At 38.8% G+C, this 576,716-nt stretch overlaps 1 protein-coding gene across 1 annotated transcript; it reads left to right on the top strand.

Annotated features, from left to right (window-relative positions):
* The first annotated feature begins 136,280 nt into the window (after positions 1-136,280).
* Positions 136,281-560,203, top strand: OTUD7A (OTU deubiquitinase 7A). Its single transcript, XM_053719344.1, has 13 exons — positions 136,281-136,375; positions 137,057-137,120; positions 137,172-137,301; positions 258,451-258,633; positions 296,228-296,446; positions 357,144-357,245; positions 379,496-379,623; positions 391,079-391,191; positions 459,067-459,194; positions 463,202-463,351; positions 549,896-550,010; positions 555,405-555,489; positions 557,990-560,203. Exons 1-13 carry the CDS (start codon positions 136,281-136,283, stop codon positions 559,415-559,417), a joined length of 2,940 nt encoding a protein of 979 aa, XP_053575319.1. The 3' UTR covers positions 559,418-560,203.
* The last annotated feature ends 16,513 nt before the right edge of the window (positions 560,204-576,716 follow it).

Genomic DNA, 576,716 nt, shown 5'->3' with positions numbered 1-576,716 from the left:
TTCGCCATTAACCCACATCGCAAATTACCTATTAAAACTATTAACCCCTTATTCGCCATTAACCCACATCGCAACAAACCTTATAAAACTATTAACCCCTAAACCGACAAATCCACACAACGCAATAATCCTAATAAAACTATTAACCCCTAATCCGCTGTTCAAATCAGCCATTAGGATTTTAGTAGCTCTCATCCTATTGGCTGATTTGAATTTGAAGTATCAAATCAGCCAATAGGAATGCAAGTGACACCATATTTAAACGCGTACCTTGAATACACTATTCAGTATACGGTAGCGATCATACAAAGAGGATCCTCCATGCTCTATGGCTCCGAGCCGGCTTAATCCTGGATGAAGAAGGAAGTGGTCCCCGCTTGGAAGAAGATGTCGACCGCATGGAAGAAGACTTCACCGCCGCCTGGAACAGGACCTTCTCCACAGGAACGGTGAGTACCTATTTGAAGGTTAGATTTAGGATTTTTTTTTTTTTTTTTTAGATTAGGGATTTATTGGGCACTCTTAAAAGTGCCCATACAAATGGGTAGTTTAGGATTTCTTAGTGTTAGTTTTTTATTTTATTTTGGGGGCTGAGGGGTTTACTGTTAGATGGGGGACTTAGTGTTTTTTAAGGTAAAAGGGCTGTTTAACTTAGGGCAATGCCCTACAAAAAGCCCTTTTAAAGGCTATTGATAGTTTAGCATTAGATTAGGGGGTGATTTTATTTTGGGGGGGCTTTTTTATTTTCATAGGGATTAGGTTTTATTTTTTTATTTTTGATAATTTGGTTTATTATTTTATGTAATGTTAGACTTTTTTATTTTTTGTAATCTTAGATTAGTTTAATTTTTTATTTTTAAGTAATGTTAGCTTTTTATTTTAATTGTAATTTAGTATTTTATAATTTAGGTAATTGGGGTTAATTTAGGGGGTGTAAAGTTAGGGGGCTTAGTAATTTAATTAGTTATTTGCGCTGTGGGGGTTTGGCAGATTAGTGGTTAATAGATTTATTAGGATTATTGCGTTTTGTGGATTTGTCGGTTTAGGGGTTAATAGTTTTATAAGGTTTGTTGCGATGTGGGTTAATGGCGAATAAGGGGTAAATAGTTTTAATAGGTAATTTGCGATGTGGGTTAATGGCGAATAAGGGGTTAATAGTTTTAATAGGTACTTTGATGAATGGCAGATTAGAGCTTAATACATTTATTAGATAGTTTACGATGTTGGGGTTGGCGGATTTAGGGGATAATACTTTTATTAGGTAGATTACGATGTTTGTTAATGGCAGATTAAGGGTTAATAGTTTAATTAGGCATATTGTGTTGAGGGGGTTGTCGGTTTAGGGGTTAATACTTTTATTATTAGTTCCGATGTGGTTTTGATGGCGGATATAGGGATATAGGGGTTTTACGTGTCGGGTTTATTTTTGGGAGAGGGGTTTGGCCGATTAGGGTTTAATAATTTTATTAGGTTTATTGCGATGCGGGTTAATGACGGATTAGGGGTTTATACATTTATTAGGTTTATTGCGATGTGGGGGTTGGCGGATTAGGGGTTAATATACTTTATTAGTTATTGCGGTGGGGGATTGCGGTTGACAGGTAGATAGATATTGTTCATGCGTTAGGTGTTTGTTACTATTTTCAGGAAGTTACAGTGCTCACATACTTAGCACAAGGCTTGCTGCGCCTGTCTATGTGTGGCGAGGTGAAAATGGAGTAAAATTTCTCAATTTTCATCGCATAAATCATTGTGCTAAAAATGTGATACCGATTTGCGACGCGGTTCTATGTTATCTTATGGGAGTAAAAATAGTGGCCGACGGGTGAAATATATGCGCCACATTTATATGCGGCGCCGTATATGTGATACCAAAACGTCATAAAAAGGGCAAGATTACATATGTGGCGTTGCCCGCAAAAGAAGGCAACGCCACATATGTAATCTTGCCCTTTGTGTGTAATCTGCAGTTACCAGCTGATCTACGGTAAGAGCCTTTATAGTAATTACAAGCTTTCCTAAATAAGTTTTTGTCTTTCCAATAAGCTGCTGTAAATACTTCAAATTACAAACTGCTTTAGACACTGGTGCATTGCTGCAAAATGACCAGGAGACGGAATGTCTTTTCTTTATGTCTACAAACGGATAGAGTGTTGTGTACCTGCTGGTATTACATCTGGGTCTTACTGTGATTGATATACAGTGTTTTCCTAGCATATATGCAATAGGATTATGCTAGCGATAAAATCACTGAAAATCCTATTGAATACACAGCATAGACTGAAAAAGTGAGATTTCACAAATTGTTATTAACCTCTGTTGCTTTTGCCAAGAAATAACAGAGATGTGCAGCCAAATGAAAATATTAGCAAGATTCTAAATACAGAATCATTTCAAACTGCTAGAGGCTACTGAAGTTGGTTGCTGCAATTATCAGGCTTGCTAAATGCACCACACACAGATGGCTTGTCTATTAAATTAATTGTATACCAGTGGTTATATTTAGATTGAGATACAAGTGATAAAATATTAGATCTATTTATAAGAGCAAACTGCCAGTTTTAAGATCTACTCTATTAGTTCCTTAAAAGATCATTGCCCACTATAGTTATAGTGCAGTTTTATATATATATATATATATATATATATATATATATATATATATATATATATATATATACAGGTATACCCCGCTCATACAGCGGGTTAGGGACCGGAGCCCCGCTGTAAAGTGAAAACCGCCTTAAAGTGAAACAAGGGAGTTTTAGCTTTCTTTTCAGTGTTTAAAATCCTGAAAACATGTTTGAACTAACATATATTAGGGGTGCAATAGTGCTATGTTTAGTTTAACACTAGCACAGCACAGTATTCAATAAATACTGTACCTGTAAAATTGTGACAATTACTGTAGTGAATTTGCCAGACTATAACACTGAGACACAGATTGCACTGTAATGCTATAAACAGAGTAAACTAAGCATAACAAAATGGTGCCATTCACTTTTCTAGCAATTTCACAATGATTACAGCACTGTTTCAAAATACTTGGAGGTTAAACTTCAGCTCCACAAAGCGCTGTATTAGCGAATCGCTGTAAAGTGAAGCGCTGTAAAGTGAGGTATACCTGTATATATATATATATATATATATATATATATATATATATATATATATATATATATATAAAATTCACCATAATTATTTCAAGTTTCTGGCAGAAACATACCCATACTGAAATGCTTAGTTCAAAGTATTTTTAAGCTAAGTACCTGATAGGCTAATAAACTGAGCTTGCACCTTTTCTGTCTGTTAAAGCAACACTAACATATTTTAGTAAGGAAAAAACATAGTTGAAGGGACATGAAACCCAAAATGTTTCTTTCATGATTCACAAAGAGCAGTGGTACTGCCCCCTGGGTCGCTGGGATTACTGTGGGAGCACTAATAGGCATAAGAGGTGGAAAGGGGCATGAAAATTACCAGAGGGGGTGCAGGAAAGGAGTGGAAGAGGATGCTTTGTGCTTTGTATTTAAAGTTTTAGTGTACTTGAAGGCTTTTTCTTCTATGATAATTGTTTTGCTAGTACATTAGTAGGTATTATTACAATTAACTGCACAGTTTAGAATCATTGTGTAGTAGCAGGTAACATAGGAAATGCCTGTTGTGCTTGTCTGAGTAGCTTTGCATACAGTCAACCATCTAAGGTTTTAAAGTCTTCTGTCATCAAAAAATAATCTGGTGGTGCACTATATAACATGACCAAGTAGAGAAATCAACCCCAGATCTTCTAGTAAACTGATAAGTAAGTAAGTGATATGAAACCAGAGATTGGGAAACTGGTATCACTTCATCAAGCCCATGCATCGGATTATCAGTTTTTGAACAGTGAAGTAATTACTAAATGTGGTTTAGAAGACTCTGGTAGCTTAGAAGACTCACAGAGACTATGGCCCATATTTATCAAGCTCCGTACGGAGCTTGAAGGGCCGTGTTTCTGGCGAGTCTTCAGACTCGCTAGAAACACAAGTTATGAAGCAGCGGTCTAAAGACCGCTGCTCCATAACCCTGTCCGCCTGCTCTGAGCAGACGGACAGGAATAGCCGGAAATCAATCTGATCGAATACGATTTGGTTGATTGACACCTCCCTGATTGGCCGCGAGTCAGAAGTGGGCGGCGCTGCACCAGCAGCTCTTGTGAGCTGCTGGTGCAATGCTGAATATGGCGAGCGTATTGCGCGCTGTATTCAGCGAGGTCTGGCGGACCTGATCCGCACTGTCCGATCAGGTCCGCCAGACTTTGATAAATTGGGGCCAATGGACGTTAAAAAGCTGGTGTCTGAAGATAAAGATAATACAATTGTAATAAAACTGAAAATATTTTTTTAAGTTTGAATATGTTTAATTGTTACTTCTTTAGATTGTATTTTGTCAGTATACTTAACCTCCCTGCCACCTCAGGGCTTGTGAGTTTAAATCATCCCCTTCAGATCCGATCAGAATGATTGACAAGCCCTGCTCTTGTGTGATAGATACGTGAGAGCAGAGGTGTGGCTGCACAACCCTGTCCATCCAGGCTTTAAAAAAATGGGACCCATAGTCTGAATATTACTTTAATGGGTTATGTTAGGAGGGTGCTGATGGTGAGTTTATAAAAGCAGGAGGACAGTGACCTGAAAAAGTTTGGGAACCATTGAGATCGAGCATGCAATTTTAATCAACATTCTAATTTACTTCTATTATCAAATATTCTTCATTATCTTGGTATCTTTTGTTGAAAAGCAGGGATGTAAGCTCAGGAGCATGCATGTGTCTGGAGCAATATATAGGAGCAGTTTTGCAAGAATGTTATCCATTTGCAAGAGCACTAGATGGCAGCACTATTTGCTACCATGTAGTGCTTCCGACAATTACCTCGATATTCTAAAAAAATACCATGGATATAAAGCAAACTTGATAAACAAATAAATTGGAAACATTTTTAAAATTGTATGCTCTGTCTGAATCACAAAATACATTTTTTGGGGTTTCATATCCATTTAAAGGGGCATAATCGAAACACATATATGTCCCTTTAAATGAAACATAACTGCTATTTTTGTTCCTTTTCCAATATGAAGCATTATAACAGATACAGCAATGTAAACCTTATATATTATCCTTATATATTATAAAACCTTATATATTCTATTATATTATATTACCTTATACCTATATTTAGGAGGTATGTTTTTAAGATTTAGAGGTATTGGCTAGCACATGAAAGAGTTGTACTATATGAAAGGCGGTTTCAAAATTCTAAATTTTTTATGTAAATCTTGGAATTAATGTTAATAGAATATGTTAATAAGTGACCTTTTCCCTGTAGTGTAAATGTAACATCTCTCCTTAATAAAAAGCATAAGCCATATACAGCAAATGCCCATATGGTCAGGTCTACAGCTGATTGTGAACTCACAATCACAGCTTGTAAAATAACTAGTTATCATCTAAACCCGTAAATGAAAATAATATATCTTAATGGCCGATTTGACTGTTCTATGAGAAGAGGAAGTAATCTCTGACCTTTAAATTGAAACCCCAAATAAGATAGAGACTTATCATTAAAGTAGCTTCTTACTAAAGTCAAATTAAAAAAAAATTAGCTTTAGTGCACAACCACATACAACAAACCTATTTTCCAGTGACCGTACGCTTGTTGAATGCTTAAATATTTTAGAATATGAAGTTTAATTACGTGCAGTAAATAAGGTAGTATTTGCATTTTATTTTATTAGAATCAGTGGGGGCTTTTTGGTTACTTGTGCATGCTTTGAGGGTTCTATAACGTCCCAGCAACTAAAGGCATTGCTTAAAGAAACACTTTTCCGGATTTGGGCCGCATTGGATCATGGTACTTGGAGTTTCAGGGAGATTGCATTCCATTTGCTGGCATCAGGGAGCCGCTATTACAATCAGGGAGCCGCTATTACAATCAGGGAGAGTTGGGATGTCTGCATTAAACAGAAACTTTAATGGCCAAAGCACAAAAAGTTTTTGCTTTTGATATCTTTTGATCGTAAGGGGCATGAGACCTACATTTTTTTTCTTTAATGATTGAGGTAGAGCATTCAATTTACTTATTTTATCTAATTTGTTTTATTCTTTTGGTATCCTTTGCTGAAGGAGCAGTGATGCACTCCTGAACTTATGCTGTGAGCCAGTAAGAACAGGCATATGTGTTCAGCTTCCAGTAGTGCATTGCAGCTCCTGAGTCTACTTAGGTATGCTTTTCAACAATGGATACTAAGCAAATTAGATAATAGAAGTAAATTGGAAAGTTGCTTAAAAGTGCATGCTCTATCTGCATAGTGAAAGAATAATTTTGTGTTTTATGTCCCTTTAACATACATGGAACATTTACATTACCAAAGAGAGGCACAATGTTGCAGGTGTACCTTGTGAAAGGCCATTTTATGTTAAAGAGATATCTGTTCCAAACAAAAGATCTTTGCCTAAGAGGAAGCTAGTATGGAGAACTGTAAAATAATTTTCCTATACATAATCTCTCATTAGATCTTAATATCTGTGGATTGCTATCCTTATATTACAATATAGTGGGCAATAAACTCCTTCTCCTCACCTTCCGTATTAACAGTAGTACATGTTACGGTACCAACTGTGTACCAAGGGTTAACCCCAGATGAACAATGTCCTGCATAGACAATCAGCAATTCACAACCCAGCCAGTTTCAGGTTTAAAACAGAATGACAACTTTATTTGAAGGCAGCACACAGATTTATACAGGTTTTTGACCCCCCCTCAGATGGGGGTTGAAAGAATGTTGTACATTAGATAAAAGGGAGAAGCGCCCTTGACATGATACAATAGAATTATATTACTTAAATACTTTACTTAGGCAGATAACAACTTAAACACATTTGGCTTGTCTTATCACCTAGCGTCTGTTCTCTGAGGGTGATTAAACAATGGCCTGTTTATTACTTAAATGTAATTATAGCACACAATAGCTGAGGCCAGAAAACCTGTCTTTAGAAATTAGATTCTTAAAGCTAAACACAGTTAACTCTTTCAGTCCTGACAGAAGGGTCTGTCACATAGCTCCCCCCTTGTGGAACACTCCGGCAGACCCGGCTTGACCCTTTTGCGGGTCAACCTGGGGATGACCGGACTAGGAGGTGGTAGGCATGTCAGTTTGCTGGGACAATCCATCTGTATTCCCGTTATGAGAGAGAATCCCTGTCTGTATAAATAAGGGTTCAACCTCTTCAGTGCCCCGACTAGGGCTAAACAGTCCTTCAAAATATCATCGGCTTCTTTACGTGGTTTTTGTACCTGCTCTTTATAGGTATCCACAATCCCTTCATACTGACATAGGGTGCCCTTGAGTTGCTGCACCTCCCTATGAGCCAGCGTCAGCTTCTCCTCCAGTGTCACTAAGTTTGTCCTTAATGTTTCATGTTCCACTCTCAAGCTGGTGTTTTCTGCAGTCTGTCGGTGCAGCTTGTCTAGCAGAGATTCACGTTCTAAACGTGCTTTTTCCTCTGCGCTCCTCTTCTCTCCCGCTAGCACTGTTACATGATTATTTAACGTGACCATTTTATCCTCTACGTGACTCTTCTCCTTCATCAGCGCATTGTAACGTGACTCCCACATATCAATAGCGGATAGAGATTTACTGAGCTCAGCGTCCGGGGGCTTAGCAGCAGGGGGGTCAGTCTCTGCTGCACGGATCTGAGCACGGGTAGTCACAGGGTTAACATCAGCGGGACCCATGGGAGCATAGGCAGAAACAAGGGGGACCAAGGTATTTCCAAGGAGAACATCAGCTGGTAAATCCTTCATGACCCCCACATTCACAGGTCTAGCGCCCCCCTCCCCAATCCAAATGCACCCTGGCAACAGGTAGGCGGAACACAGTGCCCCCTGCTACCCTCACAGCCACAGTGTCTCCTGTGTGCTGTTTCTCAGACACCAAGTTCTTTCGAAGCAAGGTCATGGTAGCACCAGTATCCCGTAGACCACTGACCTCCTTCCCATTCACTTTAACCAGTTGCCGGTTATTCCGGTGGGCAGCTTGCACAAGGTCTGCCTCATGTAGTATGCCCCAGCATTCTTGCGCCTCTACGTAGCGGGCCGCAGGCTGAGGGTTACGTGGGATTCTGCCGGCGGGTCTTCTCCAGGACTGTGCTTGGTTCGCTGCATTTAGGGGACACTCTGGTCTTTTGTGCCCTAGTTGCTTACATCCAAAGCACCGAATAGGTTGTGAGTAGCCCCGCGAATTGAACCGGGCTCTCTGAGGGTAGTTCGTGGCCCGAGACCGTGTGGTATAGCGGTGCGTTGGGGGTTGGTAACTGGCAGGTGCTGGGGTGACTGGGGGTCTGTACTCCACTCTGGCAGGGGGCTTAGTGGTAGCAGTGTCCAGTTTGCGGGCATCCGTATACTCATCTGCCAGGCGAGCAGCTTCATGCAGGGTGGAGGGTTTACGGTCCCGAACCCACTCTCGAACTCCTGCGGGTAACTTGTCGAAGCAATGTTCCAACAGGAATAGCTGCAGCACCTCTTCCCCAGATACGGCTTGGCACCCCGCTATCCAGTGAGCTGCTGTGCGGTGCACCTTACATGCCCACTCAAGGTAGGAATCACCAGCCAATTTAACAGTGTCTCTGAACCGCCTCCGGTATGCCTCCGGTGTAACCGCATACCTGGAGAGCAGAGCCTCTTTTACAGTATTATAATCCCCGACTTCCTCATCTGGAATGGCCCGAAAAGCCTCACTGGCCCGGCCGGATAATTTTCCGGATAATATCGTGACCCAGTCCTCTGCGGGTACCTTGTGTAGTGCACATTGCCTCTCAAAATCTGCAAGGTACCCATCAATCTCTCCTTCTGTTTCCAGGAAGTTTTTAAAAGCTGCAAAATTTACTTTTCCCTTTTCCACTGGGGTTGCTGTGACTTGGGCTGCTACAGCGCCGCTTTGGCGAAGTAGGTTGGCCTCCACAGCTGCTATGACCCGGTCGATAATTTCGGCAGATGGGTTGGGTCCATAATATGCCAGTCTTATTTTAACCGCCCGATCAAAGCTTGCTTCTTCAGGGGTTCTGTCTGATATGCTGGGCCCATTGGTTCCTTCTGTCCCTGGTACTCTTTCCATCTTAGTCAGTATTGTAATAATCCCCCTCTTCCTGAGGTTACTGGCTTGTGTAGTTGCTCTTCTGGGCGATAAGGATTCTCCCGTCGCTTGCCACCAATGTTACGGTACCAACTGTGTACCAAGGGTTAACCCCAGATGAACAATGTCCTGCATAGACAATCAGCAATTCACAACCCAGCCAGTTTCAGGTTTAAAACAGAATGACAACTTTATTTGAAGGCAGCACACAGATTTATACAGGTTTTTGACCCCCCCTCAGATGGGGGTTGAAAGAATGTTGTACATTAGATAAAAGGGAGAAGCGCCCTTGACATGATACAATAGAATTATATTACTTAAATACTTTACTTAGGCAGATAACAACTTAAACACATTTGGCTTGTCTTATCACCTAGCGTCTGTTCTCTGAGGGTGATTAAACAATGGCCTGTTTATTACTTAAATGTAATTATAGCACACAATAGCTGAGGCCAGAAAACCTGTCTTTAGAAATTAGATTCTTAAAGCTAAACACAGTTAACTCTTTCAGTCCTGACAGAAGGGTCTGTCACAGTACATAAATGCTTAGATGCAATTCTAGTTGCACAATACCTGTGGTATGGTTATGGATATTTATGTATGTATAGGTAGTGTATGGGCAGCATGTATTAGTGGTGAAAGTTCTAATTAGTGTATTATGTATCAAAGAGTAGTTAATAATTTCCATGTTGTGACTAAGACCAAGTTACCATTTATAAGTCTCACCATGATACTTTTTTTCTAGATTACAAGTGAAGTGCAGAAATATTAACAATATTGTGCGTTAACATTGCTCAAGTGCAATAAATACTGTTTCTACTTTGGACATATTGCAAGCCTAACGTTAATTTGTATTGCTTTTGTGATAGTCTATTACGCACTAACATCTGCATTAGGTATAGCGCAGGTGTGCTCAATACAGACTTCTTCATGCTGGTACTGAGTGGAAACTATTGGTCACCCAGTGAGCAGCGTTAGGCCGCAGACCATATCCACTCGGGAACATCAGTGCACTTTGCAGGGTTTAAACACATTGCTCAATCACAAGTGTTAATGGGAAAAATACATGCTGTATTTCATTAGTGTTTTTCCATTATAATGGCCCTTTAATGACCTAATATTTGCCATGATGGAGTGAAATATCACATGACTCATATGGTCAGACCCTGCTTCATTCTCTAAATAGGGGTGTAGATCTGAATGATCCAGCAAAAGGTGTAGCTCTGGGATTAAGCAAAACTAACAGGGAACACCCTGCACTGAGCAAACACAAATTAAATTCTAGTGTAGTCCATGTTCTTTAGTTTGCATTTGATTTTGGTTCCTTGTATATGTCTTTTCCATCTTAATATGAGGAGAGTCCACAGCTTCATTCCTTACTTGTGGGAATGCAGAACCTGGCCACCAGGAGGAGGCAAAGACACCCCAGCCAGGCTTAAATACCTACCCCACTCCCCTAATCCCCCAGTAATTCTTTGCCTTTTGTCACAGGAGTATGGCAGAGAAGTGTCGGAAGATTCGTAGTAGTCTCTTATGGAGGCTAGTACTCTTCGGTATGGGACTGGAGTTTTAAGTAGTCTTGTCAGCCTCTCAGTAAGAGCATTGACGAATGTTAGGGTCTGGAGATGCAGGGAGAGTCTTTCTGTGAAACCATCCAGACTCGTATTAACAGCAACTAAACAATCAGTGTTGACGAGTTTCACTGCCTGCTTCTATCACTCAAGTCCATGTCAGGTGCGATGCTACAAGACTGTCAAACTTGAGAGGCTATGTGTCTGTTCCACGGCAGAGATTCCGGTAAGATCGTTTCATTTTATCTCATATGATAACGTAAAGTAGACAGGGTCACAGTGTGACTCCTTTATCTGTATGGAATCAAGGGTTAATATCTCCGGAAGGAGGTTATTGAACAGAGGGGATTTATAGATAACTTGCTTTATTATGTTTTATGCTGCGATATGTGTGAGATGAGGCTCAGGCAGATGTGGAACATTTAGGTTTTACTTTAGTTTTTGAGATAACTGCACGGCCTGTTATTTTTGGTGCGTTTCTCTCCTGGAGCAGGGGCGGTCCTGCATGGCACTCCATGTGACCAGGTGTGGTCTCATTGACTTCCTCTTTCCTGACCGTGCGGTTTACAGGAGAAGAAGCTGTTTCTCTGTGGGGCCTGGGTCATAGGAGGTGGTGAGTGCCCCGGCCATTGGGGGGTATAAAGGTGCCATTTATCTTGTTCTATTGTCCATCTTAAAAGCGCAAGCTATGGAGGACTCTGATGGGTTAGAGAGTACTCCCTCTTTTCCTAAATCTAATACCTGTTTTTATTGTGAGGAGGCTACAGTATGTGTGCCTCGATAAGGTAGTTATATCTAAAAAGACAAAGATGTTTAGTACCACTGAGCTCTCCACCTCTGAGGGGTCTCCGTCCAGTGAGGTACATTCCCTGCAATCATCTCCTACTACACATGCAGCCTCCCATTGCACTGCTAATCCTCCTTCGTTAGGGGCCCTGTTACCGCCAGACTTTTCTGAACAGTTACAAACAGCAGTGTCTGTGGCCTTCAGTGCTTTACCTCGCCCTGATAAGTGCAAGCGAAAGGTCAAATATTGCTATCCTTCCCAGGAGTCATCTACCAATTTGTTGGTTTTATCTGATACTAGATTATCCGCTGACGAAGATGCCTCTGATCGTTCAGAGGAGGCTCTTTCTGTGTCGGAAGCTGCTGCCTCTAAACTTCTGGCTGCGGAGGAACCAGACTTTAGATTTAGGATCGAGCACTTACGCTTTCTGTTAAAGGAAGTGTTGGCTACGTTAGAGGTTCTGGAACCTAAATTACCTGAGGAACATTCTATTTCTAAGCTTGACAAGGTTTATGAGGACAGGGTGGTGCCACAGACTTTCCCGGTTCCCGTAAAGATGGCAAATATTATTGGATCTTCTTTTTCCCCTTCTTTTTTAAGAAATTGTTCCTCATTCCAGACTCTCAATTAGAGTTGTGGGGGGCCTGTCCCTAAGGTGGATGGAGCTATCTTCACACTTGCTAAGCGCACCACTATCCCGCTTGAGGATAGTTTGTCGTTTAAGGAGCCCATGGATACGAAGCTAGAAACTCTATTAAAGGGACAGTCTACAACAGTATTTTTATTGTTTAAAAAGATAGATAATCCATTTATTACCCATAACCACACAGTTATATAAATACACTTTTAACCTCTGTGATTACCTAAGCCTCTGCAGACTGCCCCCTTATTTCAGTTCTTTTGACAGACATCCATTTTAGCCAATCAGAGCTGGCTCACCTGAACTCCACATGCGTGAGCACAATGTTATCTATATGACACACATTAACTAACACCCTCTAGTGGTGACAAACTGTCAAAATGCCCTGAGAGAAGAGGCAGCCTTCAAGGGCTTAAAAATTTGCATATGAACCTCCTAGCCCACTTTCAAATAAGAATACCAATAGAACAAAGCAAAATTGGTGATACAAGTAAATTGAAAAATTGTTTACAATTACATTCTCTATCTGAATCATAAAAGTTTATTTTATACTAGAATGTCCCTTTAAGAAAAATGTTTCAGCCTGCAGCGGCGGTTGCTGTCGTAGCTGGAGCCGCTACCGATTGATGCGACTCTCTATCGGAGATGATCAAGGTGGAAACTCCCCTCAACGAGATCCAGGAAATAATTAAGGCCTTGAGGGTAGCTAATTCTTTCATCTGTGATGCAAACATGCAGATTATTCGCCTGAATGCCAAAACATCAGGTTTTTCTGTTCTAGCCCATAGGGCTCACTGGCTGAAGTCTTGGTCTGCGGACATGACTTCAAAATCTAGATTGCTTTCCCTTCCATTTAAGGGGAAGATTCTTTTTGGTCCAGGCCTGGACTCTATCATATCCACGGTCACTGGGGGCAAGGGTGCCTTTCTACCACAGGATAATAAGAATAAACATAAAGGACAAGGTCCTAATTTTCATCCCTTTCATTCGGATAAATACCAACACCAGCAGCCCTCCGCAAAGCCTGATCAATCCAAGGGAACTTGGAAACCATCTCAATCTTGGAATAAATCCAAGCAGAACAAGAAGCCCCTTGGGTTCTAGAGGTCATCGCTTAGGGTTACAGCATAGGATTCAAATCACATCAACCTAGCGGCAGATTCCTCTTAGAAAACCTGTCTTTAAGACCATAAAAACTAGAAGCTTTTCTAGGGTGTGTGAGGGTTCTCTCCTCCCTGGGAGTAATTGTCCCAGTACCTCTATCAGAGAGAGGTCTAGGGTACTACTCAAACCTTTTTGTGGTCCCAAAGAAGGAAGGCACGTTTTGCCCGATTCTAGACCTAAAGTGCCTAAACAAGTTTCTGTTGGTCCCATCGTTCAAGATGGAGATGATAAGCTCTATACTGCCCTTAGTTCATGGGACAGTTCATGACCACGATAGACTTGAAGGATGCTTACCTACATGTGCCAATACACAAAGATCACTTCAAGTTCTTAAGATTCGCTTTTCTGGACCAGCACTTCCAGTTTGTGCAGTAGCGCCATACTTGGACTACATCCTGGTCCAGGCTCCGTCCTGCCCGCTAGCAGAAGACCATTCAAGAGCTCTTCTTCTTCTTCAATCTCATAGATGGAAGATAAACTTAGGAAAGAGCTCTCTGGTTTGCAGTACCAGGGTGGAATTCCTGGGCACGATAATAGATTCCATATCCATGAGGATGGACCGGTGTATGGAGGTAATTGGTCTCGTGGTGTCCAGCATAGATATCATTCCATTCGCCAGGTTCCATCTCAGACCTCTTCAGCTGTGCATGCTGAGGCAATGAAACGGTGACCAATCGGATCTGTCTCAACAGATTTCTCTGGACAACTGGACGAAATAATCGCTCTCTTAGTGGCTCTTTCCAGATCGCCTGTCTCAAGGGACGTCCTTCTTGAGACCATCCTGGGAGATTGTGACTACGGACGCAAGCCTCTCAGGATGGGGAGCCATTTGGGGTGCCAGGAAGGCACAGGGCTAGTGGACTCGAGAGGAATCTGTTCTCCCGATCAACATTTTGGAACTTCGAGCGATCTTCAACGCTCTGAAGGCTTGGCCTCTTCTGGGTTCGTCCAAGTTTATCAGATTCCAATCAGACAACATTATCTCAGTGGCTTACATCAACCATCAGGGGGGAACGAGGAGCTCCCTAGCAATGAGGGAAGTATCTCGGATTATGTGAAATGTTATGCTTCATTTTTTCATTGTGCTTTATAAGATGATTAAAAGTAGGAGTTGCATTTGAAACAATCTGATATAATACAACAGAATTGATGATGAGCACTTAGTATAGCCATCTGTCCTCCACAAGAATACTGGAAATCTGTTGGTGACTGGGCACGATGGTCAGTGGGGTCATACAATATCCCACCAAAAGCTCTACGTTAGCCCACCATGAATAGTTTTTCACAGTCATGTTAAACCTTAGCTGCCATTAAATTTAAAATAAATAATCTACATCTTTGGTTGCCAGTAACACATAAACAGTAGGGATTTGACCACCTTGACTGAACCTTCTTTCTGCTCCGTATTTTTAATGCATTAAGGCTTTTACATTCAGCTAATACTCAGTGACTTTAAAAACTGTCCAGTATTTTTGTGAAGGTTTTACTGAAGAGCCTGCTGAAATATTGGACCTTTTGGTTGAATACTGGACACCTGGAAGCCCTATGTGCACTACATGCTTATTTACCTTTGAGTTTCTAAATGATGCCCTAGAGAGTGGGAACCTATTCAAACTCTTCTATTAAACTGAGGACATGTGTTTGGAAATGAGCTTACTTTGTTAGGGTCATGTTATCACTCCGGTATTAAATAGAGCACCAAGGGGCTGATTTATTAAAGGCTAAATGGCCCTGAATACAGCTGTTTTGCCGGAAACAGGAGTTAAGAAGCAGCAGTCTTAAGACAGCTGCTCCTTAACTTGTCCGTTGCTGCTGAGGCTGTGGACATCAATCTGCCCGATCGAATATGATCGGGTTGATTGACACCCCGTTCTAGCGGTCGAGTGGCCGCAAATCTGCAGGAGCAGCATTGCACAAGCAGGTCACCAAAACTGTTTGGGAAATGTTAAATGCCGGCAGCGTATTGGTAATAAATATGGAATACAGAATTCTACAAAATACTAATACATATTTCATATTTTTAATACATATATTATTAGCTGCTTCACTTTTGTGAGTAGAAATAATTTTTTAGTGTAATGTCCTTATTGTATTAATTGTACCGCACAAAGAGGTGTTCTTGTTGTTTTTTAGGCTTGCAGTCTATTTGTTGTGGGATGGGCTGACCATAATGTCCAAATCAATGAGCAGATAGTTAATGTGGACTCTTTGGATCAAGACATAATCATATAAGACTGAGCGCACCCTTTCTGGGAGTATTTCTTTATTGAGATATCTTCAAACTTTTTTTATATCATTTTAATTAAGTCCTTTGTAGCGAGTTGGAATTGTGAGGTAGGGCCACAGTGACTTAAAACAACAGCATAGCACAGGTCACCCACAACCAAGGCATAATCTATTGGAGAGCCAGCGATCAAATCATTAACACCTCACCATGCTATACCATATATTAGCTGACTTTGATAGTAGGAATTAAATGTTCTTTATGGGTCCATTAACCTTAAAATTAAATAAATTTATTATAAATTTAAAAAAGCCTAGTAGAAAAGGCTCACAATATTGAGTGTGCATCATTGTCCCAGAATCTTGTTATCAGGGTTTAAGAACTGATGTAGTAAGCTAAATTGTAGGGACATGAAACCCAATTTTCTATTTCATGTTTGAAATGGAACATACTATTATTAACAACTTTCTAATTTACTGCTGTTATCAAATTTACTTAATTCTATTGGTATACTTTGTTGAAGGAACAGCAATGCACTACTGGGAGGTAGCAGAACATATCAGGCGAGCCAATGAGAAGAGACACATATGTATGCAGTCACCAATCAACAGTTAGCTCCCAGTAGTACACTATTCCTTATCATACCTATGTATGATTTTCAACAAATGATACCAAGAGAAGAAGCAAATTAGATAATATAAATAAACTGGAAAGCTGTTTAAAATGTCATGCTCTATCTGAATCATGAAAGTTACATTTTGACCTTACTGTCCCTTTAAGGTTATTGATGCTATTTCAATCCTTTAGAGTCTGCTGTGTGATTATTGGTTCAATACATTTTTGTTTATTTTTTAAATTTTTCCAAAAGTTTTTTTTTTTTTTGGGGGGGGGGGGGGGGTTTAGATGATGATGATAATCTTACTTTAGTATTTTCTGATGCATAAGAATTCTGCTGTTGTTGATTTGTCTCCATGCAGAGTATTGGTCTAATTTATACAAAACTCAAGGGCCCGATCCGATATGCAGCGTCGCCCGCAAAAGCCGGCGATGCCAAATTTTGCGCTGGTTTGGTATCCTATATACGGCGTAACATAGAAGTTACGCTTGTATATTTCTGCCTTCGGCCGTAGTTTTTTGGCCCATAGACAGATATACCAAACCCGTGCAGTTTGGTATCCAATATAGGACTTACGTGGCGAAAATACTTCATTTTCACCTCGCCACAAAAAGCAGGCGTAGTAAGCCTTACGCTGAGTATTGGAACCCCGTAACTCCCTAAACTGCCTGCAAAATAAAACCTAACACCTAACGCATGCGCAATGTCTATCTACCTGTCAACCACAATCCCCCACCGCAATCCCTAATAAAGTGTTTAACCCCTAAAACGACGCTCCCGGACCCCGCCGCAACCTATATTATATGTATAACCCTCTAATCTGACCCCCCTACACTGCCGCCACCTATATTATATGTATAACCCTCTAATCTGACCCCCCTACACCGCCGCCACCTATATTATATGTATAACCCTCTAATCTGACCCCCCTACACCACCGCCACCTATATTAAATTTATTAACCCCTAATATGATCCCCCTAAACCGCCGCCACCTATATTACATTTATTAACCCCTAATATGATCCCCCTTTACCGCCGCCACCTATATTAAATGTATTAACCCCTAATCTAATCCCACTACAACGCTGCCACCTATATTAAATAACCCCCTAACTTAATTATTATTTAAATAAATCTAAATAATATTAATATTATTAACTAAATTATTCCTATTTAAAACTAAATACTTACCTATAAAATAAACCCTAAGATATCTACAATATAATTAATAATTACATTGTAGCTATTTTAGTTTAGTGTATTTAATTGTATTTTAGTTGAGATAATTGTAGTTTATTTAATTAATTTATTGATAGTGTAGTGTTAGGTGTATTTGAAATTTAGGTTAGGATTTATTTTACAGGTAATTTTGTATTTATTTTTGTATTTATTTTAACTAGGTACAATAGCTATTAAATAGTTAATAACTATTTAATAGCTACCTAGTTAAAATAATTACAAAATTACCTGTAAAATAAATCCTAACCTAAGTTACAAATACACCTAACACTACACTATCAATAAATTAATTAAATAACTACAATTATCTCAACTAAAATACAATTAAATACACTAAACTATATTACAAAAAAACCAAACACTTAATTACAAAAAATAAAAAAAGATTACAAGAATTTTAAGCTAATTACACCTAATCTAAGCCCCCTAATAAAATAAAAAAATAAAAATTTCCCTACCCTAAACTAAATTACAAAAGTAATCAGCTCTATAACCAGCCCTTAAAAGGGCCTTTTGCGGGGCATTGCCCCAAAGTAATCAGCTCTTTTACCTGTAAAAAAAAAGAACAACCCCCCGTTACAACCCACACACCCCTACTCTAAAACCCACCTGATCCCCCCTTAAAAAAACCTAAGTCTAACACCCAAGTGCTCCTTACCTGTCCTGAAGACCGGCGGAGAAGGTCCTGTTCCAGGCGGTGAAGTCTTCTTCCATGCGGCGACCTCTTCTTCTTCCAGGAACCAGCCGGCGCGGAGCGGAGGAGTTGAAGACCGATGACCGCGGAGCTGAAGACCGTCCACTCTGGAACTGAAGACCGGCCACGCTGGAACTGAAGATCGGCGACGCTGGAACTGAAGACCGTGGAGCCATGGAGCGTGGAGGATCCTCTTCATACGATCTCCGCCGTACACTGAATAGGAATTCAAGGTACACGATTAAAAATGGCGTCCCTTGAATTTCTATTGGCTGATTTGAGCCTTCAAATTCAAATCAGCCAATCGAATGAGAGCTACTGTAATTCTATTGGCTGATTTGAATAGCCAATATAATAAGAGCTACTGTAATTCTATTGGCTGATTTGAATAGCTAATAGAATTACAGTAGCTCTTATTATTAACTAGCTATCTTAGGGTTTATTTCTCTTGTTAAGTGTATTCAGTCCACGGGTCATCCATTACTTATGGGATATATTCCCTTCCCAACAGGAAGTTGCAAGAGGATCACCCAAGCAGAGCTGCTATATAGCTCCTCCCCTCACATGTCATATCCAGTCATTCTCTTGCAACTGACATAGTAGGAAGGTGTGAGAGGAGTGGAATTTTTATACTTAATTATTTCTTCAATCAAAAGTTTGTTATTTTAAATGGCACCGGAGTGTGCTGTTTTTTTCTCTCAGGCAGTATTTGGAAGAAGAATCTGCCTGCGTTTTCTATGATCTTAGCAGAAGTAAATAAGATCCACTGGCTGTTCTCGCACATTCTGAGGAGTGGGGTAACTTCAGAAAGGGAATAGCATGCAGGGTCCCCTGCAGATGAGGTATGTGCAGTAGAATATTTTTCTAAGGAATGGAATTGACTAAGAAAATACTGCTGATACCGATGTAATGTAAGTACAGCCTTAAATGCAGTAGCGACTGGTATCAGGCTGATGAATGTATGTACAATAAGTAATTTTCTAAGGAATGGAATTTGACTAAGAAAATACTGTTAATACTGAAGTAATGTATGAGCCTTAACTGCAGTAGAAGCGACTGGTAGCAGGCTTATTAATAACACTACCTAACTTTTAAAGTGTATGTTTAAAACGTTTACTGGCATGTTATTCGTTTTTTTGTGAGGTACTTTGGTGATAAATCTTTTGGGGCATGATTTTCCACATGGCTGTCGTTTATTTCTACATAGAAATGGTTAACTGAGGTTTCCCACTGTTGTAATAGGAGTGGGAGGGGCCTATTTTACCGCTTTTTTACGCAGTAAAAATTCAGTCACAGTCTTCCTGCTTCTTCCTCCTTGATCCAGGACGTCTCTAGAGAGCTCAGGGGTCTTCAAAATTCATTTTGAGGGAGGTAATCAGTCACAGCAGACCTGTGACAGTGTGTTTTGACTGTGATAAAAACGTTAATTGTTAAATTGATTATCCGTTTTTGGGTATTAAGGGGTTAATCATCCATTTGCTAGTGGGTGCAATGCTTTGCTAACTTAATACATTTACTGTGAAAATTTGGTTGCTATAACTGATTTGGTTCATTGTTATTTCAACTGTGACGATTTTTTGTGCTTCTTAAAGGCGCAGTAGCGTTTTTTATATTGCTTGTAAACTTATTTGAAAAGATTTTCCAAGCTTGCTAGTCTCATTGCTAGTCTGTTTAAACATGTCTGACACAGATGAATCTGTTTGTTCACTATGTTTGAAGGCCAATGTGGAGCCCCACAGAAATATGTGTACTAAATGTATTGATGTCACTTTGAATAAAAGTCAATTTATATCTGTAAAGAAATTATCACCAGACAACGAGGGGGAAGTTATGCTGACTAACTCTCCTCACGTGTCAGTACCTTCGCCTCCCGCTCAGGAGGCGCGTGATATTGTGGCGCCAAGTACATCAGAGAGGCCCATACAAATCACTTTGCAAGACATGGCTGCTGTTATGACAGAGGTATTATCTAAATTGTCTGAATTAAGAGGCAAGCGCGATAGCTCTGGGTTAAGGACAGAGCGCGCTGATGATGTGAGAGCCATGTCTGATACTGCGTCACAATTTGCAGAACATGAGGACGGAGAGCTTCATTCTGTGGGTGACGGATCTGATCCAGGGAGACCGGATTCAGAGATTTCTAATTTTAAATTTAAGCTTGAGAACCTCTGTGTATTGCTAGGGGAGGTATTAGCGGTTCTGAATGATTGTAACACGGTTGCAATTTCAGAGAAGATATGTAGGTTGGATAGATACTTTGCGGTACCGGTGTGTACTGACGTTTTTCCTATACCTAAAAGGCTTACAGAAATTATTAGCAAGGAGTGGGATAGACCCGGTGTGCCCTTTTCCCCTCCTCCGATATTTAGAAAAATGTTTCCAATAGACGCCACCACACGAGACTTATGGCAGACGGTCCCTAAGGTGGAGGGAGCAGTTTCTACTTTAGCTAAACGTACCACTATCCCGGTGGAGGAAAGTTGTGCTTTTTCGGATCCAATGGATAAAAAATTAGAAGGTTACCTTAAGAAAATATTTGTTCAACAAGGTTTTATCTTACAGCCCCTTGCATGCATTGCGCCTATCACTGCTGCTGCGGCATTGTGGTTTGAGTCTCTGGAAGAGGCCATTCACATAGCTCCATTGGATGAGATTATGGCCAAGCTTAAAGCACTTAAGCTAGCTAATGCATTTGTTTCTGATGCCGTTGTACATTTAACCAAACTAACGGCTAAGAACTCCAGATTCGCCATCCAGGCGCGCAGAGCGCTATGGCTTAAATCCTGGTCAGCTGACGTGACTTCTAAATCTAAATTGCTTAATATTCCTTTCAAAGGGCAGACCTTTTTCGGGCCCGGCTTGAAAGAAATTATTGCTGACATTACTGGAGGTAAGGGTCATACTCTTCCTCAGGACAGGGCCAAATCAAAGGCCAAACAGTCTAATTTTCGTGCCTTTCGTAACTTCAAGGCAGGAGCAGCATCAACTTCCTCCGCTCCAAAACAGGAAGGACCTGTTGCTCGTTACATGGAAAGGAAAAGTAACCAGCGCCCAGAACTGATATCTGCTCACTATAAAGAAGACCCCCTAATAGGTCTAGAAACGGAACAATGGATTAGGATATATAGGAGCGCCAATGGCTTAGATATACCACAGGAAATAAAAAATAGAAAGTCAAAATAGTCTCCAATAATTTCTATGTTCCAAAGTCAACCAAATATTTAATATATAAATCCAATATAATTCTGATCTCCAGAATCATAAAAACACAAAATACAATAAAAACACAAAATACATATAGCGAAGTTTAAAATACAATGCAGTAAATGATTTAAAATACAACAAATAACTGATTGATTCTAATCCGGTTAGTTAAACTGGATAACCAATATCTAATGTCCCAGTTTACGTGAGTCCTCTTAAAAACCTTCTAGTAAGTACTTAGTTTTGATTATCAAATACACGTGCAAATAAACCTGGTGTTCAATAAATGATATAATGATAACTCAATGGTTCTTATCGGAATGATAAGGTCACTAATAAAGTGATACGAGACCCACTAATAGGTCAACAGTGCATATAAATTTTGCAACATTTAAATCGTGTGAAAAATCAAAGGAAAAAAGGATACAATGTGTTGGGTTCCTTAAACTGTCAAATAAACCATATTATGGATTTGTGGAATATGACACACAACAAAAATAAGTAGTGGATGTTGTCTTACAAAAAATATAATAATATTAATATCAAAAATAATATATATATTAACAAAATTAAATGTGAAATCCTACCAATGGGGTTGTTAAAACTAAACTGGTACCAGCTATTACCTCAAATCTCCTGATTGAATCTGGGTGATGGACTCAATGGTCCGTTATTGCATTATTGTCTTAAAAACAGTAAACAATTACCATAAGCTATATTAACTACCACAAACTATGTAATTAGGACAAACTGTTAAAATATAAAACGACAAATAAACAGAGAGTGTGTATAGTTTGGCCAAAACTAGTCCACAAACTCCTAAAGGTGTGTTTCCACAGCTTTAAATAGCTTAAAATGATGATATAACAATAGTGTCCTTAAGAGTCTTTGGGAAATCCTTAAAAGTCTAGTAAAAATCCGGTGAGAGAAATCCTCAATGTAAGGTGAAGTCCAAAGTCCTATTCCTATGTTAAGAAAAATACCTGAAAGAAATAGAAAAAGTGCACTAAACAAACAGCGCTAACGGGTATGGACTATTGAAAATAGTCTTACCATTCAAATCCTGGTCCTGGATATAATGAGCCTCCCCAACTCTGGTGTAAAGTATCGTCTACGCGTTTCGGCCCTCGTATCGGGCCTTTTTCAAGACATATGGAGGCTACATTAATACTGACCTTATATACTCTTATGTGTGGGCGTTTGTTTGAAAAAATTGCGCCAAATTTAGCGGATGTTGGCGGATTGAATCCCGCCGAAAAACACGCACTTCCCATAGTGGACCGGATGTTGAAGCTTGTGATACTTCCGGTTTGATGTGCTTCCGGTATCCCGGAGCCATTTTGGAAATGGGCAAATTCGTAAAGGGCTTAATACATTTTGGAAAACTAATTTTCCGTGATAATTAGGCAAACTTGGCCATAAAATGACCCACTATAACACCTAAGTGTGGATTTTAACTATTTTAATTGGTGTTACGTTTAGACGTGGATTCTAAATTTTCATCATCTAGTTGGGGCTAATATATCCAGGACCTAACATAAGGATTGATTATACAATTTCACTATTACAATATTTGACATATACATAAAGCAATATTTTGAAGCAATATTTTTAAAACGTGTTCTCACACATGATCTGATAACCACTAATAAAATCGTTGTATTAGATATTTCTATAAAAATATATATAAAATTATATATAAAATTATAAAACTATAAAATTATAAAATCACATAGACTTGTCAGGGGATGATGTATCTTAAAATGCTTGGGTCAGCTCGACCAATCAACTAAATATATATATCAAATCTTAAAACTTCAAAATCACATTGACTTGTAAAGAGGTGTGATCTCTCAAAGGGCTTTAGGCGATCAAATGTTTGGTCAGATCGACTAGACCAGATAATTAAAATGTGTTTCTAAGGGATTGTGCACACTGATTTCAATGTGCATATGACTTGATAGATAGGCTATAATGATGTTAATATTAGACACTTTAGGGATAAAAATAAAATACAATACTGGAGCTTTTATTTAAAACAGATGGACAATCTCAAAATTAGCATTTAGACCTTTTGGATGAATACAGTCTAAATTAAAAATCCATTTGGATTCTGTTTTTAGTAATTTCGATTCCATGTCTCCTCCTCTCCAATCTTTATTTATTTTGCATATACCCATATATTTGAAGCTTTTGTCGCTTCCACCATGTACTTCTTTGAAGTGTTTGTAAATTGGTAAATCAACCTTCTTCCATTTGATCTGTAACAAATGTTCTCGAATTCGGTCTTTTAGTTTTCTAGAGGTCTGGCCTACATATTGCAGGCCACACCCACATTCGACTAAGTAAACTATGTTCTGATCAGTACATCTTATTGTTTGTTTGATGTGGAATATTTCATTGGAAACTTTTGATTTTATTACATTCGTTTTCTTTCCATGTTTACATGCTTTACAGAAGTAGCATGGATAAAAACCATGTAGTTTCTTACCCAAGATATCTGAAGGGTTCTTATCTTTCTTCTGTTTGGGTATACTTGGAGCCAGAATCGATTTTAAATTATTGGCCTTCCTATAGATGAAATTGGGTCGTTCTGTTAAATGCTCGCCCAAAATGTCATCATTTTTGAGTAGGTGCCAATGTCTCTTGATTATATCCTCAATTGTTTTTTTCCTTTCTCCATATTGGGTGATGAAAGGGATTTTGAGACCTTCAGGTTTATCTCTATCTGTTTTTATTTTATACGTTAGAAGGGAGTCTCTTTTTGTGTTACTTACTTCTGTGATGGTCCTGTCTATGAGGGATTCACTGTATCCCCTTTCCAAAAATCTAGTTTTCAGTATTTTCGATTGTTTACCCCACATTTCTTCACTCGAACAGTTCTTCCTAATTCTTAGTAGTTGCCCTTTTGGGATGTTCGATATCCATTTCTTATGGTGGCAACTTGTATGATGAACATAATTGTTGGAGTCTACTTCCTTAAAATGTGTGGATGTTTCAATCTTCCCATTGGTGACTCTAATGTCTAGATCTAGATAGACAATGTGATCTTTACTGATGGAGCTGGTAAATCTAAGATTGGACTGATTCAAGTTCATTACGTCCAATGTGTGTCTCAAATCCTCCTCACTCCCCTTCCAAATAATTAGAAGGTCATCTATATATCTTTTGTATAAGACCAGGTCCGCGCCCGCTGGGCATGACTCCCAGAAGATGGATTCCCATCTGCCCATATACAGATTGGCATAGCTGGGCGCGAACCTGGTCCCCATGGCCGTACCACAAACTTGACGATAGAATTTATTGTCACAATGGAAATAATTGTGTTGAAGGATATAGTCTATCCCATCCAGTATGAACCTCCTCTGTAATTCTGGCATATTTTCATCTTTATTTAAGAAGTGGCTAATAGTTTCAAGTCCTTTCTCATGTGGAATCGAAGTGTATAATGATGTGACATCACTAGTAATCATAATATAGCTGTCATCCCAATCTAAGTCTCTTAATAGATTTAGTACCTCAGTGGAATCTCTCAGATATGATGTTAAATTTCTGACATATGGTTGTAGCTTCTTGTCTATGTATTCTGATAGATTACTCGACATCGATCCTATGCCCGATACTATGGGCCTTCCCGGGGGGTTGACCAAACTTTTGTGAATTTTGGGCAAGTGGTAAAAGACTGGGATTTTTGGATGTTTCACACTTAGATATCGATGTTCTTTGTCGTTGAGAATACCCAATCTATTAGCCTCAGAAAGTAAGTCATCAAGCGTTCTTTTATAATCGCTTGTGGGGTCAGCTTCCAGAGTTTCATAGGTATCTTTATCTTCTAATATTCTTCTGGATTCCTTCTGGTAGTCTGTTCTGTTCATAATCACAATACCCCCGCCTTTGTCGGCTGATTTAATGACGATGTCGTTATTTTTCTCCAAGTTTGATATGGTGTTAAGTTGCTTGGCATTAAGATTTCTATTAAATGCTTTATTGGATTTCAATTTCTTTATGTCATTACACACCATTGTTTCAAATGTCTCTATAGCTGGTCCTTTACAATGAGTGGGGTAAAATTGAGACTTTGGTTTGAGATCGGAGTGTTGGAATTGGTTTTCCATATGGGAGCTTGATGGAAGAGATACACTTCTCTCCACTGGTGACTTTAGGAAGTATCTCTTTAATGTGAGCTTTCTTACAAACTCCTTCGTGTTTAAATATGTTTGGAACTTATCCAACCCTCTAGATGGTGCATATGATAGCCCTAATTTCAATATTTCCTTCTCTTCGGCTTCCAAGTTGATGTTACTTAAATTGAAAACTCCTTTCACCTCTTTCTGGCTTATCTCTTCCTCTATGACCTCTCGATTGAATGTTTTTTCTAATGTTGTTTGGACCAAATGGGGTCTGTTCTTATATCTGGCTCCCGACCTTCGTCCCCGGTGTGTCTTCTTTTCACTGGTGTGTCCACATCCTCCAATGTGACCTGTTTCCTTTTTCCCCTTTGTTCCAACATCGGGGGATTGTGTGGATTCACCCCTAAAAAAGAAGTTGAAGCGGGAGCTGGAGTTGCATCATCTCTGGGTGTGTCCATTGTTCTCCTTACAGTGGGGGTCGCTAGGGGCGAAAACCTATTTGTCGTCTCAACAAGGTTGTTTCTCCTGTCATGATATTGTCCCCTCAGATTTCTTTGTTCATTACTTGTTACCTGGTCTCTATATTGCCAATCGTAATGTTGATCTCTTCTTATATATTGTTGATTAAACCCTGAATCGTCGTTTCTTTCTTGAAATTCTCCATAGTTATTTCTCTCTATAAAGGGCTGATGAGGTCTGTTATAATGGCCATTATTGCCGCCATAATGTCCTCGTCTTGGTTCATATTGGAATGTCTTGTTGGAATCAAAATTTCCATTGGATCTATGGGAATTATAAGCATCATTATGCCAGTTATCTCCATACATGTTATTCCTTCTTTGACTACCATTATTGCTGTAGTGTCTTTGGTATCCCATGTTGTTGTGTTGATTCCATCTTCGATGGTGGCCTTGATGATCCTCATCATAAAATCTTCTTTGATAGCCCATATTGTGGTAAGAATTTTTTCTTTGACCATAATTTTGATGGTTATCTTCATATTGTCCTCTTGGTTGTGGTCTATTAGATGGATAATTAATTGTATTCCTGTGGGCTCTAGGTCCTCGTGTGGTATCAATGAGTCTGCCGGTGGGACATTCTCTAGGGTAGGTCTCCAACCTCTCTTCTCTATTTTGTACCTGTGTATTCACTGGCTTTGTTCCTGATTCAGTTATCATTTGGTCATTTCCGATATTAACAAAATTGTCAGAACTGTCCTGGATAGCATTAAGATCCCTATTGATTTTCTTGGTCTTTTTTGCAATAGTATCATCTTTAAGTTTGTTAATTCTCGAATATAGATGCTCTTGTTTCTCCTTAAAGGTCTGGGAGTCTTTAAATAATTCCATATTCTTTTCTTCAACTGTTATTTCGGAGTCTAATTGTGTTAATAATAGCTCCCTGTATTTAATAATAAGCCTCATTAGATCTTGAGAGGCCTCAGTGATAACTTTATTCCAGTTATCAGTGAACTCCTTTGAGTTCGTATTAAATGAACAATCTTTAATTATCATCAGACCCTTAGGTACAATGTTTAATTCCAAACATTTCTTTAGGAAAGAGATCTCAATTTTATATTTAGTCTCAGATACTAACAATTTTTCCAGGTTTTTAAAAATGGTATTGATATCTGTAACTGTATTGTTACCAGTAACATTGTCCCTATTCAGGGCTATGTTAATATCAGAGCTTACATCGGCTCTTAAATTTCTAATTGATAAAGACGTTTCCATCTTACTATTTATTATCCCTGTGTCCGGCTGCTGTTACTGGTTAGGTAAAGATAAGACTTGGAAAGGAAAAGTAACCAGCGCCCAGAACTGATATCTGCTCACTATAAAGAAGACCCCCTAATAGGTCTAGAAACGGAACAATGGATTAGGATATATAGGAGCGCCAATGGCTTAGATATACCACAGGAAATAAAAAATAGAAAGTCAAAATAGTCTCCAATAATTTCTATGTTCCAAAGTCAACCAAATATTTAATATATAAATCCAATATAATTCTGATCTCCAGAATCATAAAAACACAAAATACAATAAAAACACAAAATACATATAATCCGGTTAGTTAAACTGGATAACCAATATCTAATGTCCCAGTTTACGTGAATCCTCTTAAAAACCTTCTAGTAAGTACTTAGTTTTGATTATCAAATACACGTGCAAATAAACCTGGTGTTCAATAAATGATATAATGATAACTCAATGGTTCTTATCGGAATGATAAGGTCACTAATAAAGTGATACGAGACCCACTAATAGGTCAACAGTGCATATAAATTTTGCAACATTTAAATCGTGTGAAAAATCAAAGGAAAAAAGGATACAATGTGTTGGGTTCCTTAAACTGTCAAATAAACCATATTATGGATTTGTGGAATATGACACACAACAAAAATAAGTAGTGGATGTTGTCTTACAAAAAATATAATAATATTAATATCAAAAATAATATATATATTAACAAAATTAAATGTGAAATCCTACCAATGGGGTTGTTAAAACTAAACTGGTACCAGCTATTACCTCAAATCTCCTGATTGAATCTGGGTGATGGACTCAATGGTCCGTTATTGCATTATTGTCTTAAAAACAGTAAACAATTACCATAAGCTATATTAACTACCACAAACTATGTAATTAGGACAAACTGTTAAAATATAAAACGACAAATAAACAGAGAGTGTGTATAGTTTGGCCAAAACTAGTCCACAAACTCCTAAAGGTGTGTTTCCACAGCTTTAAATAGCTTAAAATGATGATATAACAATAGTGTCCTTAAGAGTCTTTGGGAAATCCTTAAAAGTCTAGTAAAAATCCGGTGAGAGAAATCCTCAATGTAAGGTGAAGTCCAAAGTCCTATTCCTATGTTAAGAAAAATACCTGAAAGAAATAGAAAAAGTGCACTAAACAAACAGCGCTAACGGGTATGGACTATTGAAAATAGTCTTACCATTCAAATCCTGGTCCTGGATATAATGAGCCTCCCCAACTCTGGTGTAAAGTATCGTCTACACGTTTCGGCCCTCGTATCGGGCCTTTTTCAAGACATATGGAGGCTACATTAATACTGACCTTATATACTCTTATGTGTGGGCGTTTGTTTGAAAAAATTGCGCCAAATTTAGCGGATGTTGGCGGATTGAATCCCGCCGAAAAACACGCACTTCCCATAGTGGACCGGATGTTGAAGCTTGTGATACTTCCGGTTTGATGTGCTTCCGGTATCCCGGAGCCATTTTGGAAATGGGCAAATTCGTAAAGGGCTTAATACATTTTGGAAAACTAATTTTCCGTGATAATTAGGCAAACTTGGCCATAAAATGACCCACTATAACACCTAAGTGTGGATTTTAACTATTTTAATTGGTGTTACGTTTAGACGTGGATTCTAAATTTTCATCATCTAGTTGGGGCTAATATATCCAGGACCTAACATAAGGATTGATTATACAATTTCACTATTACAATATTTGACATATACATAAAGCAATATTTTGAAGCAATATTTTTAAAACGTGTTCTCACACATGATCTGATAACCACTAATAAAATCGTTGTATTAGATATTTCTATAAAAATATATATAAAATTATATATAAAATTATAAAACTATAAAATTATAAAATCACATAGACTTGTCAGGGGATGATGTATCTTAAAATGCTTGGGTCAGCTCGACCAATCAACTAAATATATATATCAAATCTTAAAACTTCAAAATCACATTGACTTGTAAAGAGGTGTGATCTCTCAAAGGGCTTTAGGCGATCAAATGTTTGGTCAGATCGACTAGACCAGATAATTAAAATGTGTTTCTAAGGGATTGTGCACACTGATTTCAATGTGCATATGACTTGATAGATAGGCTATAATGATGTTAATATTAGACACTTTAGGGATAAAAATAAAATACAATACTGGAGCTTTTATTTAAAACAGATGGACAATCTCAAAATTAGCATTTAGACCTTTTGGATGAATACAGTCTAAATTAAAAATCCATTTGGATTCTGTTTTTAGTAATTTCGATTCCATGTCTCCTCCTCTCCAATCTTTATTTATTTTGCATATACCCATATATTTGAAGCTTTTGTCGCTTCCACCATGTACTTCTTTGAAGTGTTTGTAAATTGGTAAATCAACCTTCTTCCATTTGATCTGTAACAAATGTTCTCGAATTCGGTCTTTTAGTTTTCTAGAGGTCTGGCCTACATATTGCAGGCCACACCCACATTCGACCAAGTAAACTATGTTCTGATCAGTACATCTTATCCCAATTTCATCTATAGGAAGGCCAATAATTTAAAATCGATTCTGGCTCCAAGTATACCCAAACAGAAGAAAGATAAGAACCCTTCAGATATCTTGGGTAAGAAACTACATGGTTTTTATCCATGCTACTTCTGTAAAGCATGTAAACATGGAAAGAAAACGAATGTAATAAAATCAAAAGTTTCCAATGAAATATTCCACATCAAAGAAACAATAAGATGTACTGATCAGAACATAGTTTACTTGGTCGAATGTGGGTGTGGCCTGCAATATGTAGGCCAGACCTCTAGAAAACTAAAAGACCGAATTCGAGAACATTTGTTACAGATCAAATGGAAGAAGGTTGATTTACCAATTTACAAACACTTCAAAGAAGTACATGGTGGAAGCGACAAAAGCTTCAAATATATGGGTATATGCAAAATAAATAAAGATTGGAGAGGAGGAGACATGGAATCGAAATTACTAAAAACAGAATCCAAATGGATTTTTAATTTAGACTGTATTCATCCAAAAGGTCTAAATGCTAATTTTGAGATTGTCCATCTGTTTTAAATAAAAGCTCCAGTATTGTATTTTATTTTTATCCCTAAAGTGTCTAATATTAACATCATTATAGCCTATCTATCAAGTCATATGCACATTGAAATCAGTGTGCACAATCCCTTAGAAACACATTTTAATTATCTGGTCTAGTCGATCTGACCAAACATTTGATCGCCTAAAGCCCTTTGAGAGATCACACCTCTTTACAAGTCAATGTGATTTTGAAGTTTTAAGATTTGATATATATATTTAGTTGATTGGTCGAGCTGACCCAAGCATTTTAAGATACATCATCCCCTGACAAGTCTATGTGATTTTATAATTTTATAGTTTTATAATTTTATATATAATTTTATATATATTTTTATAGAAATATCTAATACAACGATTTTATTAGTGGTTATCAGATCATGTGTGAGAACACGTTTTAAAAATATTGCTTCAAAATATTGCTTTATGTATATGTCAAATATTGTAATAGTGAAATTGTATAATCAATCCTTATGTTAGGTCCTGGATATATTAGCCCCAACTAGATGATGAAAATTTAGAATCCACGTCTAAACGTAACACCAATTAAAATAGTTAAAATCCACACTTAGGTGTTATAGTGGGTCATTTTATGGCCAAGTTTGCCTAATTATCACAGAAAATTAGTTTTCCAAAATGTATTAAACCCTTTACGAATTTGCCCATTTCCAAAATGGCTCCGGGATACCGGAAGCACATCAAACCGGAAGTATCACAAGCTTCAACATCCGGTCCACTATGGGAAGTGCGTGTTTTTCGGCGGGATTCAATCCGCCAACATCCGCTAAATTTGGCGCAATTTTTTCAAACAAACGCCCACACATAAGAGTATATAAGGTCAGTATTAATGTAGCCTCCATATGTCTTGAAAAAGGCCCGATACGAGGGCCGAAACGCGTAGACGATACTTTACACCAGAGTTGGGGAGGCTCATTATATCCAGGACCAGGATTTGAATGGTAAGACTATTTTCAATAGTCCATACCCGTTAGCGCTGTTTGTTTAGTGCACTTTTTCTATTTCTTTCAGGTATTTTTCTTAACATAGGAATAGGACTTTGGACTTCACCTTACATTGAGGATTTCTCTCACCGGATTTTTACTAGACTTTTAAGGATTTCCCAAAGACTCTTAAGGACACTATTGTTATATCATCATTTTAAGCTATTTAAAGCTGTGGAAACACACCTTTAGGAGTTTGTGGACTAGTTTTGGCCAAACTATACACACTCTCTGTTTATTTGTCGTTTTATATTTTAACAGTTTGTCCTAATTACATAGTTTGTGGTAGTTAATATAGCTTATGGTAATTGTTTACTGTTTTTAAGACAATAATGCAATAACGGACCATTGAGTCCATCACCCAGATTCAATCAGGAGATTTGAGGTAATAGCTGGTACCAGTTTAGTTTTAACAACCCCATTGGTAGGATTTCACATTTAATTTTGTTAATATATATATTATTTTTGATATTAATATTATTATATTTTTTGTAAGACAACATCCACTACTTATTTTTGTTGTGTGTCATATTCCACAAATCCATAATATGGTTTATTTGACAGTTTAAGGAACCCAACACATTGTATCCTTTTTTCCTTTGATTTTTCACACGATTTAAATGTTGCAAAATTTATATGCACTGTTGACCTATTAGTGGGTCTCGTATCACTTTATTAGTGACCTTATCATTCCGATAAGAACCATTGAGTTATCATTATATCATTTATTGAACACCAGGTTTATTTGCACGTGTATTTGATAATCAAAACTAAGTACTTACTAGAAGGTTTTTAAGAGGACTCACGTAAACTGGGACATTAGATATTGGTTATCCAGTTTAACTAACCGGATTATATGTATTTTGTGTTTTTATTGTATTTTGTGTTTTTATGATTCTGGAGATCAGAATTATATTGGATTTATATATTAAATATTTGGTTGACTTTGGAACATAGAAATTATTGGAGACTATTTTGACTTTCTATTTTTTATTTCCTGTGGTATATCTAAGCCATTGGCGCTCCTATATATCCTAATCCATTGTTCCGTTTCTAGACCTATTAGGGGGTCTTCTTTATAGTGAGCAGATATCAGTTCTGGGCGCTGGTTACTTTTCCTTTCCAAGTCTTATCTTTACCTAACCAGTAACAGCAGCCGGACACAGGGATAATAAATAGTAAGATGGAAACGTCTTTATCAATTAGAAATTTAAGAGCCGATGTAAGCTCTGATATTAACATAGCCCTGAATAGGGACAATGTTACTGGTAACAATACAGTTACAGATATCAATACCATTTTTAAAAACTTGGAAAAATTGTTAGTATCTGAGACTAAATATAAAATTGAGATCTCTTTCCTAAAGAAATGTTTGGAATTAAACATTGTACCTAAGGGTCTGATGATAATTAAAGATTGTTCGTTTAATACGAACTCAAAGGAGTTCACTGATAACTGGAATAAAGTTATCACTGAGGCCTCTCAAGATCTAATGAGGCTTATTATTAAATACAGGGAGCTATTATTAACACAATTAGACTCCGAAATAACAGTTGAAGAAAAGAATATGGAATTATTTAAAGACTCCCAGACCTTTAAGGAGAAACAAGAGCATCTATATTCGAGAATTAACAAACTTAAAGATGATACTATTGCAAAAAAGACCAAGAAAATCAATAGGGATCTTAATGCTATCCAGGACAGTTCTGACAATTTTGTTAATATCGGAAATGACCAAATGATAACTGAATCAGGAACAAAGCCAGTGAATACACAGGTACAAAATAGAGAAGAGAGGTTGGAGACCTACCCTAGAGAATGTCCCACCGGCAGACTCATTGATACCACACGAGGACCTAGAGCCCACAGGAATACAATTAATTATCCATCTAATAGACCACAACCAAGAGGACAATATGAAGATAACCATCAAAATTATGGTCAAAGAAAAAATTCTTACCACAATATGGGCTATCAAAGAAGATTTTATGATGAGGATCATCAAGGCCACCATCGAAGATGGAATCAACACAACAACATGGGATACCAAAGACACTACAGCAATAATGGTAGTCAAAGAAGGAATAACATGTATGGAGATAACTGGCATAATGATGCTTATAATTCCCATAGATCCAATGGAAATTTTGATTCCAACAAGACATTCCAATATGAACCAAGACGAGGACATTATGGCGGCAATAATGGCCATTATAACAGACCTCATCAGCCCTTTATAGAGAGAAATAACTATGGAGAATTTCAAGAAAGAAACGACGATTCAGGGTTTAATCAACAATATATAAGAAGAGATCAACATTACGATTGGCAATATAGAGACCAGGTAACAAGTAATGAACAAAGAAATCTGAGGGGACAATATCATGACAGGAGAAACAACCTTGTTGAGACGACAAATAGGTTTTCACCCCTAGCGACCCCCACTGTAAGGAGAACAATGGACACACCCAGAGATGATGCAACTCCAGCTCCCGCTTCAACTTCTTTTTTAGGGGTGAATCCACACAATCCCCCGATGTTGGAACAAAGGGGAAAAAGGAAACAGGTCACATTGGAGGATGTGGACACACCAGTGAAAAGAAGACACACCGGGGACGAAGGTCGGGAGCCAGATATAAGAACAGACCCCATTTGGTCCAAACAACATTAGAAAAAACATTCAATCGAGAGGTCATAGAGGAAGAGATAAGCCAGAAAGAGGTGAAAGGAGTTTTCAATTTAAGTAACATCAACTTGGAAGCCGAAGAGAAGGAAATATTGAAATTAGGGCTATCATATGCACCATCTAGAGGGTTGGATAAGTTCCAAACATATTTAAACACGAAGGAGTTTGTAAGAAAGCTCACATTAAAGAGATACTTCCTAAAGTCACCAGTGGAGAGAAGTGTATCTCTTCCATCAAGCTCCCATATGGAAAACCAATTCCAACACTCCGATCTCAAACCAAAGTCTCAATTTTACCCCACTCATTGTAAAGGACCAGCTATAGAGACATTTGAAACAATGGTGTGTAATGACATAAAGAAATTGAAATCCAATAAAGCATTTAATAGAAATCTTAATGCCAAGCAACTTAACACCATATCAAACTTGGAGAAAAATAACGACATCGTCATTAAATCAGCCGACAAAGGCGGGGGTATTGTGATTATGAACAGAACAGACTACCAGAAGGAATCCAGAAGAATATTAGAAGATAAACATACCTATGAAACTCTGGAAGCTGACCCCACAAGCGATTATAAAAGAACGCTTGATGACTTACTTTCTGAGGCTAATAGATTGGGTATTCTCAACGACAAAGAACATCGATATCTAAGTGTGAAACATCCAAAAATCCCAGTCCTTTACCACTTGCCCAAAATTCACAAAAGTTTGGTCAACCCCCCGGGAAGGCCCATAGTATCGGGCATAGGATCGATGTCGAGTAATCTATCAGAATACATAGACAAGAAGCTACAACCATATGTCAGAAATTTAACATCATATCTGAGAGATTCCACTGAGGTACTAAATCTATTAAGAGACTTAGAATGGGATGACAGCTATATTATGATTACTAGTGATGTCACATCATTATACACTTCGATTCCACATGAGAAAGGACTTGAAACTATTAGCCACTTCTTAAATAAAGATGAAAATATGCCAGAATTACAGAGGAGGTTCATACTGGATGGGATAGACTATATCCTTCAACACAATAATTTCCATTGTGACAATAAATTCTATCGTCAAGTTTGTGGTACGGCCATGGGGACCAGGTTCGCGCCCAGCTATGCCAATCTGTATATGGGCAGATGGGAATCCATCTTCTGGGAGTCATGCCCAGCGGGCGCGGACCTGGTCTTATACAAAAGATATATAGATGACCTTCTAATTATTTGGAAGGGGAGTGAGGAGGATTTGAGACACACATTGGACGTAATGAACTTGAATCAGTCCAATCTTAGATTTACCAGCTCCATCAGTAAAGATCACATTGTCTATCTAGATCTAGACATTAGAGTCACCAATGGGAAGATTGAAACATCCACACATTTTAAGGAAGTAGACTCCAACAATTATGTTCATCATACAAGTTGCCACCATAAGAAATGGATATCGAACATCCCAAAAGGGCAACTACTAAGAATTAGGAAGAACTGTTCGAGTGAAGAAATGTGGGGTAAACAATCGAAAATACTGAAAACTAGATTTTTGGAAAGGGGATACAGTGAATCCCTCATAGACAGGACCATCACAGAAGTAAGTAACACAAAAAGAGACTCCCTTCTAACGTATAAAATAAAAACAGATAGAGATAAACCTGAAGGTCTCAAAATCCCTTTCATCACCCAATATGGAGAAAGGAAAAAAACAATCGAGGATATAATCAAGAGACATTGGCACCTACTCAAAAATGATGACATTTTGGGCGAGCATTTAACAGAACGACCCAATTTCATCTATAGGAAGGCCAATAATTTAAAATCGATTCTGGCTCCAAGTATACCCAAACAGAAGAAAGATAAGAACCCTTCAGATATCTTGGGTAAGAAACTACATGGTTTTTATCCATGCTACTTCTGTAAAGCATGTAAACATGGAAAGAAAACGAATGTAATAAAATCAAAAGTTTCCAATGAAATATTCCACATCAAACAAACAATAAGATGTACTGATCAGAACATAGTTTACTTGGTCGAATGTGGGTGTGGCCTGCAATATGTAGGCCAGACCTCTAGAAAACTAAAAGACCGAATTCGAGAACATTTGTTACAGATCAAATGGAAGAAGGTTGATTTACCAATTTACAAACACTTCAAAGAAGTACATGGTGGAAGCGACAAAAGCTTCAAATATATGGGTATATGCAAAATAAATAAAGATTGGAGAGGAGGAGACATGGAATCGAAATTACTAAAAACAGAATCCAAATGGATTTTTAATTTAGACTGTATTCATCCAAAAGGTCTAAATGCTAATTTTGAGATTGTCCATCTGTTTTAAATAAAAGCTCCAGTATTGTATTTTATTTTTATCCCTAAAGTGTCTAATATTAACATCATTATAGCCTATCTATCAAGTCATATGCACATTGAAATCAGTGTGCACAATCCCTTAGAAACACATTTTAATTATCTGGTCTAGTCGATCTGACCAAACATTTGATCGCCTAAAGCCCTTTGAGAGATCACACCTCTTTACAAGTCAATGTGATTTTGAAGTTTTAAGATTTGATATATATATTTAGTTGATTGGTCGAGCTGACCCAAGCATTTTAAGATACATCATCCCCTGACAAGTCTATGTGATTTTATAATTTTATAGTTTTATAATTTTATATATAATTTTATATATATTTTTATAGAAATATCTAATACAACGATTTTATTAGTGGTTATCAGATCATGTGTGAGAACACGTTTTAAAAATATTGCTTCAAAATATTGCTTTATGTATATGTCAAATATTGTAATAGTGAAATTGTATAATCAATCCTTATGTTAGGTCCTGGATATATTAGCCCCAACTAGATGATGAAAATTTAGAATCCACGTCTAAACGTAACACCAATTAAAATAGTTAAAATCCACACTTAGGTGTTATAGTGGGTCATTTTATGGCCAAGTTTGCCTAATTATCACGGAAAATTAGTTTTCCAAAATGTATTAAGCCCTTTACGAATTTGCCCATTTCCAAAATGGCTCCGGGATACCGGAAGCACATCAAACCGGAAGTATCACAAGCTTCAACATCCGGTCCACTATGGGAAGTGCGTGTTTTTCGGCGGGATTCAATCCGCCAACATCCGCTAAATTTGGCGCAATTTTTTCAAACAAACGCCCACACATAAGAGTATATAAGGTCAGTATTAATGTAGCCTCCATATGTCTTGAAAAAGGCCCGATACGAGGGCCGAAACGCGTAGACGATACTTTACACCAGAGTTGGGGAGGCTCATTATATCCAGGACCAGGATTTGAATGGTAAGACTATTTTCAATAGTCCATACCCGTTAGCGCTGTTTGTTTAGTGCACTTTTTCTATTTCTTTCAGGTATTTTTCTTAACATAGGAATAGGACTTTGGACTTCACCTTACATTGAGGATTTCTCTCACCGGATTTTTACTAGACTTTTAAGGATTTCCCAAAGACTCTTAAGGACACTATTGTTATATCATCATTTTAAGCTATTTAAAGCTGTGGAAACACACCTTTAGGAGTTTGTGGACTAGTTTTGGCCAAACTATACACACTCTCTGTTTATTTGTCGTTTTATATTTTAACAGTTTGTCCTAATTACATAGTTTGTGGTAGTTAATATAGCTTATGGTAATTGTTTACTGTTTTTAAGACAATAATGCAATAACGGACCATTGAGTCCATCACCCAGATTCAATCAGGAGATTTGAGGTAATAGCTGGTACCAGTTTAGTTTTAACAACCCCATTGGTAGGATTTCACATTTAATTTTGTTAATATATATATTATTTTTGATATTAATATTATTATATTTTTTGTAAGACAACATCCACTACTTATTTTTGTTGTGTGTCATATTCCACAAATCCATAATATGGTTTATTTGACAGTTTAAGGAACCCAACACATTGTATCCTTTTTTCCTTTGATTTTTCACACGATTTAAATGTTGCAAAATTTATATGCACTGTTGACCTATTAGTGGGTCTCGTATAACTTTATTAGTGACCTTATCATTCCGATAAGAACCATTGAGTTATCATTATATCATTTATTGAACACCAGGTTTATTTGCACGTGTATTTGATAATCAAAACTAAGTACTTACTAGAAGGTTTTTAAGAGGACTCACGTAAACTGGGACATTAGATATTGGTTATCCAGTTTAACTAACCGGATTAGAATCAATCAGTTATTTGCTGTATTTTAAATCATTTACTGCATTGTATTTTAAACTTCGCTATATGTATTTTGTGTTTTTATTGTATTTTGTGTTTTTATGATTCTGGAGATCAGAATTATATTGGATTTATATATTAAATATTTGGTTGACTTTGGAACATAGAAATTATTGGAGACTATTTTGACTTTCTATTTTTTATTTCCTGTGGTATATCTAAGCCATTGGCGCTCCTATATATCCTAATCCACTGTTGCTCGTTACAGACAGGGCTGGAAAGCTAACCAGCCCTGGAACAAGGGCAAGCAGGCCAGAAAGCCTACTTCTGCCCCTAAGACAGCATGAAGAGAGGGCCCCCTATCTGGAAACGGATCTAGTGGGGGGCAGACTATCTCTCTTCGCACAGGCTTGGGCGAGAGATGTCCAGGATCCCTGGGCGTTGGAGATCATATCTCAGGGATATCTTCTGGACTTCAAAGCTTCTCCTCCACAAGGGAGATTTCATCTTTCAAGGTTATCAGCAAACCAAATAAAGAAAGAGGCATTTCTACGCTGTGTACAAGACCTCTTAGTAATGGGGGTGATCCACCCAGTTCCGCGGACGGAACAAGGGCAAGGGTTTTACTCAAATCTGTTTGTGGTTCCCAAGAAGGAGGGAACCTTCAGACCAATCTTGGACCTAAAAATCTTAAACAAATTCCTAAGAGTTCCATCATTCAAAATAGAAACTATTCGAACCATCCTACCCATGATCCAAGAGGGTCAATACATGACCACAGTAGACTTAAAGGATGTCTACCTTTATATACCGATTCACAAAGATCATTATCGGTACCTAAGATTTGCCTTTCTAAACAGGCATTACCAGTTTGTAGCTCTTCCCTTCGGGTTAGCTACGGCGCCGAGAATTTTTACAAAGGTTCTGGGCTCACTCCTAGCGGTGCTAAGACCGCGAGGCATAGCGGTGGCTCCGTATCTAGACGACATTCTGATACAAGCGTCAAGTTTTCAAATTGCCAAGTCTCATACAGAGATAGTTCTGGCATTTCTGAGGTCGCTTGGGTGGAAGGTGAATGTGGAAAAGAGTTCTCTATCACCACTCACAAGAGTCTCCTTCCTAGGGACTCTGATAGATTCTGTAGAAATGAAAATTTACCTGACGGAGGCCAGGTTATCAAAACTTTTAAATGCTTGCCGTGTCCTTCATTCCATTCCACGCCCATCAGTAGCTCAGTGCATGGAAGTAATCGGCTTAATGGTAGCGGCAATGGACATAGTACCATTTGCGCGCCTGCATCTCAGACCTCTGCAATTATGCATGCTAAGTCAGTGGAATGGGGATTACTCAGATTTGTCCCCTCTACTAAATCTGGATCAAGAGACCAGAGATTCTCTCCTCTGGTGGATTTCTCGGGTACATCTGTCCAAGGGGATGACCTTTCGCAGGCCAGATTGGACAATTGTAACAACAGATGCCAGCCTTCTAGGTTGGGGCGCAGTCTGGAACTCCCTGAAGGCTCAGGGATTATGGACTCAGGAGGAGAAACTCCTCCCAATAAATATTCTGGAGTTAAGAGCAATATTCAATGCTCTTTTAGCTTGGCCTCAGTTAGCAACACTGAGGTTCATCAGATTTCAGTCGGACAACATCACGACTGTGGCTTACATCAACCATCAAGGGGGAACCAGGAGTTCCCTAGCGATGTTGGAAGTCTCAAAGATAATTCGCTGGGCAGAGTCTCACTCTTGCCACCTGTCAGCGATCTACATCCCAGGCGTGGAGAACTGGGAGGCGGATTTTCTAAGTCGCCAGACTTTTCATCCGGGGGAGTGGGAACTTCATCCGGAGGTCTAAACTCAACTGATTCATCGTTGGGGCAAACCAGATCTGGATCTCTTGGCGTCTCGCCAGAACGCCAAGCTTCCTTGTTACGGATCCAGGTCCAGGGACCCGGGAGCGGCGCTGATAGATGCTCTGACAGCCCCTTGGGTCTTCAACATGGCTTATGTGTTTCCACCATTTCCGATACTACCTCGACTGATTGCCAAGATCAAACAGGAGAGAGCATCGGTGATTCTGATAGCACCTGCGTGGCCACGCAGGACCTGGTATGCAGATCTAGTGGACATGTCGTCCTGTCCACCATGGTCTCTACCTCTGAGGCAGGACCTTCTAATACAAGGTTCTTTCAAACATCCAAATCTAATTTCTCTGAGGCTGACTGCATGGAGATTGAACGCTTGATCCTATCAAAGCGTGGCTTCTCGGAGTCAGTTATTGATACTTTAATACAGGCACGGAAGCCTGTTACCAGAAAAATTTACCATAAGATATGGCGTAAATATTTATATTGGTGCGAATCCAAGGGTTACTCATGGAGTAGGGTTAGGATTCCTAGGATATTGTCCTTTCTACAAGAGGGTTTAGAAAAGGGCTTATCTGCTAGTTCGTTAAAGGGACAGATTTCTGCTCTGTCTATTCTCTTACACAAACATCTGGCAGAAGTTCCAGACGTCCAGGCTTTTTGTCAGGCTTTGGCTAGGATTAAGCCTGTGTTTAAGACTGTTGCTCCTCCGTGGAGCTTAAACTTGGTTCTTAAAGTTCTTCAAGGGATTCCGTTTGAACCCCTTCATTCCATTGATATTAAGCTTTTATCTTGGAAAGTTCTGTTTTTGATGGCTATTTCCTCGGCTCGAAGAGTCTCTGAGTTATCAGCCTTACATTGTGATTCTCCTTATCTGATTTTCCATTCAGACAAGGTAGTTCTGCGTACTAAATCTGGGTTTTTACCTAAGGTAGTTTCTAACAGGAATATCAATCAGGAGATTGTTGTTCCATCATTATGTCCTAATCCTTCTTCAAAGAAGGAACGACTTTTGCATAATCTGGACGTAGTCCGTGCCCTGAAGTTCTATCTACAGGCAACTAAAGATTTTCGTCAAACTTCTTCCCTGTTTGTCGTGTACTCTGGTCAGAGGAGAGGTCAAAAAGCTTCGGCAACCTCTCTCTCCTTTTGGCTTCGTAGCATAATACGTTTAGCCTATGAGACTGCTGGACAGCAGCCCCCTGAAAGAATTACAGCTCATTCCACTAGAGCTGTGGCTTCCACCTGGGCCTTCAAGAATGAGGCCTCTGTTGAACAGATTTGCAAGGCTGCAACTTGGTCTTCGCTTCACACTTTTTCAAAATTTTACAAATTTGACACTTTTGCTTCTTCGGAGACTGTTTTTGGGAGAAAGGTTCTACAGGCAGTGGTTCCTTCCGTTTAAGTTCCTGCCTTGCCCCTCCCATCATCCGTGTACTTTGGCTTTGGTATTGGTATCCCATAAGTAATGTAAGTAATGGATGACCCGTGGACTGAATACACTTAACAAGAGAAAACATAATTTATGCTTACCTGATAAATTTATTTCTCTTGTAGTGTATTCAGTCCACGGCCCGCCCTGTCTTTTTAAGGCAGATCTAAATTTTAATTAAACTCCAGTCACCGCTGCACCCTATGGTTTCTCCTTTCTTGTCTTGTTTCGGTCGAATGACTGGATATGACATGTGAGGGGAGGAGCTATATAGCAGCTCTGCTTGGGTGATCCTCTTGCAACTTCCTGTTGGGAAGGGAATATATCCCATAAGTAATGGATGACCCGTGGACTGAATACACTACAAGAGAAATAAATTTATCAGGTAAGCATAAATTATGTTTTTATAGGTAAGTATTTAGTTTTAAATAGGAATAATTTAGTTAATAATATTAATATTATTTAGATTTATTTAAATAATAATTAAGTTAGGGGGTGTTAGGGTTAGACTTATTTTTAGGGGGTAATATAGTTAATATAGGTGGCGGCGGTGTAGGGGGCTCAAATTAGGGGTTAATAAATTTAATATAGGTGGCGGCGGTGTAGGGGGCTCAGATTAGGGGTTAATATAGTCAATATAGGTGGCGGCAGTGTAGGGGGATCAGATTAGGGGTTACTGAATTTAATATAAGTGGCGGCGGTGTAGGGGGGGTCAGATTAGGGGTTAATATAGTCAATATAGGTGGCGGCGGTGTAGGGGGATCATATTAGGGGTTAATAAATTTAATATAGGTGGCAGCGGTGTAGGGGGTCAGATTAGGGGGTAATATATTTAATGTAGCTGGCGGCGGTGTAGGGGGATCAGATTAGGGGTAATACATTTAATGTAGCTGGCGGCGGGGTCCGGGAGCGGCGGTTTAGGGGTTAATAAATTTATTATTAGGAGTGAGAGGGGTGGGGGATTGCGGATATAGGGGTATACGTGTCGGGATGATGTTTGGGAGGCATGTTAGACAGTTACGGGAGATTTCATATTTAGTAAGTTTTTTTAGGCGGCGGCAGTTTCTAAAGTGCCGTAAGTCACTGGCGACTCCAGAAATTTGTACTTACGTTTATTTCTGGACATAGCTAGTTTGTCCGACTTACGGCACTTTAGCAACTGCCGGCGCTGTATATGTGATGGCCGATGTGCGAGATCAAACTACGGGCGGCGCAGGTTTCCACGCTTGCGCCAAAACCTGCGCCGTATATCGGATCGCGCCCCAAGTGTGTGTAATGCACTTCACATAAAGATTCTAATGAAATAGACTCAAGTGAGTCAAACTGAATATTTTTCAACTCAAGTCAAATGATGTTCTTTAAAGTCCAATGTAAAGTTCCCATGAAAAAAAACAAAAACAACAAACAAACCACTATACTTTGTGTAACATGTTATAATATATACTAATAACTATTTCCTAGTGAATGGATGTTTTAGAATGTGTTAAGTAAAAATTAAAGTCAAATTTAAAATTTCATGTTTCAGAGAGAACAGGCAATATTAAGAAACTTTTCATTTTACTTCTGTTATCAAATTTACTTCATTCTCTTTGTGTCATTTGTAGAAAAGCATTCATAGGTAGGCTCATATAATGATTGGTGGCTACCCACATATGCTATTGTCATTGTCTCACTAGATTTGTTCAGCTAGGTCCCAATAGTCCATTGCTGCTCTGGCATTGACTTTAAGTGGTAGATTTACTAAGCAGCGGATGCTGCAAGCTACCCCCGCGGCTCCTTAACTCATCTGCCACCTTTTAGATGGCACACTGCAATCATCCCAATCCGATCTGATTGGGATGATTGACACCCCCTGCTAGCGGTCAAACACATTGTTATATCCAAGCAATAGTGCAATAATAAAATACAATAAAACATTTAGAGGATTTTTATTTTTCTACTGTTTTAAATTTAAAATGCTCATTATGGTGCACTTGTGATATTACAGTTTTCCAACGTGACTGGTATGCCTGTAATACAAATATATGCAAATATAAAAATGTATACAACTGTCTTCATTATACACTCTTATTTATTTTCTCCAGAAATCTCATCAAGGAAGAAGTAAAATCAGTTTCTACCCTGTGATCAGGATCCACTATGGAAAGTAAAATTCTGCAATACAACTTGTTACCTGCATGAATCATTTTTAAAAGCAACCTCATTCAAAGGTTAATGAAAGTGAGTACAAGCTGCTTTGTGGAATGGCTTTAATCAGCTCTGAAGTAATGTATAGCCATTGTGACTAGCAGTGTCAAGGGACTAACTTTTTTTGGTCTGAATGTGAGCAATTGCTATCTTTATTTTAATGTAAGTGCCTGCATCACATGTGGTTGACTTTTATTTTATTCTTTTTAATATACACATGTATATCAGAAAGTAATATATATATATATATATATATATAAATATATATACCAATAGCATAACTGTTATGCACAGATTGCTTGCCAAATTATACCGTAAGCATAATGTCTCTTATTTTTATACAATAAAAGATCAATAGCAAAACAACAACATAAATAATAAATATATTATTCAATATTGGTATCTGAATCATAAAAGAAAAATGTTCTGTTTCATGTACCTTTAAACAAAGTGAAACTTGTGAAAACTATCCAACACAAATATGTCTAGTGATTAACAGCAAAACTTATCAGGCACTCAGGAAATCAATGTCTTGAATGTTTTTCACTTTGTGTTGATGACTTTGCTATGCTATGGTTGTTAGCTAGATGAGAAGGCTAGTAACAGATGTATTAATATTTCTAGTTTAAGGTATCACTCACAATAAGGCTACAATAAGATAAATAACAGATCATTTAGTTGTCATGGTGATTACATCAGTTTGAATTCTTTATGTAATAGAAGTATCTCCTCTCTAAAAAGACTGCAGTTTGATTTGTCATCATTGGCGCAGTGTTGCTTCTAATGGTACTCACTTTTGTATCTTTATTTACATTAAAGTGCTGGATTAGAGTAAACCTTTGTACTCCGTTTCACTTTCAGGATAAGTACGCAGGGAGACATTATGATTGTGAAAAACTCCAGAAGGGTACATTTCTATTCAAAAATCATGAGAATTATTTTCCTTAATAGCTTTGAATCTACAAATCCTAGTAGTGTGGCATATAACAGCTTTTTAAATATGCTGCTATATCCTAACTTGTTTCTCTGGAGATAGCATGTCAAGTTCCCACATTTTTATTTATTTATTTTTTTACTGCTAGGTTCTTTCATTTACATTTGTTAAAAATGTAAATGAAATCTTGAAATTAGACAGTGTCTAATTTAACAACGACATAGCCAGATATGTGATATTTAAATAGCTGAGGGATGTAGAAAACTTAAAATGGCTTCTCATAGAGGGAGCTAGAATCTCATTGTTTGGTATGAGCTTAATTTCGATTAGTAATTGCATAGTTTTGCATGTCAATTTGCAGCTAATGTTATATAGAAAAACAGTGATCTGAATATTTTATAGTATTGAGACATGTAAAATCGTATAGCTTGATGGTGTATGAAAATGTGTTCTTGATTAAAAATAAAATGTGTTCCTTAAAGCCTTCCCTATTTAACAAAATCCTGTTTTACTGTGTGTTTAAAGGGACAGTAACAACTTGAGATTTTTATTAAAAAAAATGTTTAGTTATGCAGAATGAAACAACTTTGCAATATATTTTTTTTTATTTTGTCCCTTTTTACGTAATTTAGCTCTGAAAATTGAGCAATTTCTAGAGCTTGGATTGCACCTCTTTTACATAATCTGTCCCTGATTGGATTCATCCGTTAACAACTGTAAAACAATTCACTTTTTAGTAACTTTATGACCATTAGCAGTTTTGCTGTATGTGGACTAAAGACTTATTGGCTCCTCCAAATAAGGCAAATGGTGGGTTTGGTTTGGTTATTTAAAAATAATTGCAGTAAAAAGGATGTTGATTTTTTTTCAAAAACGTTAAGATTTGGCTGATATGTTATTCTGCAGCAACACAACATTGATGTCTTGTAATTACAAGGTGTTTACATTCCCTTAAGCCCTGCAAAGTATTTAAATACAGTCAAATTCAGACTTATACTAAAAACCATTTCTAGTCTAGATAAAGAATATCTACATGTACTTGCTCTTGATTGGCTGGGCAACTGTGGGCCAGATTATGTGTGGAGCAATATTGGGTTTTCACAATCGTTTGCGAGCAGGTTAAATTACGCTGGTATTACAAGTTGACATACAAATACACGTCTAAAGATTTATATATATGTTTATAAATATCAAAACTAGATTATATACGAACAGCGCTACTACTAAATATTTGAGGCACACGTCAATAGCTGCCCAGGATGTTGAGGGAGTTCAAATGTTAAAATACTGCCTATAATTAAAAATAGAAATATATATACAGATAGAGCAAAGATACAATAAAATAAAATAATGCTTAAATGTCACAAGTACGTCTTAAGCTAAACAGAACAGAGCCTCTCAATGTCAGTAGTTATTTCCTGCAGCTCCGTGTGTATGGCAGTCTTACTCCTCAGTTTAAAGGCAATATTCAAAAAGGCAACAGTGGATACAGTATATTAAATAGTTACAAACCACACTTGGTTCAGTTCCAATTTTGTTCGCCTGTTTTGCCGGTGTCCAAAAAAGAGAGGTCCAGAGGCTTGGCGGGTGTCTCCTTACAACGAACTCCAAACTGCATGATCTTAACTTGAATCAGGTCCGGCGCAGCTGCTGTATCCTGGGGCTCCCACTGTGTGTGTCACGCAAAGGCAAAACTAGATATAGAAGAAAAACAAGAAGACAGCGCATCCGCGATTCACAGTAGAGTTTATTCAGGTGACACACCTACACATATCCCTTGAGAAAGTCTGCCTGTGAGCAGAGGAAACGCGTTGGGTGTTCTGTATTCCTATGATATGAGGAATATGGTATTTTATTATATGTAAGTGACAAAGTTGCTGCACTGAAGCCGGAGCAAGGAGGGTGAATTGGAAGCTGCAGGTCGGCGAAAGAGGAATCCTCTCAGTTAATTGCTTACGGGCATAACCATCAAGCTATTTGAGCTACAAGTACTTTTATCACTACAATCTTGTAAGTGTGATTTTATGTGTAGGTGTGTCACCTGAATAAACTCTACTGTGAATCGCGGATGCGCTGTCTTCTTGTTTTTCTTCTATATGTTTATAAATATATATATTTATATATACTGTATATATACTATATATATATATATATATATTTATATTTACAAGTGTTCCCAGTTTGTTGGATTTAGAACTTGCATTGTGTGGCTGTTTTAGGGACCCAGGTTTTGGAAGGGACCTTGCCGTAGTACCTGGGCTTATCCCATTTGGTCAGATGCGGTAACTAACCCTTCCATTTTTGCTTTTAATCTTAACTGAGTGCTTGTAAGTGAGTGCTGGACTTCCTCTGTGTGTTGTATTTTGGACCTTTGGGCCTTGCACCCAGGCCTGTCTGGGGTTAACTGCCTGTGACTCTGGAGAGAGCACAGCATCCTGTGAGTGCCAGTGATTTCCCAGGGCTGAGCATGTTGCAAGGTCATAGGATGTGTACCCAGTCCAGTCTGAGAGTGCAGTCCCCTTCCTTCCGTGTTTTTTATATATATATATATATATATATATATATATATATATATATGTGTGTGTGTGTGTGCTTTGGAGCCCTTTGTCGTTAAGTAGATGAAAACATGTAAAATCATATTTATGCAAATAATAAATATACATCCTATACCTGTATATAATCATATATATAATTTTATATATATATATATATATATATATATATGGAGTGTAGTGGATTTAGAGAAAAGCGCCTCTATAGAAATCTATTCCCACATTCCCTGTATAGGTTAGTATACAAACAGGTCTATTTTTTGTTGAAATTCATAAAAAATTGAGTATACAATGTATAGAATTCCAACTAATAATAGGATGTTATATTATGCTAGTCAACAATTGTAGTAGGTACACTCAATTGTGTGTGCTCACATATGTTCCATACATGTATTACTGAAAATAATAAGAAAAACAATAATAGAAATAGTCCAGCCACAAATTAGATGTGGAAGAGTAAATGCTGCAAATGCAAAGATGCTTATCACACTCTATCCAGTAGGTATTGCACTTACTAGAACAAACCTCAATCGTATGAGGTAAGTTGCCGCCTCTTGTAAGTGAGAAACTTCCGGATTTCAGTGGTGTGGGTAGATGCCGGTCCGTCTGTATCTTGCCTTCTCCTCTCAGAGTATGGATTCTGTATTCTGTGTCCTGCCTTCTCCTCTCAGAGTATGGGTTCTGTATTCTGGTGATGGAAATTCTCAAAATTCCCCGCAGTGTTATGTAGAAATAAAGGCAGAAGAGAGATACATAGCGTAAAATCATTTTATTAGAATAAAAACAATAATGTAAAAAGACAAATGGCCACACACATGTTCAATCCTCAAACATATGAGGTATGTAAAAGTCACTCAGTATTAACCTGTGTTGCTCCACTTCGTGGATCTGGGCTGCAAGTGTTTTTCCCTTCAATTTCAAAGAAATGTCTTACAGAAATGTCTTACAAAACAACAGATCCGGTGGTGTCCGTTTTTTGTAGACCCAGGTAACACAAAAAAACAATGGTTCGTGCAAAGTGCAAAGAGTTGACGCCTTGACAAACAAAATATTGTATTAAAATTCCCTTACGCGTTTCAAAGCCTCTTAATATGCTTCACCCTCTGAGGAAGAAGCATATTAAGAGGCTTTGAAACGCGTAAGGGAATTTTCTCCAACATTGGTGTGTCCGGTCCACGGCGTCATCCTTACTTGTGGGAATATCTCTTCCCCAACAGGAAATGGCAAAGAGTCCCAGCAAAGCTGGCCATATAGTCCCTCCTAGGCTCCGCCCACCCCAGTCATTCTCTTTGCCGTTGCACAGGCAACATCTCCACGGAGATGGTTAAGAGTATGTGGTGTTTAGTTGTAGTTTTTTATTCTACTATCAAGAGTTTGTTATTTTAAAATAGTGCTGGTATGTACTATTTACTCTGAAACAGAAAGAGATGAAGAATTCTGTTTGTGAGAGGAAGATGATTTTAGCAGACAGTAACTAAAATCCTTTGCTGTTTCCACATAGGACTGTTGAGATGAAGTAACTTCAGTTGGGGGAAACAGTTAGCAGACTTTTCTGCTTAAGGTATGACTAGCCATATTTCTAACAAGACTGTGTAATGCTGGAAGGCTGTCATTTCCCCTCATGGGGACCGGTAAGCCATTTTCTTAGTCTCAAGCAGAATAAAGGGCTTAATATGGGCTATAAAACTGGTAGACACTTTTATGGGCAAAACCGATTGCTTTATTTGGGCATTTTATACATGTTTATGCTGGTATTTCACATTTATAAACTTGGGGAACGTTTTTTAATGTCAGGCACTATGTTAGACACCTTTTCCAGTCAGGAAGGGCCTTCCCAGTTGTAGGCTGAGCCTCATTTTCACGCCATTACTGCGCAGTTGTTTTTGAGAGCAAGACAGGCAGATGCATGTGTGAGGACCTGGAAATAGTTGGAAAAGTTCCTAGAAGGCGTCATTTGGTATCGTATTCCCCTCTGGGCTTGGTAGAGTCGCAGCAAAGGCTGTAGCTGGGACTGTAGAGGGGTTAAAACTGTAACCGGCTCCGGTTTCGTTATTTTAAGGGTTAAAGCTCTGAAAATTGGTGTGCAATACTTTTAATGCTTTAAGACACTGTGGTGAAATTTTGGTAAATTTTGAACAATTCCTTCATATTTTTTCACATATTCAGTAATAAAGTGTGCTCTGTTTAAAATTTAAAGAGACAGTAACGGTTTTGTTTTAAAACGGTTTTTGTGTTTTACTGACAAGTTTAAGCCTGTTTAACATGTCTGTGCCTTCAGATAAGCTATGTTCTATATGTATGAAAGTCAATGTGTCTCCCCCTTCTAAATTATGTGATAATTGTGCTAAAGCGTCCAAACAAAGTAAGGACAGTACTGTCACAGATAATGAAGTTGCCCAAGATGATTCATCAGATGAAGGGAGTAGACATGGTTCTACATCATCTCCTTCTGTGTCTATACCAGTTTTGCCCACGCAGGAGGCCCCTAGTACTTCTAGCGCGCCAATGCTTATTACCATGCAACAATTGACGGCTGTAATGGATAACTCCATAGCAAATATTTTATCCAAAATGCCTGCATATCAGAGAAAGCGCGATTGCTCTGTTTTAAACACTGAAGAACAGGAGGTGATGATAATGCTAATAGTTCTGTCATACCCTCACACCAATCTGAAGGGGCCATGAGGGAGGTTTTGTCAGATGGGGAAATTTCAGATTCAGGAAAAATTTCTCAACAGGCTGAACCTGATGTTGTGACATTTAAATTTAAATTAGAACATCTCCGCGCACTGCTTAAGGAGGTGTTATCTACTCTGGATGATTGTGACAACCTGGTCATTCCAGAAAAATTATGCAAGATGGACAAGTTCCTAGAGGTTCCGGTGCACCCCGACGCTTTTCCTATACCCAAGCGGGTGGCGGACATAGTGAATAAGGAGTGGGAGAAGCCCGGCATACCTTTTGTTCCCCCTCCTATATTTAAGAAATTATTTCCTATGGTCGACCCCAGAAAGGACTTATGGTAGACAGTCCCTAAGGTCGAGGGGGCAGTTTCTACTCTAAACAAGCGCACTACTATTCCTATCGAGGATAATTGTGCTTTCAAAGATCCTATGGATAAAAAATTGGAGGGTTTGCTTAAAAAGATTTTTGTACAGCAAGGTTACCTTCTTCAACCCATTTCGTGCATTGTTCCTGTCACTACAGCAGCGTGGTTCTGGTTCGAGGAACTAGAAAAGTCGCTCAGTAGAGAGACTCCATATGAGGAGGTTATGGACAGAGTTCACGCACTTAAGTTGGCTAACTCTTTTATTTTAGATGCCGCTTTGCAATTAGCTAGATTAGCGGCGAAAAATTCAGGGTTTGCAATTGTGGCGCGCAGAGCGCTTTGGCTAAAGTCTTGGTCAGTGGATGTATCATCCAAGACAAAATTGCTTAATATCCCCTTCAAGGGTAAAACTCTCTTTGGGCCAGAATTGAAAGAGATTATCTCAGACATCACTGGGGGAAAGGGCCACGCCCTCCCACAAGATAGGCCTTTCAAAGCCAAGAATAAGTCTAATTTTCGTTCCTTTCGTAATTTCAGGAACGGACCGGCCTCTAATTCTGCATCCTCTAAGCAAGAGGGTAATGCCTCACAGACCAAACCAGCCTGGAAACCGATGCAAGGCTGGAACAAGGGTAAGCAGGCCAAGAAGCCTGCCGCTGCTAACAAAACAGCATGAAGGAGTAGCCCCCGATCCGGGACCGGATCTAGTGGGGGGCAGACTCTCTCTCTTTGCTCAGGCTTGGGCAAGAGATGTTCAGGATCCCTGGACGCTAGAAATAGTTTCTCAGGGTTATCTTCTGGAATTCAAGGAACTACCCCCAAGGGGAAGGTTCCACATGTCTCACTTATCCTCAAACCAAATAAAGAGACAGGCGTTCTGGCATTGTGTAGAAGACCTGTTACAGATGGGAGTGATACACCCAGTTCCAATGACGGAACAAGGAATGGGATTTTACTCAAATCTGTTCGTAGTTCCCAAAAAAGAGGGAACCTTCAGACCAATTCTGGATTTAAAGATCCTAAACAAATTTCTCAGGGTGCCATCGTTCAAAATGGAACCATTCAAACGATTCTACCTACTATCCAGGAAGGTCAATTTATGACTACCGTGGATCTAAAGGATGCGTACCTACATATTCCTATCCACAAAGAACATCATCAGTTCCTAAGGTTCGCCTTTCTGGACAAACATTACCAGTTTGTGGCCCTCCCATTCGGGTTAGCCACTGCTCCAAGGATTTTCACAAAGGTACTCGGGTCCCTTCTAGCGGTTCTAAGACCAAGGGGCATTGCAGTAGTACCATACTTGGACGACATTCTAATACAAGCGTCGTCCCTTTCAAGAGCAAAGGCTCATACAGACATCGTTCTGGCCTTTCTCAGATCTCACGGATGGAAGGTGAACATAGAAAAAAGTTCTCTGTCTCCGTCGACAAGAGTTCCCTTCTTGGGAACAATAATAGATTCCTTAGAAATGAGGATTTTTCTGACAGATGTCAGAAAATCAAAACTTCTAAGCACTTGTCAAGTTCTTCATTCTGTTCCACGTCCTTCCATAGCTCAGTGCATGGAAGTAGTAGGGTTGATGGTTGCAGCAATGGACATAGTTCCTTTTGCGCAAATTCATCTAAGATCATTACAACTGTGCATGCTGAAACAGTGGAATGGGGACTATACAGACTTGTCTCCAGTGATTCAAGTAGATCAGAAGACCAGAGATTCACTCCGTTGGTGGCTAACCCTGGACCACCTATCCCAGGGAATGAGCTTCCGCAGACCAGAGTGGGTCATCGTCACGACCGACGCCAGTCTAGTGGGCTGGGGCGCGGTCTGGGAATCCCTGAAAGCTCAGGGACTATGGTCTCGGGAAGAGTCTCTTCTCCCGATAAACATTCTGGAATTAAGAGCGATATTCAATGCTCTCAGGACTTGGCCTCAGCTAGCAAAGGCCAGATTCATAAGATTCCAATCAGACAACATGACGACTGTTGCGTATATCAATCATCAGGGGGGAACAAGGAGTTCCCTGGCGATGAAATAAGTGACCAAAATAATACAATGGGCGGAGGATCACTCCTGCCACCTATCTGCGATCCACATTCCAGGTGTGGAAAACTGGTAAGCGGATTATTTGAGTTGTCAGACATTCCATCCGGGGGAGTGGGAACTCCACCCGGAGATCTTTGCCCAGTTGACGCAACTATGGGGCATTCCAGATATGGATCTGATGGCGTCTCGTCAGAACTTCAAGGTTCCTTGCTTCGGGTCCAGATCCAGGGATCCCAAGGCGACTCTAGTGGATGCACTAGTAGCGCCTTGGACCTTCAACCTAGCTTATGTGTTTTCACTGTTTCCTCTCATTCCCAGGCTGGTAGCCAGGATCAAACAGGAGAGGGCCTCAGTGATCTTGATAGCTCCTGCGTGGCCACGCAGGACTTGGTATGCAGACCTGGTGAATATGTCATCGGTTCCACCATGGAAGCTACCTTTGAGACAGGACCTTCTTGTTCAGGGTCCATTCGAACATCCAAATCTGGTCTCCCTCCAGCTGACGGATTGGAGATTGAACGCTTGATTTTATCAAAGCGTGGGTTTTCAGATTCTGTGATAAATACTCTGGTTCAAGCCAGAAAACCGGTAACTAGAAAGATTTACCATAAAATATGGAAAATATATATCTGCTGGTGTGAATCCAAGGGATTCCCATGGAATAGGATAAAAATTCCTAAGATTCTTTCCTTTCTACAAGAAGGTTTGGATAAAGGATTATCTGCGAGTTCTCTAAAGGGACAGATTTCTGCTTTATCTGTCTTACTACACAAACGACTGGCAGTTGTGCCAGATGTTCAAGCATTTGTTCAGGCTTTGGTTAGGATCAAGCCTGTTTACAGACCTTTGACTCCTCCCTGGAGTTTAAATCTAGTTCTTTCAGTTCTTCAAGGGGTTCCGTTTGAACCTTTACATTCCATAGATATTAAGTTGTTATCTTGGAAAGTTTTGTTTTTGGTTGCTATTTCTTCTGCTAGAAGAGTTTCTGAGTTATCTGCTCTACAATGTACTCCGCCCTATCTGGTGTTCCATTCAGATAAGGTTGTTTTGCGTACTAAGCCTGGTTTTCTACCAAAGGTTGTTTCCAACAAAAATATTAATCAGGAGATAGTTGTACCTTCTTTGTGTCCGAATCCAGTTTCAAAGAAGGAACGTTTGCTACACAATTTAGATGTAGTCCGTGCTCTAAAATTCTACTTAGAAGCTACAAAAGAGTTCAGACAAACTTCTTCTCTGTTTGTCGTCTATTCTGGTAAAAGGAGAGGTCAAAAAGCAACTTCTACCTCTCTTTCCTTTTGGCTTAAAAGCATCATCCGATTGGCTTATGAGACTGCCGGACGGCAGCCTCCTGAAAGAATCACAGCTCACTCCACTAGGGCTGTAGCTTCCACATGGGCCTTCAAGAACGAGGCTTCTGTTGATCAGATATGTAAGGCAGCGACTTGGTCTTCACTGCACACTTTTGCCAAATTTTACAAATTTAATACTTTTGCTTCTTCGGAGGCTATTTTTGGGAGAAAGGTTTTGCAAGCCGTGGTGCCTTCCGTTTAGGTAACCTGATTTGCTCCCTCCCTTCATCCGTGTCCTAAAGCTTTGGTATTGGTTCCCACAAGTAAGGATGACGCCGTGGACCGGACACACCAATGTTGGAGAAAACAGAATTTATGCTTACCTGATAAATTACTTTCTCCAACGGTGTGCCCGGTCCACGGCCCGCCCTGGTTTTTTAATCAGGTCCGATGAATTATTTTCTCTAACTACAGTCACCACGACACCCTATGGTTTCTCCTATTTTTTCCTCCTGTCCGTCGGTCGAATGACTGGGGTGGGCGGAGCCTAGGAGGGACTATATGGCCAGCTTTGCTGGGACTCTTTGCCATTTCCTGTTGGGGAAGAGATATTCCCACAAGTAAGGATGACGCCGTGGACCGGACACACAGTTGGAGAAAGTAATTTATCAGGTAAGCATAAATTCTGTTTTAATACAATATTTTGTTTGTCAAGGAGTCAACTCTGACTTCATTGTTACTATTTGCACTTTGCACTTTGCACGAACCATTGTTTTTATGATAACTCTGTGTTACCTGGGTCTACAAAAAACGGACACCACCGGATCTGTTGTTTTGTAAGACATTTCTGTAAGACATTTCTTTGAAATTGAAGGGAAAAACACTTGCAGCCCAGATCCACGAAGTGGAGCAACACAGGTTAATACTGAGTGCCTTTTACATACATATGTTTGAGGATTGAACATGTGAGTGGCCATTTGTCTTTTTACATTATTGTTTTTATTCTAATAAAACGATTTTACGCTATGTATCTCTCTTCTGCCTTTATTTCTACATAACACTGCGGGGAATTTGGAGAATTTCCATCACCAGCATACAGAACCCATACTCTGAGAGGAGAAGGCAGGACACAGAATACAGAATCCATACTCTGAGAGGAGAAGGCAAGATACAGACGGCCTGGCATCTACCCACACCACTGAAATCCGGAAGTTTCTCACTTACAAGAGGCGGCAACTTACCTCATATGATTGAGGTTTGTTCTAGTAAGTGCAATACCTACTGGATAGAGTGTGATAAGCATCTTTGCATTTGCAGCATTTACTCTTCCACATCTAATTTGTGGCTGGACTATTTCTATTATTGTTTCAGTAATACATGTATGGAACATATGTGAGCACACACAATTGAGTGTACCTTCTACAATTGTTGACTAGCATAATATAACATCCTATTATTATTTGGAATTCTATACATTGTATACTCATTTTTTTATGATTTTCAACAAAAAATAGACCTGTTTGTATACTAACCTATACAGGGAATGTGGGAATAGATTTCTATAGAGGCGCTTTTCTCTAAATCCACTACACTCCATTTTTTCCACTGGAGGGATATCCCAGGACATCCTCCCTTTCTTTGAGATTAACGGCTGCCACTACTGAATCCCCTACCTACCCTGTTACTTATTCCACTTCCTGCGCTAACTAGATCTTGTAGGGCCCAACCCCTACAGAACACCCCCCCTCTGTCCATATATATATATATATATATATATATAAAAACTTTTTTATTTATATATATATATATATATATATATATATGTATAGATATATATATATATATATTCCCTTCTTAATAAAAGGAGAGTCCACGGCATACTGAATACTGGCTACCAGGAGGAGGCAAAGACACCCCAGCCAAAGGCTTAAATACCTCTCCCACTCCCCCCATCCCCCAGTCATTTTTTGCCTTTCGTCACAGGAGGATGGCAGAGAAGTGTCAGAAGATTTCGGAGTAGTTCCTTAGGAGGGGTATCTGCCCTTCAATATGGGACTGAAGTTTTAAGTAGTCTTGTCAGCCTGTCAGTGAGAGCATTGACGAAAGTTAGAGTCTGGAGATGCAGGGAGTGTCTTTCTGCGAACCCATCCAGACTGCCTGCTAACAGCTCCTAAGTAATTAGTGTTGACGAGTTTCACAGCCTGCTTGTCTTACTCACTCAAGTCCATGTCAGGAGCAATGCTACAAGACTGTCACACTTGAGAGGCTGTGTTTCTGTTCCACAGCATGATTCTGGTAAGATCGTTACAATTTCTACATATGTTGAAAATGTTTGAAGACAGGGTCACAGTGTGGCTCCTTTCTCTTAAGTGTATCCAGTCCACGGATCATCCATTACTTGTGGGATATTCTCCTTCCCAACAGGAAGTTGCAAGAGGATCACCCACAGCAGAGCTGCTATATAGCTCCTCCCCTCACTGCCATATCCAGTCATTCTCTTGCAACTCTCAACAAAGATGGACGTAGTAAGATGAGAGTGGTGTATTATAGTTAGTTTTTTAACTTCAATGAAAAGTTTGTTATTTTTAAATGGTACCGGAGTTTACTGTTTCATCTCAGGCAGCATTAGAAGAAGAATCTGCCTGTGATTTCTATGATCTTAGCAGAAGTAACTAAGATCCACTGCCGTTCTCACATATTCTGAGGAGTGAGGTAACTTCAGAGGGGGAATGGCGTGCAGGTTTTCCTGCAATAAGGTATGTGCAGTTAATATATTTCTAGGGATGGAATTTGCTAGAAAAATGCTGCTGATATCGGATTAATGTAAGGTAAGCCTTAAATGCAGTGATAGCGACTGGTATCAGGCTTATTAACAGAGATACATACTCTTATAAAAGTGTAATATAAAACGTTTGCTGGCATGTTAATCGTTTTTATATATGCTTGGTGATAAAACTTATTGGGGCCTAGTTTTTTTCCACATGGCTGGCTTGATTTTTGCCTAGAAACAGTTTCCTGATGCCTTCCACTGTTGTAATATGAATGGGAAGGGCCTATTTTAGTGCTTTTCTGTGCAGATAAAAATACTGACAGAGACATTCAGCTTCCCTCTGCATGATACAGGACATCTCTGAAGGGCTCAAAAGGCTTCAAAGTCGTGTTTGAGGAGGGTAACAATCACAGTAGACTGTGGCAGTTGTTGTGACTGTGTTTAAAAAATCTTTTTGTCATTAATTATTCTGTTTTTGTTATTAAGGGGTTAATCATCCATTTGCAAGTGGGTGCAATGCTCTGCTGACTTGTTACATACACTGTAAAAATGTTGTTAGTGTAACTGCCTCTTTTCACTGTTATTTCAAATTTTGTCAAAATTTGTTTCTCTTAAAGGCACAGTAATGTTTTTTATATTGCTTGTTAACTTGCTTTAAAGTGTTTTCCAAGCTTGCTAGTCTCATTGCTAGTCTGTACAAACATGTCTGAAACAGAGAATACTTGTTCATTATGTTTAAAAGCCATGGTGGAGCCCCATAGGAGAATGTGTACTAAATGTATTGATTTCACCTTAAACAGTAAAGATCAGTCTTTATCTATAAAAGAATTGTCACCAGAGGGGTCTGTCGAGGGGGAAGTTATGCCGACTAACTCTCCCCACGTGTCGGACCCTTCGCCTCCCGCTCAAGGGACGCACGCTAATATGGCCGAAAGTACATCAGGGACGCCCATAGCGATTACTTTGCAGGACATGGCTGCAATCATGAATAATACCCTGTCAGAGGTATTATCCAGATTGCCTGAATTGAGAGGCAAGCGCGATAGCTCTGGGGTTAGACGAGAAACAGAGCGCGTAGATGCTGTAAGAGCCATGTCTGATACTGCATCACAATATGCAGAACCTGAGGACGGAGAGCTTCAGTCTGTGGGTGACGTCTCTGAATCGTGGAGACCTGATTCAGAGATTTCTAATTTTAAATTTAAGCTTGAGAACCTCCGTGTATTGCTTGGGGAGGTATTAGCTGCTCTGAATGACACAATTGCACTGCCAGAGAAATTGTGTAGGCTGGATAAATACTATGCAGTGCCGGTGAGTACTGATGTTTTTCCAATACCTAAAAGGCTTACAGAAATTATTAGTAAGGAGTGGGATAGGCCCGGTGTGCCCTTTTCCCCACCTCCTATATTTAGAAAAATGTTTCCAATAGATGCCACTACACGGGACTTATGGCAGACTGTCCCTAAGGTGGAGGGAGCAGTTTCTACTTTAGCAAAGCGTACCACTATCCCGGTTGTGGACAGTTGTGCTTTTTCAGATCCAATGGATAAAAAATTAGAGGGTTACCTTAAGAAAATGTTAATTCAACAAGGTTTTATTTTACAGCCCCTTGCATGCATTGCGCCTGTCACTGCTGCGGCGGCATTGTGGTTTGAGGCCCTGGAAGAGGCCATCCATACAGCTCCATTGACTGAAATTGTTGACAAGCTTAGAACTCTTAAGCTAGCTAACTCATTTGTTTCTGATGCCATTGTTCATTTGACTAAACTAACGGCTAAGAATTCCGGATTCGCCATCCAGGCGCGTAGGGCGCTATGGCTCAAATCCTGGTCAGCTGATGTGACTTCAAAGTTTAACCTCTTAAGGACACAGCTTTCAGTTTGCTCAATTGTTTTATGACGGAAAAATTCCGTCATATGTCCTTAAGAGGCTAAATTACTCAACATTCCTTTCAAGGGGCAGACCTTATTCGGGCCTGGTTTGAAAGAAATTATTGCTGACATTACTGGAGGTAAGGGTCATACCCTTCCTCAGGACAGGGCCAAATCAAAGGCCAAACAGTCTAATTTTCGTGCCTTTTCGAAATTTCAAGGCAGGTGCAGCATCAGCTTCATCTGCTTCAAAACAAGAGGGAACTTTTGCTCAATCCAAGCAGGCCTGGAAACCTAACCAGTCCTGGAACAAGGGCAAGCAGGCCAGAAATCCTGCTGCTGCCTCTAAGACAGCATGAAGGAGCGGCCCCCTATCCGACAACGGATCTAGTAGGGGGCAGACTCTCTCTCTTCGCCCAGGCGTGGGCGAGAGATGTTCAGGATCCCTGGGCGTGGGAGATCATATCTCAGGGATATCTTCTGGACTTCAAAGCTTCTCCTCCACAAGGGAGATTTCACCTTTCAAGATTATCTGCAAACCAGATAAAGAAAGAGGCATTCCTAAGCTGCGTACAAGATCTCCTTGTAATGGGAGTGATCCATCCAGTTCCGCGGACGGAACAAGGACAGGGGTTTTATTCAAATCTGTTTGTGGTTCCCAAAAAAGAGGGAACCTTCAGACCAATTTTGGATTTAAAGATCCTAAACAAATTCCTCAGAGTTCCGTCATTCAAGATGGAAACTATTCGAACCATTTTACCCATGATCCAAGAGGGTCAGTACATGACCACAGTGGACTTAAAGGATGCCTACCTTCACATTCCGATTCACAAGAATCATCATCAGTTCCTGAGGTTTGCCTTTCTAGACAGGCATTACCAATTTGTAGCTCTTCCATTCGGGTTGGCTACAGCCCCAAGAATTTTTACAAAGGTTCTGGGCTCACTTCTGGCGGTCCTAAGACCGCAAGGCATAGCGGTGGCTCCATACCTGGACGATATCCTGATACAGGCGTCAAGCTTTCAAATTGCCAAATCTCATACAGAGATAGTTCTGGCATTCCTGAGGTCGCATGGGTGGAAAGTGAACGAAGAAAAGAGTTCTCTATCTCCTCTCATGAGGGTTTCCTTCCTAGGGACTCTAATAGATTCTGTAGAAATGAAAATTTACCTGACGGAGTCCAGGTTATCAAAACTTCTAAATGCTTGCCGTGTTCTTCACTCCATTCCGCGCCCCACGGTGGCTCAGTGCATGGAAGTAATCGGCTTAATGGTAGCGGCAATGGACATAGTGCCATTTGCGCGCCTGCATCTCAGACCACTGCAATTATGCATGCTCAGTCAGTAGAATGGGGATTACACAGATTTGTCCCCTCTACTAAATCTGGATCAGGAAACCAGAGATTCTCTTCTCTGGTGGTTGTCTCGGGCCCATCTGTCCAAGGGTATGACCTTTCGCAGACCAGATTGGACAATTGTAACAACAGATGCCAGCCTTCTAGGTTGGGGTGCAGTCTGGAACTCCCTGAAGGCTCAGGTTTCATGGACTCAGGAGGAGAAACTCCTCTCAATAAATATTCTGGAGTTAAGAGCAATATTCAATGCTCTTCTGGCTTGGCCTCAGCTAGCAACACTGAGGTTCATCAGATTTCAGTCGGACAACATCACGACTGTGGCTTACATCAACCATCAAGGGGGAACCAGGAGTTCCCTAGCGATGTCAGAAGTCTCCAAGATAATTCGCTGGGCAGAGACTCACTCTTGCCACCTGTCAGCGATCCATATCCCAGGTGTAGAGAACTGGGAGGTGGATTTTCTAAGTCGTCAGACTTTTCATCCGGGGGAATGGGAACTCCATCCGGAGGTGTTTGCTCAATTGGTTCTCCGTTGGGGCAAACCAGAATTGGATCTCATGGCGTCTCGCCAGAACGCCAAGCTTCCTTGTTACGATCCAGGTCCAGGGACCCAGAAGCGGCACTGATAGATGCTCTAGCAGCGCCTTGGTTCTTCAACCTGGCTTATGTGCTTCCACCGTTTGCTCTGCTCCCTCGTCTGATTGCCAAAATCAAACAGGAAAGAGCATCGGTGATATTGATAGCGCCTGCGTGGCCACGCAGGACCTGGTATGCAGACCTAGTGGACATGTCATCCTTTCCACCATTCCTGCCTCTGAGACAAGACCTTCTAATACAAGGTCCTTTCAATCATCCGAATCTACTTTCTCTGAGACTGACTGCATGGAGATTAAACGCTTGATCCTATCAAAGCGTGGCTTTTCCGAGTCAGTAATTGATACCTTAATACAGGCACGAAAGCCTGTCACCAGGAAAATTTACCACAAGATATGGCGTAAATATCTTCATTGGTGTGAATCCAAGAATTACTCATGGAGTAGGGTTAGGATTCCTAGGATATTGTCCTTCCTCCAAGAGGGTTTGGACAAAGGATTATCAGCTAGTTCTTTAAAGGGACAGATTTCTGCTCTGTCTATTCTTTTACACAAGCGTCTGGCAGAAGTTTCAGACGTTCAGGCATTTTGTCAGGCTTTAGTTAGAATTAAGCCTGTGTTTAAACCTGTTGTTCCTCCATGGAGCTTAAACTTTGTTCTTAAAGTTCTTCAAGGGGTTCCGTTTGAACCCCTTCATTCTATTGATATCAAACTTCTTTCATGGAAAGTTTTTTTTCTGATGGCTATTTCCTCGGCTCGAAGAGTCTCGGAGTTATCTGCCTTACATTGTGATTCTCCTTATCTGATCTTTCATTCAGATAAAGTTGTTCTGCGTACAAAACCTGGGTTTTTACCTAAGGTGGTTTCTAACAAGAATATCAATCAAGAGATTGTTGTTCCATCATTATGTCCTAATCCTTCTTCAAAGAAGGAACGTCTTTTGCATAATCTAGACGTAGTCCGTGCCTTGAAGTTTTACTTACAGGCTACTAAAGATTTTCGCCAAACATCTAACCTGTTTGTTGTTTACTCAGCCCCCTGAAAGAATTACAGCTCATTCTACTAGAGCTGTGGCTTCCTCCTGGGCCTTTAAAAATGAGGCCTCTGTTAAACAGATTTGCAAGGCTGCAACTTGGTCTTCCTTTCATACTTTTTCCAAATTTTACAAATTTGATACTTTTGCTTCTTCGGGGGCTGTTTTTGGGAGAAAGGTTCTACAGGCAGTGGTTCCTTCTGTTTAAGTTCCTGCCTTGTCCCTCCCATCATCCGTGTACTTTAGCTTTGGTATTGGTATCCCACAAGTAATGGATGATCCGTGGACTGGATACACTTAACAAGAGAAAACATAATTTATGCTTACCTGATAAATTTATTTCTCTTGTAGTGTATCCAGTCTACGGTCCGCCCTGTCCTTTTCAGGCAGGTCTAAATTTTAATTTAACTACAGTCACCACTGCACCCTATGGTTTCTCCTTTTCTCGGCTTGTTTCGGTCAAATGACTGGATATGGCAGTGAGGGGAGGAGCTATATAGCAGCTCTGCTGTGGGTGATCCACTTGCAACTTCCTGTTGGGAAGGAGAATATCCCACAAGTAATGGATGATCCGTGGACTGGATACACTACAAGAGAAATAAATTTATCAGGTAAGCATAAATTATGTTTTTATCCTAATAGAATCCTGGGTTAATGAGGGGGATTATTGAACAGTGGGGTTTAATCAAATGTGATGCTTTGATTTTATGCTGCTTTATGTGTGAGATTTTATTTGGCTCATAGGCTGTTATAGGGCTGGAACACACAGGTTTTTACTTTCACTTTGAGTGCTGCGCAGTTTGTAGCTTGGGGCGCTTTTTCTCATTACAGGGGCGGTCCTACCTTGCACACCATGTGACCGGGAGTGGTCTCACTTTCATTTCCTCTTTCATGACTGAGCTGGCTGTCGGAGAAGACACTATTTCTCTGTATTGTCTGGGTCTAGGAGTTCGTGAGTGCCCCAGCCATTGGGAGTATAAAGGTGCCGTTTTTGAGAAATAAAGATTGTTTCATTTCTTTGTCCTACTATCATTAGCTTAAGCTATGGAGGATTCTGAGATACTAGAGCAGTGTTTTTCAACCAGTGTGCCGTGGCACACTAGTGTGCCGTGAGAGATCCTCAGGTGTGCCGCGGCAGACTGACAACAGTGTGACATATTTTTTAAACTTTGCTTGTTTTTTACTCCCAGTGCAGGGGTAGTTTGTAGGAGGCATGGCATAACAGCACAATACATACAGTATGTGTTTGTGTCTGTATGTGTGTATATATATATATATCTTAGGCTACAATGTGTGATTTTTTTTAAATTTTGGGATGTGGTGTGCCACAGGATTTTTTAATGTAAAAAAGTGTGCCACGGCAAAAAAAGGTTAAAAATCACTGTACTAGAGGGTACTCCCTCTATTCCAAATAGTAATACCTGTTTATATTGTGAGGAGGCCCTTGGTATGCCCGCCCTCTCAACTATGTTCCACATGCCTTGACAACGTTATTAGAAAGAAGGTTAACCCCTTTAGTACCACTGAGCCACCCACCTCTGAGGACTCGCCGTCCCGTGAGGTGCATACCCAACAGTCATCTCCTTCTGCACATGCAGCTTCCGTAGCAGGCTTGATCCTCCATCTGCAGGGGGCCTTTTACCTTCACATTTTACCGCACAGTTAAAAACGGCGGTGTCTGAGGCCCTCAGTGCTTTACCTTGCCCTACTAAATGCAAGCGGAAAGATTAAACATAGCTCTCTGTCCCAGGGGTTATCATGTAATTTATTGGATTTCTCCACTTTGTAGCAGTTATCCAAGTATGAGTCGCACTCTGAGGCTTCAGAGGGTGAACTTTCTGGGACGGAGTTTGCTGCCTCTAAGCCTCCTGCTGCGGAAGAACCAGCCTTTAGATTTATGATTGAACACTTACATTTTCTTCTAAAGGAAGTCCTGTCTAAATTAGAGGTTCCAGAGGCCAAGCTGCCTGATGAACCTTTGATTCCTCAATTAGACAGTGTTTACGAAGACAGGGTAGTGCCTTTAACTTTTCCTGTGCCTGTAAAGATGGCGAACATTATTAAGAATCAATGGGACAGAATTGAATCTTCTTTTTCCCCTTCGTCTTCCTTTAAAAAAATATTCCCTGTCCCGGACTCTCAATTGGAGGTGTGGTGTTCCAACCCTAAGGTGGATGGAGCTATCTCCATGCTTGCCAAACGTACTACTATCCCGCTTGAGGATAGCTTGTCGTTCAGAGAGCCAATGGACAAGAAGATGGAAACTCTTTTAAGAAAGATGATTCAACATACGGGATACTTGTTTCAACCGGCAGCGGCAATTACCGTGGTTGCTGGAGCAGCTACCTAGTGGTGCGATTCCTTATCGGAATTGGTCAAGGTGCGGGGTCCCCTCGATGTTATCCAGGAAAGAATTAAAGCCTTGAGAATTGCTAATTAGTTTATCTGTGATGCAAACATGCAGATTATTCGCCTAAATGCTAAGGTTTCTGGCTTTTCGGTTCAGGCCCGTTGGGCGCTCTGTCTGAAGTCCTGGTCTGTGGATATGACTTCTAAGTCCAGACTTCTTTCCCTTCCCTTTAAAGGAAAGATTTTATTTGATCCAGGCCTGGACTCCATTATCTCCATGGTTACTGGGGGCAAGGGTGCCTTCCTACTGCAAGATAAAAAGAACAAGTCTAAGGGACAAAGTTCTAATTTTCGTTCCTTTTGTTCTGATAAATCCCAATGACAGCAGCCTGAGCAAACTAAGAGTACTTGGAAGCCGGGTCAGTCCTGGAATAATTCCAAGCAGAACAAGAAGCCCGCCAAGACTAAATCGGCAGGAAGAGGCGGCCCCCAATCTGGTGCTGTATCGTGTAGGGGCAGACTGTCACTCTTTTCAGAAGCTTGGTTCAGGGACGTGCAGGATCCATGGGTCCTGGAGGTCATAGCTCAGGGATACAAGATAGTTTTCAAGTCTCATCCCCCCATGGGCAGATTTCTCCTCTCAAGCCTGTCATCCAGGCAAAAAAAGAGGGAAGTCTTTCTGGGGTGTGTGTAGGATCTGTCATCCTTAGGGGTCATTGTCTCAGTGCCTATTGCAGAAAGAGGTTTGGGATACTATTCAAACTTTTTCATTGTCCAAAAGAAGGAGGGAACTTTTCGCCCTAAAGTGCTTAAACAAATTTCTAAACGTCCCATTGTTCAAGATGGAGACAATAAGGTCCATCCTTTCCTTAGTTCAGGAATGACAGTTCATGACCAATATAGATCTGAAGGATGCTTACCTTTACGTTCCAATCCACAAGTATCACTTCCAGTTCCTAAGGTTTGCGTTCCTGGATCAGTACTTCCAGTTCATTGCACTTTTGTTTGGTCTAGCTACTGCTCCAATAATTGTTACAAAGGTTCTAGGGGCTCTTTCTAGCCGTTGCCAGAACGTCAGGGAGGGTTATTTTTATTCAGTATACAATAGCTCCCTACCTGGAAGATATTCTGGTTCAAGCACCATCTTTTTGTCTGGCAGAGGACCATTCGGAATCTCTTCTCTCTCTTCTTCGATCTCATGTATGGAAGATAAATCTAGAAAAGAGTTCTCTTATTCCAAGCACCAGGGTAGAATTATTGGGTACTATAATAGACTCCATATTCATGAGGATATTTCTAACAGACCAGAGACTTTGCAAGCTTGCTTCGGCATGTCTTGCCCTCCGGACCTCCTTAAGGCCCTCTGTGGCTCAGTGTATGGAGGTAATTAGTCTCATGGTGTTCAGCATGGCCATCATTCTCTTTGCCAGGTTTCATCTCAGACCGCTGCAACTGTGCATGCTGAGGCAGTGGAACAGCGATCATTCAGATCTGTCTCAATGGCTCTCTTTGGACAACTGGTCGAGAGAATCACTCTCTTGGTGGCTCTGTCCAGATCATCTGTCCCGAGGTACATCCTTCTTAAGACCATCCTGGGAGATTGAGACGCAAGTCTATCAGGATGGGGAGCTGTTTGGGGTGCCAAGAAGGCACAGGGCCTGTGATCTCAGGAGGAACGCTCCTTCCCGATCAACATTCTGGAACTTCGAGCAATCTTCAATGCTCTGAAGGCTTCGCCCTTTCTGGGTTCGTCCCGGTTTATCAGATTCCAATCAGACAATATAATCTCTGTGGCTTACATCAACCATCAGGGGGAATGAGAAGCTCCCTAGCAATGAGGGAAGTATCTCGAATTCTGGAGTGGGCGGAGGCCAACAGCTGTTTACTGTCAGCGATCCACATTCCTGGAGTGGACAACTGGGAAGCGGATTTTCTCAGCAGACAATCCTTTCATCCATGGGAATGGTCTCTCCATCCCGACGTGTTTGCAGAGATCTGCAACAAGTGGGGGACGCCAGAGATAAATCTCATGGCGTCTCTTCTCAATACCAAGCTACCCAGATATAAGTCGAGGGTCCAGGGATCCTCAGGCGGAGCTAATAGATGCATTAGCATTGCCTTGGAGGTTCAGTCTAATTTACATTTTCCCACTGTTACCACTTGTTCCTCGTGTAGTGGCCCGCATCAAGCAGGAGCAGGCATCAGTGATACTGATTGCTCCATCATGGCCGCTAAGGATGTGGTTCGTGGATCTGGTGAGGATGTCATCATCTCCTCCGTTGAAGTTACCTTTTTGCAGGGATCTGCTGGAACAAGGTCCCTTTTTGTTCATTAAAATCTAGATTCTCTGAGGCTGACTGCGTGGAGATTGAATGCTTAGTCCTAGCCAAGAGAGGTTTTTCTGAGTGAGTGATTGATGCTCTCTTTCAAGCTCGTAAGCCGGTTACTCGTCGCATCTATCATAAGGTGTGGAGAACCTACTTATTCTGGTGTGAAGAGGGTGGATTTCTTTTTAAAGACACGAGTCCACGGATTTCATCCTTACTTGTGGGACTGTGCCTCCTGGTCAGCAGGAGGAGGCAAAGAGCACCACAGCAGAGCTGTATATATAGCTCCTCCCTTCCCTCCCACCCCAGTCATTCTCTTTGCCTGTGTTAGTGATAGGAAATGGCAAAGTGAGGTGTTAGTTTTTGATTCTTCAATCAAGAGTTTTTTATTTTAAAAAAAGTGCCAGAGTGTGCTGTTTTATTTAGGGTGTAGCCGTAGTCCATATCAGTCTCTACAGAAGAGCATTTGGTGGCTTTAGAGCAATGGGAACTGGTGGGACATAATTCTCACTGCGCCTCCCATACACGGTTTGCTGCCCTACCTGCAAAAGTCTGAGGGAAGAGAGAGACTCAGTACTTTTTTATTTCCACAGGCCAATGTGAGGAGAAATTGAGGGCCTCGCAAGCCGGGTGGACTGCCTTACTGCGGGGCAGAGTTCTCAGGTAAGTGCTGAATTTTGTTTTTTGGAGTAGGTACACAGAAAAATTTGGCACTATATCTATTTATTTATATAGATTCAAGGACACTAGATAACTGTATCCCTAAGAGTGAGGGTAAGTTATTGGGCAGTTGCTGCTAAAACGTGAAGGAGTGGCTCTATGTTATTTTTGATAATTTTGCCATGCTCCCTGCTCCCAACGGCTTGTATTACAAAAAATGGCAGCTGACAGGGCGGTTTATTCGTTTTCAGCATGAACGTGTTATGCATGTATGATGCATATCCCTGCTCCCAACGGCTTACATTATTAAATTAGCAGCCGACAGGGAGGGTTATTTTTATTCAGTATACGATTGTGATACATGGATACATATCACTGCTCCCAACTTCTTACAATACTAAGATTAGCAGCCGACAGGGAGGGTTATTTTTATTCAGTATACAAATGTGATACATGTCCCTGCTCCCAATGGCTTACAATTCTGAAATTAGCAGCCGACGGGTAGGTTTATGCTAGTTCAGCTCGAGAATGTGCTGCATGAATGGTGCATGTTCCTGTTCCCAACGGCTTACAATACTAAACTAACAGCCGACAGGGAGGTTTATCTCTCTTCAGTATGAAGGTGCTATGCATGACTGGTACATGTTCCCGCTCCCAACGGCTTACAATACCAAGATTAACAGCCGACAGTGAGGTTTATTTCTCTTCAGTATGAAGGTGTTATGAATGGATGGTACATATTCCTGCTCCCAATGGCCTACAGTACTAACTTTAGTAGCCGACAGGGAGGTTTATTCTCTTCAGTTTGAAGGTGTTAGGAATATTTGGGCATGTTTTGCTCCCTACGGCTTACAATACCGAGATTAGCAGCTGGGAGATTTATACTGCTTCAGCATGAAAATGTTATGATTGGTGCAGGTTTCGCTCCCTATGGCTTACAATACTAAGATTAACAGCCGACAGGGAGGTTTATATTAGTTCAGCTTGAAACTGTGATACATGAAAGGTATATACCACAAAATTTCACAGTTCAGTTATTAGGAGTAGAAGAGAGAGAGAGATGATTGCATACGTTAAAATATCATTTTATTGAATTTGTTAAAACAGACCTGGCACAGCACATAGAAATCTCCACTGCTGACGCGTTTCCTGCCTCACGGGCAGTTCATCAGAGCATTAGGAGATTACTTAGAACAGCTGTTTAAACACTCAGGTAAACCCACAAGGTCCAATCACATTGGAGCGAGGTGAAAGTAAGGAACACCCGCACATTAACTCTTTCATATCCATTAATGTATTATACCTTGTGCATAAATGCGACTGAACCAGTGGGATCCCTGAAATGTAACAGCGTAACAAAATAGAAATACAAAATATATAAAATAACTTACAATTTGAAAAAACAAAATATAAAATTGAGGCAAAACATAATTGGGAACAATTTAAGTTGTAATAAATAACAGGCTAAAACTAAGCCTATATTCCGATGTTACTTTATAACTGCTTAAAGTTAATACTAGAGAAGTGGTGAATCAGCCAATAGCCGTCAAAGTATATAAGATAAATGCAGATAGTATCTAAGGGCCATCACCAAGACTATATCAGTCAAGAAAAAAAAATAACTAAATAACTTTAAACATATAACCAACAATTCTAATTTCTTACTACATTATCGTGAAAAGACACATTGAAAATATACATTGTTATTCTGGATATAAATGACACTGAACCAAAAGATGCATGTGTTAGGCAGTGATTACACAGGGACAGATAGGCCAAATTAGCATTTGAGCTCCGATGATTCTGAAATATATAACAGTTTAATGCAAAATTTTCATCTTTTGCATAATTGAATACAAATGTGAATATTAATTCCTATCAATAAAGAGTTTGACATCACTGATTTTGTTAATCCCTAGTGGATAGCCCGTTTTTTAAATTATATATCCAAAAAATTTCTCTTTTTGATAAAGCCTGATATCTATCTCCTCCTCTAGCTCCCAGTGTGACTTGTTCAATCCCTTGAAAAAGAAAGTGACTTAATCTATTAGTGTGTTCAAAAAAATGTTTAGCAACTGGAGTCTTTGGGACCTCTGCTTCCAATGACAGCAGATGCTCTCTTATTCGATCTTTGAGATTCCTTGAGGTAAGGCCAATATATTGAAAATTGCAAAAAGAGCAAGTTATAAGATAAACAATATAGATAGAATTACAATTGATAGATTCTCTTATTTTGTAGGATATTCCTGTCTGCGTAGATTTAAAGCTATTGCCTACAAGGGCATAGTCACAGCATTTGCAAGGTTTAGTACCACATTTGTGAAAACCAATATTAGTGGGGAGCCAGCTATTTGTTCTATTCTCCCTTGTTTTAATCTTAGATGCAAAATTCTTTCTGATTTTGTCGCCAATAGTATCAGACCTACTTGCAACAAAATTACAATTATCAGAAATCAGTCTCAAATCAGTATCTCTTTCCAATAGTGGCCATCTCATTTTAATTATATTACAAATGTCACCAAATTGCCTACTAAATTTAGTAATAAAATTAATACCTTTCTTTTGTTTCAATCTATTATCAGAGTTAGTATTAATACGATCTTTTAATAGATTATTTCTATCAAAACTTGATACTATCTGAGATTGTTTCTTCAGCTCCTCTAAATTGTAACCTCTGGCTACCAAGCGCTCTGTCAGATTATTGGCATGTTTCCAATAGTCACTTAGATTGGTACAATTACGTCTAAGTCTGATATATTGACCTTTTGGTATCCCTTTTTTTAAGTGTTTGGGATGGGAAGAATCTGCCCTGAGGATGGTATTACCACTTATTTCTTTCCTATACACTTCTGTGAGTACTGTTTGGCCATCATTCCTTAAATGTATATCAAGATAGGAAATGCCAGTGTGGGAGGCACTGAAGGTGAATTTCAGATTACCATCATTAAAATTAAGATAATCTATAAAGTTGTTTAATTCTCCTTCAGTGCCCTCCCACACAAGCAAGATATCATCTATATACCTTGTATACATCTTGATATTCTTATGAAAGATATTATTCTCACTGAAGATCTTCAAGATTTTGAAATTTGCCAAATAGAGATTAGCATACGAGGGGGCAAATTTTGCCCCCATCGCAGTACCTCTGAGTTGAACAAAAAATTCTCCATTGAAAATGAAGAAATTTCTGTTCAACAAGAAAGTTATGGCAAGTAAAATAAACTCGATTAATTCAGCATCATATCCAGAATATCTTTCCAGCATTTTTTTCATAGCATTAGTTCCCAGATTATGCGGAATGCAGGAGTATAATGAGGTTACATCTATGGTGACAAATAGATAGCCCTTTTTCCATTGAAAGTTTTGAATTAACCTAATCAGATGCTTGGTGTCTCTGAGAAACCTGGGTAGTGATTGCACAATTGGTTGCAATTGGGCATCTACCCATTGGCCTAGTTTCTCTCCCAGGGAGCCAATCGCAGAAATGATTGGTCTCCCTGGGGGATCAACCATTGATTTGTGTATTTTTGGTAGAAATTTAAAAACCGGTACTCTTGGGTTCTCAACAAAAATAAAATCACATGTTTTAACTGTGAGTATTGAGTTTTCTAACCCCAAATCTAAGAGATGTCTTAACTCTTTCTGAAATTTGTTTGTTGGATTAAATGTCAATTTTTTATATGTGTCAGTATCACCCAATTGCCTGTAGGCTTCTTTTAAATAATCAGTGTTATTTAAGACTACAATGAGCCCCCTTTATCAGAGCCAACAATCACTATATCTTGGTTGTTTTTTAATCTCATTAATGCTTGTGTCTCTTTATTACTTAAGTTTTTATAAGTGTATTTACCAGACTTTTCATTATCAGTTACTTTCTCTGACAGAGAGATAAGATCTTGTTCCAGAATGGAATGGAAGAGCTCAATGATATCATTTCTAGCATTCACTGGATAAAAAGCACTAGGTTTAGAATCTTTAATCAAACATTGTTTTGTATAACTACCAGTGTCCATATCAACATCTTGTAGCTCACACAGAGACACTATATCACATAGATCTTTAAAATTGCATGTGTCATTCACTATTACTATGTCTTTCTGTGTGCCACAAAGTTGATCAGCAGTATCCAAATTTTTAAAATGTTTAGTTAGAGTTATTTTACGGACAAATTTATTAATGTCCAACATTGTTTCAAATAGATTAAAGTCCCTAGTTGGTGAAAAACCCAGTCCTTTGCTAAGAACCAAAACTTCATTGGCATCTAGTGTGGTTGATGACAAGTTGATTATTTGTCGTTTTTGTTGTTTTTCTTCTTCCACTGGGTTCGTCGACTTGGATACCTGGGTGTCACTGATCCTGATACTCTATTCTCCTCTGATGTTTCTTTGGGTTTTTCTTTTATGTTGATCACAGGATTCTCCACGTTTTTTGGCTTTGCTCCTAGTCTTGAGTCAGAGTCTGCAAGTATTCTAATGGGTGTTGAAGTGGTTGGTATAGCTGGCTCTGATGTTGCTGTTGCTGAAGCTGAGCTTGTGTTAGTTTCACTCAAGCCTGCTGTACTTTCAAAACTTGAAAAAGTGACTTTCCTTAGATTTTTATCCTTATTCTTGTTTTTATTGGAATTCTTCTGCTTGCTGTTCTTATTTCTTTGCATCTTCCTTTCAGTATTCCAGCTATATACTATACCCAGTTCGTAATCTCTGCAGTCTCTCTCATATTTTTTATATTTGTGGTCAGACAACTCCATACTCAATTTTTCCAAGGTCTCATCCAATTGGTTTTGATAGGGTATTAATTTTTCATCATCCTTGAAAGACTCCAATTGTTTATCCATTGATTCAATTTCAACTAGTATATTTTCTCTCTGTTCCTTTTTGAACTTAACTAGTTTCAATCAATCAGTCAAAGATTGATTCCATGTTAGCATAAATTCTGGGAATTCCCTATGAAATGCAGGAAACTTTTTCATTCTCAATCATCTGGGAATTCTTTTTTCTTCCAAATATTGTTCTAGGAATTCTATATCCCACCAGAGTTTAAGTTCTTTAATATGTGTCTTTTCTTTGTTGGCATAAAAAGTTCCCAAATCAGGTTTACTCTCATTATGTACTGTGCCTTTAGGTAACTGTTCAAATCTCTCTCTCCTATGTTTGTCGTTAATTGCAGCCATAATTTGTATCTGTAGTCTTCTGTGTTTAACACTGTAAAGTCCCCACTGGAGATAAACTTTTTTGCAGCAATGATTCAAAATGTTGTGCTGACTAATACAGTGTGATAATGTCCATATAACTCTTGTGAACTACTCCTCATACGAGGTCCCAACAAATGCGGATATCACAGAGTTTACAGGTATGTAACCGTTTGTATTGTATACACTTAAGACTCTCATATGATATAATATATAAACAGTGTGCTTACTGCTCCGGTGTCAGTCAGTAGCTGTATGGGTTGAACACTATCAGCGTAATAGCGAATGCAAGTCACTCAGGTATGCTTGCTATCGAGCCGTCCACCCTCCGGTATAGACGCGATAAACAATCCACTAATGATCCGTCAGGTGAGTACCTGTGACGTAGGCTGTCCTGTTCTGAAACTGTTAGAGCTCTCCTTGACTCTTATCCAACACCAACGAATATACCACAAAATTTCACAGTTCAGTTATTAGGAGTAGAAGAGAGAGAGATGATTGTATACGTTAAAATATCATTTTATTGAATTTGTTAAAACAGACCTGGCACAGCACATAGAAATCTCCACTGCTGACGCGTTTCCTGCCTCACGGGCAGTTCATCAGAGCATTAGGAGATTACTTAGAACAGCTGTTTAAACACTCAGGTAAACCCACAAGGTCCAATCACATTGGAGCGAGGTGAAAGTAAGGAACACCCGCACATTAACTCTTTCATATCCATTAATGTATTATACCTTGTGCATAAATGCGACTGAACCAGTGGGATCCCTGAAATGTAACAGCGTAACAAAATAGAAATACAAAATATATAAAATAACTTACAATTTGAAAAACAAAATATAAAATTGAGGCAAAACATAATTGGGAACAATTTAAGTTGTAATAAATAACAGGCTAAAACTAAGCCTATATTCCGATGTTACTTTATAACTGTTTAAAGTTAATACTATAGAAGTGAAAGGTACATATCCCTGTTCCTAACGGCTTACATTACTAAACTAGCAGCCGACGGGGAGGGTTATTCTCTTCAATATGAAGGGTTAAGCATGATTGGTGCAGGTTTCGCTCCCTATGTCTTATATTCCAATATAACAGCTGACAGGGAGATCTATTATAATTCTACCCGACAGTGGTATCCAACATTTCAAGGTTCCCAATGGCTTGTATCAATTTGGAGCCGACTGGGAGGTGTGTTTATTTTTTCTAAACTGTTCATGTTGGATGTTAGTTCTTCCGACAGCTTCATTCTGTTATACTTTAAGCCACCCGGGAGATTTGTTGAAATATGCCCACGATGGGCGGATCTAAGATCCGCGCCTTTGTTTGCACGCCTTTTTGTGCTCGGAACGATAGTTTCCAGAAAAATGTGTTTTAGGTGCTTGAGATGTCTTCTCTTCTTCATTCAGCAGAGAGACTTCGCAAGCAGCTCTATGAAGTTTTTTAGTGGTCAAGATGCCTTCTTTGCTGCGTTAGATAACGTATACAGTGGAGAGGCTTCACAAGCACAAAGAACTTAAGAATGTTTTATGTCATCATAACGACGGTGGTTTATGTCATTAATCAGGGAGGAACAAGGGGTTCCTTAGCGATGTCCGAAGTAGCTGAGATATTCCAGTGGGCGGAGGCCCATTCTTGCCATCTGTCGGCAATCCACATCCCAGGGGTGGACAACTGGGAGGCAGATTTTCTGTGCAGGCAGACTTTTCTTCCAGGAGGGTGGGAACTCTATCCGGAAATATTCTACAACCTGATCCTCAGATGGGGTCGGCCGGAGTTGAATCCCATGACATTTCGTCAGAATACCAAGCTTCTGAGTTACAGGTCCAGGTCCAGGGACCCCAAGGCCGAGCCGATAGATGCCTTGGCAGTTCCTTGGTCCTTCAGCCTAACATATCTATTCCACGTTTGCACTCCTCCGGATTATTGCTCAAATCTAACAGGAGAGGGCATCAGTGCTTCTCTTTGCTTCTGCGTGGCCTCGCAGGATTTGGTATGCCAATCTGGTGGTCATGTCATCTCTGCCACCTTGGAAGTTTCCGTTGAGAAAGGACCGTCTCATTCAGGGTCCTTTCCTTCACCCGAATCAGGTTTCTCTACAGCTGACTGCTTGGAGATTGAACGCTTATTCTTTTCCGAGCGAGGTTTCTCTGATTCGGTCATAGATACCTTAATTCAGACGCGTAAGCCGGTAACTGGGAAGATTTCCCATAAGATAGGGCATAAATATCTTTGTTGGTGTGAATCCAAGGGATACTCATGGAGAAGGGTTAGGATTCCCAGGATTTTATCTTTTCTCCAAGAAGGATTGGAGAAGGGGTTATCAGCTAGTTCTTTAAAGGGACCGATATCTGCTTTATCTATTTTTTTACCTAAGCATTTGGCAGATGATCCAGATGTGCAATCTTTTTGTCAGGCTCTGACTAGAATCAGACCTGTGTTTAGACTGATTGCTCCTCCTTGGAGTTTGAATTTAGTTATTAAAGGGACAGTTTACTCAAAAAATTTCTCCCCTTTAATTTGTTCCAATTGATCCACTTTACCTGCTGGAGTGTATTAAATTGTTTACAAGTAGCTCCTTTACCCTTATATCAGCATTTGAAATAGTTGATTTAGCCTGTGGTATCCCTACCTATTCTGAAAGTTTGTGGCCGCAGGTCCAAGCTATAGATAAGCTTTGTAAACACAGCCAGCAGAAGAAATTACACTCTTAGTAGTATATAGCAGAGATAAGGTAATAAAATGTTGATTTTCCATTGTTCTCTCTAAGTACTGGTGATTGTTTTAAGGACAGATATAAGATAAAGAAACAGCTATATGTACACAATGTGCCAATGTGCACAATGGCCTTTTTCAAGCTATTCTACTGCTGATGTTGTTGGCGGGCTTTTTATACCTTTAACGGTCAGGTATTGAAATCAATTAAGTCATTAGACTAATTAGGTGAATCAATTTTATACATATCATGTGTTAGATGTGTTTGTATCCACCTGTTTTGTATGACTTGACAAGAATTTTAGAAATATGTTATTAGATACAACAATAGATCGTTACAAAAATAAATAAATACATACACATTAGCTTTTTTTATATTGCGGTTCTATTATGTAACAATAATAATGTTTCTGCTTGTATAAAGGGAATTGCATATATTACACTACCTCTCACAAGGCATGTCTATCTAAATAGCTTTTTGGTATTGCTATATTGTGTTTACAGGGATATTAGGAACACAACAGTGTGGGATTATTTTCGGATAATTATAACGCAATATTAGGGCGAAAGATATTCCGCAATAATGTAGCATAACTCATTGACGGGTGTGTTCATAGTTTTTCCGGGTTAAGGGCAGAGTTCTGCAGATAATTTTATCAATAGTAGGGGTAATTGCAGTGTTAACCCACTCATATGATCTTTGATCACACTATCTCTGGCAAAGCATGTCTATCTAAATAGTTTTTTTATGTTTCTATATTGTGTTAGCAGGGATATTACGAACACAGCAGTGTGGGATTATTCTCAGATAGTTATTAAGCACTATTAGGGCGAAAGATATTCCGTAATATTGTAGCATAACTCATTGGTGGATGTGTTCATAATTTTTATGGGTTTAGGGCAGAATTCTACAGATAATGTTATCAATAGTAGGGTTAACCCACTCGTATGATCTTTGAATATTATTCGTGTAAACTTTTTTATTATTTTTATTCTTATTTGTCCTTGTTGTCTTTACCCACTAATAATTGATTCAGAACATTTTATTAAAAATTGATATAGAACATTATTTAAAAAAAAATAGAAAAACAATATTTAAAAAACCAGTCCAACTTTGGGGTAAAATATTGGTCGTTTGTTGAAAGATTTAAAAAAAAATTAAAAAAGAATTTTTATTTTATCAAAAATTATCAAGACTCGAATTATTAGCTTTTTTAAAAAAAACAAAAAAAAAAACGAGTATTTAATTTTTATGAATAATTGATTGTTAAAAAGTTGACCAATTAGAATTTTCAATGACTGAATAGTGAAAAAATTACATGTATATATACATATTTCATACTTTAGTAGATGTAGATAAGTTCAGAGGATACGTAACAGAGGATAAGTAGCAGAGTATTTTTTATACATATAGTATAAATACAGAATGTTTAAGCAGAAAGATGCCATCATGTATATGTTATTCTAAAGGACGAAGGATATGAGTTTGTTAGTCTTTATTCTTTTAGAAAACTATTTAAATTAAAATCTATATTCAAACCCTTTGGTTGTAGTGTTTGGAGTTGAAAAATCCATTTGGCTTCTGCTTGTAATAGAGTGTTTGAGTGGTTCCCCCCCCCTACAACTTTTTCTTATTTTTTCTATGGCTGTAAAGTTAAACATTTTTAGATTGCTATTATTGCATAATCTGAAGTGTTTTGGAACTGGAAGTTCTAAGTTCCTTTTTTCCCCTGAGTTTTCAATGGATAAAATATGTTCTCTTATTCTTTCCCGAATAGTTCTTTCCGTTTCCCCTGTGTATTGAATATTGCACTTTTTACATTCTATGAGGTAGATTACATTTTTGTCCATACATCTTATGGTACTTTTGATTTTGTATTCTTGTTTTGTACTATGAGACGTGAAAGTATGGGTCTTTTTTGAATGTCTGCATGCCTTGCATATATGACATGGGTAAAAACCTTTTAAATCAGATCCTAGGACCCCTTTTTCTATGTCTTTTTTTCTGATGTTTTTCATGGATGGGGACAGTCTATTTTTAAGTGTGTTGGCTCTTCTATACACAAATCTTGGTTTTGTTGGTAAGGAAGGGCCTATGTCTGGGTCATAGCTGAGAATGTACCAGTGTTTTTTAATAATTTTTTCAATGGCATATTTGTCCTCTCCATATTGAGTAATGAAAGGAATATTAATTTTATCACTCTTTTTATTCTCACATCTATTTTTATTGATTGTATGGTTAAGGATATCAGTTATTTCAGTTTTTCTTACCTCTTCTATATCTTTTTCTATTTTTGATATATCATATCCCCTTTCTATAAATTTCTGTTTAAATACTAAACTTTGTTGTTCAAAAGTTTCAGGGTCGTTACAATTTCTTTTGAGTCTAAAAAAATTGTCCCTTAGAGATATTTTGTTTCCATTTCTTTAGGTGACAGCTTTCCCAATGTATGTAGTTGTTTGCATCAACTTCCTTGAAGTATGTTTTTGTGTTTAGTTTGTCCCCATTAGTTGAGATTTCTAGATCTAAATCGTTTATTTTCTCTTTATTGTAAGTATATGTAAATGTGAGATTTTTATTATTATCATTCATGTTTTGTATGCACTGTATTAATTCGTTTTCATTCCCTGTCCAAATAAAGAAAAGGTTGTCTATATATCTTTTATAAATTAAAAACTTTTCTTTAAATATACTTTGGGTAAGGAAAATGTTTTCCCATAGACCCATGAACAGGTTTGCGTAACTGGGGGCAAATTTTGTGCCCATCGCAGTTCTGCAAACCTGTTCATAGAAAGTACCATCATATAGGAAATAGTTGTGAGTTAGGATAAAATTTATGCCGTCCAGAATGAACTCAATTTGGTTAAGTGGCATTTTTCCATCACTTATCAAAAAGTGTTTAACTGCATTGATTCCATCTATGTGTTGTATGCAGGTATACAGTGATGATACATCCTTTCATTACTCAATATGGAGAGGACAAATATGCCATTGAAAAAATTATTTAAAAACACTGGTACATTCTCAGCTATGACCTAGACATAGGCCCTTCCTTACCAACAAAACCAAGATTTGTGTATAGAAGAGCCAACACACTTAAAAATAGACTGGCCCCATCCATGAAAAACATCAGAAAAAAAGACGTAGAAAAGGGGGTCCTAGGATCTGATTTAAAAGGTTTTTACCCATGTCATATATGCAAGGCATGCAGACATTCAAAAAAGACCCATACTTTCACGTCTCATAGTACAAAACAAGAATACAAAATCAAAAGTACCATAAGATGTATGGACAAAAATGTAATCTACCTCATAGAATGTAAAAAGTGCAATATTCAATACACAGGGGAAACGGAAAAAACAATTCGGGAAAGAATAAGAGAACATATTTTATCCATTGAAAACTCAGGGGAAAAAAGGAACTTAGAACTTCCAGTTCCAAAACACTTCAGATTATGTAATAATAGCAATCTAAATTTTTTTAACTTTACAGCCATAGAAAAAATAAGAAAAAGTTGTAGGGGGGGGGGGGAAACCACTCAAACACTCTATTACAAGCAGAAGCCAAATGGATTTTTCAACTCCAAACACTACAACCAAAGGGTTTGAATATAGATTTTAATTTAAATAGTTTTCTAAAAGAATAAAGACTAACAAACTCATATCCTTCGTCCTTTAGAATAACATATACATGATGGCATCTTTCTGCTTAAACATTCTGTATTTATACTATATGTATAAAAAATACTCTGCTACTTATCCTCTGTTACGTATCCTCTGAACTTATCTACATCTACTAAAGTATGAAATATGTATATATACATGTAATTTTTTCACTATTCAGTCATTGAAAATTCTAATTGGTCAACTTTTTAACAATCAATTATTCATAAAAATGAAATGCTCGTTTTTAAAAAAAAAAAAATTAAAAAGCTAATAATTCGAGTCTTGATAATTTTTGATAAAATAAAAAATTCTTTTTTAAAAAAATTTTTTTTAAATCTTTCAACAAACAACCAATATTGTACCCCAAAGTTGGACTTGTTTTTTAAATATTGTTTTTCTATTTGTTTTAAATAATGTTCTAAATCAATTTTTAAGTAAATGTTCTGAATCAATTATTAGTGGGTAAAGACAACAAGGACAAATAAGAATAAAAATAATAAAAAAGTTTACACAAATAAATATTCAAAGATCATACGAGTGGGTTAACCCTACTATTGATACCATTATCTGTAGAATTCTGCCCTAAACCCATAAAAAATTATGAACACATCCACCAATGAGTTATGCTACAATATTACGGAACATCTTTCTCCCTAATAGTGCTTAATAATTATCTGAGAATAATCCCACACTGCTGTGTTCATAATATCCCTGCTAATACAATATAGAAACATAAAAAAAAACTATTTAGGTAGACATGCTTTGCGAGAGATAGTGTGATCAAAGATCATATGAGTGGGTTAACACTGCAATTACCCCTACTATTGGTAACATTATCTGCAGAACTCTGCCCTTAACCCGGAAAAACTATGAACACATCCGTCAATGAGTTATGCTACATTATTGCGGAATATCTTTCGCCCTAAAATTGAGTAATAATTATCCGAAAATAATCCCACACTGTTGTGTTCGTAATATCCCTGTAAACACAATATAGCAATACCAAAAAGCTATTTAGATAGACATGCCTTGCGAGAGGTAGTGTAATATATGCAATTCCCTTTATACACGCAGAAACATTATTATTGTTACATAATAGAACCGCAATATAAAAAAGCTAATGTGTATGTATTTATTTATTTTTGTAACGATCTATTGTTGTATCTAATAACATATTTCTAAAATTCTTGCCAAGTCATACAAAACAGGTGGATACAAACACATCTAACACATGATATGTATAAAATTGATTCACCTAATTAGTCTAATGACTTAATTGATTTCAATACCTGACCGTTAAAGGTATAAAAAGCCCGCCAACAACATCAGCAGTAGAATAGCTTGAAAAAGGCCAGTGTCTAAGGCCGAAACGCGTAGCGAACTACTGCTGCTATGCTTTCTAAATTCCTGAATTGTGGAATCATAGCAGCACCCTTAAAAACTGACGGCTAAAGTTTTTAACTCTGTCACTATCCGGGAGTGGACAAAAACACTTAAGAAGCAAGTGAGAAAAAAATTGGCATCCAGAGAATCTATTAAACAAGGGAGGGCCAGATGAAACTATCTTGAGGGCTGCATTTGGCCCTGGGGCCTGTACTTTGAGACCACTGTTCTAGAGGGACTAGAGGCCATGGGGCATATTTATGATTATGCGAGCGGACATGATCTAATATAGCAGATCACATCAATAAATTCTTGTGAACTGCTGGTGCAATGCCGCCCCCTGCAGATTTGCGGCCAATCGGACGCTAGCAGGGGGTGTCAATTAACCCGATCGTATTTGATCGGGTTGATTTCTGTCCGCCGCCTCAGAACAAGCGGACAGGTTATGGTGCAGCGGTCTTTAGAAACACGGGGCATCAAGCTCCGTATGGAGCTTGATAAATATTTCCCCAAGAGTGCTTACTGCAGACTCTATTCATATAGGACAATGCTATATAGTAAGTCTCAGTTTTCACCTTAGATCAACCTCTTATTGGCTACAGTAAATGACCAGGAACATTTATTCCACAATGACTTTCAAAAAAGTACTGTTTAATATCAAAACCCTGGACATTTTGCTAACAAAATGGCAGCTTTAAATGATTTTAAAACAATAATTTTACACTGTAGTGTTTAATTGCAGATACATACCATATATACATAAACAAACTGACTCTTGTGTCCCTTTAAGCATATATTATTGTTTTTGTATTGAGAGACCAGTTCTCTTATCAACCAGTTGTTGTTTTCTCTGGATACTTAACATTAATCATTACATTAATGATTAGTCTCCTTTTGTAACTCTCAGCGCTAGTCTGCTGCTGTGTAATGCTGAGTAGTCACATTACTGGTTTACAGTGCAATATTTTGATTTGCATTCTGTGTCAGACACATGGGTCCCCTGAGAATGGCTGCCATAATAAGCCTCTCCTGCATACTAGAATGTTGATTTTTTTTACCATATACATTACAATGGTTTTATATTGCAAAAGCAGAAGTGGTCAGAGGCTTTCATTAATGATTTGTTTGTATGGAAAATATTTTATATTGATTTAGTTTGTATTGTTTCATAATATTCTACCAGCCATTACGATAAATAAAACACTTGTTTTAAAGCAAAAAATGAACATACTTTCTTTTATTCTATAAACATTACATTAGTCTGATAATACATAAAATGTAATTTGGCTTTTGTTCTGTTAGAAGCTTCTGACTGCTAATATATGTAAATGTTTAGCTACTTCTGTTTGGAACTAAGCAATGGCCTAGATTAAATAAATGCGTTAGTGTTGAAACTCTGGAGGTTAATCACTGAGTAGTGACACACCTGGTTTTCTACAGACTTCACTGAGAGACTTTGTGTCAGTCTACAGTGTTGACTTGGTGGCCGGTAATACACTAAACAAATATGTTTGCTATGTTTCAAATATTTTTAATAGGAGTTTATGTGCAAGAAATATCACATTTTTTTTTTAAATAAAACTATTTAATCAGAGCTACAGTGGCTCTGTAATATGTGAGTTTAGCTCTAATTGTCATTAGAATCGCATTGAATGCTACAGTATTACGCCATGTGTGACTTTCTCTTTTTTTTATTACTTTGGTTGGGACTCAAATAATCAACCCTCTAAAGCGGCTTCTGAAATATTTAGAGATATTAGTGATTGTATCTATATTTATTTATAAGAGAGTTACTTAATTACATTTTTATCAGTTTATTTACTGTTTTATGTAGTGGACTTTATAAAAGCTAATCAAGTGGTTTGTCTGCAAAAATTCCAAAAGATTTTTAAAATTTGCTAAACGTTTCTTAAAGGGACACTGTACTCAAAACATTTCTTTTGTAATTCAGAAAGAACATGCAATTTTAAGTAACTTTCTAATTTACTCCTATTATCAATTTTTCTTTATTCTCTTGCTATCTTTATTTGAAAAAGAAGACATCTAAGCTTGTTTTGGGTTTAGTACTCTGGACAGCACTTTTTTATTGGTGAATGAATTTATCCACCAATCAGCAAGGACAACCCAGGTTGTTCACCAAAAATGGGCCGGCATCTAAACTTACATTTTTGCATTTCAAATAAAGATACCAAGAGAATGAAGAAAATTTGATAAAAGGAGTAAATTAGAAAGTTGCTTAAAATGTCATGCTCAATCTGAATCACGAAAGCAAAAATTTGGGTACAGTGTCCCTTTAAGGATTATAATACCTTGCATATCTGACAATTTTCATGTCATATCTTTGTGTAGTTTTTGCTGTGGGCATTAAAGGGATTCTGAACCCAAATTTTTTCATTCGTGATTCAGATAGAGCATGCAATTTTAAGCAACTTTCAAATTTTCTTCATTCTCTTGGTATCTTTATTTGAAATGCAAGAATGTAAGTTTAGATGCCGGCCCATTTTTGTGAACAACCTGGGTTGTTCTTGTTGATTGGTGGATAAATTCATCCACCAATAAAAAAGTGCTGTCCAGAGGTCTGAACCAAAAAAAGCTTTGGGGCTCAATCCGATAAAAATCGTCGCCCGCAAAAGCAGGCGACGCCAATATTTGCGCTGGTTTGGTATCACATATACGGCGTAACCTAGAAGTTACGCGCGTATATTTCTGCCGTCGCCCGTAGTTTTTTGGGCCATAGGCAGGTATAGCAAACCAGCGCAGTTTGGTATCCAATATACAGCGTAAGGACTTACGTGGCGAAAATGGAGAAATCTTACTCCATTTTCACCTCGCAACAAAAAGTAGCTGTAAGAAGCCTTACGCTGACAATTGGAGCCCCGTAACTCCCTAAACTAGCTGCTAAATAAACCTAACACCTAACGCATGCGCAATGTCTATCTACCTGTCAAACGCGATCTGCTAAATAAAACCTAACACCTAACGCATGCGCAATGTCTATCTCCCTGTCAACCGCGATCCCCCGCCGCAATGCCTAATAAAGTATTTAACCTCTAAACCGCCTCCATCTACATAAACTAACCCCCTACTGTGAGTCTCTAAAACCGCCACCATCTAACTGATCTATCCCCTAATGTGAACCCCTAAAACCGCCACCATCTAACTGATCTATCCCTTAATGTGAACCCCTTACACCGCCGCCATCTACCTTATCTATCCCCTAATCTGACCCCTTACACCGCCGCCACTTATATAAAAATTATTAACCCCATAATCTAATCCCCCTATACCGCCGCCAGCTATATTAATATTATTAACCCCTAATCTAATCCCCCTAAAATAATTATCTCTATTACCAGCCCTTAAAAGGGCCTTTTGCGGGGCTTTGCCCCAAAGTAAACAGCTCTTTTGCCCTATAACCTGCCCTCCCTACACCGCCGCCACCTATATTAATAGTATTAACCCCTAATGTAAGCCCCTTACACCGCCGCCATCTATATTAAAATTATTAACCCCTAATTTAATCTACCTACCCCGCCGCCAGCTATATTATCTATATTAACCCTAAGTATATTATAGTTAATATAGTTATTACATTATATATATTAACTATATTAACCCTAATTATATTAGGGTTAATATAGTTAATATAGGCCTAGATTTGGAGTTTGGCGGTAGCCGTGAAAACCAGCGTTAGAGGCTCCTAACGCTGGTTTTAGGCTACCGCCGGTATTTGGAGTCAGTCAAAAAAGGGTCTAACGCTCACTTTTCAGCCGTGACTTTTCCATACCGCAGATCCCCTTACGTCAATTGCGTATCCTATCTTTTCAATGGGATCTTTCTAACTCCGGTATTTAGAGTCGTGTCTGAAGTGAGCGTTAGAAATCTAACGACCAAACTCCAGCCGCAGAAAAAAGTCAGTAGTTAAGAGCTTTCTGGGCTAACGCCGGTTCATAAAGCTCTTAACTACTGTGCTCTAAAGTACACTAACACCCATAAACTACCTATGTACCCCTAAACCGAGGTCCCCCCACATCGCCGCCACTCGATTACATTTTTTTAACCCCTAATCTGCCGACCGCCACCTACGTTATCCTTATTTACCCCTAATCTGCTGCCCCTAACACCGTCGACCCCTATATTATATTTATTAACCCCTAATCTGCCCCCCACAACGTCGCCGCCAGCTACCTACACTTATTAACCCCTAATCTGCCGTCCGCACGCCGCCGCCAGCTACATTATAGCTATGTACCCCTAATCTGCTGCCCCTAACACCGCCGACCCCTATATTATATTTATTAACCCCTAATCTGCCCCCCACAACGTCGCCGCCAGCTACCTACACTTATTAACCCCTAATCTGCCGAGCGGATCTCACCGCTACTATAAAAAAGTTATTAACCCCTAATCCGCCTCACTAACCCTATAATAAATAGTATTAACCCCTAATCTGCCCTCCCTAACATCGCCGACACCTAACTTCAAACATTAACCCCTAATCTGCCGACTGGAGCTCACCGCTATTCTAATAAATGTATTAACCCCTAAAGCTAAGTCTAACCCTAACACTAACACCCCCCTAAATTAAATATAATTTAAATCTAACGAAATTAATTAACTCTTATTAAATAAATTATTCCTATTTAAAGCTAAATACTTACCTGTAAAATAAATCCTAATATAGCTACAATATAAATTATATTTATATTATAGCTATTTTAGGATTTATATTTATTTTACAGGTAACTTTGTATTTATTTTAACCAGGTACAATAGCTATTAAATAGTTAAGAACTATTTAATAGCTAAAATAGTTAAAATAATTACAAATTACCTGTAAAATAAAACCTAACCTAAGTTACAATTAAACCTAACACTAGACTATCAATAAATTATTTAAATAAAATACCTACAATTACCTACAATTAAACCTAACACTACACTATCAATACATTAATTAAATACAATATCTACAAATAAATACAATTAAATAAACTAACTAAAGTACAAAAAATAAAAAAGAACTAAGTTACAAAAAATATTTACAAACATAAGAAAAATATTACAACAATTTTAAACTAATTACACCTACTCTAAGCCCCCTAATAAAATAACAAAGCCCCCCAAAATAAAAAATGCCCTACCCTATTCTAAATTACTAAAGTTCAAAGCTCTTTTACCTTACCAGCCCTGAACAGGGCCCTTTGCGGGGCATGCCCAAAGAATTCAGCTCTTTTGCCTGTAAAAAAAACATACAATACCCCCCCCCACATTACAACCCACCACCCACATACCCCTAATCTAACCCAAACCCCCCTTAAATAAACACTAAGCCCCTGAAGATCTTCCTCTATATAGGTAAGTATATAATATAATTAGGGTTAATATAGTTAATATAGCTGGCGGCGGTGTAGGGGGATTAGATTAGGGGTTAATACATTTATTATAGGTGGCCGCGGTGTAGGGGGATGTAGATTGTAGGCAAAAGAGCAGTTTACTTTGTGACAAAGCCCCGCCAAAAGCCCTTTTAAGGGCTGATAAAAGAGCTGAATTCTTTGGGGCATGCCCCGAAAAAAGCCCTTTTAAGGGCTGGCAAAAGAGCTGTTACTTTGGGGCAATGCCACGCAAAAAAGGCCTTTTCAGGGCTATTTGTAGGGTTAGTCTTAGGTTTAGTGGTAGGGATAGTTTAGTATTTTAGGGGTTAAATAATTTAATATAGATGGCGGCGGGGTAGGGGGATTAGATTAGGGGTTAATTTTAAAATAGATGGCGGCGGGGTAGGGGCTCACTTTAGGGGGTAGGTAAGGTAGATGGCGGCGGTGTTAGGGGCTCACTTTAGGGGGTTATAGATTTAATATAGCTGGCGGCGGTTTAGGGGTTAATAACTTTATTTGGTTGCGGCGGGGTTTGGTAGCGGCGGTTTAGGGGTTAATACATTTTTTATTGTTAGGATAGTGAGGGGGGATAGCGGATAGAGGGTTAGACGTGTCGGGCTATGTTAGGGAGGCGTGTTAGACAGTGCGGGTGATTTCATACTTTAGTCAGGTTTTGTAGGCGCCGGCAGTTTCTAACGTAGCGTAAGTCACTGGCGACGCCAGAAATTTGTACTTGCGCAGATTTCTGGACATCGCTGGTTTATCCGACTTACGGCACGTTAGCATCTGACGGCGCCGTATATTGGATAGCTCGAGATGCGAGCTAAAACTGCGGGCGACGCGGGTTCCCTCGCTTGCGCCGCAAACTACGCCGTATATCGGATTGCGCCCCAGATGCCTTTTTTTCAAATAAAGATAGCAAGAGAATGAGGAAAAATTGATAATAGGAGTAAATTAGAAAGTTGCTTAAAATTACATGCTCTATCTGAATCACAAAAGAAAAAAATTGGGTTCAGTGTCCCTTTAAGGAAGGAAAGCAAAGAAAACATGATCAATTCAACATGTTGTTTAATATTAAGTAATATATTTTGCATTCATTTACTTTAATGTTTTAAAGTTTACAGGTATTGCAACGCTCCTACTAAAAAAAATCAGCCAATTTTGTTATTGAAAGTAAGAGTTATACAATTTAAAAATAAAAACAAAGACTTAAATTCAACCAAAAATAAGATGTATATTTGGTAGGTTCTGCTCTTTAAATTCATGTTCCTAGTAGGCTTGCCATAAAAACGGTTTTATGCATGGTTCGAGGACATTTAGAGATACTGTGGATATAACCATAGGGCCAACCCAAACAAATAAATGTGTTGTTTTTTTAAAGCCCTGTTTGGGAGCCACAACACAATTCAGCTCTTGAGCAGGACATGGCTTTTGAAAGGGATATGCATGTAGCTTCCAATAACCAATTCAATTTTTTTGCATTAGAATTTCAATTTAAAACATTGCCTGCCAATAAATATGTTGAAAATTATTTAAAATCCATTTTGGCCTCTTTTGAACTGTATGTTTTTTCTTATCACATTGATTTCAATATTAAAGACTGCATACACATCCAAAATTGCATGTACAGTCATTATGAATTAATTTAAACCATATTTTCCAAAAATTAAACTTGTAAGCGACATAAAAACAAACAATGCAAGAAAATATTTGGACAAAATGTTAATTTGTTAAATTAAATATAAATAATAACTATATTATAAATTTTATATAGCCAGCTTACAAGTGGAGCACAAACGTTTGCGCTTGGGTTTTTGAAATCATTTTCACACAATTTAAATTGCTCTCATATAATGAGTTGAGCGTAAACGTGATCCCGTGAGTCTAATCGCGATTTACGCTAGGATGATTACTGCGACTTCAGAGCTGTGGTTATAACTGTTTCGCGGAACAAAAAAGTGTCACAAAACACATCAAAATTACATTACAAAGTACACTAATACTCATAATAACACCATCTAATAAAAATGATTTAAATAAAATATTGCAAAAAAAAGTTATAAGTACTCAAAGATATGAGGTCTCAGATGTTAGAAAAAAAAGGCAAAGGAATGTAAAGGATTTTAACATTGGGATACATACATATAAATGTCTATATATGTGTACATATGTATTTATGTATTTATATGTTTATATATCTATTTACAGACATATTTAAACATAAATACATATGTATACACATATAGACATAAATATAAGTGCATTGGAGCTCTTTGCAATTAAGTAGTTGAAAACATGTAAAGACATATTTATGCAATATTCACATTTAATAAAGGTTTTGACTATGTATTTACTGTAAATAGTTCACATTCCAATGTTCTGCATATAGCAGAATATGCTCAATGTGTTTATAAATAGATATACCTATATATATATCTGTATATATCTATACCTATATATAACTATATGGATATATAATATAGATACATATTGTACAAAAATACCATCAGATATATGTAGAAATGTGTATTTATGAATAAATAGAACATATTCTGCTATGGGAAGAACATTGGAATGTGAAATCTTATTTTCATGTCGGGTTAGTGAACATTAGAATAGGAAGTCGGGAATGTGCATATGAGAACATGTGATCGGGTTTGCACGCGAGTATGGTGTTAGGTTTTCTTTCCTAAGCTATGGAGAGTCCACAATGTCGGCCAGCAGGAGGAGGCAAAGAGCACCATAGCAAATCTGTTAAGTGTCACTCCCCAACCCATAATCCCCAGTCATTCTCTTTGCCTCTGTCAATGGAGGAGCTGAAGTTTGGTGTCCGAACAAAAATTTGAACTACAAGCAAGTTTTTGGGTTTAGCTGTGTCTACGTCAATCTCTTCAGTAGAGTAGTGGTGGATTTTAGAAAGTTTTGAGGTAGTCCTTGCTTGGTTTTCTAACATGTTTGCTGCCCATGGTATAGAAAGCCAAAGTTGGTAACACTGTTTCTTTTTTGACAGGTCTCTGTAAGGAGTATGTTTCCTTCCATGCCTTGTGAGCTGTCTACCTGCTGGACAGCTGGATTTGCAGGTAAGTGCTTTTGTCTTCTAGGTATTGGAGACTTACACTTAAAAGATTTTCTCTGCATTATTTTTATGGGACATGCAAATCCTTAGTACAGAATTTTACTAGGCAGTATGCAGGCACAGGATATGTATGTTAGAGACTTTGGGGTTAACTACCTTTATGGGCATGAAGGGGTTAACTTTTTAACTGTGGCTCATTTATTTATTACAAAAGTGCATCAGCTCTGTTTGACATGTGACATACGTTTTATGGAGTAAGCTTTGAGCATGGAACACAATTATGACTGTATCGTGTGTCATTTGCACTTGGTGAACTTAGTGACTTTATCTTCGGCAGATGTAGAACTGAATGTGTCAGTTTTCTGTTGGGGTTTAATCGGCTTATGAAGAGTGTTCTTTTACTTTGTTGCGAAGCTTCACATGACTCTCTGCCTCTTCCGGTCTCGGATCTGTCAGGAGCGGCATCGGCTGTGCTAACTGATTTCTGAATATTTATTTATTCTGTGTGAATACCTTAAGCTTTGAACATAGAGCAGGAGTCTGTTCCTATAGACAAATGTTTGTGTCTTGAGGCCCAAATTGTTCTACCTATACAATTTTGTTCCTCATGTTTAGAAAAAACTTTGAAAAGTAAAGATAAACTTTTTGTTTCTGAGCCTAATGACTCTCAGGATGATGCTGTTCAGACAATGCCACAGCTTTCTCCTCTCACATCCCAAGCCTCCATGGCATCGCATACAGTGCCCTGCAGTTCCTCTCAGCCTCCTGGAGGATTTAATTTGCCTGTAGATTTTGCTGCACAGGTATCTTCTGCGGTATCTGCAGCATTATCTGCTTTTCCTATATTGGGGAAACGCAAGAGGAAATGTAAACCTTTTTTCAGATAGTAAGGTGACTGTCCCATCTGCTACTACCCAGGTTGCTCTCCCTCATAACTCTGAGAAGGAGGTTACCTCGGTTGCTTCTGATGGTGAAATCTCAGATTCTGACAGTATAAATCCTTTTTCTGATGCTGAAGAAGTAAACTTCAGGTTTAAGCTTGAACACCTTTGTGTACTGTTAAAGGAGGTATTAGCTACTTTGGACGACACCGACTCACCTGTCGTGGTCAACCCTAAAAAAATCTAGTAAACTTAACAAATACTATGATGTTCCTTCCTCTGTGGAAGTGTTGCCTGTTCCAGACTGTGTGACAGAGATTATTACACAGGAATGGGAAAAGCCAGGGATACCAAAAAGATACTTTAAAAAGATGTTTCCTGTTGCTGATTTCATTAAAAATTCATGGCACACGGTGCCTAAAGTAGAAGCGGCTATTTCTACTCTGGCTAAGAGAACTATGATTCCTATAGAGGATAGCTGTTCCTTTAAGGATCCCATGGACAAGAAGCTGGAGGCTTATTTCAAAAAGATGTATGTTCATCAGGGTCTTCAATGGCAACCTGCAGTTTGTATTGCCATAGTAGCAAGTGCAGCATCTTATTGGTGCAATGCCTTGTCTGAATCAATTTTAGAAGAGACTTCGTTGGAGGAAATCCAAGATAGGATTAAGGTTCTCAAATTAGCCAATTACTTTATTTCTGATGCTATCATGTAAGTTATTAGACTGGGAGCCAAAATGTCTGTCTTCACTGTCCTAGCCTGCAGGGCTTTGTGGCTAAAATCTTGGTCAGCTGATGTTACCTCCAAGTCCAACCTTCTGGTGCTTCCTTACAAGGGAAAAACCTTGTTTGGACCTGGCCTGGCAGAAATAATTTCTGATATTACGGGTGGAAAAGGGTCTTTTCTAGCGCAGGATAAGAATAACAGACATAAAGGACGTCAAAGTGATTTTCGTTCCTTTCTTAACTTCAAAGGTCAAAAGTCTCCCTCTTCCTCTTCCAAGCAGAAGCAATCCAAGTCTTCTTGGAAACCCAATCAGTCTTGGAACAAGGGGAAGCAATCAAAGAAACCCTCAGCTGAGTTTGTAAGCATGAAGGGTCTGCCCCGGTCCGGGATTGGATCAAGTGGAGGGCAGACTTTCCCTGTTTTGTCAAGTTTGGATATGAGATGTCCCAGATCCTTGGGCTGTGGACATAGTATCTCAGGGTTACAAAATAGAATTCAAATCTCTTCCTCCCAAGGGCAGATTCAACCTCTCAAGATTATCTGCAGATCAGGTAAAGAGAGAGGCATTCTTGAACTGCGTTTAGGATCCTTTCTCTCTGGAAGTGATTTTTTCAGTCCCTGTAAGGGAACAGGGTCTAGGATTCTATTCAAATCTGTTTGTGTTTCCCAAAAAAGAGGGAAATTTTCAACCCATTTTAGACCTAAAGTGTCTCAACAAGTCAGGGATCATCACAAGTTTCTGAGATTCGCCTTTCTAGACAAACACTTTCAGTTTGTGGCTCTTCCGTTTGGCCTTGCCACAGCTCCCAGAATTTTCTCAAAGGTTCTGGGAGCTCTCTTGGCAGTGGTAAGGTCTCAGGGAATTGCAGTGGCGCCCTACCTGGACGACATAATTGTTCAGGTGCCATCTTTTCAACAAGCAAGCTCTCATACAGAGATCTTGTTGTCTTTTCTACCTTCCCATGGATTGAAAGTGAATCTGGAAAAGAGTTCCCTTGTTCCAGCTACAAGGGTGGTTTTCTTAGGGACCATAATAGATTCCCTATCTATGAAAAAGTTTCTGACGGAGGTCAGAAAATCCAAAATTCTCTCCTCTTGGCTCTCTCTACAGTCTACTGTTCTGCCATCAGTGGCTCAATGCATGGAGGTAATTGGTTTGATTGTCGCTTCCATGGACATCATTCCCTTTGCTTGATTCCATTTGAGAGCTCTGCAATTATGCATGCTTAGTCAATGGAACAGAGACCATTCGGATCTGTCTCAGAGGATAGATCTAGACCAGTCGACAAGAGACTGTCTCCCGTGGTTGATTTCTCAGGACCATCTGTCTCAGGGCACATGCTTCCGGAGACCTTCCTGGGTGATTGTGACCACGGACGCCAGCCTGCTAGGCTGGGGAGCAGTCTGGGACTCGTTAAAGGTGCAGGGACTATGGACTCGGAAGGAGTCTGCTCTCCCCATAAACATCTTGGAGTTGAGAGTGATTTACAATGCTCTGATTGCTTGGTCTCAGTTGTCCTTAGCCTGAATTATCAGGTTCCAATTGGACAACATCACCTCAGTGACTTACATCAACCACCAGGGAGGAACTCAGAGTTCCTTAGTTATGAATCAAACAGGAGAGAGCGTCAGTAATTCCTCGCAGAATCTTGTATGCAGACCTGATGAAGATGTCATCTCTTCCACCTTGGAGGTTACCTCTAAGAAAGAACCTTCTAACTCATGGTCCATTCCTCCATCTAAATCTTGTTTCCCTGAAGCTGACTGCTTGGAGATTGAACGCTTAGTTCTGACTAAGCGTGGGTTTTCTGAGTCGGTCATTGAGACCATGATCCAGGCTTGCAAGCCTGTTGCTTGTAAAATGTACCATAAGGTATGGCATAAATACCTTTATTGGTGTGACTCAAAGGTCTACTCTTGAAGTAGGGTCAGGATTCCTAGGTTTTTGTCCTTTCTCCAGGAAGGTCTGGAGAAATGGTTGTCTGTAAGTACTCTGAAAGGTCAGATTTCTGCTTTATCTATTCTTTTACATAAGTGTCTGGCAGATGTGCCAGATGTTCCATCTTTTTGTCAGGCCCTGGTCAGAATCAGGCCTGTGTTTAAACCTGTTGCTCCTCATTGGAGCTTTATCCTTGTTCTTAGAATTTTGCAGCAGGCTCTGTTTGAACCTATATATTCCATAGATATTAAGTTGTTATCTTGGAAGGTTGTGTTTCTCATTGCTATCTCTTCTGCTATGAGAGTTTCGGAACTCTCGGCTTTGCAGTGTGATTCGCCTTACCTTATCTTTTATGCGGATAAGGCAGTCCTTCGTACTAAATTGGAGTTTCTCCCAAAAGTTGTTTTCGAATAGAAATATTAATCAGGAAATTATTGTTCCTTCTCTCTGTCCCAATCTTTCTTTTCATAAGGAACATCTGTTGCACAACTTGGATGTTGTGCATGCTCTAAAATTCTACCTACAGACAACTAAGGATTTTTGCCAGTCTACTGCCCTGTTTGTTTGTTTTTCAGGAAAACGTAAGAATCATAAGGCTACTGCTACTTCTCTTTCCCTCTGGTTGAGAAGTAAAATTCGTTTTGCTTATGAGACTGCTGGTCAGCAGCCTCCTGAGAGAATTACAGCTCATTCCACTAGGGCTCCTCTTCTTGGGCTTTCAAAAATGAAGCTTCTGTGGAACAGATTTCCAAGGCTGCAACTTGGTCCTCTCTGCACCTTTTTTCCAAATTCTACAAATTTGATACTTTTGCCTCGGCTGAGGCATCTTTTGGGAGAAAGGTTCTACAAGCAGTGGTGCCTTCCGTTTAGGTCTGCCTGTCTTGTTCTCCCTCCCTATTTATTCTGTGTGCTCTAGCTTGGGTATTGGTTCCCACTAGTAATTGGAATGATGTGGACTCTGCATATCTTAGGAAAGAAAACTAAATTTATGCTTACCTGATAAATTTCCTTCTTTCCCAATATAGAGAGTCCATGACCCCACGCTTGATTAAGACAGTTTTTTTGACTAACCCTCTGGCACCTCTACACCTTTGTGTTATTCCTTTTTCCATTTCCCTTCGGTTGAATGACTGGAGATTATGGGTAGGGGAGTGACACTTAACAGCTTTGCTGTGGTGCTCTTTGCCTCCTCTGCTGGCCAAGAGTGATATTCCCACTAGTAATTGGAATGACGTCGTGGACTCTCCATATCCGGAAAGAAAGCAATTTATCAGGTAAGCATAAATTTCGTTTTTTTCCACTTTTTTTCTACATTAACTTCTATTGGGAAGAGGTTATTATGTGCGTGATATTCTAATTGCGCTGTTTGGCTCGTCAGGTTAGCGCAAGAGCGCAAACATTTTACTTTCAACTCATAATACCAGCACAACATGACGAGCGCAAAAAGTTCGCTAAATATCTCTCCACTTGTAATTTGGCCCATAGTATTTAATTACTGACTGCATTTCATGACTTAATATTATTGCACAAAAAAGCTTTCAGGCACATTAGACATTAGCTGCCCATGAGTTTGATATGACATTTTTGCATGGCAAACTCTTAAAGGATAATAATGATTCTTGTGGCAGCAGAACTGAGAGACCTGGTGACCCTGACTGTAGATAACTGGAGATTCAGATCTTTCCATATCTGGATAGCATCCTAGTAGCAATAGTTACTTCAGCCTAAGCTTGTTAGCACATCTTTTAGATTTACTTGAAAAGTCTGGAAAAGGAGTTCCTGGTGCTACATGTCTCTTAATACAAAGTTTCAGTCTCAGGGATATTATTTCCTTTAATCTGTAGTGCAAGACATCAAGGGTGCTAAACAAAAACAAGGTGGAAGTGTATTTATTGGAAGCTTGATGTCCTCTATAGTAATTTAGACTCATTTCACAAGTCCAGTGCAACTGTTCTCTCTAGAATCCTGCAAATCTATTAAGATGCTCACTCTTTCATAAGATAATGAGAGTCCATGAGCCATCATCCAGAGGCAGAACTTTTCACTTTCTGCGATGAGATTTTTTTTGAGAAAATATTTCTGCTGGTCATTTTCAAATAAAATTCAGTTAAATTAGGCAGTTACACTAAAGCACCTGGTCAATTGCAATGTGTTGATTAACTGGAGAGTAAAGCAAAGTTTTTTAAATGCCTCAAATACATTTGTTTCCTTTTCTCTTAATCTACCATCACAAGGTAGAAAAGGTGCATTACTCACAAGAATATCTCACATTCAGAAGTCACAGCTTTGCAGATCAGGAAAGGCTAGGGTTGACATAATCCCTGAGAGACAGTCAACAAACGCTCTGCAGCTTTGCAGCCCTGCTCCATATTTGACTGTTGTCTTCAAACAGCACTTCGCTCTGGAATCTGGATGCATGTGTTAAGAAAAACTTACACAGTACAGCCAGAGAAAAGCTCTGTTTGTTGAGAACAGTCTAATGTGGAGCAGTGCTGCAAAGTGAAAGTGCTAAGAGTTCCTGCATGTTTCAATCTTTCTGCAGACATGCTGCATTTTCTGTGATGACATCTCAGATCACTGCATGTTCTGCCTTGGGGCACATGTGGTATTAAAGTACAGTCCTACAGGAGGAGGCAAAATGCCCCATACAGCAGAGCTTAAATCCCTCCCACTTTACTATGAATGTTTTGCCTCCAGCATGGAGTGATGTTGAAACATGAAATGGTTATCTTCACATCGATAGAAAGGGGTTCTCAGACCACTGTGAGACCCATTATCCTCCTCAGTGAGCCGGGAATAGGACAGAGAAGTGTACAAAAGTGTAACTAGCAGGGAGTTTGTCACTAGCCTTCCTCAGGTGTAGCTGGGATTCATCCTGCAGGCTCCTCCTGTTGGCTTCATTGGTGTACTCCTACTCCAGATCTTATCCTGTGTCAGTACATAATACACATAATACACACACTTTTACTACAAGCAGATCTCCTGCAGCTTGGTAAGCATGATAGAGTGCTGACAGGTAAGTAGGTATTTGCACTCACATAGTCGAAGGCTATTAGCATGAGTTACATAGCTTGGGAACACCAGATAACACTATATACAGTTTTAAGCACTTTTACACATTTACATTAACATAGAGGAATTACCTCAGGTTTTAGCATGTACCAGAGCTCTTATCCTCATTCTGACATGCTCTCAGGTGATCAAAAACATGTCTGTTGCTGTTGAGCTAAATTTCAGGAGTTTCTGAACTGCGTTCTGTGCAGACCTGGTTCATTTTTGTCTAAGTCCAAAGAGATAAAAAAAAATGTCTTATTCCTTCTTCCAAATCCTGATCAGCCCTCAACCCAGACTCAATTCTGGTCGGTAGCAGACTGAACCTTTTTCAGGAGACTTAGGAAAAATCTTTTCAAGTTCTTTGGGAACTGAATATAATTTCTCATGGGTAATGCATAAGCTTTCTGTCTTCCTCTCCTTAAGGAAGATGCCTCCTGTCTCATGTTACAAAATATCCTTTAAAAGCCAGAGCTTTCTTGGCAATTGTAACCTATGTTTCCAAAGAAATACATGATTTACAGGCCTTTCTTGTATCTCAAGACTGAACAAATTTCTTAACAATTTCACCAAAATGGAGTCTTTTCACATTATAGTATCTTTAGTACAGGAGGGTCCAGTTATGTCTACCATAGACTTGAAACATTCATATTTGCATATTCACAGTGCTTATACAACATTTCTCAGATTTTCCTTTCTAAATAAGCTCCCATTTGGTCTGACAACAGCACCAATAATATTTTCAAAGGTTCTTGGAGCTCCTATGTCCACAGTGAGAGCTCATGGCACTGCAATAGCTCCTTACCTAAATGACATTCTGGTACAGGCTGCTTTTTTTTCCAGATAACTGTGGAACATGCACAGTTCTTCATTTACTTTGTTTCACTCCAGAAAATCTCTCTACGTCCACACCTCAGAGTTGCCCTTCTGGACTTTATCACAGATTCTAGCAGACTGAAACTGCAGAAGCCTTGTGCTCTTCTCTATCAAACTCTTCTTCCTATGCTTCTTCAATGCATTGGAATAGTCTCATGATAGCAGCTTCAGATGCCATACCTTTTGTCAGATTCTACTTACATTCTTTGCAGCTTCAAATGTTGCAAATGTGGAATGGAGATAACAATAATCTGTCTATTTAGACTTCAAGACAAGACATTCTCTTGTGGAAGACTCACCAATCAGTGATTCAGAGAACCATATTTTCCTATCAGAATTGGGTAGTAATTACCAGGGACACCAAACTGCTTGGTTGGGGAGCAGTCTGGGGTTCCCGAAAAGCACAGGGAGTTTGGTCTCCTCAGGAGGTTACTGAGCAACATCTTAAAACTCTGTGCAATCTTCATGGCTCTCTAGAGATGGGCCCTGTTACAATATCAGTTTTTCCCCCTGATTTTTCAGTCAGAAAATGAAATGTTACAGTAGTGCCGGTAAGGGGAGCATCTTAGCAGTGGAAGAGGTAACCCACATTCTGACTTGGGCAGAACACCATCATTGCATGATTTCAGCAATTCACATTCCAGGTGTGAGCAATTTGTAAGCGGTCTTCCTCAGTCATCAGTACCTTCACTCCAGAGAATGGTCCTTGAATCAAGAGGTATTCAACCAGACTGTGAATCATTGGGTAAAGCCAGGCATAGACTTCATGATCTCTTGCTTGAATTACAAGCTACCCCAATATTGTGACCAGGGATAGGCACGAACCAAGGCTGTGGCGGACATTTTCTAAAGTAAAGACCTTAGTGAAGGACACCAAGGTGCAATTCAAATTAAAAACATCATTATATAGTGCTGAATGTTATTATACTGATGCAGATACCACTGATCCTATAACCAGCCTTCCTCTGGCTATACCCATGTGCCAGTGTCACTTCTGTGTCTTTGTATAGTGCTGGGTGTTATTTTACAGATGCAGATACACATCCAGTATTTCACTCAGGCTTTATTTATTCTATAACTTATCACCCAATATCGCTAGCAGTCTCTTGACAAGCCACTAACTTTATTCACACTACATATTCTCCCTTTCCTATTATTTTATCAGAAAGAAAAGATATACTAAGGTTGTGACTCACAACCTTAGTATATCTTTTCTTTCTAATTAGATACTACTTATAATATACCTCGGGTGCTGGTTAACGTGCATTACCTTTGCATATAAAGCTCCAGGGATACAGTGGCAGCTTGCTTCTTGAATCTTCCTTCTCTCTCAGTCTCACTCAGAGTCATTTTCCCGGTACTAAGCGGCATTACGTGGGAGTCAGGACCAGCATTTATCTCTCTTACTCCTCCCTCCCCGCAGCAAAATGGGCGGCGGACACTGCTGATTGTGACAGATGTTGAGATCTACAAGCGACTCTAATAGATTAACTATTGGTTCCCTGGTCATTCAATCTGATTGACATCTTTACAGCTTTTGTTTTACTATTAAGGGTAATAGGATGGGACTTCCTGAGAGGAGGAGCTAGTTGGAACACGCGAAAGCAGCGTGTTGCAAGCAGGAGCTCGATGGAGATCTTACACCGGTCATAGTCCGTTGTTGGGGTATGCAATTTACTCCCTAGGACGCGACCCTACCTGTGTTGGGGTTTTTGACCTGGAAGTCCACTTTTTAGCTGATTAAGGCTCAATCGCTAGAGCCGCAGCTGTTGTGACCAAACATCTATGCTGAAACAGAGAGTACCTTACGCTAAAAGCGGAGACTGATTCTTTTGTCACCTGAAAAATTAATTCAAGAGACGCTAATGTAGCAATAATGATGATCTCCATATGATAATCTAGACGGACTGATTACACTGTCACCACCATAGACTGCTGTACTATTGCAGCCTGACTCACCTGCAGGTTCCACCTGTCTGAGTTGCGGACCAAAGTGGAGGTTGATTGCACTCAAACAGATTGACCCGCCTATAGACCATTAACAGACGCAAGGTTACCTGCGGGAGCAGGAACAAGAGCGGTTTAGAGCAGAGGCGGTCTGCGGTAATTATACTGCTACTATCATAGAATCTTTGACTACTGTTGCCTGACTCACCTGGCTGAGTGACGGATCGGAGTGGAGGTGGATTGCGGTGATTGCCGGTGCAGCTTGGGGGGGCTGGCTGCCCCACCTCTGGCGGGGAGGTTCTGATTGCGGGCCGTGCTCACCTGGTGGAGCTTCGGACCAGAACAGACTAAGGGAGCAGGAGCGGCGCCCTCCCACCCTGTTATTCCAAAAACTGGCGGTTCCCTTTTGCAAGGAGTGAGGCGGCACCAGATCTGATTGAAGGCTGTGAATAGCTGGTCTGTAAGACGGACGCTGCTGCAGGAACAAGATCCAAACCTGGTCACAGATGAAGTAACGGGGGTTTCTGGCCCTTAGGCATAGGAGTGCTAAGAATAGGAGATCCATCTTTTCAGTCAAGTGCCGAGCTGTAGGCTTAATTTCCGGTCAGGAAACCGGCATTATCCAGGAATTACTATACAAGGATAATAGTTCAGCATACCTGGTTAACTCACTGGATAACACTCAGGTGCACGCAGAACAACTTTTACCAATCCTGAGACTACTAACACGCAAGTACTTTTCTTGTTGCTGCTTCTAGCTATATCTTGTTGTTTTTTTGGTTTCTGGAACACTATTCTGGCAATACTACTGCCCCAAGGCTTACAAATACAGCGTTAATAAGACGTATGAACTAAGGAGACATTCGGATAATATATAGCTGGGTTCTGTATTGCAATATCTAGTTTATGCTGTGTTTAAGTAGCACCTATCTGATTATATTATTATATTACAGCTCCGGGGAATTTGGTATACAATGTTACAATATTTAGATTTACCCCAGAAGCTGCTACTTTTATCTGCCTGCATAGTTATTTAATGGTCTATATATTTTTAGGCTTTATATATAAGGTATCATAGAGTGCATGATATATAATCAAGTGTGTGGTAGGCTAGATGATATCAGATAGGTGGGGTTAACTAGGAAGTTTATTGTGTAGTCTTGTTAAAATCTGTTATAACACTGTGCGAAACTATGATAACAAGTTGAGTATATTCATTAAGCTGCTGGTCTACACCCTTACATAGATAACAAGGGATATTAGGAATTTACCTAGGTTGTAGCGAAGATACTGAGTCTAGGAGCCTCTATAGAAGGAGTTTGTTAAATTGCTATATCACAAACAAACGCAGATTCCTTGTCACAATTCTGACAATCTATTCAACAGTAGATTTCATGAGATAAGAGTATTTCTTTTTTGTTGTTTGTTTTGTCCTGCCCAGGTTTAAGTGGGTATACATAGATTTCTCCCCTATCTGTACACTTAATATTTAAACCATAAAGAGGGACTATATACGTAAACACAGGCCTTAGGTGTAATGTATATATTGGAAATAGCAGATAACTTTGCTTGAACCTAAGGGGAGATTTACTTAAAATCTTGGTATATGCCCTGAGAGATAAAATTGGTAATTGGATAATTAATATTTTTCATAACTGTAACCCCCATAGGGTTAAGGGGAGGAATTCTGACTAACTTAATACTATATATTTTCATGTGCTAAAGGATCTGTGGGCTATCAAGGACCACAAACCGAAGCAAAAAGCGATAAAATATCTTCCTGCGCTTGTTTTTCTGTAGCAAGACTGGTTGATCTAGGCATGATCAATTAATTCACTTAGCTTATATTAGCTTATATTAGATCACATTATTATTTTTTTTTATTTTTTTTTCTCTCATAAATTTTTATTTTTTCCTAGAATCACTGGTATTTCACGCAGGGAGTTTCTTCCCTTAATCACACTTTTTAGTTTCTAGCCCATATTTTTCGGCTAGTCCTCTTCCTTTTCTCCTTCACAACACGAGGAATATATGGAAAGATTCCTCACTCCACACACCACATTTCCACAGATCATGCCGCCTAAAACCAAAGACAGGAAGCCACGTACATCAGATGCAATGATGGACAATATTAGTGAGGGTATAAATGTAAAAGCAGATTTACAACCATTAATCACTCAGATGAGTGACATTTTTATGCCCCAATTTGAATTTCTTAAAAATCAAGGGTAATAGGATAAAAGAAAAGGCCTCAGTAATGTCCTCCAGCCAACCTCTCAATTTTAATGGCATTGAGATTTAATGCCTGAATTTGTCTCAGAGTAGATTTTCAGATCAAGGGGCCGATTTATCAGCCCCTTGTGAAATTATTGTGCAATACCGCCCCCTGCACATTTGCAGCCAATCGGCCGCTAGCAGGGGGTGTCAATCAACCCGATCGTATCCAATCGGGATGATAGCTGTCCGCCGCCTCAGAGGTGGCGGACGAGTTAAGGAGCAGAGGTTTTAAGACCGCTCCTTCTTAACTTACATTTCCGGCGAGCCGGAGAGTATGGGGTTAGATAGCAGCATTCACTGCTTGGTAAATCTACCCCAAGTCATAGACACTTTGATTCAAGCCAGAAAGCCTGTTACAAGACAAATTTATCACAAAATCTGTATAGTTTTCCTTTTCCTAGATGTGAGTCTAAGAATTACCATTGGAACTCTTTTAGAATTCCTTGAATTTTTAAATTTTTGCAGGATTGTCTTGATAAGGGTGAAAGCCAAATAGCAGCGAGATCAATGACTGTTAGTTAACAACAGTCCGATGCTCATGCCCCGTACTTGGTGCGTGGCTTTTTTATAAATATGGAGATCGTATTCAGGTCCGCGGCCGTGATGTTAAGTGAGCATATTGGTGCCGTTGAATGCAATAAAGTTGGCGGCTTGATAGATATCCACCACAGTCTAAGGAATGTGTTTAGGCTTAAAGTTCTTTCACTCTTCAAATGCCAAAATATATCATATAAAGAAAGAAAATTAATACGGAGTAGTACTATATATATCAGCTAGTTTCCTCTACTCTTTGTAGGAATGCTTTTAAAAGTCTTCTTAGAAAATAAATAAAAAGGAATCCTTTGATATCCCTGTTAAAAATGTTATAATAAAGTGATATCTGAATTTCATCATGTTGAGACCACAACCTTTATTCCTGCTAAGATATTGGCACCTCTAACCGAAATCTGAAGGGCTTCAATTGTGTACTGGAAGTAGGAAAGAATGCCATTAAAACCATGTAACTTGATAAGTGAAGAAGCTGCAAGCAATGTAACCAGTTACCTTGTATTTAAAAAAAAATGTATGTGTGTTAAAAAAAAAAAAACAGTCACAGCTTTGCTGTACTAATAAAGGCTTTTGGTGCCACTGCTTCTCAGTAGAGCAGACAGGATCAGTGCTCTCCTCCCTTTTTAACCTACTGCACTGAAAAGCTTTGCATATAGTACTTGCAAGACAGCACAATACAAACAGAGGAAATGCATGCAAGAACAATACACACAGAGGAAATACATGCAGAGCCAGTACAATATACACAGAGGAAATGCATGCAGAACCAGCACAATATACACAGGAGAAATTTAGGCAGTGCCAGAACAATACACACAGAGGAAATGCATGCAGAGCCAGCACAATACACACAGAGGAAATGCATGCAGAGCCAGCACAATATACACAGAGGAAATACATGCAGTGCCAGCAAGATATACACAGGAGAAATGCATGCAGTGCCAGAACAATACACACAGAGGAAATACATGCAGAGCCAGCACAATACACACAGGGGAAATGCATGCAGTGCCAGCACAATACACACAGGGTAAATGCATGCAGAGCCAACACAATACACACAGAGGAAATACAGGCAAAGCCTGCTCAATACGCACAGAGGAAATACATGCAGAGCCAGCACAATACACACAGAGGAAATGCATGCAGAGCCAGCACAATACACACAGAGGAAATACATGCAGTGCCAGCAAAATACAAACAGAGGAAATGCATGCAGTGCCAGCACAATACACACAGAGGAAATGCATGCAGTACCAGTACAATACACACAGAGGAAATGCATGCAGTGCCAGCACAATACACACAGAGGAAATGCATGCAGTACCAGTACAATACACACAGAGGAAATGCATTCAGTACCAGTACAATACACACAGAGGAAATGCATGCAGAGCTAGCACAATACACACAGAGGAAATGCATGCAGTGTCTTCACAATACACACAGAGGAAATGCATGCAGTGCCAGCACAATACACACAGAGGAAATGCATGCAGTGCCAGCACAATACACACAGAGGAAATGCATGCAGAGCCAGCACAATACACACAGAGGAAATGCATGCAGTGCCAGCACAATACACACAGAGGAAATGCATGCAGAGCCAGCACACTACACATAGAGGCAATGCATGCCGAGCCAGCACAATACACACAGAGGAAATGCATGCAGAGCCAGCACAATACACACAGAGGAAATACATGCAGAGCTAGCACAATACACACAGAGGAAATGCATGCAGAGCCAGTACAACACACACAGAGGAAATGAATGCAGAGCCAGCACAATACACACAGAGGAAATGAATGCAGAGCCATCACAATACACACAGAGGAAATGAATGCAGAGCCAGAACAATACACACAGGAAAATGTATGCAGTGCAAGAACAATACACACAGAGGAAATGCATGCAGTGAGAGAACAATACACACAGAGGAAATACAAGCAGAGCCAGCACAATATACACAGAGGAAATGCATGCAGAACCAGCACAATACACACAGCAGAAATACATGCAGAGCCAGCACAATACACACAGAGGAAATGCATGCAGTGACAACACAATACACACAGAGGAAATGCATGCAGTGCCAGAACAATACACACAGAAGAAATGCATGCAGTGCCAGCACAATACACACAGAGGAAATACATGCAGAGCCAGCACAATACACACAGAGGAAATGCATGCAGTGACAACACAATACACACAGAGGAAATGCATGCAGTGCCAGCACAATACACACAGAGGAAATACATGCAGTGACAACACAATTCACACAGAGGAAATGCATGCAGTGCCAGCACAATACAAACAAAGGAAAAACATGCAGAGCCAGCACAATACACACAGAGGAAATGCATGCAGTGACAACACAATTCACACAGAGGAAATGCATGCAGTGCCAGCACAATACACACAGAAGAAATGCATGCAGAGCCAGCACAATACACACAGAGGAAATACATGCAGAGCTAGCACAATAGACACAGAGGAAATGCATGCAGAGCCAGCGTTATACACACAGAGGAAATGCATGCAGTGCTAGCACAATACACACAGAGGAAATGCATGCAGAGCCAGTACAATACACACAGAGGAAATGCATGCAGAGCCAGCACAGTATACCCAGAGGAAATGCATGCAATGCCACTACAATATACTCAGAGGAAATGCATGCAGTGACAGCACACTACACACAGAGGAAATGCATGCAGAGCCAGCACAATACACACAGAGGAAATGCATGCAGTGACAACACAATTCACACAGAGGAAATGCATGCAGTGCCAGCACAATACACACAGAGGAAATACATGCAGAGCCAGCACAATACACACAGAGGAAATGCATGCAGTGACAACACAATACACACAGAGGAAATGCATGCAGTGCCAGAACAATACACACAGAGGAAATGCATGCAGTGCCAGCACAATACACACAGAGGAAATGCATTCAGAGCCAGCACAATACACACAGAGGAAATACATGCAGAGTTAGCACAATACACACAGAGGAAATGCATGCAGAGCCAGCGTAATACACACAGAGGAAATGCATGCAGTGCCAGCACAATACACACAGAGGAAATGCATGCAGTGCCAGTACAATACACACAGAGGAACTCATGCAGTGTTAGCACAATACACACAGAGGAAATGCATGCAGTTCCAGCACAGTACACACAGAGGAAATGCATTCAGTGCCAGTAAAATACACACAGAGGAAATGCATGCAGTGACAACACACTACACACAAAGGAAATGTATGCAGAGCCAGCACACTACATACAGAGAAAATGCATGCAGAGTCAGCACAATACACACAGAGGAGATGCATGCAGTGCCAGCACAATACACACAGAGGAAATGCATGCAGTGACAGCACAATACACACAGAGGAAATGCATGCAGTGCCAGCACAATACACACAGAGGAAATGCATGCAGAGCCAGCACAATACACACAGAGGAAATACATGCAGAGCTAGCACAATAGACACAGAGGAAATGCATGCAGAGCCAGCGTTATACACACAGAGGAAATGCATGCAGTGCCAGCACAATACACACAGAGGAAATACATGCAGAGCCAGGGCAATACAAACAAAGGAAATGCATGCAGAGCCAGCACAATACACACAGAGGAAATGCATGCAGTGACAACACAATTCACACAGAGGAAATGCATGCAGGGCCAGCACAATACACACAGAGGAAATACATGCAGAGCCAGCACAATACACACAGAGGAAATGCATGCAGTGACAACACAATACACACAGAGGAAATGCATGCAGTGCCAGAACAATACACACAGAGGAAATGCATTCAGAGCCAGCACAATACACACAGAGGAAATACATGCAGAGTTAGCACAATACACACAGAGGAAATGCATGCACAGCCAGCGTAATACACACAGAGGAAATGCATGCAGTGCCAGCACAATACACACAGAGGAAATGCATGCAGTGCCAGTACAATACACACAGAGGAAATCATGCAGTGTTAGCACAATACACACAGAGGAAATGCATGCAGTTCCAGCACAATACACACAGACTAAATGCATGCAGTGCCGGTACAATACACACAGAGGAAATGCATGCAGTGACATCACACTACACACAAAGGAAATGTATGCAGAGCCAGCACACTACATACAGAGAAAATGCATGCAGAGCCAGCACAATACACACAGAGAAAATGCATGCAGAGCTAGCACAATACACACAGAGGAAATGCATGCAGTGTCTTCACAATACACACAGAGGAATTGCATGCAGTGCCGGTACAATGCACACAGAAGAATTGCATTCAGTGCAGGTACAATACACACAGAGGAAATGCATGCAGTGCCAGTACAATAAACACAGAGGAAATCATGCAGTGTTAGCACAATACACACAGAGGAAATGCATGCAGTTCCAGCACAATACACACAGAGGAAATGCATGCAGTTCCAGCACAATACACACAGAGGAAATGCATGCAGTGCCAGTACAATACACAGAGAGGAAATGCATGCAGTGACAACACACTACACACAAAGGAAATGCATGCAGAGCCAGCACACTACATACAAAGAAAATGCATGCAGAGCCAACACAATACACACAGAGGAAATGCATGCAGTGCCAGCACAATACACACAGAGGAATTGCTCGCAGTCCCATTAAAAATACACACAGAGGAAATGCATGCAGTGGAAGCACAATACACATAGAGAAAATGCATGCAGTGCCAGCACAATACACACAGAGGAAATACATGCAGAGCTAGCACAATACACACAAAGGAAATGCATGCAGTGTCTTCACAATACACACAGAGGAAATGCATGCAGTGCCAGTACAATACACACAGAGGAATTGCATGCAGTGCTAGCACACTACACATAGAGAAAATGCATGCAGAGCCAGCACAATACACACACAGGAAATGCATGCAGTGTCAGCACAATATATACAGAGGAAATGCATGCAGAGCCAGCACAATACACACAGAGGAAATCATGCAGTGTTAGCACAATACACACAGAGGAAATGCATGCAGCTCCAGCACAATACACACAGAGGAAATGCATGCAGTGTCAGTACAATACACACAGAGGAAATGCATGCAGTGACAACACACTACACACAAAGGACATGCATGCAGAGCTAGCACAATACACACAGAGGAAATGCATGCAGTGCCAGCACAATACACACAGAGGAAATACAGGCAGAGCCAGCACAATACACACAGGGGAATTCATATAGTGCCAGCACAATACACACAGAGGAAATGCATGCAGAGCCAGCACAATACACAGAGAGGAAATGCATGCAGTGACAACACAATACACACAGAGGAAATGCATGCAATGTCTTCAACATAAACACAAAGAGGAAATGCATACAGTGCCAGCACAATACACACAGAGGAAATGCATGCAGTGCCAGAACAATACACACAGAGGAAATGCATGCAGAGCCAGCACAATACACACAGAGGACATACATGCAGAGCTAGCACATTACACACAGAGGAAATGCATGCAGAGCCAGCATAATACACACAGAGGAAATGCATGCAGTGCCAGCACAATACACACAGAGGAAATGGATGCAGTGCCAGTACAATACACACAGAGGAAATCATGCAGTGTTAGCACAATACACACAGAGGAAATACATGCAGTGTCTTCAACATAAACACAAAGAGGAAATGCATACAGTGCCAGCACAATACACACAGAGGAAATGCATGCAGTGCCAGAACAATACACACAGAGGAAATGCATGCAGAGCCAGCACAATACACACAGAGGACATACATGCAGAGCTAGCACAATACACACAGAGGAAATGCATGCAGAGCCAGCATAATACACACAGAGGAAACGCATGCAGTGCCAGCACAATACACACAGAGGAAATGGATGCAGTGCCAGTACAATACACACAGAGGAAATCATGCAGTGTTAGCACAATACACACAGAGGACATGCATGCAGTGCCAGTACAATACACACAGAGGAAATGCATGCAGTGACAACACACTACACACAAAGGAAATGCATGCAGAGCCAGCACAATTCACACAGATGGAATACATGCAGAGCCAGCACAATACACACAGGGGAAATGCATGCAGAACCAGCACAATTCACACAGATGGAATACATGCAGAGCCAGCACAATACACACAGGGGAAATGCATGCAGTACCAGAGCTTGGGAGTATTTGGCTGAGGCTCTATGGCTCTGCAGCCTGATGTATAGGACTGAAAGTGCGGCTTCATGGTAGGTTAGTCTCAGATATTATGCCCTTGTGTGGTTACAGGACTGCAGGGCCAAGTGTTTGAACTGAGATTTGATTCTGATCCCACTTACTGCCGACTGAACCACCAGCTGTCCATTCAGTGTTTTTTTATAGAGCTAACAGACCTAGCTAGAAGAGAAATAGGACCTAAAGGATAATTCTCCTTCTGGAAAGCAGAATCTAAATAATGACCCTTATAAAGCTGCAGTTAAGTTGTCAAATAAAATGTTACAAATTGGACATTTATGAAGATGAAGCAAATATCACTATAAATGTGGTAAATATAGTATATTGAATGTTAAAAAACAATATGGGAATTTTTTTAGTTACTTCTTTAGCAGGTCTTGTTTGGTAAATGGTTACTGTAGTGAGACAAAAGTAAAGGACATGTAAATGTCTTACTTCATTCATATTCTTATTGTGGTTTATTTATATAGTGGTGCTAACCAAGTCACAGTGCCCATTTGTAGTGTGCTAAATTTGCAATTGTGTCTTTCAGCTTTGTGTAAGACAAGGAAACGATGAACGTTTTATAGCTTGTGACGTGGGAGTACGGTGAAGGTTGTTTTTTTTTAGCCTCTTTTATAAACAGTCTTTTGTTTCTTAAATGTTGCTATGGGAATGAGCTAGAAAAAAAGCGATTATGCAGGTAATGTTTTTGTGTGATTTTACAAATGTTTATAAGTCCTATTTTCTTTCTTCTACCATCTTTTTTGTATTGCTAGAAATAATCTATTATTCATTCATGTTTTGGATCTCTGAGCTTTTTGAGGGATATGTTGGCATTTATTTTAATTATTAATTAATTAAACTTAATTAGTTGAACTTGATTGTATTATCTAAAGAAAAAATAACCAAGCAACTTTACAAGGACCTGAAACCCAAAATGTTTCTTTCATGTGTGAGACAGAATATACAATTTAAACAACTTTGCATATTACTTCTATTTTCAAAGCTGCATCATTCTCTCTGTATCTTTTGTTGAAGAAGCAACAATGCACAACTGAGAGCTAGCTGAACATTTCAGTTGAGCCAATCACAAAAAGCATATATGTACGGCCACCAATTCGCAGCTAGCTCCCATTAGTGCATTGCCGCTGATGAGCCTACCTATGTATGATTTTTAACAAAGGATGCTAACAAAATTAAACAAATTAGATAATCAAAGTACATTGGGAGGTTGTGAAAATTGTATGCGCTACCTGAATCATGAAAGAAAAATGTGCTTTAATATCCCTTTAAATGGACATAAAACATATTATTTATAAATACATAATATATCAACTGTGTTAAAGTAATTAAGTGAGAAACATCAGTGTTGTTTTGAAGTCCAGATGATTTTCCTTTTAGAAGTTTTATATCTTCTCTACTAAATGAGCTATTAAAATGATCAAGTAATCTCTCTGGAAAATGTAGTAGGGTTATGCTGTGGATTTTCAAAATGTGTTGTATGCACCTTTAAGGCACATAACGTAGCAGCTGTCCTAGGTGGTTAAAATGGAAGATCATTGCTAATGCTTGTTATATGATTATTGACTGACAAACACTCACAAATTTTCTGTATCAGTTTATCAACTTGATTTGCAACAGGGTATTCAATAAGTTGACTTGTTGGCATTTAGGTTCAACTTCAAGCCCTTGAATTAAGTCAGAACCACCAAGAATTATCTGGTATCCTTTATGGTTACTTGATGCCTGAAGCTAAATATCTGTTTTCCATTGATGTGGTAAATTTAGGAAACAGTTGATAAAAACCTCTTTCTCCATTAGTCTATGGAGATTTTTTAATGTTACCACCAGTTTCCAAACTAGCACCTAGATTTAGAGTTTTGCGTTAGAAGGGGTGCGTTAGCTACGCATGTTTTTTTCTCCCCGCACCTTTTAAACAACGCTGGTATTTTGAGTTCTCTGAAGGGCTGCGTTAGGCTCCAAAAAGGGAGCGTACAGGCATATTTACCTCCACTGCAACTCTAAATACCAGCGTTGCTTACGGACGCGGCCAGCTTCAAAAACGTGCTCGTGCACAATATCCCCATAGGAAACAATGGGGCAGTTTGAGGTGAAAAAAAACTAACACCTGCAAAAAAGCAGCGTTCAGCTCCTAACTCAGCCACTTTGTTTCCTTAGGGGAAACACTCTCTAAGTCTGCACCTAACACCCTAACATGTAACCCCGAGTCTAAACACCCCTAACCTTACACTAATCTGCCGCCCCCGCTATCGCTGACCCCTGCATTTTATTATTAACCCCTAATCTGCCGCTCCGTACACTGCCGCAACCTACATTATCCTTATGTACCCGTAATCTGCTGCCCCTAACACCGCCGACCCCTATATTATATTTATTACCCCCTAATCTGCCCCCCCCAACGTTGCCGCTTCCTAACTACACTTATTAACCCCTAATCTGCCGACCGGACCTCGCCGCTACTCTAATAAATGTATTAACCCCTAACGCTAAGTCTAACCCTAACACGAACACCCGCCTAAGTTAAATATAATTTTTATCTAACAAAATAAATTAACTCTTATTAAATAAATTAATCCTATTTAAAGCTAAATACTTACCTGTAAAATAAACCCTAATATAGCTACAATATAAATAATAATTATATTGTAGCTATTTTAGCATTTATATTTATTTTACAGGCAACTTTGTATTTATTTTAACTAGGTACAATAGCTATTAAATAGTTAATAACTATTTAATAGCTACCTAGTTAAAATAATTACAAAATTACCTGTAATATAAATCCTAACCTAAGTTACAATTAAACCTACCACTACACTATCAATAAATTATTTAACTAAACTATCTACAATTATCTACAATTAAATCAACTAAACTAAATTACAAAAAAAAACAAATACTAAATTACAAAAAAAAATAAAGATTACAAGAATTTTAAACTAATTACACCTACTCTAAGCCCCCTAAAAAATAACAAAGCCCCACAAAATAAAAAAATGCCCTACCCTATTTTAAAATAAAAATTTAACAGCTTTTTTACCTTACCAGCCCTTAAAAGGGCCTTTTGCAGGGCATGCCCCAAAGAAAACAGCTCTTTTGCATTTAAATAAACATACAATACCCCCCCCCCAACATTACAACCCACCACCCACATACCCCTAATCTAACCCAAACACCCCTTAAAAAACCTAACACTAAGCCCCTGAAGATCTTCCTACCTTATCTTCACCACGCCGGGTATCACCGATCCGTCCAGAAGAGGGTCTGAAGTTTTCATCCTATCCGGCAAGAAGAGGTCCAGAAGAGGGTCTGAAGTCTTCATCCTATCCGGCAAGAAGAGGACATCTGGACCGGTAGACATCTTCATCCAGGCAGCGTCTTCTATCTTCATCCATCCGGCGCGGAGCGGGACCATCTTGAAGCAGCCAACGCGGATCCATCCTCTTCTTCCGGCGACTCCCGACGAATGAAGGTTCCTTTAAGTGACGTCATCCAAGATGGCGTCCCTCGAATTCCGATTGGCTGATAGGATTCTATCAGCCAATCGGAATTAAGGTAGGAAAAATCTGATTGGCTGATTGAATCAGCCAATCAGATTCAAATTCAATCCGATTGGCTGATCCAATCAGCCAATCAGATTGAGCTTGCATTCTATTGGCTGATCGGAACAAGCTCAGATGTGCACTTAAAATTACATAGAAGTTCATGCTGCTTCACATGGAGGGTCCTGCTGCTGTTTGAGGGCCTAAAGGAAGCTATATTCCCCCAAATCTGGTCCCTAAGGGCAGGTAGGGCCACAGCAGTGCTGTGGCAAGGTGCTGTAGTAATTTTAACCGGGTGTTGGCTTTAGGCTGCTCCGGTTTGGGCATTAAGGGGTTAATCGTTTTGATACTTGTGGTGCAATTTTGCTAAGGCTTTAGGTACATGCTGTGAAAATTTCAAAAGGATTGCTGCATTTTTCACTGTTTTGTAAAATTGTGTGCCTTTTTTATCTCTTAAAGGCACAGTAACGTTTTTTCAAATTGTGTTTTTTATTTGATTAAAGTGATTTCCAAGCCTGTTTGTGTATACTACTAGTCTGTTAAACATGTCTGTCACCAAGGAAAGTCCTTGTTCAATGTGTTTAGAAGCCATGGTGGAACCCCCTATCAGAATGTGTCCCACTTGTACTGATATGTCTATACATTTTAAAGATCATATTGTTGCACTTAAGAATGTGGCCCAAGATGATTCTCCGACTGAAGGTAACGAGGGTAGCCCGTCTGCCTCTCCCCAAGTGTCACAACCAGTTACGCCCGCTCAAGCGATGCCTAGTACCTCTAGTGCGTCTAACCCTTTTACATTACAAGACTTAGCGGCAGTCATGGATAATTCTCTTGCAGCCTTCTTATCTAAACTGCCCGTGTTACCTGCAAAGCGCGATAGCTCCATTTTAAGAACAGATTATGAGCATTCTGTATCCGATATACCCTCACAACGCTCTGAAGTGGGAGCGAGGGATTTGATGTCTGAGGGAGAAGTCTCTGATTCAGGAAGAGTTCCTCCTCAGACAGATTCAGATACATTGGCTTTTAAATTTAAACTAGAACACCTCCGCGTTTTGCTCAGGGAGGTATTAGCTACTCTGGATTACTGCGACCCTTTGGTGATCCCAGAGAAATTGTGTAAAATGGACAAGTACCTAGAGGTCCCTGTTTACACTGATGCGTTTCCGGTCCCTAAGAGGATTGCGGATATCGTTACTAGGGAGTGGGATAGACCAGGTGTTCCCTTTGTTCCCCCTCCGGTTTTTAAGAAAATGTTCCCCATATCTGACCCCATGCGGGGTCAACCTATTGCCTGCATTATTCCTGTAACTACTGCAGCTGCTTTCTGGTTTGAGGCGCTGGAAGACTCGCTCCAGACGGAGACCTCATATGAGGAAATTATGGATAGAATTAAGGCTCTAAAGCTAGCTAATTCTTTTATCACTGACGCCGCTTTCCAAATAGCTAAGTTAGCAGCAAAAAATTCAGGTTTCGCCATTTTGGCGTGCAGGGCACTATGGCTAAAGTCCTGGTCGGCCGATGTGTTGTCTAAATCCAAGCTTTTGAACATCCCTTTCAAAGGAAAGACCATCTTCGGGCCTGAATTGAAAGAGATTATTTCAGAAATCACTGGGGGAAAAGGCCATGCTCTCCCTCAGGACAAGTCCTTTAAGACAAAGAATAAAGCTAATTTTCGTTCCTTTCGTAATTTCAGGAGCGGCCCTGCTTCATCCTCTCCGGCTGCAAAGCAAGAGGGTAACGCTTCTCAGCCCAAGGCAACCTGGAAACCTTATCAGGGCTGGAATAAGGGTAAGCAGGCCAAAAAGCCTGCAGCTGCCACCAAGACAGCATGAAGAGGTAGCCCCCGATCCGGGACCGGATCTAGTAGGGGGCAGACTCTCTCTCTTCGCTCAGGCCTGGGCAAGAGATGTACATGATCCTTGGGCATTAGAGATTGTATCCCAGGGATATCTTCTAGAATTCAAGGACTCTCCTCGAAGGGGAAGGTTCCACATTTCTCGTCTGTCTACAGATCAGACAAAGAAAGAGGCGTTTTTACGCTGTGTAGAAGATCTACATACAATGGGAGTGATCCACCCAGTCCCAATTGCGGAACAATGGCTGGGTTTTTACTCAAACCTGTTTGTGGTTCCCAAAAAAGAGGGAACTGTCAGACCCATCCTGGATCTAAAAATTCTAAACAGATTCCTCAGAGTCCCATCATTCAAAATGGAGACCATTCGGACAATCTTACCAATGATCCAGGAAGGTCAATATATGACTACCGTGGATCTAAAGGATGCATACCTACACATTCCTATCCACAAAGATCATCACCAGTTTCTCAGGTTCGCTTTTCTGGACAAGCATTACCAGTTTGTGGCTCTTCCCTTCGGCTTAGCCACTGCTCCCAGAATTTTCACAAAGGTGCTTGGGTCCCTCCTGGTGGTTCTAAGACCGCGGGGCATAGCAGTGGCGCCTTACCTAGACCACATCTTAATTCAGGCGCCGTCTTTCCAAAGAGCCAAGTCTCACATGGAGATTGTATTGGCCTTTCTGAGGTCTCATGGGTGGAAGGTGAACATCAAAAAGAGTTTTCTTTCCCCTCTCACAAGGATTCCCTTCCTAGGGACTCTGATAGACTCGGTAGAAATGAAAATATTTCTGACGGAGGTCAGAAAATTAAAACTCTTAACTACTTGCCGAGCTCTTCATTCCATTCCCCGGCCATCTGTAGCTCAGTGCATGGAGACAATCGGATTAATGGTAGCAGCAATGGACATAGTCCCTTTTGCTCGGATTCACCTTAGACCACTGCAACTATGCATGCTCAAACAGTGGAATGGGGATTATGCACATTTGTGTCCTCAAATTCAGTTGGACCAGGAGACCAGAGATTCTCTTCTCTGGTGGTTGTCTCAGGATCACCTGTCTCAGGGAATATGTTTCCGCAGGCCAGAGTGGATCATTGTAATGACCGACGCCAGTCTGTTAGGCTGGGGTGCGGTCTGGGACTCCCTGAAAGCTCAGGGCTTATGGTCTCGGGAAGAAACTCTTCTCCCGATAAACATTCTGGAACTTAGGGCAATATTCAACGCTCTTCAGGCATGGCCTCAACTAGCTGCGACCAAATTCATCAGATTTCAGTCGGACAACATCACGACTGTAGCTTACGTCAATCATCAGGGGGGAACAAAGCGTTCCCTAGCGATGACGGAAGTAACCAAAATTATCAGGTGGGCGGAGGATCACTCCTGCCATCTCTCAGCAATTCACATCCCAGGAGTAGACAACTGGGAGGCGGATTTCCTAAGTCATCAGACTTTTCACCCGGGGGAGTGGGAACTCCACCCGGAGGTATTTGCCCAGCTGACTCAGCTATGGGGCACTCCAGAGTTGGATCTGATGGGTCCCGTCAGAACACCAAACTTCCTCTCTACGGGTCCAGCTCCCGGGATCCCAAGGCGGTATTGATAGATGCTCTAGCAGCGCCTTGGTCCTTCAATCTGGCTTATGCTTTTCCACCGTTTCCCCTGCTCCCTCGTCTGGTCACCAGAATCAAGCAGGAGAAGGCTTCGGTGATTCTGATATCGCCTGCGTGGCCATGCAGGACTTGGTATGCAGACCTAGTGGACATGTCATCTGTCCCACCATGGACACTGCCAATGAGGCAGGATCTTCTAATACAGGGTCCGTTCAAGCATCCAAATCTAACTTCTCTGCGTCTGACTGCTTGGAGATTGAACGCTTAATTCTATCAAAGCGTGGTTTCTCTGAGTAAGTTATAGATACTCTGATTCAGGCTAGAAAGCCTGTCACCAGGAAAATCTACCATAAGATATGGCGGAAATATCTTTGTTGGTGTGAATCCAAGGGTTACTCATGGAGTAAGATTAGGATTCCCAGGATATTGTCTTTCCTCCAAGAAGGATTGGAGAAAGGATTGTCAGCTAGTTCCTTAAAAGGACAGATATCTGCTCTGTCTATCCTTTTACACAAGCGTCTGGCAGAGGTACCAGACGTTCAAGCATTTGCTCAGGCTTTAGTCAGAAACAAGCCTGTCTATAAACCGGTGGCTCCGCCATGGAGTCTAAATCTAGTTCTTTCAGTTATTCAAGGGGTTCCGTTTGAACCTTTACATTCCATAGATATTAAGTTGTTATCTTGGAAAGTTTTTGTTTTTGGTAGCTATCTCTTTTGCTCGAAGAGTCTCAGAATTATCTGCCTTAAAGTGTGATTCACCTTACCTGGTGTTCCACGCAGATAAGGTAGTTTTGCGTACCAAACCTGGTTTTCTTCCTAAAGTTGTTTCTAACAAGAATATTAACCAGGAAATAGTTGTTCCTTCTCTGTGTCCTAATCCTTCTTCGAAGAAGGAACGTCTGTTACACAATCTTGATGTAGTTCGTGCTTTAAAGTTCTATTTACAAGCAACTAAGGATTTCAGACAAACATCTTCCTTGTTTGTTATCTATTCTGGTAAGAGGAGAGGTCAGAAAGTGACTGCTACCTCTCTTTCCTTTTGGCTGAAAAGCATCATCCGTTTGGCCTATGAGACTGCTGGCCAGCAGCCTCCTGAAACTATTACTGCTCATTCTACCAGAGCAGTGGCTTCCACATGGGCTTTTAAAAATGAGGCTTCTGTTTAACAGATTTGTAAGGCAGCGACTTGGTCTTCGCTGCATACTTTTTCTAAATTTTACAAATTCGATACTTTTGCTTCTTCGGAGGCTATTTTTGGGAGAAAGGTTTTGCAAGCAGTGGTGCCTTCCGTCTAAGGTACCTGTCTTGTTCCCTCCCTTCATCCGTGTCCTAAAGCTTTGGTATTGGTATCCCACAAGTAAAGGATGAATCTGTGGACTGGATACACCTTACAAGAGAAAACAGAATTTATGCTTACCTGATAAATTACTTTCTCTTGTGGTGTATCCAGTCCACGGCCCGCCCTGGCAATTAAGTCAGGTAAAAATTTTTGTTCAAACTACAGTCACCACTGCACCCTATGGTTTCTCCTTTTTCTTCCTAACCTTTGGTCGAATGACTGGGGGGTGGAGCTAGTGGGGGAGCTATATGGACAGCTCTGCTGTGTGCTCTCTTTGCCACTTCCTGTAGGGAAGGAGAATATCCCACAAGTAAAGGATGAATCCGTGGACTGGATACACCACAAGAGAAAGTAATTTATCAGGTAAGCATAAATTCTGTTTTTACAGGTAAGTATTTAGCTTTAAATAGGATTAATTTATTTAATACGATTTATTTTATTTCGTTAGATAAAAATTATATTTAACTTAGGGGAGTGTTAGTGTTAGGGTTAGACTTAGCTTTAGGGGTTAATACATTTATTAGAGTAGCGGCGAGGTCCGGTCGGCAGATTAGGGGTTAATACTTGAAGTTAGGTGTCGGCGATGTTAGGGAGGGCAGATTAGGGGTTAATACAATTTATTATAGGGTTTGCAAGGCATGAGTGCGGCGGTTTAAGGGTTAATACATTTATTATAGTGGCTGCGAGGTCCGGTCGGCAGAATAGGGGTTAATAAGTGTAGGTAAGGTAGCGGCGACATGGGGGGGCAGATTAGGGGGTAATAAATATAATATAGGGGTCGCCGATGTTAGGGGCAGCAGATTAGGGGTACATAGGGATAATGTAGGTTGCGGCGGTGTGCGGTCGGCAGATTAGGGGTTAAAAATTTTATTAGAGTGGCGGCGATGTGGGGGGACCTCGGTTTAGGGGTACATAGGTAGTTTATGCGTGTTAGTGTACTTTAGAGCACAGTAGTTAGGAGCTTTATGAACAGGCGTTAGCCCATAAAGCTCTTAACGCCTGACTTTTTTCTGCGGCTGGAGTCTTGTCGTTAGAGTTCTAACGCTCACTTCAGCCAAGACTCTAAATACCAGCGTTAGAAAGATCCCATTGAAAAGATAGGATTCACAATTGACGTAAGGGAATCTGCGGTATGGAAAAGTTTTGGCTGGAAAGTGAGCGTTAGACCCTTACCTACAAGACTCCAAATACCAGCGGGCGGCCAAAACCAGCGTTAGGAGCCCCTAACGCTGGTTTGGACGGCTAACGCAGAACTCTAAATCTAGGCGTAGGAAACTAGGCCTGATTTAGAGATGCAGCCTGCCTTGATGATACTCATAAGCTATAGCCACACAAGACATGTTTCTCCAGAACGGTTCTTATAAGAAGCTGTCTACTATCTCCCACAGTCAGGGGCGTATTTAGGTTTTGTGCTGCCCAAGGCACTCAAAATTCTGCTGCCCCCCCACCCCAGGTTTAAGGCCTTTTTTAGACATAATATTTTTGGGGCAGGGTGTAAAAAAATATAAAAAAACACACACACACACACACACACACATATATATATATATATATATATATATATATATATATATATATATATATATATATATATATAAAAAGACATTATTTTGCAAGTCAAATGATTAAAGTGTTTATATCAGAAAAAAATATCCTTCACTGTATGATAGTTTGTCAGTAGGTAGTTGTTTAACCTTAAACATCTTCTTTGGTGATTGACAGTTATTTAAGCAAAATTTCTGCTTGGATAAATATGTAATGAATATACAAACTGGCCTTTAAAAGTACTTTAAAAATACAACAGTAGTTATGATAGGTTTAGAAATTGTATCCTAGGGGATAAAGTCACATGATACAATCATAATAAAGTATATACTTGTATTGTTTCTGAATGTATTAAATGCATACAACATATTTTCAGTTGTGTTTTAAGTCACATAGTTGTATAGATTCAGCAATAAATACTTATTCTTTGCATGTATGACAGATAGACAAACAGTAAATGTACAAGTATTTAGTGACTAATCCGTTTAAGTATTTTAATGCCTAATGAAGATGTATTGAAGGGAGAAAGGCATATGCTGTTTCACAGTGGTCACGGTGTAGTGCACACTGCACTGTGTAGTCTGTGTGAGTCTCAATCACGCGGTGGAGCCAGGAAGAATACTGCATTCCCTCTCAGTCCAGGCCAGGCTGCGCAAGTGAGCTCCGCCTCCACTGTCACCACGACATGCGCATCCACATACAATCCCATAGGATAGCAATAGCTGGGCCAGCCATTTAAGTCATTTGTAATTGGTTGATTTAGCAACCCGGCCCTGAGTTCAGTAAAGTGGCCCTAGGGACTCAAAATTCTGCTGCCCCTTAAAAATCTGCCTCCGTAGGCACCGGCCTTGTTGGCCTATGCCTTAATACGCCCCTGCCCACAGTGTAATGGCATCTTCTGGGTACACCTGCAGATGCACATAGGGGAAATATGCTTACATTTGTCATACAAAGTCACTTGTTTATAAATATCTTCCCACAGTTATTTTAAACACACTCATTAAAAATGTACCGTTTTTTTTTCTTTGTAGAGTTATTCAAATAAATAAACAACACAAAACTATAGCCTCAATATTGCTGGTAGAGGCCAAACAGATGTTTTACAGACCACATGTTTCTTAAATGTGTCTAAGTAGCCTTGAACTGTTGAGTTTAATTGTCCACCGCACACCTTTCTATACCTTCTAGTTATTCCTGACAATTAAGCATCATAGAATAGGTTCATTTTTGGTATGAGTAATATACACCATGCTTATATAATGTATACAAAGATAGACAGTGGATAGTTATATTTATGATTAACAAATGCTTGTATGTACTGTACATTGTTTTTTATACCGATTTTATGGAAATACATTGTTTCATTTAAATTGTAAAGTCATGTAATTTAGACGAGATGCACACAGAATTTTAAATTAGAAGAAAGGATATGATACAATGTTATAGGCTTTAATTATTAAGAAATGAGTGAAATGGGAGGGTTTTATGGTGTGAAGTCAAATACACAAATGCTAGGGAGCTCTAATAATGCTTAGTTACAGCATCATAAACAATTATGACATTACAGTTTGATGATGACTCTGTCACAGGTAGTAGCTAATAGCAGATACAATAAATATACAGAACCAACATTTACGGCCAAGCATTATACCAGGGCTTGACAATTTTTTTTCAAAATCCAGGAGCCAGCCCATAATTTTAGGAGGCAGAAACTTTGGCCATCCCTATTATTTTATATATAACACAGATATATAAATTATTTATATATTATGTAAAAACCCAATGCAGATGGATGCATATTTCACAGCTGTGAGGTCTATATGGCACACATGAATTAGCGCTGTCTAGCTGTGAAAAACTCAAATTGCACTGACATATGAGGCAGCACAGCAATCCCCTGTTGCTGAAGAGTTCTAACATTATCTAAAAAGCAGAAGTGGTTTTGGTTTTGCTGCATTTATCCCAATAAGGATTGCTGTGTTTTAACACAGTATGAGAAGCAAAAAGCCTGAGATGTTGCATATCTAATTTGCATATCTTACCCAGAATCCTCTGGTGCATTGATAACAGTGTACTTTGGGTATTTCTAGGTAAAGGCAAGTACTTGCCTAGATGTGCTAATAGCCTGTGTAATAATTTTGTTGCTTTACTTTTATGAAATTGAGGGTTTAAATATAATGCTTTTATCTCCACTATAATATATAGGCACAAACACATACAATATATAACATGTATATAAATATATAAATATTTATATATAACAGCTGTAGCCATGCACTCACTGCAATATAGTCATATTCATGCCCAGGTGCTTCCATATAAGGATCAAACATATAACGGCACTCATATTTTAATGGATTATAAAGAAAGAAAGAAGCTTTTTATACATAAGACCTGTGAGTGCCCTTTTATGATTTAAATATATATATATATATATATATATATATATATATATATATATATATATATATATATATATACAGTATCTCACAAAAGTGAGTACACCCCTTACATTTTTGTAAATATTTTATTATATCTTTTCATGTGACAACACTAAAGAAATTACACTTTGCTACTATGTAAAGTAGTGAGTGTACAGCCTGTATAACAGTATAAGTTTGCTGTCCCCTCAAAATAACTCAGCACACAGCTATTAATGTCTAAACCGTTGGCAACAAAAGTGAGTACACCCCTAAGTGGAAATGTCCAAATTGGGCCCTCAACAAGGCTGTCATTGAGTAGTTTCTCACTGTATCCCCTATTCCTCAATCTCTCTATCAATGCCCCAGCTTGGCTATGGAACGATTAATCTGAATTTGTGTTTCTTCTAAGGCATAATAACCTTCCCCTGGGTATGGATCGTATTAGATGGGGGGATGACATGACTTTGCATGTAGAATCGTATTGCCTGCTGTTGGTTTTCGGAATGTGTCTTAAAACCTTACCCTTAGTAACATCCCCCACTAGACTGAGATCCAAAAAGTTAATGGTATCCTGTTAGTATTCCCCAATAAATTTTAAATTTAAACCATTGTCATTCAGATATTCTATAAATGAGTCAAAGTTAAAAGACTCCTCTACTACAAAGATGAGGTTGTCAGTAAATCTCATGTACATGATGATGTGCTCTACAAATAGATTGATACTGCTATAAATTTGATGGATTTCCCACCAACCTACATATACAGGGAGTGCAGAATTATTAGGCAAGTTGTATTTTTGAGGATTAATTTTATTATTGAACAACAACCATGTTCTCAATGAACCCAAACAACTCATTAATATCAAAGCTGAATAGTTTTGGAAGTAGTTTTTAGTTTGTTTTTAGTTATAGCTATTTTAGGGGGATATCTGTGTGTGCAGGTGACTATTACTGTGCATAATTATTAGGCAACTTAACAAAAAACAAATATATACCCATTTCAATTATTTATTTTTACCAGTGAAACCAATATAACATCTCAACATTCACAAATATACATTTCTGACATTCAAAAACAAAACAAAAACAAATCAGTGACCAATATAGCCACCTTTCTTTGCAAGGACACTCAAAAGCCTGCCATCCATGGATTCTGTCAGTGTTTTGATCTGTTCACCATCAACATTGCGTGCAGCAGCAACCACAGCCTCCCAGACACTGTTCAGAGAGGTGTACTGTTTTCCCTTCCTGTAAATCTCACATTTGATGATGGACCACAGGTTCTCAATGGGGTTCAGATCAGGTGAACAACGAGGCCATGTCATTAGATTTTCTTCTTTTATACCCTTTCTTGCCAGCCACGCTGTGGAGTACTTGGACGCGTGTGATGGAGCATTGTCCTGCATGAAAATCATGTTTTTCTTGAAGGATGCAGACTTCTTCCTGTACCACTGCTTGAAGAAGGTGTCTTCCAGAAACTGGCAGTAGGACTGGGAGTTGAGCTTGACTCCACCCTCAACCCGAAAAGGCCCCACAAGCTCATCTTTGATGATACCAGCCCAAACCAGTACTCCACCTCCACCTTGCTGGCGTCTGAGTCGGACTGGAGCTCTCTGCCCTTTACCAATCCAGCCACGGGCCCATCCATCTGGCCCATCAAGACTCACTCTCATTTTATCAGTCCATAAAACCTTAGAAAAATCAGTCTTGAGATATTTCTTGGCCCAGTCTTGACGTTTCAGCTTGTGTGTCTTGTTCAGTGGTGGTCGTCTTTCAGCCTTTCTTACCTTGGCCATGTCTCTGAGTATTGCACACCTTGTGCTTTTGGGCACTCCAGTGATGTTGCAGCTCTGAAATATGGCCAAACTGGTGGCAAGTGGCATCTTGGCAGCTGCACGCTTGACTTTTCTCAGTTCATGGGCAGTTATTTTGCGCCTTGGTTTTTCCACACGCTTCTTGCGACCCTGTTGACTATTTTGAATGAAACGCTTGATTGTTCGATGATCACACTTCAGAAGCCTTGCAATTTTAAGAGTGCTGCATCCCTCTGCAAGATATCTCACTATTTTTTACTTTTCTGAGCCTGTCAAGTCCTTCTTTTGACCCATTTTGCCAAAGGAAAGGAAGTTGCCTAATAATTATGCACACCTGATATAGGGTGTTGATGTCATTAGACCACACCCCTTCTCATTACAGAGATGCACATCACCTAATATGCTTAATTGGTAGTAGGCTTTCGAGCCTATACAGCTTGGAGTAAGACAACATGCATAAAGAGGATGATGTGGTCAAAATACTCATTTGCCTAATAATTCTGCACTCCCTGTAGGTTGGCGAAGGAGGGTGCAAACTTCGCACCCATTGCAGTCCCGCAAACCTGAAGGTAGAACTCATCATCAAACATGCAGAAATTGTGATGTAAAAGAAATGCAATTATTTCACACAACAGAATCTTAAACTCCTCTAAATATTTGGTCTCTAGATCTAGGAAATACCTTATCACTTTAATACTCATAGAATGGGGTATGCTGGAATATAAGGAAGCAACGTCCGCCACTATCCATCGATAACCACTTCTCCATTTTACATTTTGTGTTACCCCAATGAGTACAGTTTAACAACTATTGGCTGTAATATATAATCAATCCAATCAGACAGAGGCTCAAATAATGAGCCTATGCCCGTGATAAACGGACGTCCAGGGGGTGAGGTCAAACTCTTATGAGTCTTGGGTAAATGATGGAAAATAGGTGTCAATGGATAGTTGGGGACCAGAGTGCTAATGTCCTTCTTGGTTAGAACTCCTAGGGCAACAGCCTGATCCAACAACCTTAATAGATGTTTTTTTTTAAATCACATTTTGGATTCCTGCTTAATTTCCTTCTTAATATGAGGAGAGTCCACAGCATCATTCCTTACTGTTGGGAAATACTGAACCTGGCCACCAGGAGAAGGCAAAGACACCCCAGCCAAAAGGCTTAAATACTCCCCCTACTTCCCTCATATCCCAGTTATTCTTTGCCTTTCGTCACAGGAGGTTGGCAGACAAGTCAGAAGATTTGGAGTAGTTCCTTATGAAGGGTATCTACCCTTCAAAATGGTACTGGAGTTTTAAGTAGTCTTGTCAGCCTCTCAGTGAGAGCATTGACGAATGTTAGAGTCTGGAGATGCATTGAGAGTCTTTCTGCGAACCCATCTAGACTCGTATTAACAGCTCCTAAAGCAATCAGTTTTTACGAGTTTCACTGCCTGCTTCCATCACTCAAGTCCATGTCAGGAGTGATGCTACAAGACTGTCAAACTTAAAAGGCTGTGTTTCTGTTCCACTGCATAGATTCCGGTAAGATTGTTTCATTTTTAATACACATATGATAACGCAAGAAGACAGGGTCACAGTGTGGCTCCTTTTATCTGTTTGGAATCAAGGGTTACTATCTCCGGAGGGGGATTATTGAACAGGGGGGATTAATCACATCATTTTATTTTATTATGATTATGCTGCGACATGTGTGAGATGTTGCTCAGGCAGATGTTGGAATGTACAGGTTTTACTTTCCTTTTTGGAAGCTGTGCAGTCTGAAAGGCTTGACACACTTTTTTCCTATAGCAGAGGCAGTCCTGCATTGCATACCATGTGACCGGGTGTGGTTACACTGAATTCCTCTTTCCTGACCCTACGGTTTACTGGAGAAGAAACAGTTTTTCTGTTTGGCCTGGGTCATAGGAGGTGGTGAGTGCCCGAGCCATTGGGGGTATAAAGGTGCCGTTTTATCTTATTATCTATAGTCTGCTTTATAAGCACAAGCTATGGAGGATTCTCATGCGTTAGAGGGTACTCCCTCTTTACCTAAATCTAATACCTGTCTATATTGTGAGGAGGCCGTGGTATACCCGCCTGCTCAATTATTTTCCACATGCCTTGATAAAGTAATCATGTCAAAGAAAGTTAATATGTTTCATACCACTGACCCGTCCACCTCTGAGGAGTCTCCGTCCCGTGAGGTGCGCACCCTACAGTCATCTCCTAATACAAATGCAGCTTCCTGTAGCACTCCTAATCCTCCATCTGTAGGGGCTCTTTTACCGCAAGACTTTACTGACCAATTGCAAATGGCAGAGAATCTATTGGAGAGTGCAAACCCCAAACCTCTACTTAATAGTGTGGTTTGTTCCAATGTCAATGGAAAGTCTGATAAGTTCAAAACAGTCAATCTCTTGTGTGTCTCTTGGAGTTTCTTGATGACTTTCTTCTTTCTTCTCCCAGCCCTCCTCGTTTGTCTCCTAAAGGGACCTTTGGGCATACAACTGGTTCCTCCTGATCCGAATCATCGTCCAGTACCTGTAAAGAAAAGGAAGAACGAGATGAAAGAGAAGAAGAAGAGGAAGAAGAGAGAGACATGGTGGACACAGGGAGTGATGTACAGCTCCTCTCAGAGATATTAGAGTCATGGTCCCCTATTAATCAATGGCTGGCGGACCTGATCCGTCACTGCGGATCAGGTCCGCCAGATCTCGCTGGATACGGCGAGCAATACGCTCGCCGTATTCAGCATTGCACCAGCAGCTCACAAGAGCTGCTGGTGCAGCGCCGCCCCCTGCAGACTCGCGGCCAATAGGCCGCCAGCAGGGGGGTGTCAATCAACCCGATCGTACTCGATCGGGTTGATTTCCGGCGATGTCTGTCCGTCTGCTCAGAACAGGCGGACAGGTTATAGAGCAGCGGTCTTTGTGACCGCTGCTTCATAACTGCTTTTTCTGGTGAGCCTGCAGGCTCGCCAGAAACACGGGGCATCAAGCTCCATACGGAGCTTGATACATATGCCCTATGGTCTGAAGTTTAGTCTTTCTTTTTAGAATAGACTTAGGGGCCGGTTCATTGCTTTTCCCTTTATCCTTATATTCTTTTGTCTGTTCTCCAGATTTCTTACTGCTGTTGTTATTTCTGAGGAAGCGTCTTCCAGGACCTCTTTTGAACCAATTATAAACTTTATTGTTCACATAATCTTCCAAGTCTCTGGAGAATTTTGTCCCTTTTCTCGTGGCTAGTTCATTATCCAATTTATGAACTTTCATTTTTATAATTATTGTACTTCTCTTCAGACTTTAATACTTTTAATTTGTTTTTTATGCTGTTAATACGCTCCTTAAGTTTGTCCCTCTTCATAGTTTTGCTCCTATTGGGTATTTCCATCAATACCAAAGAGCAGTTTGTTAGCGCATAATTCCATTCCTGTTGTAAAGAATCCTCCAAGTCAAAAGATGGGAATTTAGTAATCCTCAGACCCCTCAGTATTCTTTTTACATCTATATAGAAGTTAAAGGAAACAATGTCCCGCATGAGTCTTAAATCTGTAAATAACAGAATTGCTGTTCTCTCATTCAATCTTCAAATAACTGAAGTTTATAGCACTGCTATGTTGCTGTCTGCTGCACAAGGTACAGTTCTCTCCCTGTTTTGTGACTGCATATGCTACTAAAAGGTTCTGATCTGAGTGATGTGATCAGAAACTTGCTGCTAAACACAAAAAAACAGAAGACAGAGTCAGTGGGGAGGAGCTACAGAGGAACAATTGAACTCACTGAGGGAGCAGATGAGAAGGAAAGTAAGCAAATCCTGCACACATCTTCCCTAGATGTGTTTTGAGCTTCTCCCATGTCCAGTTGACCCAGCTTACTTTGTTTGTTATAAGAATGACATAATTCAGCCATGCTTTGTGCGCCTCTTCTTTCTCAAGTGCTTGTCCATTGTTAAGGGGCGGGGCTACTATTTAATCCAGCCCAAAAATGTGCAGGAAGTGTAGTGGAGACTGTACTGTCTAAATCAGTCACTTTATAGGCACCGTATACACTTCAGTATCTATCAAAGTACTAGACATAACCTCCATGCAGATTTGTATAACTTCAACAGTTGTTACAAGATTCTGTTACTTTATTTATTCACTGTAATAATGTTTTATTACAATAAATAATTGATGTTGTTTCTAACTGCAGTTTAGCAGTTCAGGGCCTAACTCCCCCATCATGTGCAGTTTGCTCGTTGTAGTGCAGTCTGCTTAAAGTAACAGTCTACTTAAAAATGTTTATTTTTTAAAAAGATAAATAATCCCTTTATTACCCATTCCCCAGTTTTGCATAACCGACACATTTATATGAATATGCTTTTTTTTTTTTTTTTTTTTTTTAAATCTTTTTATTTATGTCAAATTTTACAATACAATAAAAATTGCAATACAACGATAACAGGACTTCAGCAGTATATAAAACTATTACAGTCATAGCCTAATATACGGTAACTTCTGTGAGAATTTTATAAAACTTACATGTAAAAGGGAACACATGACATTTTCCCTTCTCCAACAGTAATGAGCCCATATGTATACAAACTTCAGTATAATGAAACATTTCCCTCCTACCCGGCCTGTGATGGTCTGTGAACCAAGCTATGAACCCCATTCAAAAAGTCAAAGGGTCTAATTCCGTGATACTCTGTATAGGTGGCTACTTCAGTGATACCATCCTCTATTCGTTTTGTCGTCCTCGTCGTCCCAGGTCAAGGTGGGTATAATTAGGGGTGTGTATGTTCCCTCAGCTATCAAGGAATGTCATCTCTCACTATTGTACTAGCGGTGAGCATTAAGTCCCTATTAATATGCTTTTTACCTCTGGGATTACCTTGTGTCCTTTGTATTGGTTCTTTTGGCAAACTTGCATTTTAGTGAGCACAATGTTATCTATATGGCACATATGAGCTAGCAGTATCTAACTGTCAAACAACTGTCAAAAAGAAGCAGCCTTCAAGGGCTTAGAAATAGCTTATGAGCCTACCTTGGTTTAGCTTTCAAGAAAGAATACCAAGAGAACAAATCTAATTTGATGATAAAAGTAAATTGGAAAGTAATTGCATGCCCTTTCAGAATCATGAAAATTTAAATTTGACTAGACTCTTCTTTTAAATCAAGTAGATGCTTACATTACAGAGCTTGCGCTGCATGTGGGAAGGTGAGTGGATTGCACACTGTCCACTCCCGCTAAAATAACAAAAGTGTGTACTGGTATTTATAAAAAAAAAAAAATAAGAGCAGACCAAAGCTGCTAAATATTTTATACACCTTCTACAAGTATATCTTAACTGCATTGCAGGGACTTTCCCCCATGCGCCGCCCCTAGTGTAGTACCATGTATAAAAAGCCCATTTTGGAAAAAAAGTATTTCAAATACTTTGCTATGTGCTCTCATGGAAAGAGGGAACGGTGGCAGCAGAGCGTGTGACATTCACACGTTGGCACGGCCCTGGTCTCATAATTTAAAGCAGCTCAGTTTTTTACATAATTTTATTTTCAATGCCACAGTCTCCAATGATGTTTTTAATAATAGTTGGAAGCTGGCCTTTCTGGGATTCTGTGTGGGCACCCACAACCCTTGGGCCCTGGGGCAGTGGTACAAGCTGCATCACCAGTAGTTCTGCTCCAGTGGTGCCTGTATTCGAGAGTGATCTGACACGCCCTCACTCTCCATCCACCACAATGGAAACCATAGAACTGTATTACATTGTCATAAAAGCAAAATAGATACATAGGTATAAACACCAGAATTACCGTAAACTAGTACTAAGAAGGTTTACTGTAGCTGGTACAATGAAGGATTACCGTAAAGTAGTAATAAGAACTCTTACTTTAGCTGGTAAAATCAAGGATTACCGTAATCTGGTAAGTAGTTTTACTGTAGCAGGTACAATCAAGGATTACTGTAAACTACTGAGATGGTTTGCTGTAGCTGGTACAATCAAGGATAACCGTAAACTAGTACTGAGAAGGTTTATTGCAGCTGGTACAATGAAGAATTACCGTAAACTAATACTAAGAAGGTTTACTGTAGCTGGTACAATGAAGGATTACCATAAACTATTACTGAGAAGGTTTGCTGTAGCTGGTATAATGAAGGATTACCGTAAACTAGTACTGAGAAGGTTTACTGTAGCTGTCACATTCAAGGATTACCGTAACCTAGTACTAAGAAGGTTTACTGTAGCTGGTACAATCAAGGATTACCGTAACCTAGTACTAAGAAGGTTTACTGTAGCTGGTACAATCAAGGATTACCGTAAACTAGTACTGAGAAGGTTTACTGTAGCTGGTACAATCAAGGATTACCATAAACTAGTACTGAGAAGGTTTACTGTATCTGGTACAATGAAGAATTACTGTAAACTAGTACTAAGAAGGTTTATTGTAGCTTGTATAATTGAGGATTACTGTAAACTAGTACTAAGAAGGTTTACTGTAGCTTGTACAATCAAGGATTACTGTAAACTAGTACTGAGAAGGTTTACTGTAGTTGGTAAAATTAAGGATTATCTTAAACTAGTACTAAAAATGTTTACTGTAGCTGGTACAATGAAGGATTACCGTAAACTAGTACTGAGAAGGTTTACTGCAGCTGGTACAATGAAGAATTACCGTAAACTAGTATTAAGAAGGTTTACTGTAGCTGGTGCAATGAAGGATAACTGTAAACTAGTACTGAGAAGGTTTTACTGTAGCTGGTACAATGAAGGATTACCATAAACTAGTACTGAGAAGGTTTACTGTAGCTGTCACATTGAAGGATTACTGTAAACTAGTGCTAAGAAGCTTTTCTGTAGTTGGTACAATCATGGATTACCGCAAACTAGTCCTGAGAAGGTTTTACTGTAGCTGGTACAATGAAAGATTGCCTTAAACTAGTGCTAAGAAGATTTACTGTAGCTTGTACAATCAAGGATTACCGTAAACTATTACTGAGAAGGTTTACTCTAGCTGGTGCAATCAAGGATTACCATAAACTAGTACTGAGAAGGTTTACTGTAGCTGGTACAATCAAGGATTACTGTAAACTGGAATTAAGAAGCCTTTCTGCAGCTGACACACTCAGATTCTACTATAAGATGTTATTAAGTGGGCATACTGTAGCTGGCACACTCAAGGATGACTGTAAAATGGACATTGGGAAGGTATATTGTAGCTGGCAAACTCAGGTACTACTTTAAAAATGACATTGATAAGGCATATTGTAACTGGCACACAGGTGGATTACAGTAAAATGGCCATTAATGTACACTGGAGCTGGGACAATCAAGGATTGCTGTAAACTGGAGCTCTGAAAGCTTTCTATAGCTGGCACACTCAGAGTTTTCTATAAGATGGCATTGAGAAGCCAAACTGTAGTTGGCACACTCAAGGTTTATTGTAAAAGGGGCACTGAGAAGGTACACTCAGGGTTACTGTAAATGTATACTCAGATGGTTTAATGGAGCTGGAACATTCTGGGATTACTGTAAACAGGTATTGAGAATTTGTATTATAGCTGTCATGCACAAGAATAAAATGTAAGCTGGTATTGGTCCCCTTACTATGTCTTGATTAAATGTTTGTTAGATGTGATAAACATGCTAAAGCTAGCTATATTATTTATATTTAATTATAGAACTATAGTTTGTCATTATTACACAAAAAATATGTTTTATTAATTTATAAAAATACTATTTCATCATAATGTTATATTTTTTTCTACGTATATGTGGTTTGAAACAAAAAGACAAAAAGTGATCAATTTAAAACTGAAATCTGTATGTAAGTCAGTGTTTAAGCATACATACAAACAAAAATTATGAAGGCAGGCAAGAACCAGTAGGCTTCCCTCAGCATGCTAGTGTTTCTTAGTTCTAGTCCTCAGGGCTCACTAACAGACCAACTTTTCAGGAACTAGAGCACAGGGGAAATAATCAGCTAATCAATAAGCATGGTTATTAACCTGTTGACACTCAAGATAATCCTGAAAATCTGGTCTGTTAGGGTGTCCTGAGGACTTCTTTTGGAAGTTTGTTTCATGACTCAACCTCTCTTTCAGTAAAGAAGCCCTGCAAAGTAATCCTAAAACTGTAACACTGCAGGCTGTGATTCTTGTGAAAAATAGCCCCATATGAACAGCTGCAAAATCACTAATTTCAGAATGCCTTGACATTTATTTAACTGTAAATATTGTACTTATGATGTATTATGCAAAGGCTTGAATGTTAAAGTCAGCCGCCATATTCAGTATGGATACAGAAAAGGAAGACAGTCTAATCTAATAATATAATATGGTCCTCTACAGGGTTTCAATATCCTCTGGATAACTACTGTCTCCCACAGTATTTAAGGACACCAACCAACCATGAAGAGAAGGAATCACAACAGTGCAGAGTGTTTGTCAATAAATTGACACTAAATGGAAAATACTTGAAAAATGTGTCACCTTCAACACTTATATTTCTCAGAAAACTCCTAAACTGGATACAATATAAATCCTCTCTTGTGTCAGGTTTTATTGTTCTTGAGAAAGTAGATTTAGTCCACTGAAATGCTTTGAGCTAAATTCAAAATGATTTATATTGTGTCCAGCTTTCAGACTTCTGAGAAATATATGTGTTGAAGTTGATACTTGGGAGTGTATTGCATTTAGTGTGAAGTTATTGTCAAGCACTCTGTCCTATTGTGATTGCTTCACTCCCAGGTTGGTATCCTAAAGTATTGTGGAAGCCACTGATTATCCTAAGGTTTCGCAGAACCTTTAGAGTTTTTTGCTGCAAAATTAGGTACAAGGGAGTTCTTGGAATTGTGAGCCCTGTAGGGACCCAAAACCAGCCACTCACAGACAGTTTTATGGAGTTGTAATTACAGCAAAATCCTTGATCATCCTATATTCTGGGTAAACAATGTAATAAGTCATGAAAAATTAAATGAAGGAAGAGAGTTTTATATATATATATATATATATATATATATATATATATCACTTCAAAATAGAAAATGGTGCAACCCTCTTAGACCAAAGTATTATTCAAAGGGATACATAATAATAGCACTTAAAAAATAATGTAATAATTCACTCTCCTGTGTATTGGTATTCACCAATAGACACACACATATATTTTCCTTGTATTTGCCAGATGATATTGTATTTTCACAGTGCATTAGAATATTTTATTACCCACTTCACTTTCCTTAATGTCTAGACGCTCTTGAGTATCCTAAAAATTCTACTGGTTGTATAAATATTTCTGTCTATTATTAACTGCCACATTAATTAACCCCTTTAGTGTGAACGACGTCACAAGGTTGGCATCCACATAATGTATTTATTGTAATGGATGAACACGTGTAGTCATCTGGGGGCGGCAGTTTTGGAGCTCATTGCACACCCCACCCCCTACCCATGCACTTATCCCACATTCCTGGTGGTCTAAGGGTCTTGCAGCTCCTGGGAGCCAAGTGCCCGGAAGAACCACAAGACTAAAAGGAACTGAATGGGGGGTGAACCTCTACTACCCACTGCTTGAAAGAAAATCAACTGCTCTTTCAAATGGTGTATCTTGGGGTTTACAGTTTAAAGGGACAGTCAACACAAAAATTGTTATTGTTTAAAAAGATAGATAACACATTTACTACCGATTCCCCAGCTTTGCATAAAAAACATGTGTGACGACCATGGTTAACCAACCGTGTACCAGTCACTTGTTTGGCGCAGAAAGGGTTAACAGGCCCTTTCCACTTTCATCAATCTGTCACAGTCCAGCCACACCAGGCAAGCCTGTGACTTAGTTCAGTGGGTGTAAGGGTTAACAAGTGTTCCCTCTAAGTCCAGTTCCCCTTTAATGCCACCCAGACTAAACTATCTCTAAGCTGCTACCACTTGAGATTTATTATATAGGAAATCTTAAGGAAAACCCAGACTAACAACTTAAATCCCTGAATACAATTTAGCAAAACAATAATCTAAAAACACAGTATTAGTACTACCAGTCTCTTTCAGTAACGTAGTTCAAATATTAGACAAAGGCAAAAACTTAATAAATAAAAAATGTATTATGAGCAAAAAAAAGTCACAGTGCATTATTGATAACAAAGATGTTAACAAATATAATTATACACACGCAAACAGTTTTTTAAAATAAAAGGGAGAAATAACAGACCTCATACTTAACTAGCTTAGATGTCTGTGCCAGGGAGATGGGCAAGAAAAGATGGTCATTCACTCTGTTGATATTAAGCCTCCCATGTAGAATGAACAACTTGTATTGTTAGACACAAAAGTTTTTACCTGTTCCTCTGATATCAAATTGCTTGACCAAACCTCCTTGCAGAGGGAGCTAGGGGAATATCCAACCCTCTCTTTTTTACGGCATGTCATAAAGCTCATAATATTTGGCTGAAATTATATAAAATCTTATAACTTCTGTTTTACATATTCAGGGCATACACCTATATAAGCAATTTGCCAGAGAACTAGTTCATTACCAAATATGACATGGCTGTCATATTTTCATCATCTACAGGGAGTGCAGAATTATTAGGCAAATGAGTATTTTGACCACATCATCCTCTTTATGCATGTTGTCTTACTCCAAGCTGTATAGGCTCGAAAGCCTCCTATTAATTAAGCATATTAGGTGATGTGCATCTCTGTAATGAGAAGGGGTGTGGTTTAATTACATCAACACCCTATATCAGGTGTGCATAATTATTAGGCAACTTCCTTTCCTTTGGCAAAATGGGTCAAAAGAAGGACTTGACAGGCTCAGAAAAGTCAAAAATAGTGAGATATCTTGCAGAGGGATGCAGCACTCTTAAAATTGCAAAGCTTCTGAAGCGTGATCATCGAACAATCAAGCGTTTCATTCAAAATAGTCAACAGGGTCGCAAGAAGCGTGTGGAAAAACCAAGGCGCAAAATAACTGCCCATGAACTGAGAAAAGTCAAGCGTGCAGCTGCCAAGATGCCACTTGCCACCAGTTTGGCCATATTTCAGAGCTGCAACATCACTGGAGTGCCCAAAAGCACAAGGTGTGCAATACTCAGAGACATGGCCAAGGTAAGAAAGGCTGAAAGACGACCACCACTGAACAAGACACACAAGCTGAAACGTCAAGACTGGGCCAAGAAATATCTCAAGACTGATTTTTCTAAGGTTTTATGGACTGATGAAATGAGAGTGAGTCTTGATGGGCCAGATGGATGGGCCCGTGGCTGGATTGGTAAAGGGCAGAGAGCTCCAGTCCGACTCAGACGCCAGCAAGGTGGAGGTGGAGTACTGGTTTGGGCTGGTATCATCAAAGATGAGTTTGTGGGGCCTTTTCGGGTTGAGGATGGCGTCAAGCTCAACTCCCAGTCCTACTGCCAGTTTCTGGAAGACACCTTCTTCAAGCAGTGGTACAGGAAGAAGTCTGCATCCTTCAAGAAAAACATGATTTTCATGCAGGACAATGCTCCATCACACGCGTCCAAGTACTCCACAGCGTGGCTGGCAAGAAAGGGTATAAAAGAAGAAAATCTAATGACATGGCCTCCTTGTTCACCTGATCTGAACCCCATTGAGAACCTGTGGTCCATCATCAAATGTGAGATTTACAAGGAGGGAAAACAGTACACCTCTCTGAACAGTGTCTGGGAGGCTGTGGTTGCTGCTGCACGCAATGTTGATGGTGAACAGATCAAAACACTGACAGAATCCATGGATGGCAGGCTTTTGAGTGTCCTTGCAAAAAAAGGTGGCTATATTGGTCACTGATTTGTTTTTGTTTTGTTTTTGAATGTCAGAAATGTATATTTGTGAATGTTGAGATGTTATATTGGTTTCACTGGTAAAAATAAATAATTGAAATGGGTATATATTTGTTTTTTGTTAAGTTGCCTAATAATTATGCACAGTAATAGTCACCTGCACACACAGATATCCCCCTAAAATAGCTATAACTAAAAACAAACTAAAAACTACTTCCAAAACTATTCAGCTTTGATATTAATTAGTTTTTTGGGTTCATTGAGAACATGGTTGTTGTTCAATAATAAAATTAATCCTCAAAAATACAACTTGCCTAATAATTCTGCACTCCCTGTAGTGTCATAATATGGTTTAAAGCATGTCTCAAGTTGTACTAGTGTCCTTTGATTGACCTTATCTAGCACTGGGTAGAGGGCACTGTTTATCTCTTGTGCTGACATTTTTACTTACTTGATGCATCAATAACATTTGGTCAAGTGGAACTTATTTATGACAGAAAGGCCTGTTTAGTTAAGGAAAATACACAGAGACTTACAACCTCTCAAATAAAACAAAATAGCACACAGAGAAGTTAAGCTCTTGCACCTAAAATCATGAGGTTTTCATAACAACATGGTTATATTAATATACTTTGTAACCTTTAAGCCTCTACATTTCTGTCAGTTTCTAAGTCACTAAAAACAGCCCCTTGATCACATGTTTTTTTATTAGCTTTTCACAACAGAGGAGTGCTTGTTCATGTAAGCCATACAGATAACTTTGAGCTCACACTCCTTGCAAGTCAATAGATAAAGTCATGTGATCAGGCGGCTGTCAGAAGATGCTTAGATACAAGGTAATCACAGAGGTAAAAAGTATATAAATATAACTATGTTTTCTGTCCAAAACTGGGGAATGGGTCATAAAGGGATTATCTATCTTTTTAAACAATGAAAAAAATTGTGTTGACTGTCCCTTTAAGCACATTTTATTACAAAAATAAAAATTTGCACTTAACACATATATACCCTTATAACAGGTTTATGAGTAAGGCAATCGCCGAAATGCGTTAAACCATTCACGCTTTTGTGTGCTCCATGCTGTTATTTTAAATATGTGCCAATTAAGCCTTTTTTATATTTTTGGGATTTTTTTGGGATATCTCTTTTTTTCTTATTTTTTCTTACCCTTATAACAGACCATCAGAAAGGCATAGAGACCCCCAAACCCCTTGATTTAAAGGCCCTAAAACCCTCTTTAAAATAAAACCCCTATATAAGTTTTAATAGAGAGGTGATCACCTGGCATGAATAAATGTGCATTTAGTTGCATAAAGAATCATAGAAGTTTCTATGTGCAGATCAAAGTTACATATTGAAAGGCCCTTAAATATATGAAGATATCCACTTATTTTTTCTAAAGAGTTTAGGGGGAAAACACACACTATTGTTTATACCCTTGTTTATTAAAATTTTAATTTAAAAAATGCATTATTTCACAGTTTTTGTTGTAGGTTTCATACATGTCATGATATTTACATATAGGGCCAGATTTCAAGTGGAGCACTATTTAGCTCTTTTGCTAGAGCACTAATTGTGCTAGAAGTAAACTTTTTGCATGTGTTGGGTTGTGCTTGTATTACATTGAAAGTAAAAAGTTATCGATCTCGAGCTAACCAACTTGTGTGCAAACCCGATTGCAAGTTCTTATGTGCCCTAGCCCATATATAAAGTACATAAAATAAAGGGGTTTTAATAAATTTGCTTTCACTACCACAATAATTGTCTATTTTCTCCCTGTCATAACCACTGGTCCCGGTTACCCATGGATTCTGCATATTCATTCTGCTGGTGTTCTTTCGCTCACACGCTTATTTCCACCCAGCCGCAAAGAGAACTACCAAGCCGGTATTACCAGACCGACAGATCCAATCAGCAGAAAACAATAAAGAGCACATCCAATGGGAAACTGGAAAACTTGTCTCAGAGTTGTCAAACCAGTTTCATTAGTAAGACTGAATGACATACCCTAAAGCCAATCATACAAGGGAGAGGGTCTGTACCCGTGATCAATAGGATTTCCAGATATTCAGGCTGCAGTATATGAATGAGTGGGTATGATCCTACGGCCACTCAGCCAATAGGCGCCAGTGTGTAAAAGCAAGCCCCGCCCCTCAGACAAGCCAAGCTCCCTAACCATGAGTTTCTGGGATATTATGTTTAGTTTGCGGGCGTCAGGGAGACACTATTTCAATGCGGGAGTCTCACAGAACTTCCGGGAGAGTTGGGATGTCTGCATTTACTTTTAACTTGTAATACCAGCACAAGTTAACTTGCTCGCAAATTAACATAAAAACCAGATATCGCTTGCATGCAAACATTTGTTCTTCACTCGTAATCTTGCCCATAGTGAGGTGGATATCAGTTTGGGGGAAAAACACACTTATTATTTGTGCTTTGTAAGCATTTACCAAGAGTTTGTTTGAGTGGTTGCTAAAAATGGAAACAATAAGCTGAACTCTGTTTCATTTAAGATGGGTTTACAGTCTGCACTTGTATTAGTTTGTGACATGCACATTGATATATTTTTAGCGGAAATACTCAGGGAAAGGCGGCATGTGCCTATAAATAACACTGTTTTGCAGTGGTTCTGTATTCTGAGTAATGAGATCTTTGTATTTCTGAACATCAAAACATTGTTTTATTAAAAGATCTGAGGATGTGTAATTCTGGTACTCGATTGGGATACTTTATATCCTGCGCTCAAGCAGATGATCCGCGCTGAGATGGTTTATAACCCACACTGGTGTATTCTGTGACTATCTAGATCCACACTAAAAAAGCTTTGCTGAGTCATTCGTGGTTTTCCACTCCGACACTTGTAGGATCTGCCCTCACGGGATTCTGTAAAAAAACAGGGGCTGTCCCTGGGATTTGACAGATGTCTCCCCTAGAAAGTAATGGAACTCAAGGGAGATCAAAGTTAGCACGGAGCATGGGGCACACTTTAAAAAATTAAAGGACCACTAAACACAGTAGAATTGCACAATCAACAAATGATTATGATTGCCTGTGTTTTATATGATTTTTAATGATATTTTTTATGTGAATCCTATTGTAATATATGCTTCGCCTTCACATCCTTAAAAGCAGGGAACACCCCTTTGCGGAACACACTGTTCTTAAGGTAAAAACTGCCTTTATAAAAAAACTAAATTTGTTCTTTCATGATTTAAACAGAGCATGCAATTTTAAGCAACTTTCTAATTTACTCCTAATATCATCTTTTCTTTGTTCTCTTGGTATCTTTATTTGAAAAGGTAGGAATATAAGTTTAAAAGTCAGTCATTTTATAGTTCAGCACCCTAGGTAGCTCTTGCTGTTTGCTACATTTAGCCACCAATTAGCAAGCACTACCCAGGTTCTGAACTAAAGTAGGGCTGGCTTGTAAGATTACATTCCTGCCTTTTCAAATAAAGAGACCAAGAGAATGAAGAAACATTGATAACAGGAGTAAATTAGAAAGTTGCTTAAAATTGCATGCTCTATCTGAATCATGAAAGAAAAAAAATGGGTTCAGTATCCCTTTAATAATACTAGCTAGATATCTTATAGAATCACACAAGCCCAAAGAGCTTTACAGAATCGGCCCACAGAATGATCCATCCTCACGTAACAAATAATGTTGCAATAGACATTAGGAAGAAAAAGTCTCTACGCGATACTACATTGCACACTATTACATCTGTACAAATTCAGCTCCTAACTTGACCTACATAAAAAAAAAACTGTTTTAGTTACTGTCAAGAGGTTTATTGATCTCCTTTTTACTTATCAGAAAAGTTGTAGATTGATTTAATTACTTGAAATGTTACTAAAGACTGTCAGGAATAGAAATTTCCATTCAAAGCAGAAAAACAACTGTGTATTTGCATATTAGTAGCTATAAGTCAGACTCCATCAGCGCTTATGTTACTGGGCAATGAGTCATTGTCACCCAGTGGAGCTATTATTGCTCTTCTGAGCTCTTCTGAGCAAGAGCGGCATGGTACAGGCAGCCCACGGTAAGCAGGCACTACCAGCTCACCATAAACATGTTTTCTGCTAGAAAAATAACAGCTATTTTGTAAATGAAAATAGATTTCCTTTTACTTTATGTAGAATTTGTACTTATTTGCTCTCACTATTAAGAAATTCCCTTTGTTTATTAATACTTTGGATCATAACACAATGACATTTAGCTTCAAGTGCTTGATTTCCAGTTGTTATTGTTTGTTATGATGTAGTTTAGTTGATTTATAACATGCTTATAGTTACTACAACTATGCAATTTACATTCTCTTTTACTTTTTTTTCCATGTGTTTTTATTTTCTATTTTTTTCTAACTTATTTACTTTGTACATGTTATATGTCTTTGTAATTATGTGTGTTGTGTTTTGTGTAAAAATATCTATATATCTATCCTTCTATCTATCTATCTATCTATCTATCTATCTATCTATCTATCTATCTATCTATCTATCTATCTTATGTGTGTGTATATGGGTATGTTTGTTTGTGTATGTCACAAGTCTTTGTCAAATGGAGCAAAAAGTAAACAAAATAAAACATATTTTAGTATATATATATATATAATGTGTCTGTGTGTGTCTATGTGCAGCATTATGGGGCATATTAATCTATCATCTTGTACTTTCATTTGTCATTGTCATTATACAATGTCTTTATTTATTTATTTATTTAGTATGTTAGCTAAGTTAGAAGTGAAATGGTCTTGCCATAAGAAATATGGGTCTATGGTGGTTGAGGTTAACCATTTTTTTCTCTTCTTGTCTCTTTTGTAGATGGAAATATTTTAGTTTCAAGACCCCGCTGCTGCCCAAGCAGCGTCACTACATGATCACATGACTCTGGATATGGATGCAGTCCTGTCAGACTTTGTTCGGTCCACAGGGGCTGAACCAGGTCTGGCAAGGGACTTGCTAGAAGGTAGGGCTGTCACATATTCCTATTCATTTTTATTATGGTAAATTTATAATTCTCATGGTTTTGTCTAATCAAAATATATTAGCACTAGTGTATAAGATATTTAAAAGTGTGATCATAAGAACTGTATTCCCACTTTTTTTTGATTATTGATGTATTATCTCTTAAAGAGACAGTAAACATATTGACATTTTTAGACAAAATGTTTAGTTGTGTATAATTAAAAAAACTTTACAATATATTTAATTATTTATTTTCCCCCCTTTTTATGTAATGTATCCAGAAAATTAAGCAGTTTCTTATTCTCAGAATATGAAAAGCACCCTGCTGACCTCAAGTTTAACTCTTATATATCCGTGCATAATTGGGTTTAACAGATAACTGTAAAACAGAGTACATTGTACTAACTTTTTGACTGTGACTAGCCTTGTTGTCTGCTGACTAAAGCCCAGATTGGCTCCTCCAAATAAGGCAAATTGTGGGTGGAGTTGGGTTATTGAAAAATAATTGCAGTAAAAAGAATGTTAATTTGTTTTAAAACATACGTTATTCCATAGTAGCACAACAGACATGTCTTATAATTGCAAGGTGTTTACTGTCCCTTTAAGGCTGATATAAATGAATAGATTTTACTTTCCTCCGATATTAAAGGGAAATTATATGAAAAAAATCAGAGACAAAAAGACTTTTGTTAAAAATTATTCCACTAATATGTCACAGGAATTGCTAGGGTATATGTCCTTTTTTAATGAAAATGTTTAAATTGAGCTTGTCTACACTTAGTAACCTTTCTCATTTTTAACCTGTTGTTAAAAGGTCAGAAATAAGAAGGCATTCTATTGCATTTTCTTAGTCATATCTGTGTTTATTGTGTGTTGGATCTCGGGAATGATATTGTACCAGATTACAAGTGGGGCGCAATTTTTTTTTTTTCTGGCTCGCTAACGCAGCCGAAAGTAATCTTTTAACGTGTGTGGGTTAATGCGCGTATTACAAGTTGAAAGTATAAAGTTAGCGCGCAACCCTTACACGTTGTGCAAGGTCTACACTCACGATAACCAGACAAGCGCAAATTTTGTTTGCGCTCAAGCGCATTTGTTTACTTTCAACTTGTAATATGCACACGTTATCTTGTCCCCACTTGTCATCTAGTCCATTGTAGGTTATTTTCTCATGGCACAGAGTTTTATTTTAGAAGTAAGGGATGCAATAAACCAAGAACATTTTTTAGCTGTTGTTTCTAAGAGTAGGAACATATATATGTTGCCAAAACACTAACATTTATCTGTATATATATATATTTTAAATATTCACATTATATAATAAAATAAAACATGCTTTGTTGGACCTGAACTCATTGACACAAGCTGGATAACCTGTCTGCTACTGTTATGCTACCTAGCTTGTGCATATTTCAGAAGATTTAGGACAATTTAGGAACAAGAACTATGGAAAACGTTGCTGACATTAAAGGGACATGAAAGTCAAAATTAAGTGCTTATGGATTTGATAGAACATGCAATTTCAGCAGAATTTTCTGCTATTTACTTGTATTATCAAATTTGCTTAGTTCTCTTGGTAACCTTTGTTTAATGCATGCCACCATCAGTGTAATCAGCGTAGTATATGGAACAAAGCGTGTGTCTGATACATAGTAGCAGGGTGCTGACAGAAAGCGTGGTTCCCCAACCGCTAAGAAACAAAATATCAACAAGGTACTGCCGCTCACAATCCATGTAAAAACAGAAGTCCTTTAGTCAAGAATCATTAAAAAAGGCTTGTACACAAGGCGACATCCTCCAACATCTACACAGATTGTGTACAGCAGTACCTTGTTGATATTTTGTTTAATGCATACCTAGAGGAGCAGCAATGCACTACTGGGAGCTACTGGTGGCTACACACATAAATTATTTTCCATGGCTTATTGATGCTCTGGAGCTGACAATTACTATGGGGTTAATCAAAACCTATTGGTTGATTTATTTTCTAAAGGTTTTCTGCCTGAAAATGGCCCTTTTCATTTCAGTACAATCACAACATTGGATTTTGGCTATTTCTTATAGCGGATAGTGTGTTTTCAGCTTGCCCATAAAAGCCCTGTTTTTAACCTGGAGGCAAAAATCTCTCTGCATTTACAATATTTTTTTCTGATACTTTTCAACAGGTTTTCGAGACCATTTGGAATAATTATATTATGTTGCAAATGTGCAAGACACTCTGAAATGGCCACAGCAGACATTTTAGAGGTGTATTTACATACATGGTTTAGATTTATTAAAGCTTTATTTACCCTTAGTGTATAGTCTGTCTGCAGTGGGCAGGACACACATGTACGTCTTTCTGTAAATATTTGTTTGTAATTGACACTCACATTGTGTGCGATTTTCACTTTGGCATTATTACTGAACTCCTGGCCACAAAGGCGCGATCCTGTTTACAAAAAGCCCGGTCACAAAGTCGCAGTTCCGTTTAAAATCACAGTCATAAACATGCAGTTCCTTTTGAAATCATTGTTACAAAGGTGCAATCCCCATTTGTACAACATTTATGTGGCTGCAATATTGCAATTTTATTTGCATTTGTATGTTCCTTTAATGGCATGATGATTCCTAAAATTGAAAGATCTCCATTTTAGAGTGTTAAGTGATTGATGATAATGAATATTAAAGTTTCTAAGAGTAATGTTACAGCATGTACTATTGTATGTGGTTATGGAACACTATTTTTTTACTACTAGAAACCTTTTATAAAAAACTTATAGTCTGTTCGCCCTGCAATGTGTTTGCATATGTGTATGTGTATGTATTTTACTTATAGTGCTCCCTATTGGGTGAGGTTTCCTTCTTGTTATTGCTGGTAAAAAGATGAACCAGAGGAGCTTCCTTCATTGGGTTGGGACTGTGTTTACCTTATGTGGTTTAGAGCTTTCATTTAGTGCTCTTTTCTTCCTAATGGGAAAGAGTCCACAGCCGTATTCATAACTTATGGGAAATAAGAACCTGGCCACCAGGAGGAGGCAAAGACCCACCAGCCAAAGGCTTAAATACTCCTCCCTTCTTCCCTCATCCCACAGTCATTCTTTGCCTTTCGTCCCAGGAGGTTGGCAGAGAAGTGTCAGAAGTTTTTTTTTCTTATTTTTTCTATTTGTTATACTTTTATTTAATGTTAATATGTCTCTTATGGAGGGTGCTACCCTTCGACATGGGATAGGAGTTTTAAGTAGTCCTGTTAGCCTCTCGTGAAATGCCTGGGCGAAAGTTAGAGTCCGGAGATGCAGTGGGAGCTTCCACTGCGACACCATCCCCACTCGTTATAACAGCTCCTTTTAGCATTTGGCATTGTCGAACTTCGCTTCGCTACCTGCTGTCTTCTTTCGAGTCTATGACGGAGGCGCTGCTACTATTCATCACACTTGAAGAGCCGTGTTCCTGTTCCACGGCTTGATTCCGGTAAGATAGTTTCATTTTATAACATTGTCTGTAATGTGATTTTTTATGACAGTATAGTATGGGCCTCGCTGAGGTACCTTCAGTACAGATCTTGGAATCAAGGGATATTTCCTCCTTAGGGTGGATTGGTGAACGGGGAAGGGGTCTCTTAACATGTTTCTTATGCGATTCAACCTGCATTGGCTATGTGTGTATGGGCTCTGAGACTGAGACAAGAAGCGTTAATCTATGCGGTGCATAGTGGCTTTTTTCTGGGCTTGTGATTGCACGGCCTAGGACTAAAACCTTTGAGTTATGAGTATATGCCTGTTGGTTTAGACTTGCTTATCATTTTATATGGGCCTATTTGTGCCACCTTTCGGTGGCACGCTTTTTGAATTTCACGGGGCATCTGCTGGCCGTGCGTGTTTACGCTTGGGCGGGGTTTCTTCCTCTTCCGCATTCCTGACCGAGTCGTTTTTTTTCAATATTGTGCATTTATATTAGTCCTAGCCATGAAGGATTCTGATGCCAGGACTATTGTATGAGTCGTCCTCGGATGAGGATTGTCATTTAAACCCATTGTCACAAGTCTACCACTCTTATGTCTTGTGCCTGCATGGTTGGTCGGGTCCCTCGTGTCCCTTGTGCCTGTTGAGCCATCGGCCTCCGGGAGCTCTGTTCCTCGGGAGGCACTTTCCCAATCGCACACTCCTTTTGCTTTCGCAGGTGACCCTGACTTTGATGTCTCCTCCGCACAGGGTGGATTGTTTCCCCCAGGGATGGCGGGACATTTTCGTTTTAATATTTTTGCAGTTATGTGCCTGCCTGCCTATCCCGGGTGTTTAGACCGTGAATGGCATTGTAATATTCCCCCCAGGGGTGATTGTTCCTCCTTGTTGTTCTTTTCATTATAGGATTGTGCGGCTGCGTGTCCTACTACAACGTCTTTTTGACCTATTGGGGGATCCTTTCCTTTATCGTCCGGGGCTTCTCAGTTCTCGCACTGTTCTTCTGTATAGATTAATGGGGATAATCTTATCTCCGGTCGGTCTATTAAGAGCTTTCCCAGCCTTTTATTCTGAGGGTTCCGGTCGCTGTTTGGCAGGTCCTGCGGAGACATAGTTCCTTCTGGGCAGATGCCTTCGGGTGCCCTTGTTTATTTTATCCGAGTCGGATTTATTTACTTTATATTCTTTTCCTATGAGAATTCTGGGATTGCTTGGATTTAGTTCTTCCAAGGAAGTCGTTCCCGGGTTTTCATCTGGAGTTGGTGTGTATACTATTGATTGTTAGTGACGCATGTTGCGCTTGGCTGGTCCGGTAGGAACTACTGGTTCACTTGTTTTTGTTGTTTGTTTTTATAAACTACTCTTGTCCTCGCGACCTTTGGGTCTGGATGTAATGAGTGCTTGGGCTGGCTGTATCAGTGTGCTCCAGAGACATGGGCCAGTGGAGTCCCACCACGTCCCTTTGCATCCCCGACCTGAGGGGTGCAGTTCTTGCTGCTGTGTGTGGTTCTAGGCCTTTTTGGGCTGCCATTGGTGGTTCTCCTAGAGACTAGGTACTGTCGGGTGGCTAGTATAGGTCTGGTCCGGGTGTTGTGGCTAGTTGCTCCTACCTCCGCTTCTGGGAGCTTTTGATGCTCTGATGGGATCTTGGAGGTTGCAGCTCACCTGGTTTCTCCGGTGTTACCACTGGTGTTTCTGGGGGAAGGGGGCCCGGGTCCTGACAAGTGGAATCTGACCCCTTCTTCTCGGATCTCATCATAGGTTGGAGAGCGGAGTCTAGGGTTCTGTCAGTCCAAGTTCTGGCTATCTCTACTTAAGTCCCTGTTATCCCATTGGGGGTTGGGTCAGGATGGGGTCCATTGTTCTCCTTGGGGAATTTGGAATTGTTGGAAGATTGGGTACCTGTGGATGGGCTTCTGGGCCTTCTTTCTCTTGTTAAGTGTGTTCAGTCCACGGGTCATCCATTACTTATGGGATATATTCTCCTTCCCAATAGGAAGTTGCAAGAGGATCACCCAAGCAGAGCTGCTATATAGCTCCTCCCCTCACATGTCATATCCAGTCATTCTCTTGCAACCCTCAACAAAGAAGGAGGTCGCGAGAGGAGCTGGAGTTTTTACTTAATTATTCTTCAATCAAAAGTTTGTTATTTTAAATGGCACCGGAGTGTGCTGTTTTTCTATCTCAGGCAGTATTTGGAAGAAGACACTGCCTGCGTTTTCTATGATCTTAGCAGGCGTAACTAAGATCCACTGGCTGTTCTCGACATTCTGAGGAGTGGGGTAACTTCAGAAAATGGTAATAGCATGCGGGGTCTCCCGCAAATGAGGTATGTGCAGTACAATATTTTTGTTGCCTTGTGGACTTGCCCTTTGGGATTCTGTGTTCTCTGGTTTGTGGGAATTATCCCTGGGTTCTGGTCACTCTTTCTCAACACGTGCCTGTTTGTTTTTATCTCCCTCCCTTTGTGTGGGGGTGAGGCCTTATTGTCAGCGGTAAGAGCCTGATGGTTAGCTTCGCTACCTAGTGAGCAGTGGTTTTGCAGTTTGACTACGCTGATACTATTGCACCTTGGTTGCTAGCAAACTTTTAAGGGTCCAAAAGAGGAGTTTCTTTGCTTCCTCTAGAGGAGTGGGATCCTTAGGGATTACTCGGTTGTCGAGAGGATTGGTTCTCGGATGAGTTTTGGCTGCTCTGCGGCCTATAGTGGTGTTGCTCCACGCTGTCTAGGTTATGAAGGAGCATGATGTTTTGTGTTCCTTCAGGTAGCGGCTGTGCTTCCTCTCTCACACTTTTAGCATGGTCATCTTTTTCTTGATCGTTCTTCGGCTGCGGAAGTTTTTTTCTAGCTTGTGAGGCATCCTCAGTTTATTGTGGACTGGGTGTGGGTCTTGACTGTGGTAAGGGATTTTCCCTTTGAGATCCTGATCGGTGGTGATGATCGGGGCTGTGACTGGGTTATTGCCCCTGAGTGGGGTCTTCAAGGCCGGGGTCTTGGTTGCATCTACTCGTGGTAACTGTCCAGGTCCTTTGGACTGTCGGTGGTTTTGCATCCACGGGGTCGTTTTTTTTTTCTTTCATTGATGTTGTTCCCAGTTTTCGGATGAAACGGGACTTTGTTTTCTAGGAATATGTTTTTTCGGTGGGTGCCTTCAATGGTCTGCCTCTTACCCTCCCGTCTTGGCATTCTGTGTCCTCTTTGGCTTGGGTATAAATTTCCCATATGTAATGAATGCGGCTGTGGACTCTTTCCCATTAGCTGAACTACCTATTGGTAGTTTTGGTACTTAACCATCAGTCATATCAGTCCCAAAAATGGAAAGAGTGTGAAAGAATACAAGATGTATACTCACAAAAAATTAAATTTCTTAACGTTCAAAGTATGATTTACAGATGTTTTCTGTTTATGCATTTTGTCTGGTCTTTTTGCTCAGAGCCATTATCAAGAACATGGGGGTTGCCTCTATCTTACCATTTCCATGCATAGTTATGTGCAAATGTATGCCAGTTGGAAAGAAAGGCATATACTGTATATAGGGGATGTATACCCACTAGTATGGAATGTGGTTCTACTTTGAGTGTAAAAAAACAATTTTCTGTCAAGTATACATCCATATTTATTGGCACCTGTGATTAATATGTTACTTCTTGTGTATTTTCTGGTCTCCTTAATTGGAAATATTAGAAAATGTATATAATTATGCAATATTTTACTTGTGACTCAAATCAACAGATAGGAGAAATGCTACACCTTAATTTCCTTTCAAAGAGTGAATATTTTATTAAACTACAAATGCAGAGGTTTCTGAGTGATATTCCGTGTTGACACACTAGCAGAGGTAGTGTAAGTTAGGTGCTCAGAGAGTAGCCCCTGGATAGGCTGATCAAATCCACAGCAACCCAAAGTCCCAGCACTCAGAAAGGTGACCCGACCAAAAAGGTCCAACTTTATTAATATTATTTTGTTAAAATTGACATTCAACAGTTATTGCATTTCATTGCTTAATAAATAAATTAACATCTATCTGAGAATTTAAGCCGCGTGGGAAGCGTGTTTTAAGGTGGAAAATCCAAAAGACTTCCCTTTAATCCAATTTTAACTCTCTATTGCCACATAGGTCTTAGGGAATCAGGGTCCTCAATTGCCCTAACATTTTCTAGGAACCTGTGTCTGAGAGCTGTTTTTTTTTTACGACTTTACGACTTGTATATTTTTTTTTGGATCCCATACAAATGAGTAAATGCATGACATGGGTTGTGTTACAGTTAAATAAGTATCTAATATTAAATTCCTTATTTAGGGCCTATGATTGAAAACGTTTAACATCGGGACGCACAACATTTGTAACATTTGTAGCAGTCTTTTCTTTGTGTGAGCCAACTGGTATTGGTTAACATAGAAAGGAATCGAATATTTCTAAGTGTCTTTGCACTTTTAGGTATGAATTTACAACCATTTTGTACTATCTTATATAGTATAGGGTCACTATGTAAAATGGGCAGATGTTGTTTAATGATACCACATATTTGATTGAATTTGGTACTATATGTGGTGACAAAAAAATGAAGTTCATAAAATTGACTGGCTTGATATTGGCAATCAAAGTGATTGTTTTGTTTGTATTGCAAAAATTGTTGGCGTGGAATAAGGTCTTAGTTTTCTCAAATAAGGTTTTATCATAACCCCTCTCAGACAGTCTATCCAAAGTTGCTTGTGCATGTTGCAAGTTGCCTGTGCAAGTATCTGTGCTAGTACAGTTCCTCTTGACCAGAATAAGTTGACTTTTAGGTATAGACTTAATGAGATGCGGTTGAAGGCAAGGCTGAAAATTCAAATTATTGTTACCAGCCACAGGTTTACGGTGTAACCCTGCTAAAAATGTCACCAGTGCTAAGATTAGGCGATAGGGATATGTCCCAAAAGTTTAAGTGATAATAACTATGTTCAACTGTAAACTGCAAATTCATGTCATTTTATTGAACATATTTATTAAACTCCTTAACAGATTCAGCATCTATTTGCGAAATAAAGATTAAATAATCAATATATCCTCCAAATAAATAATGTGTTGTCTGAAGGGATTAGTATCTATAAAGATGCGCGAACAGCTCCCACCAACACAAATATAGGTTGGCATAAGAGGTCGCAAACTTTGTGCCAATAGCCAATAGCACATTTCTGGGGGTAGTATTTCCCCTAAAAAAAAAAGTAATTATGTGTAAGTAGGTATCCGGTGACTAACAATATTCATTTGTATCTCAGCTGACTAGCTGTTTCATCAGGCATGTAACAAGTGTAAATGAGGAGCACAATATATACACACACATATGTTCAAAATTAATTACCATAGGGCCAATAGGGCTAAGGTAGGCGTGTTTACAACTATATTTTTAGGAAAATTTATATAAAAAAAACTATATAAACAATTAAAACATGAATATAAACAATGTTAAAAATATGTGGGATAAAATAGAATATATACAATCCAAAAATTATATCTAATACAAATTTGATTTTCATCTTAACAACTGATGTTTCTTGTTTGGCAAAACTTCCAAACGGGTCCCATAATTTTTTAGCCAATTTTTGTTGATATATATTAGTAATATAGGCCCTAAGACCTGAGATTCTCATCAAATATGACTGTATCATCACTCAGGAATGTGTGTGCTAAGTATAACTGATATTGTATGTTTGGCGGGTGTTGTCTGTCTTTAACCAATAGATGTTTGCTTTTGGAGGAGGCATATTATACTTTGTAAGATTTGTGTGCATAATATACTCACAACCTTCATAGTTAGGGAATGTTTGTTATGCTTAGTTGTAAGTGGGCGTTATTGTGACGAAAGTTGGCGATAGCCAATCGGATGCTTTCAAAAACTGCGTAGCCACTCAAATACTTGTGAAATCAGCACTAGATTGTAATAAAAATTTAGGGAGAATTGCCAAAGATATAGGGTGTGATCATAATGCAACACTAGCGAGATTATTTTGTCAACATGGGAATTTAACATCAAAATAAAGAAATTTCTAAATTAGAATACAAATATTATCTAAATTACCATTTCTAGATGCTATGCTATGATATTTGTTCACATGATCAGAAGTGGGAGTGATTATAGTAGAGTTGATCACGTGAACAAATATCATAGCATAGCATCTAGAAATTCTACCTAAATTTTTATTACAACCTAGTGCCGATTTCACAAATATTTGAGTGGCTACACTCAGTGCCGTTTTTGAAAGCATCCGATTGGCTATCGCCAACTTTTGTCACAATCACGTCCACTTACGACTAAGCATAACAAACATTCCCTAACTATGAAGGTTGTGAGTATATTATGCACACAAATCTTACAAAGTATAATATGCCTCCTCCAAAAGCAAACATCTATTGGTTATAGTCAGACAACACCCCCAAAAACATACGATATCAGTTATAATTAGCACACACATTCCTGAGTGATGATACAGTCATTATTGATCAGAATCTCAGGTTTTAGGGCATATATTACTAATATATATCAACAAAAATTGGCTAAAAAATTATAGGACCCGTTTGGAAGTTTTACTAAAAGAGAAACATGTGATTCACTATGAACCAATAGAATTCTATAAAAAAAACAGCAATCAGTTAAGATGAAAATCAAATTTGCATTAGGTATAATTTTTGGATTGTATGTATTTTATTTTATCCCACATATTTTTAACATTGTTTATATTCATGTTTTAATTGTTTCTATAGTTTTTTATATATACATTTTCCTAAAATTGCATATTGGAAAACAAAATTTATGCTTACCTGATAAATTTATTTATTTCCGGATATGGTGAGTCCACGGCATCATAAATTACTGTTGGGAATATCACTCCTGGCCAGCAGGAGGAGGCAAAGAGCACCACAGCCAAGCTGTTAATTTACACTCCCCTTCCCACAAACCCCAATCATTCTACCAAAGGTAAATGTAGAAAAAAGGAGCAACACAAGGTGTAGAGGTGTCTGAGGTTTTAGTTAAAAATAACTGCCTTAAAATAAAGGGCGGGGCCGTGGATTCACCATATCCGGAAAGAAAGAAATGTATCAGGTAACCATAAATTTTGTTTTCTTTCCTAAGATATGGTGAGTCGACGGCATCATCAATTACTGTTGGGAACCAATACCCAAGCTACAGGACACAGATTATTAGGGAGGGACAAGACAAGTAACCTAAACAGAAGGCACCACCGCTTGAAGAACTTTTCCTCCAAAAGAAACCTCGTCCGAGGCAAAAACTTTAAATTGATCAAATTTGGCAAAAGTATGTAAAGATGACCAAGTTGCTGCCTTGCCAAACCGATCCACAGAAGCTTCATCTGTGAAGGCCCAAGAAGAAGAGACAGCCCTCCTGTAATGAGCCATAACTCTCTCAGGGGACTGCAGCCCCGCAGTCTGAAAAACAAACAAATTAAACTTCTCAACCAGTGAAAAGAGAAGTAGCAGTAACTTTCTGTTACAGAGAAAACAAACAAAAAGAGAAGAAAAAAATATTAAGCACGCACAACATCCAATTGTGCACACATGTTCCTCAAGAGATAAGAATGAGGACACAGAGAGGGAACAACAAATTCCCAAACAATATTTCCACTTAGGATAAATAACCGCCTTATCCAAAATAAGATAAAGCGAATCACACTGCAAAGCCGAGAGTACCTAAACTCTCCGAGCAGAAGATATAGCAAAAAAGAAAACTTCCAAGATAAAAATTTTAAATCTATGGAATGCAATGGCTCAAACTGAGCCTGCAACAAAACCTTAAAACAAGGTTAAAGTTCCAAAAGGAGTAAAAGACTTAAACACAGGCCTGATACAAACCAGGATCTGACAAAAAGATTACACGTCTGCCACATCCGCCAGACACTTTTGTAAAAAAAGGGGCACGCAGAAATCTGACCCTTCAGAGAACTGACTAACAACCCATCCTCCAGACCTTCCCAAAGAAAGGGCAAAACCCCTAGGAATCCTGACCCTACTTCCAAGAGTAGTTCTGGGATTCACACCGATCAGGAAATTTACGCCATACATTATGGCAAAAGTTACCAGTAACAGGCGTGCAAGCCTGAATCATGGTCTTAATGACCGAATCAGAAAATCCACGCTTAGACAGAACTAAGCATTCAATCTCCAAGCAGAAAGCCTCAGGAACAACCCCCAGGGTGGAAGAAATACATCTCCGCTAGGTCTGTATACCAGATCCTGCGAGACTTTGCAGGAACTATTAAATTACAGATTTTCACTCTCATTTGATACGAGCAATGACTCCTGGAAGGAGAGCAACTGAGGAACAGGGAGGTCAGACTCAAATCCAAAGGAACCACCAGGGTATTTAACAGAACAGCCTGCTGATCTCTTGACCTTTAACATAACTTGGAAGCTTGGTGTTATGCCATCTCCAACTCCAGCACCCCCCATTTGAGGGATAACCTGGAGAACACCTCTGGGAGAAGCACCCACTCCCCTGGATGAAAAACCTGACTGCTCAAGAAGTCTGCTCCCGGTATTCACTCCTGAAATGTGAATAGTGGACAAACAACAAATGTAACCATCCAACCAATGGACAATCCACACCAATAATGGCAAAGGAACTCCAGGTTCCTCCCAGGAGGTTAATGTAAGCAACTGAGGAAAAATTGTTCAACTAGACCCTGAAAAACCGGTTAAGACAACTGAGACCAAGCCATCAGAACATTGTAGATCGCTCTCAACTCCACGATGGTTATGGGAAGAGCAGAAACTTCCCAAGTCCATAGTCACCAACCCAACAGGCTAGCGACCATGGTCACTTTTACTCAGAAAGGTCTCCGGAAGCATGTGCCCTGAGACAGATGCTCCTGAGAAAACCAAAAGATTCTGGAGAATACGGGCAATGATCCCCCTACATCTTGCAAACTAAGCGAGCGCTCTACCACTAATTCCCTCTCTCTGATCAACAAGGAAGAAACTCATGTCAACAGATCTAGATCTATCCTCCGAGACAGAGCCACAAGATCCCGGTACACTATCTGAATATGCAGAACAGCATACTCTTAGATGGAATCAAGCAAAGCAACCATCAGACCAAATACCTCCATACATTGAACCACTGAAGGACCAAACAGAAGAGTACCGAAAGAGGCAAGAGGAAAGAATGATCTATTTTCTGACCCTTGTCAAAAATATTTTCAGAGAAAAGGAAACTAATATGGTCCCTAAGAAAACTACCCCTGTAGCAGGAAACAAGGGAACTCATCTTCATCCATCTGTGGGAATGAAGAAAGACAACAAGATCTCTGTATGAGCGTTTGCTTGTTGAAAAGATGGCACCTGAACCATTAAGACGCCCAGGAAGGGCATCACAGCAATTCCCTGAAACCTGACACTGCCAAAATAGCCCCCTCTGAGAGCAATGGCAAGGCCAAATGGAGGGAAGAGCCCCAAACTGAAAGTTTTTGACAGAATCTCAGGAACTTGAAAATACGCGTCCTCCAGGTCTATGGTCACCATGAACTGACCCTCCTAGACCAAAGCAAGATTGGAACCACTGGTTTCCATTAGAAGAACGGTACCCTGAGACAACTTGTTGAGACAGAAATCCCTCTCTTTCGGGAACCACAAACAAGAATGAATAACAGCCTAGACCCTGCTCCCTTACAGGAACTGAAACTATCACTCACAGGGAATTGAAGTCCCAAACGCACAACAAAAATGCCTCACTGTTATCTGGCCTGCAGATAAAATTGAGGCGGTAGAACCTGCCTCAGGGAGGAAAGGTATGAATTCTATGTAGAATCCCTGCGATACTATGTCTGCGGTCTATCTGAGACATCTTGTATCCATGTTTGAAGACAAACAGAGAGATTCAGCTCCCCAATTGGAGCGATCGCGGATTGGGGGCAAACTCCTTAAGGTCTATTCATCTAGTCTTGCGGTAGAAAGGACCTTTTTCCACCCTTAATATCAGATATATTCTTGTCAGATAAGGACCAAACAAGGTCTTACCCTTGTAAGGAAGCGCCAGAAACTTAGACTCAGGAATAAAAATCCAATGACCAAGATAAAGTCATAGCGCCCCACGGGCTAGCACAGCAAAGCTAGATATCTTGGCTCCCAGCTTAAAACTTGCATGGTATCATCAGAGATAAAAGAATTGGCTAGCTTAAGAGCCTAAATTCTGTTCTGAATCTCCTCCAAAGGAGTCCCTACCAAATTTGAACCAGACAAGGCGTCGCACCAATAAGATGCCGCACTTGACACAGTGGCAATACAAACTTCCATGTAAGCCTCCAGCTTAGTCTATTGATCTTGAGAAGAACAGCTATCCTCTCTAGGCAACGCAGTTCTCTTAGCCAGAGTAGAAATGAACTACTACTTTAGGCACAGTGCACCCTGATATTTAATGGAGACAGCAACAGAAAACATCTTTTTAAATATAGGAGACGGGGAAAAAGCTTGAGGAGAAAGCTGCAGCATCGCTGGAATAGCATCATCCTAAGAGACATGAGGCTCAGAAAATAAACAAATCTTAAAGTCTGTTTAATCCGGTGCAACAAATTGCACTTTAACACAATAAGTTATGCAACAATTTATTTTATCTAAAAATGCGTTATTACTTTAATTATATAAAAAACAGACCCCTGTGCCAAAAATGGCAAGAAATGCCCATACATTTATGTATTAAACTTTAAATACATTAAGTACATTAAGGACTTTCCATGCACTGTCACTTTAAAAGAAACAAAAAGAGAGATTTAATAATATCTCCAGAAAACGTAACCAGGTCCCAATTGGTTTATAAAGAGACTATAACCTCTTAGACTACTGAGTCTCTTACACTCAGAAGCTGAAGCCAAATTCACTACTCTGTTCACAGACTGATAAGGAGGCGGTGACACGTGACTGGACTCAGCCAAAGGCTGAAAATGGCGCCGCTCCATTCCTTAGACAAAGAAAGAGGGCAGAGTCACAACTACACCAAGAAACCAGACACGCAGAAACAAGAGCAGAATGTTTCTGCACCAAAATTAAATGACAGTCACAGTCAACACCGCTCCGACTAGGAACGGAAGGGCAAAAAGGAAGACACAATAATTCTACTTGTCTTGTCAGCTGAGAAGTGAATCTAACTGCAAAACATAGCGCACACTTTGTATGTTTCATACACACACATAAGTCCATAACAGGCTTACAGGATTAACCTGGTCTGCTGAAATTAGTCCGATAAAAACGAGCCCCACATAACTACTTAACTACTTCATCACCAATAAAGGGGAAGTAGTCTCTCTCACATAAGCATCCAAACTTGGATATTATTATGTCCCCATAAATGTCTGCAGATCCTTTTAAAGTGCACAGTCTCCCAAACTTAGAGAACAAAAGGCATATACCTACCTCTAGCCGTCCGGCAGGAGGGCAGCTTACACATCTCCATGAGCATGAGAGGACACATCTCCTCACAGAGACCTGTAGAAAGAGCAGCAAATATGTTAGGAAAACGCAGCAAGGCCCACCTTACAAGCTCTTAACCGCTTTAAAGCCACCTCTGCCCTTACTGAAGAGACTAATGTGGAGTACGGCTAGACCCAATCCTTAAAAAGGAGAAGGAACAGTGTAACCTACTCTGTTCTAAAATAATACAATCTTGATTGAAGTGAAATAAATCCAATTTCTTCAGACACCAAAATTTCACCTCCTCCTTGCACCGAAGGCAAAGAGAATGACTGGAGTTAGTGGGAAGGGGAGTCATACTTAACAGCTTGGCTGTGTCTTTGCCTCCTCTTGCTGGCCAGGAGTGATATTCCCAACAGTAATTGATGATGCTGTGGACTCACCATATCTTATGAAAGAAATATAGTTGTAAACACGCCTACCTTAGCTCTATTGGCCCTATGGTAATTAATTGGAACATATGTGTGTGTATATTGTGCTCCTCATTTACACTTGTTACATGCCTGATGAAATAGCTAGTCAGCTGAGAAACGCGTTGCATGTTTTATATTTTTTTTTTTTAAATAAAACTGTGATTTTTAAAGGGACACTAACCCAAATTTTTTCTTTCATTACTCAGGTAGAGAATACAATTTTAAACAACATTCCAATTTTACTTCTATTATCTAATTTGCTTCATTCTTTAGATATTCTTTTTTGAAGAAATAGCAATACACATGGGTGAGCCAGTCACATGAGGCATCTATGTAAATACCACCAATCAGCCGCTACTAAGCCTATATAGATATGCTTTTCAGCAAAGCATATCTAAAGAATAAAGCAAATTAGATAATAGAAGTCAATTAGAAAGTTGTTTAAAATGGTTTACTCTTTCTAAATCATACAATAAAAAATGTGGGTTTCATGTCCCTTTAAGTAGTCTGTTTTTTAACTACTTTTTCACTTTGGAGCACCTTACACCACTTGTTCAAACCATTTGAAAGAACAATCCAGGGAGACCTGATTCAGACAGCTAGTGTCTGTAACATCCAGCCTTCCTTGTTTGCACAATTTAATTGTGCAAACTGGAAGGTGAGTACCTATTTTGTATACTTTCTTGGAATCATTCTGTTAAAAGTTTAACCTGCACTAGGAGAAGTTCTGTGTCCTTTATGTTTTAAAAGGCTACAACATCCAGTCTACTGAATTCTGAGGGAGACCTTGCCCCAATCAGTCAGCTGGAGACTGCAAATCCCAGCCTGCGCATATTGCACTTTATTAGTGCACACCCCCTTGTGAGTAGTAAAAATTATCTTTGGATAAACTGCACTATGAGGCGCTCTTCTTTACATATTTTTTAGAATATTCATTTGTATAGTACTCTCAGAATAGTTATAACAATTCAGCAAGAAGTACTCAAGGGCAGCTAGGCCCTTTTCATGCTATACCCCAAAAAGAGCTCTCAGAAACATTTTCATATTATGGGAAAACAGCACCAAATTAAATAAAATAAATACATAGTGGGGCCTATTTATCAAGCCGTCAACCGCAGATATGCTGGAATTCCGCAGCGTAATTGTGCAGAGCCTGATCCCCTTTAGTTATCAAAGCCTACAGACCGGCAAAAGTAGAATTTTGTGACGTAACATACAATCCGCCGGTCACAGTCCGACACAGATCGATGCTTATGTCACTACAGATGTTCCGAATGCAAATTCGGCACTATCTGACTACTTTTGCTAGTTAACAAATAACTACCAGGTACGCTCACTACTATTCCGGCCCAGCGTACCTGGTTTTCAATCCGCCACCCTGGAAGAGGTGGATGCCATAGGAATCAATGGGAGTCTGAAAGCAGCGAAAGCTTATGTTCGCTGCTGCCCGATATCCCATTGATTCCTATGGGAGAATAAAATTAACGTTTACACCTAACACCCTAACATGTACCCCGAGTCTAAACACCCCTAATCTGCCGGCCCTACACCGCCGCCACCTACATTATACTTATTAACCCCTAATGTGCCACCCCCTATACCACCATCACTTACATTATACTTACTAACCCATAATCTGCCACCCCCTATACCACCACCACCACCTATATTATACTTATTAACCCCTAATGTGCCACCCCCTATACCACCACCACCTACATTATACTTATTAACCCCTAATGTGCCACCCCCTATACCACCACCACCTACATTATACTTATTAACCCCTAATCTGCCACCCCCTATACCGCCGCCACCTATATTATACTTATTAACGCCTAATCTGCCACCCCCTATACTGCCGCCCCCTACATTATACTTATTAACCCCTAATCTGCCACCCCCTATACCGGCACCACCTACATTATACTTATTAATCCCTAATCTGCCGCTCCAGACACCGCCACCACCTACATAAAGTTATTAACCCCTATCCCGCCGCAACTAAATAAAGTTATTAACCCCTATACCGCCAGCCCCCCACATCGCCATAAACTAAATTAACCTATTAACCCTTAAACCTATCAACCCGCTATATTAAATATTAACTCATCCCTATCTTATAATACATTTAAACTTACCTTTAAAATTAAATTAAACTATATTAATCTAATAATTAACCTACCCTAACTATTATAATAAAATTACATTAGACTATATTAAATTAATAATTAACCTACCCTAACTATTATAATAAAATTACATTAAACTATATTAAATTAATAATTAACGTACCCTAACTTTTATAGTAAAATTACATTAAACTATATTACATTAATAATTAATCTAACCTAACTTTTAAACTAAAATTACATTAAACTATATTAAAATAAAAATTAATCTAACCTAACTTTTATACTAAAATTACATTAAACTACAAATTAAATTAACTATATAATATATTTAAACACCTTACCATACTCAAATAATTTAAATCTACACTAAAAAATTACTAAATTACAAAAAACTAACAACTAAGTTAAAAAACAAACACTAAGTTACACAAAAAATAAACACTATTACAAAAAATAAAAAAGAAATTATCAAAGATTTAAACTAATTACACCTAATTTAAGGACCCTATGAAAATACCCCCCCCCTTCCCAGGGCATTTAGCTCTATTGCAGCCCAAACCCTAATCTAAAACTAAAACCCACCCAATACACCCTTAAAAAAATCCTAACACTAATCCCTGAAGATCGACTTACAGTTTTGAAGATCCAACATCCATCCTCCAAGAAGCTGGCAGAAGTCTTCATCCAAGCCTGCAGAAGTCTTTCCCCAGACGGCATCTTCTATCTTTATCCATCCGGCGCGGAGCAGCTCCATCTTCCAGACATCCGACGCGGAGCATCCTCTTCTTACGACGTCTTCTTCGGAATGAAGGTTCCTTTAAATGACATCATCCAAGATGGCGTCCCTTAGATTCCAATTGGCTGATAGAATTCTATCAGCCAATCGAAATTAAGGTTGAAAATAGGATTTTTTCAACCTTAATTCCGATTGGCTGATAGAATTCTATCAGCCAATCGGAATCTAAGGGACACCATCTTGAATGACGTAATTTAAAGGAACCTTCATTTGTGAAGAAGACGTCATAAGAAGAGGATGCTCCGCATTGGATGTCTGGAAGATGGAGCTGCTCCGCTCCGGATGGATGAAGATAGAAGATGCTGTCTGGGTGAAGACTTCTGCGGGCTTGGATGAAGACTTTGGCCGCTTGGATGAAGACTTCTGCCAGCTTCTTGGAAGATGGATGTAGGATCTTCAAAACTGTAAGTTGATCTTCAGGGGTTAGTGTTAAGATTTTTTAAGGGTTTATTGGGTGGGTTTTAGTTTTAGATTAGGGTTTAGGCTGCAATAGAGCAAAATGCCCTGGGGGGGGGGGGCTTTTTTATTTTCATAGTGCCCTTAGATTAGGTGTAATTAGTTTAAATCTTTGATAATTTCATTTTTTATTTTTTGTAACTTTGTGTTTATTTTTTTGTGTAACTTAGTGTTGGTTATTTTTTGTAACTTAGTTGATAGTTTTTTGTAACTTAATAATTTTTTAGTGTATATTTAAATTATTTGAGTAGGGTTAGGTGTTTAAATATATAATATAGTTAATTTAATTTGTAGTTTAATGTAATTTTAGTATAAAAGTTAGGTTAGATTAATTTTTATTTTAATATAGTTTAATGTAATGTTAGTTTAAAAGTTAGGTTAGATTAATTTTTATTTTAATATAGTTTAGTGTAATTTTATTATAAAAGTTAGGGTAGGTTAATTATTAATTTAATATAGTTTAATGTAATTTTATTATAATAGTTAGGGTAGGTTAATTATTAGTTTAATATAGTTTATTTGAAATAATTTTTATTGATTTTAAGCAGTAATACAGAGTTCTATTGATTTACATGTACAAGATAAATTCCTTTGGACACAAAGCCGTAACTTCTGTCATGTAAACAGTGTGATACAAAAAAAAATTGTACAGCATTGGCCTAGGCCAGGCAACTCTACATTCTGCCATTTTTGGGCGTTTACATATATATATTAAGAAATTTAACTCCCCAACCTTTAAAACTCGTCCCCCCACCCCCCTTCTTCCAGGCTGTTACAACATGTCTCCCCCCTTATGAGGGTTATTATGTTTCTCTAACTTTCCTCATAACTGCCCCTTACTAAACGGGAAATGTCACCTTAACCTATACTAACAACTTTCTCTACATCTCGCCATCTCTACCACTTGTCCTCCTATAGTCCACCCTGTACTCATAGGTTCTGTACTTCACCCTTCCCTAACATCCAATAGAACCATATCTTGTTAAACTGCTCCAGCTGACCTTGTGACCATGCCCCCACCTCTGACAAGTGGAAGGTGTCTGCAATCTTATCTGTCACTTCCTGCCATGTGGGTGTCCCTGCCTTCCAGTGTCTTGCGATACATATTCTCAGGCACGTACAAAGGATTCTAATGAAGCTATTGATTGAATTGTTGAAGGGTTTCACCCTATCGTGTAGCAATGCCTGTGATATTGTAAGTGTAACTCTTTCATTCAGAAGTTAGCTCACCAGCGTTGACAATTTAACCCAAAGTGTCTGGACCCTTGGGCAGTCCCACCACATGTGTCTAAATGTCCCTTTCTCCCGACATCCTCTATAGCAGTTATCATCAAGTGTTGGCGCATAATACGCCGTTCTGGTAGGCGTAAGATACCATCTAAATGACACCTTGATAGTATTCTCTCTTAGGTCAGCGCTAATTAAACCCTTTCCTGCATCCCTCAATAAGACCTCCCATTCATCCTTGTCTCTCACTTCACCAATATCCCTTTCCCATCTCTCCATTAAGGGTGATTTAGACCGGCCCCTCGCTCCTTGCAGTAGTAAATAAATTCGGGAGATCAGCTTTTTCCCCCTGAATGGGGCCCCTAACATTCTCTCAAAATCAGTAGGTGGTGAATACCGTTGAGTTGACATGTAAGTGTGTATGGATGAACTAACCTGTAAATATAAGTACCAATGAAGGGGTTCTGGCTCTAATTTGTCTCTGATCTGATTATATGTAAGTAGTTTTGAATTCTGTAGGAAATCTGCCACTCTGTACAAACCTTTGTTTTCCCATTTTCTCACAGACCTCCTCAAGTCTCTAGGTATCAGAAATTTAATGGGTTTCAACAATGACCCTGGTCTACATAGCTGTAATCCTCTCATGGTTTTTATCCATAAGCTTAATGCCTCCCTTGTGACCGGTGATTTATATTCTTTAGCTTTCAAAAGCCTCTCTTCGTCTCATATGATATCTGCTGCTCTGTCATTTCCTGCTATATCTGCCTCTATCTTAGGCCAAATTAGTTCATTGTCACTCTTCCCCATTACAACCGACTGAGCTAGCCTAGAGGCCCTATAGTATTCAGCCAGGTTTGGAACCCCCACTCCCCCCAAGTGTCTGTGTTGTTTTAACACCTGTGCCGCTATCCTAGTCTTACCGTCCCCCCTTAGGAATTTTACTAAATCATCCTGTAAGGCCTCCAGGTCTTTATTTGGGACACCAATGGGTAAAGCTCGAAAAAGATACATTAATCTTGGAAGGAGGTTCATCTTGATTGCCATCAATCTGCCGTACCATGAAAAGTTCCCTTTTTTCCATTTTACCAGGTCCCCTCTAATGGCTCTGTAAATTGGGAGGTAATTTAACTTATATAAGTCTGATAAGCTATCGCTCAATTTGACCCCTAGATAGGTGATATGTTTTTTCTCCCCTGCAATATCAAAGTTTAATTCAATTGTCTTTTTCGTGTGTGCTGGTAGACAAATTTGCAGTGCTTCGCACTTGGTTGTGTTAATCTTGTAGCCCGAAACTGAAGAAAACTCTTCCAAGGTTTTGTATAAGTGTGGGAGTGAATGTAAGGGTCTGGTCAAAGTTAGTAATACGTCGTCCGCAAACAACATTAATTTATATTCTGATTCTGCCACCCTTACTCCCGCGATGTCTGTCTCGTTCCTGATATAAGAGGCCAATGGCTCAATGCATAGGGCGAATATCAGTGGCGACAGTGGGCAACCCTGCCGTGTCCCATTTAGGATTGTTATCTGTCTGGATGTGTGACCCGCCGCCCCTACAACCGCTGTTGGGTCAGAATAAATGCCCCTAAGTGCTTGTACAAAAGTCCCCTTGAACCCCATATCCGCTAGTACTTTAAACATGAAACTCCAGTCTACCCTGTCAAACGCTTTTTCTGCGTCTAGTGACAGGAATAGAGCTGGAGTCCCCATTGCGCTCACGTAATCTATCAAAGTGATAGCTCTTCTAACGTTATCTGGGGCTTCTCTATTCTGTATAAAACCCACCTGATCTTGGTGGATCAATGTGGGTAAAATCACCTTTAATCTATTTGCCATTATTTTGGTAAAAATTTTGATATCGTGGTTTAATAGGGAAATCGGCCTGTAGTTCTGACAAAACTTGTTATTTTTCCCCCCTTTTGGAATCACTATAATTTTTGCCTTGAGTGTCTCCCTAGGTATCTCCCATCCATCCATTATACCGTTACAAAAGGTGACCAAATGGGGTACTAGCTCTTTTTTAAAAAGTTTATAATACTCCCCTGTCAGTCCGTCAGGGCCTGCAGCCTTACCAGATTTTAAATCCATAATTACCTTTAATACCTCTGAACTATCTATTTTCTTGTTGAGACTCTCTAAGTCATCCTCCGTGATTTTTGGTAGTTGCGCTTTTTCTAAAAAATTTCTCGTCTTAGTGGCTATATCCCCTAATCCTAGTTTGTTCCCATCGTACAGTTTCTCATAATACTTAGCAAAGCTATCTGTTATTTTTTGTGGATGTGTAGTGAGTTCTCCCTCATCTGTATAGAGCTTAGGAATGGAGAAGAATTTATTCCTTTCTCTCAATTTATATGCCAGAAATCTGTCGGGTTTATTGGCGTAGACAAAATAGTGAGACCTCAGCCGCAAGGCCGCCCTAACAGAGGCGTCATTTAAAATCTTTGCCAACTCCCTCCTCTTTGTCGTTAATAGTGTGTAATTGTGAGTGGTTGTGTTGCGCTGGTGATTCATCTCTAATTTTTCAACTTCTCTCTGTAGGTTATCAACCAATTTTGCTGTCGCTTTAGTTTTAATTGACTTTTCTTTTATAAACAGACCTCTAATATATGGCTTATGTGCCTCCCAAATCACCAGTGGGTTATTAACCGAACCGGTATTCATGTCCCAATATTCCTTGAGTGCCCCCTGTGCCTTCCTAAAGATCTCTGGATCCCTTAATAGTACCGGATTATATGTCCATGAGCGCTGTCTAGTGAAGTCAATAAGATTCGTCAGTTCTGCATAGACCAAGGAATGGTCCGACCAAACACAAGCTTGAGTGCCCACCCTCACTAATGAGGGCGATATAATTTGGCTAACATATATGTAGTCTAGAGTGGTGTAAAGTTTATGTGCTGGGGAATAATAAGTGTAGTCATGATCTTGTCTGCCTACCGCCTCCCAAGTGTCCACCAGACTATGTTCATCAAGTGCGTTTTTAATGGATTTAATTATGCTATTGTGTCTGTGTTGTTTGCTTGTGAGTGTGGTTTTCCCTGTTCCTTCCTTAGCAGACAATGTAACGTTAAAATCCCCGGCCAGGATCACTCTAGTCTGTGACCATTGTGTAAGCAGAGAAGATACTTTGGTAAAAAAAGCATTTTGGGTCTCGTTAGGGGCATAAACATTGCATAGAGTCACATTTGAGCCCTGAATTGTCCCCTGCACTATAACATACCGTCCGTCTTTATCTGTAATTACCCTATCAGTTACTAGGTCAAGAGATCTATGTATCAATATCGTGACCCCTCTTTTTTTCGAGTCAGAAGTTGAGTGAAAATGATGGGGAAAATGGTGCGACCAAAACTTAGGGATAGATGACTTCACAAAATGGGTCTCTTGTAAGAATATGATTTTGGCCTTTACTCTAAGATATTGGGCTAAAGCAGTTCTCCTCTTAGTGTCCGTGTTCAACCCCCTAACATTGTGAGTAAGTATAATTGTGTTGTTTGGTGTCATTTTACAATACCTTCTCCTCCCTGTCCTTTCTCATCCCCTATAATCCCTAGTCCCTCAATTCGAACATCACATTTACCTCTAGGAGACCCAGCCTGGAAGAATAAAACCATAAACAAACAAAAACATTTTAAAAAAACAGTGAATATGCCAGTCTCACTTAAATAAAACATTAAGCTAGACTTAAAAAAAAAAAAAACAGCCAAATATTTCTCTACTATATTGAACCTTAATGGCGCATATTTCAACATAGTCAGTTCCGCAACCTTATTAGAAGTGACCTTTTAATAATATGAGGATTATAGTCTTTTTCAATATCCCAGCATAGTTCAATAAGAGATAACATTCTCCTTCGAAAATAAAGTCCTCAGTCCAACATGAACAATTAACACAACCTGCAAGAAAAACATAACGTTAACAACTGTGAATACTCATCTGTCCGGCGCTCTTGCCCCAGCATGTCCTTCCCATCTCAATCGTGCAAGTCCCGCACGGCTATGCCGAAAAGCAGAGCATCCTAGAGCTCCTTACAGCCTGCACGCTGTAATATTGAGACAAAAAAAAAAAGGGAAAAAGAAAGGTTTCTATCTCATCATGTCTTCCTTTTCTTTTCGGGAACTCGTGTCCATTTCCTTTGAGCTGGTATTCTGTTACCCTCTTCACCCCCTACGGAGGGTCTTTGCTGTTGAAAGGATGGCGGGTCCAATTTCATCTTTCTGCAAGTTTCTGGAATCTCTGCTTGGTCCCTTATTGAAATGATTTTGTTTTCCCAAGAAATGTGCAAAGCAAATGGGAATCCCCATCTATATGGGACTTGATTTTTCCTCAAAAGGGCTGTGAATGGACGAAGTGCTCCTCTTCTCTGTAATGTCCTAAGACATAAGTCCTGAAAGAACTGGACTATATTGCCCTGATGCTTATATGTCGGGTTTCTGCGTGCCGCCGCCATTATTTCCTCTTTTTCTTGGAACCTGAGCATCCGAACTATAATATCCCTAGGTGGGTCATCACCTTTAGGTTTCGGCCTGAGTGCCCTGTGAGCCCTTTCGATTTGGAATTTTTCTTCATCTCCAACCCCTGTAATACCTTGGAATAGATTGAGTAGATAGTTCTTTTGGGGTCACCGATTCAGGGACACCTTTCAGGCGAATATTGCAGCGGCGGCTGCGGTTTTCGAGATCTTCGAGTTTGTCGTGTATTTCATCCAATTCTTTCTGCTGAGCTGTTGTTTGAGTTGTAATATCATTCAGGCCTTCCACTAGTGTTTCTCCACTTTCTTCAAGAGAGTCCACTCTAGAGCCTAATTCACCCACTTCCTGCTTAAGCTCCGTCAGACTACTAGTGACCGTGTTCTGGAGTGTTTCAATTTTCTCAAGAAGTCTCTCAAAATTTGTTGAAATGTCTTGTTTTGACACCAGTTGTTCCAGGTCGGCTCTGGTTAGGGGTTCGTGGTGACCCGCTCCCCCATGGGGGTTTGTGTCACTCTCTCCATTTCTGTCTGATTGAGGTGAGTGTTGTTCTGGCGATTTCTCCCCTCTGTTAGCTTTGAAAAAGATGGGCGCCGTAGATTGCTTGGTAACAGGTGTTGCTTTAATATTCCTTTTGGAGGTCATTCTCACGGCTCCCCAGAAGTCTGGCAAAATCCCTCTTTTGTAGATTCGAGCTATTGCACCCACAACAATCTTTAAATCGCTTTAGTGCCCCTTGTTATCACACTCAGTGTCGTTCAAAGTAAAGCAAACATATATATCAGCTCCTCCTGTCTACTGCAGGCAGTCAGATTAGTGTACAGTCCCTCTTCTGGTCCTCTTCAGATATTTAGTGTCACATACATTGTTTTGTGTTTCTTCCTAGTACTCACTGATGAGAAGTGTCAAATTTGTTCACTTTTCTCCCTGCTGCCCCTTTACATTATTCCTCAGTGTTCTCCCTGCTGGTTCTTAGCAGCTGCCGCCCTTCCATATTAGATGCAGGTCTCCCTGAAAACCTCCGTCTGCAGCGGGGTCACCCATAACCTTTGCGGTGTTTACCGCTAATCAAAGTAGCCCTTACTGTGTGGCCCCACGTGTGGGCACCCGCTCCCTCTCAGGCAAACATCGCCACTAACTTGCGGCAGTCACCGCTACTCACTTTTTCCCCTTTTGGCTTAGTCCGGCACCGCTTTACAAGCAGATAGTTGAATCAGGTCGCCACGTGGCCTTTTATCATGGCCGCTGTCTCCTTGTATCCGTTTCACTTCTTGATCTGTTTCTCTGCCGGGTCTTATGTGCGGTACTCCGCCGCAAGTCTCACTCTGCTCTGACCTTCTGGGCTCACCCCCGATCCTCTTATAGCCTGCTCACATTAGGCTATCTGCTTAAAATCGCCTGTCAGCTTACTTGGCTGTCTGGAGCTTCACCTTTATGCGGCCATTCCGCTCTCACTCCAGGCTCCGCCCCCCCTAGTTTAATATAGTTTAAAGGGACATAATACTCATATGATAAATCACTTGAAACTGATGCATTATAACTGTAAAAAGCTGACTGGAAAATGTCACCTGAGCATCTCTATGTAAAAAAGGAAGATAATTTACCTCACAATCTCCTCAGCTCAGCAGAGTAAATTCTATGTAAAAAGTTATACTCAGCTGCTGCCCAGCTGCAGGTAAAAAAAAAAATTGGAAGAAATGAACAGCAGCCAATCAGCATCAACAGTGCTGAGGTCATGAACTCTTTTACTGTGATCTCATGAGATTTGACTTAACTCTCATGAGATTTCATTGTAAACTTCCTTACACTGAATAGGGAAATAAGATGAGTGTGCATGAAAGCTCACTCCCTTAGCTGTCCCGGGACAGACATACTGATTTGCTGCTTAGAAGTCCTTTACAATGGGATGTGGCTACTGAGACATTTTTGAGGTAAAATATCTTTCTTTTTTACATAGAGATGTTAAGGTGATATTTTCAGCTTTTTACAGCTATACTGCATCAGTTTCAAGTGTTTAAACATTTTGGTATTATGGCCCTTTAATTTAATTTTAAAGGTAAGTTTAAATTTATTATAAGATAGGCATGAGTTAATATTTAATATAAAGTTAGTGGGTTGTTAGGTTTAGGGGTTAATAGGTTAATTTTGTTTATGGCGATGTGGGGGGCTGGCGGTTTAGGGGCAAATAACTTTATTTAGTTGTAGTGAGCACCTGGTAGAGGCGGGATAGGGGTTAATAACTTTATGTAGGTGGCGGCGGTGTAGGGGGCAGCAGATTAGGGGTTAATAAGTATAATGTAGGTGGCGGTGGTATATGGGGTGGCAGATTAGGGGTTAATAAGTATAATGTAGGTGACGGCGGTGTAGGGGGCAGCAGATTAGGGGGTAATAACATAATGTAGGTGGCGGTGGGCTCCGGGAGCGGATGAATAGGGGTTAATAACTTTATTAGAGTGGCGGTGGGCTCCGGGAGCGGTGGTTTAGGGGTTATTAACTTTATTTAGTTGCTGCGGGGTCCGGGAGCGGCGGTATAGGGGTTAAACAGTTTAGTATAGTGTAGGTGTTTAGTGACAGTATACAAATAAAGCTGGGAAAAAGCCGAAGAGCAACGAAATCGATGACTGTTAGTTAACAACAGTCCGCTGTTCATCGCTCCGTACTTGGTGTGCGGCTTTTTGACAGCTTTTTTGTTAACTATGGAGAGCGTATTCAGGTCCGCGGCAGCGATGTTAGGCGAGCGTATTGGTGCCGGTGAATGCAGCACAGTTGACGGCTTGATAAATAGGCCCCTTTGTGTCATTTTCTATGGTGTAAATAGTAGCACAGTAGTCAATATTCCCTAATTATTTCAAACCCACATTTTATTGTCTCACATATGTTCACTTTCCCAAGCCATCAACATGTTGGATTTCATACCTATATTGTTCAATTAAAATAAATATAATTTAAAAATCAGTAGATAACATTATTTTATTACCATGCACCCTTTGCAATTTATGCAGAAAATGATTAGGTATAAAATATTTAACCAATCCATATGTTAAAGTAAAATAACGTGAAGACAGCTGTTCAAAAATTAATAAGATTATAATTGTACAATTAAACATATTGCAACAAAAAATGACAACCAGTCACTTTACAGTAATACAGAGTGTGTGTGGCGCGCAGCATTAGATAGCAACAATGTCTCTCTTTTTATAGGCCATGTTGGGTGTTTCTGAGAATCTTCACATTAAGCACTTCGTGGTCTTCTTCTTATCCTGTCCATACAGACTTGGGTGTTGTTCCTAAGACTGAAAGACTTAGTTTGCACACACAGCAGTAAAATAGCTGAACACAAGTGAAATGTAACTGCTATAGTCAGCCCATATTCTAACACATGAGAAATATATACAGAATTAAAAATAGTTTTCCTTAACATTTCTCACCCTTTTGATAATTTTATTATCACGTTTATTTATCTATTACCTTGCATTTATTATCACGCCATTATTACTTTGTGTCTCTCTCATTTGACTAACTAACATCCTTCCTACCTGGAAATGACCCCTTAGACAGACTGTATATCACTGAGTATACAGATAAGCTGCATAGACAGTGGGATGCTGAGCCTCCATTCCAGATCTGCCTACATAGTTATCATTTCCTCTAAGCATTCACACATCTTTATTGGTAGCACACAAACACAAAATATGCAATCTCTATCTAAACAGATAACAACAGCAGCCAGAACTGCATCCCTTCACAGGCCTAGGTCCAAATCCTGTAGTAGGCCCAAAGCTGATGAGGTGCAATTGTGGGACCCCCTCGCAGATATGAGATCTTCCACCTGTCTCCTAAAATGACTGGAGGGTCTGCAGGGAAGGCAGGTAGCTGAACTAAGTTATCAGTCGGTCATCTCTGTAGCTGTTGTATCATCACCCTAAACAATCCGTATCTTCATCTTTTTCTGCAATGAGAAACACAAATCATTAACAATTTCCAAACAATTAGGCACATTAGAATTACTCCTATCACTACCACTATGGGTTTTAAAAGATTTGTAAGCATATTTTTAAACCAGGTTCCAATCGATCCCATCCTTCCTTAGCTATATCTCTAGATCTTTGTTGTAACTCTTTTACTTTATTCATGTGTAAAACTTGAAGTCTCATTAATAATCCCATCCATAATACTAGCATATTTGTTAGCTCAATTCCCCAACCTGTCCAGGCAGGAAACTACATCCAGGCTTTATCTGCAGATGAGAATAATTCTCACTTATACCTTGTTTAAAGACCATTGGAATAATCTTACCATCTTTCCCAGCCATAGTTGAAACCATCTCATATTGTTATTTAACTGAGTTTGACAGGTCCATTCATCATTGTCTGTCTGTTCAAGACAGGCACACCTAGTGGTACACAAAGCTTTTAATGTTGAACAAAAACATTAACTATTAGAATCAGCAGTTACTGTATCACATGGTACTTTGTTAGGTTCCATATTAAATGTTAAAGTAGCATTTCTACAATCTGTTTCCCCCACATATACCTTAGGCAAACTAAATATGCAACCTTTCGGCCAACTGCCGAAGCTACAGGACATGCTATTCCAGAGCTCCTAAAAGTTGATCTTAAAAAAGATATTCAATGGCGATTTAAGAACCTAAATTTCTAAATATTGGGTAAATCTCACATCCTAGGACACAGATTGTGAAGTTTGGGATTAAAAGGATATACTAATGGCGAGCTATCAGTGAAGAGGCCTACTAGCAGGCTGAGAGCACGCCAAGCTTCCACTGCCATAATTATAAACACATACGCAGCATCTAGGTGAACTGTGAATTTTCTCTGGCACACCACTATATAGCGTGCAAATGGAGCACCAACTTATTACGGCATTACATGCCTTAATGAACACCCTAGACTATCACCATCAGGAACTAGTGGCCGAATTGAAAGCTGTGACGAACCCATTTCAACATAATACTCTGACAAGAGAAGCCGTAGAGGAGACTGTTTGGCCGGAAACGAACTTGCCAAAATGCAGCATCGCTATACACCAGGACATAGTGGATCAGCCTACAGCAAGCAAAGCGGAATCTGGCTTGCAGATGTCGGAACAGCGGGGAGCAACTACACAAGACAGCAGCTTGGCCAGAGCTCAGCTGTTGAACGAGCAAATTGATCGGAGCGCATCCGCAGGAGAGGGTGACCCGATCCCTACATGTAAGACCTCAACGTTGTGTCATGGGCCTCTCTCTCTAACTTCAGCAACGGGAGATGTTATCAGCTCTGAGCCAAAGGTAGATATAACTGCCACACGTGGGGCGGTCACCACTCAGGATAACGAGTCACAAGCTTACTGTACTACCGGCCCCTCGATACCTTTGAGGTCAAAACAGCAGCCGGATAAGCTTACCGTCATCCGTAGACAAGGCCTCAGCTTCTATTTCCACAGCCATCCAAATCTCCCCATAGGAAACAAGAACGAGAAAGACATCATCAGACCCTCTGCGGCCACGCAATTGCGGTCTGGAGATTGTGGATTGGGTAAAATATTCCATGTACTTGCATTTAAAATTACCTTCTTCATGCCCCTACCTGGAAAACTTGCTCCTACATTATCCCATCTAAGAATTGGAATAGGCTAATTACTCCCAAGTCCTAGCCTGCATTAAGTGTGACTCTGGCATTAACTTTTGTTAGGTAACCCTTCATGATGGTGACTGTTGTGTACCTATATATCCTTTGCCACCATATAGCCTACTAAACTCCCTATGGAAATGTATCTTTAGGCAGGGACATCTTGATGAGAGTTATTTAACTGGATATCGATGCCTAACCTATCATACCAATCAATTGTCTAATGCAGATAATGTTTAACGTTTTCCCTCCCTCAGTAATTCTTGCTTACTGCCTGGTAAGCTTGGTGTGTATTTTAAGCCCATTAACATATGGTACATTAGGCTGGGACATTTTATGGGGAGTTCTGTAACTAGATATTGAGGCCTAACCTCTTATAATAGCTCATTGTTTAATGTAGAAAATGTCTAATGAACTCCTTCCCTCAGCATCTCTCATTTACTGCTTAGTAAGCTCATATAGCAACCCCTTCCTACCTCTGACTAAACTTACTATTACTATAAGTTAAAAGTAGGATGCTTCCATTAGAAAAACCTAAGGGAATACTAAATATGATCCTCAAATCAGCAAGTAGTAGTGTTTGGTTCTATCCCTCTGCCATAAGACACTTAGGGTTTAATTGTTCATATAAAATGTATAGTTGTAGCGCCGTTAGGCTTAGTATTCTCACTGTCAGGCTATATATTACCCAAGACTCCCTATAATTTACTTAGTTTAACCTAAACCTCTCTTAGCTCCAATATATGGGAAGAGAACAAATGTTTTTAATCTTAGTACCACATAGGTTTAAGATCTATATGTCACATGGTATGTTACTCCCTGACCGCTCCATGTTCCTGTGTCTCAGCAGCTTAGAGAAACCGGTGTTTGCAGCTTCTTGTCTGCTACAATTATTATACTAATTTGCATATATGTATATATCCCAAGTGTTCATGTTTGTTCATATATAGTTCTATGCAACTGATATCTGCCATGTTATTTACTATTCTAGCAATCTCACATATTTCTCTTTGTAACCTCTTTGTAGTCAAGCTATGTAATTTTATGATTGCTCCTGTCCCCAATGCTAATATGAGGTATATGTTCTTATGATAGGATGTATGTGGTCTTATGGGGAGCACAGTCATGATATAGTATCTGAGTCATATGTCATGTAACCCCTTAGCTGTCACATACTCTTATGTATTTAATGTTCAAGCACAGGGTAACCACCTATAGTGTAAGTCTCAGAGAGATGCATGTTCACTGCTCTATATACCATAATTATGATGTTGGTACAGTTGTTAACCTGCTATAGGAACTGCCTCTGATATTGCACCTGCTTCTAAACCTAGCTTTATATTTAAGTATGCTCTATTCTCTGTTTGGTGTTATATAGACTTAATCCTATTCGTAGACCTACAGGTATCTGTTCATGTTGACTAATTGATATACAATTCTTATGCTGTACAATTTCTGTTTTTTCCTGGTTTCCGCAGGTTTTCTAAGTCTTTGATAGGTTTAAAATAGCTCTCAAATGTACTAAGATAGATAGATTTTTTGCTACTTAACACCACATAAGTCTTGTCATATGCCATTAACTAGATATTTATACCCAAGACAATAGCTACTTGCCCAGACAATAAAGCATTTGCTCCATCTCATATAGACACATGAATTCTGCAACTTACAACAACCTGTCTGCAAACCATCTACTCCTTAACCTATAGGTAACTTCAGGAGACTTTAGTAGCCTCCCCAATTAGTCCCATACATATTGTAAGGTACAATGACAATACTTAAACTCTAATAACATAAGATCTTTACGATCAGGCACTTCTAAGTCCACTCCAGACACCCTAAGTTACTCACATTTATACTTGGCTCCGTCCCCCCCTCCCACCTCCTTTCCCTATACACATAGCGGTGCTTACCCGCTGAATATCCCCCTCCCCCCTATATAGCTCGGCCCAAGAGTGGCTGATACTCATGTTAAATCTCCACAAGTTGATATGTTGGTCTTAGGTAAAATATTATTAGATTGTGGAGCTCATACGCTGATAATATAAAATGAAGTTCTAATTCATCTCGCCTAAGATACTGTCTATTCTCATATCCAGATTTGAAATATATATGCATATTGCTTACTTAATAATGCCTTTATATAAACAATGTATTATTGTCTTTGTTGTAACCTTGGCCTCAGGGCGAGTTTTTGCTGTGATGATTTATGCTTTAACTTCAATAAAAAAAATGATTTTCAAAAAAAAAATATGCAACCTTTCATGTTTGCTATGTAATTAACATACATTGGCCCAAGACACATTATAGGTGTAGAAACTATACCAGCAAGTTCTAAGTATGTACCTTGATCTGAGATAGCATTATGAACAGAGTGATCTATATCTATTTGAACAACATAGCTGTAATCTGTCACATTTAAATCATTCATTGATATCGGTACACCTATTAAAGGGATTCCTTTATGATTGGCAGGAACATGAGAGCATATCCAACAGTCTGTGGCATTCAGTTGCTTGGTGGTTTGTTGGTGTAAAAGCCAGATGGAATTTTGTCCGTTTGTCACCCTTCACTGGTATATAGAGGTATAAAACACAAAGAAAAGGACAAAGAAAAAACAGGACAGTATATGCATCTTGGCAGTTAGTTAACCCACTTTGTCCCCAGTGGTCTCACCCTTTTGACACAGGTTTTTATCACCGGCCTGGAAGTTCACTTTCTTACAGTGAGAGGCTTGTATCCAGTTTGGTTTCCCTTCCACTTTGACTGAGGTGGGTGTTGTCAGTAACACCTGATGTGGGCCGTCAAACCAGGGCTCTAAGTGTCTCCTCACGTATCTTCTTATTACCACCCAGTCTCCAGGGTGCAGGTGATGAGTTCCAGTTATTTGTTCTGGATCTGGTAATGAAGAGAAAACTTTTCCATACAAATTAGTCAGTTGCTCATGCAGCTGAACAACATAATCAGTTAGAGAAGCATACTGCCCATGTAATTCTTGTGGAAATAAAAGACCTATTAGTGGTCTACCAAACAAAATTTCAAATGGCGAAAGGCCATGCTTTGCCTTTGGGGTGTGTCTTTACTGCAAAGAGGGCTAAAGGTAAGGCTTGTACCCAAGTAAGTTTTGTCTGCTCACAGATCTTAGCTATTTTATTTTTTAAAACACCATTGGCTCTCTACTTTCCCAGACGATTAATCTGCAACCCTTTCATCATTTCTGCAAACATTTGCCCAGTAAAATGAGTCCCTTGATCAGATTCTAATGTTTCAGGTAAACCATATCTGCACACAATTTCAGTTATCAGTTTTTTTCTGTTACACCTGCTGTTGCCTTGGCAACCGGCCAGGCCTCCACCCAAGAGGAAAACATGTCTACACACACCAAAACATACTCATACACACCACATTTGGGCAGCTGAATATAGTCTATTTGCAGTCTTTGGAATGGGTAGTCAGGTTTTACAAGGTGTTTCATCTCCACCTTTGTCAATTTACCTGGAGTGTATTTAGCACACATCATGCATTTCTTGCACCAGTCAGTTACAAATTGTGAGAAACCTGGTGCAAACCAAAATTTATTAACACTTGCAATCATTCCCCCTTTGGAAACATGGGAAGGGAGATGATATAAACTGGCTAAAACAGGATATAGCACTGTAGGTGCACATAATCTACCATCCCCATGTTTCCAAACCTCATATTCTAGTTTGCAACCAGCATTTTCCACTTTCAAATTCTCCACAGTTGCAGAGGACTGTTGGAGTATCATGAGAGCTGCCTTCTTGGCTGCTTCATCTACCCTAATATTACCCATAGTGATAGGATCTATTGCTCGCTGATGTGCCTTTAATTTCATAACAGCTATAGCTCTTTTGAAAACGCTGCGGTCTGTTCCAGTGTCCACCAAACACTCCACAAAATGGTATGGCATGTCAGAGAGGGTCAGGCGAACAAAGGCATCACCCCCTCTGCTCTCAGACATGATTGGTAGCACTGGAAGCCCGGTCCATCAAATGTTCTCCCACAATTATAACTTTTACCTTTTCTGGGTTCTCCCTCATTTATCCCTTAAACTATTTCTATTGGGGTTTCCCAGGGGCACATACTGGCATTACCCTTAGTGTTTTCTTTTTCTATACTTCTATGTTCCTTTGTATTGAGCTCGCTAAGCTCATTAGTGTTGGGACTGATTTATATCGCCAATCAGAATGGGCGGAAACCAATTGAGAAACCAATTTATTATGGATATCTTTAGTCAGTCCTAACACCAATGTGGCAGTGAGCATTTTTCCCATACCTTAGTCATCAAGGTTACCTCTCCTTGGGGCATATACATCTTGACATGAGGTGGTATTGGGCACATAAGATACTACAGTCAAAACTCGGGCACAAATTATTTTCCCCAGCAATACTAAAATCCAACAATTTCCTTTTATTACTTAGAACAATTTTCCATTTCATGTCTATTAGCAAAATATCATTCACTTGATATTCTTTATTAAAGGATCAGCAAGGCACCACTGGTAGTCAGCTGAACACATCAGGTAAACCAAAGAAAAGGTCCATCTATGTGCAGCCTACAATCAACAGCTAGCTCCCAGTAATGCATTCCTCCTCCCAAACCTACCTAGAAAAACATACATATATATATATACACAGTATATATGCACAGTATACACATACATACATCTATACACATATACACACATATACAGCGCATACATACACATACATATATGCATATACATCACACATGAACACACTGTGACATAAATATTCACACTCTCACACGCATGTATTTACTATCAAATACAATTACAAAGATACTCACTGACAAACTGGCACACAGATTCTACACACTCTACAAAAAATGCACACAAACCCCAGGACTAGGGCACATAGTCCACAAGGCCTTGGCATGCAGTCACAAATGACAATAGACAGCTAATTGCCAGTGCCCACATACAATCAGACCCACAACCAAATATCTAACCTTATAAATGCAAGGGCTACCATTAGCGACCAAATAACTTTCAAGGGGGGTAAGTACTAGTGGTCTTATCAGTAGTGAAAATACTTGAGTAGTAAAATTGTAATTACCAATAAAGTAACTAGCAAATCAGACCTCTTAAAGATTCACTACTAGAATCTTGTGTATATTGTAATTTATATTAATTCTACTGCAAAGAAGGACCATAATGTACAAAGGGACAATGTATGTCTATTGCAGTGTCACTTATGCAAGTCTCAGTAGTGCTGGCCTTTTAAAACTCCAGTTAACCCATATAAATACCAAGCAGAAATGTAAAAGCCCTAAATGCCCCCAAGCATAGCATACACTCTTATGTCTTTTAATGAAAGACTTGCATATGTGTGTGTGCAAAACATACATAATCTTACATTTAATTCAGTTGAACAAAAAGTTTCTAGCAGCACATAAAGTCTAGGACAAAAAAGGGTTAAAAAACAACAACAACATTTGTTCTGCTCTGTGCTGGAGGAAGGGAGGGGGGTTGGAAACCCCACCCAGTACAGTAGCTGCAGCACACATACTTTGTCTTCTACAGAAAAAATACATTGGGCTGTTTTTTATAGGATTCTACAGTTATTTTTATAGAGATTTTCCTAGTGGAATAATTCAAAGGTTCCCCCTTTGGAAACCCAACATCCATTCCCTTAGTCAACTTGCACCATTCAGGCAGATTCCAGCTGACCCACATACTATATTCTTTATACATTTCCTCCTGTGGGCTATTGAGGAAATTTTGGACGTCCATTGCTTAAGGATGACCTCATGTCACCCTTTCTAAGAATCGTTTCTCATAACCCAGTTATGATGGAGGGGACTCTTACCCTTCTCTCTCGACTCTTAGCAATACTGTGGCTGTCAGGGAAAGGCCCACACTATAAAAACCCCACACTATAAATTCCATACTAAAAATCCCTCCTAATTTTCCAACAAACCCAAATAATAAACAGTAGGGAGACAAATCCTAAAAGTACTTGGCCTCTTATATCATCAAAATCAAACGATGCTAGGGGACTTACATCAACAGTTTTATACATCATTAGAGACAAGTCTATTACAGCTCAGGGATGCGCCCTTCAGTATAGGAGCGTGCAAACTCAAACCAGTGTGCCCAAGGTTTTCAGAAACAAAGCCAAGAGGTGATCAAAAAGATCAGAATTCGCCCTTGTTCTCTGGGAATAGCACTATGCCCAATAGCAGCAATGGACTGAAGCTGAACTTAATCAACGATGTCCATAGGCCGAGCATAGGGGGTACCCAGAGACTTTGTACTGATAGACCAAGGTTGACTAGTAAGAAATTCTGCAGCTACCCACACTTAACCTTCTATTGCTCCTCTGCTGTACAGACCATTTTAGTAACAGTTTACGTTTACTTAACAAACACAGAAAATAGAAAACATTTGTCTCTGAGGACAGTAGAATCCTCTTACTTAACACACTACTGCTCCCACTTGCTTTCTCCGCAGAGGGGCGTCTTGGAGCAGTACATTCACACGCCGTAAAGGACCTCTTACACTCACACATTCATAACAAAAAGATGTTAAAACATAAAACATAAAATACAACTGTCTCAGGTTCTTGGGAGATTGTACTCACGACAGGAAAGAGGGTTTAGGAATCAGAGGATAGGAGAGCAATTTGAGAAACAAAGGTTCTCACCTTTTTGGCCCCTGTGGTCTCCTGTCCTCATAGTTCCAGTCCTGGCTCCGTCCCTAATCGCTTTCAAACTCCCGGGTTTCGGCACCAAATTGTTAAAGTAAAATAACGTGAAGACAGCTGTTCCAAATTAATAAGGTTATAATTGTACAATTAAACATATTACAACAAAAATGACAACCAGTCACTTTACAGTAATACAGAGTGTGTGTGGCGCACAGCATTAGATAGCAACAATGTCTCTCTTTTTATAGGCCATGTTGGGTGTTTCTGAGAATCTTCACATTAAGCACTTCGTGGTCTTCTTCTTATCCTGTCCATACAGACTTGGGTGTTGTTCCTAAGACTGAAAGACTTAGTTTGCACACACAGCAGTAAAATAGCTGAACACAAGTGAAATTTAACTGCTATAGTCAGCCCATATTCTAACACATGAGAAATATATACAGAATTAAAAATATTTTTCCTTAACACATACAAATGAGATTACATTCTGATTTCCCCCAAGAGGGGACATAGCCCATTTTGACAATGAATGCATGTCTATCACTCAGCATAGCAAACAATATTTTTTAAAAAAAAGTTGTACCTATTTTTTAAAATTCACCTGGTTCTCCCATTTACTTAGATTGCCAAAATGTTTCATTAGATCAGAGAAACATATATCTGAATGGTCACATGACCATTAATTTGAAAGAGCATTATTTCTGTTTTCAAATAAGGGGTCTTAAGTTTTGTATTTTGGGGGGCATACCCACTCCCTAATGTTGTTCCATATGCCTGTGGTTCTATCAGTTATCACTGTTGCCTTGGCATATCTTTACAAAAGGAGCCTCTCCTTTTCAAAAGAGGGGTTACCTGCCCCATTGTAGTGTTCCTTTTATAGCCCAAAGTACCATAAAGAGCACCTAGTATATCGGTGTTTGCAATTTGTATGGCGGTCATCTGTCATCTAAAAGGTTATGAGACCCTTCTTTTGCAAATGGTTAATCCCCATTTTCATGTGATGGTTATTGTGTGTATGTGTGTTTGTATATAGTCTTTAAGGGAATAGTCTCCTTTGGAGCATATGCCCCTCATATAGTAAATGCATTATGCAGGTTATTACCCTACTAATGACAGGGATATGAGTCTCACATTGGGAAGCAGTGGTTTCCCTCTTTCCAGACTGGAGTGTCATATCCCTCTCTGTTATATGGACAGAATATGGGGTCTAAAAATGATCACAACATTCAAAATTGGAATGAATCCTATTTTTCACATTGCTGAACTTTTAGTAGTAATTTGCTTTTTGTATAAAACAAATATATTTTGTATTATCTTTTTCCATTTATTTTCTTTCATTGGGAAGGCAATTTAACTTTTCTGTTGCAAATAAAAGCATAGACTAACCCCGTCAAATTAAATAAGAATGTAATTAGTAGACCACATTCTGACAAATAATTTATTTAGTTGCTAATTTCCACATCTAAATACCAGTAAGCTGCTTTCTCCAGAATAGCATGCAATTTATAAATGAATTGTAACATTGCATAAGAACTTTCTGTTAATGGGAGTCTTTTAATGGCATATTAGGAAGAACAATTTTCTTTATAAAAATAAATGCATAATGAAATAGCAGAGTATCTAGTTTTAATTTTAGCTTCCATTTGTGGAGCTATTATATTTTCTACCATGTTGTATTTATCTGTGATTTTGCTTGTATAAATAGTTATAAAACTTATACATGTATTTATTGTTTGGCCACAGCAAATTCTTTCATTCTAGCATTGTGAAAGATCGGTGTACAGAAGAAATGCTTTTAAACAATATAACATTTTATAAGGTTTTCAAATAAATAACAATTCAGGGACACACCCAGATGAGTTAATATTTCTGGTCTCCTTTGTTATAGTTCACTAGAATCAGATTTAAACAAGCTTTTTCACTAATCTAAGCAATCACTGTATAGAATGTTGCAGGCTCACATAAATGCCTCCACACAAAAGTATGATGGAAGCAGTCTAGTAGAAAAAGCATAGGTTTCAGATTAATTTTATATCAAAATAAGTTAAAATAAATAATGAATGTATATTGCAATTACAATTAAATCTTTTTTTTTTTTTTTGGGGGGGGGTGGGGGGTGATTGGTTTTCACAATTTTCTAGTTTTGCTCTTACCACTCTGGCTCACAATATTTGCCACACCCTGTTTTACAGTATTTTACATTACATAGCATTTGTCTGGTTTGTTTTCAAGCTTCTTTTTCTTTTAGAGCGTGTCGAGCCAGGTTTTTTGATTTGCGTTTTTTTTTTAAATTGGAGTGCGCAACCTAAATCACATGTGGGCTTTTCCATGCTTTTACTAAGCGCACGCCACTTTTGCATGTGTCTGATTTTTTTCACACTCTTAATCCTTATGCTCATCGTGCAGGCTATATATGTGTGCTATTTGACTTTTATTGTTGTTGGTTTTTAGTGCTCATTTGATGTTCAGACACTCATCGGGTTAGCGCTCATTTGACTCTATATAGATATTTATCGCTCGTAAAGTTTGCTTAAGCCTCTGGTGAGGGGGTAAGATTTTGTTACTTCCATGAGCTGCTTTATTTGGGGGTAAGGTTTCTTTATTTACCCTATCTCTTATTGCTATGTTTAAATCATTACCTGTAATTTGATTTTCTCATTGCCTGTCTGGTATTTTTCACAATGGAGTATTCTGAATCCGTCCCCTCTTCTGTTATTACTAAAACCCCAGAAGCTAGATCCTCTGAACACACTTTTAATTTAAAGTGTATTTTTGCAAGCTGAATGATATTATACCCCTTCAAGTAAGCCTGATGAATCAAAAGCTTCACCCAAGAGACAAAGGGGTCAATTTATCAAGCTCTGTACGGAAGGCTCGCCAGAAACAGAACTGCTGGTGCAATGATAAATGCTGACAGTGTATGCTGTCAGCATTTATCGATGTGCAGCGAACATGATACGCTACATCGTATCATGTCCGCTCGCACATTAATAAGTTGACCCCAAAGAATTTAACTTTGTTTTTAACCCAGTTTGCAGAGATTATACACTTAGTTACATGCAAGCAATAGTTCAGTAATAAGACACTCTGAACCTTAGAGTAGGGCTTGACAAAGCCAGGTGCCAGGGAGCTACTGGTTCCCTTGGTTAGAGCCCCAGGACACCCATGGGTGTTCCCCAGTTCCCCTTGTTGGCCGCCACCTAAAATTTAGCTGTTCAATACAAATCCAACTTTTATTGTTTTATTATATGTATATATGTATGTGTATATGTTATGTGTGTGTATGTACATATTTGTCTATGAATAAAATACTATATACATACATATGTATTTCTTCCTTTATATTATGATATGGTTTTCTATATATTTATATATTATAATGTTTTTGTTATATATTACTATATATATATATATATATATATATATATATATATATATATATATATATATATATATATATATACATACACACACATATATATATATATATTTGTGACGCTGGCTCTTTTATTTTTTTTTTATTTTTTTTTAAGAATCTTACATTTTGTTGTAAAGATAACATTTCTTGATGTGAACCAATGTGTTACAGATTCTTTTAAGTTGTATATTTTTTTTTTTGTTAGAGCATATTTATTTATATTTGTTTCATTTTTTTTTTTTTTTTTTTTTCAAACAAGCTTTATTGAAAACATAAAGTACATAGTATGGAAAACTGGTACATAATATGATAAGAAGCATAATATGATCCTTAGAGTTTTACATATCAAAGTTTCATAACAGACAATATTGCTAGTAAATCGATATTTAACGTATAGTGGGTGGTGAAGGGAGTTGGGGTTTTTGGTGGATGCTATCTTTTCACCAGATGAGATTTAAATGACGTATGATAGCAAAAGGGGAGAGTAAGAGGGGGAGATGAGAATTGGAGAAAGAAGGAGAGGGGGATATGGTAATTGTGGGGGGGTGTTGGGGAAGAAAAAAAAAAAAAAAAAGCACAACACCAGGCTGGGCAAAACTATTCTGTGTCTACACTATAAATGTGTGGGTGATAAATGCCCTCAAATGGATCTGTTCCAAATGGCAATTATCAACTCGTGGGTTTCAAGATTGTGGGTTTGGGAGTAGTGGAATTTTTCAAGTGTGATGAGTTTGGATACTTGAGATTTCCAGTCTAGGGATGTGGGAGTGGTTTGTGTCTTCCAGAGTTTTGGTATTAGTTTTTTAGCAGCAGTTAGCATTACTATCCAGAGAGCTTTGTGGGCTGCGCTGTTTGTTTTGGGAATTGACCTAAAAAGAAGGGAGTCAATAGTGATCTGTGTTTGTATGGCTAAGAGATCGCAGATTTCATGTGATATCTCTGACCAGAATTTTTTTAGCTTCGGGCACGACCACCAAATGTGTTGGAGCGAGCCTTCCTCTCCGCATCCCCTCCAGCACGATGCATTGAGTTTGGGGAATAACTTATGGAGCCTGGCTGGGGTGAGGTACCATCTACAGAGGAATTTTAAGTGCATTTCCTGAATCTGAGCTGACACTGAAGATTTTTTAGTGGTTGCAAAGGCCCTCAGCCACAGATCGGTATCCCCTTCCAGATTGGCCTCTTTATTCCATGCTATTGTGTATGATGGGAGGGTGTCTGTTTCGGGTATTCTCAGAGTTCTATATAGGGTGGATATAAGGTGCCTGGGTGTGTGGGTCATGGTGCAGATGTTTTCAAATGGTGTGATTTCCCTGCCTATTTCACTCTTATATTTATGGTGAGATATAAAGTGGGTTAGTTGTGTGTAGTGATACCAGGAGGAGAAAATCTCTCTGTATGTTTCCATTAGACAGGCTTGTGACTTAATTTTACCTTTTACTATTAGGGAATAGATAGAGTTCTTGTTAAGATTGTGTGGCTGCTTGACCCTATATCCTAGTTTGCAGTAATGAAGTTCTGGGTTTTCCAGGAAGGACATTAAAGGGCTGTATTTAGAGGATATATGGCTGTTTGTGGCAATGATTTTATCCCAGTCTGTTAATGTTGCCAGGGCGATCAAGAATTTGATTAGGGTTTTGGGCCTATGTGTGGGCAAGGTCCACGCCAAGGTGCTCATGTTGTTAAGTTTGAAAATGTGTCTGTCAAGTTCTATCCAGGCTTTATTGTCAGAATTATGGGCCCATTCTACAATGTGTTGGAGCAATATGGCTCCTCTATAGTCAGAAAGTTTGGGTACTCCCAAGCCGCCTCTATCTCTAGGAAGATACATCGTTTTTTTGGGGATTCTGGGTTTGATGCCCGCCCAAATAAATTGTTCCATAAGGTTTTGGAGTTGTTCAATGTAACCTCTTGGTAGGTTTATAGGAAGTGTTTGTAGGATGTATAGAATCCTGGGTAAAACGTTCATTTTCACCACTCCAATTCTGCCTAGCCAAGTGAGGGGTCTGTTTTTCCATGTGGAAAGATCTCTGGAAATATCTTGTTTTAAGTTAAGATAATTATATTTGAACAAGTCCAGTGGGGAAACAGTCAGGAAGATCCCTAGATATTTTAGTTTCTGGTGTGCAATGGTTATATTATAATTAGTTTTTAGTGAGTGTATATGGTGTTGTTGTGTGTTAATGTTAAGAAGTTCTGATTTGTGTAGATTAAGACTAAAGTTAGATATGTGGCCTTAAGTTTCTAATTCCTTCAACAGTGCTGGGATAGAGTGCTCGGCTTTTGATAAAGTAAAAAGAATGTCATCGGCAAAAAGAGCCTGTTTGTATTCCTTATCCCCTACTATTATCCCTTTGATATCACGATTTTCTCGTATTTTTTGTGCTAGGACCTCTAGTGAGATATCGAACAGGAGAGGGGAAAGGGGGCATCCCTGTCTGGTTCCATTGTTAATATCAAACGATTCATATAGGACATTGTTTACTTTTATTCTGGCGTTAGGGTTGGAATAAAGTGAGAGGGTCATGTTGATAAAAGCCTTGGGTATGTTCATTTCTTGCATTGCTCGCGTCAAAAAGGACCACAGAACCCTATCAAAGGCCTTTTCCACGTCTGTCGCAAAGAGGACCATTGGGATCCCCTCAGCCTTTGCGTAGCTAATTAGGTTTAGGACCTTGATGGTGTTGTCTCTGGCTTCTCTGCCAGGGATGAAGCCCACCTGGTCATTGGATATCAAGAACGGGAGAAATTTGTTAAGCCTATTTGCCAGCACCTTAGCCAGGATTTTCATATCCGTGTTTATTAGTAATATTGGTCTGAAGTGTTCGGGACTAGTGTGCGGTTTTCCCGGTTTGGGAATGACTGTGATGTGGGCCTCTAGGAGTGTCCTTGACAGATGTGGATGTTCTCTTAGTGTGTTTAAAATAGTTAGCATGCGTGGAACCTTGATGTAAAGCCATCAGGACCGGGACTTTTGCCTGTTGGGGTGTCCTTGATGGCTTGGATTAATTCATCCACGGTAATGGGGGAGTCAAGGGACTGGGCCTGTTCGTCTGATAAAGACGGCAAGCTCATATCCCTGAAATAGGAATTTGTCATTTCTTGGAGAGAGATGTCAGGGCAAGTGGGGTTGGTGTGTTTTTGTTCGTGGTCTATGTTGTATAATTTAGTGTAGTACGACTTGAATGCAGATGCTATCTGGTCACTGCTCTTGAGTGTAGTATTACTTTTTGTTACCAGTGAGTGTATGTGACTATTAAGTTGTTTATGGCGTAAGCAGCGAGCCAGTATTTTTTTTCTATTTCCACCCTCAAAATAGAACTGTTTGAGATAAAGAGCTTTCCTTTGGTGGACTTCTGTGAGGTATCTTTTAATATTGGCCTTTGCTTCTAGTAAACGTTGTTTAGTGTTCTCATTAGAGACATCCTTTTTATGTTCTGTTTCCAGAGTGCTAATTTGGGATAGTAGGTTAGAGTATTTTTCCCTGTTTTGTCTGTTGGCCCTGGCTTTGTGTTTAATGAGGCAGCCCTTATTACTGTTTTATGGGCTTCCCATTCGTTGAGGAGAGAGGTGGTAGTTTGAGTGTTAATATGGAAGTATTCGTCTAATTCTTTTTGAATATTTTGAAGAATGATCGGATCGTCTAATAAGTAGTCGTCCATTCTCCAAATTTTGGAAGTGATCGGGAGATCTGGCCAAAGAATTGTGCACGTAACCGGGGCATGGTCCGACCACGCTATAGAGCCTATGTCGCATTGAGTCGTTATAGACAGGCCATTAGAGTCGGTATATAAGTGGTCTATACGGGTGTAGCTGTTCTGTGGGTGAGAGAAAAAAGTGTAGTCTCTCTGGGTAGGATGCAATGTTCGCCATATGTCATGGAGAGCGAGATTGGAGATGGTGTTTTTAACTGTTTTGAGGGTTTTTAGAGGAGTGCTAGATAGGACTTTTGATGAATCCAGTGTGGGTTCCAGTGATAGATTAAAGTCACCCGCAAGGAAAGTGACACCCCTTGCATGTTCTAGTAATCTACTGGCAACTTTTTTGAAGAAGGTGTTATGTAATTGGTTTGGGGCGTAGATGTTGACAATCGTGATATAGTGATTGTATAGTGTCCCTATAAGTATAATGAATCTTCTGTCAGTGTCTTTTTCAATGTGGGTAACTTGTATAGGGAGGGATTTATGTATCAATATTCCCACCCCGCTTTTCTTATGTGGGCCTGACGCGAAGACCGCGGTCGGGTAGTGGAGGTTATTCCATTTGGGTTCCCTACCTTTTTGAAAATGTGTTTCCTGAATTAACAGGATTTGACTGTGAAGTTTTTGGAGTTCCCTTAGTGCAATCGATCTTTTGCCCGGGCTATTTAGACCTTTTGCATTGATCGTGGTTAGTCTAATAGTGTGATCCTGGAATCTGAATTGTTTGGCCATGGTGAACAAAGAGAAAAAAGAAAAAAAAGGGGGGGGGAGAGCGGAGCGGAGAGGGAGAAGGGTGAAGCGGGGTACTAGGGGGAGAGAAGCTTTTGAAGGAGGGTGAGTAAGATAAATCAAGGGGGGTAGCGAATGGGTAGAGAGTTTTTAAGTGGGATGAGAATAGCAGTTGGGAAATAGAAATGTGGGTATTTAGTTAAAGTGGGAAGCGAGTTAGTGATCAGATGGGGGAAGTAATCCCAATCACAGCTAGTTGGTATGAAGATAAAGCTAATATATTGGTCTATCTGATGTGTAGGGAGATGGGAAAGGCTGAACTGTAGGGAGAATACTATCGTCAACCTTGAGTGAGGGGTAAGGTGAGGGTAAGAAGGTGATGTCCTGGGTTTCGAGGGCAAGGATGCCAAAGACCCCGTTGCGGGGGCTCACAGAGGGGAAAGGGGGGGAGGCGTGTATGCTCAGTCTTATGTTAGTGGGGTACATGCTTTATACCTATCAACCTCCCTGAGGTTATGTTGTACAAGACATTTCAAAAAACATTTTGTATTAAACAAAAAATGAAACTATACCTGTGTAATTTGCAATATAAAATCTATAACAACCCGTATTTGGTTAAAGTTAACGACAGACAAAAACATTATTCTTAACAGATAAACGTTATAAGTAAAAAACATTTCCAAGGACAAGACTTGAGTCAGTATATGGTAGTGCTGAGTCCGAGGTGATAGGAGTCCAAGGTGTTAGGGTTGTTCTCTGGGAGTCATGAACCTGGGTGAGCAGAGCTGTCGTGCATTAGTTGTGTGAGAAGATTTAACTGTGTTCAGCTATAGGCTGTTATTGCCATGTGTTGGGGTGTATATGTGTTGCTAGTGTCATATGTGTGGTGGTTGTAATTATGTATGTCTTGGGAGGGTGAGAGGCAATGTATGATAAGTCTGGATGAAATGGGGTGTGTGTCTAGTGGGTTGTTAATATTTGTGGATGGGTGCAGTATAGTTACGTGAAGATGGGGTTTGTGAGTGGTCGCCCCTCGAAAGGGGTTAAGGGTTAAGTATGAGTTTGTGTAGTGTTTCAACGTATGTACATCATATTGTCCTCAAGTCACAGATAGAGAATAACATGTCTAGGCCATGGACAAATATTAGAGCAGGTACCTAGGGAAAGGGGAATCCAGGGAAACCAGGCTGTGGTATAAGACATATAACAATCATTCAATAACAACTCTGAAGCCATGATGTGGTTATTTGTAGTATAAATTCTGTAACAACCCAAAGCTGGTAAAGGCTAACGACAGGCAAAAACATTATTCTCAACAGATAATCATTGCAGGTAATAAACATTTCCATGAACATGACTTGAGCCGGTAAGTGGCTGTGCTGAATCCAAGGTGACCAGATTGGTCTCTGGAAGACGTGAACCTGTGTGAGCAGAGCTGTTGTGTATTAGTTGTATAAGAGGGGTTGACACTGTTCAATTATAGGCTGTTATAGTCATGTGTGAAGGTGAATATGTGTTACTAGTGTCATAGGTGTGCGATTTGAAATTATGGGTGTCTTGGTGGAGTGAGAGGCAATGAATGGTAAGTCTGGGTAAAGTGGAGTGTATGTCTAGTGGGTTGTTGATATTTGTGGATGGGTGTAGTATAGTTGCGGAAAGATAGGGTGTGTGACTGGCATCCCCCTAGAGGGGATATGGTTTAAGTGTGATCTTGGGTAGCGTTGCAGCATACACACATCTTTTTGTTTTCAAGACTCAGGTAGACAATAACACATCCAGGCCAAGTACGAACACTAGCACAGGTGTCCAGAGAAAGGGGAATCTGGGGAAGCCAGGCTGCAATATAATATACATGACAGACATTCAATAACAGTCTGGAGCCAGGATATGGCGAAAGGAGGGGCAGTGTATATTCTGTTAGGGACTGATTGAGCTAGATCAAAAAAGTCAAATGCATGTGGAGCCTGGTGTATGGGTCATATAATAGGAAGTCTCTAGAGACCCTTTGCTTCACAGTTCCCTCTGTAATGGGTTAAGCATAACAGCAAATAAGACAATAAATGATAGAAATGTTCATACTGCACCATTTCTTGAGCTGGATGCTGTCTCTTGTCTTGAAGGGGATGGCAAAGAGAGTTCATCAAAAAATAAAGATGGATCAGTTCCTGGTCTGTAGATGATAGATTTGTTGTCATGGTTGACAATCAAAGAAACAGGGAACCCCCATCTGTATTGGACTTTCTGGTTCCGTAGATGAGTAGTGACAGGGGCAAGTTCTCTCCTTTTTTGTAGAGTAGCCTGAGATAGGTCGGAGTAAATGTGGATCTCTTCTCCTGCGTGAAATGTGTTCCTCTTTGTTCTTGCATTTTTCTGGATGTCTTCTTTGTCTTTAAATCTTGTGAACTTTACAATGATATCCCTCGGAGGGGCTTTGGGAGGGGGCTTCGCCCTCAAGGCTCTGTGGGCCCTCTCTATTGGGATGTCTGGGGCAGAAGGGTTTTCTTTTATGATTTTAAATAATGCCTGTAAGTACCCCTCTATCGCTGCAGGTTGCACAGTCTCAGAGACCCCTCTGATTCGGAGGTTGTTTCTGCAGCAGCGATTCTCTAAGTCTTCCAGCTTTTCATTGAGAAAGAACAATTTATCTTCATGGTCGCTGATGTTAGAGGTATTATTCTGGATTGCTGAGTTAGTGGAGGGTTGCTTTTCTTCCAGTGCTTGTACTCTGCGATCCAAGGCACCTAGGTCTTTTCTGAGATCCCCAAAAAGTGTTCTCATTTCATGTAAGACCGTGTGGATATCTTCCTTGGATGATAAGTGCTGTATGTCTTTTTTTGTTACATAGGAGGAATGGTCCGCAGTGTGTGCTTGCTCAATAGTGCTGTGCTGTGTGTCAGCCATATCCTCACTATGAGATTCAAGATGGGTATTTTTAGGTGTGAGGTATTGTTTCAGGGTTTTGCTGGCCTTTGGTGTGTCTAATTTATTGTGTTTTTTATACGACATTACCTAGAAGTTTGTGGAGAAGGTCTCAGGAATCTTCAGTTATGTAGAGGAGAGTTCAGAGAGTTTGAATAGCTGTGTCTTCGCTGTGCAAACGCAGCTACTAGGCCCTGTTATGTTTTGCTGTTATCTGGGGAACCACGTGGGGTTAGCGGTAAGGCAGGGGCCTGGTTATCTGTGGCCTGCTGTGATCTGCCCAATCTGAGTCTTTATGGTATATGAGTTGGTTTGGTCTGGTTGCGCACTTGTCTAATAAAGGTTCTCTGGTGTTTGGATGCAGCGCGCCATTTGAGAGTGACCGCTCCGGTATCCCTTGAAAACACACTGGCTATCCGTCTCGTGCTCCCGACACACATGGGGCACGAGATTTACAGAGGGGTGCTTATGGTATTAGTGCTAATGCTTTAGCGTTCGTGGGTATGTGTCGACTTGCCTCTATTTGCTCCGGGTGTCCCGCTTGTCTGTTCTTGCGTATAGCTCACATGCGGCGGTTAGGCCTCAGGTTCGGCTGTGACGTTAAGTGCGGCATGAACAGTCGGCTCACTGCTGCCTAGTTTTTGTCATTCGATGCAGGGTCCCTTCCCATCACTTAAAAAGGGTGTATAGGGGGAAAGAAGAGGGGTGCACATCAGATAGAGGGTTTGTAGCTGGAACGGGATATTGGAGCCCTCTTAGAAAGCGGCCATCTTCCAGCGTGGCCAGACTCCGCCCCTAAAGTTGTATATTTTAAACAGAATGAAAGTAAGCATAACTTCATATAAACTGAGACTGCTTGACAATTTTAAGTAGACTTTAAATGTCTTTTTGTATTTGTAATATCTGCATAGCTGTTCACGATTGTGATAGTGGATTTCGCATTTTGGAAATTGTAAATCCCTATAGGTGTGAGTGAGGGTTTTACAAGTAGGAAGGTCAGTCTGGTAATGTCTTAATCGGCGTTGTATATGATTTAAAGGTTATCTAGGGTGTAAGTACTATTCCTAAGCTAGTTGTATGTTATTAAAAGTATCTTTGTTCTCTGAGTCATATGTGCTGTATTCTTTTAATTCGATAAGTTTAGTGGGCTTTTTCTTCCACATCTATAGTGTGGGTACGTGTTTGGACTTCCAGTTTTTGGCTATGAACATTTTTGCACTGTTAGTTAAAATCTGAAAGAGTTTACGGAAATGTTTGTCAGGGAGTTTTGGAGTATTTTTTAGTAGCCATATAGTTGGTTCTGTAGAAAAAGTAATTTGGAAAATCTTTTCCATTTCTCCAATGATTGTGCCAATATTGGTTTATTTGGGAACATCACCACCACATATGTCCCATCCTACTATTTACGTGGCCGCAGCACCAACATCGATTGGAGGACTTAGTTAATAGTCTGTGCATTTGTCTGGGTGTCAAATAGGATTTTATACTTCATTCTAGGATTGACGCCGATATAGACGAGGAGGCAGTATTAGAAAAGATAGTGGACGCTGGCTCCTAATTTTTGAACAAATTTGTTGAGCCCTGCATTAGAGAATTTTATTTTTGGACTTTTGTGTCCCTCTAATGCAACAATATATAGTATTAATGTGTTCTGTATTGTGATTGTATACCATAGGAATACCTGCATCTCAGTGGTATTAGTGCTTTTCTCTATCTGCTCAAGAATATCTCATATGCATGCTTCTCCTGAAAATTTGTAATAGCAGAAATATTACCTGTTCAGTACATACAATATCTAAAAAATATATTACCAATATGTAGTGAATTTTTTTCCTATACAGCTCTGCTTACTTTGAACTTTTTTTTTTCCAGCAACCAGTTTTTAAGAGCTGAATTTCGACCCAGATAATATTGCATTAGCTTTTGATCCCTTATGTTGAGCATTTGCAAATCATCTGTGCTCTGTTAGAGTGTGATGCATTCGGAAATTTTAATGATATCCCCATATGCCTTGTTTACTGTAAGCCGTACATGTTGTACCCTGTTTTCTATGCAGTTTTTGTTCCTCATCACAAGTAAATCAGCAGAGAACAATTATAATCCACCCAGGTGTAAGTAAAGTCACAATCCATGTTTTACAGAGAATTTATGATTCAGATGAGGTTGCAGGTTCACAGAAATAAGAATTTGTCTATTTTTAATTGTCCTACGTATGAAAATGCATCCTTAGCGCTTCTGAAGATTACGCAGGTAAAGCATATTCCCTTCTTTTAAAATAACATTTGTATTATGCTGAAACAATCAACATGTTAAACATATACAATAAAATCTTTTTTTCCTGGGGCTCATTTTAGTTGACGTGTTTTGTTATATTTTATTCACATACACCTAGATTACGAGTTTTGTGTTGCAGCTTTTAACGCTGAAAAAATGGCAATTTCAGCGTAAAAGCAGGAATGCCCTTTTGGAGTCGTGTCGGTATAGCTATACTGCAAGCATTTTAGCCTGTAACGCAACGTCAATCCCGCACTCAAAAAAATTATGTTTTTATGTTGGATTTCCATATCGCCGGTATTACAGGTTGTGCGGTGAGGGTAAAATGCTTGCGTCACAGCCTATACCGACACAATCTATACCGCCATCTGAGAGCAGTAGTTATGGATTTTGTGTAACAAAAATGTTTCACAAAACTCATAACTAAACTGTTACAAAGTACACTAACACCCATAAACTACCTATTAACCCCTAAACCGCCACCTCCGCATAGCAAACACTAAATTAAACCTAGTAACCCCTAATCTGCTGACCCACCCACATTGCTACTATTCAAAAAAAGTTTTACTGTAAGCCGTACATGTTGTACCCTGTTTTCTATGCAGTTTTTGTTCCTCATCACAAGTAAATCAGCAGAGAACAATTATAATCCACCCAGGTGTAAGTAAAGTCACAATCCATGTTTTACAGAGAATTTATGATTCAGATGAGGTTGCAGGTTCACAGAAATAAGAATTTGTCTATTTTTAATTGTCCTACGTATGAAAATGCATCCTTAGCGCTTCTGAAGATTACGCAGGTAAAGCATATTCCCTTCTTTTAAAATAACATTTGTATTATGCTGAAACAATCAACATGTTAAACATATACAATAAAATCTTTTTTTCCTGGGGCTCATTTTAGTTGACGTGTTTTGTTATATTTTATTCACATACACCTAGATTACGAGTTTTGTGTTGCAGCTTTTAACGCTGAAAAAATGGCAATTTCAGCGTAAAAGTAGGAATGCCCTTTTGGAGTCGTGTCGGTATAGCTATACTGCAAGCATTTTAGCCTGTAACGCAACGTCAATCCCGCACTCAAAAAAATTATGTTTTTATGTTGGATTTCCATATCGCCGGTATTACAGGTTGTGCGGTGAGGGTAAAATGCTTGCGTCACAGCCTATACCGACACAATCTATACCGCCATCTGAGAGCAGTAGTTATGGATTTTGTGTAACAAAAATGTTTCACAAAACTCATAACTAAACTGTTACAAAGTACACTAACACCCATAAACTACCTATTAACCCCTAAACCGCCACCTCCGCATAGCAAACACTAAATTAAACCTAGTAACCCCTAATCTGCTGACCCACCCACATTGCTACTATTCAAAAAAGTTATTAACCCCTAATCTGCTGCCCACCCACATCGCCAACACTATTTAAATATATTAACCCCTATTCCCCCGCACTCCGACATAGTTTAAGTTAGTGTTTTGCAATGTGGGGGGCCAGCAGTTTAAGGGTTAATAGATTTATTTAGTGGAGGAGATGTGGGAGGCCGGAGGTTTAGGGGTTAATAACTTTATTTAGTGGTGGCAATGTCAGGGAGCGCCGGAATAGTGGTTAATAGCTTTCATTAGTGGCGGCGATGTCGGGGGCAGCAGATTAGGGGTTAATAACTTTATTTTAGTGGTGGCGATGTTGGGGAGCAGCAGAATAGGGGTTAATAACTTTATTATAGTGTCAGTGATGTCTGGAGCGGCGTAATAGGGGTTAGTAAATTTTATTAGTGACGGCGATGTCAGGGGCGGCAGATTAGAGGTTAATAACTTTATTATAGTGGCAGCGATGTTGGGGGCAGCGGATTAGGGGTGTTTAGACTTGAGGTTTATGTTAGGGTGTTAGGTTTAAATGTAACTTTCCTTTCCCCATAGACATCAATGGGGTTGCGTTATAACGATCGCCATTCCGCACTTCAGGTGTTTTTTTCTAACACTCTCTCCCTATTGATGTCTACCGGTGCCCCCCGCAACGAAATAAAGTTATTAACCCCTAAACCGCCGCTCCTAGACCCTGCCGCAACTCTGATAAATGTATTAACCCCTAAACCGCCGCTCCTAGACCCTGCCGCAACTCTGATAAATGTATTAACCCCTAAACCGCCGCTCCCGGACACCGCTGCCACCTACATTATACCTATTAACCCCTATCCTGCCCCCCCTATACTGTCGCCCTCTATATTAAAGTTATTAACCCCTATCCTGCTGATCCCGCACCTCGCCGCAAATAAATAAATAGTTTAACCCCTAAACCGCCGCTCCCTGAACCCGCCGCAACCTATATTAAATTTATTAACCCCTATCCTGCCCCCCCTACACCGTCGCCACCTATAATAAATTTATTAACCCCTATCCTGCCCCCCACTACACCGTCGCCACTGTAATAAATTTATTAACCCCTAAACCTAAGTCTAACACTAACCCTAAAACCCCCCTAACTTAAATATTAATTAAATAAATCTAAATAATTTTTCCCTTATTAACTAAGGCCTAGATTTGGAGTTTGGCGTTAGCCGTGAAAACCAGCGTTAGAGGCTCCTAACGCTGGTTTTAGGCTACCTCCGGTATTTGTAGTCACTCAAAAAAGGGTCTAACGCTCACTTTTCAGCCGCAACTTTTCCATACCGCAGATCCCCTTACGTCAATTGCGTATCCTATCTTTTCAATGGGATCTTTCTAACTCTGGTATTTAGAGTCGTGTCTGAAGTGAGCCTTAGACATCTAACGACAAAACTCCAGCCGCAGGAAAAAAGTCAGTAGTTAAGAGCTTTCTGGGCTAACGCCGGTTTATAAAGCTCTTAACTACTGTACTCTAAAGTACACTAACACCCATAAACTACCTATGTACCCCTAAACCGAGGTCCCCCCACATCGCCGACACTCGATTAATTTTTTTAACCCCTAATCTGCCGACCGCCACCTACGTTATTTTTATGTACCCCTAATCTGCTGCCCCTAACACCGCCGACCCCTATATTATATTTATTAACCCCTAATCTGCCCCCCACAACGTCGCCACCAGCTACCTACACTTATTAACCCCTAATCTGCCGACCGCAAAGCGCCGCCACCTACGTTATCCTTATGTACCCCTAATCTGCTGCCCCTAACACCGCCGACCCCTATATTATATTTATTAACCCCTAATCTGCCCCCCTCAACGTTGCCTCCACCTGCCTACACTTATTAACCCCTAATCTGCCGAGCGGACCGCACCGCTACTATAATAAAGTTATTAACCCCTAATCTGCCCTCCCTAACATCGCCGACACCTAACTTCAATTATTAACCCCTAATCTGCCGACTGGAGCTCACCGCTATTCTAATAAATGTATTAACCCCTAAAGCTAAGTCTAACCCTAACACTAACACCCCCCTAAGTTAAATATAATTTACATCTAACGAAATTAATTATCTCTTATTAAATAAATTATTCCTATTTAAAGCTAAATACTTACCTGTAAAATAAATCCTAATATAGCTACAATATAAATTATAATTATATTATAGCTATTTTAGGATTAATATTTATTTTACAGGCAACTTTGTAATTATTTTAACCATGTACAATAGCTATTAAATAGTTAAGAACTATTTAATAGTTACCTAGTTAAAATAATTACAAAATTACCTGTAAAATAAATCCTAACCTAAGTTACAATTAAACCTAACACTATACTATCATTAAATTAATTAAATAAAATACCTACAATTACCTACAATTAAACCTAACACTACACTATCAATAAATAAATTAAATACAATTCCTACAAATAACTACAATGAAATAAACTAACTAAAGTACAAAAAATAAAAAAGAACTAAGTTACAAAAAATAAAAAAATATTTACAAACATAAGAAAAATATTACAACAATTTTAAACTAATTACACCTACTCTAAGCCCCCTAATAAAATAACAAAGACCCCCAAAATAAAAAATGCCCTACCCTATTCTAAATTTCTAAAGTTCAAAGCTCTTTTACCTTACCAGCCCTGAACAGGGCCCTTTGCGGGGCATGCCCCAAGAAGTTCAGCTCTTTTGCCTTTAAAAAAAAACATACAATACCCCCCCCCAACATTACAACCCACCACCCACATACCCCTAATCTAACCCAAACCCCCCTTAAATAAACCTAACACTAAGCCCCTCAAGATCATCCTACCTTGTCTTCACCTCACCAGGTATCACCGATCCGTCCTGGCTCCAAAATCTTCATCCAACCCAAGCGGGGGCTGGCGATCCATCATCCGGTGGCTGAAGAGGTCCAGAAGAGGCTCCAAAGTCTTCATCCTATCCGGGAAGAAGAGGCGATCAGGACCGGCAACCATCTTGATCCAAGCGGCATCTTCTATCTTCATCCGATGACGACCGGCTCCATCCTGAAGACCTCCACCGCGGACCCATCTTCTTCCGGTGACGTCCAACTGAAGAATGACGGTTCCTTTAAGGGACGTCATCCAAGATGGCGTCCCTCGAAGTCCGATTGGCTGATAGGATTCTATCAGCCACTCGGAATTAAGGTAGGAATATTCTGATTGGCTGATGGAATCAGCCAATCAGAATAAAGTTCAATCCGATTGGCTGATCCAATCAGCCAATCAGATTGAGCTCGCATTCTATTGGCTGATCGGAACAGCCAATAGAATGCGAGCTCAATCTGATTGGCTGATTGGATCAGCCAATCGGATTGAACTTGATTCTGATTAGCTGATTCCATCAGCCAATCAGAATATTCCTACCTTAATTCCGATTGGCTGATAGAATCCTATCAGCCAATCGGAATTCGAGGGACGCCATCTTGGATGACGTCATTTAAAGGAACCGTCATTCGTCGTTTAGTCGTCGGCCAGGATGGATGTTCCGCGTCGGAGGTCTTCAGGATTCTGCCGCTCCGCTCCGGATGGATGACCATAGAAGATCCCGCATGGATGAAGACTTCAATCGGATGGAAGACCTCTTCTGTCCCGCTTGGATGAAGACTTCAGCCGGATCATGGACCTCTTCAGCCCCCGCTTGGGCTTGGATCAGGACATCGGAGGAGCTCTTCTGGATCGATCGGTGAACCTGGTATGGTGAAGATAAGGTAGGAAGATCTTCAGGGGCTTAGTGTTAGGTTTATTTAAGGGGGGTTTGGGTTAGATTAGGGGTATGTGGGTGGTGGGTTGTAATGTTGGGGGGGGTATTGTATGTTTTTTTTTACAGGCAAAAGAGCTGAACTTCTTGGGGCATGCCCCGCAAAGGGCCCTGTTCAGGGCTGGTAAGGTAAAAGAGCTTTGAACTTTAGTAATTTAGAATAGGGTAGGGCATTTTTTTATTTTGGGGGGCTTTGTTATTTTATTAGGGGGCTTAGAGTAGGTGTAATTAGTTTAAAATTGTTGTAATATTTTTCTTATGTTTGTAAATATTTTTTTTATTTTTTGTAACTTAGTTCTTTTTTATTTTTTGTACTTTAGATAGTTTATTTCATTGTAGTTATTTGTAGGTATTGTATTTAATTTATTTATTGATAGTGTAGTGTTAGGTTTAATTGTAGATAATTATAGGTATTTTATTTAATTAATTTATTGCTAGTGTAGTGTTAGGTTTAATTGTAACTTAGGTTAGGATTTATTTTACAGGTAATTTTGTAATTATTTTAACTATTTTAGCTATTAAATAGTTCTTAACTATTTAATAGCTATTGTACCTGGTTAAAATAAATACAAAGTTACCTGTAAAATAAATATTAATCCTAAAATAGCTATAATATAATTATAATTTATATTGTAGCTATATTAGGATTTATTTTACAGGTAAGTATTTATCTTTAAATAGGAATAATTTATTTAATAAGAGTTAATTAATTTCGTTAGATTAAAATTATATTTAATTTAGGGGGGTGTTAGTGTTAGGGTTAGACTTAGCTTTAGGGGTTAATACATTTATTAGAATAGCGGTGAGCTCCAGTCGGCAGATTAGGGGTTAATAATTGAAGTTAGGTGTCGGCGATGTTAGGGAGGGCAGATTAGGGGTTAATACTATTTATTATAGGGTTAGTGAGGCGGATTAGGGGTTAATAACTTTATTATAGTAGCGCTCAGGTCCGGTCGGCAGATTAGGGGTTAATAAGTGTAGGCAGGTGGAGGCGACGTTGTGGGGGGCAGATTAGGGGTTAATAAATATAATATAGGGCTCGGCGATGTTAGGGCAGCAGATTAGGGGTACATAGGGAAAATGTAAGTAGCGGCGGTTTACGGAGCGGCAGATTAGGGGTTAATAATAATATGCAGGGGTCAGCGATAGCGGGGGCGGCAGAATAGGGGTTAATAAGTGTAAGGTTAGGGGTGTTTAGACTCGGGGTACATGTTAGAGTGTTAGGTGCAGACGTAGGAAGTGTTTCCGCATAGCAAACAATGGGGCTGCGTTAGGAGCTGAACGCGGCTTTTTTGCAGGTGTTAGGTTTTTTTTCAGCTCAAACAGCCCCATTGTTTTCTATGGGAGAATCGTGCACAAGCACGTTTTTGAGGCTGGCCGCTTGCATAAGCAACTCTAGTATCGAGAGTTTAAGCTGCGTTAAATATGCTCTACGCTCCTTTTTTGGAGCCTAACGCAGCCTTTATGTGGACTCTCAATACCAGAGTTATTTTTATGGTGCGGCCAGAACAAAGCCGGCGTTAGCTACGCGGGTCTTTACCGACAAAACTCCAAATCTAGGCCCAAGTTAATCCTATTTAAAACTAAATACTTACCTTTAAAATAAACCCTAATATAGCTACAATATAAATAATAATTATATTGTAGCTATCTTAGGATTTATTTTTATTTTACAGGTAACTTTCAATTTATTTTAACTAGGTACAATAGCTATTAAATAGTTATTAACTATTTAATAGCTTACCTAGCTAAAATAAAGAGAACTGTACCTGTAAACTAAAAACTAACCTAAGTTACAATTACACCTAACACTACACTATACTTAAATAAATTATTCCTATTTAAAACTAAATACTTACCTGTAAAATAAACCCTAATGGGCTCGATTTATCAAACATATTCTCCTTAATTTGCGCCTTAATTCACGCCGTCGTAATATATCTCCTATTTATCAATCAGAAATACTCCGAAAAATTTGCAAATACGACTGCAAAATTCTCGCCCTTCAATGCCCCTCGCCTAGGCGCACATTTGCGCAAAATAAAGCTTTAAAACGCCCTTTTCAGGGTGTATATTCAAGAATACGACCTACTTCTCTCCAAAATATATATTTATCATTATTTTGCGCCATTGGAGAGCCTAAAGTTCTCCTCCTAATACGACTACTAATGTTCTCCATGAAGAGATAGGAGAACATCTAATTTACTCCATATTTTCAGCGCAAGAAGATGGATTATTTCTTGATTTTCTCTGCAATTTCATACATAAAAGTGCAAAACTTAAGAGAAAAATATCAATCGTTTTAATTATGAACAATAAAGCAAAACATTATTTCTTTTCATTTTGAAATAAAAAAAATTATTATGATGTGAAAATAACATTTATTTTGGGTTTCAATAAATCCATATATTTTACAATTTAAAGGTGTGTGTGTGTTTATTTAATCCAAAACATTGAATTATTTTATTGTAAAAAAAAAAAAAAAAACCTATATTAATGCTGAGGGGGGAGGTGGATATAAATATAAGAGTTGGGTTAGATCAAAGAGTTGGGTTATATCTTTGAAATACATAAGCTCATGTTTAGATAAGTAGTTCAAAAGTTACATTTTAATCTTACCATTTAACTTCTATCCCTTCAAAGATTTATATGTGAGAGAATGTGATAATATGATCACAATTATTATATTCAAATTTTTAATACATTTTTAGCGATTATCGGAAATATAAATAAAGTTTGTGTTTATTGAAAAGCACTATAGTTATATACATTGAATTTGTAACATTGATAACTGAACAATACAAATTAAAAAGTAATCAATGAGAATTCACATTTATTTCTCATATGCGCTTTAATTTAACACATTTTTAATAATAAATATGGCGCAAATATATGAATAACGGCGAGATTTATCAATATCACGCCACTTCTCGCCTTTGGAAAGTAACGTAGAAATACGACCCCTTTTATGATAAATAATGGCGCACATGTGCGCCTATCCGATGGCGATATGCAGAGTACTTGTCGGAGAACGGAACGGCGATCTTGAACAAAGTTTGATAAATCGAGCCCAATATAGCTATAATATAAATAATAATTATATTGTAGCTATCTTAGGATTTATATTTATTTTACAGGTAACTTTGTATTTATTTTAGCTAGTTAGAATAGTTATTAAATAGTTATTAACTATTTAATAACTACCTAGCTAAAAGAAATACAAAATTACCTGTAAAATAAATCTTAACCTAAGTTACAATTAAACCTAACACTACACTATCATTACATTAATTAAATAAATTAACTACAAATAACTACAATTAAATACAATTACATAAACTAACTAAAGTACAAAAAATAAATAAGTTACAAACATTTTAAAAATATTACAACAATTTTAAGCTACTTACACCTAATCTAAGCCCCCTAATAAAATAACAAAGCCCCCCAAAATAAAAAAATGCCCTACCCTATTCTAAATTAAAAAAGTTCAAAGCTCTTTAACCTTACCAGCTCTTAAAAGGACCTTTTGTGGGACATGCCCCAAAGAGTTCAGCTCTTTTGCCTGTAAAAGAAAAATACAACCCCCCCCCCCAACATTAAAACCCACCACCCACATACCCCTAATCTAACCCAAACCCCCTTAAAATAACCTAACACTAATCTCCTGAAGATCATCCTACCTTGTCATCACTCAGCCGAGCAGCGATGAAACCGAAGAGGACATCCGGAGCGGCAGAAGTGATCATCCAAGGGGCGCTAAAGAAATCTTCCATCCGATGAAGTGATCCTCCAAGCGGCGCTGAAGAAGTCTTCCATCCGGGCGATGTCATCTTCCAAGAGTCACTGAAGAAGTCTTCTATCCGGGCGATGTCATCTTCCAAGCCGGGTCTTCAATCTTCATCCCGCCGACGCGGAACATCCTTCTTTACCGACGGACTACCAACGAATGAAGGCTCCTTTAAGGGACGTCATCCAAGATGGCGTCCCTTCAATTCCGATTGGCTGATAGGATTCTATCAGCCAATCGGAATTAAGGTAGGAAAAATCTGATTGGCTGATTGAATCAGCCAATCAGATTCAAGTTCAATCCGATTGGCTGATCCAATCAGCCAATCAGATTGAGCTCGCATTCTATTGGCTGTTTCGATCAGCCAATAGAATGCGAGCTCAATCTGATTAACTTAGGGTTTATTTTAAAGGTAAGTATTTAGTTTTAAATAGGATTAACTTAGTTAATAAGGGAAATATTATTTAGATTTATTTAATTAATATTTAAGTTAGGGGGGTTTTAGGGTTAGTGTTAGACTTAGGTTTAGGGGTTAATAAATTTATTACCGTGGCGGCGGTGTAGTGGGGGGCAGGATTGGGGTTAATAAATTTATTATAGGAGTCGACGGTGTAGGGGGGGCAGGATAGGGGTTAATAAATTTAATATAGGTTGCGGCAGGTTCAGGGAGCGGCGGTTTAGTGGTTATTTATTTGCGGCAAGTTGCGGGATCAGCAGGATAGGGGTTAATAACTTTATTATAGAGGGCGGCGGTATAGGGGGGCAGGATAGGGGTTACTAGGTATAATGTAGGTGGCGGTGGGCTCCGGGAGTGGCGGTTTAGGGGTTAATACATTTATTATAGTTGCGGTGGGCTCCGGGAGCGGTGGTTTAGGGGTTAATATGTATAGAGTAGCTTGCGGTGGGCTCCGGGAGTGGCGGTTTAGGGGTTAATATGTATAGAGTAGCTTGCGGTGGGCTCCGGGAGCGGCGGTTTAGGGGGTAATAACTTTATTTAGTTGCGGGGGTGTAGGGGGGACAGATTAGTGGTGTTTAGACTCGGGGTACATGTTAGGGTGTTAGGTGTAGACAGCTCCCATAGGAATCAATGGGATGTCTGGCAGCAGCGAACTTGTACTTTCGCTATGGTCAGACAGGTCAGACAGGGTTATGGAGCAGCGGTCTTTAGACCGCTGCTTCATAACTGGTGCCCTCAATCTCTGTACGGAGCTTTATAGATAGGCCCCTATGTGCCTCTATTATATTTATGTATCTTTCACATTCATATAGGTATGCGGAAACCCCTGTAGAAAACCTTTGTGAAAAAGTCTGAGAAATGCTTATTTCATATTAGTTTATTTTTCTTAATATAACAAGATTTTCTGATTGTATCAAAATGATAGTAAACACAGATAAAAAAGCAAACATAAAAACTTTACATAATACTACAGCATTTTATCAATGTAGGCGATCTGAATTTACACAGATTTTATGAACAGTCAACAACAAGCATACCTCGGACGCTATGGAACCCATTTATTAAGCTGTGTGTACAGCTTTGGGGCTACTGCAAGCACAAGCCTGAAAGACTAGTTAAATACTTAGCTTCTCCACCACCTAGTGTGGTGGAATTAAATCATCCTGATCCAGTCAAGATGAATGACAGCCGCACAAGCTGCAAAGCTGGGTCGACAGGTTCTTGGGAGGGAACCTTGTCCACCTGGCTTTTAATAAATGGAACCTCTTGTCTTTCTATAGCATTGCTTAACGAGCTGCTGCTATTCCTGCTGTTTTAAACATCATTGCATCAGCAGAACTCACTATTTTGTAGCGATAACTGATATGGTCTTGCTATAGCAGCAGCGCAACAGCTAGATTTTTCAATTTAGGGACCAACAAGGTGTTAATCGCTCCGTATTTCATTGCAAATTGTGGGGCACATTTGTTTCCCAACCAATTGCTTGAGAGCAGGGTTTGTCATTCACCTTGGTCAAATTTGTCCAGAGTGATTTTCATCTGTAAACTCTAAGTTGGTCGGTTTAAGAACCTTCATAAATATCAGTTGCAGGCTTAAACGAGTGATCCGGCAACTAATTGGGGTGTTTGCCTCATAATAAATAAACCCCTTATAAACCTCTTTGTGCATGTGGTATGTTTACTATTGGCTGTACTACCTGCATGTCAAGCTTCATAAAAAAATAGATTTCAGTAGAGACAGCTTGGTTATAATAGTCAGACTAAAAAGCAAGTTTTAGATGAAAATAAAGTTTTTTTGAAGCTCTGTGTAAATTCAGATCACCTACATTGATCAATATTATGTAAACATTTTATCTGTGTTTACCATGACTTTAATTTTAACAGTAGTGCTTCTAAAGGATTTGAATGTCATAGAAAATTAAGTAAAAATTCACCTACATTCAATACAAAAGCTTTTACACAAAAAAAGCTTTAATGGGATCAGCGATCCGGTGTGGTCGCATTCTTCTGAGCTCCGGCTAAGTTCCTTATATTCCGCCGAATAAGTGAAATTCCCTACAGCAAATCCACCTCATCTTGACATCTGGTTAGCAGGCTAATCTGGGACATACAACACATTTGATTATAAGCTGTATTTTTTAAACTGGAGGTTGGAACCAGACAATCAGGGCCTTGTGCGGCAGCACTTCAAGGGTGGCGCCATCCCCCTCATTCACATGAGAGTTCTTGCCTAACTCTGCCACAACAACTTTCTAGAATCACTCATACCAGCGCAACTGTTCTATAAACTAAGAGGACTAATCGAGATCTCAAGAGAGGACTGACACAGGGTGGCCTAAAAATGCATCATAGCTAAAATGGCTCCTGCTGTGGTAACTGACTCGACAGACATTCTCGGCGCCCCCTGGCACAAACTCGAGTTGTTATTCCAAAATCTCATTGAACATGCTCCAATGGATTTTCTGTTGAGACGCTGCCATGACTTGACCCCTGGCGAGATGGTAGAGGTAAATCCTACCGACCTAATATATCAGAGGAGAGAACCAGCACAGTTAACATATACTTCAACCGTGAAGCATGGCTCTCAAAAGAAAAAGGCGCCATTGACGATGCTGAGCAAAGCACTAACATCAAAAAAGATAGAAAGTAGCTCACAGAGCACATCACAAGCAGTCAAAACTCAGGATGGCAAAAGAAGCAGACTCCTGCGGAACAGATGCCCTCTGACATACACAAATTCCACATCAGCAACTATAGACCCGCTAAACATCGGCGGATTGACGGACTGCCAGCTTGAGACCATTTATATTTGGTATGGTAACCAGCATCTCATGAACTCTCCTGGAGGGACAACCGGAAAAACAGACTCCGGACTTATTCAGTCTTTGAAAAGTGGTGGGCGGGCCTAAAAAATCATAAGACCAAAGTATAAATAAAATTCTAAATAAAGTCAGAGATTGTAATACACTTAGGCAGCAAACCAAACACAAGCTCAAACCACTGGTATTGCTATGTGAGCTATGTATTTAAAAATCCTTTGCAAAGACATTGCTAAATATTTTTATCTTAATTGGACATTTAATAATAAATTCTTTAAAACTGCTCTCTTCATTCCCCATTAATATTCTAAATTCTGGCCTTTAAAGTCAGCAAAAATGCACAGTAGCACACTACATAGCATACACTTACACATGCAGATACACACACACTACATAGCATACACTTATACATGCAGATACACACACACTACATAGCATACACTTATACATGCAGATACACATACACTACATAGCATACACTTACACATGAAGATACACACACTACATAGCATACACTTACACATGCAGATACACACACACTACATAGCATACACTTATACATGCAGATACACACACACTACATAGCATACACTTACACATGAAGATACACACACTACATATCATACACTTACACATGAAGATACACACACACACTACATAGCATACACTTATACATGCAGCATACACTTATACATGCAGATACACAGACACTACATTGTATACACTTATACATGCAGACACAGACTTATACATGCAGATACACATACACACACTACATAGCTTACATTTATACATGCAGACACACACACACTACATAGCATAAACTTATACATACAGATACACACACACAGTTATGAATACAGATAGACACATGCACTACATTCATTGTATGGGGTCCTGGGGTTGGCAAGCACATTAGCTGGCAGTCTGTGGCTGCCACTGTTTGTTACCCTGGTATTAGCACTGCTCATTGTATAAAACTGAAGGCATGCTAGTATTATCCCCAGGGGTTAGACATCATCACTACCAGAGGTAGGTTAGAGAGGTCGCCATTACCCGTGGTCAGAGTGTATACAGCCTTCTTACTCCTGCTTAACCCACACACCATTCCTTTTCCACAGGGAATTTAACAGGTATCTAACCCTGTGAGAGCAAAGCCAGCTGCTTCTTAGTATGGGCCCAACAGAATTAAAAAAAAAAAAAATTATTTTTTTTTAATGCCTGGGGCAAATCGGGACAGATGGCTAGCAACCCGGGACAGGGAAACAGACCCCTAAAATCGGGACTGGCCCGCAAAAATCGGGACAGTTGGGGGGTATGATTGTGCTCCACAAAGTAAATTGGAATATTGTTTAAAATTGCATGCTCTATCTGAATTAAGAAACTTTAATTCTGACTTTTCTGTCCCTTTAACCCTTCAGTGCCTGTGAGATACTATTTTTAGAGAGCCCCTTTATATGTGAAACAGCTCCCAGGGAATGTTTAGACTCATTTTTGTTATTCTTACTGTGTCGAGTAAGGACTTGCATTAAAAAATCTATGCTTTATTAGTTCTCTGTACTTAGTGAACTTGAATAAATCTAAAACAGGATCTTCTCAGTGCATACACATTGTTTCTGCACATGGAATATAGGAATGGTTTTATATCTCAGATCAGTACACATTTTTCACCATCAGTAGTAGCTGAATCACTTTTATGTATTAGCATTTCTACTAATATTGTACACGGTTTTTTAATGTTTTCATTTTGCTTTTATTTCCTTTTGTATTACAATAACAGCCATTCAAAAAATATTATGTTAAAGATTTCATTCAGTTTAATGCAGACTTGAGGTTTGCAGTAAATGGTTCCAAAATGAACTTCCTGATCTAACTGCCAATTCCTGCCTTTTATATCTCTAAGAAATCTTCCAGTGTCCTGTGAGCTATTGATGTAATTGCTAGTCTGACTGGAAGGAATAAAATGAAAGGCATTGTGCACTGATGGGAACTAATAATCTACTGAAAGAACTGCAAATCAGAAGCTACATGCCTGTCTTCGTTCTGAATGCTTTATGGCATTCACAATTTTCAGCTGAAGGGTCGAAATCATACGTCACAATAAAAAACTCTATAGAACAAAAACTTTAGATATTTATAATAATGTATATGGGCACATAATATTGCTTTCCACATTGATAGCTACAGGGACTAAAGGTTTTAGAGTAAATTTTGTTTATAATGGCTTGTGATGCCTTTAAGGAGCCAGTGTATTCATATATCAAAATGTTACATTTCATAAGGTTTCAAAACATCAGAGTTCTGTTCTTTAACTCAATTGCCTCTATTTCTACCGACACACTGATCACTCTGTTTGTTGAATACACTAGAGTGACAGTTACTCAGTGTATCTGTGCCCTCTGAGATTGAATGCAGGACCATGAAAATGAAACCCATCTTACTGTTAAATGCGCATAACAAGACAGTAAGTCCAATATAGTGTCCAGATTTGGAGCTATTTCATACATTAAATAAGATACACTAACATTTCATATGGGCAGGGGAAATACTCTTAAGATATGTGCTGTATTGTTTTTTTTATTGCACTAACAAAAAAAGAAAAATGTGACCCCTCACAGTAAAGTTTCTTAGTACGGCAAGTGTCAGGTCTATTCTGACCTCCATCTGGACTGCCTGCAGCCAGTTGGGCTTCTACATAGCAGGCCCTGATATACAAGAGCATCCTGTTTATAACAAATTGGACTGCGGCCATGTCCTCACTGAGTGACAAATCATATGAGACAATGTATGATTACGGAAGCTGACAATGATAAGCGTAAGGGTATTCCAGTGAATGTATTTGTTGCATTTCTACACTGATTTGCCCTTCGTAATCCTAAATCTCAGCTATGATTTAGATATGCTTACCTATTTGTTGCTCGGTCCACAGCACTTCAATAAAAGTTCACTTTATTAGTTACAGATAAAACAAAAAAGTGACATTTCAGGGGCAACCCTGAAACGTCACTTTTTTGTTTTATCTGTAACTAATAAAGTGAACTTTTATTGAAGTGCTGTGGACCGACCATTGATTGTATACAAGTTGTTTGGGGAGTTTCGCAGCTACCCCTAGGTCTTCACAAGCACATTCCACTTGGAGCTGTATCACTGTGAATTTATACCTATTTATTGCAGTATATTTAGGTAAAATAAAAATATATAACAAGAGTGAACAGGCTAAGACTAATCAGAAAACCCTCATTTAAATATAAAAGAATCTCAAACAGACATAAACCACAAAATTATCACGTGGGGTGTAATAAATAAAGTAGATAAATACTAAGAGGAAAAAAAAGATGGCATCTGCATAGCACGCAGTTATTTTAAAATTAATTTAAAAATAACAAACCTTGAAGTACAGTACAAGTTATTTAAAAAATCTATCCAAGATATGGGGAAAAAGTGTTGGAAGAGTAATCACAAGTATTGATATATGCAGCAATGCTGTGGAAACAAAATCTTCAACACAACCTGGAGGGGAGATTATCCCCTCCACGCTATGTGTATATTCTTTTGTCACTCGTGTTATTTGTAACTCATGCAGCGCCATTGCGCTACCTGTAAATAAACCCATATTTTATTTGCATCACACCCTTGTCTGTGCTCCTCTCCTTTTCAAATTTGTCTATATTTAAAAAATCCCCATCAACTTTGATTACATTGCTTGATCCCCAGTATATAGTCCAACTATAACAGTTCTATATGACCTATTTAAGGATTACACCCCTACTCTGTAATAAAGGATGTGCTCAAAACTACACATTTAGGGATATACACAAATACTATACATATTAAAATAATAAATGACACCTGGGGATCCAGCATGACAGTAGATAATTAGATTATGTAGTAACTTGCAATTATTTCTGAAATGTATGTTTAGCCCCTTCGTGGCCAGGATTTTTAGAACTGTTCTGATTCCTGGAAGGTAGATAGATTTTTTTTTCAATTTTGCTGTGTGTTTATTTGGACCTTTTCTATTTGGACCTTTTTCTAACTAAACCTATACTACCTGCCTTACACTGGAAAATCTTGCCACTGAGTAGGTGACGAGACAAATATGTCTGAAACCCCATACCTAACCTGCAGGGCTGCCCTTTGAATATATTGCACTACTGGCGATGTATTCCAATTCAAAATGCAGGTTACTTCCCTTGAATGCCCATCTAACTCTCACAGAATGTCTACATCTATGTCATGTCTTTGCTATACCTGACTAATAAAGATATAAAAAATTACTCCCCTAACCCAGTGTTTCCCAACTGCGGTCCTCAAGTACCCCCAACAGTGCTGGTTTTCATTATAACTGAACCAATGTACAGGTGAAGTAATCGGCTGATTAGTAACGAAACTGCTCTCATCCATCAGCTGATTATTTCACCTATTCTCTAGTTCAGCTATAATGAAAACCTGGCCTGTTGGGGGTACTTGAGGACCGTGGTTGGGAAACACTGGATAACCTATTAACCCCTAAACCACTAGAACTCCCACCGCAAGAAGCACCCAAACCTATTAACCCCTAAATGAATAGTACTAGGGGTACAAAAAAAACCTCCCCAAACAGGCCTTTACTAAAACTAAAGTCCCATATACAAAACAAAGGCCCACCCCAAAATAAAACATACTATACTAACACTAAAACCTATTGTAAAAAAAAGATTGCACTGATTGTTTGGGCGATTCCCTTTGTAGGGCATTGCCCTAAAGTGATTACGCTCTTTACCAATAAATAAAAAATCCCTTTTCTAAAAAAAAACTAATCTAAAAAGAAAATCTATCCTAAAAAAAGATTTCCCTGAAAATGGCATTTAGTTGTGCATTGCACTAAAGTGATTACGCTTTTTTGCAGAATAAAAACAAATAAAAGTCCCTATTCTAAAAAAAAAACCTAATATAAAAATAAAAAATAATCCTAAAAAAAAATTGTGTTGAAAAGAGCATTTGGTTGGGCATCGCCCTTAGAAGGGCATTTTGTAGGGAATTGCTTTAGGTCAATGCCCTACAAAATGCCCCTTTTAGGGCAATTTTTAGAGTAGGTTTTAGTGTTTGCATAGGGCTTTTTATTTTGGGGTGTGCTTTTTTTTTTTTTAAGGACACCTTAGTTTTAGTATAGGCCTAACTTTCTTTTTTTTGGTAGTTTTCTTTTTAATGTGTTTTTTGTGTGTAATGTTAGTAGTTTGTTTTTTTATTTTTTTGTAATCTTAGGGGGTGTTAGGTTAAAGGTCTTGGGAGGTTAGCTGTCTGGGGGTTAAGTAGTGTATGGGTAGTTTGCGGTGGGGGTTATGGTGGTGTAGGGGTTAAGTAGAGTAGGGAGTTTATTGTGCTGGGGTAGTGCCGGTGTAGGGGTTATGTAGTGTAGGGGTCATTATGGTGGGGTATTGGCAGTGTAGGAAGCTTATTGCGGTGGGGTATTGGTGGTGTAGAGGTTAAGTAGCGTAGGGGTGATTGCGGTGGGGTATTGTTCGGCAGACATGGGATCAAGGTTCACATCTTTCACATTAGCTTTCATGGGAAAGATACCATTTTGGTCTGGCCTGGATTCTATTTCGCCACAAGATATTCCTGGAATCCTATTCCAGATTTGAATAAGTCCAAGCAGAGCAAGAAGTCTTCTCCCAATGCAGGATTTGCATGCAGGTTAGTCCCCTGATCCAGATTCTGTTCCGGTAGGGGGCAGGTTAAATTCTGTTTAGAGAGCTGGGGCTTGGTCTGTCCGAAATCCATTGGTTTATTGTGTTTTATGTCTCAAAGAGATTAGCAGAGCATGGGACATTCTTTCAAGGGGTTCAGGATTTAGAGGACATGGAGTTATTGTTCATTTCCTTCATCAGTTCAAGGTAGCGTTTATTCCAATCTATCTTTGCCCCAAAGAGGTAGAGAACTTTCAGACTAATTCTGGATCTGAAGGCCCTAAACAATTCCTTGGAGCTACTTCTTTTAAAGGGAAGACTAGTAGAACCAATCTTTATTCTGTGCTACAGGGTAAGTTTATGACTACGGTAGTCTTGAAGGAGGCATTCTTGCACATTATTATCCACAAGGATTGCCTGTTTCCTTTGTTTCTTTTTCAGCTCACTAAAGCTTTCTGGGTTTTACAAAGGCTCTAGGCGCACTCTGCTTGTAGTTGTCTGAGAGCAGAGAATAGCAATGGTGCCAGATTTGGAGGGATATTATGTTTCAAGCACCATCTTTACATTGGTGGTGCGCACACAATATAAACTTTAGTTTCTCTGCAGTCATGACTAAAATGTGAATGTGCACAAGAGTTCCTTAACTCCTTGTACATGTGTTTTTTTTTCTTTAGGGTGTAATCATAGATTCGTTATCCAAGAGACTGATTTTCTCTCTGTCCAACGTAGTTAAGGGGATTCTGAACACAAATTTTTTATTTCATGATTCAGATAGAGCATGCAATTTTAAGCAACTTTCTAATTTACTCCTATTATCAATTTATCTTTGTTCTCTTGGTATCGAAAAACTAAAGAAAAAAATTGGGTTCAGTATCCCTTTAAAGCTACCATCGGCCTGCCAAGGATTAAGGCTGTTGTGGCTCAGTTTATGGAGGTTGTGGGTTTAATAGTGGCAGTATTAGATGCCACTCTATTTGCAAGATTTCATCTATATCCACTTCAGTTTTGCTGGATACATCAGTGGAATGGAAATCTCACCAACCTGTCACATCTCATTTAGGGCTGGATTACAAGTGGAGCGCTAAATTATCATGCGCCTGCAAATGGGCAAATTTGCAGGTGCGTGATAATTAACCAGCAATTACAAGCACGGTAGCAATTAGTGCTCCAAAAATTAACCAGCGATTAGATCTCTGGTTAATTTTCTAAAACTGCCCCAAATGCCCTCAAAATAGGTCAGATTGCTATGTAATAAACTGTTAAGGTAGTGAGTATGTATGTATGTTATATGAAGATCTGCTGATAAAGTCTAGATCAATGCTATATTGGTTACAGTTCTTATCTTCTTCTTGGCTTATGTGAAAACATTTAAATCCATTCTCATAAAAATGTGATAATGTCAGCTCCCCCAATGCACTATAGGTAAGTATAAAACTACCGGTGATACTTTTTCCCCTGCAGTAAAGGAACATTTACATTAGTTTTAACGAAAACCAATGCAAATGTTACCAAATATTCAGTATTCATTTCGTTTTAAACAAAACGAATACCGAATAGTGCAGCTAACGAATGTTCTGAAAATTGATTTTTTCAGAATATTTGTTATAAATGATTTGTCCGAAACAAATTATTTGCTTCTGTACAAGGCTATTCATAAATATCTGCAAGGAGAACAGATAAATAAGGTTTTGGTTTCTTAATCTTCTGTTATTTATTTTATTCTATAATTATATATTGGTTGCAAAATCCTTCATTCACAAAGTTAAAGGGATAGGAAAGCTTAAATTAGACTTTCATTATTGCATGATTTAGATAGGGCATGTTATTTTAAGACATTTAAATTCACATCTGTTATCAAATGTACTTTGTTCTCTTGGTATCTTTTGGTGAAAAGAATATATACATATCCAACACTATTGGACATTAGCTAGTGATTGATGGCTACATACCTATAGATAGTATAGATAGACTTATAGACCTATAGATCTTGCGGCTCATGTGATCATGTAAAAGTTCTACTCTGCTGACCACTCGGAGGAATACGGGACAAAGGGCTGTATCAATTGCACCAGTAAATTTGTGGTATACTTGATTTACTGCATGATCTGCTCTAGGCAGTATGTGGGTAGAACCACTCGTGACGTGGACACGAGAATTAAGGAACACCTTTCATATATCTCCGGTGAGTGAGCATGCTCGACTTTGGCCAAACACTTTATCGATGTGCACCATGGCGACATTGGGTCCTTTAGGTGGCAGGCTATTGAACAAATAGTGAGACCACCTAAAGGTGGCGACAAAGTACAGATTTTGAGTCGATAAGAGATCTTTTGGATCCACAAATTGGATAGCCTGCTACCTAGGGGATTTAACTTCAAATTCAATATTATTAACTATTGGCAGACATAAAGTCCGGACTCCAACACCGTGATGTACATGTAACCCCCTCTATTGCTCTGCTAAATGTGAATATCTTTACCCTGGGACTTGGTTATGGATTGGATTATCTGCTCCTGAGCATAGTTGCCCATCTCTAAATCTAGGCATTTTAATGACTTCCAGTTAATAGAGGTACAGTGATGTTTAACCATCTCTTAGCATGTGTGTATATTTGTATCCAGCTATATGTTAGTGGACATGTCTATATTACCATCTATTAGTAAGTTAACTTAAAACTGATTCGAGAGATCTGATGTATAACACATTACAACATGGTAGTCTTACCGATATAAATAGAATGTATACATTTTTACCTTATTTTACTGTGAGGTTTAGGTTCAGTAACTATCCTATGTAAGCGTTTAGTTATGGTTTCTTCAACCATATTAAACATATATGTCATGTCCATTTACTGTCCACATACTAAGAGCTAAAGGTTAGAAAATTGTCTAAATTGCCATGAATTAATAGAATCCCTTATTATACTTCTGTAACTAAATGAATTAAGGGTTAATGATGATGTTATGAATATTCAACCAATGAGATTGTTTTTTAACTTTTTTAAACAGTACTCACCTGTACACTATCAGGTCTATGATTGCGGTCACCAAGGCCTAAACCGGTCAGACCATTTTCTGCTCTCTTGGCTGATATTGTTTAGAGTGAGGTCTTTTTTACTGATTTGCCATCTTATACGTTTTAAATTTTTACCAAATAAATCTTTAGTTTTTACTGGATCACTCTGGATGTTTTGTCTTTTCACGTTTATCTCTTGTCATTGACTCACCCAATTTGTTCAGCTAGCTCCCAGTATTACATTGCAGTTCTGAAGCAGATTTTAACTGTGTTAATGTGTGTTAATCCCCTTGCATTTGAAATTGGGCATTTTCTCGAAAATAACATGATCATAGGCATAAATAGTATGTTTGTGTGTATATATGTGTATATATATATATATATATATATATATATATATATATATATATATATATATATACATACATACATACATACATACATACACACACACATATATATATATATATGTATATATATATATATACATACACACAGTATATGTATATATTAGTTTAAGAAAGAGAAAAGAGAGAGCATCCTTAAAACACATCCTTTGATAATAACTGAAAAATGAATTATTCAAAATTAATTATAAAAAAAATCTGTGTTTTGCTCGCCGAATTAAAACATAACTTTTAATAAAAATATAAAATTACATTTAAAAAGGAATATAATATATATATATAAAATACACCAAACAACCAGAGAAGAAGTAAAAACAAAACAACAAAAAACGCTCAAACTCTAGGATTTCTACCTGAATTAAATCCTGTGTCCTTCTATGCAGTTTCCTCATTGACGTGAGTTATTTGACCTAAACAAATCCCTAAAAAATCTCAAAATCTTGGAGTACCCAAATTCCACCAGGTTAGAGTTATCTTCTGCAAGTGTTTGACCTGCTGAAAGAGAGAACACATGATGTGTGTGGCTTGCTTACACAGAAAAAAAAAACTTAAATGCAGTTAAAGCAAAAATTGAAAAACAGATTCAGCATAGGTGTCATTAATGTCTCAGCAGTTAAAGTGTTAATAAAATATAAATGATCATTATTCATTTAAACAGTCACCCTATCAGTCTATATTCTATCTACAAAAATGAATATGTGCAAGCTGTGTTGTAAACTAGTCCTACAATTTTAAAGGACTCTCCAGAAAACAAGATTATTTTGTGGTTGGTTTAGTTTCAGAAAGCATTTTAAGTTAGACATTTTACACCTGCTGACTTCTATGTCATTTTCAGGAAGTGGCAAAACAGTGTTGCTGAAAATAGACGCAATTCTGTTGATGAAGTTAATATCCAATTTCTCACTTTGGATCTTATTAACAAGTTGATGTGCTGGAAACTTTGCATTCAGTCTCAGCTGACACAGAATGATTCTAAGCAGACCATCACTATTTTAAAAGAGCATATAAGAGATTTATTTACATTAATATATCACTTCCATTCTGGTAATAAAAACCTTAATTATCAAACAGCTAGATTACGAGTTTTGTGTTATGAGGGGTGCGGTGCTAACTTGCACGTTATTGTCACCGCTCACTTTCCTACAGCGCTGGTATTACAGGTCTTCCTAAACCCAGCGTTAATAGGCAAGAAGTGAGCGTAGAGCAAAATTGTGCTCGATACCGCACTCCAGTACCAGCGCTGCTTAAGTCAGCGGTGAGCTGGTATTATGTGATTGTGCACGATTTCCCCATAGACATCAATGGGGAGAGCCGGCTGAAAAAAGCCTAACACCTGCAATAAAGCAGTGTAAAGCTCCGTAACACAGCCCCATTTATTCCTATGGGGAAACTAAATTTATATTTACATATAACACCCTAACATGAACCCAGAGTCTAAACACCCCTAATCTTACACTTATTTACCCTAATCTGCCATCGCCGACACCTAGATTATACTTATTAACCCCTAATCTGCCGCTCCGGACATCGCCGCCACTATAATAAACATATTAACCCCTAAACCGCCACACTCCCACATCGCAAAAGCTAGTTAAATATTATTAACCCCTAATCTGCCACTCCTAACATCGCCGTGACCTACCTACATTTATTAACCCCTAATCTGCTGTCCCTAACATCGGCGCAACCTACATTACAGTTATTAACCCCTAATCTGCCGCCCCTAGCATTGCCGCCACCTACCTACATTTAGTAACCCCTAATCTGCTGTCCCTAACATTGCCGCAACCAACATTACAGTTATTAACCCCTAATCTGCCATCCCAACATCACCGCCACTATACTAAAGTTATTAACCTCTAAGCCTAACCCCCCCTAATTTAAATATAATTAAAATTAATCTAAATGAAAATTCCTATCATTACCTAAATTATTCATATTTAAAACTAAATACTTACCTGTAAAATAAACCCTAACCTAGCTGCAATATAACTAATAGTTACATTGTAGCTAGCTTAGGGTTTATTTTTATTTTACAGGCAAGTTTGTATTTATTTTAACTAGGTAGAATAGTTACTAAATAGTTATTAACTATTTACTAACTAACTAGCTAAAATAAATACAAATTTACCTGTAAAATAAAACCTAACCTGTCTTACACTAACATTACACAACAATTAAATAACGGCTAGATTACAATTTTTGCGTTATGAGTAAAAAAGCAGCGTTAAGGCTCATAACGCTGCATTTTTACTACCGCTGCTATTACGAGTCTTGTAGGTACAGCTGTCCCGCACACTTTTTTGGCCGTACCGCAAATCAACTTACGCAATCTTCGTAAAGTCTTTTTTCAATGGGACTTCGATAGCGCCGGTATTACAAGCTTTTTTTTTATGCCAAAAAGTGAGCGGTACAGCCTATCCCGCAAGATTCGTAATGCATTCTAAAGTCAGTAGTTATGAGTTTTACACTACAGAGCTGTAGCATAAAATTCATAACTAAAGTGCTAAAAAGTACACTAACACCCATAAACTACCTATTAACCCCTAAACCGAGGCCCTCCCGCATCGCAAACACTAAAATGAAATTATTAACCCCTAATCTGCCGCTCCCGACATCACCGCCACTAGAATAAACTTATTAACCCCTAAACCGCCACACTCCCGCATCGCAAACACTAGTTAAATATTATTAACCCCTAATCTGCTGTCCCTAACATTGCCGCCACCTACCTACATTTATTAACCCCTAATCTGCCGCCCCCAACGTCGCCGCCACTATACTATATTTATTAACCCCTAAACCTAAGTCTAACCCTAACACCCGCTAACTTAAATATAATTAAAATAAATATAAATAAAATCTACTATTAATAACTAAATAATTCCTATTTAAAACTAAATACTTACCTGTAAAATAAACCCTAAGCTAGCTACAATATAACTAATAGTTACATTGTATCTAGCTTAGGGTTTATTTTTATTTTACAGGCAAGTTTGTATTTATTTTAACTAGGTAGAATAGTTACTAAATAGTTATTAACTATTTAATAACTACCTAGCTAAAATAAATACAAATTTACCTGTAAAATAAAACCTAACCTGTCTTACACTAACACCTAACCTTACACTACAATTAAATCAATTACCTAAATTAAATACAATTACCTAAATTAAATACAATTAACTAAATTACAAAAAAAAAAAACACTAAATTACACAAAATGAAAAACAAATTACAGGATATTTAAACTAATTACACCTAATCTAATAGCCCTATCAAAATAAAAAAAGCCCCCCCAAAATAAAAAAAAACCCTAGCCTAAACTAAACTACCAATAGCCCTTAAAAGGGCCTTTTGCGGGACATTGCCCCAAAGAAATCAGCTCTTTTACTTGTAAAAAAAATACAAACAACCCCCAAATAAAACCCTAAAAAAACCTAAGCTCCCCATTGCCCTGAAAAGGGCATTTGGATGGGCATTGCCCTTAAAAGGGCATTTAGCTCTATTGCAGCCCAAAGCCCTAACCTACAAATAAAACCCACCCAATAAACCCTTAAAAAAAACCTAACACTAACCCCTGAAGATCCACTTACAGTTTTGAAGAGCCGACATCCATCCTCAACAAAGCCAGGAGAAGTCCTCAGCGAAGCGGCAAGAAGTCCTCAACAAAGCCAGAAGAAGTCTTCATTCAAGCCGGGAGAAGTGGTCCTCCAGATGGGCACAAGTCTTCATCCATCCGGCGCGGAGCGGGTCCATCTTCAAGACATTCGACGCGGAGCATTAGATTCCGATTGGCTGATACACAAAATTAAAATTATAAGATATTTAAACTAATTACACCTAATCTAATAGCCCTATCAAAATAACCCCCCCACCAAAAAAAAATTAAAAAAAACCCTAGCCCCCCAAAAAATCAGCTCTTTTTCCTGTAAAAAACAAACAAACAACCCCCCAACAGTAAAACCCACCACCCACACAACCAACCCCCCAAATAAAAACCTAACTAAAAAAACCTAAGCTCCCCATTGGCCTGAAAAGCTCTTTTTTAATTGCCCAAACCCTAATCTAAAACTAAAACCCACCCAATAAATCCTTAAAAAAACCTAACACTAACCCCTGAAGATCCACTTACCGTTTTGAAGAGCCAACATCCATCCTCAATGAAGCCGGGAGAAGTCCTCAGCGAAGCTGCAAGAAGTCCTCAACGAAGCCAGGAGAAGTCTTCTTCCAAGCCGGCATTAGTGGTCCTCCAAACGGGCAGAAGTCTTTATCCAGACGGCATCTTCTATCTTCATCCATCTGGCGCGGAGCATCCTCTTCTTTCGACGTCTTCTTCCCGAATGAATGTTCCTTTAAATGACGTCATCCAAGATGGCGTCCCTTGAATTCCGATTGGCTGATAGAATTCTATCAGCCAATCGGAATTAAAGGTGAAATTATCCAACTGTTCCAATCATCCAATAGAATGCGAGCTCAATCCTATTGGCTGATTGGATGCCGTCTGGATGAAGACTTCTGCCCGTCTGGAGGACCACTTCTCCCGGCTTCGTTGAGGACTTCTTGCTGATTCGCTGAGGTCTTCTCCCGGCTTCGTTGAGGATGGATGTCGTCTCTTCAAAACAGTAAGTGGATCTTCAGGGGTTAGTGTTAGGTTTTTCTTAAGGGTTTATTGGGTGGGTTTTATTTTTAAGTTAGGGTTTGGGCAGCATTAGAGCTAAATGCCCTTTTAAGGGCAATGCCCATCCAAATGCCCTTTTCAGGGCAATGAGGAGCTTAGTTTTTTTTAGTTAGGTTTTTATTTGGGGTTGGTTGTGTGGGTGGTGGGTTTTACTGTTGGGGGGTTGTTTCTATTTTTTTTTTACAGGTAAAAGAGCTGATTTCTTTGGGGCAATGCCACACAAAAAGGCCCTTTTAAGGGCTATTGGTAGTTTAGTTTAGGCCAGGTTTTTTTTTTAATCAGTGATCCACCTCCGTGTTTCACAGTAGGAATGGTGTACCTTTCATCATAGGCCTTGTGGACTCCTCTCCAAATGTAGCGTTTATGGTTGTGGTCAAAAAGCTCAATTTTGGTCTCATCACTCCAAATAACTTTGTGTCAGAAGGTTTGAGGCTTGTCTCTGTGCTGTTTGGCGTATTGTAAGCAGGATACTTTGTGGCATTTGCGTAGTAATGGCTTTCTTCTGGCGACTCGACCATGCAGCCCATCTTTCTTCAAGTGCCTCCTTATTGTGCATCTTGAAACAGCCACACCACATGTTCTGTATCTCACCTGAAGTTATTTGTGGGTTTGTCTTTGCATCCCAAAAATTTTCCTGGCAGTTGTGGCTGAAATTTTAGTTGGTCTACCTGACCGTGGTATGGTTTCAACAGAACCCCTCATTCCCCATGCCTTTAGAGCTCACCCCCAAAAAAAACCCATCAGTGAGCCACCACCATGCTTCACAGTAGGGATGGTATTCTTTTCGCTATAGGCCTTGTTGACCCCTCTCCAAACATAGCGCTAATGGTTGTGACCATAAAGCTCTATTTTGGTCTCATCACTTCAAATTACAGTGTTCCAGAAGCTGTGAGGTGCGTCAAGGTGTTGTCCAGCATATTTGCTGTATTTCTGTAGCCTGTATTTCTCCTGAGGTTACCTGTGTGTTTTTTCTTTGTATCCTGAACAATTTTTCTGGCAGTTATGGCTGAAATCTTTCTTGGTCTACCTGACCTTGACTTGGTATCAAGAGATCCACAAAATGTCCACTTCTTAATAAGTGATTGAACAGTACTGCCTGGCATTTTCAAGGCTTTGGATATCTTTTTATATCCTTTTCCATTTTTATAAAGTTCCATTACCTTGTTTCGAAGGTAGACAGTTCTTTTCTGCTTCCCATGGCTCAGTATCTAGCCTGCTCAGTGTATCCACTCATTGACCATTTATACACAGACACTAAATGCAATTTAAAAAACCACAGATGTGGGATATTAAACTTTAATTGCCATTTTAACCTGTGTGTGTCACCTTGTGTATCTGTAACAAGGCCAAATATTCAAGGGTATGTAAACTTTTGATCAGGGCCATTTTGGTGACTTCTTTTATCATTATGATTTAAAAAGGAGCCAAACAACTATGTGATAATAAATGGTTTCATATGGTCACTATCCTTAAATAAAAGACAGTTTTTTGGCATGATCAGTCATATTTATAAAATCAGTACCAAAATTTCAATTTTTTAGAAATAATGTTATTGCACACTTAATAGACTACAGTATAGTATACACATACATTTTATATGCACTGGGAAACTAAAACATTTTTGTGACTCACTTTATTGCTATATTCACTTTATTATGGTGGTCTGGAACCGAACCCTGTACTTTCTTTTGTCTCCAGCCTGGCAAATATACATCTTTTTCTTAAATCTAGTCCTAATGGAAGAGCAAAATGATTGATTAATTATGTAGATTACCAGTCTGTCTCAAGAATGAGTTGATTACAAGACATTAAAGTGCTTGCGCTGTCTTCTTGATTAGAGAATCCTGGTGTCTGAAAAGTAAAAGGTTGTAAGATAAAGTAGTTTAACCCTGTTACAAGCCCATACTACAGTTACAGGTTTCCTATTAAAGGGACAGTCAACACTAAAATTGTTATGGTATAAAAAGATAGATAACACCTTTACTATCTATTCCCCAGCTTTGCACAACCAACATTGTTACATTAATATACTTTATAACATTTAAACCTCTTAATTTCTGCCTGTTTCTAAGCCACTACAGACAGCCTTTTATCACATGCTTTTTATTAGCTTTTCACAACAGGAGACTGCTAATTCATGTGGGCCATATAGATAACATTGTGATAGCGCCTGTGGAGTTTTGCATGACACTGCACTAATTGGCTAAAATACAAGTCAATAGATAATAAATAAAAAGTCATGTGATCAGGGGGGTGTCAAAAGAGGCTTAGATACATGGTAATCACAGAGGTAAAAAGTATATTAATATAACTGTGTTGGTTATACAAAACTTGGGAATGGGTAATAAAGGGATTATCTATCTTTTAAAATAATAACAGATCTTGTGTAGACTGTCCCTTTATATATGGAGCATCCATTTCAGATAATGGGCTCAATGTACGAAGCAGCGTTAACTGCCCCAGAACCCTTGCAGGGCAGGTTCGCACATGCGAGCCTGCTTCCCGCAATGAAGTGACCTCAGTGATTGAAAGTCTCTTCTCTTGCACGATTGGTTGGACATTATACATACGGGCCAGTGGTCAAAGAGAACTGCTGCCCCTATGCAGCTAAGGCGTGCGGACAGCTTCTCAAGTTGAGAAGCTGTCCGCACTCCATTTAATACATGGGGCCCAAAGTGAAGAAAGGAGCATTCACTCAGTCTCTCTATTTGGTTCTCAGTTCCTGGATTTTCTCAATGATGTGAATAAGGGATTAAAACAGAGGGGGATATTTATGAAAGCCTAAACTATGCTGCATTCGCCGGCACCAATACGCTTGCCTAACATGGTGGCCGCGGACCTGAATACGATCTCCATATTTATTAAAAACGCCGGCAAAAAGGGACTTCCGGTTGGCGGCAGGTTAAGATGGCCACGGCTTTAAAGAGCTCCAAGTAAAATCTCTAAGTTTTAGCATAATCGTGGCTATATCTTTTGCCATCCATCTCTCCATTGGCAGTTTAGGTGCCCAGGAACTTCTGTGGATCAGGAAATTTCATCACCTGGCCGCCGAGGAGTCAGATAAGAATTATAAAGCCGTTAGGCATTTACTCCGCAGCGCATCATAAAGACAAGATGGCGCACATTACCACTGACATTACTGCGAGTCTTTTACCATTGTTTGATAATTTACTATTATCAATGGAAAATATACTACAGTACACTCGAAACACTAGGGGACCAGTATTTAACTTAGAAGTTGTGGAGCCGATACAGAGTCTACCCGGTCTGTACAAAGCCGATTACCCGACAGAGATCAGCGGTAAACATCAAGATCTCCTATGTAATGGCACCTCTAACATAGCTTCTGCGGATGGTCTCCAAGCTGACAGCCCCACCGCAGCTAAATCAAAGAATACCCTCCAGGACTATATGCAGGATCCTGGGCTGAGAACCGAAACCGTACATTATCACTCCTCGCCAATGGACAAAACTTTTAAGGGTGTTCTTGCAGGTGATGGAGTGAAGATCCTGGATGACCACTTTGCGGGAGGGAGGGAGGGCCCGTCTCCTACCCTGATTAAACCGGACTTGAACAATGTGGGGGCAAAACAGTGCTTAACTCCTCAAGAGCAGGCTGGGGAATGCACTATCAGCATCAATTTGCTTACTACCCACAGAACCGTACCTCTCAGTAGCGCTACTAAGACTATGGAAGTGAAACAGAATACGGCTTTGTATATAGAACCCCCTCAGTTCACGGATCCTTGCTTTTCGGTGCTGAACTGTCAGTGGCGAAACTTGGGTGTAACATCAGTTATGGACTTTGCCCCATTGCTTCCGAGACTGCACCTGACTGATTACTGGCCCGCTAGCGTGAACAGCTCTCTTGATCTACCTCAACTGGTCTGGAAGTTCTGGTACTCCTGGTTAATGCGTGTAGGGGTTGGATAAACTCTCTATCATGATCCTGATCAGCACACTTTGCTACTCAGACTTATGTTAGGTTTGATAATTCTCATTGTAAGAATAACGGAACTGTGCTTTACTACTACTGTATCTTTTTTAGTACAATTGTTGGTGCTTTGTGTTAGATCTCAACCGTGGCCCTGTTGGCCATATATGTTTTCTTTCTTTTGTCCTTCTCTCCCCTCCTTTGATTTCTCTTTTTTTTTTTTTTTTTTTGCTATAACATCCTGCATACAAAGGGAGGAATTTTGATCCCCACCATAGCTTTAATAATCCTCTGCAAATGATATACATCGATAGGTTACAGGACTCTCTAAACACCCCCAGGGCAGTATACATCACCTACCACAGAAACTGACATGAAAGAGTACTCTCTCTCACCCTTTAAGTCTCAACAACTTGGTATTGGCCATGGCGACTAGCAACAAATTGGGAGCTGAATTGGATAAACTACATATACCATATCATACTCAGCTTGTTATGTCAAAAGGGTATTAACATTTTTGTGCCTCTATAGCCCTGGTGTTCATCCACTCCTAGGTCTTTTTGGAATATTTGAAAAGCTTATCTTTATAGCTTTAGTTTAAAATATATATCCATTACTATGCCCATTGTTGAGAATCTATAGTAGTACTCTAGCGACCCCTACTGATGGCTATGAAATGGAGAGGTAAAAGCTAAGCTAGAATTATTCTGCTAACAGATGATTATGATCTCTCTTTGTTTTTAAGTTTTTTTAATTACTAGAAAGAACCTTACACTTAGAATCAATTGTAATTCTCTACCACACTTTTATTGCCACACTATAAGGCTAGTCAACAAGATGTGGGTTTGGTTGTTCTTCTCTTGTTCATGTTTTTGTTTTATATTGGTTTATTTGTTTGTGTGTTTGTTTATTGGAAAATTAAGGAGCTCAGGAGACTTCAACATGGGATGTCTCAATATTTTAATTTTCTTTTTATGCTACAATCATCATCCTCACTCATAAAGTGCTTATAACTATACATTGATAAAAGTTTGTCCCATAATTATGCAAATATTGCCTTAAGTGGAACTATATATGACTATTAGGTTTTAATACACTGTACAAGTAAGGGATCTACTGTTCTATATGCTGCATTAAATCTTGTGTAATGTTATCTGCTTACCAAAATGTAAATTTGTTTCAACTACTGTTTTATACTTCGCATCAACTATTTGGTGGCAATACTGGCTTTTGTCTTGTACCTGAGTTCCTTGAATAAAAAGAATTTAAAAAAAAAAACGCCGGCAAAAAGCTTCACACCAAGTACGGGCCGATGGGCATCGGACTGTTGATAACTAACAGTCATCGATCTCGCTGCTATTCGGCTTTTTACCAACTTTATTTATACCCTGTCACTAAACACCGCCACTATACTAAAATGTTTAACCCCTATCCCGCCCCTCCCGGACCCCGCCGCAACTTTAATAAAGTTATTAAGCCCTATCCCGCCGCTCCCAGACACCGCCGCAACCTAAATAAAATGTTTTAACCCCTATCCCGCCGCTCCTGGACCCTGCCCCAACCTAAATAAAGTTATTAAGCCCTATCCTGCCCGCTCCTGGACCCCGCCGCCACTAAATAAATGTATTAACCCCTAAACCTCTGGCCCCCCACATCACTACCATTAACTAAACCTATTAACCCCTAAACCACCAGCCCCCCACATCGCCATAAACTAAATTAAGCTATTAACCCCTAAGCCTAACAACCCACTAAATTTGCATTAAAATTACAACAATCTTAAAATAAATTTAAACTTACCTGTAGAATTAAAAGAAACTAATTCTAAACTATTAATTAACCTACCCAAACTATTATACTAAAATTACATTAAACTATCAATTAAATTAACTATATTACATATTAAAAAACCCTAACTCTACTCAAATTATTTAAATCTATTATTAAAAATTACTAAATTACAAATTACCACCACCCAACCAACCAACCCCCCCCCCCAAATAAAAAGCCTATCTTAAAAAACTAGGGCATTTTTACCTGCCCAGACCGCTAAAATCCTATTGGCTGTTCCAATCAGCCAATAGGATGAGAGCTCAATCCTATTGGCTGATTGGAACAGCCAATAGGATTGAGCTCTCATCCTATTGGCTGATTGGAACCTTTCAGCCAATAGGAATGCAAGGGGCGCCATCTTGGATGAGGTCACTTGCATTCAAGTTCCAGTTTACGGCAGCAACCGTATTGAAGATGAGCTCCGTGCCGGATGTCTTTGGGATGGACCCGCTCCGCGCTGGATGGCTGAAGATAGAAGAGGCCGCATGGATGAAGACTTCGCCGGATGGATGAAGATGGAAGAGGCCGCCCAGATGAAGACTTCCTGCCGGATGGATGAATCCTTCAGGCGGAACTTCAAAAACTGTAAGTGGATCGTCGGGGGTTAGTGTTAGGTTTATTGAAGGTTTTGTTGGGTGGGTTTTATTTTTAGAGTAGGGTCTGGGCAGGTAAAAGAGTTAAATGCCCTTTTAAGGGCAATGCCCATACAAATGCCCTTTTCAGAGCAATGCGGAGCTTAGGTTTTTTTAGATAGGCTTTTTATTTGGGGGGGTTGGTTGGTTGGGTGGTGGGTTTTACTGTTGGGGGTGTTTGTATTTTTTTACAGGTGAAAGAGCTGATTTCTTTTAGGCAATGCCCCGCAAAAGGCCCTTTTAAGGGACATTGGTAGTTTATTGTAGGCTAGGGTTTTTTTTATTTTGGGGGCCTTTTTTATTTTGATATGTCTATTAGATTGGGTGTAATTCGTTTTTATTTTTGATACTGTGTTTTTTTTCCCCGTAATTTAATGTTTTTTATTTTTTGTAACAGCGTTTATTTTTTGTAATTTAGTAATTTTTAATAGTAGATTTAAATAATTTGAATAGGGTTAGGGTTTTTTAATATGTAATATAGTTAATTAAATTGCTAGTTTAATGTAATTTTAGTATAATAATTAGGGTAGGTTAATTAATAGTTTAGAATTAGTTTCTTTTAATTCTACAGGTAAGTTTAAATTTATTTTAATATAGGGATGTAATTTTAATGTAAATTTAGCGGATTGTTAGGTTTAGGGGTTAACAGCTTAATTTAGTTTATGGCGATGTTGGGGGCTGGAGGTTTATGGGTTAATAGGTTTAGTTAATGGTAGTGATGTGGGAGGCCAGAGGTTTAGGGGTTAATACATTTATTTAGTGGCGGCGGGGTCCGGGAGCGGCAGGATAGGGGTTAATACATTTATTTAGTTGCGGCGGTGTCGGAGGTCGGCGGAATAGGGGTTAATAACATTATGTATGTGGCAGCGATGTCGGGCGGCAGATTAGGGGTGTTTAGACTTGGGGCTTATGTTAGGGTGTTAGGTGTAAACGTTACTTGTTTTATACCATAGAAATCAATGGGATATCTGGCAGCATCGAACATAAGCTTTTGCTGTTTTCAGACTCCCATTGATTCCTATGGCATCTGCGGCCCCCAGGGTGACGGATTGAAAACCAGGTACGCTGGGCCGGAATAGCCGCGACCGTACCTGTTAACTATTTGATAACTTTTTAAAAGTGTCAAATAGTGCCGAATGTGTATTCGGAACATCTGTAATGACGTAAGCATCGATCTGTGTCGGATTGAGACCAGCGGATCGTATGTTACATCACAGATTTCAACTTTTGACGGTCTGTAGGCTTTGATAAGTAGGTCGGATCAAGCTCGTCACAATTACACTGACGGCTTGATAAATATCCCCCTAAATGTTTGATTCTGACTTTTCACCCTGATATTTTTAACTTCCTTAAATCTTTTAGAAAATTGTGCCTCATTTTTTAAACAGCCCAGTCTCTTTGTAGTCTTTAATCTGGTTTTGTAGTTTTTTCTTCTCAACAAAAATATTTTAAGTGTGGCTTTGTATATAGCAGAGTTTCAATCTAGAGGCATTGCTCTGCATCCCCCTTTTCTTCTTTTCTATTAGTATAAGGCAATACTTAAAAACACATCTCTTTCACATTAGATAATATATTTTCTAAATATTAATTATGAGATTTTTAACTTTCATTAGGTATGAATCTTAAAGGGACACTCAAGTCAAAATTATACTTTCACGATTCAGAAAGAACTTGCAATTTTAAACAACTCTTCAATTTACTACCATTAACAAAATGTGCACAGTCTTTTTATATTTACACTTTTTGAGTCACCAGCTCCTACTGAGCATGTGCAATAATTCATAGAATATACGTATGGGCATTTGTGATTGGCTGATGGCTGTCACATGATACAGGAGGAGTGGAAACAGACATAACTTTGAAGTTTGTCAGAAACAAATCTACTACTCATTTGAAGTTCAGACTAAGTGCTATTGCATTGTCTTATTATCATGTATTTGTTGTTTATGGGAATCTATTGTATTTACTGGTCCTTTAAAGGGACATTAAACTGCTGGGCACAACAGCCATATAATAGTTACTACTCATTTTCTGTTTGCATTTCATCCTTTTCCTGCAGCTCTTTTCAAATTCCTTAAAGGTGCCAGATACTAACATACACCTAAATTACAAGTTATGTGCTAAACCCGGTGCGTAAAAAACGCAAAAAAATTAACGGTACTGCACTTTCTGTTTCGCTGCCATTACAAGTTACAAAAAAACCTTCTTGTGTTGTGCGATATGGTGTGATAAGCTTCATACCGCACAAAAGCCAAGTCCTGACTTGATGTGCTTGTGCATGTTTTCTCCTATAGACATTAACACCTGCGATTGCGGAATGACGATCATTATAACGCAATCTCCATTGATGTCTATGGAGACAATAAATTATGTAAATACCTAACACCCTAACATAAACTAACATGAAACCCCTAGTCTAAATACCCCTATAATCTAATACCGCAATAAAAACAAAAAAGCCACCCCAAAATAAAAAACCCTAATCTAGCAATAAACTACCAATAGCCCTTAAAAGTGCCTTTTGTAGGGCATTACCCTGAAGCAATCAGCTCTTTTACATTAAAAAATTACAAAGTACCCCCTAACAGTAAAACACCCAATCCCCCAAAATAAAAAAACCTAAGCTACCCATTGCCCCTAAACGGGCATTTGTATGGGCATTGCCCTTAAAAGGGCAAGGCAATCAGCTTTTTAGTGCCCATTAAAAAAATAAAAAAGGCCCTAATCTAAAAAAACAACAACATAAACCCCCACCCCAAAAAAAAACTTAACACTAACCCCAAAAAATGTACTCACCGTTCCTGAAGTCCGGACATCCATCTTCTTCCAGGCGCTGAAAAGCCTATAGGATTTAAGAATCTCTCTCACCCGTTTGGCTGATTTGAAAATTTCAGCCAATAGGAATGCAAGGTACATATAAAAGGGGTTCCCTGCATTCAATCTTCAGTGTGCAGTGGAGATCGCATGAAGAGGAGGCTCCGTGTTGGACGTCTGCGCTACCGGCTAACTGGACCTGCTCTGCGCCGCCACAGCTCCGCGCCACTGGGATGAAGAAAGATGTCCCCGCGCTGGATAAAGCTGTCCCCGCCGGGATGAAGACTTTACTCCAGACTTCAGGAACAGAGTGAGTACATTTTTTGGGGGTTAGTGTTAGTTGTTTTTTTTTGGGTGTTTTTTTTTAAGATTAGGGCTTTTTTTTATTTTTTAATGGGCACTAAAGAGCTAATTGCCCTTTTAAAGGCAATGCCGATACAAATGCTCCTTTAGGGGCAATGGGTAGCTTAGGTTTTTTAGAGTTAGTTTTTTTTTATTTTGGGGGGTTGGGTGGGGGGTTTTACTGTTAGGGGCTACTTTGTAATTTATTTCTATAAATTGTGTGAAAATATTGGAGCTAGGCTTACCATATATGTCAATGCGTTTCGGCCTTGTAATTGGCCTTTATCAAGACTCTTAAGGTTAATCTTAGGGGTTAATCACTTTTTTTAGTGTTGGCGATGTTGGGGCGGCAGATTAGGGGTTAATAATTATATTTAGTGTCAGCGATGTCGGGGAGCGGCGGTTTGGGGGTAAATAACTTTTATTAGTGTCAGCGATGTCGGGGGGCAGCGGACTAGGGGTTTTTAGACTAGTGGGTTATGTTAGGGTGTTAGGTTTAAACGTAACTTTATTTTTCCCATAGACATCAATGGGTTTTGCATTACGGCGATCGCCATTCTGCGATCACAGCTGTTAGTTTTTTTCAGACACTTTCTCCCCATTGATGTCTAGGGGGACAGCGTGCACGAGCACGTAAACTCAGCCCTTGGCTTTTGTGCGGTATGGAGCTTAACACACCATAACACACAGCACAAGGAGGCTTTTCAGTAACTTGTAATGGCAGCGCTATGGAAAGTGCAATAACACAAATTTTTTGACGTTATTTTCGCACCCTGTTTAGCGCAAAACTAGGTGATTGTCATTTAGCGCATTTATTTTCATAAAATGACAAGTGGTCAAAAATAACGAAAAAGATGTAGTGTTTTCAGACCTTAAATAGTGCAAAGAAAACAAGTTCATATTCATTTATTTATTTATTTTAAAACATAATACTAATATTTTTACTAAGCAAGTTCAGAAATCAATATGTGGCGGAACAACCCTGATTTTCAATCACAGACTCCACCAGTCTTTCACATTACTTTTTAATGACTTTATGCCACTCCTGGCACCAAGAATTCAAGCAGCTCGGCTTTGTTTGATGGCTTATGACCATCCATCTTCCTCTTGATCACATTCCAAAGGTTTTTAGTGGGATTCAGGTGTGGAGATTGAGCTGGCCATGACAGGGGTTCTGGTGGTCCACCACCCACACCTTGATTTTACCTGGCTGTATGACATGGAGCTCCAAAGTATATATACATATGTCTATATGTATAAACATATAAACACATATATACACATGTATTCATATATATATATATATATATATATATATATATATAGTTGTGCTCATAAGTTTATATACCCTGGCAGAATTTATGATTTCTTGGCTATTTTTCAGAGAATGTGAATGATAACACAAAAACTTTTCTTTCACTCATGGTTAGTGTTTGGCTGAACCATTTATTATCAATCAACTGTGTTTACACTTTTTAAATCATAATGACAACAAAAACTACCCAAATGACCCTCGTCAAAAGTTTACATACCCTGGTGATTTTGGCCTGATAATATGCACACAAGTTGACACAAAGGGCTTTGAATGGCTATTAAAGGTAACCATCCTCACCTGTGATCTGTTTTCTTGTAATTAGTGTGTGTGTATAAAAGGTCAATGAGTTTCTGGACTCCTGACAGACCCTTGCATCTTTCATCCAGTGCTGCACTGACGTTTCTGGATTCTGAGTCATGGGGAAAGAAAAAGAATTGTCAAAGAATCTGTGGGAAATAGGAAGTTGAACTGTATAAAACAGGAAAGGGATATAAAAAGATATCAAAGGAATTGAGAATGCAAATCAGCAGTGTTCAAACTCTAATCAAGAAGTGGAAAATGAGGCGTTCTGTTTTCCTGTGCCTTTGTAGCTCACACATCCACAAAACATCAGCGGTCCACCTCTGTGTTTCACAGTAGGAATGGTGTACCTTTCATCATAGGCCTTGTTGACTCCTCTCCAAATGATGTGTTTATGGTTGTGGCCAAAAAGCTCAATTTTGGTCTCATCACTCCAAATGACTTTGTGCCAGAAGGTTTGAGGCTTGTCTCTGTGCTGTTTGGCGTATTGTAAGCAGGATACTTTGTGGCATTTGCGTAGTAATGGCTTTCTTCTGGCGACTCGACCATGCAGCCCATCTTCCTTCAAGTGCCTCCTTATTGTGCATCTTGAAACACATGTCTTGTATTTCACCTGACGTTTTTTGTGGGTTTGTCTTTGCATCCCAAACAATTTTCCTGGCAGTTGTGTCTGAAATTTTAGTTGGTCTACCTGACCGTGGTTTGGTTTCAACAGAACCCCTCATTTTCCACTACTTTATTAGAGTTTGAACACTGCTGATTTGCATTCTCAATTCCTTAGATATCTTTTTATATCCCTTTCCTGTTTTATACAGTTCAACTACCTTTTCCCGCAGATCCTTTGACAATTCTTTTGCTTTCCTCATGACTCAGAATCCAGAATCGTCAGCGCAGCACTGGATGAAAGATGCAAGGGTCTGTCAGGAGTCCAGAAACTCATTGACCTTTTATACACACACACTAATTACAAGAAAACAGATCACAGGTGAGGATGGTTACCTTTTATCAGGCCAAAATCACCAGGGTATGTAAAGTCTGTTTAGGGTCATTTGGGTAGTTTCTGTTGTCATTATGATTTAAAAAGAGTAAACACAGTTGATTGATAATAAATGGATTCAGCCAAACACTAACCATGAGTGAAAGAAAAGTTTTTGTGCTATCATTTATATTCTCTGAAAATGGCCAAGAAATCAAAAATTCTTCCAGGGTATGTAAACTTATGAGCACAACTGTATATATATATATATATATATATATATATATATATATATATATATATATATATATATATATATATATACATATTTTGACATGTATATGTATGTGTATATATATATATATATATATATATTTTATAGCCCTTTACATTCAAATACCTTGTCATATACCATATACCTTTGAAACCTTTTTTTTTTTTTTTTTTTAAATATCTTTATTTTTGTGTGCCAAGTACAGAAAGACCAAGACAATAATAATTCAACATAGATAAAATGTTACAGAATTTAACTTGACTAGAACATTATGAAGTTCGTCTGTTCTGAGTCTTACCTTCAACAGTAGATAGGTCGATGGCTAACATGGAAAGTGCAATCTTGTTGTTGGTATAGTCATAACCTATAAACATTCGGTCAGTCCTCCTATAAGGCACATTTTACTTATAAACAAAATAATTTTTATTAACTTAAACTAACATTTGCCAGCTCAGGTTGCTTCACCTCATCTCCCCTAGTCCCCAGTTTCCTGATTAGTCAAACTGCCACTCGCCTCTCAGGTTAGCTTCTAATATGTACTCTGTGTTTCGAAAAGGTGCCATAACCATTTTTCGCAACGGGATTGGGAGCGAGAGAATAAATGGTTCCCATTTTGTAACAAAAGACCTCACTCTTTTAGTAACGTCTCCCAATCGGTCTGATTGTTCAACGAGCATTTGACTTAGCAGTGTTTGCTTCAGCTGTGTCACAGTAGGTGGGTTACGTTTGAGCCAGTTCTGAAATATCAGTCGCCTGGCTATTAAGACTATGTTGGACAGAAATAGTTTAGAGTTTCTCGGGATTCCCTCGAAGTCTAACAATGTAATGGCTCTAAGTGTCAGTTCGTTAGTGTGAGTATGCATGCTTAGGTTTGCCCAGTAAGATGTCATCTTCCAAAATCTAATAAGCTTGGGACAGTTCCATAGCATGTGCCTAATGTCTGCGTCTTCCCTCCCACACTTTGGGCATTTATTATCTCTTTCTGCTTTCCATTTCTGGAATTTCTTGGGTGTTATATAGCTGTCGTGTGAGAGTTTGAAATGTGACTCCCTGATTTCTGACGAGAGAGTGGCTCGTTTAACCTTATGTATACTTTCCTCGATCTCTTTACTAGTCACCTCCTCCCCTAACAGGGAGCTCCAGAGCTCAGCAAGTCTACTTAGGCATGAGGTGCTCGTAGTTCTATTCAGCCTCTTATATAGCGGTGAAATTGTTGTGATACCTTGCTCTACTAACTTTACACTTTGCACTATCTGTGACTGTTCACCACCTCTAATCTCTCTCAATAGTGTGGAATAGTAATGCCTAGCCTGCAAGTAAGCATAGTGGTGTGTCCTAGGTAGTCTGAACTCCTGTCTCAGCTCATCAAAAGTTTGCATGTGAGTTCCCTCTGGCATTAACGTCTGGCCCACTGTGCGTAGGCCTAGCTCTTTCCAGTGAAGAAAGGCTTCAGATGTGATTCCCGCAGGGAATTCAGGATTACCCCCCCATGGTAAATAAGCTATTATCCTATGGTCTCCTCCCAGATGTTTACAGGCTAGTCTCCAAGCTCTCGCCGGTTCGTTCAGTAGGTCAATGTCATTGAGGTATTTAGACGCCTGTGAATGGGTCATATGGGGTATCATTTCTAGTGTCCAAGGTTTTATCAGTGTGTTTTCCAATTTAGTGTTTGTGAATTTTTCTTGCTCCGTCAACCAATCTATAGCAAACTTACACTGAGCTGCCCAGTTATAGAGTTCAAAGTTAGGTAACGCCAGGCCACCCATCTCACGTGGTGCTATGAGTTTAGAATAGCTAATCCTGTGTTTCTTATTAGACCATATAAATTGAAGGACCGTCCTCACTACGTTCTGCATGTCAGTTTTTTTAAGTATGAATGGTAGTGTCTGGAAGAAATAGAGTATTTTTGGGAAGTAGACCATTTTTATAAGACTCACTCTGCCTGATAGGGATAGAGGAAGCGGGGACCATGTTTTAAGCAAGTTCTTCAGCTGTCCCAGCAGGGGACCATAGTTTATCGAGTACCACTTCCGCGGATCAACGTTAAGAGTTACTCCCAGGTACCTAAAATTCCCTTCCACTACCTTAAAGTCAAAATTAGGGATTTGCCTGTCACTCTTTGATAGAAGCCATATTAACTCTGTTTTGTCAGTGTTAATCGCGTACCCAGAGATCTTACTAAACTCTTCTATTAACTCCATTAATTTGGGTATATTCTTGCTGGGATCTTGAACAAATAGCACCATGTCATCCGCAAAGAGCGAGACATGTGAGACCGTATCACCTATCTGCATTCCCTCTAGTTGTTGTCTGATTCTCCACGCTAACGGCTCGATAGCAATGTCAAAGAGAAGCGGAGACAGGGGGCAACCCTGTCTCGTGCCTCTATGTAGCAGGAAAGGCGATGTGGCAGTCCCATTCACAAGGATAGAGGCCTGCGGGGCCCTATACAAATTGGATACCGCGGTAACAAATGAGCCTTCTATTCCCATCTTCCCCAAAGTATGGAAGAGGTGTTCCCACAGGACCTTATCAAAGGCCTTTTCAGCGTCGATTAGCAATAAGGCTGCTTCCCTATGACTATCTCTCTTCTTACTATCGTGGGACAGCTGCCAATAATATTGAATAACTGTCTGGACCCTTCTGATGTTAAGGACAGATGATCTTCCCTTGACAAAACCAGTCTGGTCGCTATGAATAAGCGACGGTAGGATCCCTGCCAGTCTATTCGCCAGAATTTTTGTTAGGATTTTATAGTCCTGGTTAAGTAGGGATATAGGGCGATAAGACTGTGTCAGGAGTGGGTCTCGTCCCTCCTTTGGTATGATGCTAATGTTAGCTTCTGCAAATCTAACCGAGGGTACCACCGAATCATCTAATAAGCCGTTAAACAGTTTCTCCAAGGCCCCAGCTATGTCTGATCCCATTATTTTGTAGAACTCCGCCGGTAGTCCATCAGGGCCCGGGGATTTCTCTAGCTTTAGATGTTTAATTGTGGCTGTTATTTCCTCCTTAGAGATGGGAGAATTAAGCTCATTAAGTTGGTTCTGCTCTATTTTTGGTAGCCGGATCGGAGTCCAGAATCTCTCCCTATCCACGTCGAGCACATGGTGAGCCGAGTAAAGTCTTTTATAGAAGCTAGTGAAGGCGTCTTGAATATCAGTTTCTTTATTTAATAGGGTTCCTCCCTGCTTTATCGCTGAAATAGAAGTCCTTGTCCTAGTCAATTTGGTCACTCTAGCTAGTAGCTTCCCAGTTCTATTCCCAAACCTGTAGTACTTGGCTTGAACTCTAGCATGGGCTTTGTTAGTTTGTTGGAATATGTAGTTGTCCCTAAGTGTTTTGGCTTCCTTATATTTCTGCCTATTTGTGTTGTTAGGATTCCTAAGATATTTGTTTCTTGCGTTTAAAAGGCGTGCTAAGAGATGGTCTGTTTTTAATTTATGTTGTTTTTTAAGGGATGTGGCGTAAGCAGATATGGCCCCTCTCAGGACAGCTTTGGCCGTTTCCCAGAATAGAAGGGGATCATCTGTGTGTTCTTTATTAAGGTCTGAGTATGTATGCCATTCACCTAGAATATGTCTATAGAAATTTGGGTCTCTGTACAGGTATGTTGGAAAGACCCATTTGTTAGATTTGTGATTAGAGGCTCCTGTATGAATTTTTACCTCTATGGGTGCATGATCAGAAATCGTTATGGGATCTATTGCGGCTTCTTCTACTCTAGGACACAACGTTGAAGAGACCAGAAAATAGTCTAGTCTCGACAAGGTATCCTTTGCTACAGACATGCATGTGTATTCCCTATTTTCTGGGTACTTGGCTCTCCACACATCCTGCAGGCTTAAAGACTTCGCCAGCGTGCGTATTATCAGTGTTTCTTTTTTAGAATTATAAACTCTCTGGGGCTTTGGTGTGTTTCTGTCAGGGTTAGAAAATCTATCTGCAGGGACCTGTGGGGCAATGTTAAAGTCCCCTCCAATAAGGAGGGGTGAGTTAGTGAATCTTATTATCTCTGAGTGTAGTGTCCTCCAGAACATTTGTTTTTGAGTTTGTGGCCCATATACACCTACCAGCGCGAAGGATAATCCCCCGATTTCTAATTGAATCATGACAAATCTCCCTTCCTGATCGGTCTGTGTTTTGGTGATAGTGTATTGTAGGTTCTTTCTAAACAGGATCGCCACCCCTCTAGCTCTCCGTTGTTCGTATGGTGTAAAGATTACCTCTCCTACCCAAGCTTGTTTCAGTTTCTGATGTTCTATCTGTGATAAGTGTGTCTCCTCTAGAATGGCAATGTCAGCTCGTCTAGAGTGTAGGTAACGTAATATGGACCTACGCTTTTGTGGGGAAGTGATGCCTCCCATATTCCAGCTCATAATGGTTAGTGGACTACTCAGCGTGGTGTAATTTCCTGTATGTTTGATGTGCCGGTGTGTGTGGTGTCGTAGGGTTTTGTGTAGCAGTGGCATTGAAATACCTTGAACACTCCATCTGTTGTATGATCATGTGCTGTCGACTAAGGCTAATCTGTCCCCCCATTGGACCCCGGAGAGAGAGGTGAGCATCTCGCTGGCAAGACAAAAAAAAATTCAGTGAAAAACATAGAAAACAATATAAAACATACATCACAATTGTCAACAAATCAAACCAGTTCTTCCACAACACTCGACCAGTTGTCCTGGTCTGATTTCCTTTTATGAGCAGTACACCTCACCCTTAATTTGGTCTCTTATTGAAAAAAATAATTAACTAATTAACTAAACGGCTGCAGTCTAAATCCCCCTCCCCCCCTAAGGCTCCTAATTCCTAGAACAGGATCAGCTTAGCAGTATCAATTAAGGATGAAACAAGTAAGAAACAAACAAGGTCCCTAAGCTGGAGATGAGGCCAACTACTTGATTACTACAGAATAGCACTGCAAATAAATAAAGGGGGGGGATTTCTCTCTTCCCTAATCTATTCCCAACAGAATATTATAGCAACTAAACTGAGACATTTTTCAATATCTGCTCCCCACCATAACTTCAGTTACATCTGTTAGCTTTTGAGGCAAAAACCCCCTGTGTGTTGAGAGTTAGAATTTAGTAATTAACCCCTTATGGGTCTAGTGTCTTTCATTTCTCCTTTGCATTGTATAGAGTGTCTCAAGTCCTGTACCATTGCAGAGTTTAGTTAATCTCCGTTCAAGTATCTTTAACTATCAGTTCTTGCTCCTGTCTAAGGAATTTCTGCAGATGTCTGGGGTCCTCAAAGAACTTGACCCCCTGTTGGGTCTGAAGTCTAAGTCTCGCTGGGAACAACAATGAGAAGGGGCGTCCTGATTCTGGCGAGAACTCTCTTCTTCTTCTGGAAATTTCCGCAGAGTAATCTTGGAAGATTAATATTTTTGTCCCCTCAAAGATCAAGGGGGAGTTCTGGCGATATGCTCTTAGTATCAGGATCTTATCTTTGAAGTTAAGGTATCGGATCATTACTTGGCGGGGCCCTCTAGTATTTTTCTGATCTTGGTTCATGTTGCCTACCCTGTGGGCTCTCTCAACAACACACGGTATATCATCCGGCTTCAAATGAAGCAAAGCTGGCAAAGTGCGTTCAGCAAATTCGACTAAGTCCGTGTTTGGCACAGTTTCTGGCAATCCAACAATTCGCAGGTTGTTGCGCCTTGAGCGGTTCTCAAGATCATCAACTTTGTCAAGCAATATTTTATTTTGAGCTTCAAGCGCAGCGATCTTGGTAGTGCTTTCTCTTTGCAGGACCTCTCCATCTCCCACTCTTTGTTCGATATGCTGAAGTCTGGAGGAAAAGGACTTAAAATCTGATGACAATGAGTCCATCCCTGTCTGCAATTGCTCTATCTTGGGCAAAAAAAGTGTTGAAATTTGTGAGACAATAGGGTGAGTGTCTGTCAAGATTTCCTCAGCTGTGTCCGCTACCATGTTTTCTGCAGCGTGTACTTCCACTGTAGCTTTGGATTTTCTTTCCTGGTTTTTTTGCCTATTGGACATGGTGCCAGTGGCTTTAATGAAACTTGAATAGTACTTCTGCATGCACCTATCGAACACTCCACTCCTACCTCCAGTAGTTGTGTGCAGGGGAGAGAGCCAAGATTTTATAGCCCAGAGGGTAGTGTCCGTTAGCCAGGTCTTAAGTAACTGATCCAAACAGCGATCATATAGTTTTCATTCCTTTGCAGTATGTAGGGTATGGTGTACTAATTTGTTACTGCGTCATATCTGATTGTGGTTCAAGTACAATTTGCCCTGGAAGCTTCTCTGCAGGGTCCGCGTTCATAGCGAATTTGCTGTGCTAATGTATCGGTGATGTATGGAGACACATGTGCTGCACTCTCTCAAGGCAAGGTTCTCACAGCCTGAAACCTTTTGTTTTAAATATGTATGTGAATATTTTTATCAGATAGTGTATATATGAGTGTAACACTTTATTTCAATGTATTTACAGTATGTTGTGTTTGGTGCAACTTTCTCTTGTAAGGTGTATCCAGTCCACGGATCATCCATTACTTGTGGTATATTCTCATTCCCAACAGGAAGTTGCAAGAGGACACCCACAGCAGAGCTGTCTATATAGCTCCTCCCCTCACTGCCATATCCAGTCATTCTCTTGCAACTCTTAACAAGCATGGAGGTAGTAAGAGATAAGTGGTGAAATGTAGCTGTTATTTTGCTTCAATCAAGAGTTTATTATTTTTAAATAGTACCGGAGTTACGGTTATGGGAGTGATCCATCCAGTCCCAAAGTAGGAACAGGGACAGGGATATTACTCAAATCTGTTTGTGGTTCCCAAAAAAGTGGGAACCTTCAGACCAATTTTGGATCTAAAGATCTTAAACAAATTCCTCAGAGTTCCATCATTCAAGATGGAGACTATTCGTACCATCCTACCTATGATCCAGGAGGGTCAATACATGACTACAGTGGATTTAAAGGATGCTTATCTGCACATTCCGATACACAAAGATCATCATCGGTTTCTCAGGTTTGCCTTCCTAGACAGGCACTACCAGTTTTTAGCTCTTCCCTTTGGGTTAGCTACAGCCCCAAGAATGTTTACGAAGGTTCTGGGGTCGCTTCTGGCGGTCCTAAGGCCACGGGGCATAGCAGTGGCCCCTTATTTAGACGACATCCTGATTCAGGCGTCAAACTTCCAAATTGCCAAGTCTCATACGGACATAGTGTTGGCATTTCTGAGGTCGCATGGGTGGAAGGTGAACGAGAAAAAGAGTTCTCTATCCCCCCTCACAAGAGTTTCCTTCTTAGGGACTCTGATAGATTCTGTAGAAATGAAAATTTACCTGACGGAGTCAAGGTTATAAAAACTTCTAAATTCCTGCCGTGTTCTTTATTCCATTCCTCGCCCTTCGGTGGCTCAGTGCATGGAAGTAATCGGCTTAATGGTAGCGGCAATGGACATAGTGCCGTTTGCATGCCTACATCTCAGACCGCTGAAACTATGCATGCTCAGTCAGTGGAATGGGGATTACACAGATTTGTCCCCTTTACTGAATCTGGACCAAGAGACCAGGGATTCTCTTCTCTGGTGGCTATCTCGGGTCCATCTGTCCAAAGGTATGACCTTTTGCAGGCCAGATTGGACAATTGTAATGACAGATGCCAGCCTTCTAGGTTGGGGTGCAGTCTGGAACTCCCTGAAGGCTCAGGGATCGGGGACTCAGGAGGAGTCACTCCTTCCAATAAACATTCTGGAACTAAGAGCGATATTCAATGCTTTTCAGGCTTGGCCTCATCTAGCGACAATGAGGTTCATCAGATTTCAGTCGGACAACATCACGACTGTGGATTACATCAACCATCAAGGGGGAACAAGGAGTTCCCTAGCGATGTTAGAAGTCTCAAAGATAATTCGCTGGGCAGAGATTCACTCTTGCCACCTATCAGCTATCCATATCCCAGGTGTAGAGAACTGGGAGGCGGATTTTCTAAGTCGACAGACTTTTTATCCGGGGGAGTGGGAACTCCATCCGGAGGTGTTTGCACAATTGGTTCTTCGTTGGGGTGAACCAGAACTGGATCTCATGGCGTCTCCCCAGAACGTCAAGCTTCCTTGTTACGGATCCAGGTCCAGGGACCCCAAGGCAACGCTGATAGATACTCTAGCAGCGCCTTGGTCCTTCAACCTGGCTTATGTGTTTCCACCGTTTCCTCTGCTCCCTCGTCTGATTGCCAAAATCAAGCAGGAGAGAGCATCGGTGATCTTGATAGCGCCTGCGTGGCCACGCAGGACTTGGTATGCAGATCTGGTGGACATGTTATCCTTTCCACCATGGACTCTGCCGCTGAGACAGGACCTTCTACTTCAAGGTCCTTTCAACCATCCAAATCTAATTTCTCTGAGGCTGACTGCCTGGAGATTGAACGCTTGATTTTATCAAAGCGTGGTTTCTCCGAGTCAGTCATTGATACCTTAATTCAGGCACGGAAGCCTGTCACCAGGAAAATCTATCATAAAATATGGCGTAAATATCTTTATTGGTGTGAATCTAAGGGCTACTCATGGAGTAAGGTCAGGATTCCCAGGATATTATCTTTTCTCCAAGAAGGATTGGAGAAAGGATTGTCAGCTAGTTCCTTAAAGGGACAGATTTCTGCGCTATCTATTCTTTTGCACAAGCGTCTGGCGGATGTCCCAGACGTTCAGGCATTTTGTCAGGCTTTAGTTAGAATCAAGCCTGTGTTTAAACCTGTTGCTCCACCTTGGAGCTTAAATTTGGTTCTTAAAGTTCTTCAGGGGGTTCCGTTTGAACCTCTTCATTCCATAGATATCAAACTTTTATCTTGGAAAGTTCTTTTTTTGGTAGCTATTTCCTCGGCTCGTAGAGTTTCCGAGTTATCTGCCTTACAATGTGATTCTCCTTATCTGATCTTCCATGCAGATAAGGTAGTTCTGCGTACCAAACCTGGGTTTTTACCTAAGGTGGTATCTAATAAGAATATCAATCAAGAGATTGTTGTTCCGTCTTTGTGTCCTAATCCTTCTTCAAAGAAGGAGCGTCTATTACACAATCTGGACGTGGTTCGTGCTTTAAAGTTTTACTTACAAGCTACTAAAGATTTTCGTCAAACATCTGCTTTGTTTGTTGTTTACTCTGGACAGAGGAGAGGTCAAAAGGCTTCGGCAACCTCTCTTTCTTTTTGGCTAAGAAGCATAATCCGCTTAGCCTATGAGACTGCTGGCCAGCAGCCTCCAGAAAGGATTACAGCTCATTCTACTAGAGCTGTGGCTTCCACATGGGCCTTTAAAAATTAGGCTTCTGTTGAACAGATTTGCAAGGCGGCGACTTGGTCTTCGCTTCATACTTTTTCAAAATTCTACAAATTTGATACTTTTGCTTCTTCAGAGGCTATTTTTGGGAGAAAGGTTTTACAGGCAGTGGTACCTTCCGTTTAAGTACCTGCCTTGTCCCTCCCTTCATCCGTGTACTTTAGCTTTGGTATTGGTATCCCACAAGTAATGGATGATCCGTGGACTGGATACACCTTACAAGAGAAAACATAATTTATGCTTACCTGATAAATTTATTTCTCTTGTGGTGTATCCAGTCCACGGCCCGCCCTGTCATTTTAAGGCAGGTATTTTTTAATTTTAAACTACAGTCACCACTGCACCCTGTGGTTTCTCCTTTCTCTGCTTGTTTTCGGTCGAATGACTGGATATGGCAGTGAGGGGAGGAGCTATATAGACAGCTCTGCTGTGGGTGTCCTCTTGCAACTTCCTGTTGGGAATTAGAATATCCCACAAGTAATGGATGATCCGTGGACTGGATACACCACAAGAGAAATAAATTTATTAGGTAAGCATAAATTATGTTTTTTATTTAGCCCTAACCCTTTACGCTTGTGCAGACGTGTTTACTTTTAGCTTATAATATGAGCACAAGTTTGCGTACGCGCTATATTTCAAGTTTTCAGTGCCACTTGTAATCTAGCCCTTAATGGAGGGTTTTAACTCCATTGGACGAGATGCGCAAATTGTTTTGAACACATATGAGTTGTGTTCATAGTTAATGGCACTCCATTGCATTAGAAAACAAAAAATGTTGTACCTTTTTCCAGCAGGTTTTCACCTTGTTTACTCACCACTATTTTCTATTGAAAGATGCTGGAGGCTTTCTTACAGTTCATCAGATAACTATTTTCACAGAAGTTTTTCTCTGAATTTGGGGTTTATCTAATTCAACAGCCTTGAGCACATGAAACAAATTTTTCTGTGTTTCAAATGGCTTCTCTTAGCTGATAGCAGCGCTTTATTTCAACATTTAGTTTTTTTTTTTTTTTAAATGTTTGATTCAAATGTTAATATGCACAATCATTTCCTAGCATATTCAAATGTTACAAAATAGGACCGACCTGCCTTCATGTCCAATGAAGCAGCACCTGCTGCAAGAATTTATAATGACATAAGTAATTGCTTTGCCGCACAGTCCCCTCTCGTGCAACAAGCTGTGAGAGCAAGGCTTGTCAATCACCAAAAACAAATGAATCCACTTCTGATTTGGCAGTTTCATGTTTTGACAATTAGAAAATCCTCATCTTCCAGAGCTAAATTACATGAATAGGGGGGGAAACATAATAAAAGTAGATTGCAAAGATGTTTTATTATGCTTAACAAAACATTTTATATATCAAGGTGTTTACTGTCCCTTTAATGAAAATTATTTAGGTTTGTGAACTGGTAATGCTGGTTGTGGATACAACCTGTATTCAAACACATTAGGCAGTCAATACCAATATCAATTCATGTAGCCCCAAATTCCATATTAACTGCTTATTTGTATGTGTGTTATATCCCCTGTGAGAGTCCTGAGAAAACATGTTCGTTATAGTTTGTCTTGTGTGATTACCCAATTTGAGTGTAAGAAAAACAAATTGAGTTTGTAATTTGGGCTTGTCTAATGGGTATGAATGCCATAGAAAGGAAGCTAAATACAGTTTTTTTTTCAAAGTTTAATGGATTGGAATAGGGGACAGTGTGTATAAGTATATCTTTTTTTTATAATTTGGCGAAATTGTGTTGCTGGCGGCTTTCATTTTATATGAAATTTCATTAGTTCAAGATAGTTGGAATACAATGACATTAATTTGTTCCTGGAAATATGTAGTTATGTTGACTGTGAACTTGAAAAAACTGCATGTTTTTGATATCAGCACTTAGAAAATAGAAAACATCTACGGCTAGGTGTTCTACACATTGGTCAAGTCTTAAAGGAAATGATTGCAGGTCTAGGAGTTATTATGCAAATCAATCAATTAAAGCAACAACAGTCTTTTCTTTGATTATTGGTCATTTGTATTTGGCTTTACAATGTCATATGACTCTACCCCTTTTTTATATATATTTTATTTATCATATCCAGATACAGCCAAAACAGAAATAAAATTATTTTCATAGAAGTGGATAAATCTGCAGTTATAACATACAGCAAAACATAATTTAACATTATTCATAGATTATGAATATCTCTACATAATTTTCCTCTTCAGTTATTCTCCAATTTCCTGGACTATTTTAAATTATTTACCAATCCCACCCACAGCAGAAAAAAAAAAGACTCTACCCCTTTTAATAAAATGTTCAATGATAGAAAGACATTACTGTTCCATAGATCAAAGGCTAATATTTTTAATATAATAATAAAAGACTGCAAATTTACTGCTAATGGACACTTAACAAAGGCTGTACCAGAAATGGAAAACGTGACTCATTATGAATATAAAAGTGGGGTAAAATTAGTATAATAGAGAATTTTTTATTTTTACTAAAATCATATTGTGAAATGCTAATTTGTGCGCATTAACTCCTTGTAAAATTTGAACATCTTTCCAGCAGTGGCAAATGTTCTTTGGAGTCAGAATAATGGATCTGCAGCACATTTCTGGTATATCAGCAGTTTAGCCCTTATCAAGGTTACTTTGGTATCCTTTAGCACCTGGTCATCTGGCTTTTCAATTTTCTCGAGTCTTAAAAAAATACAAGTTTTTTTAGCATCACTGGACTCTCATTGGAGATTTAAAAACAGATATATTGATTTCGACAGAAGCTCCATATTTTTTATAGTGTAGGTCCAGTTAGCCTTATGCTGCAGATCTTAGACATTCATTAGTGTTTTCCTTATGCTGGAGCCCTATTCCATGAATCAGTTTTGTATTTGTGCAGATTTCTCCTGAATTTACTAGCTTTCAGATAGAAATCATGACCCTTTGTTGTGGTATTCATTTTTAAAATGCTTTAATCTGTAGCTTTTCTAAAAAAAAAATTTTTTGTGACTGCTGAAGTCCTCTTTATTTGCAAACATTAATTCCATAATTAATGAGGGATCAGTGAATGTCTGACATTAAAAAAGGTAACATTTGCCCTACCGTTCCTTGCTTTTATAAGACAAATGTTAATATTTGAATTCTAAATGCAGCATTCAATCAAATATTTAGAAAAACATAATTGAATACTTCTTTCTATAGTTTTTTCAGTATCAAGCAAACTCTGTACATTCTAAATGCCTAGGTAATAGAGCAATTGAAGCATTGAGGAACCATCTCTAATTGTACGTGAACATGTTAATTGAAGCCAGTTTTAGGGACCAAGTAATCTCTTTCTAGCCCATATTGTAGGAACAACATCAAGAAGGTGGGGTATTCCCAATATTGTTCCCCACAAAACCGACACATTTGAGACCACTTATTTGAAAGCAGAAATCCTCATCTTTCTTCTAAGTGATCCTGTGTCTGTCCAGCTGCCAGGTGATTATCATAGCGTTGACAAATACCTTATAGCATTGGTTCTATTTTGGGGTTTGGTTTTTGGTGATTTTTTTAGAGGCCTTTATTACCTTCTCACTATAGGAATAAATTACAAGACATCTCATTTGAAAGTGGGAACCCAACCATTCAAACAAAGGGTTTGTTATTGCTGAGTTTGGAGAGGAATAGAAACATCTATACTTTGTCAATCTGGGTTACACCACTTCTCTGGGAAATAAGATTTTGTTTGTAATTTTAAAATGTATGTAATACAGACATCCCAACCTGCAAAAACTAATTTCAGGGAGGTGGCTTGACCCGCTACTGCGCCGCCACCTCTTCCTCCCAGTTATATATTGGACACCTTGAAACCCTAAATAATATAGAGACTTATCATTAAAGTAGCTTCCCAACCACATTGGACAAACCTATTTTCTAGTGATCGTACGCTTGTTGAATACTTAAATATTTTAGAATACAAAGTTTAATTACGTGCAGTAAATAAGGTAGTATTTGTGTTTTATTTTATTAAAATCAATGGGTGCTTTTTGGTTACTTGTGCATGCTTTGAGGGTTCTATAACGTCCCAGCAACTAAAGGCATTGCTTAAAGAAACACTTTTCCGGATTTGGGCCACATTGGATCATGGTACTTGGAGTTTCAGGGAGATTGCATTCCATTTGCTGGCATCAGGGAGCCGCTATTACAATCAGGGAGATTTCCTGAACTTCAGGGAGAGTTGAGATGTCTGGTAGTATTTTTATGGTTAGATATTTTATACCTACTCATTTCCTGCATAAATTGCAAGATAATGTAAAAGTGACAAAGTAATAAATGTCATCTTCTGAACTTTATTTATTAATTGTTATTTTGTAGTATTTATGCAAACTATTTTCAGAAAACGGTTGAACTACTTGAAAAAAAACAAGGTAGGATTTGTGCGGGTATCTCACAGGAAAAAAAAATTATGTGTAAATGCAATGAGTGGCAAACAACTACAAATAGTTGTAGCACAGGTATGTGAAATAGTTCAGTATTGAAAGGATTAACTGAGCAGAATCAATGTTAATCCACCTTAAGGGAAGATCAGAGGGAGTACTCCACTGTCTGTGCTTCCTCTACTACCCATTTGTGAACAACACCATGAACATTCATAGGGATGTGATTGGTTAGCAAGGGCTCTTTTTATTCTGAGAGATCTTTGGTGAAAATTAAAAGCTAATTTCTCCAACATAGGTGTGTCCGGTCCACGGCGTCATCCTTACTTGTGGGATATTCTCTTCCCCAACAGGAAATGGCAAAGAGCCCAGCAAAGCTGGTCACATGATCCCTCCTAGGCTCCGCCTTCCCCAGTCATTCTCTTTGCCGTTGTACAGGCAACATCTCCACGGAGATGGCTTAGAGTTTTTTGGTGTTTAAATGTAGTTTTTATTCTTCAATCAAGAGTTTGTTATTTTAAAATAGTGCTGGTATGTACTATTTACTCTGAAACAGGAAAGAGATGAAGATTTCTGTTTGTAAGAGGAAAATGATTTTAGCAACCGTTACTAAAATTGATGGCTGTTTCCACACAGGACTGTTGAGAGGAATTAACTTCAGTTGGGGGAAACAGTGAGCAGACTTTTGCTGCTTGAGGTATGACACATTTCTAACAAGACTCGGTAATGCTGGAAGCTGTCATTTTCCCTATGGGAACCGGTAAGCCATTTTCTTAAGTTTAAGTAAAAGAATAAAGGGCTTCATTAGGGCTTAAAAAACTGGTAGACATTTTTCTGGGCTAAAACGATTACTTTACTAAGTATATTTGGCAGATTATTACTTTTAATAGTTGTTAAATCTTGGGGATTGTTTTAATAAAAACGGCAGGCACTGTATTGGACACCTTTTTCACTGGGGGCCTTTTCTAGTCATAGACAGAGCCTCATTTTCGCGCCTCTAATGCGCAGTTGTTTTTGGAAAGCATGGCATGCAGATGCATGTGTGAGGAGCTAAGAACCACTGAAAAAGCTTATAGAAGGCATCATTTGGTATCGTATTCCCCTCTGGGCTTGGTTGGGTCTCAGCAAAGCAGATACCTGGGACTGTATAGGGGTTAAATGTAAAAACGGCTCCGGTTCCGTTATTTTAAGGGTTAAAGCTTTCAAATTTGGTGTGCAATACTTTTAAGGCTTTAAGTTACTGTGGTGAAATTTTGGTGAAATTTGAACAATTCCTTCATACTTTTTCACATATTTCAACATCTCCACGCACTACTTAAGGAGGTATTATCTACTCTGGATGATTGTGACAATTTGGTCATTCCAGAGAAATTAGGTAAGATGGACAAGTTCCTAGAGGTTCCGGTGCCCCCCGATGTTTTTCCTATACCCAAGCGGGTGGTGGACATAGTAAATAAGGAGTGGGAAAGGCCCGGCATACCTTTTGTCCTCCCCCTATATTTAAGAAATTAGTTCCTATAGTCGACCCCAGAAAGGACTTATAGCATACAGTCCCCAAGGTCGAGGGGGCGGTTTCTACTCTAAACAAACGCACTTCTATTCCTATAGAAGATAGTTGTGCTTTCAAGATCCTATGGATTAAAGGTTAGAGGGTTTGCTTAAAAAGATGTTTGTTCAGCAAGGTTACCTTCTACAACCAATTTCATGCATTGTTCCTGTCACTACAGCTGCGTGTTTCTGGTTCGAAGAACTAGAAAAGTCGCTCAATAAAGAATCTTCGTACGAGGAGGTTTTGGACAGAGTTCAAGCTCTTAAATTGGCTAACTCTTTTTTATTTTAGATGCCGCTTTGCAATTAGCTAGATTAGCGGCGAATAATTCAGGGTTTGCTATCGTGGCGCGCAGAGCGCTTTTGCTTAACATCCCTTTCAAGGGTAAAACACTGTTTGGCCCTGACTTGAAAGAGATTATTTCAGACGTCACTGGGGGAAAGGGCCACGCCCTTCCTCTGGATAGGTCTTTTAAGGCTAAAAAGAAGCCAAATTTTCGTCCCTTTCGCAGAAACGGACCAGCCTCAAATTCTACACCCTCTAAGCAAGAGGGTAATACTTCTCAAACCAAGCCAGCCTGGAGGCCGATGCAAGGCTGGAACAAGGGTAAGCAGGCCAAGTCACCTGCCACTGCTACCAAAACAGCATGAAGTGTTGGCCCCCGATCTGGGAAGGATCTGGTGGGGGGCAGACTTTCTCTCTTTGCTCAGGCTGGGGCAAGAGATGTTCAGGATCCTTGGGCGCTAGAAATAGTTTCTCAAGGTTATCTCCTGGAATTCAGGGAACTACCCCCAAGGGGAAGGTTCCACGGGTCTCAATTATCTTCGAACAGACATTCTTACACTGTGTAGAAGACCTGTTAAGCATGGGAGTGATTCATCCTGTTCCATTAGGAGAACAAGGGATGGGTTTTTACTCCAACCTGTTCATAATTCCCAAAAAAGAGGGAACATTCAGACCTATTTTAGATCTCAAGATTCTAAACAAGTTTCTAAGGGTTTCATCATTCAAAATGGAAACCATTCGAACGATCCTTCCTACCATCCAGGAAGGTCAATTCATGACCACGGTGGACTTAAAGGATGCGTACCTACGTATTCCTATACACAAGGAACATTTTCGGTTCCTAAGGTTCGCCTTTCTGGACAAGCATTACCTGTGGCACTTCCATTCGGATTAGCCACTGCTCCAAGGATTTTCACAAGGGTACTAGGGTCCCTTCTAGCGGTGCTAAGACCAAGGGGCATTGCAGTAGTACCTTACTTGGACGACATCCTGATTCAAGTGTCGTCTCTGTCAAAAGCAAGGGCTCATACGGACATTGTCCTAGCCTTTCTCAGATCTCACAGGTGGAAAGTGAACATAGAAAAAAGTTCTCTGTCCCCGTCAACAAGAGTTCCCTTCTTGGGAACAATAATAGTTTCCTTAGAAATGAAGGTTTTTCTGACAGAGGCCAGAAAATCAAAACTTCTAAGCTCTTGTCAGGTACTTCATTCTGTTCTTCTTCCTTCCATAGCGCAGTCCATGGAAGTAATAGGTTTGATGGTTGCGGCAATGGACATAGTTCCTTTTGCACGAATTCATCTAAGACCATTGCACCTGTGCATGCTCAGACAGTGGAATGGGGATTATACAGACTTGTCTCCGACGATACAAGTAGATCAAATAACCAGAGATTCACTCCGTTGGTGGCTGACCCTGGACAACCTGTCACAGGGAATGAGCTTCCGCAGACCAGAGTAGGTCATTGTCACGACCGACGCCAGTCTGGTGGGCTGGGGCGCGGTCTGGGAACCCCTGAAAACTCAGGGTCTATGGTTTCGGGAAGACTCTCTTCTCCCGATAAACATAATGGAACTGAGAGCGATATTCAATGCTCTCAAGGCTTGGCCTCGACTAGCAAAGGCCAAATTCATAAGGTTTCAATCAGACATCATGACGACTGTTACATATATCAACCATCAGGGGGTAACAAGGAGTTCCCTGGCGATGGAGGAGCATCCGGGGGAGTGGGAACTCCATCTGGAAATCTTTGCCCAAATAACTCAATTATGGGGCATTCCAGACATGGTTCTGATGGCCTCTCGTCAGAACTTCATGGTCCCTTGTTACGGGTCCAAATCCAGGGATCCCAAGGCGACTCTATTGGATACAATAGTAGCACCTTGGATCTTCAACCTAGCTTATGTATTTCCACCGTTTCCTCTCATTCCCAGGTTGGTAGCCAGGATCAATCTGGAGAGGGCTTCGGTGACCTTGATAGTTCCTGTGTGGCCACGCAGGACTTGGTATGCAGACCTGGTGAATGTGTCATCGGCTCCACCATGGAAGCTACCTTTGAGACAGGACCTTCTTATTCAGGGTCCATTCGAACATCCGAATCTGGTTTTCCTCCAACTGTCTGCTTGGAGTTTGAACGCTTGATTTTATTAAAGCGTGGGTTTTCAGATTCTGTAATAGATACTCTTATTCAGGCTAGAAAGCCTGTAACTAGAAAAATTTACCATAATATATGGAAAAAATATATCTGTTGGTGTGAATCTAAAGGATTCCCATGGAACAAGATAAAAATTCCTAAGATTCTTTCCTTTCTACAAGAAGGTTTGGAGAAAGGATTTTCTGCGAGTTCTCTGAAGGGACAGATCTCTGCTTTATCTGTTTTACTTCACAAAAGGCTGGCAGCTGTGCCAGACGTTTAAGCGTTTGTTCAGGCTCTGGTTAGAATCAAGCCTGTTTACAGACCTTTGACTCTTCCCTGGAGTCTTACTCTAGTTCTTTCAGTTCTTCAAGGGGTTCCGTTTGAACCCTTACATTCCGTAGATATTAAGTTATTATCTTGGAAAGTTTTGTTTTAGGTTGCAATTTCTTCCGCTAGAAGAGTTTCTGAGTTATCTGCTCTGCAGTGTTCTCCGCCCTATCTGGTCCATGCAGATAAGGTGGTTTTACGTACTGAGCCTGGTTTTCTTCCGAAGGTTGTTTCCAACAAAAATATTAACCAGGAGATAGTTGTACCTTCTTTGTGTCCGAATCTAGTTTCATAGAAGGAACGTTTGTTACACAATTTGGACGTTGTCCGTGCTCTAAAATTCTATTTAGATGCTACAAAGGATTTCAGACAAACATCTTCCTTGTTTGTTGTTTATTCTGGTAAAAGGAGAGGTCAAAAAGCAACTTCTACCTCTCTATCTTTTTGGCTTAAAAGCATCATCAGATTGGCTTATGAGACTGCCGGACGGCAGCCTCTTGAAAGAATCACAGCTCATTCCACTAGGGCCGTGGCTTCCACATGGGCCTTTAAGAACGAGGCTTCTGTTGATCAGATATGTAAGGCAGCGACTTGGTCTTCACTGCACACTTTTACCAATTTTTACAAATTTGATACTTTTGCTTCTTCTGAGGCTATTTTTGGGAGAAAGGTTTTGCAAGCCGTGGTGCCTTCCATCTAGGTGACCTGATTTGCTCCCTCCCATCATCCGTGTCCTAAAGCTTTGGTATTGGTTCCCACAAGTAAGGATGACGCCGTGGACCGGACACACCTATGTTGGAGAAAACAGAATTTATGTTTACCTGATAAATTACTTTCTCCAACGGTGTGTCCGGTCCACGGCCCGCCCTGGTTTTTTAATCAGGTCTGATGATTTATTTTCTTTAACTACAGTCACCACGGTATCATATGATTTCTCCTATGCAAATATTCCTCCTTTACGTCGGTCGAATGACTGGGGAAGGCGGAGCCTAGGAGGGATCATGTGACCAGCTTTGCTGGGCTCTTTGCCATTTCCTGTTGGGGAAGAGAATATCCCACAAGTAAGGATGACGCCGTGGACCGGACACACCGTTGGAGAAAGTAATTTATCAGGTAAACATAAATTCTGTTTTCTCTTGCAAGGTGTATCCAGTCCACGGATTCATCCTTACTTGTGGGATATTCTCCTTCCCTACAGGAAGTGGCAAAGAGAGCACACAGCAGAGCTGTCCATATAGCTCCCCCCCTAGCTCCACCCCCCAGTCATTCTCTTTGCCGCGTCAACGCACTAGGTTCTCTCTCAGGGAGGGTAAAGTGAATGTGGTGTTAGAATTGTAGTTTTATATCTTCAATCAAGAGTTTGTTATTTTTAAATGGTACCGGTTTGTACTATTTACTCTCTAGCAGAAAAGTGATGAAGATTTCTGCTGAGAGGAAAATGATTTTAGCATATTGTAACTAAAATCCACTGCTGTTCCCACACAGGACTGAGGAGTACCAGAAAACTTCAGTTGGGGGGAACAGTTTGCAGGCTTGACTGCAATGATGTATGTTCAGACATTTATTTCTAGACAAGACTGAGATAATGCTAGAAGACTGACAAGATCCCCATATGGGGAGGGTAAGCTATGTTCTGAGACTTAGTATAGAATTCAATGCTTACATGACAGGGCTAAATAGGCTGGTTGACACTAATGCAGGGCAATCGATTATTTATTAAAAAATACTCATTGGAGACACCTTTTTAGGCACTTTGGAGTGTTTTACTGGGGTTATTATCCACATGGCATAAATTTAATCACTTAGAAGTGATTTTTGTAGGCCTCACAACTCCGGAGTGGAGTGGGAGAGGCCTAATTTCGCGCCTCAGATGCACACTTAGAATTGAGAGACTGTTTCATTCTGCTTCACATGGAGGGTCCAGCTGCTGATTGAGGGCCTAGAAGAAGCTTTATTTCCCCAAAACTGATCCCTAAGGGCAGGTAGGGCCACAGTAGTAAGCTGTGGCAAGGTGCTGTAGTTTGTTAACCGGTTGTTGGCTTTAGGCTGCTCCGGTTTGGGCATTAAGGGGTTAATCGTTCTGAAACTTGCTGTGCAATCATATTAAAGCCTTAGGTACATACTGTGAAAATTTCAAAAGGATTGGTGCATTTTTCACTGTTTTGTAAAATTGTGTGCCCTTTTTATTGCTTGTGTATGCTACTAGTCTGTTAAACATGTCTGACACTAAGGAAAATCCTTGTTCAATGTGTTTAGAAGCCATGGTGGAACCCCCTCTCAGAATGTGTCCCAATTGCACTAATATGTCTATACACTTTAAAGATCATATTGTTGCACTTAAAAATGTGGCCCAAGATGATTCTCAGACTGAAGGTAATGAGGATAGTCCGTCTACCTCTCCCCATGTGTCACAACCAGTTACGCCCGCGCAAGCCGCGCTTAGTGCCTCTAGTGCGTCTGCCCCTATTACATTGCAACAACTAGCGACAGTTATGGATAATTCCCTTGCAGCCTTTCTATCCAAACTGCCAGTTTTTCCTACAAAGTGTGATAGCTCTGTTTTAAGAACAGATTATGAGCAGTCTGAAGCTTTGGTAGCCTTATCTGATGTACCCTCACAACGCTCTGAAATGGAGGTGAGGGATTTGATGTCTGAGGGAGAAATTTCCGATTCAGGAAAGGTTTCTCATCGGGCAGAGTCAGATTCATTAGCATTTAAATTTAAATTGGAACACCTCCGCGTTTTGCTCAGGGAGGTATTAGCTACTCTGGATGATTGTGACCCTATGGTGGTCCCAGAGAAGTTGTGTAAAATGGACAAGTACCTAGAGGTTCCTGTATACACTGATGCATTTCCGATCCCTGAGAGGGTTGCAGATATTGTTACTAGGGAGTGGGATAGACCAGGTGTCCCTTTTGTCCCCCCCACCTATTTTTAAGAAAATGTTCCCCATAACTGACCCTAGGTGGGACTCGTGGCAGACGGTCCCTAAGGTAGAGGGGGTTGTTTCGACACTTGCTAAGCATACAACCATACCAATTGAAGACAGTTGTGCTTTTAAAGATCCTATGGATAAAAAGTTAGAAGTTTTACTTAAGAAAATCTTTGTTAAACAAGGCTTTCTTCTCCAACCTATTGCCTGCATTGTTCCTGTAACTACTGCAGCGGCTTTCTGGTTTGAGGCGCTGGAGGAGTCGCTCCAGACGGAGTCCTCATATGATGAAATTATGGATAGAATTAAGGCTCTAAAGCTGGCTAATTCATATATCACAGATGCCGCTTTGCAATTAGCTAAGTTGGCGGCAAAAAATTCAGGCTTCGCCATTATGGCACGCAGAGCGCTTTGGCTCAAGTCATGGTCGGCCGATGTGTCGTCAAAATCCAAATTATTAAATATCCCTTTCAAGGGAAAGACCCTTATCGGGCCAGAATTGAAAGAGATTATTTCAGAAATCACTGGGGAAAGGGCCATGCTTTCCCCCAGGACAAGCCTTTTAAGGCTAAAAACAAAGCTAATTTTCGTTCCTTTCGTAATTTCAGGAGCGGTCCCGCTTCAGCCTCTACAGCTGCAAAGCAAGAGGGTAACGCTTCACAGCCCAAGGCAACCTGGAAGCCTTATCAGGGCTGGAACAGGGGTAAACAGGCCAAAAAGCCTGCAGCTGCTACCAAGACAGCATGACAGGGTAGCCCCCGATCCGGAACCGGATCTAGTAGGGGGCAGACTTTCTCTCTTCGCTCAGGCCTGGGCAAGAGATGTTCTCGATCTCTGGCCTTTAGTGATTGTTACCTAGGGATATCTTCTAGAATTCAAGGACTCCCCTCCAAGGGGAAGGTTCCATATTTCTCGTCTGTCTACAGACACGACAAAGAAAGAGGCGTTCTTACGCTGTGTAGATGACCTACATATAATGGGAGTGTTCCACCCAGTTCCAGTTGCGGAACAAGGGCTGGGGTTTTACTCAAACCTGTTTGTGGTTCCCAAAAAAGAAGGAACTTTCAGACCAATCCTGGATCTCAAATTTCTAAACAAATTCCTCAGAGTCTCATCATTCAAGATGGAGACCATTCGGACAATCTTACCTATAATCCAGGAAGGTCAATATATGACTACCGTGGATCTAAAGGATGCGTACCTGCATATCCCAATCCACAAAGATCATCATCAGTTCCTCCGGTTCGTTTTTCTAGACAAGCATTATCAGTTTGTGGCTCTTCCATTCGGTTTAGCCACTGCTCCCAGAATTTTCACAAAGGTGCTAGGGTCCCTTCTGGCGGTTCTAAGACCGCGGGGCATAGCAGTGGCGCCTTATTTGGACAACATCTTAATTCAGGCGCCGTCTTTTCACAGAGCCAAGGCTCACACAGAGATTGTATTGGCCTTTCTAAGGTCTCACGGGTGCAAGGTGAACATCAAAAAGAGTTCCCTGTCCCCACTCACAAGGGTTCCCATCCTAGGAACACCAATAGATTCGGTAGAAATGAAAATATTTCTGACGGAGGTCAGAAAGTTGAAACCTTTAACTACTTGCCGAGTTCTTCATTCCATTCCTCGGCCATCTGTAGCTCAAACTGAGGGTGATATTCAACGCGCTTCAGGTATGGCCTCACCTAGCTGCGGCCAAATTCATAAGATTTCAGTCGGACAACATTACGACTGTAGCTTACATCAATGATCAGGGGGGAACAAAGAGTTCTCTAGCAATGAGGGAAGTAACCAAAATAATCAGGTGGGCGGAGGCCCACTCCTGCCATCTCTCAGCAATTCACATCCCAGGTGTAGACAACTGGGAGGCGGATTTTCTAAGTCGTCAGACTTTTCACCTGGGGGAGTGGGAACTCCACCCGGAGGTATTTGCCCAGCTGACTCAGCTATGGGGCATTCCAGAGTTGGACCTGATGGCGTCCCGTCAGAACACCAAGCTTCCTCTCTACGGATCCAGGTCCCGGGACCCCAAGGCGGCATTGATAGATGCTCTAGTAGCGCCTTGGTCTTTCAATCTGGCTTATGTTTTCCCACCATTTCCTCTTCTCCCTCGTCTGATCGCCAGAATCAAGCAGGAGAAGGCGTCAGTGATTTTGATAGCGCCTGCGTAGCCATGCAGGACTTGGTATGCAGACCTAGTGGACATGTCATGTGTCCCACCATGGACACTGCCAATGAGGCAGGACCTTCTAATACAGGGTCCATTCAAGCATCCAAATCTAGTTTCACTACTGACTGCTTGGAGATTGAACGCTTAATTCTTTCAAAGCGTGTTTTTTTCTGAGTCAGTTTTAGATACTCTGATCCAGGCTAGAAAGCCTGTCACCAGGAAAGTCTACCATAAGATATGGTGGAAATATCTTTGTTGGTGTGAATCCAAGGGTCACTCATGGAGTAAGATTAGGATTCCCAGGATATTGTCTTTTCTCCAAGACGGTTTGGAGAAAGGATTGTCGGCTAGTTCTTTAAAGGGACAGATATCTGCTCTGTCTATCCTTTTGCACAAGCGTCTGGCAGAGGTCCCGGACGTTCAAGCGTTTGCACAGGCTTTAGTCAGAATCAAGCCTGTCTATAAACCTGTGGCTCCGCCATGGAGTCTAAATCTAGTTCTTTCAGTTCTTCAAGGGGTTCCGTTTGAACCTTTACATTCCATAGATATTAAGTTGTTATCTTGGAAAGTTTTGTTTTTGTTAGCTATCTCTTCTGCTCGAAGAGTCTCAGAATTATCTGCCTTACAGTGTGATTCACCTTATCTGGTGTTCCACGCAGATAAGGTAATTTTGCGTACCAAACCTGGTTTTCTTCCTAAAGTTGTTTCTAACAAGAATATTAACCAGGAAATAGTTGTTCCTTCTCTGTGTCCTAACCCATCTTCGAAGAAGGACCGTCTTTTGCATAATCTAGTTTGTGCTTTAAAGTTCTATTTACAAGCAACTAAGGATTTCAGATAAACATCTTCTTTGTTTGTTATCTATTCTGCTAAGAGGAGAGGTCAGAAAGCGACTGCTACCTCTCTTACCCTTTTGGCTGAAATGCATCATCCGTTTGGCCTATGAGACTGCTGGCCAGCAGCTTCCTGAAAGAATTACTGCTTCCACATGGGAATTATGGCTTCCACATGGGATTTCAAAAATGAGGCTTCTGTGGAACAGATTTGTAAGGCAGCGACTTGGTCCTCACTGCATACTTTTTTTGCCAAATTTTTATAAATTCAATACTTTTGCTTCTTCAGAGGCTATTTTTGGGAGAAAGGTTTTGCAAGCAGTGGTGCCTTCCGTTTAAGGTACCTGTCTTGTTCCCTCCCTTCATCTGTGTCCTAAAGCTTTGGTATTGGTATCCCACAAGTAAGGATGAATCCGTGGACTGGATACACCTTGCAAGAGAAAACAGAATGTATGCTTACCTGATAAATTACTTTCTCTTGCGGTGTATCCAGTCCACGGCCCGCCCTGGCAATTAAGTCAGGTAAAAAAAAATAAAACATTTTTGTTTAAACTACAGTCACCACTGCACCCTATGGTTTCTCCTTTGGCTTCTTAACCTTTGGTCGAATGACTGGGGGGTGGAGCTAGGGGGGGGAGCTATATGGACAGCTCTGCTGTGTGCTCTCTTTGCCACTTCCTGTAGGGAAGGAGAATATCCCACAAGTTAGGATGAATCCGTGGACTGGATACACCGCAAGAGAAAGTAATTTATCAGGTAAGCATAAATTCTGTTTTGACTAAACAAAGCTTCATTATTCATTGCAAAATGTTTCTTAGATAGGAAGCTGCAGTTACATGTATCTTCCATTTTGTGTTCAATGTCCCTTTAATAAATACCCCTTTAAGAGATGTAACTGGAATATTCTGGTGTTTTATGTCAAGTGTCGCAATGAATGTATAGACAAATATTTCACTGAAATTGTAATACAGTACTGTATTTAAGAACGTGCTGGGCTTTCCGCTCATATTACAAGTTTAAAGAAAATGCGATCGTTTGAGCGCAAACGTGAGTAATGATAGAATGATTACTGTGCCATCAGAGCTCTGGTTAACTGTTTCACAAAAAAAAAAAACTGTCACAAAACAAATAAAAAATGCATTAAAAAGTAAGTTACACTCATAATAACACCATCTAATAAAATTATTCAAAGAAATATTGCACACAAGTTATAAAGGTTCAAAGATATGAGGTCTCAGGTGTTAGGGGGAAAAAGCAGGCAAAGGGCTTTAACATTGAGATATGTACATATACATCTCTAAATATGCATATGTATATATATATATATATATATATATATATATATATATATATATTATATACAGTGTGTATGTATATATATATATATATATAGTGTGTATATATATATATATATATATATATATATATATATATATATACACATATAAACACCTATATATATATATATATATATATATATATATATATATATATATATATATATATATATATATATATATATATATATATATATATATATATATATATATATATATATATATATAGAAAACAAGAGAATGCACTCTCAGGACTTTTTCACAAAAACCAATTTAATGGAACGTTTTCGGGGTTCACAACCCCTTCATCAGCATACAAAACAAACAAATTTCAACTCATTTATAGTGTTACATACAAATTAAATCACACCAACCTTAGTGTCTCTCCAAAAAAGTGCGCCAATTTTTCGAGCTTGGAACTCATCTTGCGTTCCACAGTGCTATCCGAAACCGGAAGTTACATTACCTCACTTCCGGTTTACGGATTCCATAATCAAACGTAAATTTAATAATGAAGTTGTGCAATCTGCAAGTTTAAACGTATTTAAGTGACAAACTAGTGTAGAGGACTTCATAAAACATGTGCAGCATTATCATAAGTGCCTGGAAATTGTGATAAATACCTATTGACAAATGTTACTACATCTGGTCGGCACGGAGACAGTAACCATGGTAATCATATACAATCCAGATTACCCAAAAGTGCCATTACCTGTGTGAGATTTACAACAATATACCAGCTGAATGGGACAACAATTTTCTTAGTGTCAGAAACAGCGTACATTCAAGCTGAATACGGTCATACCGTAAATGTAAAAATAATCATTAAAATAATAATTGGACCATATATCAGTACGTGTGATTGGAATGGCAATTTATAAGTGAGGAGCAAGTATAATGCTGCAAATATGGGTACAGTAAGTTACAATGTATCGCCAATATGACATATAGGCCTAGATTTAGAGTTCGGCGGTAGCCGTCAAAACCAGCGTTAGAGGCTCCTAACGCTGGTTTTGGCCGCCCGCTGGTATTTGGAGTCAGTGATTAAAGGGTCTAACGCTCACTTTACAGCCGCGACTTTTCCATACCGCAGATCCCCCTACGCCATTTGCGTAGCCTATCTTTTCAATGGGATCTTTCTAACGCTGGTATTTAGAGTCGTTTCTGCAGTGAGCGTTAGAGCTCTAACGACAAGATTCCAGCCGCCTGAAAATAGCAGGAGTTAAGAGCTTTCTGGCTAACGCCGGTTTATAAAGCTCTTAACTACTGTGCCCTAAAGTACACTAACACCCATAAACTACCTATGTACCCCTAAACCGAGGTCCCCCCACATCGCCGCCACTCGATTAAAAATTTTAACCCCTAATCTGCCGACCGCCACCTACGTTATACTTATGTACCCCTAATCTGCTGCCCCTAACCCCGCCGACCCCTATATTACATTTATTAACCCCTAATCTGCCCCCCACAACATCGCCGCCAGCTACTTAAAATAATTAACCCCTAATCTTCCGACCGCAAAGCGCCGCCACCTACGTTATCCCTATGTACCCCTAATCTGCTGCCCCTAACACCGCCGACCCCTATATTATATTTATTAACCCCTAATCTGCCCCCCTCAACGTCGCCGACACCTACCTACACTTATTAACTCCTAATCTGCCGAGCGGACCTGAGCGCTACTATAATAAAGTTATTAGCCCCTAATCCGCCTCACTAACCCTATCATAAATAGTATTAACCCCTAATCTGCCCTCCCTAACATCGCCGACACCTAACTTCAATTATTAACCCCTAATCTTCCGATCGGAGCTCACCGCTATTCTAATAAATGTATTAACCCCTAAAGCTAAGTCTAACCCTAACACTAACACCCCCCTAACTTAAATATAATTTACATCTAACGAAATAAATTAACTCTTATTAAATAAATTAATCCTATTTAAAGATAAATACTTACCTGTAAAATAAACCCTAATATAGCTACAATATAAATTATAATTATATTATAGCTATTTTAGGATTAATATTTATTTTACAGGCAACTTGGTATTTATTTTAACTAGGTACAATAGCTATTAAATAGTTAAGAACTATTTAATAGTTACCTAGTTAAAATAATTACAAAATTACCTGTAAAATAAATCCTAACCTAAGATATAATTAAACCTAACACTACCCTATCAATAAAATAATTAAATAAACTACCTACAATTACCTACAATTAACCTAACACTACACTATCAATAAATTAAATAAACACAATTGCTACAAATAAATACAATTAAATAAACTAGCTAAAGTACAAAAAATAAAAAAGAACTAAGTTACAGAAAATAAAAAAATATTTACAAACATAAGAAAAATATTACAACAATTTTAAACTAATTACACCTACTCTAAGCCCCCTAATAAAATAACAAAGACCCCCAAAATAAAAAATTCCCTACCCTATTCTAAATTAAAAAAGTTACAAGCTCTTTTACCTTACCAGCCCTGAACAGGGCCCTTTGCGGGGCATGCCCCAAGAAGTTCAGCTCTTTTGCCTGTAAAAAAAAAACATACAATACCCCCCCCCCCAACATTACAACCCACCACCCACATACCCCTAATCTAACCCAAACCCCCCTTAAATAAACCTAACACTAATCCCCTGAAGATCTTCCTACCTTGTCTTCACCATCCAGGTATCACCGATCGGTCCTGGCTCCGATATCTTCATCCAACCCAAGCGGGGGCTAGACATCCACTGAAGAAGTCCAGAAGAGGGTCCAAAGTCTTCCTCCTATCCGGCAAGAAGAGGACATCCGGACCGGCAAACATCTTCTCCAAGCGGCGACTGATTGGAACAGCCAATAGAATGCGAGCTCAATCTGATTGGCTGATTGGATCAGCCAATCGGATTGAACTTGATTCTGATTGGCTGATTCCATCAGCCAATCAGAAAATTCATACCTTAATTCCGATTGGCTGATAGAATCCTATCAGCCAATCGGAATTCGAGGGACGCCATCTTGGATGACGTCATTTAAAGGAACCGTCATTCGTCGTTCAGTCGTCGGTCCGGATGGATGTTCCGCGCTGGGGGTCTTCAGGATCCTGCCGCTTCGCTCCGGATGGAAGAAGATCGAAGATGCCGCTTGGAGAAGATGTTTGCCGGTCCGGATGTCCTCTTCTTGCCGGATAGGAGGAAGACTTTGGACCCTCTTCTGGACTTCTTCAGTGGATGTCTAGCCCCCGCTTGGGTTGGATGAAGATATCGGAGCCAGGACCGATCGGTGATACCTGGATGGTGAAGACAAGGTAGGAAGATCTTCAGGGGATTAGTGTTAGGTTTATTTAAGGGGGGTTTGGGTTAGATTAGGGGTATGCGGGTGGTGGGTTGTAATGTTGGGGGGGGGGGTATTGTATGTTTTTTTTTTACAGGCAAAAGAGCTGAACTTCTTGGGGCATGCCCCGCAAAGGGCCCTGTTCAGGGCTGGTAAGGTAAAAGAGCTTGTAACTTTTTTAATTTAGAATAGGGTAGGGAATTTTTTATTTTGGGGGTCTTTGTTATTTTATTAGGGGGCTTAGAGTAGGTGTAATTAGTTTAAAATTGTTGTAATATTTTTCTTATGTTTGTAAATATTTTTTTATTTTCTGTAACTTAGTTCTTTTTTATTTTTTGTACTTTAGCTAGTTTATTTAATTGTATTTATTTGTAGCAATTGTGTTTAATTAATTTATTGATAGTGTAGTGTTAGGTTAATTGTAGGTAATTGTAGGTAGTTTATTTAATTATTTTATTGATAGGGTAGTGTTAGGTTTAATTATATCTTAGGTTAGGATTTATTTTACAGGTAAATTTGTTATTATTTTAACTAGGTAACTATTAAATAGTTCTTAACTATTTAATAGCTATTGTACCTAGTTAAAATAAATACCAAGTTGCCTGTAAAATAAATATTAATCCTAAAATAGCTATAATATAATTATAATTTATATTGTAGCTATATTAGGGTTTATTTTACAGGTAAGTATTTAGCTTTAAATAGGATTAATTTATTTAATAAGAGTTAATTTATTTCGTTAGATGTAAATTATATTTAAGTTAGGGGGGTGTTAGTGTTAGGGTTAGACTTAGCTTTAGGGGTTAATACATTTATTAGAATAGCGGTGAGCTCCGATCGGAAGATTAGGGGTTAATAATTGAAGGTAGGTGTCGGCGATGTTAGGGAGGGCAGATTAGGGGTTAATACTATTTATGATAGGGTTAGTGAGGCGGATTAGGGGTTAATAACTTTATTATAGTAGCGCTCAGGTCCGCTCGGCAGATTAGGGGTTAATAAGTGTAGGTAGGTGTCGGCGACGTTGTGGGGGGCAGATTAGGGGTTAATAAATATAATATAGGGGTCGGCGATGTTAGGGCAGCAGATTAGGGGTACATAGGGATAACGTAGGTTGCGGCGGTTTACGGAGCGGCAGATTAGGGGTTAATAATAAAATGCAGGGGTCAGCGATAGCGGGGGCGGCAGATTAGGCTTTAAAAAGTGTAAGGTTAGGGGTGTTTAGACTCGGGGTACATGTTAGAGTGTTAGGTGCAGACGTAGGAAGTGTTTCCCCATAGCAAACAATGGGGCTGCGTTAGGAGCTGAACGCTGCTTTTTTGCAGGTGTTAGGTTTTTTTTCAGCTCAAACAGCCCCATTGTTTCCTATGGGGGAATCGTGCACGAGCACGTTTTTGAGGCCGGCCGCGTCCGTAAGCAACTCTGGTATCGAGAGTTGCATTTGCGGTAAAAATGCTCTACGCTCCTTTTTTGGAGCCTAACGCAGCATTTGTTTTAACTCTCGATACCAGAGTTAATTTTATGGTGCGGCCAGAAAAAAGCCCGCGGAGCGTTAACAGCCCTTCTACCGCCAAACTCCAAATCTAGCCGTTAGTGTGCTTAAACGAAATGACATTTGGCATGTGTGTTGCTACAATGAATATGCGAACAAATAGATACATCGAATGGGAGCAATATGTGGTGAAAGGAGTATATATAGTATTGTAGGGCTGTGCTATTAAGCTGCTATAACGCTGGGGCACCATATTCATATGAATTAAATTTGGCCATTAAAGGATTATAGCTTACATCAGCCCAAATATGGATGCGAATGGCTATGAAAAGAGATTATATAAGGAAGGAAGGTCCGCCTTGAGCTATTACCCATGGCCTTAACACGCACCACCAGTCCTAAAAACGGACATAAAAATTACCATACCCACTTGGAGAAATCTCTGAGGTGGATAATATCCATATGAGCTACATGTCCTTATGATTATTACTATTATTCCCTCTTCCCGTTGATACCGGTTGTTTTGCAATCATGCTTGAGGCTATAATTTCAACATAAGGTTTCCTTCCTTATATAATCTCTTTTCATAGCCATTCGCATCCATATTTGGGCTGATGTAAGCTATAACCCTTTAATGGCCAAATTTAATTCATATGAATATGGTGCCCCAGCGTTATAGCAGCTTAATAGCACAGCCCTACAATACTATATATACTCCTTTCACCACATATTGCTCCCATTCGATGTATCTATTTGTTCGCATATTCATTGTAGCAACACACATGCCAAATGTCATTTCGTTTAAGCACACTATATGTCATATTGGCGATACATTGTAACTTACTGTACCCATATTTGCAGCATTATACTTGCTCCTCACTTATAAATTGCCATTCCAATCACACGTACTGATATATGGTCCAATTATTATTTTAATGATTATTTTTACATTTACGGTATGACCGTATTCAGCTTGAATGTACGCTATTTCTGACACTAAGAAAATTGTTGTCCCATTCAGCTGGTATATTGTTGTAAATCTCACACAGGTAATGGCACTTTTGGGTAATCTGGATTGTATATGATTACCATGGTTACTGTCTCCGTGCCGACCGGATGTAGTAACATTTGTCAATAGGTATTTATCACAATTTCCAGGCACTTATGATAATGCTGCACATGTTTTACGAAGTCTTCTACACTAGTTTGTCACTTAAATACGTTTAAACTTGCAGATTGCACAATTTCATTATTAAATTTACGTTTGTTTATGGAATCCGTAAACCGGAAGTGAGATAATGTAACTTCCGGTTTCGGATAGCACTGTGGAACGCAAGATGCGTTCCAAGCTCGAAAAATTGGCGCACTTTTTTGGAGAGACACTAAGGTTGGTGTGATTTAATTTGTATGTAACACTATAAATGAGTTGAAATTTGTTTGTTTTGTATGCTGATGAAGGGGTTGTGAACCCCGAAAACGTTCCATTAAATTGGTTTTTGTGAAAAAGTCCTGAGAGTGCATTCTCTTGTTTTCTATTTGATGGTATATCATTGCACCCAGGCGAGTTGGCTATTGGTGGGCTGAACTGGAAATTGTCTACTATATATATATATATATATATATATATATATATATATATATATATATACACAATATATAGTAGTGCATTGGAGCCCTTTGCAGTTAAGTAGATGAAAACATATAAAAACATATTTATGCAATATTCATATTTAATAAAGTGTTATGCTTTGTATTTGCTGTAAATATTTCACACTTCTATGTTCTTCACATAGGAGAATATGTTCTATATATTTGTAAATAGATATTCCTATATATATATATATATATATATATATATATATATATATATATATATATATATATATATATATATATCTGTATATATCTATACCTATATATAATCATCTAAATATATAGGTATATATATATATATATTTGTGCATTTTGAATACTCAGAACATATTATTCTATGTGAAGAATATTGGAATGTGAAATATTCATATTTCATGTTGGGTGAGCGCACTTGAGAATATGCGATTGGGTTTGTCTGTAAGTTGGGTGTTAGATTTTTTTTTCTCCCATTTTTTTGCTCCATTGACTATGGAGATATAGGTTATTGCGCACACGATATCCTAAGTTTGGCTTTTTACATGCGTCGGGTTAGCACGTGAGTGAAAGCAATTTACTTTCAACTCATAATACGAGCACAACCCAACGCACGCAAAAAAACTTTTAGCACAGTTAACGCTCGAGCTGGAGCTTTAAATAACGCTCCACTTGTAATCTGGCCCAAAGTAGGGCAGTCTTATCTACTTCCTGGCAAACAAATTATTGATACCAGACTTCTTGCAGGTATAGTGCCTGCTAAAGGCTGTGACACACTGCAAGCGATACGGCGTGAGGCGAAGCAGCTGCTTCGCACCTCGTCAAATCACTTCTAAAGTTCAAATATTTCATCTCTGAGTGCTCAGTTACGCAAACCTGACGCAGCAGAGTGCTCAGAGATGAAAAGGCAGGACACAGCTGCATCTACACGCTGCGCCGCTCCGCTTGCAGTGTGTCACAGCCTTAATGTGTAGTCAACCAATCTGGGAACAGAAATAAAATTGATATATTTTACTGGATAGGTTAATTTACATTTATTTTTGAAAGTGCACAAGACATTCATATTTAGCAATGATTGTGTGTTATCACTGTGTTGTATGATCTTGTATTTTCCAAAAAAAAAAAAACTAAAGCAGAAAAGGAACATATAGTTGAGTGCAGCATTTTCTTCATTTTGTTTTGGTATTTAAACACAATAGTGAAGGCAAATGATCTATTATTGAAATTCTTGTATGTTTTAGGAAAAAACTGGGACTTAACAGCGGCCCTAAGTGACTATGAACAACTTCGACAAGTGCACACTGCAAATTTGCCCCAAGTATTTAATGAAGGAAAATACTACAAACAGCAGGAAAGAGACATCACTCAGCATGTCAACAAAATCGAGAGATCAAACCTCCAAAGACAGGATGACATTGCTCAAGGTAATAGGATTTCTGTGTAGTAAATAAACACTGCCACACTTGTAGCTAAACAAATAACTGGTTAATGCAGACTACTAAATCACCAAAATCACATTCACAAGAGGATTGTCACTAACAGTAGTTAAAGAGATTGTTTTTCTTCATTGGGTTTTTCATCTGAAGTCTTTATTTTGCATTTTCCTTTGACAGAAGAATGGGAAGTGTAGATAGATGTCAAAGTGTGAACCAAATTAATGGGCATTCACGTTGATTCAGGGTTGTTTTTTTCCGAGCTGGGAATCCTGTTTTGTGACCTAGTGCACATGTATGGGCATGCCATGTAATAATGGTATCAGCCATAATATCTCTTATTATTTAAAGTACTGACGCCCCATTGCTTATAACAGTCAGGGCCGGATTTTCACTCCTGGTTCCCCTACCTTTAATTAAACACTATGGGACTCATGGCCAGTAATATATGCCCAAACATGTGCACACTCTATTACCAGACCACATATATATCTTTTTAAAAAGACATGTTATGTGTTGCAAAGTTGTAATACTTTTTTTGCCAGGCTTTATTACCTTTATATCACTCTCCACTAATATAATAATGACAAAAAAAGAGAATCGGTCATTTTGAAAATCACTGTTTCATTTCGATTTATTAGCCTTGTTTAAAAGAGGGGGGGGGGGGGTATTTGAATGATCTAATTACAATACATACATTCCAAAACTGCTCTTTTAACAATACATTTAAAGCATTCATTTTAACTTTGAAAGACTATTGCCTTATTCTACAAAAATAAGTAATTTAATACAATTGTATGTAATGTTACAAAAATGGAATATTACTTTTCAAAATATATGTTGCCCTATAAGAGGAAATTCCTGCAAAGATATTAAAATAAACAATAAGCTGTCGGTGTTTATGAAACTTTTTATGAGAGCATACTATGGCAGACCTGGGAAAGTGCACATGGCTTTAGCAATGCATGTATAGCATTGTTGCAAACATGGTTACCATATAGGGCTAGATTACAAGTATTTAGCGTTAACTTTGCTAGATGTGCACAAATTGTTAGACTTCATATATTGTGACCATGTTAACTAAACTCCCTACAGACTTCAATGGAGTGCACAAACTGAACAAACAAAAACTTACAAACATTATTCACATTTAAATATATATTTCTATATTAATCTGTATATATACCTATACTTGTATGTATTTATATAGATATTTATGTATAGATGTATAGTTAAAGAGACACTGAACCCAAATGTTGTTGTTGCTTTCATGATACCACGCATACAATTTTAAGCAACGTTCTAATTTACTCCTGTTGTCAATTTTTCTTTGCTCTCTTGCTATCTTTATTTGAAAAAGAAGTCTTCTAAGCTAAGGAGCAAGCACATTTTTGGTTCAAAACCATGGACAGCACTTGTTTATTGGTGCTGTACAATCAGCAAGAACAACCCAGGTTGTTCACCAAAAATGGGCTGGCATCTAAACTTACATTCTTGCTTTTCAAATAAACATACCAAGAGAATGAATAAAATTTGATAATATGAGTAAATTAGAAAGTTGATTAAAATTGCATGCTCTATCTAAATCACGAAAGAAAAATGTGGGTTCAGTGTCTCTTTAAAAAATTACATAAATATAAATATTACATTTACCTCTATGTGAAAATCCATGGAATGTAAAAAATTGCGAATTCGGGTTTAGCGCTGTAGGTTTGAGGTGTCAGGATAGCACACTTGAAGACAGTTATCTTAAGGTGCATTATGTAAATATTACATATAAAAATAATGTAAAAAAATATTAATAATTATTAATAATAGTTAAAAAGGTTCTAAAAACGTATTTACATAATGTGTCTTAATATATATATACTGTATATATATAATTATTTTGTAAAATATATATATATCTATACCTGTGTATATATATTTCTTTCATACAGGTCTTGAGAGTCCACAATCCATTACTCTTCTCTAATACTAGGAGGAGGTAAAACCCCAAATCCCGGCAGCCCTATAAAACCCCTACAACCTCACACATACCTCAGACTTTACTTTGCCTCCTCTAGAGGTGGTTGAAGAATGAATATGTGCATTTGATTCTTTAGAGAAAGAGGTTTTCAGTCTTTATTGAGGCCTATTTTCCCCTCAGAGTATAGTGCTTGTCAGAGGGATGTATATGGGGTTTGGTTTGTGATTCTTTTTTCACTTCATGGGAAATTTTTCATAAAACTTCTGTAATTGGTCACAGGGACTTGTCCCTTTGTGGATCTACAATATACTCCCATTCCTTAACCACTGCTGATATTTTTCAGTACTGGTTTGGCTGTCTGCTGCTTATTTGCTGGAGTACTAGTGTCTATTGGTAAGTATAATGTATTATCATTTAGACACTGTATAGCTATGTTAAGGGCACTTTTTAGTTTCTATATATATTTGCTATTATATATGGCCCTAGGACAGCATCCTTTACATTTTTCCCCTTACTGTTCTGTGTGCGTCATTTTTTTTTTGGCGGGCTTAGTTTGTCTATTAGTTTACGTGCATCAGGGTTTTGCATGCCGGATTAATGTTTGTCCAGTTAGAGCGCACATTTCTTTATTCTTGCTATAGTTCTTTCAGGATTAAGCATGTTAGCACACGTTCATTCTCGGTTATGCGGAAAGTCGGGTTTTGGCGTATTTAATTCCTTATAGCTGTTAGTTTTTTTGCGCACTTCAATTCTTTCTGATAAGTGTTATCTGCCCATCGGATTTAATGCTAATGACTCCTGCATTGTTTTACAGTTTGGCTTAGTGTGCATTGTTCCTGTAAGTTTATTTTAAAGCAACTTAGGAGGATGTAAGTGATTTCCATTCCTCAAGAGCTTTTTAAAGGGGATATAGTATATATTGCATTGCTTTCTCATATGCTATAATGGAGCAGTCTGATTCTGTACCTGTCTGAGTCCCCTGAACACCTTTCTACCATTATTAGGTGACCTTATTGTAAAAAAGCTGAGGTGCCTTCTCCAGCTTATGTTAAGATTTATCAATGCAATCAGACCAACCTAATGTTGTTTCCTTGGGTATTAATGCACCTTCTGTTTGTTCTTTACAGGAAAATATTGATAATGTTTCACCTTATGTGAAAATTTTTATCAAGGCTGCAGTTTCTGGCCGCCTTCAAACAAGTGTAAAAGGTCAGTTCCGTTTTTACCTTGTACAAGTTCTATGTGCCCTGAGACCAGGGATACTGTTATTTCTTCAGATGGCGACGTTTCCTCTGGTGATGAGGAATCCTCAACTAGTGTTGAACCTGATATTTCCTCTTATATCCGTTCTCTTTTAAAAGAGGTCTTAATTACTTTAGGGTTCAAAGATTGTTGTTTATCTCCATGAGGTTTTCCCTATTCCTGATGCTGTCTCTGACATGATTCCTAGGGAATGGTCTAAGCCAGGTAATTAATTTACTCCTTCTGCAAGATTTAAAAAACTATATCCCTTACCTGCTGCTAATTTTGATTTGTGAGAAACAGTTCCCAAGATGGATGGGGCCATTTCCTCTCTGGCTAAACTTACTACTGTTAGTTTGGAATACAGTACTTCTTTTAAACACCTTTTAGATATAAAATTTAATCTTTTCATAGAAGGGCATTTGCTCAGGTCAGCTTTTTCTTTTGCTGGTGTGGCTGCTGCTTCAACTTACTGGTTATCTAGTCTTTCGGAACAGTATTCTGATGACTGTGCTAGTGTAAATGTTTTGGGTTTACTCCAAAGTGCAAATTCTTTTATTTGTGATGCTATATTTGATATAGTGAAGATTAATGTCAAAAGCATGTCTTTGGTAGTCTTTGCTAGAAGAACCTTATGGCTTAAATCCTAGTCTGCAGATACTGTGTCAAAATTCAGATTATTTTCTCTTTTCTTTTAGGGAAAGACGTTGTTTGGTTCTGATTTAGATTATATAATATCTACTGTTACTAGAGGTCAAAGGGCTTTTCTTCTTCAGGACAAAATCTAGAGAGAAATCTAAAGCCTCTAATCGTTTTTGTTCCTTTTACCAGAATATGGAACAAAAGGTTGACTCCTTTGCTCAGAAGCAAGGCACCACTGGCTCAGTCTGGAGACCTAGTGCTAACTGGAACAAGTCAAAGCAGGGTAAGAAATCTATCCCTACTGCCAAATTTGCATGAAGATGTGCCCCCGATCCCGAAATTCTGGTAGGGGCAGGTTAAGCCTCTTTAAGGATGCTTGATTTCAGTCTGTTCCAGATCCCTGGGTTCTGAATTTAGTTTCTCAGGGATATCAAGCTTCTATTATTCCTCCAAGACCATGGTTGGAAAATCAATGTTCCCTAAAGCTCATTATATTTTGCTACAAGGGTAACATTTTTAGGATTTCTAATTTCGACGACTAAAACGAGACCAAAACAAAAACAATTCTGGGGCGAGATTACATATGCAGCTCAAGCTTCACGTAACTTCTGAAACCCGCGTCACCTGTAATTTCACCTTGCACATCGGGGAATCACATAAACCGCGCCGGCAGTTCATATACTGCCAAGAGTCGGATAAACTGGCGATGTCCAGAAATGTGAGTAAATATACATTTCTGGAGTCGCCTGTGACTTACGATAGTTTAGAAACTGCCAGCCTCCCAAAAAGAAACCCAACACGTCAAAACCCCTATATCCTCCATAACCCCACATCGCAACTAACCCCTAAACCGCCAACCCCCCACAATGCAATATACCGAATTAAACTATTAACCCCTAATCTGCCATTCACCCACATCACAATCTAACTAATAAATGTATGAACCCCTTATCCGCCATCCCCCACATCGCAAAGTATCAAACCAATTAACCCCTAAACCGCCATTCCCCCACAACGCATTAAACCTAATTAAGCTATTAACTCCTAAACCGCCACCCCCCACATTGCATTAAACCTAATTAACCTATTAACTCCTAAACAGTCAACCTCCCACAAAGCAAATAACTAATTTAATTACTAAATTACATAAAATAAAAAAATACTAAGTTACAATTAAAATAAAAAACCTAACATTACTTAAAAAAAAAATTAAAAAAATCTAAAATGACAAAAAATAAGTCTACAATTACAGAAAAAATAAACCAAATTATCAAAATTAAAAAAATTAAACCTAATCTAATACCCCTATGAAAATAAAAAAGCCCCCCGAAAATAACAACACCCCCTAAACTAAACTATCAATAGCCCTTAAAAAGGCCTTTTGTAGGGCATTGCCCTAAGTTAAACAGTTCTTTTACATAAAAAAATACTAAGTCCCCTCCTACCAGTAAATGCCCACCCACTCACCATAACCCCAAAATAAAAAATATAACATTAAAACAAAACTAAACTTCCCAATAGGATTTCAGTAGCTCTCATCCTATTGGCTGATTTGAAAATTTCAGCCAATAGGAATGCAAGGTACCCCAAATATAAAACGGGTACCTTGCATTCAATCCTCAGTGTGCAGCGACAATTGTACGAAGAGGATCCTTCACACTGCATGGCTCCACGGTCACCGGTCCTGTTCCACGGTCACCTCCACTCCGTGTGGCCTTGGTCCTGGATGAAGCTAGAAGAGGTCCCCGTGCTGGAAGAAGATATCGCCGCCTTGAAGAAGATCATCACCACCTTCTCTGCCAGACTTCAGGAACGGTGAGTACCTATTTGGTGGTTAGGCAAATAGAAATGGATGGCGCTGGTCTTGATATGAAGTTAAATTTTCTAATGATAGATAGAAATGGACTTGATGTGCAAGTTTAAATCCAACAAAATAATGTGCTGTATACTCACTCCTTCAATAATGTGAGCTCAGCTTCTAAGTTGTGCCTTTCTCCAGAGAATAGGAAATAAATCCCAAAGAGGATGTCAGCTGGGCTGGAAATGGATTGAAAACCCCATCAGCAGTAAAATAGTAACTTTTATTACAAATCAAGTAGTAACTTACTTATCAAATATAGTAAGTCCGGCTCGTCACAGGAAAGAATGATTCCAAGTGTATGAAAGATAAAAATGTTTATTTAGCTCTACGCGTTTCAACGCTCAAGCGTCTTTCTCCAACATAGGTGTGTCCGGTCCACGGCGTCATCCTTACTTGTGGGATATTCTCTTCCCCAACAGGAAATGGCAAAGAGCCCAGCAAAGCTGGTCACATGATCCCTCCTAGGCTCCGCCTACCCCAGTCATTCTCTTTGCCGTTGTACAGGCAACATCTCCACGGAGATGGCTTAGAGTTTTTTAGTGTTTAACTGTAGTTTTTATTATTCAATCAAGAGTTTGTTATTTTGAAATAGTGCTGGTATGTACTATTTACTCAGAAACAGAAAAGAGATGAAGATTTCTGTTTGTATGAGGAAAATGATTTTAGCAACCGTCACTAAAATCCATGGCTGTTCCACACAGGACTGTTGAGAGCAATTAACTTCAGTTGGGGGAACAGTGTGCAGTCTCTTGCTGCTTGAGGTATGACACATTCTAACAAGACGATGTAATGCTGGAAGCTGTCATTTTCCCTATGGGATCCGGTAAGCCATGTTTATTACGATCGTAAATAAGGGCTTCACAAGGGCTTATTAAAACTGTAGACTTTTTCTGGGCTAAATCGATTCATTATTAACACATATTTAGCCTTGAGGAATCATTTTATCTGGGTATTTTGATATAATAATATCGGCAGGCACTGTTTTAGACACCTTATTCTTAAGGGCTTTCCCAAAGCATAAGCAGAGCCTCATTTTCGCGCCGGTGTGGCGCACTTGTTTTTGAGAGGCATGGCATGCAGTCGCATGTGAGAGGAGCTCTGATACTTAGAAAAGACTTTCTGAAGGCGTCATTTGGTATCGTATTCCCCTTTGGGCTTGGTTGGGTCTCAGCAAAGCAGATACCAGGGACTGTAAAGGGGTTAAAGTTCAAAACGGCTCCGGTTCCGTTATTTTAAGGGTTAAAGCTTCCAAATCTGGTGTGCAATACTTTTAAGGCTTTAAGACACTGTGGTGAAAATTTGGTGAATTTTGAACAATTCCTTCATGTTTTTTCGCAATTGCAGTAATAAAGTGTGTTCAGTTTAAAATTTAAAGTGACAGTAACGGTTTTATTTTAAAACGTTTTTTGTACTTTGTTATCAAGTTTATGCCTGTTTAACATGTCTGAACTACCAGATAGACTGTGTTCTGAATGTGGGGAAGCCAGAATGCCTATTCATTTAAATAAATGTGATTTATGTGATAATGATAATGATGCCCAAGATGATTCCTCAAGTGAGGGGAGTAAGCATGGTACTGCATCATTCCCTCCTTCGTCTACACGAGTCTTGCCCACTCAGGAGGCCCCTAGTACATCTAGCGCGCCAATACTCCTTACTATGCAACAATTAACGGCTGTAATGGATAATTCTGTCAAAAACATTTTAGCCAAAATGAACACTTATCAGCGTAAGCGCGGCTGCTCTGTTTTAGATACTGAAGAGCATGACGACGCTGATAATAATATTTCTGAAGGGCCCCTAACCCAGTCTGATGGGGCCAGGGAGGTTTTGTCTGAGGGAGAAATTACTGATTCAGGGAACATTTCTCAACAGGCTGAACCTGATGTGATTGCATTTAAATTTAAGTTGGAACATCTCCGCATTCTGCTTAAGGAGGTATTATCCACTCTGGATGATTGTGACAAGTTGGTCATCCCAGAGAAACTTTGTAAAATGGACAAGTTCCTAGAGGTGCCGGGGCTCCCAGAAGCTTTTCCTATACCCAAGCGGGTGGCGGACATTGTTAATAAAGAATGGGAAAGGCCCGGTATTCCTTTCGTCCCTCCCCCCATATTTAAAAAATTGTTTCCTATGGTCGACCCCAGAAAGGACTTATGGCAGACAGTCCCCAAGGTCGAGGGAGCGGTTTCCACTTTAAACAAACGCACCACTATACCCATAGAGGATAGTTGTGCTTTCAAGATCCTATGGATAAAAAATTAGAAGGTTTGCTTAAAAAGATGTTTGTTCAGCAAGGTTACCTTCTACAACCAATTTCATGCATTGTCCCTGTCGCTACAGCCGCATGTTTCTGGTTCGATGATCTGATAAGAGCGGTCGATAGTGATTCTCCTCCTTTGGAGGAGATTATGGACAGAATCAATGCTCTCAAATTGGCTAATTCTTTCACCCTAGACGCCACTTTGCAATTGGCTAGGTTAGCGGCTAAGAATTCTGGGTTTGCTATCGTGGCGCGCAGAGCGCTTTGGTTGAAATCTTGGTCGGCTGATGCGTCTTCCAAGAACAAGCTACTTAACATTCCTTTCAAGGGGAAAACGCTGTTTGGCCCTGACTTGAAAGAGATTATCTCTGATATCACTGGGGGTAAGGGCCACGCCCTTCCTCAGGATCGGCCTTTCAAGGCAAAAAATAAACCTAATTTTCGTCCCTTTCGTAGAAACGGACCAGCCCAAGGTGCTACGTCCTCTAAGCAAGAGGGTAATACTTCTCAAGCCAAGCCAGCTTGGAGACCAATGCAAGGCTGGAACAAGGGAAAGCAGGCCAAGAAACCTGCCACTGCTACCAAGACAGCATGAATTGTTGGCCCCCGATCCGGGACCGGATCTGGTGGGGGGCAGACTCTCTCTCTTCGCTCAGGCTTGGGCAAGAGATGTTCTGGATCCTTGGGCGCTAGAAATAGTCTCCCAAGGTTATCTTCTGGAATTCAAGGGACTTCCCCCAAGGGGGAGGTTCCACAGGTCTCAGTTGTCTTCAGACCACATAAAAAGACAGGCATTCTTACATTGTGTAGAAGACCTGTTAAAAATGGGAGTGATTCATCCTGTTCCATTAAGAGAACAAGGGATGGGGTTCTACTCCAATCTGTTCATAGTTCCCAAAAAAGAGGGAACGTTCAGACCAATCTTAGATCTCAAGATCTTAAACAAGTTTCTCAAGGTTCCATCGTTCAAGATGGAAACCATTCGAACTATTCTTCCTTCCATCCAGGAAGGTCAATTCATGACCACGGTGGATTTAAAGGATGCGTATCTACATATTCCTATCCACAAGGAACATCATCGGTTCCTAAGGTTCGCATTCCTGGACAAACATTACCAGTTCGTGGCGCTTCCTTTCGGATTAGCCACTGCTCCAAGGATTTTCACAAAGGTACTAGGGTCCCTTCTAGCTGTGCTAAGACCAAGGGGCATTGCTGTAGTACCTTACTTGGACGACATTCTGATTCAAGCGTCGTCCCTTCCTCAAGCAAAGGCTCACACGGACATTGTCCTGGCCTTTCTCAGATCTCACGGGTGGAAAGTGAACGTGGAAAAGAGTTCTCTATCCCCGTCAACAAGGGTTCCCTTCTGGGGAACAATAATAGACTCCTTAGAAATGAGGATTTTTCTGACAGAGGCCAGAAAAACAAAGCTTCTAGACTCTTGTCGGATACTTCATTCCGTTCCTCTTCCTTCCATAGCTCAGTGCATGGAAGTGATCGGGTTGATGGTAGCGGCAATGGACATAGTTCCTTTTGCGCGCATTCATCTAAGACCATTACAACTGTGCATGCTCAGTCAGTGGAATGGGGACTATACAGACTTGTCTCCGAAGATACAAGTAAATCAGAGGACCAGAGACTCACTCCGTTGGTGGCTGTCCCTGGACAACCTGTCACAAGGGATGACATTCCGCAGACCAGAGTGGGTCATTGTCACGACCGACGCCAGTCTGATGGGCTGGGGCGCGGTCTGGGGATCCCTGAAAGCTCAGGGTCTTTGGTCTCGGGAAGAATCTCTTCTACCGATAAATATTCTGGAACTGGAAGCGATATTCAATGCTCTCAAGGCTTGGCCTCAGCTAGCGAGGGCCAAGTTCATACGGTTTCAATCAGACAACATGACAACTGTTGCGTACATCAACCATCAGGGGGGAACAAGGAGTTCCCTAGCGATGGAAGAAGTGACCAAAATCATTCTATGGGCGGAGTCTCACTCCTGCCACCTGTCTGCTATCCACATCCCAGGAGTGGAAAATTGGGAAGCGGATTTTCTGAGTCGTCAGACATTGCATCCGGGGGAGTGGGAACTCCATCCGGAAATCTTTGCCCAAGTCACTCAGCTGTGGGGCATTCCAGACATGGATCTGATGGCCTCTCGTCAGAACTTCAAAGTTCCTTGCTACGGGTCCAGATCCAGGGATCCCAAGGCGGCTCTAGTGGATGCACTAGTAGCACCTTGGACCTTTAAACTAGCTTATGTGTTCCCGCCGTTTCCTCTCATCCTCAGGCTGGTAGCCAGGATCAATCAGGAGAGGGCGTCGGTGATCTTGATAGCTCCTGCGTGGCCACGCAGGACTTGGTATGCAGATCTGGTGAATATGTCATCGGCTCCACCTTGGAAGCTACCTTTGAGACGAGACCTTCTTGTTCAGGGTCCGTTCGAACATCCGTATCTGGTTTCACTCCAGCTGACTGCTTGGAGATTGAACGCTTGATTTTATCGAAGCGAGGGTTCTCAGATTCTGTTATTGATACTCTTGTTCAGGCCAGAAAGCCTGTAACTAGAAAGATTTACCACAAAATTTGGAAAAAATATATCTGTTGGTGTGAATCTAAAGGATTCTCTTGGGACAAGGTTAAGATTCCTAGGATTCTATCCTTCCTTCAAGAAGGATTGGAAAAAGGATTATCTGCAAGTTCCCTGAAGGGACAGATTTCTGCCTTGTCGGTGTTACTTCACAAAAGACTGGCTGCTGTGCCAGAGGTTCAAGCCTTTGTTCAGGCTCTGGTTAGAATTAAGCCTGTTTACAAACCTTTGACTCCTCCTTGGAGTCTCAATTTAGTTATTTCAGTTCTTCAGGGGGTTCCGTTTGAACCCTTGCATTCCATTGATATTAAGTTATTATCTTGGAAAGTTTTGTTTTTAGTTGCAATTTCTTCTGCTAGAAGAGTTTCAGAATTATCTGCTCTGCAGTGTTCTCCTCCTTATCTGGTGTTCCATGCAGATAAGGTGGTTTTACGTACTAAACCTGGTTTTCTTCCAAAAGTTGTTTCTAACAAAAACATTAACCAGGAGATTATCGTACCTTCTCTGTGTCCGAAACCAGTTTCAAAGAAGGAACGTTTGTTGCACAATTTGGATGTTGTTCGCGCTCTAAAATTCTATTTAGATGCTACAAAGGATTTTAGACAAACATCTTCCTGGTTTGTTGTTTATTCTGGTAAAAGGAGAGGTCAAAAAGCAACTTCTACCTCTCTCTCTTTTTGGATTAAAAGCATCATCAGATTGGCTTACGAGACTGCCGGACGGCAGCCTCCCGAAAGAATCACAGCTCATTCCACTAGGGCTGTGGCTTCCACATGGGCCTTCAAGAACGAGGCTTCTGTTGATCAGATATGTAGGGCAGCGACTTGGTCTTCACTGCACACTTTTACCAAATTTTACAAGTTTGATACTTTTGCTTCTTCTGAGGCTATTTTTGGGAGAAAGGTTTTGCAAGCCGTGGTGCCTTCCATTTAGGTGACCTGATTTGCTCCCTCCCTTCATCCGTGTCCTAAAGCTTTGGTATTGGTTCCCACAAGTAAGGATGACGCCGTGGACCGGACACACCTATGTTGGAGAAAACAGAATTTATGTTTACCTGATAAATTACTTTCTCCAACGGTGTGTCCGGTCCACGGCCCGCCCTGGTTTTTTTTTTTTTAATCAGGTCTGATAATTTATTTTCTTTAACTACAGTCACCACGGTACCATATGGTTTCTCCTATGCAAATATTCCTCCTTAACGTCGGTCGAATGACTGGGGTAGGCGGAGCCTAGGAGGGATCATGTGACCAGCTTTGCTGGGCTCTTTGCCATTTCCTGTTGGGGAAGAGAATATCCCACAAGTAAGGATGACGCCGTGGACCGGACACACCGTTGGAGAAAGTAATTTATCAGGTAAACATAAATTCTGTTTTTTCAAGAGCAGTAAAAACAAATAAAAAGTTTGCATGATACTGTGACTCATTATAGCCGGGTTTATATACAGCTGTATCGATGTTCCAATTTCCTGTATCCAACAGGAAATTGGACTCACATAAAAAAACATATACATAAAGGAGTTATATGGATGTTTAAGCCCAACCTTTTGTTCTTTGCATAGCTAAATTCTTTTTTATGTCGCTATATTAAAGTTGAAAAAAATACTTTTTGTAATGTGATTAGGCGTAAACATACGAACAAAAGATTATAGCCAATGATTACGTTCCTTTGAGATTTTGTCCAATGAAAGTACACTAATGAATTAAGTTCTCATTCGAGTATTCCTTTTCTTTTAGTTCATTTTCAGGTCCGTCGTAATGTCACGTGCTTTTTCTGGCCAATCCGATCACGCTGGGATACTCTCCGTTAGTGTATGACGTCGTGTGGGCTTGTCCGATCACATGTTGTTCTTAGCCAATCCTAAGAGCCATCCTTTTCCTAGTGTCTCTGTCCGAATGTATCAAAGTTTTACAATTTTGTTAGGCTCAATACGAACCGATATTCTATAAATGGAGAATGAAGGGAAAGCGGCAGTATCCATTCCATTCGCATAAGAAACAATTATATTATGCAGAATATTTCTACAACAATTTAGGACAACATTGAGACAATATCCAAATAATACAGAAACAATATAATCACAAAGGAATCTTTTCCCAATGTTTTATATAAAACAAGCCGAACAGCACCATAAAAGAGGCCGAACAGCACTATAAAAAGTGGTAACAACAGAATCATTACGTAATAAAGAATTTATGCAATAAAGAATTTATCATTTCCTTGGGATAATGTTTCTTCCAAATGTATTTAGTAATTCTAATAGAAATTCTTAGTGTATAATTTATATGAAAATAAAAATAAAACAATTCTTTCTGTGTTGTGTTTAATTATAACTTGTGTCTGTCTTAAAGAGACAGATATGTAAAATTAATAGTGAATGTTGTTTAAATAAAGAACGACAATTAGGCTAATAAATCCTATATTTGTAATATATAATATACTTGATATAAATTCTAGTGACTAACTAGGGTGAAAAAGAATTAACATTTGAAAAAATTGACTCCAATGTCATGAGGATTTATAATTAAAGACCACAATATTTATGAAAGACTGAATGCCTGCCATAAAAATTGAATTATTAATTTAGATAAAAGCCGCTATTTGGATGTCTTTATTTAACCCCCAATGATTATAAGTTCTGAGTGTGTGGATCCACCATAATTCTCTCTTATTTAGTTCATGTTCTAGAAATCCTCCTCTCCAATGGGTAGATACTTTCTCTATCCCTATCCATAAGAAGTTATTAGGATCAAATTTGGGGCAAGTATTACAATGTAAAGGGACACCATGATCTGCATGTTTCTTATCTATTTTATTGAGGTGTTCTAAAATGCGAGTCTTTAGAAATCTGGTAGTTTGTCCTAAGTACTGTATTTGACAATTGCACTGGAGTAAATATATAACATTTTTTGTTTTACATGTAATGAAATGTTTAATTATGTAGGTTTTACCTGTTATGAAAGAAGTGAAGGATTTATGGGTTCTTTTGGTGTAATTGCAACCTTTACATTTTCCACATGTATAGAAACCCTGTAGATTTGATATGCTTAAGGGTGGTTTTGGAGCCATGCCCTTTATTAATGATGGAGCTAATTTTTGTTTGAAGTTGCTACCTCGTCTATAAGTGATTTGTGGTTTAGTGGGTATAATCTTGCCTAGAAATTTGTCATTCTGTAAAATATGCCAATGTTTTTTGATTATATTAGTAATTTGATCATGCCCTGAATTGAATGTAGTAATGAATCTAGGAAAAGAAGATTGTTTATTTATAACAGTTTTTTGCTTGGCCAGGAAAGTATTACGATCCATGTTTTTAACTAGTTGTCTATCTGCTTCCAGATTAATTGAAGGATAACTCTTTTCTAAGAATCTATTTTTAAGTATTGTCGATTGCTCCTCGTAATCCTCTATTCTGTCACAATTTCTCCTAATTCTTTGGAATTGTCCTCTAGGTATTGCTTTTAACCATGAAGGATGGTGTTGACTATCATGTTGAATGTATGTATTTACATCACACTCTTTAAAGTGTGTTTTAGTATGTATACATCCATCAATGGTTATGATGGACAGGTCTAGAAAAGTTGCTTCAGTATTGTGCAGCTCTGGGGTTAATATGATATTCATATTGTTCTTGTTAAGACTGTTGACAAATTGCTGACAAGTATCTATACTTGCAAAACAGAATGAGAAGCAGTCTGCCAGGAACGAACAGCAGCATCAATAGCTTGTTCTATGGCCCGGTTACCACCTGGTAGTAGCTTCTTTCTGCCCAATTGTGCTTTTCACAGAGGAAAACTTTCCTGTAGTATATCAGTCTGATCCCGCCGACATGGTCAGTCCAGCCCCGAAATACCAGGCAATTCTCCTCTGAACAAGGAACATGACAACCCCAGACGATCGTTTCGGCCTCCTTTGGGCCTCGTCAGTGAGGTGCAGCCATATCCCTCTAAGCACATTGGGCAAGGAGTCCACGTCTGGTTTCCCCCATCACCCTTAGGGAGACTATCCCCAGGGTCATATTTACATATGCAAAACAGAATGAGAAGCAGTCTGCCAGGAACGAACAGCAGCATCAATAGCTTGTTCTATGGCCCGGTTACCACCTGGTAGTAGCTTCTTTCTGCCCAATTGTGCTTTTCACAGAGGAAAACTTTCCTGTAGTATATCAGTCTGATCCCGCCGACATGGTCAGTCCAGCCCCGAAATACCAGGCAATTCTCCTCTGAACAAGGAACATGACAACCCCAGACGATCGTTTCGGCCTCCTTTGGGCCTCGTCAGTGAGGTGCAGCCATATCCCTCTAAGCACATTGGGCAAGGAGTCCACGTCTGGTTTCCCCCATCACCCTTAGGGAGACTATCCCCAGGGTCATATTTACATATGCAAAACAGAATGAGAAGCAGTCTGCCAGGAACGAACAGCAGCATCAATAGCTTGTTCTATGGCCCGGTTACCACCTGGTAGTAGCTTCTTTCTGCCCAATTGTGCTTTTCACAGAGGAAAACTTTCCTGTAGTATATCAGTCTGATCCCGCCGACATGGTCAGTCCAGCCCCGAAATACCAGGCAATTCTCCTCTGAACAAGGAACATGACAACCCCAGACGATCGTTTCGGCCTCCTTTGGGCCTCGTCAGTGAGGTGCAGCCATATCCCTCTAAGCACATTGGGCAAGGAGTCCACGTCTGGTTTCCCCCATCACCCTTAGGGAGACTATCCCCAGGGTCATATTTACTTACTGACGAGGCCCATAGGAGGCCGAAACGATCATCTGGGGTTGTCATGTTCCTTGTTCAGAGGAGAATTGCCTGGTATTTCGGGGCTGGACTGACCTTACTTGGCAGGATCAGACTGATATACTTCAGGAAAGTTTTCTTCTGTGAAAAGCACACTGGTCTAAAAGAGGCTTCTTCCGGGTGGTAAATCGCCATAGAACAAGCCACTGAGCTGTTGTTCGTTCCTGGTAGAGCGCTTCTCTCTTTGTATGCAAAGTATCTATACTTCCCCTCCAGATACAGAGGACATCATCGATATACCTCCGCCATGTCACCAGGTTAGCACATTGTGTTGAGCATATTTGTTTGTTAACATCTGACTTGTTTGCTATACACACACTATCTGTACACCCTATTTGGTGGTTAGACTTAGGCTTTTTTTTTTTTTGGGTGGCTTTTCTTTTTAGATTAAGAACTTTTTGGGCTGCAAAAGTGCCAATACAAATGCCCCTTTAGGGGCAATGGGTAGTTTTAGGTTTTTTAGTGGGGTTTTTTTTTGGGGGGGGGTTTGGTGGGTGGCTGGGGTTTACTGTTAGGTGGGGACTTAGTATTTTTTGTTATGTTAAAGAGCTGTTTAACTTAGGGCAATGCCCTACAAAAGGCCCTTTTAAGGCTATGGGTAGTTTAGTTTAGAGGGTGTTTTTATTTTGGGGGGGGGGCTTTGTTTTTTTCATAGGGGTATTAGATTAGGTTTCATTTTTTTTTTGATAATTTGATTTATTTTTTCTGTAATTTTAGATAATTTTTTTTGTAATTTTAGATTTATTTAATTTAATGTTTAGTTTTTTTAAGTAATGTTAGGTTTTTTAATTGTAACTTAGTATTATTTTATTTTATGTAATTGGGGTTAATTTATGGGGTGTTAGGTTAGGGGGCTTAGTAATTAAATTAGTTTATTGAGTTGTGGGGGGGTTGGCGGTTTAGGAGTTTATAGGTTAATTAGGTTTATTGCGATAGTGTGGGTTGGCGGTTTAGGGGTTAATAGGTTAATTAGATACTTTGCGATGTGGGGGTTAGCCGATTAGGGGGGGATGGCGGATTAGGGGTTAATACATTTAATGCAAGAAATATATATATATTAACCTGTATAAGGCTAGCTCCTATACAGGAATTATATATAAAGGGGGCGATCACTATATAGTAAAAAAAATATTACAAAATGTATAATGATCACAGAAAAACAAACAATAGAAAAGTAATGCCCACTGTGTAAAAACAGTCTCATAACATGATGCACCCAACAAGTCGTCACTCCGATGAAGGGATCCTGAATCCCCCCCAAAGGCTATAACAACAGAAAAAGAGAAGAGGCGCCTCGTAGATAGAGGAAAACACTTGATATGGTGACAAGTGGCAACTCACATTTAGATGGGCACTACTTGTAGTGCACGTGTTGCAGACTGGAGAATACCGGTCCCTCCAGTGAGACAAACCAGGCACAGCAACGTTAAGGGGGAGCAACAGCAAACAACAAGCAAACACCACAATGGGGTTTCCTCCACCAGGTAGCGTGTGATGTCACAAGATAGGCTCCATTAGCTCCAAGGATGAACTCTGCTCCCAATCTGCTAGCTCTAGCACCAAAACAATGTATTAACAATAATGTATTAAGCCTGATGAAACGGTGGTAATACCACTGAGAAACTCAGTTTCCTATCCATGAGGGAGGTATCTTAAATTCTGTCATGGGCAGAAATCAATTCTTATCTATTCTCTGCTATTCATAATCCAGTGGTGAACAACTGGTAAGCGGACTTTCTCAGTTGTCAATCTCTACATCCAGGGGAGTGGTCTCTTCACCAGGATGTGTTCAATCTTCTGTCTCTAGGTCCGTTTTTCCATCCTGCTCTCAAGTCTCTGAACATGGAAATTAAAGTTTAATCCTTAGATATAGCGGTTTCTCTGATTCTGTGTTTGAAACCTTAATTCAGCCTCATAAGCCTGTAACTTGGAGAATCTTTCATAAGGTCTGGAAGGCCTTTATTTATTGGTCAATCTGTAGTATCCCAGAAGGGGATACAAAAAGGCGCGCTATTGGTTTTGAAAAATTGGGGCGGGAAAAAAATGGGAGTGACAAATAACTCTGCACCCAAATAGAAAAACAAACGATGCAACAAGACTGAAAACATGCAAATATGCAAATAGAAAAACAAAAAATGCAACGAAACTGAAAACAATATGTCTTCTAAAGCAAAGTAATAGTTATCATAGATATAATACCAAGTCCCAATGTGTTAATGTACAGTGTCTTGGTCCATAGAAAACAGATTGCCGCCGGATGTATTTCTGGCGGGGCAGCTCCTCTTGGTCCCAGAGAGCGGGGGGGTGGTACTGTGGCAGAAAAAAGAAAGAAGAAAAGAGGGCGCCAATAGTGTGATATTGTTTGTTTCACAGCAGAAAATAAAACACAAATATTGCGCTTACCAAAAAAAGGTGCACTGAACTCTGACCAGTGCGATATCGCCTGCTGGCACTTTACTCAGCGGCCAGTACACTGTGTATAGGCATATATCCTCCAGATGCTCTTTGTATTTCCATGGATTCGACTCAAGGATATGTAAACCTTAAAAAGTAGAGAGGGGACTCCACATAGTGTAATATGTCTTTTCAAAAGGATGGAGGAAACATGTATTATGCTTACCAAAGGAATAGGCACTGTTCTGTGACCAGTGCAGTCTCGCCTGCTAGCACCTTATACAGCGGCTAGTATGCTGTGTGTTGGTGTGTCCTCTCTGTTTTTTGGAGTATACGACTCTCTGTGAAAGGTCTCCAGTTGTAGCCGTGCACGTTACTTTGTAATGGAATGTCTGTTGTATTGTTACAACCAAGTATATAATGGTTGTTACTATTTAGGTAGTTTAGGTAATCTGTAACTTAACGGCACTAACGAAAAATTGGAAAAAGTTGGACAACTTCCAGATAAAATTTAAAAGGCTTTAATGACGCGTTTCTCAACCAGCTACGGGTCGTTTCATCAGATATAAAGCAGATAAAATACACTTCAAATTGTAACATTATATACACATTTGACTAATTAAAACCGGAAGTTGTCACTAAAAAAATAACCAATGGGTACATCTGAAAAACTCCAGCTGAGGTGTCAAAATCGTATCCTCAGCTGTTACATTCTAGCATTATTTAAAAATTATTCGACAATCAAAGGATTTAACAGATAAGACTTTGTTACCATAATGTGTTCATGTCGATGTGAAAGAAATGGGGGTATATATACACAAAATCCTAAGTATATTTTATTGTTGTTATTATTTCGACCTTTTTGGGATAGTGTTGAACTGAATGGTCACATTTGTTGGGTGCAATGTTTTAGATTTCTTAATAAACCATAAAATTTGTAGTGTCTTATTGAGTGTATGTGTGCACTTGTGTGTTCATATTAGACTGTGTGTTTTTATTTGTGAAGTGTAGATTTACTTTTATATCCCTATTAGAAAAGGATGTTAGAGGATATGTATATCGTATGTCTCTTGAGTATTTGTATTTCTAACCTTAGACCTATCAATTTACGTTCTTCTTATGTGTCTTTTCAATGTCTTGGAATGTATCGACATATTCACTCCGTTTTCAAAGAATAAAAAAGAATAAAAAATAATAATAATAATAATAATAAAATAAAAAAAAATATAAAAATAAAAATAAAAAAAAGAGAGAACAGACAGGTACCAAGAAAATTTAGTCAATACCAAAAACAAGAAACTACAGAGGGACCACGAAGATTACACTAACAATTGTGTCTATTCTTTCAATCGCAAAAGTGAGACACAAGAGATGAAAATAGGGCACATGAATACACAGGATACACAGAACGAATGGAAATTGGTCCAATATGGAAAACACAAAAAACAAAAAAAAATTCATATTATCACACAAACACTTACAAACAACATATACATCCAAATATTGTCAATCATGGGAACAATTGGTATAACAACAGGCACGCCAGTACATATCAAGACAAATCACATTCTTCACCACAACATGAACATTACAATGGGCATTATAACAACTCATACTATTTTAATAGGAACAAACAACAAAATAACCAATTTAGAGCTCATACATCCTATCAAACTCATCAAACACAACAACATAATAGAAACAAATCAGGAACACATCAAATATCCAATGCCTATCAAAGGAATTATCAACATGAGTCAGGCAATAAAAGGGATATTTCTTATAAGAATCACCAAGATGAGTCAGCAAATAAAATGGATCACTACTATCCACGATCAGATTCTTATACATACTATCCTAACTCTTTCAAACATTCGAATCAAGGATCCAACACACCAAATTACAATGCACATCATAGTTCCACACACCATCAAACATATCAAGAACATTTTGAACATCCAAACAGGTTTAGAATTCTATCAACTGAACGCAGAGACAATATTCCATTATTAGACAGTCCAAGTACCAGTCAGACCCCTTCTCCTTTTTTAGAGATAGGCTCACACATGAGAATCGAAAGTCCACAGATAAGAGCAGGAAAAAGACCCCATATGCCAGAAAACGAGGCTCAAGAGGTAGAGCCCTTGCCGCCAAGGAAAAGGAATTATCCAGATTAGATCAGGGTATATATAATCTTTCCTCACACCAACTATCCATTCATGAGAAAAGAGTATTAAAACAGGGTCTATCTTTTTGCCCTCCAAACACTCCCAGAATGTTTGATATTTTTGTGGACCTTAACAATTTCACGCGCAAATTAACATTACAAAAATATTTTGCTAATAAGAAACTCAAAAATAACCAAATTGAAAGTTCTCAAACACAATTAATTCTGACTGACACAATGCAATCCAACAAAAACACAGTCTGTTTGTTTGCAGAAACAGATAACCTCACCACGCATCTTTTTGAAGAATTTTTACATACCGATGTTAAAAACAAATCAAATTTTAATCCAACCAATGTAGGAAGAGAATATATCGATCTATTCCAGAATATGGTTCTGGAAGACTTCGATAAGATTCTACACACAAAAAAACGCAAGAAAAATTATGCCACTCTTAGTCACCAGAAAGCGATTTATGGTCTGCAAAACAATCCAAACATTATTATTTGTGACGCCGACAAAGGCGGGGGAATTGTCATCCAGGATCTTGAGGACTATATCCAAGAGGCCAACAGGATCCTAGATGACAAAAATTACTACAAAATTTTACACAAAGATCCTACTACCAATTTTTTACAGTCATACATTGAACATATAGACAATGGTTTTTCTTTAAAAATTCTTAACAAAAGTGAAAAAGATTATTTAAGAATACAAAATCCGAGCATAGCCCATTATTACCATTTACCAAAAATTCATAAAAATAAAACAAATCAACCAGGACGTCCAATTATTGCGGGAATAGGAAATTTGACATACAATCTATCATATTACATAGACCAATACCTTCAGAAATACGTGATCACATTACCCTCATATATTAAGGACAGCACACATCTATTACAACAATTAAGCAATATCAATATTACAGATCAGAATCTGTTATGGATCACATGCGATGTTAGCTCACTGTATTCAAATATCTCACATGAACTAGGGCTACAGGCTATTGCCTATTATCTCCAAAAAGACATTTATTTACCAAACACACAGTGTGATTTTATTTTGGAAAGCATCGCATTCATTTTACAACATAATTATTTTTTATATCAAGACAAATACTATTTACAAACAAAAGGTACGGCCATGGGGACCAGGTTCGCCCCAAGTTTTGCTAACCTATTTATGGGTTTTTTTGAAGAAAAATATATCTACTCTGCAAACTTGGGGTCAAACCTGGTCTTCTATGGCCGTTACATAGACAATCTGATCTTCCTATGGGAGGGTGATACCTCTTCAGCAGACAACCTTATCACTCATTTAAACAGCAACAATATGGGAATCCAATTCACAGCCAATATTCAGATGCACAAAATTGAATATCTAGATCTGATATTAAGTCTTGAAAACAAGAAGATAATTTCCAAAACTTTTTTTAAGGAGGTAGACAGCAACAGTTTTCTTAATTTCAACAGTAATCACCATAAAAATTGGATACGTAACATTCCCTATAGTCAGTTTCGCAGGATTAAACGCAATTGTTCCAATCATGACACCTTTTTGGAGCAAAGTAATATTCTATACAATAGATTCCTAGAGAAGGAATACCCTCCGTCACTATTGGACAAAGCCTTACATAGAGCATCAGAATTAAACAGAGATGATATTCTCGTGAATAATAAGAGCAAAAGTCAACCAGATTTTTCAGAACTAAAAGACATATGCTTCATTACTCAATACAACTCTGATTTTAATAAGATACAGCATATATTGTCCAAACACTGGCATATTATTCAGAGGGATCCAATTTTGAAAAGTCTAGTGAAAGACAAACCAAAATTTGTGTATAGAAGAGCCCCTACTCTTAGAAGTAAACTAGCTCCAAGTAAAAAAGTTAAACACATACACACTAAAAAGACTAACCAAACTCAAATACAAAATAGGGGGATTTTTGGCCTATGTGGAATGTACAAATGTGGGAAAGCAGGATGTGGCACATGCAAAATAATTAAATCTGGCATAAAAACTTTTAAATCAATGGTCACAGGGGAAACCTTTCAAATTCCCATATTCTTCAACTGCGAATCATCCTATACGGTATACCTTATGGAATGTGTATGCGGCCTACAATATGTAGGCCGCACCTCTAGAAAATTGAGAACTAGATGGGGAGAACACCACCGGAATTGTAAAAATTCCAGAAAAAAGAACATAAAACACAGTATACCCAATCATTGTTTATTGAAACACAATGGGAACCCATATATTTTCAAATACATTCCGATAGATTATGTTCCCAAAAATACAGATTACAATAGATTAATCAGACTCAGACAACGCGAAACTTTTTGGATCTACCGGTTGAAGACTCTATACCCATTTGGGCTCAACGCCAATTTGGATTTAGCAGCCTTCAACTAGTGGATTCACATCATTCTCTTTTTAGGCACATTCAAATAATAGATATGGACACCAAAAATGGAGTCAAGAAATATAGACTATTTTCCAAAATCATCTCACTCTAATTCCCCTCAAGGAACCCTTAGAGATTCCAATAGGGGTAGCTAGTACCTGAAACACCAACATACATTATTAATTTTCATCAATACCATTACATGTATTTTTGAGTACATACATACTGTTTAGTTAATATAGTCTGCATACACATACATACATCATTTTTTATTTCATAACACACCTGACTATTATAAAGGTTTTGGAGGACACACATACTGACTAGGGTACATTGACACACATTCACATACCTCATGAGCAACACATACATATATATACACCAAAAAATTAGTTTCAGATCAAATCAAACACATTTACAATCACAGCACACAAAAAAAACTAGAGCAAGATACTTATCTTGAATAATACACACATATATAAAAACAAAAATATGTTCAGATCACATGCAGCAAACAACACGCATTTCTTAAACATCTTTTGGTTCAAACACGTAGTATTTTTGGATATGCAACATCATTTGCACACAAATGTTTTTTTGGTTGCAAAGATATTTAGGATTGCAGCTACTAACGAAATCAAAAAAGTTTTCTCATTCAAAAAATATTTTGTCCACTTAATACATATATTTTGAATCAAGATTTTTTTTTTTTTTTTTTTTTATATATTTTTTTATTTTATTATTATTATTATTTTTTATTCTTTGAAAACGGAGTGAATATGTCGATACATTCCAAGACATTGAAAAGACACATAAGAAGAACGTAAATTGATAGGTCTAAGGTTAGAAATACAAATACTCAAGAGACATACGATATACATATCCTCTAACATCCTTTTCTAATAGGGATATAAAAGTAAATCTACACTTCACAAATAAAAACACACAGTCTAATATGAACACACAAGTGCACACATACACTCAATAAGACACTACAAATTTTATGGTTTATTAAGAAATCTAAAACATTGCACCCAACAAATGTGACCATTCAGTTCAACACTATCCCAAAAAGGTCGAAATAATAACAACAATAAAATATACTTAGGATTTTGTGTATATATACCCCCATTTCTTTCACATCGACATGAACACATTATGGTAACAAAGTCTTATCTGTTAAATCCTTTGATTGTCGAATAATTTTTAAATAATGCTAGAATGTAACAGCTGAGGATACGATTTTGACACCTCAGCTGGAGTTTTTCAGATGTACCCATTGGTTATTTTTTTAGTGACAACTTCCGGTTTTAATTAGTCAAATGTGTATATAATGTTACAATTTGAAGTGTATTTTATCTGCTTTATATCTGATGAAACGACCCGTAGCTGGTTGAGAAACGCGTCATTAAAGCCTTTTAAATTTTATCTGGAAGTTGTCCAACTTTTTCCAATTTTTCGTTAGTGCCGTTAAGTTACAGATTACCTAAACTACCTAAATAGTAACAACCATTATATACTTGGTTGTAACAATACAACAGACATTCCATTACAAAGTAACGTGCACGGCTACAACTGGAGACCTTTCACAGAGAGTCGTATACTCCAAAAAACAGAGAGGACACACCAACACACAGCATACTAGCCGCTGTATAAGGTGCTAGCAGGCGAGACTGCACTGGTCACAGAACAGTGCCTATTCCTTTGGTAAGCATAATACATGTTTCCTCCATCCTTTTGAAAAGACATATTACACTATGTGGAGTCCCCTCTCTACTTTTTAAGGTTTACATATCCTTGAGTCGAATCCACGGAAATACAAAGAGCATCTGGAGGATATATGCCTATACACAGTGTACTGGCCGCTGAGTAAAGTGCCAGCAGGCGATATCGCACTGGTCAGAGTTCAGTGCACCTTTTTTTGGTAAGCGCAATATTTGTGTTTTATTTTCTGCTGTGAAACAAACAATATCACACTATTGGCGCCCTCTTTTCTTCTTTCTTTTTTCTGCCACAGTAACACCCCCCCGCTCTCTGGGACCAAGAGGAGCTGCCCCGCCAGAAATACGTCCGGCGGCAATCTGTTTTCTATGGACCAAGACACTGTACATTAACACATTGGGACTTGGTATTATATCTATGATAACTATTACTTTGCTTTAGAAGACATATTGTTTTCAGTTTCGTTGCATTTTTTGTTTTTCTATTTGCATATTTGCATGTTTTCAGTCTTGTTGCATCGTTTGTTTTTCTATTTGGGTGCAGAGTTATTTGTCACTCCCATTTTTTTCCCGCCCCGATTTTTCAAAACCAATAGCGCGCCTTTTTGTATCCCCTTCTGGGATACTACAGATTGATTTCTTTGTTGCGAGAGTTTACCAAGGCAGCAGCTGATAGTAGGGGCATGTTGCAATCATTTTAATATACAGTTTATTGCTAATGTCGTTGTGATTATTATAATATATACTGTATTCTTAATACAATTTTTGTCACAATTATATATAAAAAAGACATATTTGATTAGGAAAAATTTAATCAGAACAAATACACAAGCAGGATTACTATTATATATTGACAATCGTTTGACCCCTCACAGTCAGTTGTAGATTGTCTATCTGGAGGTTATTACCCACAAATCGCTCTTCACATATTATTTTATTTTTATCATTTTTTTTAGGATATATAATTTCTTTTATAGTATTTAAACGTTCACATATCACCTTTTTTTCACACACTCACGTTTCCATTAGTTATCACATACAAGATTTGACACACCACCAATCACACAGAATATACTGTTACTTAATATTTAACAAAATATCCCGGCACACTAAAACTGGGATCAGATACATATATCCAAACTAGTATTTCACAGTATCACCATCACATTCTAACAAACACCACAACACTTTTAATCTTCAGCAGTGTTTTGATTCACATACGAGCACTCATCACCATCACCATCACTGTAGCTTAGAAATTCCACAAGATAATACTAACCTTTTACTGAATCTAAAAAATAATAATTACACTATGCAATCCAAAGAAGAAAGAAGTTCTAAACGTTTAGGATTTAATTTATCCAAAGACATATCTGTTATAGAAGCTCTATCTGAGAACCATGATATTATACCCATGAGAGATCTCTTCTATTTATTAGAAGAAGAAATAAATAAAGAGCACAGACACTGGTGGGATCTAACCACCTTGGAGAAATATTTAGAAAATAAATATATACCCAGAGGTCTAAGATTACTGAAACACTGTTCTTTTAAAGATGATCCAGAGATCCTAAAAAGATGGTATGATGCCTTAAGTGAATGCTCTTTTAATTTGATTAAAATCCTAATAGACCATAGAAGAAAACTATATAGTCAAAGCAGTAACAACATTGAAAAAATACAAAAAGACCTAAAAGTATATCAACAAAATCCCGATTATAACAAAATAAATAAAGATATTAACGAGAGAACAGACAGGTACCAAGAAAATTTAGTCAATACCAAAAACAAGAAACTACAGAGGGACCACGAAGATTACACTAACAATTGTGTCTATTCTTTCAATCGCAAAAGTGAGACACAAGAGATGAAAATAGGGCACATGAATACACAGGATACACAGAACGAATGGAAATTGGTCCAATATGGAAAACACAAAAAACTAAAAAATTCATATTATCACACAAACACTTACAAACAACATATACATCCAAATATTGTCAATCATGGGAACAATTGGTATAACAACAGGCACGCCAGTACATATCAGGACAAATCACATTCTTCACCACAACATGAACATTACAATGGGCATTATAACAACTCATACTATTTTAATAGGAACAAACAACAAAATAACCAATTTAGAGCTCATACATCCTATCAAACTCATCAAACACAACAACATAATAGAAACAAATCAGGAACACATCAAATATCCAATGCCTATCAAAGGAATTATCAACATGAGTCAGGCAATAAAAGGGATATTTCTTATAAGAATCACCAAGATGAGTCAGCAAATAAAATGGATCACTACTATCCACGATCAGATTCTTATACATACTATCCTAACTCTTTCAAACATTCGAATCAAGGATCCAACACACCAAATTACAATGCACATCATAGTTCCACACACCATCAAACATATCAAGAACATTTTGAACATCCAAACAGGTTTAGAATTCTATCAACTGAACGCAGAGACAATATTCCATTATTAAACAGTCCAAGTACCAGTCAGACCCCTTCTCCTTTTTTAGAGATAGGCTCACACATGAGAATCGAAAGTCCACAGATAAGAGCAGGAAAAAGACCCCATATGCCAGAAAACGAGGCTCAAGAGGTAGAGCCCTTGCCGCCAAGGAAAAGGAATTATCCAGATTAGATCAGAGTATATATAATCTTTCCTCACACCAACTATCCATTCATGAGAAAAGAGTATTAAAACAGGGTCTATCTTTTTGCCCTCCAAACACTCCCAGAATGTTTGATATTTTTGTGGACCTTAACAATTTCACGCGCAAATTAACATTACAAAAATATTTTGCTAATAAGAAACTCAAAAATAACCAAATTGAAAGTTCTCAAACACAATTAATTCTGACTGACACAATGCAATCCAACAAAAACACAGTCTGTTTGTTTGCAGAAACAGATAACCTCACCACGCATCTTTTTGAAGAATTTTTACATACCGATGTTAAAAACAAATCAAATTTTAATCCAACCAATGTAGGAAGAGAATATATCGATCTATTCCAGAATATGGTTCTGGAAGACTTCGATAAGATTCTACACACAAAAAAACGCAAGAAAAATTATGCCACTCTTAGTCACCAGAAAGCGATTTATGGTCTGCAAAACAATCCAAACATTATTATTCGTGACGCCGACAAAGGCGGGGGAATTGTCATCCAGGATCTTGAGGACTATATCCAAGAGGCCAACAGGATCCTAGATGACAAAAATTACTACAAAATTTTACACAAAGATCCTACTACCAATTTTTTATAGTCATACATTGAACATATAGACAAAGGTTTTTCTTTAAAAATTCTTAACAAAAGTGAAAAAGATTATTTAAGAATACAAAATCCGAGCATAGCCCATTATTACCATTTACCAAAAATTCATAAAAATAAAACAAATCCACCAGGACGTCCAATTATTGCGGGAATAGGAAATTTGACATACAATCTATCATATTACATAGACCAATACCTTCAGAAATACGTGATCACATTACCCTCATATATTAAGGACAGCACACATCTATTACAACAATTAAGCAATATCAATATTACAGATCAGAATCTGTTATGGATCACATGCGATGTTAGCTCACTGTATTCAAATATCTCACATGAACTAGGGCTACAGGCTATTGCCTATTATCTCCAAAAAGACATTTATTTACCAAACACACAGTGTGATTTTATTTTGGAAAGCATCGCATTCATTTTACAACATAATTATTTTTTATATCAAGACAAATACTATTTACAAACAAAAGGTACGGCCATGGGGATCAGGTTCGCCCCAAGTTTTGCTAACCTATTTATGGTTTTTTTTGAAGAAAAATATATCTACTCTGCAAACTTGGGGTCGAACCTGGTCTTCTATGGCCGTTACATAGACGATCTGATCTTCCTATGGGAGGGTGATACCTCTTCAGCAGACAACCTTATCACTCATTTAAACAGCAACAATATGGGAATCCAATTCACAGCCAATATTCAGATGCACAAAATTGAATATCTAGATCTGATATTAAGTCTTGAAAACAAGAAGATAATTTCCAAAACTTTTTTTAAGGAGGTAGACAGCAACAGTTTTCTTAATTTCAACAGTAATCACCATAAAAATTGGATACGTAACATTCCCTATAGTCAGTTTCGCAGGATTAAACGCAATTGTTCCAATCATGACACCTTTTTGGAGCAAAGTAATATTCTATACAATAGATTCCTAGAGAAGGAATACCCTCCGTCACTATTGGACAAAGTCTTACATAGAGCATCAGAATTAAACAGAGATGATATTCTCGTGAATAATAAGAACAAAAGTCAACCAGATTTTTCAGAACTAAAAGACATATGCTTCATTACTCAATACAACTCTGATTTTAATAAGATACAGCATATATTGTCCAAACACTGGCATATTATTCAGAGGGATCCAATTTTGAAAAGTCTAGTGAAAGACAAACCAAAATTTGTGTATAGAAGAGCCCCTACTCTTAGAAGCAAACTAGCTCCAAGTAAAAAAGTTAAACACATACACACTAAAAAGACTAACCAAACTCAAATACAAAATAGGGGGATTTTTGGCCTATGTGGAATGTACAAATGTGGGAAAGCAGGATGTGGCACATGCAAAATAATTAAATCTGGCATAAAAACTTTTAAATCAATGGTCACAGGGGAAACCTTTCAAATTCCCATATTCTTCAACTGCGAATCATCCTATACGGTATACCTTATGGAATGTGTATGCGGCCTACAATATGTAGGCCGCACCTCTAGAAAATTGAGAACTAGATGGGGAGAACACCACCGGAATTGTAAAAATTCCAGAAAAAAGAACATAAAACACAGTATACCCAATCATTGTTTATTGAAACACAATGGGAACCCATATATTTTCAAATACATTCCGATAGATTATGTTCCCAAAAATACGGATTACAATAGATTAATCAGACTCAGACAACGCGAAACTTTTTGGATGTAACGGTTGAAGACTCTATACCCATTTGGGCTCAACGCCAATTTGGATTTAGCAGCCTTCAACTAGTGGATTCACATCATTCTCTTTTTAGGCACATTCAAATAATAGATATGGACACCAAAAATGGAGTCAAGAAATATAGACTATTTTCCAAAATCATCTCACTCTAATTCCCCTCAAGGAACCCTTAGAGATTCCAATAGGGGTAGCTAGTACCTGAAACACCAACATACATTATTAATTTTCATCAATACCATTACATGTATTTTTGAGTACATACATACTGTTTAGTTAATATAGTCTGCATACACATACATACATCATTTTTTATTTCATAACACACCTGACTATTATAAAGGTTTTGGAGGACACACATACTGACTAGGGTACATTGACACACATTCACATACATCATGAGCAACACATACATATATATACACCAAAAAATTAGTTTCAGATCAAATCAAACACATTTACAATCACAGCACACAAAAAAACTAGAGCAAGATACTTATCTTGAATAATACACACATATATAAAAACAAAAATATGTTCAGATCACATGCAGCAAACAACACGCATTTCTTAAACATCTTTTGGTTCAAACACGTAGTATTTTTGGATATGCAACATCATTTGCACACAAATGTTTTTTTGGTTGCAAAGATATTTAGGATTGCAGCTACTAACGAAATCAAAAAAGTTTTCTCATTCAAAAAATATTTTGTCCACTTAATACATATATTTTGAATCAAGATTTTTTTTTTATTTTTTTTTTATTTTTTTTTTTATATATATTTTTTTATTTTATTATTATTATTATTTTTTATTCTTTGAAAACGGAGTGAATATGTCGATACATTCCAAGACATTGAAAAGACACATAAGAAGAACGTAAATTGATAGGTCTAAGGTTAGAAATACAAATACTCAAGAGACATACGATATACATATCCTCTAACATCCTTTTCTAATAGGGATATAAAAGTAAATCTACACTTCACAAATAAAAACACACAGTCTAATATGAACACACAAGTGCACACATACACTCAATAAGACACTACAAATTTTATGGTTTATTAAGAAATCTAAAACATTGCACCCAACAAATGTGACCATTCAGTTCAACACTATCCCAAAAAGGTCGAAATAATAACAACAATAAAATATACTTAGGATTTTGTGTATATATACCCCCATTTCTTTCACATCGACATGAACACATTATGGTAACAAAGTCTTATCTGTTAAATCCTTTGATTGTCGAATAATTTTTAAATAATGCTAGAATGTAACAGCTGAGGATACGATTTTGACACCTCAGCTGGAGTTTTTCAGATGTACCCATTGGTTATTTTTTTAGTGACAACTTCCGGTTTTAATTAGTCAAATGTGTATATAATGTTACAATTTGAAGTGTATTTTATCTGCTTTATATCTGATGAAACGACCCGTAGCTGGTTGAGAAACGCGTCATTAAAGCCTTTTAAATTTTATCTGGAAGTTGTCCAACTTTTTCCAATTTTTCGTTAGTGCCGTTAAGTTACAGATTACCTAAACTACCTAAATAGTAACAACCATTATATACTTGGTTGTAACAATACAACAGACATTCCATTACAAAGTAACGTGCACGGCTACAACTGGAGACCTTTCACAGAGAGTCGTATACTCCAAAAAACAGAGAGGACACACCAACACACAGCATACTAGCCGCTGTATAAGGTGCTAGCAGGCGAGACTGCACTGGTCACAGAACAGTGCCTATTCCTTTGGTAAGCATAATACATGTTTCCTCCATCCTTTTGAAAAGACATATTACACTATGTGGAGTCCCCTCTCTACTTTTTAAGGTTTACATATCCTTGAGTCGAATCCACGGAAATACAAAGAGCATCTGGAGGATATATGCCTATACACAGTGTACTGGCCGCTGAGTAAAGTGCCAGCAGGCGATATCGCACTGGTCAGAGTTCAGTGCACCTTTTTTTGGTAAGCGCAATATTTGTGTTTTATTTTCTGCTGTGAAACAAACAATATCACACTATTGGCGCCCTCTTTTCTTCTTTCTTTATTTATTGGTGTGTAGATCATTGTTTTTCCTGGCATTCTTTCAAAATTCCTAGGAATTTGCAGTTCTTTCTGGATAAGGGCCTATCTGCCAGTTCTCTGAAGGGGCAGGTTTCTGCTATTTTAGTTTTGTTCCATATGAAGATTGCTTCTTTCCTGTTGTTCATAGTTTTTTCAGGCTTTGATCTGTATTAAACCTGATATCAAGCCAATTTCTCCTCCATGGAATCTCAACTTGGTGTTAAGGGTTTTGCATGCTCCTCTTTTTGAACCTATGCATAAGGTGGATATTAAACTGCTTTCTTGGAAGGTGTTATTTATTTTAGCTATCTCTTCTGTTAGAGAAGTTTCTGAGTTATCTGCTCTTTCTTGTATTCTTTCTTATCTGATCTTTCATCAGGATAAGGCAGTTTTACAGACTACTTTTGACTTTTTGCCTAAGGTTGTTTTTTCAGACAAAATTAGCAGAGAGATTTTTGTTCCTTCTTTGTGTCCTAATCCCAAGTATTCTTCAGAGAGATCTTTGCCTACTTTATTCCTTGTTAGGACATTAAAATATTACCATGATGCTACTAAGGACTTAAGACAAACTTCTAGTTTTTTAATTCGCTTTACTGGTCATAGGAAAGGTCAGAAAGTTTCTGCTGTTTCTTAGTTGAAACTTATGATTCATAAGGCTCCACCACAGCGGATTACTCCTCATTCTACTAGGTCAGTTGCCATGTCTTGGGCCTTCAAGAATAAGGCTTCTGTTGACCAGATTTGCAAGGCAGCCACTTGGTCTTCTTTGCATACTTTTACAAAATTCTACAATTTTGATGATTTTGCTTCTTCTGAAGCACCCTTTGACGAACTCCGGCTACAATGACTGGATAGCTCCACCAAAAGAGTCTTTCCTATACCTGGAACCTGTAGCTGTACAGCGGCAAAGTGATTATAGCAAGTATCACCCCCTAATAACCAGACAAGACCAGTATTAAGGTTAAACACAAACAGACTTTATTGTGAAAAACACACAGCTTATATGGAAAAAAAGAATATCCAAGGAATGTCAGTCCAGACTATTGATAAGTAAAAAAATATATATTTATAATCCATTAAAATGGAAACAGCAACAGGCTGTGAGTGAGAGTAAAGGTAAATCAGGACAGAATAGTCTGACCGGTTTCGGGTGTATAGACCGTAATCATAGACCTAAATTTACAGTTTAAAAGTAATCTCATTGGTTGGTGCCAGCAAGCGTCCTAATTAACCCTGTACATGCAGACATTACTGAAGTGAAACAAAGCTTTCCTCAAGGACATCTATATAGAAAGCACAGGATGAAATGATCTGGGACAACATAGTGATATCATGTGACAAATAAACTTAATAAACAATGTGTCTAGTACTGAGCCCAAAATACTCATTTATATAAACATGTAGGACTCTATCTATATCCAAAACATGCTCTGGAACATATTAAGGGATATACTCTTGGGTAGATGCATAACATGAGAGGTATATGCACCAATTAGCTAAAGTATAACGTCGCCCAATCCAGCAATGCTCAAAACTAGCAAATGGCTGAGGTGGTCATAATGCTCAACATGTATAGTGCATAAGAAGTTTCATAAAATTATGTATTCAAAATATGTGATGTAATATACAGTATACAATATACAAAAAACACACCAATAATATAACATAACATCTTGTAATGATGAATAGTGCTGCCACCAGCATAATGCATTAAACATTGATAACCGACAGACTCAAACTATCTAGAAGGTATAGATACATGAGTGCTATGGGATAAACATTAACATTGTGGCAGTAATATGCACTACATATTCATTTGAGAATCTGGTATATATTAACAGCAAAATATGTATAATCTATATAATTGCAGCTATGGTAGATGTTATTGTTATTGTAGAACAGGTAGGATAATACATGCATATAGGTGGCAGCATACTCAATAGCACATAGTTTAAACAACCACGTATGAATATATAGCTATTTGTTTGGCCACTATTAAAGCAAGTTATCTATGCCAGTAATTTATAATATCGAACTCTGAATTGAATCCAATAGGAACCAGGGTATTGAACTTATGGATCCAATATATTTATTTTATACACAGAATTTGAAACTTGTCACCTCCTCTCGGTGGCTTTGCTATTAGTTCAATTGCTTGCCACCTTGTATTACCTTCATGGACCTCAATGAAGTGTTGGGAAAGGGCCGAGCACGCTCTTTACCCTGCTATGTATAGCAGATGTTCTCTTATTCGTGTGCCCACTTCTCTAGTTGTTCTACCAATGTATTGACGAGAACAGGATGTACATTCAGTGAGGTGTAGATAATGAATTTACTCTTAAAGTTGACACAGCCCCTAGTAACATATGATTCAGGGGGGTTAAGGGAATGGAATGTATCCGTAACATGTACATGGTCACAAGATTACAGGACCTTTTGCCACACCTAAATGTACCTTTGAATCACAGCCAGGAACTGCCTTATCTATCTGCCTTCAAAAGACTTCGGGACAGAATATTCCCCAAAGATGAGTTCTTCTTATACACAAACCTACAGCCCTGTCATACCTTATCCCTGAGTTGTTTGTCCCCCATGAGAAAAGGCAAATTCTTCTTGACAATATTACACACTTTCTCTTATTGATTCGAGAAAGTGGTGACAAAAAAAGGTCTGTCCGTGTCACCAGAAAAGTGTTCTGAACCTTTTTTGCTTGTGTTTTTATTCCTTGTATAGTTGCTACCCAGGAGGTCATTACTGTTCATACCTTTTACTTCCATAAAGACATTCTCAACAATGTTTTTTGAGTAACCCCTGGATAGTAAACGATTGGATCCCTACTCTCTTTCAAAAAATCAGTCTCCATAGAGCAATTACGTTTGAATCGCATAAACTGACTTTTGGCAAAGACATGCTTTGGATGGTTACTACGAGCATGCCAAAGGGCATTGCCCGCAATGGGCTTCCTGTAAAGACTTGAAGTAATGCATTTGTTTACAATATCTCCTTTCAGGATAATGTCTAAAAAATGAATCACTCAAATGTAAATTTCAGTCCTACCTCATTTTGGTTAAGATAATCTACAAAATCTCGGGCCATATCACTGCTTGATGTCCAGATTATCAGGAGATCATCAATGTACGTCACATACTTAGTTATGTGAGACACTTATCGATTGGCAGATCCATAGACGTGAAACCGCTCCTACCTCCCCATAAAGAGGTTGGCATAGGAGGGGGCAAACTTCGCCCCCATACTGGTTCCATGTCTCTGGAGATAAAATTTACCAGAGAACATGAAAAAATTGTGCTCTAGTAAAAACCTGATAACTCTAATCAGAAAATCTCTTACTTCCAAGGACAAATTCATATATAAATCAAAGAAAAATGCCACTGCCTCCAGACCAAAATTGTGTGGGATTGAGGAATAAAGTGAGACGATATCAACTGTCATCCAACTGTATCCATCATTCCATAGAGTACCTTCCAATTTGGATAGGGTATGCGTGGTATCCCTGAGATAGCTGGGAAAATTTATCACAAGTGGCTGAAGAAATTGTTCCACCCAATTTGAGAGGGGTTCAAGGAGAGAGCCTATACCCGCAACTATAGGTCTCCCCTTGACATTCTCTGGACCCTTATGCACCTTAGGAAGGTTATATACACATTCCCATCTTGATAAGAGCCTTATCTGATCCTGCGCTTTCCACCCCACCAGGCAGGCTGGCACCTCCATAGGAGCCATAGTCACATAGAGACCCCACAAAAGCTAGGTTGCAGTTTTGGGGTGCTCCCGGGGGAACGGCGGCTATTCCAGTGTGTCCTTAGAGAGCTCCTGGTCCCCAGATGCCACAGTCCAAAAAGGCGACATGATCCAATACTGGGGACCGTAGCAGCAGCTTGGCAAAGGTACTCAGGAACAGCCTAAGGTGGGGGTTGTATTGGAATGTAGACTTGCACCACCATGAAAGAAATGAATTTATCAGGTAAGCATGAATTATGTTTTTGTCAAGCACCTTATACCATATACAGTATCTCACAAAAGTGAGTACACCCCTCACATTTTTGTAAATATTTTATTATATTTTTTCATGTGACAACACTGAAGAAATTACACTTTTCTACAATGTACAAGTAGTGAGTGTACAGCCTGTATAACAGTTTAAATTTTCTGTCCCCTCAAAATAACTCAACACACAGCCATTAATGTCTAAACCGTTGGCAACAAAAGTGCATACACCTCTATGTGCAAATGTTCAAATTGGGCCAAAGTGTAAATTTTTTGTGTGGCTACCATTATTTTCCAGCACTAACTTAACCCTCTTGGGCATGGAGTTCAACAGAGCTTCACAGGTTGCCATTGGAGTCCTCTTCCACTCCTCCATGACGATATCACGGAGCTGGTGGATGTTAGAGACCTTGCGCTCCCCCACCTTCCGTTTGAGGATGCTCCACAAATGCTCATTAGGGATTAGGTCTGGAGACATGCTTGGCCAGTCCATCACCTTTACCCTCAGTTTCCTTAGCAAGGCAGTGGTCGTATTGGAGGTGTGTTTGGGGTCGTTATCATGTTGGAATACTGCCCTGTGGCCCAGTCTCCCAAGGGAGGGGATCGTGCTCTGCTTCAGTATGTCACAGTACATGTTAGCATTCATGGTTCGCTCAATGAACTGTAGCTCCCCAGTGCTGGCAGCACTCATGCAGGCCCAGACCATGGCACTCCCTCCACCATGCTTGACTGTAGGCAAGACACAATTGTCTTTGTACTCCTCACCTGGTTGCCTCCACACACGCTTGACACCACCTGAACCAAATAAGTTTATCTTGGTCTCATTGGACCACAGGGCATGGTTCCAGTAATCCATGTCCTTAGTCTGCTTGTCTTCAGCAAACTGTGGGCTTTCTTATGCATCATCTTTAGAAGAAGTTTCCTTCTGGGAGGACAGCCATGCAGACCAATTTGATGCAGTGTGCGGCGTATGGTCTGAACACTGACAGGCTGACCCCCCACCCCTTCAACCTCTGCAGCAATATTGGCAGTACTCATACGTCTCCCAAAGACAACCTCTGGATATGATGCTGAGCATGTGCACTCAACATCTTTGGTCGACCATGGCGAGGCCTGTTCTGAGTGGAATCTGTCCTGTGAAACCACTGTATGGTCTTGCCCACTGTGCTGTAGCTCAATTTCAGTGTCTTGGCTATCTTCTTATAGTCTAGACCATCTTTATATAGAGCAACAATATTTTTTTCAGACCCTCAGAGAGTTCTTTGCCTTGAGATGCCATGTTGAACTTCCAGTGACCAGTATGAGAGAGTGTGAGAGCGATAACACCAAACTTAACACACCTGCTCCCCATGCACACCTGAGACCTTGTAACACTAACGAGTCACATGACACTGGGGAGGGAAAATGGCTTATTGGGCCCAATTTGGACATTTCCACTTAGGGGTGTACTCACTTTTGTTGCCAACGGTTTAGACATTAATGGCTGTGTGTTGAGTTATTTTGAGGAGACAGCAAAAGTTTCTTATTTCATGTGCGAGATTTTATGTATTGGGCACTAGGCAATTGCAAATATTCAGACTTTGTTTGCACAATGAATATCTTATTTTTATCACATTCATTTAGTTCCAACACTGTATAAACTTATTTAGAAGTTCAACTCAAAATATTTGCAAAGTTATTTTGAGTTTGCCTTCTGACCTTATATGTCAGGTGTTATGCCTATATATATGCCTGTACCAGATAATAATTTCTGCACAAGTAACCGTCTTAAACAACAAAGCAACTTTTGATGTGATTGACAGGAACTTCCAAATTACAAATCTGTATAAAACATAGGTGAAATGATCTTTGGTAAATTTCAAAGATGATCTTACATCCACCACGAGGCCCCTCTGGAACCTCACATGTGTCTATTATCACTGTTATTGCTTGGTCACCAAAAATACCTAATTCATCAGTACAGAGATGCAGAATTATCTCTAGAAATGTTTCCCTGGTTTTCCTCTCAAGGTTTGGGACCATGAGTCCTTTATGTCATAGAGTTCGTGTCCAATATGGCCATTCAATATGTTCTTTTCTTCACTATTTGTTAGTTGTGCTTTCCCTGTTAGTGGTTTCCCCAATTTTGGATTTTTTGCAAGTCATCAGCACAACACAACTTGTACTCTATGTTATGTTGTTTTTTACACATTTTTTATTAACAGTAAGTAGTATTAAAGTGAAACTTCATTAAATGCATGCCTATTCTGTATAGTGACATGCTAGTTTATTGTTACTTTGAATTAACATTAAAAATGCTGGCTATTTTAACTATATGGAGTCAAAGTTTAGGATTTCCAGATTTTACAATAATTTAAATGTAAAAGCATCCACATTCAGAAGTATGTGTTTTTAGACATGTTCTTGTTTCTTCATCTAGAAAAAAGATTATCCAGAGGCATTTCGCATGCAAGTTCAGCCATTGTCTCATTAGCTCGACTACATGTGACCAACGAATGCAGCAGTGAGCCATTTCCATTAGAGATGCCCATATATACATTCCAACTACCAGACCTCAGTGTGTACAGTGAAGACTTCCGAAGCTTTATTGAACGGGATCTAATTGAACAGTCAACAATGGTGGCCTTGGAACAGGCAGGTAAGGTATTTACATGTATATACACACATGACATATGTCACTTTAATCTTGATAACTGCACAATCATTTATTGATAGCTCTATAGATGAAAACATTTACACAGTAAGAACTTTTTATAATAATTATATCTTCTCCTTTGTGTCATGAATATAGTATGTTGTGCCATTTGTGTAATAATGTTGACACTAAATCCAGCACATTCAAAGTCATCATAACCCTTAATAGTTATTATTTAAAATATTATTTTTAGTGGAAACATCCATTCCTTTCATTTGTGTGGTTAAGCAGTACTTTGTCTATCAACATTTCACAACTTGCAAATATCCAATAATATACACATTAGGGGGAAATAAACATAGATTTATTTAAGTGCTATTATGTATTACCAAGCCCTAAATGCTGACTGGCATTTGCCATTTTTGACATGCTTGTTTTGGTCTAGTTTATATGGACAAAAAATGAAAATAAAATCAGCTATAAATAATATTTACAAATTATATGCTCCTTCTAATATTGAAAATATTGAATGTCAGATCTCCTTTTTTAAATAAATATTTTTATTTGAGGAGTTACATATTACATTTTTCAAACTTACAGATGTTGTACAAATGTATATCAACATTATGCAAAAATCACAGTGGTGCAATTGATCAAATATCCATGTTTTTGTCCCTGTTGAGGTTAGTGGGAATCGCTCTTGGATCCTAGTTGATTTTTAACTAATCGAACATAACAATAAAGAAAACAATTAGCTCCGTAAAATGAACGAAGATACAAAAACAATATATAACAGTGTTACATCATATTCAAGTAGTTGAGTGAACATATTACTTGGTTGTTGTGGCTTTCGCCTTGTCTGTGCTTTAAATTGTACATTTTTAACATTCCAGTATGAGGTTTCTGATTTTGAGTCCACTGTTCAAAAGTACTAGTCACCTTTGGAAGGTGAGTGCTAGATAACCTGTTGAGCCGGGCATTAATACCCTCTGGTGCTTCAGCCGTGTGTCCTTGTAAGTTTTAAGCCTTACTTTTAGCATCTGTATAGTAGTGTAGTACATTTATGTTTAAGTTTTTTCCAGCCCTATCAACCTTTAAGAAACAAATGCCTAAGTGTGAGGTTTTAGATATTTTGTGGGGTAAATGTAGTGTTTGTGAGAGTAATGAGTAGGTGGGTGACTTAGCTGCCTGTCCTTTTGCTCCGTGCTCTATTCTGTTATGTGTTGGAGGCATGTTGTTGCCATAATGCTAGCATTGACTCGTGGGTGTCTATGGTTCCTGATTGTAGGTGGTGATATCTTTCTAGTTGTAGTAGGTTTGTCACTTGTAATTCCAAGTCCTTCACCGTAGGTACGATATCAGATTTCCAATGCTTTGGAATTAGTGTTTTGGCACTATTTATCATGAGTATCAGTAGTGTTTTGTATGTGATGTTTCCAAGCTTGGGTAGTGCTAGGAATAGAAGATTTTTTGGGTCATTGGGCACGGGTTTCTGTATTACATCTGATATTTGGTGCAGTACACTTGTCCATTGCCTGAAGTCTGTTAGGGGCGAGATACCACCTTTTGAAGAACTTACAGTGTGTTTCCAAGACCCTTGTGGAGATTGATGATTTTTTAGTTATCGAGAAGACTATGTTCCAGTCTGTGTGTGATGTTGGTACCCATTTCAGTTTCCAAGGATTTGGTATATGTGGATAGATCCTGGGCATCTCTTGGCAATAAATGATTATACAGAATGGATATTGCATGTTTTGGGGTAGAGTCTAGCAAGCATAAAGTTTCATATGGTGTGTATTTCCTGAGTATATGATGTTTGTTGGGATAAGTGTCTATAAAATGGCATATTTGTTGATGAGAGTACCAGGTAAGAGATATATCAGGGTATTTGTCCAGTATTTCATCCATTGGGTTGACCTTACCATCTTGGAATAGTATTGAGATTATTTTGTCCTTTATGTGGCAGTTGTTGTCAGTCTGTGTATCCTTGAGATTCCAAGGAATTGTTGTGTTGTTGCAAATAGGAATCATGGGGGATAGTATGTTAGAGATGTTAGTGGATGTGTTTAATAGCTTATCCCATGTCATAAAGAAATCTGTAAGTAGGGGATAATGATGGATTGTTGGCGACCGGTATTTGGCGGGTAGCCATGCGGATATCCCTGCGTTATTTAAGCCCATAATCTATCTGTCTCATTGGACCCATTGTTTGTGTTTGCTTTTAGCGCACCAGTCTAACAATTTATGTAGTGTTATTGCTTTTTTGTATATAGAAATGTTTGAGACCCCTAGACCTCCTTTGTCTCTAGGTAAGTACATTGTACGCTTTGCGACTCTAGGTTTGATGCCCTGCCATATGAATTGTTCCAACAGACATTGGACTTTATTAAGGTATTGTACTGGTATGTTTTTTGGGGTCGTTTGTTACAAGTATAATAATATCGGGAGGATGTTAATTTTTATTCGATTTATTCTACCTATCCAAGATATTGTTTTGTTCTTCCAACTGGAGAGGTCTGCCATCAGTATTTCTTCTAGAGCTTTGTAGTTGGCATGGAATATTATTTTGGGATCTAGGGCTAGGCATATGCCTAAGTTTCTTAGTTTAATTCTTTGTTTTAGGGGGCAGTTGGGTATTAAGTGGTTTAGTGATTTCTCTTCATATGTGAGGTTCATCATTTCTGATTTTGTTATGTTTAAGATGAAATTGGACACGTGGCCATAATCTTCGAATATTTTCAGAGTGTTTGGTATAGATGATTCTATTTTAGTCAGTGTAAGTAGAATGTCATCAGCATATAGTGCCAATTTGTATTCTGTTTCGTCCATCTGAATGCCTGTTATTTGAGTTTGTTTCCTTATTTTTTGTGCCAGGGTTTCTATGGATAGTGCAAAAATGATGGGAGAGAGGGGGCATCCCTGTCTCATACCGTTATATATGTGAAATTTATTGGATAACAGGCCAGTGACCTTAACTTTTGCCGTGGGTGATGTGTAAATGAACCCTATTAAATGCTATTAAATTTGACAAATTTTAAAGCACATTGAGAAAGGCCGCTACTCTGCCGAAACGCGTTTGTGCGATGGTGTGAATGGTTGTTGATTTTAAATTTAAGTATATTAGCAGTCTCCGTAATTTCTAGCTTGCGGCTACCTAAGGAACTCAGTGCCTTTGGCCATCCCTGTCACCTGAAGCCGGGGTATCCTGATACCGGCCAGGAATACAGGGGGGTGGTTGCACTGTGATCTCCTTTCTTTCTATAGTGGCCGCATTATTGGGTCTTTTGGGAGCCTAATATATTAGAATTATTTACTAGTGGTTATACTAATTATATTTTAATAATGTGTACAATAAAAATTAAATTTTTTAAATTACTTAAACTCTTTAGTTGAAATATTTTTCAACAAGTATTACAATATATATTGGAATGAGTGCTATTTAACCCCTTCTTGTCCCATCTCCCCTCTCCCTTTAATATACTACACGTTGGTAGGTCTAAGTTTGCAAGGAAGTTATCCATGTCTTGGAGAGTGGCAGAATTTTAAATGTTATATAGCGTTGCATAATATTGCCTGAATGTTTCTACTATATGTTTACTGTCTTTGTTTATATCTCCTTGAGTGTTTGAGATGGAGTGCATGTGAGTGTTCTTGCAAGAGAAGGGCCTGTTTTATCTTTAATATCAAAGTATTTTTGTTTCAGAATCGCTGATTTTTTTTAATATTCTTTTGTGAGGTGATCCTTCAGATGTTGTGTTAGTGACTTGAGTATATTGTCAGACTTTGGGTCTTGTTTGTGTTTCTTTCCCCAATAGCTTATCTGTTCCAGTGTGTAGTTTAAGTATTGTATGTTGGCTTTTTTTTTCTCTGGCTTTGTGTGCTAAAAATTTTCCCCTCACTACACATTTGTGTACTTCCCACACAGTGGATGTTGTAATGTTTTCTGTGTCATTGTCTCTGAAGTAATTTCCTAAGGATGTGTCTTGTTTGGTCAAGGTGTTTTCTAGCATATATTCGTCCAGTCGCCAAATGTTATTTCGCTGTGAGATATCAGGCCAGTCTATGTTATACTGCACTGGGGCATGATCAGACCAGGTGATTGTTAATATGTTTGAGTCTGTAATCATCAACAGGCCTGTCTAATCTGTGAATATGTAGTCTATTCTTGTATATGTGTTGTGTGGGTGAGAGTAAAAAGTGTAATCCCTGGTGTTTGTGTTGATTGTTCTCCAGATATCATGCAAGGTTAGTTAGGTTAGTTGATTTTATATTTTTTCATTTTGGGGTGCTGGTTGTCCCTGTTGATGTGTCTAATCCCGGGTCTAGTGATAGGTTGAAGTTCCCACTAAGGAACAAGGTTCCTTTAGTATGTTCTAATAAAAGTTGGTGTATTGTTTTGAAAAGATGATGCTAGTCTTTGTTTGGCAGGTATACATTTACCAAGGTGATGGGTCTGTTATAAAGGAGACCTACTAAAAGTATGTATCTACCATTTTTATCCTTTCTATATGAGTAGCCTGGAATTGAATAGAGTTTTTATAGAGGTCTCCCACTTCTCTTGTTTTAGTGTTCCTGATGTTAGGTAAGTGGTTCTGTATTTGTGGCTCAATATTTTTGGTTCCCTCCCCCTTTTGAAATGTGTCTCCTGAATGAACAAGATGTCACTGGAGGTTTTGTGGAGGTCTCTAAACACCATAGACCTCTTTTCAGGGCTATTTAAACCCTTCACATTCATAGTGGTTAGTGAGAGCATGTGTGCGTTTGGTTGCATTTTGTTCTATTGATGTGGGAGTCTGGCTAGTGAACGTGGGTTACGTGTTGTAGGACTTTTTGTTGGAAACGTTAGTTTAAGTGTATGGAAAAATATAAAGCAGGTTCAGCAATGTAAACTATCAACCAAAGTTCTTTGTTACAAAACAATCAATGCTTCTTTAACTTTCGTATTGTTTTTTACTTCTGAGGCAACACAGTATATACATTTTAAGTAACTCAAAGCTTTGAAAAATAACTTTACAACAATAAGGGTAGTATCCCCACCCCTAAATCCCACCTTATGTAAAAATAGTAAACTTTAATATACGACCTGTAGCTGCAGTGGCTTATACTGAGTCCAGTGAGCTATGTCATAATTTTCTGTATCAGGGTGCAACAGTGTCCGTTGTTTGAACTCTGGATGGTGAAGTAGGACTTAAAGTCTCTTGCCTTAAGGTGTTATTAGAAAGGTTTTTTTCTGTGCGTCTTTCCTTTGGGTAGTGTTGTCAGTCCTCTGGGTGCGGGATGCTGATTTTCAGGGTCTCGCAGAAGCTTGTAAGGTCCTCCATGGGCTTGAACATGGCGGTAGAGTCTCCTCTTGAGGCGATGATGCTGACAGGGAACCCCCATCTGTATACAATCTTCTGTTCCCTTAATGTCACTGTAATAAAGTGCAAGTCTCTCCTTTTTTGCAGCGTTGCTGGGCTAAGATCTGCAAATATTTGTATGTTGTTGGGTTAACTTTTGCTTTTGTCTGGCATGGTGAAGTATCTCTTCTCTATCTTGGTGGTGCCCTTGATGGTGGTTTCGCTCTTAGAGCCCTGTGCGCTCTTTCAATTGTGATGTCTGGAGAGCAACTTGTCCTTTTGACGGTTCTAAATAAATCTTGGAGGCAGCCTTCCAAAGCAGCAGGCTGTATTGTCTCTGGGATGCCTCGTATGCGCAGGTTGTTGCGTCTTCCCCTGTTATCTAGATCCTCCATTTTCTCTAAGAGATGGTGTATAGTCTCTTCCTGATCATAGGCCAATTTTGATATATGTTGTATATCATTATAAGCAGTGTTGTGGTTTTCTTCTTCAAGTGTTGAGCGCTCAAGCAATAAGGGGTTTATCACAAGTGTTTGCTTTTTCGCGTTTTACTCTAGAATGATTACCGCAAATTCAGAGCTCTAGTTAACTGTTTCACAAACAAAACACAAAAAACATCAAAAATACATTACAAAGTATAGTTACACTCATAGCAACACCATCTAAAAAAATTATTAAAAGAATATTGCACAAAAAAGTTATAAAGGCTCAAAGATATGAGATCTCAGGTGATCGAAAACAAAAAGGCAGGCAAGGAGTTTTAACATAGACATACATACATATACATGTCTAAAGATATATTTGTATGTGTGTATATATATATATATATATATATATATATATATATATATATATATATATATATGTGTGTGTGTTCACAGAGGCTGGTGCACTCGCACAAACAGGTGTCCAGTTGCCAGGGTGCTGAATGCAGGTAGAGATAAAGGTAATAGAAGACAGCACTCGCTGGGCTTAAGGATAAGCAATAGAAACTTTTATTTACGTCAGGTAAATAAAAGCTTCTATTGCTTATCCTTAAGTCCAGTGAGTGCTGTCTTCTATTACCTTTATATATATTTATGTGTATCTTTATATGTTTACATATCTATTTATGTATTCATACGTGTATATATGTATTTAAAACACATAAATACATATGTTCACATATATATACATATATAGAACGTGCACACAATATTCTAAGTTTGGGTTTTTGCGCTCCTCGGGTTAACGCTTGAGCAAAAACGGTTACATTTCAACTCCTAATACAAGCGCAACCCAATGAGAGGAGAAAAGCTTACATCTAGCACAATTAATGCTTCAGTGGGATGGTTAATTAGAATGTCACTTGTAATCTGTCCCTAAATATATTTTATATGCATGGGTGGTGCCATTTTATAATCTGGCTTTCACTGCATTCCAATGCTGACTTGTTTGCAACTCTTCTTCAGATAACGTACTCTAGGTTCCAAAATTGAGGCACCCATAATTAGGGGGAGGTGCATAAAATATTTTTTGTAGTGTTTAATTTCCTTTTAAATGCCTCTGCATGTTTCAGACTAATTGAAATTAAGTACTATCTTGCTGATAGCAGGTTCATCTACAAGAGTTTTATTGCTCCCTGATAAATAGCCCTTCCTGGTTCTTTAAAAGAAAAATTGAGGTCAATTGCCTTCACCCGCAGCTTAAATGTTTAAGCCACTAAACACTAGGTTGAGAATTAAATATATATATATATATATATATATATATATATATATATATATATATATATATATATATATATATATGCAAGAATCTAAAAGAACAAGCGCACAGATACACTTTTCATAGTGCAGATCAATTTAATATTTTAAAACACATTACATGTATTCAGTAATTCAGGAATGAATCCTACTCACAGAGGGAACCCCAATCATATGAGGTAAGTAATAGCGGTCGGATCCTTAAAGTGTCCCCACTTGTTACTGATAGTAAAATCCCAATGTAATAGGAAAAGTCTCCTTGTCAGTAAGATCCCCAGTCCGGTTCAAGGTAGATGAGGGTAGTGGTTAGTAATGTCTGAAAGTTCTGGTTAGTCTTACCACTCCGCTCCGCTCCTGAAGTTAGCAATCCGGTCAATCCGGTCAAATGCTGACAGAAAAACAACGCTGCAGGTAGTAGTAACAGCGTGTATAGCTATGCTCCTGCTCGGCGTGTGAATCACAAGTGACGTAAGGTGGGCGTGGCCTTACGCGTTTCACGGAAACATCCGCTTCATCAGAGGCTTGATGTACGCCCACCCTACCTGCTGTGCTTATGAGACAGCGTTAAGGTTCACGCCCTCCCTACGTCAAACTACTTGCGAGACCTGTCAATGAAAGTGCCGGTATATGAGGAGTAATAGTATTTGTTGAAGGAAAGCTACAACATAAAATCCTATTTGACAACACACAATCTCCTATGTTCTATTACATTCATTGTTTTATAGGATTTAGCTCTGTATACTCAATTTACGAGTTCCTCCTAAACAGTCATTCTAATGTTAATCCAAGTTTAAAAAAGTACATATGTATATACACATAGTAAAAAATCAAAATAGTAATATATATATTTTAAAATCTAATAACCAATATATATTTTAAGCTATCAGCAGATCATTCACTATATTTACAATTTAATAATATATGTGTCTATATAAAACACTTGCTTGATAAGGGGATATTATAATGCATTCACTACAGTATATGGGTAATGAAATTTTAATCACTTCTAAGTATATGAATGCTGTTTGAAGTAAAGTTATTGTAATATATTAATTATCTGTATCTTCTATTTGAATATGCAGTTAATGGCTCATACCTATAAAGTTTCTTGGACTTTCAATAATTACATTTGAGCAATGAAGTATAAAAAATCCCCTTTATCATTTTTCCTCCTGTTTAAATTCGATTCAATTTCTTAAAAGTGAAACTTATTCTGATTATATTTTATACCCTATTAAATTAGATTGAATCAATATTAAATTTATATTAAACTAAATTAAAAAGGCCTGAATATCCACTTCCCTATTCATTCCATAGGGCTCCAAGGTATGAAGGGAGTGGATCCAGAATGTTTATCTCTGTCTCAAACATAACATCCTGTCTCCCCTCCTTTCGTCCATGACCACTTGTTCTATTGCCTTAAATCTCAAACTAGAAGGATCATTATTATGTTTCTTTCTAAAATGGTCCGTCACTCCATGGGACATGTCCCCTTGCTCAATGTTTGCAATATGTTCTAATACCCTTCTTTTTACTGTTCTTTTAGTCCTACCAATATATTGCAGTTTGCAACTACATTCTAGGGCATATACAACATACTTAGAATGACAATTCATAGATGTTCTAATAGGCCTAGTGTAGCCATTTACATGAGATGTTATTTGTTTGTTGTCATGATCTATTAATGGACATGTACTGCAGTTCTTCCTATTACACTTAAAAAAACCAAAGCTCACTCTATTTAGCCAATTCTGTTTGTTTTGATCCTGTCTCAATCTACTGGGAGCTAGAATATCTTTTAAATTCTTGTTTTTCTTGAATACAACTCTAGGGATATGATCCAAGGACTTTTTAAGGATAGGATCTTCTAATAAAACATGCCAATGTTTTTTCAGTACTCTCTTTATATCCCATGATTTTTCGTTGTATTTTGTTAAAAATAGATTGTCCATCTTTTTCCTTTCATAATTATGGTTTGATTTCTGCTTTAGAAGAGTGGATCTTTCTAGTTGGCGTGCCCTTGAATATCCACTTTCTACCAAGTCCCTAGAATAGCCCTTGGCTCTAAACTTGATTTTTAATTCTTCTGATTCTTTATCATAGGAGACCAGACTCGAACAGTTCCTCCTCACCCTCTGAAATTGGCCATATGGTATGTTTCTGATCCAATTTCTATGATGACCACTCTTGGCGTGGAGGTAACTGTTCGAGTCTGTCTCCTTTTTATATAAGCTGGTAGTTATTGTATTCTCACTTCCTGTGAGCACTACATCTAAAAATTCAATTTTAGTGTATATGGGACAATAATCCCTTCAAGGAAAATATAATCGTTTGGAAACGATTTATAGATGACGTAATAGTCATCTGGAAAGGGGATGAGAGTGAAATAGACAGATTCTTTAACTATGTGAATCATAATGATTTCAATCTAAAATTCCCAAAAAATGTAAATAGCACTAAAATTGAATTTTTAGATGTAGTGCTCACAGGAAGTGAGAATACAATAACTACCAGCTTATATAAAAAGGAGACAGACTCGAACAGTTACCTCCACGCCAAGAGTGGTCATCATAGAAATTGGATCAGAAACATACCATATGGTCAATTTCAGAGGGTGAGGAGGAACTGTTCGAGTCTGGTCTCCTATGATAAAGAATCAGAAGAATTAAAAATCAAGTTTAGAGCCAAGGGCTATTCTAGGGACTTGGTAGAAAGTGGATATTCAAGGGCACGCCAACTAGAAAGATCCACTCTTCTAAAGCAGAAATCAAACCATAATTATGAAAGGAAAAAGATGGACAATCTATTTTTAACAAAATACAACGAAAAATCATGGGATATAAAGAGAGTACTGAAAAAACATTGGCATGTTTTATTAGAAGATCCTATCCTTAAAAAGTCCTTGGATCATATCCCTAGAGTTGTATTCAAGAAAAACAAGAATTTAAAAGATATTCTAGCTCCCAGTAGATTGAGACAGGATCAAAACAAACAGAATTGGCTAAATAGAGTGAGCTTTGGTTTTTTTAAGTGTAATAGGAAGAACTGCAGTACATGTCCATTAATAGATCATGACAACAAACAAATAACATCTCATGTAAATGGCTACACTAGGCCTATTAGAACATCTATGAATTGTCATTCTAAGTATGTTGTATATGCCCTAGAATGTAGTTGCAAACTGCAATATATTGGTAGGACTAAAAGAACAGTAAAAAGAAGGGTATTAGAACATATTGCAAACATTGAGCAAGGGGACATGTCCCATGGAGTGACGGACCATTTTAGAAAGAAACATAATAATGATCCTTCTAGTTTGAGATTTAAGGCAATAGAACAAGTGGTCATGGACGAAAGGAGGGGAGACAGGATGTTATGTTTGAGACAGAGAGAAACATTCTGGATCCACTCCCTTCATACCTTGGAGCCCTATGGAATGAATAGGGAAGTGGATATTCAGGCCTTTTTAATTTAGTTTAATATAAATTTAATATTGATTCAATCTAATTTAATAGGGTATAAAATATAATCAGAATAAGTTTCACTTTTAAGAAATTGAATCGAATTTAAACAGGAGGAAAAATGATAAAGGGGATTTTTTATACTTCATTGCTCAAATGTAATTATTGAAAGTCCAAGAAACTTTATAGGTATGAGCCATTAACTGCATATTCAAATAGAAGATACAGATAATTAATATATTACAATAACTTTACTTCAAACAGCATTCATATACTTAGAAGTGATTAAAATTTCATTACCCATATACTGTAGTGAATGCATTATAATATCCCCTTATCAAGCAAGTGTTTTATATAGACACATGTATTATTAAATTGTAAATATAGTGAATGATCTGCTGATAGCTTAAAATATATATTGGTTATTAGATTTTAAAATATATATATTACTATTTTGATTTTTTACTATGTGTATATACATATGTACTTTTTTAAACTTGGATTAACATTAGAATGACTGTTTAGGAGGAACTCGTAAATTGAGTATACAGAGCTAAATCCTATAAAACAATGAATGTAATAGAACATAGGAGATTGTGTGTTGTCAAATAGGATTTTATGTTGTAGCTTTCCTTCAACAAATACTATTACTCCTCATATACCGGCACTTTCATTGACAGGTCTCGCAAGTAGTTTGACGTAGGGAGGGCGTGAACCTTAACGCTGTCTCATAAGCACAGCAGGTAGGGTGGGCGTACATCAAGCCTCTGATGAAGCGGATGTTTCCGTGAAACGCGTAAGGCCACGCCCACCTTACGTCACTTGTGATTCACACGCCGAGCAGGAGCATAGCTATACACGCTGTTACTACTACCTGCAGCGTTGTTTTTATGTCAGCATTTGACCGGATTGACCGGATTGCTAACTTCAGGAGCGGAGCGGAGTGGTAAGACTAACCAGAACTTTCAGACATTACTAACCGCTACCCTCATCTACCTTGAACCGGACTGGGGATCTTACTGACAAGGAGACTTTTCCTATTACATTGGGATTTCACTATCAGTAACAAGTGGGGACACTTTAAGGATCCGACCGCTATTACTTACCTCATATGATTGGGGTTCCCTCTGTGAGTAGGATTCATTCCTGAATTACTGAATACATGTAATGTGTTTTAAAATATTAAATTGATCTGCACTATGAAAAGTGTATCTGTGCGCTTGTTCTTTTAGATTCTTGCAGCTGTACCTTACTTCACTCAATTTGGACCTTGAGTGTTATCACAACGAGCAGCACGGAGACAACAACTACATTGGAACTTCATCACATCTGATCACTAGAAGGACATTATCTTTGTCTCTCTCCTAATTCAGGGATACTACCTAGTGTGATAAGTACATCATTTCTTTCATTGTACTATATTTTGTTTGTGTATATCTGATTGATATTTAGTGGTTATTTGTTCCAATACATATAGTATCAGAAATAGTTCTAATAACTTTAACAAAATCTATTCTAAGTGTGCGCAGCCTAGGCTCCCAGTGGTGAGACTCATTCTTTGAGTGCACCCCTGTGATCTTGCAGTTTTTATATATATATATATATATATATATATATAAATTCATTAAAATTATGGGGGGAGATAAAAAAATTAAAATCCTCCATGTCTCAAAATTAAATCAATGTAAATATTTGCATTGATTTAATTTCTCCTACATTGGTGTATCCGGTCCACGGCTTCATCCTTACTTGTGGGATATTCTCAATCCCTACAGGAAGTGGCAAAGAAAGCACACAGCAAAGCTGTCCATATAGCTCCCCTCAGGCTCCGCCCCCCCAGTCATTCTCTTTGCCGCTCTAACTAGTAGCATCTCCACGGGGGTGGTAAAGAGTATGTGGTGTTTAGTTGTAGTTTGTTATTCTTCTATCAAGGGTTTGTTATTTTAAAATAGTGCCGGCTTGTACTATTTACTCTGCAGCAGAAAGTGATGAAGATTTCTGCCGAGAGGAATATGATTTTAGCACCAGTAACTACAGGACCGTCTTTAACACAGGGCAAAAGGGGCAGCTGCCCTGGGCCCAGTCTTTGTTGAGGGGCCCTATAGTCCTAAAAAAAAAAAAAAAAAAATTTTTTTTTTTTTTTTTTAAGTTCATGCCAGACTGCTGATGTCATGTAACATGGGGGACACACACAGTCAGTCCTAATATTGTCACAGTCAAACGTTCTCTACTTATATTTATTTGTGAGAAAAGGTGCCAGACCGTGCCAATGTCATGTGACATTCCAAGCTAGTGCCATGTGCTGTTTTAGATGTGCACTGTGCAGCACTGGATGCTAAGCCCTAACTAGGCATCCAGTCAATCCCACTGCATCAGAAAAGGTCCTGCTGGGGTTACCACTGTTACCAGGTAACTGCTCTGATGGTGGGGATTGTTTCTGGGTAGGGCTGACTATAGGCGCATGCAGCCGAAAGCTGGAGTGTCAGGCACGTGAGGATTTGAGCATCTGTGCAGCTGCACACACTGCTCTCTTCAGTCTTGAGGCTGTGTGACTCGTCTGTATCCATGCAGCCTTGGGCAGACAACATGCAGTCTGCTGGTCCCCTTATCCCTGCTCTTTCTGCTGTGGCTCTAAGGTCAACTAACTGAAGTTTGTTAGGAAAACAGTGCTTTGTAGAAAGGTGTCAGTGGGAAGAATAAGTGAGTGTACACATGCCCCTCCCCCATGCATCATTGTCTAGTGCAGGATGAGAGGGAACTTGTTCCTAGCAAAGTAGTGACATGTGCTGCTGTGGCTGATGTATAGTGTCATGCTGATACTTCACACATTAAGGTAAGGTTTATTTTTATAGTTTTTATTTCTCTCTGTTTCAGATTTTACAGCTTCCCATAGTAGTTCTACTGTTCCAGTCAGTAAACTTATATCTGTCTGCACCTCTATGCTTCCGCCTCAGTCTTTACCTTCCTTTGCTCCTGTTGGCTGCTCTAAATCTCTTTAACCAGCTAACCTCACACTAGAATCACATTCAAAAGCATATTAAATTAATCCAAAGTGGAGGAATTTATATATTTATTTACTTATTAGTACTGCTTAGGTCCAGTTTCACATATTGCAATTTTTTTTTTAACGATTAGCCCAGCAGTGGATGATCCACTGCTGGGCTAATAATTAAAAAAAAAAATGATTTAGTTGTTTTTTGGGATGTTGGAGTGGAGAGCGAAATTGCATGGGAGGGGGGGCCCAAGAAAATGTTTGCCCGGGGTCCAGTCAATATTAAAGACGGCCCTGAGTAACTAAAATCCATTGCTGTTCCCACGCAGGACTGTTGAAACCAGAGAACTTCAGTTGGGGGGAACAGTTTGCAGGCTTAACTGCTTCAGGTATGATCAGTCATTTTTCTAACAAGACCTAGTAATGCTAGAAGACTGTCAGCAATCCCCTCTGGGATAGGTAAGCCATTTTTCTTAGACTCTGTATAAAATTATGGCTTATATTAAGGGCTCTATGCTGGTTGACACTTTTGTGGGCTTAATCGATTGCTTTTTAGCATGTTTTTCACTATAATTAAGGTGTTTTTTCAGACTTTAAGACACTTTTGGGGTTTAATTTGCGCCTGGCACTTATTTGGACACCTAATCTAGTCAGAAAGGCCCCTCCACTCTGGAATGAAGAGGGAGGAGGCCTCATTTTCGCGCCTCAATTGCGCAGTTGTTTTGCCTAGGCAGTTCATGCAGCTTCACGTGGGGAGTCCAGAGGCATCAGAAAAGACTCCAGAGAGGCTTATTTCCTACTAAAATAATCCCTAAGGAAGGTAAAGGCCACAGTGGAAGCTGTGGCATAGTACTGTAGTGTGTTTAACCGGTTAATTGCTGTTATTAGCTCTGGTTTGGGCATTAAGGGGTTAATTGGTCTGAAAATTTGTGTGCAATCTTTTCAAAGCATTAAGACACTGTGGTGAAAATTTCATTGAAATCGGATGTTTATTTGATGGTTTTTTGATGTTTCAGTAATAAAGTGTGCACTTTTATTATTTAAAGACACAGTAACGGTTTTGTCAAAAATAATTTTTATTGCATTGAAGATCTGTTTAAGTCTGTCAAACATGTCTGACACTTCAGATAACCTATGTTCTGTATGTTCAAAGGCCAAGGTGGTTCCCCCATTAAATTTATGTGTGAAGTGTGCCATAGCGTCCAAACAGCTTAAGGACCGTACAATCACGCTTAAAGATATAGCCCAAGATGATTCTTTAGCTGAAGGTAGTGAGGATAGCTCACTATCCTCTCCTTCTGTGTCAACACCAGCTATGCCCGCGCAAGCGATGCCCAGTACATCTAGCGCACCAATTGCTATTACTATGCAACAGTTAGCAGCAGTAATGGATAATTCTCTCGCAGCATTTTTATCCAAACTGCCAGCTTTTCCTAGGAAGCGTGATTGCTCAGTTTTAAATACAGAAAATGAGCAAGCAGACGCAGAGGATAATTTATCTGTAGTGCCCTCACATCAATCTGACTTGTGTAAAATGGATAAATTCTTAGAGGTCCCAGTACACACTGATGCGTTTCCGATACCTAAGAGGGTGGCGGATATAGTGAATAAGGAGTGGGAGAAGCCAGGTGTACCTTTTGTTCCCCCTCCTATATTTAAGAAAATGTTCCCCATTGTTGACCCCAGAAGGGACGCGTGGCAGAAGGTCCCTAAGGTAGAGGGGGCAGTTTCAACGCTAGCTAAGCGCACAACTATACCGATAGAAGACAGTTGCACTTTCAAAGATCCTATGGATAAAAAATTAGAAGGTTTACTTAAGAAAATTTTTGTTCAACAAGGTTTTCTTCTTCAACCAATTTCTTGCATTATTCCTGTAACCACTGCAGCTGCTTTTTGGTTTGAGGAATTAGAAAACTCGCTCCAGAAGGAGACTTCTTATGATGAAGTCATGGATAGAATTCACGCCCTGAAGTTGGCTAATTCTTTCATTACAGATGCCGCTTTTCAGTTAGCTAAATTAGCGGCGAAAAATTCTGGTTTCGCAATAGTGGCACGTAGAGCGCTTTGGCTAAAATCGTGGTCGGCGGATGTGTCGTCCAAAACAAAATTGCTTAATATTCCTTTCAAGGGTAAGACCCTATTCGGGCCAGAGTTGAAAGAAATTATTTCAGATATCACTGGGGGAAAGGGCCATGCCCTTCCACAGGATAGACCTTTCAAAGCTAAAAATAAGTCTAATTTTCGTTCCTTTCGCAATTTCAGGAACGGACTGGCTTCTACCTCTACAGCCACTAGGCAAGAGGGTAACGCACCCCAGCCCAAACCAGCATGGAAACCATTGCAAGGCTGGAACAAGGGTAAACAGGCCAAAAAGCCTGCTGCTGCTACCAAGACAGCATGAAGGGGTAGCCCCCGATCCGGGACCGGATCTAGTAGGGGGCAGACTTTCTCTCTTTGCTCAGGCCTGGGCAAGAGATGTTCCGGACCCCTGGGCACTAGAAATTGTCTCTCAGGGGTATCTTCTAGAATTCAAGGACCTTCCTCCAAGGGGAAGGTTCCACATGTCTCGCTTATCTTAGATAAAGAGACAGGCATTCTTACATTGCGTAGAAGACCTTTTAAAAATGGGAGTGATACACCCAGTTACAACAGCAGAACAAAGACTGGGATTTTACTCAAACCTGTTTGTAGTTCCCAAAAAGGCTACCATGGACTTAAAGGATGCGTACCTGCATATTCCTATCCACAAAGATCACCATCAGTTTCTGAGGTTCGCCTTTCTGGACAAGCATTACCAGTTCGTGGCTCTTCCCTTCGGATTGGCCACTGCTCCCAGAATTTTCACAAAGGTGCTAGGGTCCCTTCTAGCGGTGCTAAGGCCAAGGGGCATTGCAGTAGCACCTTACCTAGATGACATTTTAATACAGGCGTCGTCCTTTCACAAAGCAAGGGCTCATACGGACATTGTTCTAGCCTTTCTAAGGTCTCACAGGTGGAAGGTGAACATAGAAAAAAGTTCTCTGTCCCCGTTCACAAGGGTTCCCTTCCTGGGAACAATAATAGACTCGGTAGAAATGAAAATCTTTCTGACAGAGGTCAGGAAATTAAAACTTTTGAACACTTGTCGAGTTCTTCAATCCATTCCTCAACCCTCCATAGCTCAGTGCATGGAGGTAATAGGACTAATGGTTGGGGCAATGGACGTGGTTCCCTTTGCTCAAATTCATTTAAGATCATTGCAACTGTGCATGCTCAAACAATGGAATGGGGATTATGCAGATTTGTCTCCCCAGATTCAGATGGACCAGAAAACCAGAGACTCACTCCTCTGGTGGTTGTCTCAGGATCACCTGTCTCAGGGAATGAGTTTCCGAAGACCGGAGTGGATCATTGTCACGACCGACGCCAGCCTCTTGAAAGCTCAGGGTCTATGGTCTCGGGAAGAATCTCTTCTCCCGATAAACATTTTGGAATTGAGAGCGATATTCAATGCGCTCCAGGCATGGCCTCAACTAGCGGAGGCCAAATTCATCAGTTTTCAGTCAGACAACATGACGACTCTAGCGTACATCAATCATCAGGGGGGAACAAAAAGTTCCCTGGCGATGAGGGAGGTATCCAAGATCATCAAATGGGCAGAGGATCACTCCTGCCATCTATCAGCAATTCACATCCCAGGAGTGGACAACTGGGAAGCGGATTATCTGAGTCATCAGACTTTCCATCCAGGGGAGTGGGAACTCCACCCGGAGGTTTTTGCTCAGCTGACCCAGCTATGGGGCATTCCAGATCTGGATCTGATGGCGTCACGTCAGAACTCCAAAGTTCCACGTTACGGGTCCAGGTCCAGGGATCCCAAGGCGACATTGGTAGATGTCTTAGTAGCGCCTTGGTCGTTCAATCTAGCTTATGTCTTTCCACCGTTTCCCCTTCTCCCCCGGCTAGTTGCCAGGATCAAACAGGAGAAGGCTTCGGTAATTCTGAGAGCTCCTGCGTGGCCACGCAGGACTTGGTATGCAGACCTGGTGAATATGTCATCGGTTCCACCATGGAAGCTGCCTTTGAGACAGGACCTTCTAATTCAAGGTCCATTCGAACATCCAAACCTAGTTTCTCTGCAACTGACTGCTTGGAGATTGAACGCTTGATTCTAGCTAAGGGTGGGTTTTCGGAATCAGTTATAGATACTCTGATCCAGGCTAGAAAGCCTGTCACCAGGAAAATTTGCCATAAGATATGGCGGAAATATCTTTGCTGGTGCAAATCCAAGGGTTACTCATGGAGTAAGATTAGGATTCCAAGGATACTATCTTTTCTCCAAGAAGGATTGGAGAAAGGTCTATTAGCTAGTTCCTTAAAAGGACAGATATCTGCTCTGTCTGTTTTGTTACACAAGCGTCTGGCAGCCATGCCAGGTATTCAGGCATTTGTACAGGCTTTAGTCAGAATCAAGCCTGTCTACAGACCTGTGGCTCCTCCATGGAGTCTAAATTTAGTTCTTTCAGTTCTTCTGCTAGAAGAGTTTCTGAATTGTCTGCTTTGCAGTGTAATTCACCCTATCTGGTGTTTCATACAGATAAGGTCGTTTTACGTACCAAACCTGGTTTTCTTCCAAAAGTGGTTTCCAATAAGAATATCAACCAGGAAATAGTTGTTCCTTCTCTGTGTCCTAATCCAGTTTCTAACAAGGAACGTCTGTTACACAATCTTGATGTGGTTCGTGCTTTAAAGTTTTATCTAAAAGCAACTAAAGACTTCAGACAAACAGCGTCCTTGTTTGTCATCTATTCTGGCAAGAGGAGAGGTCAAAAGGCGACTGCGACCTCTCTGTCTTTCTAGCTAAAAAGCATCATCCGGTTGGCTTATGAGACTGCTGGAAGGCAGCCTCCTGAACAAATTACAGCTCACTCTACTAGAGCTGTGGCTTCCACATGGGCTTTCAAGAATGAGGCTTCTGTTGAACAGATTTGTAAGGCAGCGACTTGGTCTTCACTGCATACGTTTGCAAAATTTTACAAATTCGATACTTTTGCTTCTTCGGAGGCTATTTTTGGGAGAAAGGTTTTGCAAGCAGTGGTGCCTTCCGTTTAGGTTACCTGACTTGTTCCCTCCCTTCATCCGTGTCCTAAAGCTTTGGTATTGGTTCCCACAAGTAAGGATGAAGCCGTGGACCGGATACACCAATGTGGGAGAAAACAGAATTTATGTTTACCTGAAAAATTTCTTTCTCCTACGGTGTATCCGGTCCATGGCCCGCCCTGGCATTTTGGTCAGGTTTAAATTATTTTTTTGTAAACTACAGTCACCACTGCACCCTATGGTTCTCCTTTTTCTCCTAACCATCGGTCCAATGACTGGGGGGGCGGAGCCTGAGGGGAGCTATATGGACAGCTTTGCTGTATGCTCTCTTTGCCACTTCCTGTAGGGATTGAGAATATCCCACAAGTAAGGATGAAGCCGTGGACCGGATACACCGTAGGAGAGAGAAATTTATCAGGTAAACATAAATTCTGTTTTTCAGACATGGAGGATTTTAATTTCAGTTTTTTATCTCCCCCCATAATTTTAATGAATTTTGGTTTAACCTTGAAAATAGCTTTATCAATGCAGCAACCAGAAATCTATCTCCTACTGATGAGTTCCAAATAGAACGAAACAGTCTGTCTAGGAGTGATTTCTGATTTGCTGCTATAATCCTGTTAAAAGGATAGCTGTGTTAAAACTGAGAATTTGCATATCTAATTTGCATAGCTTACCCAGAATTCTCTTGTGCATTGGTAACATTGTATATGAGTTATTTCTGGGGAAAAAGCAAGCGGGGATTCTTGCCTAGATGTGCTAATTTCCTATGCAAATATTTACATTGATATATATATATTTATATTTAAAAAGTCACACTAACCTGAAATGACAGACGTGCCCTTGGGTGATTCTTCCACTTACTGCATCCCCATCACAAAAAATCCCTTTAACCCCTTAACGACCAAGGACGTACGCCATACTTCCTCAAAAAAAATACAGTTAATGACCGAGGACGTATGGCGTACATCCTTGGTCTGGAAAGCAGGATCGCTTCCAACCGCTTTCCGGTTATTGCAGTGATGCCTCGATATCGAGGCATCCTGCAATAACTCCCCTTGGCCATCTGATGCAGAGAGAGCCACTCTGTGGCCCTCTCTGCGCCGGACATCGATGGCCGGTATCGTTGGTGGGTGGGAGCTTACGTGGGAGGTGGGTGGACGGTCATCAATGGGCCATATGACGTTGAGGGGGCGGGATCAGCGGAGGGCGCGCACGGATGCGCGCGCGTGCACGGGAGGGCGGGCGCGTGCACAGGGTGGATGCGGGTGGGAACGGCTACACTACAGAAAACAGTTAAAAATAAAAGTTGGGTAAAAGTATTTTTTATTAAAAATCGAAGTGATCTGGGAGGTGGAGGAGGGGTTGTTCTTTGGGGGGGAAGCTACACTACAGAAAAAAAAAATAAAAAGCTTTTTTTGCAGAAACTGGGTACTGGCAGACAGCTGCCAGTACCCAAGATGGTTCCCAGTAAGGTAGAGGGGAGGGTTAGAGAGCTGTTTGGGGGGGGATCAGGGAGGTTGGGGGCTAAGGGGGGAATCCTACACATCAGCATATGTAAATATGCTAAAAAATATAATTTAAAAAAAAAATACCTTTTATTTTAGTACTGGCAGACTTTCTGCCATTACTTAAGATGGCGGGGACAATTGTGGGGTGGGAGAGGGAAGAGCACTTTTTGGGAGGGATCAGGGGGTCTGATGTGTCAGGTGGGAGGCTGATCTCTACACTAAAGCTAAAATTAACCCTGCAAGCTCCCTACATGCTCCCTAATTAACCCCTCCACTGCTGGGCATAATACACCTGTGGTGCACAGTGGCATTTAGCGGCCTTCTAATTACCAAAAAAAATATGCCAAAGCCATATATGTCTGCTATTTATGAACAAAAGGGATCCCAGAGAAGCATTTACAACCATTTGTGCCACAATTGCACAAGTTGTTTGCAAATAATTTCTGTGAGAAACCTAAAGTTTGTGAAAAAAATTGTGAAAAAGTGAACAATTATTTTTATTTTATCTCATTTGGTGGTGAAGTGGTGGCATGAAATGTACCAAATGGGCCTAGATCAATACTTAGGGATGTCTTCTAAAAATATATATATACATGTCAATGGATATTCAGGGATTCCTGAAAGATATCAGTGTCCCAATGTAACTAGCACTAATTTTGAAAAAAAGTGGTTTGGAAATAGCAAAGGGCTACTTGTATTTATGGCCCTACTTGTATTTATCCTCAGCGAAGCCGGCAGAAGTCTTCATCCAAGCGGGCTGAAGTCTTCATCCAAGCCAGCAGAAGTCTTCATTCAGATGGCATCTTCTATCTTCATCCATCCGGCGCGGAGCAGCTCCATCTTCAAGATATCTGGCGCGGAGCATCCTCTTCTTTTCCGAAGGCTAACGAAGAATGAAGGTTCCTTTAAATGACGTCATCCAAGATGGCGTCCCTTGAATTCCGATTGGCTGATAGAATTCTATCAGCCAATCAGAATTAAAGGTGAAAAATTCCTATTGGCTGATGCAATCAGCCAATAGGATTGAGCTTCAATCCTATTGGCTGATCCAATCAGCCAATAGGATTGAGCTTGCATTCTATTGGCTGATCCAATCAGCCAATAGAAATTTTTCACCTTTAACTCCGATTGGCTGATAGAATTCTATCAGCCAATCGGAATTCAAGGGATGCCATCATGGATGACGTAATTTAAAGGAACCTTCATTCCTCGTTAGCCGTCGGAAGAAGACGATGCTCCGCGCCGGATGTCTTGAAGATGGAGCCGCTCCGTCCTGGATAGATGAAGATAGAAGATGCCGTCTGGATGAAGACTTCTGCCGGCTTGGATGAAGACTTTGGCCCGCTTGGATAAAGACTTCTGCCGGCTTTGCTGAGGACTTCTGCCGCTTCGTTGAGGATGGATGTCGGGTCTTCAAAAACTGTAAGTGGATCTTCGGGGGTTAGTGTTAGGTTTTTTTAAGGGTTTATTGGGTGGGTTTTATTTTTAGCTTAGGGACTTTGGGCGGAAAAAGAGCTAAATGCCCTTTAAAGGGCAATGCCCATCCAAATGCCTTTTTCAGGGCAATGGGGAGCTTAGGTTTTTATTTGGGGGTTTGGTTGTGTGGGTGGTGGGTTTAACTGTTGAGGGATTGTATTTTTTTTACAGGTAAAAGAGCTGATTTCTTTGGGGCTATGCCCCATATAAAGGCCCTTTTAAGGGCTATTGGTAGTTTATTGTAGGCTAGGGTTTTTTCATTTTGGGGGGGCTTTTTTATTTTGATATGGTTATTAGATTAGGTGTAATTAGTTTAAATATTTGATCATTTCTTTTTTATTTTGTGTAATTTAGCGTTTGTTTTTTTTGTAATTTAGTTAATTGTATTTAATTAATTAATGTAATTTATTTAATTGTAGTGTAAGGTTAGGTGTTAGTGTAAGACAGGTTAGATTTTATTTTACAGGTAAATTTGTATTTATTTTAGCTAGGTAGTTAGTAAATAGTTAATAACTATTTTCTAACTAGTCTACCTAGTTAAAATAAATACAAACTTGTCTGTGAAATAAAAATAAAACCTAAGCTAGCTACAATGTAACTATTTGTTATATTGTAGCTAGCTTAGGGTTTATTTTATAGGTTAAGTATTTAGTTTTAAATAGGAATTATTTAGTTATTGATAGTAATTTTTATTTAGATTTATTTTAATTATATTAAAGTTAGGGGTGATAGGGTTAGACTTAGGGTTAGGTTTAGGGGTTAATAACTTTAGTATAGTGGCAGCAGATTAGGGGTTAATACAGTAATGTAGGTTGCGGCAATGTTAGGGACAGCAGATTACATTAATAATATTTAACTAGTGTTTAAGATGCGGGAGTGCAGTGGTTTAGGGGTTAATATGTTTATTATAATGGCGCCGATGTCCGGAGCGGCAGATTAGGGGTTAATCATTTTCTTTTAGTGTTTGCAATGCGGGAGGGCCTCGGTTTAGGGGTTAATAGGTAGTTTATAGGTGTTAATGTACTTTTTAGCACTTTAGTTATGTTTTATGTTACGGCGTTGTAACATAAAACCCCTAACTACTTTACTGACTTACAGGTGGCGGTACGAATCTTGATGGTATAGGTTGTACCGCTCACTTTTTGGCCTCCCAGGCAAACTCGTAATACTGGCGCAAAGGAAGTCCCATTGAAAAAGGACTTTTTGAAAGCTGCGGTAGTTACGTTGCGTTACGGCCAAAAAAGTGTGCGGTGCACCTATACCTGAAAGACTCGTAATACCGGTGGTAGTGAAAAAGAACCTTAAAGGTGCTTTTTCACTCATACCGCAAAACTCGTAATCTAGCCGTATGTTATAATTTTACTTACATAGTTCACCTCATAAAATATAACCTCTGTTTAAATAAATGTTGTATTCATAATTTTTATCAATCAGTTTGCTATGAAAACATTTCACATACTATGTGACAGTAGCAAAAGTCACAGTGGTAAAAGAACAATAGGTCATTGGCATTGTAGAAAGTACAGAGATCATTTCTAACAAGTAACATTGAGATAGATGTGAGTGTAACAGACATTTGAATTTAATTTTGTATGCTGCAGGTAGGCACAGGAGGAACTGGTAGAGCTATGATTTAGGATGTATGAGAAAATGTTTTAATGTGTTATGTACGGTGTGGGGTAGAGGAAGGCTTCAGTAGTCCGTGTGTTATGTTTTCCAAAATGTCTAACACAAAATGGTCAATTTTCTGAAGACTCTTATTAAAAGGTTTCATGATTGTTTAAGGGCTTTAACTTGTTTTAATTTTTTTTTTTTTTTAAATGGATGTCCTTTGCTGAACAAATCAGCTTTTTTTGTGGTTGGTATCCCTATCAATCAGTGAGCAATAGATACAGAGATATCGGTAGTATCCAAAAATGCACTTTAAATGTCACTTTTAATGTAAACACTTTTTACTTAACTTTTTTTTAATTTAGAAAAAAATGACATGTTTAACCCCTTGCGCCATATGGATGTAGGTACTAGATCTGCTCAGAATACTGTGTTGACATAGTACTTATGTCCAGCACAGAGGCAAATGTTGTGGTCCCTGCTGTCAGCTTAGACGTGGAAGCCCCAACCACATCATCTGTTGGTGTCGAGTGGGAGTGGTGGGAAGGAAGGAGGGAGGCAGGTGGGAAGCCCAGTTGAGGAATATGTTTGCCCCTGTCCGCCAGTGCTTGATAAATTAAGTCCTAAATATAAGAGCTGGAGTTGACAAGAAGACAAGAGTATATTAGCAGGTGTTCTGAAAGTGTCTTTTTAACTCCCCAACAGTATTGAATATTATATCACATTTAATATGAAGCGCTTTATTTAATATAAGCATACATTTTGTTATTTGAGCTGGTAATAATGTCATGATTATTTTGGAAAGATCTACACTTGTACATTCATGATTTCAAACCTGCAGACCTAATAATACATTGTAGATTTTACCAAAATATCCAATACTTTACCTAATGTGCTGTTAGCATATCTTAAAGGGATACTAAACCCACATTTTTTCTATCATGATTCAGATAGAGCATGCAATTTTAAGCAACTTTCTAATTGACTCCTATTATCAATTTTTCTTCGTTCAGCACCCTGGATAGCGCTTGCTTATTGGTGGCTACATTTAGCCACTAATAAGCAAACATAATCCAGGTTCTGAACCAAAAATAGGCCGGCTCCTAACCTTTACATTCCTGCTTTTTAAATAAAGATAGCAAGAGAACGATAATAGGAGTAAATTAGAATGTTGTTTAAAATTGCATGCTCTATTTGAATCATAATATATATTTTTTTTTTTGTTTAGTATCCCTTTAATGACCCTTCTATTTATCCTATTTTCCTTGCCTTGTTTAAATAAATGAATGAAGAAAACTATACTCTCATGGTGTAAGTATTATTTTTTCTATATTATAAAATTGTTAAAGTCAAAACATTCCAGTCAGTGTGATGCAGCCCTAAAGGGAATGGCTCTGGTTATCTTTATGTTTAGTTTAGATAACCTTCTGGCATCAATTTGCAGACTCCTCATTACACATCATGGTTGAGTCAGCTGAGCCTCTGGACAGGGCTATGAGTAGGAAAGGTTGCTTGATTGCTTGGTTTCTCTTGTTCCTTCATGCATGACTTTAGGTTTTATATGCCAAGGACATATCTAAGTGATGAATAGACCTGCAGACACTTTTAGGGAGAGAAATAGTTTACATAATCAGTGTTATATAGATAAAGATTTTTTTTTTCTTTCCAATGAACATTTCTAACCTCAGTATGTGACCTTGAAGGATCATTGAATAGAACTTAATAATTTCCTTTATCAGAAATTTAAAAGTATATTGAAAGAACATTTCAATTTTAAACTATGTAAGATCTATTTGATAGAAAAATGAGTTACAAAGTCTGGAACAAAAAGAGTGCTTTACCCCTACAATTTATATAGGAAAAATTCTCACTGAATAATACAGGAACAATTTTAAAACCATTCATACTTTATGTTTATTGGTTTAACTATTCAATCATACATGTTTAAAAACACTTAAACTCTCTCTAGATATGAATATTTAGCATAGGTGTGTGAATAATACCTCTGAAAATCATGTATCTAGATGTGAAACATTGTAATTGGTTTGTATAATATCAAGCAGTTAGATACAAACAATATCTTTTGTAGCCGGCTATTAATAAATTCAGAAATAACGTTGTAACAAGAGGAACTGTTAATATGTGGGATGTCAGATTGCGAGATTAAAACTATCTAGCTAATACTCTATCTGTAATTCTAAAGTCCTTGCTTGCATAGTTAACTTTAGCACAGCTGTTCAGTGTAATAGATTCTGTCTGCTAAAGCCCCTTCTATAGTGGGGGCTAGATTAACGTTTAACTGACTTGTTTCACTATCATAGCATAACGTCTGATCTCAGAATATAACACACATTTACAAGCTATTGGCAAAAATGATTGCAATCAACAATTATCATAGGGAGTAAGTGGTTAAAAAACGAGAGTATGAACTCTCTAAAGCTCACGCTTCCTAAGAGGGGTTACATGCCGACTGTTTGGTAAATCTATTTACTGGTTCATAAGTCCCACCTTGTGTGTGGGATTGGATGATCATGAGGAATTATCTTGATTCTGATTGGTAGGATTGCATGTCAATTATGTTTAGGCATCCAATGGGGATACATTTTTCATTTGAAGCCTTATGCTATACTATGTTACATGTTGCGAACTTATGCATGTTGGTTACGATAATATATGTTACTTTGCAAACTTATGCATGTTCGTTACAATAATATATGTTACTTTATCAGGGAGTTCTTTATTTTGCTGCTGAAGAAAAAGTTCTAAATTTTCTTATTGTACATACTTTCACTTGTTGTGTGTACTTTGTATTTTACCACATAGATATTATTTGATAATAGGACCATATGCAGGGTTTTCAATCTATTTATTACAAGTTGATATTTATAATGAAAGTATTGAATACATCAGTAGCATGACAATAATGACAGATATTTTAATGACAGAAGCAAGATTATGCAGAACACTGTGTATACCTTTTCTGACATAGAGTGTCATAGGGGTAATAGGGGTATGGTGTCTATCAATGTAAGTATTTCTCTAGAGTTGTGGGTTGTTTATAAATTTCTAGGGCAATAGATACCAGTGATGTTTTGAAGAGGAAAGTAGTTTAAATTGGTTCACATTAGTGCATGTAAATTTTAAGGGTGCAAGAGTATAGCATAAGGCTTCGAATGAAAAATGTATTCCTATTGGATGCCTAAACATGATTGACATTCAATCCTACCAATTAGAATCAAGATAATTCCTCATGATCATCCAATACCACACACAAGGTGGGACTTATGAGCCATGTGTTTCGCTCACGTGTAACCCCTCTGAGGAAGCGTGAGCAAAACACATGTCAGGGGTCTGGCTTCAGAGAGTTCATACTCTTGTTTTTTTAACCACTTACTCCCTATCAGCTAGATTACGTGTTTTGCGTTATGACTCAAATAGCATCACTATGCTTTATAACGCTGCTTTTTCCCTAACGCCGTTATTACAAGTCTTGTCAGAATAGGTGTACCGCTCACCTTTTTGACCGTCACGCAATGTCAGTACCGCACTTTTTCAATGGGACTCCCATAGCGCCGGTATTACGAGTTTTACGGTGAGGCCAAAAAGTGAGCGGTACAGCCTAAAATGACAAGATCTGTTCTGCCATCTAAAGTCAGTAGTTATGAGTTTACGTTACAAAGCTCTACTATAAAACTCATAACTAAACTGTCACAAAGTACACTAAACACCCATAAACTACATATTAACCCCTAAACTGAGGCCCTCCCGCATCGCAAACACTAAAATAAAATTATTAACCCCTAATCTGCCGCTACGGACATCGCCGCCACTATTAAAATGTATTAACCCCTATTCCGCCGCTCCCCGACATCGTTGCCACTATAATAAACCTATTAACCCCTAAACAGCCGACCCTGCCGCATTTCAAACAATATTTAAATATTATTAACTCCTAATCTGCCGTCCTCCCACACCACTGCTATAATAAACCTATTAACCACTAAACCGCAAGCCCCCCACAACGAAATATACTAAATTAAACTATTAACCCCTAAACCTCTGGCCTCCCACATCACTACATAAATATATTAACCCCTAGCCCTAACATAACCCTAACCCTAACCTTAACACCCCCTAACTTAACTATAATTAACTACTAGGTCCCCAAATATAGTCCAATAATAGAAAAGATCCTGCGTGCACCCCTCCATTGTTTGTGCTGTTTCTCCTACATTACATAGGGTTATGCTTAGGGTTAGGGGTTAATATATTTATTTAGTGTTAGTGATGTTGGAGGCCAGATGTTTAGGGGTTAATAACTTTAGTTTAGTAGTGGCGGTGACATTGGGGGTGGCAGATTAGGGGTCAATAACTGTAATGTAGGTGGCGGCGATGTTAAGGGTGGCAGATTAGGGGTTAATAACTTTATGTACGTGGCGGGGATATCGGGAGCGGCAGATTAAGGGTTAATAGTTTTATTTAGGTGGCGGCGATATTAAGGGCGGCAGATTAGGGGTTAATAACATTATGTAGGTTGCAGCTATGTCGGGGGCAGCAGATTAGGGGTGTTTAGACGTGGTTTTTAAGTTAAGGTGTTAGGTTTAAACGTAACTTTTTCTTTCCCCATAGGCATCAATGGGGCTGCGTTACGGAGCTTTTGTTTCCGCGATTGCAGTTGTTAGGCTTTTTTTTTGCTGACTCTCCCCATTGATGTCTATGCGGAAATTGTGCACGAGCATGTCAAAACACTGCTTGTATTTGGGTGAGGCATAGAGCTCAACGCCACCATATCGCCCGCGCAAACCGGGTTTTTTTCAAACCTGTAATAGCAGAGCTATAGGGAGCTGAAATACCACCGTTTTTGTGGCGGCCGTTAATTTCCCTATAGCGCTCAAAACCCGTAATCTAGCTGTATGATAATTGTTAACTGCAATAATTGTTGCCAATAGCTTGTAAATGTGTGGTATATTCTGAGATCAGATGTTATGCTATGATAGTGAAATAAGTCAGTTAAACGTTAATCTAGCCCCCACTATAAAAGGGGCTTAATCCCTTAGTGACCACAGCAGTTTTCAATTGTTTGACTGTTTGGGACCAGGGCTATTTTTACATTTCTGCAGTGTTTGTGTTTAGCTGTAATTTTCCTCTTACTCGTTTACTGTACCCACACATATTATATACCATTTTTCTTGGCATTAAATTGACTTTCTAAAGATACCATTATTTTCATCATATCTTGTAATTTACTATAAAAACATTATAAAATATGTTGAAAAAATGGAAAAAAATCACACTTTTTTTTACACATCTACAACCACCAAAAAACACCCATGCTAAATAGTTTCTAAATTTGGTCCTGAGTTTAGAAATACCCAATGTTTACATGTTCTTTCCTTTTTTGCAAGTTATAGGGCATTAAGTAGCACTTTGCTATTTCCAAACCATTTTTTTTTTTCAAAATTAGTGATAGTTAAATTGAAACACTGATATCTGTCATGAATCCCTGAATAACCCTTCACATGTATATATTTTTTAAAAGAAGACAACCTAAGGTATTATTAAACTTGGGGTATTTTGACTCTTTTCATGCACCATTTGGACCACCAATCTATGCCAAAGTTTTGGTGATTTTTTGACAAAATAGCAATTTAAGAATACATTTACTGAGAACGTTAAGGGTTACTGACAAATAACACCCCAATATGTGTTCAGCAACATCTCCTGAGTACAATGATACCACTCATGTATAGGTGTGTTGGGTTCTCTGGGGGCTAAAAGGCCTTATTTTTAGGGGGCGCATTCCAGTTTTCCAACTTGGAATTTTCACATCTCTCATCATGCACCCATGTCCTATTTGGAGCATTTCTGAAGCCGGCCAAAGTGATTTACCCCATCAAACCATATATTTTTGAAAAGTAGACACCCTAGGGTATTTGAAATGCTGGTATGTTAACACTTTCCATGCACTAATTCAACCACCAGTCTTTGTCAAACTTTTGGGTTGTCATTTTTTTTGTGTTATTTTTCACACGCATTGTACTTTAGGCATGGATTCTCAGTTCCTGTTATGGGTTACTGACAAAAACACCTCAATATGTGTTCAACAACATCTCCTGATTACAGTGATATTACCCATGAATAGGTTTGTCTGGTTCTCAGGGAGCTAAAAGGTCTTATTTTTAGGGGGCACATTCCAGTTTTCCAACTTGCAATTTTCACATCTGTCATCATGCATTCATGTCCTATTTGGGACATTTATGAAGCTGGCCAATGTAAATTACCCTCATCAAACCATATATTTTTGAAAAGTAGGCACCCTAGGGTATTTAAAATGCTAGTATTTTCATCTTGATGGGAGGAGGGTCCACTGCTTCATTCATTACTTGTGGGAATTAAGAACCTGGCCACCAGGAGGAGGCAAAGACACCCCAGCCAAATGCTTAAATACCTCCCCCACTCCTCTCATCCTCCAGTCATTTTTTGCCTTTCATCACAGGAGGTTGGCAGAGAAGTGTCGGAAGATTCAGAGTAGTCTCTTATGGAGGGTAGAACTCTTTGAAATGGGACTGGAGTTTTAAGTAGTCCTGTCAGCCCCTCAGTGAGAACATGGGTGAATGTTAGAGTCCAGAGATGCAGGGAGAGTCTTTCTGCGAACCCATCCCGACTCAGTTTAGCAGTTCCATTAGCAATCAGCGCTGACGAGTTTTGCTGCCTGCTTTTCTTCTCTCAAGTCCATGTCAGGAGCAATGCTACCACCCTGTCACACTTGAAGGGCCATGTTTCTGTTCCACAGCGTTGATTCTGGTAATCAGAAACAGCAGCTATGAAGCAGTGATCGCAAAGACCGATGCTCCATAACCTATCCGCCTGCTCTGAGCAGGCGGACAGACATCGCCAGAAATCAACCTGATCAAGTACGATCGTGTTGATTGACACCCCCCTGCTGGTGGCCCATTGGCCGCAAGTCTGCAGGGGGCGGCGTTGCACCAGCAGCTCTTGTGAGCTGCTGGTGCAATGCTGAATATGGAGAGCGTATTGCTCTCCGTATTCAGCGAGTTCTGGCGATCCTGTTCCGCACTATCAGATCAGGTCCGCCAGACCTTGTTAAATATAGGCCAATGTATGCTCTTGACATTAAGGTTCTTTCTTGGAAAGTTCTGTTATTACTGGCAATTGCATTGGCACGCAGAGTCTCTGAGGTTTCACTTGGTTTCTCATGCTGATAAGGCTGTTCTTCGCACTGGATTGGGATTCCTTCCCAAGGTAGTGTTGAGTCATAACATTAATCAGGAAATAGTAGTTCCTTCTTTGTGTCCTAACCCTTCTTCGAAGGAGAGGTTACTTCATATTCTGGGCATGGTTCGGACTTTGAAGTTTTATCTTCAGGCTACAAAGGAGTTCAGGCAGACTTTTGTCCTTATTTGTTGTGTACTCAGGGAAGTGCAAGGGGAAAAGGGCCTCTGCCACTTCTCTATCTTTTTGGTTGAGGAGTATGGTCGTCTAGCATATGAGACAGCGGGACACAAGCCTCCTCAGAGGATTACGGCTCACTCAACTTAAAAGCAACCTTTGGGTCTCACAATTTTTAACAAATATGTTAAATAAATCTCTCCTATATACAGATCTCTCTTTCTCTCCCACAAAAATGCAAGTGAGAAGAGGGAGGGAGATCCACACTGATCAGAGTCAATATTTACAAATAGTGACATGATCAGACAAATGGGATATTTTATTATTAAAAAAGAAATTATAGAGCAAGCTCAGATTGGATGACCCTAACCTGCCCCTATGATGAAGCAGGCTAGAGACACCCCCAGAAGCCCCATGATGCACTCGGCATCGCCATCTTTGAAGCCTCATGGGGATTGGGGCTATATGGGACTTATAATATAAAAAAAAATGTTTTTAGTTAATTTTTTATATTATTTTAATAGATACTAAGTGCCTCTACCCACCCAGGCACTCAGCACACAAGCAGAGCATCGGAAGCCTGTCCAATCGCTTCCGATGCTCTGCTAGACTGTCGGGCTCCACATGGAGCGAGATCGGAAGTGATCACTCGTGGGGAGTGATCAATCTGGGGCACAGCATTCGGGAACAATATTGCAGGATGCCTCAAAGTGCTAAAGTTAACTGTGCAAGCAAGGACTTTATAATTACAGATAAAGTATCAGATAGCTTTAATCTCGCAATCTGACATCCCACATATTAACAGGTCCTCTTGTTACAACGTTGTTTCTGAATTTATTAATAGCCGGCTACATAAGATAGTTTGTATCTGACTGCTTGATATTATACAAACCAATTACAAGGTTTCACATCTAGATACTTGATTCTCAGAGGTATTATTCACACACCTATGCTAAATATTAATATCTAGAGAGTTTAAGTGTTTTTAAAGGTGTATGATTGAATAGTTAAACCAATAAAGATAAAGTATGAATGGTTGAAAAATTGTTCCTGTATTTTTCAGTGAGAATGTTTCCTATATAATTGTAGGGGTAGAGCACTCTTTTTTGTTACAGACTTTGTAACTCATTTTCTCTTGTTAAGTGTATCCAGTCCACGGATCATCAATTACTTGTGGGATATTCTCCTTCCCAACAGGAAGTTGCAAGAGGATCACCCACAGCAGAGCTGCTATATAGCTCCTCCCCTCACTGCCATATCCAGTCATTCTCTTGCAACTCTCAACAAAGATGGACGTAGTAAGAGGAGAGTGGTGTATTATAGTTAGTTTTTTAACTTCAATCAAAAGTTTGTTATTTTTAAATGGTACCGGAGTGTACTGTTTCATCTCAGGCAGCATTAGAAGAAGAATCTGCCTGTGATTTCTATGATCTTAGCAGAAGTAACTAAGATCCACTGCCGTTCTCACATATTCTGAGGAGTGAGGTAACTTCAGAGGGGGAATGGCGTGCAGGTTTTCCTGCAATAAGGTATGTGCAGTTAACATATTTCTAGGGATGGAATTTGCTACAAAAATGCTGCTGATACCGGATTAATGTAAGTTAAGCCTTAAATGCAGTGATAGCGACTGGTATCAGGCTTATTAGCAGAGATACATACTCTTATAAAAGTGTAATGTAAAACATTTGCTGGCATGTTAATCGTTTTTATATATGTTTGGTGACAAAACTTATTGGGGCCTAGTTTTTTTCCACATGGCTGGCTTGATTTTTGCCTAGTAACAGGCTTTCCACTGTTGCAATATGAGTGGGAAGGGCCTATTTTAGTGCTTTTCTGTGCAGCTAAAAATACTGACAGAGACATTCAGCTTCCCTCTGCATGATACAGGACATCTCTGAAGGGCTCAAAAGGCTTCAAAGTCGTGTTTGAGGAGGGTAACAATCACAGTAGACTGTGGCAGTTGTTGTGACTGTGTTTAAAAAATGTTTTTGTCATTGATTATTCTGTTTTGGTTATGAAGGGGTTAATCGTCCATTTGCAAGTGGGTGCAATGCTCTGCTGACTTGTTACATACACTGTAAAAATTTTGTTAGTGTAACTGCCTTTTTTCACTGTTATTTCAATTTTTTTTCAAAATTTGTTTCTCTTAAAGGCACAGTAACGTTTTTTATATTGCTTGTTAACTTGCTTTAAAGTGTTTTCCAAGCTTGCTAGTCTCATTGCTAGTCTGTACAAACATGTCTGAAACAGAGGATACTTGTTCATTATGTTTAAAAGCCATGGTGGAGCCCCATAGGAGAATGTGTACTAAATGTATTGATTTCACCTTAAACAGTAAAGATCAGTCTTTATCTATAAAAGAATTGTCACCAGAGGGGTCTGTTGAGGGGGAAGTTATGCCGACTAACTCTCCCCACGTGTCGGACCCTTCGCTTCCCGCTCAAGGGACGCACGCTAATATGGCGCCAAGTACATCTGGGACGCCCATAGCGATTACTTTGCAGGACATGGCTGCAATCATGAATAATACCCTGTCAGAGGTATTATCCAGATTGCCTGAATTGAGAGGCAAGCGCGATAGCTCTGGGGTTAGACGAGATACAGAGCGCGTAGATGCTGTAAGAGCCATGTCTGATACTGCGTCACAATATGCAGAACCTGAGGACGGAGAGCTTCAGTCTGTGGGTGACGTCTCTGAATCGGGGAGACCTGATTCAGAGATTTCTAATTTTAAATTTAAGCTTGAGAACCTCCGTGTATTGCTTGGGGAGGTATTAGCTGCTCTGAATGACTGTGACACAATTGCAGTGCCAGAGAAATTGTGTAGGCTGGATAAATACTATGCAGTGCCGGTGAGTACTGATGTTTTTCCAATACCTAAAAGGCTTACAGAAATTATTAGTAAGGAGTGGGATAGGCCCGGTGTGCCCTTTTCCCCACCTCCTATATTTAGAAAAATGTTTCCAATAGATGCCACTACACGGGACTTATGGCAGACTGTCCCTAAGGTGCAGGGAGCAGTTTCTACTTTAGCAAAGCGTACCACTATCCCGGTTGAGGACAGTTGTGCTTTTTCAGATCCAATGGATAAAAAATTAGAGGGTTACCTTAAGAAAATGTTTATTCAACAAGGTTTTATTTTACAGCCCCTTGCATGCATTGCGCCTGTCACTGCTGCGGTGGCATTCTGGTTTGAGGCCCTGGAAGAGGCCATCCATACAGCTCCATTGACTGAAATTGTTGACAAGCTTAGAACTCTTAAGCTAGCTAACTCATTTGTTTCTGATGCCATTGTTCATTTGACTAAACTAACGGCTAAGAATTCCAGATTCGCCATCCAGGCACGTAGGGCGCTATGGCTCAAATCCTGGTCAGCTGATGTGACTTCAAAGTCTAAATTACTCAACATTCCTTTCAAGGGGCAGACCTTATTCGGGCCTGGTTTGAAAGAAATTATTGCTGACATTACTGGAGGTAAGGGTCATACCCTTCCTCAGGACAGGGCCAAATCAAAGGCCAAATTTTCGTGCCTTTCGAAATTTCAAGGCAGGTGCAGCATCAGCTTCCTCTGCTTCAAAAGAAGAGGGAACTTTTGCTCAATCCAAGCAGGCCTGGAAACATAACCAGTCCTGGAACAAGGGCAAGCAGGCCAGAAAGCCTGCTGCTGCCTCTAAGACAGCATGAAGGAGCGGCCCCCTATCTGACAACGGATCTAGTAGGGGGCAGACTCTCTCTCTTCGCCCAGGCGTGGGCAAGTGATGTTCAGGATCCCTGGGCGTTGGAGATCATGTCTCAGGGATATCTTCTGGACTTCAAAGCTTCTCCTCCACAAGGGAGATTTCACCTTTCAAGATTATCTGCAAACCAGATAAAGAACGAGGCATTCCTAAGCTGCGTACAAGATCTCCTTGCAATGGGAGTGATCCATCCAGTTCCGCGGACGGAACAAGGACAGGGGTTTTATTCAAATCTGTTTGTGGTTCCCAAAAAAGAGGGAACCTTCAGACCAATTTTGGATTTAAAGATCCTAAACAAATTCCTCAGAGTTCTGTCATTCAAGATAGAAACTATTCAAACCATTTTACCCATGATCCAAGAGGGTCAGTACATGACCACAGTGGACTTAAAGGATGCCTACCTTCACATTCCGATTCACAAGAATCATCAGTTCCTGAGGTTTGCCTTTCTAGACAGGCATTACCAATTTGTAGCTCTTCCATTCGGGTTGGATACAGCCCCAAGAATTTTTACAAAGGTTCTGGGCTCACTTCTGGCGGTCCTAAGACCGCGAGGCATAGCGGTGGCTCCTTACCTGGATGATATCCTGATACAGGCGTCAAGTTTTCAAATTGCCAAATCACATACAGAGATAGTTCTGGCATTCCTGAGGTCGCATGGGTGGAAAGTGAACGAAGAAAAGAGTTCTCTATCTCCTCTCACAAGGGTTTCCTTCCTAGGGACTCTAATAGATTCTGTAGAAATGAAAATTTACCTGACGGAGTCCAGGTTATCAAAACTTCTAAATGCTTGCCGTGTTCTTCACTCCATTCCGCGCCCCACGGTGGCTCAGTGCATGGAAGTAATCGGCTTAATGGTAGCGGCGAAGGACATAGTGCCATTCACGCTGCAATTATGCATGCTCAGTCAGTGGAATGGGGATTACACAGATTTGTCCCCTCTACTAAATCTGGATCAGGAAACCAGAGAATCTCTTCTCTGGTGGTTATCTCGGGCCCATCTGTCCAAGGGTATGACCTTTCGCAGACCAGATTGGACAATTGTAACAACAGATGCCAGCCTTCTAGGTTGGGGTGCAGTCTGGAACTCCCTGAAGGCTCAGGGTTCATGGACTCAGGAGGAGAAACTCCTCCCAATAAATATTCTGGAGTTAAAAGCAATATTCAATGCTCTTCTGGCTTGGCCTCAGCTAGCAACACTGAGGTTCATCAGATTTCAGTCGGACAACATCACGACTGTGGCTTACATCAACCATCAAGGGGGAACCAGGAGTTCCCTAGCGATGTCAGAAGTCTCCAAGATAATTCGCTGGGCAGAGACTCACTCTTGCCACCTGTCAGCGATCCATATCCCAGGTGTAGAGAACTGGATTTTCTAAGTCGTCAGACTTTTCATCCGGGGGAATGGGAACTCCATCCGGAGGTGTTTGCTCAATTGGTTCTCCGTTGGGGCAAACCAGAATTGGATCTCATGGCGTCTCGCCAGAATGCCAAGCTTCCTTGTTACGGATCCAGGTCCAGGGACCCAGAAGCGGCACTGATAGATGCTCTAGCAGCGCCTTGTTTCTTCAACTTGGCTTATGTGTTTCCACCGTTTCCCCTGCTCCCTCGTCTGATTGCCAAAGTCAAGCAGGAAAGAGCATCGGTGATATTGATAGCGCCTGCGTGGCCACGCAGGACCTGGTATGCAGACCTAGTGGACATGTCATCCTTTCCACCATGGACTCTGCCTCTGAGACAAGACCTTCTAATACAAGGTCCTTTCAATCATCCGAATCTACTTTCTCTGAGACTGACTGCATGGAGATTGAAGGCTTGATCCTATCAAAGCGTGGCTTCTCCGAGTCAGTAATTGATACCTTAATACAGGCACGAAAGCCTGTCACCAGGAAAATTTACCACAAGATATGGCGTAAATATCTTCATTGGTGTGAATCCAAGAATTACTCATGGAGTAGGGTTAGGATTCCTAGGATATTGTCCTTCCTCCAAGAGGGTTTGGATAAAGGATTATCAGCTAGTTCTTTAAAGGGACAGATTTCTGCTCTGTCTATTCTTTTACACAAGCGTCTGGCAGAAGTTCCAGACGTTCAGGCATTTTGTCAGGCTTTAGTTAGAATTAAGCCTGTGTTTAAACCTGTTGCTCCTCCATGGAGCTTAAACTTGGTTCTTAAAGTTCTTCAAGGGGTTCCGTTTGAACCCCTTCATTCTATTGATATCAAACTTCTTTCATGGAAAGTTCTTTTTCTGATGGCTATTTCCTCGGCTTGAAGAGTCTCGGAGTTATCTGCCTTACATTGTGATTCTCCTTATCTGATCTTTCATTCAGATAAAGTTGTTCTGCGTACAAAACCTGGGTTTTTACCTAAGGTGGTTTCTAACAAGAATATCAATCAAGAGATTGTTGTTCCATCATTATGTCCTAATCCTTCTTCAAAGAAGGAACGTCTTTTGCATAATCTAGACGTAGTCCATGCCTTGAAGTTTTACTTACAGGCTACTAAAGATTTTTGCCAAACATCTAACCTGTTTGTTGTTTACTCTGGACAGAGGAGAGGTCAGAAGGCCTCGGCAAACTCTTTCTTTTTGGCTTCAGAGTATAATCCGTTTAGCCTATGAGACTGCTGGACAGCAGCCTCCTGAAAGGATTACAGCTCATTCTACTAGAGCTGTGGCTTCCACCTGGGCCTTTAAAAATGAGGCCTCTGTTGAACAGATTTGCAAGGCTGCAACTTGGTCTTCCCTTCATACTTTTTCCAAATTTTCCAAATTTGATACTTTTGCTTCTTCGGAGGCTGTTTTTGGGAGAAAGGTTCTACAGGCAGTGGTTCCTTCCGTTTAAGTTCCTGCCTTGTCCCTCCCATCATCCGTGTACTTTAGCTTTGGTATTGGTATCCCACAAGTAATGGATGATCCGTGGACTGGATACACTTAACAAGAGAAAACATAATTTATGCTTACCTGATAAATTTATTTCTCTTCTAGTGTATCCAGTCCACGGCCTGCCCTGTCCTTTTCAGGCAGGTCTAAATTTTAATTAAACTACAGTCACCACTGCACCATATGGTTTCTCCTTTCTCGGCTTGTTTCAGTCGAATGACTGGATATGGCAGTGAGGGGAGGAGCTATATAGCAGCTCTGCTGTGGGTGATCCTCTTGCAACTTCCTGTTGGGAAGGAGAATATCCCACAAGTAATGGATGATCCGTGGACTGGATACACTACAAGAGAAATAAATTTATCAGGTAAGCATAAATTATGTTTTTCTATGAGTCTCTTTAGTGCTATATTGCCCCCAAACAGGTGCTTGTTGATTACAAAAATATTTGGCAGCTATAGGTACTTACCATTAGTACTACTTTACCTACTATCTTGTTACTATAGTAAGATCTATTTGATGCTGATTTTACAGTTAACTCATACAAATATTGATATGTTTACTACTGTATATGAACCTGTGTCTTTGTGTTTCTAAAACTCTCTGGCCTAGATTTAGAGTTTGGCGGTAGCCGTGAAAACCAGCGTTAGAGGCTCCTAACGCTGGTTTTAGGCTACCGCCGGTATTTGGAGTCAGTCAGGAAAGGGTCTAACGCTCACTTTTCAGCCGCGACTTTTCCATACCGCAGATCCCCTTACGTCAATTGCGTATCCTATCTTTTCAATGGGATCTTTCTAACGCCGGTATTTAGAGTCGTGTCTGAAGTGAGCGTTAGAATTCTAACGACAAGACTCCAGCCGCAGGTCATTCTTCAGTTGGACGTCGTCGGAAGAAGATGGGTCCGCGCTGGAGGTCTTCACGATGGAGCCGGTCCTCATCGGATGAAGATAGAAGATGCCGCTTGGAAGAAGATGGTTGCCGGTCCGGATCTACTCTTCTTCCCGGATAGGATGAAGACTTTGGATCCTCTTCTGGACTTCTTCAGCCGTCGGATGATGGATGTATAGCCCCCGCTGGGTTGGATGAAGATATCGGAGCCAGGACGGATCGGTGTGATACCCGGTGAGGTGAAGACAAGGTAGGAAGATCTTCAGGGGCTTAGTGTTAGGTTTATTTAAGGGGGGTTTGGGTTAGATTAGGGGTATGTGGGTGGTGGGTTGTAATGTTGGGGGGGGGGTATTGTATGTGTTTTTTTACAGGCAAAAGAGCAGAATTTCTTGGGGCATGCCCCGCAAAGGGCCCTGTTCAGGGCTGGTAAGGTAAAAGAGCTTTGAACTTTTGTAATTTAGAATAGGGTAGGGCATTTTTTTATTTTGGGGGGCTTTGTTATTTTATTAGGGGGCTTAGAGTAGGTGTAATTAGTTTAAAATTGTTGTAATATTTTTCTAATGTTTGTAAATATTTTTTTATTTTTGTAACTTAGTTCTTTTTTATTTTTTGTACTTTAGTTAGTTTATTTAATTGTATTTATTTGTAGATATTGTATTTAATTCATTTATTGATAGTGCAGTGTTAGGATTAATTGTAGGTAATTGTAGGTATTTTATTTAATTTATTTATTGATAGTGTAGTGTTAGGTTTAATTGTAACTTAGGTTAGGATTTATTTTACAGGTAATTTTGTAATTATTTTAACTATTTTAGCTATTAAATAGTTCTTAACTATTTAATAGCTATTGTACCTGGTTAAAATAAATACAAAGTTACCTGTAAAATAAATATAAATCCTAAAATAGCTATAATATAATTATAATTTATATTGTAGCTATATTAGGATTTATTTTACAGGTAAGTATTTAGCTTTAAATAGTAATAATTTATTTAATAAGAGTTAATTAATTTTGTTAGATTTAAATTATATTTAATTTAGGGGGGTGTTAGTGTTAGGGTTAGACTTAGCTTTAGGGGTTAATACATTTATTAGAATAGCGGTGAGCTCCAGTCGGCAGATTAGGGGTTAATGTTTGAAGTTAGGTGTCGGCGATGTTAGGGAGGGCAGATTAGGGGTTAATACTATTTATTATAGGGTTAGTGAGGCGGATTAGGGGTTAATAACTTTATAATAATAGCGGTGCGGTCCGCTCGGCAGATTAGGGGTTAATAAGTGTAGGCAGGTGGAGGCGACGTTGTGGGGGGCAGATTAGGGGTTAATAAATATAATATAGGGGTCGGCGGTGTTAGGGGCAGCAGATTAGGGGTACATAGGGATAATGTAAGTAGCGGCGGTTTACGGAGCGGCATATTAGGGGTTAAAAAAATATGCAGGGGTCAGCAATAGCGGGGGCGGCAGATTAGGGGTTAATAAGTGTAAGGTTAGGGGTGTTTAGACTCGGGGTACATGTTAGAGTGTTAGGTGCAGACGTAGGAAGTGTTTCCCCATAGCAAACAATGGGGCTGCGTTAGGAGCTGAACGCAGCTTTTTTGCAGGTGTTAGGTTTTTTTTCAGCTCAAACAGCCCCATTGTTTTCTATGGGGGAATCGTGCATGAGCACGTTTTTGAAGCTGGCTGCGTCCGTAAGCAACTCTGGTATCGAGAGTTGAAGTTGCGTTAAATATGCTCTACGCTCCTTTTTTGGAGCCTAACGCAGCCATTCTGTGGACTCTCAATACCAGAGTTATTTTAAAGGTGCGGCCAGAAAAAAGCCAGCGTTAGCTACGCGGGTCGTTACCGACAAAACTCTAAATCTAGCCGTCTGTGTATTTTTTTGTTTCTACGGAGAGCTAACATCAAAATAGCCTATTTTCTTATATTTAATTTCTTTGACAATTACTCCCATCCTGTAATTAGTTGTATTTCTTAAGAAATAAGTTTTTATCAACTCTCTTATCATTTTTTACTCTTAAAGGGACAGTCTACTCTGATGACATCATGATCTGGGCTGCATATGGCATCCAACCACAAAAGGCTCACTAGTTGGATTCAACAGACTGTCAATGCTATTCAGCAGAGTGCATAGATCGTGATGTCATCAGTGGACTGAGCTTGGCAGCCATTTAAACTAGCCAGAAACAATATTAATTTTAAAATAACTTTTTACTGTTCCTGCTGTGTGATATAGAAAGGGTGCAGGAGGCTATTTGTAGCATAATCTAAGGTAAGACTTTAAGATGACTAAGGTGTAGACTGTCCCTTTAAATATTTATAATGCAATGAATGAATGTATTAATGCTTAAGTCTATCCTTTAGATAAGACTTTTCCAATGCCATTCATTGCAGGGGTATATTTAGTATCAGAGTATTTTTTCAACTATATATAGGGGAATTATTAGATTAGTCATTTAAATTTTTCATCTTTTCTTAGAAGGGGCAAACCTTCATTTTTGCATGTTTTCTGAGCCAACTTAAGTTACAACACACAGCTGTATAATAAGCACCATGTTATTGACCCTCTATATACTATAAAAATAGAAATATCATGGGCTTATGAAAGTTTAAAATACATGGGGCTAGATAGCACAGGGTGTGTTCTCTTTTGTGTAACTTTGTGCAAAAAATGCACAATCTGCTTTTAGATATGGATGGTTAAATATATATTTTTTAACCAAAGCGGCCGAAACATTTTTTGCCCCACCCCTATATTTTTAATGGATTGGACAGGGAATGCTATTATTGTGATCATCGTGCACATATTAAAAGTGGTGTGTTAAATGTTGCGCTTGAGCGTACTCCAAAATACCTCTGTAAAATGTAACAGTTTTTAAAACCTAAATGAAACCATTATTATTAGCATGAAAGCACAGAGCTACATAAAGAATTCCACTACTTGCACTCTCGGCTTAGCACGCCTTTAACTTAGTGCTTGAGCGATATCTGACATTAATTTTACTGTATTGCCCCTTTTTGGTCTATTGTATGAAGGATTTAGTTTACCCGCACTCTCCAACATGCAGATGTTTGTGTGCCCTAGCCTATCTCTCAACCAATAAAAAATAACTTTATAGTATGAGAGCAATAAAGAATCCCTTCTCTTTGTTCTCTAGAGATGTTAACATCCAATAGCACTAATATTTATGCATTCCACTACTTTACTTGTCTATCCTGCTACAACATATTAATATATTAAAAAATACAATATAGCATCTTGCACATAAAAGGTCAATAGAAGTTAAAAACAGACCATCTATAAGTCATTTTCTACTGTTTTAATATAGGAAATTCCTCTTGGATCAGCAGTGGAACATTTTTTTTATTTATTTTTTTTGATGCTTAAAGGGACACTGAACCCAATTTTTTTCTATAGTGAATCAGATAGAGCATGCAATTTTAAGCAACTTTTTAATTTACTCCTATTATCAAATTCTTTTCATTCTCTTGGTATCTTTATTTGAAATGCAAGAATGTAAGTTTAGATGCCGGCCCATTGTTGGTGAACACACTGTGTTGTTCTTGCTGATTGGTGGGTAAATTCACCTACCAATAAACAAGTGCTTTCCATGGTTCTGAACCAAAAAATATCTTAGATGCCTTCTTTTTCAAATAAAGAAAGCAAGAGAACGAAGAAAAATTGATAATAGGAGTAAATTAGAAAGTTGTTTAAAATTGCATGCTCTGTATGAATCATGAAAGAAAAAATGTGGGTGGTGTCCCTTTAAACATGAAATTCTGAAGGAGCAAACAGAATAAAAGTATGCCACATAGTGTTATCCTGTAAAGTGAAATTATAACAGTAAATAAATGAATTGATACTCACAATCGGAGAACATCTCCATTTGCTGTAAATGTAGTCAGGGAACTCCCAGCCTCCCCACTAGTTGAACATTCAGCAAGCGAGAACAGAGAAGAGGTCAGTAGATCACGCCCCACTGATTTGATACAGATAAACACTGTAGCCTGGGTCACAATCTATCGGCTGAGGTCTTTTCTGCTCTTTTTATGGCAGAAAAGGACACTTCGATTTTATGAAATCACAATAGCGCATTTTCTGGTCTTTCTTGCTCTTGCAATCGTGTTTTTGGATCCTCACTATTTTTTCCTGTTGGGCTGAAAAATTCTAAGCGATTACAATACATTTTCAAGTGACTTTTCAACAACTTTTTGAGGCCAGTTTTGACTTTGCAAAGTAAACACCTCAAGGCACTTGATAAGTCCTCAAAGGACATTTTGGACATGTTTGCAACTATTTCACGGCTTTTTTAAAACATTCTATTACCTTGTACATGTGCAAAACACTCTGAAATGGCCACAGGAGACATTGTAGAGGTCTTTTAACGTACATGGTATTGATTGATTAAAGCTGTGTTCATGCCTATATTGAACAGGCTGTTCACAGCGGCCAGGGCACACATTTATATTCATATGTATATGTGTTGAGTATGTGATATCCTCATACCTCCCAACATTTCAAAATTCAAAAGAGGGACACACCCCCCGTGGCAAAAAAATTTAAATGTGGTGGGCGGGGCTTAAAAAATCATAAGACCAAAGTAATATAAATAAAATTCTAAATAAAGTCATAGAATTTAATACACTTAGGCAGCAAATCAAACACAAGCTCAAACCTCTGGTATGGCTATGTGAGCTATGTATTTAATTAGCCTTTGCAAAGATATTGCTAAATATTTTTATCGTAATTGGACATTTAATAATAAATTTTTTAAAACTGCTCTCTGCATTCCCCATTAATCTTCTAAATTCTTGCCTTTAAAGTCAGCAAAAATGCACAGTAGCACACTACATAGCATACACTTACACATGCAGATACACACACACTACATAGCATACACTTATACATGCAGATACACACACACACACTACATATTATACACTTATACATGCAGATACACACACACACACTACATAGCATACACTTACACATGCAGATAAACACACACTACATAGCATACACTTATACATGCAGATACACACACTACATAGCATACACTTATACATGCAGATACACACACTACATAGCATACACTTATACATGCAGATACACACACACTACATAACATACACTTATACATGCAGATACACACACACTACATAGCATACACTTACACATGAAGATACACACACACTACATAGCATACACTTACACATGAAGATACACACACACTACATAGCATACACTTATGCATGCAGATACACACACACTACATAGCATACACTTACACATGAAGATACACACACACTACATAGCATACACTTACACATGAAGATACACGCACACACTACATAGCATACACTTATACAGGCAAATACACACACATTACATAGCATACACTTATACATGCAGCATACACTTATACACACAGATACACAGATACTACACAGTATATACTTATACATGCAGACACACACACACTACATAGCATACACTTATACATGCAGATACACACACACTACATAGCATACACTTATACATGCAGATACACACACACACACTACATATTATACACTTATACATGCAGATACACACACACTACATAGCATACACTTACACTTGCAGATAAACACACACTACATAGCATACACTTATACATGAAGATACACACACACTACATAGCATACACTTACACATGAAGATACACACACACTACATAGCATACACTTATACATGCAGATACACACACACTACATAGCATACACTTACACAGGAAGATACACACACACTACATAGCATACACTTACACATGAAGATACACACACACTACATAGCATACACTTATACAGGAAGATACACACACATTACATAGCATACACTTATACATGCAGCATACACTTATACATGCAGATACACAGACACTACACAGTATATACTTATACATGCAGACACACACACTACATAGCATACACTTATACATGCAGATACACACTTATACATGCAGATACACATACACACACTACATAGCTTACATTTATACATGCAGACACACACACACTACATAGCATAAACTTATACATACAGATACACACACACAGTTATGGATACAGATAGACACACACACTACATCATATATGGGTATCTGTAATTCATTGTATGGGGTCCTGGGGTTGGCATGCACATTAGCTGGCAGTCTGCGGCTGCTACTGTTCGTTACTCTGGTATTAGCACTGCTCATTGTATAAAACTGAATGCATGCTAGGCTAGTATTATCACCAGGGGTTAAACATCATCACTACCAGAGGTAGGTTAGAGAGGTCACCATTACCCGTGGTCAGAGTGTATACAGCCTTCTTACTCCTGCTTAACCCACACACCATTCCTTTTCCACAGGGAATATAACAGGTATCTAACCCTGTGAGAGCAAAGCCAGCTGCTTCTGAGTATGGGCCCAACAGAATTTTTTTTTTAATGCCTGGGGAAAATCGGGACAGATGGCTAGCAACCCGGGACAGGGGGACAGACCCCTAAAATTGGGACTGTCCCGCGAAAATCGGGACAGTTGGGGAGTATGTATCCTGTACAGCTAAGGGGATCTGCAGGAAAAGACACATCAGGACTCCAACATCTACAAATTGCATGTTTATAATTTTTATTTAAATATTTGATTCATATTCACACTGCTGTGCTTGTCACTAACAGTACTGGTATCGTCAAAACTGGGTTTTAAAATGGGATTGGGCAACTGTGAATTTCATAGAAACCTATTGCAATTCATTTACATCCGCACCACTGCTAAACCATCTGAATGCATATTATATGTTGGTGTAATGGGCAGACTGGGCACCATTTTTCTATAACTATATGGCGACTTTTAAATGTTGCCAGGTATTGTTTCTTATTAATTTCTATTGTTCGTTAAGCAACCTTTTCCATTTTGGCATGTCTTTAAAACAATATGGTAATTACAAGGTTCAATTTTATAGGACTTATAATATAGATTTCTACTGGATTTTAACATTACTGAAACTGTAAAGTGTGAACCTGTTGCCTTGCAACAATGTATTTGACTAGGAAACCTTCAAAAAAATTGCGTCTTTGTGCCCTACATTATTGGACTCATGGTCACGAAGGTGCTTTTCAGTATACAAGTTCAATAATTTAGGCACAAGCACTATGAAACTGGCCTTAGTGTGCATGGAGGCTCGTGCCCAATAAAACCTGGTCACAAAGGTGCAATCTCATTTGAAGGTCTCTTAGGCAGATATAGTGTTGTATTGCAAAATACATATGGCATTCATATTGCTAATCAGTTTTTAGGATAGATTAATATTACAATAGGTTAATATCACTCATGTGAATGAGTATCTCCCTTGCACAATGAACAAAAAAGTTACACAAATAGACCTTTACTGTAACCTTAAGAGGTGTGAATGGACTTTTGTATTAATCAGTTTCAGATGACTGCAGAGTTTCTATTTTGAAAACAGGTACTTTACACATGTAAATTCCTTTTTTCAGAAATGTCTCTTTTGAAAAGGAATTCTTGGTTGTGGGCTTTTAACAAATACATCGATTTTGCATTGTGATCACCTAAGAAACTAAGCAACCATTTTGGATGGCAAACCAAAAGCTATTTTGGGAAAAAATTGCCAATAGATTGTAATTGATTCCTGTAATAGAAAACAGCGCTTGATAGTGCAAAGGGAACAATAAGCAGGTTATTATAGCAATAAGAGCATTTACTGTTAAAACTTTAAAAACATGCTAACATGATAATGTATTGCATCATTCATTAACTAATTTGCTGTTAGAGTTACTTTACTTGATTACGCTATTTATTCTGTTAACTCTTTCAGAATTTTGAGTGTTAGGTTTTGCTTTGGGGAGCTGTTTTTGAGCATTATTTTGCAATGCAAGTGTCTCTCCTTCACATTCAGAACCTTTCATAGAGAGATAAACAGCTCTCAAGCTAAAATTGGACTTTCTAAAATTCTTTAAATGGCCTGACAGTACTGATGAGACTTCTTAGATAATTTGCGAAGGTTCCTCATTTCAAGACTGATTTCAGACAGTTACCAGGGCCCACAAATCTGGCAGTTTAAGACTACAATAGATCAAACACTTACTTTTTCTTCCTATCTCTCTAGATTATTACACATTTGTTGTGGAAGTGTTTTATTTCCAGTTTATTTTTCCTCCTTTAGAGATGATCAATGCTTTCAAGATCTTTTCCAAGGGTCTACATCCTCTGGCAAAGATTAGACCACTGGGTATTTCTGTGAATCTTCATTTGGACAAAATTGTTGTCAAAATTTTGTAAGCAAAGAGGTTTGCTTGTAAAAGATCCAAGGGGATTAGGATGCTTCAAACGTTGGATGTCAGATCAATCGTACCAAAAAGATTCTAGCTCAAGATGGTGCCAACAATTAGGGACCTCAAACACACAGAGATTACTTGTACAAAGATTTACTTGATGATACTGGGTTTAGTGACAATCACATTATTTGTAGACAAACTTTCATGTTTTGTGGTTTCTTAGACATTTTTCTCAAAATGCATCTTTCTCAATCGGGCCCTGATCAAAGCATCATCATTCAAAGAAAGCGGGCTGACCTTCTCTGTGGCGATGTGTCTCTCATAGGAAATAATATACAGGGCTAGATTACAAGTGGAGAGCTATTTTAACCTGCGCCCGTAAAGGGGCAAATTTGTAACGGGCGCACGTTAAATAACCAGCCATTACAAGTGGCTGGTTAATGCTCCCTCGAGCTAGTGGTTTCACTTTGTGCTTAGCACAATTGAACAGAGGTCAGACCTCTGGTTAATAAAAACATGTGCTCCAATTGCCCCAAAAATAAAGTGTATAGTAGTTAAAGGACCACTCAACGCAGTAAAATTACATAATTAGCAAGTGCATAATAAAAAGACAATGCAATAGCACCTATTCTGATTTGAAAATAAACAGTAGATTTTTTTTTTACTGACATATTTATTTTTCTACCATTTTCTGACCCCCTGCATCCTGTGACAGACATCAGCCAATCACAGACCAGTATACGTAAACCCTGTGAGCTTGTGCACATGCTCAGTAGGATTTTGTTCTCTAGAAAGTGTGTATATAAAAAAGACTACGCAAAATTTGATAATGGAAGTAAATTGGAAAGTGTGTTAAAACTGCATGTTCTATCTAAATCATAAAAATGTATTTTGACTTGAGTGTCCCTTTAATGTAAAAAAATAAAGATGAGCCCTTTTATTTTATTTTATTTTTTTAAAAACTGCACAAAGTAGTTATAAGGGGTTACAGTGAGGTGACGTGGGATGTTTGAGAAAAACAAATGCACTGAAAGTGCCTTTACATTGAGGTGAATGGGGACTGTGTTTTCACTATAAATATATATGTATATGCTTATATACATATATATTTATGTGCTAATATGTGTATATACACATATAGAGACCTACTTAAGAAACCGTCAACTGTGCTGCATTCGCCAGCACCAATACGCTCGCCTGACATCGCCTAACATCTGCCGCGGACCTGAATACGTTCTCCATAGTTAACAAAAAAGCTGTCAAAAAGCCGCACACCAACTACGGGGCGATGAGCAGCGGACTGTTGTTAACTAACAGTTATTGATCTCGCTGCTCTTCGGCTTTTTCACAGCTTTATTTGTATACTGTCACTAAACAACGCCACTATGCTAAACTGATTAACCCCTATACCGCTGCTCCTGGACCCCGCCGCAACTAAATAAAGTTATTAACCCCTATCCCGCTGCTCCCGGAGCCCACCGCAACTCTAATAAACGTATTAATCCCTATTCCTCCGCTCCCGGAGCCCACCGCCACCTACATTATACTTATTAACCCCTAATCTGCCACCCCCTATACCGCCGCCACCTACATAAAGTCATTAACCCCTATCCTGCCGATCCCGGAGCCCACCGAAACTAAATAAATGTTTTAAACCCTAAACCGCCAGCCCCCCACATCGCCATAAACTAAATTAAACTATTAACCCCTGAACCTAACAACCCGCTAACTTTATATTAAATATTAACTCATCCCAATCTTATAATAAATTTAAACTTTAGATTTAAATTAAACTATATTAAATTAATAATTAACCTACCCTAACTATTATAATAAAATTACATTTAACTATATTAAACTATTAATTAACCTACCCTATTATAATAAAATTACATTAAACTATATTAAATTAATAATTAATCTAACCTAACTTTTAAACTAAAATTACATTAAACTATATTAAAATAAAAATTAATCTAACCTAACTTTTATACTAAAATTACATTAAACTACAAATTGAATTAACTATATTCTATATTTAAACACCTAACCCTACTCCAATAATTTAAATCTACACTAAAAAATTACTAACTGCTAGATTACGAGTCTTGCGTTAGCCTTAAAAAGCAGCGTTGAGAGGTCCCAACGCTGCTTTTTAACGCCCGCTGGTATTACGAGTCTGGCAGATACAAGTGTATCGCTCACTCGAGCATACCGTAAATCCATTTACGTCAATTGTGTATCCTATCTTTTTAATGGGATTTGCCTAACGCCGGTATTACGAGTCTTGGAAAAAGTGAGCGGTACAGCCTCTCCTGTCAAGACTCCTACCGCATTTAAAAGTCAGTAGTTAAGAGTTTTATGGGCTAACGCCGTAACATAAAACTTAACTAAAGTGCTAAAAAGTACACTAACACCCATAAACTACCTATTAACCCCTAAACCGAGGCCCTCCCCCACATCGCAAACACTTAAATACATTTTTTAAACCCTAATCTGCCGACCGGACATCGCCGCAACTTCAAAAAATATATTAACCCCTAAACCGCCACACTCCCGCCTCGCAAACATTAGTTACATTTTATTAACCCCTAATCTGCCGTCCCTAACATCGCCGACACCTACCTACATTTATTAACCCCTAATCTGCCCCCAACGTCGCCGCAACTATATTAAATTTATTAGCCCCAAAATCTAAGTCTAACCCTAACCCTAACACCCCCCTAACTTAAATATAATTTAAATAAATCGAAATAAAATGACTACAATTAAATAAATTATTCCTATTTAAAACTAAATACTTAACTATAAAATAAACCCTACGCTACAATATAACTAATAGTTACATTGTAGCTAGCTTATGGTTTATTTTTATTTTACAGGCAACTTTGTATTTATTTTAACTAGGTACAATAGTTATTAAATAGTTATTAACTATTTAATAACTACCTAGTTAAAATAAGTACAAATTTACCTGTAAAATAAACCCTAACCTAAGTTACAATTACACCTAACACTACACTATAATTAAATTAATTACCTAAACTAACTACAATTAATTACAATTAAATTAAATAAACTAAATTACAGAAAATAATAAAATAATTACATTTTTTTAAAACTAATTACACCTAATCTAATCCCCCTAATAAAATAAAAAAGCCCCCCCCCCAAAAAAAAAAACTACCCTACACTAAATTACATTGCCCCAAAGTAATCAGCTCTTTTACCTGTAAAAAAAAAAACATTACACCCCCAACATTAAAACCCACCACCCACACACCCAACCCTGTTCCAATCAGCCAATAGAATGCAAGCTCAATCCTATTGGCTGATTGCATCAGTCAATAGGATTTTTTTCTACCTTAATTCCGATTGGCTGATAGAATTGTATCAGCCAATCGGAATTGAAGGGACGCCATTTTGGATGACGTCACTTAAAGGTACCATCATTTAGTGTTAGTCGTCGGATGGAAGAGGATGCTCCGCGTCGGATGGCTTGAAGATGGACCCGCTCCGCTCCTGATGGATGAAGATAGAAGATGCCGCCTGGATGAAGACTTCTGCCCATCTGGAGGTCCTCTTCTGCCCAGATCGGATGAAGATTTCTGGCCGTCTGGAGGACCACTTCTGCCCGGTTGGGTGAAGACGTCTCAAGGTAGGGTGAACTTCAAGGGGTTAGTGTTAGGTGTTATTAAGGGGGATTGGGTGGGTTTTAGAGTAGGGTTGGGTGTGTGGGTGTCAGCCTGTGGAAGGTAATCTCACCCCTGTAAAGGAGAGAGGGAATTTTTAGGACCACAACTGCAGGTTTAGGAGTGTTGTGAATGTATCAGTGATTCTGTGTAAGTGAGGGAAGGCAGCAAGGATCAGAATCATTAGATACAGTTCACTTTAATATAAGGATAGGAGTGACAATGGCTGAGACCTCAGAGCATATAGCCCCACTCAGTATTGACAAACTGGTTCCCACATATAAACAACAAGCAATTGCAAGTTAAAGTTTTAGACATACCATATCTAATCATAGGTGGCAGCAGACATAGTGTACAACTTAAGGCAACAAATACGGTTAATGAGATTTATGCAGCAATTAGGTGTTGAATCTGAACTCTTAAGAATATAGGTTGAATAGAGCATTTACATATGAAGGCAACCTAACTAAGATTCTGAGACATGTCAGGAGTAATTGCTGAATGATCGTAAGTTACTTCGGTATGAGTTTGAAGGAAGCGCTTTTGAGACTTACTAGTAAAAGTAAAGGGTGAGGTCTGTCCGGACAGAGCGAAGTTCCCCTGCAGAGTTTGGGGAAATTGCAGCGTGTGCGATGGCGTGTGACGTCACAGCTTGCCGGTTCCGGTCCTGTGTTTGGTAGAGAGGTGAGCCGCGTCTGTCTCTAAAGTTGCAAGCAGGTTAGAGGGTGAGAAGCTGGATTCAACAATCAAGCAATTTGGTATGAGTAGGAGGGAAATTTAAACTGCTTGTTGGGGAGGAGTTATGTAAGTGTGAAAAGACACAGCTATACAAAGGATAAGGCAAAGAACTTAGTCAATTATTACAGGACCCCCCCCCCAAAGATCAACTCCGGGGATCGAGTCCAGGACGATCAGGATAACGTTCATGGAACCTGGCCACCAACCGGGGGGCAGAGAGATTGGAAGCCGGTTCCCAGGAGTCCTCCGAATCAGGGTAGCCCTTCCAATGGACCAGATACTGAAGCTGCCCACGAAAACGTCGGGAGTCCAAGACATCTTGTACCTCATACTCCAGGGTGGTATCCTGTAGATGAGGAAGTAAAGGAATAGAAGGATCATGGTGACGAAGTTGTCTATAAGGCTTGAGGAGAGACACATGAAAGGTAGGATGGGATTTCAGATTTGCTGGTAATGCAAGAGTAACAGCGTTCATATTCACAATTTTTATGATGGGAAATGGTCCAATGAAGTTTGAAGATAATTTCCTGGAAGGAAGGGGTAAATGTAGATTACGTGTTGATAACCAAACGTAGTCACCTACACTATATTTAGGCGAGGAAATCCTTTTTTTTATCATAATGGAATTTATAGCGATCCTTGGCGATGCGAATATTTTCAGCAGTTAGTGAAAAAGATTCACTAATAGTGTTGATGAGGTCATTCACAACAGGACAACTGTTGCTGTCCATAGAATCCCATTCAAAAGAAGGATGGAAACCATAATTAATGAAGAATGGTGTGAACTTTGTAGAGGAATGGATGGAATTGTTGAAGGCGAATTCTGCGTATGGTAGTAGTTGTGTCCAGGTATCTTGTTTAGCTGAAATGAAACATCTTAAATATTGTTCTATGCACTGGTTTGTCCTTTCAGTCTGGCCATTAGTTTGGGGATGGAAAGAGGTACTGAGACGTCTAGAAATACCCAATGAGTGACAAAGTTGTTTCCAGAATTGGCTGGTGAATTGAGTTCCCCTATCTGAGGTAATACTATTAGGGAGTCCGTGATACTTGAATATATGATGTATCATTAAGGAAATGGTTTCAGAAGAAGTTGGCAGCTTATGGTAGGGCACGAAATGTGCCATTTTACTAAATAGGTCTACGACTACTAATATGGTGTTATTCCCTTCAGAAATAGGTAGGTCGACTATGTAGTCAATTGCTATGTCCTTCCAAGGACGGTCAGGAGTTGGTAATGGGATCAATTTCCCGTAAGGGGGAGTCCTCCCTTTTTTTGTAGTTTCGCAGATTAAGCAGGTTTTAACGTAATCCTCAACATCAGAGAGGCAGGTAGGCCACCAAAAGAATCTGGAGACTAATTCTTGAGTTTTCTTTATGCCCATGTGTCCAGCAGATGGAGAATCATGTAAAGTTTTTAAGACTGTTGTTCTGAGACTGTTGGGTACATAGATTTGTTGTTGATAATAATACAACCCATCCGAGTGTAAATCCAAGACCTGTAATGGTTTATTGGAGTCAGCCTGTTGTGCTGATTTGAACTGAATGTTTTGTTCTGTAGTTAAAGCTAAGAATCTGTCAAGAGGAATTAAAGGTGAAAGGTTTGGATGTGACACTTGGTCCACCAAGTGTCTTGAAAGGGCATCAGCCTTCTTGTTCTTGTTTGCAGGACGGTAGGTGATAAGATAATTAAATCTAGCCAAGAATAGGTTCCATCGGACCTGTCGTGCGCTAAGAGTCCTATTAGATTGTAGGTATTCTAGATTTTTGTGATCCGTGTAAATCAAGATTGGAAGAAGGGTCCCTTCTAGAAGGTGTCTCCATTGTTCCAATGATGTTTTGATTGCTAACAGTTCTTTATCACCTATTGGATAGTTTATTTCAGCTGAATTAAGAATACGTGAATAGAAGGCAACAGGATGCAGAGGATCTTTTGGAGTCTGCCTCTGTGAGAGAATTGCCCCCAAAGCATAATTAGATGCATCTACTTCCAAGATGTACTGCAACTCAGAATTAGGGAATTGGAGGATAGGGGCCGTAGTGAAAGCTTTTTTTAAAAAATTGAATATTCCTTCTAAATCATCGTTCCATTTGAAGTGTGTGTCAGATTTGGTCAAGTTAGTTAATGGTCTAGTCAAGTCAGCAAAATTTTTAATAAACTTTCTGTAGAAATTGGCGAAACCCATGAACCTTTGTATATCCTTTTTACTTTTTGGGGAAGGCCAATTTTGAAATACCGATATCTTATCATTATCCATCTGGATACCTTGGGGTGATACAATATAACCTAGAAATTTAATTTCTTTGGAGTGAAATAAGCATTTTTCTAGTTTAACATAAAGAGAGTTCTCTCGTAACCGTGTTAATACTAGGGTGACATGTTTGATGTGTTCAGTAAGTGAGGTAGAGAATATGAGTATGTCATCCAGGTATATTACCATAAATAAATCCAAAAAATCCTTGAAGATATCATTTATGAAATACTGAAAGGTAGCCGGGGCATTACAGAGGCCAAATGGCATCACAGTATATTCAAAAAGGCCATAACGTGTACGGAATGCTGTAAGCCATTCATGACCCTCCTTTATTCGTACCAAGTTGTAAGCCCCTCTAAGATCCAATTTAGTGTATATGGTAGCATTTTGTAATCTATCAAGGAGTTGAGGAATTAAAGGTAGTGGATAGCGGTTTTTTATCGTACGCTTGTTTAACTCTCTGTAATCGATAATGGGTCTTAGGGATTGATCTTTGTTTTTAACAAAAAAAATACCAGCCCCAGCTGGGGAGGTGGAAGGACGTATAAAGCCTTTCTTCAAATTATCTGCCAAATAAGTTTTTAGATGTTGTAACTCAGGATCAGAGAGGGGAAATATATGGCCGTAAGGTATATCAACACCTGGTAGGAGATCTATAGGGCAGTCATAAACCCTATGAGGGGGTAGATTCTCTGATTCTTTTTTGTCAAAGACATCAGCGAATGTTATGTATTCCTTGGGGATTTGTAAAGGAACATCAAGTAAAATTTGTTCATGATGGAGACACAAATTTTTACAATAAGGAGAATCAAAGATGACATGTGAAGTTGACCATTGTATAGTGGGATCGTGTTGTTTAAACCAACTGATACCAAGTATAATGGGATATAGAGGTGAGGGTATAACATCAAAAGTAAGAAATTCTGTGTGTTGGTCATGTGTGGTGAGCCTTAAAGGTATGGTGTGGTATAAGATGGGTCCTGATGTAATTTCCTTACCATCAATAAAACGAAGTATACTAGGCACCATTTTCTTAACTAGTGGAATTTTATTTACAATAGTGAATTGGTAATCTATATAATTGTGGCTGGCACCAGAGTCAAGGATTGCTTGTGAGTTGAGTCTTTGCTGATCCCACTGTAATAAGATAGGAAGGGAGCAATGATTAGATTGTGGTTGTTTAGCGGATAAACATATACTTGTGGTGTTCATCTTACCCTTCCTACGCTGTAATTGAGAGCAGTCCTTTACAGAGTGATCGATCCCTCCACAGTACATACAGAGATCTAAAGCTTTTCTTCTTAATTTTTCCTGTAGTGTTAATGGACCTCTGATGAAACCGAGTTCCATAGGGATTTCAGAGGCTTTTGTAGTTGTCTTAGGTGGATGTAGAGTAGTAACTGTTTGTTTGGGGGATGTTTCTAAGTGTGACTTTTCTGAGCGTCTCTCTCTGATGCGTCTATCTAATGTGATGCTAGCATCTATTAGGAGTTCTAAAGTCTCTGGGAGGGGTTGTCTAGCTAGCTCATCCTTGAGAGTATCTGAGAGGCCTAGGCGGAATTGATTGCGCAAGGAAAGGTCATTCCACTGTGTATCAGGGGACCATTTCTTAAACTCTGCGATGTAGTCCTCCACAGGCCTTTTATGTTGTCTCAGAGACCTCATTGCTGTCTCAGCAGACAGCTGTTTGTAGGGATCATCATATAGCTGTCCCATTGCTTTAAAAAACTGATCAAATGAGTACAGCAATGGGTCATTGGTTTCAAAAAACAAATTTGCCCATATACGTGGTTCACCACGTAGATAGGAAATTGTGGTGAGAACCTTCAAATGATCATTGAAGTATGTTTTGGGTTTTAATTTGAAATATAAGGAACATGAGTTTTTGAATTCCCTAAATTCTGAACGAATACCACTAAATGTTTGTGGAGGATTAGGTTGAGGTTCACTAGAACTAATATGTGTAGTGAGGGTATCAATTTTTTCATTGATGTATTGCTTTAAGGCAGAGTTTTCTAATTGTAGTGTATTTAACCCTGTTGTAAGGTTATCTACAGTTTGAGTTAATTTCTCTACATGAGATAATAAGGCTGCTGGGTCCATGGTAAGGCTTGATTGTTATTGTCAGCCTGTGGAAGGTAATCTCACCCCTGTAAAGGAGAGAGGGAATTTTTAGGACCACAACTGCAGGTTTAGGAGTGTTGTGAATGTATCAGTGATTCTGTGTAAGTGAGGGAAGGCAGCAAGGATCAGAATCATTAGATACAGTTCACTTTAATATAAGGATAGGAGTGACAATGGCTGAGACCTCAGAGCATATAGCCCCACTCAGTATTGACAAACTGGTTCCCACATATAAACAACAAGCAATTGCAAGTTAAAGTTTTAGACATACCATATCTAATCATAGGTGGCAGCAGACATAGTGTACAACTTAAGGCAACAAATACGGTTAATGAGATTTATGCAGCAATTAGGTGTTGAATCTGAACTCTTAAGAATATAGGTTGAATAGAGCATTTACATATGAAGGCAACCTAACTAAGATTCTGAGACATGTCAGGACTAATTGCTGAATGATCGTAAGTTACTTCGGTATGAGTTTGAAGGAAGCGCTTTTGAGACTTACTAGTAAAAGTAAAGGGTGAGGTCTGTCCGGACAGAGCGAAGTTCCCCTGCAGAGTTTGGGGAAATTGCAGCGTGTGCGATGGCGTGTGACGTCACAGCTTGCCGGTTCCGGTCCTGTGTTTGGTAGAGAGGTGAGCCGCGTCTGTCTCTAAAGTTGCAAGCAGGTTAGAGGGTGAGAAGCTGGATTCAACAATCAAGCAATTTGGTATGAGTAGGAGGGAAATTTAAACTGCTTGTTGGGGAGGAGTTATGTAAGTGTGAAAAGACACAGCTATACAAAGGATAAGGCAAAGAACTTAGTCAATTATTACAGTGGGTGGTGGGTTTTAATGTTGGTGGGGGTATTGTATTTTTTTTTACAGGTAGAAGAGCTGATTACTTTGGGGCAATGCGCCACAAAAGGCCCTTTTAAGGGCTATTTGTAATTTAGTATAGGGTAGGGCTTTTTATTATTTTGGTTTTTTTTTTTATTTTTTTAGGGGGATTAGATTAGGTGTAATTAGTTTAAAATTCTTGTAATTATTTTATTATTTTCTGTAATTTAGTGTTTGTTTTTTTCGTACTTTAAATAATTTTATTTAATTGCAATTAATTTTAGTTAGTTTAGGTAATTAATTTAATTATAGTGTAGTGTTAGGTGTAATTGTAACTTAGGTTAGGGTTTATTTTACAGGTAAATTTGTACTTATTTTAACTAGGTAGTTATAAAATAGTTAATAACTATTTAATAACTATTCTACCTAGTTAAAATAAATACAAACTTTCCTGTAAAATAAAAATAAATCCTAAAATGGCTACAATGTAAGTTATATTGTAGCTATCTTGGGGTTTATTTTATAGGTAAGTATTTAGTTTTAAATAGGAATAATTTAGTTAATGCTAAAAAAATTATTTAGATGTATTTAAATTATATTTGTTAGGGGGGTGTTAGGGTTAGGGTTAGACTTAGATTTAGGGGTTAATAACTTTATTATAGGGGCGGCGACATTAGTGGCGGCAGATTAGGGGTTAATAAGTGTAGTTAGGTGGCGACGACATTGGGGGCAGCAGAGTAGGGGTTAATATGTGTAGTTAGGTGGCGACAACATTGGGGGCGGCAGAGTAGGGGTTAATAAATAAAAAGTAGGTGTTGGCGATGTTGGGGGCAGCAGATTAGGGGTTCATAGGGATAATGTAGGTGGGGGCGGTGTCCAGAGCGGCAGATTAGGGGTTAATAATAAAATGCAGGTGTCAGCGATGTCGGGGACGTCAGATTAGGGGTTAATAAGTGTAATTTTAGGGGTTAGTTTATGCCGATGTGGGGGGCTGGCGGTTTAGGGGTTAATAACTTTATGTAGGTGGCGGCGGTGTAGGGGCAGCAGATTAGGGGCTAATAAGTATAATGTAGGTGGCAGCGGTGTAGGAGCAGCAGATTAGGGGTTAATAAGTATATAATGTAGGTGGCAGCGGTGTCGGGGCGGCAGATTAGGGGTGTTTAGACTCGGGGGTTATGTTAGGGTGTTAGGTGTAAACTTAAATTTTATTCTCCCATAGGAATCAATGGGATATCGGGCAGCAGCGAACATGAGCTTTCCCATTGATTCCTATGGCATCCCATTGATTCCTATGGCATCCGCCGCCTCCAGGGCGGCGTATTGAAAACCAGGTACGCTGGGCCGGAATAGTGGCGAGCGTACCTGCTAGTTATTTGTTAACTAGCAAAAGTAGTCAGATAGTGCATTCGGAACATCTGTAGTGACGTAAGAATTGATCTGTGTCGGACTGAGACCTGCGGATCGTATGTTACGTCACAGATTTCTACTTTTGCCGGTCTATAGGTTTTGATAAATAAGGGGAATCAAGCTCTCCACAATTACGCTGCATAGACACATCAATATATATGTATATATTCATATGCATTTATATTTTTATTTTGCTGTCCAACACTGCACGAATTGCCACCTGAGTTGCGCTTGGTGCTTTGTCGTGTCTCACGGCATGAGAACAAAACTCCCATTGTGGCCTAAGGAAGCACACATTTGTGAGCGACTAACTTGTTATACCAGCGCATTTTTGTGTGCTAATTTAAAAATGGTGTATTTTGCTTTTTGTTTTTTGTTTTTCTTTTTTTAGGAAGAAGCTTTTGTGTTTGTGATATTAATATTTCTTAGAAGAGAGTAGCCACAAATTTCTAACTTTATTTCCATATTGTCGATGTAAGTTCTCTAAAAGGGTTACATTTCAGTTGACACATGTAAAATATATTGCTCAACAATACTGTGCAAACAGATCATTTACATTACATCTTCAATATAGGTGGCAATGCTGTTTTGAAAATATCGCCAGAATCAGCAAAGGTGCGCCACCCACATAGATGTATAGTAAAAAGGCTCTCCGATCCCACAACAGATTCATTTTGAATAAATCCATTTCGATAAAGCTTCTGTCATCTAGGCCTAGGTTAGAAATTCTCTCACTTGTTAGTTGGCACGGTACAGGAGTTTTGTCAGCAATCTGAATTGTCATCTTCACAGATGCCAGTCATTTTGTTTGGGGCATAGTTTAGAATCATCTTAACCTTGGAGGAAGTGGTCTTCTCATGAACTATGCCCTCCAAATTTCAGTGATTTGAGCAGTGTTTCTGACTATGAAAGTCTGCTTCTAAAGAGTTTAAGTATAAGCACTGGGTTTATGTGTAGTTGGAAAATATGGCAGCTATTGGATAGCAAAAATCAGGGGTAGTCTCAAAAGGCTTGCAATAGAGGAACCTGCAGATATCATTGGATGTGCATAAATCCATCCCAGGGTGATTTATGTAAATTATGGTTCAGGTTGTTTGATGGTAATATGAAAAAAAAATGCAAGATTGATAAGAATAGCACTAGGAATTTTGATAACTTTGCCAAAGACGCAATGTTAATTGCTTGCAGGTTTAGAAATTTTATGCCTTTTTTCCAATCGAGTGATTCTAAAGTGAGACTTACAGAAGGTGATTCTTCTGTATTCTGCCTTGCCCAAAGGAACTTAAAGTGAAATGTAAAGTTTAAGGAATGAGTGCCTGATTTTTAAAAAATCCTATTAAAAACAGGGGCACTTTCATTCATCAAACTTTACATTTCACAGTTTTTTTTAAAATACTTACCTTTTCGTCTTGAAAGCCGCTCCAGCGCTTCCCCCGCCCATCGCAAGTCTCTTCATACATCAGCAATGACGATTCCAGCATCCTCCAATCACGCCCCCCCCCCCCCCCCCCCCCCGGGGAATCATTGCCTAAAGCAACACCATGATTGGAGGAAGACCGGGATCGTCTATTCTGACATAGGAAGAGGCTTGTGACAGGCGGGGGAATCACTGGAGCGGCTTTCACAAAGAAAAGGTAAGTATTTTAACAAAACCAGTGAAATGTGAAGTTTGATGAATGAAAGTGCCCCTGTTTTTAATAGGATTATTAAAAACAGAGCACTGGTTCATCAAAATTTACATTCACTTTAAGTTTGAGATCTGGTTCTTCTAATGGGACAGAATTACTCAAATATTCTGATTTCTAACCTTTTGCAGTGGTTATTCCTTTATCAGTTAATTGAACTGACTCCTTGGTTACAAAATCATTTTATTTGCAAGTGTCAGGGTTTCACAGATAAAGGAGCTTTTCTTGAAGCTTGTAAGCCTATAACAACTATGGCATATTTCCAGATTTGGGCCAACATTGGCTGATGCTGTTAATACAGATATTGTCTTTGTATATTATATACTGTATATTCCACAAATTTTGATTTAGTTTGGTTATTGTTTTTGTTTGCACAGGTGACAGGTGGACAAAATTCACAAGGAGTGCTGTTTAGCTTTTCGAGCTTCACCAGTTCCTATATTATTCTATGTAAAGGATTAATTAAAAAAAGAAATGAGTGAGCTTTAGTGAATAACCATTATAGAATAGCATAGGAAACAGTGAGTGGAACTGGAGAGATCTTTTTTACTGAGTATCAAGCTGACAATTCAGAAATGTACCTCTGTTATTGAACTATTGTTCATAGATACATATGTAAGGTTCTAATTTCCAAGTCTTCTACATTCCTCTCAGTGCACAATTGCTGCTTGTAGAGATATATAGTCATAGTAAGATCAAAGTAATGAACTACATTGGTTTAGATACATTCAGAATTAAGTTATAGGAGTAAATAAAATGCTTTGGAGTGCCACTTTGTGGTTGGACAAGCTTGAGGTAGAAGATAATCAATATAATTAAGATTTTATAAAATTGTTATTCTTATGCAGTAAAACATTTGGCTTTTTTTCATTGAAGTACACAAATAAAAATGTATGCAAGCCAGCAATTTGACGTACAGTTTCACTACATGGCATGTTACTGTGATTGTAAAATGAGTATCCCTACATATATGTCCATTAAGTTACACTAACTTGTTTAGAAAGTTTTCAGTGTGTATGTTTTGAAAACATAGTGCCAAAATACTAACTTATTTTGATGTTTCATTTTGCTGTATAGTTAGATTGATTTCCCATCATTATAATCAGTAATAATATAAAGGCTATTGTTATTATTGGTAAGATATTGTGAACTTTTATTTTCTGTTTACTGCAATATGCATTGGTAGCAAATAGTTCTGTGCTAATATTATTACAAAAGTGTGTTAGAATAATATATTTATTGATCGGATGTTATATAAAAACAGCCCAGGCTTTCAAGACTGCTAGATCGATTTATCAGGCTTGCTCTTATGGTATTGGTCAGTGTACAGAACAGCAGAGTACATGGATTTTTCAGGTTTGCAGCCATATATTTTGGATATTGATGCATGAGTACAAAAGAAGTTAAGAAAACGATCAATCGCTAACTGTTTAAACTTTTTTGTTGTTAAAGAAATAGCTCTAAAATGTACTATACAGAGTGATAATTCATGACTGTTTATTTGTCAGATCACGGTTGTTAAAGATATTTTTTCTTTGCAGGTAGACTAAACTGGTGGTCTACGACGTGTTCAAGCTGTAAACGTCTGCTGCCTTTAGCTACAACAGGAGACGGGAATTGTCTATTGCATGCTGCCTCGTTAGGTAAGCTCAAGATCTCTCCCTTTTCATTTCATCTAAAAAAAATTTGGAAAAAATGCTTGTTCCTGTTCTGAATAAACCATTGTATCCTTGCTAGGCTTGCAGACAATGAAATAATGGGCAAAAATGTAAATATATTTTTTTAGATACCGTACTATAACACATGTATTATTAAGTTGTCTATAACGCTGCTTATAACAGATGCAAGTCCATTATATCTCACAGATGGAGTTGCAGTACATTACATTTTTTAATTTCATTTAGCACATTGAAAATTTGTAAACACCAAGCTTAAATGAAATGTTGCTTTATTGGGGCCTATCTATCAACTCCGTATGGAGCTTGACGCCCTGTGTTTCTGACGAGCCTGCAGGCTCACTAGAAACACCAGTTATGAAGCAGCAGTCTAAAGATCGCTGCTCCATAGCCTGTCCGCCTGCTCTAAACAGACGGACAGACATCGCCACAAATCAACCCAATCGAATACGATCGCGTTGATTGCCCCCCCCCCTGCTGGCGGCCGATTGGCCGCGAATCTGCAATGCTGAATACGGAGAGCGTATTGCTCTCCGCATTCAGCGAGGTCTGTTGGACCTGATCCGCACTGTCGGATCAGGTCCGACAGACTGTTGTTATATAGGCCTCATAATATTAAAGGTGGAAAAATAAAATAGATCCCCTTTTACATAGAAACATAACATTTGACAGTAGATAAGAACCAAAAAGGTCCATCATGTCTACCCATAATACATGTTACTTTTTCTTAGGATAGTCTTGTGCGTGTTTTTGAATTATTTTACACTCTGTGTTTACTACCTTAAATTGAAGATTATTCCATTAATCCACCACCCTTTCTTAAAAAAAAATGCCTTCTCACATTTCTCCTGAATCTGCTACCCTCTAATTTAAGATTGTGACCCCCTTGTTTTGGCATTTTGTTTTTGTGGAAAATGCTTTCAGCTTCTACTTTATTAAGTCCCTTCATATATGTGAAAGTTTCTATCATGTCACCTCTTTACCTTCTTTCCTCTAAACTATAAATATTTTGGTCATAGAGTCTTTCTTTGTACGTTTTAAAATTTTAGACCGTGTACCATTTTAGTAGCCCTCCTTTGGACAGTTTCTAGTTTATTTATATCCTTCTGGAGATATGGAACCAAGTATTCGACTGGCCTTACTGGCTGCACTGCTACATTGTGTAACACATTTAAAATAATCTGAAGTAATAATTCCCTAGACCCATTCCTCTTTAGTTACAGTCAGTAATGTACCATTGAGACTGTGAGGTCTATTTATCAAGCCGTCAACCGCAAATACGCCAGAATTCCGCAGCGTAATTGTTGCAAGCTTGATCCGACCTATTTATCAAAGCCTACAGACCGGCAAAAGTTGAAATTTGTGACGTAACATATGATCCGCCGGTCTCAATCCGTCAAGGATCGATGCTTATGTCATTACAGATGTTCCGAATACAAATGCGGCACTATCTGACACCTTTTGCCATTTATCAAATTTCTAACAGGTACGCTCGCCACTATTCCAGCCCAGCGTACCTGCTTTTCAATCCGCCACTCTGGAGGCCGCGGATGCCATAGGAATCAATGGGAGTCTGAAAGCAGTGAAAGCTTATGTTCGATGCTGCCAGATATCCCATTTATTTCTATGGTAGAAAACAAATTACGTTTACACCTAACATAAGCCCCGAGTCTAAACACCCCTAATCTGCCGCCCCAACATCGCCGCCACCTAAATAAAAGTTATTAACCCCTATCCCGCCGCCCCAAGACCCGTCACAACCTAAATAAACATACACAAATTACATTAAACTATATTAAAATATTAATTAACCTACCCTAACTATTATACTCATATTACATTAAACTATATTAAAATATTAATTAACCTACCCTAACTATTATTATACTACCAATTAAATTAACTATATTACATATTTAAAAACCTAACCCTACTCAAATTATTGAAATCTACAATTAAAAATCACTAAGTTACAAAAAATAAAAAAACACTGTGACAAAAAATAAAAAAACACTAAGTTACAAAAAATAAAAAACACTAAGTTACAAAAAACACACATTATCAAAAATAAAAAACAATTACACCTAATCTAAAAGCCCTATCAAAATAACCCCCCCCCCCCCAAATAAAAATAACCCTAACCTACAATAAACTACCAATGGTCCTTAAAAGGACCTTTTGCGGGGCATTGCCCAAAAGATATCAGCTCTTTTACCTTAAAAAGAAAATACAAACACCCCCCAACAGTAAAATCCACCACCCACACAACCAACCCCCCCCAAATAAAAAACCTATCTAAGAAACCTAAGCTCCCCATTGCCCTGAAAAGGGCATTTGTATGGGCATTGCCCTGAAATGGACATTTAGCTATTTTACTGCCCAGACCCTACTCTAAAAATAAAACCCACCCAAAAAAACCTTAAATAAATCGAACACTAACCCCCGACGATCCACTTACAGTTTTCGAATACCGGACATCCATCCTCATCCAAGCGGCAGAAGTCCTCATCGAAGCCGGCAGAAGTCTTCATCCAAGCAGCCCGAAGTCCTCATCGAAGCCGGCAGAAGTCTTCATCCAGACGCCATCTTCTATCTTCATCCATCCAGCGTGGAGCAGATCTATCTTCAAGACATCCAACGTGGAGCATCCTCTTCTTCCGATGGTCACTGTAGAATGAAGTTTCCCTTTAAGGTACGTCATCCAAGATGGTGTCCCTTACATTCTGATTGGCTGATAGAATTCTATCAGCCAATAGGAATTAAAGGGGAAAAATCCTATTGGCTGTTGCAATCAGCCAATAGGATTGAGCTTTCATCCTATTGGCTGATCCAATCAGCCAATAGGATTGAGCTCACATTCTATTGGCTGATTGGTATAGCCAATAGAATGTGAGCTCAATCCTATTGGCTGTAAGGTATGTCAGGAAACTCAAGAATTAGGATCTCAACTGCAGACTTGCTTGTTAGTTTAGTAAATGTATGTCTAAACAAACGGACTATCACAAAATATAGCCCTCATATGCTACAGTGAGAAGTTGTTATGATGTATCAACTTTATGTTGCTGGCAAGGAATTTGCTTGTTGCAACAAGTAGCTGTGATAAGTATGGTAAGCACAGTAGCGTATTGAGGAAATCACAATAGAGAAGTTCTGGCAATAAGAAGCATAGAAAACAAAGTATGCAAAGAAATTCCACTTAGCAAATCCGTAGTATAAGGTAGAGAGACTTTGCTTCCTAAATAGCTAATAAGAGAGTCTTGTGAGAGCGTGAATGTATTCAATTGCTCTGTTTCCTAGTTTCAGTGAAACTACTGCTTAGAGCTGCGGCAGAGCACAGGAGCCCAACTAGTAGTGACGTTGCGTGGGCGTGATTAGCTGATGACAAGTGCGGTTTCACTTCAGCTTGAGGGGCGTGTTCTTGTTCCAAGACGGGAGCGGTTTAACCACACAATTGCAGCAAATGCCGCTTGCAGATCCCTGTGTTGTGGATAACCCGAGGAAAGTATGCAGGGACTGGTGAGGAGAAACTCTGAGAAACGGAGTTTAAGGGTAAGTCCTGTATCAATTAACAGAGGATGATCCTTGCTCTGAAACCCAGGGTCAGCAAAGTTAGTCTCCGTAGTATCAGGATGAGTGATAAACCTGACGTTCACAGTAGGTATTATATGTCTCTTCAGTTGAAAGGTATTTGTAATCCAAATATGAGAGAAACTCGTAATCCAGTAAGGATCATAGGAGAGGATGAGTACAGCATGTATGCACAATAACTAAGAACCTGTTTAAGGTGTGACTAAAACTTAAATAGACTATTGGTACTGACATCACAGGTCACGTGATGTTTGGAGGAAAGGAAAAGATGAAATTGTTTGGAGGAAAGGAAAAGATGACATGGATTCCTTACATTGGCTGATTGGATCAGCCAATAGGATGAAAGCTCAATCCTATTGGCTGATTGCAACAGCCAATAGGATTTTTTTCCACTTTAATTCCTATTGGCTGATAGAATTCTATCAGCCTATCGGAATGTAAGGGACACCATCTTGGATGACTATTTACCTTAAAGGGAAACTTCATTCTACAGCGACCATCGGAAGAAGTGGATGCTCCGCTCCGGATGTCTTGAAGATGGATCTACTCCACGCCGGATGGATTAAAATAGAAGATGCCGTCTGGATGAAGATAGAAGATGCTGTCTGGATGAAGACTTCTGCCAGCTTCAATGAGGACTTCTGCCGTTTGGATGAGGATGGATGTCCGGTCTTCGAAAACTGTAAGTGGATCTTCGGGGGTTAGTGTTAGGTTTTTTTAAGGGTTTATTGGGTGGGTTTTATTTTTAGGTTAGGGACTTTGGGCAGTAAAAGAGCTAAATGCCCTTTTAAGGGCAATGCCCATACAAATGCCCTTTTCAGAGCAATGGTTAGCTAAGGTTTTTTAGATTTTTTTTATTTGGGGAGGTTGTTTGTGTGTGTGGTGGGTTTTACTGTTGGGGGGTGATTATATTTTTTTTACAGGTAAAAGAGCTGATTTCTTTAGGGCAATGCTCCGCAAAAGGCCCTTTTAAGGGCCATTGGTAGTTTATTGTAGGATAGGGTTTTTTTTATTTTGGGGGGGGCTTTTTTATTTTGATAGGGCTATTAGATTAGGTGTAATTGTTTTTAATTTTTGATAATGTAGTTTGTTTGTTTTTGTAACTTACTGTTTTTTATTTTTTGTAACTTAGTAATTTTTAATTGTAGATTTCAATAATTTGAGTAGGGTTAGGTTTTTAAATATGTAATATAGTTAATTTAATTGGTAGTTTAATATAATTTTAGTATAATAGTTAGGGTAGGTTAATTAATATTTTAATATAGTTTAAAGTAATTTTAGTATAATAGTTAGGGTAGGTTAATTAATAGTTTAATTTAATTCTAAAGGTAAGTTTAAATTTATTATGAGATAGGGATGAGATAATTTTAATGTAAAGTTAGCGGAGTGTTAGGTTTAGGGGTTAATAGCTTAATTTTGTTTATGGCGATGTGGGGGGCTGGCGGTTTATGGGTTAATAGGTTTAGTAAGTGGTAGTGATGTGGGAGGCCAGGGATTTAGGGGTTAATACATTTATTTAGTTGCGGTGGGGTCCGGGAGCGGCGAGATAGGGATTAATACATGTATTTAATTGCGGTGGGGTCCGAGAGCAGCAGGATAGGGGTTAAACATTTTAGTATAGTGGCGGTGTTTAGTGACAGGATATAAATAAAGTTGGTAAAAAGCCGAATAGCAGCGAGATCGATGATTGTTAGTTAACAACAGTCCGCCCGTACTTGGTGCGCGTTTTTTTACCGGCTTTTTTGATAAATATGGAGATTGTATTCAGGTCTGTGGCCACGATGTTAGGCAATGTTAGGCGAGCGTATTGGTGCCGGCGAATGCAGCATAGTTGACGGCTTGATAGATAGGCCTCTATAAGTGGCCTTTGGGTTTATTATTTTGCTCTTGGTAATATTACATTTCAGATACCTTTTATTTGCCCAGTCCTCCAGCTTTTTTATTTTCACTGTTCATTTCCCCTCCTGGAACATCTACTCTGTTACAAATTTGTGTATCATCATCAAACAAGCAAACCTTCCCCTGAAGCCCACTTCCAATATCACTGATAAACATTTTAAACAAAACAGGCCCATGAACTGACCATTGGGGAACACTACTAGTAACTGACCCCTCATTTGAATGTACTCCATTAATTGAAACCCTTTGCCTTCTATACTTAAGCCATCGTTCTACCCACTTAACAATCTTAGCATCTACACCAAGGCAAAAAATGTTGTGAATAAGTTTGTTGTGTGGGACAGTGTCAAAAGCTTTGCTAAAGTCTAGATATGCAACATCTATGGCTCCTCCCTGATCTATTAATTTAGTTACATGGTCAAAGGAATTAATTAGATTAGTGTGACATGATCTTCCAGCAGTGAAGATAAAACACTCCTAAGGTACTCAATATTGCTACTCCCTAAAGAGACAAATGCTTCTTAAAACAAGTGTCAGCTAGTAAAAAAGGTAACAGAAAGGGAGAGCGCTACAAAAGTAGCTGATTGAGAAACAATGTGGCTAAGCTAAATACTGTAGCTGAGATTGTGTGACTTTATGTTGTAGAAGGTAATCAAAAATTAGATAAAAAAATGGAAGCATGTATTGAACGATTAAATTAAAATTAAAGGGACAGTCTACACCAGAATTTTTATTGTTTGAAAAGATAAATAATCCCTTTATTACACATTCCCCAGTTTTGCATAACCAACACAGTTATATTAATATACTTTTAACCTCTGTGATTATCTTGTATCTAAGCCTCTGCAAACTGCCCCTTTATTTCAGTTCTTTTGACAGACTTGCAGTTTAGCCACGAGCACAGTGTTATCTATATGAAACACATGAACTAACACCCTCTAGTGGTGAAAAACTGTTAAAATGCATTCTGAAAAGAGGCGGCCTTCAAGGTCTAAGAAATTAGCATATGAACCTCCTAGGTTAAGCTTTCAACTAAGAATACCAAGAGAACAAAGCAAAATTGGTGATAAAAGTAAATTGGAAAATTGTTTAAAATTACATGCTCTATCTGAATCATGATAAAAAAAAGTTTTTTCAAATGTTGAGTAATAAATAGTATTTACTAGGTTAACGCAAATAAAGTATAACAATAATAACAACAATATCAAAATTACTGTTGGAAAGGAGTTCCAAACAGATGGTACCAAAAAATTTATAAAAATGACAAAACAAAAATGGTAAAAGTACTTTTTCACTGCAGTGAAACTTATTATCAAACCTTAATAATAAGGTGCTGTGTTAAGCCGAGCAAACGGCGATGAAATAAGTTGATGCCAAACCCTGGTAAGGTGCTGTATTAAGCAGACCAAGCGGCAATGAAGTGAGCCATCCAGGTGGCCTCTGTAATGCGGGAAAACCGGCTGTGTGGGACTTGTGTGTGATCCTTTATACTTCTGGGTCACGCGAGATGCGGATAGTCGACAGGGATTGAGTAGTGCCGACAACCCATATGTTACGATGTATCCATTTAACAACGGACTGTTTGTAACTCCAAAAGTTTGTAGATGGTCTGTACCTTGGCAGTTTAGAATAGAATGATGGTAAGTCACCTGACATTCAGGGAAAAACAGACTTTAGACAAACCAGTTTGTAACGGATTTAGGATATCCCACCAATCCAGGTAAAAGGTACTTTTACCTTTTTCATTTTTTATACATTTTTTGGTTCCATCTGTTTGGAACTCCTTTTCAACAGTAATTTTGAGCTCATTTTAATATTGTTGTTATTATTGTTATACTTCATTTACGCTAACCTAGTAATTACTATTTATTACTTAACATTTGAAAAAACTTTTTATTTAATTTATTCGTTCTATACATGCTTCCATTTTGCCCCTTATATCTCATTGCTTACGTACTAATGTATAAGCTACTTTTAGCATACAGCTATTAGGACAAAAAAAGAAAGTTATATCCCAAAGATCCAAAAAGTAAAAAAAAAGACTTTTTTAGTAATTTATAAAAAATACGACATGTGGCACACAAAAAAGTAAAAGGTTTTACACGTTTCAGCTTTGGCCGTACTCATAAACCTATTAGGACAGTTTGTACTCACACATATATTATAAGTGATCCTTTGGCCTATATTTAACAAGGTCTGGCGGACCTGATCCGACAGTGCAGATCAGGTCCGCCAGACTTCGCTGAATAAGGAGAGCAATACGCTCTCCGTATTCAGCATTGCACCAGCAGCTCACAAGAGCTGCTGATGAAACGCCGCCCCCTGCAGACTTGCGGCCAATGGGCCGCCAGCAGGGGGTGTCAATCAACCCGATCGTACTCGTTCGGGTTGATTTCCAGCGATGTTTGTCCGCCTGTTCAGAGCAGGCGGACAGGCTATGGAGCAGTGGTCTTTGTGAACGCTGCTTCATAACTGCTGTTTCTGGCGATTCTGAAGACTCGCCAGAAACACGGACCGTCAAGCTCCTTTCGGAGCTTGATAGATAGGCCCCTTTGTGTTATTACCTTCTACAACATAAAGTCACGCAATCTCAGCTATTTAGCTTAGCCTAAATATTTTTGTTCCACAGCATAAGGTCACACAATCTCAGCTAATTAGCTTAGCCACATTGTTTCTCAATCAGCTACTTTTGTAGCGCTCTCCCTTTCTGTTGCCTTTTTTTTTTTCTTCCAGCAGTGAACCCATGCTGTCCTTTGTCTTCTAAGTCATTTGTGAAAAGGTAAGACACAAGTCTTTCTTTTAAAAGAGTTTCCATTAATTTCCCTGCCATTGAGGTCAAACTGACTGGCCAATAGTTAGCAGTATCTTTCCTAATTCCATATGAAGAGGGACTACATTGGCAATTTCCCAGTCTTTTGGAACATTTTTTGTTAACAGTGAGTGATTAAATAAATTAACTATTGCAGTAGCTATCACAGATCAAAGTTTTTTTTAGAACCCTTGGATGTATATTATCTGAACCCACAGACTTATTAACCTTTATTTTTGATAAAGCCTTTGAAGCCTCTTCCTCTGTAAAAAGAAAAGTACTACTCATATTTTTAAGTAAAATCCCTAAATAGAATTTCACTATCTTTACCATCTGTTGTAGACTAAACAAAAGTGATCATTTAGACGGTTTGCTATTTTTTTATCTCTTTCCACTACTCATCATTCTTGAGTCTTACTATCCCTCCGTTTGTTTTCCCCCTTTCACTGATATAGGGAAATTAACAAACGCAACAAAAGTTGTGTTATTTAACCCTCTATAGCGCAGCCATTACAAGTTTTCAAACAGCCGGCTTGTGCGTGCGATATGGTTGCGTTGAGCTCCATACCGCACAAAATACAAGCACTGTTTTGATGTGCTTATGCACGCTTTCCTCATAGACATCAATGGGGAGAGCGGGTCAGAAAAAAGCCTAACACCTGCGATTGCGGAATGAAAAGCTCCGTAACGCAGCCCCATTGATGTCTATGGGGGGAAAAAATACCATTTAAACCATAAAACACCCTAACATAAACCCAAGTAAAAACACCCCCAATCTGCCGCCCCCGACATCGCCGGCACCTACATTATGTTATTAACCCCTAATCTGCCGCTCCCGATTTCACCACCACCTAAATAAAGCTATTAACCTCTAATCTGCCGCTCCCAATATCGCCGCCACTATACTAAATTTATTAACCCCTATTCCCCTGCTCCCCAACATCTCCCACACTAATAAATCTATTAAACCCTATTCCGCCGCTCCCCGACATCGCCACCACTAAATAAAGTTATTAACCCCTAAGCCTCTGGCCTCCCACATCACTACCACTAAATAAACCTATTAACCCCTAAACCACCAGCCCCCCACATTGCAACAACCTAAATTAAACTATATCCCTAAACCTAACACCCCCTAACTTTAACATAATTAAAATAGAGCTAAATTAAACTTATAATTATTAACTAAATAATACCTATTTAAAACTTAATACATACTTACTTGTGAAATAAAAGCTAAGCAAGCTACAATATAACTAATAGATATATTGTAGCTAGCTTAGGTTTTATTTTTATTTCACAGGTAAGTTTGTATTTATTTTAACTAGGTAGACTAGTTAGTAAATAGTTATTAATTATTTACTAACTACCTAGATAAAATAAATACAAACTTACCTGTAAAATAAAACCTAAGCTGCCTTACACTAAAACCTAGCATTACAAAAAATAAAAAAGCTACTATTAAAAAAATAACGAAATTATCTAAAACAATAAAAATTATTCCTATTCTAATACCCTTTAAAAAAAAAACAAAAAAAAAAACACCACAAAATAAAAAGAGCCTAATCTAGAATAAACTACCAAGGGCCCTTTAAAGGGCTTTTTGTGGGTCCTTAAAAGGGCCTTTTGTAGGGCATTGCCCTAAAGTTAACAGCTCTTTTGCTACAAAACAAAACAAACACCCCCTAACAGTATACAAGCCCCCACCCCCCAAACCCACAAAATAAAAGTAAAACCTAATCTACCCATTACCCTGAAAAGGGCATTTGTATGGGCATTGCCCTTAAAAGGGCATTTAGCACTTTTTCATGCCCTTTAAATGGCATTCAGCTTTTTTATGAAATGCCCAAGCCCTAATCTAAAAATAAAAAATTACCCCAAAATGAAAAAAATACATTGCACAAAATTACAAATATCAAATATAATAAAAATGATTCCTATTCTAATACCCATTTTAAAAAAAAAAAACACTCCAAAATAAAAAACCTAATCTAGAATAAACTACCAATAGCCCTTAAAAGGGCCTTTTTGTAGGGCATTGCCCTAAGTTAAACAGCTCTTTTACCTGAAAAAAAATTACACAGACCCACCCTCCCAAACCCACAAAATAAAAAAAAAACTATCTAAAAAACCTAAGCTACCCTGAAAAGGGCATTTGTATGGGCATTGCTTTTAAAATGGCATTTAGCTCTTTTGCATTGCCCTTAAAAGGGGATTTAGCTCTTTTACGAAAAGCCCAAACCCTAAACTTAAAAAAAAAAAAAAACACCCAAAAAAGTTTAAAAAATCCTAACACTAACCCCCGAAGATCCAGTCACAGTTGCTGAATTCCCGCTTGAAGTATCTTCATCCCGGTGGCTCTATCTTCATCCAGTCGGCTCCATCTTCATCCAGGCAGCATCTTTTATCTTCATCCCGGCAGCATCTTCTACCTTCATCCCGGCTGAGAGGAGCGGGTCCATCCTGAAGACATCAGGCACAGAGCATCCTCTTTATACGGTCACCGCCGTATACTGAATCTTCAATGCAAGGGACGCGATTCAAAATGGCGTCCCTTGCATTCCTATTGGCTGATTTGATTTTGCAAATTCAAATCAGCCAATCGGATGAAAGCTACTGAAATCCTATTGGCTGCTCAAAACAGTCAATAGAATGAGAGCTTCTGAAATTCTATTGGCTGTTCAAATCAGTAGAATAGAATTTCAGTAGCTCTCATCCTATTAACTGATTTGAACAGCCAATAGGATTTCAGTAGCTCTTATCCAATTGGCTGATTTGAATTTGCAAAATCAAATCAGCCAATAGGAACGCAAGGGACGCCATTTTGAATTGAGTCCCTGGCATTGAAGATTCAGTATACGGCGGTGATCGTATGAAGAGGATGCTCCTTGCCGTATGTCTTTAGGATGGACCCGCTCCACGTCGCCAGGATGAAGATAGAAGATGCCGCCTGGATGAAGATGGAGCCGCCTGCCACCTGGATGAAGATGGAGCCGCCGGGATGAAGATGGAGCTGCCGCGATGAAGATCCTTCAAGCAGGACTTCAGCAACTGAGTGAATCTTCGGGGGTTAGTGTTAGGATATTTTAAACTTTTTGGGTGGGTTTTTTTTTTAGTTTAGGGTTTGGGCTTTTTGTAAAAGAGCTAAATGCCCTTTTAAGGGCAATGCAAAAGAGCTAAATGCCCCTTTAATTGCAATGCCCATACAAATGCCCTTTTCAGGGCAATGGGTAGCTTAGGTTCTTGTTAGAGTTAGTTTTTTTTTATTTTGGGGGGTTGGTTCGGTGGTGGGTTTTACTGTTGGGGGGTCTTTGTATTTCTTTTACAGGTAAAAGAGCTGTTTAACTTAGGGCAATGCCCTACAAAAGGCCCTTTATGGGCTATTTGTAGTTTATTGTAGGCTAGGGTTTTTTTTATTTTGGGTGGGCTTTTTTATTTTTATAGGGCTATTAAGATTAGGTGTAATTCTTTTTTATTTTTGATAATTTTGTTTGTTAGTTTTTGTAATTTAGTGTTTGTTATTTTTTGTAATTTATAGTCTTTTTTGTTTTTTTTAATTAGATACTTTGTAATTTTTATAGTAGAGTTTTATTTAATTTGTAGTTAGTTTAATTTTAGTTTAATAGTTATATTAGTTTAATTGTTAGTTTAAACTTAGTTTTTTTAATTTGACGGTTAAGTTAATTTAATTTAGGATAGGGAAATTGTAATTTTAATATAAAGTTAGGGGGCGTTAGGTTTAGGGGTTACTAGTTTAAATTAGTTTATTGCGATGTGGGGAGCTTTCAGGTTAGGGGCTAATAGTTTAATTTAGTATATTTCGTTGTAGGGGGCTTGCGGTTTAGGGATTAATAGGTTTATTTTAGTGGCGGCGGTGTAGGGCTTAATAACTTTAGTACAGTGGGGGCGATTTGGGCGGACGGCAAATTAGGGTTAATTATATTTAAAGGGACACTCAATCAAAATTAAACTTTCTTTATTCAGATAGAGCATGCAATTTTAAACAACTTTCCAATTTACTTCCATTAACAAAATCTGCACAGTCTTTTTATATTTAAACATTTTCCTACTGATCATGTGCAAGAATAAGTGTGTATGCATTTGTGAATGGCTGATTGCTGTCACATGGTATGTGTATGCATTTGTGATTGGCTGATGGCTGTCACATGGCACAGGGGGAGTGGAAAAAGACATAACTTTTAAAATTGTCAGAAAAAAAAATCTACTACTCATTTGAAGTTCAGACTAAGTGCTATTGCATTGTCTTGTTATCTTGCATTTGTTGATTATGCATATCTACAGTGTTGACTGGTCCTTTAAATAGTGTTTGCGATGCAGGAGGGCTGCGGTTTAGGGGTCAATAACTTTATTACAGTGGCGACGATGTCGGGGAGCGGCGGAATAGGGGTTAATACATTTTATTAGTGGCGGCGATGTCGGGAGCAGCAGATTAGGGGTTAATAACTTTAATGTAGTGTTTGAGATGCGGGAGGGCCTCGGTTTAGGGGTTAATAGGTAGTTTATGGGTTTTAGTGTACTTTGTAGCACTTTAGTTCTGAGTTTTATGTAACAGATTTGTTGTGTAAAACTCATAACTACTGCTCTCAGATGGCGAAACGGATCTTGTCGGTATAGGCTGTAACGCAAGCTTTTTATCCTCACTGCAAAACTCGTAATGGCTGCGCTATGGAAGTCCCATGAAAAAAAGTAATTTTTAAGTGTGCGGGACTGATGTTGCGTTGCGGTACAGCTATACCGACAAGACTTGTAATGGATGCGGTGCTGTTTTAATGCTGAAATTACTATTTTTTCAGTGTTAAAACACGAACGCACAACTTGTAATCTATGTGATTGTGTTTAGTTGCATCTAGAATATCAATTTTAAAATATGCCCACTGTTCTTGTACTCTTGTAATCTGTTCCACCCCTTTTAAAATATTAATTTAGGTATTTTCCCATGTAAGAAAAATCTGCTGTTCTAAAGTCTAAAGCATTTGTTTTACTATGGTTGCACAGTGCAGTATTAAACCATACAGACTGATGATCATTAGATTAAAGGGACATTAAACCCATTTTTGTTCTTTCATGATTCAGATAGAGAATACAATTTTAAACAACTTTCCATTTTACTTCTATTATCTAATTTGCTTCATTCTTTAGATTTTTTTTGTTTAAGAAAAAGCAAAACACACAGGTGAGCCAATCACATGAGGCAAATATGTGCAGCTACCAATCAGAAGCCACTAAGCCTATCTAGATATGCTTTTCAGGAAACAATATCAAGAGAATGCAGCAAATTAGATAATAGTAGTAATTTAGAAAGTTGTTTAAAATGGTATTCTCTATCTGAATCATGAAAGAAAAAAATTGGGTTTAATGTCCCTTTAAATCTAATATAGTTCCTTTACGTGTTGGTTCTTTTACTAGTTGTTCAAGAGATTCCCCTTGCAAAGATTCCAGAATAATATTCTAGTTGATTTAACAACGGGTACTTCCAAGTCTACATCAAACATATCAAAGTCCCCCACTACTATAGCCTTGCCCTTCATTGTAATTGTGTCTATTATAGTTGATCTGATGCTTTATCCTGTAATGGAGGCCCATATACTTCCCCGATTCTAAACACCTGTTTCCCTTCAGTTCCTGTAGTTACCCAAACACTTTCTACATTGACATCAGTTCTTTTTTTTTTTTTTTTTTAAATAAAATGTAACCAGGTATGACCAGGTATGACATGAGTCATTGTACCATGTCCCTATTATAGCTAACAAATCCAACTTATCTTGAATCATTATTGTAGTAAGTTCAGGTAATTTATTAACTAAACTGTGAGCATTTGTGCACATTGCACAAAGAACATTTCTAGAATTCTCAAATCCTTTTGCATGGTCAATACATCCCCTGCTTGCAAAGTCTTACTCCTAAACATAGTATTTTTATCTCTGAATAAACTAGAATGTAAATTTGGTTAACAGTTTTGTCATTCTCTGGGGAACAGGTGGGTATGTAAACACTGCCCTTCTCTAGTTAAAATTGCCTCTAATAAAGTCTTTAAATTCTTTACTCAGAACTTCTGTCCTTTTAAAACCCAAATGCAAACCACCTCTCTTATACAATGTACTATCATGCCAAACAGGGCTTTGACGGCTAACAAAACCATATCATCTCTCCCTTACCGCTTCCGTAACCAAGAGTTCTGTTCTATGCTGCATTATTTCTCCTTCCTGTCCATACACAGGTAAAACAGCTGCCTTAAAGGGACATAATACTCATATGCTAAATCACTTGAAACTGATGCAGTATAACTATAAAAAGCTGACAGGAAAATATCACCTGAGCATCTCTATGTAAAAAAGGAAGATATTTTACCTCACAATCTCCTCAGCTCAGCAGAGTAAGTTTGGTGTAAAAAGTTATACTCAGCTGCTCCCAGCTGCAGGTAAAAATAAAAAAAAAAATGAAGAAATGAACAGCAGCCAATCAGCATCAGCAGTGCTGAGGTCATGAACTCTTACTGTGATCTCATGAGATTTGACTTAACTCTCATGAGATTTCATAGTAAGCTTCCTTTACCTGATTGGTGAAATAATATGAGAGTTCACGAGGCTCATCCTTTCAGCTGTCACAGGACAGACACACTAAAATGCTGCTTAGAAATCCTTTACAATGGGAGGTGGCTACTGAGGAACTTTTGAGGTAAAATATCTTTCTTTTTTACATAGAGATGTTCAGGTGATATTTTCTAGTCAGCTTTTTACAGCTATGCTGCATCACTTTCAAGTGTTTAAACATTTGGGTATTATGGCCCTTTAACAATTCTAGAAATAACAGGTCAATCTCTGTGAGCAGTAGCACCTGGAAGACATCTAACCGCTCTCAAATCTCCTTTATCATCACCTATCTGTACATTTCTTAAAATGGAGTCAACTATTAACAAGGTCTTGCAGAAATGTACATTTGCAGCTTTTACCTTGGTTTTCTTGTTTGCAGATTCAGACACCAGAAGCTCCCTGTTACACTGTCAGAAGGAGTACTAGCAGCTGTGCTCTTTTCATCTCAGGTGCCAGCAGTAAGAGCAGCATAGGAATGGGAGTATGCCTTTGTTCTTACCCTTTCTGAGCCAACAGTTGTCCATCTCCTTTTTCTTAGTCTCTGGGGTAGAGGTGCAGCTTCCTTAGGAGACTACTTGGAACAAACAGATATGTCTGTTATTTTAGCTTTAAGATAAGCTATTTCTTTCCATAGGAGAAAAAACTGCTTACACAATGAGCAGCCTCTGAATCTCCAGAATAATGCTTGATCAAACAGTGCCAGGCATCCATTGCACTGAATCTGAGACATTTCTTAAATATATAAATGAATACAAGATTTAACTTCCTAGCTGACTAACTCTGAATAACTGCTGAAATAACTCTTGCACTTAAAGGGACAGTATACACTCATTTTCATATAACTGCATGTAATAGACACTACTATAAAGAATAAGATGCACAGATACTGATATAAAAATCCAGTATAAAACTATTTAAAAACTTACTTAGAAGCTGTCAGTTTGGCTCTGTTGAAAAGGTAGCTGGAAAGCCCACTGCAAGTGGCAAATAAGACACTCCCCCCTCCCCCTTCTTTTGCATACGAAAAGACCCTTTATACAAACAGCAGCAAGCTGGAGAAGGTAGCTGACCGTATTCACATAAAACTTTGGGGCTTGGTTTGGAGTCTGAAAATCAGAGCAATGTTATTTAAAAATAAGCAAAACTATACATTTATTTTAAAAAAAAAAACTTTATGGGCTATATAAATAGATCATCTACAAAACATTTATGCAAAGAAAAAATAAGTGTATAATGTCCCTTTAATGCTATCTTTATTTATCTGAGATGCTTTTGTAGTGAGATCCTAGCAGAGCTAATATATATCCCTTTAAATAGACCCTAGAAAGTTAGGGTGGGGTTTCCACGTACCTTTGAGAGGCCATAAAGCAAATTCTATTTTTTAGTTTTTCAAAATGTTGTAAATCAAATGCTGGTTTAGCCCATTTGCAAAATGATGAAATTTTATGTTACATAATATGCTTTTTGGCCTTTCTAGGGAGTGTGTAAGACGGATAATTTTTACCTAAGAGCAATGGGAATTTAATGTCCATTTGACTGGAAAATCTTGTTTTTATACACTTATTTTGGGTAAATATGCAAAATAACAACTTTAAAAATAGGTTTTCCCAGGCTTTTCAAAGAAAAGAAATGTAAGCTACCTAATGTTTTTAAGTGCAGTGTTTTTTTACTTAAAGGGAAATAATACCCATATACTAAATTACTTAAAAGTGATGCAGCAATAAATGTAAAAAGATGACAAAAATATCACCTGAACATCTCTGTAAAAAAGGAAGTTATTTTACCTTAAAATTAATTCAGCTCACAAGAGTAGTTTCTCTGTGAACAGCTATTCTTCAACTACTGTCTAGCTGCATGTTTGGAAAAAAAGCCATTCAGCTTCATCAGTGCTTATATTGCACTTTGCTTTACTGTGATCTTATGAAATTTCACTGAAATCTTGTGATATTTCATAGTAAACTTCCTTAAACTGAATAGGGAAATAACATGACTGCACATGCTAAATGCACACTCCCTTGTAAGTCCTCTGACTAGCATCCTGATTGGCTGCTTAAAAAGTCCCTTTACAATCAGATGTAGCTACTGAGGACATTTTGGGGTAAAATATCTTACTTTTTTACATAGAGGTGTTCAGGGGATATTTTCTAGTCAACTTCTTACAGTTACGCTTGCTTGACTTTCAAGCCCTTCGACATTTGGGTATCATGTCCGTTTCGCCAATGACATCAATTCATGTTTGAAATAACAGTTTAATTTAATTTTGTTAATGTAATCATTAACATTTTGTGAATTTCCACAAATTGCAATTATAAATTAATATTGTTATGCTCAGTATTTAAAGGTGTGATGTAAGAATTATGTTAATGATTTACTTAACCAGGAAACATGGTTTATTAACATTTTAACTAACAAAAATTATTTAAAACATTGGGAAAAGCCATGATATGCTGTGCAAAAACATCAGGATGGATTTTCAAGAGGTTAAGCCTAATTAATAAAAAAACATATAAATACAAAATGCATTTGACACAGTGGAAACTCAGACTCAAAAATTCAGTAACTAGGTTTTATGATGGTGGATGAACATAATGTTAAATTAATAACCTTAATTTGAGAACCCCTGAAAACACATTTGAATCTCATTTAATGGATTGGGATAGACTCCATAGTCTTTAAAGGGACACAATGTCACATTTAGCACTTTGAGATTGTAGTACAAAATGTTAAATTATATGTTGTAAAAAAAACTTTGCAACATACTTTATTTATTTATTTTGCCCCATGTTCCTGCAATTTAAATCTGGAAATTGTGGGCTGTCCAGTTCCTGTTAGAAGTGGAAGTTACAGACTCCAGACTTAACGTTGCTATATTCCACATAGCCATTGGTTGCACACTCTAGCACTCATTTATAACTATTAATTGGCCTCTGCAGAGAAATGAAAGGTAGGTTACAACTTGGCAGCTCACATTGCTTTATAGACGCTAGGGGCCGGATGATCTAAAGCTCTCCGCTCAGGAGAGTTTACCACATAATAATTATTTATTAAATAATTGTTTACTGTTAATAAGCACAGTGCAAAGGGACATATATTTTTTCTATCATTTGAAAATATACTTGATATTGTTGCAATTAGTTTTAAATAATAAAAACAAAAACATATAAGGTGCCCTTCACTGCACAGCTGCTCCTGGCAAAGACGGATCACTTAGAAACAGCCGGAAAGACAGAAAATAGACAAAAGGTGTCTCATAGTGTAGAGAATTCTATTCAGTCCAAGAAAAACACCACTACAAAGATGTACTAACGGATTAAAGGGACATAATACTTGTATGCTAAATCCTTTGAAACTGATGCAGTATAACTGTAAAAAGTTGGCAGGAAAATATCACCAGAGCATTTCTATGTAAAAAAGGAAGATATTTTGCCTCACAATTTTCTCAGCTCAGCAGAGTAAGTCCTGTGTAAAAAGTTATACTTCAGCTGCTGCCCAGCAGCAGGTAAAAAAAAAATGAAGAAATTAACTGCAGCCAATCAGCATCAGCAGTGCTGAGGTCATTAACTCTTTTACTGTGATCTCATGAGATTTCACTTAACTCTCATGAGATTTCATAGTACACATCCTTAAACTGAATAGGGAAATAACATAAGTGTTCACGAAGCTCACTCCCTTGCCTGTCCCAGGACAGACATACTGATTTGCTGCTTAAAGTCCTTGAATACTTAGGACATTTTGAGGTAAAATATCTTTGTTTTTTACATAGAGATGTCTAGATGATATTTTCTAGTCAGCTTTTTACAGATATGCTGCATCACTTTCAAGTGTTTAAACATTTGGGTATCATGGCCCTTTAAAGGTAGCTCAATGTACAATATAAGCAGGTTTGTTTTGTTAGCTGACTGATCAATGTATACTGTCAGCCACAGAAACTGGATCAAACTTCTTCACAGAATATTTCAGCAAAAGTTTTGCAACAGAAAAGTTACCTGTACACAGTAGCTAACCTACTCAACAGAGGGCCCTGGTGCAATTTTTTTAGGGCCCCTGCACTCATAATAAGGCTACCCTGTGTTAGTATTTTACACACTCTGTACATGCCTATGTATAGACTGGTTGCTTTGGACCCCCCAAGCACTTGGGCCCTGGTGCCACTGCACCTGCTGCACCAATAGTAGTTCCGCCCCTGCCTGTACTGTATAAAATAGATAAAAACAAAAAAACAAAACATATTTCTCAGCCACATGCTTAGCTTGAGGAAACAGCCAGCTACACTTATGGCTGAGAAACATGTAACATGGATTTGTGTATTTAACAAAAATATTTGGCATATCTTTTCTATGCAATAAAGGAACATTTTATTTAACAAAAGTTGTGCTGAAGAATTCTGTGAAGTATTTGCTGAAGTATTACCTGATCCATTTTTTGCAGCTGGACATAGCCATGGATAAGTTTGCTGGGTGTCTGTAATGAACCTAGCCTGCTCATATTGTGCCTGGAGGGGCTCTTCATTTTCGAGTATAACATTTGGAATGGTGTTTTTCTTGCACTGAATAATATTTTCTGAACTAAGAGGTGCCCTTTTTCTCTTCTGTAGCTTTCAGAAAGTTTATAAATTATACAGAACCTGCTATTCTCTATCACCTAAATTACAAGTTGTGCAGTACGGCTATACTGCTGAAAAATTGGCCTATGAGCGCAGAATATGCAGTTCTCCCGTATTACAAGTCGATGCTGTACAGCTATACCCCAAGCATTTTAGCCTTTACACAACTCTCCATTCCGCACTCAAAAAAAGGGTTTTGAGTGCAGGATTTTCATAGCGCCTTTATTACAGGTTGTGCGGTCCAGTTAAAATGCTTGCGTTATAGTCTTTGCCGCCGCAATCCATTTCGCTATCTGAGACCAGTAGTTACGGATTTGCAAAACAAAAATGTTTCACAAAACTCATAATTAAAATGTTACAAAGTACACTAACACCCCTAAACCGCCGACCCCACATCGCTACTACTATAATAAACCTATTAACCCCTAAACCTCCACACCCAACATCGCTACTACTATAATAAACCTATTAACCCCTATACCGCTGGCCCCCCACATTGCCAACACTAAATAAAACTATTAACGCCTGAACCACCGACACCCCATATCGCTACTAATATAATAAACCTATTAACCCCTAAACCGCCGCCCTCCCCACATCGCAAATCACTAAATTAAACTCTTAACCCCTAAACCTAACTATCCCCTATACTTTAAATTAAAATTACAATATAACTATCTTAAAGTAAATAAAAACTTACCTGTGAAATAAAAAAGCTAAAATTAAGCTATAAATAAACTATTTATTTATTAACATAACATAACTATTTTAAGAAAAGAAAATAAACGAAAAATAAAAAAATAAAAATTACAAGATTAAAAAAACCTAACACTACGAAAAAAAATAAATCTTACTTTACTAAAAAATTCTAAGATTACAAAAAATAATAAACAAAATTATCCAAAATAATAAAAATTAAACCTAATCTAATAGCCCTATAAAAACACCCCCTAACCTATCAATAAACTACCAATAGCTCTTAAACAGGTCTTTTACCTAAAATAATTACAAAGTCCCCCCTAAAAGTAAACCTCCCCCACCCAACCAGCCCCCCAAAATAGAAAACCTAAGTTTAAAAAAAAAAAAAATAAGCTACCCATTGCCCCTAAAGGGGCATTTGTATGGGCATTGCCCTTAAAAGAGCATTCAGCTCTTTTTTGCCTATAAAAATAAAAAAGCCCTAATCTAAAAATAAAAAAAAAATAGAAAAGACCTAACACTAACCCCAGAATATCTACTTACAGTTCCTGAAGTCCAGACATCCATCTTCATCCAGGCAGCGAGAAGTCTTCATCCAGGCGGCGACATCTTCCTCCATCGCGGGGGGCATCTTCTATCTTCATCCCGATGGCGCGGAGCTGTCGCGGCAATAGAAGATGCCGCCTGGAACTGTTTAACTTAGGGCAATGCCCTACAAAAGGCTCTTTTAAGGGCTATTGGTAGTAAATTGATAGGTTAGGGGGTGTTTTTATTTTGGGGTGGCTTTTTTGTTTTTATAGGGCTATTAGATTTGGTTTAATTTTTATTATTTTGGATAATTTCGTTTATTATTTTTTGTAATCTTAGATTTTTTTTATTTTTCGTAATGTCAGTGTTTTTTTTTTTTAATAATGTTAGATTTTTTTTATTTTTCATAGTGTTAGTTTATTTTTAATCTTGTAATTTTTTTATTATTTTTCGTTTAATATTATTTTATATTAATATTCGTTTAATTTTATTTTCTTAAAATAGTTATGTTAGGTTTATTTATAGTTTTTTTATTTCACAGGTAAGTTTTTATTTATTTTAAGATAGTTATATTGTAAATTTAATTTAAAGTATAGGGGATAGTTAGGTTTAAGGGGTTAATAGTTTAATTTAGTGATTTGCGATGTGGGGGCCAGTGGTTTAGGGGTTAATAGGTTTAGTTTAGTCTTTGCGATGTGGGGGACCAGGCGGTTTAGGGGTTAATTGGTTTATTATAGTCTTTGCAATGCGGGTGTCGTCGGTTTAGGGGTTAATACTTTATTTTAGTGTTGGCGATTTGGGGTGCCGGCTATTTACGGGTTAATAGTTTTGTTTAGTGTTGGCGATGTCGGGGCGGCGGTCTAGGGGTTAATAGCTTTATTTAGTGTCGGGCAGCGTTTTAGGGGTTAATAGCTTTATGTAGGTGTTAGCGATGTGGGGAGCAGCGGTTTAGGGGTTAATCACTTTTTTTAGTGTCAACGATGTTGTGGGGGTGGCAGATTAGGGGTATTTAGACTAGGGGTTTATGTTAAGGTGTTAAGTTTTAACGTAACTCTCTTTTCCCGATAGACATCAATGGGGATTGCATTACGGCGATCGCCATTCCGTGATCGCAGGTGTTAGTTTTTTTCTAACACTTTCTCCCCATTGATGTCTATGGGGGAAAACGTGCACGAGTACGTCAAGTCAGGCCTTGGGTTTTGTGCGGTATTGATCTTATCACACCATACCGCACAACAAAAGAAGGTTTTTCTGTAACTTGTAATGGCAGTGCTATGGAGCGTGTGATACCTCTATTTGTTTGCATTATTTACGCAACCGGTTTAGCGCATAACTTGTAATCTGGGTGAATGAGAGCTATGTAAAACTGTTAAACTGGCTCTGTACTGTAGTAAAACAGATTGTTCATGCAGTGACATGGTTAAAACAAAATGGTACCTAGCAGAGACAATTGCTTTACTACTTATGTTTCCTCTTTTAGGGATGTGGGGTTTTCATGACCGAGACTTGGTTCTGAGGAAAGCCCTTTATACCATGATGAGGAGTGGAGCAGAAAGGGAAGCACTGAAGAGGAGGTGGAGGTGGCAACAGACACAGCAGAACAAAGAGGTATTGATAAGTAACTGTTTATTAACCATTTTACTAACAGGGTAAATAAAGTGTGATTTGATCACTGGAACCTTGCTATAACTACCTGATATAACTACCTGATATTTTACCAAATTGGTAAACAGACTACCCTTTCCTTTAGCACAAGTGTACTGCAACACTGATCTAATCTTTTTGTTTTTGCCATAACTAGATTCTGAGAGGTTTATCATGAGGTAACATGCACTATACACAATTCATGTTTAAACAGCTACATTGCTAGATTGTTCTTAAAATAAACTATAACGTATATATATATATATATATATATATATATATATATATATACACAAAAGTCAAGAAAGAGAACGTAATACGTTTCATTCAGATGACACATAAAAGTATCCACCATGCAACTGTACCAAGACGTTCTGTTTCTGAAACCACTGCTCAAAAAGGTTTAAAGATCCAGCTATATCAATAAGTAATTATTGCACCGTCTTGTTAACTTTGAGGATGTCACAGGTCTGCTTATGACTTGAACTTGAAAGTTAAAGACACAAATTTAAAAGATAAATGTTACTTAGTTGTGGACATAAGTACATTTTTTTTTATAATATACTTTTTATTGAAAAGATCAATACATTGTATATAACATATAAAACATCACGATTTTCCATTTTCCGGTACTTTACCGAACAACTAATGCCATGTTTGTGGGTACTGTTAGATTTGACAGTACCTTTGTAGAGTCCAAGTCCATATAGGCTCACTGGCCAATCAAACATAAACAAGAATATTATTACATAAACATAGTATCAATCTTTAAAACAAATCTTGTAAGAAAAAAAATACTGTCTGCAACTTCAAAAAAGAATTGTCATAAGTAAAGTCACATCAAGGTCATAGGTTCACTTGTAAGAACAGAATTTTGGATAGCTAGTCATTCATGGTTTAAAACTCCCTGTTGTTTCCCAGGTCCGCCATTGCGCATATCTGGCCTCACTTCCCTATACAAGGTTAGTAAGTGGTTGTGTTGTGCTATGCCAGTGTTTAAACGACCTACCTGTGGTGTGGCATTCTATTGTAGGCTATTGTCGGTGTGCTGCGTCATTTGATGCCCATAGCTGTAGCATAAGATCGTGTATATCTGCTGTGTCCTGTTGGAGATGATGATACCTCTCCAGCTGAAGCATAGTGTCTACCTGTTTCCTCCATTCCTCTATGGCCGGTACTGTCCTAGTTTTCCAATACTTTGGTATGAGCATTTTGGCGCTATTTAGCATTACCAGTAGCAGGGCCCTACTCTGTTTAGTCTCTAGTTTGGGTAGTTATAGGTATAGAATAGTTTTGGGGCTGTTTTGCAGTGGTTTCCCTATCGTGCGTGCAATTTGTTGGAAAATGTTCACCCAGTACAAGTCCAGTCTGGGGCAGGTCCACCATATGTGTGCTGGTGTGCACTCGCCCCCACAGTCTCTCCAACACTTCCCCGAAGCTGTCTTGTATATGTGATGTAATCTGCTAGGCATGAGATACCACCTTGACAGGAATTTGTAGCTTGCCTCTTGTACTCTCACAGAGATTGAGGCTTTTTTAGTAGTCTGAAATGCTGCTTGCCACTTAGTGTGTTCTATCTCTATTTGCAATTCCTTCTCCCATGCCCTTGCATATGTAGGTAGGGTGTGCTTGTCCTCCACTAAAAGAAGCTTGTATGTCAATGAGATGGCATGAGCCAAGGGAGCCCCCCGTAGGCACAAGTTTTCGAAAGTTGTTGTTTGTCTTGTAAGCGTAGATTTAGAACGGTGCGTTGCAAGAAAGTGGTTTACCTGTGAGTGTTCTAGCCAGTTCATGTGTGTGCCCAATAATGTATCTTGGATGTCTGTTAGTGGCGCGAGTTTGCCCCCGTCTAAGATGGCTGAGAGCGTCAAGTCCCTAAAGGATGTCCCTAGGTTTATGTCTTTCCCCCTGTAGTTCCAAGGCATTTCTGGGTTCTGGTACATGGGGGACAGTGGGGCATGTGTGGAAGAGATGTTTGCTGAAGTGCGTTGGATTTTGTCCCAGTGCGTGTAAAAATCTATTAATAATGGGTATGTGCGGGCAGCTGGGGACCTATATTTCTCTGAAACCCAGGCCTGAAGGCCGGCATTTTTTGTGGCTAAAATGTCGCAGTCCAGTTGCACCCATTCTTTGTTGGGGTCATTATGGCACCAGTCCAATAGTCTCTGTAAAGTGATGGCCTGTTTGTAGGTGTATATGTGGGGGACTCCAAGGCCCCCTCTGTCTCTGGGGAGGTATAGAGTTCTATATAGTTTGCTATCCTGGGCCTAATGTTCCCCCATATGTATTGCTCAAGTATATTTTGTAGGTTATGTAGGTAGTTCGTCGGTAATGGGATAGGGGTGGTCTGGAGTAAGTATAATATCCTGGGGACTGTGTTCATTTTAATAACATTAATTCTCCCTATCCATCATATCGTCTTTTTTTTCCAGCTGGAAAGGTCTGAGACCAGTGCGTGTTCCAGTGTTTTGTAGTTAGCCTAAAATAGTACCTGCGGGTCTGGTGAGATATATATGCCTAGGTATTTCATTTTAGTCTGTTGTATTCGAAGTGGGCAGGCTTGAAGGGTCTCTGGGAGTGCAGTGGGATCATATGAAACGTTCAATAATTCGGATTTCGTTATGTTGAGGTGGAAGTTTGAGACCCGACCGTATTCCCTGAACATAGCTAGGACTCTGGGAAGGGAGGTCTCTGCTTTAGTTAATGTAAGCAGGACATCGTCCGCGTACAGGGCGAGTTTATGTTCGCGTGAGTTCACTGGGATCCCTGAGATTTGAGTGTCCTGTCTTATTTTCTGGGCTAGTGCCTCTATGGTTATAGCGAAGAGGATCGGTGAGAGGGGGCAGCCCTGTCTCGTACCATTGTGAATATCTAACTTATCAGATAGCAGACCATTAACCTTGACCCGGGCTGTTGGGCGTCTATATAGTGTGAAGATTTGGGCTATGAAGGAGTCACTGAACTTCATTTTATGCAGAACCGCTTTTAGAAAATGCCAATGTACCCTGTCGAAAGGTTTCTCTGCATCTGTCGACACAAAGATTGACGGGATTTTGTGTTGTTGGGCATATGTCATCAGTTGCAGAACCTTTAATGTGTTGTCCCTCGCCTCCCTCCCAGGGACAAAGCCCACCTGGTCTGGGTGAATCAATTTGGGTAAATATTTATTAATTCTGGTGGCCAGAATCTTTGCAAAGATTTTGAAGTCTGCATTCAGTAGGGAAATGGGGCGGAAAGTTTCAGGTTTATCTGGGTTTTTGCCATGCTTGGGTAAAACTGTAATATTAGCCTCTAACATATGTTCTGAGAAGCCTTTCTCCTGTAAGAGTGTGTTAAATAAAGATATCAGGGGCGTGCACAAGCGGTGGAGAAAGGTTTTGTAATATTTAATTCCTAATCCGTCAGGTCCTGGGCTCTTGACATTTGGCATAGATTTAATGGCAGCTATAATTTCATCTTGAGTGATCGGCAGATCTAGGGCCTCAGTATCCTCCATGTCAAGTGTGTGTAAGGTCACCCCCTCCAGATAGCTATCTATCTCTTGCTGGCTACATTCGTTCCGGATGTTATATAGCCTGCCATAATATGTCCTGAATGTCTCCGCTATTTTGATGCTGTCCCTGTGAGTGTCTCCTGTGGCATCCACTAGCGTGTGCACGTGTATTGTTAATTGTTGGCGCTTCAGTGCCTTGGCCAATGAGGACCCTGATTTGTTGTTTACGTCAAAGTATTTTTGTTTCAACAGTGAAGCTTTGTGCTGGTATTCCTTAATGTAATGATTATTGAGCTTGTTTCTTGCACTAGTTAAGTTTTTAAGAAAGATTGGGGAGGTCGGGTCTTGTTTATGTTGAGTTTCCCAGTATCTTATTTGGGAGAGGGTGGAGTTCACGAACTGTCTGTCATTTTTAATTTTCCTAGCTTTGTGTTTAATGAGCTCCCCCCTAACTACACATTTGTGTGCTTCCCACATCGTGGATGCTGATGTGGCAGCCTGAGTGTTTTCCCTGAAATAATGCCCTAGTGTCCCATCTATGTCTGTCTGAACCAAGGGGTTGTTGAGGTTGGTTTCATCAAGTCTCCACAGGAAGGAGCGCGGTGGTGCGCTCAGCCATTTGACCGAGCAGCCCACTGGGGCATGGTCAGACCATGTTATTGGCAGTATGTTAGATGTCTCTACCATGGACAGTCCTATCTGGGCAGTCACAATGTAGTCAATCCTGGTGTAGGTGTGATGTGGGTGCGAGTAGAATGTAAAATCTGTTTCACCTGGGTGTTTGGTTCTCCATATGTCATGTAGTTTTAGCAATTGCAATTGATAATTTATGGATTTTATAACTTTCAGTGGAGTGCTTGTCCTCCCTGTTGAAGTGTCTCGTGCGGGATCTAATGGCAAGTTGAAATCGCCTGCGATAAACATGACTCCGTTCGTATGTTCAAGTATTAACTGTGTCACCTGTTTAAAGGCTATGTGTTGCCCCTGATTGGGCAGATATACATTTACCAGCGTAACATATGTGTTAAAGGGAAGCCCTATTACTATTATGTACGCTCCTTTAGGGTCCTTTATGACATGCTTCGGCTGAAAGTGTACCGTGTTTTTTAGGAATATACCCACCCCCCCTTTCTTGGACATAAGTACATTTAACCCAGTACGACTGGTTTTCTTTTGTTGCATGGTGAAGAAGCAACACGTTTATTTAGTTTTTTTATTTTGTGCGTCTTCTGACATAATTAGTTTATAACATCACCTATCACATTGTATTAAAGTAATAGGAGCAAAAGCCCTCGTTGTGGAATAATTTATCCTAAACCCCTCATTTCTTAAGCTCAGAAATCCAATAAATCAACATTTATTTGATTTGTTTTGAATTTTATTTCGATTCAGCAATTCATTTTAATTGCAGGATGAAGAAAATACATTTTTTTTAGTTTTGTTTCTTTTTATTTTTAGTAAATATGAATAATGCATGGATGAATACATTTTATTTGTAACAAATTATTTTTTCAGCTCTTAGAAATTAATTTTGCCGTCAAACTGATATTCATTTATTTATTTATTTAAAATATCCTAATTTACATATAATATAGAGCAGTTTGTTTTAACTAAGATAGATGGGTAAACTAAGCGAGGTGCAATACACCCTTCTGGGTTTAGCATCAAACTAACCTCAAAGGGTAGAGAAAAGCAGAGGGGATGGATTTCAAACTCCCTGTAAGCTGCTTTTCAAGATATGTAATAGGGTTCTAATTACCAACATAGAAAAGGGGGCTATAAGATCAGAACAGGGCAAGGGACTACAGTACCCCTCTTGAATGCATTTTGTATGGCCTGGTTTTTAAAGCTAATTGTTGTATATGTCTGGACAAAGGAATTTTTAGTATTTTATTTCTGTAATACCAACATTCCATTCAAGCAACAAAAGACAGAGATGTAGGAGGACGTTGGGGAGAATTGTTTGGGTTTGCCCAATAACACAGGCACATCATTGCACCAGATTTCCATCCAACAGTGACATATCATATAAACCTTTATCTGAAGATTGTTTATCTGAAGTAAAACTGTGATAGGAGGTACTCAAGGAACACCATTGTTTCTTTCATGTAATTGGCAAGAGTCAATGAGCTAGTGACGTATGGGATATACAATCCTACCAGGAGGGGCAAAGTTTCCCAAACCTCAAAATGCCTATAAATACACCCCTCACCACACCCACAATTCAGTTTTACAAACTTTGCCTCCTATGGAGGTGGTGAAGTAAGTTTGTGCTTAGATTCTACGTTGATATGCGCTTCTCAGCATTTTGAAGCCCGATTCCTCTCAGAGTACAGCGAATGTGAGAGGGTTGTGAAGGGAGTATCACCTATTGTAAGGCTGTAAATGTAGCTGGACAACAAACCAGAATGTTATTCTGTAACAACTGGTAAAAACTGTGCCAGCAAGTTAATAAGACATAATGGATAGCAGACAAGATATAGGTTAATATTACAATCTGTGCCTTTAGAAATCTCATGCAACTATGAACAGGAGTTGTTAGGTTAAGAGTCACAGGTAATGAATATCACTTGGTCAATAAAGAGAGTTCATAAGTGATTACTGAGTCAATGGATTAAATATGCAGCTAAAGCAAACAGATAGGTTATAACAGCTTGTTATGCCTGTAAAAAGTGGAGGATATGGCATAAATAGTTAATGAATGTTTGTACCTTAGTTGCAGATGAAGAAAGGACTGGATCCGGTTTTCAGAGCAGTGAACAATGTTTAGATAACAATCTACTTACAACTTGGTAGGAAGTAGAGGTTGCTGTTAGGTCTGGGAGGAACAGATGAGAGCTTTGCAGACAGTGTGACCGGCAAGTGAGCAGACATGAGGAAGTGATCCTTGCGGCCGGAACTTGGTGCGGCGTAGGAATCCAAAAGGAAAAAGATCGAGTTATGCTGAGCTGCTTGAAGCAGAGAAGCAGGTTCCAAAGTAAGAATCGAACACTGTTGAAAAAGTAGCAAGGTAACACAGCAGTAAATAACTATAGAGATTGCTTAAATAAAATAAGCACTTGAATTAGAGGTCAGACTTGAAAGTGGCTGATGTGGACAAGTTGAACACAACAGGATAAGCACAAAATAATCAAGCAATAATGTGAAGAAAGGGGAGTGGTTTTATAGGCAGGAGGAATTGAGTGGAATGTCTTAAAGGGACATTACACCTATTGAATGCAATGGTTTTCCTCACAGGGATCTATTTAATAGGTTCTCTGTTATCGGGCGTAGAGATTCATCTCCTACCTCCCTTATTCAGATCGACGATATACTCTCATATTCCATTACCTCTACTGATAACTGTTTCAGTACTGGTTTGGCTATCTGCTTTGTGTGGATGGGTGTCTTTTGGTAAGTATGTTTTCATTACTTAAGACACTCTCAGCTATGGTTTGGCACTTTATTTAAAGTTTTAAATATATGTATTGTACTTATATTTGCCATGAGTCAGGTTTATGTATATTTCCTTTTGCAAATTGTCAGCTTCATATTTGGGAAAAGCATATTTAGGAAAATATTTTTTCTTACCTGGGGTATAGTCCTTTTTCTATTTATCATTAAATTTTGAGGGTAAAATTAGGCTCGCGGGGGCGCAAAATGCCGAAGTTTATTGCGTCATTTTTGGTGCAAAATTACCTCAGATGACTCAGATTCGTCATTTCCGGCATCTTAGTTGACGCCGAGTTCCTTGCTCAAGGTTGCGTCGTCAATGACGCGAGTGTGTCATTTCCGGATATTGTTAGCGCCAAAAAATTTCAATTACATTGTGCATCATACTTGGAGCAAAATAATTTCATTATTTAAAACTCCATTCCTATGTGCCTCTTGCATTTTTCTATATCAGAGGGCTATGCTGTTTGCATTTTTTCCCATTCCTGAAACTGCTATATAAGGAAATTGATAATTTTTCTTTATATGTTGTTTTTTCTCTTACATTTGCAAGATGTCTCAATCTGATCCTGTCTCAGAAACCATTGTTGGAATCTTGCTGCCTGATAACAGTTCTACCAAAGCTAAGTGCATTTTTTGTAAATTTGTTGAGATTATATCTCCAGCTGTGATATGTAATAGTTGTCATGATAAGCTTTTACATGCAGAGAATGTGTCCATCAGTAATAGTACTATGCCTGTTGTACCTTCAACATCTAATGTACAAGATATACCTGTAAATTTAAAAGATTTTATTGCTGATGCAATTCAGAAGGCTTTGTCTGCCATCCCACCTTCTAATAAATGTAAAAGGTCTTTTAAAACTTCTCATAAAATTGATGAAATTTCAAATGACCAACAACATACTGAATTATCCTCCTCTGATGAGGATCTATCTGATTCAGAAGATCCTTCCTCAGATATTGACACTGACAAATCTACTTATTTATTTAAAATGGAGTATATTTGTTCCTCGTTAAAAGAAGTGTTGATTACATTGGATATTGAGGAAACTATTCCTCTTGATATTAAAACTAGTAAATTATTAAATTCTGTTTATAAACCCCCTGTGGTTACTCCAGAGGGTTTTCCCACTCCTGATGCTATTTCTGATATGATTTCTAAGGAATGGAATAGGCCTGGTACTTCTTTTATTCCTTCTTCAAGGTTTAAAAAATTGCATCCTTTACCAGCAGTTAGATTGGAGTTTTGGGAAAAGATCCCCAAAGTTGATGGGGCTATTTCTACTCTTGCTAAACATACTACTATTCCTATGGAAGATACTACTTCTTTTAAAGACCCTTTAGATAGGAAACTTGAATCTTATCTAAGGAAAGCTTATTCATATTCTGGTCATATCCTCAGGCCTGCCATTTCTATGGCTGATGCTCCTTTTTATATGAGACCTCTCCAGCTTTGTATGCTAAACCAATGGTGCAGGAATTATACAAAGATATTAATATCCTTAAATCCCAAAGTTCAACTCTCTCTGACTTGGTGGTTAGATCACCATCGTATAATTCCAGGGGCCTCTTTTGTTTGTCCAACCTGGACTGTGATCACAACAGATGCAAGTCTTTCAGGTTATGTAGCTGTCTGGGGATCTCTGACAGCACAAGGAGTTTGGAAACCTCAAGAGTTACCAATCAATATTTTAGAACTCTGTGGTATCTTCAGGGCTCTTCAGGTGTGGCCTCTGTTGAAGAGAGAACCGTTCATTTGTTTTCAGACAGACAATATCACAACTGTGGCATATGTCAATCATCAGGGTGGGACTAGCAGTTCCCAAGCTATGAAAGAAGTATGTCAGATACTTGCTTGGGCGGAATCCAGATCCAGTCTAATTTCTGCGGTTCATATCCCAGGTATAGACAATTGGGAAGCGGATTATCTCAGCCGTCAGACTTTACATCCTGGGGAGTGGTCGATCCATCAAGATGTGTTTTCTCACATCTTGTACCTGTCCAGGTCCAGGGATCCTCAGGTGGACGCAGTGGATGCGTTAGAAGTTCCTTGGTGTTACCAACCTGCTTATATCTTCCCGACTATAGTTCTTCTTCCAAAAGTGATTTCCAAAATCATCATGGAACAATTGTTTGTGTTGCTTGTAGCTCCAGCATGGGCTCACAGGTTTTGGTATGCGGATCTTGTTCGAATGTCCAGCTGCCATCCTTAGCCACTTCCATTAAGGATAGACCTTCTGTCTCAAGGTCCGTTTTTCCATCAGGATCTCAAATAATTAAATTTGAAGGTATGGAAATTGAACGCCTAGTGCTTAGTCATAGAGGTTTCTCTGACTCAGTGATTAATACTATGTTACAGGCTCGTAAATATGTTTCTAGGAAGATTTATTATCGAGTTTGGAAGACTTATATTTCATGGTGTTCTTCTCATAAATTCTCCTGGCATTCTTTTAGAATTTCTAGAATTTTACAGTTTCTTTAAGATGGTTTGGATAAAGGTTTGTTTGCAAGTTCCTTAAAGGGACAAATCTCTGCACTTTCTGTTTTATTTCACAGAAAGATTGCTAAGCTTCCTGATATTCACTGTTTTGTACAGGCTTTGTCCGTATCAAGCCTGTCATTAAATCAATCTCTCCTCCTTGGAGTCTTAATTGTGTTTTGAAGGCCTTACAGGCTCCTCCTTTTGAGCCTATTCATTCTTTGGACATTAAACTAATTTCTTGGAAAGTGTTGTTCCTTTTGGCCATCTCTTCTGCTAGAAGAGTTTCTGAATTATCTGCTCTTTCTTGTGAATCTCCTTTTCTGATTTTCCATCAGGATAAGGCAGTTTTGCGGACTTCATTTAAATTCTTACCTAAAGTTGTGAATTCTAACAACATTAATAGAGAAATTGTTGTCCCTTCTTTGTGTCCTAATCCTAAGAATTATTTGGAGAGATCCTTACATTCTTTGGATGTGGTAAGAGCTTTTATATATTACGTTGACGCTACTAAAGATTTTAGGAAGACTTCTAGTCTATTTGTTATTTTTTCTGGTTCTAGGAAAGTTCAGAAGGCTTCTGCCATTTCCTTGGCATCTTGGTTAAAGCTTTTCATTCATCAGGCTTATTGGGAGTCGGGTCAGGCCCCGCCTCAGAGAATTACAGCTCAATCTACTAGATCAGTCTCCACTTTGTGGGCTTTTAAGAATGAAGCTTCAGTTGATCAGATTTGCAAAGCAGCAACTTGGTCTTCTTTGCATACATTTACAAAATTCTACAGTTTTGATGTATTTGCTTCTTCGAAAGCAGTTTTTGGTAGAAAAATTCTTTAGGCAGCTGTTCAGTTTGATTCCTCTGCTTATGTTTTAAGTTTAGTTCTTTCATTATGAGAAAAACTTATTTTGTTGGTTGTGGATTTAATTTTCTCAGCGGAAAATGGCTGTTATTATTTTATCCCTCCCTCTCTAGTGACTCTTGTGTGGAGTTCCACATATTGGGTATTTCTATCCCATACTTCACTAGCTCATGGACTCTTGTCAATTACATGAAAGAAAACATAATTTATGTAAGAACTTACCTGATAAATTCATTTCTTTCATATTGGCAAGAGTCCATGAGGCCCACCCTTTTTATGGTGGTTATGATTTTTTTGTATAAAGCACAATTATTTCCAATTTCCTTTGTTGATGCTTTTTACTCCTTTCTTTTTTCACCCCACTACTTGGCTATTCATTAAACTGATTTGTGGGTGTGGTGAGGGGTGTATTTATAGGCATTTTGAGGTTTGGGAAACTTTGCCCCTCCTGGTAGGATTGTATATCCCATACGTCACTAGCTCATGGACTCTTGCCAATATGAAAGAAATGAATTTATCAGGTAAGTTCTTACATAAATTATGTTTTTTCACTGTAGCTGTGGCTACAGGTTAAAGGGACAAAAAAACGAATTTTTTTATTTCATGATTCAGATAGAGAATATAAAAAAGTTTCCAATGTACTTCTGTTATCAAATTTGCTTCATTCTTGTTATTCTTTGTTGAAGAGATATCTAGATAGGTAGTGTGCACATATCTTGAGCACTACATGTCAAGATATAGTGCTGCCATCTATTGCTCTTGCTAATGTATAACATTGTTGCATATAGTCCTGCAGAAACATGCACACTCATGAAATTACCTTCCTGCATTTCAACAAAGGATAACAAGAAAATGAAGAAATTTTGATAGTAGAAGTAAATTGGAAAGTTGTTTAAAATTGTATTGTCTTTCTGAATCATGAAAGTACAATTTTGGGTTTAATGTCCCTTTAATATAGTAACATGGCCAAATTCCTCAGGATCACAGTAGAAGCTTCAGTAGCAATATAAATGGTTTCCTGTGTATCTTCTTTCTGGTACATGGTGGTGCAGAATCAAAATAAAATGCTGTTTGGATTTTAAATAACTTACAATTATAATTATAAGCATTTGCCATATGCCACTTACAGCTGTGTATTCACATGTTTTTCTGCTTAGTCTGGATTGGTTTACACTGAAGATGAATGGGAGCGAGAGTGGAATGAGCTGTTGAAGTTGGCATCCAGTGAACCCCGTACACACTTCAGCAAGAATGGAGGCTCTGGTGGTGGGTAAGTTTTGAGTATATTTGATTTGTTAGTGACCATTAGATCAGATAGATTATACCATTGTTTCCAACAAAGAAGATAAATGCTGAAGAAGAGAAAAAGTGATGTAAATGTGATATCGTTACTGGCTAACTAAAGCATGCAATCATTTCAGGATCTTGTGGCTAATAATAATTAAGCAGAGAGATGACTTCTGCTCTTCTTTCAGCTAGACAGTAAATATATCTTCTTAAAACAAACCTGTTGAAGACACTTGTGTGTCCAACTCTAGGGGGCACTATAATGAAATGATCTATAGAAGAGACCTATATCAAACAGTGTATCTGATCATATGAAATACTGTGATATATATTAACCGTTGTGAACAATAGTACAAGGTATAAACAATAGTGCAAGGTAAATAAGCGATAAATATCTTATCTGAGTCTTTAATAAAAACTTAGATCAAAAGTCCAGATGAACCAGATGAATCCTTCTGTGTTGGTGAATCCAGTACTTGACCATGAGATCGAACTTGTGTAGTAACGGCAGCTCCTCTCAAGTAATACGACAACAACCAGGAATCTGTGAAAAGAATATCACAAAAAAGAGGGCGCCTCCTAGTGTGATACTGTGATGGTGGTGAAGGACAACAGGTCTTGTATTGGGGTTATACTCACAAAGGGAGCAGCACCAAATGTCATAATGGCGCAGGCTAGGAAATCACAGTGTCCCGGCTATACTGTTCCCAGGGCACAGGTTTCCAGGTGCTAGGAATGATGAATCAGGCTCAGGCTTCCATAAAATACATAGAATATTTCATTTAAAAAAGATGATAAAAAACCTATGGGTGTTTCTGTATATAAAAACATATAATGTTAACAGATTGCAACGCGTTTCTCAGCTCAGCTAGCTGTTTCCTCAGGCATCTGTTTACATCAAGGAAGCACTGGCTTTTGAATCTAAACTATCCTCCTAAGCTCCTCCCACTACGTGTTTGAGCAGGTGTTGTCAATTAACAATTTACCTGTCTCCCATATGTTGTACAACAAGTATACTTTACAAAACATAACTACAATTCCCCAAAATACACCATTTGATATTTGCAACAAGGGCAAACAATAGCATCAGCATATTTGACTTCCTATCTTTATCAAAAAAAAAAAAAGTAATTTGTATAAACCAGCATGGATAGATCATTGCTTACTTTGTAACATTCAACTATATTTTGATTGATGTTTAAAAATTGGCATGAGGCTGCCAACCCCTGATCAACAATAAACATACATGTTAATACACATTACAAATTATTCACCCCTCTTTGTCTATGTTACTGTTTGTTCGTTATATATGTAGTATTAAGCATAGTATAAAATATTTTGTCTTTTATATATTTTTTGTTAGTGAGCTTTTTCTATAAACTAGATTCTGTCCAATCGTGTTAAAATTATATTATGGTGGCGTAATCAAAAGACTAAGTTAAAATGATAAAATTACAATGAGCAGGGAACACACACTGACTTGACTAATATTTGATATTATTAGTGTATTATCAAAACAAAGGTGTATGTAGGAAACTTGTAGTGCTCTCTATCCGATATTGTCTAATATTTACTGCAGGTGACAGCTAACGTCATAAGAGAGTGTGTCTAGTCGGAGTCAGTGTGTGTTCCCTGCTCATTGTGATATATCCAATGTGATCATCTGTGTATTTGGGATGATAATTATGTAATGGGGGTGTATATATGGCTTACATTTAGATCGTCGAGTGGAGTGTGACCTAGTTATTAGAGAGTGTGATTAAATAATGTACGTGTGTATTTATAACTCTACGAGTGATAAAACTAAAAAAATCAATATACTAGTGGTGACGATTACGGCAGGGTGGGGTGTGTATGTGACTACATTTGGATCATAGGTGGGGGTATGGCTACCCATTGTGAGTGCAAAATAGAGTGTCAGCAATTGCTATTATTATCCTAAACCTGCTCCTAAAGGTCTTACTGAATGTGCTATTAATAATAATATAATGGAAAGTGGACAATATAAAATCTCTAAGTGTTATATAATCTACAATGTGTCCCCACTGACAACTACCTATTCTGTATCTATAATATAAGTGCTAATTTTTTCTAGTGGTTTGTGCATGTGTTAACCTTGTATTGTGTAACCATTGCTTGTAACTTAATGATTGTTATTATTAAATCTATACTTACTGTGATATTACTAATTACATGTGATGCATCTACCTTTGTGTTGTGTGTTCATGTTATACTCTTATATGTGTTGTGTATGTTGGACATATGAAATAGTGCCCTAATAAGTGTAATATGTGTTGGCCTTGTGCTGTGTGACACACATATATGTTGTATGTTTGACCTTATGATATTAAGCCCTAATATATATAATAATAAGTGTTAGCCTTATACTTAGTAACCTAACATACCAGTTTATTATGTTGGTAACAGAGCTATACTTGCCATGAAATAGCTTATTTACAAATGGTTAATATGGGAAAAAGTCTACAATCGTCGTGTGTAAGAGAATGTATATAGATAATGGATGTTTCCTAACAGTTTGTGTTCTTAATATGTTGCAGTATAATGGAGGTCCAAATGAAGTAATGTTCCCATTACTAGTCAACTTGTCAAATATATTAATATATCTGTAGGTGTTTGTCAGAGATTGATGTGCCAATCTTTATGCTAACTATATGGGGTGGGAGTGTAATGAAAGGGGTATACTAAAATGAAGTGGATGTATAAACAAAAAACATCAAATAGTCCAAAGGGGACTACAAATCTTATTAAATCAATCTTATTTATTCTTATTATCAAAAGGCAGCCATATCTTTATTTTCAAATAAGCCCGCCGGAAAAAGACTCCCAAATTTGAAGATCCAATATGTCTCTCTTTGGCGGAGTCTGGTTAGACCCCTTCAATTGAATCACGATGGCTGACACTCCCACCGGTCATATAAAGAGGAGTTATAAACTGCGTTTGTATAATCCTAATATTACATTATTCTGAAGTACAATATTGCTATGGGAGTCAATGAATAACAAATTATTTTTTACATGTTTTCCTAACAGCAGTTGATTGTAGACAACAAAAGATCTAGTTTATAGAAAAAGCTCACTAACAAAAAATATATATAGACAAAATATTGTATACTATGCTTAATACTACATATATAACGAACAAACAGTAACGTAGACAAAGAGGAGTGAATAATTTGTAATGTGTATTAACATGTATGTTTATTGTTGATCAGGGGTTGGCAGCCTCATGCCAATTTTAAAACATCAATCAAAATATAGTTGAATGTTACAAAGTAAGCAATGATCCATCCATGCTGGTTTATACAAATTACTTATTTTTGATAAAGATAGGAAGTCAAATATGCTGATGCTATTGTTTGCCCTTGTTGAAAATATCAAATGGTGTATTTTGGGGAATTGTATTTATGTTTTGTAAAGTATACTTGTTGTACAACATATGGGAGACAGGTACATTGTTAATTGACAACACCTGCTTAGACAGGTAGTGGGAGGAGCTTAGGAGGATAGTTTAGATTCAAAAGCCAGTGCTTCCTTGATGTGAACACAGGGCCGGCCTTAGGGCAAGGCGAGTGAGACGGCTCCGCAGTGCGGGTTCTTACATAAATTATGTGCAGGCAAAAAGTGGCAGATTCACTCAGTGACTGCAATTGGTGAAAGTCTTTAGTACATTGGTTGAGTACTTTTGAAGCTATTAAGTGTGGAAAAGGGTGTACAGTGTAAAGAGATAGTGAAATGATTAGAAAATGTCTTTATATTTACTATATGATATTTTTTTATTCAGTAGGTCTATATAAATGTGCTTGATTTCTTACATGAAGATTCCATGAAAAATCTCATCTCCTGTATCATTAAAGTACAGGTAGCCCTCAGTTTTTGCCGGGGGTTAGGTTCCAGACGGAATGGTTGTAAATTGAAACCGTTGTAAATTGAAACCCATTTTATAATGTAAGTCAATGGGAAGTGATGCACAGTATAATTATTCCACAGCACCTTTTCAAAGATTAAAATGTCCTTTATTAGTAACACTTGGACAGAAAAATTATGCAACGTTTCGGGAACGCAATCCCTTAATCATGCATCATGAGGCATGATTAAGGGACTGCGTTCCCGAAACGTTGCATAATTTTTCTGTCCAAGTGTTGCTAATACAGGACATTTTAATCTTTGAAAAGGTGCTGTGGAATAATTATACTGTGCATCATTGTGTAGCTGGAGGTTGCCAGCTGGTCTTACGTGCACCTAGCCGGATCAGGCTGTTCCAGGGTTGCTGGGTTTATTTTGTTTTGTTTCAATGGGAAGTGAAGGAGTTAGGTTCCAGGCCCCTTTAAAAATTGTCATAAGTAACACCTAATACCTTATTTTTAAATCTTTGAAATTAAGACTTTAAATGCTAAACAGCATTATAAACCTAATATAATAATCACACAACACAGAATATATAATTAAACTAAGTTAAATGAACAAAAACATTTGCTAAACAGCATTATAAACCTAATAAAATAATCACACAGCACAGACTTTACTTGCATTTTTCTGCAAACAGTTCTTTCTATGCATTCCAATCGGGACTGATTTATAGACAGGAAGATCTTGTTCCTTTGAAACCTGTTCGATAGCTCAGGTCTGGTTAAACTGATTAATTTCAGCTTGCTTGGCTTGCATATCTTTGCTGCAACACAAGCAGACAGCTCCACCTACTGGCTATTTTAATCAATGCACTGCTTCTCAATGCTTTTCAATAGCAGTCACATGACTGAAAAAAAAGGTTGCTATTCTGAAGAGGTGCAAATTGAACCATTGTAAACCGAGGGCCATCTGTATTGTATCTGCCATTACTGAAGTTAGATGGTTTCAGAATTCACTGGTTCAGCAATTATTTCAAGCAGCACAAATATAGCCTAAGTGCAAGTTTTTAGTACCCTCATGGGAACTGCCTCTTGTCTCGGAAACTTTAATGTTGAGACATTACTTTCACCTTATTGGTCTTTCATCTGAGCAAGGTAGTTATCTGGACAGATACTGAATTTCTGCATAAAGTAGTTGCGTTTCCTGTATTGTTAGACAGCTGTCCTTCTTCACTTTGTCCTGATTTAAGTAAAAAATCTAGCTTTACAACTTTGATGAGATGTGTTGTCTTTACATCTGTATTGATCAGACAAGAGATGTGAGGTGAGCTGATAGAATTCTACTGATCTGATAGGGACTTTGCAAGGGATAAATGTTAGCAAACATTACAATCACCAAATAGATTGTTTGATATACAATCTCAGCTTATCAAGGGAAGGCACCATTGCTAGGGTTAAGTCAAAGCTGTTTAATTTGAGATAAAGATAACACAAAGTGCATGTCTTCAAACAACCGGCCCATTAGATAGAAGCTTGTTGGCTGGTAGGGAACACTCCCAAGCTTGAAGTAAGAAAGTGATACACTCCGCAAGCAAAAGAACAGCATAGCAGTATCTGCTTTTTAAAAAACAAAAACTGTAATAAACATTAAAATGCCCTCTTTTAGATGCAACAAAGAAAACTCATTTTAACATCTACTAAACATTTCTGAAACATTGCAGAGTAGATATGTGTGCCTCTGCTGAGGACAAATTTGGACAAAAATATTTGTTTTCTTTATTTGATTCTAAAATGTTTTTGTTTAGATTTTTAGCATAACTATTGATTTATGCCTTTATTATGCATGCCATTAGATTGCACTGCTTGGTAAATCTGGAAGTTGAGTGCTACTAGGAGCCAAGATAACCAAAATAAAATCCTATGTAGAAAAATGTCATTATCTTGACATGTAGCCCTCGCAAAGTCCCATCTTTTTTTCTTGCTGTTGAGTGTCAGTAAAGGGAGAACTTGTATAGCCATCTGAGAAGGTGGGGTTTGCTATCTGAGCCTTTTTGCTTGTAAATGGTAAATCTAGTGCTCATACGTTTTGTGTTTATTTGTATCAGATGCTTGCATTAATTAACATTTAAGTCCTATACTTTGGTGTCTTAATGTTCAAAATATTTTGTTGGTACCCATACTTATTTGTAGTCATAGATCGTACTCTCCAAAGCTGGGTATCTTTGTACCACATGGCATATGTCAATTTTTTACACCTTTGTAATAATCCTCTTGCCAGGGAAAAAAAACAGCAAATAGAGTTAAGTGAAATTAAACTCATTTTCTCCAACATAGGTGTGTCCGGTCCACGGCGTCATCCTTACTTGTGGGATATTCTCTTCCCCAACAGGAAATGGCAAAGAGCCCAGCAAAGCTGGTCACATGATCCCTCCTAGGCTCCGCCTTCCCTAGTCATTCTCTTTGCCGTTGTACAGGCAACATCTCCACGGAGATGGCTTAGAGTTTTTTAGTGTTTAACTGTAGTTTTTATTATTCAATCAAGAGTTTGTTATTTTAAAATAGTGCTGGTATGTACTATTTACTCTGAAACAGAAAAGAGAAGAAGATTTCTGTTTGTAAGAGGAAAATGATTTTAGCAACCGTTACTAAAATCGATGGCTGTTTCCACACAGGACTGTTGAGAGGAATTAACTTCAGTTGGGGGAACAGTGAGCAGACTTTTGCTGCTTGAGGTATGACACATTCTAACAAGACGATGTAATGCTGGAAGCTGTCATTTTCCCTATGGGATCCGGTAAGCCATTTTTATTACAGACAGAAAAAAAAAAGGGCTTCACAAGGGCTTTTTAAGACTGTAGACATTTTCTGGGCTAAATCGATTTATATATAAACATATTTTATACTCCATAGCCTTGAGGAATTATTTTAATCTTGGGAATTTTGTAAAATAACCGGCAGGCACTGTATTGGACACCTTATTCTCTAGGGGCTTTCCCTAATCATAGGCAGAGTCTCATTTTCGCGCCTGTATTGCGCACTTGTTTTTGAGAAGCATGACATGCAGATGCATGTGTGAGGAGCTCTGATACATAGAAAAGACTTTCTGAAGGCGTCATTTGGTATCGTATTCCCCTTTGGGCTTGGTTGGGTCTCAGCAAAGCAGATACCAGGGACTGTAAAGGGGTTAAATATAAAAACGGCTCCGGTTCCGTTATTTTAAGGGTTAAAGCTTCCAAATTTGGTGTGCAATACTTTTAAGGCTTTAAGACACTGTGGTGAAATTTTGGTGAATTTTGAACAATTCCTTCATACTTTTTCGCAATTGCAGTAATAAAGTGTGTTCAGTTTAAAATTTAAAGTGACAGTAACGGTTTTATTTTAAAACGTTTTTTGTACTTTGTTATCAAGTTTATGCCTGTTTAACATGTCTGAACTACCAGATAGACTGTGTTCTGAATGTGGGGAAGCCAAGGTTCCTTCTCATTTAAATAGATGTGATTTATGTGACACAAAATTTAGAGAAAATGATGCCCAAGATGATTCCTCAAGTGAGGGGAGTAAGCATGGTACTGCATCATCCCCTCCTTCGTCTACACCAGTCTTGCCCACACAGGAGGCCCCTAGTACATCTAGCGCGCCAATACTCCTTACTATGCAACAATTAACGGCTGTAATGGATAATTCTATCAAAAACATTTTAGCCAAAATGCCCACTTATCAGCGAAAGCGCGACTGCTCTGTTTTAGAAAATACTGAAGAGCATGAGGACGCTGATGATATTGGTTCTGAAGGGCCCCTACACCAGTCTGAGGGGGCCAGGGAGGTTTTGTCTGAGGGAGAAATTTCAGATTCAGGGAAAATTTCTCAACAAGCTGAACCTGATGTGATTACATTTAAATTTAAGTTGGAACATCTCCGCGCTCTGCTTAAGGAGGTGTTATCCACTCTGGATGATTGTGAGAATTTGGTCATTCCAGAGAAACTATGTAAAATGGACAAGTTCCTAGAGGTCCCGGGGCCCCCCGAAGCTTTTCCTATACCCAAGCGGGTGGCGGACATTGTAAATAAAGAATGGGAAAGGCCCGGTATACCTTTCGTCCCTCCCCCCATATTTAAAAAATTGTTTCCTATGGTCGACCCCAGAAAGGACTTATGGCAGACAGTCCCCAAGGTCGAGGGGGCGGTTTCTACTCTAAACAAATGCACCACTATACCCATAGAAGATAGTTGTGCTTTCAAAGATCCTATGGATAAAAAATTAGAAGGTTTGCTTAAAAAGATGTTTGTTCAGCAAGGTTACCTTCTACAACCAATTTCATGCATTGTTCCTGTCACTACAGCCGCGTGTTTCTGGTTCGATGAGCTAGAAAAGGCGATCAATAATAATTCTTCTTCTTATGAGGAGATTATGGACAGAATTCGTGCTCTCAAATTGGCTAATTCTTTCACCCTAGACGCCACTTTGCAATTGGCTAGGTTAGCGGCGAAAAATTCTGGGTTTGCTATTGTGGCGCGCAGAGCGCTTTGGTTAAAATCTTGGTCAGCGGATGCGTCTTCCAAGAACAAATTGCTTAACATTCCTTTCAAGGGGAAAATGCTGTTTGGCCCTGACTTGAAAGAGATTATCTCTGATATCACTGGGGGCAAGGGCCACGCCCTTCCTCAGGATAGGTCTTTCAAGGCCAAAAATAAACCTAATTTTCGTCCCTTTCGCAGAAACGGACCAGCCCCAAGTGCTACGTCCTCTAAGCAGGAGGGTAATACTTCTCAAGCCAAGCCAGCCTGGAGACCAATGCAAGGCTGGAACAAGGGAAAGCAGGCCAAGAAACCTGCCACTGCTACCAAGACAGCATGAGATGTTGGCCCCCGATCCGGGACCGGATCTGGTGGGGGGCAGACTCTCTCTCTTCGCTCAGGCTTGGGCAAGAGATGTTCTGGATCCTTGGGCGCTAGAAATAGTCTCCCAAGGTTATCTTCTGGAATTCAAGGGGCTTCCCCCAAGGGGGAGGTTCCACAGGTCTCAATTGTCTTCAGACCACATAAAAAAACAGGCATTCTTGCATTGTGTAGAAGACCTGTTAAAAATGGGAGTGATTCATCCTGTTCCATTAGGAGAACAAGGGATGGGGTTCTACTCCAATCTGTTCGTAGTTCCCAAAAAAGAGGGAACGTTCAGACCAATCTTAGATCTCAAGATCCTAAACAAGTTTCTCAAGGTTCCATCGTTCAAAATGGAAACCATTCGAACAATTCTTCCTTCCATCCAGGAAGGTCAATTCATGACCACGGTGGATTTAAAGGATGCGTATCTACATATTCCTATCCACAAGGAACATCATCGGTTCCTAAGGTTCGCATTCCTGGACAAGCATTACCAGTTTGTGGCACTTCCGTTCGGATTAGCCACTGCTCCAAGGATTTTCACAAAGGTACTAGGGTCCCTTCTAGCTGTGCTAAGACCAAGGGGCATTGCAGTAGTACCTTACTTGGACGACATTCTGATTCAAGCGTCGTCCCTTCCTCAAGCAAAGGCTCACACGGACATTGTCCTGGCCTTTCTCAGATCTCACGGATGGAAAGTGAACGTAGAAAAGAGTTCTCTATCTCCGTCAACAAGGGTTCCCTTCTTGGGAACAATAATAGACTCCTTAGAAATGAGGATTTTTCTGACAGAGGCCAGAAAAACAAAACTTCTAAACTCTTGTCAAATACTTCATTCTGTTCCTCTTCCTTCCATAGCGCAGTGCATGGAAGTAATAGGTTTGATGGTAGCGGCAATGGACATAGTTCCTTTTGCGCGCATTCATCTAAGACCATTACAACTGTGCATGCTCAGTCAGTGGAATGGGGACTATACAGACTTGTCTCCGACGATACAAGTAAATCAGAGGACCAGAGATTCACTCCGTTGGTGGCTGTCCCTGGACAACCTGTCACAGGGGATAAGCTTCCGCAGACCAGAGTGGGTCATTGTCACGACCGACGCCAGTCTGGTGGGCTGGGGCGCGGTCTGGGGACCCCTGAAAGCTCAGGGTCTTTGGTCTAGGGAAGAATCTCTTCTACCGATAAATATTCTGGAACTGAGAGCGATATTCAATGCTCTCAAGGCTTGGCCTCAGCTAGCAAAGGCCAAGTTCATACGGTTTCAATCAGACAACATGACAACTGTTGCGTACATCAACCATCAGGGGGGAACAAGGAGTTCCCTGGCGATGGAAGAAGTGACCAAAATCATTCAATGGGCGGAGACTCACTCCTGCCACTTGTCTGCAATCCACATCCCAGGACTGGAAAATTGGGAAGCGGATTTTCTGAGTCGTCAGACATTTCATCCGGGGGAGTGGGAACTCCATCCGGAAATCTTTGCCCAAATTACTCAACTGTGGGGCATTCCAGACTTGGATCTGATGGCCTCTCGTCAGAACTTCAAGGTTCCTTGCTACGGGTCCAGATCCAGGGATCCCAAGGCGACTCTAGTAGATGCACTAGTAGCACCTTGGACCTTCAAACTAGCTTATGTATTCCCGCCGTTTCCTCTCATCCCCAGGCTGGTAGCCAGGATCAATCAGGAGAGGGCATCGGTGATCTTGATAGCTCCTGCGTGGCCACGCAGGACTTGGTATGCAGACCTGGTGAATATGTCATCGGCTCCACCATGGAAGCTACCTTTGAGACGAGACCTTCTTGTTCAAGGTCCGTTCGAACATCCGAATCTGGTCTCACTCCAACTGACTGCTTGGAGATTGAACGCTTGATCTTATCAAAGCGAGGATTCTCAGATTCTGTCATTGATACTCTTGTTCAGGCCAGAAAGCCTGTAACTAGAAAAATTTACCACAAAATATGGAAAAAATATATCTGTTGGTGTGAATCTAAAGGATTCCCTTGGGACAAGGTAAAAATTCCTAAGATTCTATCCTTTCTTCAAGAAGGTTTGGAGAAAGGATTATCTGCAAGTTCCTTGAAGGGACAGATTTCTGCCTTGTCTGTGTTACTTCACAAAAAGCTGGCAGCTGTGCCAGATGTTCAAGCCTTTGTTCAGGCTCTGGTTAGAATCAAGCCTGTTTACAAACCTTTGACTCCTCCTTGGAGTCTCAATTTAGTTCTTTCAGTTCTTCAGGGGGTTCCGTTTGAACCCTTACATTCCGTTGATATTAAGTTATTATCTTGGAAAGTTTTGTTTTTGGTTGCAATTTCTTCTGCTAGAAGAGTTTCAGAATTATCTGCTCTGCAGTGTTCTCCTCCTTATCTGGTGTTCCATGCAGATAAGGTGGTTTTACGTACTAAACCTGGTTTTCTTCCGAAAGTTGTTTCTAACAAAAACATTAACCAGGAGATAGTCGTGCCTTCTTTGTGTCCGAATCCAGTTTCAAAGAAGGAACGTTTGTTGCACAATTTGGATGTTGTTCGTGCTCTAAAATTCTATTTAGATGCTACAAAGGATTTTAGACAAACATCTTCCTTGTTTGTTGTTTATTCTGGTAAAAGGAGAGGTCAAAAAGCAACTTCTACCTCTCTCTCTTTTTGGATTAAAAGCATCATCAGATTGGCTTACGAGACTGCCGGACGGCAGCCTCCTGACAGAATCACAGCTCATTCCACTAGGGCTGTGGCTTCCACATGGGCCTTCAAGAACGAGGCTTCTGTTGATCAGATATCTAAGGCAGCGACTTGGTCTTCACTGCACACTTTTACTAAATTTTACAAGTTTGATACTTTTGCTTCTTCTGAGGCTATTTTTGGGAGAAAGGTTTTGCAAGCCGTGGTGCCTTCCATCTAGGTGACCTGATTTGCTCCCTCCCTTCATCCGTGTCCTAAAGCTTTGGTATTGGTTCCCACAAGTAAGGATGACGCCGTGGACCGGACACACCTATGTTGGAGAAAACAGAATTTATGTTTACCTGATAAATTACTTTCTCCAACGGTGTGTCCGGTCCACGGCCCGCCCTGGTTTTTTAATCAGGTCTGATAATTTATTTTCTTTAACTACAGTCACCACGGTATCATATGGTTTCTCCTATGCAAATATTCCTCCTTTACGTCGGTCGAATGACTGGGGAAGGCGGAGCCTAGGAGGGATCATGTGACCAGCTTTGCTGGGCTCTTTGCCATTTCCTGTTGGGGAAGAGAATATCCCACAAGTAAGGATGACGCCGTGGACCGGACACACCGTTGGAGAAAGTAATTTATCAGGTAAACATAAATTCTGTTATCTGAAATCATTAAACGAACCTCCTTTCTGTTATCCTATTCGTTTATTTCATATACACATATTATAACTATGAAACTGTGTAATTTAAATAAAGCTGATAAATCCATGTAATATTAATTTAATGCAGTGTTAATCAGGTTATACATATTCCTTGTTATATTAAATATCTAATGTTATTTTTAGAAAAGTATGGTTACATGTATAAAGTCTTTGAGCACAAATGCCTAGATTTAGAGTTCTGAGGTAGCCGTCAACAGCAGCGTTAAGGGATCCTAACGCTGCTTTTTACCGCCCGCTGGTATTTAGAGTCAGCCAGGAAAGGGTCTAACGCTCACTTCCAAGCCGCGACTTTTCCATACCGCAGATCCCCTTACGCTAATTGTGTATCCTATCTTTTCAATGGGATCTTCCTAACGCCGATATTTAGAGTCTTGGCTGAAGTGATCATTAGACCCTCTACCGACAAGACTCCAGCCGCAGAAAAAAGTCAGTAGTTAAGAGCTTTCTGGGCTAACGCCAGTTCATAAAGCTCTTAACTACTGTGCTCTAAAGTACACTAACACCCATAAACTACCTATGTACCCCTAAACCGAGGCCCCCCCCACATCGCCGCCACTATAATAAACATTTTTAACCCCTAATCTGCCGACCGCACATCGCCGCCACCTACATTATACCTATGTACCTCTAATCTGCTGCCCCTAACATTGCCGACACCTACATAATATTTATTAACCCCTAATCTGCCCCCCCAACGTCGCGGCTACCTAACTACACTTATTAACCCCTAATCTGCCGACCGGACCTCGCCACCACTCTAATAAATGTATTAACCCCTAAACCACCGCACTCCCGCCTCGCAAACCCTATAATAAATAGTATTAACCCCTAATCTGCCCTCCCTAACATTGCCCAAGGTGGGGGTGGGGAGCGCTCAAAAAGAGCTGTGAGTTGGACTGTGATTCTTAACTATTCTTTAAAATCCTTCAAATCTTCTCACAAAAAATCCTAAATTAAAGTGTTAATAAATTAATCACTATGCTATGTGGCGGTAGACGTTTGTACAAAAAAGTGTACTCCGTGTTAAAACTTATTTCCCCTAATCGGCAATTTTGTAACAATATATATTGTTTGAAACTCAGTTTAAAGTGCAGTGCGTGTATATATGTGCATTAGTAATATTCCCATCCGCAACAGATACTACTGGTATTTATCCTATTCCTTAATACTTCTATCCGTAATGTGTAAGCACAATGTTGTGAATACAATATTGTAAATATACTTATAAGTGAATGTAAAAATTATACAGTGGTTTAGAAAAAAACATTTACTTAAAACATGTTAAAATACAAATACAAATACTGTTGCTGAAGACAATTCATATGGTGTTCCGTATCTTTGTAATTAAAGCATATATTAGAGCATATCCATATCCTATGAAAAAAAGTGTAATTGTTTAAAAATAATGTTTTTCAGTGAGTTCAGATATTGTGATTCTTTAGTAATATATCTGATAGGGTATTCTTAAGTTGTGGCCACAACTAGTCCATAGATTAAAAAGTCCCAAAGGTAAAAACAAATTGGCTCAACTCCCCCTAACCGGACCTCCGATATCCCTTACCTCCGTGATATTTATCGTGGTGCCGTGGGTTCTGGGAAGAGTGCTTCTGTGTACAAGCCGAGTTTGTTGTTTCTCCCGTCGGCGTGCCGCCGTTTGGGTCGCTTCCGCAACTACTTCCTACCCAGGTGTGTTTGATGTCCGTCTGACGTGGTGCACGGAGGACCTATTGGGTAGCCGGATCATGGGGGGAGTGTTCCTGTGATCCTTCTGCTGGAGCTAATAGTATCCACACTCGATGTCGTTTTCTACGCGTTTCAGCGCTGTACCTTGCGCCTTTATCAAGACTGTATACTCTAGTGTGTTCCTTAAGCTCCTTTATAGTCCTTAGAAATTCGGATACTCCCCCTAATCAATTAGAGGTTGTGCTCTTAATATGCTGATGGTTTGTTAGATGTTGTTATCTTGTCTTATATATATATTATTCTAATAACAATATTAACAAAAAGAGGTTAACAAAAAGAGATTAACAAAATGAGATGAAATACAATCACTAAATAGAAATAAATAGTATATGGCAATTTATGCTAAGTGGGAAGATATATAATAGCTGTATAGAGTATGTGTTCCTCGAATTACAAATTCTAAAGATATTCTGATATACATTATATATTACATAGGCAAAGTAGCTGATTCCATATATATTGCCTGTATATTTGGCATAGGATACATATAGGATACATATAGGAGATGTGTTTACAAATTCAAACATTTCTCTAGTTTTTTGTATAACCAATATTTTATATATAATACCTATAGGATTGGAGTGTATTGGTATTCTAATGTATGTTTCTTTTATTATATAAATGGATTTAGGTTGAGTTCTGCATTCAGGCCATTAGGAGTGAGTGTATTAAACTTAAATATTAATTCAGCTTCTTTTAATAACAACATTTTTTCCATGTTACCTCCTCTGTCATTATGTACTTTTTTTATGCCCCAATATATAAATCCTACCGGTTTTTTTATGGTGTTGTTCTTTAAAGTGTTTGGAAAGTAAATGTTTACAGTTGCCTCTTTTAATATTGGAAAGGTGTTCTCTGATCCTATCATGTAATGGTCTGCTCGTTTGTCCTAAGTACTGTAATTTACACTGGCATTGAATTAAGTATATTATGTTTGTGTCAGAACATCTAATGGTATCTTTTATGGGATATTTGTAATTATTATTAGAGGATATTACTTCCTTACTTTTTTTGCCAAATTTGCATGCTTTGCAGCTGGTACAGGGAAAGAAGCCTTGCAATGTATTTCCCTGTAGATCTTTATCTCTTGATTTTAGTGTTTTATTAAACTGACTGGGAGCTAGTATATTTTTCAAATTATTTGTCTTTCTGAATATAAGTGTTGGGCGTTGTTTAACAATATCTGATAGTAGTGGGTCCTTTCTGATTATGTGCCAGTGTTTATCTAAAATCTTTTTTATAATTTTATGATCTTCATTGTATTCTGTAATAAATGATATTTGATTCTGAAATTTATTTTTATTCTTTTTTGCATATTTAAGTAATTCTGTTCTATCTTTATTTGTTGCTTGAGCTTTAGCTTCTTGTATTATTGTATCTTTATATCCTTTCTCTTTGAATTTCATTTCCAAAGTATTAGCCTGTTTCTGAAATGTGTTTTCTTCTGAGCAGTTTTTCCTAATTCTATAGAACTGGCCTTTAGGTGTGTTATTGATCCATCTTTCTAAATGACAGCTGTCGGGATGTATATAACTATTTGTATCTGTGGGTTTGAAATATGTTTCCGTTGTTATAGTATTGTTTTTGATGTTTATTTGAACATCTAAAAAATGTATATTGGTTTTACTATATTCGTGGGTGAAACTTAAACCCCAAGTATTACAATTTATGTCTTCTAGAAATAGATTCAGGAGTTCTTGATCTCCCTTCCAGATCAAAAATATGTCGTCTATGAATCTCCTATAGAGCACGAGGTTTGTACCCCATGGGGAGTGTAGGATATGTTTATCCTCAAATCTCCCCATGAATAGATTTGCGTAGCTGGGTGCAAACCTCGTGCCCATAGCCGTTCCTTGTAATTGCAAGTAGAATGTTTTGTTGAAATTAAAATAATTATTTTCTAATATAAATTGCATACAGTTTAAGATGAATTTGATCTGAGGGGTTTTCATTTCATAATCTGTATTTAAGTAGTGTTCTGAAGCTTCTATTCCTAATTTATGTTGTATGTTGGTGTATAATGAATTTACATCACATGTAACTAATGTATAGTCTTCTTGCCATGTTATGGTTGTCAGTATATTTAGAAAATCTGTAGTGTCTTTTAAGTGTGACGGTAGGTTGTGTACATATTTTTGCAAGAATGTATCCACGTATTGTGACATGTTTGAAGTAAGGGCATCAATTCCGGAAATTATGGGACGGCCAGGCGGATGATCTAATGTTTTGTGTATTTTTGGGAGATAATAGAAAACTGGTGTTTTTGGAAATTGTATATTTATGAATTGGTACTCTTGATTATTTATTATTCCTGCTGTTTTAGCAGTATTTAAGATTATTTCAAATTTTTTTGTTTGTTTTTGAATTGGGTTGAATGGTAATTTTCTATAGGTTTCTGTATCTCCTAGTATTCTATTAGCTTCTATTATGTAGTCTTTGGTGTTTAGTATGACCAGCCCTCCACCTTTATCTGCTTGTTTTATTGTAATTGTTGGGTCTTCTTTAAGTTCTTTTAGGATAGTTTTCTCCTTCCTAGTCAGATTAGATGGTTTACTTTTGTTAATTTCACATTTTTTTATATCCTCTTTTATTAATCTTTCAAACATTTCAATATGTGTTCCTTTATCCTGTGTTGGGTAATATGATGATTTAGGTTTAAGTGATGTATGGATGTATTCAGTTCTTTTGGTTTGTAATTGATTTTCTTGAGGATTTTTTACAAAATGTCTTTTAAAGTGAGTTTGCGTATAAATTGATTTGCACTATTAGAGTATTAAATTTTTTTAACCGTGTAGTTGGGGCAAATGATAAACCTTTGGCCAGAATATTCTCCTGTTCTTTATTTAAAGGTTTGTCACTTAAATTAAAAATGCCTTTATTTGTATTGTTGGTAGCTGAACTGTCTATCTCACTTTTTTGTGATTTCTTGGGCTCTCTGCCTCTTCTTCCTCTACTACCTCTAATCTTCTTTTCTTTTGATTTTTTAATCTCTCTCTGTTTTCTTGCTGTAAAGTGTTGGATGTGGATGGGTGTTCTTGTCCTATCCCTAAAAAATGTTGGTTTCCATTTGTGTTTTCATCTAAGGATTCTAATGCTTCATATCTATTCTTTAATTCTATCTTTCCTTGTGAATCTCTAATTTCTTTGTTCCTACCTTGATGTCTATTATAATCAGAATTATGTTCCCTATAGTTTTGATATCTTGGATAATCATTATATGTAGTATATGTTCGTCTGTCATAATTTGAATTATATTCTTCCTGGTTGTAATGTCTGTAATTCTGTCTTTCTTGGAAATTTCTATCTGAATTTTGTGTATGACTCCTCCAATTTTGTCTTCTATCCCAATCATTCGTATAATGCTCTCTATTCCTCCAATTATTTGTATAATTATTTCTATTTGAGTTTTTATATTCCCAATGATATGTTTGGTTATAGTTATGATTATTGGATCTGTCTCTATGATTAGTGTCTCTTATTCTATCATAATCATCTCTGTCTTTATAGTTTTGCCCATATCCATTTCTATAGGTTCTATAATTCCTTTTTGGATAATATCTGAAATTATCTTCCTCCCTATGTCTATCTGAATGTATCCCTGTGTGTTGTTCATAGTTTTCTTCATATTCTATTTTATTATTATTCCGTCTTTCTCTATTCCCATACTCGTTTCTATTATTTGAATATTGTTGATTCTTTTTATTGGATTTTTTAAAAAGATCATTATTACCATTTTTATTTTTATTAATTGTATCTTTTGTTGTTATTCCCATCTCTATTTCTTCTATTTCTGTGTCATTTTCTTCAATACATTCCCCGTTTTTAGATGTGATTTTTTTATTTTGGTTATAATCTGTTTCATCTCTTTCTAATTTTTTCCTTTTGCTATTATATATACTAGCGTTTAGATCTTTCATATTTTGAATAATAATCAGTTGTTTTTCTTTAAATTTTATGTCCTCCATATAAGGTTTTAGCGTTTCTTTAAATTGATTAATTTTTATAGAAAGGTTCCCTAATGTCCTAGTACGGGATTTAATAATCACTTGCATTAGATCTAAAGATGCTTTTTCAAGCACATTGCACCATTCGTTTTCATGATCTTCTTCTAATTCAAAAGTGCAATTTTTCTTTAATCTAAGTCCCCTTGGGACCATATTAGAACTGGTGTATTTTTCCATAAATATTATTTCAATTTTATGTTTAATTTCTCTCATCATTATGTTTTCTAGTTCAATCATTTCTTCTTGTATATCTATGTTCGTGTTATCTGATTGTATATCATCAGAGTTGTTGGATATGTCAGATAATATGTTATCTCTAAGGTTAAACATGTCCATACTGTTTCTAATGTTCACTCAACGGGAGAAAATTTGATTACAAAAAGAGGGGGTGAGGAGTGAAGCTTAGATCAGACTCAACTTGCTTCCCCAAGTCTGATATGCTCCCAATATCAGATGTGTGAAAATGTGCAAGGTGGGGATGGGGAGCGCTCAAAAAGAGCTGTGAGTTGGACTGTGATTCTTAACTATTCTTTAAAATCCTTCAAATCTTCTCACAAAAAATCCTAAATTAAAGTGTTAATAAATTAATCACTATGCTATGTGGCGGTAGACGTTTCTACAAAAAAGTGTACTCCGTGTTAAAACTTATTTCCCCTAATCGGCAATTTTGTAACAATATATATTGTTTGAAACTTAGTTTAAAGTGCAGTGCGTGTATATATGTGCATTAGTAATATTCCCATCCGCAACAGATACTACTGGTATTTATCCTATTCCTTAATACTTCTATCCGTAATGTGTAAGCACAATGTTGTGAATACAATATTGTAAATATACTTATAAGTGAATGTAAAAATTATACAGTGGTTTAGAAAAAAACATTTACTTAAAACATGTTAAAATACAAATACAAATACTGTTGCTGAAGACAATTCATATGGTGTTCCGTATCTTTGTAATTAAAGCATATATTAGAGCATATCCATATCCTATGAAAAAAAGTGTAATTGTTTAAAAATAATGTTTTTCAGTGAGTTCAGATATTGTGATTCTTTAGTAATATATCTGATAGGGTATTCTTAAGTTGTGGCCACAACTAGTCCATAGATTAAAAAGTCCCAAAGGTAAAAACAAATTGGCTCAACTCCCCCTAACCGGACCTCCGATATCCCTTACCTCCGTGATATTTATCGTGGTGCCGTGGGTTCTGGGAAGAGTGCTTCTGTGTACAAGCCGAGTTTGTTGTTTCTCCCGTCGGCGTGCCGCCGTTTGGGTCGCTTCCGCAACTACTTCCTACCCAGGTGTGTTTGATGTCCGTCTGACGTGGTGCACGGAGGACCTATCGGGTAGCCGGATCGTGGGGGGAGTGTTCCTGTGATCCTTCTGCTGGAGCTAATAGTATCCACACTCGATGTCGTTTTCTACGCGTTTCAGCGCTGTACCTTGCGCCTTTATCAAGACTGTATACTCTAGTGTGTTCCTTAAGCTCCTTTATAGTCCTTAGAAATTCGGATACTCCCCCTAATCAATTAGAGGTTGTGCTCTTAATATGCTGATGGTTTGTTAGATGTTGTTATCTTGTCTTATATATATATTATTCTAATAACAATATTAACAAAAAGAGTTTAACAAAAAGAGATTAACAAAATGAGATGAAATACAATCACTAAATAGAAATAAATAGTATATGGCAATTTATGCTAAGTGGGAAGATATATAATAGCTGTATAGAGTATGTGTTCCTCGAATTACAAATTCTAAAGATATTCTGATATACATTATATATTACATAGGCAAAGTAGCTGATTCCATATATATTGCCTGTATATTTGGCATAGGATACATATAGGATACATATAGGAGATGTGTTTACAAATTCAAACATTTCTCTAGTTTTTTGTATAACCAATATTTTATATATAATACCTATAGGATTGGAGTGTATTGGTATTCTAATGTATGTTTCTTTTATTATATAAATGGATTTAGGTTGAGTTCTGCATTCAGGCCATTAGGAGTGAGTGTATTAAACTTAAATATTAATTCAGCTTCTTTTAATAACAACATTTTTTCCATGTTACCTCCTCTGTCATTATGTACTTTTTTTATGCCCCAATATATAAATCCTACCGGTTTTTTATGGTGTTGTTCTTTAAAGTGTTTGGAAAGTAAATGTTTACAGTTGCCTCTTTTAATATTGGAAAGGTGTTCTCTGATCCTATCATGTAATGGTCTGCTCGTTTGTCCTAAGTACTGTAATTTACACTGGCATTGAATTAAGTATATTATGTTTGTGTCAGAACATCTAATGGTATCTTTTATGGGATATTTGTAATTATTATTAGAGGATATTACTTCCTTACTTTTTTTGCCAAATTTGCATGCTTTGCAGCTGGTACAGGGAAAGAAGCCTTGCAATGTATTTCCCTGTAGATCTTTATCTCTTGATTTTAGTGTTTTATTAAACTGACTGGGAGCTAGTATATTTTTCAAATTATTTGTCTTTCTGAATATAAGTGTTGGGCGTTGTTTAACAATATCTGATAGTAGTGGGTCCTTTCTGATTATGTGCCAGTGTTTATCTAAAATCTTTTTTATAATTTTATGATCTTCATTGTATTCTGTAATAAATGATATTTGATTCTGAAATTTATTTTTATTCTTTTTTGCATATTTAAGTAATTCTGTTCTATCTTTATTTGTTGCTTGAGCTTTAGCTTCTTGTATTATTGTATCTTTATATCCTTTCTCTTTGAATTTCATTTCCAAAGTATTAGCCTGTTTCTGAAATGTGTTTTCTTCTGAGCAGTTTTTCCTAATTCTATAGAACTGGCCTTTAGGTGTGTTATTGATCCATCTTTCTAAATGACAGCTGTCGGGATGTATATAACTATTTGTATCTGTGGGTTTGAAATATGTTTCCGTTGTTATAGTATTGTTTTTGATGTTTATTTGAACATCTAAAAAATGTATATTGGTTTTACTATATTCGTGGGTGAAACTTAAACCCCAAGTATTACAATTTATGTCTTCTAGAAATAGATTCAGGAGTTCTTGATCTCCCTTCCAGATCAAAAATATGTCGTCTATGAATCTCCTATAGAGCACGAGGTTTGTACCCCATGGGGAGTGTAGGATATGTTTATCCTCAAATCTCCCCATGAATAGATTTGCGTAGCTGGGTGCAAACCTCGTGCCCATAGCCGTTCCTTGTAATTGCAAGTAGAATGTTTTGTTGAAATTAAAATAATTATTTTCTAATATAAATTGCATACAGTTTAAGATGAATTTGATCTGAGGGGTTTTCATTTCATAATCTGTATTTAAGTAGTGTTCTGAAGCTTCTATTCCTAATTTATGTTGTATGTTGGTGTATAATGAATTTACATCACATGTAACTAATGTATAGTCTTCTTGCCATGTTATGGTTGTCAGTATATTTAGAAAATCTGTAGTGTCTTTTAAGTGTGACGGTAGGTTGTGTACATATTTTTGCAAGAATGTATCCACGTATTGTGACATGTTTGAAGTAAGGGCATCAATTCCGGAAATTATGGGACGGCCAGGCGGATGATCTAATGTTTTGTGTATTTTTGGGAGATAATAGAAAACTGGTGTTTTTGGAAATTGTATATTTATGAATTGGTACTCTTGATTATTTATTATTCCTGCTGTTTTAGCAGTATTTAAGATTATTTCAAATTTTTTTGTTTGTTTTTGAATTGGGTTGAATGGTAATTTTCTATAGGTTTCTGTATCTCCTAGTATTCTATTAGCTTCTATTATGTAGTCTTTGGTGTTTAGTATGACCAGCCCTCCACCTTTATCTGCTTGTTTTATTGTAATTGTTGGGTCTTCTTTAAGTTCTTTTAGGATAGTTTTCTCCTTCCTAGTCAGATTAGATGGTTTCCTTTTGTTAATTTCACATTTTTTTATATCCTCTTTTATTAATCTTTCAAACATTTCAATATGTGTTCCTTTATCCTGTGTTGGGTAATATGATGATTTAGGTTTAAGTGATGTATGGATGTATTCAGTTCTTTTGGTTTGTAATTGATTTTCTTGAGGATTTTTTACAAAATGTCTTTTAAAGTGAGTTTGCGTATAAATTGATTTGCACTATTAGAGTATTAAATTTTTTTAACCGTGTAGTTGGGGCAAATGATAAACCTTTGGCCAGAATATTCTCCTGTTCTTTATTTAAAGGTTTGTCACTTAAATTAAAAATGCCTTTATTTGTATTGTTGGTAGCTGAACTGTCTATCTCACTTTTTTGTGATTTCTTGGGCTCTCTGCCTCTTCTTCCTCTACTACCTCTAATCTTCTTTTCTTTTGATTTTTTAATCTCTCTCTGTTTTCTTGCTGTAAAGTGTTGGATGTGGATGGGTGTTCTTGTCCTATCCCTAAAAAATGTTGGTTTCCATTTGTGTTTTCATCTAAGGATTCTAATGCTTCATATCTATTCTTTAATTCTATCTTTCCTTGTGAATCTCTAATTTCTTTGTTCCTACCTTGATGTCTATTATAATCAGAATTATGTTCCCTATAGTTTTGATATCTTGGATAATCATTATATGTAGTATATGTTCGTCTGTCATAATTTGAATTATATTCTTCCTGGTTGTAATGTCTGTAATTCTGTCTTTCTTGGAAATTTCTATCTGAATTTTGTGTATGACTCCTCCAATTTTGTCTTCTATCCCAATCATTCGTATAATGCTCTCTATTCCTCCAATTATTTGTATAATTATTTCTATTTGAGTTTTTATATTCCCAATGATATGTTTGGTTATAGTTATGATTATTGGATCTGTCTCTATGATTAGTGTCTCTTATTCTATCATAATCATCTCTGTCGTTATAGTTTTGCCCATATCCATTTCTATAGGTTCTATAATTCCTTTTTGGATAATATCTGAAATTATCTTCCTCCCTATGTCTATCTGAATGTATCCCTGTGTGTTGTTCATAGTTTTCTTCATATTCTATTTTATTATTATTCCGTCTTTCTCTATTCCCATACTCGTTTCTATTATTTGAATATTGTTGATTCTTTTTATTGGATTTTTTAAAAAGATCATTATTACCATTTTTATTTTTATTAATTGTATCTTTTGTTGTTATTCCCATCTCTATTTCTTCTATTTCTGTGTCATTTTCTTCAATACATTCCCCGTTTTTAGATGTGATTTTTTTATTTTGGTTATAATCTGTTTCATCTCTTTCTAATTTTTTCCTTTTGCTATTATATATACTAGCGTTTAGATCTTTCATATTTTGAATAATAATCAGTTGTTTTTCTTTAAATTTTATGTCCTCCATATAAGGTTTTAGCGTTTCTTTAAATTGATTAATTTTTATAGAAAGGTTCCCTAATGTCCTAGTACGGGATTTAATAATCACTTGCATTAGATCTAAAGATGCTTTTTCAAGCACATTGCACCATTCGTTTTCATGATCTTCTTCTAATTCAAAAGTGCAATTTTTCTTTAATCTAAGTCCCCTTGGGACCATATTAGAACTGGTGTATTTTTCCATAAATATTATTTCAATTTTATGTTTAATTTCTCTCATCATTATGTTTTCTAGTTCAATCATTTCTTCTTGTATATCTATGTTCGTGTTATCTGATTGTATATCATCAGAGTTGTTGGATATGTCAGATAATATGTTATCTCTAAGGTTAAACATGTCCATACTGTTTCTAATGTTCACTCAACGGGAGAAAATTTGATTACAAAAAGAGGGGGTGAGGAGTGAAGCTTAGATCAGACTCAACTTGCTTCCCCAAGTCTGATATGCTCCCAATATCAGATGTGTGAAAATGTGCAAGGTGGGGATGGGGAGCGCTCAAAAAGAGCTGTGAGTTGGACTGTGATTCTTAACTATTCTTTAAAATCCTTCAAATCTTCTCACAAAAAATCCTAAATTAAAGTGTTAATAAATTAATCACTATGCTATGTGGCGGTAGACGTTTCTACAAAAAAGTGTACTCCGTGTTAAAACTTATTTCCCCTAATCGGCAATTTTGTAACAATATATATTGTTTGAAACTTAGTTTAAAGTGCAGTGCGTGTATATATGTGCATTAGTAATATTCCCATCCGCAACAGATACTACTGGTATTTATCCTATTCCTTAATACTTCTATCCGTAATGTGTAAGCACAATGTTGTGAATACAATATTGTAAATATACTTATAAGTGAATGTAAAAATTATACAGTGGTTTAGAAAAAAACATTTACTTAAAACATGTTAAAATACAAATACAAATACTGTTGCTGAAGACAATTCATATGGTGTTCCGTATCTTTGTAATTAAAGCATATATTAGAGCATATCCATATCCTATGAAAAAAAGTGTAATTGTTTAAAAATAATGTTTTTCAGTGAGTTCAGATATTGTGATTCTTTAGTAATATATCTGATAGGGTATTCTTAAGTTGTGGCCACAACTAGTCCATAGATTAAAAAGTCCCAAAGGTAAAAACAAATTGGCTCAACTCCCCCTAACCGGACCTCCGATATCCCTTACCTCCGTGATATTTATCGTGGTGCCGTGGGTTCTGGGAAGAGTGCTTCTGTGTACAAGCCGAGTTTGTTGTTTCTCCCGTCGGCGTGCCGCCGTTTGGGTCGCTTCCGCAACTACTTCCTACCTAGGTGTGTTTGATGTCCGTCTGACGTGGTGCACGGAGGACCTATTGGGTAGCCGGATCGTGGGGGGAGTGTTCCTGTGATCCTTCTGCTGGAGCTAATAGTATCCACACTCGATGTCGTTTTCTACGCGTTTCAGCGCTGTACCTTGCGCCTTTATCAAGACTGTATACTCTAGTGTGTTCCTTAAGCTCCTTTATAGTCCTTAGAAATTCGGATACTCCCCCTAATCAATTAGAGGTTGTGCTCTTAATATGCTGATGGTTTGTTAGATGTTGTTATCTTGTCTTATATATATATTATTCTAATAACAATATTAACAAAAAGAGGTTAACAAAAAGAGATTAACAAAATGAGATGAAATACAATCACTAAATAGAAATAAATAGTATATGGCGATTTATGCTAAGTGGGAAGATATATAATAGCTGTATAGAGTATGTGTTCCTCGAATTACAAATTCTAAAGATATTCTGATATACATTATATATTACATAGGCAAAGTAGCTGATTCCATATATATTGCCTGTATATTTGGCATAGGATACATATAGGATACATATAGGAGATGTGTTTACAAATTCAAACATTTCTCTAGTTTTTTGTATAACCAATATTTTATATATAATACCTATAGGATTGGAGTGTATTGGTATTCTAATGTAAGTTTCTTTTATTATATAAATGGATTTAGGTTGAGTTCTGCATTCAGGCCATTAGGAGTGAGTGTATTAAACTTAAATATTAATTCAGCTTCTTTTAATAACAACATTTTTTCCATGTTACCTCCTCTGTCATTATGTACTTTTTTTATGCCCCAATATATAAATCCTACCGGTTTTTTATGGTGTTGTTCTTTAAAGTGTTTGGAAAGTAAATGTTTACAGTTGCCTCTTTTAATATTGGAAAGGTGTTCTCTGATCCTATCATGTAATGGTCTGCTCGTTTGTCCTAAGTACTGTAATTTACACTGGCATTGAATTAAGTATATTATGTTTGTGTCAGAACATCTAATGGTATCTTTTATGGGATATTTGTAATTATTATTAGAGGATATTACTTCCTTACTTTTTTTGCCAAATTTGCATGCTTTGCAGCTGGTACAGGGAAAGAAGCCTTGCAATGTATTTCCCTGTAGATCTTTATCTCTTGATTTTAGTGTTTTATTAAACTGACTGGGAGCTAGTATATTTTTCAAATTATTTGTCTTTCTGAATATAAGTGTTGGGCGTTGTTTAACAATATCTGATAGTAGTGGGTCCTTTCTGATTATGTGCCAGTGTTTATCTAAAATCTTTTTTATAATTTTATGATCTTCATTGTATTCTGTAATAAATGATATTTGATTCTGAAATTTATTTTTATTCTTTTTTGCATATTTAAGTAATTCTGTTCTATCTTTATTTGTTGCTTGAGCTTTAGCTTCTTGTATTATTGTATCTTTATATCCTTTCTCTTTGAATTTCATTTCCAAAGTATTAGCCTGTTTCTGAAATGTGTTTTCTTCTGAGCAGTTTTTCCTAATTCTATAGAACTGGCCTTTAGGTGTGTTATTGATCCATCTTTCTAAATGACAGCTGTCGGGATGTATATAACTATTTGTATCTGTGGGTTTGAAATATGTTTCCGTTGTTATAGTATTGTTTTTGATGTTTATTTGAACATCTAAAAAATGTATATTGGTTTTACTATATTCGTGGGTGAAACTTAAACCCCAAGTATTACAATTTATGTCTTCTAGAAATAGATTCAGGAGTTCTTGATCTCCCTTCCAGATCAAAAATATGTCGTCTATGAATCTCCTATAGAGCACGAGGTTTGTACCCCATGGGGAGTGTAGGATATGTTTATCCTCAAATCTCCCCATGAATAGATTTGCGTAGCTGGGTGCAAACCTCGTGCCCATAGCCGTTCCTTGTAATTGCAAATAGAATGTTTTGTTGAAATTAAAATAATTATTTTCTAATATAAATTGCATACAGTTTAAGATGAATTTGATCTGAGGGGTTTTCATTTCATAATCTGTATTTAAGTAGTGTTCTGAAGCTTCTATTCCTAATTTATGTTGTATGTTGGTGTATAATGAATTTACATCACATGTAACTAATGTATAGTCTTCTTGCCATGTTATGGTTGTCAGTATATTTAGAAAATCTGTAGTGTCTTTTAAGTGTGACGGTAGGTTGTGTACATATTTTTGCAAGAATGTATCCACGTATTGTGACATGTTTGAAGTAAGGGCATCAATTCCGGAAATTATGGGACGGCCAGGCGGATGATCTAATGTTTTGTGTATTTTGGGGAGATAATAGAAAACTGGTGTTTTTGGAAATTGTATATTTATGAATTGGTACTCTTGATTATTTATTATTCCTGCTGTTTTAGCAGTATTTAAGATTATTTCAAAATTTTTTGTTTGTTTTTTATTTCAAAATTTTTTGCCGCCACCTTACTTCAAGTATTAACCCCTAATCTTCCGACCAGACCTCGCCGCTACTCTAATAAATGTATTAACCCCTAAAGCTAAGTCTAACCCTAACACCCCCCTAAGTTAAAGGGACAGTCTACACCAGAATTTTTATTGTTTTAAAATATAGATAATCCCTTTATTAACCATTCCCCAGTTTTGCATAACCAACAAAGTTATATTTATATACTTTTTACCTCTGTGATTATCTTGTATCTAAGCCTCCACAAACTGCCCCCTTATTTTAGTTCTTTTGACAGACTTGCAGTTTAGCCAATCACTGCTGGTTCCCAGATAACTTCACGTGCATGAGCACAGTGTTATCTATATGAAAAACATGAACGAACACCCTCTAGTGGTCAAAAACTGTTAAAATGCATTCTGAAAAGAGGTGGCCTTCAAGGTCTAAGAAATTAGCATATGAACCAACTAGGTTAAGCTTTCAACTAAGAATACCAAGAGAACAAAGCAAAATTGGTGATAAAAGTAAATTGGAAAATTGTTTAAAATTACATGCCCTATCTGAATCATGAAAGTTTATTTTGGACTAGACTGTCCCTTTAAATATAATTTTATTCTAACAAAATAAATTAACTCTTATTAAATAAAGTATTCCTATTTAAAGCTAAATACTTACCTGTAAAATAAACCCTAATATAGCTACAATATAGCGAATAATTATATTGTAGCTATTTTAGGATTTATATTTATTTTACAGGCAACTTTGTATTTATTTTAACTAGGTACAATAGCTATTAAATAGTTATTAACCTAGTTAAAATAACTAAAAATTACCTGTAAAATAAATCCTAACCTAAGTTACAATTAAACCTAACACTACACTATCAATAAATTAATTTCATAAATTAACTACAATTACCTACAATTAAATAAACTAAACTAAATTACAAAAAAAAAAACCACTAAATTACAAAAAATAAAAAAAGATTGATCGGAACAGCCAATAGAATGCGAGCTCAATCTGATTGGCTGATTGGATAAGCCAATCCGATTGAACTTGAATCTGATTGGCTGATTCAATCAGCCAATCAGATTTTTCCTACCTTAATTCCGATTGGCTGATAGAATCCTATCAGCCAATCGGAATTCGAGGGACGCCATCTTGGATGACGTCACTTAAAGGAACCTTCATTCGTCGTCTAGTCGACGTTGAAGAAGGATGTTCCGCGCCGGAGGTCTTGGAGATGGAGCTGCTCCTCGTCGGATGGATGAAGATAGAAGATGCCGCTTGGATGAAGATGTCTGCCGGTCCGGATGTCCTCTTCTGCCCGGATAGGATGAAGATTTTTGCCACTCCAGATGTCTTCTTTTGGTCCATCGGTGCTCGGCTGGGTGAAGACGACTCAAGGTAGGGAGATCTTCAGGGGGTATTGTTAGGTTTATTTAAGGGGGGTTTGGGTTAGAGTAGGGGTATGTGGGTGGTGGGTTGTAATGTTGGGGGGTGGTATTGTGTTTTTTTTTACAGGCAAAAGAGCTGATTCCTTTGGGGCATGCCCTGCAAAAAGTCATTTTAAGGGCTGGTAAGATAATAGAGCTGTTAACTTTTTTTAATTTAGATTAGGGTACGGAAATTTTTTTATTTTTGGGGGCTTTGTTATTTTATTAGGGGGCTTAGAGTAGCTTAAAATTCTTGATATCTTTTTTTATTTTTTGTAATTTAGTGTTTGTTTTTTTTGTAATTTAGTTTAGTTTATTTAATTGTAGGTAATTGTAGTTAATTTATTGAATTAATTTATTGATAGTGTAGTGTTAGATTTAATTGTAACTTTGGTTAGGATTTATTTTACAGGTAATTTTGTAATTATTTTAACTAGGTAGCTATTAAATAGTTAATAACTATTTAATAGCTATTGTACCTAGTTAAAATAAATACAAAGTTGCCTGTAAAATAAATATAAATCCTAAAATAGCTACAATATAATTATTCGTTATATTGTAGCTATAATAGGGTTTATTTTACAGGTAAGTATTTAGTTTTAAATAGGAATACTTTATTTAATAAGAGTTAATTTATTTCGTTAGAATAAAATTATATTTAATTTAGGGGGGTGTTAGGGTTAGGGTTAGACTTAGCTTTAGAGGTTAATACATTTATTAGAGTAGCGGCGAGGTCCGGTAGGCAGATTAGGGGTTAATACTTGAAGTTAGGTGGCGTTGATGTTAGGGAGGGAAGATTAGGGGTTAATACTATTTATTATAGGGTTTGCGAGACGGGAGTGCAGCGGTTTATGGGGTTAATAACTTTATTAGAGTGGCAGCAAGGTCTGGTCGGCAGATTAGGGGTTAATAAGTGTAGGTAAGGTAGCAGTGACGTGGGGGGGGCAGATTAGGGGGTAATAAATATAATATAGGTGTCGGCGATGTTAGGGGCAGCAGATTAGGGGTACATAGGGATAATGTAGGTTGCGGAGGTGTCCGGAGTGGCAGATTAGGGGTTAATAGTGTAATGCAGGGGTCAGTGATAGCAGGGGCGGTAGATTAGGGTTTAATAAGTGTAAGGTTAGGGGTGTTTAGACTCGGGGTACATGTTAGGGTGTTAGGTGCAGACTTAGAAAGTGTTTCCCCATAGGAAACAATGGGGCTGCGTTAGGACCTGAACGCTGCTTTTTTGCAGGTGTTAGGTTTTTTTTCTGCCCAAACTGCCCCATTGTTTCCTATGGGGGAATCGTGCACGAGCACGTTTTTCCAGCTAGCCGCTACTGTAAGCAACGCTGGTATTGAGAGTTGAAGTGGTGGTAAATATGCCTGTACGCTCCCTTTTTGGAGCCTAACGCAGCCCTTCAGAGAACTCTAAATACCAGCGTTGTTTAGAAGCAGCGCTAGAAAAAAAACACGCGTAGCTAACGCACCCCTTTGGCCGCAAAACTCTAAATCTAGGTGAATGTGATTTGAAAGGGCAGCTGCTTTGACCCTGTCTTTCTGGGCATCTACGTGCTACAGGGAGGAACAGGAATAGTGTTGTTTAAATTGCTGTTGGTGTTTTCAAATCAAGATCAATCAACACCATTTAAAAACATAATTATTATATGGCTTTCTATTTACTTTGCACTGTGTTAACTTCACTAATACTTTGCATTGAGAGAATTATACATCAGTATTTGAATCAGAAATTGCTTTTTGTCAACTTTTCATATGATTTTTTAACTTTTCTAATTTTACAGGCTTGAATTTTGGAGCTACATATCTTGGCTGTTCGCAAAGCTTTTTTCTGTTAGGGTATTTGCACATGATTAGTTTAAAAGTCACAATTATTTACTGGCTTAAAAAAATTATAAGTATAGCTCAGATAAATCCCACTTCTAAATTTATTAAAATTAAATAATATCACCAGATGTTTTCAAATAAAGTTAATTATAACATTATTAATAATTTATCAGTTTGTTAATTGTACATGTCAAGAATTGATATTATGGATTAGGTAAAAAAATTGCATTCAAGCACCTTAGGCAGATATCATCAAAATAGAATCAACTGGCTGTTATGATTTAATTTCTGATTGATCATGAATATTACATGAACATATTTTATTTCCATGAGGGTATTTGGAAAGAAAAAAAAAACCTTGAAAATGTTTTTTTAAAATGAGTTGAAAGAAAATTGTGCATGTACGAAACCCTGATGCCTGCTAACTTCAGGACTTCGGCTATCACAACCATGATAACTTCTTCTCCCCATAGACTTAAAATGGGGAGCACTGAAGAAAAAAAAAACTTGCTTATCTCTTGCGTGCTAACCTGATACTGCATTGGACTTACAACAGTAAAAACCCAAAGGTAGTTATAAATATTTCACACTCCAATGTTCTTCACATAGAAGAACATTCTCTTTTTCTTTTTAAATATTTATTTATTTATATATATATATATATATAAAATTATTTTTTTTAAATGTATATATCGGGGGCGGAGCCAGCCGTGCAGGTGAGCGGTCGCACATTCTGTGAGTTCTGACCAAACTTATTTGTTTTTCATCTAGCACCGCTCAACTCCCACAAAAGACAGCCTAAGTCCACTTGCCAATCTTATCCTAGACATCTATCCTTGGACATAGCGGGGCACTGCACATCTCTGAGGAGTATGAGACTTGAGGAGATCGAACAGTGACCGAGTGAAGCCGGAGGCCATCTTGGCTGCCGGATGAAGTTAATAAGGCTTTAATCCAATCGACACTACAAAGAGCTAAAAAGCCAGTCCGAACAGTTCAAAACGGGTCAGTGTACATTTCAGCAGCGACCCATTCTACCATGCAAACCGGATCTAGATATAGAGGTACTTTTAGGGAGGGGAGATACTCCTGAACCATATATTTTTTTACACTGCGCAACAGCTTAAAAATGGATCACCCATATGTAATGTATACCCGGCTCAAGACCCACACTTGATAATATCTACAGAAAAAAGTGCTAATATGGAGGGGGCTATCGATTGCTATAATGAGCTACGCTGCCTACTTCAGGACCATCACAATGCACTTGAGGACATGCTGCAAGCAGCATTTTCTTCCTAATTGGAAAGAGTCCACAGCTGCATTCATTACTTTTGGGAAATAAGAACCTGGCCACCAGGAGGAGGCAAAGACACCCCAGCCAAAGGCTTAAATACTCCTCCCATTTCCCTCATCCCCAGTCACTCTTTGCCTTTCATCCCAGGAGTTTGGCAGAGAAGTATCAGAATTTGTTTTGTCTCTTGTGAAGGGTACTACTCTTCGCAATAGGACAGGAGTTTTAAGTAGCCCTTTTAGCTTCTCAGTGAGGGCCTGGGTGAAAGTTAGAGTCCAGAGATGCAGAGGGAGCTTCCCTTTGCGACACCATCCCGACTCATATTAACAGCTCCATAGGCAATCAGCATTGACGAGTTTCGCTGCCTGCTTTCTTCACTTAAGTCCATGTCAGGAGCAATGCTAAGACCTGTCACACTTGAAGGACCATGTTCCTGTTTCACGGCGTAGATTCTAGTAAGATCGTTTCCTTTTTTATTATATAATGTTAACACAGAAGACAGGGTCACAGTGTGGCACCTTTTATCTTTATAGAATTAAGGGTTAATATCTCCTTAGGGGGATTATTGAACAGGGGGGAATAATAATCTCATATGTTTATTTGATTTTTTGCTTTATTTGTGAGATGTTATGGGCTCTTAGGCTGTTATGGAATATACAGGTTTCACTTTCACGTTGAGAGCCATGTCGCTTACAAGCTTGGTGTGCTTTCTCTCATAGCAGGGACATTCCTGCATTGTGCCCAATGTGATTCATTCCCTCTTTTGTGACTATCTGAAAGGAGTCATACATATCTGTACTGTCTGGGTCATAGGAGGTGGTGAGCGCCCCAGCTATTGGGTATAGAGGTGCCGATATTTCATAAAAAAAATAAAATTAAAGAGTATGTTTTATTTCTCTAGTCTCCGGTTATTAGTGATGGAGGATTCAGTTTCTTTAGAGGGCACTCCCTCAATTCCTAAGGAGCAATTCTTGTTTATATGGTGATGGGGCCCTAGTTCCCCCCTCTCAATTATGTTTGTATGCCTTGATAATATGATAATATCAAACATGTTTGATTTCACGGAGTTGTCGTTCAGTGAGGTGCGTACCCTACATTGTTATCTCTATACACATGCAGTTTTCCCGTAGCATTGCTGATCCTCCATCTGGAGGGGGCCTTTTTTTCTCCAGATGTTACTGCGCAGTTCAGACGGCGGTGTCTGTGGCCTTAATGCTTTACCTCACCCTGCTAAGCGCAAGCGAAAGGTTACATATTGCACTACATCAAATAATTTTTGGATTTGACTGATAGGGTTATCCGAGGATGAAGTTTTTTCTGAGACTTAAGAGTATGAACTTTCTGGGTCAGAGTCTGCTGCCTCTCAACCTCCAGCTGCAGAGAAACCAGACTTTAATTTTAGGAATTTGCACTTCTTCTAAAGGAAGTTTTTGGGTGAATTCAGGGGTTCCGAGGTCATATTGCCTGTTGAATCTTTATTTCCTAAATTGAATAGAGTTTGAGGACAGGGTGGTGCCTTCCCTTCCCTGATCCTGTTGTCCCAGGTATTCCACCTTGAATTGTACAGTTCCCTGAAGGTGCGACTGTCCCTGAGTGTTGTGCCTTTCTTTACAGAATTTCGCTCCTTCACGTGTTACTCAGACATGTTTTTTCAGTTATTGAATGACGCTATCCTTATCGGATACAGGAATACTCAGTCTGCTCTTCGAATGACGCACCTCATTAGACATGTGGGGATGATGTAATCTCCTGATTGTCCATGTATTGAGATCTTTCCCAGTTTTTTTGGAATATCAGGGCTCCATTTGGCTGGTCCTGCGGTAGACCTGTTTCTTCTTGGGCGTTAACCTACGGGATGCCTTGTATTTTATTTTCATCCGATAGGATGTCCTGTCTGTTTTTCTATCTTCCCCTCTGAGGGAGGATTTATGCGGCTTGACGGTTAGGACCTGGATTGTAGGCTGTTCCTGTTTGGGTTCAGTTCTGTCTGGTAGCTGTTCGGACACGTGGCACCGCTCTGCTTGGCTGGTCAGGTAGAGGTGCCGAGTGCTCATGTTATTCTCGGTGTTCAACTAAGCATTCTAGGATACCGGTGGGTCCGTGAGGCAGGAAGGGTTGTCTCAGTCCTTAAAGCCTAGAAGTTGGATGACTGGGTCAGTGGAGTTCCGCTGCATCTATCTTTCTTGTGTCTGGGGTTGTCAGACCCTAGAACTCCTTCCCATGTAGGGAGGGTTGATGGGCTTGCGCCCTCTTACCGCCGAGTTCGGCGGTTTGGCCTTTTTTCTTTTTGAGGCCCTGGGAATTATCCTTCTGGACTTAGTTCTCAGCATCCAATAGTTTATGGGTAGTTCAGCTGCCTTGCAGCAGATGGGTTGCAGAATGTGACCAGCTGCAGCTATTGCACATTAACGGTGTACTGTCTAGCTGTTTTTATGGGACCTATTGGTCTTCCTCTGTTGTTATACACTTGCTTGATGTCCTGCGGCTGTTTGAGGACTTTTTGGCCCCATCCCTTTTTTTAGGGTGGGGGGCTTATTCTCCTTCTAATCAAGGTATGGTCCTTTTTCTTAGGGATTCTCTTGGATTCATGAGGTTGGAACTGAGAGTTACCCTTTCAGAGATGGGTGTTTTTCTCTGGGTTGTTGCATTCCATCTAGAGTCTTGCTGGCTCCTTGTCGAGACTATGGTGGGCCTTTTGTTAGATTCGGGTTGGCACCCGTGCTCTGTTGGGATGGCTGTGGCCATTCTTCTGCTCATTTTTGAGCTGGTGTTGGGTCCTTCTGTTTCCCTGTTTTCAAGACCTACCGATGCTTGGGCTGGCCCAGATGGGAGTGGGTTCTGAGATGCGTTGTCATCTTCAGGATCTAGGTTGGCATTGTAGCTAGCCCCCTAGGTTTACAAGCTGAGGGTCCCGGGTTACCATTCACCTTCGGGTTCTGGGTGTAACCTCTCTCTCTCTTGGGGGTGCAGTGGGTCTCGTTGAGGTTATGTGCTTCCCCTTTTGGAGCCCTTTGTGTACGTCTAGCGGCTTTGATTGCCTAGAGTGTGCCCTCTGTCTGGGAGTTCTCCTTTTGCAATCTGTTCTCATGCTGGCCGCTTTTTACTTCTCAGCAAGTATTCTTCTGTGTCATCCTAATGATGGCTGCGTGTTCTTGACTCTGGGTTTTTTGTCTGGATCTGTTACACGTTCTTTTTTTGTCTGGATACTATGGTATTCTTAGTTCTGACGATGTGAGGACTCCGTCTTCAGTTGTCTTTCGGTGCTTTTGCACGATATTGAGAGAAAGGTTTCTCTGTTTCAAGGCCCGGTCCTAAACCTCTGGTTTCTGCTTGGTCTGGGCGTAGCCTCCCCTTGTCTGTCAGGACCCAATTGGGTCTTTGTGAGCTGGGCTCGCTATTGGGAGTTTTCCTTTTCATTTTATGGATTTTGTGGTGACCTTTTGGTTCCCCTTTGGTTCTTCCTTGCCTTATCCCTTGGGGGGTTTAGGCTGGTGTTCCCCTCATTAGTGAGGGGGAGTGGTGAGGGACTGCCTGTTGGGCGACGGTGTCACCTTGAGGACTGTTGGCTCAGTTGAGTCTGATGTTGCGGTCTCTAGCTAGGCTTCTGGAGTATCTACGAGTCAGTGTCCTTGGGGCCTTTCCTTTTCAAAGTTTTCTCAACTTTGGACGAAGCGGGGTTTTTGTTGGGTAGTGGTTTCTGGCTTGGTGCCCTCAGGATGGGCTGCCTATTGTACCCTCCCGTTTAAGCATTCAGTGTCCTCTTGGGTATTGTTTTCCCAGAAGTAATGAATGCAGCTGTGGACTCCATTTTGGAAGAAAAACATAAATTATGCTTACCTGATAATTTCCTTTTCTTCCGTTGGAAAGAGTCCACAGCTCCCCACCCTTTTTCTACGTGGGGCGTCTTTTTATTCTTCTGGCACCTTTTTTCACCCTGATATTTCTTCTACTGTTCCTTGTTCCTCGGCAGAATGACTGGGGGATGAGGGAAGTGGGAGGAGTATTTAAGCCTTTGGCTGGTTTGTCTTTGCCTCCTCCTGGTGGCCAGGTTTTATTTCCCAAAAGTAGTGAATGCAGCTGTGGACTCTTTCCAACGGAAGAAAAGGAAATTATCAGGTAAGCATAATTTATGTTTATGCCACAGCAGTACACACCGTACTCAGCAGCTAACTTTACCGGCAACTGCCCCAGCAGAGTGTGGTGGGGAAGGCGCTTTCTGGCCCCAGCGCTCGCCATCTACTCCTAACAGTCTATTATTCAATTCTACGCTATGTGGGGGATTAGAGGGCTCAGCTATGGGTGAGAGATCGAAGAGCATTCTGGAGAGCCATGCGGCTTTAATGAGGAAGGGTTGATGTACTCCTTCAGAATACTGGCCAGTCATGGCAACATTTCAGGAGAAATCTATGAGGAGCTTGGCTCAAATTTTTGGTGAAGTCCGGTTACAAATTCCTTTCTCTTTACCAATCTTTATGCCTCATGACATCTATTGTGTAGGCTGGTTACACTTTAAGTGGGATCCTGCAGTTTTACTTAAGCTGGACATCAGTTTTATGTTTGAGAGAACTGGAATAGGATAAACACAACAACTCTATTATATGGTCTAGTACTGTTGCTACAATATGGCATGGGTATAGACTGACACACATATGCTGAATATGGTCAACAGCACAAGTTACTATTTCTCATAAGTACACTATGCATTTATGATTATGCTGAAAAGCTAAATAAATTCAATTGTACTATATTGAATTTGTTTGCTACTGTTAACTGTATTGTGCTGCTTTCAAGAATGAAATTCCCCATGTCAGTTATTTATAGATGTACACGTACTGATCCCTTTGTATGTTACTAGAAAGTTAGACAAATTAAAGGTATCTTATTCTCTTCTTTTTCTGGGATACCCCAGCCATATATCCCAGTAGATTTCCCCCTGAAGATTTGAATGTATTGACAAAATCAATCTGCCTTTTTAAGTACTTAGCAATCTCTCTTCCATGTATAACAGGTAAAAAGAGACCTGACAAAGATAAGGTTAAATTATGTAGTCTATCAAAGCGCCAGATAGCTGTTAATCTGCTAGTATATAGCCTGCTTTGTTTCTAGTTTAACCCTGTAACTACTCTCTGGTTCCATGTAGTTGCACTGCCAGGGGCCGTGGCGGTACACTGCGCATACTGTACATAACTATATTTTATCATGAGCTTTGCAGTGGTGCTTTGCTACTTGGCATGCCGGCTGGCTCCGGATACATTCCTTCCTCCCCCCTATCCTAATGTACTCTGGCAATTCTTGCAATTTGATCCAGAGCCTTACTTTGCGGTTTATCTTGCAAATACTGCTAACACAATTATATTTTCATGTATGCAACTCAATACATGTGAGTGACCCTTTCTTCTACTTTAGACAATGCCCCCTCTTTTATAACTACATATTGTAAGGCCCAAAAGTGGTGGTGTTTAATTGGGGTTACTCTATCCTCTGTATTCTTTAGGTCGCTCCCTTATTGCAAGCTAATTCATCATAAAATGGGCTCCCTGCTATGTTTTTCTTTATGTAAATAGTAAGGCCCAAGAGTGGCCTATAATATATTTGAGGGAAGCTCAAGTCCTTAGTGTCATAAGCTTTAAAGTTGCATAAATTACCTATTTATTGTCCCTACTTTAGTTAACCTGTGAATTTGCCATAAGACCTTTATTTTGTTTCTATGTATATTGTGCTTGTTTAGTATTGCATTTAGTCACCCTTCCATGGTTTGTCTATCCTGCAGAACTAAAGTTAATTTCTCTAGTTACCATATAAAAATAAAAATGTAATTCACAAAATTTCATGTACAATAGAACTATGGTTCTATTGTACATGACACATTGCCTGTTATTGTATTAATATCTTTCTGGCTTGATGTGCCTTAAGAATACTGTACCTTGAACCATCTGTGTGTATTGGCATGTAATATTGTTGCGTAGATTAACTGTGTTTTTTGATATATTAACTACTGTTGCCCATTTATATCATCGTAATGTTTGTCTAAACACCTCAATAAAAAAAATTAAAAATGTATGTATCATTATATCTATACCTATAAAATATAGTTATAGATACATATACAGATATATATATATATATATATATATATATATATATATATATATATATATATATATATATATATATATATATATATATATATATTAAAAAATACTAAGTGAAAAACATTGAAGCGTTAACTATTTACAGTAAAAAACATTGGAACACATTAAATATTAAAATGTATATAAAAAACAAAATTCAACTTTTAAGGTATTTGAGTGGAGAGGGCTCCAAAGTGTATTTATGTGTTTATACATGTATATACATGTGTATATATCTATATATATATTTATACGTGTATATATGTATGTATATACATATATACAGTGCCCTCCACTAATATTGGCACCCTTGGTAAATATGAGCAAAGAAGGCTGTGAAAAATTGTCTTTATTGTTTAAGCTTTTGTTCAAAAAATACACAAAAATAATCTGCTCTCATAGAGATCAGACAATTGCAAACACAACACAGGTTTATCAAAAAAACAAACCTTTGTTAAATATATGTGTGGCAAAATTATTGGCACCCCTATGAATTTATATCAGAATAATATATTTGAAGTATATTATAATTTATATTTTACATATTTTAGTACACCTGGGTGACTAGAAACATGAAATTGTTTAATCATGACTTGGGGGGGTTTACTTGGGGGGGTTTAATTTGTATTTTTGAGGTAAAAGAGCTGTAACTTAGGACAATGCCCTACAAAAGGCCCTTTTAAGGGCTATTAGTAGTTTAGTGTTAGATTAGGGGGTGTTTTTATTTTGGGGGGGCTTTTTTATAGGGGTATTAGATTAGGTTTAAAAATATTTATTTTGGATAATTTGGTTTATTTTTTTCTGTAATTTTAGATTTTTATTTTTTGTAATTTTAAATGTATTTATTTTAATTAAATCTTACGGCTAGATTACGAGTTTTGCATTAGAAGCTGTGGGTGCTAACGAGCAGTTTATGCTCACCGCTCACTTACAGACAGCGCTGGTATTACGGGTTTTTACAAACCCGGTGTTAACCGCAAAAAAGTGATCGTAGAGCAAAATTTTGCTCCACATCTCACCTCAATACCAGTGCTGCTTACGTTAGCGGTGAGCTGGCAGAACGATTTCCCCATAGGAATCAATGGGGGAGAGCTGGCGGAAAAAAACTAACACCTGCAAAAAAGCAGCGTAAAGCTCCTAACGCAGCCCCATTGATTCCTATGGGGAAAATACATTTATGTCTACACCTAACACCCTAACATGAACCCCGAGACTAAACACCCCTAATATTACACTTATTAACCCCTAATCTGCCGCCCCCGACATCGCCGACACCTACATTATATTATTAACCCCTAATCTGCCGCTCCCGCCACCGCCGCCACCTACATTTTACTTATGAACCCCTAATCTGCTGCCCCCAACATCGCTGACACCTACATTATATTTATTAACCCCTAATCTGCCCTACCCTACACTAAATTACAAATAGCCCTTAAAAGGCCTTTTGCAGGGCATTTCCCCAAAGTAATCAGCTCTTTTACCTGTAAAATAAATTACAAATCCCCCCCCAACATTAAAACCCACCACACACACAACCAACCCTACTCTAAAACCCACCCAATCCCCCCTTTAAAAAACCTTCATCCAAAAGTCTTCATCCAAGCCGGGCAGAAGTTGTCCTCCAGACGGGCAGAAGTCTTCATCCAGACGGCAACTTCTATATTCAGCCATCCGGCGCGGAGCGGGTCCATCTTCAAGACATCCGACGCGGAGCATCCTCTTCTTTCCACGGCTATGACTGAATGAAGGTTCCTTTAAATGACGTCATCCAAGATGGCGTCCCTTATTAAGGTAGGAAAAATCCTATTGGCTGATGCAATCAGCCAATAGGATTAAACTTCAATCCTATTGGCTGATCCAATCAGCCAATAGGATTGAGCTGGCATTCTATTTCGCTGTTCCAATCAGCCAATAAAATGCCAGCTCAATCCTATTGGCTCATTGCATCAGCCAATAGGATTTTCCCTACCTTAATTCCGATTGGCTGATTGAATTCTATCAGCCAATCGGAATTGAAGGGATGCCATCTTGGATGACGTCATTTAAAGGAACCTTCATTCAGTCATAGCCGCGGAAAGAAGAGGATGCTCCGCGTCGGATGTCTTGAAGATGGACCCGCTCCGTGCCAGATGGATGAAGAAAGAAGATGCCGTCTGGATGAAGACTTATGCCCATCTGGAGGACCACTTCTGCCCGGCTTGGATGAAGACTTCTGCCCGTCTGGAGGACCACTTCTGCCCGGCTGGATGAAGACGTCTCCCGGTAGGGTGATCTTCAGGGGGTTAGTGTTAGGATTTTTTAAGGGGGTATTGGGTGGGTTTTAGAGTAGGGTTGGTTGTGTGGGTGGTGAGTTGTAATGTTGGGGGGGATTTGTAATTTTTTTTACAGGTAAAAGAGCTGATTACTTTGGGGCAATGCCCCGCAAAAGGCCCTTTTAAGGGCTATTTGTAATTTAGTGTAGGGTAGGGCTTTTTTTTTATTTTGGGGGGGCTTTTTTATTTTGTTAGGGGATTAGATTAGGTGTAATTAGTTTAAAAATCTTGTAATTTGTTTATTATTTTCTGTAATATAGTGGGGGGTTTTTGTACTTTAGATAATTTTATTTAATTTAGGGAATTAATTTAATTATAGTGGTAGTGTTAGGTGTAATTGTAACATAGGTTGGGTTTTATTTTACAGATACTTTTGTCTTTATTTTAGCTAGGTAGTTATTAAATAGTTAATAACTATTTAATAACTATTCTACCTAGTTTAAATAATTACAAACTTGCCTGTCAAATAAAAATAAACCCTAAGCTAGATACAATGTAACTATAAGTTATATTGTAGCTAGTTTAGGGTTTATTTTATAGGTAAGTATTTAGTTTTAAATAGGAATAATTTAGTTAATGATAGGAATTTTATTTATATTTATTTAAATTATATTTAAGTTGGGGGGGGTTAGGGTTAGACTTAGATTTAGGGGTTAATAACTGTAATATATTGGCGGCGACGTTGGGGGCGGCAGATTAGAGGTTAATAAATGTAGGTAGATGTCGGCGATGTTAGGGATGGCAGATTAGAGGTTAATAAAAATTTAACTAGTGTTTGCGAGGCGGGAGTGCGGCGGTTTAGGGGTTAATATATTTATTATAGTGACGGCGATGGCGGGTTCGGCAGATTAGGGGTTAAAAAAATTTTTTTTAAGTGTTTGCGCTGTGGGGGGGCCTCGGTTTAGGGGTTAATAGATAGTTTATGGGCGTTAGTGTACTTTTTAGCACTTTAGTTAAGAGTTTTATGCTACGGCGTTGTAGTGTAAAACTCTTAACTACTGACTTTTAAATTCAGTACCAGGCTTGACAGGAGAGGGTCTACCGCCCACTTTTTGGCAGACTGGTAATACCGGCGCTATGCAAGTCCCATTGAAAAAAGAGGATACGCAATTGACGTAAGTGGATTTGCGGTATTTCCGAGTCTGGCCCAAAAAGTGAGCGGTACACCTGTACCTGCAATATTCGTAATACCAGCGGGCGTTAAAAAGCAGCGTTGGGACCGGCCAACGCTGCTTTTTAAGCCTAACGCAAGACTCGTAATCTAGCCGTTATTTTTTTTTTTTTAAATAATGTTAGGATTTTTTATTTTAATTGTAATTTAGTATTTATTTTATTTAATTAGGGTTAATTTAGGGCGGGTAAGGTTAGGGGGCTTAGTGATTAAATTAGTTATTTGCGTTTTGGGGGGATGGCGGATTAGGGGTTAATAGTTTAATTAGGTTTAATGTGTTGTGAGGGGATGCCAGATTAGGAGTTAATAGGTTAAATAGGTACTTTGAGTTGTGGGGGGATGGCCGATTAGGGGTTAATAGTTTAAATATGTACTTTGGGATGTGGGGGATGATGGTTTAGAGGTTAATACATTTTATTGTTAGTTGTGATGTGGGGGGTGGTATTTTAGGGGTTAATAACTTTAATAGATATTTTGTGATATGGGGTTTGGCGGATTAGGGGTTGTTAATACATTTATTAGTTATTGTGGTGGGGGGGATTGGGGTTGAGAGGTAGATATTGTGCATGCGTTAGGTGTTTGCTTTTATTATAACAGCGAGCGACGGGTAAAATATACATGCCGCACTTGTATGCTGTGCCGTGTATGTGATTGAGTGTAAAGTGTAGTGTAAGGTCGGGTTACCATAGTAACCTATTGATTTTCAAGAAATCCGACATCGGATGGAAGCATTGACACAACGCTAACTTACATCTATACAAAAAGGGCGACTGCACACAATGCGCTAAATAATTAAATGGAAACCTGGTACTAAAATGGAGCCGTAAATTACTTTTAGGTGCCGGCAACTTCGGTAGGTTAAGGCTGCATTTTTAACGGCTCAATGGAAACAAGCCCTAAGTTTGCAAATGTGTTTAATTTCAACTTGTAATACTATTTAAGTTAGCACGGTTGCGATGTTGGTTGTTGCAACCTATGTTAACAATAACGTGCCACTTGTAATCTAGCCCTATGTGTGGCCGGCCTTAATACTTAAAGGGACAGTCAGGTCAAAATACACTTTTATGATTCAGATCGATCATGCAATTTTAAACAATTTTCCAATTTACTTCTGTCATCTAATTTGCTACATATGCTTGTTATCCTTCATTGAAAGCAAACCTAGGTGGGCTCAGCAGAAGCAATGCACTACTGGGAGATAGCTGTTGACTGTTGGTTGCACATATATACCATTGACCCACCGGATGTGTTTAGCTAGCTCCCAGTGGTGCATTTCTGCTCCTCCATTAAAGGATACCAAGAGAATGAAGCAATTTGATAAAGGAAGGAAGATGGAAAGTTGTGTACAACTAACTGTATGCTCTTTTAAACAAAAAAAAGCAACTTAATACAGCACCATTGATATTTCTTAAAAAAAACAATTCTTTAAAAGGATATGTATTAAAATTTCCATATACTGTAACAAACTCTGCTGTTCCTTCTGTATCACCTGTTATACTGGTGCCAGGTTTGCTACAAAATATGTAAAATACAAAAACACAGAAGCATAGGGGCCATCTAAGTGTAGCCTTTAAAATATACAATGATTTATTTCATACATTAAACGCGACAAAGCTACACAAGGTGTGGATAGTAAATTGGAGTAATCCGTAGTGGAGCTTCTACAACGCGTTTGACATCATATGTTTGTGTTGTATAAGCCTTGTGCACTAAGTGTATATGTGTGGGCAGTGTTCTGGGTAACTGAAGGTGATGCGCAACAACTGAGAGAGACTCTGAAGGGAGACCCCAGGTATTGATAGGATTGACTGTACTCCCTATACGTGTGCTTTCACCATACTTCATACTGTGATGAGGTCGGAATATGTGAGTGTGTTTTCTTAATGTGTGAAATAAATTATTGTATATTTTAAAAACTGTATGCTCTGTCTGAATCATAAAAGAAAAAAAATGGGTTTTATGTCCCTTTAAGGCAACGGTATGTCAAATGCCAGTAAGATCCTGAATTTGAATGCATTTCTTTATAGCCATTTGTAACTTATTCAGTTCTTGTTAAAGGGACATGAAACCCAAATTTTTTCTTTCATGATTTAGAAAGAGCATACAATTATAAACAATTTTCTAATTTACTTCTATTATCTAATTTGCTTCATTCTCGTGATATTCTTTGCTGAAAAGCATATCTAGATATGCTTAGTAGCTGCTGATTGGTAGCTGCACATAGATGCCTCCTGTGATTGGTTCACCGTGTGCATTGCTATTTCTTCATTAAAGTATATCTAAAGAATGAAGCAAATTAGGTAATAGAAGTAAATTGGAATGTTGTTTAAAATTGTATTCTCTACCTTAATCATGAAAGAAAATGTTTGGGTATAGTGTCCCTTTAACTGTGAATATCTTAATTTTCTTCTAGAAGCTTATTTCTTGTATTTCCCTGTGGCTTTAAATTATACTTACATTTTTTTTTTCCGATGGAATAGCATAAAGGATGTACGTGTTTATAATGTGTCAGACAATAGCACATGGAAATAGGTGTAAAACAGCTGCTCCTAATTTAGAAACTCCAGACATTTTTATCCTGCAAGTTATGGCCCTACGCGTTTCTACTAATTGTTGTGAATATGTAATGTGTCTAACTGAGCACTAAGTGAGCTGTTTTTATGCTTTCTGATACATTTCTTGTGCAAATTGTTTTCTTAAAGGCAATACTGTGAGTTGATTCATTTGAATCACTATGATTGGTTGGCTAAAGAGCTGCTTTTAGTAAATGGTTGCCATAGGCAGCACAATTACACTGAGCCCTGAATATGGGCCATCAAGCAAAACCTATTTCTTTCAGTTCTTTCAAGGCAAAAGCCAATAGCAATATATCACAGCAGTGCATAAAATGAACTATTTAAAAGCAAATAAATAAATTTATTTTCTATTTATCTATTCATAGTGTAGACTGACAGCTGTTGAAAGTGTTCTTTATCCATGGCCATGTCATTCCAGTAGGCATTCACTGGAAGTCTGGTTATTATGTGTTTTTATAGTAACCTGTTACCTCATAAACATCATCAGCACTTTACACTGAAAGCATTTCAATAAGAGTATTCCATGCTATTGAATATTATTTCTCCAACATTGGTGTGTCCGGTCCACGGCGTCATCCTTACTTGTGGGAATATCTCTTCCCCAACAGGAAATGGCAAAGAGTCCCAGCAAAGCTGGCCATATAGTCCCTCCTAGGCTCCGCCCACCCCAGTCATTCTCTTTGCTGTTGCACAGGCAACATCTCCACGGAGATGGTTAAGAGTATGTGGTGTTTAGTTGTAGTTTTTTTATTCTACTATCAAGAGTTTGTTATTTTAAAATAGTGCTGGTATGTACTATTTACTCTGTAACAGAAAAAGATGAAGATTTCTGTTTGTGAGAGGAAGATGATTTTAGCAGACAGTAACTAAAATCGATTGCTGTTTCCACATAGGACTGTTGAGATGAAGTAACTTCAGTTGGGGGAAACAGTTAGCAGACTTTTCTGCTTAAGGTATGACTAGCCATATTTCTAACAAGACTGTGTAATGCTGGAAGGCTGTCATTTCCCCTCATGGGGACCGGTAAGCCATTTTCTTAGTCTCAAACAGAATAAAGGGCTTAATATGGGCTATAAAACTGGTAGACACTTTTATGGGCTAAATCGATTGCTTTATTTGGACATTTTATACATGTTTATGCTGATAATTCACACTTATAAACTTGGGGAACGTTTTTTAACGTCAGGCACTATGTTAGACACCTTTTCCAGTCAGGAAGGGCCTTCCCAGTTGTAGGCTGAGACTCATTTTCGGGCCTTTACTGCGCAGTTGTTTTTGAGTACAAGACATGCAGATGCATGTGTGAGGACCTGAGAGTAGTTGGAAAAGTTCCTAGAAGGCGTCATTTGGTATCGTATTCCCCTCTGGGCTTGGTAAAGTCACAGCAAAGGCTGTAGCTGGGACTGTATAGGGGTTAAATCTGTAACCGGCTCTGGTTTCGTTATTTTAAGGGTTAAAACTCTGAAAATTGGTGTGCAATACTTTTAATGCTTTAAGACACTGTGGTGAAATTTTGGTAAATTTTGAACAATTCCTTCATATATTTTCACATATTCAGTAATAAAGTGTGCTCTGTTTAAAATTTAAAGAGACAGTAACGGTTTTGTTTTAAAACGGTTTTTGTGCTTTATTGACAAGTTTAAGCCTGTTTAACATGTCTGTGCCTTCAGATAAGCTATGTTCTATATGTATGAAAGCCAATGTGTCTCCCCCTTCAAAGTTGTGTGATAATTGTGCCATAGCGTCCAAACAAAGTAAGGACAGTACTGCCACAAATAATGAAATTGCCCAAGATGATTCCTCAGATGAAGGGAGTAGACATGGTTCTACATCATCTCCTTCTGTGTCTACGCCAGTTTTGCCCACGCAGGAGGCCCCTAGTACTTCTAGCGCGCCAATGCTTATTACCATGCAAATTCGCTAAAAGAGAGGTATAAGGTGCGCAAATCTGTCCCCTGCACAGACACTAATCTGTTCCCATAAACCAGATATGTTAGACAATATTAAAATACAAGAAAAAGTGTGTGTGTGTGCGCTAACAGCTACGGGGATATTCTCCAATGGTAATTTATAAAACAATTATAGTAGTGGGTGTATATAAGCTAAAAATCCTAGGATTATATCCTCCTTTGAACAATATATCTAGTAAAATAAACACATATCCCAATTGGTACAAGAATAAAATACTTTATGTTATTATTCTTAAAAAAAACATGAATATGCAGAAAATGACAAAAAATAAAGTTTTAATCTAAAATTAGGCTAAAAATGTATGACCGGTCATATACATGTATGCATGCAAACAAACTAATTAAATACACGATTTAAATCTAAAAGCCCGGCTTTGAAATGAGGGTGTGGTAGCGAATTACACTTTGTGCAACAAAAAGTATGGTAAGGGATTTGTTCTGCTTAGAACTAAAATGTATCGTGGGTCCTTTAACAACTGAATTCTTAATTAAGAAAACTTGTATCCACCTAAATGTTCTTTCCTTTGTAAATAGTAACCTTCAAAAGAGTTCCAAGAAAGTTCCGTTTGTATAGTGGAGGTTAACCAATCAACGGACAAATTTGTTTAAAGGTAGTTGGTTCGATACTAATATATTATTAGTGTGTTATCCAGGGTATAAGTCTTATTCATAGGACAGGTGACAATGTAAAACCTAACTGTAGGGCCACAACACCTCTACAGTGCCTACCTGTCTCACTTTGTGGTAAGAATTGTCCATAAGGTTCAGGCACAGGTGTCTGGAGCGGCTCCTAACAGTCGGCGGTGTCACTGATCCTCTCGGAAGTAGATCCGGCTTGAACGAAAACTCTGCGCAGAGTATGTGGAAGAGAGGCGAAAAAAATAATTCCGGACAATCTTATTACCATGCAACAATTGACGGCTGTAATGGATAACTCCATAGCAAATATTTTATCCAAAATGCCTGCATATCAGAGAAAGCGCGATTGCTCTGTTTTAAACACTGAAGAGCAGGAGGGCGCTGATGATAATTGTTCTGTCATACCCTCACACCAATCTGAAGGGGCCATGAGGGAGGTTTTGTCAGATGGGGAAATTTCAGATTCAGGAAAAATTTCTCAACAGGCTGAACCTGATGTTGTGACATTTAAATTTAAATTAGAACATCTCCGCGCACTGCTTAAGGAGGTGTTATCTACTCTGGATGATTGTGACAACTTGGTCATTCCAGAAAAATTATGCAAGATGGACAAGTTCCTAGAGGTTCCGGTGCACCCCGACGCTTTTCCTATACCCAAGCGGGTGGCGGACATAGTGAATAAGGAGTGGGAGAAGCCCGGCATACCTTTTGTTCCCCCTCCTATATTTAAGAAATTATTTCCTATGGTCGACCCCAGAAAGGACTTATGGCAGACAGTCCCTAAGGTCGAGGGGGCAGTTTCTACTCTAAACAAGCGCACTACTATTCCTATCGAAGATAGTTGTGCTTTCAAAGATCCTATGGATAAAAAATTGGAAGGTTTGCTTAAAAAGATTTTTGTACAGCAAGGTTACCTTCTACAACCCATTTCGTGCATTGTTCCTGTCACTACAGCAGCGTGGTTCTGGTTAGAGGAACTAGAAAAGTCGCTCAGTAGAGAGATTCCATATGAGGAGGTTATGGACAGAGTTCACGAACTTAAGTTGGCTAACTCTTTTATTTTAGATGCCGCTTTGCAATTAGCTAGATTAGCGGCGAAAAATTCAGGGTTTGCAATTGTGGCGCGCAGAGCGCTTTGGCTAAAGTCTTGGTCAGCGGATGTATCATCCAAGACAAAATTGCTTAACATCCCCTTCAAGGGTAAAACTCTCTTTGGCCCAGAATTAAAAGAGATTATCTCAGACATCACTGGGGGAAAGGGCCACGCCCTCCCACAAGATAGGCCTTTCAAGGCCAAGAATAAGTCTAATTTTCGTTCTTTTCGTAATTTCAGGAACGGACCGGCCTCTAATTCTGCATCCTCTAAGCAAGAGGGTAATGCCTCACAGTCCAAACCAGCCTGGAAACCGATGCAAGGCTGGAACAAGGGTAAGCAGACCAAGAAGCCTGCTACCGCTAACAAAACAGCATGAAGGAGTAGCCCCCGATCCGGGACCGGATCTAGTGGGGGGCAGACTCTCTCTCTTTGCTCAGGCTTGGGCAAGAGATGTTCAGGATCCCTGGACACTAGAAATAGTTTCTCAGGGTTATCTTCTGGAATTCAAGGAACTACCCCCAAGGGGAAGGTTCCACATGTCTCACTTATCCTCAAACCAAATAAAGAGACAGGCGTTCTTACATTGTGTAGAAGACCTGCTAAAGATGGGAGTGATACACCCAGTTCCAATGAAGGAACAAGGAATGGGATTTTACTCAAATCTGTTCGTAGTTCCCAAAAAAGAGGGAACCTTCAGACCAATTCTGGATTTAAAGATCCTAAACAAATTTCTCAGGGTACCATCATTCAAAATGGAAGCCATTTCGAACGATTCTACCCACTATCCAGGAAGGTCAATTTATGACTACCGTGGATCTAAAGGATGCGTACCTACATATTCCTATCCACAAAGAACATCATCAGTTCCTAAGGTTCGCCTTTCTGGACAAACATTACCAGTTTGTGGCCCTCCCATTCGGATTAGCCACTGCTCCAAGGATTTTCACAAAGGTACTCGGGTCCCTTCTAGCGGTTCTAAGACCGAGGGGCATTGCAGTAGTACCATACTTGGACGACATTCTAATACAAGCGTCGTCCCTTTCAAAAGCAAAGGCTCATACAGACATCGTTCTGGCCTTTCTCAGATCTCACGGATGGAAGGTGAACATAGAAAAAAGATCTCTGTCTCCGTCAACAAGCGTTCCCTTCCTGGGAACAATAATAGATTCCTTAGAAATGAGGATCTTTCTGACAGATGTCAGAAAATCAAAACTTCTAAGCGCTTGTCAAGTTCTTCATTCTGTTCCACGTCCTTCCATAGCTCAGTGCATGGAAGTAGTAGGGTTGATGGTTGCAGCAATGGACATAGTTCCTTTTGTGTGAATTCATCTAAGACCATTACAACTGTGCATGCTGAAACAGTGGAATGGGGACTATACAGATTTGTCTCCAGTGATTCAAGTAGATCAGAAGACCAGAGATTCACTCCGTTGGTGGATATCCCTGGACCACCTATCCCAGGGAATGAGCTTCCGCAGACCAGAGTGGGTCATTGTCACAACCGACGCCAGTCTAGTGGGCTGGGGTGCGGTCTGGGAATCCCTGAAAGCTCAGGGACTGTGGTCTCGGGAAGAGTCTCTTCTCCCGATAAACATTCTGGAACTAAGAGCGATATTCAATGCTCTCAGGGCTTGGCCTCAGCTTGCAAAGGCCAGATTCATAAGATTCCAATCAGACAACATGACGACTGTTGCGTATATCAATCATCAGGGGGGAACAAGGAGTTCCCTGGCGATGAAAGAAGTAACCAAAATAATACAAAATGGCGGAGAATCACTCCTGCCATCTGTCTGCGATCCACATCCCAGGTGTGGAAAACTGGGAAGCGGATTATCTGAGTCGTCAGACATTCCATCCGGGGGAGTGGGAACTCCACCCGGAGATTTTTGCCCAGTTGACTCAATTATGGGGCATTCCAGACATGGATCTGATGGCGTCTCGTCAGAACTTCAAGGTTCCTTGCTACGGGTCCAGATTCAGGGATCCCAAGGCGACTCTAGTGGATGCACTAGTAGCGCCTTGGACCTTCAACCTAGCTTATGTGTTCCCACCGTTTCCTCTCATTCCCAGGCTGGTAGCCAGGATCAAACAGGAGAGGGTCTCGGTGATCTTGATAGCTCCTGTGTGGCCACGCAGGACTTGGTATGCAGACCTGGTGAATATGTCATCGGTTCCACCATGGAAGCTACCTTTGAGACAGGACCTTCTTGTTCAGGGTCCATTCGAACATCCAAATCTGGTCTCCCTCCAGCTTGGAGATTGAACGCTTGATTCTATCAAAGCGTGTGTTTTCAGATTCGGTGATTGATACTCTGGTTCAGGCCAGAAAACCGGTAACTAGAAAGATTTACCATAAGATATGGAAAAGATATATCTGCTGGTGTGAATCCAAGGGATTCCCTTGGAATAAGGTAAAAATTCCTAAGATTCTTTCCTTTCTGCAAGAAGGTTTGGATAAAGGATTATCTGCGAGTTCTCTAAAGGGACAGATTTCTGCTTTATCTGTCTTACTACACAAACGACTGGCAGCTATGCTAGCTGTTCAAGCATTTGTTCAGGCTCTGGTTAGGATCAAGCCTGTTTACAGACCTTTGACTCCTCCCTGGAGTTTAAATCTAGTTCTTTCAGTTCTTCAAGGGGTTCCGTTTGAACCTTTACATTCCATAGATATTAAGTTGTTATCTTGGAAAGTTTTGTTTTTGGTTGCTATTTCTTCTGCTAGAAGAGTTTCTGAGTTATCTGCTCTGCAGTGTTCTCCGCCCTATCTGGTGTTCCATGCAGATAAGGTGGTTTTGCGTACTAAGCCTGGTTTCCTTCCAAAGGTTGTTTCTAACAAAAATATTAACCAGGAGATAGTTGTACCTTCTTTGTGTCCGAATCCAGTTTCAAAGAAGGAACGTTTGTTACACAATTTGGACGCAGTCCGTGCTCTAAAATTCTATTTAGAAGCTACAAAAGATTTCAGACAAACATCTTCTCTGTTTGTCGTCTATTCTGGTAAAAGGAGAGGTCAAAAAGCGACTTCTACCTCTCTTTCCTTTTGGCTTAAAAGCATCATCCGATTGGCTTACGAGACTGCCGGACGGCAGCCTCCTGAAAGAATCACAGCTCACTCCACTAGGGCTGTGGCTTCCACATGGGCCTTCAAGAACAAGGCTTCTGTTGATCAGATATGTAAGGCAGCGACTTGGTCTTCCCTGCACACTTTTGCCAAATTTTACAAATTTGATACTTTTGCTTCTTCGGAGGCTATTTTTGGGAGAAAGGTTTTGCAAGCCGTGGTGCCTTCCGTTTAGGTAACCTGATTTGCTCCCTCCCTTCATCCGTGTCCTAAAGCTTTGGTATTGGTTCCCACAAGTAAGGATGACGCCGTGGACTGGACACACCAATGTTGGAGAAAACAGAATTTATGCTTACCTGATAAATTACTTTCTCCAACGGTGTGTCCGGTCCACGGCCCGCCCTGTTTTTTTTTTAATCAGGTCTGATGAATTATTTTCTCTAACTACAGTCACCACGGTACCATATGGTTTCTCCTATATTTTTCCTCCTGTCCGTCGGTCGAATGACTGGGGTGGGCGGAGCCTAGGAGGGACTATATGGCCAGCTTTGCTGGGACTCTTTGCCATTTTCTGTTGGGGAAGAGATATTCCCACAAGTAAGGATGACGCCGTGGACCGGACACACCGTTGGAGAAAGTAATTTATCAGGTAAGCATAAATTCTGTTTTTGTATATTTGTCATTTTCCTTGACCTCACTTGGTCCTCTTTTGAATTACATAAATTGTTTGTTTCAAAGGCTTCATCTCAAATTTCGCAAATGCTTGTTTTAAATATTAATAAATCTAGTTGTTTCGTGATTTAATAAAAAATGTAAAATTATCTTACCAATCATACTTTTTTAACTGTAAAACTGGCATGCAACTAAAATGTTGTTAATATGTCTGAAAAGGACCAATGCTATGAGGTATTTGTCATTATTGTGACAATCACCTGTCAGCTGAATGCACATAGTACCACTCATTTGAATGAGGAATGTTGCTGCATCCAAATAAAGGGTCACTTGTACCTCTGTGCATTGTGGGGACAATAGAGGGAAACCTTATATCCTCATTTGTTTCTATGTCTGTTTCTCATGTAATTTCATTGTTGCCATAGCAATCACCTAAATGGGGACTGTCCTCTTTCTAATGAAAGAGTGCTTATATGGGGTAATAGTGTCCCTTTTAGCGCTAATAAGACCCAAAAATCACTTAGCAGACAGGTGACTGCCATGTCTGGAGGGACATGAGATACCCGATTTTAAAGAGCTTAATTTCCTTTTTCATATGAGGAGTATTGTGTGTGTGTGTGTCTGTGTTTTATGCTATATTTAGGGGATGAATCTTCTTTAAAGCTACTACCCACCATCCACTAAATACATTAAGTAGGAGATTGCCATTTTTAATGGTGTACACTTGTATTTTACATGAACATGAGACCCACTGATTGGAAAGAGCAGTCTTCCTTCTTTCAAACTAGAGGTTTGCTGTGTGTAGGGAGACATATGCCTCCATAAGAGCCCCTCCCCCATCTTCACCCTTAACTACCAAACATGCTTGTCCAGACTAAGGAGGGGTGGGCCACAATGAGGCCTTCCCTTCAGTTTTTAGTCACACTATTTCTGTACCTCAACACATCTATTGCATTCTGTCTGGATTATTCTTGAACTGACTTTACTCTCTTTATTTATCCAACACAGGGCTTTTTTTGGTGGGGGTGCTCACGGGTACGGAGTACCACCACCTCTGCCATCTCATAACAGCTAATATTTGTAATCACCATGTAAATACTCTAGTTTTCACAAGAGGGGACTGTGAAATATATCAAGCATTATAAATAAATGATGAAAAGACCCTTTCTATAATCAGCACCTTTTTTTTTTTTTTAAGTACCGCCCCTTTTTTTTTTTTTACAAAAAAAAAAAAAAGCACTTATCCAACGTGTGTGTTTTGGATGTTTATAGCACTTACATTGCTAAATAACATCTCATCTGATGGTTTTTATTTTATTTTTTAAATAAAGAAAATAGTATTGCAATTGTCTGAGTTAGCTTGATTACCACTTCATACTGGCTTTGACTTCTACACTTTATCTCACAATACACAATGTCTGATTTAGTTTATTTTATATTTAGAATTCTAATTTACATGAAAGCATTCGCTCTGCTGCAGATATCGTAAGTAGTTTTATGGAGTCTGATACCAAATCTATTTTTAAATGCCTTGTATTAAATGTTCACCCTCTGGAGCATTTCCTTTTGTTTTAGTTTTACATTATCATAACACATACTCGACCTCTGGCTAAAATAAACAGAGATACATGGTGTACAGTATAGGCCAATGTGAAGAGATTGACCTTAGCTTCCCAGTTCTCAGAATCTTTTTGTTTTCCTCCGAAGAGATTTATATAAAGTGCCATTGTGAGCGCTGTAGTCAAGGTTCAGCTGACTTTGGCTTTTTGTGTTTTCAAGCTTCCTATGCAGCTGTATCAGCAGCTATTGCTCAGAACAAATGTTCTGTTATTAGAGATGTATCCATTATCTTCCTGTTTGACCTTCTTTTGCATACTCAGAATAGAAAACTGTGCACTATATTAACATTTACATTAACATATACATGCATCGCCTTAAAATTTTGCTACTTTCTAACAAACAAAAATTATCAACCAGTTAAAGGAAAATGATATGCAAAAAAAACTTTTAGCTCCAATTTACGCTCTGTGTCACAATCGCACAACAATTTTTCAGCAACAGCATGCTGCGACCAGTCGGGTAGTGTATAGGTCATGTAGGCACCAGTGTTATAGGCCTGTATCACTAACCATAACCCAGTCCTAAAGCCATAAAATGTAACTGAGTGGCGGTGTCCCACCAAGACGGTGTCACCCTACTTGGGGCTAGATTACTATATAAGTGCTATTTATCCATCAACTTCAGATTTTGGCATGCGTTGGGTGCTGCACGTATTACAATTTGAAAGTAAAAGAGTTTTTGCTCAAGCACTAACCTGATGCTCGCAAAAAGCTGAAGTTACATCGCAACCACATTAATGTATTCTCCCATAGACTTCAATAGAGCACAAAAAGTGGGGGGGGGGACTAAAAACCCAAAAAGTCTAGCAAACCCGATCGCATTTTCTCAAGTGCACTAAACCCAACATGAAATATATATATATATATATGTATATACAAATAACTATATATATATATATATATATATATATATATATATATACAGTATCTCACAAAAGTGAGTATACCCCTTACATTTTTGTAAATATTTTATATCTTTTCATGTGACAACAGTGAAGAAATGACACTTTTCTACAATGTAAAGTAGTGAGTGCACAGCCTGTATAACAGTGTAAATTTGCTGTCCCCTCAAAATAAGTTAACACACATTAATGTCTAAACCGTTGGCAACAAAAGTGAGTACACCCCTAAGTGGAAATGTCCAAATTTGGCCCAAAGTGTCAATATTTTTTGTGGCAACTATTATTTTCCAGCGCTGCCTTAACCCTCTTGGGCATGGAGTTCACCAGAGCTTCACAGGTTGCCACAGGAGTCCTCTTCCACTCCTCCATGATGACATCCCTGAGTTGGTGGATGTTAGAGACCTTGTGCTCCCCCACCTTCCATTTGAGGATGCCCCACAGATGCTCAATAGGGTTTAGGTCTGGAGACATGCTCGGCCAGTCCATAGCCTTTGCCCTCAGCTTCTTTAGCAAGGCAGTGGTTGTCTTGGAGGTGTGTTTGGGGTCGTTATCATGTTGGAATACTGCTCTGTGGTCCAGTTTCCAAAGGGAGGGGATCATGCTTTGCTTCAGAATGTCACTGTACATGTTGGCATTCATGGTTCCCTCATTCCTCAATTAACTGTAGCTCCCCAGTGCCAGCAGCACTCATGCAGGCCCAGACCATGACACTCCCACCACCATGCTTGACTGTTGGCAAGACACACTTGTTTTAGTACTCCTCACCTGGTTGCCGCCACACATGCTTGACACCATCTGAACCAAATAAGTTTATCTTGGTCTCATCAGACCACAGGACATGGTTCCAGTAATCCATGTCCTTAGGCGGCTTGTCTTCAGCAAACTGTTTGCGGACTTTCTAGTGCATCATCTTTAGAAGAGGCTTTCTTCTGGGACGACAGCCATGCAGACCAATTTGATGCAGTGTGCGGTGTATGGTCTAAGCACTGACGGGCTGACCTCCCACCCCTTCAACCTCTGCAGCAATGCTGGCAGCACTCATAAGTCTATTTCCCAAAGACCTCTGTATATGACGCTGAGCATGTGCACTTAACTTCTTGTCAATCTTCTTATAGCCTAGGCCATCTTTATGTAGAGCAGCAATTATTTTTTTCAGATCCGCAGAGAGTTCTTTGCCATGAGGTGCCATGTTGAACTTCCAGTGACCAGTATGAGAGAGAGTGAGAGCGATAACACCAAATTTAACACACCTGCTCTCCATTCACACCTGAGACCTTGTAACACTAATGAGTCACATGACACAGGGGAGGGAAAATGGCTAATTGGGCCCAATTTGGACATTTCCAATTAGGGGTGTACTCAATTTTGTTGCCAAAGGTTTAGACATTGCTGTACTTTTTAATATATTTTTGATGTGTTTTCTGCAACTTTTTTTCCGAGTGTAACAGTTAACCATAGCTCAGAGGTCTTGCTATCCTGAATTCAATTGCGCTCGAGTGAACGTGCCCTTCTTTCAAATTGAAATACTCTCATTACTTCCGACGCTCAAATAGGTGTGATAAACCCAATATTGGTCACGAGCTACAGTTAGTCCGACACTACAGGGAGTGCAGAATTATTAGGCAAGTTGTATTTTTGAGGATTCATTTTATTATTGAACAACAACCATGTTCTCAATGAACCCAAAAAACTCATTAATATCAAAGCTGAATAGTTTTGGAAGTAGTTTTTAGTTTGTTTTTTAGTTATAGCTATTTTAGGGGGATATCTGTGTGTGCAGGTGACTATTACTGTGCATAATTATTAGGCAACTTAACAAAAAACAAATATATACCCATTTCAATTATTTATTTTTACCAGTGAAACCAATATAACATCTCAACATTCACAAATATACATTTCTGACATTCAAAAACAAAACAAAAACAAATCAGTGACCAATATAGCCACCTTTCTTTGCAAGGACACTAAAAAGCCTGCCATCCATGGATTCTGTCAGTGTTTTGATCTGTTCACCATCAACATTGCGTGCAGCAGCAACCACAGCCTCCCAGACACTGTTCAGAGAGGTGTACTGTTTTCCCTCCTTGTAAATCTCACATTTGATGATGGACCACAGGTTCTCAATGGGGTTCAGATCAGGTGAACAAGGAGGCCATGTCATTAGATTTTCTTCTTTTATACCCTTTCTTGCCAGCCATGCTGTGGAGTACTTGGACGCGTGTGATGGAGCATTGTCCTGCATGAAAATCATGTTTTTCTTGAAGGATGCAGACTTCTTCCTGTACCACTGCTTGAAGAAGGTGTCTTCCAGAAACTGGCAGTAGGACTGGGAGTTGAGCTTGACTCCATCCTCAACCCGAAAAGGCCCCACAAGCTTATCTTTGATGATACCAGCCCAAACCAGTACTCCACCTCCACCTTGCTGGCGTCTGAGTCGGACTGGAGCTCTCTGCCCTTTACCAATCCAGCCACGGGACCATCCATCTGGCCCATCAAGACTCACTCTCATTTCATCAGTCCATAAAACCTTAGAAAAATCAGTCTTGAGATATTTCTTGGCCCAGTCTTGACGTTTCAGCTTGTGTCTTGTTCATTGGTGGTCGTCTTTCAGCCTTTCTTACCTTGGCCATGTCTCTGAGTATTGCACACCTTGTGCTTTTGGGCACTCCAGTGATGTTGCAGCTCTGAAATATGGCCAAACTGGTGGCAAGTGGCATCTTGGCAGCTGCACGCTAGACTTTTCTCAGTTCATGGGCAGTTATTTTGCGCCTTGGTTTTTCCACACGCTTCTTGCGACCCTGTTGACTATTTTGAATGAAACGCTTGATTGTTCGATGATCACGCTTCAGAAGCTTTGCAATTTTAAGAGTGCTGCATCCCTCTGCAAGATATCTCACTATTTTTTACTTTTCTGAGCCTGTCAAGTCCTTCTTTTGACCCATTTTGCCAAAGGAAAGGAAGTTGCCTAATAATTATGCACACCTGATATAGGGTGTTGATGTCATTAGACCACACCCCTTCTCATTACAGAGATGCACATCACCTAATATGCTTAATTGGTAGTAGGCTTTCGAGCCTATACAGCTTGGAGTAAAACAACATGCATAAAGAGGATGATGTGGTCAAAATACTCATTTGCCTAATAATTCTGCACTCCCTGTAGTAATCTATTCCTTATATGGAAATACATTCTTATTGGTTAAACATGTTAACCAATTAGAGTAACAGATGTATGGGTTCAGTATCAAAATTGAGCTATCATACTGTTCTGATGAATAGTGATTGGGTAATAGTCAGATTTTATAGGGTAAAAAGAAGGTATCTTTTTAATGTAAAATGTGTTCTACAAAGTTAGAAAAGAGCATGCTGATAAGCAAAACTAGTACTCAAGTTGTTTTCTCTGAGGCTTCAATATGATCTCAGAGTCCTTTGTTGCCTGTTATTTGCATAGCTGAAGAACTCCTGTTTGAGTTGGGCTTTTTTTTAAGTATATGCACACTGCAAGGCATATAGTCAACAACTAAGACATATTCAATTTGATTAGTTTAAAAATGATGCATTACTAATGTCATTAAGCTATAGTTTATTTGGTGACTGCATTAAAATTGAAAATTGTTTTTGTCAATTTAAATATTGAACCAATAAAAAATAGGCAGCAGTTGGTAGTATCAGAGCCTCCTGATTGTCTAATCAAGCATATTGACTATTATGTGACATCTTTAATTTGTTTAATTTATTTATTTTTTATTACGGTTTAACTTGGGTTCAGATAACTGTTGAATTAAACTGATCTGTTTGGACCCTCCTTTTCCCATTTTAAGGATGGATGATTACACCATGGGAATATGTATTTTATTTTTGTTTTGTTTGTTTGTTTTTCTATTTTGTTGTTTACATAGCCAGCTTGCCAGATGAGACAACATTTAATAGACTTCCCTGTTCTTCCAGGGAGGATAAAGGACATTAGTGTCAAACCAGAATAATTATTGGAGTCTACTGAGAATAGGTAAAGGAATGTAAAATAGTATTATATGTAGAATTTAGGGTTTTTTTACTTTTATTTTTTAAGATTGACAAAGAATAACAAAATCATCCTTGGGAAATATAATATAAAATTGAATTATAAACTGTGTTGTTGTTTTTTAGGTAGACCAAGGGGGTCTTCTGATAATTGTTACAGCTTTTAAGATTATAGCTTACAATTTAAAAACATTATCAGGAGCAAGGCTTAACAAAGCCATGGTTAGCAAGGACAGTAGTCTGTAGTCATTTAGTTGTATGAACATGTATGATCTTGGTTCCAAAGGGCCTCTACCTGATTTTGAGTTTCTGCAAATGTTTAGACATATGTGATTAATTGTGTATGCTTTATATCATCAAGATATTACATTTGTCTTTAATGGAATTGGGGGTCATGTAATCTCCCTTTAGGATAAATGGGTACTATAATTGGACCTATAGGTTACAACAGAATAGAGGGTATAAGGAACAAATATATACAAGAGCACAAGCATTTATTTTGGATGTATGTGTAGAAATGGTTTTGTGATTTCAGTCCTAACTGAAAGGTTTGCTTCCAATTTTTAAGTAGTTGTAGAATGGCTTTTGATGTAAGGATGTTGATGCAAAGTCAACGCAGTGCAGTTGGTGACTGTAAATTTCCTGTTGTGTTGCCTTTGTGAGTTTATACATCATGATCTTATGCTTGTTAGATATATGGAAACTGACAGATGTAAAAACAAGCCAATGGACTTTATGGTTGTAGAAACCTTTTCATATTTCAAGGCATAAAATGTATTTTGCGTGTTGGTTGTTTGTAGCTGAGAAGTAGTATTTGTTGTCCTATTGAAGATAGAAATAGTTTGGTTATTCTGAAGGACAAACAAAAGTTATTACAGGTGTTTTGCTAGTACAAATATGATGTTGTGTGTATGGTTTTTTTTTCTTGTGATGATGTATTCCTGTAATTATCTGTAATATGGTGTACATTAAATCAGATATTATTCTTTATTTTTATTTTATTTTTGCCTCTTTGGTGCAATGTTATCACTATTTTTTTTCTGAGCAGTGTTTGCAAAAATTTTGGCATGTGCAATTTTTGGCCAAGTGACTAAAAGTTATCCGCACTTTAATTTTGGGTGTAGTTAAGCTTTCAAATGTTGTAAAGGTTGTAAACAACTCCATCACGAAAGCATTACACATGCACAGGTGATCTATTATGTTGTCCTCTTATACATATTTGATGTTTCTGTAAATTAAAAGGAGCAATCCCACAAGGGATTTTCATACCTCTGCAAATAAAAAGCCTTCACATATATACAGATCTACCAACTTTGGAGATCTTCACAGTACGCAGTAATGTGCAAATTATATAATCTGAAGTATCTTTAAAGCAATAAAACCCCAAAATGTGAGGTGGGCGTTAAAATTAATAGATAGAAGAGAGAAAAAAGAGAGTGTGAGAGAGAGGGAAATAGAGAGGGATTCAAAGAAAGTGGGGGAGAGAGGAGAAAGTGGGAGAAATTTGGCTTGAGAGAGATAGGGGTAAAGAGAGAGAGAGAGAGGGAGAAAGAGTGAGGCAAAAAGAGAGAAATTAAGAGAGATAGAGAGTGGAAAAGAGATAAATAGAGGAAGAGAGAGAGATGATTAAACGAGAGGGGGAGAGAGGAAGGGGCAAATGAGGCATGGGGAAGACAGAAAGACAGAGGGGGAAGAGAGATGGAAAGGAGTAAAGAGAGAGGGGGAAGATATAGAGGAGAGGGAGTGAGAGGTGGGGCAGAGAGAGAGAAAGGGAAGAGGGAATGATAGGGAGAGAAAGAGGGGGGCAAAAAAAGAGAAAGTGAGAGACAGAGAGAGGAGAGAGAGAGAAGGAAAGAGAGAGGGGAAGAGAGTGAGAGGGGGGAAAGAGAGACAAAGAGAGGGAGAGAGTGGCAAAGAGAGAAAGGGAGAGGGAAAGAGAGATATGGGGGACAGGGAGACGAAAAAGGAGAGAGAAAGAGAAGGGCAAAGAGAGAGAAAGGGAGAGTGAAAAGGAGAGAGAAAGAGAGGGGCAAAGAGAAAGGTAGAGTAAAAGAGAGAAGGGCATAGAGAGAGAGAAAGGGAAAGGGAGAGAGGGGCAAAGAGAAAGAGAGTGAGAGGGAAAAAGAGAGAGAGGGGGAGAGGGAAAGAGAGAGAAAGGGGAAGAGAGAAGGGTAAACAGAGAGAAAGGGAGAGGCAAAGAAAGAGGGGAGAGGGAGAGCCAGATAGGGGAAAGAGAGATAGAGGGGGATAGACAGAGGGGGGGAAGAGAGAGGAGAAGAGAGAAGATATTAAATTAATATGATATACAGTATATGTACATATTATTTAACAGTTTCAATATACTTATCATGTTTTTAATATTGTAAAACATGAATCTTACACTGGGACCTCCAATTTAAACATATTAAAATAAAATAAAAATATTATAACTTTGTCAACCAAATCTAGCTTCAGTTATTATAAAATCATAAATCCTGTCTTTCTAATAGCAGCAATGTGTTTCAAATTTTAGAAGCTTATAACACAGGTTATATATTTAAAAAATGTGGCTGTACTTGTTAATAAGTAGTTCATATATATTGCTGCTTTAGCTTATTATGTTTTAGTATACTATTTTTTTTATATCTGAAAGCACATTTATATATTTTTTTAATCAACAAATCAAATCTCAGCAACACAAGGACATGGCAGCAGTAATTTAGCAGTCTTACACATTTATTTAGCATCAAAACTCAAAGAAAAAAAGTTGCAGACATCTCAAATTAATGCAAATAAAAAGTGTGATAATTTATTGTAGAGACTTTATATAAACACAATCAAATCCCAGATCATACAAACAATAGAGCTGACGCGTTTCCTGCACCAAGGGGCGCACTTCCTCAGAGATCTATTTATTTATTTAGCAGTCTTTCACACTATAAATGTTCCATCTGAAATCCACAGGTTATCCTTGGGTAATTCTTTTAAATGCACTGCCCCTTCCTATCTTATATATGGGAACTTTTCAAATATGTTGGTCACCTGTTTTGAATATATTCTCTGCAGGTTCTGGTTTTGTGTCTCTTGACAAAGATCTTCATCAGATTTGCCTGCAGCTATACATTAGAATAACTCTAGCAGAGAACATAGAACAACATCTTAGCATACACTTGCAGAAAGCTTAGATGTAATACTTTACCTGTAATAGATAAAAATACAAGGTATGTTTAACAAGTTAACATTTCCAATTTGCTTGTGTAAAATTGAAATTTTAAACAGAAAGTAATCCCTTGTTCTAAACATAATTTATCTAGGCTTCCTAATAGTTGATATCTCACGAATAACACCTTTGGTAGTCTAAAGATAGCCTTTGAGATGGAATGTTGTATAATTTCTTTTGACTAGCTGAAGATGATATCTGCTGCAGAACCACCAATTATTTCCTTTTTTCCGTACCTATCTGCAAGACTTATGTTTCACTTAACAGTCATAGAAACAGATTTTAATACATTCTATTAATCTTTTGTTTTAACTGACAAAGTATATGTGGTTTAATAGGACCCACTATTAAACATACGTTTTCGTCATCATTGAATCTAGTGATCTATGTTTCTCGAGGAGCTTAATTGAATACTTGAAATATAATTTTGAAGCTGATGTGTGAGAAGTTTATACAGTTATATACAGTAATGTGAATGGGGATATAGGGTTTGCATATTTACTATCCATTTTTATTACCAAAAAATGTTAGTAGTTGGTATCTCTGTTGAAAAAAAGTTTTGAAACAGCATAACCTGGGATCAACAGCCTTTGCCATTAAACCTGATTTCCCATCCTTTAACAAACCCACACTATTTACACCATCTTTGATCTCTGCCTGTCCTAAAGCAACTACCTTCCCTAGTGAAACATCATCCCATGTATATTTCACAAACTTTAAAACTCCAATTTTTTTCTTTCTTGATTCAGGCAGAGCATACAATTTTAAACAACTTTCAAATTTACTTCTATTATCTGATTTGTTTGTTCTCTTTGTATCTGTTGTTGAAAAGAATACCTAGGTATGCTCAGGAATAGGGAGCTAGCTGCTATTTGGTGGCTGCTCATATATGACTGTTGTCATTGGCTTAAAAATGTGTTCAGCTGGCTCCCATTAGTGCGTTACTGCTTATACAATAAAGAACACTAATATATAATAAATATACCAATAATCACAACCGAAAAATAATACAAAATAAATGTGATAATGAAATACAAAAAGTGAATTGTAAATAAAAGTTCATATATAAGGATATATAATTCTTCTAGGAAGGGTCTCTCCACTCTTCTGCAATCCTCTGTGTGTTCTCAAGGAAAAGGAAACAAGATATTCAACATAGTGTGACTCTGTAACCACTTATAGTGCAACAGTTCTGCTTGTTTAACAAGTAATTACTCACATTTGTTGGAGCTTATGACCAAGCTCAGGGAAATGCGCACTCCCACTTTATACTGGTGGGAAAACAGTACTCTCAGGCAAATCTTTTAAAACAAATATTTATTAAAATACATAAAAAGCGTCACTAATGCTTTTACAACACCTCTTACAAAGGGTAACTGAGTAATAATAACTATAGAATTACTCAAAAGAGTCGATGCCAGTCCTGGATGGAGATGGATGGACAAGCAGAATCTTAACCGCTTAGAACCACCACTTCTCAGTGCCAGAAAGACCGCTCCTCCCTCAGGTATATAAGCAGATGTAAAGATGCAAGAGAGTCAATTCTGACGTACGTTTCGCTAGATCAGCTTTTTCAAGGAATAAAGTGCGCATGTCCATGAGTCCTTTTAAACCTCTAATTGATGACAAAAAATGGAAACTTGAAGTCTGTCCCTCCATCTTGAAAAAGGGCATCTTGTTTGAAGTGTCGCTGCAATGCTTTTTTCTACCAATGTCATGGATCTTTTACTTTGTCCTAATAGATTTATGTACACATATATATATATATATATATATATATATATATATATATATATATATATATATATAATGGTTAAGACAAAGCAACATATTGCAATAATAAGTTAATACAAAATACCATTTGTCGTAATATTTTTAAAATGTAAACTAAGACATCAAATCCCTGCTCCTTTACAGAGTATCAAATCTGCATCTTGTTTTTATGTTAAATGATTAATTTCATTATTTCAGATATTTATGTAGGAATATCTATATTAATACCCACATAGTGCATATATACATATTTGGACCAAATAGATCCATAGGAGACAATGTATTTTTTTTAGTGGCCTTAAATGAAAATCCATGTCTAACTTTTATATATACACACTCTTAAATTTGTATTTGTGTACCTATTTCTTATAAGGAATGTATGCTTCACAACTGTCATATATTACATTCCTAGTATCTTCTTGTTACTACAACCAATTAGGGTTTCCTATGCCTTTCACAGAAAAAACTTTCACAGAAAGTGATGGATTTCGAAATCCTTATTTAGTCCATTAGGAATGAAGCTGTCCATAATATGTATCCACTTCATTTCTAACTGACCCAGACTGTTCTGAATATCACCTCCCCTCCAATAATGTTCCAATCTTCTAATACCTAGGAATTCTAGATCACCTATCTTCCTGTTATGTTTTCTATCAAAGTGTGCAGACACAGTGCGGTTCTGGTATCCCTTCTCAATGTTATAAATATGTTCGTTTAATCTAGTTTTTAAAAGTCTTGAGGTACGTCCTATATAGATTAAATTACAAGAACAGCGTAAGAGATAGATATACAATTCCCAGTGGGAATTGTATATATACTGATTTTCCCAGTTAGCCATATACAAATTGGCGTAACTGGGCGAATCAGTATATATACAATTCGCACTGGGCGCAATATCTGGTGTCCTATCGCCGCTACATGGATGACCTGTTTTTAATTTGGTCAGGGAGTGAGAGCCAGCTCTTAGAATTTATGGAATATTTAAAAAGCAATGAATTTAAGGTAACCTTGACTTGGAATTATAGTAAAACCAAGGTAGAATTCCTTGATCTTGAAATCTATATTGAAAATGATATACTAAAATCGAAAAATTATTTTAAAAGTATAGATGTCAATAATTATATTAGCCTTGACAGCTGCCATCAAAGGTATTGGCTAAAAAATGTACCAAAAGGTAAATTTGTTCGCTTAAGACGTAATTGTAAAGATAAGGAGGTATTTAGGGCTCAATCAACAATTCTAAAAGAACGATTTTTAGAAAAAGACTATTCAAATACATTCTTAGAAGAGAAAATAGAAGAAGTAACAAATATGGATAGGACTGAGTTATTGAAATATACAATTAAAGATAAAAACAATATGGAAGGGTTACATAATAATCTTGCTAATAGGTTGATTTTTCAACACAGTACACAAAGTAGTGAGTTGAGGAAGATAATTCAGAAACATTGGGGTATACTCTCAAGGGACTCTAGTTTAGTTGAATTTTTAGGTGATGGTCCAAATGTGATGTTCAGGAAAGTTCCTAATCTGAAACTACAACTTTCCCATGGTATTAAGGAATTGGTCAAAAATGGAACAATAAAGAATTGGCTGCTACCATCCCAAATGGGTTTTAGAAGATGTCAATATTGCAATGCATGTAAATTGATGAAAAAGACCGCAAAACTATGTAATAAATTTTATTCAGCTGACCATAAGAAAGAACATGACATTAATCAGTTCATTACCTGTAATAGCAAAAATGTTATCTATCTCTTACGCTGTTCTTGTAATTTAATCCATATAGGACGTACCTCAAGACTTTTAAAAACTAGATTAAACTAACATATTTATAACATTGAGAAGGGATACCAGAACCACACTGTGTCTGCACACTTTGATAGAAAACATAACAGGAAGATAGGTGATCTAGAATTCCTAGGTATTAGAAGATTGGAACATAATTGGAGGGGAGGGGATATTCAGAACAGTCTGGGTCAGTTAGAAATGAAGTGGATACATATTATGGACAGCTTCATTCCTAATGGACTAAATAAGGATTTCGAAATCCATCACTTTCTGTGAAAGTATTTTCTGTGAAAGGCATAGGAAACCCTAATTGGTTGTAGTAACAAGAAGATACTAGGAATGTAATATATGACAGTTGTGAAGCATACATTACTTATAAGAAATAGGTACACAAATACAAATTTAAGAGTGTGTATATATAAAAGTTAGATATGGATTTTAATTTAAGGCCACTAAATAAAATACATTGTCTCCTATGGATCTATTTGGTCCAAATATGTATATATGCACTACGTGGGTATTAATATAGATATTCCTACATAAATATCTGAAATAACGAAATTAATCATTTAACATAAAAACAAGATGCAGATTTGATACTCTGTAAAGGAGCAGGGATTTGATGTCTTAGTTTACATTTTAAAAATATTACGACAAATGGTATTTTGTATTAACTTATTTTTGCAATATGTTGCTTTGTCTTAACCATTATATATATATATATATATATGTACATAAATCTATTCGGACAAAGTAAAAGATCCATGACATTGGTAGAAAAAAGCATTGCAGCGACACTTCAAACAGATGCCCTTTTTCAAGATGGAGGGACAGACTTCAAGTTTCCATTTTTTTCATCAATTAGAGGTTTAAAAGGACTCATGGACATGCGCACTTTATTCCTTGAAAAAGCTGATCTAGCGAAACGTACATCGGAATTGACACTCTCTTGGGTCTTTACATCTGCTTATACACCTGAGGGAGGAGCGGTCTTTCTGGCACTGAGAAGTGGTGGTTCTAAGCGGTTAAGATTCTGCTTGTCCATCCATCTTCATCCAGGACTGGCATCGACTCTTTTGAGTAATTCTATAGTTATTATTACTCAGTTACCCTTTGTAAGAGGTGTTGTAAAAGCATTTGTGACGCTTTTTATGTATTTTAATAAATATTTGTTTTAAAAGATTTGCCTGAGAGTACTGTTTTCCCACCAGTATAAAGTGGGAGTGCGCATTTCCCTGAGCTTGGTCATAAGCTCCAACAAATGTGAGTAATCACTCGTTAAACAAGCAGAAATGTTGCACTATAAGTGGTTACAGAGTCACACTATGTTGCATATTTTGTTTCCTTTTCCTTGAGAACACACGGAGGATTGCAGAAGAGTGGAGAGACCCTTCCTAGAAGAATTATATATCCTTATATATGAACTTTTATTTATGATTCACTTTTTGTATTTCATAATAAAGAACACTAAGCCAATGAAGAAAAATTGATAATAAAAGTAAATTGGAAAGGTATTTAAAATTGTATGCTGTATCTGAATCTTGAAAGAAAAATTCTGTGTTTCATATCTCTTTAAAGAATCAATGACTATAGTACTCTAGCTGTCCATTGTTCTTCTCATAGTACACAGCAATCATATAGAGAACAGGGCAAGTATCAGCATTATACCTCAATAAAACTGAGATTTAAGTGTTTAGGATGTATTTAATGGCATATTACTTTATTTTACATCGCAGGTTCCACATGTTTATTATTCTTATGAAGGCAGGTTATTAACTTTACATTTTGTATCCCAAGGACAACAATGTGTTTCACAAAAATAATGTTTTAACTGCCACTCTAATGCATATTGTTTAATGATTAAACTGTAAGATCCAGCAAAGAGCTATGTTGTAAATGCAAAGGGCTGAGTAAATATATGAAAGGTGAGTCACAATCCCTCCTAGGTCTTACCTTCAGGTCAAAAAACAACAAATTACTGTAGTGCTCTGTAGACTACCTGAGGGCAATAGAAGGTGCAGGAAACCACGACTCCATCCACAGTGTATATGTCAATCAAAACAAATCCACTGGCATCCACAGTCAAATTATTTTTCGAATGAAATTTCATCAACATGTGAATGATGATATTTTATATTAATTTGATAGGTAGGAATATTTGACAGAACACCTGCTCTATATGAAATGATTTATTGAATACCTAAGAGTCCTGTTTGGGAGTACTTTGCTATGATGAGTTTTTTTTAACTATTTTTTTATTTACAGCCCTATGATTTGCTGTTAAAATACTGATGCATCAGATTGACATTCATTCTCATATATTATTTCTAAATTCTTTCCAATTAAAGCCCACTAGAGGGAGCACTTTATAGTTTTTTTGTTTACATATTTAAAGGGATATAACACTCACACCTTGTAATAAATTTTGTGAGTTTGGATATCTGTGAGCTGTCCTTGAATTAGCTAAACTGATAAACTGAATACCATGATCATTCTTCAATGAAATAATGTATGAGTCATTGCTGGCTAGGATGCTCTGTGTTTCTTTTTTCTATATAGATAGATAGATAGATGGATAGATAGATAGATAGATAGATAGATAGATAGATAGATAGATAGATAGATAGATAGATAGATAGATAGATGGATAGATAGATAGATAGATAGATGGATTAGATATATAGATCGATAAATAAATAAAAAATAAATAAATATATATATATACATACTGGGATTGTAGTTTTCTTTTTGAATCCTCACTCTACAAACAACTTTGGCTGTACAAGGGAAGGCTGTAAAATGAAAAGCATTGTGTTTTTAGGAGTAAATGACTTTCTATTGCCATTGCCTTCTGGCCTAGATGCCACCACCTGCTGCCTATTTGATATGACAAAGGCACTGTAGTTACTGACTTATCTGTCCATATAAGCAGCAGAAGGGGGTTGTACTGTAGGTGCAAGACACTAAAGTAATGTAAAGAGGCTTTAAAGAGGCTGGTTGGTCAACAGAACTACTTTGTCATTATAGAGCAAATGTGTGCCCCTTAAATAGGGATATTGGATATTAACTTTTTTTCTGTGGGTCCTGGAATAAGGTCAATATTATTATACTAAAGTCCCTCAATTGACAGAATCATTCATCTGTATATTCTGACCAATGTGCATGCATAAGCCAGGTCACATTTTACTGGGCATTTAGAGGAGGTGTCACAATCCTTAAAGGGACAGGTAACCCCACATTTTTCATTCATGTTTCAGAAAGATCATACATACAATTTAAAACAACTTAAACTAATTTCAGTTTGTATTTGTAATAAAGCATATTCATAGGAATTATATGTTGTAAATATGTCTTTGTGTTGTTCACTTTTGTGTGTAATTTTATATTTTTTAGTGTTGAAAATGCAGAAGATCCAGTTTACGAGAGTTTAGAAGAGTTCCACGTGTTTGTCTTAGCTCATATTTTGAGACGGCCTATTGTTGTTGTTGCTGATACAATGCTTCGAGATTCAGGCGGAGAAGGTACTTTTTATCCAAATAAACTTTTTTTTCTAAAATGCTTGTAATATCATAAGATTATTTTTAAAGGGATATAAGACCCACACATTTTCTTTCAAGATTCAAATGCAGCATACAGTGTTAAAAAACTTTTACTTGGGTTATCTAATTTGCTTTGTTCTATTGGTATCCTTTGTTGAAAAGGATTAGCAATGCATTACTGGGAGCCAGTTGCTGATTGGTGACTGCACATAGAAGCCTCTTTTGATTGGTTCACCTGATGTGCTCAGCTAACTCCCAGTAGTGCATTGCAGCTTCTTCAACATAGGATAATTAAGCAAATTAGATAGAAGTAAATTGGAAAATTGTTTAAAATTGTTTGCTCCGTCTAAATACTGAAATATTTTTTTGGGGTTTCATGTCCCTTTAACACCTTTTTTTTATTTACCTATCAAAACTATATATTTTCTTTAGTAGATAACCCAAGGTATTGAGCTAGGCCCCTTTTGGTATATTCCATGCCACCATTTCATCGCCAAATGCAATTATATAAAAAACATCATTCACTTTTTCACAAACTTTGTGAGACCTCCCCTGCCTCCTGCCATTATCTATGCAACCGCATATATCTGGTGAGATTAGCGGCTAGCGTTCCCAGTAGAGCGGCGCCCTGTGGTTGTGTGAGAGTGCAGGCCAGGTACTGTGTCATGTGATGTCCTTGTGTGCTCCTCGGGACTCCACTTGCTGTCTCTGTGGCCTCCAGAATGCCCACATGCAGCGGTTGCTGGCGATCATCTTTTCTAAGGCGCCCGTGTCCCAGTACAGTACTGTAGATTTTGCCACAACAGCGTTCTAACATCCTTTGCGCGTAGTAGCGCCATCACCTTGACAGACACACAATCCTGATTCTGTACTCTCAGGTCACATTTATACTTTTTTATCCCGCTGGCAGCCAGAGCACACGGTCACAGATAGAAGTTTTTGGTTGCTTTTTTTAAACCGCATACCCTGGCGGTTTCATATTGCAGCAATTTTAAATTGCGATTAATCGCATCATACAATTAATCGTATGATATATTGTATATATATTTAAAAATACAAGGAAAGAAAACAAAAACAAAGCATTTGCCCCTATGTGAAGAACATCGGAATGTAAAATATTTACAGTATATACACACAAAAACCCTTATTTTATTTTTTTTCATATTTTCAGATATTTGAGTGTAAAGAGCTCCTAAGTATATATACATATGTACACGTGTATATACTGTATGTATGTATATACATATATACAAATATAAACATAAATACACTTCTATACACATCTATACATATAGATACATATATATATATATACTGTATGTATGTATACACATATATACAAATATAAACACAAATACACTTCTATACACATCTATACATATATATACATATATATATACTGTATGTATGTATATAGCCCTTCCATTCAAATACCTTGTCATATACCTTTCAACCCTTATTACTTTTTTTTTATATTTATATTAATATTTTTTATTAGATACTGTATATATGAGTGTAACACTTTATTTTAATATATTTGTTGTATTTAATTATTAACTTTTTTTATCTCTAACCCTTTGGTCTTCAGTCACGTTAACATGACAAGCGCAACTGTAATGTTGTCGCTTTTACTTTCAACAAGTTAAAGCAGGCACAATATTTTGTACCTTGTAAGCTAGCTAATAGTCATTAAGCAAACATGCACAGTAGGCCAATCATGTCTGGATACAATTGCCATTTAGATGGTTTTGCAGTTATGAGGATGGATTGGGATTGTAATAGGTTAAGCTCACACATGTAAAAGGGTATTTCCCTTACAAACTGAACAAAGGCGTTAATTGAAAAGAACTTTACTGTAACCTTAAAGCAATAGTCTACTTAAAATTAAACTTTCATGATTCAGATAGAGCATGCAGTTTTAAGAAACTTTCTACTTTACTTTCTAATTTACTCCTATTATCAATTTTAGCAAGAATGTAAGCATAGGAGCTGGCCCATTTTTGGTTCAGAACCTGGATAGCACCTTCTGATTGGTGTCTAAATGTAGCCACCAATCAGCAAGCACTACCCAGGTTCTGAACCAAAAATGGGCCCAGACTTTTGACTAGACTATTCCTTTAAGAGTGATACAAATGGCATTCAGATGATTTAGCAATAATGAGGATGGATTTAGGCTGCAATAGGTTCCTTGTGAACTCGCAATTGTGCAATCCTATTTTAAAGGGTGATTATGAAGATGCCTGTGCTAATAGCGATAATCATGACAGCAAGAGATTGCAAAACAAGGAGAAAGGGACAGCACTCCCAGACCGGACTGGGTACACATCCAATAACCCCTAAACAGGCTCAGCTTTGGTTGCTATGGCACTCACTTAAAGCTACACTATTTCCAGAGTCACAGGCAGTTAACCCCGGGCCTGCCTGGGTGCAGGTCCATAGGGAGAATAACAAAAACAGACACTACAACACACACAAAAAAAGTCCAGCACTTGCTCACAAGCTCTCAGCTAGGATTAAAAGCAAAACTGGAAGAGTCAATTAACGAATTTGGCCAAATGGGACAAGCCCAGGTACCACGTCAAGGTCTCTTCCAAAAACCTGGGTCCCTAATACAGCCACACAAATGCAGCCACGCACACAAATGCAAGCTAATAATCAAACAAAACAAACTGGGAACAAGTCAGGGTTCACAGACTTATGTAATCACCCTGGGCGTAAGCAAAACAAGGAGAAAGGAACAGCACTCCCAGACTTAACCGGTTATACTTCCCATGACCCCTAAGCAGGCTCAGCTTTTGTTGCTATGGCACTCACTTAAACCTACACTATTTAGTCAAATGTGGTTTTGCTTTTAATCCTAGCTGAGAGCTTGTAAGCGAGTGCTGGACTTTTTTTTGTGTGTTGTAGTGTCTGTTTTTGTAATTCTCCCTATGGAACTGCACCCAGGCAGGCTTGGGGTTAACTGCCTGTGACTCTGGGAATAGTGTAGCTTTAAGTGAGTGCCATCGCAGCCAAAGCTGAGCCTGTTTAGGGGTCATGGGATGTGTAACCAGTCCGGTCTGGGAGTGCTGTTCCTTTCTCCTTGTTTTGCTTACGCCCAGGGTGATTACATAAGTCTGTGAACCCTGACTTGTTCCCAGTTTGTTCGATTATTAGCTTGCATTTGTGTGCTTGGCTGCATTTGAGTGGCTGTATTAGGGACCCAGGTTTTTGGAAGAGACCTTGACTTGGTACCTGGGCTTGTCCCATTTGGCCAAATGCGGTAACTGACTCTTCCAGTTTTGCTTTTAATCCTAGCTGAGAGCTTGTGAGCGAGTGCTGGACTTTTTTTGTGTGTAGCAAGAGATTGCTCCATGCCATTTCTAGCTCTTGGCATCCTGTTCTTACTTTACCTGCAGAACCACTTAACTGCACTGGATATCAAGTACTCCATACATATACATGTAAATGAACATAGGTAAATGTGTTCGCTGGTCACTGCACATGGACTATACAATAACGATGAGTAAAGCTTTAATGAATTGATACCATGTATGTTAATATACCTCTAAAAGGTCTCCTGTGGCTATTTCAAAGTGTCTTGCACATGTGCAATATAATAGAATGATTCCAAATAGTCTTGGAATTCTTGCAAACATGTCAAAATGGAGTTGAGTTTGAAAAAAATAGTCTCAAAAAGCTGTTGAAAGGTCACTTGAAAAAAGGCATTGATTGCCGAGCTCCTTGTTTACAAATAGAGCTTTTCTCCGAGCCGAATACAAAGTCCCAGCAGTGGGAAGGGAAGTAGCGGAAAATGTACTTTTGAAAAAGAGCCGGAAAAGGCTTCAGCCGATATATTGTGATTGACTCATTTGATTGATAAAACAAAGAAGCTTTTTTTTGTCTTGAAATACTAATCAAACTATTATGTTTAGTTCATTATTTCAGGGGTATTACTGCAAAAAGTGTTATATTGATGTGCACTCCAACTCAGTCTTTCTCCTTTATAGCATTTGCACCTATTCCTTTTGGAGGAATATACTTACCTCTTGAAGTACCGCCTAACAGATGTCACTGCTCACCGCTAGTCTTGGCTTATGATCAAGCTCACTTCTCTGCACTTGTATCCATGGAGCAAAAAGATCAACAACGTGAACAAGGTAGGATGAGTTTTTCGTTAATAATATGTTTGATTAGTCGACATGCAACAATTGCCATATTGAATTCCATAAAAATATTTCATAATAAATATAGTACTTGCTATATCAGACAATCATACAAAATATACGTTTCCAAAGGTACATCATATGTCTTGTTCCCAGAGTATTTAGCACTTATACAGCCATTTTATCCTAGGGTAACCATAATAAACATATAGCAAATAAATCTATTTTATTTCATTGTGGAAAATATGAGGGGAGGGGTATGAAGTTCCTCAAAATGTCTCTATGCATAAGAGTCAATGAGGCCCACAATTTATTAAATAACAAAAACAAAAAAACCTTCACCTGAGGATTTCTTTGTGAGCCTATAAAACAAACACTTAATGACTTTACTTGCGTTTCTCTCAGTGGGCATGTGTCAGAGATTATTTCTGAGCCTGCTGTTCTTTCCCTATATCCATAACCTGTTGGGGAGCGTGGAGGAGGCATTCAAGGGGACAGTCACAAAGTATACAAGCTCCTTTATTCAGTAACTTATTGTTACATGAGTATTTGATTTTTTTTTAGTTTTCATTTAAACTCTCATTAGTTTATTTGTCCTATGGCTGCCTTGGAAATGCTTAAATTGTGCTTCAAGTTCCTATGGGAAATGCTGTATTTCAGAGGTCTGTGATCAGCAAGGACGAATAACTACATCAAAGACAACACTATGGGACCACAGAAGCTGTCAGATCAAACAATATCCATATCATTCTTAACGTATTAAGTTCCTTCCAATCCTCCTGTTACTTAAAAGATGAACTGCTGTTATATACAAAAAGTTGTAGGAAGGTGTTTTCTCAGCCTGACACAACTAAGTTGCTTTCAGTTACTTCTAATTGGTCTCAGAGTTCTTCCTTGCCAGTTTTATATCGGCAAACATATCAGCATATGTAACATTACTTTTAGAACAACTGAAATTATAATCTATAACATATATAGATTTTTTTCAACCTAAAGACTTTACAAGTTTTGGTGAATTAAGATGTTATTACAACCCCAAAAAAGTACTTCCTGTGCTGTACAATTTGAATGAGAACCTACTCTTTCTATATAACCTTTATGTACCAGTTCAGTAAATATTTTGATAATAGTCTACAGTTAAGAAGTAGATCTTTTACACAGCACAAGAGGTACATAGTAGTACTACTCAGTTCCCTGCTGTCTCTCTTCTCGCTGTGCAGTGACATCATACACACAGAAGCATTGTGCACATGCACTTTCCATTTGGCATTTTCAAACTTGTTATTATGCTTCCAAAATTACTAAAACTATTGATGTGTTTATTTTTATTATTAGTATTTGAAGTAGGACAATCAAGGTACATATTTTGGTCTGGTGGGCTTTATCTTAACAGACTAGTTTCCCTTATAAATCTTTTTAACCTAAACCGTAATCAACATATTAATATGGATTTTATGAATGGGACATAATTCTCTCTAGAGACATAGCTCTTCAGGTCAGAAAATTGCTCTTAAAGGAATAGGTTCTGCACTGAGCATTCTTGCCATTAGGGATATGGAGAAAATATTCAAGACCACCTTTAGAGGCAGAATATGACTCCCTTACATAGATATTATTTAAAAGATCCCCAAAACAAAAACATCCTACAGATGTTAACATTTCAAATAATTTTAATTGAAATGCAGAAGGGTATACAGAAATGTCTTAATAACGATTATAAATAAGCATTCAAACATTATAGGACAAACAATAGTGAGCTCATGTACACCACATAAAGCAAATAAATAAGACAGAAACTGAAAAGATGGATTGGAGGATTGAGAAGCCCAATCTGAAGATTTATCTTAAAGGGCCATAATAGTCCAAAATAAACTTTCAGATAGGGCATGTAATTTTAAACAACTTTCCAATTTACTTTTATCACCAATTTTGCTTTGTTCTCTTGGTATTCTTAGGTGAAAGCTAAACCTAGGTAGGCTCATATGCTAATTTCTTAGACCTTGAAGGCCATCTCTTATGTGAATGCATTTTGACCGTTTTTCACCACTAGAGGGCGTTAGTTCATCTGTGTCATGCAGATAACATTGAGTTCACGTCCATGCAAAGGGGTTAAACACAGAGCAAAAGTACTGCCTGGGACCTGCAGGGCACTGCTAGTACCGAGAAAAAAACGCTAATGATTCAGTCAGCAGCGCTAATCGCACAAATCAGATGTGTATTGGTTGCCATTCAGGACCAACAGTGCTCTGCGGGTCCTGAGTGATACTTAGACTGTGTTTTTTTTAACCCCTTTTTGTGGTTGATTGATTTCATAGTAGTGCAGCATAGATATTACATGCTCTAACGATTATAGCTTTTTAATGCCATATTCTGAAACTTGTTGAGGAATGTTAATCTAAAATCCAATAGCAAAGAAAGACAATGCCTTAACCAACTTCCCAATCTAATGAGGTGTATGCAGGCTCCCCTCTAAGCACAAAAGCCTAAATATATCCCTTCTCCTTATGATAAAAGACAATCCATATATTATGTGATGCAGATTTTACAGTTCTTGCCGTAAGCTTAAAGGGACATAAACCCTCAAAACATGACTCAGATAGAGCATACAATTTTAAAGAACTTTCCAATTTACTCATATTATAACATTTTCTTAGTTTTCTTGTTATCCTTTGTTGAAAAGCTGGGATGTAAGCTCATGAGTGTGCACGTGTCTGCAGCACTATATGGCAGCAGTTTTTACAACAATGTTATACATTAGCAAGAGCACTAGATGGCAGCACTGTTTCCTATACCTACCTAGGTACCTCTTCAAAAAAGAATAACATGAGAACAAAGCAAATTTGATAATAGAAGTAAATTTGACATTTTTAAATTGTATTCTCGATCTAAATAATTAAATAAACATTTTGGGCTTTGTGTTCCTTTAAGCCAGAATTAGAAATGACTTAGACCTTCCCCTTGATTCTGCTTGCTTCAAATATACACATCTTTTAATCTTTTAATAGAATGCTTCGTTACACCTATACATACTGTTTCCAAAATATGTTACTGTTTTCTGAATGTCAGATAAGTTTCCTTCTTCATGTGTCAGTGGGGATAGGAATTAGGCATGACACCATTGGCAGTGGATTGGAAACCTATCTTAACCCTTTAAGGACACAGCTTTCAGTTTGCTCAATTGTTTTATGACGGAAAAATTCCGTCATATGTCCTTAAGAGGTTAAACAGACAACCAAACTGAGTCACCTGTTTCTTATTTATGGTTTTTATTACCTTTGAATATTCAGTAAATGAGAACATAAAAAGTCTTGTAAACTTGATCTTTGTTTGCTGAGTCTTAGATATCTCGTGAATAAAATATCTCTATACCCTAATGAATTAAATCCATAGCTAAGAGATTTATATTAGCTTATTAACCCGTATCTTTAGAGTTAAAACTTATTTTTCATAAAATGTGATTACAATAGGAATGTAAGCCCAATGAATGTATATATATAATGGTTAGATACTACTGTGTAAATAAATTCTAGATTTATTTTGAACCATATACATAAATTTTCTAAAAATGAAAAGCTCTTCACAATAGAACAAACAAACATACTATGATCAATCAAGCTGTCCTTGGACAGAGTTAAATAATAAATCACTTACATGAATGTAATTATGTATTGTCACTGTTGATGATTATTGTTTCCTTCTAGAGTTCTGCTCATTAGTTCAATAATGAGTAGTTGTTGGTGCTCATTAATTGTCTTCATAGCAGTATCACCAGTTAAATGTTCAAGCTGGTTTGAAAAAGTCAGTGTTTAGAAATTGCTCATGCAGTTTTAATGCCAATAAACGTTACCATTTCTGCGATATATACTAAAGAAATCCCTATATTAGATAGGAAGGGCATATATATTTCCTTCTTAATAAGGAGAGTCCACGGCTTCATTCCTTACTGTTGGGAAATACTGAACCTGGCCACTAGGAGTAGGCAAAGACACCCCAGCCAAAGGCTTAAATGCCTCTCCCACTTCCCCCGTCCCCCAGTCATTCTTTGCCTTTTGTCACAGGAGGATGGCAGAGAAGTGTCAGAAGATTTTGGAGTTGTTCCTTAGGAGGAGTATCTGCCTTTCAATATGGGACTGGAGTTTTAAGTAGTCTTGTCAGCCTGTCAGTGAGAGCATTGACAAAAGTTAGAGTCTGGAGATGCAGGGAGAGTCTTTCTGCGAACCCATCCAGACTGCCTGCTAACAGCTCCTTAAGCAATCAGTGCTGACGAGTTTAACTGCCTGCTTTTTCTTCACTCAAGTCCATGTCAGGAGCTATGTTACAAGACTGTCACACTTGAGAGGCTGTGTTTCTGATCCACAGCATGGATTCTGGTAAGATTGTTTCAATTTTTACATATGTTGAAAACACTAAAAGAATCTTAAAGGGACAGTATACTGTAAAATAGTTTTTCCCTTAATGTGTTTACAATTGCTTTTTTTACCAACTGCAGAGTAAAAATGTATGAAAATTTGCTTTTTAAGATTTATTTGTGTATATTAATGCTCTGATTTTGTATTTTCAGGCCACAACCTAATAAAATGGGTTGAGCTTGTATATATAATCAGATCTCATTACTGTATCACATTGTGCACATATACCTGCTTCTTTATCTTATATCTGGCCATAAACCAATCACCAGTACTTGGAGAGAACAATGTAAAATCAACATTTTATTACCTTATCTCTGCTATATCCCACTGGGAGTGTAATCTCTTATGCTGGCTGTGTTTACAAAGCTTATCTATAGCTTGGACCTGCGGCCACAAACTTTCAGAATAGGTGGGGATACCACATGCTAAATCAACTATTTCAAATGCCAATATAAGGGTAAAGGAGCTACTTGTAAACAATTTAATACAGTACACTCCAGCAGGTAAAGTGGATCATTGGGAACAAATTAAAGGGGAGAAATGTTTTGAGTAAACTGTCCCTTTAATAGAATCATGGGTTAATATCTCATGAGGTTATTGAACAGTGGGGATTAATCAAATGTGATGCTTTGATTTTATGCTGCTTTATGTGTGAGATTCCATTGGGCTCATAGACTGTTTGTTATGTGGCTGGAACACACAGGTCTTTACTTTCACTTTGAATGATGCACAGCTTGTAGCGTGGCGCTTTTTCTCATAGCAGGAGCGGTCCTGCCTTGTGCACCACGTGACCGGGAGTGGTCACACTTTCATTTCCTCTTTCCTGACCGAGCTTGCTGTCGGAGAAGATGTTTTTTTCTCTGTTTGGCCTGGGTCTAGGTGGTGGTGAGTGCCCCAGCCATTGGGAGTATAAAGGGGTCGTTTTTGTGAGAAATAAAAAGATTGTTTTATTCTGTGTCCTACTGTGATTAGCGCAAGCTATGGAGGATTCTGATATTCTTAAGGGTACTCCATCTATTCCAAATAGTAATACATATTTATATTGCCCTCTCAACTGTGTTCCACATGCATCAACAAAGTTATTATGTCTAAGAAGGTTAATCCCTTTAGTACCAAAGAGCCGTCCACCTCTGAGGACTCGCCATCCCGTGAGGTCCATACCCATCAGTCATCTCCCTCATCACATGCATCTTCCCACAGCATGCCTAAGCCTTCTGCTGGAGGGAGCCTTTTACCATCAGATTTTACCGTGCAGTTAAAAGTGGTGTCTGAGGTCCTTAGTGCTTTACCTTGCCCTACCAAGCGAAAGGTTAAACATAGCTCTCCTGTCCAGGGGTCATCAAGTGATTTATTGGATTTATCTGTTTTTCAATTATCCAAGGATGGGTCACACTCTGAGTCTTCAGAGGGTGAACTTTCTGGGTCGAAGTCTGCTACCTCTAGGCCTCCTGCTGTGGAGGAACCAGCCTTTAGATTTAAGATTGAAAACTTACGTTTTCGTCTAAAGGAGGTTCTGTCTACATTAGAGGTTCCAGAGGCCAAGCTGCCTGATGAACCTTTGATCACTAAATTAGACAAAGTTTATGAGGACAGGATAGCGCCGTTAACTTTTCCTGTACCTGTAAAAATGGCGAACAATATTAAGAACGAGTGGGATAGAATTGGATCTTACTTTTCCCCTTTGTCTTCCTTTAAAATATTATTCCTGGTTCCGGACTCTCAATTGGAGTTATGGGGTTCCGTCCCTAAGGTGGATGGTGCTATCTCCACATTGGCCAATCATACTACTATCCCACTTGAGGATAGTTCGTCGTTCAGAGAGCCGATGGATAAGAAGATGCAAACTTTTCATCATATGGGAATGTTTCATCATATGGGATACTTGTTTCAACCGGCAGCGGCTGTTGCCTCGGTTGTTGGAGCTGCGGCCTACTGGTGTGACTCCTTATCGGATTTAATCGAGGTGGAGGGTCCCCTCAACGTTATCCAAGAAATAATTAAGGCCTTGAGAATTGCTAATTCTTTATCTGTAATGCAAACTTGCAGATCATTTGCATAAATGCTGAGATTTCTTGTTTTTCAGTGCAGACCCGTCGGGCACTCTGGCTGAAATCTTGGTCTGCGGATATGACTTTTAAGTCTAGACTCCTTTCCCTCCTTTTTTAATGAACAAAAGGTTTTATTGAGTTTTACAGTGTATAATTTACATTTGACAAAGAATTTCATCTCTGCTAAATTTTAAGTCATTGAACATGGTTAAACATACCTCATATACAAAAGCACAAATTAAGCATAATATATTATTATCAGTAATAACCTCTCAAAACCCTGTGGAGGAGGGTGCCCAGCCAGTAAGAAGACCCATGGTGCTCTATCTATCACCCCCCCCCCCTGCCCCGGGGGAGACTGGATACATCCCAAAGGGAGGGGAAGGGTAATGGGATGTGACCCACCCAGACAAGCTGAGCAGGAGCGGGAGAGGCAGGGGGGCACCCACTTCATAACTCTTTTGGTTTTAGTCAGGTGTTCTGAATCTTTGCTGTCTATTTCTAGCTTCAGAGTACATTATCCAGGGTTCCCATATCCTCAAAAATTGCTCCTTATTGTCTAGTATGTCTGCAGAAGCACTACTCATCTGATAGTAGAAATCAATCTTATTCTTGATTAACAAAAATGATGGCACTGATGTCTTCCAGTATCTAGCTATGTTTAGTTTAGTTATCGTACAGATAAGTGCTATTAATTTATTAACTCTTGAATTCAGACCTGGTAGTGGTTCATGTAGCAGTGCCTGAGTAGGGGATAAATTAATTTGTCTTTCCAAAATTTCACTCAGAAGAGATGACGTTTGGGACCATATATTAATTACATGACAACAATGCCACCACATATGGGAGTATGTCCCTCTTTCATTGCAACCTCGTAAACAATTTGTGTTAGCCTGAATCTTATGTATTCTGGAGGGGTGAAAGTACCATCGGAATGCCACTTTTATGAAATTTTCTTTTAAATGGGCACATATCGAAAAAGAAGTGCCAGACCTAAGAGTGTCACACCACTTTTCTGCTGACCAGGTGAAATTTAATTCAGACTCCCATTTCATCATGAATGGTAATTTATTTAACTTAGGAGGTGTATTGAATTGAATATAAAGGTCGGAGATTGCTCCTCTAATCCTACTGGTGGCCAGGCACAACCTCTCTACATAAGAACTAGCAGACATCTTATCGTTACCTAAAACTTCAGCTACCCTGGCTCTCAACTGAAGGTAGTGAAACCAACTGGCAACCACCCGACCTTTTGAGTTCAGCATACTGATGGAAAGTTATAACCTTAGTCCCCTCAAGAGCATCTGCAATTCGATATAGTCCCTTGTTTGCCCATTTCTCCTGTGTATCTTGGTCATAACTAGTGGATAACGTTACCAGCGGGGTCGCTTTCGATCCCCTCTGAAGCAAGGGGTATTTGGTTGTCAAGGTGTCCCACATTATCAATGTATGTGCTATGGTGATAAAGGATCTCCAATTAGTGGGTCTATCTTTTTTTTTAGACCACAAGAGTTTATAAATAGGATATGTCTTCATCATGTCTGATTCTATCTGTACCCATTGGATTTTATCTAAATGATTATGCCACAGGGTGGTTTGTGCCATTCTAGCCGCGTAATAATAGGATGTTAAATCCGGCAGCCCCATCCCTCCTCCCACCTTATGTCTACTAAGGGTTTGTTTGTTTACTCTAGATCTTTGGTATTTCCATATAAAAGCTATTATGTCTTTTTGTATTTTCTGTAGTGTTGAGGTGGGTACATTTATAGGTAATGACCGAAAAAGATATAGAATTTTAGGCAGAACTGTCATCTTGACCGAAGTCAATCTGCCATATAGGGAGATATTAAGCTTGTTCCATCTGGATAGTAAATTTTTAATGTGCGTGAACAAAGGTATGTAGTTTAGTTTATATAGATGATCCAGATTGCTTGGAATGTTAATGCCCAGGTATTTCATACCCCTGTCAGACCAAGTAAAGTCAAAATTCAGTGTTAAAAGTTTTTTAGTGTGTTCTGGAAGATGTACACTAATAGCCTCACACTTATCATTATTAATCTTGTAACCCGAGATATTGGCAAATTTGCCAATAGTCGAGTATATTAGGGGGAGAGAGATCATAGGTTTAGTGACAGACAGAATAACATCATCTGCAAACAGGCTGATCTTATGTTCCTGGTCTTGTATTTTAATGCCTGTAATATCTACGTTTTGCCTGATGCTGGCTGCTAATGGTTCGATGCATAGTGCAAATAGTAGTGGTGATAAAGGGCAGCCCTGCCTGGTTCCATTAAGAATTGTTATAGATGAAGACTTATACCCAGCTATTTTAATAAAGGCAGAAGGGTTAGAATATATTGTAGAAATAGCCACACAAAAATTTCCCGTAAAGCCCATATGTTTTAATACTGAGTCCAAATAGCCCCATCTTACACGGTCAAATGCCTTCTCTGCATCCAGGGAAAGAAACAGAGAAGGCACAGCCTGCTTGGATGAGTAATCTATGAGATCTATTACCTTCCGAATGTTATCTGGAGCCTCCCTGTTGCGAATAAATCCCACCTGGTCCTGATGGACAAGTTTTGGGAGAATATCATTTAGCCTGACTGCCAGGATTTTGGTAAACAATTTAATGTCTAAGTTAATTAACGAGATAGGTCTGTAATTTTTACAAAGTTGCTTGCATTTTCCAGGTTTAGGCAACACTGATATACGAGCCTCTAGAAGTTCCTTAGGGATCTCTCCACCTTCTAGCATATGGTTAAATATTGTAACTAAGATGGGGCTAATATCTTGCATAAGTGTTTTATAAAAAATACCCGAGTATCCATCAGGACCAGGTGCCTTTCCAATCTTTAGACTACGGATTGCTTGTTTCACTTCTTGAGTAGTTATTCGCGCGTTCAACTTATCTAAGTCTCCCTCCTCAATTTTAGGTAGTTTACAGGCCTGCAAAAAATTATTGGTATCTAAGGCTAAATCAAGTGGGTTACCTTGTGTCGGTATAGTGTATAGTTTTTGATAATATTGGGCAAAAGTATTCGCAATGATCTGCGGGTGATTAGAAACCTGTCCATTCGATGTTTGAATTTGTGGGACAGAAGTTATCCTAGATATTTCTTTTAATTTAAAAGCCAACATCTTGTCCGGTTTATTAGCTTGTATAAAATATTGAGCATCCACAAGTTTCAAGGATCTGGTTGCCTCGCTTGTCAGCAACTTATCTAGTGAATATTTTCTGTCTTTCAACAATCTGAGTGTCCTGTCATCATGTGTTAAATGATGTTGGGATTGCAGATTCTGTATATCTTGTTTTAAGTGCTCAATCTGTGCTACATAACCCCTATTCTGCTTATTGGATTCTTTTATCAAGATGCCTCTCGCAAAGGCCTTTAGTGCCCCCCATATATGCATAGGATTAGTCACTGAGTCATGGTTTGTCTCTAAAAAGTTTGCTATTTCTGTCTGAAAACTTTGTGTGAAAACTTTGTCTCTAAATAAAGTTGGATTTATTGTCCAGCTTCTGCCCCTGTAAGGGTCAATCAAGCCAGATATTCTTGTCAACACTATATTATGGTCTGACCATGTTGCAGGCAAAATATCCGAAGCCATTATCAAAGGAGTCATGATCTGGCTAAGTAGAATATAATCAATTCTAGAATACACATTGTGTACACTAGAGTAAAATGAGTAATCTCTGGTTTTCGGGTTGATGTATCTCCAGCTGTCCACCAAATTATGATCTAATAGAAAGTCATACATGAGTTTTTTAGAGTTTTGGGAAGAAGGTTTGTGTGGGATCGATGATTTATCTAATTCTGAATTAAGTACCAAATTAAAATCTCCCCCTATGATTAGCCTTGATTTCTTCCAAGTAGTAAGCAATTTACCTATCTTAGACATAAAAAGGGCTTGAGACTCATTGGGAGCATATATGTTGCCAAGAATTACATGTGAGTCATGTATTCTGCCCTTAACAATAATAAATCTGCCAGACTTATCTATTATTACCTCATCCTCTTTGAAATTTAGGTCTGAGTGGATTAAGATGGACACTCCGCATTTTTTAGATTGGCATGTGGCATGGAATTTGGTGGGGAAACCTCTATCCCAATACTTCGGGGTTTTCACTTTTGTAAAATGGGTTTCCTGTAATAAGATTATGTGGGCCTTCAGGGATTTATATGTGTCTAGAGCCTTACGTCTCTTAACATTTGAGTGTAACCCTCTAACATTGTGAGAGACTATATTTATAGACATTTCTTAGTCATGTGAAAGATGTTCTTATTACACATGTTGAAAGACTCACCAACTGCAGTACGGCTGGGTCTCCCTCCCCCGGCAAATACAGATCTATCAGCCACTTTTTGCAATGTACGTGAAGGCATAGGTTTACCTGCTTGTAGTGCACAAGTAGTTGAGGTGGAAAAACATTTGTCAATTAGTTCAAACAACAAGAAAACAAACAACAATGAACCAGTATTGGTCATAACTAGCAATAGGAATCCTGTAAAGTTAAAGAACAAAACATCATGAAAAATAATAAAGAACATAAAAAACAATATGAACTTCAGACATATAATATCAGCACATTAGATACATGTCTCAGAAATGTCCAACATTTGAATCATTGGAATGACCCAAATGCATGAATGAATGAATGAAAGGTGGATCTCTTTCTGACTAATCCTTACTAACTATTTAAACAATGACACACAGGAGTTCTGAGTCAGATCTCATCAATTGTGACAAGATTCTTGAGTTAACCCCCATAAGAAAAATCCAATGAGGTCTCTGACTCCCCCGTTTGGGGACATGAAAGAATACTTATAAGTTGTCTCTTCGACTCAGGTTGGGCTTTCCGAATCATTATTTCTCCTTGGAGTTTTCCCATTTTTGAGAACTGGTGTCCAGGTACGTGTCAGAGCTTTTCGCTGAGGTTTGGGCGATTGTGCTGGATGGGGCGTTCCTCTACCGATGTGAAGTTTTTTCAAAATCGACTGTCCTTCCTCAACTGTGGCACAGGAAAAAGATGTTTTGTCTACTGTGAAGGACAATCGAAAAGGAAATCCCCATCTATATTTGATTTGGGCATTGGCTAGGGCTGCTACTATTGGTTTGAATTCTCTCCTTTTCCTCAAAGTAATAGGCGATAAATCAGCAAAAATTTGTATTTTGTGGCCTTCATAGGTGATTTCTTGAACTCCTCGGACAACTTGCATGATTCTATCTTTGATGTGATAATAATGGAGTTTTGTTATAACATCCCTGTGAGCTCCCGGAGTTGGAGGCTTGGTTAGAGCCCGATGTACTCTGTCCAGAAGGAGAAATGATGTCTCCTCATACGGCAATAACTGTTGGAAGATCTGAGTTACAGTATCAGAGAGATTGTTATATTTTTCTGGTAAATTGCGTATGCGGATGTTGGATCTGCGTGATCTGTTTTCCAGATCCTCCAGATGATCTTCCAATTTCTGTATTTGAGCTTGTTGGGAGCTTACTGTGGCCTGTAGTTCCCGGGATTTCTTCTACTATTTCATCAACTTTATCTTCTATAGCCGAAGTTCTTTCACCTATGTCTGCGATATCTTGCTTTAGTTCTGAAAAGGCTGATCTCATTTCCTCATGAAACATTTGTTTTATTTGCTTTAAAAGGGCCTCGTTTGAGGTATTTGACTTGGGCGGAGATGGAGAGGAATCCGCTATATCTTCAACTGGTTCCATCTGTTGAGAGGAATCTAACATAGCTAGTTTCTTTTTCTGTTGTGATTTTGATAAACACTCTTTGACTGACTGCGTACGGCTTTTCATATTGAGGGCACTGTTAGGAATGATGTATTAATAGAAAGAAGAGAGAAACAAACAGAAAAACTGAAATGTATTCTGTATAGAACCGGCTTAGTGGTTTTGTAGCTTCTGTTGCATAGAACAATACCACTTTGTTGCCAATATAGCAGCCTCACAGCCCGAAATCTTTTTTAGATATCCACCTATATTATTATCTACTCAGTCATGTCCGAAAGGTTCATCCATTAACCATTTAGTCCCACATCATGTCTTCCTCTGCAAAAACTTGCAATAGTGGGCGAATTATCTGGACTGATGGAGAGGGTCTGAATAGGGTATTGTGTGTCAGGGCCGGCTAAATATACCTCTCCTGTATTCCTTGTTGCCCAAAGGCCTTTAGGCTAGAGGATGAGAGATCAGCGAGTGGAAATAGCCCCTGTGAGTACTGTATTACCCTATTTGTGGACCATCTGTTAGATGATCATCATGTAGGATGGTAATTATGCTTCACTTTAGTCCAAAATATGAGCAGTTGCAAAAATAAAGCACTCAACTCCCCAGGGAAGCTGTCCTCACAGGACCATCACGGAGAGGGAATCTTGGATATGACCCACCAGTACTGGGACTGGCAGGAAAGGGGTGGGGAGAGAGTGCTAGTGTCTGCTGTAGATATTTCTCCAAAACTGTTAATCAGTAGTAGCCAAACAAAGCAGTTTCTGACCGCCTCAACTCTCCAGGACTGATTAATTCAGTATCTCTCCTTATAGTCTCTAGATGTGTCTGCCTGATAAAGTTGGGGAGCAAAGTTGCAAATACTCTTTAAATGAAAGCCTGAGTGGGGGATGGTAGCTGTGATATTATTGTGCTGCAGCATGGAAATGCACCTAGTTCAAAAGTCTTTCACCACACTTGTAATTAGGATGATGTGCTGTTATTAATGGCTCTTGCTGCACTAAACCTCTCTGGCTCCCTCAATATATAATGTGCCAACCCCACCTTTTCCACTCCATAAAAAATGCAAAAGGAGAGAAAAGTGGTAATGAAGAAAAAAAAAAAAAAAGAAGAAGAGAAAAATTGTCTTTAAAATGGCTAAATCACAATGGGCTTTTTCTCTTTTTCAATTGAGCAGATCTTCCTGTAATGGAAGGCCCACCTTGGGACACCTCTCCAGTTATTAAAGAGTTATGATGCAGGGTCTTGAATGTCTCTCCCCCACCCAGCTTCGGCCGAAAATGTGGATAGGCCCAGGGCCCTTTCTCTGCTTTATAAAGTGCCCCTTTCTCTTAGCTATGATGTCAATTAGCCCCACTAGTGCTTGACCACATCTGTTACACTGACCTTGGTAGTTTGGTGATCTTTAAAGAACTTTTTGTGAGGCCTTTCGATCCGGTGCAGGCCGAAGCCGGGGGGTTTCCTGGTTTTGTTCTGGTTCTCAAAACCGGATTGAGTTCAGTTTTTCCCAATCTAAAAAAGGCTCCTTGTATTGATAATCCTCTGCTTGGGGATGTTGCTCCTTATCCTTTTAAGGCTTTATTAGGTCTCAAAAAGCACTTTTTATCAGTTTAATGGAGTATATAACACAGAGCTCTCCACAAGTGCTGCTGCTTCATTCCTTTCCCTTCCTTTTAAGGGAAAAAAATGTATTTGGTCCAGGCCTAGACTCCATTATCTCCACGGTTACAGGGGTCAAGGGTTCCTTCCTACCGCAGGATAAAAAGAACACGTCTATGGGACAAGGCTCTAATTTTCATTCCTTTTGTTCTGAGAAATCCCAACGACAACAGTCCTCCTCTAAGCCCGAGCAAGCCAAGAGTATTTGGAAGCCGGCTCAATCCTGGAATAAATCCAAGCAGAACAAGAAGCCCGCCGAGACCAAGTTGGCATGAAGGGGCGGCCCCCGATCCAGCGCTGGATTGCGTAGGGGGAAGACTGTTGCTGTTTTCAGAAACTTGGTTCAGGGACATGCAGGGTTCCATGGGTCCTGGAGGTCATAACTCAGGAATACATGATAGGTTTCAAATCTCAACCACCAAAGGGCAGATTTCTCCTTTCAAGCCTGTCTTCAAACCCAGAAGAGAGGGAAGCCTTTCTGGTGTGTGTGCGGGATCTGTCCTCCCTAGGGGTCATAGTCCCAGTTCCTATCGAAGAAAGAGGTTTGGGATACTATTCAAACCTGTTTGTGGTCCCAAAGAAGGGGGGAACTTCCCACCCGATTCTGGACCTGAAATGCTTAAACAAGTTTCTAAATGCCCCCTCGTTCAAGATGGAGACAATAATGTCCATCCTTCCATTAGTTCAGGAAGTACAGTTCATGACCACTATAGATCTGAAGGATACTTACCTTTATGTGCCAATCCACAAGGATCACTTCCAGTTCCTAACGTTTGCGTTCCTGGACCAGCACTTTCAGTTTATTGAACTTCCGTTTGGTCTAGCTACCGCTCCAAGAATCTTTACAAAGGTTCTAGGGGCTCTTCTGGCTGTTGCCAGAACCCGGGTATAGCAATAGCTCCCTACTTGGATGATATTTTGGTACAAGCACCATCTTTTCGTCTGGCGGAGGACTATTCAGTATCTCTTCTCTCTCTTCTTCTATCTCATGGATGGAAGATAAACTTAGAAAAGAGTTCTCTGATTCCAAGCACCAGGGTAGAATTTCTGGGTACTATAATAGACTCTATATCCATGAGGATATTTCTATCAGACCAGAGATGTTGCAAGCTAGCTTCAACATGTCTTGCCCTCCGGACCTCCATAAGGCCATCTGTGGCTCAGTGTATGGAGGTAATTGGTCTCCAGCATGGACATAATTCCCTTTGCCAGGTTCTGTCTCAGACCGTTACAACTGTGCATGCTGAGGCAGTGGAACGGTGATCATTCGGATCTGTCTCAACAGATTTTCCTGGATAACCGGTCTAGAGAGTCACTCTCTTGGTGGCTCTGTCCAGATCATCTGTCCCGAGGGACATCCTTTCTAAGACCATCCTGGGAGATTGTGACTACGGACATGAGTCTATCAGGATGGGGAGCTGTTTGGGGTGCCAGGAAGGCACAGGGCCTGTGGTCTCAGGAGGAATGCTCCCTCCCGATCAACATTCTGGAACTTTGAGCAATCTTCAATGCTCTGAAAGCTTGGCCTCTTCTGGGTTTGTCATGGTTTATCAGATTACAATCATACAATATAAACTCTGTGGCTTACATAAACCATCAGGGTCGAACTAGAAGCTCCCTAGTAATAAGGGAAGTATCTCAGATTCTGGAGGGGGCGGAGGCCCACAGCTGTTCGCTGTCAGCGATCCACATTCTGGGTGTGGACAACTGGGAAGTGGATTTTCTCAGCAGACAATCCTTTCATCCGGGGGAATGGTATCTCCATTCTGAAATGTTTGCGGAGATATGCTACAGGTGGGGGACGCCGGAGATAGATCTCATGGCGTCTCGTCTCAATACCAAGCTACCCAGCTATGGGTCCAGGTCCAAGGATCCTCGGGATCCTCAGGCGGAGCTAATAGATGCATTAGCAGTGCCTTGGAGGTTCAATCTAATTTACCTTTTCTCACCGTTACCACTCCTTCCTCATGTAGTGGCCCGCATCAAGCAGGAGCAGGCATCAGTGAAACTGATTGCTCCATCGTGGCCGCAAAGGAAGTGGTTCGCGGATCTGGTGGGGATGTCATCTTCTCCTCCATGGAAGTTACCTTGTCGCAGGGATCTGCTGGAATCTGCTTTTGTTCATCAAAATCTAGATTATCTGAGGCTGACTGCGTGGAGATTGAACGCTTAGTCCTAGCCAAGAGAGGATTTTCTGAGAGAGTTATTGATACACTCATTCAAGCTCGTAAGCCGGTTACTTGTCACATCTATCATAAGGTGTGGTGAACCTATTTATTTTGGTGTGAAGAGCGTGGCTTCCCCTGGCATAAAGCTAAGGTTGCCAGGATCCTATCATTTCTCCATTATGGACTGGAGAAGGGTCTTTCTGCCAGTTCCCTGAGGGGACAGATTTAGTGTCTGTCTGTTTTACTGCACAAGAGGCTCTCAGAGCTTCCAGATGTACAGTCTTTTGTTAAGACTCTGATTAGGATCAGGACCGTGTTCTAAGGCTCCTACCTAGAGTCTGAATCTTGTTCTTAAGGTTTTGCAGTGGGCTCCGTTTGAGCCTATGCATGAAATTGACATTAAGTTGTTATCCTGGAAGGTTATTTTTCTACTGGCTATTGATTCTGCGTGCAGAGTATCTGAGATTGCCGCATTGCAATGCGAGCCTCCTTATCTGGGGTTTCATTCTGATAAGGCTGTCCTACGTACTAGGTTAGGGTTTCTCCCTAAGGTTGTGTGAGACCGCAACATCAATCAAAAGATTGTGGTTCCTTCCTTGTGTCCTAATCCTTCCTCTTTGAAGGAGCGTTTGCTTCATAATTTGGACGTGGTTCTAGCCTTGAAATTCTATCTTCTGGCTACTAATGATTTTAGTCAATCTCCTTCCTTGTTTGTTGCCTATTCTGGGAAGCGTAAGGGGCAGAAGGTCTCTGCGACTTCCTTGTCTTTTTAGTTAAGGAGTGTTATCCGCCTTCTCAGAGAATTACAGCTCATTTTACTAGAGCAGTGGCTTCCTCTTGGACCTTTAAGAACGAGGCCTCTATGGATCAGATTTGTAAGGTAGGTGCCTGGTCCTCCTTACACACTTTTTCTAAATTTTACAAGTTTGATGTTTTTGCTTCTGCTGAAGCAGCCTTCGGGAGAAAGGTTTTGCAGGCTATGGTGCCCTCAGATTAGGGTCCACCTCTCTTTTTGTCCCTCCTATTATCATTCAGTGTTATCTAGAGCTTGGGTATAAGTTTCCCAACAGTAAGGAATGAAGCCGTTGACTCTCCTTATATTAAGAAGGAAAACATAAATTATGCTTACCAGATAATTTCATTTCCTTCTGTATAAGGAGAGTCCACGGCCCCGCCCGTGTTCTCCGATGGGCGGCCCCCTAAATTATATTTTTCTTCTGGCACCTTTTATAACCTTATATTTCTCCTACTGTTCCTTGTTCCCTCTGCAGAATGACTGGGGATGGGGGAAGTGGGACAGGTATTTAAGCCTTTGGCTGGGGTGTCTTTGCCTTCTCCTGGTGGCCAGATTCAGTATTTCCCAACAGTAAGGAATGAACCCGTGGACTTTCCTTATACAGAAGGAAATTAAATTATCTGTTAAGCATAATTTATGTTTTCATCAGTCTTTTTATTTAAAGGGACATGAAACCCAAATTGTTTCTTTTATGATTCAGACAGGGCATACAATTTTAAACAACTTTCTAATTTACTTCTCTTAGCAAATTTACTTTGTCCATTTTATATTTTTTGTGGAAAAGCAGGGGCGTAAGCTCAGGAGCACTATATAGCAGTAGTTTTGCAAAAATGTTATCCATATGCAAGAGTAGTAGATGGCAGCACTTTTTCCTGCCATGTAGTGCTCCAGACCTAGATATTATTTCAACAAAGAATACCATGGGAGCAAAGCAAATTTGATAATAGAAGTAAATTGGAAACTTTCCTTCTTAATATGGGAAGAGTCCACAGTTGCATTCCTTACTTGTGGGAAATACTGAACCTGGCCACCCGGAGGAGGTAAAGAAACCCCAGCCAAAGGCTTAAATACCTCCCCCACTTCCTCATAACCCCAATCATTCTTTGCCTTTCATCACAGGAGGTTGGCAGAGAAGTGTTAGAAGATTTCGGAGTAGTCTCTTATGGAGGGTAGTACTCTTCGAGATGGGACTGGAGTTTTAAGTAGTCCTGTCAGCCTCTCAGTGAGAGCATGGGTGAAAGTTAGAGTCCGGACATGCAAGGAGAGTCTTTCTGTGAAACCATCCCGACTCATTAACAGCTCCATAGGCAATCAGTGTTGACGAATTTCGCTGCTTGCTTTCTTCACTCAAGTCCATGTCAGAAGCGATGCTACTATCTGTCACACTTGAAGGGCCGTGTTCCTGTTACATGGCATAGATTCTGGTAAGATCGTTTCAGATTTTATACATGTATGATAACGCAAGAAGACAGGGTCACAGTGACTCATTTTATCTGAATAGAATCAAGGGTTAATATCTCCTTGTGGGGATTATTGAACAGGGGGGAATAATCTTATGTGTTTATTTGATTTTATGCTGCTTTTATGTGTGAGATGTTATGGGCTCATAGGCTGTTATGGAATATACAGATTTCACTTTCACTTTGAGAGCCATGCAGCTTACAGGCTTTGCACGCTCATAGCAGGAACGGTCCTGCATTGTGCACCATGTGATTAATTCCCTTTTTCCTGACCGGGTGTCTATCAGAGAGTAGTCATAAATCTCTGTACTGATTAGGTCATAGGAGGTGGTGAGTGCCCCAGCCATTGGGGTATAAGGTTTTTTTTAAAAAAAAAATAAAATAAGATGTTTTATTTCTCTAGTTCTCCAGTTATTGCACTAGCAATGGAGGATTATGTTACTTTAGAGGGCACTCCCTCTATTCCTAATTAGTCATTCCTGTTTTATATGGTGAGGAGGCCTTAGTTCCGCCCTCTCAATTATGTTCCATATGCCTTGATAATGTGATAACATCAAGCATGTTTGATACCACGGAGCCGTTCACCTCTGAGGAGTTGTCGTCCAGTGAGTTGCGTACCCTACATTCTTATATTTCTACACATGTAGTTTTCCCATAGCATTGCTGATCCTCCATCTGGAGGGGGGCTTTTTTCACCAGACATTACTGCTCAGTTTAGACGGTGGTGTCTGCGGTCTTTAATGCTTTACCTCGCCCTGCTAAGTGCAAGCAAAAGGTTACATATTGCACTCCTTCCCAGAGTACATCAGACAATTTATTGGATTTAACTGTGGGTTATCTGAGGATGAAGTTCTTTCTGAAACTTCAGAGTATGAACATTCTGGGTCAGAGTCTGCTGCCTCTAAACCTCCGGCTGCGGAGGAACCAGACTTTAGTTTAGGAATTTGCACTTTCTTCTAAAGGAAGTTTTTGGCGAATTCAGAGGTCCCATTTGCTTGATGAACCTTTAATTCCTAAATTGGATAGAGTTTGAGGACAGGGTGGTACCCTGTTAGATGGTGAACATTTATTATGAATGAATGGGAAAGGATTGGATTCCTTTCCCCCCTCTTCTCCCTTTAACAAATTATCCCCGGTCCTGGACTCTCAAGGGAGTTGTAAGGTTCCGTCCCTAAATGGGATGGTGTTATCTTCACCCTTGCTAAACATACTGCTATCCCTCTTGAGAATAGTTCTTTGTTTGAGGAGCCCATGGATAAAAGATGGAAATTCTCTTAAAAAAGATGTTTCAACATACGGGATATTTGTTTCAACCAGGTTTTTAAATCTCCCCTTTTTTAAGATGGAGACAATAAGGTCCATTCTTCCCCTCGTTTGAGAGGGGTAGTTCATGACCACGATAGATCTGAAGGATGCTCCCTTCACCTACCATTCCTCAAGGACCACTTCCAGTTCCTAAGGTTTGCATTACTATACCAGCACTTCCAGTTTATTGCCCTTACGTTTGGTCTAGCTAAAGACATTTTTCGAAGAGTGGACCATTCAGAATATCTCCTCTGTCTTCTTCGATCCCATGGATGGCAGATAATCTAGAGAGAGTTTTCTTGTATCAAGTACCAGGGTAAAATTCCCGGGTACTATAATAGTCTCCATAGACATGAGAATATTTCTAAGAGACCAGAGATGTTGCAAGCTAGCTTCAACATGTCTTGCCCTCCAGATCTCCTTAGGGCCATCTGTGGTTCGGTGTATGGAGGTGATTGGTCTCATGTTATCCAGCTTGGACATCATTTCCTTTGCTGGGTTTCACCTCAGACTGTTGCAACTGTGCAAGCTGAACAGCGATCATTCGGATCTTTCTCAACAGATTTCTCTGGACAACCAATCGGGAGAATTGCTCTCTTGGTGGTTTTGTCTGGATCACTTGTCCTGAGGGACGTCTAGCTCAAGACCATCCTGGCTAATTGTGACTATGGTTGCGACTCTGTCAGGAGAGGGAGCTGTTTGGGGTGTCAGGAAGGCACATGGCCTCTGGTCTCAGGAGGTAAAGCTCCCTCCTGGTCTTATTTTGGCTCTTCAGGCAATATACTGTACAATACTTTGAAGGCTTGGCCTCTGCTGGCTTTGTCACAGTTAATCAGATTCCAATCAAACAATCCTCTGTGGCTTACATCAACTATCAGGGGGGAACGAGAAGCTCCATAGTTTTGAGAAAAGTATCTTGGATTCTGGTGTGGGGGAGACCCACATTTGTTCACTGTTAGCGATCCATATTCCGGGTGTGGACAACTGGCAAGCGGATTTCCTCCGCAGACAATCCTTCCATCTGGGAGAATGGTCTCTCCATCCCGAGTGTTTGCAGAGATTTGCAAGAGGAAGATCTTATAATGTCTCAATACCAAGCTGCCCAGATAGAGGTCGAGGTACAGGGATCCTCAGGCAGAGCTAACAGATGCATTAGCGGTGCCTTGGAGTTTCAATCCGATTTATCCTTTCCAACCGTTATCACTACTTCCTAGTGTAGTGGCTTCCTAGTGTAGTGACTTCCTAGTGTAGTCAGTGATACTGACTGCTCAGTCTTGGCCGCAAAAGATATGGTTCGCGGATCTAGTGGGGATGTCATCATCTCCTCCGTGGAAGTTACCATGTCACAGGGATCTGCTGACCAAGGGATCTTTGTTCATCAATGTCTAGATTCTTTGAGGCTGACTGTGTGGAGATTGAACGCTTAGTCCTAGCCAAAAGAGGGTTTTCTGAGAGAGTTATATTTACTCTCATTTAAGCTTGTAAGCTGGTTGCTCGTCGCATCTGTCATAAGGTGTGGAGGACCTACTTATTCTGTTCTCCAGGATGAACTGGAGAAGGGCTTTTCTGCAAAGTCCTTTGAAGGGACAGTTTTCGGCCCTGTCTGTGTTACTGCAGAAGAGGTTTGCAGAGCTTCCAGATGTGCAGCCATTTGTTAAGGCTCTGCTGGGATCAGACCTGTGTTTAGATCTAAGGCTCCTCCTTGGAGTTTAAATCTTGTCCTTAACATTTTGTAACGGGCTCCGTTGAAGCCTATGCATTTAGTAGACATTAAATTGTTGTCTTGGAAGGTTCCTTTTCTACTGGCTATTGCTTCTGTGATTGCTGCCTTGCAATGCATCCCTCCTTATTTGGCTTTTCATGCTGATAAGGCTGTTCTATGAACCAAGTTAGGTTTTCTTCCTAAGGTTTGTCAATTCGCAACATCAATCAAGAGATTGTGGTTCCTCTCTTATGTCATAATCCTTCTTCATCGAAGGAACGTTTACAATGTATTTCTGGATGTGGTCTTACCCTTTTAATTTTAATTTACCCTTAAAGTTCTATCTTCAAGCCACGAAGGAATTTAGACAAACCTCTTTCTCTTTTTGTTCTCTTTTCCGGGAAGCGTAGGGGTCGGAGGGCCTCTTCGACTTCCTTATCTTTTTTGTCTGAGGAGTGTCATCCGTTTAGCATAGAAAAGGCAGGACATAAGCCTCCTCTGAGGAATACGGCTCATTCTACGAGAGCAGTGGTTTCCTTTTGGGCCTTCAAAAATTATGCCTCTATGGATCAGATTTGTATGGTGGCTATCTGGTTCTCCTTACATACTTTTTCCAAAATTTTACAAGTTTGATGTTTTTGCTTCTGCTGAAGCAGCCTTTGGGAGAAAGGTTTTGTAGGCTGTGTTGCCCTCAAATTAGGGTCTGTCTCTCTTTTTTCTTCCCATATTAAGATGGAAAACATAAATTATGCTTACCTGATAATTTCATTTCCATCTGTATGGGAAGAGTCCACAGCTGCCGCCCGTGTTCTCAGATGGGCGGCCCAAAATTTGAAATGTTTTCTTCTGGCACCTTCTTCTGGTTATGAGGAAGTGGGGGAGGTATTTAAGCCTTTGGCTGGGTTGTCTTTGCCTCCTCCTGGTGGCCAGATTCAGTATTTCCCAAAGGTAGGAATGCAGCTGTGGACTCTTCCCATACAGATGGAAATTAAATTATCAGGTAAGCATAATTTATGGGGTTTTTTAAAAAAATTGTATACTCTGTCTGAATCACAAAAGAAAAGTTTTGGGTTTCATATCATTTTAAAGTTCAGGAAGATAAAATTGTTGACTCTAGAGATGCAAAAAAAATGAAAGAGGGCACCTCATCTGTGTATCAATAGCTTCTTCCACTTGATCATCAGAATAAAAGTACCAGGTACTCACATTTAGTAGCAGCACCCTGATTTGCTGATAGAAACAGACTGGAGATTCTCAGTGCTCCAGCTCACTGTACCAAGGCTAAAATTAAGTTGTAAACTTCCAGTGTGTCCTCATTAACCAGGTTTTGTGCCTGTGTCTGGTCTCAGATCTCACTTTTTAAGTTTAAAAGTTATTTTACTGGAACTATGGTTTTAACATGGGTCATGTTTTGCAGATTACCATCGTTGTTCTGATTCTACAGTTCATGCTAGATTTTTGCATTGTGATGTGATTTCAAAACTGACCACAAGTGTTGCTTGGCATGGTCTTTAAATGGTTCTCTCTCACACTGCTCTGGGTGCTTGCATTGAGTCAGTCTATTTGTAGCCTGGGCATGATTATCGTTTCGTGTGTGTATGACCCCCTGATAACTTCTGTTTTATGATCAAGGCTCTGCTTATGATTGTACATGTATGAACCTGATGAACTCTACCACTTGAATTCCTGTGTGTTATAGTGCCTGCATATGGGACCCAGTTTATTGTATACTGCTACAAGTTTAACATATTGCTACCTGATATCCTGCATATTATCCTGCTAGAATACTGGAATTTATTATATTTCTGTCTAGGTTCCTCAATATGATCCTGCCTGCATACTGAATGGAGTTTATTGTATAATATTAAAAGTTTAACTTCTCTATATGATCCTGGTTGCATACAGGAAAGATACAATGAAAAGTGGGGAAAAAACACACTGTGCACTCAAAAATATATATTTAAAATATTACCATTTAGTTATAGTGCTACAAATATAATCTCTTGCTGCTTCAGTACATGTATATTTGCTTGCTGAACTGGGTTATTCGCAGTCTGCAACATTTTCTTGTTCCAGGTGCACTGTTTAACATTTACTGGACTAAGCTTATATAATATGATTACTACTTCACCTGCATGATTGTATTTTGGTTAGCTAGTGTCAAGTCTCCAGCTGATGTGTCTTCAATTGCTTGCTACATTCTTTGGTAATGGTATTGCTTGCCTTATATTTGGGTCTAGCCTGTTTCCCTACATAAAAAGTGGGTACTTTACCAAGACTATACAAGTTAATTGCTGAGATGCCACACATCTGGACTGTAAATATTATTTTTCAGTTTTCTTTGAATTAGTTGATCTGTTCCTATGTTAATATTGCAAGCAAATGATTTGACATTTTTAAATATTCAGTTATAAATGCTAGTAGTTGGTTACCTAAATTTAATTAGTAAGCTATAGGCATAAGATTCCTCTAAGACCTCTTAAATAATTAACACAAATTTGGAATATTTGTGGCACCTTAGATATGACCTATAATCAATAAAAAATTAAAGGTTTGTCAGATCTAAGCATCTTCAGACGTCTCTGCCATAGTTTTGTTGTTTATTACCTGATTTATTTTGTGTAATAATTTGTTTTACATATATGGTAAATGTATGGATGTTATTTATTTAAGTGAGCATTGAACTAAAAATTGTGTTTTCAGTTTTAATAACTGAGAACACTTTAGAATGTTCTTCTCCTTAATGAGCTTCTTAGTGAAAAGAATCATTAATGTCTGTTGCAATAATGTAGTGGCTCCTGAAATCTCGGCTATCAAACTTTTCATTTCTAAGGCTGTGAATGGATTTTTTTCTGGTAGAAAGCATCTGGCTTTTTCATAATTTGTATCATTTAGATTACAAGGATTGTACATCTTTGGGCATACATGTTACAACCTTATAACAGCCGTGTTTCAGAGTGCAGTGAGTCCCCTAGGCACATGCATTTCCCTACTGTTACGGTTACCCTTAGTCTCGCTGAGAGATGGACCGCTTAGTAGCCTGGATCCCTATTGCTAAAGAGGGGAGAAGCTGCTTTCCATAGTATTCTATATGAGTCTCGCAAATATAGAATAATCTCCCTTAGCTGCAGTACAGCTAGGATACCCTTCTGCCCACAAAAACGAGTCAACGCTGCGATTGAGGGTCAAACAAGAACTCAGGACTGGGATGCCCAGCCTGCTTTTTATTAAGGTTACATGCACACAGGGCACTCCCAGGGGGAGAGGGGGGGAAGCACAAAATCCCCCATCACACATTTAGATAGAGAGCACTGTCCTTTGACAGGCCACAATAGGATTACAGTACTTAAGATAACAAGTTTACAAGTTCATCTTATCAATTAGCAGTCTGGCTCCAGAGGTGATTAGACAATAGTTTCTAAAAGCTGAAAAAAAAGAGTTAACTCTTTATGAAATGATACTTGTTACGGTTTTCTTGGAGCCCTTCTTAGGCGCTGGCTTGCTGGTTCAGGCATTGCTGCTGGGAAATAAGCTCTTCACAACAAAATAACTAATGCTTCTGTAACAGTGCTCCCTTTCTGTGGAACACTCTGGCAGACACGGTCTGACCCCTTTTCGGGGCAGACTAAGGCTGTCCAGACCGCTGGTTATGCGGGGCTGAGGTCGGTTTGTCTGGACAACCCGTCGGCGTTGCCATTCTGTTTCCCAGGTCTGTAAGTAATGGTGAAATTGAAGGGTTGCAACGATAAGCTCCAACGTAATAGCCTGCCGTTATCTCCAGAGACCCGGTTCAGCCACACCAACGGGTTATGGTCGGTGACCAGAGTGAACTCCTGACCATATAAATAGGGAGTCAATTTCTTTAATGCCCACACCAAAGCCAAACACTCCTTTTCGACCGCTGCATAGCTGACTTCGCGGGGCAGGAGCTTCCGGCTGATGTAGGCAACTGGATGCTCCCCTCCATCTTCGCCTACTTGGCTGAGGACGGCTCCCAGCCCGAACATGGAAGCATCTGTATGGACGATAAAACGTTTGTTAAGGGCTGGGGCCGCCAAGACAGGAGCGTTAATTAGAGCATTTTTGAGAGCCTGGAAAGCCGTTTCACAGTGGGGAGACCACAGGACCTGTCGAGGTAAGTTCTTTTTGGTCAAGTCAGTCAGGGGTTTGGCAAGTGTGCTGTAGTCTGGTACGAACCGTCTATAGTACCCTGCCGTGCCCAGGAAGGCTAGGACCTGAGTCTTAGTGATGGGGGTGGGCCAATTGGCGACAGCTTCTATTTTGGCCGGCTCTGGTCGCTGCTTTCCACACCCCACCCGGTGACCCAGGTACTGTACCTCGGCCATCCCAAAGTGGCATTTTTCTGGCTTCAGAGTCAGGCCAGCAGCCCGGATCTGATCCAGAACCATTCCCACATGAGCTAAGTGGTCCTCCCAGGACTCACTGTGGATCGCTATGTCGTCCAGGTAGGCGCAAGCAAAACTCTGGAAGCCATCCAGGAGCCTATCCACCAAGCGCTGGAATGTAGCTGGGGCATTCTTCATCCCAAACGGCATTACCCTAAACTGATATAAGCCGAATGGAGTGACGAATGCCGACTTGGGGATAGCCTCCGGGGCCAGGGGAATCTGCCAGTAACCTTTGCAGAGGTCAATAGTGGTCAGGTAATTTCCCCTGGCTATACGATCGAGTAGCTCGTCTACCCTGGGCATAGGGTAAGCGTCCGTCACGGTCTTTTCATTGAGCCTCCGATAGTCTACGCAGAACCGGGTGGTCCCATCTTTCTTGGGCACCAAGACAACTGGGGAGGCCCAGGGACTATCGGAGGGCTCAATTACCCTGAGCTGGAGCATCTCATCGATCTCCTTCTTCATTCCTGTCCTAACTGCTTCGGGGATTCGGTACGGAGCCTGGCGCAAGGGAGCTTGTCCCGGAGTATCTACCTGGTGGGTGGTTAAAGTAGTGTACCCTGGCTTCGGGGAGAAGGTGAGGTGTTTGGACTGGAGGAGTTGGTTGAGCTGCTCCCTTTCAGTGGGGCTAAGTCGGTCCCCTATCTGAACCTGCGCCACTATACCTGTGGGGAGGCTCTTTTCTAATAGGTCTGGAATGGGTAAACTGTCGGGGTCTTCCTGAGGGGAACAACATACGGCCGTCACGTTCTCTGGTCGCTCAAAATATTCCTTGAGCAGGTTTACATGGAATGTCTTTCTAAGATTGTTGTCGTGGCAGCTAGCTATCACATAAGTGGTGTCTCCCCTTTTCTCTACGATCTGGTAGGGACCCTGCCAGGACGCCTGCAATTTGTCTGTCTTCACCGGCTTAAGTACTAACACCTTTTGTCCTATGGTGAAGATTCTCTTTCGGGCCCCCCGATCGTACCATACTTTCTGTCTTCTCTGGGCCAACTGGAGATTAGCCCGCACGGATTTGGCTAATTGCTCCATTCGGTCCCTGAGTTCCAGCACGTATGGCACAATTGGGACACCGTCAGCCTCCATCTCTCCCTCCCAGTGCTCCCGGATCAGGTTTAGGGGTCCCCGTACCTTTCTTCCGTAGAGCAACTCGAAGGGAGAGAACCCTGTCGTTTCCTGGGGCACCTCCCGATAAGCAAATAGGAGGTGCGGCAGGAAGCGTTCCCAGTCTCGGTATTCCTGAGTGAACGTCTTGAGCATTTGCTTGAGGGTCCCATTGAACCTCTCACACAGCCCGTTCGTCTGGGGGTGGTATGGGGAGCTCAGGAGGGACTTAATTTTGCAAACCTGCCAGAGTTGTTGGGTCAATTCAGCCGTAAATTGGGTGCCTCGGTCGGATAGGATTTCTTTTGGAAATCCTACCCGGGAGAACACCTGTACTAGTGCATTCGCTACCGTATCCGCTTGTATGTTGGATAGGGCGACAGCCTCTGGGTACCTGGTAGCGTAGTCCACTACGGTAAGAATGTATTGCTTACCGGAGGGACTAGGGGTAGCCAGTGGTCCCACTAGGTCAATAGCAACCCGGCTGAAGGGTTCCTCTACAATGGGCATATTTACTAGCTGGGCTTTAGGGTGATCGCCTCGCCTTCCTACTCGTTGACACACATCGCAGGTGTTACAGTAAGTTCTAACGTCAGCGTGCACCCCTGGCCAAAAGAACGTGTGAGTAATGCGGTGTAGGGTACGGGTAACGGCTAGGTGGCCTGCTAAGGGGATGTCGTGGCCTATTTTGAGGATTTCTTGACGGTATTTGTGGGGCACTACCAGCTGTCGCCTACGCTGTCCCCTTTTCTCTGTCCAGCGGTATAGTTTCCCTTTTTCCCATAAGAATGTTTCGTTATCTGCCCCGCCCCCTCCGGTCTCTGCTCGTTCCCGGTACTTTTGTAAGGTCGGGTCAGTCTTAGACTCTGCCTCGAAAGCATCTGGGGTGTCCCAGGGTATGGGGCCTAACCTGTCAGGCAAGGTCGGGGTAGGTCTTACCTGTGTCTCCCGCACTGGTGAGAGCTCTCGCTCCGTCCGGGCTTGGGCCCGTGTAGTCACTGGGTCCGCCTCGTTGTTGCATACTGGAGCATAGGCAGAAGTCATGGGGCCCAAATCGTTGCCCAGTAGTACTTCGGCAGGTAAATTATCCATTAGGCCCACGTTCACAGCCCCCTTTCCCGCTCCCCAATCAAGATGTACTTTAGCTGTTGGAATTTTGTACACATCCCCCCCCGCCACTCTAACGGCCACAGTCTGTCCGGATCGCTTGTGCTCTGGCACCAAATGACTCTGTACCAGCGTGATAGTAGCCCCTGTGTCTCGCAATCCCTCGGTAGATCGCCCCTCGAGCCATACCCTCTGCCGATGGTGCTGGCGGTTATCTGAGGCAGCATATACAGGGTCTGCCTCGTGAAGCGGCCCCACATATCCCTCCATAGGGGCCTCTTGGTTAACACAGAGGGCCCGGGCCGGACGATAGGACCCAGAGGGGTAATTGTAATTCCTGGGTGTCTGGTGCGTATTAAGGGGGCAGCTAGCCATGAAATGCCCTGGTTGCTTGCATCGGTGGCAAGTCGGTCTGGGACGCTCAGAGCTGTTATTGGGTGGTCCTGAGTGTCGGACGGGCCCTGTGGGCACCGGGGCTCGGAATTCAGCACGAGGGGGTGCACGGTAAACCTCTCTGGGTTCGACCCGTGCTGGAGCTCGGTAGTTCATGGGTTCGTGAAGACGGGAGTCATAATGTTCATCAGCCAATTTGGCTGCTTCTTCTAAGGTAGAAGGCCGCCTGTCTCGCAGCCATTCCTTCCCTTGCTGTTCCATGCCATTATAAAAATGTTCTAAGAGAAACAATTGTAAAATTTCCTCCCCAGTCACCGCTTTACTTCCGCTCAGCCAGTGATTTGCCGCTCTCCGCATTCGGTGCGCCCATTCCATATGGGTATCGTTAGGCTTCTTTTCCGTGCCCCGAAACTGTCGGCGATACGTGTCCGGAGTTACAGCGTACCGTCGCAACAGTGTCTCCTTAACTAGCTCATACTGTGTCACTTCCTCAGCACCCAGAGTACGAAAGGCTTCCAGGGCTCGCCCGGATAGTTTCCCAGACAATATCGTGGGCCACTCTCTGTTGGGAATCTGGTGCAGGGCACATTGCCTTTCGAAGTCCGCCAAATATTCATCAATCCCTGTCTCGCTCTCTAGGAAGGGTCGAAATGCCGCATAGGGTATCTTGGGCCTCCCAGCATTTTCGACAGGGATGATTACCTGCGGGGCTTCAGCATTGCGGTGTGCATTCGCTAGGTTGAGTTCGTGGGCTCGAGTCTCTCGTATATCCTCGTCCGCCTCCGCCATCAACTGCTGTACCAATTCCATGGAGGGGTTCGGCCCGTATAATGAGAGCCTTTCCCGAACAATCCTGGTTTTTTCGTCACTAATCGTGGTCGGTGTTTCCGCCATTGTGAAGCTCTGATCCAGTTCGGTCAATTCTGCGATCAGCTCTCTCCTCGGCCGGTTGCTGGCGTACCCCCCTCTGCTTTCAAGTAAATCTTTTAGGGTTGTACGCTTCAATTTTTCGTAAGCGCTCTCCATCCGTTCTGTACCTCTCCTAGGAAATCCAGGAAAATCCCGCCGCTGCCGCCAAATGTTACGGTTACCCTTAGTCTCGCTGAGAGATGGACCGCTTAGTAGCCTGGATCCCTATTGCTAAAGAGGGGAGAAGCTGCTTTCCATAGTATTCTATATGAGTCTCGCAAATATAGAATAATCTCCCTTAGCTGCAGTACAGCTAGGATACCCTTCTGCCCACAAAAACGAGTCAACGCTGCGATTGAGGGTCAAACAAGAACTCAGGACTGGGATGCCCAGCCTGCTTTTTATTAAGGTTACATGCACACAGGGCACTCCCAGGGGGAGAGGGGGGGAAGCACAAAATCCCCCATCACACATTTAGATAGAGAGCACTGTCCTTTGACAGGCCACAATAGGATTACAGTACTTAAGATAACAAGTTTACAAGTTCATCTTATCAATTAGCAGTCTGGCTCCAGAGGTGATTAGACAATAGTTTCTAAAAGCTGAAAAAAAAGAGTTAACTCTTTATGAAATGATACTTGTTACGGTTTTCTTGGAGCCCTTCTTAGGCGCTGGCTTGCTGGTTCAGGCATTGCTGCTGGGAAATAAGCTCTTCACAACAAAATAACTAATGCTTCTGTAACACCTACCATGCACATTAAACCATTTCATATGATCTTCATACGTCTGTGGGGCAAATAGTTTATTACTCAGCAATAGAGTGACTGATCTTAATTACGTTTTTAGTGCAGCTATTTATGTTTTAAGTAATTACAAAGATTGAACGCTTTTTTGCAATAAGGAATATTTTACGAGTGTAATAGCAATTCTAAAACAAGGAGATGGACTAATGGGTTATTTAGGTTTTGTGTTGTCCTAGATCAATTTTAGTGTGCTGCCTCCTCTGCAACATTTATACTTGATTCCTTTCACCCTGCTCTACAATTTTATTTTATTGCTGGCTAGACCTTTTCACAATAAATATAAGTCTGATAATAAAGGCTTTATTATGGCAACATGCCTGCTTTAAAAAGGGACAGAAGAGAAAAGACATGACGCGTTTCAGCTCAACTAGCCGTAATCATAAATCCTGTAAAAAAAAAAAGTACAGGATTTAAAGTGCTCACCTTCAGCTGATTGTATAAACATGTAAAACCAAATGTTACCCGTTTCTCTCCCAATACATCACAGACTCTAACATTTAATCCCCAAAATATACAATAAAGTAAGATAACACAGAAATAATGCAGTTATCAAGGCTGATTAGAGAGCACCACTTAATGTTTACAATATGTGCAGGCTGCAGTGATAAAAAACAACAAACACAATAAGATGTTATCATAACTGCTCCAATCATAAACAGAATGCAATCAACCTTTATTACCTTGGACGGAATAAAAAAAAACAATCTGTTAGTATTGGAGAAAATTCAATAGTTGTAAAGCCGGTTAATCATCTTGCCTTTCATTCACTGGCTTCATAGCCAATAGGAACAAAACATAGTAGATCGCTCAACATACCATTGGCTATATATTGAATGTATGTCCGCAACGACCACTTGTCCTGCGTGTTGATTAACAATCTAAAAGGGAACATATACTTTTCATTGTAATACTACTGTATCACCAATGTAACATGGATTAGTCAAACATCACCAACGGGGCAAACATTGCCGGTGTGATCATTGCAAACACACGTCCTATGTTTATATACAGATTTAGCTTATCTACCATACCAAAATAAAGTATCAAGCTAGTAATCTTATAACATATTTTCATGAATGTGTTTATGAACTGTTTGGGACATATATGGAAACATATATAAGTAAAAAGGCTTGTCAATTACTGTTTCTATAACAAATGAAGGCGCAACATTGTAATTAACCTAATAACAGCTAATAAAGGGAACCCTAAGTGCAACATATAAACAAAATTAATTATGTTGCAATTGTATCTTATATTCCTAATAAAACCTAAACTGTTAGCATAGTTAACACAAGTACATTATATGTATACTCCTCTTTTACTTATTTACCGTTCAAAACTTGAGACTAACAATATAGCAACGATTTTAGGGAATCTTCATATAAAAGAGTATTTGCATTAGGTAAGAGGTATGAAGTGGGCCATCTTTGTTAGTTGATCTACAACAACCAATATTGTGTTATGGTTTTCTGAATATCGGTGATCTACAATAAAATCTAATGATATAGACTGTCAAGGTCTCTCAAGTATGGGTAGAGGATGTAGTAATCCCGCTGGCTGTTTCTTGAGTGGCTTAGATTGTGCACATATATTTCAAATTGTAATATAGTTGTAAACAGATTTAATTAGGGACGGCCAGTAGTAATGTCTTTCATCGTGTTTTTGAGATGCCAGGATGGCCTGCTAGGGTTGCGTCATGGACGATCTTCAAAATCTCTATGTGAAATTTAGGTGGAATATAGAGTGCATTGTCTTTACAGTAAAAGCCGTTAGAATCTTGTGTCAACAAGTGTGTAGGGACAGTGTTATTTTTTAATAATTCTTCCAGTAAGGTCTTTTGTAAGTTAGGTATAATAGAGAATATTTGTGTTGAGAAGCAACCATCTCTTCTTGATAGGGAATCAGGTTTACCTTTGAGTTTTCCTGGTCTGTATGTGATGATAAAATCAAACCTATCAAAGTACAGACTCCATAGAAGCTGTCGTGCAGAGAGGGTTTTTACTTGCTTGAGGTACTGTAAATTTTTATGGTCAGAATATATGATATTTGGGTATTGTGCATCCTCAAGTAAATGCCTCCAATTTTCCAGTGCTGCTTTAAGTGCTAGTAACTCCTTTTCTTCTACTGGTTAATTCTGTTCAGAGGTTGTTAGAGTTCTGCAGTAGAAGGCAATTGGGTTTAGGGGTTCTGACGGTGATCTCCGTTGAGATAACACTGCACCAATACCTTGGTTAGATGCATCTGCTTCCATGACATATTGTAAAGTAGGATTAGGGAAACGTAATAATGGTATGGTGGTGAAAAATGTTCTAATCATATGACTCTTGAGCAGGTGAGGTCCAAGTAAAGGTTTTTTTGCTGCTAGTTAAAATGGTTACTCCTGGTAAAAGATCTATGGGGCAATCATATGGCCTATGTGGGGGTAAGGTGTATGCTTTGATCTTGCTGAAGACATCTGAAAATTCATGGTACTGTTCTAGTAAACCTGGTAAGATGCTGGAAATTGTGTTATGTGGCTAACCGTTTCTTTACACTATTTTGAAGATAGGTTGATGGTGATAGGATTCCAATGGATGGCAGGTTGATGTAAACTGAGCCAAGGAATACCTAGAATAATAGGGAACAATGGAGAAGTAATAATATCAAATGAAACCTATTCTGTATGCCTATTAAGAATAGAAACTTGCAAAAGGTATTCTTTGATGTGTCATTGGACCATTTTAAACCGGATTCCTGGTAATAACACGCACAGAAAATGGGTGTGTTTTTTTCAATCTCTGGGAATTTTATTAGTACTAGGTTAGTGTTTATGAAGAGACCACAGGCTCCTGAGTCTACCCTGGCTTCACAGTGGATTCTATTTCTAGTCCCACAGCAATGAGAGAGGGAGAATGCAGTAAGAGGGGGGATTAGTGTAAATGGTAAGTATCTGAGGAGTAGAGCTATTCTTCCTTGCGGTAGCAATTAGTGCTCATAAAATTAACCAGAGATCAGGTCTCTAGTTAATTTTATAAATGTCTCCCAATTGTTCCAAAATTAAGTATAATGTTCCTGTAATAAAATAAAATATATATAGCATCTTTAATTATAATAAAAATAACTGCACAAAGCAGTTTTTTGGGCTTAATGTTGGCTGATGTCGGGTATTAGAAGAAAAAAATGGCTCTGAAAAGTGTCTTTATATTGTGGTCTATGGGGACTGTGTATTCTCAATAAATATATATGTATATGCTTATATATGTACATATTTATGTGTTAATATGTATTTGCTGCCAATCGATGCACAACTTACTCCCTTTGCTGCACTAGTTCTCATGCCGTGTCTTACGGCATGAGAATGAGTCTCCCATTGAAGCTTATGGAAGCACGTTCTTCGTGTAATGTGAATGTGAGGCAAAAAATTTTCTTCGCGGAAATTATATTTTGCACTCAACTTGTAATCTAGCCCTAATTGGGATAACCCATATTGTCATGACTGCTATTCACTTATCAATATGTGGGCCACAACTGCAGAACTAGATTCAAGGCTCTTAAATCAATATTAAAGCTTCAGGCTCTCTTGAATTAGAAATATCTTCCAGAGTGTTTAGGTAGATACCAAAAGTATTGTAGGTGTCCCTTTAAGATGAACACCCTATGAGGCTCCCTTCAGGTAGGATTATCTATTTAGAAAGTATTCAGAGTCACTGATTTAAATTCAGATTGTGCACTGCTCACAGACCCCAGATATATTGAACCTCCCTTGAGTAAGTATGTGTGGGAGTGGAGCTTAACTTAGGTTATATACTGTGTCCTGGCCCTTTAAGGATTGAACAATATGAGCACAGGAGAGGGGCTGCTGCAGAGGATAACAGATGGCAGAAGAATGCTTGCAGAGTAAAAGGGAATAGCTCACTGTTTTAGCAGGCTTCACAGGCTGCTCCTTAAGGAAAGAGTCCTCATCCCTTAGAGCTGAAAGTGATATAATAAGTGCAGATTCGGTGTTAGCAAAGGAGGCTTACAGGAGAATCCCTTATAGCTGCAGCAGCAACAGTAAATCCTCAGTGATCATATTCCAAAAATCAGCAGGCAGCAGAAAATCAGAGGGGAGCTGCAGTATGCTTTGTCTCATCCAAAAACAGTTCACAGGGAGGGAATGAAGTTCAGTAACCAACGGAGTAATGCCTAGGAAGTATCCAAAAGGTAAACATGGATACAAAGTTTCTTCACTCAGTATGCAAATGATTTGGCAGGTAGCCAGACTTTGAAACAGGTGTACTAGCTTGTATAATAAAGCACTGAAGAAATTAAGTAGTTTTAAAGGCTGTGACCTAAAAGCACTGGTAGGAGTTTATAGGAATCTTATACTTAAGGTGGCATAAATAATCCTGTTAGCGTAGTAGTAAGTTTGATACCAATCCAGTAAACATCCACTGAGGTCTAAAGATTCTTTCTCAAATGTTCTTACTTCAGAACATTTTTTTTTTTAATTCTAATATATTGGCGTTTTGTTACCCCATTCATCACATATGACTACTCATAGCATGAAAAAGTGTGTTCCTTGTAATATAAAATTTCTATTAAAGCATGTTTCCACTCTTTTAGACTGTATGCTACGAGTCAACATCAGGTCCAATTAAAGGGACACTGAACCTACATTTTTTCGTTCGTGATTCAGATAGAGCATGATTTTTTTTTTATATATATAAACTTTTTTTATTGAGAAAGTGATAAGTCAGCATACATAGGTATCACATATGTCCACATAATAATACAGACCATGCTAAAATAGTTATACATGGAATATAATTAACAACAAGTATGTTAAATAGAACAAGACAAAAATAAGCAAAGGTAGTGAATACCTGGTATATATAATAAGCAGCAAATAACAGTACAAATGTGGCTACTAACTTCCAGGTATAAACTAAACAAAAGCGTCTTATTCTATGCAATTATTTCTCATTTTCCATTTTATACCTCATAGTTAAATACCTCTTGCAGATTATTAAAGGGGAAAGGGAGGGAGGAAGGGGGGCAGAAGGGGAGGGGGGAGTAACAGCAGTAATTATCCAAATGTCTCAGCAGGGGAATTTCTCTATCCAGGGTGCCCAGATCTCGTAATAAGCGTCCGTTTTATCTAAAACCGAGTAGGAGTATGATTCCATCCTTAAAATAAATTTTACTGTTGTTATGATTTGTGAGATGGAGGGGGGCGATTTTTGTTTCCACGCTTTTGCAATTTCAAGCTTAATGGACATAAGTAAATAAATGGTTAGAGATTTTTGGGCGGGAGATAGTGTCGAAAAATCTAGATGGAGGAGACATGTTTGTGGGCTAAGTGAAGGGGTGATATTCATAGAGCTGATAAATTTCCAAAAACCACGTCCAGACAGGCTCAATCATTGGGCAGGGCCACCAGATGTGAGCTTGGGTTCCTGGTTGGCCACATCCTCTCCAACATGTGGGGCGGTGGTTACTGTAGATTTTGTGTAGTGCTGTTGGGACTAAATGCCATTGTACAGTGAGCTTGTAATGGAGTTCCCATAGAGTTGCACAGTATAACAGTTTTTTGGTGACTAAAAGTTCTTTGTGCCAGGAGTCAGTGTCAGCAGTGAAATTAAGTTCTCTCTCCCATGCTAAATGCTGGGAAATTTTATGGTGGGAGGAGGGGTCAAGAAGAATGTCATAGTGGAACGACAGTGTCCCCTTGAGTGCATGATTTTGAGCCCATCTCTGTTTCCACACAGTAGCATCCCTGAGGTTCGACTTCGGGAATCTTCGCGCTCGAATCATTGAGCAGAGGCGAAAAGTTTTAAATCTAAGTGGTGTTGGGATTTGTAGTTTACTGCAGATTTTAGTATAAGATAACATGTTTGTATGGTCATATAAATCTGAAAAAAGGTAGCCTCAAAATTTTGCCAGATGGATATATGGGAGTCAGGAAGACAAAAAAGAGAGCTAGTGATTGTTTGCTTCGGGGATGGGTGAGGAGCGATAGAAGGTAAGTGTCTAATTTGTTCCTAGAATTGTAGGGTGTCAAGGATCATGGGGTGTCTAAGTTTGAGATCTTTCCTACAGTGAGAGGGTATCCAAGGTAAATCAGACTGATGTAAACCTAGTGGAAGGAGGGATTGCTCAACATCCCTCCATGAGGATAAATTAGCTATGTTGCTCCAGCTCATCAGATGAGTCAGCCGGGCAGCCTGATAATAAAGTATGATATTTGGTAGACTAAGTCCGCCCTTGTCAGATGTTCTCTGAAGGGTCTGTTTGGAGGTTCTGGGTCTCTTGTCCTTCCAAACGTATTTAGTGATCAGACTCTGGAGCCTATTAAGAATGGGTCTGGGGACATTGAGCGGGAGGGATCGAAACAGATTGGTTATTTTGGGTATAAATGACATTTTAATAGCGGCGATCCTGCCCGTCCAAGAGATCTCGCGGTATTCCCATGAGTCAAGGAGTTTCCGCCTTTCGGGGAGTCTGTCTAAATAGTTCCTGCTAATAACTGTAGTTGTGGATGGGCTGAGGTAGATTCCTAAGAGTTTAATGGAATTTGCTGACCATTGGAACTGGTATTTTCTCTGTAAGAATGTTAGCTCATGAGGTGGCATGTTAGTGTGGAGTGCTTCTGTCTTAGCTATATTTAATTTATAGTAACTCATGAAACTAAAATGGTCGAGCAATTTGAATACGGCCGGAAGAGACCTAGATGGGCTGGTGAGGAGGAGGGTGATGTCATATGCATACATGGTGGTGATTTCATGTTGAGACTATAGAACAGGAAAGCCTAGCTAGCGATGATTTTAGCGTATAATTTAGTATCTATATTAAGTAAAGAGATAGGGCGATAACTGCCACATTCTAAGGGGTCTTTACCAGGTTTAAGTATGGTTGTAATCGTGGCTTCTAGGTATTCTTTATGAAAACAGCCATTATGTTTCACTTCGTTAAAAGTTCTGCATAGGATGGGGGAAATTAAGGGGTCATAGGTTTTGTAAAATTGCCCAGTGAAGCCATCCAGTCATGGTGACTTAGATACCTTGAGTTCTTCAATGCTCAGATGCACCTCCTCGAGTGAAATTGGGGAGATGAGATCTGGAACGGCCCTCTGGTCTAGCTGCGGGAGATTTAGAGAATTTAGAAATGAGCGAATATCGTCCACAGAGAGCAACTGGGTGAAGTCAGAAGACTCCAAATCGTATAGCTCAGAGTAAAAGTCCCTAAAAGTTTCCCCGATTGCTCTCGGGGAGGACACTACTCCGCGGCCTGAACGAAGACGCGTTATTTTAGTTTGTGCTGTTCGATTCCTTAACTTCATTGCTAATCATTCCTAATAGTGAAGAGGCCTTATTGCTTTTATAGTAATATACCTGCTTGAGTTTGTCTAAGTTAGTCTGAGTTTTATTAAACTCCAAAGTTCTGATCTGTCTAGAAATATCTGTAAGTTGGGCATTTAAAGTAATGGTATAGGATGTGGAGAGCTGACTTTTTAGAGATCTGAGTTGGCAAGTTAAGAACTCTAGTGAGATACCTTGATCTTTCTTTATCTATGATGCTTCCGCAATGTAGTGTCCTCTAAGATAGGCCTTAAGAGAGGCCCATAGGATCTCAGCTGTGACGGATGGGGTATCATTCACTGTGAGAAAGTCAGAGATGATATCTCGCGTTTCTATTTTAAGGATAGGGTGAGTGACTAGAAAATCTTTAAGACGCCGCGAGGAGGAGGGTAGAGAGCATGAAATTTTAAGCAACTTTCTAATTTACTCCTATTATCAAATTTTCTTCATTCTCTTGGTATCTTTATTTGAAATGCAAGAATGTAAGTTTAGATGCTGGCCCATTTTTGGTGAACAACCTGGGTTGTACTTGCTGATTGGTGGATAAATTCATCCACCAATAAAAAAAAGTGCTGTCCAGTGTTCTGATTCCAAAAAAGCTTAGATGCCTTCTTTTTCAAATAAAGATAGCAAGAGAACAAATAAAAATTGATAATAGGAGTAAATTAGAAAGTTGCTTAAAATTGCATGCTCTATCTGAATTATGAAAGAAAAAATTTGGGTTCAGTGTCCCTTTAATTAATACTGACTAGACCTTTTTACACTTGCAGGTAGGTCTACAAGACTTAGAATGACACTTTCTTATCAGTTTTGTGTCAAAATAATTATTTAATTCTAATTTATGATTCACTAGGGTTTTGATACCTTTTGTAGATAATAATACTAAGGCTCAGATATTAAAAACATCAACAGACCAACGAGAAACTGCCTTTCTGGCCTCGTCAGCCTCACAGTTTGTTGGGCTGTCGATATATTTGAATAAAAGGGGTAGACCCACGAAGTGCTGCCAAGTTGCGATGTGCCTCCCATAGAATATAAAGGGGAGCACTACATCAACAAAACATTGCCGATATTGCCACTTGTCTGCACTTTCTGCGGGTGGAGGGGGTCCGTATTTGAAGTGTTTCTACATACTGCAGACAGCACGCTCACTGTAACCAAAAATGGTTTCTGTGTCAGAACACTTCAAATATTGGCTGTGTGACCTAACTGTAATTACATCTACACTACCTGTCTCACACTGTCAAGGCTCACCACTGAAAAGGTGGTGAGACAAACACCCTACTTATTAACCTGTACTACAGAGATTTTAATATATCGCACTGTTGGCGATGTATCCCAATCAAAGTACAGGTTACTTCCCCTGAAGCACCCACAGAACGCCTACACCAATGTCATGCTCTAGCTATACTCCCACAGAAAGCCTACACCAACATCATGCTCTAGCTATACTCCCACAGAACGCCTACACCAACGTCATGCTCTAGCTATACTCCCATAGAATGCCTACACCAACTTCATGCTCTAGCTATACTCCCACAGAACGCCTACACCAACGTCATGCTCTAGCTATACTCCCACAAAATGCCTACACCAATGTCATGCTCTAGCTATACTCCCACAGAACGCCTACACCAACGTCATGCTCTAGCTATACTCCCATAGAACGCCTACACCAACTTCATGCTCTAGCTATACACCCACAGAACCCCTACACCAACGTCATGCTCTAGCTATATTCCCACAGGATGCCTACACCAACGTCATGCTCTAGCTATACTCCCACAGAATGCCTACACCAACGTCATGCTCTAGCTATACTCCCACATAACGCCTACACCAATGTCATGCTCTAGCTATACTCTCACAGAACGCCTACACCAATGTCATGCTCTAGCTATACTCCTACAGAATGCCTACACCAATGTCATGCTCTAGCTATACTCCTACAAAACGCCTACACCGTCATGCTCTAGTTATACTCCCACAGAACGCCTACACCAACGTCATGCTCTAGCTATACTCCCACAGAATGCCTGCACCAACGTCATGCTCTAGCTATACTCCCACAGAATGCCTACACCAACATCATGCTCTAGCTATACTCCCACAGAACGCCTACACCAACGTCATGCTCTAGCTATACTCCCACAGAATGCTTACACCAACGTCATGCTCTAGTTATACTCCCACAGAATGCCTGCACCAACGTCATGCTCTAGCTATATTCCCACATAACGCCTACACCAACGTCATGCTCTAGCTATACTCCCACAGAACGCCTACACCAATGTCATGCTCTAGCTATACTCCCACAGAACGCCTACACCAACGTCATGCTCTAGCTATACTCCCACAGAATGCCTACACCAACGTATTGCTCTAGCTATACTCCCACAGAACGCCTACACCAACGTCATGCTCTAGGTATACTCCCACAGAATGCCTACACCAACGTCATGCTCTAGCTATACTCCCACAGAATGCCTACACCAGCGTCATGCTCTAGCTATACTCCCACATAACGCCTACACCAATGTCATGCTCTAGCTATACTCTCACAGAACACCTACACCAATGTCATGCTCTAGCTATACTCCTACAGAATGCCTACACCAATGTCATGCTCTAGCTATACTCCTACAGAACGCCTACACGTCATGCTCTAGTTATACTCCCACAGAACGCCTACACCAACGTCATGCTCTAGCTATACTCCCACAGAATGCCTGCACCAACGTCATGCTCTAGCTATACTCCCACAGAATGCCTACACCAACGTCATGCTCTAGCTATACTCCCACAGAACGCCTACACCAACGTCATGCTCTAGCTATACTCCCACAGAATGCCTGCACCAACGTCATGCTCTAGCTATACTCCCACAGAATGCTTACACCAACGTCATGCTCTAGCTATACTCCCACAGAACGCCTACACCAACGTCATGCTCTAGCTATACTCCTACAGAATGCCTGCACCAACGTCATGCTCTAGCTATACTCCCACAGAATGCCTACACCAACGTCATGCTCTAGCTATACTCCCACAGAACGCCTACACCAACGTCATGCTCTAGCTATACTCCCACAGAACACCTACACCAACGTCATGCTCTAGCTATACTCCCACAGAAAGCCTACACCAACGTCATGCTTTAGCTATACTCCCATAGGACGCCTACACCAACTTCATGCTCTAGCTATACTCCCACATAACGCCTACACCAACGTCATGCTCTAGCTATACTCCCACATAACGCCTACACCAACGTCATGCTCTAACTATACTCCCACAGAACGCCTACACCAACGTCATGCTCTAGCTATACTCCCACAGAACGCCTACACCTATGTAATGTCTACAATCTACCTGACTAATAAAGAATACAAAAAAAACTCCCTATTATTATTATAGAAGCTATGTTGCTACATTTATATATAATGTTAAAATGATATGCATTGTCATGTATTATGTATATTATTTTAAGTACTGTATCTAGTTTAAAATTTAGTTATTTTTGATTGTTCATTTTTTTATTTTAAACATAAATATATAATTTAAACTATATATTTATGTTTCAAATAATAGAAATAACAATAAAAAATAACTTTTTTAAATTAGATACAATGCTTAAAATAATATGCATTATAAATGACAATACATATCATTTTAACATTGGATATAAATTTAATACTAAAATAAACTATTAACCCCTTATGGGCCCTCACCCCACAGCACAACCTACACTATTAACAACAAATTTGCTATAACCTAAAGACCTAACCACCCCCTAACATATTAACCCATACACTGCCACAACCACCCAACACAATAAGCCCCTTACCTATTAGCCTAACATTACAGAAAAAGAAGAAAAAAACAACACTGTCAAAAATAAAAACCCACTGTTATGACTATACTAAAACTAAGGCTCCCTTTAAAAAAAAAAAAACACCCCAAAATAAAAAAAATCCAAACCAACACTAAAAGTTACTATAACAATAGCCCTTAGAAATATTTTTTGTAGGGCATTGCCCTAAAGTGACTTAGCTCTTTTTCATATAAAAACTACAACCCCATTCTACAATAAAAGTAACCCCCACCCCATCTGAGCTGTTAGAGATTGAAGAATATGCATACCTTAAGAATGGCAGTCTTGCCTTCTACCATAACATACAATTTTATTGGCAGACTCTTCTTCACTCACAGATAGCCTAATTGTCTCTGAAGCTTCGAGGCAGGCCGCCCTTTCTAGACCACTTCTCAAAATTCATCAAAAACCCTTCCCTCCTCCCCCTTCTTTTTTCTTCTTCGCCCTTTTCCCTCTCTCTTTACTCACCTTTCTTTTTGTCCCCTTTCCTTTTCTCTTTTCTTCCTTTCTTATTGTGTCTTTGCCGGAATAGGCATATGTTCTGAATTATTAAGTTCTTTAAGTTGTTATTGTTTGTGAGGAGTGCTCTTCTCATGCAGAGATACCAGTCGGAGATGTAGAAAGGTTAATATGAACTATTGCAAAACCAGGCCACAACGGTATGTACCACCTCTTACTTATATGAACTATTCCTATCCTACACCGTGCCTGTTTATTGTATCCATATCTTGGGGTGTTTCCCCAACATTATTAACAAGAATCTCCCCGTTACGGACAATTCACCTCTAATAGCTTGCTTCATATGGTTAAATTGTACGAAATGTCTGAGTATCTTTATGGACAATGTTATGGTTTTTTTCCACTGTAAGTGTACTCTTTTCTTCTAAAATAAAAATGTTTTAAAAAAAAAAAAAAGTAACCCCCACCCCCTAAAAAAGCTAAAACAAAACCCTAAACTAAAAAATAACCATATCCTGAAAAAGATTGCCCTGAAATGGGCATTTGGTTGGCATTGCCCTTAGAAGTGCATTTGGTAGGGCAGTGCCCTAAAGGAGTTACAGCTCTTTTGCTGCCCAAAAGAATAGAAACCTATTCTAAAAAAAAAACTAATCTCAAAAAAGTTGCCCTTAATAGGGCATTGCCCTAAAGTTTTGATTTAAGCTCTTTTTGCGAAAAAAAATAATCAAATCCCTATTCTAAAAAAACCTACACTAAAAAAACTAAAAGGTTCTTTATTCATGGCAGCGGTCCTCCTGGGTGGTCCTCTTCATCTTCTTGGCGGCAGTCCTCTTCTTCCATCTTTTGTCTTCCATCTTCAGTCTTCCATCCGATCTGCCGACTTGAAGATGAAGAGGACCGCCACGGATGATCACCACCATAAATTAGGAAGAGGAGCAGTTAGTAAGTACACACTTTGGGGTTTAGCGTTAGGATTATTCAAAATTTCTTCCTTTGAGTGCTAAATATCTTATTACAATTGGATTTTAAATTTGTACAAACGTACTCATCTTTTAGATTCAAAATAAATGTTCATGAGGCACCTAGTGTTTTCCAGGCCTATCTTCTTGGTGGGAAACCAACTTGATCCCAGTTTACCAGGGGTCCCTTCTGGGTTTATGTATTGTGATGATATATGTAGTCAAGAAATCCAGTGAGAGAACACCTCTGCCTATATTGGGGGGGAAAAATCCTTAGAATAACTGGTTTTGCAATGTTTTATAAAAGTTATCCATGTAACCATGTGGCCCTGGGGATTTATGAGCCTTAATAGCAGCTGCAATTTCCTCTGTAGAGAAGTGGGAATTCAACTTATCTTTCTGGTCCTCATTAAGGCTAGGCAACTGAATCAAGGTTAAAAATCTGTGAATGTATTTAGAAGGAGCTGAGGAAGAAGAGGTAGAACCCTGATTATAAAGACTTTAATAGTTGGCGGAATGCACTTCCCCTATTTCCTTAGGATGTCGGAGAGTGTGGTTCAGTTATACAGGGAGTGCAGAAATATTAGGCAAGTTGTATTTTTGAGGATTAATTTTATTATTGAACAACAACCATGTTCTCAATGAACCCAAAAAACTCATTAATATCAAAGCTGAATAGTTTTGGAAGTAGTTTTTAGTTTGTTTTTAGTTATAGCTATTTTAGGGGGATATCTGTGTGTGCAGGTGACTATTACTGTGCATAATTATTAGGCAACTTAACAAAAAACAAATATATACCCATTTCAATTATTTATTTTTACCAGTGAAACCAATATAACATCTCAACATTCACAAATATACATTTCTGACATTCAAAAACAAAACAAAAACAAATCAGTGACCAATATAGCCACCTTTCTTTGCAAGGACACTCAAAAGCCTGCCATCCATGGATTCTGTCAGTGTTTTGATCTGTTCACAATCAACATTGCGTGCAGCAGCAACCACAGCTTCCCAGACACTGTTCAGATAGGTGTACTGTTTTCCCTCCTTGTAAATCTCACATTTGATGATGGACCACAGGTTCTCAATGGGGTTCAGATCAGGTGAACAAGGAGGCCATGTCATTAGATTTTCTTCTTTTATACCCTTTCTTGCCAGCCACGCTGTGGAGTACTTGGACGCGTGTGATGGAGCATTGTCCAGCATGAAAATCATGTTTTTCTTGAAGGATGCAGACTTCTTCCTGTACCACTGCTTGAAGAAGGTGTCTTCCAGAAACTGGCAGTAGGACTGGGAGTTGAGCTTGACTCCATCCTCAACCCGAAAAGGCCCCACAAGCTCATCTTTGATGATACCAGTCCAAACCAGTACTCCACCTCCACCTTGCTGGCGTCTGAGTCGGACTGGAGCTCTCTGCCCTTTACCAATCCAGCCACGGGCCCATCCATCTGGCCCATCAAGACTCACTCTCATTTCATCAGTCCATAAAACCTTAGAAAAATCAGTCTTGAGATATTTCTTGGCCCAGTCTTGACGTTTCAGCTTGTGTGTCTTGTTCAGTGGTGGTCGTCTTTCAGCCTTTCTTACCTTGGCTATGTCTCTGAGTATTGCACACCTTGTGCTTTTGGGCACTCCAGTGATGTTGCAGCTCTGAAATATGGCCAAACTGGTGGCAAGTGACATCTTGGCAGCTGCACGCTTGACTTTTCTCATGGGCAGTTATTTTGCGCCTTGGTTTTTCCACACGCTTCTTGCGACCCTGTTGACTATTTTGAATGAAACGCTTGATTGTTTGATGATCATGCTTCAGAAGCTTTGCAATTTTAAGAGTACTGCATCCCTCTGCAAGATATCTCACTATTTTTTACTTTTCTGAGCCTGTCAAGTCCTTCTTTTGACCCATTTTGCCAAAGGAAAGGAAGTTGCCTAATAATTATGCACACCTGATATAGGGTGTTGATGTCATTAGACCACACCCCTTCTCATTACAGAGATGCACATCACCTAATATGCTTAATTGGTAGTAGGCTTTCGAGCCTATACAGCTTGGAGTAAGACAACATGCATAAAGAGGATGATGTGGTCAAAATACTCATTTGCCTAATAATTCTGCACTCCCTGTACAAAGAATCCACACCTGCACGGTATGCTGCCATAAATTATTTGCCAATTTGTTGGCCAATAGCCACGGTACACTGCCCGATAACTGGTCCATTTTATTCTACTTGACAAAAAAGTTTGCTTAAGAAGACTCAACCGTTCTTTGTGCAATTGTATTCTATTTGTCGTACGGCCCGTTTAGTATCCTCTAACTGAATCAGCAGAGAAGGATGTAACAAACTTTTATGTTGGAATTGCAGTATGGAGAGTGTCATTTGTAGGTGTGCCAGAGTGGCACCTTGTTTTTTTGTGGTTGGCCTTTTCTTCATTGAAGAGAGCCCAGACATATGCTGTAAGTGATCCCCAAAGGCGAAAGTCATCAATTTTTTCTGTCTATTTCCTTAATGATTTAGTCTAAGGATCTAAGATATCAGGGGAATATAATAATGTTTTGGATAATTTCAAATGTGGTCTGAATGGCTATGAATTTGGTCCAACAACTATGAGTCACAGAACATGTAGTCAATTCTAAAATTAATTATGCACTGAGGAGTTTTGATGTATTTTTAGATTTCTTTGAAACTTGTTTTTAGTTTATTATCATTTTCTGTTGTAACCATTAGACCTTTTTAAAAACATTATTTGAAAATAGATATTGAATATATAATTAATAAGAAGACATTTGCAACAGCGAATAATTTGTTTAGGATGAATCATTCGTAATGAATATTCTGAAAAATATTCAGAATATTCATTTGCTGCATTATTCGGTATAACACTGATTATTCATTATTCCTTAACATTCACATTTGTTTTCATTACACAAATATAAATGTTACTTTGCTGCTGGTGACACAAAGTGGCCTATCTATCAAGCTCTGAATGGAGCTTGATGCCCCGTGTTTCTGGCCAGCCTTCTTCACTGAGTTCAGGGCCATGCTAATAGGAAGCTTACATAGTACAGCATTAGTTACATACTGCTGAAACCACTGTTGATACTAATTTCTGCACCTAATTTAATGGCGCATGAGCCTCAAATGAGAACAGGTGTGGGCCCTGCGTGTCCATTGTAATCTAGACACTAGTCGATCTGTGCATAAATGTATCTGTACCCCATTTCTTATATGGTAAACGGTAAACTTTTTTAATAAGAACAAAAAATACCTTAAATGCAGTTACTTAGCCAATTACTATTGTTCAGGTCCAAACAATAGCATTAGTGGATAGTGGCTGATACTGAGGTTTAGAAATTATTTATTAAGAATATGGGTCACTAAGGTCATTTCTTTCATTGTAACATCTATATAAGATAAGATAGGGGAGTGCATTTTAAATGTTTATTATAGTTTATTCTTATTTTCCTGTTAAATCAATTTTTTTTAAGAATTTTTATTTGCTTGTGAGGCTTGTTTCTGTGCATCAATAAAACAGCTGGCTCAGTCAATGAGAAATCAATATTTTATAGCTCTTGTTTTTGCGTAAAAATTGTGATAGTCCCACACTTATTAGAGTGGCCAAAAAGCAAATTCTGAATCCTATATTTTTTTTCTGTAGCTGGTGTAGGAAATATGCTGAATTTGGAAAACAAAAGTAAAAGGTATTTAATGTCCTTTTTAGGTCTAGTTGTACACAGACATGCACTTAAGAGTGGCATCAAAATAAGCATAAATATTTTAACATGTTTTTAAATACAGGTAGCCCTCAGTTTACGCCGGGGTTAGGTTCCAGAAGGAATGGTTGTAAATCGAAACCGTTGTAAATTGAAACCCAGTTTATAATGTAAGTCAATGGGAAGTGAGGGAGTTAGGTTCCAGGCCCCTCTCAAAATTGTCATAAGTAACACCTAATACATTATTTTTAAAGCTTTGAAATGAAGACTTTAAATGCTAAACAGCATTATAAACCTAATAGAATAATAACACAACACAGAATATATAATTAAACTAAGTTACATGAACAAAAACATTTACTAAACAGCATTATAAACCTAATAAAATAATCACACAACACAGACTTCACTTGCATTTTTCTGCAAACAGTTCTTTCTATGCCTTCCAATCTGGACTGATTTATAGACAGGAAGATCTTGTTCCTTTGAAATCTGCTCGATAGCTCAGGTCTGGTTAAACTGATTAATGTCAGCTTGCTTGGCTTTGCTGCAACACAAGCGGACAGCTCCACCTACTGGCTATTTTAATAAATGCACTGCTTCTCAATGCTTTTCAATAGCAGTCACATGACTGGAAAAAAAGGTTATTCTGAAATTGAACCGTTGTAAAATGAGGGCCACCTGGGTATTACTCTTTCATATGAATGATAGAAGTTTTTCTTTAAGCTTTTAATGTCTCTAACTTTAACAAAGATAAAATATGGACCATAAAGAATCTATTCCAATTAGACTGAGCAGACTAAGGCCTAGTTTCCACTGAGGTGGTAAAGTTTGGAAACTGGTGGTAAAAAGATTTATCTTCCTTAAAGTCTATGGAGAATTTTTAATTTACCACCAGTTTCCAAACTTTACCACCTCAATGGAAACTAGGCCTAAGTGGCTAATATCTTCTGACACAATCTGTTTTTCTAGTCAGCCGTATATCAGGATTAAATTGTAAGTGACTAGAAAGAACTTTCACAAATACGTGTATAGAACCTTAAAAAAATGACATAGACTTTTGAAGGATTGAGGACACGTATCATTATTTCTGTGTTTGTTTCACACTATAGGCCATCGGCAAGATATACTTATTTTTATCTTCCAATTACACATTTGATGTACTTTGAAGAGATTATTTTAGTTCTGCGGATCTTGTAAATAAGTTAGCAGCTGTCAAACATTTTAATTTTGCTGTTATCAAAAGGTTCTCAACTGCCTTTGTTCCTGCATCTTTCAGATCATGGTTGAAAACACTGTAAATTAACAAGATAAAATATAGTATATCTAGAAAGGGCCTTGGGCACCTTTGCAAAGATCAACTTCTAAATCACATAAAATAACTAAGGTGTAGATTACAATAAATAACCAACCATCAGATCGCTGGTTAATTTTCTAAAAGTGCCCCAAATGCTCCCAATAAAAAAAGGGTCTTTTAGTTTTTTATGAAGAAAAAAAAGTAGCATTTTATTTTCTTAAAAACCACTGCATTAGGCGGTTTTTAGGGGTTAAAAGTGGTGGGTCTGGGGTGTTGGCACTGAAAAGTGCCTTTACATTGTGACCTATGGGAACTGTTCCCTGTAAATATATATGTATATGCTTGTATACACATATTAACACATAAATGTAAATGTATATAATCATATACATATATATTTACATTTGCTGCCCATCGCTGTGCGACTTACCCCTTTCACTGAGCTTGTTCTCATGCTGTGTCTCCCATTGGAGCCTATGGAGCGCAAAGCTTCCGTGCAATGTGAATGTAACTGGAAATACCAGCGCACATTTACAAACATTTTGCACTCAACTTGTAATCTGGCCCTAAATGGGGAATGTTTTCTACTAATAAAAATTCAGTACATTTACAATAACATTGTTATTGTATTTCATTATTTTTACATGTATTTGTCAAAATTAGCTAATCAATTTAATTCTAAAACTGTAGGACACACTGTTAGTGGCATTCCATGATATGTATGTATGTACCCTCTTTTACCTGTTGATCAACAAATAAATTATAATTAAAGGGGCATGAAACCCAAAAAATTTATTTCGTGATAGAGAATACAATTTTAAACAACATTCCAATTTACTTCTGTTATGTAATTTGCTTCATTCTTTAGATATCCTTTGTTAAAGAAATGGAAATGCACTTGGGTGAGCCAATCACACAAGGTATCTATGTGCAGCCACAATCAGCAACTGCTGAGCCTATTTAGATATGCTTTTCAACAAAGGCTATCAAGAGAATGAAGCAAATTAGATAATAGAAGTAAATTGAAAAGTTGTTTAAAATTGAGTGCTCTTTCTAAACCATGAAAGAAAAAAGTTGGGTTTCATATCTCTTTAAATGTGTTTAAAGAAACAGTAAAGTCAAAATTATGTTTCCTAAATTAGATACAGCATACAATGTTAAATAACTTTTCAGTTTACTTATATTATCAAATGTCCTTAATGCTCTTACTGTCCTTTGTTGAAGAGGAAACCTAGGTAGTCTCATAGGATCTCAGAAGCGTGCTCTCTATGGTGGCAGTGCTTGCAACAATGTTTGTAGCAATGTTGTACACTGCTGCAAACTGCTAGAGTTCTAAAGACACATGCATACTCCTGAGCTCCAGTGCTGCCCAACTGTGATTGGCCTTCATTTCCCCATCCCATTCTGCCCAGCTTTGCACTGACCCCGGCCACAACACACCCTAACCCTTCCCACGGACTGCCTAACCCATCTGTGAAACTCTCAACCCCACTGTCTCCCATTACGGCCCTCCACAGCTACAGTGCGCCTCTGAGAAGTGCCCCCCTTAAACTATTTTATGGAGATATCTCTGAGCTCCTATGAGCCTACCTTGGTTTATTCTTGAGCAAAAAATACCAAGAGAATAAAGCAAATTTGATAATGGAAATAAATTGAAAAGTTGTTTACCATATCATGCAGACAGAGAGATAAATGATAGATAGATAGATAGATAGATAGATAGATAGATAGATAGATAGATAGATAGATAGATAGATAGATAGATATTAAAATATAATTGCACACCAGACAATATTTCTTATGAAATATGGTGCATTCCTTTTTTCATATTTTTGAATAAAATAACAATATTTTGTTCTGCAAGTAATGGTGAACTCTCCCCTTTATAATATCAGATCTGAAAAAATAGTGATATTTGCAATGGAGTTTAAGTCATCAATTGTAATGAAGTTGTGCTATAACTTACTTTTTAATGTAGATATAAAAATTAAAATACCCTGTGCTCCACCACCCACTTCTAAAGTATTTTTTTCTGTGAGCTAACAGTTTAATTTGTTCTCCAGTCAGCATTCTAGCTACAACAAAATGCGCCCAAAGGGGAGGGCACTGATTGGAGAACTATTCAAACCGTTAGCTCACAGAAAAATGTACTTATGAAGTGGGCAGCAGAGCGTGGGGTATTTGAATTTCTGTATTAAAAAGCAAGTATCTGATTAATTAAACTCCATCTAAAATATCACTAACATTGCAGATCTGTTTTATGAATGGGACATCACTTTAATGTTGTTGTATTGGTATAATTATTGAGCTGTGCAATATTAATTTAACCTTTATGATTATTCAACATAGTTTAGAGGGGAATTAAACTCAAAATTAATTTCCCATAACCGTTTTAATTATGGGAAGCAAAATAAGTCTGAAAACTATGGTTTTTCCACTTTCACTATAAAAGCTATAGTGCATTATGTAGCATGCAGAACCTCCTTTCTTCATGCTACATTCCTAAGAGACCCTTAAACAAGATTGTGCAATCAGGATCGGCTTTTCGTAAGGGATGAATCTCCATGCATGCTAAGTCCAAACTATTATTGAACTTTTAATCTGGAATGATCATTCATTTTCTGCAGTGTAGTGATCCCTCCTCAACCCTCCCACTTCCCTGATCCCTCGCACTTCCCTGATCTCTCCCAAACAGCTCTCTAACCCCCCCCCCACTAATGGTGGCCATCTTTGGTACTGGCAGCGGTTTTATTTATATATTTTTTATATATATAGTGTAGTGGCTATGTACTGCATGATGTAGATCTTTGTAATTTTGGCGCAAGGGGTAAAAATCCTGTAAAATATATATATATATTTTAGGTGTTTTACTTAGAAACTTTTGGTCTCGATTTTGTGTATAGTTCACGCCAAGATGGAACTGGCCTTTAGCAAATACTAGACAAAATCTTGTTTAAAAATAATTCTCCTTGTAAAAGTTGTCAAACACCCATATGGTGATAGGAAAATAGTGCACAGTCTGCCCATACCAGCAACCTAATAGATTCATTTAGATGGGTTAGCAGTTTTGCGGATGGAATCGGATTGCAATAGTTAACTTTGAAAGCAGAGATTATGCGATCTCCTGTAAAAACACAATTTTAATAATGTCTGTAATGTTAGTGTCAATCACTCTAATGCAAGTGAGAAATACATTCAGATATGAAATATAAAATCACACCCTTTGTAGGTGTAGGTTTCCTGAAATGAGTTTTCCTGCAGATCCCCATAGCTGTACTTAATATCACGTAATCATCACATTTACATATGTATACGTGCCTATAAATATATATATGTATGTCCTGTTAACAGGTGACTGAAAAGCCCTTTCAAGGACTTATCAAGTGCCTAGTGATAAGCCAAAACTGGGCTAAAAAAAGTTAGCTGAAAACTAATTGTGAGCAGCTTTTGGCTCCATAGTGTAAATATGGCTTTTTCCAGCAGTTAAAAAACAGCTTGCAAGTAAGTGCCCTAATCTTGCTATTGTGAATGCTCCAAATCAAAAAGTAATTTATTTTGGCTGAAAACATGGCTCCTCCAAGATTGTAATTCTTTATCATTTTCTTCATAAATTGCAAGATGGTGCAATCTCAGAAAAAAAATATATTACATTTTACTCCTAATTTTGAGTTACCAATTGTTAATGACCAATAACTTGTTTGGCACAGAAAGGGTTAACAGACCAGTTCCACCTTAACCAATTTGTCACAGTCTATCCACTCCTAGCAAGCCTGTGACTTAGTTCAGTGGGTGCAAGGGTTAACAACACTCTCTAATCTGTTCTAGACCTAGAAAAAAATGCCCCAATCTCACATTTAATGCCACCCACACTAAACTGTCTCTAAGGAAGACCACCACTTAAGATTCATTATATGGGAAATCTTAAGGAAAACCTAGAATTACACATTAGATCCAAGAATACAATTTAGAAAAAAAATAATCTAAAAACACAGTATTAATACTACCAGTCTCTTTCAAATATTAGACAAAGGCAAAAACAGTGCATTATTAATAAAAAAATGTTAACAAATAGAATTAAACTTAAGCAAACAGTTTTTAAAATAAAAGAACCTAATACTGTACTAGCTTAGATGTCTGTGCCAGGGAGATTGGCAATAAAAGATGGTCACTCAAGATGTTTTTTTTTACACAGGCTCCAATGTAGAATGAACAACTTGTATTGTTAGAATCAAGGTTTTATATCTGTTCCTCTGTTATCAAATTCATTGACCAAACCTCTTTCCAGAGGGGCCAGGGAAATATCAACCCCTCTCTTTTATGACATGTCATAAAGATCTGAGTCTTTGGTTGAAATTATATAACCTCTTTCAACCTCTGTTATACATATTCTGTGCATACAACGATTGAAGCAATTTCCCAGTGACATCATGAGAATTAGTTTGATACAAATATGACATGGTTGCTATATTTTCATCATCTAATGTCATATATGTTGTGAAAGCATGTCTCAAGTTGTACTAGTGTCCTCTGATTGACCTAATCTAGCTCTGAGTATAGGGCACTGTTTTGTATTACTTCTCTTGTGCTGACATTTTTACTTACTTGATGCATTAATACTCTCTACATATTCAATAACATTTGGTCAAGGGGAACTTAGAAACTATTTATGATAGGAAGGCCTGTTGGTTAAGTAAAATACACAGACATGGGGGGGGGGCGGTGCCTACAGCCGAAGCGGCAGGACATGTTTTTGAAGAGCTCCTGTCTTTATATTATACTTTCAATATTATAGTTATTATTTTCTTAGTAGCTTGGTATCACAGAAGATTAGAAAGACTCAGGAAGGTATTCCTAAACTTTGTACCTGACCTATGCTCTTCGGCTCAACTTCTTAACCATCTAAAGAACCTACAAGCAGCGTGGCCTGAAAGGCCTACTCTTTTGGAGAGAAACAGTGGAGTTGGGGCAGCCGCACAATACCCCCCCCCCCCCAGACTTCTGGGTTACAAGCTCATAGCGAAGCTCAGTCTGGTTTATAGCGAACCAAGAACCACTACGTTTGAGCCTAAACAAATAATAGAGCTGGCAATGGAGACGGCTGAAAAATGGGAGAAGGCAGTAACGGAGCTGATTACTGAACATTTTACAGCTCTTGAACATTGCCTTTCGAAGCTTATACTACGCCATGTGGGTACAGCCATATTTCACACTGAGGGATATGATTGTGTTCCAGAGAGGGACTACAGCGAGAAGATAGACCTATGTATGGATCTGACAGGGAAGATGACTAAAACACCAGCCCCCTGCGTGATTACTAATCCTTTCTCAGACGGGCCTCACGGTAACCCTGCAAACTTGCGCTATTCACATCGAGCTACATCGGAACCCAAGAGAGGGAGCAATATATATATTAAGGGAGTCCTCACTAAACTTGACCCTAAGGCTGAAAACCCGAGAGATACGGACACTCCTACGCTGTCTGTGGACCTGAATACCCTGACAGAATTTGAGAGAAACGTTCCCCTACATTTCTGGAGTAGAGTTCACATGGATGTGACACCTATACTAACACTACATGTGAGTTCCTTCACTGGATATACGTGTCGCCGGCATTGCCTTGGACCCAGATGGCTGAAACAGGGATTGCAAGCAGACGAGACATCGCCTCTCTACCGCACCGGAATCAGCTAAAATCCTCTGTGGGCTACTAATGGCTCCTAAGGAAATCGTCGTGGAGCCCATCTGCAGCAATAAAAAATCATGTTTATTTTCTAAGTGTCTTACCAGAGTGGAGGCGACATGGTATGCCGTACTGTATGAAGAGCGCAAATTATCACAGACACTTAAGCGGAGAGGGAAAGAGCAAAAAGAGACTGTTTCCAACAATCCCTATGGTGAGCCTTAGACGATCTGGAGTTGGCTAACTCTGCGGTACTTTTTCTGCACACCTTACTGTGTTTAGTTTGCACGCTGTTCCATGTTGGGCGTTTGTGACTTTTTGGGCCATAGTTTATTTTAATTTTATTTTCATATATGCTGACGAGCACCCTGGGATACTGTATTATTGTGATTAAATGTCAGTGATAGAGCTAACATGGAGTTTTATCTATGCAAAGGGAATTTAATCATAGCTACTTTAATGCTTATACTACCACTGAGATAAATTGGGCACTGTATATATGTGACAGGCTAACATTAAGCTCTATATATGCAAAGTAAACCCCGTTGCTGATCCATTTACTCCTCACTCTGGCCCTGGTTGAGCTATCCCAACATAGCAGACACTCTGTAACGCCTGGGACACAATGGGAATGGACCCTTTTGAAATAATAGTGATAGAAGCTGCTTTATTTTGTTATAACCATCTATACTGTTCCCTTTAGGTTATTAAATTGCAGATCCTAGTTAGACTATATAAACGCTACACCCTGGGTTTATTGTATTTGGTACTATGCAAATGCCACTGTCTCAGGTTTAGTTCGTTTAAAAAAAAAAAAAAAAAAAAAGTATATGAGTTATATCACCTTGGAACCAATGTGTTATATATGCTGTGAATGTCTCTGCTATAGTTTTAGTTTGGAAGAATTGTCAATATGCAATTTATTAGTAACCGGTTAGAATGTTTATGGCTATCCATGTGATACCTGATCTATGTGAATGCCCCATTTGTTACACATTTCTGGGTCTTCTACTCTTTCCTGATTCATTGTATACACCAAGATAACTACATATATTGCTGACAACTGTTTTATAGTCCCTTAGACTCAGAAAAGAATCACTTAGTTAATTTATTATAATGCAATATAGATAGATCTCTCTGTAGGGCTATATACTAAAATCCCCTATTTTTTTTTTTTAACAGAGGTCTTCATTGGCCTATGTATATACTCTTACATCCCTACGCCGCCCAGCAGCTCTTTCGGTCCAACAACTCAGTGTTAGCTGCATAGACCAGCTCCCGGCCTTACTATAGGTTATATTGAAAGCTGAATGTCACAACTAGATGAGAGCCATATTCTATAAGAAAGTAGCACACTTTCCTCTTCAGATATTGACCAGGAACGACTTGATATTTATTGTACACAAAATAATAAAAAAGAGGTTCACATTTGAGACTCAAGAGTAGTCTCGTACAGTCCTAGATAACCCTCTGGAGCTGTGTGTTTTTGATAGTTTTAGAAGGTCCAAGAGTGACCTTATGCGCCTTAGGGAGGGCTTAATGTACAACAGGCTAGTTATGTATATTGTTACTCCCAATACTGTCAGTTGATTAAGTTTTATCTATGTTGTTTAATGTCTGTAAAAGATATGCCTAGACACAATTATCTATGTATAAAATGTACTGACACATCTGGTTTGTAAGCCTTACCTTTAACCTCAATAAAAATATAAAAAAAAAAAAAAAAAATACACAGACATACAACCTCTAAAAAAAAAAAAAAAATAGCACACAGAGAGGACGTTAACCTCTTGCACCTAAAATCATGAGGTTTTCATGACATAAACAATCTAAAATTATTTTGTTTTGGGAAGGTGAACCAAGGATAAATATGGAACCATAAAGTGTTTGTGAAATGTTTAGGCAATAATGATATGCATAATTGCTATTTACAATGTACATTTATTTGCATTTTGTTTAATAGCTTTGTACAATTTAAAATGCTACAAATTACCTAAACCAAGGGCGAGATTACATATATGGCGCAGGCTTCAGCGCAAGCGCTGAAGCCTGCGCCGCCCATAATTTCCCCTCGCACATCGGGGTATTACATATACCGTGCCAGCAGTTTATAAAGTGCCGTAATTCGGATAAACTAGCGATGTCCATAAATGAGCGGAAATACACATTTCTGGAGTCCCTAGTGACTTATGGCACTTTAGAAACTGCTGGCGCCTAAGAAAATAATTAGAAAAAAAAAATATCTCCCGTAAAAGTCTAACACGCCTCCCAAAAATAAACCCGAAACATAAAAACCCCTATATCTGCCATCAAACCCACATCGGAACTAATATTAAATATATTAACCCCTAAACCGACAACCCCCACAGGGCAATAAGCCTAATTAAACTATTAACCCTAATCCGCAAATCACCTACATCGTGATCAACCTAATAAAAGTATTAACCCCTAAATCCGCCAACCCCAACATTGCAAACTACCTAATGCATTAACCCCTAAACCGCCATTAACCCACATCACAAACTAAATATTAACCCTAAACCGCCATCTCCCACAACGCAAATAAATATCTAAATTACTGAGCCCCCTAAACTAACAGCCCCTAACGTAACACCCCCTAAATTAACCCAAATTACCTAAATTAAAAAATACTAAAGTTACTAACTATCAGCTAGATTACGAGTTTTCATCGCTATAGGGAAATGAACCAATGCCACAAAAGCAGTGTTATTTCACCTCCATATAGTGCTGCTATTACAAGTTTACAAAAAGCAGGCTTGTGCGGGCGATATGGTTGTGTTGAGCTCCATACCGCACCGAAATACAAGAGCTGCTTTGACGTGCTTGTGCACAATTTCCCCATAGACATCAATGGGGAGAGTCGGCAAAAAAGAAGCCTAACACCTGCGATCGCGGAAACAAAAGCTCTGTAATGCAGCCCCATTGATGACTATGGGGAAAGAAAAAGTTACGTTTAAACCTAACACCTTAACATAAAAACCACGTCTAAACATCACTAATCTGCTGCCCCCAACATCGCTGCAACCTACATAATGTTATTAACCCCTAATATGCCTCTCTTAACATCGCCGTCACCTAAATAAAACTATTAACCCCTAATATCGTTGCCACCTACATTAGTTATTAGCCCCTAATCCGCTGCCCCCAATGTCTCCGCCACTATACTAAAGTTATTAACCCCTAAACCTCTGGCCTCCAACTTCACTAACACTAAATAAATATATTAACCCCTAAACCTAACCCTAACGTAGCCCTAACCCTAACACCCCCTAACTTAAATATAATTAAAATAAAGCTAAATAAACCTTACAATTATTAACTAAATAATACCTATTTAAAACTAAATACATACTTACCTTTAAAATAAAACCTAAGCTAACTGCAATATAACTAATAGTTATATCGTAGCTAGCTTAGGTTTTTATTTTTATTTCATGGGTAAGTTTGTATTTTAACTAGGTAGACTAGTTAGTAAATAGTTATTAACTATTTAATAACTACCTAGTTAAAATAAATACAAAGTTACCTGTAAAATAAAACCTAACCTGCCTTACACTAAAAACTAACATTACAATAAAATAAAATAAATTAAATTATTAAAATACAATTTTCTAAATTAAAAAAAATAAAAAACGAAATTATCAAAAATAAAAACCAATTACTCCTAATCTAATAGCCCTATCAAAATAAAAAAGCCCCCCCCAAAATTAAAAAATCTAGCCTACACTAAACTGCCAATGGCCCTTAAAAGGGCATTTTGTGGGGCATTGCCCCAAAGAAATTAGCTCTTTTACCTGTAAAAAAAAAAATACAAACACTAAACCTAAGCTAACCATTGCCCTGAAAAGGGCATTTGGATGGGCATTGTCCTTAAAAGGGCATTTAGCTTTTTTACATTGCCCAAACCCTAAGCTAAAAAAAACCCCACCCAAAAAACCTGTAAAAAAACCTAAGACTAACCCCTGACGATCCACTTACAGTTATCGAAGTTTGGACATCCATTCTCATCCAGCCGGCGAAGTCAACATCCATACGGCCTCTTCCATCTTCATCCAGCTGGCGAAGTGTTTATCCACACGGCATCTTCTATCTTCATCCATGCGGAGCGGGTCCATCTTTAAGACATCCGGCGCGGAGCATCCTCTTCTTACGATCGTCGCTGTAAAATTAAGTTTCACTTTAAGTGACATCATCCAAGATGAAAGATTTCTATCAGCCAATAGGAATTAAAGGGGAAAAAAATCCTATCTGCTGTTGCAATCAGCCAATAGGATTGAGCTTTCATTCTATTGGCTGCTCCAATCAGCCAATAGAATGAGAGCTCAATCCTATTGGCTGATTCGATCAGCCAGTAGGATGAAAGCTCAATCCTATTGGCTGATTGCAACAGCCAATAGAATTTTTTCCCCTTTAATTCCTATAGGCTGATAGAAATATTTAAGCCTATAGGAATGTAAGGGACACCATCTTGAATGACGTCACTTAAAGTGAAACTTCATTTTCCAGCGACGATCGTAAAAAGAGGATGCTCCGCACCAGATGTCTTGAAGATGGACCCGCTCCGCGCCGGATGGATGAGGATAGAAGATGCCGTCTGGATGAACACTTCTTGCCGTCTGGATGAGGACTTTGCCGGCTGGATGAAGATGGAAGAGGCCGTCCGGATGAAGACTTCTTGCCGCCTGGATGATGACTTCGCCGGCTGGATGAGGATGGATGTCCGGACTTCGATAACTAAACTAGGTTTTTTTAAGGTTTTTTTGGGTGGGGTTTTTTTTAGCTTAGGGGTTGGGCAATGTAAAAGAGTTAAATGCCCTTCTAAGGGCAATGCCCATCCAAATGCCCTTTTCAGGGCAATGGTTAGCTTAGGTTTTTTGAGATAGATTTTTATTTGGGGGGTTGGTTGGGTGGTGGGTTTTACTGTTGGGGGGTGTTTGTATTTTTTTTTTACAGGTAAAATAGCTGATTTCTTTGGGGCAATGCCCCACAAAAGGCCCTTTTAAGGGCCATTGGGAGTTTAGTGTAGGCTAGGGGGGTTTCATTTTGGGGGGAGCTTTTTTATTTTGATTGAGCTATTAGATTAGGAGTAATTCGTTTTTGTTTTTTTTTATAATTTCAGTTTTTATTTTTTGTAATTTAGTGGAGGGGGGGTTTGTAATTTAGAAAATTGTATTTTAATAATTTAATTTTCTTTTATTGTAATGTTAGTTTTTAGTGTAAGGCAGGTAAGTTTGTATTTATTTTAACTAGGTAGTTAGTAAATTGCTCATAAATATTTACTAACTAGTCTACCTAGTTAAAATAAATACAAACTTACCTGTGAGATAAAAATAAAACCTAAGCTAGCTACAATATAACTATTAGTTATATTGTAGCTAGCTTAGGTTTTATTTTACAGGTAAGTTTGTAATTAGTTTTAAATAGGAATTATTTAGGTAATAATTGTAAGGTTTATTTAGATTTATTTTAATTATATTTAAGTTAGGGGGTGTTAGGGTTAGGCTTAGGGTTATGTTAGGGTTAGGGGTTAATATATTTATGTAGAGTTAGTGATGTGGGAGGTCAGAGATTTAGGGGTTAATAATTTATTTAAGTATATTTTGTTGTGGGGGCTTGCGGTTTAGTGTTTAATAGGTTTATTATAGCGGCAGTGTGGGCGGACGGCAGATTAGGGGTTAATAATCTTTCAAAAGTGTTTGCGATGCGGGAGGGTGGCGGTTTAGGGGTTAATAGGTTTATTATAGTGGCGACAATGGCCTCGCTTCCATTGAGTCGTAATTCAGTTTGCGTGCACTCGCAAACCGTTAAATATGCTGTCGAAAGCAATAGCGTTTAACGACTGTTTCCAATGGCGCGTTATACCTCAATATCGGCTGCCGGACTTCGGCTGCCGAAAAGATTTTCGCGTCCCATAGAAAGTAATAGAAGCCGTTAATCGATAAATTATACCAGGTTTCCATTGAAAGCGCTAACCGTTAATACACTGTCGGAGGCTGTCGATACATTGAGAAATATTACCCCCAGCTCAACTAGGTGTAAAGGAGGAAAAAATAGCTTTTTGAGGCCTGTTTCTCATTGAAATAGCAAATCACAAAAATATTATGAGTGTTTCAATGTACAAATAACATTATATATGCTACATTTATTGGTCCTATGTATAGGAATATTTGCACCCATGTTGTCATAGAAATTTCAATATGTATGTGCATATAAAAATATATGCAAGCACCACAATTATGGAACGACCTCCCGCACACTTTCAAACCTTCCCCATGCCTAATATCCTTTAAGAGATCCCTCTCTACATATCTCAAAACAGAATGCACCTGTCATTGTTGATTATATATTTCCTACCGGTTCTATGTTAAATTTTTGTGCATATATGGTGTATTATAATTTTTTTTTATTTTATTGTACCCATTGTATCAATGCAATGTTTTGTGGACCCAGGACATACTTGAAAACCATAGAAATCTCAATGTATCTTTCCTGGTAAAATATTATAAAAATAAATAAAATATCTACCTATTCAAAATGAAACCTTTGCCCAGGGATGCTATATATAATCTCAATACATATAGAAAAATAATTCAAACGAAATAAGTTGTTTATCATGAAGATGAGTTTTATTATTACAGATTTACCCTCATTCAAATGTAATTTTCAATGTGAAAATCATATTTATTCAATACAAAACGATGACACATTAAAGTTATAATGTGTCATAGTACTAATATTTATAAAATATATGTAATGTCATGTCTGCTAAAGCAGATAATACATTTGCAATATTTAGACTATTAACCAAAATACATAAGTGCTTAATATGACATACTTCAAGAGATATGAAGTATTGTCTTTAACATGGAGTTATTGAAACAATTTAAAAGTGCATTGTGCATTGGTCCCAGGGAGAGTCTGTGTCTGTTCATATGATGTCAATTAAAATGTATTAATCACCTCTATATCATGGCAATCACATATATGTTGTGTATACACCAGTGCTTAAATATCATAAAGATACATTTATCTAATTATTCTAAATATTGAATAATAATCTTGACAAAAAGGAGTGCGTTAGTCATGATAGGTATATATTTCAGATATTACATTCCACATAGGACTATAATGAATGCAAGGTATTTGGCCATATCAACAGGAAGGAATATTTACTTTTCAACTCTTCTATAACTGTATAAGCCTTATTAGCTTCATCTGAAGGAGCAAACAACATATGCTTGTGGAATATAAATCATAACATTTACACATGTCACGTTGACCAATGTTAGATAGCATATACTGTATAAATTTCAGACACGTATCCCCAAGTATTCTTAAACGGCATAATATCCTCAATAAAAGGACACATACATTTATCAACAATTTACACCTGCATATTAATTGACATCATGTGAAATAAAAATGAATAAAGCTGTTAATGTTTTTGAAAATAAACAGCTATTAAAACAATTTTGAAATATATTTTCTAATTTTGATTAGAAAAATATATGCATATTTATGAGATGGAAATCACACTTAAGAAAGTGCTTCATAAAAAAATTAGATATTATATATCTTGAAAGAATTTAAAAAGAAAAATACTTCTTAATGCTTGCGGCGGGATTTGGCCTTTGGAGGAGAGGTACTTGGGATGGAAGTGTGGCGTCTTGGGCGACGCACACCAGCTGGCTGGGAGGCTAAAAGATGTGATTCAGGGTCCTGCAGGGAGATAACGGAGGATGCGAGTGAGGAGGGAGTTTGCGGCCTATCTGCAACCCTCTCCACTGCCTCTGCCAGGCGGACGAGTGCAGCATTATGTATGTCCATCTGGCTCTGTAGCCTCCTGAAATCCTGCTGCTGCTGGAGCCTAGTAAGTCTAAGCTCCCTGTGAATGAGCCTCAGTAGAGCATCCTGCTGGGACTGCGCGGGGATATTGGATTCCATGGGGGGCACTTGTGGCTGTATAGGTGTCTCCGGCACATATTCCTGGCTCTGTGTGAGGTTGTCGTCACTCAGTCTTGGGGACTGTGTGGGTGGCTCAATATCCAATTGAGGACAGACATTGGTGGGGGGTGGTGGTGATTGTTGTGGTGGTGGTAGTGGTGGCGGCATTTGTTGTGCCATGGGAGGGTGCTGAATGTGTTGTTGAGGTGGCATATAGTACATATGCTGCGGTGGAGGATGCATCTGCTGATGCTGTGGTGATGGAGGATGCATCTGCTGATGCTGTGGTGATGGAGGATGCATCTGCTGATGCTGTGGTGGTGGAGGATGCATCTGCTGATGCTGTGGTGATGAAGGAGGCATCTGCCGATGCTGTGGTGGTGGAGGATGCATCTGATAATGCTGCGTTGGAGGATGCATCTGATAATGCTGCGTTGGAGGATGCATCTGATAATGCTGCGTTGGAGGATGCATCTGATAATGCTGCGTTGGAGGATGCATCTGATAATGCTGTGGTGGAGGATGCATCTGATAATGCTGTGGTGGTGGAGGCTGCATCTGATGATATGTCCTCCCAGATGAATATGGGGATGGGCCAGGAACATTTTCAACCTCATAGGCCAGTGGCTGTTGCTCATCTCCTTCAAGTATGCTGAGGTAGGAGTATCCAGCTTCAATAACATCCCCCTCCTCCTCCTCACTGAATTCCGGAACATCACTGGCCTCCGGTCTTGTTGAGGACTCATACTCATGTTCCAATTCTGAAAAATAAATTGTAATTATAAATTAATCTGATGAAACATCTAACATTTGAAAATCAATTTTATAGATATAGTTTTATATATATATATATATATATATATATATATATATATATATATATATATATATATATATATATATATATAATTTCTGTATGAACTTAAACATATTTAACCAGAGGTGTATATTTAAAGATTGTGCCTCTAAGCGACTCTTTGTATTACACATAGTCCATATATATGATATAGATAGAAAGAATTTAAATCTATACCCTTGCTTGTTTGAGCAGATAGCCACTCCAGAAATCAGGATGAATATATCCACTACAACTATGTTAAGATGCCATTAAAGGGGCAATGAAGTACAAATTAAACTTTCATGATTCAGACAGAGCATGCAAATTTAGTCAACATTTAATATTTTACTCCTATTATCATATTTTCTTCCTTCTCTTGGTATCTTTATTTGAGAAGCAAGAATGTAAAGCTTAAGAGCCAGACAATATTTGTTTCAGAACCTGGGTTGCTGTTGCTTATTGGGTGGCTAAATGTAGCCACCAATCACGAGCGCTAGCCAGGGTTCTGAACAAAAAATGCAAAGTCTCCATAGCTTACATTCCTACTTTTTCAGAAAAAGATACCAAGAGAACAAAGAAATATCTATAATAGTAGTACATTAGAGAGTTGCTTAAAATTGCTGCTCTATCTGAATCATGAAATAAAAAAATTGGGTTTACTATCACTTTAAGTTACTGTGCAAATTAGACTTTGAACCATGTAAAACATTACTTGTACTAATCCTACCTAGGTATGTTTTCCACTGATGCTTGAACACAATTGATTACTAAACATATATAATATATGAACATTCTATATTCTGTATTACACATGTGTATGATTACATTTATATTTTAAAAAACAAAGCCGATATATATTTCTGATGTTAACATATATTTGTTAGAAATAAAACATTTATTACATATGATATTTAATATTCACCTTCATGGACCTCTTCAGCTGGCACTGATGTGTCCATTGTCCCCTTACATCCGTAAACAGATTCATCTGAGATGACATTGGCCATCATCTCCTCCCATGACCTTAGGTGTATCCTCTTGCTAGGACCACCACCTGTCCCACGTGCATATTTGGCCTGCTGTGCCAGCTTAGCTTTGGTTTCCCTCCTGCAGTCATGATAGCGGTGTTTAATGCTGGCAATAGAACGATTACGTCCTAAGCAGCTGACTGCCACTCGAATCTCCTCCCACAGCTTATTCCGGACAGCCGGCCTCAGGTTAGGGTTCTCCAGCTGAGCTGCCCTCTCCAAGTATGCCTCAACAAGAGCCTCCTTCTCCTCCTCAGAGTACCTCTCCTCTCTAAGCCTGCCCTTCACACCTGAAGGGCCAGCAGACACAGACTCTCCCTCCTGTGACTGGGGACCAGCCCTCTCTACCTCCTCTGTCCCTGCAGGCTGTGACAGGCTACCACCAGCCCCACCCCCAGTTGCCACAGTCTGCCCCACTTTCCCTTTTCTTTTTGTGCCTAGCTGAGGCTGACTCCTCCTCACTCCTCCCACCTCCATTCCTCTTCCACCCTCTCTCCTTCCCTCCTCTGCCAGGGTTTGAGGAAGGACAAATCCTCCACCCAAACCTCGGCCCCTATTCCTGCCCATACTACTCCCTACTTCCCCCCTCCCCCTCCCTCTATCCACCCTCACCACTGCCCTCCCCCTAGCCACCCCCTTCCCAACTCCACTAGGCCTATCCATCCCTTTCTCCTTCCTCCCTAACTCTAACCTAACACTAAAGTCCCTAGCTTACCTAACTACACTAAGTCACCTAACTAAACCCTATATTAAATAGCCCCAAAACTAACTACCTAACCTATCTAGACCCTAACTATCTCTATTCTATATCCCTCAAAATAAAAATAAAATGTGGGGGTGAAAATAAACAAAGGGATGTAAATGAAAAAGGAAAAACTAAGGAGGATTAGAACAAAATTATAGAAAAATAATAAGGGATGCAAATTAAGAAAGGGGTGAGCTATATAGTCAAATGAAACCAAAAATATGGGATGTTAAAAAAAAAAAAATAGGATGGGCAAAATGTATATATAAAAAAACAAGTTATATAGTGAGGAAGGGAAGGGTAGTCAAAGGGGGGATGGGAAGTGGAATAAGGGGATTAATGAAAGGAGTAATAAAGGAAGATGGGGATATGGGGGTTAATGAAAAAAAAAATGTGAATGTGTTTGTATGAAATAAAAGTGTGTATGTGTGTGTGTGTGTATTTGTGTGTATAAACTAATGTGTGTTAATTAACTAATGTATGGATGTGTGTGTGTGTGTTCCTAATATTATATGAGGCCTACAATAAGAATATATGGAAATCAAATATCAAACTCTCCACTAACTCTCAAACAACTCTCAAAAACCCAAAACTCCTACCAACGCAACTAGCTCCCGTGTCTTTCTCTCTAGAGGCGATCACAGGTAAAGAGCGCAGGCGCAAACCGTTATTCTTATAGACAGAGGTCGGGTTACCATGGCAATGCACTTGTTATGGCGCGCTTTTCGACAAATCCGACATCGGTTGGCAACGCAAACTTACGTACGGCCGAAAAGAGCGACTGCGCGCAACACGCTAATCTTTTCAATGGAAACCTGGTACTAAAATGGAGCCGTAAATTACCTTTAGCTGTCGTCCGCTTCGGTAGCTTACGGCTCCATTTTTAACGACTCAATGGAAGCGAGGCCAATGTCGGGGAGCAGCAAAATAGGGGTTAATAATTTTTTTAGTGGTGGCAATGTCCAGAGCAGCAGATTAGGGGTTAATAAATTTATTATAGTGTTTGCGATGCGAGAGGGCTTCGGTTTAGGGGTTAATAGGTAGTTTATAAGTGATAGTGTACTTTTTAACACTTTAGTTATGAGTTTTATGCTACAGCTTTGTAACGTAAAACTCACAACTACTGACTTTAGATGGCGGTATGGATCTTGTGGTTATAGGGTGTACCGCTCACTTTTTGGCCTCCCAGGCAAACTTGTAATACCGGCGCTATGGGAGTCCCATTGAAAAAGGACTTTTTTTAAAAGTGCGGTACTGACGTTGCGTTACAGCCAAAAAGGTGTGCGGTACACCTATACCTGCAAGACTTGTAATAGCAGCGTTGGGGAAATAGCAGCGTTATGGAGCATAACGATGCTTTTTCACTCATAACGCAAAACTCGTAATCTAGCTGTATTAAAATAAAAAACCTAACATTACTTTAAAAATAAAAAAAACTAAGTTTAAATTAAGCTACAATTACAGAAAATAGAAACATCTAATATTACAGAAAATAATACACAAATTATAAAAAATTTAAAAATTAAACCTAATCCCTATGAAAATAAAAAAGCCCCCCCAAAATAAAAACACACCCTAATCTAATGCTAAACTACCAATAGCCCTTAAAAGAGCTTTTTGCAGGGCATTGCCCTAAGTTAAACAGCTCTTTTACATTAAAAATAAACAAAGCATTTAGCTCTTTTAAGAAGTGCCCATCCCTAATCTAAATAAAACAACCCCCCCACAAAATAAAAAAAAAAAAACCAAAGTCTAACCCCCAGGTTGGTACTCACAGTTGCTGAAGTCCGGCGGAGAAGGTCCTGTTCCAGGCGGTGAAGTCTTCTTCAAAGTGGCGACCCTGGAACTGAAGACCAGCGACCACGGAGCCATGGAGGGTGGAGGATCCTCTTCATATGATCTCCACCGTACATTGAATAGTGAATTCAAGGTACGCGATTAAAGATGGCGTCCCTTGAATTCCTATTGACTGATTTGATTCTTTAAATTCAAATCAGCCAATAGCATGAGAGCTACTGAAATCCTATTGGCTGTTCAAATCAGTCAATAGGATTTCACTAGCTCAAATCCTGTAAATGTAGCTTAATTTAAATAGTTTAAATTTCTGTAATTGTAGCTTAATTTAAACTTAGTTTTTTTTTTTTTTTTAAAGTAATGTTAGGTTTTTTTATTTTAATAGTTAGTAACTTTAGTATTTTTTAATTTAGGTAATTTGGGTTAATTTAGGAGGTGTTAGGTTAGGGGGCTAAGTAATTTAATTATTTATTTGTGTTGTGGGCTTTGGCGGTTTAGGGGTTAATAGATTTATTAGCATTGCGTTGTGGGCTTTGGCGATTTAGGGGTTAATAGATTTATTAGCATTGTGTTGTGAGCTTTGGCGGTTTAGGGGGTTAATAGATTTATTAGCATTGCGTTGGTTTGGCGGATTAGGGGTTAATACTTTAATAGGTTTATTGCGTTGTGGGTTAATGGCGGATTAGGGGTTAATAGCGCTGCGGAATCTGTTGGCGCTCTACAAATAACCGATAATAATAATAATAGTTTTATTAGGTAGTTTGCGATGTTGGGGTTGGCATATTTAGAGAGAGAGATTGAGAGAGAGTATTTAGGGGTTAATACTTTAATTATTAGTTGTGATGTGGGTTTGATCGCGGATATAGGGGTTAATATATTTTATTAGCGATTGCGGTGGGGGATTGCAGTTGACAGGTTGACAGATATTGCACATGCGGTTTTAGTTTATATTTTCAGGCAGTTACGGGAGTTACGGTGCTCACATACTCAGCGCAAGGCTTGCTGTGGCTGCCTTTGTGTGGCGAGATGAAAATGGAGTAAAATTTCTCCATTTTAACACACGTAAGTCCTTGCGCTGAATATGTGATACCGATTTGCAACGTGGTCCAATGTTAGCTTATGGGAGAAAAAATTGCGGGCGACGGGTGAAATATACATGCCGTATTTATATGCAGCGCTGTATATTGGGTACCAAAACCTGCATCGCCGGCTTTTGCGGGCGACGCCGCATATGCTATGGAGCCCCAGGTATTTTATTTGCAAGTTAGATTTTTTCCTTTCTTTTTTTTACCTCTTTAGGGGAGTGTGGTACAAGCACAATTTTTACACAAAGTAAGAGATGTTTAATGTCCTTTTAAGGTATATGTATGATTAGCATGAGCATAGATATTACTAACCTAACACATGCAGCTCTCTCTGTAGCCATTTTATATTGTGATTAGGTATTACTTTTACCTGAAAATTTTCTTCATTTGCAACATTACAACTATTTTATTTTTGTGAATTAACGTTCTTAGTGTTGCTTATAAAATAAGGGGAAAAGCACTGTCATTTTGCATTTCTGTTCTACATAATCTCTGTTTTTTTCTTCCCTGGCTAATTTTAAAAGATGAGAATGCTGGAAGACAGCTGCTTTTCCTTGATTAGTGCAATCGCATCTCTAGAAGCATTTTGTTCTTTGAATATGTAAAAGATTAAAGGAGAAATCCTCTCTACCTCATCTTGCTGGCTTGTTATTGACAGAAGACTTCTAAAAGCTTCAGGCAAACAGTCCTTGTTGTGTAGAATGAGTTTTGAAATATGTCTAAATAGCAGGAATGTGTAAGAAAATGCAGTCATTATTGTTTTTTATTTCTGTGTACTGGTGTGTCAGACAAACAATTCTATATTTTTTATAATGACACAGTGCTTTTTATCTAAGTTGCATCTCTACTTAGCTAATCCACAAACCAATTATTTTTTTCCAGCTCACTTGTTAGAGGTGAGTAAATGACTCATAAGAGGTGACTAAATTACAGTAATTTCAAGTAATACTTTTTATATCATATCTGAATAGATTCATTGTGCACAAACACAATTTCAGGCTAAGAGTTCCTTGGCCTTAGATTTGAAAAATGATTTAAGAAATGGGTGAAGTTCAGTTTTAGGGAGCCATAAACTTTTATACAACATGGGGCCTATTTATGAAAGGCCTGTCGGACATGATCCGACATTGCGGATTATGTCCGACAGACCTAGCTGAATGCGAAGAGCAATACAGTCAGTGGCTGTCATTAATTAGCAAGATAGCTAGGGTACCATTTATTAAGCAGCAGATACTGCTTCGGAGGCCCATCGTTTCAGGCTCGGCAGAAACGCAAGTTAAGAAGTAGCTTTTAGGTGGCAGGTTGAAATCATCCCAATCTGATCAGTATGATTGACAGCCCCTGCTAGCGGCTAAATGGCTGACAGTGAGCAGGGGCGGCATTCATTGCACAAGCATTTCACCAGAAATGCTTGTGCAATGTTAAATGCAGACGCTCGACATTTAATAAATCAACACCTTAATCTCAGTATGCATTTAAGATCCCATTACTATTGAAAATTCAAACTAGATGAGAAGATACAAAAAGCTTTTCAATTAAATATCTTAGCATAATGTGATAACTTGATAAGTTTACACTTTAAAAAATGTTTCTAAATGTAAAAAGGCTTGATTTTAAACAAGAAGCTTATATTTCTTAGCGTGTTGTGTGCATATGAAGTAAATGAAACTGAATTTACAAGGTTAGAACTGGTAGCAATATCATGCAGCAGTTTACCTTAGTTTACAACTTTGATGTAAGTATAATGTGCATGTGTAATTAGTGGCACTAATATATAAGTAATAGAACTCCTATAGAACTGTTGTAGCAACAGAATTTTTAAAGGGACATAAGAGACATGAAATACTAATTTTTTTTTTCATGATTCAGAAAGATCATATAATTGGAACTTTGTTTAAAATCTTATTTTATATCTGAATCATGAAAGAAAAATATTGTGTTTCATGTCCTTTTAATGTTTATTGATTCTTTTTTTGTCGTAAAGCAAAATCGAGATAGGGCAAAGCTGCATTATACTCGCTGAGTCCAGATCAAGTAGAGACCGATAAAGAGTATTTGCAGTCTATGTAGACATTGCAATACGTCACATAGTACTGTGCCCATCGTACCCTGTTGACTTAGTACCTACGTCCTACCTACACTCTGGCTCATGCTGGGGTCCCTGCTGTCAGCTTTTATAGCGAAGACTCCAGCCATATTAAAGCAGATCGCCAATACACACAGTGACACTCTATTTTACTGTCTGTATCAGCTTGCGGTGGGATGGAATGCGGGAGGTGGGTGGATCAGCGCATCAAGAGAGGGGGAGGAAGGGGACGTTTCCATATGCGGCAGAAAAAATCTTTGGTGAGGGAGGGATGAGCCACTATGTTACAGAAACAGTTTGTAACAGGAAGGAGGGGGTCTCTAGTGAGAATCGCTTGGGGGAAGGGTTAGGGGAGTTACTGTACTACAGATTTATTTTATTTTTTTAACAATTGTTAAAAGAGAAATACAGACAGCTACCAGTACCTAAGATGGTGGCTTCTAGTGAGAGGGGGAGGGTTAGAAAACTGCTTACACAAATACCTAATGGACAAGTTTCATGCTATTAACTACTGGTAACAAATAAACAAAAAAATGTATCCTTTTTAAAGTTATAAAGTTATTGTTTTTGTATTATATAATAGATCTACTTTTTCTGATCTTTTTTCTTTTTCTGAATAATTAAAATAACACATGGCTGTAATGGCTTTGAAATAAAGTTTTTTATTTGCAATTTTCATTTATTTATTTTTTAAGAATTGGCACATAGAATATGAATTTTCGGAAAGATCATAGCTTTTTAGATGAAAATATTTCAAGAGCATTGAACAACACTATAATACCTTTGCACAATTATTAAAAACTTGCAGGCATACAGAGAGATTGTGATTTTTTTTTTAATAATGTAGATGTCTTTGCTTTATAACCAGAACCCCACTTAGCATCAGTAACAGCTCTCAAGCAAATAATTGCCTTTCTAAAATTCTTTGCTGTACTGTAGAGTCTTTTAAGATGCAAGACCAGAGAGCTTTAGAGAATGCGGCCCTTAGTGACAGATGGAAATTAGTTTTCAATACACATCATTGGCCTTCTCATGCTTTGCTATAGAGGGGATCAGTCATCCCTAACAGGAAAAGCAACATCAGTATAGTATATGTTGTGTAATACGTATCATACATTTAGCATTTTAAATGTTTTTTTTATAATTTTGTTTTGTTACTAATATATAGGGAATGTATTAAAGGGACACTGAACCCAATTTTTTTCTTTTGTAATTCAGAAAGAGCATGCAATTTTAAGCAACTTTCTAATTTACTCCTATTATCAATTTTTCTTCGTTCTCTTGCTATCATTATTTGAAAAAGAAGGCATCTAAGCTTTTTTTTGGTTTCAGTACTCTGGACAGCACTTTTTTATTGGTGGATGAATGTATCCACCAATCAGCAAGGACAACCCAGGTTGTTCACCAAAAATGGGCCGGCATCTAAACTTACATTCTTGCATTTCAAATAAAGATACCAAGAGAATGAAGAAAATTTGATAATAGGAGTAAATTAGAAAGTTGCTTAAAATTTCATGCTCAATCTGAATCACGAAAGCCAAATTTTGGGTACAGTGTCCCTTTAAATAAACAAGGCAATTTTTCTACATATAAGGATTCATTTGCTGCTTAAAGACACCACGGTTTTGCAGTCTTTTGATATTGGCGCATGTTCTCTGCAGCAGCCAGTAAGTAGTTTGCTGTTACTACATTTCCAGGCTACATAGACTAACAATACCTGCACAATCAGTATATCTTAATATTGAAACAGTGATATCTGTGCCATGAACAGTTGGCACATTCATTTAAACTCTTAACATGTGAACTTTGCATCATTTACTGTTTAGCTCTAGATTACGTGCCACTGACTTTTTATAAAGCAGCATAACAATTTCTCAGCACAACCTCTCTCTGAGTCAGTTCATATGTTGTGACTCAATCAAAAACAATCACGTTTACACCCTTGTTTCCAAATCAGAAGTAATCAATAATGGAATTTTGTGAAGAACAGGAGGCTCTTTATAAATATTGTGTAAAATGTGGTCCCTTGAAAAAAAAGAAAAGGTCATAGACAAAGTGAAACATTTTCTCACAGTGAGCAGTCGCTCAGAATGCAAACCTCCAATCAACTGTAATTGGCACCTGCCAGTTGTAGAAGTGCCCACCCACACAAGCACTTCACATTGGCTTTCAGCTACTCGGTTACTTGTCATTCACTGATTCATTTCATGCTGTCCTTTTTAGAAGTGCAACCTTCTGAAACCTTTTATTGTAAAGTATGGGTTTTCTTTACTGCTCTGGTCTCTCTTAGTACGTTGAACAGCAGGAACTTCTCAATCATATTGACCTTCTGACACCACCAGTTCACCCTTAAAAACTGATTTAATCAGTTGATTGTCTTGTTTTATTTTATTCATTTATTGTATACTTCTAATGTGTATATTACAAATTTAGTTCTTAAATCAACATTTATAGGAATGTAGCAAAGACTAAAATGTATGTTTTCTAAATATTCAAAATGTTTCCTCTTAAATAAGATAGATAGATAGATAGATAGATAGATAGATAGATAGATAGATAGATAGATAGATAGATAGATAGATAGATAAAATATGCTTAACCCTTAAATAGATCTTGTTCTGAAACTGATAAACTGAGCTATGATGTTATCTTCACACTTCATCTGCTTTTAATTTTTTCAATGCAATGTGTTTTTTGGGTTACTTTAGTGTTCCCTTTATACGGTTTTTTAAATGGGCATTATATGTCAAATCAGATTTGCAGCTGAGAAAACTATTTATTTTTTTCATTTTCATTTAAACGTTGTTGAAGAATGCTTACGGCAAATACTATATTTTTGGTATAACTAAACTAGAAAACAAGAAGACTCTTGTAGATCACTCATGCTTTAACCTATGTTGGTAACTGGGAAACCCAACATACAAATTACACAATGGAGTGTCATTTGAAATATAATACAGATGGCATTCCCCCTACTTAAATATAAACTATCAATAAATATTTGAAGAAGCAATGAGCTGTACTATTCATATACCTCTCTAGAGGTCTCTCAGCCTATAAACACGTTTTGTGATTTTTCTTATTTTGTAGTTTTAATGATGTTTTTAGGGATTCTAACACAAGTATTCCTTTGTTTTATGCCCCCTTGAAAGCAGTGAGCATATTATTTTGAAAATGCCTTATGGTTAGATATATTTATGTTTTTTTCTCATTAATTTAGTACTAACTTATTCTTTATATTGTTCAATGCTGACTCAAATCTTCCATTTTGGAAAACTTCCTGCGGTACTCTCTGTAATTATTGAAAAGGGATTTATATAACCCATTTTGTGTGATAATCTCTGTTGGCATTTAGGTTTCAGTTTTCTTTACTACTGTTGCAGTTTATGGCTAAAATAGTTATAGTCTCTACAGCTATTTTTAGGTAAAAAAAAACAATTATTTTATCGAGTATTAATGTTGTGTAGACTTTATTTTTTTTTTAATGTATAGATTGTTATTCTTGACATAATGATATAAAATAAAGCCTATGTGAACAAAATTAAGAAATTAGATGCCAAGTCCCCATGACAAATCCTTAAATCTAGAGATACATTTGTTTCTTATTTAAGGTTAATTTTTTGTGTGAAACAAAGTGGAAAAAATGTTTTTGCAAGCTAGCTGTCTTGCTATATTTATTAAGGAAGTAGAAAATGGCTTCTAGGAGTTTGAGAGTATCACACTGATACAGTTGTAATATCACATTTTATAGTGATTCTATAACTCTTAGGGCTCAATTTACTAAGCAGCATAAGCTGGTTTGTGAGCCCTTGCAGGGCAGATTTGCACATCAGACCACTGCTACTTCACCACCTGTAAGATGGCGGATTGAAATCACTCCAGACAGCCTCGCTCTGGGTGATTGACAGGCCATGAAAGAAGGGGTGGCATTTCACACTCAATCAAGTGTTGAGAACCTTGTCCACACAGCGCTTAGTACATGAGGCCCTTAGTATTTCAAAGGAGAGGTATATTCTTAGAAATTCTTTTGTAAATTAACTAATTATAGTATGTTTGATCATCTGCTGTGTTTTTCCTAAAGGTAGTTACTCCTCTATTTAAAAAAAACCATTTGTTTATGCTATATTTTCCCTTTTAGTTAGCACATAAGTTTTCTAGCAAAATAACATGTATATATATATATATATATATATAAACTGTAAAAGGGGAAGAACTGGAAGAGCTTCAAAACAGAACACTTTTCAATACAAATCCCACTCACAAGAATAATGCACCACTAACAGCCGTTCAGCTAGCTGACCACACATCTCTGTCCCAATTTAAATCTGGCACTCCTGAACCCAACTCCCTCAATTAACATGTTTTTAATACTAAAGGTATATATGGGGTGTTTTTTTTACTATGGAAATAGTATTACTTAGCAGCCTCCAACGTGAATGACCCTAAAAGGGTTAATTGGCAAGGTTTAGATGTGCCATCCCCTGTTGTAATTAGAGATGTTTTTTTGTAGGTTGCAAAGATAACAAAAAAGTATTGGTGGACAGTGTCACTGATTTTAAATGCATCATGAATTGATTTTTTTTAGAGTAGAACAGAATTATGAGGTTTGCCTTGATGCTGACAGGTGAGCTACTAAAAGACAACTTTTTCATGTAAGGTTGGGAATAGTGAAAAGGTAATTGTTTTTCTCTGGTTTGCAAAATGTGGTTAAATCTAGCCCTGGCAACAAATGATTAAAGGACAAGTAAACACAGTAGATTTGCATAATCAACAAATGCAAGATAACAAGACAATGCAATAGCACTTAGTCTGAACTTCAAATGAGTAGTAGATTTTTTTTTCTGACAATTTTAAAAGTTATGTCTATTTCCACTCCCCCTGTACCATGTGACAGCCATCAGCCAATCACAAATATACACGTACCATGTGACAGCCATCAGCTAATCACAAATGCATTGAAATTTATTCTTTGAATTCTTGCACATGCTCAGTAGGAGCTGGTGACTCAAAAAGTTCAAATATAAAAAGACTGTGCACATTTTGTTAATGGAAGTAAATTGCAAAGTTGTTTAAAATTGCATGCTCTATATGAATAATGAAAGTTTCATTTTGACTTGAGTGTCCCTTTAAGGCCCAGATTACCAGTGGAGCACTATCAATATCGCAGGACCACGCTAAGGTTTGTGTGCTACCTGGTATTACTTGTGCTTGAATGTGCACACATACATACACATACATAATATATTTACATATATACATACATATGGAACCAAAAGATACAAAATTTTAAAAAAATAGACAAGAAAAAAGGGGTTAAATTAAAGCGTACCTTGGCCAGCAACTTCCCCTAAGTGCAAAATAATCATACAGAAGTCACCAAGGAGAAGGGATGAAAAGATGCACATCAAAGCCACAACATGCAAAGTGCAGTGCTTAGATTTATTAAACTAACATAAAACAATATTACACTTTACCAAAATACCACCTTAAAAAAAAGAACTAGTGGCCACTAGAAAAATCAAAAAAGCATGTTTATTGTGGTAATAGAGCTAAATAATATCTCCATTGGAAACTAGCTGTAAAGTCACTCATTATCAGTCCAAGACACAAAACTGATTGGCAAAGAGGGACTGACATAAGGAATATGATGAATAATGAACTAGTATCCATATTTTTCCTAAATTAAAAAGATTAGTTGCATGCATGTTGTTATCTATGAGACATAGTGCACAATTAGCAGCATAAACAGAGGTAACAAGCAAGCCATGTTAGAGTTAGTCATGCAAGGCAGGTTACACAGACATCATAAGCAGCAGGTGTTAAAGCATTATAGCATGATATTGCCAAAGCAATACAAGTGTATTCAGACAATGTCCTTGCCAAGAAGTCCCTAGGAGATTGCCACTCCATCCTGGGGTCTTCACTGTGGATAAATAACCATCTCACCCTTACTCCACAGTGTAGAGCTGTGTTATCCAAGCCTCCGGAATGCCTGCGATACACCTCTGGTATGCTTCCGGTACTCCTCCATGTGTAATCTTGCTGCCGTGTCTCCATGATTTAAAAATAGTGGTCACAGTTAGTGATCCTACTCGGTTGGCCTCACCGAGCAAAGAATGTAGAATGTGTTGTGTCTTGGACTGATAATGAGTGACTTTACAGCTAGTTTCCAATGGAAATGTTATTTGGCTCTATTTCCACAATAAGCATGCTTTTTAATTTTTCTAGTGGCCACTAGTTCTTTTTTTAAGGTGGTATTTTGGTAAATGGTATTATTGTTTTACGTTAGTTTAATAAATCTTAGTACTGCACTTTGCATGTTGAGGCTGTGGTGTGTATCTTTTCATCCCTTCTCCTTGGTGACCTTTGTGTGTTTTGCACTTAGGGGAAGTTGCTGGCCAAGGTACTCTTTAATTTAACTCATTTTTTTCTTGTCTGTTTTTTCTAATGTTTTATCTCCATATTGATTATTAAGGTACCTCCATTGCACCCCTGGAAACACTCTTTTTTATACTATTTTTGTATGTATCCAGGGTTTTTGCTTGCATCCTTCTGTGGCGTATAGCTAGTGTTTCGTACTATATACACACACACCTTTGAGCCTTTTCCAGTCAAACACCTTGTCGTATACTATGTCCCTTTAAAACAATGTTAACACAATTTTTTTTAGAATAGATATACTTGAAATAGCATTGTTATTCACTCAGGAGAAAATGTTATTTTAACATTACTATTGGGCAAGGTGTCAGTTCAGACACCAAAGCGTTTTGAAATCGGCACTGGATTTTAATATGTAAGAAATAAAGGCTACATTTTAAACTTTTTACAAAAATCCAGTAAGTGCTCATCCTTTTGATGAACTATATAAATATATAAAATAAAAATAACACTTCTAATTGAAGAACAATGCTATATCAAGTATTTCTTAGCACACCTTCGGCTTTAGCGCACTTGGAATAGTGCACCTTCGAGTTAGCTCGTGAGTGTAAGCCAGAATAGAGCGAGAGGGATTTATCAGACATCCAAATGTTAGCGCACATGGGGGATATAGATCGTAGTTTGCGGCGCAAGCGAGGGAACCCGCGTCGCCCGCAGTTTCAGCTCGCAACTCGAGCTATCCCATATATGTCGCCGTCAGATGCTAACGTGCCGTAAGTCTGATAAACCAGCGATGTCCAGAAATCTGCGCAAGTATAAATTTCTGGCGTCGCCAGTGACTTGCGGCACGTTAGAAACTGCCGGCGCCTACAAAACCTGACTAAAGTCTAAATCACCCGCACTGTCTAACACGCCTCCCTAACATAGCCCGACACGTCTAACACGCCTCCCTAACATAGCCCGACACGTCTAACCCTCTATCCGCTATCCCCCCTCACTATCCTAACAATAAAATATGTATTAACCCCTAAACCGCCGCTACCTAATAAAGTTATTAACCCCTAAACCGCTGCCAGCTATATTAAATCTATAACCCCCTAAAGTGAGCCCCTAACACCGCCGCCATCTACCTTACCTACCCCCTAAAGTGAGCCCCTACCCCGCCGCTATTTTAAAATTATTAACCCCTAATCTAATCCCCCTACCCCGCCGCCATCTATATTAAATTATTTAACCCCTAAAATACTAAACTCTCCCTACCACTAAACCTAAGTCTAACCCTACAAATAGCCCTGAAAAGGGCTTTTTGCGTGGCATTGCCCCAAAGTAACAGCTCTTTTGCCAGCCCTTAAAAGGGCTTTTTGCGGGGCATGCCCCAAAGTAACAGCTCTTTTGCCAGCCCTTAAAAGGGCTTTTGGCGGGGCTTTGTCACAAAGTAAACTGCTCTTTTGCCTACAATCTACATCCCCCTACACCGCGGCCACCTATAATAAATGTATTAACCCCTAATCTAATCCCCCTACACCGCCGCCAGCTATATTAACTATATTAACCCTAATTATATTAGGGTTACTATAGTTAATATAGTTATTATATTATATATATTAACTATATTAACCCTAATTATATTAGGGTTAATATAGTTAATATCGTTATTATATTATATATATATATATATATATATATATATATATATATATATATATATATATATATATATATATATATATATATTAAATATAATAACCCTATCTAACTCTAACATCCTAACTAAACTCTTATTAAAATAAATCTAATATTAATATTATTAATTAAAATATTCCTATTTAAATCTAAATACTTACCTATAAAATAAACCCTAAGATAGCTACAATGTAATTAATAATTACATTATAGCTATGTTAAAACTTGAATCTGATTGGCTGATCAGCCAATCAGATTTTTCTACCTTAATTCCGATTGGCTGATAGAATCCTATCAGCCAATCGGAATTCGACGGACGCCATCTTGGATGATGTCATTTAAAGGAACCTCATTCGTCGGGAAGTCGTCGTGCCGGAAGCATGCTCCGCGGCGGAGGAGCGAAGTAAGAAGATTGAAGATGCCGATTTGCTTGAAGACGTCGCCGATGGAAGAAGACTCTCTGCGCTTGCTTCAAGACATTGCCCGCATGGAAGAAGACTTCACTGCCGCTTGCTGGAACACATCGCCCGGATCGGATCAGGAGTTCTGCCCGGCGGGGTGAATACAAGGTAGGGAGATCTTCAGGGGGGGTAGCGTTAGGTTTATTTAAGGGGGGTTTGGGTTAGATTAGGGGTATGTGGGTGGTGGGTTGTAATGTTGGGGGGTGGTATTGTGTTTTTTTTTGCAGGCAAAAGAGCAGTTTTCTTTGGGGCATGCCCCCACAAAAGGCCCTTTTAAGGGCTGGTAAGGTAAAAGAGCTTTGAACTTGTTTTAATTTATAATAGGGTAGGGAATTTTTTTTATTTTGGGGGGGCTTTATTATTTTATTAGGGGGCTTAGAATAGGTGTAATTAGCTTAAAAATCTTGTAATCTTTTTTTTATTTTTTGTAATTTAGTGTTTGTTTGTTTTTGTAATTTAGTTTAGTTTATTTAATTGTATTTTTAGATAGATATTTGTAGTTTATTTAATTTATTGATAGTGTAGGTGTATTTGTAACTTAGGTTAGGATTTATTTTACAGGTAATTGGGTAATTATTTTAACTAGGTAGCTATTAAATAGTTAATAACTATATCATAGCTATTATACCTAGTTAAAATAATTAACAATTTACCTGTAACATAAATATAAACCCTAACATAGCTATAATGTAATTATTAATTACATTGTAGCTATCTTAGGGTTTATTTTATAGGTAAGTATTTAGATTTAAATAGGAATATTTTAGTTTATAATATGAATTAGATTTATTTAATAAGAATTTAGTTAGGGGTGTTAGGGCTAGATAGAGTTAATATAGTTTATATAAATACTATAGTAACTATATTAACTATATTAACCTTAATATAATTAGGGTTAATATAGTTAATATATATAATGTAATAACTATATTAACTATAATATACTTAGGGTTAATATAGATAATATAGCTGGTGGCGGGGTAGGTAGATTAAATTAGGGGTTAATAATTTTAATATAGATGGCGGCGGTGTAAGGGGTTCACATTAGGGGATAGATCAGTTAGATGGTGGCGGTTTTAGGGGTTCACATTAGGGGATAGATCAGTTAGATGGTGGCGGTTTTAGGGGCTCACAGTAGGGGGTTAGTTTATGTAGAAGGCGGCGGTTTAGGGGTTAAATACTTTATTAGGGATTGCGGCGGGGGATCGCGGTTGACAGGGAGATAGACATTGCGCATGCGTTAGGTGTTAGGTTTATTTTAGCAGCCAGTTTAGGGAGTTACGGGGCTCCAATAGTCAGCGTAAGGCTTCTTACGGCTGCTTTTTGTGGCGAGGTGAAAATGGAGTAAGATTTCTCCATTTTCGCCACGTAAGTCCTTACGCTGTATATTGGATACCAAATTGCGCGGGTTTGGTATACCTGTCTATGGCCCAAAAAACTACGGGCGACGGCAGAAATATACGCGCATAACTTCTAGGTTACGCCGTATATAGGATACCAAACCCGCGCAAATATTGGCGTCGCCGACTTTTGCGGGCGACGATTTTTATCGGATCGACCCCATGATGCTTTGGCTAGAGCAAAAACTTTTAAATTTCAACTTGTAATAAGAGCACAAGCATAGGAGCACTGTTTATTAACTTGAGTGGTTTTAGGACTCAATAGCGCTAATATTTTTGTACTACACTTGTAATCTGTCCCTAAGGAATTTGTGCGCAGACTGATTTTCTATCTTATACTAAAAGAATAAATAAGCAATTTTATATCTTGTAGTTTGGTGGTATTTGTTCCTCGGTTTTATTAACTTTTCAATGCAATTTAAAATATATATATATATTTATTTATATTTTCTTGCATTTTGTGACCTTAATATGAGGGTGAATTTGATTTAATTCAAATTGATTTAAATCACTAGTTAGTAAGACCGTTTTAATCGTTTTTCATTTTTAAAATGATAACTTTTCAGATTATATTTCCATTTATATCAGACCGTTACTGATTTGGTTATATATTATTAGATATGCCTAGATAGATAATTGAAATTAATTAAATTTTTGGGTGGGGAACTATCTCCATTTTAATGTTAATCATACATATTTGATCAACTTTTCAGTTGTACTTTATTGGAAGGAAAAAAAATATGATTACCTTAATAATAACAATTTCAATAGTTTTATTTAACTAAAACAATAACATTATATTTATTTTAATGCCTGCCCCACCCTCCTCACACTTAGGTCCTTGTGCAGATCTATTCCACTCCAAACAATCTTCTATTCAGTGATCTTCTTGAAACTTAGTATGGGTTGATTCTGTGTACATAGATTTGCAGGGGAGCAGTGGCATTAAAGGGACAAAAAGTTAAAGTTAAACTTTTATAATTCAGAAAGAACATGCAATATTTGACAATTTTCCAAATTACTTCTCTTATCTAATTTGCTTAGTTCTCTTGGTATCTATTGTTAAAAAGCCTGCATAGGTAGACTCAGAAGCAATGCACAACTGTGAACTGTCTGCTTGTCACTGTCTCACCCAATGTTTTGAGCTTGACCCCAGTAGAGCATTACTGTCCTTCAACAAAGGATACCAAGAGAATGTAGCCATTTTGATACCAGAAGTAAATCTAAAATTTTAAAATTGTATTTTTTATCTGAAACCCGTTTTCTTTCATGATTATGTCCCTTTAAGGTCTATTGTATGTTAAGTTTATAACATTTTGCTGTGAATAAGAGGCATGTTATTTCTGCAGTCACGTATTCACAGTTTTGAGAACTACAAAATCAATAATATGTGATAATATATTAAAGAGAGAAAAATTGATCAAAATAATGACAGAAACCTCTGGGAGAGCATGACATTGTGAATGGATTTCATGGAATTAATTTACCAAAAAATAAACATTATAGCCATGAATATACAGCATCTTGCTATATAATTTAAAAAAACCTAATCTGTTTTTCAGGATGAATAACCTTTTGTTAATAATGTATCTGAAATAGAAACTATCTTTAGATAGTTTATTCATAAAAAAAACATTTTATTTTAACAAAAATCCTATTTAAATAAATAAAAATCTGATTTACATAAATAAAATCCAATTTGTTTTTGTTTTTAAAAAATCGTTGATTTTTATGCACCCTGCTTAAAATGAAATTATTGTATTAAGCTGGTCTGTAGAAGAATAAATAGACTTGGAAAAAGCTTCTAATTCACAGTCAAAATTGTCCTTCCAGTTTGTAGAGTTAAAGGAACATTCTAGTATAAATTAAACTTTCATTATCCAGATAGGACTTTTAATTTTAATCAACTTTCCAATTTACTTTTATCATCAAATTTGCTTTTTTCTCTTGGTATTCTTAGTTTAAACTAAACATAGGTAGGCTCATATGCTAATTTCTAAGCCTTTGAGGGCTGCCTCTTATCACATGCTTTTTAAATCTCTTTTCAACACAAAGAGACAGAAAGTACACGTGGGCTATATAGATAACACTGTGTTCAGGCACAGAAAGTTATTTAAGATTTAGCACAACACAATGCTAAATTTAAGTCAATAGATAATAACCAGTCACAGTCATGTGATCAGGGGGCTGGAAGAAGGTTCCTAGATACAAGGTAATCACAAAGGTAAAAAGTATATTAATATAACTGTGTTGGTTATGCGAAACTGGGGAATGGGTAATAAAGGGATTATCTATCTTTTAAAACAATAACAATTCTATGGAGGACTGTCCCTTTAATGGTGTGTAGCTGATGTGTTGCCAGGTCATTGGTGGCCTATGACAAAGTGGATAAGTTGCTGTGAAATGCCATGTACAGTTTCACCTTTCAACCCCGAAGTTACAAGGACCATGGACCATACCACTCAGTTCTGCAGCATCAGCAAAATGGCGGGACTCTGTTAATGCTGGTTTACCAAGCAATTTAACAGTGAATGTTATGTTTTTACAATACATAAATCTAATAATTTACTATACAACAAAATAACAACCATAAACAGCCCAGGTAAAAAGCAGTGAAAGTCCCATAGTCACTAGGACCTAAAGACATGTTCCTCCAGTTCATTGTATCAGTTTGTGGTAGGTCTTCAATAAGTGTCCAGTTAAGCACTGTTATGCCAAAACCTCATTTGGGAATAAACTTGTGGTTCCATTGTAGTAGTACAGCCATAGTTTAAGCCTAAAAGTTAATTCCATCATAATCATTGATTTTTCTTAGGCAACAACAGATTTGGCTGCAAATAATATTCCAGGTCACATTAGTAGTGAATATTTTATTTGAAATAATTGTGTTTTTTTAATTCTAGGGGTATTTTAAATGTAAAATATTGTCATTTTCTATACAGTTAGTGTTTCTTAATGACAATTTAAACAGTAATTCCATAGAAATTAACAGCTAGATTACGAGTTTGGCGTTAGCCTTAAAAAGCAGAGTTAAAGGGTCCTAACGCTGCTTTTTAACGCCCGCTGGTATTACAAGTTTGGCAGGTACAGGTGTACAGCTCACTTTACTTCCGCGACTTTTCCATAACGCAAATCCCCTTACGTCAATTGCGTATCCTATCTTTTTAATGGGATTTTCCTAACGCTGGTATTACAAGTCTTGGAAGAAGTGAGCGGTACAGCCTCTACCTCCAAGACTCCTACCGCATTTAAAAGTCAGTAGTTAAGAGTTTTATGGGCTAACGCCGGAACATAAAGCTCTTAACTAAAGTGCTAAAAAGTACACTAACACCCATAAACTACCTATTAACCCCTAAACCAAGGCCCCCCCCCCACATCGCAAACACTAAAATAAAATTATTTAACCCCTAATCTGCCGACCGGACATCGCCGCCACCTACATTATACCTATGAACCCCTAATCTGCTGCCTCTAACATCGCCGACACCTACATTATATTTATTAACCCCTAATCTGCCGCCCTCAACATCGTCGCCACCTAACTACAATTATTAACCCCTAATCTGCCGACCGGACATCGCCGCCAGTATAATAAATTTATTAACCCCTAAACCGCCGCACTCCCACCTCGCAAACACTATAAAATTTGTTATTAACCCCTAATCTGCCGTCCCTAACATCGCCGCCACCTACCTACAATTATTAACCCCTAATCGTCCGCCCCCAACGTCGCCACTACTATATTAAATGTATTATCCCCTAAACCTAAGTCTAACCCTAACCCTAACACCCCCCTAACTTAAATCTATTTTTAATAAATCTAAATAAAATTACTATAATTTAATAAATTATTCCTATTTAAAACTAAATACTTACCTATAAAATTAACCATAAGATAGCTACAATATAACTAATAGTTACATTGTAGCTATTTTCGGATTTATATTTATTTTACAGGCAACTTTGTATTTATTTTAACTAGGTACAATAGTTATTAAATAGTTAATAACTATTTAATAGCTACCTAGTTAAAATAATTACAAAATTACCTGTAAAATAAATCCTAACCTAAATTACAAATACACCTAACACTACACTATCAATAAATTAATTAAATAAATTAACTACAATTATCTAAAATAAAATACAATTAAATAAACTATATTACAAAAAAAACAAACACTAAATTACAAAAAATAAAAAAATATTACAAGAAGTTTAATCTAATTACACCTAATCTAAGCCCCCTAATAAAATAAAAAAGCCCCCCAAAATAATAAAATTCCCTATCCTAAACTAAATTACAAATAGCCCTTAAAAGGGCTTTTTGCGGGGCATTGCCCCAAAGTAATCAGCTCTTTTACCAGCCCTTAAAAGGGCTTTTTGCGGGGCATTGCCCCAAAGTAATCAGCTCTTTTACCTGTAAAAAAAAGAAATACAATACCCCCCCCCAACATTACAACCCACCACCCACATACCCCTACTCTAAAAACCACCCGATCCCCCCTTAAAAAAACCTAACACTACCCCATTGAAGATCACCCTACCTTGAGCCATTTTCACCCAGCCGGGCACCAGTGGTCATCCGATGGGGCAGAAGAGGACATCCGGACCGGCAGAAGTCTTCATCCTTTCCGGGCAGAAGAGGATCAGCCAATAGAATGCAAGGTCAATTCTATTGGCTGATCCAATCAGTCAGTCGGATTGAACTTCAATCCGATTGGCTGATTAAATCAACCAATCAGATTTTTCCTACCTTAATTCCGATTGGCTGATAGGATCCTATCAGCCAATCGGAATTCGAGGGACGCAATCTTGGATGACGTCATTTAAAGGACCAGCCATTCATCGGGTAGTCGTCGGCCTAGAAGGATGTTCCGCGCCGGAGGTCTTCAAGATGGAGCCGTTCCTCGTCAGATGGATGAAGATAGAAGATGCCGCTTGGATGAAGATGTCTGCCGGTCCGGATGTCCTCTTCTGCCCGGACAGTTCAGGCTTGCACCTCATTACCCTGCTTTGTCATTTCCTTCTTTCCTGCTCCTTCTCCTTTTTTGGCTATACATTTGACTAAATAGTTTGGGAAGTTGGAGGGATTAGAAGCTTTAGGTGTGTTGGGTGTTTTGTCTGCCTCCTAGTGGACTGAAATTTAATCCCAAAGTTTATGGCTCGTAGACTCTCACCACCATGAAATAAATTAATTTATCAGGTAAGCATAAATTTATTTTTTCACGCATTTTGTTATACAGTTCTCACCATGATATATACATAAAATAATGATATAGTTTAAATATTCTAGGACTGCTGGAAAAAATGAAAAATAAAAATATATCATATGTGTGGGTTTCTGGCTGAAAAATCTAAGAACTCCAAAAAAGCTCAGCACAAGGGTGGAAATGTCTCAGCAAATAAAGGGTTAAAACAACATGATAACAGCTAAAGGGGGAATACTGATACGATTAGGGAGACTGCTGGACTTATTTTACCATATTTTATTCAGCACATGATAATGTTTACAAAAATGCCTTTAGTTTTAAAGCGTTATGATCAGTATATAATTTCAGCACATGTTAAAATAATTTTGCAGAGCCAAATAACTGTCAATTATGATATTATAACTACAAAACCATGAATATGTGATGTGTTATTTACTACAGTATCCAAATAGTGATTTATAATGGAATGGGCAATACAAATTTATATATTCCAGTAATTCATAAGCATTTAAATAATTTATTTTCCTTTTTCTTTTTTAATACAAATTAAAGATTGTAAAAATTGTCTATTTTTATATTCTTTGATATTACTTGGCTAATGATCAACAATAACAATTCCACTGTTATAGATATAGGAGGGTAGACCATAAAGTTAATTAGCGTAAAAAATACTTGATGGAAGAAAACGTTTATCTGGGCACCTGGGAAATGCTGGTAATAGGTTTTATTTTCCTCTTGAGTCAGCAACTGCAGTGTGGACATCACTGTTGACGGCTGAGTGATCCCCATACTAATATGTTCATTATGCATGTAAACACGAGTCAGCTGGTTAACAAAACTTTGTCTCCTGCTGCCACCTAGTGACAAAAAACTAGCACTACATTTTTCAGAATATGAGCAGTACAAAGTAATCTGAAAAGCTTTTTTTTGCTTTTACATGCATATAATTTGTTAATAGTCATGTTTGCTTTTGTGTACTGTGTGATGGGTTCTAAAATAAATAGTGGCATGTAATTACTATGTGCCATATTATATTGCATACTTGAATCATAGGTTATTCTAGCAAATAAATATAAAAGATGTCAATTGTTTTTGGAATCTAGACCCAATCGTACAGATGATAAAGAGCCAACTGTTGCTGTGTAAATTTTAAAACAAATAGGAATAATGCCACAGACTGAATGGCTGACTCTGTAACTGGATAAAAACACAACTCATTAAGATTTACGTCCAACCCAATTTCTTATTACTTTCTGGATATTGATGAAACTGAAGGACAGAAAATGCAGGTTCCCTGTTTATTTTGATTTTTCACACTTCTTGCTGACTAGACATTGTAAAGATCCTTCACAAGGACAGTTTGAATGTAAAGAACAAGACACGCATGTGCATTGCACCTTACAAAGAGCAGGCTGAGCGCATGCGCTAGCTCATACAGGGGCAAAGCTACCATTGGTTCAGCAGGGGGCAATAGCAGTCAGTGCATACAATAGGGGTGTGCAGAATGTGTACAATATTAATGCAGCGGAGCCCTTTATTAGTGCAGGTTGCAGGTGAATCTATAGATCTGTCTATCCTCATAATTATTATAGAGAGCAGCATATATATTATTACTATTGCTTCCTACTGCGTTAAATTTGGGGAGCCCTAAAAAAATTGCACCAGGGCCCTCTTTTGTGTAGGTCCAGTTCTGAGCGCACACACCCACTTGTTTGCGGTTAAAGGTAATATATTTGGCACATTTTATTGAGAGTGATAGAATCTAGTTACATAACAAGGACCCTGATAGCTAATGTCTGCCTGTAACCCTCTATATGGATAAAATGTGACTGCACTGACAGGTGGCTTGTGGCCTGGGTCTCATTTGCTTTCCTGAGGTGAGAGCAGGGTGTCCAACTGTTTGCTTCTAAACACATCCCTCTTCCTCCATTTCATCCATGCTCCACTAAACTCATAATGGTTTATAACACATCTCACTTTGGTCCAACATAGGAGTTAACAACACTTTTATTATTTGACTATTAAAATAGAAAAACAGACTATTTCTGATCGGTAGACAATGGGTTTAATACAAGAGCTATGTTGCCGTCCATCTGTATGTAAATAGTACTTAGTCATATCATAAGTTCTAGTCACTGTTTAAAGGGCTTATAAGTGTATGTACCTAGTACCATACAGGTCTGTGAGTTGCATTTCATGTCTTGTATGGACTATTTCATACACTATGTTTCAACTTACAGATTTATAAATATGAGATTGGCTTTTGGGTTATGTAAAGCAGCAGTGTTGTGCGAGTTACATTAGCTTTTGGAGCCTTCTCTGTATACGGAGTTATTCTATGAGATACAGAAAAAAACAAGGCGACACCTGTTTCAGTTGGCCAGTTGTGATTGAGAATACAGTAAATGGGAAATATTGTGTTATCAGTATAGAATGAAAGGAATCCCTAACGGTTGATTAAAAGAAAGACAATCATACTAGTTTGTTGAGTGCACTTGTGTGTCTGCATGGAATAGTGTTAATATATTTTTTTACCTGCCTTCCACAGCTGTTATTCCTCTGACAGACTCAGAACACAGACTGCTACCTTTGCACTTTGCTGTTGACCCTGGGAAGGACTGGGAATGGGGCAAGGATGATAATGATAACATCAAGCTTGCCAGGTAACACCCATTAACCTTTTTTTTTTATGGAAGCCTAAGCCAATACCTTAGAAGGCATAAATGAAATGTATATCTTTGTGAGTATATAATAATGTTATGTATTTAATATTCTCTGTAATAAACATGTAATGATAGCACTGTGTTAATGTGTATAGTTTAAATATATAGTACTTTTTTTTGCTTCATGAAAAGTTTCACATAGATTATAGTATTTTTTACTGCATTTAACTGGAAATGTTAAATTATTAATGGCACACCTTATGTCTGTGAAGTGATATTTCCAGAAATAAAATGGTGTCATTACAGAATAAGACTGCCATTTGTTCCATAATGTAGCTGTTGCTTGCAAGAGATAGCTGTTTATTCTTAGCCACTATGAAGTATCTGTCCCTCAGGTAGTACAGTTATAGAGCTTTACGTAGATGATACAGAAGAAGCTATTTGGGTTCTGAATGAAGTTGGGAACCAGGGTGCCAGTGACCTCCCAAGCTTAGATAAGAACTTACTTGTGTCATGGTTTACAGAGGCCCTTGTTAAAGTGATAATTTATATGAGATTAGAAGTTTATGACCCTCTTTGTACCTGTAGCATTTATGACAATACCCAAAGGGAATCTATATTTTGACTCTGCTGCTGTCTTTTCTTTGAAATATTCATTGTCCTTTTAAATCAAAATGGCAGTCTGCTTCTTTATGATCAGAGCAGTGCTTTATTCACATCACACCACTGTTCCCTCTAAGGTACGTGCCCTCATACCTTTCTCCAGGCCAGCACACAACCATTTTAAAAGTGTTCACAGTTACTGAATTGTGTGAGTTTTTTTTTTATAGCGATAGAGTAGCGTTTCATAATGAGTTCTATTTGTTTAGGGTAGTCTAGAGTAAAGCAGGCAAAGAGGCAACTCCAGTTACTGTGAATGAATATGTAAGTAAACAGCAAGCAGTGTTTCAGTTTCTCTAGAAGCTTTATCATTGTATTGATATACAGCCTATCACAGCATAGCCAGTTGATGTGAAGAATGCACAGGGCTGATTGTTTAAATTTTAACCACATGGTCTAGTTAGGCACCAGAGAGGGAGGTGTTGGTTTACTAGGGTTTTTTTTTGTTTTTGCCCCTTGTATGAGATAATAGATCAATTGTGTACTGGGGTGCAGCTGTGGTATAGCCAATGTATGCACTGTCATGTAGGTTCTTCTACCTGTCATTTGTGTACTCACAAACCTTAAGTAACAGGTATAAATACATTCAGAGGTGTGATGCTTTGATGAGGTTATGTATAACTAAACTGATGTGGGCATTTATTTGTTAAGTTGCTGTTCTCACCTACCTACTTTTTTAATGACAGTAGTAATTATGGTTTTTAGCCTTATTTTGCTTATGACTTTTAAGGACATTCCCTTAGGTATTGCATGTGAATAGGGTTAAAATATATAGGGACAGATTACGAGTGGAACAGTTAAACGCAAGCGATAAGGGGTTTATTGTGGGTGATTGCGCTCGTCGGGTTTACCGCTGGTATTACGAGTTGAAAGTAAAAGCGATCTCTTGAGTGCAATCACGATTTAAGCTAGAATGATTACTGCATCCTCATATCTCTGGTTAATTGTTTTGCAAAACAAAAGTTGCACAAAACACATAAAAAATACATTGCAAACTACAGTTGCATAATAATACTAGGTCATTTAAAAAAAACAATTGCACATAAAGGTTATAAGGGCTCAAATATATTAGGTGTCTGGTGTTAGGAAAAAAGCAGGTACAGGGCTTTAACATTGAGATACATACATATGCATGTCTAAAGATGTATATGTATGTATGTGCATATGTGTATATATAGTTTTAGAAATATATACATATATGTTTATATGTGTTTACAGATGTATTTATGTGTATAAAATGTATTTATAGACAGACAGATACTGTATACATATATAGACATATATATAAGTGCATTGGAGGTATAAATATATATTTGTGCAAAAAAAAAACCTGATATATTTAGAAATCTGTATTTATGAATAAATGGAACATATTCTGCTATGTGAAGAATATTGTAATGGGAAGTATTCATATTTTCGTGTTGGGTTAGCGCACTTGAGAATATGCGATCAAGTTTGCACATGAGTAGGGTGTTTTCCAGCAGGGTTTTTGTCTACTTTTTTTTGCTCCATTGACTTCTATGGGGAAATATGTGAATGTTATATTCTAAGTTTGACTTTTTGCACTTGTTAGGTTAGTGCAAGAGCGAAAACAGTTTACTTTTAACTCATAATATGAGTGCAACCCGACGAGTGTAGAAAGCTTACTTCTATTGCAGTTAACTCTTGAGCTGGAGGGTTAAATAGCTCTCCACTGATAATCTGGCCAATAGTATTGTGTGGAAGAGCCTAAAGAGCTCTAAGTCAGCTCTAATGAGGTATTTTATTGATACCCTATAAGTGGATATGTGGAGAGTTTCTTGTTCTTGATGTGGCGACACAGCCCTTATTATGAATTGAATCTTCTCCCTACATTGATGGCTCCAGAAAATGCATGGTGAATTCTGGTGTCAATCTTTGCCACCAGTCTATCATTATCTGTACTCTATAACCTTTTAGGTGATATGAATAGTGATCTCATTACATAAAAGTACCTAGACAGCATATTTATTAACCTTTATAAATGGCATTGAGTCTATTCTGAAGCTTATATTCCTTAACTCTCCCTCAAGTTAGATGTAATGGGTGGATTCATTTTTCATACTAGAAACATTCCACGCTTGGAACGACTGGTCTATAATTGTCTACCTCAATTTCTCACAACTAACTCCTTACTTGATCCACTACAATCTGGTTTCCACCCTAAACACTCAACAGAAACTGCACTTGCTAAAGTAACAAATGACCTGTTATCAGCTAAAGCAAAAGGCACACTATTCCTTACTAATTCTTCTTGACCTATCCGCTGCTTTCGGCACAGTTGACCATCCTCTCCTCCTAAAAATACTACATTCATTTGGCATCCGAGACACAGCCCTCTCCTGGTTTGCCTCATGTCTCTCAAACCGCTCATTTTCAGTTTCATATCTTGTGATCCTATGCCTCTCGAAGTTGGAGTACCGCAAGGCTCTGTCTTGGGTCCCTTGCTTTTCTCTCTCTATACATCCTCCCTTGGAAAACTTATAGCCTCCTTTGGATTCCAGTACCACTTATATGCTGATGATACCAAACTCTATCTTTCCTCTCCTGATATCTCTCCCTCTTTACTCAACTAGATTTCCAACTGCCTCTTGGATGTCTTTACACTACCTCCAACTCAATCTGTCCAAAACTGAGCTGCTTTTTATTCCCCCCTCTTAGAGATATCCAACACCTGAAATTTCTCTGACGGTTGGAGACTCTATTCTCAACACCTCACCCCAGGTCCGCTGTCTTGGGGTCACACTAGACTCAGAGCTCATATTCAACCCACATATACAAGCACTTACCAAATCCTGCCATTCACACCTACGCAACATTTCCAGACTTCGTCCCTTCCTTACTTTAAAAACGTCAAAAATACTTATTCATTCCCTCATTTTGTCACGCATTGATTATTGCAATCTACTCCTAAATGGCCTTCCAAAACACTGCCTCTTCTCCTTCCAATCTATTATGAATGCTTCTGCTACACTCATCCACCTAAGTCACCAATCTACATCCGCTGCTCCGCTCTGCCAGTCTCTACACTGGCTCCCCATACACTCCAGAATACAATTTAAAGCATTAACCCTAACTTAGAAAGCACTCAACAGTCTAACTCCCAACTATATTTCCTCTCTCATTGTGAAATATTCCCCATCCCGTCCTCTTTGATCAACCTCTGACCTACGTCTCTCCAGTCCTGTTATCTCTACGTCGCACTCCCGCCTCCAAGACTTCGCACGTGCTGCTCCTGTCCTCTGGAACTTTCTACCCCGCTCCATAAGACTGTCTCCAACTTCAGACGCTCCTTGAAAACCCACCTATTCAGAGAGGCTTACCATCTCTCCTCCATCCCTCATCCGAACCGAACTATTACATGAACTGCCTGACTCACTGCTGCAACTACAACCAATGTAACAAGGTACCCAACCGTATGTCACTGCACCCTAAATCTGTAGACTTTGAGCTCTCCGGAGCAGGTCCCTCTTCTTTCTTTACTAGATTTGTTTAGTTTTTTATTTTATCACAAATCGTTGTCATTGTATACCCCTATCATTGTACCCAGCGCTATGGACTTTGGCGGCACTGTACAAATAAATGATAATAATAATAAACTTTGCCTCTGGCTCAACATGAACAGATTCAATATGGGTCAAGTGTGATGAGAAACATTTCTTAAAACCGCTATAGCACAAAACACACAAAACGCCAAGGTGCTATACAGAACCTGGTGCAAAAGAAGACAAAGGATATAATCACAAGAATCAATCTGGAATGAGCCTCAGTCTGTTTCCTATATATCTATACTTGTATATTCATACAGAAATATAGGTATATATTTATTTATTTTTACAAAAAATATTATATATATATATATATATATATATATATATATATATATATATATATATATATATATATATATATATATAAAGAAAATTTTCTTCTATGTGAAGAGCATCGGAATGTAAAATATTTATAATTAAGTGTTTGGTTTTTTTCTATGCGCTCCATAGAAGTCTATGGGATGAAGACGTTAATGTGGTAACGATATCTGAAGCTCTAAAGTTAGCGTGTATCAGGTTTCACTCACGCAATTTACTTTCAACTTATAATGTACGCTCTAACTCGCATGTGTTAAAAGGTTACTTTGTGCAGTGTTTGCATGAGAATGGGAAAAATAGCGTGCCACTAGCATAATCAGCCCAGAGTGTGTTACTACAATATTTTCAAGTTTGACTTTACTCAAAAATAGTGCACACAAATTTTAGTCACTTGGCTAAAAATTGCACAGGACAAAAAATGTTCATTCTCTTGCTATCTTTATTTAAAAAGCAGGAATGTAAAGCTTAAGAGCCAGCCCATTTTTGGTTTAGAACCTGGGTTATGCTTGCTTATTGGTTTGCTAAATGTAGCCACCAATAAATAAGCGCTATCCACGGTGCTGAACCTAAAGTGGGCTGGCCCCTAATCTTTAAATTCCTGATTTTTAAATAAATATAGCAAGAGAACGAATAAACATTGATATTAGGAGTCAATTAGAAAGTTGTTTATAATTGCATGCTCTATCTGAATCATGAAAGAAAAAATTGAGTTTAGTGTCCCTTTAATTTGATCTGTAGCATATATTGGTTATAGTTATAGCTCTGCCAAGAATGCATTATTTTTTCTTTGTTAGCAAAAGCATTGTGTTTCCTGCTTTCCGTTTCACTGTGTGTATTCCCCTTACAGTTTGATTCTCTCTCTGGAGGCAAAGCTGAACCTTCTGCACAGCTATATGAATGTAACCTGGATACGAATACCCTCAGAAACACGGGTAATTTCCTGCAAATCACACTGTGTCATCTGAATTGTCTTTGTCATTGCTTTAATCATCACTAATGTTACATTATTTTATTATCATTTATTTGTAGAGAGCCAACAGATTAGCGCTAAACTAGCTGATTTTTAAAAAGACGTAAATTAAACATATATTGTAGGGTTAAAAACTGTGCCCACAATTAGAGAAAAGGAAACTGGTAACTTGCATTATAACCTGCATATTTGCTCCGTGCACTCTTCCATAGAAGCCCTACAAATATATAATAATCATGCAGACATAAAATATATGTGTGATTTTATATTAAGACATAGTTTTATTTCTGTATTTTGTTATATTATACAAGAGAGCAGTTGTAGTCTGTAATTCATTATCCAGAAAGTGCCAACCAGCAAAGGGACAGGTTTTTTTGTATGTTTGTTTTTTAATTGTTGCATCTTTTACTGTAGTTATACTGCTTTTGATAAAAGATTTTATATATACTTATATATTTTGTTTTACTTCTTTGAGATCTGTAGGTCATAGCTGGTCATAGCTGGCAGCAATGGCTGGTAATTACTATGTCTGTGTTATGTTTATAAGGTTACCATGGCAGCACATTACAAATCTTTGTATATGCATATACTGTGTGTTAGTGTGAGTTTAGATTGTTATACATATGTACAAAACTAGTATTAACCCCTTGATCTCAGTACCCAGCTACATTAATACATGTCATATTTAGTATGATTGTATGTACAATTTTTGGAAAGAAAAGAGTGTTCATAATCTAAACAAGTTGTGAGTATGATTGTATTTTACCACTGCATAGAGTAGTTCAAGTAGTGTTAACATTATAAAATTCAGTGCTTATATATGTGCAGCAACAAACCAAGCATACATGAGTGTTAGGATCTAGCTTCAAACTGACCATCTACATTCCCTGAAAATGTGAAAGGGAAATAGTTACTTTTTGATTGATAAACAGTATCTTATTTAGGTGATCAGGTGGCTGAATCTTTAGACACACATTTAACTAATATGATAGATCTCAGGGACTTGATTTACTTTATGAAATAGAGAATATAATTATTAGTAACTCAACAATTCTGTTTTTGGGACAATCTAATTCTAATTATAATATCAATTAAAGGACCACTAAATATAGTAGAATTGAATACATTGTAGCACTTAATTTTAAATGAGCCATAGAGTATTTTCTGACAACTTTCAAAGTTAATCCAAATTTCCCTTCCCCTGTGTCATGTGACAGCTATCAGCCAATCACAAAATGCTTGTACGTATATACTGTGCCCTTTTGCATGTGCTCGGTAGGAGCTGGGGCCTCAAAGTGTGCATATAAAAAGAATGTGCACATTTTGATGATGGAAGTATATTGGCAATCTATTTTAAATTGCATGCTATATCTGAATTATAAAAGTTTATTTTTGTCTTTAGTGGCCGTTTTGTAAACAAGTTGTCTGACTTGTTAATTTTGAGTGGTTTCTAATATCAATTAAGTACATTTTCAGGGTTTTTAATTTTGAGTAAGAACCCAAACTCCGGTATTAAGAAACATTTTTGCCAAAATATATATGTGTATGTGTGTTTTCTGTATAAACATATAGAGTTGCATATATTGTGTTTAATTGCTCTATAGTACAGTATTCTCATCTGCTAATCCAGAAATGTAGAGACTGTTTATAAGAGTTTATTACTCAGACATCCCAAACCCAAAGATCTAGCATCAGCAACTCTAAATCTAAAAACATATCCTTAACAATGTTGGACAAATGTATTGGCTAACTGAAACTAAGGTTAAAAGTTAACACAGAGAATATTGAGATCAGAGTGGTAGTTTGGCTTATAACACCCTTCATATGTTTTATTTATTAGCTTGAGGGGCATGATTAAAATAGGCCAGTGAGTCACATTTGTACCACTGTGGTCTTATTGGATAGGGAAACAAGCACTTTTCCCTATTCTCATAGTGTATCACACATGCATAGAACCATGCAGTATTGAACAATAAAGGGGAAACCACTGCTAAAAAAAAAACCCAAAAAAACAACTTACCAACTGAGAAAGGCCGTCCGTTTCTGAGAGGGTTTGGAGAGAAGGGCTTTCTCAGTCAAAGAGTAATAGAGAAAAAATCATTTGACATTATGTGTACTTTTATATCTATTTGTCAAAGACCCATGCATTTACTATAGAAAAAGAGATAACAGTTAATAATCAAAATGCTGAATTACATAATTTTGCATCTGTGTTTAAGCTGATATGATTTTTTTAGCCAATACATTGCACTGACGTAGATTTTGGTATGTCAAATGTCCTGATTAAGACAGTAGTCTAGGGCCTTGTCAATAAGACAGGAATCTTAGAGACAGAAACGTCACTTTGGGTTTGCTTACACTGATTTGGGAAAATGTGATTAAAACTGCTCATATACTTTGTGTACAATGTTCTAAAAAAAGTTCCTGAAATATATATATATTTTTTTTCTATTATTTATCAGGCTCCTTTGGCCCAACCAGAATCTCCAACAGCATCTGCAGGAGAAGATGTACAATCTCTGGCTGACTCCATGGATTCTGATCGAGATTCTATCTGTAGTAATTCTAATGTGAACAATGGCAAAAATGGAAAAGAGAAAGAAAAAGAAAAGCAAAGGAAAGAGAAAGAAAAGAATAGAACAGATTCTGTGGCTAACAAACTTGGAAGCCTCAGTAAAACATTGGGCATAAAGCTTAAAAAGAACATGGGAGGTCTTGGAGGACTAGTACACGGGAAAATCAGTAGAGCTAACTCAAGCAATGGGAAAAATGGAGAGACAAATGAAAAAGTAAAGAAATCCAAATCTCGAAAAGGGAGCAAAGAGGATTCAGGACAGTCTGCTAGTACATCCCCTTCTGAAAAAACAACCCCATCACCCACTGATAAAGCTAGCATATCTCCCATTGACAAACTAACAAACAGGTCACTTTCAGAAAATAAGTCTGACCCCTGGAAATATAGCACAGATGTTAAACTCAGCCTTAATATTTTGAGAGCCGCCATGCAAGGGGAACGCAAATTTATTTTTGCAGGACTTCTGCTTACCAGTCATCGTCATCAATTTCACGAGGAGATGATTGGTTTTTACTTGACCAGTGCCCAGGAGCGGTTTAATGCTGAACAAGAACAGAAAAGAAAGGAGGTTGAGAAGAAGGCTCTTATAAATGGCTCATCATGTAGAAAGCTAGATCAGGAAGGGTTTTTAAAAGAAAAGTTGGAATCCTCACCTCAGGACAGGGCATCACCAATCTTGCCTCAAAGCCATACAACACAACTAGTTCTAAAATTGAAGGATCGCTCTAGTCCAACCCCAGCATCTTATCCCTCACCCAGCAATGGTGCTAAGAAATGTGGTCCCATTCCAGTTTCAGCTCACTATAGCCATACACCACCAGTCCAAAGGCAAAGTGTTATCCATTTACATGATGTCAACACCAAGTCATCGAGCTTCCAAGATGACCCTTATAAGCCAGTGGTTGGCTCCTTAAAAACTTGTGCCACATATCCACAACAGAATCGTTCATTGTCTTCACAAAGCTATAGCCCGGCTCGGTTATCTGGTATACGCACAGTGAATACAGTGGAATCACTTACTTATGAGAAGCCCGCAGAGAATAAATCTCAAACTTATACAAATGGGTTTAATTCTAATGATATCAGAGATTGTTTAGAATATGCTGACGAGGAAACTCCACAGACTTGGTTGAACAATGATAAAAACAGTAGAGGCAGAAACACAGGTTGCCCATTATATTCACTCCACCAGAGTAGATGTAAGAAGGAGAACTGTTCTTTCTATGGGCGCCCTGAGACTGAAAACTACTGTTCATACTGCTACAAAGAGGAGTTAAAGCGTCGAGATAGGGAAAATAAGGTGCACAGGCATTAAATATCTAAAAGGTCCACACCTCTTTAATCTATCATTTTTTACATGCAAAAAAAAATTGAATACTAAACTCACTTTACTTGCAAAGGAACAAAATAGCCAAATAGAAAAGAGCTGGGAAATAAAAACCCATCTGCTTGCTTTAAAACAGATCAAGCATATGGAGGTTAATAATTATGTAAAGGGACAAAACATTTGTGTTGTTGTTTTTTTTCTGGTCATATTCACATATTAAGCTGGAAGGTTGTTTATGTCACAGTCAGTGCTGTGTTATGGTTTGGTCATTAATAACTGAGGTGCCTGAATTTTTGCTATCACTCAGGTAAGTAGAAAGAAACGTGCAAATTTTCCTAATATCAGTGTTGGTTTTGTACAGCCAAGACACTTGTTAGTATGAAGTGCTATGGCTATCATGATGTTGATTTCATAGATGAACAAACATACATTTTTTTTTTACTAACTTTATAGGGGCAATCACTTCATGTACATTTTACATACAGGTTTTTGTAATTATATTGTACATTTTATGTGTCTTGGTTACAGCTGAAGGTATAGAAGGCTTATAAGATTGACAGTTGTTTACTTCGTTCCAGTTTGTAGTAGTTTGTTTTCCCTTTATCTAAATAAATTCAATTACATTACAATATTGTTAAATTAAAAGTAAATAAACAAGGTACATATAATTAACCCTAAAAATAAATTTATATGAGAGCATTGCATATAATGGAGTCTTTTAACATAAAGTGTGCAATATAGCTGATTCAGTATGTTCTGACTAATAGGTAGCATTTAAAGGGACACTAAACCCAACATTTTTCTTTCATGATTCAGATAGAGAATACAATTTTAAACAACATTTCAATTTACTTCTATTATCTAATTTGCTTCATTCTTTAGATATCCTTTATTGAAGAAATAGCAATGCACATGGGCGAGCCAATCACACGAGGTATCTATGTGCAACCACCAATCAGCAGCTACTAAGCCTATCTAGATATGCTTTTCAGCAAAGAATATCAGGAGAATGAAGCAAATTAGATAATATAAGTCAATTCGAATGTTGTTTAAAAATGGATGCTCTATCTAAATAATGAATGGGAAAAAATGGGTTTCATGTCCCTTTAATGGTAGTTACAGATGATAGAGAGATGATAGAGGCCTCATTGCTGTACCATAATGAGACTAGAGATGACTCCATGCATTATATTTAGAAAACATGTCTATAGAAGTTCTATGCTTTCTATACAGCGTTCAGAATGGGCTTCTCTGCTATTGAAAGCGTTATCAAGTGGCTGTTTAGAGATGGTTATTTGCAACAACACTAAGTAGCATTGCTCAACTCATTACCTCTCAGCTCTACCCTAAAAATAATAAGAATTTAGATCCAACCACCAGGCTCTATAGTATGACAGTTTTTGGTTTTCAGCATGCAGCATTGCTTAACCGGCCTATCTAGCCTTACATTGGACTATTCTGAAAGTTATATAAGAAACATATTTATAAACTTAACAGTTTGTTTTGTGGTAGTGAATTTTAGAGCGTAAAAGTAATCTATTACCAGGTTGTATCTCACAGGCTAGGGACAGAGGAATAATACAGCCAAACAGAAGCTCTATCGGCTGAGTGGGGCGAACCTATCACATGCTCCCGAGGCTTTGTGTTGTAGGGAGACAGTGAGGCACTACTTAGGGTCAGTGGTTAAGAAATATTGTGAAACATTTATGTTAATACAGAATTAAAATGTTGACCTATATAATTTAATTGAAATATAATAAGCGTAACACTTTTTAATTTATACAGTATTTTTAAAGCCTTATGTGCTGTTTTTGGTTATTGCCGCATTATAATTTTAACCTGGTGCGGTAGCATTTCAACTGCTATTTATTTTCTAATTTAAATAATATAGTTTGCCTCTGAGATTTCGTTTAGATTTAATGTATACATGTTGACGTAAAATCTAGTAATCATTGCCTATAAAAGGGCAATGATCAGTTAGATATTGTAATTGAATCATTTACAATTAATAAATCATGCTCCATTGCACAATGATCTCAAATTAAGAGGTATGTTAGAGTCATCACTGACTTGATACACACTGCTACCAACTCTGAGCTGGCACTGAGGTCAATATAGGGGTGCACAGGGCATATGTACACACCTATGCTGAGTACAAGCTATTACTGAAACAGTGGTAACTTATAATAGCATTTTTGTTAATACATGTGTACTGCAAATAGTATTCCATTCAAAATTGAAATTCACTGATGTGCATTTCAGTTTTGGCTGGAAAGTCCCTTAATGTCTTGCTGTAATAAAAAAAAAATCATATCTTCCATCTCATTGTTAGTTTTAGCGTTTCAAAATGTGTAACTGCTCTGGTATATTAATTACCAGGTATATAAGCGTCTGTGCTCAGAATCTTCAGTGTTCTTTAATTAGTTCTGGGAGGCAAGTATGTAATAGGATTGATTGCTTAATTGTCATTGTGACAGTATACCTGTACAGAGGCTCACCATTCCTGATTGGCTGTCTTGCAAAACTGCATTTTCTAAGCACTTCAGTCTTTCCAAATTCTATGTTATCCTATGAAGCCTATTTGTCTAAAATATATATACAGAGAGATTGTTTGACTCCGTCCAATAAAATTGTAAGGGTTGGTATCTCTTGTTAAGCTTTCTGATTAGACCACTGGGCTCACTATGAATTAAACAAAACACACTAGTGATATCAATCTATCCATGTCACTTGTGATACAAGGATGCTTATTCACAAATGTGTAAGAAAACTCTATATGTTAAATAAGAAATGGAGATTTACTGGAAAGTTTATTGAACTGTTAGTTAGTCTAAGTCACTGTCATGAATTATCTTTGGAGCTAATTATTGAGGGATATATTATGTGTGCCAGTATTCTGCTGCTCAGACTATCGTACTGTTGGGTACAAAAATTGAAACAAATGATAATAGGAAATTATCTGAACTATTAGAAAGAAAAATAAATAAATATGTACTATCCCCCAGGGTTTGCTACAGCCTCCCACAATTATTCAACGTAATTTCTATTGAAAATACAAACAAAGGGGTGTAATCTATATCCCAGCTTAATAATATGTTAAACGAACAAACAGAAAACACAATCAGTGGTTTATAGCAACACAATTTCATGAACTTTACTAAAGGCAAATTAAGTCACAAATGTTTTAATATGATTGTGCTCATCTATTTATTTATTACATATAAACTTTAGTTTTAAATAAAAAAATCTTCAGATTTATTCACTGGCAGACATATGTCAGCTTTAATGATGAGCAAAATTGTATTGAATCTATGAGTGTATTCACCTATAATATAGTTTTATCGAAACCCGGTTACTATACCATCTGTTCAATCTTCTGTTTTTACATGTGAGCCAGTCTTATCGTTGGACCTGGTATATGTAATATAAGTAAACTAATGAACTCAAGGTTAACAGTTCATCTCCTTTGTCTCTGGTTTCCGAAATTGTTATAGTACTGAGCCTAACAGGTATTACATAGCATATCAGCATCAGAATCACAACTTAGATGTTCCAGTTATATATCTTGGAAGAGGAATCTGAACCTTAGTGCTAGTAGACAAAGTGTCCTATAAAAGCCAAGGCATTTGGAAGGTTTGTTTATCGGTTAACTGGAGTTGCATATTGCACAAAAGACTGTAAGAGTATGTGAATAACATAGATGTAACTTATATTGATAATGTGTTCTTGTATATTAGAAGATGCTATGCAAATATTTGTCCTTTTTCTGTTAGCTGTCTAACATACATCATGCTGCACATAGAGAGTCATTACTTGTTCTAAGTAATGCTGCTAGTTCAAAGAGAACAATATGTATTGTATGGGATGGATCGTACACTGAACCCAGTTTTTCACTTTCCAAATGCATATGAATTGTAATTAACTGTGTGGCTGCCAGAGGGAAGGCAACAATGTTTCAGTGGCTAGGCTAAATGCCACTTGTTAATTTAGCAGTGAGGGGATAATCATGATGATCATGTCATTGCTTTAATTATGTGTAGGAAAACAACTTTACAATATTTTAGATTAAATTAAGATATTATTTTACAATTCTGACAACTGGAAGAGTACATGCCAGGCTTCACAAGCCTAAACTTGCCACATATCTATTACTAATTAAAAGAGATGTTCTGCTAAGAAACTACAAATTAATGATTAGTTTGCAAACATAATTACTGTGACTAGACTTGTCCACTTCAGTAACAAATGCTGATCGATTCGTCCAAATAAAAGGAGGTGGGTGAAGTTTTTCTCTTAAAAACAATTGTAGAAAACAAGATAATACTTTCTAAACATTTTCAAACTCACACAGTATGTTCATTTATTACAATACTGCAGAAAAAAAAAGTATCATTACAGTGGCGTTTAAAACAGTGGTACATTTTTTACAATCTGTCCATTTCTGAACTTTGTGCTTTACATCTCTGGCTGCCAACAAAAGCCCAATGAATGAAGCAAATTAGTAAATAAATGTCCCCCCTCTCAGCAAGAGGTACTTACTGTATGTTGGATTTTTCTTCTTTTAAAAAAAAAAGGTTAACCCCTTGACTGTCAGTGAACAGTCAAGTGGTTAAATGTCAGTAAGTGCTTCCTTTTTCTCTCCTTTTGATCTACCACTTTAACAACTAGTGCTTATTTTCTGGGATGTAATCAGTGATCTGTCTGTTTGTACAAAGCATTGTTGTGTAACTGCTTATTAATATTTTTATAACATGTTCATATGCTATTGAGTTTAAGAATATCAAATAAGCCATTGAAAGATGAACTGACAATGATTGTAAGTAACTTTTCAGCAAATATCATTATAAATAAACTCTGTTTTGTGCAGAGCTTCTTGTTCCATAGTAGGTCATTTTGTGTAGTCTGAAAATCTCCCGATAAGTGAATGACCACTTCAGGCTGGATAGATAGCCCCTAAACTACACACTTTCCACTAAACTGACTTACAAAGATTTAAAATGTTTTAGGAATATTTTTTTTTTACGTACAAAATAAATTTATTTGCACATCACAGAATTATATATATTAAAAAATAGTATATTGTTAAGAAAAAAAGAAAGGTGTTTGTATGTGTTTTGTTTGTAGATTAAAGGCTGTATTATGTTCAAATTTTACAAGCCAAGTTTAAATTGTAATATAGAACTTATTTTTATATTATTTTCAAAATATGCTATAGAGCAATATTTTGCGCCTTTATTACACAGGGTTTGTCATTTTAGTAGGTTAACTGCAGAGCTGTTGGTAGAAATAACAAAGAAAAGAAGCTTTGTAAACAGTCTAGTAAGTTATGAATGCTATTTATTGTTATGCACTCAAAATGTTTATTGAAAGTTGAAATATATGAATGGTTTATATAAAAATTGTCTTACGCTTTCTTTCATTTTACGTCTTACATTTTCTTTATAATAAAAATTTATAAAAATGAATGACAAAACATGCGCCTCCTTTTTGACATTTAATAAAAATAATTTTCATGAAATATTAAGATAAAAGTGTATGTATAATAAAAATAAAAGGGAATTGGGTGGCTTGTCAATGGCAATACTTTTTTACTTGTTAACCATGAATACAATGGGGCTGATTAATCACGGTCCGAATGGGGCGGTATACCTCTGTTTCGGCGCGAGCCTTCAGCAGGCTCGCCGGAAACAGGAGTTAAGAAGTAGCGGTCTTAAGACCACTGCTCCTTAACTCGTCCATTGCCTCTGAGGCTGTGTACATCAATCCCCCCAATCTCATACGATCGGATTGATCGACACCCCCTGCTAGTGGCCTATTAGCCGCAAATCTGCAGGGGGTGGCACCAGAACTGTTTGTGCAATGATAAATACCGACAGCAAATGCTGTTGGCATTTATCGATGTCTGGGGGACATGATCAGTACAACGGATCATGTCTGCCAGACATTTGATAAATCGGTCCCAATATTTTTATTTCTGGATTTACTTTCTTTTAGTATGCCTGATTTTTTTCAGATCTCTAAAATTGTGTTAATTCTTGTGATAGGTTCTCCTATGGGCTTGACTGGCCACACAAGCATGGCTGACTATCATTGGACCATGGGACCTAAGCAAAGGAGTAGCTCATAGGGAGAGCTAATAATGTTTTAAGAGAAATCAATGTGAGGTCCTACTGGGTATCAGCATGCTCTGGTGTTAAACTTCAATCTCTGCTAACAAGTGAATGTTTAAGACCGTTACAGAAAATATCTGCCAGCTCAAGGGTCGATCACAATCTATCTGCGATTGGATTGTTTTTTGGTTTTTAATTTCTGGCTGAATTGGTTTGCACGTTTACCAAGTGATCAAAAAGCAAAATGGATTCAAAGGTACAATCCCGTTTAGGAGTTCAGTAATGGAGCCACAATAATTTTAAAATATGCAGTGTTGTGAACGTGTTTGGACTTAAAAACACGGTCACTAAGCTGCAATCTCGTTTAAATATCACCTATGCAAATATTATGTTACGCAAGTGAGCAGGTTCATACATTACAGTTTTAGTACTGCTACAAACTAGTATATTAAGATATAAGTCCTTCTAATAGAAACCTGTAGTCTTCATCTGGTTTTAACTTTATGCTAAACTGAAAACAAATCATTTACAAACAATAAATATTGTTATAAATAATAGGTGAACCTATATATATGTTAATGTATGTTCTGTCCATCATAGACGACCTATAAATTAATACCATGGGGTCTATTTATGAAGCAGAAGTTAAGAACCGCTGCTCCTTAACTCGTCTGCCACCTCTGAGGTGGCACACAGCAATCAGTCCAATCGAATACAATCGGGTTGATTGACACCCCCTGCTAGCGGCCGATTGGTCGCAAATCTGCAGGGGGGGTATTGCACCAGCAGTTCACAAGAACTGCTGGTGCAATGATAAATGCCCACAGCGTATGCTGTCTTCATTTATCGATGTTCGGCGGACCCGATACGCTATAGAGGATCATGTCTGTCTGCACCATGGTAAATATGGCCCATGTATGCTAATACAATGTCTCCTGTGGCCATTTCAGTGTGTTTCCATCTAGTCTTGGAATTGTTGTAAAGATGTCCAAAAGGCCATTTTAAGTACCTTTATTTCTTCTATAAAGGTAAGACGAGTCCACGGATTCATCCTTTACTTGTGGGATATTATCCTTCCCTACAGGAAGTGGCAAAGAGCACCACAGCAGAGCTGTCTATATAGCTCCTCCCTTAGCTCCACCCCCCCAGTCATTCTCTTTGCCTACTCTTAGGAAGGGTAAAGTGAAAGAGGTGATAAAATATTCGTTTTTAATTCTTCAATCAAGAGTTTATTTTTAAATGGTACCGGTTTGTACTATTTACTCTCAGGCAGAAGATGGATGAAGACTGCTGCCTGGAGGATGATGATCTTAGCATTTGTAACTAAGGTCCATTGCTGTTCCCACAGAGGCTGAGGAGTACAGGAAACTTCAGTGTGAGGAACGGTTTCATGCTATGCAGCAATGAGGTATGTTCAGTCATATTTTTTCTGGAGAGACTGTGTATTTCAGAAAGGCTGACATTATACCCAGGAGGGTAAGGGTAAGCAGTAATCCTCGAGCTAAAAGAAGGGCATTACTTAGCTTGCTTATGGGGCCAATTACATATATGGTTGACACTGAATGTAAAATGTTTGTGAGCAAACATTTTTTTGGATCGTAGTGCTTTAACGTTTTTGTGGGTAATAAACGTTTTGGGCAACTTTATTAGGGCACACATGGCTTATCTTTAGGGTCTTGGAACCCACATGGTTAGTTATAACCGCTCTGGTGCAGTTCTCTAAGGCTCAGGAAACATTGAGTGAGATGGGCGGGGCCTATTTTCGCGCCTCAGATGCGCAGTTAGTTTGTCAGCAAGCAGCAAGCTCTTACTCCTGAGGGCCCTGGTGTATGTTTTGGGCCAAATCAAAGCTTTTACCCCACATTTTCGATCCCTGAGGGTGCTGAGGGGTCTTTTTCCGGATCTGGGCCTATTTTCGATCCGGTTTGGACATTAAGGGGTTAATTGTTAAAAAAAAATTGTGGTGCAATCTTAACTACCTATAGTGGGTCTACATACAACATTTTGAAAAATTTGGTGCATGTTTAGACTGTTTTGCAGAACGTGTATGCTTTTTTTTTTCTCTTAAAGGCGCAGTACTGTTTTTTAAGATTGTTATTTTTTCGCTAAATAAAGTGTTTTCATGCTTGTTTGTAGTCATTACTAGCCTGTTCAACATGTCTGACATTGAGTTAAGTCAATGTTCAATATGTTTAGAAGCCATTGTGGAACCTCCACTTAGAATGTGTCCCTCATGCACTGAAAGGTCAATAAATTGTAAAGAACATATTTTAGCTACTAAAAGTATGTCGCAGGATTATGTATGTCAGAAGAGAATCAGGTTTTACCATCTAATTCTCCCCAAGTGTCACAACCGTTAACGCCCGCACAAGCGACGCCAAGTACTTCTATTGCGTCTAATTCTTTCACCCTGCAAGATATGGCCGCAGTTATTAATAATACCCTCACAGAGGTTTTATCTAAGCTGCCTTGGTTGCAGGGGAAGCGCAGTAGGTCTGGTGTGAGAACTAACGCTGAGCCCTCTGACGCTTTATTAGCCATATTTGATGTACCCTCACAATGTTCTGAAGTGAGGGATTTGCTGGCTGAGGGAGAGATTTCTGATTCAGGAAATATGTTCCCTCAGACAGATTCAGATATGACGGCTTTTAAATTTAAACTAGAACACCTCCGCTTATTGCTCAGGGAGGTTTTAGCGACTCTGGATGATTGTAACCCTATTGTAGTTCCAGAGAAATTGTGTAAAATGGACAGATTCCTAGAGGATCCTGCCTACACTGATGTTTTTCCGGTCCCTAAGAGGATTTCAGAAATTGTTACTAAGGAGTGGGATAGACCAGGTATTCCGTTCGCTCCCCCTCCTACTTTTAAGAAAATGTTTCCCATATCTGACGCCATGCGGGACTCGTGGCAGACGCTCCCTAAGGTGTAAGGAGCTATTTCTACCCTGGCTAAGCGTACAACTATACCTATTGAGGACAGTTGTGCTTTCAAAGATCCTATGGATAAAAAATTAGAGGGTCTTCTGAAGAAAATATTTGTTCACCAAAGTTTTCTTCTCCAACCTATTGCGTGCATTGTTCCTGTAACTACTGCAGCGTCCTTTTGATTCGAGGCTCTGGAAGAGGCTCTTCAGGTTGAGACCCCATTAGATGATATTCTGGATAGAATTAGGGCTCTCAAGCTAGCTAATTCTTTTATTACCGATGCCGCTTTTCAATTGGCTAAATTAGCGGCGAAGAATTCAGGTTTTGCCATTTTATAGCGTAGAGCGTTATGGCTTAAGTCCTGGTCTGCTGATGTGTCATCAAAGGCTAAGCTTTTAGCCATCCCTTTCAAGGGTAAGACCCTATTCGGGCCTGAACTGAAAGAGATCATTTCAGACATCACTAGAGGGAAAGGCCATGCTCTTCCTCAGGATAAGACGAATAAGATGAGGACCAAACAAAATAATTTTCGTTCCTTTCGGAACTTAAAAGGTGGTCCCTCTACCTCTTCCCCTGCGCAACGCAAGAGGGGAATTTTGCTCAATCCAAGTCAGTCTGGAGACCTAACCAGACTTGGAACAAAGGTTAACAGGCCAAGAAGCCTGCTGCTGCCACCAAGACAGCATGAAGGGGTATCCCCCGATCCGGGACCGGATCTAGTAGGAGGCAGACTTTCTCTCTTCGCTCAGGCTTGGGCAAGAGATGTTCAGGACTCCTGGGCTTTAGAAATAGTAACCCAGGGGTATCTTCTAGAGTTCAAAGATTCTCCCCCAAGGGGGAGATTCCATCTTTCTCAATTGTCTGTAAACCAGACAAAAAGAGAGGCGTTCTTATGTTGTGTAGAAGACCTATATTCCATGGGAGTGATCTGCCCAGTTCTGGAAACAGAACAGGGGCAAGGGTTCTACTCTAATCTGTTTGTGGTTCCCAAAAAAGAGGGAATTTTCAGACCAATTTTGCATCTCAAGATCCTAAACAAATTCCTCAGAGTCCCATCCTTCAAGATGGAGACCATTCGGACTATTTTGCCAATGATCCAGGAGAGTCAATATATGACCACTTAAAGGATGCGTATCTACACATTCCTATCCACAAAGATCATCACCAGTTCCTTTCTGGACAAGCATTACCAGTTTGTGGCTCTTCCCTTCGGGTTGGCCACAGCTCCCAGAATTTTCACAAAGGTGCTAGGGTCCCTTCTGGCGGTTCTAAGACCACGGGGCATAGCAGTGGTGCCTTATCTGGACAATATCCTAATTCAGGCGTTGACTTACCAACTAGCCAAGTCTCACACGGACATCGTGTTGGCTTTTCTAAGATCTCATGGGTGGAAGGTGAACGTAAAAAAGAGTTCACTTATCCCTCTCACAAGAGTTCCATTCCTGGGAACTCTGATAGATTTGGTGGACATGAAGATTTTTCTGACGGAGGTCAGGAAATCAAAGATTTTAGCCACCTGCCGAGCTCTTCATTCCATTCCTCGGCCGTCAGTGGCTCAGTGTAGGGAGGTTATCGGACTAATGCTAGCGGCAATGGACATAGTTCCGTTTGCTCGCTTGCATCTCAGACCACTGCAACTATGCATGCTCAAACAGTGGAATGGGGATTATGCAGATTTATCTCCTCAGATAAATCTGGATCAAGAGACCAGAGACTCGCTTCTTTGGTGGTTGTCACAGGATCATCTGTCCCAGGGAATGTGTTTCCACAGGCCAGTGTGGGTCATAGTGACGACGGACGCCAGCCTATTGGGCTGGGGTGCAGTCTGGAATTCCCTGAAAGCACAGGGTTTGTGGACTCAGGAGGAGGCTGAGAGCGATTTTCAACACGCTTCAGGCGTGGCCTCAGCTGGCATCGGCCAGATTCATAAGATTCCTATCGGACAATATCACGACTGTAGCATATATCAATCATCAAGGGGAAACAAAGAGTTCTCTAGCGATGATAGAGGTTATCATAATAATTCGATGGGCAGAGACTCACTCTTGCAATCTATCAGCAATCTATATCCCAGGAGTGGAGAACTGGGAAGCAGATTTTCTAAGTCGTCAGACTTTTCATCCGGGGGAGTGGGAACTCCATCCGAAAGTGTTTGCACAATTGATTCAGCAATGCGGCACACCAGAATTGGATCTGATGGCGTCTCGTCAGAATGCCAAACTTCCTTGTTACGGGTCCAGGTCAAGGGATCCTCAGGCAGTACTGATAGATGCTCTAGCAGTACCCTAGTCGTTCAACCTGGCTTATGTGTTTCCTCCATTTCCACTCCTTTCTCGTTTGATTGCCAGAATCAAACAGGAGAGAGCTTCAGTGATTTTGATAGCACCTGCGTGGCCAAGCAGGACTTGGAATGCAGACCTGGTGGACATGTCATCTCTTCCACCATGGACTCTGCCACTGAGACAGGACCTTCTGATTCAAGGTCTGTTCTAGCATCCAAATCTACTTTCTCTGCGACTGACTGCTTGGAGATTGAACGCTTGATTTTATCCAAGCGGGGGTTCTCTGAGTTGGTCATAGATACCTTGATTCAGACTCGAAAGCCTGTCACCAGGAAAATTTATCATAAGATATGGCGTAAATATCTTTATTGGTGCGAATCCAAAGGCTACTCATGGAGTAAGATCAGGATTCCTAGGATTTTGTCTTTTCTCCAAGAAGGATTGGAGAAGGTGCTATCAGCTAGTTCCTTAAAGGGACAGATATCTGCTTTATCAATTCTACTGCACAAGCGTCTGGCAGATGTTCCAGACGTTCAGTCGTTCTGTCAGGCTTTAGTTAGAATCAAGCCTGTGTTTAAACCTGTTGCTCCACCATGGAGTTTGAATTTAGTTCTTAAAGTTCTTCAAGGGGTTCCGTTTGAACCTATGCATTCCATAGATATTAAGCTTCTATCTTGGAAAGTTCTGTTTTTAGTTGCTATCTCTTCGGCTCGAAGAGTTTCTGAACTATCTGCATTGCAATGCGACTCGCCTTATCTTGTTTTCCATGCTGATAAGGTGGTTTTGTGTACCAAACCTGGATTCCTTCCTAAGGTTGTTACTAATAGGAATATCAATCAGGAAATTGTTGTTCCTTCTCTGTGTCCTAATCCTTCCTCTAAGAAGGAGCGTCTGTTGCACAACTTGGACGTGGTTCGTGCTTTGAAGTTTTACTTGCAAGCGACCAAAGATTTCCGTCAAACATCTTCTTTGTTTGTTATCTATTCTGGAAAACGTAGAGGTCAAAAAGCTACGGCTACCTCTCTTGCCTTTTGGCTGAAAAGCATCATCCGTTTGGCATACGAGACTGCTGGACAGCAGCCTCCTGAAAGAATTACAGCTCACTCTACTAGAGCAGTGGCTTCCACATGGGCTTTTAACAATGACGCTTCTGTTGAACAGATTTGTAAGGCTTCGACTTGGTCTTCGCTTCATACCTTTTCCAAATTTTCCAAATTTGATACCTTTGCTTCTTTGGAGGCTATTTTTGGGAGAAAAGTTATTCAAGCAGTGGTGCCTTCTGTTTAACCATCTGTCTTGTCCCTCCCGTTCATCCGTGTCCTGTAGCTTTGGTATTGTATCCCACAAGTAAAGGATGAATCCGTGGACTCGTCTTTCCTTTATAGAAGAAAACTAAATTTATGCTTACCTGATAAATTGATTTCTTCTATGGTAAGACGAGTCCACGGCCCGCCCTGTCATTTTAAGACAGATTGTATTTTTTTATTTAAACTCAGTCACCTCTGCGCCTTGTAGTTTCTCCTTTTTCTTCCTGTACCTTCGGTCAAATGACTGGGGGGTGGAGCTAAGGGAGGAGCTATATAGACAGCTCTACTGTGGTGCTCTTTGCCACTTCCTGTAGGGAAGGATAATATCCCACAAGTAAAGGATGAATCCGTGGACTTGTCTTACCATAGAAGAAATCAATTTATCAGGTAAGCATAAATTTAGTTTTTTTTAATTTGAAAAGTCAAATCTGGTCTCGAAAAGGTGTTGAAAAATCTCTCGAAAATGGGTTGTGATCTCTGAGAACTTCTCAGCCCCATATTAAAAATAGGGCTTTTAGCAGAATCTAAAAACACTATTGTGGGTGCAGAAAATAGCCAAAAACACAATATTGTGACTGTTTAGAATTGAAAAGTTTTAACTAGAAAATAGCCTTGTAACTTACTTTCAGCTAGATTTAGAGTTTTGTCGGTAAAGACCCGCGTAGCTAACGCTGCTTTTTTTCCCAACGCACCCTTCCAACAACGCTGGTATTTAGAGTTGTCTGAGGGGCTGCGTTAGGCTCAAAAAAGGGTGCGTTGAGCCTAATGTAGCTCCACTTCAACCCTAAATACCAGCGTTGCTTACGGTAGCGGTAAGCTGGGAAAACGTGCTCGTGCACGATATCCCCATAAGAAACAATGGGGCAGTTTGGGCTGAAAAAAAACCTAACACCTGCAAAAAAGCAGCGTTCAGCTCCTAACGCAGCCTCATTGTTTCCTATGGGGAAACAGTTTCTAAGTCTGCACCTAACACCCTAACATGTACCCCGAGTCTAAACATCCCTAACCTTACACTTATTAACCCCTAATCTGCCGCCCCCGCTATCGCTGACACCTGCATTATACTATTAACCCCTAATCTGCCGCTCCGGACACCGCCGCAACCTACATTATCCCTATGAACCCCTAATCTGCTGCCCCTAACACTGCCGACACCTATATTATATTTATTAACCCCTAATCTGCCCCCCCAACGTCGCCGCTACCTTACCTATACTTATTAACCCCTATTCTGCCGACCGGACCTCGCCGCTACTCTAATAAATGTATTAACCCCTAAACCACCGCACTCCCGCCTCGCAAACCCTATAATAAATTGTATTAACCCCTAATATGCCCTCCCTAACATCGCCGCCACCTAACTTCAAGTATTAACCCCTAATCTGCCGACCGGACCTTGCCGCTACTATAAGAAATGTATTAACCCCTAAAGCTAAGCCTAACCCTAACACCCCCCTAAATTAAATATAATTTTAACCTAACGAAATAAATTAACTCTTATTAACTAAAGTATTCCTATTTAAAGCTAAATACTTACCTGTAAAATAAACCCTAATATAGCTACAATATAACGAATAATTATATTGTATCTATTTTAGGGTTTATATTTATTTTACAGGCAACTTTGTATTTATTTTAACTAGGTACAATAGCTATTAAATAGTTAATAACTATTTAATAGCTACCTAGTTAAAATAATTACCAAATTACCTGTAAAATAAATCCTGACCTAAGTTACAATTAAACCTAACATTACACTAGCAATAAATAAATTAAATTAATTAACTACAAGTACCTAAAATTACCTACAATTAAATAAACTAAACTACCAAAAAAAAAACACTAAATTACAAAAAAATAAAAAAGATTACAAGAATTTTAAGCTAATGACACCTACTCTAAGCCCCCTAATAAAATAACAAAGCCCCCCAAAATATAAAAATTTCCCTACCCTAATCTAAATTAAAAAAGTTAACAGCTCTATTACCAGCCCTTAAAAGGGCTTTTTGCAGGGCATGCCCCCCCCCCAAAAAGGCTTTTTTGCCTGTAAAAAAAAACACAATACCACCCCCAACATTACAACCCACCATCCTATCAGCCAATCGGAATTCGAGGGATGCCATCTTGGATGACGTCACTTAAAGGAACCTTCATTCGTTGGTAGTTGTCGGAAGGAAGAGGATGTTCCGCACCGGAGGTCTTGAAGATGGAGCCGCTCCTCGTCGGATGGATGAAGATAGAAGATGCCGCTTGGATGAAGATGTTTTCCGGTCCGGATGTCCTCTTCTGCCCGGATAGGATGAAGACTTCTGCCGCTCCGGATGTCCTCTTTTGGTCCATCGGTGCCCAGCTGGGTGAACACGACTCAAGGTAGGGAGATCTTCAGGGGGGTAGTGTTAGGTTTATTTAAGGGGGGTTTGGGTTAGAGTAGGGGTATGTTGGTGGTGGGTTGTAATGTTGGGGGGGGTTGTATTTTTTTTTACAGGCAAAAGAGCTGATTACTTAGGGGCATACCCCACAAAAAGCAATTTTAAGGGCTGGTAAAAGAGCTGGTTACTTTTTAATTTAGAATAGGGTAGGGACCTTTATTATTTTGGGGGGCTTTTTTATTTTATTAGGGGGCTTAGAGTAGGTGTAATTAGCCTAATATTCTTGTAATCTTTTTTTATTTTCTGTAATTTAGTGTGGGGGGGTTTGTAATTTAGTTTAGTTTATTTAATTGTATGTAATTGTAGGTAATTTATTTAATTAATTTATTGATAGTGTAGTGTTAGGTTTAATTGTAACTTAGGTTAGGATTTATTTTCATCGGATGGATGAAGATAGAAGATGCCGCTTGGATGAAGATGTTTTCCGGTCCGGATGTCCTCTTCTGCCCGGATAGGATGAAGACTTCTGCCGCTCCGGATGTCCTCTTTTGGTCCATCGGTGCCCAGCTGGGTGAACACGACTCAATGTAGGGAGATCTTCAGGGGGGTAGTGTTAGGTTTATTTAAGGGGGGTTTGGGTTAGAGTAGGGGTATGTGGGTGGTGGGTTGTAATGTTGGGGGGGGTTGTATTTTTTTTTACAGGCAAAAGAGCTGATTACTTAGGGGCATACCCCACAAAAAGCAATTTTAAGGGCTGGTAAAAGAGCTGGTTACTTTTTAATTTAGAATAGGGTAGGGACCTTTATTATTTTGGGGGGCTTTTTTATTTTATTAGGGGGCTTAGAGTAGGTGTAATTAGCCTAATATTCTTGTAATCTTTTTTTATTTTCTGTAATTTAGTGTGGGGGGGTTTGTAATTTAGTTTAGTTTATTTAATTGTATGTAATTGTAGGTAATTTATTTAATTAATTTATTGATAGTGTAGTGTTAGGTTTAATTGTAACTTAGGTTAGGATTTATTTTACAGGTAATTTTGTAATTATTTTAACTAGGTAGCTATTAAATAGTTAATAACTACAGGGAGTGCAGAATTATTAGGCAAATTAGTATTTTGACCACATCATCCTCTTTATGCATGTTGTCTTCCTCCAAGCTGTATAGGCTCGAAAGCCTACTACCAATTAAGCATATTAGGTGATGTGCATCTCTGTAATGAGAAGGGGTGTGGTCTAATGACATCAACACCCTATATCAGGTGTGCATAATTATTAGGCAACTTCCTTTCCTTTGGCAAAATGGGTCAAAAGAAGGACTTGGCAGGCTCAGAAAAGTCAAAAATAGTGAGATATCTTGCAGAGGGATGTAGCACTCTTAAAATTGCAAAGCTTCTGAAGCGTGATCATCGAACAATCAAGCGTTTCATTCAAAATAGTCAACAGGGTCGCAAGAAGCGTGTGGAAAAACCAAGGCACAAAATAACTGCCCATGAACTGAGAAAAGTCAAGCGTGCAGCTGCCAAGATGCCACTTGCCACCAGTTTGGCCATATTTCAGAGCTGCAACATCACTGGAGTGCCCAAAAGCACAAGGTGTGCAATACTCAGAGACATGGCCAAGGTAAGAAAGGCTGAAAGACGACCACCATTGAACAAGACACACAAGCTGAAACGTCAAGACTGGGCCAAGAAATATCTCAGGACTGATTTTTCTAAGGTTTTATGGACTGATGAAATGAGAGTGATTCTTGATGGGCCAGATGGATGGGCCCGTGGCTGGATTGGTAAAGGGCAGAGAGCTCCAGTCCGACTCAGACGCCAGCAAGGTGGAGGTGGAGTACTGGTTTGGGCTGGTATCATCAAAGATGAGCTTGTGGGGCCTTTTCGGGTTGAGGATGGAGTCAAGCTCAACTCCCAGTCCTACTGCCAGTTTCTGGAAGACACCTTCTTCAAGCAGTGGTACAGGAAGAAGTCTGCATCTTTCAAGAAAAACATGATTTTCATGCAGGACAATGCTCCATCACACGCGTCCAAGTACTCCACAGCGTGGCTGGCAAGAAAGGGTATAAAAGAAGAAAATCTAATGACATGGCCTCCTTGTTCACCTGATCTGAACCCCATTGAGAACTTGTGGTCCATCATCAAATGTGAGATTTACAAGGAGGGAAAACAGTACACCTCTCTGAACAGTGTCTGGGAGGCTGTGGTTGCTGCTGCACGCAATGTTGATGGTGAACAGATCAAAACACTGACAGAATCCATGGATGGCAGGCTTTTGATTGTCCTTGCAAAGAAAG

The sequence above is a fragment of the Bombina bombina genome, chromosome 6 (genome assembly GCF_027579735.1).
Source record: "Bombina bombina isolate aBomBom1 chromosome 6, aBomBom1.pri, whole genome shotgun sequence".
NCBI classification, from domain to species: Eukaryota; Metazoa; Chordata; class Amphibia; order Anura; family Bombinatoridae; genus Bombina; species Bombina bombina.
The sequence above is the reverse complement of the archived record's forward strand: the minus strand, read 5'-3'. Positions and strand labels throughout refer to the sequence as shown.

Bases quoted from the DNA above. Each gene is read 5' to 3' on its own strand.
- OTUD7A (XM_053719344.1), top strand. From the start codon at position 136,281: ATGTTACTGGGCAATGAGTCATTGTCACCCAGTGGAGCTATTATTGCT. The intron at 379,624-391,078 runs GTATTGATAAGT...TTTTCTGCTTAG, and splicing joins AGACACAGCAGAACAAAGAG to TCTGGATTGGTTTACACTGA. The intron at 550,011-555,404 runs GTAACACCCATT...TTCCCCTTACAG, and splicing joins GATAACATCAAGCTTGCCAG to TTTGATTCTCTCTCTGGAGG.